This window comes from Seriola aureovittata, chromosome 2 (genome assembly GCF_021018895.1).
Source record: "Seriola aureovittata isolate HTS-2021-v1 ecotype China chromosome 2, ASM2101889v1, whole genome shotgun sequence".
Taxonomy (NCBI): Eukaryota; Metazoa; Chordata; class Actinopteri; order Carangiformes; family Carangidae; genus Seriola; species Seriola aureovittata.
Window position 1 is genome coordinate 16,448,559 of NC_079365.1, and position 566,706 is coordinate 17,015,264.

The following is a 566,706-nucleotide window of genomic DNA, read 5'->3' on the forward strand; positions in this document are numbered from 1 at the left end:
GTGAAGGTTGAAATTCTAAACAGCAGGACAGTGAAACACTGTTTTTCAGCCTGGTGTTAAGTTACTCTTTAATGCCATCATAATACAATGTGATAAAGATACAACTGCGATAAATATATGATTTCCTTTTAAACACATTTTTGCACTGACAATGATCTTGTGTGTATGTATACTAATGTTTTCATTCAAAGTTGCACTGCTCACTGCTTTAAAATGTTTAGTAACTACTCCATGTACTTTACAGTGTATCTCAGTGTGTCTCTAAGTCAGTCATTCAGTAAGTCATTGTAAACAGCGTAAGTCACAGGCTCAGCAGCATCTTAGCCCAGTGCCTGGTCCCCTGCCAATCCTCAGTAGGAGTGATGAGTTCATGGTTTTCACTGTCAATCAGGGGAAACTGAGAAGCCGGGAGTAGAGGTGAACCATGGGGACAGTCCGAGTTACGAGGACAGTGAAATAAGCCAACGCTGACGCAACACAACACCATCCTGCATGGGACTCTTCATCCAATCAGAGATTCATAAGTGGGAACTCCTCTTTCTGTCATTGGTATTGTCCTTGATTTTTTTTTTTCTTTCCAAATTACAGTTAGGATAATCATATTAAGCTCTTTGTGGGAAAAAAAAAAATAACCGGAAAAACAAAGAAAGCAGCTACAGGGAGGGCAAGCAACTATTTATCAATTTCATTGTGTCTCTGCCTGCCTCCGCCTCATCTCTCCATCTCATTCCTCCCTGCGCCCCCCCCCCTTGTTATGAGGCAATCATGTGGATCTTTATGAAATCTGATCTGTATCAGCAAAAAACAAAAGTACTGCACACTCGCTGTCTCATGCTCTCCTTCTCTATCAGTTCTCTGTTGCAACCCTCCATCTTGTTCTCCTTCACTCGTCTTTATTTCTCCTTCTTATCTGCATCTCTCACATCCCATCACTCCCGCTAACTCTGCTCCTCCATCTGTATCTCTATCTCATCTATACATTTTTGATGGCTCTCATCCAGCCTTACCTTCATACATGGATCTAATTACTGCTTTAGCTTGCTAGATATGTGCATGTGTGTGTGTGTGTGTGTGTGTGTGTGTGTGTGTGTGTGTGTGTGTGTGTGTGTGTGTGTGTGTGTGTGTGTGTGTGTGTGTGTGTGTGTTTGTGTACAATGGTATGACACACGTCAAAGGTCATGAGCTTGGACTTGATCCCACAGTTCCACGAGAACTCAGCTTTTGCCAGCAGGATGCTCGAGCCTTGTGGATTCATGAAGAACGACTTGGTGCCAGAAATAGAACCTTTTAGAAGCAAGGACCCACAGAGACTTGGATATGGATCAAATAATGAGAGCAAAGCATCTTCTGCAACACTCACACACATATTTACATTTTGAATTTATGCAGATTTGGATCAGAACTAGATCAGATTATTTCTTGTCCACGTTGACTTGAAAGCTAAAGCTAAAGGGGTGAGAAAAAAAAGAAACCTGAAAGTCTACAACTGCATGACCACTGAGCAAATTCCATCTGCTAGTGAAGATCATGCTGTGTGATTGAAAGATTTGGAACAGCTATTAAATGGACCTTGTGGTTAGACTGTTTTCTCAGCTGCTGAATTAAGTTAATTAAATCTGATGCCTTGCTAGACTCTGTACAACTGAAATGTATAGAGCTGCTAAAACATTAAAATGCATATAGACCTTTTTTAAGACATTCTGATATATTTGAGTGTGTAAATAATCAAATTAATAATGGCTGAACTTCACTTAGGATGGCACGGTGGTGCAGTGGTGCTGGGGTTTTACCTCGTGGAGTTTGCATGTTCTCCGGCTTCCTCCCACAGTCCAAAAATATGCAGGTTATGTAAATTGGCAACTGTAAAATTGCCTGAAGGTGTGAATGTGAGCATGAATGGTTCTTTGTCTCTATATGTCAGCCCTGTGATAGACTGGCAACCTGTGGTACTCTGCCCTTGCCCAGTGTCAGCTGGGATTGGCCTCCAGCCCGCCCCGACCCTGAAAGGATATGCGGTATGGCAAATGAATGAATGAAATTCATTTAACTGCTTTAAGTTTCAGGCTCCTGGCTCCTGGCTCACTGTCACACTGGCTTACTGGTACTGGAATAGTGCCAGCAAGCCAGTTTTTCTTTTTTTTACTGTGAGATTGCTAATTTTACAAGACCAATCTGTAATTTTTTAACTTTTTAACTGACCATAACTGAAAATATCAGTTCATTCACTGCTGTGCTTACAAACATAATTCAATTAACAGCATCAGAAAACAATAATAACTCAGATGAAGCTGTTACCACGAGGCATTCAATGTATTAGCCTACAATAAAACACTCTGTGACTAGAGAAGTGTTCAGATCTTAAGTAAAAGTAGCAGTACCACAGTGTATAAATACTGATCTACAAGTAAAAGTCCTGCATTCAAAATTCTACTGACATAAAAGTACATATTAGCATCACAATATACTCAAAGTAAAAATGCTCATTATGCAGCATTTGCCATTTCAGAATCATATGTATTAAAGTACTGGATTTTAACTACAGATGCATTACTGTCTAAGTATTACTTTAATGTAGGGGTTAATTGTTACCACTATATGTACGGTCCAAGTTATCAGTTGATTATATTCTATATTGATAATTTGAATCTGCAAAGTAACTAGTCACTAAAATTGTCAAAAAGAATAGAATAGAAAGTAAAATATTTCCCTCCAGAATGTAGTGCAGTAGAAGTATGAAGTACAGATACCTCAAAAAGTACAGTACTTGAGTAAATGTACTTAAATAAATAAACTGAGTGCAGATTACAATCTTGTGCTTTTTTTTTATAGTGGGGCAAAAACTGTTTACATTTGATGACAAATTATGTCTTTAAGTAAAGTAATGTTGCAGCACAACCCGGACCAACATCCCTGTGACAGAATGATCCTGTAAATTACAAATTTAACGAGTAAAGGAAAATGATAGCTAAGGAGGGAGGTAGAAACACACATACACACACACACACACACACACACACACACACACACACACACACACACTCGCACATGTTAGATGATGTAACACTGCATACATCACACAGGTACGCAGTGTCCCACTTTTTCTTCTCTAGTTTGCCTTTGTTGACGGGTGCGAGACATCATGCTGTCCATCTTTCCCCAGGAAAGCTGGGTAAGGAACACGCTCAGAGACCGAATCAAACTTCAGCCGAACAAGAATGCAGACAAAGAAAGATGCTCTGCCTCAGAGATCACAATGCGGTATCACCATGCAGTACGTACAGCAGCTGAGCACTGCAGTTTGGGGATCAGGATGTTTAGAATGCAACGGTTTATCAATTCCTTGCAAACTGGGCCAAAAAACACCAAAATTCCTCTCAATGCCTCTCCCTCTCTCTGTCAACTACTCTCTCTCTCTCTCTCTCTCTCTCTCTCCCTCTCTCTGCCTCTGTTCAACTCAAACTCAGCTTTACAAACAACTACACAAGTAAAATCTCCATATATAACACATCTGTTTTACTCGTAAATGTTGCCAAGCATTTGCCAAGGGAACGAGGTTCATCAAAACAAAGGAAGACTAGTAGAAATTATTTGGGGAAAATCACTTTTAAAATTTTTGAGTGTCATCAGGTGTGCTGGTGCAGTGTCATACACAGCAGGGAGCCATGGTGTTACTAAGGATGCTGGAAAGTAGTACAGAGTTGTAGTGCATTCGATTAAATGTTGATATACAGTACAGGAGATTAGGACGTAATATAACGTAATATAATGAGCACCAGAAGAGTGTAATGTGCTGTGTAAAGATGTGAAGCTTTTGATATTCATTTTTGTTGAGACTGAGCTCCAGAGATGTTGACTCTACTCAGCTGTAATGTCTGAGACTGCATTTTGTGCTGTTGTTGTACTACAGTGTATTACTGTAAAGGTAGCTATCATTGTATAATAGACAACAGCATAATAATAATAATATACACCACCGCAAATACACCACCGTAAATTACAAACATTACCACAAACATGTACACATATATATAGAACTATTTTTGATTAAATTAGATTGTGCAGCTGTTTCTATCCACCCATTTTAGTCAGTACTAGAATATCTGCTGCAAAGGAAAAGTGCGTGTGGACTGATCAGCCATATGGAAAATATACAATGACTTGACAAAAAAGTCTCAAACTAAAGAAAACTGTGGAAAAATACAGTCCTAATTGTTGGTAGATAAAAAAAAAAAAAGCACAAAGCCTAAAAAGGGAGTGTGAAGAAATAAGCATAATGTATCTTAAAAGTATAAAGAATGCTATAGACTTTGAAATTTGCAATAGATCATTCTCAACATGAAGCACTGACAGAAAAATGACAAACAAATCATTTCAGTATGTTACAGGGATCTAGAGTGTAATAGTGATGCTACTGTGCTGACACACAGATACAGTTTGGTTAATAATTAAAGTGATTAAAGTTTGCGTATAAAACAAATGTCAAATTTTTTCAAAGTTTGAGCTTTTAATGTGTCTGTTCTGTCTTACTGTATTACAGAAGCTGGGTTAGAGAAATGGACTAAAGACGCTCATGTGGGCCCGCATTTTGACACAGACTGACAAAATGTGATGAGTCCTAGTATTCCGTGTTGGAGATCCAATACAAAATGACTATAGTGAGCTGGGACTTTAAATGCAATGAGTTATGGAGTAATAATTAAACCGGTGTCCCAGATTTAGTTGCTGGCAGTTCTCATTGCAAAATATTTTGGTATATGCAAAATTCAGCATGTAGTGTCTCAGCTGGATTCCTGACCCAGTTCATATCGTTTGTCCACTTTAAGTTTGTGAATACAGCCTCATGCACTGTGATCCAATCGCACATTTAATAGAGATTCAGAAATATTTAATTTCCATATTTTTTGGTGTCACCTGAGGAGTCAGACTGTTCAGGCATTGATAATGGGGTATGTGCATGCTTTCTTAGTTTAGATGATCAAGACTTTTTAATCTAAACTCTGATATATTTATATATATCTATATCTATATAGATATATATATGTTATATGTTATAGCTACAGTATATCATAATGATATAATAATTATTTGAACATATACAGTACATACTGTATCATATGTGCCATGGGGCTTTCATTTTTTTCTGAAGTGGTACAGCCTCAGTCGCTAACTCACCAAATGTTGTTGTTGATGGGAAGCCAAGAGTGAAACTATGGTTCATTTTGTCCTTACAAATAATTAAACAGCTAATTTCTCTCTGCAAAACCTTTGATGACTAGCAGTTCAGTCTCATAAACAAAATGAGTACATTTCTGTGCAGGATATATCTTTTAATTCATTAATTTGCTTCATCATCTTCAAGCACACACTGGAGAGACAGACAGACAGACGGACGGACGGACGGACGGACGGAAAGTAGGACAGATGGACAGACAGACACATTCAGCCTCAGAAAGATAGCCTATCCATTTCAGGGCAACAAAACTTAAAAAAAAAAAAGCAAAAGAAAAGAAAGCATGACAAATGAACAGACCTCGAGGGCCTGAACTAGAATGGTATCTCCAAATATGAAACATTAAAACTCTTTGTGTGTGAGAAATCACATCTGATTCTCTACTTTAAGTCTTACACAGATCACCCATGTTGGATGGTCATCTGTGGCATCTTTTGCAACTTCAACACATATAAATATCATTAAGTCAGTATTAGTGACAGATCCATAAAATAACCTCATTGTCTTCCAGATCTGAATGCCATTGAATCTCTTGTGCCACATAATGCAAAGTTAGAGGGGGATTAGAGATGTCTGATGCTAAATATTTGAATTAATTTGAGAGGATTAAGGAGTAGGCTCTGGCTCCCTTGAGGTATAATGGACTTATCCTTCACTAATATGACCGCATCGTTTTAGTTTAAGTTTTATTCATTTTTCAACAAGCTATTATTTGTCCTTCAGACAAAAAAAAATCACACCATGGATAATTTTGGAACCTAACTGTGGTCAGGAGCTCTCAGTTTGAGGCAAGCAGTAAAGTTTTGAAGAGTTCAGATGTGATCACAAGTTGAAGTTCAAACTAAGATCAATACTCTGTACCTGAGACACTCACAACCTACAAAGCTGCACAAAGTACACTTTGAAAAAGTAACAGAATGTTTACTTATGACACTATGGAAAGCTATTTCTGCCAGATTGTGTTATTGTAGCATCTTGAGAAAATCAATTTTGAGCCTTGGGATTAGAACTTGGTCAACGTTAAAGCCCCCCCCCCGCCTCCACCTGAGAAACCTGGAGGTATCTTACTATAACTCTGTATAGTAACACAGCTGTACATGTGCAGGAGGGAGCTGAAACATTATTGGACTGACTGGCCACCGGTGTGACTCATACCAGCTACTAGTCACAGCTAAAAACCCTTTTATAAAAAAAAAAAAAAAAAACGGTTGGTGGGAAACTATTTCTGGACTACACTCAAGGTTCTAAATTTACCCACAAAGGACGACCCGAAAGCTGCAATAACTGATTTTTTTTAACACTTGGGGGCAGTGGAACAAGCTGCAAACACAACATTAACATATTATCACCTTATAAAGTTGTTTGTGGTGAAAGTGTTTCAGCCAATGTAGAGCGACATAAATATTAATTTAGAGTTGTGTACCTGACAAATGTGAGTCCAGTATTCATTCTCCTTGTAGCTCTGCTTTGGTTCTCCAACTCTCTCTCTCTATAATTACTAAATGCTCCACCATTTTCATCAGCTAGTTGCTAACTTTGTCTGTCTGCTGTTTGGTGCTGTGTCGATATTGTTACTATGTGTTAGCTTTTTACTGAAAACAGCTGCCTGCTGCTTCTGGAAACAAGGTTTGAAAAAGGGAGGACAACCAAAACATTAAAGTTGCAAGCAATAAAACCAAAACAATTACATGAAAGACGCTCAAATTATCTGTAAAGATGAGAGGAACTTTAGACGCGAGTGATAATTTCTGTGGGAGTGGCTACTTTACACACTTTACATGTAGTCATGTGATCCATTTCTAATATAAAACTATTGATTAGTGCAGCTTTAAATGACAAAACATTATTGTTTTTAGATAAAAGTATCCATATCAATGAAATACTAATTTGTCTAATCTTTGTTGAAAATTTCAAAAGGTAAAATATTGTTGGCAAAACAGATATCACAGTTTTTAGTTTGGTTGCTAAATCTGTCTAGTGCAACTGTCAACTGTTGCCACCTACTAGATATATTTTGGACGGGGAGGAGGAGATATATAGAGTGCTTCTTCAGAGTCCTTTGTGTGGGAGCTTTTGCTAAAACTGTTCCTCAGCATGTGGGATTGTTGGTTAAAATGAAAAATAAAGCGACTCTAAGGAACTCTTCATCCAAAAGCATTAAAAAGTTATCTCATCATCATTTCATGAATACCTCAAAGAATGAGTGTTTTGGCAACGTTGATGCCTCCATCATGGAGAAGCACACTACACTGCATAAAGAAAACATTTTGTTTTTAAAAGTGCATCAAAATCATTTTTTGATTTGTTTCTATATTGTGTATTTTTGTACTGCGGTGCAGAATCAGTGCAATTTTGCATAGCGTTAGTATGAACACTGACTATTATGGTTAATTTATGATGATGCTTTTCTCTCCCGTCCTGTCTCCCCCTCCCACCACACAGCTCTCTCCCTCACACTGCTCTCTCTCCCTCTTTCTCTCAGCTGTGGCTTCTCAGGACCAGGCCATCACTGCAGACAGAAGGAGGGTAGGATCTATAAATAGAAAATGAACCAATTATAAAGCAGATGTTCCCCTGTCTGATGGTGGGAGAACACTGTCACGGGGGGGGGGGGGTGTCTGTGGTATTTTCACTATCTCTCTGAGCTCTTGTTCTTTGTTGTTTTATTCTCCGTCTCCGAGTCGGTCTTTGACTGTCTCATTTCTGACTCTGTCTGGCTTTCTCCTCCCCTCTTTCATCACAATGTTCTTAATCGAACACCTCCTTCATTATTTTTTCAACCTACATCATAACATGACCATATGCGCAAACCCAGGTATATGATTGCTTGCACATCTCAATTCTCATCTTACATCTTTAAATAAATCTTGTGTTCTCAGCCTGACTGACAGCTCTGTAACAGAGTGTGGCGTATAACACCCATTTGTTGCTCGCTGTTTACATCTCTCTAAATTGCACTCCCGTCACCAGGTTGTTTAACACAGTTCTGGCTTGTATTATTTTATAATACAATAATATGAATTATCATCATCCCTCAAACAATGCTACATGAACAGGGATTATCATTATCAGAAATTTCAACTGACAAGAGTAAGTTTCTTGCTAAATGTTAAGAGGGAAAAAAAAGATGTAATTTATACTTTTAATTCAAGGCTGGAGATACCATTTGGGACTTTGTGGTGAATAAGCATAATCTAAAATATCCAGATATGGAATCGCCCCCGGTCATCAACACTTTAATCAGCACTGCCATCTTTCTGTAATTTGAGGGGAAATCCTCTTCAATAACAGATTTTCCTCATATTATCCCTGTAATCTGGGACAGATCAATCAGTGTCTGTGAACTATTGTAAACAGAGACACATCTCTTACAAAGCAGGACATGAACCCGGCTTGTGTTGTCATCAAGAGACTAATCCTGGAGCTGCAATAAATGAGAAACTGTTTTTATGAGAAAATGCCACAGGTGATTTTTCTGTCAAAACACCAGATGTACAAATGAAAACAACTTTTATAATCCTACAAAATCCATGAAGTCTGTCTCCGCTTTATTATAAAAGGTCAAAATATCTCTAGGATATATGTCTCCATGAAATACCAGATCTTATTTTTAACTTACGTGGCTGTTTATCTATAAACATAACAATGTCTCTTCCTGCTTGGAAGGAACTTTTCGCTTCCTTTCCATGGCTATCTGTTTCACCTGCTCTGTCCTTGCCTTCACTGTAATCGTAATTCCGGTCATCATCCATTGTAATTCCTGTTGTCTTCAGCATTATCATTACCTTGATCGGCAACAACGTGGCCATCATCAATTTCGGTGATGAGTGATAAGGCTGAGTTAGATATGCTGCAGTGAGGCAGAGGCCCAATCCATGCTAAGTAGGTTAGGGGGGTAAATCTTCAGGTCTCCAGAGGCTGAGCGTTTTCCCTCCATGTCTCTCTCCCTGTCAGCATCTGACAAGCTCACCAAGGCTGAGCTGAAAAATACCCATAGCATCCACCTCCGCTGTTCTCTTTACTGCCATGCTCTCCGTCACTCCCTGCCATGATCTATTCTTTACTGTCTGTCTCCACTTTGGTCCACGCATTTCTTTCTAGTCCTTCCATCACCCACAGCTTCCTCTTTCCAACAGAGTCTCCTGTCTTGTATACACAAATATGCACTCATGCATGCATGCACTCAAGCTTACACACACCCATTGTTCCATACATTTGTATTCACGCTTCAATAGTTCAAAAACTAAACATCCTCGTATTTATTAAGCCTGCAGTTACTTGGATAGCCTGTAGGCCAGCTTAACTGACATTGCATCTTGGCTGCAATTTGCAACATGACTCACTAGAGTTGATGTGAAACTTTGTGACAGATGACACAGCCACACTTGACTCACAGTAACAGTGAAGCATAGCTTAATTCAAATTAGGCAAGTCATTTATTTTAGGAAGAAGGCAATAGGCTTTCTCAGCTACCTGTTAACAGTGATGAGTGTTTAGATGCATATGAATAATTGTGAATGAAGGGGAAATGTGTTGTGCCGCATCCAGTGGTGTTATAAAAAGCTTTGTTTGGGAGAGGCTCTGGGCATGATTTGGAGCCTCCTCACTAGTTTCTGTCAGAAAGGATGGATATAGCTTTGTCCAATTGCTATGTACATTTACTGTGTAACATCAGCTGTAAAAGAACGTAGCACTTGCTCATGATAAGAGCCCATGATTCATTACAGCTAATAGGAAGTGACCAATATATTAGTGGGCACTTCGGCAAAGGACTGAGTGATAACCAGGTCTCTGTGGATGAAAGATCATGAGTCCACCAGATCATTAAACACTTCATCAATCAAGGTGAACAATGGCTAGAACTATAAGTTCACAGCTCTCAACAAGCATGCAACTAATTCACATCTTGACTCCCATTCAGTTGGTGCAGTCCAGCCCATGAGCCAGTCTCATTCAACTTGAAAACAATAGTCATCACCAACATTACTCACAAAACGTCAATGAGAAATAATTACCACAGGACAAATTAGAGCATAATGTAACACCTGAACCACCCACTTTCATCCAAATTTAAACATGCACACTCTGTATTTCTGTCAATATACTTTATAAAGACACTGCAGATGAAAGGTATGTACTGACGACAGTTTTTCACAATGCCACCTCTGTCACCAACACCTGCTATGGATGCTATGAATAGGTTGAGCTGTCATACAGCTGGGAGGAAAGAAAATGGATATCTTGAAAATTGAAAGACTGTCAATCTGTATGATGTACCAGCCAATCGATATACATGCATGACTCATATGTTTATGTATATAGCTCCACACAGGGGAAATAAGGTTACGCTAATCAAAGCCTGACAGTATAAAGATCCATGGTCATATTTTAAAGCATCGTTTGTCAGCCTGATCAAAATCATGAGAACTCTGAAGGATATCCTGGTTCTCTGCAGACAGGTCTGTAAATTATTTATATTTTATATTACACGTTTCATTCAGAAAGTCATGTGCCTGATCATAGCCACCCCATTGCTTCTTTCCCTTTCGCCTTTGGGCAGTATGTTAAAACATATGCCTGAATTCATTCAGAATCTGTTTGTGGTGCAGTCGATTGCACAGAAGCTTTTTTTTTTTTTAACAGTGTTTTAGATGTTTTTGTTTTTCACGTGAATGCGTCCTTGGCAGATGCTGACTGTGTTTGTAACAGTGCTGACTTCAGATGCATGACAATATTTACTGGGTTTATGTAGCAGGTTGGTTGTTGAGTAAACTTTTATAGAACTAGAGGAGTCGGGAAAAAAAATCTGATAATGAAAAATGTACAACACTGGTTTCATCCTGGTGAATCTCATTCGAGCGGCACCGCCTACCTCTGTGAGGTGAGGGTTGGGGTTGAAGCCACACTGGTTGCACACCATGGAGCGGCACTGTGTGCAGGTGTTGAAGTTCGGCTTGTCATCCCCAGTGCCCATCAGATCGGTGGTTTTGCAGACGGGGCACAGTTTGCTGCTGGGCATGGGTGCAATCTGAGGCACAGAGTAAGGGGAGGTGGGGACGCTGCCTCGGTCCGGGGACACAGAAGGGGACCTCCCAGTCCTGCTGCTACCCACATCCACCTGCAGACTCTTCCTGGCCACATGACCCTGGCCCTGCTCTCCTTGAGGTGTGGCATGCTGCGGGGTATCATGGGAGGCTAATCTGTCCCCTGTCCCATGACCACTCTGGACTCCAGCTTTAGGTCCTGGGTCTGACGGCGGTGGTCTAACACAGATGATAAAGAGAACACAGGAAAAAGTTGAAGTTAGACCTGGGTCCCGAGTTAGATGTTTATGTTTAATAGATTTTTAAGAAATAACACCTAACAAAGTTAATTCAACTATGATATACTTTACATTGAAAAAGTTATAGAAAAATAGTTTGCCAAAGTAATCTCATCTCAAGGTCCACTTTTTAACCACATCCCATTGTCTTTGTTCAGTAGAATTTGTTTTGACAATTTGTTTGTCAAGCAAATGGACTTTGAAATGGATCATCAATTAAGATTATTTTATCAAAATACTATTTCCAAGTTCAATATTGAATTTTCATGCTCAGTACAAAAATGATAAAACAAAAAAAAACTAGCAACCATGTTGTGATGGGATCACACCAGCCGCAACAACCATTAATATATTGACATTACCTTCCATGAGTATTCATTAATCATTACTGAATTATTACTACATTATTACATAGTAGTACTCAGCACTCATGGGTCAAACGGCTGTGACACTAACATGCTGACAAAGTCGGTCCACAGACAGACACACACAAAACACCTGCCAAAGTACTCAAAACCACCTCCTGCTACAGAGGGTGTCTCCAGGTGTCTCCTTGCCATGATGCCACACACACACATACATACACACACACACACGCGCACACACACACATGCATGCACACACATGCACACACGCACGCACACGCACACACACACACACCACACACACACACACACACACACACACACACACACACACACACAAGGTGAAAACAATACCAGACGCTGTCACAGCTAGTAAATGTTAAAAGCAGAATCTCCTGAAGCAGCTGCAGTTGCATATTTTAAAATATGAAATATGTTGAATTTGGAAATTGTATGTAGGTTATATTTATTGTATAGTTCGGCTACAATTGTGCCATGTGTACATCAATATATTTATAATTTCTTACCTTTATCTCTATTTTTTTTTCTACTTCTTATTTTCCACAGTAGTCTTTTAGCACAATATGCCTCACAGCATTTCACTGCACATTTTGCTTGTGTACGTGACAAAGAAAACCCTTGAATCCTTGAACTATATTCTCTCTTTCTTATTCTTATGCAAACACAAAATCTGGAAAAATCTTCTGCCCACAGGAGTCCCTTAATCACAGACACACATTTCATTGCAATCATCACATCCTTTGGACATTGCTGCAATCCCATCTATAAGTGACATGGAAATAACATTTTACATTTATGAATATGACTGAAAATTGTTAGTTTTGACGTCCACATTTCGACAATATTTTCAAGGGATTTTTTTTTTTTCCAAGTTAGTTTTTCTTTTGCTAACCTGCATTTACATCAGCAGTGACACTGCAAGCAAAATGTAACCACAGCAACCTTTTGGGGCGATTGAGAGTAACACTGAGGGGGCTGATGAGAGAAAAACGGCGTAAGTAAGTGAGTAACAATGAGTAAGGGAAAGATGGATTCAGTGATTGAGTGAAATGATGAATATGGCACAGGTACATTGGTGAATTTAGGGGCTTTGCTTTTTGTTAAAGCAACCTAGTTTGTAGACCTCGTAACATTTAAGCACTGCACAGGAAATATAAAATGTAGCTTATACCTTTTGAAGTACAGCCTATATTTTTAATGAGCTGCATTTCATGTTTTCTTAAATAGCTTTTTATACCAGCAACTTAATTTCAACAGCGCTACTTCTTCTTGAGTGGTATATTTGGAGCCCTTCAGCTCTGAGATGCTCTATGTCCAAATTCCATTAAAAGATTTTATTGTTGTTCATGATGTGATATCAGACTACTCAAAACACTGGCAAACAGAGAGGCAGATGCTAAATATTTTATATTGCCTCTATCACTTTCTGTGAAGTGCTCTTTGTGGCTTGTTTTCAGTCTTTGAAGCTGTTCTGTTCAGGCCTCAGTTATGTGTTTAGAGGGGACCAAAGGTAGTGTATCAAACAACAGAATTGTAAACTTTTGGTTCTAGCTCATTCTGACCCTCAGGCATAAGTGCCAATAGTTAAATGGAAATGGAGGATTTCCACTGTCATAACAACTTAGACCTTGTTTTGTCATGCCCGTCATCTTCAAAGACAGGCTCAGCAGCAGCCCCGTGTCCACAGTGAGAGAAGGGTGGAAATAAAGGTTGGAATAAAGGAGTTAAAACAGAGCATGTTAGCAATTGTGAGTCACTGCGGATGACTTGAGCTGCTGCACAACTCTAACCTTGTTCCACTTTCCACAGTCCTGTGTTCACCGAACCCATCAGGAAAATCTAGCACTTTTCAAACCATCACTGGAACATTATATTTGAAATTCAACACAGACCTGACAGTATGTTGGCAGCCGCTCCCACTCTGTCTGAGGCTAAACTGGACTTTTGAGGATAACGCTAAAGACAACTAAAGTCTAAATCTACCCAGTGTCTTCACAAGATAGAAGGTAGTTTCACATAATAATTATCACTTTAAAAGCAAAGGCACCAAGTGGAGTCTCTTGTGATTTATGCAGTGCCTCAGGCATGGCATAATGAGACTCTGAAGAAGACTTTAAACAGGAAGACACCTTTTCAAAAGATTTCTTTAGATATTCTCGTCCATCAGCAAACGGGAGTCCACTGAGAACAACTTGTGGTCTTGTGTCTTTTAAGCACTACAAGTTGCTTGCTTTATCACAAAGTGGACAGTGAAGGGTCTGTAAGCTGCCAATCTCATGTAATTGGAGCTTCATGTGAAACTTCCTGTCGTAAGGAAACAGAAAGAAAGTCAAATTCTCGACGCAGCCTCAAAAATACAAGTGATAGTATCTCAGTGTTACTGTTGAAAACGTCAACACGTAGAACAAACTGATTAATGCAGCAACTGCATGACACTAATCTTAAAGGAATAGTTCAACATTTTGGGACACGTGCCAATTTATTGTCTTGCTGAGCATTCAATAAGAAGATTGAAAACAACCTTGTACCTATTTAGCAAAAATACAGCTAAAGGCAGCAGCTGGTTAGCTTAGCTTAGCTTAGCACAAAGAATAGAAACAGCTAGTCTGGCTCTGTACAAAGGTAACAAACTCCACCTACCAACACATCATAACCTTAGTTACTGCTCCCAGGCCACAAAACTGCCAGCACAAAAAGCTGCAATGTATTGTTTTTACCCTTCAGTTGTTGATTGGTGATCTTAAAAGGTGCTGGTAGGCAGATTTTGTGACCTTTGGACAGAGCCAGGCTAGTTGTTTCCCCCTGTTTCCAATGTTTATGTTAATCTAAGCTGCTAGCTGTAGCTTCATATTTAGACAGACATGAGAGTGGTATTAACCTTCTCATCTGACTCTCAGATAGAAATCAAATGAGTGTATGTCCTTTAACATGTAGTGTAGGCCTATATACATAATGTTTTGAACAGACTTTGTTGGCACTGTCAGCCAGGACAAGTGGGACCTGACAAGACAATCAACATTTCTCAGTGGCAGAGTATAGAAGGTGTATCCAAACCATTGAACGTGCTGGCTTGTGTGTTTTGATATAGTAAAACATTACTACTACTAAAACATATAGTAAAACTTAATATTCGATCAATTAACAGCCAAAACAAATTCTTTCCCCCTTTGCAAAATATCCAGTATTATAAAGGCCACTGACGTTTGCAAGGCTCAGCACTTTTTGATAAAAATCTAATGTTCAAATGCATTTTCATTTTTAACACAGAGAGCATTCTTTCAAAATCAAATCAAAGCTAAGCTCAGTAAAATATCAGCAGTCAAGTGTGCCAATTTTTCTAGTATCCTTCAGCAGTATTGCACCCAGACAATGCTTCAACTGACAATACCAACTCTGAGAGGATTAATCAAAGGACTGGCTGGTACAAAGTACCAACCCATTACTTTTAAAGGGTTCACTGAACAATAAAGAGCATTGCAAGTAAATAATTAACGAACAGTTAACAGTCACATTACAAATAAAATGTGTACATTATATGATTAGAGAAATAAAAAAAGAATTAATAAACATGGCTTTGCACTGAAATCTGACTGTTAAATATGTCTCTTGGTATAGGGGGAATTATCTGAAGGAGCCGGATACGGTATATCTGTATCAGTATCCCTACACTTGAAATGGTATATGTTTCTCATTGATTTATACCTCTGTCCACTGGAAATGAAACTGGGTAACTGAGGCTACTGAGTGAAATCTATCTGGTGCCATCCATTTAGTTAAATTTATAGGTCAAAGCACAAAGGTACCAGAGGCCTCTGATTTGCACAAAAGGATGTTAAAGGGTTATATTTGCTGGACACCGTGGTTGTTTGTGCTTTTTGTAAGTTCTCATTACCATGGTTAAAGTGGAACAAAGGGGATTTGACACACGTTCAAGTAATGTCTGTCAAAAATGATGACAAATGCATCTTTGCTAGCTTTTAACAAATAGCTGCTCTGCGCTGCATTCACACAAAATAAAAAGGAATCATAGACAAAATAAAAGTATTTAATTTTTCAATTAGCTAGGCGTGTGACAGAGGCTCTGACAAACTCCCATATCAAGACTATTATAAAATGCATAAAAACGAATTATTCCAGTGTCTCTGACAGAGGTGGGTGGCACTGTTATAGGCCACAGCACTTCTTGTTCCATCATTTAGTATTGGACAGGCTTGGCAAATCCTCAAAAAATAACTGATGAGCCACCGAGACATGGTTAAGAGAGCGCTTACTGTAGAGACAATATTTTCCCCATCATGCCGGTCAAATGAAAATGCAGGAGCTTCTTAAATCGTCTACATAAAAGTCACAGCTGGCCCTTAAACGATGATCCCACTGACAGCACACAAACTGTGTGTTATAGTTTTCTTTTATGGTCATTCAAATGAGTGGCAGGGGGCACCAAAAGTTTATATTTATATATTATCAATTCATTAAAGTCACAGAGCTACAGATATTTGGTTTTCATAAAAATATATACCCGAAGATCTTTGAAAAACCCAGAAGGTTATTTAACAACTCTTGATCTGAATCCTCAAAGACTCTTCAAAGCATCTAAATGAAAAAGTATTCCATCAAGATTTTTTAACCTGTTTCCGAAGTTACAACTCTTTTTCCAAATCAAAATAAAGATGGTAGCTGGAAATGACATGCCCTTGCTCAATTTGTACATCATCAATCAAAATTCAAAATGTTGTGATCAGTTATATTGGTACATACTGATGTTTCTTCCCAATAGGCTGTATTTTCATACAAAAGAACATGTTGATATTTTGTTTGTGTTTTGCAGAGAGAGCAAGGACACAGGATTAATAAACAGAGTCACAACCTGAGAAACAGGTTATAAATCTTCTAAGATGACAGACTATTTTTTTTCATCCAGATGGTTAAAACAGTATTTGAAGATTCGGCAAAAACCTTCAGAGCAGCAGGAAGTGTTGTTACATGACCTTTGGGGGTTTTCAAAGATTTGCCAGGTATATATTTCTTGGAAAATCAGAAGCTTAGCTGTGGCTCGAATGCAATGATAATACATGAGAGGCACAAACAGTGTCCGCTTCCAGCTAAACCTACCACTGTGTCTGTTCTGCCAGAATACACAGAGTAGAACAGGGAAACTGGGCAGCGTTCAGCTTGGTCACAGCTTCGTCCCAGTCTATTTGAGATGGACTGTCTACGGTCTGAAAGTGTGAAAGGTACTAAGGAAGTATGTTGCACTCTTTTAGTCAGCTTCACATACAGGGCCCAAACATTCAATACAAGCATTTCTTGCATGATTTAGAGCGTTTAAAGTCAGTGTAACCTAAAGTTCCAGCCGTTTGCCACTGACATATGTTACAAGCTTAGAACAAAAGTGCTCTGAATACACTGTCACAAGCTTTGGTACCTGATGTCTTTTTAATTGAAGTGTCTATGTTTGGACAGCAATGCTACACTGCCAATGTCTCAAAAAATGACATTAATTCTCTGAGTCCTACAGATGTCATAGTGTCATAAATAATGAGAGCAGCTTTTGCATTATTTGTTTGAGTTGTGATGACCGTTTGTTATGTGTAGCCTAGTGTTCAGTGCTTTCATTGCTCAAGTTAAATTAATTATGAAGAAATACAGTTTGTACACTGTGTCTAAAAACATGACTGCATCCATTATTTTCATGGGTTTTAATGGACTGTAGTTTTATTTGGGTTTGTATTGGAATTAAAATCCATATTGATTTACATTACTTCATGATTAACATTATTTGAAAAAAAAAAAAGGGAATATCAGTGCTATATGTTGGACGGACTGAATAAAGTAGCCCTCTCATAGCGTTCGGTAACATATGTTATTACATGATGGAGCAAGTCCAGGTCATCACAAACTCATTTGCCGAACAGAAAACAATAAGACGACAATATGGCAGCAGCACACTGAGCACATTGTTGTTAACATGGGAAATATCTGGAGCCGGTCTTTAACACAAGGTAGTATTTCTTACAATTCTGAATGCTTGTCAGTTATGGTCATCAGGTCAAGATGACTGTGCACTTAGTCAAAGCTGTTATGATAAGAGAAGAAAACAACTATTGTGTTGCTTTGTGAAGCAGGAGGGAAGGACGACACCCTTAGCTTCATGGACTCCTCTATGGATTTAGCTCTTTGAATGTAATGAATAAAACATAATATGGTCCAAAATAGAGCAAAAAATGCCTATATGGAATTCACTTGTGAATAAGGTTATATATAGCATATTATGCCCCCATTCATATTAATAGGCCAACTCATAAAATGCTGCAGCTCATTTTAATTAAGATTAAAGTCTCCTATCTACAGTCTCAAACCAGCCACCATTTCATTGTTTCTCACACGTTCTCACGAGTTCTTTGTGGGAGAGTTTTTTAAGGAAATGTCCAGACTGAATGTGCAATGATCTTAAGAAAAAACATTTTAGTCAGCCATATGATATACTCTCTCACTCTCTGCCCAGCTCTTACCATCTCTCTCTGTGTCTCTTAGCACACTCAGCCTCTCAGCTCTCACCATCACTTTATGAGACACCTTGGGGTGGATACCAGAGAGAAATCGAGATATAAAAGAATCATGAGCTTACATGGGAGCTATGAGCCTTTAAACCTGCCCCACAGTCAAAATACAAGATGAACAGTGAGTGCTTCTCCAAACATTAAAGGTATATATGGTAGACTATTTGCAGAACAGCTCAACATTATACATTTCAATCACTTTGTCTAATAAAACAAATCAAGCAATATGTCTGTGATGAAAGACTGATTATCCAAAGATGCAACACTTCTTGAATTTAGCTCTGAAAAGAAATATATCTTTATATATCTATAGAAACTGTAAGCAGGTGTGGCAAATCCAAGATGCAGCTGTGCCTCTGCATGTGCTTATTCAGGTCTACAGCTGTTGAACTGTGTAATTAAGGCAATATCAGATCTTGTTGGGAGGGTAATCCCTTCCACACACCCACACAGAAAATACAGACCCACAGGCTACAACATGTGATTACACACCAATGATATGGGCTAGTTTTTGGAATAGGCAAATATTTTATCAGCATACATTGCCTTATAGTACAAGCCAACAACGGGGTTTTCATAAATAGCCTAATGGAAATGTTTCATTTCAGAAGTCTTCTATAACATTGTTAACGTGTCTGGGCTCAGTCTGGATGGATTTCTTATGGAGAGATGCAACGCTACTCTTCCAGAAGAAATGACCCTATTCTGTGCAGTTGACGGTGGTGAAAAACAATTTCCACTGGCTCCATATAGATATGAATTGAGATCGGATAAGTGAGACAGCTGTGGCATATGCGTTACGGTCCTGTGCTCACAATGACGCCGGTGATATCTGATGGTAGCATTGTCATCCTACACAAGGCTGTCATCAGGATACAGACGTCTCCGCATCAGGAAGAAGGTGATTTCTCAGAATAAGTCGGTATTTACTGATATTCACGTCAAGGCATGTTCAGGAAATCAACCTGTAATGGAACCGACTCGGCTCTTCAACGTGAGACCCTGTGCACTTTGCATCGTTTACATTTCTTATTTATTTATCACCTGAAGCTATGGGGACATTAATATTTCTGAGATCCATTCCTAAGTCTTCATATTCACTTGGCACTGCCTCACTACGAGGGAAAAAATGTCGCTCTTTCATTCATGATACTTAGCTACTGATGCCTCAGGACAGACACCGTGAAAACGGGCGTAGAAATTTCTATTGAACCGTCTGAAAGCTATATTTACCTATTATTGATTCTACATCGAAAGCGTTGCATATTAAATTTGACTTCGACCCAAACTCACGTTGACTAATAGGGTGGTGCTGCCAAAAAGCAAAAAATGGGTCTCAAAAAGGGGTGGTGAATTGTGTTGACAAGGATATTGAAATAAATAATTAAGCACCCATTCAAGTCTATCTTCACGCAGTCGGTTGATCCTATATCTACGCTCCACATCGTACAGATGTATGGTACACGCCACGCTGCCGTGTAGCCTCCCTGATTTCTCTCCACAGTTTGGCGGAGAAGCGTCCTAGCTATCGCGGCTACCTGTTAATCCCCGGCCCGGGTCCAGCCCCACTTCCTCCGGCTGGCGCTCCATTGCTGGGCTTGATGAGCTGTCCAGAGTCCGGTGGTGCTGAAATGGAAGCCGGAGCCCCTGCTGCAGGGACAGCGGGGCCGGGCTGTCCCGGCTGTCCCTCCCCTTCCATACTAGCCTCGTTCCCCATCGCCTCGGGATAGGTGTCGACGGAGAGAAACGATGTTGTAGGTGGTTCTACAGCTGTGGTAAAAACTCAGATGAAACTCAGCGCTGCTCCCCTTCCGCCATCATCACCTACAATTCAGCATCCCGCACGGAGCACGCGCGCTGACGGAGAGGGTGAGGGAGCGCGCTGACGTAATGGGTGGGAACTTGAGTGGCTCGTACGTGCGCGTTCACGGTGCTCGGTTATCTCAAGTCACCATGCAGATACCTCTGGGTCATCAATGGCACATGACTGGGGACCACTGGGGCCTCCCCGATTGAACTCCAGTCTTTCCTCTTTGTAGACCATTGGTTTTATAAGATGAATGATGGGTCCTTGCCAGAGACACAAAACATTGTGGGCTACATGTTTGAAAATGGTACCATAATCAGCAAGTTGATCTAGAGAAAAATTTTCTGCACAGGCCTATTTTGATAATCAATTAATCGATTCATTCATTTTTCATGAAAGAAATTGTGAAAAAGGCAAGGCAATTTTTTTTTATGTTTCATAGAATAAATTATTAATTTAAAAATAATTAATTGAAAATAATATATCACATTTGACTATATTGTATTTTCATTCTTATGAGCCCACTGTCAGTCTTAGAGGAAAAATAAACTAAAATTCAAACTCACCCAAATAGAATCCCCGATATTCTCTACATCCGCTACATATGAAACATTTCAAACAAGCAACATGTCAACATTGGAAAATGAACAATGCAATTTCTGTGGGATATTTTACAAATACGCTGCTGGGCTATATGATGCCAGCCAACCAAATTACAGGCAAACAGTGGTGACATAACAGTACAGCATGGATTTATTTAACTCAAACATCTGCTCCACTGAAGATGTGTGGCTGAGGGGTATTTTTTTAGCTCCCACTCCCACATAGGCCACTGTGTGTACTCTGCCAGAGAGAAAGTGTCATTTTTATAAGATCATCATACCAGTACTCAAACATATCCTTAGGTAAAGACAAATAGTGTCTGGTTAAACATAAAATAAAACACATACTGCAAGTCATGTTAAGATTGATAGGTTTACCTATCATAAGATCAGTGTATCTAGTGGTAAATTATGTTACATTTTACAAAAGACTTTTACTAATTTGGGATTATGTAAATATAATTTTCAAATTAATGTGGATTATTTTATTCAGCAAAACAAAAAATGCAGCAGTGCAGTTTTTGTTTTGCTACAAATGGAACTGTCAGGGATGAAAGCTGAGATTCCTCTGGCAAATCCAGGTTACCAGTACAAAAACACCAAGAATACTATATATCATCTGAATAGAAATGTGCACCAAAGCCATGCTGCTGCAACACAATCATACTGTAGTAAACCCCAAGTCCATTTTATTGTGAATGGCATCTTCTTACCACATAGCGTTGAGAAAAATCTGAGATGGTCCCACTCCTCTCTGAATCACTGCTCTCCCTAGTGTACACTAACTGTCACTACAATAAAACACTTAGTTCTATCTAAGGAATCTATACAGAAAGTTAATCTAATACGTGTGTAATCTCAGATCTATCACTGTAGTCAGGTCAATTGAAAACCCCCAAAATACATATTTTCAATGACTTTATTTTAGTATGAATTGGCAAGCAAAAAAAAACCCAACTGAACAAGAACAAAAAAAAAAAACTGAACTCATTGTACAGGTGAGTCAATTAACAGATACATATGTACAAAACACACAACTGCACACATTCCAATTTAATATTCACTCACGCTGAGATCCAATTTCAGGTACAAAAATAACACAAGAGCTTGTTTTTCATTTGCAGGACCTCAAGAGAAATACATACACAGCTAGAGACTCTCCGCTGAAAACACATTCCAATGAAAAGAAAAAACCCTGATGCATCATGACTTCTTCTTGAGATTAAAATTGTCCATGAAGAATGTGATTAAAAGGTGCTTTTTATATTATACAGTGAAATACCTACACTGAATATACTGAAGCTGAAATGCTGTGGATGAATAAAACATGGCCTTTTTTGTCAAAACATTCAATACTTCACTGGCACCTTGAAAACATGAAAGAGGGACACAGCTGAAGAAATTCTGACTTAAAGCGAAGTGTATATTTAGTGACATACTGAGGCATTTTAGAGAAATTCAACAAATTACTCAAACTGTACTGACCACAAGACCGTAGAGAAGATCTTTCAATAAAAAGCATTCAGGTGCATCATTGGGGACATATTTCATATTTACAAATTGTAGACAGCATTGGCACAAGAAGAAAATTTACATTGAGACTAAAATGGAGGTACATATGTATATACATTAGGGATAAAAGGGCTGACCAAATACATGGTGATTTCATGGAGAAGAGGAGGCTCTGACTAAAATACAACACTAAACTGTCTTTATGAGAGAGCTTCAGGAGTGCAGCAACTTATCTTTCTGTTACTTACAGAAGTTATGATTGTTTGTAATTACTGGCGTTTGGCTTTATAAGGTCGGGAGCGTTTCCTGCGATCGGGCTTCCTCTGTTTGTGCAAGCGGCCAATACTTACTCCCTGCCGACGACGCACCGAGATGTTTTGCTCCACAAGGCTAGCCAACATTCCTGCAGAGGATACCGAGTCAGAAATGAAGGTGGGAGGAAATAATGAAAATACGAACAAAATAACAGATTTTTGGCATGTCAATAGGATTTTGTTTAGCATCTTTTCTCCCTTCTTCTTCTTTGCAAAACAAATTAAGAAGGAAAGTAGCAAAAGTGGTGATCAGATTTACCTTCTTGGGCAAGCATTGATATAAAGGTGCAGATGAACTCGTCATAATTATGGGTCCTCCTCTGATCATCAATCTGAAAAAATGAAAACAAAAGATTCTGATTAAAAGCAAATAAAATCACCATCACACCAAGGGTATTGTATTGGTTACAGGTAAACACCACCTACTTTGTATTTCTTTCTCTTTTCCACTTCTTCCTTCAGATACACCTCATAACTGGCAATGTCAGCCTCTACACATTTAAGCAGCGCAAGCAGCTCCTGCAAGAGACGGAATAAGATGAACCGCTCTGTGTGGTTCTTCATTTATTTTAATATTTTCAGCATACAGCCTGAGAAACTGCTCCCTAATTGGCAGTACAAGCAAAAAAGATGAAGGTACAGTGATACAAAAAGAAATCGCAGCAGGCTTATGGCCATACCAAGGTTCATATTACAGTATATTATAACACAGGGGATTTTCTAGACTTACTTTCGGTGAGTACTTATCCCCAGGAGGCTTGCTGTCTGCAGCAGTTTCCGTAGCATTCAGCTTTTCCTTGCTGGGTTTCACCTCTGCTCCATCTTTGCTCTCTTCTTCTTTCACCTCCACAGATGGTCCCTCGTCTCCCTCCTTCCCTCCTTCCTTCTCTCCTGCTACGAGTCCTGCTTGCTCTTTCTCTTTTGTCTTCTCAGGAGTACAAGGCCGCTTTGTGCCATCAGTAGCCAAATCTACTGCACAGGCAATAATCAAAGTAACAATCAATCAAAACTAGCTAGACACAGACAATCTATTATTAAAAGAAGTCTATGTTATACACATTACATTACTCAAACTGTTTACTTCTACTGTCTAAAATATTAATATGCTCTGACTCTAATATCAAGTGATAGGCTCAAAAGCTTACATCAGCAGAGGCCTTTAAACCACCTTTGTAAATAACATGGACGACAGTCATGATTATGTGTACTCACTAGAAGAGGGGAGAGCATAGATCACTCCATCCTCCTGCAGGTGTAACAAGGCGACGCTGACAGAGGGACCCAGTTCTCTTACAGCACGATTATGTCTGGAGTCTAGCCTCAGCATCTCATCCTCTCCAAACAGCACACGAGACAGATGGGATGCAACTGGACTGGACGGGCGCGTGGCGGCCTGGGAGCGAGCAGGTGAGCGCAGCGGGGAGTTGAAGGCGCTGCCAATCTCAGACGCTGTGTCGGTGCTTTCGTTGCTGGGTGTGGGGGAGGGCTGTGAAGCAGATGTGATACAAATGCCCCCGGTGCGGCCTTCTGTGCGTACGGAGAGAGGCGTATTTAGTGCATCTTTCCTCTGGACTTCTTTCTTCAGTTTCTCAGCCAAGACACTCAGGGCAATCTGGCTTTCCATTCCAGTCCCAACCCGCCCTGGTCTCGAACGCAGACTTGATTTCCGCCTAAACCTGACAAAAGCAAATATAAAACAAATATTACAAAACTGAACTACATTTATACTAGAATTACCATCTTATGTGTTTTTGCAGAACATTATGTCTTTATGTCAACATTATGATGTCTATTAGACATTTAAGACATTTAAGTAATTGCCAAGGGCTGGTATTTATACCTATACACATGTCACTAACCTGTTTGAAGTGCCTGCAGATCCAGTTACTTCCTCCTCATCATCCTCATAGTCATCTTCATCATCAGAGTATGGTGGTTGGGGAGGAGGCCCTGGCACACGAGAGCGACCAACTCCAGCAGCAAGATCTTCCTCCTCCTGTCAATTAAAGAATCTTCAATAAGACTCCACAAAATGATTTTATGGGTCACCAAAAACCCCCAAAAAACTCAGGCTGTCTAAAGTACAGGAACTGAATTTTTTTTTTAATTTAAATTAAATTTAAAATTCCTGTTGAATCAGTCTTACAGTAGAGAGGTTTTAATTTTCTCAATAGTAACACTCTGCTAAAGAGGCATTCTGCATCTTTCTGCCTGAGAGTGATCGATGCGAGAAGAATAAAACAAGAGAGAGAAAGAAAGTTTTTCAATGAGAAATCAGAGAGGAAGAGAGAGAGAGAGAGAGAACAAAGTGTCTTAAAACTCATATCTGAGACAGCCAGACAGCAACATGTAATCTGTGTTTGTTGCTATAGATTACTTAGTAATATTTCTATCTCACTGCCAGTCTCACCGATCAAATATATTTCCATGGAAACAAAGTTAAGGTCATCCAAAATTTCGCATATATACTGTAGATGACATTGTCAAATAAATATTTCTAAACCCTACTGTAAGTCTTGAACACACGTCAAGCAGAAACAATTTGTCAATTAGCTGATCAACAGAAAACTAGTCGTAAACATTTTTGATAATTGATTAAACTAATCATGTTTAAGCAAAATCGCTCACCTGCATCGGAGACTTAGCGTAGTTGTGGTTGTCCAGGAAGGCAGGCAGGCGTTGAACGATGGGGTTGGGACTGGTGACTTGCTGCAGACCTCCTCCAGTGGGGACTGGCGGTTTGCCCATGACTTTAGCATTTCTTGAAGGGCTAGGAGCATCCTTGGATTGACCTCCTGACTCATCCACTGAATCTAAAAGAATAGTCAGTGTATTTATAATTATCAGTTTAATGTTTGTGATAAGCCCCTACACAATCTACAGGATTAAATTCAGAGAAAGACAGTGGGAATAAATCCAACTACAGTACCTGAAGAAGCCTGATCAGCCCCCTGGGCTGTAACTGGCTCGACGTCTGTCTCTTTCTTGATCGCCGTGGCGCTATCATCAGGAGAGGAGGAGTCCTGCTGCTTCTTGTCATGGACAAGCTCTGGCTGGGTGAGCCGGATCATCTGAAGTCATGACAGAATATCTTAATTGTCCCCTCAAAAAAACAAAAAATATTCCACACTATATTCACCTATATCAGTAGACAGCAGGAGATCCTGCTTGGCCAAGGTTTGGTCCTTTCTATTTTCCCTTACAAATTTCCACTTGGACACACATAAAAGTTTAGTTTAATAGTTTAATAGTTTATTATGAGACATCACATCAAATATCAGCTATAACATGCAGCAAAAGCAAGTTTTTCATTTTAAATTAATAAGATGCTACATTGTGCTGCCATTTTATAACCTCCTGGAGGAGATGTTAGCTGTGAGGCTTGCACAATATGTCACCATTATTAGTGGGTGTGTATGTGTATATGTGCAAAGCAAGCTGTTATTAAGTATTTCTTTTTCACTATATGATAGTATGATGTATGACATGATATGTGTCATTTTATATTCTGTGGAAATGTAGGACGGGGTCCAGAACAAATTTCCCTATGGAGACATTAAAGTATATCTTATCTCACATAATTTTACTGTCTAATCACACTATGTATGTGTGTCACCAAGAACTGCAGTGTTTTGATTTGCCTGTAATGAAACTTCTGGCAGTTCCTGACCTTCTGTAGACCCTCCAGAACAGTCTGTCGATTCCTCTTTAGAATTTCCAGTTTGGACTCGTACTTCATTCTGCGATCAGGCACCACCGCCATCAGGTTGAAACGGATGTCATGGTATGGCTCACTGTAAAAGAGCAGAGCAGCAGCATGAGAATGAAGCCTTGAGGTGTAGAAGGTAAACCACCACTAGCTGAGCTAAATGGTTCAGGACTCACCCAGCAGTGGCCAATCCAATCCTCTCCATGATAACTCGCCGAGCTTTATCAGTCCATTCCTCCTCCTCTCCCCAAGGCCCTAAAAGAGTATTATACTTGAAGTAGCAGTTTTGTACATTACAAAACAACACTTAATACATGCATAGAACTCACAGCGAAGAAATGTCATACAAGGCTTTATTGTAAATAAAGTCTTCAGAATAACGATTATAAAAACTTTATATTAATACCTTAAAAATACTTCAAAAAATATTTCTGTCAGTATGAGTCTCACCATGGTCAATGGGGTAAGCTTTGAGTCCATCGAGCTCAAAGAGGCGGTCTTTGATGGGCACATAGCTAACGAAGTGGAAAGCTTCCATAGTCCGCACTGCACTGATCCCATTCTGTTTCTCCGGCAGGTGCCTCGGCTCCGGTCTCCATAGAAACACGGAAAGAGAGCTTGAGAAACTGATGAATGCACAAAGCCTGCCATCTCCCACAGTATGGCAGACAAATCCCAGAAGATTTTTTTTTCTTTTTCACAGAATTAGCCTGAACATTCACCTGAACATTTTAAAAAAGAACCAGTGACTGTAACCTACCTGGCATGGCTGTTATGTGCTCTGGCAAGCTCTGGGGCATTTCCTATTGCGTAACCTTTACTCTGAAAAATGTTAAATTAAACATGAGAGTCAGAGAGCATGAAGAAAGTTAGAGAGTAAGACAGAGAAAGCCTTTCAAGTTAGCAACTGAGACCAATAGGGTGACTATTGACACTAATGGAGAAATATCCTGATTTTAAATTATGTTTGAGCTCCTATAAGTACTTGAATAAGTTTGGCAAACTCTGTGGGAAATATTTTTTATAGTTTACAATTATCAGTTATCTATTTAATATGTTTGAAAAAATCAGATTTCATTACATATTTCCACCTTGTCTTAAAGTGCCTGTATTCATTTTTCTCAACTTACTATGATTTCTCTTTATGTTACCATCAAAGAAAAAAACAAATCTCAGAGCTGATTCATAAATGAAAGCTGAGAATAAGAAGCACACAATTAAATGACACTGAAAATAACAGACATTTGTGAACGAGTATAAGAAACAACTTACCTCCGGACTAAAGCCTTTTGTGAAAGCTTTCATGCGACTAAGAGTAGTGCCGAGCTCAACGCCACTGCAGTTCAGAAGCACACTCAACAAGGCGTGGGTGGCACATGAATTTGGTATCAGCTAGATACAAAAATGACAGGACAAAAACCAAACAAGTCCCTGTTAGAATTATAATTTTATTTTAGTTTCCTTTTGCATTATTGAAAGATAGGAACACATAAGTAAGGACTTTGAAGTAGTTTCTTCTGAAAGCAGCACAATTTCTTATCACCTCTATGATATGACTTGGAAATTAAAACAATCACCTAATGTGCTCATAAAAAATCTACTATACGTTTTATGACTCCAAAAATGGATCAGTTCTTAAATCACGACCTGTAAAGAAAAAATATCACAGCAGTAACCACAGTGATTGCCAACATCTATCATCACACTGACACTTACCTGATGAGCAAAGAACATATCATTTACAATTTCCTCATCAATGACAGAGGTCTCATCCACCAACGTGTTAACTTTCCTCCTGGATCGACGTTCCTCGATCCACTTGAACAGGAAGATGAAGCCATAGACAGGACTGAAAAATAAAATGATACCAAACATTTTTTACATGTTGTTGCTATAAGTCCAACAAACTGCAAGAAATAGAAAGTTGAATATATACAGAGATGAGCTTGAACGTAAAGTGGCATTCCTGATTTAGCCTACATGTTATTCTTATTCAACAAAAAGATTGGCTTCAGTTTACATACCTTTGACACTTGCTTTGAAGATCATAGATTTCCTCGACCTGGACTCCTTTGACACCTGCAGAATTTACACGCAAAGAAACATTTTAATTTAAACTTTATTCACCCCGAGACTCCAAATTGGTGTGTTGGTTATTGCAGCACTGGGACAGGTTTAGCGACTGTATATGAGCTACTCACCAAAATCTTCCACCAGTAGAGTGAACAGTCCTGAAATGATCAAGGATTGTATTAAGAATCTAACAATTCAAAGCACCAGAAAAGAAATGAAAGAGCAGTGTGTTATTTTTGCAGCTGACGTTACTCCACGTATTTTGCCCTTTGGTTACTTGTTCCATTAACTTGCACAACATAATACACATTAACATTCTGTTAAATATGTTTTAATCCTGCACTGTACTAAATTTGTTTTCTGGGTTTAATAAGTCGAGCTGCTTATGGAGCTAAACTGTTCCTCTGGCTTTATGTGGATGCTAACATTAGTTAGCTGTGTTGTCTGTCGACATTTCTCACCCGGATCGCTCTCGAGCTCCAGCCAGCCTTTGTTCATTTTTGCATGTGTGCACAGCTGACTAATACTTAAGATGTTTTCCAGTCCATGTCGTAAAGAGAGGTAAGAAACTTTGACGGTAACGTTGCGTCCATTCACGAGACAACTGTAGAGAGCTCAACGTAAACACAATAGACAGAGCTGGTCGCTTGCAAACTGCGTCATCAGGAAACGACGTCTGTTCTACCTACAACTTCCTGTAGCCAAAAAAGCAAAACATGAATGAATGAATCAACCAATTAATCAATACACATTTTTGTTTATTAGGTGTAACAGCATCTATATAAAACAATAGACGGCAATTTCTAAATAATAGGACGTAAGATATAACCAAGGTGAAAATGTTAATATAATACTTTTCGTATTTGTGGCCATAAAATTTCCGCTTTTCTACAAAGTAAGCTCCACGCTTTTTTCTGTTCTGCAAACTGCAACATTTATGTATATTTAATGCCAGCCAAACAAACATTTCAAACTACAATTTTAGTATTTTAAACTGTACAAGACGTGCAACCTGAAGTTTATTAATCACTCCTGTTTTGGTAGGAATGTACAGGACTAAAGGGAATCCTGTTTTGGGAAACAGCAAATGGTGGCCTATTCCTGTCTATTCTTTGGATATAGCTTGCTTACTAAAACAAGGTTTGGTTTTATTATGCTTCTAACACACTTATCCAAATATTCCAAAAAAAAAAAAAAAAAAGAGAGAGAATAAAGGCATGATTTCAATAAAACATGAACCATTAAAAGTACAATAGAGACAATACATAACAAACTACAAGAAGCATACAAAGCAAACCGAGTGATAAGCATAAAATTAAAGACACAGGATAAATACAATTCAAATAATTTATTTCCATACTCTGATAACAACAAAGACGACTGTGCTTCAGCTACACGACTGCCCAATATGTAACATTCAGATAAACTTGTTCATAGTTTTCATCGCATAACATAACTATGGGTCTCTCTTAAGTCTATAATCTTTTTTAATTAGCAATATTTATATCTGTTTTAAATTTTTATACTTTATTCAGTCTATTTATTTATATAAGTTTGTATTTGTTTTATTTAATTGAATCTATGTATCTATGTATCTATGTATCTATCTATCTATCTATCTATCTATCTATCTATCTATCTATCTATCTATCTATCTATCTATCTATCTATCTATCTATCTATCTGCGAGCATTAAGAGTTATCTAATTTTTTGCTTTCTTGAAGTTTTCTTGGTTGACGGGCTTTTTCACTCCCGGAACCCTAGTTGGAGTAACCTCTCCGGGGAAGACATTTATGGTCACGCTGGAAAAAAAATTATTGGAAATTAGCAACCTTTTTCAGTTGATTTACATGAACTTACTGTAGATATTAATTGACTGACCGTTATACGCACTAACAGCCAGGTTCATTGAAGAGTACAGCACACATCATACAAGGTGAGCTCCAACTACAGACCAGTGTTAAACTGACGCGTCTTAGCTAGCCGTAATTCAGGCTAGCATTAGCAATGTGAACGTTACACCGCCACAGTATTAGATTGTATCTCGCAACGACAACCGACAAAACGGTCGCTTCATCAGGGGAAGCTGCTTTTTCTTCCAGCTTCAGTTACAGCCAGCCACCCTGTTTTGCTGCCACAGATGGACAGAGGAGGTTACGTGGTTTCGGTGTTTGAAATTGCGTTTATTGTGTAAGTAGCTAGCATATTGATGTGCTGACTCAGCCTGAGAAACAATAGTATTCATATGCATTCAGTTAGGAAGCCCAATAAGTAAATAACTAACGACGGCTGTTTGTTGTTCATGTTCACTAACAATAACAACAACATAACCTATTTGCTGCAGAGGTAGCTTTGTGCTACTTGCTAGCTGCCTCCATCCTCGGCCATTGGAGGGAATCCCTCTCATGGGTCAGGACATGTGCAACGTAAAGTCGCAATTTTTAAACATTAGATTCAGTACTGAGCAATGTTTACATCCGTTATCAATGGGCCCAGATGTCTGGCATTCAATGTGTGATACATACTGATGCAAACGTATTATATGAGTCTTATAATAATAGCTTAATTTGGATGGGCTACCAAAGGATCTAATGAACAAAAGGGACGTAAACATATGTCACTAAGATAAAGTGCAGTATGTATGTACTCCAAATATTTATCTTTGTGCTTCGTTATCAGGTCAACCTCATCTTATTGTTTAAATGTCTGGTCTAATTTTCTGTCCATATATAATATAATTTTTATAGTATTCTCTATCAGCTATCTATCAGTATTTCCCAGTCTGTATAATCTGGAATCAGACTCCCATACCACCACTGAAAAAGTAAAAAAGAAAAAACACAAATTATTATTAATGCTGCCCTTAATTTGTGTTCACACTTAAACAGCATTACTAGGGTAGCCTTGTATAATACCAGAAATACTTCTAAGTCTCTGTCGGGTTCTGACATACACCTAGATACCAGTTCTTGTTTCTCCATGAATAGTGTTTCTGTTTCCGCTGTTCTTCCTGCTTGGTGTTGGGGCTTAATTTAGTAAAGGTAATAAAGTTAAATTTTACCATTTTACCATTGCAAAGATGACGAGTTGGGGTTAGGAACACAGTTCTGAACACAGAACTGAACACACAGGCCTTCCTTACACTTTTAGCTCATTTTATCAAGCGTCAAAAACATGACAAAACTGACTTTAATGTGCTTAATGGTGTTGCCCCATGCTTCAAGTGTAACAGTCCAAGAGTTTTTTCTTTTCTTTTTTTTTATCACTTTGTAAAGAAATTTGCGCTGCTGCTGTGTGACACTGCTCTCTGAATAAACTGAACTTGAACTAAGTCTAAAACGGTAGAGGAGTCTTTTCGATTAGTCTGTTAATCAGTTAGTAGATTGACAGTTTTCATAATCAATTAATAGTGCAGCTATTTTATCCAGGAAATATACCAAATGTTTGTTGGTTTTAAAATCTAATTTTCAGATAATGAGGTGTACCACTGTAAATTACAGGTGTGATGTGTTTAATCATTTTAGGGCTCCTGATGAAGGTGTGTAGGTAATCCTTTGAGAGCCCTGTAAGACGCCATGTCTGAAGAGGCAATTTCAGAAAGTGACCTGGAGCCCAGCCTTAACAGTGAAGAGGAGTATTTGGACAATGAGGAAGAGGAGGACATCGAGGACATGGAGGAAGATGAGGATGAAAATGATGGAGATGATGAAGATGACAGTGTTGGTGAGTGATAAATTAAATTCTTTTGAGTGTCCCTTATTAATTCAGTGCCCTCACAAACATGGGTAAACTTGGTGAGAACAGCTGGAAACAGTCAATTATCTGTAGTTGAGAATAAATATTTGTGCCAACAGTGTTTAATTTTGATCTCATAATGACTAGGAAATGAAACATGTATTAGTACAAATATCAGAAATTGGTGCTTGTTAAGTAATCTTTGCAGACGTGAACTGAAATGCTGTTTTATCTCTCTAAAGATCGGCCTGCCAGTGCCCAGAGCAGGACCGAGACGGCTCAAGATGGAAGGGACTCCACCTCAGCTACCTCCGGAGAGCCTTCCTCTGAGCCTCCATCTCGGCCTGCATCCCACCCGTCCTCTGGTGCTCCCTCCAGACCTGCCTCTCGCTCTGAGCCTCCAAACAGCCCGGAGAACTCAAGCCAGAGCAAGCCACCTTCCTGCAAGACCAAGAAACAAAAAGCCTCCAAATTATCCAAATCATCCAAGTCTTCAAAAGGCTCCAAACCTTCCAAGCCATCTAAGCCTGCACACATGAGGAAAAATATCAGGTACATCCGTTTTCTGTTTGATATTTTTCGTCAGCTAAATTAAATAATAACTTGTATGTATATCAAATAATGTACTATATTGTAGCCTGACCTTTTTCTCATATGCTTACAGAAAATTGCTGAAGGAGGATCAGCTGGAGGCTGGAACCAAGGCTGCTCAACAGGAAGAGATGGAGAGGCGGAAACGTCTTGAGCAGCAGAGGAAAGACTTTCCTACACCAGCCCCAGCTGTCCCAGACTCTCAACTAGGTGACCGTCACTCGATCAGTGAACTTACACCTTTGAATGTTTCTGCATCCAGTCACATATCTGTTTGACATCTTTTGTAATACTTTGCCTTCTACCCCTTTCTCCAACATCTTTCCAACAGTTGACACTGCTTCAATCTTAGGAGAAGTATCTCACTTGGTCCCCGCTCTCCTGAGCAAACAGGATGTGATCTGTCTGGACAGCAGTGGGGATGAAGACGAAAAAGTGGAGCCCAAGTTGCCTGCACTTGCCATTAGAGATGGTAAGATAGATGAGAGTTCTCTGCAACTATAATACTATAATTTCCAAGTGATTCAACAATATGAGAATCAAGCAAGCTCTCACACAGTGTCTACTTCACCACTGATGACCCAGATATCATTGAGCTCAGTTCTGGGGATGAGGACGCCCTGCAGATAAGCAGCGAATCGGCCGATGAGGATGCTGATGGCACCACCGGCTCAGAGGAGAGCAGCGGGGCACACATCAACGATGCTATGAATCTGCCTGACGCCCAGGGTCAAGTGCTGGTTAATATCAATCACCCTGCAGAGGAAAAAGACATTTATCTTGCTCCACAACTGGCCCGGGCTGTCAAACCTCACCAGGTATGCCCACCATCTCAGTCTCTCTTGAACTCTCAAAACATAAACACACAGTAACAGACACCCACAGTCCAGCTTGTTTTCTCACAAACGTTGTTCCCTTCATATCGCAGATCGGGGGAATCCGGTTTCTCTATGATAACCTCATTGAGTCTCTGGAGCGGTATAAGACCAGTAGCGGCTTTGGCTGCATCCTTGCTCACAGCATGGGGTTGGGCAAGACTCTGCAGGTCATTTCCTTCATTGACATCCTGCTGAGGAATACTGAGGCCCACACTGTGCTGGCCATTGTCCCTGTGAGTAATCAAACTGGAGCGATGCAGTGCACATTCATGCTCTCTGAAATAGTCATTTTATTTCATTTAAATTAACCTCCAAAATCTTTGTTTCCTTTTGTACAAGGTGAACACACTTCAGAACTGGCTGACAGAGTTTAACATCTGGCTTCCACCTCAAGAAGCCCTCTCTCCTGACACTGACCCTATACTCGTCGCTGGCCGCACATTCAAAGTTCACATTCTCAACGATGAGCACAAGTATGTAACATGCAATGTCATGTGTTTTTGTTCAAGGGTAGGTATTCATTGTTAAATATCTGAGCTGTTAATCATACTGACTGTGTGACCTGCAGAACAACACTCGCCAGGGCCAAGGTTGTGGAGGACTGGTCCAGAGATGGAGGCGTGTTGCTCATGGGTTATGAGATGTACCGCCTGCTGTCCATGAAGAAGAGCTTCGTTATGGGCAAGAAGAGGAAATCAAAGAAGCCTGCAGGACCAATAATCATTGACCTGGATGAAGAAGATAGGCAGCAAGAACTCATGAGAGGTCAGAAAAAGTCATCAGGTTAAGGGAAGCAGTGGCCAAAGCAGTCTTGTGAAGTTGTTTATGCACCATGAAAAACTTAAATGAGGATAAGAGATACAAATGCAAACCTAAACACATTGTTTAATTTATATTTACACACTCATTCAATCAGTCTTCCCTTGTTACTTTGTCTTTTCAGGTATTGAAAAGGCCATAGCGCGGCCTGGCCCAGATGTGGTGATCTGTGATGAGGGTCATCGCATTAAGAACTACCACGCCAGCACATCACAAGCTCTGAAGAACATCCGCTCCCGACGCAGAGTAGTTCTGACAGGTTACCCGTTGCAGAACAACCTCATTGAATACTGGTGCATGGTGGACTTTGTTAGGCCCGACTTTTTAGGCACACGTCAGGAGTTCAGCAACATGTTTGAGCGGCCCATTCTGAATGGACAGTGCGTGGACAGCACACCTCAAGATGTCCGCCTCATGCGCTACCGCAGCCATGTGCTGCACAGCCTGCTGGAGGGTTTTGTCCAGAGGTGAGCTCTCTGTCAGAAATTAGAACATCATTTTAAAAAGAGAAGCATACAAGTGTGGATTCTTCATGGTGCTTTTCTGGTTTGTAGACGGGGTCACGACGTGCTGCGGGACCAGCTTCCCTCCAAGGAGGAGCATGTCATCTTAGTGCGGCTCTCTCCCATTCAGAGGGCGCTGTACACCGAGTTTATGAAACGCTTCAGAGAAGCAGGAAACAGTGGCTGGCTCGGTCTCAACCCACTCAAAGCATTCTGTGTGTGTTGCAAGGTGAGACTGCTTTCCTGTCTGTCATGTAGAAACCTCTGTTACTGGATTCACACATTCAAAATGTCCAGCCTAACCTAATTCTTATAATATATATAATTGAGATTCATTTTTTCTGTGTATATTAAAATGTTGTAATTTTTGAGTGAGTAAATCTTCTTGTTTCTTGACCCCCCCCCCCAGATCTGGAATCACCCAGACGTCCTATATGAAGCCCTGCAGAAGGAGAATCAGGCCAACGAGCAGGACCTGGACCTCGATGACATCACTTCAGCTAGTAACCCTCGCTGCCCCGCACCTGGTGCTGGCCTCAAAGCCAAAGTAGCCGACTCAAGCAACAGCAAAGTTAACAACCTGCCACCACTCAATCCTTCGCAAGATAGAGCCAATCAAGTCATCACATATGAATGGGTAAGTCAACAGTAAACTAAAATCTCTGCTAATGGATTTGTTTCTTAGCGTTAACTTCTTCAAAAATTCAGCAGATGCTTTATTTGATATTGAGGAGATTCGCAGACATTATTCATCCCCAAGTCCATAGTGAGGACGTATAACGCAAGTCTTTGGTCCTTTGGTCAGTGTGTATCATCTAATAATTATGTCCTAATGAATAAAGGTGTGCCATTCCAGTACTGAAGTTCAGAGTACTTGACAAATACACTTCCAAGTCCTGAAATATTTTCAGTTCATTCATTGCTGATGTGTTCACTCTGCCAACATGTACTCTTTGATGTCATGTCCGTATGGAGGTTTGCTGTTTCTTTTCTCTGGACACAAAGTGTCTTTGAGTTACAGTGCTTTGATATCTAACTGCTGTTTTTCCATTTATTTGTTTCAGGCAAAGGACATTATGTCAAACTACCAAACAGGAGTTCTTCAAAACTCTGCCAAGATGGTTCTTCTCTTTTATTTAATTGATGAGAGTGTGAGAAGAGGAGACAAGATTTTGGTTTTTAGGTAATTCCACTGTCCAACATATGTCGCATTAAACAGCTTTTTACATACAATTTGAAAACTGATATTTAATCCTCCTACATATTATTAAGTTTTCTGCTTCTTTTCAATTTTAATTTTGCAAGCAGGAATGTAACAATAAATGAAAATTAAGGCTTTTAGCAAAACAAAATTGATGATTGTTTATAGCCATACATGTAGTGAACATACAGCAAATCTGTGACTATTTAAAAAAAAAAAAAAAAAAAACATCTGACTGATTGGTTGTAACTCTTGACTTTGATTCTATCAGCCACCAGTCTATTGTATTTCATAATAACTGTTATTTATTTCATACCAAAGCAAACTTACTTACTTGTTTTTCTTACCCCTTATTGTCTGTTTCTGTTGTGTACCCTCTAGTCAAAGCTTGTCCACGCTGACCGTCATTGAGGACTTCTTATCAAAGAGACCCATACCAATAGACATAGCCTCCTCTGACTCCCAGAGCCAAAACTGGGTTCGCAACCTCAATTACTACAGTGAGTCATTCAATCTGTGCTCTCGTCCCAAACCAGCAACTGTGCAGACAGTGTGGGTTTCAGCACTGAAACCTCAGTTGTGATTGTCTTTATTGATTTTGTATCCTTGGCTGCAATTTTTGAAGTTCGCCCATTTAATCTTTTGTCTCAGCAAATTTACAACGTGTTCTGGAAACAAGAATGTGTGGGAGCAATGTATTTGCAATTCAACAAAGATGTTTGAAATTGTTGCTTTTATATATACAGTAAATACTGCATATACCCTCTGGGACAGTTAAGTATAAATATGAATAAAATTACTACTCCTACAAGAATTCAATAGAAATGTTCATTATTAAAAACCTCCCAGCTCTACCTTCTCTTTGGTATTCAATGGAAAATATTACCAGGATACACTCTACTTCATTTTGCTGTAAATTAGTGTGAAGATTCTTTGGTGTGAAGAGATGGTGTATGTCTGTCTGCAGGACTGGATGGGAGTACATCTGCCTCAGAAAGAGAGCGACTTATCAATCAGTTTAATGATACAGGGAACAACACAGCCTGGGTCTTCCTACTTTCTACCAGGTCCGTGTCTCTTCTCTCTGTTCTTTTGTCATTTTCTCACACATCCTCCACACACTTGTGGGAAGTTTGTCATTTGTTCTGTGCATTTCTTTCAGAGCGGGCTGCTTAGGTGTAAATCTGATCGGTGCCAACCGAGTTGTTGTGTTTGATGCCTCCTGGAACCCCTGTCATGATGCCCAGGCAGTGTGTAGGGTGTACCGGTATGGTCAAAGGAAACCGTGCTACATTTACCGCCTTGTTTGTGATTACACCTTGGAGAAGAAAATCTATGATAGACAGGTCTCCAAACAGGGCATGTCTGGTAAGAGATTTCTATACATAAAAAAGAGCCATTAATATTTAGTGATCAGAGGGACACTTTTCAAAATTTTTCTCTTAAGTTACTTCTTAATTTTGATAAATCTTTAATAATATTGAATAGTTAACTTAAAACACCGTGAAGAGCGGTAAGGCTAGAATCACTGTTGATATTATTGTGTCATGTTATTAAACCCTCATCCAGGCCTGTAAACACATTCTTAACCAGATCTTATTTTTCTAATTACTAATACCTAACTGAATTTATCCAGTCTTAAAATCTTGTTTGTGTGTGTTTTAAGACCGTGTGGTTGATGACCTGAACCCAGTGCTGAACTTTACTCGTAAGGAAGTGGAATCACTGCTGCACTTTGTAGAGGAGGAGCATAACATGGACAAAATCTTTCTGGGATCCCGGGACGAGTTTGAGGCAGTGATATATCAAGCCTGTCAGTTTTATCCACACCTCATCACCAAGGTACAGCTGATTATAGGTGTTACTCATGGGCCTAGACTCTGCAAGAGAGGCAGTTTTGGTTTGATGTTTAAATATACATACTTGAGGACTGATATGTGATTTGTTCACTTTATGTCCAGGCAGGATGGTAGTAGCCTTGGTTTTCAGACAAAAGCACAAACTTCTGAATGTCTCAACACTAATTAAAAAAACAGAAGAAAAGACCAGGAAGGCTCATCTTCTCCATGAAATGGCTAATTTTTTATTAAGGATTTCAACAGGCTGTTGTAAAATAAGGTTCTTTTTACTTGGGATTGCACATACACTGAATAACAGTAGAATCTTAACTTGTATGAGAGCACGTTACCTGAAAAAAATACTGACTTGGCCAATTTGGATGTGATGAAAACTGCACAATAAATCTAGTAATAGTTAAATTTCCCAGCTGACACTGTAAACTAGAATCATATCTATCTGTGATGAAGTATGCAGTAAGTAAGCAAGAGAGGAAAAGGAAAGGAGTATCCTTATTTAATTAATATTGTAAATCCCTTATAGCCAGCGAGTTTCCTCTGGTATGTCAGGGATCAAACTGCTTCTTGCATGGTATATCCTTCAGTTGATCCGTAATTAATTTTCCCTTTTTCCATATGTGTCAATAGCAACCTTTCCATCATGAGTCCTTGCTGGTGGATCGGAAGGAGTCGAAACTGACCAAAGCAGAGAAAAGAGCAGCGAAGAAGAGCTATGAGGATGAGAAACGAGCCTCTGTGCCCTACTCTCGCCCATCGTATGCTCCCTATTATCCAACCAGTGATCAGACGCTCACAAACATACCAGCATTTAACCAACGTGGCTGGTGGGTCTAAGACTGCATGCTTTATCTCACATTCCTTTCTTTTAATTGCTTGGGTAGTGGCTAACAGCTTAGCTCTGTTCCTTTCTAGTTCATATCCTCAGCTATAATTAGCTACAATCTAACCAACAGAGGTTTTCCTGATATTCTGTGGTGGAATGCATTAAAATACGAACTTCCCCTTGAAACTCAGGAAATTAGTCTTGCTCACTGACAAAAACTGAAAAAATAAAATTAACATCTGGTTTGTTTGAGGTTATAGCTGTACACATTTGTTGTTGTTTTTTTTGTTTTTTTATGTATTTCCCGCACACTAGACACTGCTGCTAGAGTATGTGTGTGATCATCTTATGAGTTCACGCCTCATATTTCCAGGCGTCCCATGGCAAGGCCGGATGAGAAGCCTGTGGCAAGTGTTAGGCCCATCCAGTCAACCCCAATCCCCATGATGCCTCGCCAGGTTGGCATGGGCATGGCTGGCTCCAGCTCTGCTGGCAGCCTGCCTGTCAACTTCTTGCAGAAAGCTGGAGTCTATGTGCAGAGGATTGTCACCACAACTGGTAATTTATTGTATCTTTAAATGCTTAAATCACTGAAAATAACCAAAACCATAATATTACATTTTAAATTAATTAAACCATTTAATCTTTCAACAAAAAAATAATTATGTCTTGTGAAATGTAATGACCAGACATTAACATCAGCCAGTTTTTCTGAATCTACAGATATTGTAATCCCAGGAGCCAACAGCACAACGGATGTTCAAGCTCGAATCAGTGCAGGAGAGAGTATCCATGTTATCAGAGGATCTAAAGGTAGTTGCAGCAACACAATAATTACTCTCTGCATACAGAACATTTCAGGAAACTCATCTGACACTTCATGTTTTCTCCGACACAGGTACCTACATCAGGACAAATGATGGAAGAATATTTGCTATTCGATCTGGAAAGATCAGTAGACCAGCAGTCGGGGGCTCAGCTGCTTCAAGAGGTATACATTTTGATTTATTATTCATGTTTCCTCTTGCATAATTTTGCATTACAACCATCCAAACAACTCATACGACTTTGAGCGTGGGGTATAAGAATACATAATTCAGAGGCAGAGATGAAGTACACATTTCATGACTGTATTTTTTCTCTCTCTTCCACAGACACCCAAGGTTCCCTGATTCATCCAGTCAGTAATGGCTGTTCATCCCCTGTGGATCAACAACAGTGCTCCCCCAACAGGGAACAGCGTCCCTCCTCTCCTTTAAGCTCTGAGATTCTCAGAGAACTCAGCCGCTACACTTCATCCACAGGTGATGCAACTGCTGGCATGGGGAATGAATTGCCGTCACCCCCAGATGTGTCTGCTGTACCAGCAGGGGATGGGGGCAGTTCACAAATCAATCAGCCTGGTGATCTCAGTAGGCAGCTCAGTGAGGACCTCCTGAGCTCAGCATTAGAGATGGCTGGCACCAAACGCAAGAGTACTGAAAGTCAGGGCAACACACAAATAGGAGGAAAACGCACCTCTGCTGCAACACGTTTCCCTGGACTGTCCATGGGCTCCAGTGGGCTCAGTTTTCCTCCTGTGGGTTTGAACTCCTCCTCCCTACTGGGAAACCTAGGGCACATGAGTCACCCACTTCTGATGGGTGGCAGTGGTGGATCATCATTCCTTCAGACACCAGGACAAACACTGGCTGACCTACAGAGCATGTTCCCGTCTGCAGGCTCAGACCTACTGAGACAGTCTGCCACAGGGAACGGACACCTTCCCACCCCCTCCCCATCCTCTCTGCCCACTGTTTTCTCCTCTGCTTCCACCACAATTCCCATGTCATCAACGCCTTCAGCAGCAGCTTCTTCCTCCCTGGCTCCAGGTTCTCTGCCTCCATACTTGATGAACCCCAACATGGCTGGCTTACTTTCATCAGGTTTCCCTCTCAACTACAGTCAGTCGCTGCTCTCTGAGCAGAGGATGTTCCCCACCCCTCTCCTCTCTGGATCAGGGGGGTTCTCTGCGCCTAACTCCAGTTCTACTACATCCAGCTTTGTCTCTCATTACAACAATCCCACCTCCAGCCTTTTGGGGGCAGCTCTGACCCAACCGGACAGATATCAGAGTACAGAGAATGGCGCCAGTAGTTCTGATGACGATGTTATAGAGGTGACGGGACAGTAGAGACTCATTAAGTCACGGAGAGGCAGTTTCACACACATTCTTGTTAATCATGGTTAATGAAAAAAGACATAAGGGATGGGAATGATTACATGTTTACATGACTAAGTGAACTCTGAATTTTGTTACAGTATCTACTCTAACCCATAAATGATGGCCAGATACATAGTTACTTTCTGAATGTGTGAGCACATCAGAATACAAGTGAGAAAGAGAGAGAAAAAAGTGAAACTCTTGAATGATGAAGTGACATAAAAACAAAAAGAAATAACTATTCAGGAGCTACAAATTTATGTTAATCCTGAACACATACAGTTTGTTGGCAAAGGCTGTGGTGAAGTTATATGTGGTTCAGCCTTGTTAGAGTAGCCATTTGAACAGTGTACATCAGTCACCTAATCATCAGTGAACTAAATTTCTTAATTCTCTCTTTAAACTTCTCTCACACACACACACACAAACACACAAATGGACTGTCAGTCGCAAATGAGAGAATCAACTTGTACCTTAATGACTTTACAAAGTCATAGTAACAAATCCTAATGCTGAATATCCCAGACTTGTTCAGCTGGAGCATCAGAGCAGTGGGAACAGACATTTGTCTTACGGGGACCAGCTGAAACTATTGGGGGCTTTGTAAACACAGCCTCCCCTGCTACATTTGTAAGCAAGGCCTCACCTTGCAGTTAGTTTCATTTCCTCTGAATTCAGATGGAATGATGTGACTAAAATGTGTTGGATTTTCTCATGATATATTGCTGTGAAACAGTCAAGTGCATTATAATTTGACTTGCTGATAAATATGGCAGCCGTACTGACCTGCTGAACACTTATTTACTCATTTCAGTTTCCTTTTCTAGTCAACAAAACAGAAAAGCTACATACCACAGTAAATAAGTCACAGTAGCTACAGAACAGGGTGTTAATATTTGTCAAGACTTAACAATATATTTTGAGAAAATCCTTCGAGGCTTACCTTTTAACAACAGGAACTTTAGGCTTTCAGAGCATATTTTAGTCTTTAGCAATTTGATAGACATCGTAGCATCCCCTGTTGAAAGGATATTACATGTGATACTATAACTGAACATGTTGATACTTTGTAAATAGCAGTCATTATCATTGTTTATATTGCAAGTTAATACTGTGCAGTGTGTAGATTTTGGTCATAGGGAGATGGTTTATTATTCCAGTGACTATCATGACGATAAACACACCCCTGCATTAATGCCGGGGAAACAAATTTATGTTCTTTGTTATCAGTTTTTTTTCTTAAAACTAAAATGAATGTACTTTCATGTCAGCCTTTGATAACATGGGCTGGGACATGGATTCAGACTGTGTTCTTTCATTTTTAGCCTTAAATAACACAAAGGGGTCTTGAGTCTTTGCATTTATCTTAGTACATCCTTTCTACAAGTCTGTTGGAAGAACTACTGAGCATTTAGACAGTCTGTGTCAAACTCAAAACACAAGTGTAAGGCAGATTCAGCATCATGATTAAAAGCACGAAATGTGAAAGCCAAAAGGAGTGAAATCGAAGATACAATGTTGCTAGCTCATTCGCAAAAGCTTGTCACAGCTCTTTTGTTGCCGTCTTTACTTTAGTGTCCCGATCATCTGTTGATATATCATCGCTGAGTCAGCCTACACGCTTCGTGTAGATTTGACTGAATCATAATTTCCTTATGAATCGTTTTCAGAAACTCTTGAGAATAAATATTTCATAAAACTGTAGAAACCATTGCATTCATGCACCCTGAGTCAATGTAGCCACCAACCATCAAATCATGTGTGTATATATATATATATATATATATATACACACATACATACAGTGTGTATATATATATATATATATGTGTGTGTGTAAATATACATATATATCTATAATATGTATGTATATACGTATTATATATATATATATATATATATATATATATATATATATATATATATATATAATATATATATATATATATATATATATATATATATATATATATATATATATATATATATATATATATATATGAACGTTACATTACAACCACCAATGACTTTGTCAGGTGGTGTGGTGGCCTTACCAAGCTGACAGTGCCATTATATGGTAGCTTTTCACCTAAATGCAGTGCAGTGTAAGTAGCTTCAGTAGTGTCAGTGTATATCTGCAGTGCTTTAGGGAGTTTAGGTCTTTGCTGTTCTCTGTAGCCTTGTGTTCCTGTGTTGTGAAGACACCTCAAGGTATTTAGATTTAGGAAAGTCCCTTCCCTCCGTTGGTAAAATAGGCTAAATGCAGTGGTTAGCCTTTAGAAAACACTGGATAACCTGAGACAACAAAACATTCCCTATGAAGTCACATTTTTTGTAGAGATGTTTTCTTGTGGGGCCCTTTTGCCCCCAAAGTCTGAGTACTGTTCACTTTTTGTTTTATTTGCTACTGGCTCCATCCCTGCCATTCTGGATGCTTCATTTCTATCATCAAGGACATCTCCAGTTTTCTTCAGCATGTCTTTAGAACTTGTGATTTGGTTTGTTTCAGATTTGAAGTTGGAGCTGGCACTTTGGATCATATCTGCTTGTGAACTGTACAAGGTACAGTATACTGACCCCATGTCTTTATTCCCAGTCTTCTCAATCTGTTGAAAACATGTTACATTTGAATCTTGGGAATCATTAGTATATTAAAACAATGGTTTGCCATTCTTGTTAATTATGTGTATTTTTATGTTTCATGGGAATACTTCATTTTCTAATGTTTTTTATAACTTCTTATTGGTGTTCACTCACCTGGCAGTTGTTTCCCTTATTTCCATGTAAGTGTCTGAAATTTATTTATTTATGATGGAAAATATATTGGTTTTTTTTGTATTATGTTTTTTAACCTTTTGTTCACTTTGACCCATTGACGGCTGATCCAGTAAGAATTTCGTACATGCAGCCTAGATCGAAGCAGAATATGACTGTGTTATCAATGTTATTTTAACAATAAAACACTCTTCTATTGCAGTGTGAATTATTTACAAATGCTTTTAATTTAGGACATAACCTTTATTATGACATTATCATCTCATTCATGTGGCTAAATCAGTAATCATAGGCAGGATAATAAGCAACCTGAGGTACAAAAATTCAACAACTTCAACAAACAGTATATTCAGGGCTGTAGGCAAGATTTTAGAGATACAGAGGTCATGAATTTGAAAATCCAATAGTGGATTTGTGACTACCCGTGAAAAACTCTAGGTCAGTTTTTATTATTTATTTTTGTTCATATTTTCTGTAAATTTCTATATATCCATATATATTTTTTAATTAACTGAATAATTTTTTTGCCTAAAATCAGTCACATTTTAGAATCTACAGCCATGCCGGCAGCTCTCCAAGGCTGCACACACAGCGATGCTTTGCCAACATGCTGATTTTTAGTAGGTAATATGTTTTCCATGTTCAAAATTTTAGTTTAGCTTGTTAGCATGGTAACATTTGCTAATTAGCAGTGGAGCTGAGGCTGATGTGACGGTCAATACTTCTGCAGGTATTTGGTCTTAGACTAAAGTTAGCATGGCTAAAAACAACGGAAACCTCAAAAAGTTCAACATGTGAAATGTGTGTGTAACTGACAAAGGAAAACTCCTGAAGTCATTAAACCCCCCCCCCCAAAAAAATTAAAAATACACATGACCTCAATTGTAGCTACAGTCCTGTGTATATTAGGTAAAAAAACAGCAATCAAGGAAAAGGATTTCATTATCCACATTTGGTGCTGGTGCCTCTTGGACAAACTGTTGGCATGAGGCATCCTTTTTTTACTTTTATGTAAATCAAAGTGATTGCACGTGAATGAAAAAATGAAATCTCTTGCACAAGTAGTCAGTGACAGTTTAGTTTAAGCGTCCATACTGTGTCCTCTGTCAAGACTGCAACCGTTTCTTAGCCATGTAAGCACTGGTGACTTGGTTCATGATGATGAGGGCACTGAGAGCAGGGCATAGTGCTGACAGGTACCAGGTGTGTTCTCTGACAGAAGCGGTGAACCAGGCAGAGCAGAGGCCGAGCAGCAGGCTGATGCTGCCGAGCAGGTAGGTGACGAGTCCAGACGCTGCGTGGTAGCGTTTGAGTTTGGCGAGCGACCAGCCTTTGGCCAGAGAATGGTAAATGAGAGGCACGGCTGCCAAGGACTGCAACCCAACCACACACACTGTGAGCAGGCCAAGCAGACCATGCCATGAGGTGAAGTGGGGTTTACCATTCAGGTGTTTGTTGTAAGCGATGGCTGCCAGACCCAGGACTGCACAGGAAAGACAGAGGCACTGCAGAATCCAGTGAACACGACCTTTGGTCTTGTGTGGAAACCTTTTGATGGGGGAGCCATGGGGGGAGAAGAGTAGTATGGCCTCGGTCATGAAAAAGGAAAACTGAAGGAAAAGAAGAAAATGAAATTGGTCAACTAATAATTATATTTGTTCATCTGTCCATTATTTTCTTGATTATCTGATGAATTGTTTCGTCTATAAAATATCAGAAAATAGTATAAAAACTGTCAAAAAAAGCCCAAAGCCTAAACTGATTTTCAAATTGCATATTGGAGAAGCTGGAATTGGTGAATTTTTTGGGCATTTTTTGTCTAAAATGACTTGTGAGATCAATAATCGAAATAGCTGCCAATAATTTTTTGTTGATCAACCAATCTAGAGCTGTCAGTTGATTAATCGATTGGTCGAGAAAAAATTATTCAGCAACTATTTTAATAATCAATTAATTGTTTCAGTCATTTCAAACAAAGATGCCAAATATTATCTGACTCCAGCTCCTAATATGTGAAGATTTTCTGCTTTTCTTTGTCATATAAGCCAGTAAATTGCATATCCTAAGGTTTTGGACAAAACAACCATAATGGAGACATTGCCTTGGTGGGCTCTCAGAAATTGTGAATGCAATGTGTTTACAGCTGAAAATATTTTTCTTTTGAAAGTTCCAACTTACAGCCAGTGTCATGAAGAAAGGATGCCAGGAAAACAAACCTGAAATAAAGCAAACATGAACAAATGATGAACACAGAGGGACAGCGACATGAAAATATGTGAACAGTAGAAGCACTCACTTGTACCGGGCCGAGACAGAAGTGCAATGAATACACTGAAGACAATGCAGATTAAGTGGGTCAGCACTACGGAAGCTGTGCTGGTAAAACCGTAGATCCGAGGCTCAGATTCAGACTCTCTGTTGAGATGAACCATGTTTAGGTAAACTTGTTACGTGGACCTTTGCAGCTCACCAACAGCCGACACAAGCCCCGGGCTGTTTCCTGAAGCGAACTCGCAGTTTGAGCGGAACCGAAGCTGAACTGATGGTGGATGAAAAGTCTGACCTTCTCCTGCCGGGGCCTTGCTTCATTTAAAGACAGAAGACTGAGCTGTTCAAGGAGCTGTCACATAACTGTATCTTCACGAATCAGGAATGAATCTGTTCCCAAGTTATCAGACCGGCATGCTCTACGTTGTTATGTGGCGCCCCCGGGTCAAAAAATATACTTCCGGTTAGATTTTTCAATATAAAGCGTCGTTTTACCAATCCACCACAAATCCAGAATATACTCAATGTGTTTCTCTGATCATAATAATAATAGTTTATTGTACTGAAAAGCCAATTTTCCGCTCATTTTTGCCTCCTCATGGAAGGTTGATCCTGCCAAACTTGTGCAGAAGTCTAATTAGTGAAAATACTGTAAGTGTAGGATTTCAGGCTCCTCACACAGACTTTTCATTGCAGCTTAACAAGAAATAACCAAACCCTCCAGTAGACATATCACCAGGAGCTTGGGAACTCATTTCTGTGTTCTGTCTTCTCTGGATAATGAACCAGAGAGGACACTTCTTCATTATCCTCATTGTCTAATCGTCCCTTACTCAGCCAAACCAATTCTTCTGCATTGTCTTGTAAAATAGAGAGGGGCTGTAACAATCTGTGCAATTTCTGTGTAAACACAAACCAAATTTAAATGTAAACCAAAATATTAATCTTATTGCAACTTCTTTTTTACGCTTTTATTCTGAATACCCGGTAGTCTTGTCTGTTTTATTTTCTGGCCAACTTAACACCCCTAGTTCAGGCTGACGTGGAGCGTTCCTAGAAAGATTCCCCAAATACATCTAGGGTAAAAAAAAAAAAAAAAATTAAATAAAAAGTTTTTATGGTTCAGTCATAACCGGAACTCTAGGCACAACTAATTAAGGTACAAATTATTTCAAATGTTGTAGTTTTTGATAATAATAATAATAATAATAATAATAATAATAATAATAATAATAACAATAATAATAGCTGCAATCATAGTTCGAAATCACATGCCCATGCAGGCAAACTAGTCTGGGTGCTTGTTGTGGGTTATGTATAAATGTGATGTCTCAGACTAATACCACCCATTCCACATCCACCAACTCAATGGACACTCACTGTCCGCTGTTCATTTTCTATTGTGCTCCAATTACTCTCTAATAAGCTTGTGACTCTGCAAGGCCACCACACACTGGACACACAAGAACACAACATGTTCATTCAGGAGATCCCTCTCTCTATCTTTCCCTCCCTCCTCTCTTACATCCTCTGCCACTGTTTATTTAGATTGTGTGTTTCTTTGTTTATTTTTCACCAGAGATTTAGACTTGGGGAAATGGGATTTTATTGTGACCTGTAATTAGAGTCCAGTGTTGGAATGTAAATAAGTATAAGTACTGCGCTGTATAATAATCAGGTTCTGGAGTATTTAAATTTTCTGTATGGATAATTTATTTTTTACACTGTATATTACACTTTTCGTCCATTACTGGAGTCCAACTGAAGTTTTACTCTATATGAAATTATACATTTAAACATATTTGTTTTCAATGAAGCTTTGGCTGTTTTGGAGCCAAAACCCAAAATAGTAAAATTAGTAGCCTACCAGCTATTGTTACCTGCAATAAATGTGGAAAAAGTTTCCCATGACCTCTCTCTCATTTTACTTGCAGCTTTATCTATCTATCTATCTATCTATCTATCTATCTATCTATCTATCTATCTATCTATCTATCTATCTATCTATCTATCTATCTATCTATCTATCTATCTATCTATCTATCTATCTATCTATCTATCTATACATACATACAGTAATAAAAACTCAGACTCGAACATAACATAATAGGTCATTAAATTTTTTCAATAATCAAAGAAAAGGGATGTGTCATAACCTGGCAAGAAATTCTTTTTGTTGTTTTTGTTAATGTCTTTTTAATGCTCTACAAATTATGATTTATTAGCCACTAACAAAGCTAACAGGCTTACAATAAAGGGTGTCTTATTAGAAAGAGGTGGGCCCCTACTCAAATGTTTAATATAGTGTATCCTCCATGACAGTACACATGCAGTATATCTGTAATGTGTGAGAGTAGTGATTCCTGTCATGGTGCCTCTCTCAGGATGGTTTAATACCCATACGGGATTAGACGGTAATCCCGCACTCCCAATGTGCATGCGCAAACAGAAGTGCGTGCGTCTGGCGAGGGACGGTTCGATGTTAATTCAACGTCAAACTGCGACCACTCTCCAAATATCCTCTTCTATAAGTGACTTTGATGAACTGCACGAGGTAAGGTCATTTCTTTAACGGCTTGTCTGTCAGCAAATCACTAGATTTGTTCGATTGTCACTGTCAAATGAGTTTGTCGCCCCGTTTCAGACTGCAGGATTAAACCAGGCTGTCCCGTTACAGAAGGGAGCTGCTTCTTGCAACAAATAAAGAATAATTTCAACTTTTGTCGTACAGCCTCAAGCATACATGCCTAGTTTAGCATGAAAATGACAAAACCAGCAGAATATGCATGGATGATCCCTGTTACAATGTGCTCTTGTTGCCCTGTGGGAATAACTGCGCCGTGCGGTGACCCACTTGGCAGAAAGAGCCCCGGGTTGTTCATATTCAAGTCACAATGCAGCTCTATAGAAAACTAACGCAACTAAGTTTCAGATGCACCTGTGGATATTTTACTCGTATCTTGAAGCTCCAGACAAACAGATTCAGTGAACTTTTTCTTAGCAGAGACAGTCAAAGTGTATCAATCCCTGCCTGTGCTCTCTGTCACTAAGGATTTAGGTTATTTACAAAGTAGAAAACATCAGTTTGGGATGTCACATATCAGATTTTCATTACATGATTTTCACGGCCAAAAGAATTCAGGATAATGATATTATTGTAATATCTATAGAAAATGTGAAAAATAATAGTAATAATAGCCTACTTATATTGGTATCAGTCATATAATCTTTTGTTTATTGTGTGTTTTGTCTCTTTTTTTTGAATTAGACTCAAATACAAGTGTAGGGAGGCGGAGAGAGAGTGTCTGTGACCATACCTGTACAAAAACAAGAATTACACTTAATAGTTAGAGAATGGGCAACCATGAGCTGATAAACAGAAGATCCACATGTCCTAACATCTGCCATCCCTTCATATCACATATCATATGTGTATTAGTAACACGATATCAGTGTTTCATTTTTAAATATCACAGTTATTGTCAATACTGGTTTTTTGTAACACCCTTAACCACGATGAGGTCAGGGTTAGGGTTACTTTTTTAAGTGGAAATATCAGCCAAATGTAAAGTATCAGAAGTAAAAGTAGCCCACTCATCATGTATTAGAACAAATGACAGCCATTGTCATTGCTTCTATTAAATATTTTATGGATGTCTTATTAGTTGTTAAGTCAACATGTGAGCAGCATTGCAGGTTATGGGTTTCTTATTTTGAACAACAATTCTTCATATTTTATGAGAGTCCACCACGGCCTGTCACACTCACCACCTGTAGAATGCAGGCTTTTTTCTTTTATTGTATTGCCACTTATTTCTGAAATGACTGATTGAAGTTGGTTCAATGCTTTCTGAATTTAATGAATGAAATGATAGTGACCCATGTTTTGGTGATAGAGTTTTATCTAAAATAGGCAGTTTTGTTTCTCTGTCAGGCTCAGAAAAACAGTAGGCTATGAGTTGTCCGAGGATTGCACAGGATTATATTTGTCATCTTGTTCCATATTTTAACATAATAATATGAATCCTGGCATCAGATAACAAAGGTTAATCTTTTGTTTTTCCATTTTGTAAAGCCCGTAGCATAATACAGCACAGACGTTGATTTTAAATGAATTTGTAGTGCATGAAATAATACTGAAATAGTTCAGATTCTTCTATGTGAAACTGACCATGCATGTACTAAGACTGTAATGTACACAAATGTGTATGATTTCACTGTCTTGCAGCTCCTAAGGATTTGGTGGCCGCTTGTTCCTCTGCACAGCGCACAAAGCTGGAAGTGGCTCGAATTAAACTGACCTGGTGCTTTTTTGTCCAAATACATCTCATCAGAGCCTGACATTCACAACATCCTCAATAAGGATACAAAGGTGTGAATATTAATGCTGTCTCCTCTCAGAGCTGGATGTACACACATACTAGCCCATGGACAGCAAGTTCTGACCTGAAATGTCAGTGTCTGTATCAAGGACAGGATGTCTAAATGTGAGCTGATCGAGCTGCAGGACCTCAGCGTAAATGATCCCATTGAGCTGGCTGCTCCTGCAGCCCGCACTGTCCATCCACCTGTGAACCCAGGTCTGCCCTGCACCTTCCATGTCGTTCGTCTGGTTGGAGACAGTGTCAGCATCGAGGCCCCTGGGTGTCAGACAGGAGAGGCTGCAGGGGGTCATGACTTCCAGCCCTATGGTTACACTCATCTTACCTGGTGTGACCTGTGTGGAGAATTCATCTGGGGTCTTTATAAGCAGAGTTTACGCTGCACCAGTGAGTACCTTCTGAATATGAATCTATTTTTAATTTATCTAAAGGATAAGTCTGGTGATAGTCTATATTTTCCTACCAACAATAAATTCCAAAAAGTATTGTCTGTGTAACCAAAGCTTGATATAGCTCATTACTCTGTGCCATACAGCCACATTGTCTTCCAAAAACTAATGAAAACACATCAGTGGGCAACACTGTGGCCTGCACTGAGACATATTCCTTCATTAACATGACCACACACTATAGTTTATTTGGAATCAATCACACACACTGTCTGGCTTTAATTACTCACATAGTCCCCACATGTACACCATTTGTTTTTTAAAAATGAAAGTGTATATTAGATACTCATTTCTACAGATTTACATCTTTAGAAAGAATGAATGGGTTTAGTGTTGCGAGCCACAGACAGGGTGGGGAAGCTGGAAAATACCAATAGATGGACTAACACATTATTGGTTTTGGCCTTTTCGTATAGTGATTTTTTTTATTTCATTAAAAAAATGTAGAATACCACCAGCCTTATTATGTTCGGTGTGTACATGCTAAACATGTTTTTGACCGCAGGCATTGACCTAAAAAGCAAAAGCAGGCAACCAGCCACTAAATCTGCATTGCATGAGGCAGGATGACATACAGAGTGTCAGGCCATTCCTGCTATTATTAGTCCCATTCCAATGGGACTAATAATAGACATTGTGAATCATTGCTTATTTTGTAAAAAAAAAAAAAAAAAAAGAAAAGAAAAGGGAATAATGATAAATTTATGAACCTTTAAAGAAATGGCTGATATTGAGACAAGACAATGGCTTAATAATAAGAAATATTTAGCCATTCCTTACAAAAAAAATCTAAATCAGCTTTGTAACCCCATGTCCTTCTAAAGCTCTAGTCTTCACTTTCCAATTTCCAGTATCACCAGAATGCAGGATGCTTATGTTATGTTTTCCAGTCATGAGAAGCTTTATCTAACAAAAGGAAGGTCTGGCAGACTCCATGTTTTAACTGTATGCTGGTACAGATAGCACCTGGGGATGTCTTTGTTTCTCTGTATCATTTGACTTCAGGCATTTCTGTGGCATATTTAGGGGCCAGTTCAACAAAAGAATTAGCTGTTGTAGCAATCACAAAAAAACAGATGACAGAGTGATAGTGACCTGTATTTTGATTAAATGTATTAATATCCATCATGACCAATTTTTACTTTGTAAAGAATATTGCTATGTTGCCTGTATGTAGGTTAGTGTGATTTGGGTGATACTTTCAGCACAGAGATTACTGAACAAAATCCAGAGCAGAGGGCTCTACACCACAAGAGTTGACCACTAGCCAAAGCATAACTGAGAATGCAAAATCTGCACCCTCTAATGGTCCCTCTCTCTCTCTCCCAGACTGCAGTTACACTTGTCACTACCGCTGCCGACCATTCATCCAGCTGGACTGCAGCACAGATGGAAGTTTGTTAACAGACCAGGCAGATTTCTCTGACGACTCCATCGAGACAGACACAAATGTGGTGAGGAACAAAGCTACAATCACAGATTTTTATCAATGGTACTTTTGTACAGAAAGCAGTGCTGTCTTCCTGGGATTTTTTTGTGTTGAAAAAAATTCATATTTTAACTGTCTCTGTTCATATTGTGCAGCTGGGCAGGTCCAAGCAGATGGAGACAAACAGATTGTCCACTGCTGTCCACTGTGTTTCAGTGTACCATATGTCCTCAAAGTTGCTGGTTTTATTACCTCTTCATTGTCAAGGCATCTATACAGAAAGTCATTTAGGAGAGAGCTGAGGGGAGGGGACAACTTAACAACTTCACAATAAAACAGATGTCCTTATTACAGAACAACTAAAAAAGGACTGCCCATGGTCAACTTATCAAATAATTAAAAGTCTGCTTTACTGTGTGTGTTGTTATATCATTTTGATAAAATAACTTCTCTTCTGTAGCCTCTCACTGATTGTAAATGCCTTTTTTATAGGCCTGCAAAATTGGAATAAATTTGAGTTTGAAGAGTGGAAAGTCAGTTAGATTGTAAGATATGTATATCAAAAATCCAGGTTACAAGTCATGCTTTTCGTCAGTTTTTTGCAGATTTTATTTTCAATAAAAAAAAAAAGTTTCCATCACATCTTTACCTACAAAAAACACTAAAATCAGAGAGAAAGAATGGTCTGAATTCTTGCATTTCTGGATGTGTTTGAGCGCTCAGTGAAAGCTGCAGCAGACTGGTTGTGGTGTAGTCATGATGTGGACAATAATAAATGATAGGACGAGAGCGAACCTGTCCTGTCCAATATAAAATACAGTATATGTACATTATCAGTGAGGAACATTTTTACACTTACACACATCAGCAATAACATCAAACATTTTTCTCCCAAGATAATTTGAGCAGATGTCACTGGGAGTGGGCCGGCCCTTTTGATGTTTTTGTGAAGTTTTATTGACAGGGAGGAGCAAACGGGAATGCTGAGGTCAAAGAGCTGTTAGTAGGATCAGTCTTCTCCAGACAGACAGACAAGCTGAGACATTTTGGACATTCAAATCTAAATCTGGAGATCATTCTATGATAGTGGGGGTTAGAGAAATCCTTAAACGTTCAAATACTTGCTTACCTGAACCCTGGAGATGACCTGGGGAAGCACAGGAAGTGACTCACTCCACAGTCAGGAGGACAGTGGCTCTGAGCTGGAACTGTACTTTACTGCATCTACATCTTTCTTTCACAAGGTCAGAAGATCAACAGTGAGACTATGGAATAATTCATCCGTCCTGTAGGCACAAAGCAGTTTTCACTCTCTGTTTGGTGACATTGAATCCTGCATAGCTTCATTTTAAATTCATAGATTAAGATCTTGATTTTATTTCACTTTTATTTCTGCTCTGTCACTTTCTCTTTGTCCTTAAAGCTCATTAGTGAAGACAAGCCTTCTGCTGGACTGTACCTGTTCTTTATTTTTCAGGATGAACAGATCGATTTGGGTAAACAGCAGTTAAGTGTCGCTGAGATTCAACAGAAGGTTAAGGAGTATAATGCTCAGATCAACAGCAATCTCTACATGATGGTTGTGAGTGACTAATCAATCATTTTTTTGTATGAGCATTTAGGCATGTACTTTGTAATTAAAATTGTAATAGTTTACAAACTATGTTGATATTGCATGAAACCATTTCACTCCCCGTCTAATGCTGTACATCTATTTACATTGCAGAATAAAGACGGGTTCTACACTGGTTTTATCAAGGTCCACTTTCGGTTAGTTCGGCCGATTTCCCTCCCTCCTCCTCAGAGCTTGTGCTCGACACAAGAGGAAGATCAGCAGGGCAGACGGATGAAACGGCGGACTTCTTTCTACCTCCCTAAAGATACTGCAAAACACCTGCATATAAGCTCCCAAACACGGGTACGGGAAGTCATCGAGGCGTTGCTCAACAAGTTCACTGTGGTGGACAACCCAGCCAAGTTTGCCCTGTTCGAACGCACTGAGAGACAAAGTCAAGGTAGCATTCCTAATATTGTGTGTGTGTACAGTAAAACAAAACAGTGTCATCAAATATTAAATTCTGATTTTCTTTCCCTTTTACTTAGTGTACATGCGTAAACTTTCTGATGATCAATGTCCACTCTACTTACGCTTGTGTGCTGGCCCCAGTGAAAAAGTCCTGAGTCTGGTTTTGAAAGAAAATGAAACAGGGGATGTCAATGTAAGTTTCCTGGCTCTGAGAATGATCATATGATAAGCCTTAAATTGCCATTATATTACATTGACATGTGCTATATATACACAACTGCTTTAAATGTGAAATTACCCTCCTCCACAGTGGGATGCATTTAGCTTTCCTGAGTTGTGCAACTTTCTGCGAATCCTGCAGCGTGAGGAGGAAGAGCATGTCCGGCAGATTGTGAAGCGCTACGCTCTTGCTAAGGAAAAGATGAAGCATGCTATGGCAAGGATTACTACACCTGGTTGACCCTGAGTGATGCAACTGATTTTGTGATTAAACACGATGAAGAATCAACGATCAATAAGACAATTTCCAGCAGTGTGAAAGGGAAGGAAAAGGCTCAGACAATGACAGTGTTTTTAATAAAGATTGTTTAAGAAGCAGGAAAACTGCTGTTATATTTAATGTAGCCACTTAAAAGTGTTGCCACTTTTTGTGTTAGTTTAGCCAGTTATGAACTGAATTGGCAAAAAAACAAAAACAAAAAAGAAACATTAAAGAATACTATAAATTTAATTCATTGCAGTTGTTTTTTGAAAGATTATGCTGCTTGCTTAGATTATCTATAAATTTATAAAAAGAGACACATTTGTGTGTTTCTAGTAATATATCTGGTGTATGTTCAGGTCATTTTATGTGACATTTAGTTTTGTTTATATTTTTTGAGACTGTTTTTAAATTTCGGCACTTTAATGAATCTGTGAAATGGTTTGGATAAGTTAAACTGTGAAACTGTGTTTATATTCTAATTATGTAATGAACTGTTGATAATAAATCATGGTTCTTTTGTTGTTGTGATCATTTTAAGTTTCAGTTCAAGGTTTGATCAACTTTTGTGTGGTAGTTTTTAATGGCCAAAAGTATATGGACTTAGTAACCTTACACGCACATACATGTTTATATATATATATATATATGCTACTTTCAGTCGGCCACAAGATCAGGCTCTGGTATTGGATGTGAAGGCCTGACTGGCAGTCTGTGTTCAAATTCATCCTAAAGGTGTTGGTACAAAAGCAGGGCTCTGTGCAGGCCACATCAAACTCAGAAAATTTGGACTTTATGGACCTTGCTTTGTGCAAGCTGTTGCTATGCAGTTGGAACCACATTATTGTCTAGTATACCATTGTATGTTGCAGCATTAAGCTTTCCTTTATTTGACACTGTGGCGTCTAACCTAAACCATGAAAAACAACCTAAAAGCATTTGGTGTCCACTTACTTTTGGCTATAGAGCACAGCATACTGATATACTGTACTGTATATATCTAGTTAATGGGGTAAGTTTACACAACGTTTTTGCTAGTTCCAGCTGCTACCTTTTCTTGTACAGCTTTCTTGTTTCACACTCCTGTCCGTGTGGTGGCGACAGCTCACCACAATGTGTCTTTACCAACCCACAGAGTCAAACAGAGATAACGTGCAGCGTTACTTAGCATAAACAGCTAGCGTAGCCGCGAGTGTGTTATGAGGTCTGAGCTTGTGCAGATTTAGCAAACCACCAAGACAAATTCATCAAGGAAAAATTCTCACCTGCGAACAGATCACTGTAGGTATGTTTTTAATCAAGCTGAAACGACAAACACTGGTTATTAAACCAGCTACCGTTAGCCGTTGACAACGTCAGTATACGTTATTTTGTAAACCAGATAGAGACATGTTGACCTGGCTAATGCTAGTAACAGAGTGCTAATTGTCTTTATCTAATGGTAATGTTAGCAGCCCGGACATAAAGTGACATAACAACGACTAACACACATGTAGGGACATGTCTTGTCGTTCAAGGTTAGCTAGCCAAATTAGCTGTCCCTCTCCAGATAACCTAATGTACCTAGCCCTCTAGACACTACAAAGAGCTCACTGATGTTTTTCAGGGTTTTATAATTTTCTCGGATATCAATTAATCTTGATTAAACAGCATGACACAAGAGGATGGTCAAGTATGCGACATTGGCACGGCTGTGTTCAAATAAAGTTGTATTGTATGGTTGTACTGATTTGTCACTGGCCTGCTACACACTGACATATGGATATAGGGCATAATAAATATATATATTATGTTATGTATATCGCAATGTATGAGTCTGGGATTTGACCTCTATTTGTCTTCTACTATATTAGCCATAAGAAAGGTATAATTAGAAAAAAATTGCTATAGAAGCACTACGTACACAGTAACTTTTTGCATTGACTATAGGTGCTATAGTAAAGCCCATTTGTTTTCTTGTGGTACCACCTTTGATGTCAACAAAAAAACAACAACTAGGATTTCAGATTCACAAATAAATATGTTCCCAACTCAAACTTTTTCTTAATCCAAAATAGGAAACTACTTGTAGAAAATAATTTTGCCTTTGCTATAATGTGTATTGCAAAAAACTGATCCTACTTCCTATTTGTCATTTTTTTTATAGGTTTAAAATTCTGAAGGTCACATTTCATCTGGTACAGTAACACTGTAGCATCACTGGCAGTCCTGTGACCTAAGAAAATAATGTGCTGCAGCTGAAGATGGGTGGTAGCGGCTCCAAATCCAAAGGATTTTGGCCTTTTTCTGGCTCAGGTAGTGTGGATGATCCAACCAAAGATGGAAATGAGCAGTCACTGGCAAGAGTTCGAAGTTTCCCAGGTGCAACACCTTTTGTGTTTACTAGACGAAGGTAAATAAAGCCTCAGCATCATGTAACCTGCATCATACATTTTTTTTAAGTGTTATAGCAGACATGTTATAGATATAGATATAAAATGACATTCTTTTAATAATTTTGTCTTGAACTTGAATATATTGTCAATATTACATGAATAATAATATTGATATTCCTCTCATGTAACTGAAAGCAAACATTTTTTATTTAATTTATTCTGTTACTAGTTTGGGGTTTTGAGATTTGTTTAAGCTCCCTGTCCCCATTGTGTCTAAAATGTTCCTCAGAATAGCTCCATTTTGATGTGATAGCATTGCTCAGTTCCTGTGAATGTGACATTGCATACTTACATACAGTGCACGTTTAAAACAACATTATCTAAAAAGGTGCACAATTGGGCTGAAATATGGGTATTAAGAAGGCAAGAGATGTGTTGTTGACACTGGGCAACATGGAACCACATATTTTTACTGTTGGCACAACAGTTCTGACCCATCCATTGGCACATTATAGCAGAAACCAAAATTTTTTCACATCTAGTGATATCTGGTCATTCATTAGATTTCCATGATAATGTGTCCACACACTATCTCCATTCTCCTCATTTATATTTGAGTGCACAGAAGCATACTGTGGTCTTCTACTGCTTTAGCTGATTTAGTTGTCCTCCAACATAGCTCTGTTGTACTGAGTTGTAATATCGATACTCATGGCTGACCTGTTAGCTTACTGTACACCCTAAGCTTTCAAAAACAAGGCATTTTAACCACAGGACCACAGCTGACTGACTGAAAGGGCCAAGGCATAAGAAAACTAAGCAGCTGGTTGTGTTTTTTTTTAATTCTCACAGGCTTGTGGGCTTGACACCCTGAAACCACATTTTGTTTTTGTTATGGTTGTGTATATTCAGTGGCTCTCACATTGACCACTTCTGTTTACTGCAAATACATTATGTGCAACAAAAAGTAATTTGTATTATATGAAATGGCTCAGTCTTGTAATTTTGCCAAGCCACAACTCAAGTTTTATTTAATAACCTGTAATTTATGCATTTACTGAAGGTTTGGATACACTCTAGCATATTATGTATGCATGGACAATTAAGTTTTTCCCTGTGCTGCAGCTCTAAGTTCTTTGATGAAGATGGTGACTTGGCCCACGAGTTCTATGAAGAAACAATTGTGACAAAAAATGGACGTAAAAAGGCCAAACTGAAGAGGATTCACAAAAACCTAACACCTCAGGTGAGGAAATCATAAATCTAAACTAGGACTTTACTCACCATCACCATTTCTCTGTATTATTATTTCAGACAATTTTAATCTGTCTTTTGTGTCCTTCCAGGGAATTATAAAGCTCGACCACCCGTGCATCCATGTAGATTTCCCAGTTGTCCTCTGCGAAGCCTGACGATGTCTGAGGAGCCTCTCAGACTAGCCACTGTGTCAACTCCGTCCTGTGGTTTCCTCTACAGCTGGAAGCCTGAACCACGTTTTAAAATAACATGATCTCTAGACATATTTGATGCCCTTATGTGGACAGCCCAATGCAATGTGTGCTGAGCCTCTGCATGTGATCTGTTTTTGGCTTGTGTGCAGACACAGAATAGGTCACCAGTGGGGATCTAGAAGGGTGCCAAGTTGCCAAAAGTAATCCGTTTACAGATCATGGTTTGTGTGCATGTATGTGTGAATGTGTGTGCAGACACAGATTGATGTGTGACAGTCCTGAATTTGTTGCTGCAGATTGTTTTCTGGTATAATCCACTGAACTCTAGGAGTTCAGGGGGGGTGTAACCAGTTTTCTCTCCTGTCACAGTCATATACTATGTAGAGCAGCAAAGTTTAAGTGCACACTTTAGTTTTTTGACACCACCATGACTTGCTTTATTATGCATGGAACAGGATCTGCTTATTGGTAACAGCCGAGGGAGTTGACAATCAGTGGCCCACAAAATCTAAAGTGGATTAATGTCATATTATAACTTTGGATGGACTTGCTTCAGTGACCTCAGAGCCACACATGTACACAGCAGCAGTGAGTCTAATAAGAGATCCTGTTGTTTTCTTTGCTGCTTTGGCATACTATGTTTCACTTTTAATTTATTATAACTGTTTTTTAATTACAATTTGAAATGCTGAACTGTGTCATGGTCCTTTTTTATATTCATACATTATCCTTGCACAGCATATTAAAGTGCATTTACTATGGATATACTTTAGAATTTCCTATAATAATTCCAGTGAAAATATCTGGATTCTTTTAAAGGACTTAAACGTTTCTGAAGATGAATATGTCCAAAGTTTTAAGGGTATGAACTAAACCTGAAAAAAAAAATCCTGTATTCCTATATTAATGCACCTCCACCTGGACTTTTATCATTGTGACTAATGTAATTTTTAATCCTAACTAAAATGCAGGGAGAATGAAAGAAGTTTCTGGAGGAAATCTCTTTTCATCAGGTCAAATGTGGTTTTCCAGGCTGAGCCTTTGTATAAGAATTATTTGGCAAGCTTATATGAGCTGTTTGTCAAATAGTCTTTTCTAACAAAAGATAATTCAACTTTTCATCAAAGGTTGTGAACACTAAAATGAACCGACAGGACCTGTTCACCCATGTAGTGGAAATAATGCCCCTGACCTCCAGCTGTGATGATATTAGCCACCTGCAGAGGAAATTGTGAAGGCAAACCATTGTTTGGAGATGAAGTGTGTGTATGTGTGTGTGTCTGCTAATGAGGTATGGATGAAGTTAAGAGAGAAGTGAAGGTCTCAATCCATGCCGTCTCCATGGGAAAAGGGTTTCTATAAAGCTGTCTGTGATATTGTTCTCTTTCGAGGATAAAGAGGGCTATGCCAAAATCCACTCCACTTTATTGCTTCCATGAAATGATTTTACTCTACATAAGTCCTCTGGGCAAGTACCTCTTTTCAGCTGAGTCTGGGGGGAGGCATTGCTGTACCTTTTGTTTACTTTCACAAAGCTGTAATAATATGCAAGGCCATGAGGTGAATTGCAGTATTTGGGTTACAAGAAAAGACTTGACTCAGCAAACCACCCATGCTCCGGCTTTGCTGACAAAACTCTGAGCATATTTTAAAACATGACATTTAAGTATTAAGGTAATTATTCACAAGGACCATCACAATCTTTTACCTTATTAACGAGGATGTGTGAATTATTTTTATTTTTATTTTTATTTTTTTTACAAACCTGCCGTGTCAAAACTGAAAAATCATAAATGACTTAGCTGGTTTACCAACAGTCTCTGGAGTAACTCCTCAGAAGAGAAATGCATGGGTCACGGGGTGTGAGTGTGTGTGAAGTTAAAAGGTGTGAAAATATATACTTTGTCAATGTAAGCAACTTGATGTGTTTCTTTGTCATTAGTTCAAACAGAGATCTTAAAAAAAATCTTTTTGAAGTCCTTCATTAACTCTCAGAGGATTGATAACCCCATGTGGGTCAGCAAAAGGTTATCAATAAGCTATGTTTACCTTCTCAGCACTCGAAAATTTGTATTTTTGCAATTGTATGAGTCCTTACCATCTAGATAGCATGAACGAATCAACTTAACAATGCACACCCCAACACTGCAGGAAGCTTTTATACGTTCTTTACTCACAAACAGCGCAAGTTGTATCATCTATAGTAAAGCCCTTTATACTTAAGTCACCAAAAGGCTCAGGATGTTTTTAGTTGTTGACCTGCACGTCTTACTGTATATCCCTGGGGTAATAATTTCTACAGACAATTTAATGGCACTTAAATACAATCTGCCTTTACATACATCATATAACAGACAAGGAACGTAGTGTTTCAAAACAAAAAACACACTGTTAATTGGTCGTGACTTTTTAGCAACGTTCAGCTGCTATAGCTGTGTTTAGAACCAGTGTATAGTTGATGTGTATGTGTCTATTGCCGTTACAGTAAAACTGTTGTGACATTACTCACCATGATGTTCACAACAAGCTTGTAACAAAAACACCTAACATAATTTCACTTTTTAAGAAAACATCAATTAGTTGATACTACTACTGATAAAATCTTCATAATGGATTCAAAAGATTTTATAGTGTATCCAAAGTGTGCGTTGTTTACCATAGCAAACTTTACACCTGCCAGCACCTGAAGATCATGAGTTAAGGCATCAGGCAGAAAGCCTGCATCTTTTATGAATTTGTTTCAAATGCTTGAGTCACTTTATATTCACATAGACTACTTGTAAAATAATAATAATTGTAAAATTTTGTTCTGTGTGCCCTTTCAATGACATTAGAGCAATGTACTATAAAACATATATGTTTTAAATATCTCTGACTGTGTCAGACAAGCAGGAAAAAGAGCTACTCTTTGAAACTCCCTCTATTCAAAAGGCAGCATGGTGAGGTGTTTTACATACATGTTGGTAAAATAGAAGTCAAACAGAGGTGGAGTCTGCTGACTATTTAAATACAAGTCAGTGGTGGATTTCAACAGGGAATGAGCAACTGCTTTTGTTTCCTTTGTGAAAGGTAACTCAGACTAGAGTAACAAACTTGACCTGTATGCATCCTGATCTTGAACAACTGGAACAGCTTGATTTATCTACTTTCATCTGGAGAGTAGTGAGGAAGAGGTTGCTGGTAAGAGACACTGTTTGGACACATCTTGAAAAGGTAAATTTAAAAACTAATGATCATGTTATCAAAAATGATGCCGTTTGCTTTGTTAACATAAAAACTATCACCACCGCCAAACATTTGCCAACATACAAAGTAATAGCTTATATTCAAGCTCAACTGTATGGAAGAATAGCCGGCCTCTCCTAATATGTTTCTGTAAATACGAAAATCATGCTTATCTTGTGAAAGATGCAAGTGGCCTGGAGAGTTTGTATTTCTGTAAGAAATGTCTTCTTTATATAGGAGATTGTGCAGATTTAACTGCCCACTTCAGTGTACTGAATACTTCAAATTTACACTGCCTTGACCAGTAAACTACTACTTACACATTAATGAATCAGTAATACTAATCCTATACTATAAAATACGTGTAAGTATTATACAACACTCTTAAAACATCTTTCCTCTGCATAATGAGAACTTTTACTTTGGTGCTTAAGGTGCATTTTGCAAACAATATTTTTGTAATTTTACCATAAGCTTTTGAATACAGGACTTTTACTTATATTGGAATATTTTAATATTTTTACTTTTACTTAATGGATCTGAGTGCACCCTCCTCCTCTGGGTGTCTAGTGCTCCATTCATACATTCAGGTTAGATGAAACTTTGACACTGTCATTATTTAGTGTGTAACTTTAAACACTGCAGCAATTTAAACTTTGCTTAAATAAGTGACGTACTAGGAGTGTTATTGTATTTTGTCTTATCAAATTTATTCTGCAGAGTCTGGAGAACAGTCTACTTTGATCTTTATTTAGGGGGATGGGGGCACCGGAATGTAATTTAATATCAAATTTCTGACAGATGGGGTTATGACCTTGATAATTTGTTAATCAATTTTCATCGTATAGAACAAACCCAAGTTATATTCATTAAATAAACAAACAAAACAGACAAATTATGTCTTTCATAACTTCATAACTTACCCCCATGTCAGTAACTCAATGGATTGAGCTGTTGTTGCTGAACGTTGCCGTCATCAGGCTGCAGCCATAGCATCTCTGCTAGCCCATGGTTGGTGGAGTTGTCAGTTATTGACATGGATTAAAGGGACTATGAGTGTTATTTTTCACATGGCAGTGCTGTGGAAAAGTAATTTATCCGTCGGTTACATGAATGGAATAAACCCTTGTTGTCGGCTTCATCGGAACAGGTCAGACTGGACAGGAAGTAGAAACAATCCGTTAGCTAACTTAGCACGTTTACCAGTTTCATTGAAACTTTAAGCTAATTTGGCAAAGTTACGCTGATTTAGTCCGTGGACTGAAGAAGTTTAAAGTAGTCTACGAGAAAAGCAATTAACTGTCAAAAGTTTTTTCTTTGCCTTTTCACTCTAACCAACATTGACTTCCTAGAACGGAGTTAAATAGAAAAATGACACATGTAACATCAGTCAAAGAAGGAGTCAAGGAAGCTGACTCCTAAACTATATGTAGTAATACTGGTAATAAATTAGCAGTTCTTATCGTTTAGTTAATCTGGGTAGGTTATCCTAACAGTGTTTACTTTCTGCCTATTTTTTTATTTATTCCCCTATTTTCGCCACTAAAACACTACCCACGAGTTCATGTTGCATGTACTACATCTGAAAGTCAGTAAGATTTGGTATTTTAAATTCGACGTAAAGGTTTTCTTTATTTCACAGATTTAATATTTGTGACATTATTAGAAAAGTACTGAATTCCTTGGATTATCTGTGGGGATATGTGGAACAATTTGTGGAACAACAGTTTTCTTTTTTTGCTGAATTTAAGAAATACCTTTGTTTTTCTTTTCTAGAGAAAGAAGAGAGAAGGTGAGCAGTGACCATGGAGACTATATTTCACTCTCTCTTCACCACAGCTGGCCAGCTGCCTTGGTTGGTTCTGACTCTGTTTACATTGTGGACAGTCTTGTGTTCAGCAGATGTAAAGCAGACAAGACGGCCATTATATTCCCAGAAGCCAGTTCTTCTTACATGGAATGCCCCAACACAGGAGTGTGCCCCGCGACATCGTGTAACTTTATCTCTGGACCAGTTTGACATTGTGGCATCGCCCAATGAGGGCTTTGTCCGGCAGAATCTCACTATTTTCTATAAGGAGCGTCTCGGGTTGTATCCCTATTATGAGCGTGGTGGCATCGCAGTGAATGGAGGTCTTCCACAGGTTGCCAGCCTTACTCAGCACTATGAAAAAATGCCTGAAGGTGTGCAGAAATACATACGTGAGTCAGAGGCAAAAGGTTTGGCTGTGATTGACTGGGAGGAGTGGCGCCCACTGTGGATCCGAAATTGGAATATTAAAGATATCTATCGAAGTAAATCCCGTGAAATGGTGGCCAAAAAGAATCCTAAGTGGACCCCAGAACAAGTGGGAATAGTTGCACAGCAGGAATTTGAGCTATCAGCTCGCAAATTTATGCTGGAGACTCTAAAACTTGCCAAGAATCTGAGGCCCAATCAACTGTGGGGCTTCTACCTGTTTCCAGATTGTTACAACCATGACTACAGGAATAGCCTGAAGAACTACACAGGCCGCTGCCCTGTTGTGGAGATGGCCCGCAACGATCAACTAAATTGGTTGTGGATGGAATGTACAGCATTCTTCCCGTCTATATACATGGATATTGTACTGGAGTCTACAAATTATGGGCATCTCTTTGTCCGAAACAGGGTGAAGGAAGCGATGCGTCTGGCATCTGTTGGGGACGGATTAGCACGTCCTGTTTTTGTTTATACCAGACCTACTTACATTAATAAGATGACCCTCCTAACTGAGGTTAGTTGGCTAAAGCAACAATCCATTAAGCACAGGATGATTATACATTCATTATCTGCTATGTAGAAGTTTAGATACTAGCTTTAACCATTGATTAATAAATCAATAAATTTTTGCTTGATCTGTGAATCATTTCATATTTTAAAATGTCAAAAAATAGCACCCCAATGATTATAGCCAAGAAGCTCAAATAGCAATCAATTCACAGTGATTTGAAATTGAATCAAGTTTATTAATTCAGTTATTTAATTATATAACTTATTTAGTTTTCATTCTTTTGTGCTCATTGTATGGTACATCAATGAACTGTGTGTGTGCAAATGTTTTGTAGACAGATCTGGTCTCCACCATTGGTGAGAGTGTTGCACTTGGAGCTGCAGGTGTAATCTTCTGGGGGGACACCTCCTATGCAAGCAGCAATGTAAGTACTATACCTTCTCTGCTCTTATGACGCTGAATAGCCTGATGTTCAGTAGTTTGGGGTTAACATCTTTTTTTTAATCCTCCAGACCAGCTGCTCCATCCTAAATGAGTATCTTCGGGGACCGCTGGGCAGGTACCTGCTCAATGTGTCCACGGCAGCAGAGCAGTGCAGTCAGGTGGTGTGTAAATCCCACGGCCGCTGTCTTCGCAGAGTACCAGACAGCGATATGTACCTGCATCTCAGCCCCTTAACACACAGCATCACCAGTCAGGGTGGCCAGCTGAAGGTTACAGGAGTGCCTGGCCAAGCTGAGCTGGCTCTTTTCCGCACACATTTCCAATGCCAGTGCTACCAAGGGTACAGGGGTGAGGCTTGTGCTCAGAAAGAAAAAGGGCAGAATAGAGCCTCCTCTGTCTTAGGGACCTGGCCTCTTTGCCTTTTACTCCCACTAGTACTCCTCACTCTGCTACACTGAGGAAACAGAGAAGCCCAAACTATTCACTGCTTCTGCCAGCCCTGAAAAGGACAGTTCAAACTTTTTGACTTAAAGGTAGTAGGTTACCGTGCACTAGTAATAGTGATGCACTGACAGCAAAAGTCCTCAGTCCTGTCATCAGACATCCCCTAGTATGACAGGACATTTTTATCCCAGCACACAAGCCCATCTAAAAGGAATATTTTTGTCTGAAAAGCTGCACTGGGAGATCTCCAACCTCAGGACTGCCTCCTGGAACTAATATCCATCCATTAATATTGCAACTGATTGTTAACTTACATCAAATGATGTCAAAAATCAGAACTGTCTTTTAAAGGCCTTTGCCATGCTCCATGCTGGCCCTGACCTCCAGGTTGGATTGTCCACACAGAGAAATGCCTTATGAAATTTAGAAAGTTTTTTTAAATTTTTTTTATTATTATTGCCAGCCGCGACAGCACCTTGTGAATCTGTGTGTGTGTGCATCATAATGGCAGAGTACTTTGGCTGGTCTTAATATGTCTGTGGACAGATTTTGTCAGAGATAGAAACTAAACATGCACAATACAGTCAAGAAACTTTACGGATGTGTAGTAGTGATCTAAATGAAGGCCGAGTTCAAACACGGGTGTGGTCTGACCCTTGAGTGGTGAGTAGTCATGTAATGTAGTAATAATTACTGACTAGTCATTTAATAGTGGAGTAACGACTACTGATGGGTGGGAACATCAACATGGCGATGGGTATTGTGGCTGGAGTGATCTCATTGTAAGATGGTCTCTAGTCTATGTTTTGTTTTATGATGGACACAACAATAGAACAACATGACATTTAAGCAAAGGTTTGGGAGTAAGGTACATTGATGCCGATCGATCAACAGTATTAAGTTGTTGGTGCGTTACAACAAAATGGTACTTTTAGGTATTGTGCATTGCCATATTGCTGCCTAATAGTTTGTATCTCTTGATGAATCAAGCTCTTAAGTGTTATGATCTATAACCTTATAACTAACATATAAATAGAGCTATATGCCAGAAGTGATCAATTATGGTAAATACAGTCTTAAATCTCTTTGGTTATCTTTGGCTTATAGACACTACATGGCTGATCCTTCTGTTTCAGTTCAGAAATGTGCCTTAACTGGGCTACAAAGTGCTCTTTTGTTCTTCTACAGTTGGTTTTGTGTACAGGTTGTGATTATTGTGGATTTTTCAGTAGTGCTCATCTCAGCCCTCTTCTGGGCACAGTGCTTTATGATGCTATTAACTCCACAATGTCTACCAGGCTTGAAGAGATCGGTAAAGACAAGCAGAGAAGACAAATATTACTATTTGTTTGATACAAATGGTATTCTCTAATTTATGTGGATTTCACGATGAAAATATGTCATGTTAAAAAAAGTTAAAGTTTTGAGAATCCAGGTAATGTAACTTTTGCCAAATTTTTGTTAATGCTCTAGAAGACAGACTGGCTTGTTCCAAATATACTGGTATTGATGGTTATTTTGGCTGATAAGAAACAAGAAATGTTAAAAATATGTTTATTTTTACATTAACAAATGTCTTGGCTGCAAATTCTTAAGTAACCAAAGTAAAGAATTCTTTTGAAAATGTTTGTATTTATGTTTTTTAAACACTAAGATATCTATATCAACCTCAGTTATCCAGTATTGGCTGAGTTCTATACATTATAACCAGTTTTAATTTTTTTAGCGTGTAGTTTGACTTGCTTGCATTGCAGCTTGTGTTGGACTCCTGCCAATGACACTGTTCATAGCAACTACTGTAGGTACATCTTCAGACTAGTAGAGTAAATATATTTGCTAGACCAAAGGTAGCTGAGTCGTTTCATATTTATAAAGTAGTCTCTGAATTTATTCTATATGGAAGTGCTCAAAAAGGTGTTTAGGTACCTAAAATTATTGAGGAGTGAGCAGGAGTAGGTTTTGTTATTTTTCACTAACTGGAAAATGAAGAGTCACAGAACCAGTATTGCAATAGAACATTTTATGTAGCTGAACTTATGAAATTCTGCACTTTAACCAATTTTCTGTTCAGATGGCTCTGGTTTTCATGTTCTCATGTATATGAGATGAAATTGTTATTTTGCTGGATTCAGACGCCTCTAATCATACAGTCAGTACATTACTGTGTATTATGATGTTCTTCCATTTAATGTGTCATGTTAGAGATGCGTTTACTGTGAATCTTATCTGAACAGAAATGTGTGCTTCTATGATTGTTAATCTTCCTTGGCTAAAATTATCTAATGGTTTATATGACATTATCTGTAAACACGATTTGTTAGAGCAAAGAGTGCTTAACTGATTAATCAGATTAAACACAGTAACACTAGTTTCTGTGGTATCAAGACAGAAGAATGATATTACCCTTGTATAATGCTGATGATTTTTCCCCACAGTACTTAGGTGACAAGTTAATACCAAGGATTTCTCTTTACATTTTAATAGGAGGCTAAAAATTTATACATAAAGGTAAAGGAAGAAGTGCTTTAAGGGGCCATACTGATGGTTTTTTTGCATGTTTTAGCCTTTTTACTACAAGTATGTTAGGTACATATTGCCAACTATTTTTACTGGGATAGTGTTTTCAACTTTGAATTTGCACTAACCATCTTCTCTTATATGTACTACATAATAATGCATAGATAACCTTAAAATAAACTTAAATACACACCAGTCAGAAATAATATAACATCTGTAACTGAAGTAAAACATGCAAAAACCAGTCTGGTTCTTTTAAGGCTTGTTTAATATATTAGGAATTCTTCTGAATATTATTTTTGAAAGGATGGAGCCTTACAGAATAACATTCATTCTGAAATATTCAGCCTAAGTATCAGTACAAAATTGTCTAAAAAGGTTGATGGATAATACTATGTTAAAGCACCAGTTTCATTGTGCATATGTTTATGTTTAACATGATGTCGTCTTGTTCATTCCACAACCTCAGATTGAACTGTTGTACCATTCCACCTCTCCATTGTAGAAGTAGCCTGTTTTAGTTTTAATAAGAAAAATACCTTAATTTAAAAGCCTTATTTTGCCAAAGTGTATTGATGTTATTGTTTTAAACCAAACTGGAGAAAAATCAATGGGTTTTGTATTTAAAAATATTTCATATTCACCTTTTACATCCAAGAATTTCAATATTAAAAAAGAATTTTGCAATTTTTTTTGTCCTGTTTTTCTTTTTTCCTGCATACTGTAGTCTACTGGGAGCTTTTTTTTTTTTTTTATCACTGTAAGCAGAAAATATATTCTTGAGTTTAGAATTTTGGTGTTCCATCCATTTGATTGCAAAGGTTTACAAAAATATTTTAGAATTGGGGGAAAAAATGTGCTGAATATGTATCAAAAATAGTCAGGGACTAATGTACACAATAGTTTACAAAAAATATAAGAAAAAAGATGAAAGTAAAAACAATAATGTCACGATGCTTGAGGGTTGAATTTATATGCTACAGTGTGTCTGTTTTTATGGCATTGCAATTGTGAAGTCTGAAGTTTCAGGTTATTCAGATAGATACTTAAAGTTAAATTAAGTTCACTGAAATTTGGTAAAAATGGAAAATTGGTTTAAGATTTTTTTCAAATATACAGCTTATAAAATTGCACATCCTTTCCAGCGCAAAAGTATCTTAAATCAAGTTATAAATCTATTTTTTGAGGGAAAATTAATCAAGCTGCAAGTTTCATCACGTTTTTTTAGTAAACAAGTCTAGTTCATTCTGAGACAAAGAAAAACAAGCATTTTCACTGGATAACTTAAAGTTTTATCTTATTTGTTGACAGATGTGTGTATTTATTTTCTAACAGCTTCAGAAGGAAATAGTAGTGATTATGTGCAGCACGTAATGTGGTCCGACGGGGAACAGACGGATTAGACCTATATACAGTCGGTGGTTTGGTCCGTGGTAGATTTAATATAAAGCACACACATATTCAACAGATTTTCTCTGAATTTTTCGACTTTCTCGTGTGACAGTTTATATCTAGTCTTTACCGTCGGTTTATCGGGGGTTCTTCCATTCAAGGAACACGGAATGAACAGGTAGTTTTTTTTTTATCAGAAAAAAATGTATAGTTAGCGTTAGGCACCAATTTGTCTCTCTCAGTTTGGAAAGCTAGCTACAACCAGCATCGACCCTTTCAGCAACATTTCCCATCACTGGAAACCAGCAATGCAGAAGACATGACGACAAAGCAAACAGCCTCGTCCTTCTGTCAGTGATCGTGTTTAGTTATCTCCTGTGTGTCGGTATGTTTCCCCGTGGTGCTGTATAGCTTCATGCATCTTGTCTGCATCCCATTGTACAGAGATGTAGCCAGAGCGACACATCGAGCTAATGTTAGCTTTCTTGCATGTTTTGACTAAATTACATTCACCGACTTACTGTTTTTCTGCACTGCTATGCTACAGATCTTTGAGCCTATATCCTGCAGGGTTAACTTTCCATTAACTCGTAACATTTCTTGTGTTTTCTTTTGTTTTTTGGATTGATTCTGTTTCCGTACACAGCCACCTCAAGTCCTTAACTGTTAAAACATTGGTATCATTATCAACCATCTAGCGTTATAGTGCACTGTTGTTCATTGCAGCTGCTGGGATTTAGATGGGCAATTCGTGGCAATTTTAGCATGGCTAAATTGTCTAGTGAAGCCTTCACCCGCAACTATGTCTTTCTAAGCTGCACACACAGAAAGATGCTGTCCACCTAACTAACTGCCTAACTGCCCAGCAGTACAAGCCAGGTCTTCTTTTTGGTTTTTTGGCCATCATTCTTATGTGTTACGATACAAGTTTATCCATCAAGTTCATTGCTGACGTCTGAAGATTTGGCAACATTTGTTTACACAGAGCTTGTGTTCCCTTTCTTTGTATCTCAACAGTGTTTTCAATATGAATGATGGCTAACACTATGAAAATAAGAAAGGATTTAAAAACTTGAATCAAAATATTGTAAAGAAAGTTACACAAGCTGAACCACAGTGGTCTTGACTCACTGTCAAACAAATAGACATACTGTATGAATAGAATCTAAATGATTGGATCTCACCAAATGCACTATTTACCATTTTTGCCTAGGTCGTTCGTCTTGACGAAATGAATTTCTTGCGCAATCGTCTTGTTGTTTTGGGCCTGGTGTTGCTGGCCACGTTACTGCTGTACCTGCTGCTGCCATCCATACGCCAGGGCAGCATGGAACCATCTCTTGAAGCTCAAAGACTGGGGCTGATGGCCACTCCTCCTCCTCCACTTCCAACCATCAACGTGTCTGTACGCACCGGACAGCTGCCCGGGGACCCGCCACTGTTCTTCCGAGAGGCTTTACCCATTGATGGGGCTGGACGACAGATACTGCCGAGGTGAGCTGACGAAAGCAGAGACCTGCTTAGAACATTTTGGGCGATAATGTTCTTTGTCCTTTCAGCTATTAAATCCAAACCAATTATCTAAGAAAGTGAACACAACAAACAGGACGATCACTTAATGCATGTAAACGCAGGCAGTGCTGCTAGCCGATAGCTTTATTTACCTGATCTGTGCTTGTTATAAAATATTGAGTCATGGGAAAACAGAATCATTTCTTCGTGCAGGCTGCAAGTGGTCCTTCTCCACGGCCAGGCCTTCACATCCAAAACCTGGGAAGAACTCGGCACAATGGCCCTGCTGGCAACTAATGGATATCAGGCCTTAGCGATGGACCTGCCAGGTAGAACTGAAGTCTTGCTCCACATTATCAACACTAATCTTGGTGACTGCAGTCATATCACTATAAAACTGGATTGTCAATTTCTTATTAATTTGTAGTGTACTCAGCTTGGCTTGCAGGTATTTTGCAGAGAATGATATTTTTGTTTTAATTTTTAGACAGGTGTGTTGGCAGGCTGTTTCATGAGCTGATTGTGCACTCTTGTGATTGAAAACAAAACATGTTTAAACCTGCAAAATGCAGCGTTTTTTTAAGAGACGAGGAGCGGTACACATCACATTCTATTTACTTGTTGCACAACTTTGAAATTAACTTGACTTAATCAGCACAGTTAATGAAATAAAATCTCACTGCATCCACACACTGGTGGGAATAGCTCCTGTGCGTGATGTCTTAGAATCTGAACATGCACATTTTGTAATTAGATTTTTTTTTATTTTTAATTACCATCTTTTTTCTTGGAAATATTCTTCTTGGAGGGTATGGAAAATCCCCGGACTCAGAAGCTCTGAAGACTGACCAGAATCGAGTGGACCTCCTCTCAAGATTCATGGAGTCTTTGGGTGTCAGGGCAGCTGTGCTTTTGAGCCCCTCCATGAGTGGACATTACTCCATCCCCTTCTTCATGAAGAACAGCGCTCAGCTACATGGCTTCATTCCCATAGCCCCAGTTGGTACCCGAAATTACACTCCACAGCAGTACCAAAATATTCAGGTGAGGGAAGAACAGATTCTGTTGATGTGACAGTGGTGAGTGATATATTACAACAGAAACAACAGATAGAAGGAAATGGCCCCAGTAGCATGTGTTATGTGAGTGAACATCATGGTTAACCTTTCATGTTAAGGGAAACTGTGCCTTTAATGGGAAATCCATGCCACTGAGGCAAGACCAAATTAACCCACTAGGGGGCCCTCAGACATAAATAAACAGCAAGGGCTTATTCAATGGCTGATCTTCCAAATCTTTATGCCTTGTGTACATAACATGTCACATTCAAATACCAATTAAGTTCAATCAAATCCAAATCAAATATGGTTTGTGATAAATCAAATTACCACCAAGTGGTTATGATTATTTTCATGATCAACATTTATTTTTCTTGATACATTGTTAGGAAAGGAGTGAAAGGTCTTCAGAAAAATGCTTGTAGCCCAAGTCAAGTTTATAATTGATTGATCATCAAAGTAATTGACGATTAATTTTCTCTCTGTTGACTGATTGATTAAGCATTTAATAATTTCACTTCTAAATCAATTATGTTAATAACTGATAAATCTTATCTGGTCTGTTGCGACTGATGATGGTAATGTGCCATTTTGGTATTTCTTGTCATTTTATAGAATAAATGATTGATAAACCAAAACAGAAAACATTAATAGATTAACTGAAAGTTACATCAGTTGCAGCGCAGCAAAAGTTTGCCCAACAGTGTATTTTTGTTGTGTCATCATGATGTCCATTGGACATTTTGCCATATTTATGTATCCGATGTCTCTAGGCTTTTATGCAATAAGTCAACAACTTTGCCAGTTTCAGAAGAATTGAGAAGGCGGTGTATCCTTACAAAGCTGATATAGTTGAAAATATGTGTGACAACTTTTTTATGCTGGATAGTCTCCCTTACTCCTGTGTGCTTCTCACTCCAGACTCCCACTCTTATTGTGTTTGGAGCCCTTGACACAAATCTGGGTGCCCAGTCCCACAAGAACCTCTTACAACTTCCACATCACTTCGTGCTCAAGTTGGAAGGAGCTCGCCATGCCTGCTACATGGACAAACCCAGAGAATTTCACCAGGGATTGATCGACTTCCTCAGCAAATTGAAATGAAATGCATTGCAGAGGAAGACGGTAGAAAGATAGAAACAGAATAAAGACAAGGGAATACAGAAAGAGGAACACTAGTCCTGTGATCAGTGGTTTAGTGTGGTGACAGTTCTGCTAAAAAGTACTAAGATCAGCATCATTCACATATTATCATCACATGTAGATCATTGGCATGGGAATAGGTTTTCTTACATGGAAAATGGCATGTAAAATCGTGTAGTGACCGTTAACAATACAATATTTCAGTTGTTGCCTTTATAAAACTTTTTCAATTTTCCATAGTGTCACTCAAAAACACAACTAGTTCAGCTCAGCTTATTTTAAAAAATAGCATCAGACGTGTATAGTGGTGAGTTTTGTTTCATGTGTTTCATGTCTCTATTTGCATGTAAAAACATGGAATGTTTTTGCTTAACAGTTGCCATTTTTGTAGGTGACATGTAGGTTATTGTAAATATGCAAATGTAGCAGGTTCCTGTGTTGACATAGATTTTGTTCGCTTTACATTTGACAAACAGATTTGTATATTAAGATCTGGTAACCATTCCAACTTACAGGCAAACACAACAAAAGCTGTTCACAACAAAAGCAAACAGAACTGATACACACTGTAATAAAAAAAATTATGAAAGAATATGGACCATTTAAAAAAAAAATATATATATTACATTTATTTGTATAACGATGATAAAGTTATATGTAATATATTTGCAATAAGTTTGGACAATCATGCAAAAAATGCTAAAATAAGATATGTGCATAGCTTAAAATAAAAAAAAAAAAGGTGTGTTTTGTATGTTTCAGTTGATAAAATGCCATGTTGAGATGTATTTTGTATTTTCTGTTTGGAAAGATATTAATCTACTGGCTCATACCTTTTTCTTAAAAGTGTTCAGTATGAGCGTTACAGCTACTGACATTAACCCACCTTTTGCTTTGCAAATGTAAATTTGCTAGGAAATTTAACATACAAAAATAAGATCGGCTCATAAAATATGATGCCCTGATAGGACCTTTACTTTTATCAGGTGTGTTTACATGCCAGTGCTATGTTCACTTGAGTAAAGGATCTCATTACTCCCACCACTACTGGTGCAGTGGGTGTTGAATAACTGCAAGAATAAAAAGGAGATCAAGTGCAAGAGTACACTTCTTGCACTACTGATCCTGGCTGTTGTGAAGAATAAGCTGCATTTCACTTTTTTCTCCCAGTGGTTTTGACTTTTGTATTAAGTGATGAGAAACTACTGTGTCCATGTCAGCAGTAGTGAACACTTTCTAATAATTCCAATGCACATAATCACTTATGAATGACCAACTATTGAAAATAAGCAATCAACAGTTTACTAGCACCATAATATAGCATATATGATGAAATTGAAACTTAATTTTCAATGCTGGCCATTCTCATAGTTTGCTTGGTCAGGCTACAAACATATAATGATCCCAAACTCATGCATATTTTTGTTTAAATTACATATGTTTACATTAATGCCTCAACATTCTTTGAAACATTTTTCATGCAGTAAAAGTAAATTTAATTCGAGCGACGGGACTTTTATTTTGAAGGGCAGGAAAGGGCTCAATCAGCAGCAGTCAGCTGACACCATTACCTGACCAGCAAGTGAACTGCACAGGGTAAGTGCTGTCAGAAACTCCACATAAAAATAACTAAATTAATCTGTGTTGCTCGCTGCCCTCTTTGTGCCTGTTTACTAACTACAGTGTTAGCTAGTTAACCAGCGGTTTATACGCAGCCGTAGCTTGTACAGCAGCTAGACACAGAATGGCTAGCTGGCTATTTTAGCATGATTTTCCAGCGGAACAGAGGTGCGTTAGCAGGTACCGACAGCTGACGTTAGTGTTACCTAACGTTCTTTGAGACAAAGCTGTAACAAGAACTATAGTGTTAAAGAAAACGTCTCTGCCAAGTAAAAGACACATTGATAAAGTATCGTCCATATTATTGTTCTTGACTGTAACAGTTTGAATGGTTGTGTTTTAATTACATTGTCCTTGTGTCCTCAGAGGAATAAATACATCACACCATGCTGCCTGACAAAGATGGTCCAGGTGTTGGAGGCGGACAGAGCTCTCCTGGGGGAGAAGACCCCTCTGTGAGTCTGTTCAGAGACTACCTCCGTCTCAAAACTGTCCACCCAGAGCCTGACTATGGTGAGATACATTTCTTACAGTAAACTGGATTCAAGCAGCACCCTTTGGAAATGTCACAGATGAATTACTGGCGGTTATCTTTATGCGTAACTCAGTTTTTCTTTGTTGGAATATTCATCTTGATTACTTTAAATTGCACAATTCACAGTATTTTTATGTTTCTGTTATTTTACTTGAAATATTATAATTGTGAGATGATATTATTTTACAAACCAATAGTAAAAATGTTCTTTAGATAAATTTAAATCTAATCCTGAAAATGTTGAAGGAAAAAAAAGCCCAGTATGACATTTATTTGCATTAATCAATTGTATCAATTTTATTTACCAAAGTCCAATTCTTATCTGCATCAGTTAGGCATTAGGTGCTTCCAGTTATGTGCACAGTTTTTGGTCTTAGGAGAGAAAGTTAAGCTGTCCAGCAATACTGTCACGTCAATCTTTGTTTTGAGGTGAGGTTTTATCAGCAGACAGGTATACCTCACTCTTATGATATGGCACCTCAGAGGATCCCCCTCGCCATGTGAATTTGTTAACGTTTTTGTTTAGATGCCCCTTTTTATTTGGAGTTTCGCCAGGCATAACCAACTTGGAAGAGACCTTGTTGTAGACCCATGGAAATGCTAGAGGGACTACATCAATTAAAGCTACTCTGCTCACCTGGTCGCCTCAACACACTGACTTGAATAAGTTAAATTGATAGAAACAGATTGATTCCTTGGATTTCTGTCCTGGTTTGGTGATCTTACCAAAGTCCAACAGTAGCATCACAACTAACAACAGCAGGAAGTTTGACTATGTAATATTCTGATTAATCATTTGTAGATGCTGCTCTTCGGTTCCTGGACAGAATAGCGGAGGAGCTCGGGCTACCCATGAAAAAGATTGAGGTGTGTGTGACTGATGGTAATTTAATCCATGTAACACACACTTGTCCACATGTTTCAAGCGTAGTACAGACATTTAGTTTTCCCACCTGCCGTTCTTTCTCCGTTTAGGTTTGTCCAGGCAGAGTTGTGTCGATCATGACATGGGAAGGGACGAACCCGAGCTTGAAATCCATCTTACTGAATTCCCACACAGATGTTGTACCTGTTTTCCAGGTATGGCGCCCGTCTCTGTTAATGGTGTTAAAATCCTGTTATTACCTGTAATAGACATGAAAAAAATAGATTTGATATCAATCTCTTCTCCAGGAACATTGGAAATACGATGCTTTCAGTGCTTTCAAAGATGCAGAGGGCAACATTTATGCCCGGGGAACACAGGACATGAAATGTGTAACTATACAGTGGGTATAAACTGCCTTGATAACTTTTATTAATCAGGATTTGTGCTCTAGTGTTGTTGTGATCTTCACTTTTAATCATGTTCAATGGGAAACACCTGTTTCCACTCATCCAACCTGTATACTGTCAGTTCAGGTGCCATATTTTCTTATTTCTGTCACAACTCTGTTGTTTCTACTTCTGTTCTCTGTAGGTACATCCAGGCAATCAGAAGACTGAAGGCAGAGGGACGGAAACTGATGCGCACTGTACACTTAATGTTTGTTCCTGGTAAGATATTTGATTGCTTAACTCCTCCATTCCTGATTTGTTGTTACAGACTCTACACTACGCTGTTGCACCCACAGAGGCGTTTTCACTTATTCCGCCTTATCAGACCTCTTATCAAGACTGTGAACAGTTCACAAACTGAGCTTGATTGAGACCTTCCTCACTCTCCTGTTCGCTTTGCTACACTTGTTAAGATACAGTCACAAACTGAACAGTGCATGAGGGTGATGCTACAGTTCTGTCTTGTAATGTGATAATGTATTAAACGTGATAATGAAACACGCTAGAATAATAACTTCCGCATTTCCTAACACAGTGTATCAGTGTTTCTCAGTGCTTAATCAAATTTGAACAAAGGTTAATTCTGATCCCCAAGTCTGCCGAAGCCAGCTGGAGATCACATTCAAACAGGAAACGCACGCTTGAATTCATTCGCCTGTCGTTCAGGCTTCAATAGAAGGTAATGAGAGAAAAAGATAAAGATGAAGCAAAAAATTAGTTAGGGTTAGATGGTTAAGATATAAGTGGGTTTGCTGCTGTGGTGCCCCATGGTACATCATGGCAAGGGTGGCAAAATTTGCTTAAAGTGAGCATAAAGCAACATGTGAGGCAGCAGGTGTGACACCGAATCACAATCAGGTGATAATCAAAAAACAGCGGGTGGTGTAGATGAAAAATGAACTTTAATTCAATCTTTTTGTAAGTTGTAAGCATTGGTAAAGATGGTAAAGAACCTTTTTCATTTAGATTCAGCCACTATAAGCCATGTTAAATGTCTTTATTGGTCTGGACTGTATACATTGTTGTTAGTACATGTGGTATTTTGTGTATTTGCCTCGCAAAGCCTTTGATTCAAGTTTTCATAAGCAGCATGTGCTGTTTTTTCTGCCAAACTGATATGGATTGGAAACAACACCCTGACACAAACCAGCACTGTGCCAGTCGGGTTTGAAGTGTAACTAATGAAACATGGAGTTTGGTGACTTGATATCATTGCCAGTATAGCTCCATTAAACAGCTCCGCAGCTTTTAATCAGAACGTAATCTCTTCCTCAAAAAACTGTTCACTTACTACGTTTAGCAAAAGTTCACTTGCTTGCCAAATGAGAAAAATATGGCAAACAAAAATATAACTAAACAAATAAAATATGCATTTTTTTGTTTGTTTTTCTTTTTAGATGAAGAAGTTGGAGGTCACAAGGGAATGGAAACATTTGTGAAGCATCCAGAGTTCCAGAAATTAAACATTGGCTTTGCTCTCGATGAAGGTAAATAAATAACTGGTCACATTTTTCAAAAGTTACTAAATAAAAACCTGAACACTGAAGGTCACTCAGTCACTTAGTAAGTTGAAACTGGGGTCACTGGTCGTGTTAACCACAGCCACAGAAAATGATCTTGTTATTGGTTATTGGTTTTATTGAAATTTGCAATAGGGGTACATTTAGGTCTGTAAGAATGCCACAATGTCAGTATTTTGATTTTTTTTTTTTGCCCATCTCTAGGCTAATGTTTCCAAAGTGAACCTGCCTGCATAGTGGTTTTTGGTACAGAGCCTGTACTTGATTTAATCTGATGTGCACAGATCAGAGAGAGTATGTGGTCACTAGGGTTAAAGTCTGATGATCAAATATTCAAATGGATCAGTCCTAGCCTGGTCAGATGCGTACACGAACTGATGAAGCCTCTTGGATGAGAGGTGAAACGTCTTCACAGACAAATAACCTAGTCCAGTTGTTTTCGATTTAAAAAAACTCCTTTAGTATTCAAATGTTATATTACTTACTGTGTCAAATTGCCCACATTGACTTAAGGCCAAAGTCAAATGTGTGCTGATTTCAGTCTTTGGTTCTGTAGGTTCACTTTGGTTTACTTGCAAATCATACATCATGAACCGCTCTCCTTTGGCCCACAGTTAGTCCTTTTTATAGTTGTCTTTCAGTACGTTTTCTCTGCATGTGTTCTGTAGGTCTGGCTAACCCTGGTGAAGCGTTCACTGTGTTTTATGGGGAAAGGAACCCCTGGTGTGAGTATAAAATACACACAATGCAAGATAACCACACATGTGATCAGATTCCAAGACTTTCAGATTTCATCTTAGTTCTGCTTTAAACCGTGAAGGATGATAAAGTGGGTCATCCTTTACAGGGATCACAGTCCACTGCCCAGGAAGTCCAGGCCATGGGTCTAGGTTTGTGGAGAACACAGCTGCTGAGAAGCTGGTAAGTGTCAGTGTCATGCAACCAATTAATAAAACTGTTTCAATCAATGAAACCTGTTGTTACAAGGTGTGAGGAGTATTGTGTCAATGACCACGCTGTCTTTCCCTTCATAGCGCCAAGTCATAAACTCATTCCTGGACTTCAGAGAGAAGGAGAAACACAGGTAAATGCACATATATGCCATGTACAATATTATACTGTATACTTTTAATATGAAGAATATTACATTTTATTCATATTATAGATTTTCTCACCAATATGCTGCTTGGAGTTAGTTTGGGATGATAAGTTTTAAAGGCAGCATATCTATGACACTACAATTAATGATCTGCTTTTTGCATTTATTTCTTTTTCAAATATAAAATCTTTAACAATCTTTGATTCCCTGCATGAACTCCCAGTATGAAAGTTCCCCTCTATGCTTTTATTCATACGGTGGATATAAATAATATGGTGAAAGCAGCTTACAACGGCTGTACATTTAGAATTTTGACTTTTCCAGCAGAGTAAGTGATGATTTCAGGGGTTTGTGGGTCTGCTTATGGCTGGTTCCTCCAAGAGTAATGCTACTAACATGCTTTCATGAGCTATTAATAATTTGCAGTAATAATGCCACATTCGTGTTCAAAGCTGAAGAATGTACGCAGCCCTGATTTATGGACTACACTGTTGTGGCAATAATGTGCCACCTGTGCTCAAGCACATTTATTGGGATAATAAAACAGTGATGTTATGCAGGTTGTGTGTTCCATGAATACCTTAAAATCTAAGTCTGTTGTTATGAAAAATCTTGTAATATCTTGGATTTTAACTAGTTAGTCTCTTAGAGTACATGGACATGTGGTTTATCTAGAAATTATACATGGTAACAGTTTATTATACAGGTGCTTAATTCCTTTATAGTTTACAAAAGTTTTTGCAAAAATACAGTTCTGCTTTAGATTTCACTGCAGTGTAACTGTATTGGAATTGCAGTAATTTCATTACTACCTTGTGTGTGAATTTCAGGCTAAATACAAGTGAGTGTTTCACGCTCGGTGATGTCACCACAGTGAATATGACCATGGTCAAGGGAGGCGTGGCCTACAACGTCATCCCAGCTGAAATGGACGTCAGCTTCGACCTAAGAATACCACCTACAGTAAATCTACAGGTGTGTGAGTGGGGATGTCTGTATCTGCGGATTGACTTGTTATGGCTCATATAGTCATGCAGCCATCTGATCTACAGGTGGATGTGTCAGTGTTCAATGGCCTCCAGCTCAATGTAAACTCTACACTAACTTCTAAATTATTGTTATCCTGTCAGGAGTTTGAAAGACAGATCAAACAGTGGTGTAGGGAAGCAGGAGAAGACGTCACTTACAAATTTGCTCAGGTAGGTATACATAAACTCAGTACTCTGTCGTACAACTGCTGTTGGTTTGTTCCCGCGGTAAATAGACTAAATTAACTGCCATTCTTTGCAGAAACACATGAACCAGAATGTGACGTCAACAGAGGAGAATGATCCTTGGTGGAGTGCCTTCAGTGTAGCCTGTAAGGCAATGTGAGTACACTGTGCACACTAATGTATACGTTGCTTGTGTTTTCACATTTTCTTTTTCATGTTAGAGTGCAGATCCACAGGTACAGGTACAGATGCTCTATAAAGTATAAAATATAATTTCTATTGACACATCCACTAAAATTACTAAAGTATATTGTGATAACTTTAACCTCAATCTTGGTCCCATTTCCATCTACTGTTGTATCTAATTTAACACAGGTGAAATTTATTTGATCAGTTAAGCCTTTCTAATTTTACTCTCTGGCTGACAGAAATTTAACATCTGTAGATGAGCAATAGAGCGTTCAGATTTCCCAATAAAACAGTGTCCACTGTATTAGTGTATCATCAAAGATTTTTTCTTACACATCCTTTTTAATATATTCACTCCATAAATCTTCACACCTTAGCTGCAAACGTTCACACAGCTCCCACAAAAGAAGCGTTCTGTCTACCCTGGCTACAGTTACCGATCTGAGGAAAAGCTGATTTTTCCTTTTTCAACTGTTGTTTGTTGCTGTAAATATACAAGGCTCTGGTCATATCTCACACAGCTTGTAGCAGTCTAAGGATGTTTTTTGGAAATGTTAATCCAGATAGCTGTAGCTGACAAAACCATAAAGTCACTATAGGTCTGTATTGAGTCTGTCCTTGTCAATATCTCCTTTGTAGGAATATGACTCTGGAAAAAGAGATATTTCCAGCTGCCACAGATAGCCGTTTTATCCGAGCAGTAAGTATAAGTAGCAGTAGCAGATCAGTAGTTTTTGCCATTTCATTCATCTATTTATGATGACATTTGACGTTGGATATTTATGTTTGATGAATCTAGGTGGGTATCCCTGCTATCGGCTTTTCCCCAATGAACAGGACACCAATCCTGCTGCACGATCACAACGAGTATCTGAATGAGCAAGTCTTCCTGAAAGGCATCAGCATGTACGAGAGGCTCATCCCGGCTCTTGCCAGCGTTCCTGGCTTTCCTGATGAGGCTTAGATAAGCCCTCAGTTTTAATCCTCTCTAAAACGTATATCACTGATGATCTGAATATTTAACTTGAAAAAATTGCAGAGATTACCAAAGATTAATAATATCATTAAGCCAAACTGGTACTATTGATTTTTTTTTCTTTTTTTCTTTTTTTCTTTTTTTCTTTTTTTTTTTTTATGATTCTCAGGATATAGGCACAGTAAGCTTTGCATTACTCAGTATTGCAGCAGTTTTTTTTTAACAACATAATATGTCAACATTGTTGATTGAGTGTGCCTGTGTGTTTGCAGTCTTGAAGAAATATCACCAGTTGTGTAAGCCATGTTTTTCCATTAGAACGTATCAGCTGACTAACATGTGAAGATAACTTTGATTGATAAATTCTTAGATCAAACGTCAGTTAATAGCGACTTTTTAAATTTAGCTTGATTTAAAAATGATAATTCCAGAGATAGAATTTTATTTAATAAACTAGACTTGAATAAATATATTTGTTCATTTCTTCAGTAATAATATTCTCTTTTACACAAGTTAGTGATTTGTATTTTGCCACACTGACATGCAATTGAAAAGACCTATGAATGAGCTGTGGAGGAACATTTCTTAGTGCCTAAGGCAAAGGCATTTAACCTCTAACCCAGTGGTTCCCAACCTGTGGGCTGCATAGGTATTGCAGGTGGGCCGATAAATCATTTGCAAAACAGTATAATTTTGGTGACATAATGTAATTATAAAAATATCTAAATCTAAATAATGTTTTTAAATGTTTTAAAATGAAATGATCTTTAAAAACATTAAAAATGTTTGAAAAACTCCTTTCATTGTTTTTTCTTTTTCTCTTTGTATTAAGCCCTGTCACTGTGATAAGCCAAAAGTAGGAACTTTTACGATGTCACCACTGGACCACATCATATCCTTTGCCATGGCAAAAACTGGAGTTTCAAAATGGATAGCCGGTTAGCAACAGGAGGAGTCAGGAGACAGATGGTGAATAGTCAAGTGATTTTTCACCCACCTAACAAAAAAAAAAATTGAGCTTCTACATGTTTCCCCTGCTTTCAGCTCAGTCCTGAATCTATGATGGTCACTTTAAGCCAAACCTGGCTTACAGGATGGCAATGTCAGTTAATCGGTCCACCACTATGGTCCAGGCTAAAATATCTCAACAGCAAAGGGACGGAATGCCATGAAACTTGTTTGTTAAAAGTTTGGACACTCTCCCACGTGTGTCCAAACTTTTGACCTACTATATGGTCCCCAGAGGATAAACCCTACAGGTTTTGACTCTGCCTCTGAACCAACCATGAGGCTCATAATTGTGGTTTTTAGTAAAGCATCACACATCTACTGAATGCCACCATATTAGTGCAGATTTCTATCTTGAATTGTAATAACTTTGGTGATGCCCTGACCTTTCATCTAGGCCATCATCAGGCCTACATTTTAATTTTCCTAATACTGATTTATGACATAATACCTTCAAAGCTAATGAAAATCTCATTAGCCTCAGTTTTACTTGGTGATAGTGCTAATAGGCAAACGTTTGCATGCTAAGATGCTATGGTAAGGTGGTGATAATGACAAACCTGTTAAACATCAATATGTTGGCATTGTCAATGTGAGGTGTTCACATTAGCATTTATTTATATGGCTGACTTCTCCCGTCTGTAACTAGCATTTTAGCATATAACATTTAAAATCCAGTGTAAATGTAAAACTGGCCTACAGTCATTGTCAATGTGTAGGGGCCAGCTATTATGTCTCTGTATTTATGGTTGTTTATAAGAGCAGCCTACATCAAGCTCACCTCGGGTGGTAGTGTAGAGTAAGGCGGAGTCTATATTTGTGGCACAGGTGCGGCAGACCGGCCAGTGATGCGTGTGTAACGCAGAGATCTTACGGCTTTTACCGCTCTCACACCGGACACACCGGACACACGTAAAAGCCAAGCCAGCCATCATATCATCAAATTTTGTTTGCACCATAGAAGTAATTTACTGTAACCTGAATTCTTGATTAAACTTGAACTTCACCCAACAGTGACTATTATCTGGACACCCAGGCCACAGCGCTGCAAAAGCTGCCTGTTGTCTTCTGGATAACGGCGAATTCATCCCAACAGGACAGAAAAGGTTGAGGTTGCTGACACCGACTAACACAAATCAAAGGAGGCTCCCGAGGTGAGTGTATACACCTGTATGGATGTTTTAATCGCTTTTTGGAAGCGGCAGTGGGCTGCATTGAGGAGGATTGTTGTGTAGCTATTGCTGAAGTCAGAAAAACTGAAAGGAAGAGATTATTGCTCAACCATGTGATTATGAATGTGTTGTATGGACAAGCAGAAAGTGCACAGGTTGTGCCATCAACTTGGCACAGCATCTGTGTTGGGACCCTACACATTTGTTGAAATTTAATGATATGCACCATAGTTACTGTTGTCATGTCCATATGAATCTCAATATCCTTTGCTTGTGAGGTCACACAATGTTGTATTTGTGTATTTATGTTTGGTCGGACATCATGTATAGATGAAACACATGGCACTTTTGAGCCTTGAACCAAAGTTGGGGTGTTCCCTTTTTGGCACAAACTCATTTGTCTTTGGGTTAAATTCAAGCCTTTGCTGTTTACGTCCTTTGCTCACATAGGAACTCATTCAGCTTGAATGGGCCTGTCCCCCAGCATCACTGCCTTCCAGCACAGAAAGTCTTGCAGCAGCAGCTATTTGTGTATCAAGCTCAAGTTGCTTCTTTTTTCTTTCCTGTCTGCATTTCTCCTCTGTTGCCCTAGTTCATGTCTCTTTTGCAGAGCAACAGCTTGCTCCATCAAAGCTTTGCTTTTACACGTGCAGATGAAATTAGAAACAGATGATATTAGACACATTATCTTCAGAATTAATGTCATCTTGGCACATAGATTTTGCATTTTCATCTTCATCATCATCATCATCATTTGCATTTTCACCATCATTATCAAATCAAATCAAATCTCCCTTCAACCATATGTAGCCTTTTTTGGGTGAAATCATACTTCCTGCTTTCTTTGTTCCCCCTCGGGAAACTCTGAGCAATGTGTTATGGAGCTCAGAGACATTTTGACCTAGGCTTTTGAACTTTTTTACATTTTGTTGCACAACATTTTCCTTAGAAGCCAAGAGAATGGTGATATTTATTTTTAACTGCTATGTCTGAAATTGCCATTCCTTTCCTCTTGAAGCTTATTGGTTACTTTCAGACTACCATTGCAACCAAACACTGGACTGTCTCACTCAGCCCGAATCACAGAATGTTTTCACAGGCTAAACAGCTGTGAATCTCACGTCTGTTGCTACACAGGGCCAGCAAATACTGTGCACTGGCTTCAATCATCGATCACAGGATCCTATTACAGAGACTACAACGTGTCATTGGCATTAAAGAAACTGCACTAGGCTGGTGTAAGTCATACTTTGATAGATTCGATTCGGGTTTGTTGGAGGTTTCTTCCTGTTAAAAGGAGTTTTTCCTCCTCCTTGTCGCCAAGTGCTTGCTCTTTGTGGGGACTGTTGGGTTTCTCTCTATAATAAAGTAAGGTCTTGACCTTACCCTGTAAAGTGCTTTTAGATAATGTATATTATGATTTGGCACTATATAAATAAAATTGAATTGAAAGTGAACCTGCACAGAACACTTACCTTGCAGCAACCATTGCAGCTACCAACCATACTGTAACTCCTAAGCCAACAGTGCAACTGCTGTTACAAGAAATGTGTCAAAAAAACATGTCCTGCGATCACGACAGGACGGTTGCTGGACCTGGAGAAAGTGGTGGCTGCTGCTTCAAACCAAGGGACCTCAGAGGACCCAAACATGCACAGCTGCATCACTTTACAGATGCCAGCAACCATGTTTATGGCACAGTATCTTATGTGAGGTTGGATAACCTGGAAGAAGGTACTTATCTTTCATTTATGTTGGGTAAAGCCAGAGTCGCACCATTAAAGTGGACAACCAGTCTGTTGAGGAAGGAACTTCAGTTGGAGAAGTCGTGCTTCACCATTGTAATGAAGTCTGTGCTGAAGTATATTAATGATGAGACCAAACAATTTCACACGTTTGTGGCAAATAGAGTGGCATCTATAAGGGAAGCAACAAATGCCAGAGGTGGAATGGCCGAGACTATTTGATCTACAGCCTATTTCCTCTAAAGATCCAGAGGTCAAAGGGGATAGATATATTGGCAAATGTCATCATCACAGATTCAGAAAGTGCAACAACCAAATTCATGAACTATTTTCCTAAGTGGGCTAAACTCAAGATCTCTGTCGCTTGGTTCCGTAGGCTCAAAACTATTCTTCTGGAGCTAAGGAGAAAGACGAAGGAAATTGTGGCTCTAACTGTTGCTGGTTCAACCAAACAACCAGAACAATTAAAAGAGGAGATGGCAATGGAGATGCCATTGGTAGTCAACCACTATCTGTAAGTGACCACTCCAGAGGAGAATCTGACATCATCCGCTTCAGTCAGCAAGCCATGTTCAGGGAAGAAAACTCTTGGTTGACTGTCCTTGAAGTAACTTTGTTTGTTTGTTTTTTGGAAAGTGTAGCAAGTGTAGTGTAAGGAAAACCAGTGATATCTACAGATTATATCCTATGTTGAACTATGATTTGTTTAGAATTGGCGGAAGACTCAGTCGGACAGCCTAACCTGAAGAGCGGAAACATCCTGTAATAATCTCCAAGCATCAACATGTATCCAATCTCATTCTGTGATACATTCACCAACATGCTGGGAGAAATCATATGCTCTCCACTTTGGACGAAATTACTGGATTGCAAATGCCAAGTCTGCCTGCCGAAGGATAATATCAGACTGTGTGGTTTATTGACAGGACAGCCAAGTGAAAAGAAAATGGCTGACATGCCAAAGGAGAGAATTAGTCCAGACTTGTCTTCTTTTACTAACGTAGGAGTGGACTACTGTGTGCCCATTGAGGTTAAGAGAGGACGTGCTATGGTCAAAAGGTATGCAGCCATTTTTACCTGCATGTCTAGCAGAGTTGTACATTTGGAGATTGCTTACTCTCTGAATACTGACTTCTGGATTAATGCCTTAAGAAAGTTCTGGTGTGACAGAGGCCACGTCTGTCATTTGTGTCAGACAACACCACTAATTTTGTTGGAACATAGCGAGACTTAAGCTTTGGCTCTGTTGTATTCTTATAGCAAATCCCCTAAACAAGATGTTATTTTTATTCAGGAGAACCTGCTCTAAATTACAAAAAATAAAATAGAGAATAAACAAGGGTGTCATGAAATGGAGGCGAGAAATAAAAAATGTCTTTTGATTTGTAATGCTGTTTACATGAGGTAAAGGTCGGTCTCATCTACAGCTCAGCTCCCTTTGGATTTGTCGTCCAATTAACAGTGTATGGCTCTCCAAGGGGGACTGGCAGGAAGACTGAGCAGTCAGTAATTAGTCTTCTCTCTCCCCAGGACATGACAGCAGTATTAACACATGGGGCCGTCAGGGAGACGACTAAAAGCTGAGCCCACATCCTTCCTCCCAGAGGGGGCAGGAATAGGTGCAGTCATCCTGTCAGGTCAGCTGTCGAGCATCTGAATATATGGCTGCAGAAAGACTATAGCTGCTGTTAAACAGTTTATCAGAGAAAAGTTCCTTGTTCCACTATTTCAGGAAAGCTTTTCATGAATTTGACACATTACAACCATTTCAACCATTACATTACAGCCTGGTCTTTCTGTATTGTGACCAAAGTCAGTCAATTGCTATATAAGCATGATATTTCTCAGGAAATAAAAATCCATCCCTCTTACTCTCTCTCCCTTGGTCAGAAGTCAGGATCAGATTCAATGGCAACGACTGTTAGGCAAGGTGAGGTGGGGGTTCAAGTCTCAGTCAAGGACACCTGAACAGGGGGGTTTTGCCCACATGGAGACATTTAACTTGACTCCTGCAGTCTCCCCACACACCCTGCTGTGGTGTTAACAGGTTTATTATTATAATACACAAACAGTTCTCAAAGATTTATTGCAAGTAGGGGACTGACTTATGCTTCCCGTGCTTGTGAGCTATGAAATGAAACATCACTTTATACACTATATGTCTCAGAGTAGAGTCTCAGTTCTCTGGTTTTCCTGCTTCTGGGGAGAGCTGTTATTATTCACAGATGCTGCAGTGTATGAAGGAACATGCTGTACATACTGTAAATCGTCCAGCTGAAAGGCATGTTTCTCTACTGTGATCTCCAGCACTGCAACTACAACAGTCCTCTGGTGGTAATTACAGCCAACCCCTCTTGTAAAGACCATGTGATTCTCCATTAAGTGGGAATTAATTGTAGTCTGCTCGAGATAGCAGTTCAGTGATCACAATACAGTGGTCAGTACATTTTGTTGTACTGTTACACTATTGTTCTTGAATATATTTCATGTTCTGTAGCTTAGGAAATTTATTTTGAGTATAAGCTGAAAAGCTGGAGTAGTAAAAGCACAATGTGATAAACCAGCAGTCTACACAGCCACTGTTAAAGAGGGTTGTTGGTTTCTTATGCTGTGTTTTTATATCTGAAACACTATTGATCAGTTGTACTTAATAGCCTGTGAAAGATTCAAAACAAATTTATAATTTTCCTTTCACTTCCATCAATTGATGATTTAAGTCCCATGTTGCTTCTCACTTGCCCTTTATTTTTCAACTCCTTGGTTTTCATATATTCTGTTACACATTTTAAATGTATCATTCTAAATCCTTTTTGCTTATACCAAGCATGTCTAAAATATAAAATATAATACAGTATATATCACTGTTCCTGCACAGCAGAAAGATCATTGGATATGACTATCAGAGCCGCTGTGTATTACAGTAATATTATGGTATGACCCTATAGATTTCAGTGATATGATAATTTGATATAAATATTTAACTGGGTGTTGTCTGCCTCCAACATCACTCCTGCAGTTGCTCTAATCTTTATTCACGGCTGATGTTTGATCTCCTCAAACTGGACATGAAAGACATACTCAGACACTTCTTATTATAATATAACCAGCAAGGAAAATAAGAAATAATGTGCAGGCAAAATGGGAAACAGATAACAGACTTATTTTACACAGGTTATTTAGATGTGAATCGGCAATGTCATACCTTTAATGTAATGCAGCTGTAAATGATGTTGACTTTTACAGCTGTATTTAGTATGCATCAAATGAGATCCACACTTGACACTCCTCTGCAAAGATACACAAAATACTGCTGCACACTATAAAAAAATTGCCAAAAGAAAGCCTGAGATGCATGTTATATTTTCTTAAAGCTTAGCTATCCTGAAGTGAAACGAGTTTAAACAGGTTTGCAAATTTATTTTATTGTAATGAAATGTTACTGTAGCCTCAGTATATGTATGAAGAAAATAATAAACCAAAATAAATATTGGACTTCATGATACAATTCTGGTCATGATCAGGAGCACAAAAACGTGTTTAGGAAATCCCTATTTTTAATTGACTTATTTGACTTCCATTAATAAATGTCAATACTAACTTCAAACAAGGGCTCTGACTGAGGGGCCCCTTGATCCCTGAGGCCCCTAGGCCTGTGCTGTGCCTGATGGGACTATTCAGTAATTTATCCATGCACATAGACATCTGAAATGTGTCAATGGGCCTGGACTAGTCAAAGATTTTAGTAAAGGTGGTGACAACCGGAAACAACAGTTTAATCTTTAACTAGCTATTTCAGTTAAATGTCCAAAACCAAATGATTTACAGAAGGCTAAATGTGGGATTTATAGGGCCCTTGGGGGTTGGGGCCCGATTGGTGATGCAGTCTTTTGGGGGAGTGAAGCAGTAGTTTTAACGGTTTCTTAATTTAGTTGCAGTCAGTGACCCTTAAGTGCTTTAACTGTAGCATCCTCCAGGCCTCCAGTGCCTCATACAGACGAGCTGGCGGTCAGTCTTGAATAAAAACTAAATTTATGCCGATGACAAATCCCACGTGGCTCTGCAGAGATAAATAAAGCCAAACTAGACTCTTCTACTGCTCCTCTGTTGCCTGGTGAGCGTGAACGCGCCTGGATCCACGGGCTGCTGGAGAGAGAGAGAGAAAGAGAGACAGAGAGAGAGAGAGAGAGAAAGAGAGAGAGGGGGAGAGAGCTGTTGTGGACGCGCCGGCCTGTGAGCTTGTGGTGGTGGTGCTGTTGGTGTATGTGGGAGCAGGAGGAGAGACTCTGCAGTGTCTTGGCAGCTGCATTCGTGCATCTCCCATCGTCCGCGATGCCTCCACGGCCATTGCCTGCCTCCTCCGCGTCCACTTGACAATAGAAACCGATATGAACTCGTCGGGAAACTGAGCCGGAGGTTCACACCACAGCTCCTCGTTTATATGTCCCCGGAGACAGTCCGGAGCGCTTCATTCACGCACCGAAACCGAGAATATTTTTTTAATGGAAAATGGCGATAGGCAAAAGGTCTTGCAGCATCGTCTGCTTGGTATCTATCCAGATTATCTTGATTTTCAGCGCATCGTGGCCTGGAGCAGCGGCTCTCACATTCCCCCAGCAATACACGTAAGTAATAGGCACCCTGATTGAAAACATAGCGGGGCTCTGATGGGAGACAACTTTGGGCTTGTCCACTCAGCTCTGTTACCAGGAGATACTTCAGTCATCCTGTTTTATTTTTTGCCGTTATATAATTTGACAGTGTTGGCGATTACATCAATGTAAACGCTGGGTATTTAAAGCTCAGGGCTCTGTAAGGTGTAGTCCACACTATGACTGGGCATACATGAGAAAGCTATTGAGATCATTTACAGGCATATATTGTTTTAGTCAAACAGAAGAGCTAATTATCAAGTTGGCCTTAATATTAGATATAATTAGTAGGATTTGGACAATAATTTATATGCTCCATTACTATATGATTAGTTCTAGCCTTCATTTGAAATTCCCTGAATAGTTAAAGCTATAGAGCAATTGGTATATTTCCTAAAAAATTGATGTTTATATCATTCAACATTACACTCATTACCCTAATGTTTTTCCTTTAATGTTAAATCTGGGTGTCATTAATTTAAAAAAAAAATAATGGCAGTGATGGCGAGCAGTGATGTGAAGTGAGACTTAACTTTGAGTAAATGAATGCCAGTGAAGGAATAGGTGAGGTTGACCATGGCTTTAATTAGTTTAAGTTGTCAGAGACTATATTTGGCACCTACCATCAAGTCTGTGCAATTGTTGCAAAACTGAAGAGGGTTTTTTTTTCTTTTCTTTTTTTTTTCCCTTCTCTGTGTTCCCCCTGCTGTTCTTGTGCGCCAGTACTAGATTTTTCCATGCCTGCTTTCAAGTAAAGAGCAAAACATTTATTTTATTTTGTGAAACACCCGCCTTTCGACAACCTTTTGAGTCAACCAACAGTACCATAATAGCTACTAGTAGTACTGCATGCCTCAGTAGTACTAGTAGTAGGTCTACTACATTGAATAGAAGAATAAAGGTGTGGTTTTTTACTGTGAATACTGGTGGAATTCCTGCATTAGAAGCATTCCTCTTCTGTTTTTTTTTCCTTTTTTTAATCGATCGTGTGCTTAGTTCTTCATTCTTAACCTTTAACCCATTACTGTTAAGTACAGCTGGCACTTAAGTTGAGACTGCAGTTATCCGGGCCCACCTCCAGGCTCTGCAATCAGGCTGCTCTGGAGGGAGGAACAGGCCAGATGGTCCACTCATCTTCGGGGCACACAGTGAGGGATTTCTGGCCAATCACAACTGGAGAACCAAGATGTATTTACCAATTAGGAACGGGGTCTATAAATCTGGGAGGTGTGTGTATGTGTGAATTTCATGATGAATTGGGTTATTTCAAGTAGGGTATAGCTGCTGCTCTCTCCTCCTGCTGCTGCTCCTCCTCCTCCTCCTTTGCACGGATTTTTCTGCTGAGTGCTCTGAAACAGCTACACAGCCCTCTGCCCTGGGTCTCTTCATGTAAGCTAAATGAAGCAGAATCGCTACGCTGAAGAACAGCATCTCATTCCAATTAAGAATTAATACTGCAGCAGTGAGGATTTATTCCCCTTCTCCCTCTCTCACTTCGCCCTCTCCACTCCCGCCCCTTCTGTCTTGACTCTGCCTCATGCTTTCTGTCTCTGCATATAGATAGATAGATAGATATTTGGCAATATTTTTTTTCCAGTCTAGGAAGAGTGGCATCCTCATCCTGCACAGAACAAGACTTTGACACTAGAGGCTGGAGTCTGCATCGTGCTACTAAAAAACTTGGTTAAGGTTATGGGGAAAATCATGGTTTTAAGGCTGTAACTTTATTGACCAATTAATCCGACGGTTCTCAAAGTGTGGGAAATGCATGATCCTCAGTAGAAAAATGTGGAATAGACCTAAAGCTGGATGAATTGGACTCATATGGGAACAACAAACAAACAAGAGTGCTCTGATGCGAGCAAGGCTGTCAGTGTTTCAGTTAGCAAGATTTATTCTACAAAAACAATTAGTAAAGTGCAACGTGTGTGGAGGTTGAACAGAGGCAGGAAGAAAAACCGGCTTATGCTCAACTGGTGAGAAGAAACATGAAAACACAAGCAAAATGTAATCAATGTACAGTGATCTAAAACAGAGGAGCAGCGAATACTCACATTTCGGCATTTGTGCTTCTTTGTTGATTAGGTTTCTTTTGATTGACAAGACAGTTAAATCTAGTACTTGTTGCAGCACTGCTTGTTTTTGGTTAAATTTGTGGTTCAAGTCAGAACTGGCTTTTTCTTTTTTTTTTTTTTTTTAAACCAAACATCATGTTTCTACAGTGGCCCTGAGAGCTCAACACTGCAACTCAATAAGACACATGCAAATGCACAAAAGACAAGTAAATTTAGAAAACATCTTCATCAATTTGACAACACAACCAAATACAGAAATATGTTGTACATGTGTGAAATTGATGGAGACATTTTCCTGAATTTGCTGTGTCTTCTTAAGTTGTAGTGCGTTGAGCTGTGAAGGCCACCATATGTTCCCCTCACCTAAGCATTGTGTTTAGAGCTGCCTGAACATAATCATAAAAATGTTCATTACAATTTGCTTGTGGGGAAATAAAAGAAATGTCAAGGCACCTGGTTAACACACACACACATGCTGAGGAAGGCAGAGTCCATACATCTTGTTTGTGTAGTGGACTTTTGCCAAATATTTAATAACAAGACTGAGAGTTTGTAGCCATGCTAACAGCTCTGTGAGACTACAGTGGTGCTTTCGGTTGAATTCTACTGTCAGCATGCTAACATGCTCACAATGACATACTGTGATAACTATGTTTATCATGTTAGCCATGTTTATTGTGTTTGAATCCTATAATTTGCCAATTAGCACAAAATATAAAATAAAACAAGTACAAAAGGTATTGGATCACTGGAGTCATACCAGTTCATCTTGAGATAGAAATGAATGTATGAAACAAATTCTTGACAGTCCATCCAACAGCTGTTGAAACATTTCATTTGAAACCATGAACGTGAACCTCAGTAGAGGAAAAAATCAAGAGATCAACAAAGTCAGTAGAATTCATTGTCTGAGGACCACCAATGTCCGCACAAGATTTCATGTCCAATCCATCCAATTGCTGCTGAAATATATCAGTCTGGAACCAATGTGGTGAACTGACCGATAGACTTGACACTGCCATCCCTAGAGCCATGCCCCTTACATTGCTAAAATTGTAACTGGGACCGCATTATGCCTCCTACAAATCATATTTACTACTGCAAGTGAATATGAATTGAATTTTTAGCAGGCTATGGTTCTAAATAGATAAATTGATAGAACCCATACACATAAACCTCTAAATGTCTCCTCTACCTGCCTCCACCTATCGCTCTGCTGCTCCACCCTCTCAACCTCTCATTCTCTCCACTGTAAGTGAATATGGGTCACATCACGCAGAGCTCCTCTCGCTCTTGTCCCAGGGGTGTGTGAGAATAGCAGGTAACAGAGTAGAAGCACAAGCCGCCTCATCGCAGCACTGCGATACAGACTTTTCTGATATCCCTCTCTAGAGGAGAGCAAATGGAGCACATGATAAAAAAACTTGGGTTTGTGCTTTAGCTGCACTGACTCACACAGCTAAAGCTGCTCTGCAGTTCTGTGGGCTACAGTCATGTAAGAAAACTGGCACATACTAATGTAATAGTTTATGTTAAAAATCCTATTTGACCTATTTCAAGGATTAAAGATAACACTGAAATTTAAGTTTCCCTAAATGTATAGAGGCACTGAATAATAATCCTAAATGGTAGTCCTAAGTGACACTGAGACAAGTCCACTCTCAATGTATTTTATATCAGAGACAGCAAATCTGATAATGTCAGAAATTTAATTCTCACAATGTTATTGGTGCTATAAACCACATCTACAAACTAACAAAGCACTGTTTATGTGTTAAGTAAAAAAACTTTTTGCTGCATTTTCGAAAAAAAAAAAAAAAAAACCGAGGGCAAACTGCTTTGTTTAGCTGAAGCCTGAAGAGAGCAGTTTGCTGAAACATTTTTTGCAGCAGTTTCAAAACGTAGGCGGTGCAGATGGATGGTGTAAATTCATGAAGCATTTGTTGCATCTGACATGCTTCAAAATTGATATTGCACAGTGTGACACAGTTTGCGGTCGAGATTTTATAGAACCCATTTTGCGCATGTAATGATCCTGTAAGTCTGTACATGTACTCCTCTCTTACACTTTATAGATTTTCCTCTATGTGAGGATTGCTGATGTTATCACTAAATATGCACACGTGAAAACTTATTTTGATGAGAGATCAACAGACTGTGTAAAGTTAGACTGTTCAGAGAATAATCCCGAGATCACCTGTGAAAGTTTCAAGGATATTTTTATTTTAGATATATTTCTACCAAACATATAAGAATTGTGTGAAAAGGACAAGATGCTGACTCGCCATTGTTCCGTGCAATCTTTTATATTTGGGAAAAGTGTCTCTGTGGCAGGAACTGTTCATTTATCATTTCATAAAAACATTAGATCAGCCAAGGTGGCCTTGGTTTCAGCGCTCACAGTAATAACATTAACACATTGGCCTATGACAGCTTAATAGAAAATTAAGCTCAATGACAACTGGAGTATGTTTTTGAAATAGTTTATCAGGCAATGCATATGTTTCCTGATGGTTACTACATTCACAGTTGTCACCACGGAGAGGGTAAAAAGCTGCTCCCTGCTGCAGCTCTTTTTCACTTACTGCCTCAAACTGAAAATAATTTCACTTTTAGATAGTGCTGTGGTCGTCAAAAGACTCTTCATCAGGCATTCAATCATGTCTTTAATGGGCCCTCAGAGTGATAGTCTTGATGTTGCTAGATGGCTTACATCTTAGTTTTTCACACCGTTCCCTTAACTTGGCATTTTGTAGAAACCCAGAGGTAATGTTCTACTTCAGTGAAAAAAGTCTAGTCCTGTACTGAGGGCTCTCTATTCATCTTCAGGTCCGAAAGTGTTTCACGCCCTAAGTTTCAGCTGATACTAGCATCAAAAGAGAAAGGGAAAGCTTGGCAACATCCAAAAAAAAGTTGTGTCTTGCTGTGGATCTGGACAGTTGAGTTGAGATTTGTGGCTCGTCTGACACTAGAAACAAGCTCGACAAGACTTTAATCTGTGTTGCTGTCTCGTAACTCTGCTGGGAGCTGTCTGACTGATAATGGATCGACTCTGTGGGCACTTACAGGATTTTCTCGGTATTAAGATTTATTTCCCTGGTTCAAACTAATTTAGGTAAAAAGCTCAAATAAATGTTTCACCACCCCAAAGACTTCTTTTAATTCTTTTGGCCATGCAGACGGAACTGTAGGATCATCTGATCAGCCAATGAGTGAAGGTTGAAACACTGGAAGGAGGCAGGTGAACGGAGGGAGCTAGGAATCTTTAGTGAGGCTACGACCATTCAGTGATCCTCAGGGTATCTTGAGGATAGGGTGGCAAATTATGAGCATACAGGGAGTCTGTAACATAAATAGTATAGTATTTACTCATCTTTAGAGCATGTTTAGCATCTAAGCAGTTCTGTTCCCTGTGGCGTCAATGTTGCATAAATGCACTGAATATGAAAGACACTGGTTCTTATACCGCAGTGTGCTGCTTGTGTTCTGATAGGTTGTGTAGGATTGTGTGTGCTGCTTTGAAGTTGCTGATTGGGATGTGATTATGCCACAGTATCTGTCACTGAGAGCACATCTTAGAGGAAGAGAGTCAGAGCAATGAAGATAGTGTGATGCCGTTTTTTGTTTCATCGATTCAAAATCATCATGGACTGATGGCACACTGTATTTATCAAAAGATTTTCCACAGAGACATTGTGGAAAATATGTGGTTCTGTAGAGTTCCCATTATGGGTTCTCGTTATATATTTTTCTTTAAATGATATCCTCAGTATAAGTGAACCAGACTCTCCTAGATGATGTAACAACCCTGTAGGTTAATGCTGTAGCCAGCAGTTTTATTTCATCTTCGAGAAATTTTGTCATTTTGGTGTGATGGATGACTCTAACTACGATAATACCCATGAGCCCTGAGCCACTAGTCTTTGTGCTTGTTTTATGTCTGTTTATCATATTGCGTGGAAGAAATGCGATTTTGTGCCCCTGTAAACTGAACATTGTATATGGCATATGGTATATGTAATGACTACATTGTACCATGAGAAAAATCCAGTCAGAGGCATCAGAGTGGTAGCTAATTAAAAATGCATCGTTGGTGCAGTTGGGAAGAAAACATATAAAGTCGTTGAATTCAACCAATATTAACACAGAATCCAAAAGTGAATTGATTTAATCTCCATGCTGTAAAATCAATTTCCTCAACAGTGAAATCTTCAGCTGCCGCCTGCTGTTACCAGCAAATGTAATAGAATTTATTCAGACTTTATAGTGATCATGCATTATTCCAAGGTGGTTGACGCTAATGCTAACAGGCTAGATTAGCTTCCTTTGTTGTGCTACATTGTTGTAGCAGTGCGTTACCAAGTGAAATTGGACACAAACATAATCAGAGAAACATAACACCTATAAAATGATCTCATTTGTATAAGTGCTAGTATTGGATTTTATTTTGATGTCCCTGTCAGCTGCATTTGCAGCCATTCTGCCAGCAGTTTGTATATATGAGAAGTGTTTATAGGGAAGTTGAAACAACAATTAGTTGTAATTAAATGTTTTCTTTCATATAATTGTTTTTATCTTGAAATAATTAAATGCAGAGAAAGAGTGTGCTGGCCAAATTCTCTGACCCTACATGCCTCCCGTCTTTGTCCCACTGCCATCTGACCTTGTGATTGTTTGGAGTAGTCCACACTTGAGGCTGTGGTCACTGGCAGGTCAGGTAAATCTCAAAAGCTTGTTAACAAGTTGCAGTTGTTTTCTGAATGTGATCTAAATAGAAATAGATTTTACTTACAGAAAAGATTTATACCTCTATTTTTATTGAAAGGAGAAAAAACTTAAACTGCAAATTTCTATTTTCGGGACACTGGCAAGAAAGCAGCTGGCCTCTAAAGATTCATCCTGAGTTTGCTTTTATGTCACTTCAATGCTTGACGTTTCTCCCTGTGAGTTTACATTCTAAAAATAATGAAATTGATCTAGAAGGAAAGAGAAGATGGTGTTTCTGAAGGAGATACTACATCCAAGTGCATTAAACAAGTCCAGTATGGTTTTCTGGACATCCTAAAGGAGCAATATATACTTGCAGTACATATTTTGAATTTGGAGAATCAGAAGCCCTTTATTGGACTGTGCGTCCTCAGTTCGTTGTTAAAGCCTCTTCAACATCCAGGAGGATGTTTGTGTGGGCTGGGAGGGAATTAGCTGCTGGGGCCACGTGTGCTGATATACTGCTGGCTTGTGGTTCTGGCATTTCTGGTGTGTGTCCGCTGGTGGGTGTGATTAATGTGTTGGAGTTGACATTTAACAGAGAGATTATTAGGAGTGCTGCTGCTGTTGGAATCGTATTAATTAAATATCAAGATAGCCAAACCTTTTATTGGTCAAAAATGTTCCTGTTGATTCTGGCAGTGCCCCATCATCAGGTGCAGTGGTCGTCGTTGTTGTTGTTGTTGTTGTTGTTGTTGTTGTTGATGATATCACTGGTGTTTCCGCTGCTGACTTTGATGAATTCTCAACACACTGTTTCACTACCCCAGCCTGGGGACTCACTCTTAACAAATCCAGCTCATGTTGTGAGCGCTTGTGTGTCCAGTAGTGAATGTTTCGACATTACAAAGGAATTTGCACATCATAAACAAAATCTTTAGGATGAAAAGTGGGGAAGGAACTGACAGACTTCTATTGTAGAGGATGGTCATCCAGCTAGCTGAAGAATAGGCCAGTGGTTTATTATAGTGGGTTATGTTAAGCCTTTTTATGATATACAGTAGATATCATGTCCTCTGAATAACTTAACAATTTTTATTTTTTTTCTGAATAGAACAGTAACTTTGTCCTCGTTTAGATCATTTAACCAGGTGATTAGAAATACAATTACGTTTCTACATTTCTATCATCAAACATTAAGAATTTTGAATATATTTTTCAGACAAAACAGATTGTAAATATAAATTTGGAGTCCTCTGATGTAACTGAACACAAAGTAGAATTGTATAAAATCAGGTTTTGGCCAAATATAGCACAGTAATGTACTGTAATACTGCACTGTAAAATTACAATAAGTGACATCTTCAGAAAAAGTTGTGTGTGGATTTTGTCTTCTGGTTCAGAACAGTGTAGGAAAATATGGACTCAACCATAAACAGAAAACAACCTTCATTTGACTGCAGTTCATTGTCTGAACAGCAGCTTGACAACACAAGATCATCAAAACTCCATGACATATTTCTCATTTTCAGCTTTAAGGTGTTCTGCTCAGAGATTGTTAAATATGCGTACATGTGCAGTACAGTATACCTCTCCCTCTCACCGCTCACATCACAGCGGATGTTTTATTTATTCTGGCTCATTAGTTGCTCTGTCTCTGACATTGTGACAAATTCCAGTTGCATCAAGTAATGTGCGGCTGCCACCGCAGATTTTAAAAAGCTATTTATGTACCGAATAATGATGTAGCAAATGGTATATATTTCTTTGCTTTGGAAATATCCTTTCACAGAATTATGATGATTAGTCAACAAAGCTGATTAGGTGGTGTTAGTAAAATCTCAGGGCTTACTCTCAACTTTAAAGATGGATGCAGCTCTTGTAAGCTTCTTTTCTGTTGCTGAACTGGTGTAATCAGTGGTAATAAGACGAATGGATGTATTATTTTCTTGAAGGGATATTGTTGATAGGTTACCAGTCAAGTTTTCCTGCATGTGTCTGTAATGTCTGGATCACTGGAGCCTTTTTTATTGTGTAGGTTGCAACGTAGAAGCACATTTTGTATTCATTTAATACATTTTAAAACGATATTCATTTATTTATTTATTTATTTCAATGAGAGCCAAAAGAAATAATCCTCTAATTTACAGAATACGGTTGTCTCTTTGAAGCCGTTTATGTGTTTTAGTTTTTTCTTAAATGAAGCACATTTTCATAATTTGTGTTGTGATCCTTGCAGTGCTAAAAGCTATTTTTGTTACAACACCACTGCATACTTCTGTAAAACACACACACACACACACACACACGCACACGCACACACACACACACACACACACACCACACACACACACACACACACACACTCATCTTTTTCATTTGTCGAAGTTGTGTGACAATCAGCCTTTGATGTTTATCCACAGGATAATGCACTGGGCCAGACGCATCGAGCAGGAGATTGACAGAGTCTTTCAGCAAATCACTGGAGCTCAGCAGTTGAAAGGGGTGAGTGTGTAACTCTCTTTTTTTTTTTCACATTGTACAGGTCTTATTCATCATAGTGCTGCATAAACTCAATTAGAAAGCACAGAGCAGAGAAGTCAATGTGCAAGACAGCTGTAAATCCATTAAGTTAGAGCTAAGGCGAAATAAGTGCATAAAACAGGAAAACAATCACAGTCTGCCTTTTAGAAACCACTTTGTTTCTTCTTTCATGATTTTCTGGGACACCGTGTAGAGTAATGAACAGCCAATAACATAATGTTTTTGTTTTCCCAGGACAGACATAAAACTCTCTCTGAAAGCTGTTATATTCAGCAGTTTTCAAAATGTATGCTCTGCTTTTTAGATGTTGTGGCCAAATTTTGCTGGCACTTCTATTGTTTGCAATGATTATCAATCTTGAACACATTGTACGATTTCTTTGAAGCTGAAGGGCTGCCTGAACACAGGCCAACAGTGGTTAGATTTAGAATATCTAGAGTAATGTTTCATGAGGTCATGAGTTTTTTAACTTAAACATTCATGAATATTAATCCAGACCTTTCACAAGCTGACCATGTATTGCCTGTGTTAAGTGTTAATGGCAGAACGGCTCATCTGTCACTGTTTTCATGCACATGACACGTATCTGTCATCAAGCTCCCAGTTAGAAGTCATTACATATTCACATCTGGTGCATTTTCACATTACGTTTTACATTACATACAGTAAGGTAATCTGATTCTTGCTGCTCTGCAGTAACCTGATTTTCAAACCATCATACCCTGTAAATCCTAGAGAAACCTGGTTTCTTTATTGAGGTTAAATGGGCTCAATTTCAAACAGTTATTAGATTTCTAACAGGACATGGTTTTAGAAAGAGATATTTCTGTTGAAAACTTAGCATAAGGTTGGTGATATTCTCATTTATTTCAAACTGTTGACAAACCTCATGAAAAGGTAAAAACCAACACACACTTCCTCGCAGCTCCAAGTCCATTGGTTCCAACTGAAGAAATCTTTACAAACAGCTCACAGGTCATTTAAAAAAAATAAAAAGGATAAATAGTTGGGCATATGTGTTTTCAGCAAGCAAAATGCCTATGAAATAATGCATTTGTGGGGAATATTTTCAACCACAGATTTGATGTGCTTGTAAGAATTTACAGACTTTGTATGTGAGTCTAAATGAATGACAGTGTCCAAGTTCATTATAATCAAACAATGTGCAACAATGTATCTCATGTGTGTGTTGGAGCTCTGTGGCACAGAGGAAGTAGCTAGATCGAGGTTATTTGGTCAATTCATTGTTAGTTTTGGAAATGTAATATATCACCTTATCTTTTAAATGTAACTTTCCTATGCTGTACCACAAAAGATTCAATTCGATTCAGCTCCATTGTAGTAGAGAAATTTGAGTACAACAATACAAGTGATAAAATATTCTTTTTTTAATTTGTTATTTTATCAAACTCCTGTAAGGGGAAAGGACAAATCTGAATTAATCGGCCTTAATCAATAGTTGTCAAGTATTTGATGGTTACAGTTTCTCAAATGTGAGGATTCTTTTTCTTTTATAATACTACATGCAACAGAACTGATCTTTGTGGAAGAAACTGAAAAGTTTAAACCACAAAATGATAAGTTTCAACCACATATACTGAAAACTGGGGGTGTCCAGTTTCCTGCTTTCTCTCACAGTAATGTTAACATTGTTGTCCATCGTTGGGGAATACATGTCTCACTCATCAGGATATCATTTACCTGTCGTGTCCAACAAGTATCGGGTTATTTCACATCCTCACTGTAACAGGTGGCTTGGAGTGAGGGTTGTCCCTGAAAAGACGAATGCCAAAAATCAGGACCAAAGATCATCTGCAGGGGGCAAGAGAACCGTGCTCTGGGAAGATGTGTGGGGGCGTTCCCTCAGCAGAGAGCGGCAGCACGTGTCCTCTCTGTTTGTGTCACAGCAGAGCAGATGGTCAGCCTGCAGCCTGCAGTAATGCCTTGATGTGAGACTCACTTGTTCATTCTGTCCTCATTAATCCGTCCATGCTCCTAAACCACTCTGGTTCTGTTAAGAAATTGTTCTGCTCTGCCTGGAACGCTCCGCGCAATCTTCTCTTGTTGAGGAAATGCCTGAAATTCAAATTAAATGTCATTTTCAATTCCTCAACCACAAAGCCATGATAATTTTGATATGTCTCTGTGGTACAGCCCGCGCTCGACATTGGATATTCAACATCAGCATGCTAACGTTCACACAATGAAGCTGGTGTTCAGAACGTATGACATTTACCATGTTCAAAATCTTAGTTACGCCTGTTAGCATGGGAGCGGATTACTATTCTGTCAACGAATACCAAACATCTTATTGTGTTTGGGTCAAATTTGAGGTTGTGTTGTGCAGCCACTGGCAACTTCAGAGTGGTGAAGAATTGTTTTCCTGTAAATAGTTTAAATGTTGGCCATTAGCAAAATGTCAGCAATTTGGCGATATGTGATTTTAAGGGCAAAAAATGATGTGATTATAAATTATACTGCAGAAGTAAATAATTAAATACATAAATAAATGCATAAATAAATGGATTTTAGTAATGAAAAATGCTACTTCTACATATCCCCATTTATTCATTTATTTATTTCTGTGTCTGTACATTAATTAGGACGGCGGTCCTACCTTAGTCTAAAGCCAGATTGGTTATGGCAGTGTGATCCATTGGATGAATCTACTACTACTGCTTAGACTTGTTCCTTTGTCTGACAATGGAAACAGAAAAACATGTAAATGAGAAAAGCTTTATTGGAAATTCAGCAGTATTAAAATACTGTATATGTGAGCACAAAGAGAAGGAGAGACGCAAACAGATAAAGGGCTGAAAACCGGGTGTTACAAGGCTGAGTGTGAATACGACATGATCACGCACATATAGAAATATATACATGAATAAATCTAGAAACGCATGACTAAATGAATAGATATATAAATGAATAATTAAATAATGCAGAAATAAATAAATAAATAAAAGTAGACTGTATGATTAAATAGAAAAATGTAAAAATACAGAAATAGCCTTTTTCATGATCAAAATGTATTTATTTTGCATTCATTTATGTATTTAATTATTTATTTTCTTTCTTTCTTTATTTATACTTATTTTTTGTCCTTCATTCACAGTTCACAGAAACACACTGTTCATTACTGCATGTTCCCATCTGTGCAGCGTGGGCCAGTAAAGCATCTGGTCAGTACACGACTTGAGGGATGTTTTCAATTTCAATTTGTAAAGTCCATTTATAGGTTGAGGGCTGTCACATGGTATGTATGCAGGTTTGCCAAATGTATTTATCCAGGTCACTGTCTCCACTCCTGTCCTGTCTTCATCTTCTGTCTGACATCTGTCCTCATAGTGAACAGAGTGTGATGGGCTAAAACAACACTAGATACCAAGGCTTGAATTTTTTTTTATTTTTTCTTTAGATTTTGGAGCTCAAGGCATTAAAATTACTGCTTTGTGCTCCTGTTTGTGATAAAACATGTCCTGAGCAGGTGGAAACTTGCATCCACTTCACTTCCTGATCCGGCTTATTTCGAGCCATTATCGAACATTTCATATACTGTGTGAACCTTGTCTGTCTTTGCACCTCAGTTGGCTCATGCAGTTACAGTGTTATTCATTCTGAGTTGGAATGAGCTTGAAACAAAACTGAATTTAAAAAAAAAATATGCCTATAACAAAAATATTACAGGAGTTTTACTCCATGCAGCATTATCTGCTTTCACTCTAGTGACATTCCCAGATGTCTCCTGATGACCTTAAAGCTCTCAGGTGTCAGACATCACGAGGAATAGTTTGCAAGGCCATATTTCAGATCCTCTAAAGTTAACTGTGATGTGCTTCCATGTGTGGTCTAATTTAACTCCAGGCCCTCTGGAGAAGAGCATTAAGAACATCATCTGGGCGAATCTGGCTCTTTCAGTTTGCAGAAAGCTTTAGACCCAAGGTCAGAGTTATTCTTCCCAGCCAGGGAGTCTAGTCAGATGAGTGGTTTCAAATGGGTTTTTATATACACATAACAAATATGTAATTTCTTTGGTAGTTTTTATTTTCATTGGAACACAAGATAAACCTCAATCTAAGGGACAATCTGCCTCTTATATGAAACGATATCACAGGCTGTTGCACTTCAAGTCTCACATTCAACCAGGCAGCTCGACAGGATTTTTAAGGTGGTCCAAACCTCATAATCATCTCACCATGACTTTATTGCACAAAGTCATGCTTTGGCTCTGTGATGTTATATTGTTATTACAGACCACAGGAAACGTCTTCCATTATTACACAAGTGTGTTTTTTTTTTCATGTAGCAGTCACGAGTCAATGTGTTGTCTTTGATTTCAAAGACTCTTTTTAGAGAAATGTCATGTTTTGATCCGTCAATAACAAGATTGTTCTTTTATTTTAAAGAGTTGAGGAAGATAATCTTAACATGGATACTTTTACTTTATGGCTAAAAGAATATCTGCCACATGGTGTCAGCGTCATTTAGGAATAAAACTCTGTGATTCCTCTGTGAAAACTATTCCAAAGACAACAGACATTGTGTGTGGATAGATTACATGAAAGGAGCCATATTTAGATTTGGATTGAACATACAAACACAACAACTGACTATTCCCTTGTGTCGGTATTTAAATATAAAAAGGATTTGCTTTTGCAAATTCATGAGCTTTGAATAATAAGGCTGTGTCTGCTTTCAGGAATGCTCTCTGAGATGTTGCAATTCAGATTTTCCCTTTTTGCATCTACTTTCTTAAATGTTTCCTTCTCTAGTTTTACAAAATACAGACTTATCAAATAACATCACTCACATACTGCCCATAACAATCAACTGCATTAATGGCAACGAAGCTTTTTGCCAAGTCAGCTTAGACAATAAAAGTCAAGGGTTACAAATTGTCAATAGAAAGACATTAGGTCAGCAGAAACAGGCCTTACAGACTGACTGTGCAGCTGTTATTGCTCTTACGTTTTTGACATTGTCCATTAAAAATTTACAGATATACAATGAAGAAAGAAGACGATTTAGTCTGGTGAAGAATCAGCCTCGGAAGATTGTGGAGAAGGTGGCCTCAGACATAGAAAAACTCCTGGCTAAGAAGCGTAAAGCCCTTGACGTAAGTATATCTTTTTCCGGACAAATATGAAACACTGTATTGACACCACCGACTGTGCGATTCCACAGTATGTGCTGCTTATTTCGTCTTCTGTTTTAATGTAAATGTGAGGTGAACTCTCTCAGAACTAAATTGTAGCAGTGAGTGATCAAGTAAAATTAAGCATATTATCTATTGAATGTTTTAAATGGAATATAATTTCATGTAATAACAATGCAGAATTACATTTATACATTTCAATTTTATCTTTTATTTTACAGTACAAAATTCTTGTAAGAGACACCAGGTGTCAGCTCTGTGTGAGATCCATCCAGTGGTAATGAGAATTCGATTTGTTTATCCATTGGGAAACCTCTGGATGAGTTTGCTGACAAAGCAAATCAACTCTCTTGCAACACTTGCATTAAAGTTTAGTAAAGATTTAACAGCCTTTCATTGTTGTTTGTTTCCTCAAAGCAGCAACATCTCAGCTGCAGATGATACACAGTATATGCAGAAGATTGATTTTCTATTGTTTTAATGTCTGGTAGTAGCTACAGGGTTTGCAAAATACAACCAAAAAACTTGGCAATGACAGAGAGGTATTTGAAAGACAGCTTTCCTGATGTTGTCAGAACAGTTCTGGTGTGGTACAAAATGCAGACTGAATAAAGAAAATGCAATTTACAAATACCAGTAATCCCAGGTCTGTCTCGGAGGAACCCACACTCTGTCACAGTGTTCGTCCCTACTGAGACAAGACACGTCATTAAACTTTCTCCTCTAACGATTCTCTCTTTTCGACATTTAGAGGTTAGCCAGTGAAGCAGAGCGGCTCCAGCGAGAGCATCTATGGCAGGATGGGATCAAGGTAAGACTTGAAAACCGTACATACGATTTGAGTGGTAACACTCCTGAGGGCCATACAGCACGATCCTTCATCTGATTACCATTATTGACCCTTCTTATCGCTGTGTTCCATGTAAACTGCATTTAAACCCAAAAACCTCCATTTGTCTATGTTAGGTCATCACTTTAAGCCCAGACAGTTCGTTGCAGCGTTGGTGGTTCATTGCATCTGTCAGTGCATCTGTCTTTTTATTCGTTGATCGGTCATGTCCCGTCTTTCTTGTTGAAGGTTTCTTCAACACATTTTGCTGTTTCTTCATGTCTGTAGTGGATCTGAACTCGAGGTGATCTACAGTAACACAGTTTGGTCGTCAGTGGGAAAATGTCAAGGAAGTAGAATGATATTGTTTGCTGTGTGATCTTTTATGCACTGTTGTTTTAAATTCACTATCATGGTTTACTATAGACAATGCTTTAGTCACTGATACATCTACTGTAGATATACAACAGTGACCTCGGTTCGCAACAATATTAATTATTTTTTATATTATTTTTATTAAGGATTTTGTCTGTATTTCTTTACAAAATTGTAGTATAGGATAATTTTAGAATGAAGACATCACGTTAACCTTTTACTCCTCTGTCAATCAAAAGATGTAAATTCAAACCAGATGGGCTTGTCTCGGAGCGCTGTGGCTCTAAGCGGCGACTTGAGAATGAAAGAACATTTACACCACTCAGCTGAGCAGATCCCTGAGCGTTTGGCTGGGTGAAACAGATGACTGGGTGCACTCAGCCGTGCGGTTCTGTTGAGTCCTACACACAGTGGCATTCCACTTTTCCACTCGGCCTGCTTCATACGCCCAACAAAATGAGACAGGGTTAACCTCATCCTCTCACATCCTCCTCGGAGGCACTGACCCCCCCCCCTTCACGCCCCTCTGTCATTTTAGAGGACTACACTGGTGGTTTTTCATGTTTTATCCCATTATTTGAAAACTGTGTGTATGTCATAACACTGTCAACCATGCTATAAGCTTTTAATTTGATTTCCTTCCTTCCAGTGATCTATTGATTTCAATTATTTCTGTATATGAAAATTGACCTGAAAGGTCTTCATTCAATACGGCTGATTTTATGAATGTCTTCACAAATAAAATGACCTCAGTTAGAGATTAAATCACAACAGCTAACTAAACGAAGATTGCGGTGAGATTGTTATATCAGCTGCCGATTCCGAGAGTAAGACTGAACATTCAATCCAAACGTCTCTCGCAGAATAAAGTGATACATCTTATCACATTAAACAGGTGAAATATTTAGCAGAGTACTGAAGCAGTTCTCACAGGCTCAGATCTAAAGAAACAGAGCTCTCGGGAGAGGTTCACATGCAGGATTATAAATGTCACTTCTTTGGACTGACTGATAAAGAGCACTGGCTGATAATGTCTGGTTGTGTCAGATCTGTACTCCACGGAGAAAAAGGAGATCTGTATAAGTAGCAGCAAAAACACAGCAGACAGAAGGGAAAGTTGTAATGTTTAGTTGAATTGTGATATAGGCTGAGGTCTTCTTAGGAGATATGATTTGATAATCAGAACAGACCCAAAAATAGAAAAATATCAGCCTTTGAATAGATGTCACGATTATTCTGAAGTATGTTGAGTCTCTGCAAAAACTAAGACTAACAGATGGCTGTGCTCTGCCCGGGCCCTACAGCCTGTCTACTGATTCATAATGTGACAGTATGCAGCAGAAAACAATGGCAAACATTTGGTAGTTACAGATTTGCAAATGGGGCGATTTGCTGCTTTTCTCTATTTTGTATCATTATGTTCTTATGTCCTGCCGCCACGCTACATGGTATGCAGGATATTATGTCATCATGCCGGCTTCTGTTTAACCTCATTCTAACACCACAGGCATGGCATAGATGATCTGATTAGATTTTGGAGCATCTTTTATCAATTAGTATGTTAAGGAGTGAACACAGATTTCTCAAGAATTGCTGTAACTAATTAACACTTAAAGCTAACAAGTTCAAACTGACGACAGATATGTAGTTTGCAAAAACAAACATTTTTGGTGTGAAAAATCTTTGTTAATTAATCAGCTGCTTGGCTCTTAAAGGATGAAACAGATTTTTCTTGTGAACACAATAACTCAAGAACAACACATGAGCAGAAACGTCATACTTACACCACAGCTACCCCATATGAAATAGATTATATAATTACACTTTGGTGTGCCTGGTTGCATGAATTTACATATTAATGAGGTAAAATTGATTTTTTGAAACTTCTGTGAGCATTCTTGATGAGAAACTGCTTTGTCTTTTGTTAACATTTCATAAATTGAATGGTCTACAGTGGTCTACTTGCTGCCAATCAACATCAGTACTCCTGGTTCTTGTGAGACAATGAGCTGTGATGCAAAGTTGTAGCTCCTCTTTGTGTGATGCAGTCCAAGCAACATGTGTTTGTTTGTCTCCCAGTCTTTTGAAATGTTATCACTAGTACCCTTGACCAATATAAAGTCAGAAAGGTTAGTGACTTTGTTTGACCTTGAGGTTTGTCGTTGCACTGCATCCATTTTCTCCTATGTAATTTCTGGGTTTTATGCTATTTTAATCCACGATTTCCTGTCGGTTACAGATTTGACTGATTGGATTACTGTTCTGTAATGAGCTGTCACATTTGACACCTTTTTTAAAATTACAGTTAAATGTATTATGTAATTGGATTTTTCCAGGCAGAACCTAACCTCTACATTCCTGTAATCCATCGTAGATTTTTTTCTGTAACGATTCACATCAAATGCATCTTTGTTTGTGAATAGATTTGGTTATTCTGAAAGAAAATGTGCATTATGTCTATGTTTGAAGATAAAAAGGTGAATTAAAGAAAAACAAAAAAGGTGTTAGTGAGCACTGTTATCATTAATCAAAATAATCTTTAGATGCAACCCTGAATCTGTACCCTCTCTATGTCTAGTAGGTGACGTGACCTACATACAAGTGATTATCTGTCCTCATATTGTTTCATGGTTGTCATATCTGCGTCTGTTTTCCTCCAGGAGCTGGACATGGCTTATTATGACTCTAAAGCTGAGCTGGATTATGTGAGTAAGGGACAAATAACCAGGTTCCTCTGCTTTTTTTATACTTATTGAGGCTTTCCAGCAGAAGGAAGATTTTTTTTAATTTTTTTATGTTATTTATCAAATGTGTCTGATTTGAAATATATTTTTATATTATAAGGCAATTTAAAGCAATGAAATACATGTGAAATGGTTTCTGTTGTTGTCATATAGTATTCCATGGATGGAGAAGGAGAGGTGGAAAACCCATCACACATCAAGCTGGAGTTTGTTTATGATCCAAACTTCAAAAACAATGTCAACTATTCATACACAGCTGTTCAGATTCCCACAGATATTTATAAAGGAGGCAAGTGGTTCTCTTACTATTCCTTTGTTCTTTTCCACTGCACCTTGTAATGATATCAAATACTTATGATTTAATTTAACTCATTTTACATATTTTATTGCGTCTTTCATGTCGGATTCTTTTCCCATCAGCTCCAGTCATTCTGAATGAGTTGAACTGGACGCAGGCTCTGGAGAAAGTCTTCATGGAGAACAGCCGGGAGGATCCGTCACTGCTGTGGCAAGCGTTCGGGAGTGCGACGGGCGTCACCCGCTACTATCCAGGCACGTTTCAATGTGGAATATTAAGAGGGAATTTTGTGTGTTATTTTTAAGATAATTGAACAAAGCCTAATTCAAATTTACATTTTCTTTTTACTTTTACAGCGACACCTTGGAAAGCACCTGATAAAATCGACCTGTATGATGTCAGGAGGAGGCCCTGGTACAGTATGCTGCTGCTGTATTTGCTATTGTTGGCTTTTCACATGTGCACTGAATGTAGAGGGTTGAAATTGTGTATCCTCTCTTTTCCTTTGTCACAGGTACATCCAGGGCGCCTCATCCCCTAAAGATATGGTCATTCTTGTTGATGTGTAAGTAATTAATGATGTTTGAGAAAGATAAGTCGGGAATTCTCTTGCCTTTAGTAATTTGCTTAAATGTGGGTATACTGGCATAAATACAGTATTTGTGTGAAGCTTCTACTACTGCTGTGAACCAAGGAACATAAAAACCTTTTTCTTTCCTCGCAGCTTCTTTCTCACTAACAATTGAACAGACCATTTATGTTGTTGCTTCACACACGTAGGCAGCGTCTTTGGGCTCTTGGTGCTATTTGGCCTTCAGTACTGAAGAGAGAGGCTGGACTAAAGTTGTTGTGTTGTAGGAAAACAATGCACCTGGCACACGCTCTGCAGCTCATCCTGCTTATCATGTGCAGACAGCCCAATGATTAAGTTAGAAATGATTCAGAGACAAATATAATTTTAATTTAAAATAAATTATAAATTTAAAGGGAGCTGACAAAATAATTAATGTAAAAAGGGTAGGTGAAATAAGCTAAGGCTTCAGCCTATACCTTTTCGGTCCTGTTTTGATTCTTGTTTATCTTGTTGGAAAATAACTTAACTAAACTAAACGAGAAGACACTAGAACAAAGGAGTGTTACAACATATAGTGGATACACAATTTAATGCGACATGACCTTTATTGAAGTTGACTATTTAAAAGAATAGTACGTCCTTCCCATCTAACTCTCTGTCAGAAAACAAATAAGCACATTCGCCGCCAAAATGTCAAATTATTGCTTTAATCTTCAACATGATCAGACAAGTTTTCTTTCCTGTGTGAGAGCGTGCTCTGCTGAGTGTATTCAGACTCATGGCCATGGTCGAGTGCAGCAATCTGTTGTTGTCACCATACTGGACTGTCCCCATGTTTGCTATTCATTTTGTTGATAAAGGGTTTTTCATTGGCCCTCTTTCCAAGGTTAATCCTATTATTCAGTGGAATGAGGAACATAGGAGAAAAACCCTTACGAATGATCAACATGAAACATGTTTGATTGCTCACCACATAAAGTATGCGTCAAGCTTGCCAATCAGGTAGCCGTGTACTCAAGTAAAAATAGGAAACAATAAGTAAGGAACAATGAACATTTTCTAACCCCATATGTTCACCCGCAGTGAAGGAATACTGCTGAGTAAACCACAGGCCAAAAACACAAAATCTATTTGAATTCATTCACACCAGGGTTTTTGTGCTTGTAATTTTAGCAGCGCTGCTGAAAATTGTGTTTGGGTTTATGCAAACTGCACAGTAGTGCGTTCCTCTGTGGACTGAAAAATACAGCAGGAGGGAATGGAAATACAAACAAATGGCTACTGAAAAGGATTTATCAAAACTGGTTAATCACTGCTGCAGGGGAAACTGTGTGTGTGAGTGAACATCTGTAACATCAATACTACTGAGGACTTTAGTCAGGCACTCGAGGGAGAGAGAGTGTGCATTGTAATAGAAGGAGTTACTGTACTTTTGAAATAGGTAGAGCTTATATTTTAAAATCTGTTTAGGCAGTAACAGAGTTGGCCAAAAAATCTTTAGTAAATTTGATTGATGATTTTTTAATTTTTTTTATAGAATTCTGAAGGGATTTTAAAATTTAACCGCTGATCTTTTTGTTGACTCAATATGTCCTCATGTATCCTCCATCGTGGAGGGTTTTTGCACTGAGCTCATATACCGTACACCTTCAGTGTTTGTACATACTCTGCTGAACTGAAACATGCACTACTATAATTTTTCAGACCTATGCATATGTAAACTCTTTGCTGTATTCCTGTGTGTGTATTTAAGCATGTGATTGGGGTGATGCTTGCGTGTTTCCTCAGGAGCGGTAGTGTCAGCGGACTCACCCTAAAACTGATCAAAGCGTCCGTGATGGAAATGCTGGACACTTTGTCTGATGACGACTATGTCAACGTGGCCAGGGTTAGTGTCTGCTACACTTACCATTATCACTGATCTCTCTATCTTCTACTTGTTTCCTTAATTTTGAAGTCTTATATATATATATATTTGAACCCTGTCCGTGTCTCTCGTTGTGTTTCAGTTCAATGAGAAGGCCGAGGCCGTGGTTCCTTGCTTCAAACATCTCGTCCAGGCTAATGTGCGCAACAAAAAGATCTTCAAGGATGCAGTGCAGCAGATGCAGGCTAAAGGCACCACTGACTACAAGTCTGGATTTCATTTTGCCTTCAACCAGCTGTTAAATGTAACTGACATATTGGTTTAGATTATGTTAATACCAATGTCTTCACACACTGTTTAACTGTATCCTCCAAACTCATTTTCTTTCTTTCAGAAGACAAATGTACCCCGGGCTAACTGCAATAAAATAATCATGCTGTTTACTGATGGAGGGGAGGACAGAGCTCAGGACGTCTTCATGCAATACAACTGGCCCAACAAAACGGTTGGTTTCTTCTGATTCTTTCACCTCCAGTGCTTGACCAGGATCTATTGTGGTGTCTTAATTGCCCTCTGAAAACTTGTTTAATTTGCTCTATTTGCCCCCCCCTAAGGTTCGAGTATTCACCTTTTCTGTGGGTCAACACAACTATGATGTCACTCCCTTACAATGGATTGCATGCACCAATAAAGGTGAGCTGAATTTTCTTTGTAATTCATTCATTTTACTTTATTGCTAATATCACATACTATACAGCAGTGATTCCCAGCCTTTTCTGTCTGATCTAACCCCATAGTCCTGCTAGATGAGCTCAAGTACCCTGTCATCAACACCCCCTGTCATGTTCCAAATATGTTCGTATCAGTGGATTATAAACTGGATGTTATTTGACAGTATTACTTATAAAAAACTCTCATACAGCTTAAATGCTGCTTTGGGCAGTTTATTACCATTTATCTATTACTTTAAGCTATTAGTTTCAACAGTTTATTCGTCACTTCAAGCTGTGTTTAAACATGCCAACTAGTTTCCATGCTCTCAGGTTGACTGGCTTCTTACTGCTTATTCTATTTATTTAAGATCATTCATAATCCTATTTGGCTGTTTATTTTCCTCATTATAATGTATGTTTATTTATTCAAATCACACTTACAGTTTTTTAGTTGAGTTTTGTTAATTAGTTGAGCTTTTCACTTACCCTCTGGCAACCGCAGAAGTTCCCCTGGGCTACAACTTGCCGTGGTTGGGTATCACTGCAGTAAATTAGGAAAACTACACAATACGGATGCAATTGCCCCTTTATCACAAAAAAGGAGACTCCAGAGGGTTTTCAGAGGGTAAGTCTGCAGTCTGTAATTCATTTGCAACACTCCAAAATAATAAAGCAAATGAAAGAGTCCTTACTTTTTGTGCTGAGTCCACACTGGATCGTTGTTATAAGTTGGACTTTAAAACCGTGATACATATTGGCTGTGCTTTCCTGCCACATGTAAAGTATCAGCAGTAAATTGAGCACATGTATTTCTTTATCTCTTCATTCATTCCCATAATAGGCCCACTCTATCAGTCCATACTATAGAAGAGTTTATCACTTTATTACTTTATATTGATTAATTGAAGCCTAGAAGTGCACTTAATAAATAAATAAATAAATCACTGAGCCAAATGTACATACACTGATCCTACTAATGGGCCTGTGAGCAGTCCAGTGTCCATACTCTGTTCGCTCACGCAGAGGTCAGTTATGTTCATGCAGATCAGATGTGCTGTCAACTGAGAGATCTTTCCAGAAGAACTCGTGTTTGTGAGGATTGTTGTTGCTCGTGCAGGGGCACTGACTTACTGACACAGAGAATACTGAAAGAGTTGCCCTTTGTTTATACAGTGTTTTAGTTTTGCATGCAGGTTTTGCTATTATTCTGACATGACTGGCTGGATTTAAGCTGAGGGGGAACATTTTTTTATCCGAGGCTTCACTGACCCCAGATCAGTTCCTACAATAAGTCAGCTTCACAGCCAATGATGGCACATGCAGTTATTTGGTATTCTGTGTTGTTGACTGTTAAAGACTATGGCCCACATCATTTTATCAGACAATTTGTGTTTATTAATTAATAATAATACTTATGAATAAACATTTGATTGAACTTTGTATTATATATTTAATTTGTAGTAAAATATCAGACAGACACTTTGTATAAAGAAGTTAATGTAAATTTAATTTTAACATAGTCTAAGTCTATTCTTCACTCCTGACTGCAGAAGAGGTGCAGTGTTGTAGATTAAGAACTACAATAATAACTACCCAAAATGCCCTCTGTCAAGCCCTGAGTCGGCCAATAGCAGGCCTACAAAGGTGATGTCAGTCATCTCAGTTTCATGCAAACCTTGTAATGATTAACATCAAGAAGAACATTGTATTGTATTGTATTGTATTATATTGTATAGTAGGTTTCCTCCTATAGTTATGATGACAATATTAGATATGCTATTTGGTATATATATATATATAAAATTAAAAATTAATTGTTGCTGTTTTTACAAAGGAGAGACCTTATTATTAAATTACTTTGGAGCTGAGAGCAATTCTTTATATTTGGGAACATTTGGCACTTCTTCTTAATTGTAAGAATAAGAGCAAAGTGATGTCACGATTTTGACGCCAAAAATACCAAAATTGTAATCGGAGTGGCTGTGCACTTACTTCCAGATCTTACATTTAAAAATCCTGATTTGAGATAATCTGATCTAATGGTCTTGACTGAACTGTACAAACACAGATACCTCAGTTTTAAAAGTGAGTGGTATTCCTGTTTAAGCTTCCTGTCTGTGGGATTTAAGTGGCTGAGTCACTGGGTCTAGTAGCATCTAGTAAAATCTGGAATATTTATGAGCACCACTCTGTTTTTTTTCTAATAGCATCGCTCACACTTGCTCTTTTTCTCTCTCTTTTTCTCTCTCTGTTTGTCTTTTTTCTCTGTTGCTTGCCAGGTTACTATTTTGAGATCCGTTCCATCTGTGCTATAAGGATTAACACCCAGGTGGGTTTGTCTAGTGCCTCTGACACAGCTGATCCCCGTTCACTGTTTCTAGTTCTCCTTGTGGCGTTCACTCACTTTGTAGACATCTACCTCTACTTCCATTTATTTGCACGCCCATTCTCACACCCTGCAGATGTTGGTTTGTTTTTAAAGTTCAAGCCGGTCACGTATCTCTTCTGTTTTGTCAGGAGTACCTCGATGTGCTGGGGCGCCCCATGGTTCTGGCAGGCAGCGATGCCAAACAGGTTCAGTGGACCAATGTGTATCAGGATGCATTGGTGAGACTCCATTGGGTGGATTTTTATCAAACATAGTAAACGCATTGCACACACTGAAAAGTTCATGATTTATATTATTTGGGGTTTGTCATTTGAACCTGCAGGGTCTTGGCATGGTAGTAACTGGGACTTTGCCTGTATTTAATCTCACCATGGATGGAAACTCACAGGTAACTGGTAGTAACATGTCAGGCTGAGTGTTTTTATGTTATTACATATTACATTATTACATATTGACATATTGCAGGTTACGGTCACTTTCTCTGTTTGCTAATGCAACATTTCAAAGGCAGGATTTAGCTCTGTTGTGTAATATGACAGAATACTTAATGGCAACCTTTAGAGGAATATTTCAATATTTTCTAACGATTAGATAAAAAGACTGATACTACTCATTACTGTACAGTAAATTTTAAACCACCAGTTAGCTTAACCTAGCATAAAGAGGAAAGAAGAGGGAAAAAATGACACAGGTTATTTGCTGGACTATTAGCCAAACTAAACTAAGATAAGATAAGCTAAGCCGAAATAACCAACTTTGCTTCATACTTACCATAGAGCTCTAAGAGTGGTATCAAGGTATTTCCTAAATCCTGAACTATTCCTATTCCTATTTAAATGTATTGCTGCTGTTGTCTTACCAGAATCAGCTGATATTAGGTGTCATGGGAGTTGACGTGCATCTTGATGAGATAAAGCGACTGACGCCACGCTACAATGTATGTACATCCCATTAGCACCACTATCAGTCACACATTTCTTCATTTTTATTTTTAATGGACAATACAAACACAGTATCACACATTATGTCTCATTTTTTGTCTCCTAAACAGCTTGGAGCCAACGGATACATATTTGCCATCGATCCAAATGGATATCTTCTCCTACATCCTAACCTCCAACCAAAGGTGATCTATATTTAACCTGGCAAAAAGCATTAAATTTACACTGTGGATAGTTGTTTTGAGAACCAGTGGGAATAGCCATTAGAGGTCCATTTAAACTGGGTACAGATTGACTACAGTTCATTGATGATCAGCATGCTATTTTACCTGTTTTACATGCGATGTGACTCTAATGTAAATGTCTTTTTCGCACTCACTCCTTTCAGCTTGTGAACCTCCCTGAACCTGTGACGCTGGACTTCCTAGACGCAGAGGTGGAGGACACCAACAAAGAGGAGGTGAGCACTTAGTGCCAAGTGGAACCGAAAAAGTTTCAGGCGTTTTCTGTTCCATGCTGTTTGTTAAGCTCATGTTCAAATTTATTCCTGGGCCGGTGAGCAACATTATCTGCCTCGGGACAATCTGCATACCAGTCCGCAGGGTCCTGTGCAGGTAACTTATAACTTATAACACTGTGTTTCCATGCTCTAGATCCGCCGACAAATGATTGATGGAAGACCAGGGGACATGCAGGTCAAAACACTGATCAAGTCGATTGACGAGGCACGTAATTTTTCTTTTGAAAAGCTTTTCATATTTCACCTCTTTAGTCTGACTGTAGCTCTCATGTAGAGTTCAGTGACATATCAAACAGCATTTATTTATCAGGTCTAATCTGGGGTAACCTCTTATTGTTGCAGTATTGGCCTAGATGTCTCAGTTACAATACAGCTGGTTACCATTAAGTAGACCTGGTGACACCACATACTTTTATAGATTTACAATGCTGTTTAACAAAATGTAAAATTCCAAAAGTTTAAAGCTGAAATATTAATCACTGCAGAGCTGCTTCTAAGTCACCTTTGTCCTACTCTACTGAGCACTGCACACAACTCTATGTGGAGTAAGTTATGATACATTTGGAGAAATCATTTTTAACTCTCACTATGCTTTCATTTCCAAACAAGTGGTAAAGGTAACTGTGTAACACTCTCACCACGTGATCCATTCACTAGCTGTTGTAGTCCATGTTGGTGTAAAAACATATTGTAACTATCACTTTTTTCTACCGTTCGAAGTTGAAAATATAAACCCATTTGTCTTCCATTTGTTGTGTTTATAAATATTATTGGTGTAAAGAAAACACTGCATCAGTGTCATCAGTGTTAGCGCCTATATTAAAAGATATCATCACAGATTATGTTAATTGAATCTATGAGGGTTGTGTTCTGTGGGCTCAGCAGACAGTGAAATGTATCATTGCTTATATAAGATGGGAAAAACTGCAATATTAAAACCCAGGTTGCAAAAAAATCACAGTCACACCTCCACAAAACGACATTGCACACATGTTAAAGTAAAATTGGGTAACCTGTAGCCTGTTTACTTTGACTGAGTATTGAAATAACTCTTTTACTATAGAATTACATTGATGAGGTGTACAGGGGTTACACCTGGACTCCTATCAACGGCACAGATTACAGGTGAGTGGCCGCGATGTTATGCATTATAAATAATACCCGATCAGCTGTGCCCTGGTGAGTGCTGCACACAGGGATGGATTCACTCATAAGACCCTTCCTCTCCCTGTCTCTCCTCATTCATGCGCCTTCCTGTTGGGATGCTGCCCCTTGCAGTCTTGGCTTGGTACTACCCCCCTACAATGATTACTACATCCAGGCAGACCTGAGTGATGTGATGCTGCAGCTCCAGTGTGAGTACCAGCGAGGCAGCGCTCTCACATATCTGTTTTTATATAGAGAAGTAAGATATACAATAGATGACATGAAAAATATAACATCACCTCTCTGTGTTACAGATATGCAGTCGCTGCTGCCCAGCTCCTTTGAATCATCAGGACATGTGTTTCTGGCTCCACGGTGACTCTGATCTCTCCCTTCCCTCTCTTCATTTCACTCTTTCTTCTGTCTGTTAGTAAAGAAAACATCATTATTTATTTATGTTCTCCCTCTGCAGGGAGTACTGCAAGCGTCTGCACCTTTCTGACAACAACACCCAGTTTTTGCAGAACTTCCTTTCGCTCATTCTGGATATTTCTCCAGAATCTGATGAGTGTGAGTTACATGTGCTCTAACCGCTTTCAGCAGTAGTTTATCTGCCGCACCGCAGATACACCAATGAGATTATCTGCTTGTCTTTTTGTCTCAGGTGACCAAAGCCTCATCCACAACCTGATTTTGGATTCTAGGATTATTGGGCAGCTGGCCTCTCGTGTATGGAAGAACAAGGACCTGAATTCGTGAGTGAGCTTGTTGTTGCTCTGTACAGTGTATTTACACACCATCTACCGTGGCAAAAAAATGTGCCTCTGAGAAAGAGACACATCATGCAAAACACTGAATTTTCTAAGTCAAAACTGATTCTTACAGGTACGGCTTCCTGGCTGTGTTTGCATCCACAGATGGTGGAATAACGCGAGTTTTCCCCAACATGTGAGTAAGATTGATATACTTAAAAATTCACACAGAGAAATCTCACAAATATTCTATCTATTTTTTTTCCATATAACATTTAATGATTTGTGTTGTGTTTGTACAACAGAGCTGCTGAATTATGGGAGGAAGATCCTGAACCCTTTAATTCAAATTACTATAGACGGAGCCTCGACAACAGAGGTTACATGTTCAGAGCTCCACCCAGATCCTGTGAGTAACTGCAAAATGATGGTTAATTTCAGTTAAACCTGAACTCAAAATGATAAATTCAGCATTTATTCGCTTGTGACATACGACTGTAAGTTGTCATCAGCTTTTTAATTGCACGTTTTGTTCATGAACAGCTTTGGACGACCCTGTAGGTGCAGAAAACGGCACTCTTGGAATTCTGGTCAGTTCCGCTGTAGAGGTTAATTTAGGAGGCAAACTGCTCAAACCCGCAGGTAAGAAAAACACTTTCACGTGGAAAGTCACAACTTGATGTGGTATATTGAGCAATGTGGGGTTCTCAGCATTATCAAAAGTATATTTCAGCTACTTCTGCGCTGCCTCCTTGTTACTGTTTTTGGTCTGCTGCTGTGCATCTCATCATTCAGTGGTTGGAGTGAAGCTGGACATGGAAGCATGGGTCGACAAGTTTAAGATCCTGGCCAGCAACGTGTCAGACAGTCGTCAGGGCTCGCACAAGGTTCACCACAATGTCACTGTTTTACTTATAATCATTAATCACCCAAAGAAAACTGAATTTACTTCAACAAAAGTGACATTGTCTCATTACACATTTTGTTAAACAGTGCGGACCATCCAGAAGTTGCGAAATGGACTGTGAAGTGAACACTGATGTAAGAACCTTTTTGTCTCATTTATTTTACTCTCATATTAACACAACCACTGGACTGTGGCAAATTAGTTTAAATTTAGAGGTTTAGCTGTTTTTTACTGAGGGTCCTATTCAGGCAGTCAACTCACAGATAAAAGGAGCCCTTGTAAATGCTCACATCTCCAGTGCAAATTATACAATCCACAGTGCTGCCTGTATGTATGGACGATTAAGAGGGTGAGGATGTTTCAGGTTATGAGACTGTGGACCATATTACCCTGTGGAAACAACTTCTTAACAAGTGTTTTGGTCAAATATTGAGGCCTAAAATTGTATTTTCTTTAAAAAGGCATAAAAAAGCAAGAAAAAAAAATCTATGAGGTGAGATTATAACAGCTTTTCACACATACTAATTTATCTCAAAAATCCTCTTCAGTCCTGGAACCTTGATATTAGATCAGCGATTTGCCTTATTCTGTTGTGACGTTAAATAAATAGAAAACTTTGGGCAAATATACAGAAATAATCACTTTTTATAAAAATTCTTTTCTATAAAAATTATAAATTAGAAAGTTGTTTTTTGCAATATTAAATATCCATTTACTGTTAATAAATATCCTGCAGCATGTGTTAAGATATTGAATTTTCAGTTTCACAATCTGCTGTTTTCTCTCTAGTGATGTCATGCCAACCTTTATCCTGAGATTTTCTGCTGCTGTTCAATGATATACTAAACAGGTAAAGATGCTGCTATGTTAACTGTGTTGTTCTGTTGTCTGTAGGACCTCCTCTGCTATCTCATTGATGATGGTGGGTTTCTGGTTATGTCCAATCAGAGAGATCACTGGAAAAAGGTATGTCCTTGGATGTTTTTTTCTTCCTTCAGATTTTTAGTGAATTGGTTTTTGGGGTTTTGATAAACCCAGACACATTTTTGTTTTCATGATAGACGATGAAGTGTTGCATGTTTGTATCATGTCTCTCCACTGGATCAATAAAATATTCAGCTCAGCTGAATTCCCAGGAGGAGAATGAAACAAATGGAAACCAGTAATAAACTTTATGTTAAACCACCATGTGATGCTGTTTCCCCAAATATACCTGTCTTTCCTTTCTTTCATTCCATCACAGATCGGTCTTTTCTTTGGTGATGTGGACCCTTATCTGATGCACGCGCTCTACAACAACTCTATTTTCTCCCGCCGTCAGTCTTTTCACTACCAGTCTGCATGTGAACCAGTCAGCAGCAGCCACACCGGTGCAGCACCGAGAGGCATCTTTGTGGTAAGAGACGGACTGCAGATTTTAGACTATGGGACAGTTTAACATCTGCTTTGATCTCTTACTATACTCTGTGTCTGCAGCCGTCCATTGCTGACATCCTCAGCTTGGCCTGGTGGACGTCCACAGTGGCATGGTGAGACTTTGTTTACTGCAAATCAAATGGCACCAGGAGCATGTGAGCTGCCAACAATCTTAACTGTGTCCAGACTTCTGCACATGAAACCAGGAAGGAATTTTTTTTTTCATGCTTGGCAGCTACCGGTCCATGCTCGACTATTTTCAGCTGAGTGTCAATGTAGCACATGACATGTGTTAAACTCTAATTTATTGATGTTTCCAGAACATACTTTTCTTTAACAAGGTGCAATGTGACAACTATTTCAGGTCTGTGGTCCAGCAGCTACTGTATGGACTGGCCTACAACAGCTTGCTCTACCAAGGTTAAGCATCAACTCAATCTGTGTGTGTGTGTGTGTGTGTGTGTGTGTGTGTGTGTGTGTGTGGAAATATCTGCATGAAGTGATGGATTAATTGCTTTTAGTTTGATTATAAAAGGATAATAAATAGATTTATTTTAAAAAGCAAAATCCACAAAAATATGTGTAATCAATCAAAAATCAGTGTTCCAAGTATATACAGCAGTTTATTTGCATTTTGGCCTTATTTTTCCTTATTTCCTTATTTTTAATGTCCCCAGTAAATTAGGACTCAACAACAGTGTTCTTGCACCAGGAAACAACAACAACTTTAGGATGAATATGTACATAAAATCTGTGTGAAAACGAATGCAAACCAAAATACAACAACAACTGCTAAAACTAAAATGATGAGCTTTAGGAATGTTTCACAAATGCCACATAAAATACTGAGTTTATGTGTGTGTTTGCCTTTTAGATGATGTCCTAGTTGAAGGTTTTGAGACAAAAGAAAGCAGCTGTGTGACCATCCAGAGCCAGTTCTACTTCACAAACACCACCAACTCCTACAACGTGCTGCAGGACTGTGGAAACTGCTCACGGTGTGTTTTCTGGAGCGTCAGCAGAATATGTTAGCAGTGTGCCCTCAGACCTGCACTGTACATATGGAATCAGCTAAATATCCATCACTGTCTCCTGTAGGCTGTTCCACGCGAAGCGGATAGAAAACACCAACCTGCTCTTTGTTGTTGCTGAGACGCTTCCCTGCAGCTCCTGTGAGATCGAGAGATTGACCCAGGTGAGGACGGAGTGTATCCTTTCTGTGCTCACACCCTCTGTGGTGCTTTAATCTGTGCTGAGGGTGGAAAGTTCATCCATCTTGTGCGGCAGGTTGAGTCCACTGTTACTGTTACCTCCCTTAAGTAAAAACCAACAGTTCAGGAGGAGAATCCATGTGAAGTACTGAGCAACGCACGATATCGTAAAGGCCCGACTTCCTGCTTTGACTACAGTGCCTTAGTAAGTATGTTCACTTGATTGACAAGTTATTAGGAACAACTCGCTAAAACGAATACAACAATCCTGCAATAAATCCTTCTACATCAAGGTTATAATGTTCAGTTTTTATTGAGACTGTTTTAGAGATGTTTTGATTCATCTCCATGATAATTTTGGAGCACGATGTAGACTGTGGTGCTGTTGAACTGTTGCATCATACAGAGATGTGTTTCTATTATTTAGCCTACCTGCTACAAAACAACAGAAAACACCTGTCCATAGAAATATATGTTTTCCAAGCATATAAATGATATTTTGTAGAGAAATTTTTATCACATGAAGAATAACTTCATTTTACCCACCGAAAATTTCAGTGTGTTTGCTGTTTGTTTTTTGTTATCCTGATAACCTCTGCCACTCAGAGATCTGTGTCCTCCCAACCTTTTATGAAACTCCATTTGTTAGTGACTCTCTACTTAGCTATCATGGTTTGTAGCTACACATTTGGAAAACCTGAAAATCATTTATGTAGTTCCTGGAAAAAAACAAAAACATTATCTGACTCAATATAGATAAATCTATGAATGTTACATCTCATTTTTATATGGTGATGAACATGCCGTAGTAAGTTTTTTTTTTTTTTTTTTTTTTTTTTTTTTTTTAAAGGAACTACATTAATGAGCTCATCTTAGTTAGCTAATGCTTATGTGGCAGAAGTCAGCTGTCAACCAAGATAGCTAGTCTGCAAGCTAATAAAGCACAGACTAACTTACAAACAGAATTTCATAAAGTTTCCTGAAACTTGGAGAGTAACCAAAACTCTATTTATCTACTCTAGTTTGGCTGCTCTGTGTCTTAATCCTTACTATTGTCTCTGTGCTAGATTATTCTTTGTGTGATAATAATCACTACTGTAATTTATATGCTTGAAAAATAAGCTTTTCTGTCGTTGAAATGTTCCATAGCATGCTGAAGGCTGAGGCACAGATTCCATATATGAAGTGCAAACAACCACAAGTGCTACTGCTCCATTTGCTCTGGAAAAGAGGATTTATTGTTGACTCTCTTTGCAGGAAAACACGTCAGAGTGTGGACGGGGTCATTCTCTGGAGTCCTCCATAGGAGTCCTTCTCTTTATTCAGCTTATTCTGCCTCTCTTTCATCTCTGACACGTGCAAACATCTTTCATCTCTTTGGGTTAAGGCTCGGATCTACTGAAGGTCAGATCAAACAGCAACTGCAAAATCCTTTTTCTTTTTTTCTTTTTTTTTAATCTACAAAAAGCACACGATGCATTGTGCTAGTGGTAAAAAAGTACCTGGATCAGCTCTTTGTTATTTTTTTGCCTTATTGCATATGCATTTGTTGGTGTTTGAGGGCTTAAATGCAAAATATAGGTAAAGAATGTGTTGAGTGTGCATGCTACTTACACTAGGACAAGCATGTTTGAAATTTTTTGCACATGGGCTCAGCCACATAATGAATCACGCAAAAAGTCAGGGAGGCAGCCTAAATATACTTTTAATAGGCCAATAAATAAGCAACCTGCTGGAATAGATGTACTGAAGGGAGGTTATCATATCATACCGTAGGAATACTTTGTATTACGTAAAAGTCAAAATTTAAAAATAAATAAAATAGTCCCTAACATATTAATATGGAAGCAGCATTTTGATGTTGTAACTCGTCAAGATGGAGCTAATTTTCACTACTTTATACACTGCTGAGTATTATGTCTGTAACAATCTATTTAATAAAATTTTCTGTGTAAAATCGTAAAATGAGAAGTAAGAACTTCTGTCAATTATGTAGTGGAGTAAAAAGTCCAATATTTTTCTCTACAATATAGTGAAGTTGAATAATTAAAAGTGCTCTGTGCAGTTAAAGCTTCTGTTTACATGCGCAGTTCAAAACTAGGGCCCACTTAGAAAAGCATGGCTCTACGAGTGGTCGGAAACTCCACATGGTACCTTTTTAAATAGCATAAAGTGGAAATACTTCAGTAAAGTACAAGCAACCACAACAATACACCCAAAGACAGTAGCATACTAAATGGTCTACATCTAAATACAAAGCTGGACACGCCTGGTTTTTATTCAGAGGATTTCACAGTTGAGTGATTCAACTGCTTTCATGAGACATTATTCTGAGTTTTTAGATCTTTGATTGTATAGTATTGTTAAACAACTCTGAATCTGCTGTAATTTATTTAAATTTTTGTTGGTATGGATTTAAAGTTTTCATACAGTACAACTCCTGGGTAAAGCAGTCCTCGGCATTTCCACAAATGACAATTTTACATGTGCACACCACACATTGAGATAACTGCTGCAGCATGAGCATGTAAATAAATAGACAATAAATAGACAGAATTGGCTGCTGGTTTAGCTTTAGGGTTCAAAGTCCCACCTGTAGTTCGCTCAGACACTGCTTGTGGCAACTTTAGCTTTTGTTGGCTTAAAATGAATTATCTACTCCTGTTTTCTTTTGCATGTGGGGTCCTGGTAACTGTTGCTGTACATAAAGGAGTAATGCACGTAGAGCTGTTTCTAGTCAATAGTAGATCCGGGCCTGAACCTCACATTCACTTCAGTGTCTTTCAGTCCACCTCTGACCTTTGCCAAGACAATTTCAGTATTATAAATTGTATCATATGTGACCCAGAATGATTTCTTGCTGCCATTTCAAGTACTCTCTGTCTCTTAAATCTCTTTAAATCCAACAGACAGAATTTTCTGACAGAAGTTAGATGATTGAGAAGAGTTTTTTTTTTTTTTTTCTCCTAAAATTATTTTCTCAGAGCACTTTGACACATGAGACAACAGATCAGAAAAGCCAGTATGATGAGTTATACCAGTGTTAGACCTTCAGCAAGATTTTGTGACTTTTCATGACACACATCAGTGATAAAACATCCATGTAGTTTAATTGTGATACAAAGATTGTTTAAGTCAGGGTTTGTGTTGTTGAAATGCTTCCACAGATGCGGGGTATGATCTTGAAGTGCTTCCAGTCAGTTCCAGTAAGAGGTTGTTAAAAGATGTAAAAATCAAACAGAAGACCAAAATCATCAAACATTCATTGATTTTGAGTAGAAGTGCATCCTCAATTGACTATAATATTTAAGAGCAGGTGACACTGCGCAGTGTTTAATGCAATAATTCTATTATAATTGGATACTTTATTCTAGCAGTGATATTTGCTTTGTGATCAAATGAAGAGTAATTCAAATGCAGTGTTATCTGTGTAGTCCTATAGCACACAATGTGCAGACGTCTGTGTGTGGCCGACATGTTTTTAAATGTGTTTGTTGTTTGATTGATGGGAAGCTCTTTGTCCCTGTTTTTGTATCTTGTATCATCACTATTTGTCAAATCTGAATTTATGCACTTATGTATGCTTCTGTATGGGGAATGTAGCTTCTGAACAGCTTTCGGTGTTACCAATATATTATTAGTATGTGATGCTTTTTGACCCTGAGTTGAGATTCCCCTGATGTCTCATTGAAAGTGATGATTCTCTGTGGTAGAATATTTTCATTTTATCATGCATACCTCGTCTTCACAGCGATGTCTGATTCAACTTTTTATAACATGATGGAGCTGTAAGACTTACCAGTTTAGTCACAGTGAGCTGTCTGCCCAGTGCTGAATGTATGGGCTCATTACTACATGAGCTACAAGTTGGTTTTTTTTGTTTTTTTTTTATCTTTATTTATTTATTTTACCAAACTCCATTTATAGTTTAATATGACAAACAATCTTTTTAAAGATGTTTAAAAACACGTAAGACATACAGAAACAAATTGTTCTTCCTCATCAAAAAATCCTGATTCTTAGAAAATGCAAATCTTTTTTGCTTCAAAAGTTTAACTGCTGGACACAAGTCATCTCCTACTTTACTATTAAGTCTGTTCTCAATATATGTAGGATCCAAGTTTCCACATGACACTGGAGGGAGTTGATTATTGATTATTGGCCCCAAACTAATTATGATGTCACAAATCATGCTTGTGTACACACATGTTAAAGTCTGATTTACAAAGAATGAAATTTTCCCTCTTCAAAAGATGTTTGTGAAATGTGAAAACTGCCTTCTAGTGTCGAACTCTGCACATACATCATTCTTCACAGTGGAGGTCAAACATCTAGGTAAAAGCAAGAAAATCTATTTTGAGTGGAGGAGGACTTTAAACCACTTTAAAGCAACAAAGACTGACAGTGGTAGAGACTTTGTGACCTCAAAGTGTATCCATAAAGAGTTATGCATGATAAAACCCTGAAAACATTTTCCCACAGTGACTTATCAGCCCCTCACTCTGGTTACAGAGTTAGTGGGAGATATTTTTAAAAAGCTTTTCTGACAAAATATTTGTAAAATGCTATTTTTTTCCCCCCCGTCTGCCAGGGTGCTCCACCCTGCAGTGCCTTGTTGCACTTGTTTTGGATGGCAGGAACATTTGGTTCTTAGCTGTGGAAGTTCATCCTGCAGGCCATGTGACAGACACACTTGAATTTCAAGGGTTGCTATGGTTCAACTCTAAATGGACTCCTTGGTCAGCGATTATATATTTAAAAAAAAAATGCTCTTCATGAACTTAGATTTTTAAAGAGCACAACAGAAGTGTGTTGAGCAGCTGGCCTCCCCTCCTGCCTTCTCATGGACAGATGTTTGTCGATGCGATGAGAACAAACCCTGCTGCCCTTCTGCTTCGTGTCGTTTCTCTCTACACTGTGGTTCAGCCTTGAATCAAAGCACAGACACTATCCATTTTCATAGGTTTCTACTTCGTCCCATCTGCACACTGTATATTCTGTATTTGAAGCCTGTTGGAAACATGTACTTTTCCATTAGGAAACGAGTGAATGTTTATGTACAGTATACCTACTGTTGTGCTTCTCTACTGTACCCCAGCATGGTGGGGACCTGGAGAAACAGATTAAAGCTCAACACTGTTTGGAGACCTCAGTTAAAAAATAAAAAAAACCCACTGCAACAAAAAACTAACAACAACAAAAAAAAAGCTTTTACTCTGAGACCTGCAGTCGGGTCATATTGCATTATTCAAACAACACTGTTGTACATTGACGGAAAGACATTTTGTGGAACTCTTTATAGCCTACAATATATTACTACTGTTGAGGTCAGTGTTGTAGTTTTGTTTTAAATTATCAGTATTTATTTGCATGATATTTTGGACGATTTACAGATTTGTGTACATAGCCTGATGGATATTTTACATTCCTGTCCGCATCCAGCTCTCCATCACTCTGGGGAGACGCGATGGCGCCCTCTGTGGATATTTCGGGTGATGTGGAGGCCTCAGAGCTCTTTGCTGTGTGTAAACAAATGAAGCTGAAAGTTTGACTTCAGTGAAGCCTACAATAACTGTCAGTGTTTGCAACTTAGGTGTTTTGCCGCAAGTAAAAAGCACAGAGATGTTAAGAGTTATGAGCAACATACTGCCTGATCAAACTTTTGTCATTTACTTATGAAAAATGTCTCCAAGTGACATAAAAACGCTGATAATGATTTATGCATTTAAAGGCTGTACAAGAACCAAACACGGCAGTGGCATGTGTGGGGATTAATGAACTTTGTTTATAAAATAGATTTAAATGTTGCTTATTTAATTTATATATTTATTATTTTAGTTATGATTGATTTATTTGGGTATTGTGAAGAATATTTGTATTGAGCAGAAAGGAACTGAATGTGATTGAAGCTTGTGTGGGCACAATAAGCAGTTTACAAGAAAATCTGCAAAACAAACAAAAATATATATATTTACTGTATGTCTATGTCATTTTATTTGCTGAGTATCAAAAGATAAGAATGTTAATGTTTTTGCTGTAACTTTGCTTTTCGTTTTGCTGACGTTGTCGTTTACTCGGGACAGTTTCCTCTCTTTGTGCCAGTCTCCAACGCCACCTCATTTTTGTACAGACGATGTGAAGCAGTCTGCAGAAGATGAAGGTTAACTTTGTAAAGATTTTGTCAGTCACATTACAAAATAGATATTTAAATGTTTATATCTTTGGTGATTAAATGCTATTGATATTTTTCACTTCAGCTCTGAATTGTTATTGTTTCATCATTGATTTATGATTTTTTTTTTTATCACCACTCATGTTAATAATTAAACAGATGTAAAGTGGTCCCTGTGCAGATGGTCTCACAAATCCTCATACAACCATAATATTCTATACAGTAGAAGGCTCCTCAGTCCAATTTACTAAAGGACAGAGCTTTAAAGCCAAGAAGACCTGCAAATTGTTAAAGGTTTTACTTATTTTTAATTAATTAGACAAATATTCTTTATTTATATTATTTTCAGAGTAATCTTTCCTCTCATCATAAAAGACACCACGAAATCCAAGTGAAGCAGAAAGAATGAAAGTTTGAAGAAGTTAAAAAGTAATTAAGCAGAAAAACAGAGTTTTCTTCCAGTGGCGGTTCTAGCTTGTATGGTGCCCTGGGCAAATACCCCCTTCAGTCCCCCCTCATCCAGCTACAATACAGACACACTATTCTGCACAAACTAACTAACAGGTTATCATAACTTTTAAAAACTAAATAAATGATACCAATTATACACAATCATAAATACCAAAATAAAGTAAAAAGAATAGAAAGATTCTCTGTCTCTTATACACTGTTGCACAGAAAGTTGGAATAAAATATTTTTTACCTCTTTCCATGAAATAATTGTGACAGTGTGATTTATTTCATTTCACCTGGGTAATTGGGACACATAATGTAATCATTGCACCTGGTCAAAAGTGATTACTGATGCATTTAAATAGGAATAAACAGAGAATTGTGTCTGAAAACAAAATTATTCCAACTTTATGGGCAACAATGTATATACAAAACAACAAGGGACACAAGGGAACCTAATTAACCTGCACACTTCAAACAAGACACACACATTTTAAATTGCACAACTGTCATGTCTCTCTCTCTCTCTCTCTCTCTCTCTCTCTCTCTCTCTCTCTCTCTCTCTATATATATATATATATATACATACATAGTATTATGAATTAATTGCGTAGCTATTCTCGGTGTAGCTATTCCTGGTGTGACTGATTTTACTAATTAGTGCTGTACATAGATAGAAATGCACTATTTCATAGATTCCCCCACTCCAGTGGGGAGACGTGTGGCCAGATTACCCCCATGGCATAATATCTGAATTTACATTCAGGAATGCCCATATGTAAATGTAATATATGTACATGTGTTGAATTTTCCATATATGAAATATGTGTACATATGAGGTAAAATCATAGCTTATGTATGTAAAAATTTAGATATGAAACCCTATATCGTGTTTTGACATGTATGTCTAGCTAATGGAAACATGTATTTTTAGTATGTCTGTTTACATTATATGTTACATTAATATACATCCATCCCATAGCCTGTTAGTATATGTTCATATTATTTATGTGAATATAAAAGATAGACATGTATGTTTAAAATTAAGAAAATCATATACAAACATATATAATTTCAATAAGGATTTTGTTTTAAAAAAGTGGATTGATTTTATACTAATATAACTGATTATATCCTCTTATAGGTGACACATATGTCAACATTATGCATAGTATACTAAGGCATAAAAACGTAATAGTATAGTAAGGCATAAAAAGTCAGAAAAATGTCACAGTATAGTAAGGCATAAAAACATCGTAGTATAGTAAGGCATAAAAAGTCATAAAAGAGTCAGAGTATAGTTAAGCATAAAAAGTAATCAAAACATTATAGTATAGTCAGGTATAAAAAGTGATGAAAACGACATAGTATAGTAAGGCAAAAAATGTGAAAAAAACGACATAGTATAGTATGGCAAAAACTTTTTAAAAATGACAGTGTAATAAAGCATAAAATCATCAGAAAACCTCATATTATAGCAAGGTATGAAGACGTCATAGCATAGTAAGGCCCTAAAAGCAAAAAAAAAAATAACATAGTATAGTATGGCAAAAAACGTGAAAAACACCATAGTATAATAACCAATAAAAACATCAATAAAATATCATAGTATAGTAAGGTATGAAGACGTAATAGTATAATAAAGCTCTAAAAGTGAAGAAGACACATAGTATGGTATGAGAATTTTTTTTTTAAAAATGACAAAGTATAATAAAGCATCAAACCATCAGAAAACATCATATTATTGCAAGGTATGAAGACGTAACAGTATAATAAAGCCTTAAAAGTACAAAAAACGACATAGTATAGTATGGCAAAAAAACTGAAAAAAATGACAAAATATAATAAAGCATAAAACCATCAGAAATCCTCATATTATCGCAAGGTATGAAGCCGCCATAGTATAATAAAGCTCTAAAAGTGAAAAAAACGACATAGTATAGTATAGCAAAAAACTTGAAAAAACAACATAGTATAGTATGACAAAAAATTTTAAAAAATGACAAAGTATAATAAAGCATAAAACCATCAGAAAACGTCATATTATCACAAGGTATGAAGACGTTACGGTATAATAAGGCCTTAAAAGTTAAAAAAACGACATAGTATAGTATGGCAAAAAATGTGTAAAAACGACATAGTATAGTATGGCAAAAAAACTGAAAAAATGACAAAATATGATAAAGCATAAAACCATCAGAAAATGTCATGTTATCGCAAGGTATGAAGACATGACGGTATAATAAAGCCTTAAAAGTAAAAAAAAACGACATTGTATAGTATGGCAAAAAAACTGAAAAAATGACAAAATATAATAAAGCATAAAACCATCAGAAAACCTCATATTATTGCAAGGTATGAAGATGTCATGGTATAATAAGGCCCTAAAAGCAAAAAACACAACATAGTATAGTATGGCAAAAAACGTGAAAAAACGACATAGTATAGCATGGCAAAAAGACAAAAAAAATGACAAAATATAATAAAGCATAAAATCATCAGAAAACGTCATAGTATGGCAAGGTATTAAGAGGTCATGGTATAATAAGGCCCTAAAAGCAAAAAAAAAACGACATAATAAAGTGTGGCAAAAAACGTGAAAAAACAACATAGTATAGCATGGCAAAAATCTGAAAAAATGACAAAATATAATAAAGCATAAAATCATCAGAAAACGTCAAGGTATTAAGAGGTCATGGTATAATAAGGCCCTAAAAGCAAAAAAAAAAAAACAGTATAAAGGTGAAGAAAACGACATAGGTCAGTATGGAAAAAGACGTGAAAAAATTACAAAATATAATAAAGCATAAAACCATCAGAAAACATCATATTATTGCAAGGTATGAAGACGTAACAGTATAATAAAGCCTTAAAAGTACAAAAAACGACATAGTATAGTATGGCAAAAAAACTGAAAAAAATGACAAAATATAATAAAGCATAAAACCATCAGAAATCCTCATATTATCGCAAGGTATGAAGCCGCCATAGTATAATAAAGCTCTAAAAGTGAAAAAAACGACATAGTATAGTATAGCAAAAAACTTGAAAAAACAACATAGTATAGTATGACAAAAAATTTTAAAAAATGACAAAGTATAATAAAGCATAAAACCATCAGAAAACGTCATATTATCACAAGGTATGAAGACGTTACGGTATAATAAGGCCTTAAAAGTTAAAAAAACGACATAGTATAGTATGGCAAAAAATGTGTAAAAACGACATAGTATAGTATGGCAAAAAAACTGAAAAAATGACAAAATATGATAAAGCATAAAACCATCAGAAAATGTCATGTTATCGCAAGGTATGAAGACATGACGGTATAATAAAGCCTTAAAAGTAAAAAAAAACGACATTGTATAGTATGGCAAAAAAACTGAAAAAATGACAAAATATAATAAAGCATAAAACCATCAGAAAACCTCATATTATTGCAAGGTATGAAGATGTCATGGTATAATAAGGCCCTAAAAGCAAAAAAAAAAACGACATAATAAAGTGTGGCAAAAAACGTGAAAAAACGACATAGTATAGCATGGCAAAAAGACAAAAAAAATGACAAAATATAATAAAGCATAAAATCATCAGAAAACGTCATAGTATGGCAAGGTATTAAGAGGTCATGGTATAATAAGGCCCTAAAAGCAAAAAAAAAACGACATAATAAAGTGTGGCAAAAAACGTGAAAAAACAACATAGTATAGCATGGCAAAAATCTGAAAAAATGACAAAATATAATAAAGCATAAAATCATCAGAAAACGTCAAGGTATTAAGAGGTCATGGTATAATAAGGCCCTAAAAGCAAAAAAAAAAAAAAACAGTATAAAGGTGAAGAAAACGACATAGGTCAGTATGGAAAAAGACGTGAAAAAATTACAAAATATAATAAAGCATAAAACCATCAGAAAACGTCATATTATCGCAAGGTATGAATACGTCATGGTATAATAAGGCCCTAAAAGCAAAAAAACAACATAGTATAGTATGGCAAAAAACGTGAAAAAAGTTCATAGTATAATAAGTGTAGTAAGTAAGTTTCATAAAAATGTCTTGGTGTACTCAAGCCTAGAAGCCACAGATAGCTGTATATTCTCAAAGGGAAACGGGATTCATTAAAGTACTTTGCAGAAAGGTTCCAAGTGGGGTTTGAACTCTGCACCTTCTCATTGGGAGTCCACAGCTTTAACCACTGCACTACCATGTTAGTGCTTAGGAGGACATTATAGTCAGACCCTAAGACATAAAAGTCTAGGAAGGTGCTAAGGAAAATGGTATCCAGGCTAAAAAAGGTCATAGTATAGAAAGGCATAAAAACATAGAAAAACTTCATAGTATAGTAAGATATGAAGACGTCATAGCATAGTAAGGCCCTAAAAGCAAAAAACACAACATAGTATAGTATGGCAAAAAACGTGAAAAAAGGACATAGTAAAGTATGGCAAAAATTGTTAAAAAATGACAAAGTATAATAAAGCATAAAACCATCAGAAAACGTCATATTAGCGCAAGGTATGAAGACGTCATGGTATAATAAGGCCTTAAAAGAAAAAAAATTGACATAATATAGTATGGCAAAAAAACGTGAAAAAAGGACATAGTATAGCATGGCAAAAAAACTGAAAAAATGACAAAATATAATAAAGCATAAAACCATCAGAAAACTTCATATTATCGCAAGGTATGAAGACGTCATGGTATAATAAAACCTTAAAAACCAAAAAAAACCAACATAGCATAGTATGGCAAAAAACATGAAAAAACGACATAGTATAGCATGGCAAAAAAACAGAAAAAATGACAAAATATAATAAAGCATAAAATCATCAGAAAACGTCATAGTATGGCAAGGTATTAAGAGGTCATGGTATAATAAGGCCCTAAAAGCAAAAAAAAACTGTATAAAGGTGAAGAAAACGACATAGGACAGTATGGCAAAAAACATGAAAAAACAACATAGTATAGCATGGCAAAAAAACTGAAAAAATGACAAAATATAATAAAGCATAAAACCATCAGAAAACGTCATATTAGCGCAAGGTATGAATACGTCATGGTATAATAAGGCCCTAAAAGCAAAAAAACAACATAGTATAGTATGGCAAAAAACGTGAAAAAAGTTCATAGTATAATAAGTGTAGTAAGTAAGTTTCATAAAAATGTCTTGATGTACTCAAGCCTAGAAGCCAAAGATAGCTGTATATTCTCAAAGGGAAATGGGATTCATTAAAGTACTTTGCAGAAAAGTTCCAAGTGGGCTTTGAACTCTGCACCTTCTCATTGGGAGTCCACAGCTTTAACCACTGCACTACCATGCTAGTGCTTAGGAGGACATTATAGTCACACTCTAAGACATAAAAGTCTAGGAAGGTGCTAAGGAAAATGGTATCCAGGCTAAAAAAGGTCATAGTATATAAGGCATAAAAACATAGAAAAACTTCATAGTATAGTAAGATATAAAGACGTCATAGCATAGTAAGGCCCTAAAAGCAAAAAACACAACATAGTATAGTATGGCAAAAAGAACTGAAAAAATGACAAAGTATAATAAAGCATAAAATCATCAGAAAACGTCATATTATCGCAAGGTATGAAGACGTCATGGTATAATAAGGCCTTAAAAGCAAAAAAAAAATGACATAATATAGTTTGGCAAAAAATGTGAAAAAACGACATAGTATAGTGTGACAAAAAATTTTAAAAAATGACAAAGTATAATAAAGCATAAAACCATCAGAAAACGTCATATTATCGCAAGGTATGAAGACGTCATGGTATAATAAGGCCTTAAAAGCAAAAAAAAAAAGACATAATATAGTATGGCAAAAAACGTGAAAAAACGACATAGTATAGTATGGCAAAAAATTCAAAAAAATGACAAAGTATAATAAAGCATAAAACCATCAGAAAACGTCATATTATCGCAAGGTATGAAGACGTCATGGTATAATAAAGCCTTAAAAACCAAAGAAAACAACATAGCATAGTATGGCAAAAAACGTGAAAAAACGACATAGTATAGCATGGCAAAAAATTGAAAAAATTACAAAATATAATAAAGCATAAAATCATCAGAAAACGTCATATTATCGCAAGGTATGAATACGTCATGGTATAATAAGGCCCTAAAAGCAAAAAAACAACATAGTATAGTATGGCAAAAAACGTGAAAAAAGTTCATAGTATAATAAGTGTAGTAAGTAAGTTTCATAAAAATGTCTTGGTGTACTCAAGCCTAGAAGCCACATATAGCTGTATATTCTCAAAGGGAAATGGGATTCATTAAAGTACTTTGCAGAAAGTTTCCAAGTGGGGTTTGAACTCTGCACCTTCTCATTGGGAGTCCACAGCTTTAACCACTGCACTACGATGCTAGTGCTTAAGAGGACATCATAGTCACACTCTAAGACATAAAAGTCTAGGAAGGTGCTAAGGAAAATGGTATCCAGGCTAAAAAAGGTCATAGTATATAAGGCATAAAAACATAGAAAAACTTCATAGTATAGTAAGATATAAAGACGTCATAGCATAGTAAGGCCCTAAAAGCAAAAAACACAACATAGTATAGTATGGCAAAAAGAACTGAAAAAATGACAAAGTATAATAAAGCATAAAATCATCAGAAAACCTCATATTATCGCAAGGTATGAAGACGTCATGGTATAATAAGGCCTTAAAAGCAAAAAAAATTGACATAATATAGTATGGCAAAAAATGTGAAAAAACCACATAGTATAGTGTGACAAAAAATTTTAAAAAATGACAAAGTATAATAAAGCATAAAACCATCAGAAAACGTCATATTATCGCAAGGTATGAAGACGTCATGGTATAATAAGGCCTTAAAAGCAAAAAAAAAATGACATAATATAGTATGGCAAAAAACGTGAAAAAACGACATAGTATAGTATGGCAAAAAATTCAAAAAAATGACAAAGTATAATAAAGCATAAAACCATCAGAAAACGTCATATTATCGCAAGGTATGAAGACGTCATGGTATAATAAAGCCTTAAAAACCAAAGAAAACAACATAGCATAGTATGGCAAAAAACGTGAAAAAACGACATAGTCTAGCATGGCAAAAAATTGAAAAAATTACAAAATATAATAAAGCATAAAATCATCAGAAAACATCATAGTATGGCAAGGTATTAAGAGGTCATGGTATAATAAGGCCCTAAAAGTGAAAAAAACGACATAGTATAGTATAGCAAAAAACGTGAAAAAACGACATAGTATAGCATGGCAAAAAAACTGAAAAAATGACAAAATATAATAAAGCATAAAACCATCAGAAAACGTCATATTATCGCAAGGTATGAAGCCGTCATAGTATAATAAAGCTCTAAAAGTGAAAAAAACAACATAGTATAGTATAGAAAAAAAACGTGAAAAAAGGACATAGTAAAGTATGGCAAAAATTGTTAAAAAATGACAAAATATAATAAAGCATAAAACCATCAGAAAACCTCATATTATCACAAGGTATGAAGCCGTCATAGTATAATAAAGCTCTAAAAGTGAAAAAAACAACATAGTATAGTATAGAAAAAAAACGTGAAAAAAGGACATAGTAAAGTATGGCAAAAATTGTTAAAAAATGACAAAATATAATAAAGCATAAAACCATCAGAAAACCTCATATTATCACAAGGTATGAAGCCGTCATAGTATAATAAAGCTCTAAAAGTGAAAAAAACGACATAGTATAGTATAGCAAAAAACGTGAAAAAAGGACAAAGTATAATAAAGCATAAAATCATCAGAAAACCTCATATTATCGCAAGGTATGAAGACGTCATGGTATAATAAGGCCTTAAAAGCAAAAAAAATTGACATAATATAGTATGGCAAAAAATGTGAAAAAACGACATAGTATAGTGTGACAAAAAATTTTAAAAAATGACAAAGTATAATAAAGCATAAAACCATCAGAAAACGTCATATTATCGCAAGGTATGAAGACGTCATGGTATAATAAGGCCTTAAAAGCAAAAAAAAAATGACATAATATAGTATGGCAAAAAACGTGAAAAAACGACATAGTATAGTATGGCAAAAAATTCAAAAAAATGACAAAGTATAATAAAGCATAAAACCATCAGAAAACGTCATATTATCGCAAGGTATGAAGACGTCATGGTATAATAAAGCTCTAAAAGTGAAAAAAACGACATAGTATAGTATAGCAAAAAACGTGAAAAAAGGACAAAGTATAATAAAGCATAAAATCATCAGAAAACCTCATATTATCGCAAGGTATGAAGACGTCATGGTATAATAAGGCCTTAAAAGCAAAAAAAATTGACATAATATAGTATGGCAAAAAATGTGAAAAAACCACATAGTATAGTGTGACAAAAAATCTTAAAAAATGACAAAGTATAATAAAGCATAAAACCATCAGAAAACGTCATATTATCGCAAGGTATGAAGACGTCATGGTATAATAAAGCCTTAAAAACCAAAGAAAACAACATAGCATAGTATGGCAAAAAACGTGAAAAAACGACATAGTCTAGCATGGCAAAAAATTGAAAAAATTACAAAATATAATAAAGCATAAAATCATCAGAAAACATCATAGTATGGCAAGGTATTAAGAGGTCATGGTATAATAAGGCCCTAAAAGCAAAAAAAAACAATATAAAGGTGAAGAAAACGACATAGGATAGTATGGCAAAAAACATGAAAAAAATGACATAGTATATATAGTATGGCAAAAAAACAGAAAAAATTACAAAATATAATAAAGCATAAAACCATCAGAAAACGTCATATTATCGCAAGGTATGAAGACATCATGGTATAATAAGGCCTTAAAAGCAAAAAACACAACATAGTATAGTATGGCAAAAAAACAGAAAAAATGACAAAGTATAATAAAGCATAAAACCATCAGAAAACGTCATATTATTGCAAAGTATGAAGCAGTCATGGTATAATAAAGCTCTAAAAGTAAAAAAAAAACGACATAGTATAGTATAGCAAAAAACGTGAAAAAACGACATAGTATAGCATGGCAAAAAAACTGAAAAAATGACAAAATATAATAAAGCATAAAACCATCAGAAAACGTCATATTATCGCAAGGTATGAAGCCGTCATAGTATAATAAAGCTCTAAAAGTGAAAAAAACAACATAGTATAGTATAGAAAAAAAACGTGAAAAAAGGACATAGTAAAGTATGGCAAAAATTGTTAAAAAATGACAAAATATAATAAAGCATAAAACCATCAGAAAACCTCATATTATCACAAGGTATGAAGCCGTCATAGTATAATAAAGCTCTAAAAGTGAAAAAACGACATAGTATAGTATAGCAAAAAACGTGAAAAAAGGACAAAGTATAATAAAGCATAAAATCATCAGAAAACCTCATATTATCGCAAGGTATGAAGACGTCATGGTATAATAAGGCCTTAAAAGCAAAAAAAATTGACATAATATAGTATGGCAAAAAATGTGAAAAAATGACATAGTATAGTGTGACAAAAAATTTTAAAAAATGACAAAGTATAATAAAGCATAAAACCATCAGAAAACGTCATATTATCGCAAGGTATGAAGACGTCATGGTATAATAAGGCCTTAAAAGCAAAAAAAAAATGACATAATATAGTATGGCAAAAAACGTGAAAAAACGACATAGTATAGTATGGCAAAAAATTCAAAAAAATGACAAAGTATAATAAAGCATAAAACCATCAGAAAACGTCATATTATCGCAAGGTATGAAGACGTCATGGTATAATAAAGCTCTAAAAGTGAAAAAAACGACATAGTATAGTATAGCAAAAAACGTGAAAAAAGGACAAAGTATAATAAAGCATAAAATCATCAGAAAACCTCATATTATCGCAAGGTATGAAGACGTCATGGTATAATAAGGCCTTAAAAGCAAAAGAAAATTGACATAATATAGTATGGCAAAAAATGTGAAAAAACGACATAGTATAGTGTGACAAAAAATCTTAAAAAATGACAAAGTATAATAAAGCATAAAACCATCAGAAAACGTCATATTATCGCAAGGTATGAAGACGTCATGGTATAATAAGGCCTTAAAAGCAAAAAAAAAAGACATAATATAGTATGGCAAAAAACGTGAAAAAACGACATAGTATAGTATGGCAAAAAATTCAAAAAAATGACAAAGTATAATAAAGCATAAAACCATCAGAAAACGTCATATTATCGCAAGGTATGAAGACGTCATGGTATAATAAAGCCTTAAAAACCAAAGAAAACAACATAGCATAGTATGGCAAAAAACGTGAAAAAACGACATAGTATAGCATGGCAAAAAATTGAAAAAAATTACAAAATATATTAAAGCATAAAATCATCAGAAAACATCATAGTATGGCAAGGTATTAAGAGGTCATGGTATAATAAGGCCCTAAAAGCAAAAAAAAACAATATAAAAGTGAAGAAAACGACATAGGATAGTATGGCAAAAAACATGAAAAAAATGACATAGTATATATAGTATGGCAAAAAAACAGAAAAAATGACAAAATATAATAAAGCATAAAACCATCAGAAAACGTCATATTATCGCAAGGTATGAAGACATCATGGTATAATAAGGCCTTAAAAGCAAAAAACACAACATAGTATAGTATGGCAAAAAAACAGAAAAAATGACAAAGTATAATAAAGCATAAAACCATCAGAAAACGTCATATTATTGCAAAGTATGAAGCAGTCATGGTATAATAAAGCTCTAAAAGTAAAAAAAAAACGACATAGTATAGTATAGCAAAAAACGTGAAAAAACGACATAGTAAAGTATGGCAAAAATTGTTAAAAAATGACAAAATATAATAAAGCATAAAACCATCAGAAAACCTCATATTATCACAAGGTATGAAGCCGTCATAGTATAATAAAGCTCTAAAAGTGAAAAAAACGACATAGTATAGTATAGCAAAAAACGTGAAAAAAGGACAAAGTATAATAAAGCATAAAACCATTAGGAAAACCTCATATTATTGCAAGGTATGAAGCAGTCATGGTATAATAAAGCCTTAAAAGGAAAAAAAACGACATAGTATAGTATGGCAAAAAACGTGAAAAAACGACATAGTGCGTAAGTTTCATAAAAACATCTTCATGAACTCAAGCCTAGAAGCCACAGATAGCTGAATATCCTCAAAGGGAAATGGAATTCATGAAAGTACTATGCAAGTGGGGTTTGAACTCTACACCTTCTCATTGGGCGTCCACAGCTTTAACCACTGCACTGCCATGCTAGTTCTTAAGAGTACATCTTAGTCACGATTAGTAAAAGTCTAAGGAAGGTGCTAAGGAAAATGGTATCCAGGCAAAAAAAGGTTATACTATAGAAAGGCATAAAAACGTCATATTATAGTAAGGCATAAAAAGTCATAGTATAGTAAGGCATAAAAAGTCATAAAAACGACATAGTATAGTAAGGTATGAAAACGACACAGTATAGTAAGGCATAAAAAGTCATAAAAATGTCACAGTATAGTAAGGCATAAAAATTTCAAAAAACGTCATAGTATAGGGAGGCATAAAATTGTCAAAAAATGTCATAGTATAGTAAGGCATAAAAAGTAAAAAAAAAAGTCATAGTATAGTTAAGCATAAAAAGTAATCAAAACATTATAGTATAGTCAGGTATAAAAAGTGATGAAAACATCGTAGTATAGTAAGGCATAAAAACGTCATAGTATAGTAAGGCATAAAAAGTCATAAAAATGACATAGTATAGTAAGGTATAAAAACGTCATAGTATAGTAAGGCATAAAAAAGGCAAAGAACATCATAGTATATTAGTGCGTTCAGTGGCACAGTGGGTTGAGCAGGCACCCCATATGTAGAGGCCACAGTCCTCGTTCCAATCCCGCATCGGATGGCCCTTTACTGCATGTCATTCCCCCTCTTTCTGCCTCCTCATTTCCTGTCTCTCTGTACTGTGCTGTCCAATAAAGGCATAAAAAGCCCCAAAAAATATATTAAAAAAAAAAAAAGTCATAGTATAGTAAGGCATAAATAGTCAAAAAATGTTGTGGACAATAAGGCATAAAAATGTCAAAAAACATCATAGTATAGTAAGGCATAAGAAAGTCATAGTATATTAGGGCTTAAAACGTCATAGTATAGTATGTCAGAAAAATGTGGGCCCTCTGTGCTAGTCATTTTAAAACCATGTTGGAGCTTTGGTTTGGTTGTGTTGTTTCTGTTGCTGCACCATACAACATTGCATTCACACACTTCTTCACACATGCACTCACTTACACTGCTGATTTTACAGATTACACATGCCATTGTTAGTTTAAGTTCTTCTCCTAAATTTATTGTCTGTTTTTTTTAAATAAAACATTTGTTAATTCTCTTGTCTGTGTCCCTCCTTTGTCATGGCCGTGCTGCCTGGTTTGTGACATAAGGCATAAAAAGTCATAATATAGTAAGCAATAAAAAAGTAAAGCATAAAAAAGTCATAGTATATTAAGGTATAAAAAATATCTTAGAGTAAGTCATAAAAATGTCATTAAGAAATAAAAAAGTCATAGGATAGTTAATCATAAAAAAGTCATATGATAGTAAATCATAAAAACCTCATAGTATAGTAAGGATAAAAAAAAGTCACATTATATTAAGGCATAAAATTCATAGTATAATAAAGCATAAACTACACACAGAAATGCCCCAGGCCAGGGAAGTCATTGTATAGTAAGGCATAAAAAAGTCAATTAGCATTGACAGTTAACCTAATGTGCATGTCTTTGGACTGCATGAAGAAGCAGAGTGCACAGAGAGAATCCACACAGGCACAAGGAGAACATTCAAACCCCACTCAGAAGGCCCAGGGATTCGAACTCAGAACCTTCTCACTATGAGACGACAGGTCTAACCATTGTACCGCTGTGCCAACCCATAAATAAATCATAGTATAGTAATTCATAAAAAGGTCATATTATTTAAGGCATTAGAGTCACCAATAAACCTAATGTGCATGTCTTTGGACTTTGTGTAGTCATAGTGTAGTAAGGCATAAAAACATCACAGTATTGTCAGGGTTTTGTGCTTTTAAGACCCAAAATGCAGACCATCCAAAAGTGAAGGTGGAAAAAGATGTTTTATTAAATAACAAAAAGGGAAGCTTACAAACAGAACACAAATCCAAAATAAACCAGCAAGGAACAAAAAAACAGAAAATTCAAGAACTACAGAAAACACTGGAGAACAATGAATGGGAACACTGGAGTGAAATAGTACAACCGGGAAAAGCAGAATACAGGAACAAACAGGAGTACCATGGCAAACGGGACAAACTGACAAAGACTTATGGGTGTACAGAGACTATATAGACAAGGGTAATTGAACACAGGTGAATCACATTAGGGTGGGTCAGACAACCTACTAGGAGGGAAACAGTACCAATCCAGGAAGTAAATAATGTAAGACCCACAAGGCAAGTGATTACAAAATAAAACAGGAAATAAATCAAATCCGAAACAATCAAACATAAAGTGTCCAAAAGAATCCAAAGTCCAAAAGTGTCAAAACAAAAAGTGTCCGTCATTCAAACCATGACATGACTCTGTGGATCCCTCATCCCTCCATGGGGAGACAGAGAGAGGAGAGGAACAGGGCTAGAGAAGGAGCTCGAGGGCCGGACAGACAGGCAGGGCACCTCTAGGGATGGCTCTGAGGCCGAACAGGCAGACTGGGGAACTCAGGAGGATGGCCCAGAGGCTAGACAGACTGGGGAAGCTGCATAAGAGAAAATCGGCTGGGGTGAAGGCAGGACCTCTCTGGAGGTTGAGCTGGAGACCGACACGCAAGACCGAGTTTCTCCGGAGGACGAAGGCTGGTCCCCTCGGGAAGCTGAGTAGGAGGGCGACAATGAAGGCAGATCCCCTTGGGAAACCGAGCATGAGGGCGATGACGAAGGCAGGACCCCTCAGGAGGCCGAGCTGGAGGGCAGAACCACTGGTAGAGCCCCTCTGGAGGGCGAGCAGGAGGCTGGCATCGCAGGCGGATCCCTTCTGGAGGGCAGGCAGGAGTTGGCCGGACTAGTGACTGGGGACCAGGTGCGGGAGGCAGCCATACCACCAACAGGAGATCAGGAGCAGGAAGCAGCTGAACTGCCGACCAGAAACTAGGGTTTGATGTAGGCCAGGCCACCAACTGGGGGTCAGGAGCTGCGGACATCCGGACCGCCAGCCGGAAATCAGGAACAAAGGGTGGCTGAACCGGCAACAGAAAACCAAGAGCTGAGTTTGGCCAGACCGCCATTCGCCAACAGGTCAGTGACAACTCGAAACCAAGCACACAAGGGAAGTGATTTCAAAATAAAATAAAATCAGATACAAAACAATGAAACATAAAATGTTCAAAACAATGAAACATAAAAATGTCCAAAACAATGAAACATAAAATGTCCAAAAGTGTCAAAACAAAAAGGGTCTGTCATGCAAACCATGACAAGTATAGTAAGTCATAAAGACGTAGCACCTTCTCACTGTGAGGCGACAGTTGGACTACCGTGCTACCTCATAAATAAATTACAGTATAACAAGGCATAAAACGTCATAGTACAGTAAGGCATAAAAAGTCATTGCAAGGCATAAAAATGTCATACTATGAAAGGCATAAAAAAGTAATTGCATAGTGAGGCATAAAAAAGTCAGTTAGAGTTGCCAATTAACTTAATGTGAATTTTTTTTGGGCTGTGGGAGGAAAGAAAACTGATCGCACAAATGTAATAATTTTTTTTTTGCGAGTGCCCTGCCACCCCCCAACAAGATGCCCATGTCGCCCATATCTAAATCCACCACTGTCTTCTTCACAGGATTTGTACATGAAAAGTAAACAGTTAAGAAATTCAGGGTTGAGGCAGCATTTACTGAAAAAGGAGCCTTTAAAGGAGCCCATGATATTAATTTAGTGTTTGTCTCTGGATTACTGACAGTGTAATGTATGAAATCAATCTTAAGCATTTATTAATCTTTTGATTATTTTTTCAATTATTGTTTACCCTATAAAATAGCCGAAAATAGAAAATAATAGCCACCAGAAGTTCCAAGCGTTGAAGGAATCATGAAATATTTGACAATTTTTGTCTGACAAAACAATTAAATGATTATCAAAACTGACTGTTGCTGATTTATTTTCTGTAAATTGACTTGTCAATTAGCCGACAAATCATTTTATCATTGAATGAAAGTGGGCTGTTGTACTTTGTTTAGTTCCTCCTTCTCAGTCTTTTAACACTGAGCCTGCGACAAAAATATTTATATGGGCCCTTAAATGAGGTACAGGTATGGTTAGTCAGATTCTTAGAGAGTCAGTTATGTCCTGGCAGGAGACTGTAGGTTTACAACGCAGTGCTCTTGGGTGAAGTGAAGCTCCTGAAGGCTTCATTACTCCAGTATATTCCAGCTGGCATTATCTAATGCAGAGAGACTTCTGTGTCAGCTGTTGAGGATTAAAACATGAATTTTGGGCGGCCTGGTGAGGACCAGAAAAGAAATCCAAGAGTCAAGTCTGGTGTGCATTTGCTCCCAGTGTCAGTCAGTAAGGATATCAAACAGTAGGCTGGGGTTTTCAAAGGAAACATGATATGTCACTAGCTACTGCCACAGACACTTACAGTTATGGGTGTGGGGTTTTGGGATGTTTTGGCTTCTCCGATTCAATAAACCAGCACTCCTGCTTGTCAGCTGCTCTCAATAGCCTTGCTTGGATAAGTGATACCTTCTATCCAGCAGGCATACTGGCATCATTATGTGACTCAAAGAGAAATACACTGTCTGATTTAGCCATGATATCAGAGCATCAGTGTTTGGCAAAGCCGTTTAAATCTTATTTTCATTTAATGCATCATGTGAGGTATAACCAACAAAGCTCAGAGGCTCCTGTCTCACAAGTTGAACATAAGAGTCAGTGAAGAGATGAAGCTTTCAGGAGAGACAAGGTTCGATGCTGCAGAGTATGAACTCCCTTTGGGTAAAACTGCTTTTAATTACATTGTTTTCAAGGATGAGCAGGTATAACTACCAGATAGATGGAAAACTAGTTTCAGCATCAGCTGTTGTATCTAAAACCTTTTTTATGTCTTACAAATATGATGACATACTATATTTCTACATATGTTTGCATTTCAAATTATTTTTCTGAAAAATTACGAAAAAAATGTTCAGTCGGTTGTGTTTGAAAGCTATGATTGATTACATACTTACAATTATGTACTAATTTAGCTCTTAATCTTCTATCAAAATCTGATATACTGTGGTCTTAAACTGGTCAATGACCGACAGAACTAGTGTGTAAATCAAGCTAATGATGCATCTCCCTGAGGTGGACATAAATGTTCATGTGTGTCTTTTTGTGAATCCAAAACTAAAGTAACATACCATCTTTTCTTGCCTGTTGATATTTATGCTTAAGACAGTAAAAGGAGCAAAATACACAGTTTAAAGGGACAAATATTCATAAAATGTGCAACTGTCTCCTGTGTGTTAGGCACAGAGAGTCCTCTAACAATAACTGCACTAGTATAAAGTCGTGTCTGACTCACAATGAGCCAAAGATTCAGGAGCAAACAGGTGCAATAAGATCAGTGGTGGGAGAGAGGCAGCTGTCATTTGTCACAGTGTAAATGAAATGGCTCCCCAAAGAGGAAACACATAGTACTGAGCGGCTGCTGTGCTGCAGAGGACTGTGGAATTTATGTATCTTATTTATCTTTCTCTGCTGTCAGGAAGAGCAGTGATGTAACAAGCAAAACACGCTTCATCTTTACTCCCACTTGCCACTTCGCAATATTGATTAAACAATTAATGTCTTGGAAAAAACAATGCCTCTACCAAGAGTTGACATATGAGGGCTCCAGCTGTGTTGTGTAACAGCGTGTGTTGAATTTGCACTGCTGTGTAGGATGAACACTTCATTGCAGGTAGACCAAGTCAGAGAAGCCCTACAGGCTGCAGGTATGTGTCAGACAATGACGAAGATGTGTTTTTAAATTTAGTACAATTAAGTGAAAAGTTTTGTATTAAAGATAAAATAAAATAAAAATCGAAATAATATCTAAGAGTTGGCATTTGTTATTCCTTTTGTTGCAGCCCTAAGTTCACTCTCTGGTGGTATTTTTTAATATGCTCAATGAAATTAGAGGCTGACTTTTGTATTTGAATTAACCCTATTAAACTAGGTGTGTTTTATCAATCTGCCCACCACTTTCTCACTCACTGCAGAATTGTTCACCTCTCTAAGATGTAGGTATTCATCCTAATCTAAGTAAAACTTTTCATCTCATCACTGAAATGTAATGTTCTGATTAAGAAAACCTGATGAAGGCTCATGTGTCAAAAGACTGTCACACAGATTGGAATTGTTCCTGGATGTTCATGTGGATGTTTTGCTCAGTGACACAGTACTGTCTCTCCCATGTTTACTACATTTCCTCTTACTCTACTCTACTCTACTTCTCAGAGTGTTTTTCCGTCCTGACATGTGAAGATGAGATATGTAAGATGCACTTCTTTTTCTTTAACTCAGGGGTGGTGCTTCTTGTTTTTGTGGTGCAAAGAAACATTTAAAGGCGGCACATTGGCAACATATATTTATTGAATGTACACTACAATACTTAGTGAGAGCTGTTAAATAAAAAATCATATTTTATGATTTTCATCTATATCTCTCAAAGATGTTGCTGATTATTCTTCAGCGTCCTTTGCCTAAAATGGAGAGAAATAAAGATAATGAATATTCCACAGACAGGAAAACTATTCTGTCATGCAACACATGTTGTAGTTTTTCACTCTTGCCATTTAAAAAAAAAATTAAAAGGAAAAATTAAAAATTAAAAGAAAACAGTCACCAGTTAGAAATCTGGAGCAGTCCCACAACTGTTATGTATACTGCTTTCCTCTAACACAATAAAGGACCACTTGACATTTTACGGCTCATTAATTGAGTTATATGTCTTACTTACTTTTCCAATTTCCCGACTCTTTGCTCTCAGCTTGTTGACCTGAGACTCAGCGATGTCAGCTCTCTCCTGAGCCTCCTCCAGCTCGTGCTGAACCTTCCTGTACCTGGAGAGATGAGTGTTGGCCTGCTCCTCCTGTGGGGAAATTCAACAAAGGAGCCAACAATCATGGAGACTGAAGATGCAGAGATGAACTGATTCTGGTAATTATGTTTTTTACTGTCAGACATTTTACAGACATAATGGAAGTGTGATGATATAGTTTTTTCAGTTTCAAGGCTTTTTTTCAAGCAATACAGTTAATAAGTTTAAACAAGTTTCTGACTTACAGCCTCCTCAGACTGCCTCTTGTAGGCCTTCACTTTCAGCTGCAGCTTGTCCACCAGATCCTGAAGTCTGTTGACGTTCTTCTTGTCCTCCTCAGTCTGCAGAACCAGGAATTCATAATTAAAATGTATTCATATGCATCATGTCTGTACCAATCAATAAGAATAATAATAATAATGATTAAGAAATACCTGATAGGTGAGCTCCTTCACTCTTCTCTCATACTTCCTTACACCTTTGACAGCCTCTGCTCCACGTCTCTGCTCACCTTCAACTTCAGCCTCAAGCTCACGCACCTGAAATAAAACCAGTGTCTGCTGTTACTTGGAGGTAAAAATGTAATACTGAAACTAAAGTTGAGATTTGGTTGGCAAGCAAATTCATCTTTACCCTGCTCTCCAGTTTCTGGAGCTGCTTCTTGCCACCCTTCATGGCCAAATTCTCAGCCTCATCCAGACGGTGCTGCAGGTCCTTCACTGTCACCTCCAGGTTCTTCTTCATCCTCTCCAAATGAGCGCTAGTGTCCTGCTCTTTCTTCAACTCTTCTGCCATCATGGCAGCCTATAACACGACAACCATGACTACAGACATTCCTCCAATAACAGAAAGAAGGAAGGAGCGATATCTGAATCATTTTGACTCACATCAGTGATGGCCTTCTTGGCCTTTTCTTCAGCATTTCTTGCTTCTTGAACAGCATCTTCTACTTCACCTTGGATCTGGACAAGGTCAGCCTCCAGCTTCTTCTTAGTGTTGATAAGGCTGGTGTTCTGTTATAAAAGAAGCAACAATGAAATTTCATGTATTTAGCTGTAGAAGAACAAAGTTTCAATTCTTCCTTGTCAGCTTTTGAGGGTACCTGAGAGTGCAGTAGTCCCACACGTTCGCTGGCATCAACCAGCTCCTGTTCAGCCACTTTGCGGCCTCTCTCTGTCTGCTCCAGTGCAACTCTCAGCTCCTCAATCTCAGCCAGCATCAGGTTGTTCCTGCGCTCCACCATGGCAACCTGCTCTTTCATGTCTTCCTGACTTCTAATGGCTTCATCAAGATGAAGCTGAGCATCCTAAATTGTAAAACATTGATAGCTATATAAGCAAAAATATTGAGTTACTTTCTAGAAAGTAGAAATGCTCTGCTACAAATCCTTAAGATACCTTGAGCTGTCCTTGCACGTTTCGCAGCTGTTTCTGGGCTTCAGCTGCCTGGCGGTTGGCATGACTCAGCTGAATCTCCATCTCATTGAGGTCTCCCTCCATCTTCTTCTTGATTCTCAGGGCATCATTTCTGCTCCTGACCTCAGCGTCCAACGTGCTCTGCATGGACTCAATCACTCTCTGGCTGTTCCTCTTGATCTGCTCAATCTCCTCGTCCTTCTCTGCAAGTTTTCTGTCAATTTCACTCTTGACTTGAGTGAGCTCAAGCTGAACACGCAGAATCTTGGACTCCTCATGCTCCAGGGTAGCCTGTGAACAAGTATGACCTTTATCAACTGGAGCACAGAACAGTTCCTTCATTAAAAATACAGAAACTGAGGCTGAGTCACAGTGAAGAAAAATAGCCATGAGGTGTCAAGTCCAAGATCCTTCACAAGATTAGTCTCACACAGATTCTGCTAATATTTTAAAACTGTCTTGCAGCTTAAACACGCTGTGCACTTTGTTCTTTTTGCAATATTTTAGATTTTGTATCTATATTTTATATTTCTATTCAAATTTGGTCGTGAATTTTATATTTCACTTTTCTTTACATCTCTGCTTAAACAATGGCTGAATGATTTGGACAAGGTGGTTCTTCTGTCACTGTAACTATAAGCTATCATGATTGATATGATGAATCAGTTTTACCTCAGCTTCCTCCAGAGCAGTCTGGATCTCTGATTTCTCACTTTCCACCGTCTTCTTTCCCTTCTCAAGCTCATGAATCGTCTTACCGGTCTCACCCAGTTGTTCACTCAGGTCTGAGATCTCCTCTGTTGAAGCAGGTTTATAAAGCATACATTTTAGGATAACAAGCAATGTAAAAAACATTCATATGGATACTCAACTGAGTGCATATCTATTTGAGAAAATTAAATTAACTTTCTTACGTTGCAGGTTCTTGTTCTCCCTCTTCAGGGTCTCCAAGTGGTCCAGAGTTTCTTCATAGGAGTTTTTCATCTTGAACAGCTCAGTACTCATTGAGCGAGCGTCCTTCTGAGCTCCCTCCAGCTCTGCCTGGCTCTCCTCATACTTCTGCTTCCACTCAGCCAGAACCTGAAAGTACAACAAACAAGTGAATGTTTTTGTTGCCTCATGTATATAATAAAAACCAAGTTTATACAATAAATATCTAACCTTGTCAAAGTTCCTTTGCTTCTTGTCGAGGTTAGCAGCTAGAGCATTAGCTCTCTCCACATCGATCATCAGGTCCTCCACTTCACCCTGCAGTCTCTGTTTCGTCTTTTCCAGAGAGGCACATTTTGCGTTCACAGCCTCGATGGACTCCTCAGCATCCTGAAGACGCTGGGCAAGCTTCTTCCTGTTAGAACGTACAGTAAACAGGTTTAATGATCATTTACAGAATCAATGCAGGTGGAAACAGTGTGACTTCAGGACTGTCCATTACTTAGCGTCCTCCAGCTCCTCAGTGCGCTGGATGGCATCAGTCTCGTATTTGGTTCTCCACTGAGCCACCTCGCTGTTGGCCTTGGACAGTGCACGCTGCAGCTCAGCCTTGGCCTCTTGCTCCTCCTCATACTGCTCTCTGAGCAGGTCGCAGTCATGACGGGCTGACTGAACAGCATGAGCCAGGGCGTTCTTGGCCTAATAATCCGAATGAAAACCTGATCAATATTTGATACCAATCGCCTGGTGGCGTTATCTGTCTGCTTTCATAGACTGGTACCTTAACTTCCTCCTCTATGTGCCTCTTCAGCTCCTCAATCTGCTGGGTAAAAGCCTGCTTGCCTCTTGTCAGCTGAGAAACGAGAGCTTCTTTCTCCTCCAGCTGACGCACAATTTCACCTAATGAAAGATACAGTATCAATATAATGTACATCAGAACGACATTGCAAGACAATGTCAGAAAATGACACTAAGGAAAGGAAAACTAATTATGTACACATTGCGGTTTCTAGTATTGTGCAAGAAATATTTTGATCTGTCCATCTTGCTGAATAGAGCTTTATTTTACAAGTTTACCACTTGTAAAAATGTAGGTGGAAGTGAGTGAAGGGAATGAAATAGGGTTGTAAAAAAATAGGGGTTTGATTCAGGTGTGTTGAGAACACATTCATTTTACCATACATTTTGCACTGCTGCAATAACAGACGAAGAAACTTGCCATGCATTGAGCACCGAGCATTTATCTTCAGGATAATGCAAACATCCCAGAAAGTGAGATTCATACCATTTTCAGTTTGAAGTCTTGCTTTTTGTACACTGAAGTCGTTTAGCTGACGGACATTCTCATCATTCTTGGATTTGAGCTCACTCAGTTGATCTTCTAATGTTCTGCACAACTTTTCAAGGTTTCCCTGATAAAAGAAAGCATTTGTTAGATTAAAGTTGTTTATCATTACATTTTTGCTCCCTGTATGAAAATGCAGCGCTCTCACCTTTGATTTGGCGATAGACTCCATATTGCTGCTGAGGTCATCGATCTCCATCTTGAATTCACTTTTCTCTTTCTCCAGCTTCTGTTTGACTCTCTGGAGGTTATCGATCTGTTCTCCCAGCTCTGCCACACTGTCAGCCTGCTTCTTGCGCAGAGCTGCCGAGGTGGCCTCGTGCTGCAGGGTGGATTCTTCAAGATCACGGCGCAGCTTCTGAAACTCTGCCTCGCGCTTCTTGTTCATCTCAATCTGAGCTGCAGTTGCTCCACCAGCTTCTTCAAGCCTCTCGCTGATCTCCTCAAGTTCCCTGGAGAGATCAGACCTCTGCTTCTCCACCTTGGCCCGAGCAGCCCTCTCAGCCTCAATCTCCTCCTCCAGCTCCTCAATGCGAGCCTGAAACACACAAGGTTTAAGAGAAAATCATCCGAAATATTTGACTGCTAGCTTGCTGTTGACTGACACTTGCTCAAAAACACACCTGAAGTTCTTTTATCTTTTTTTGTAGCTGGATTCCAAGAGACTGTTCATCCTCAATCTTACCCAGGAGCTGGCTTATCTCAAAGTCCTTCCTGGAGAGGGAGGAAAACAATATGGCGTATTAAGGTTGTGTTTCAGTAGAACCTCTCATAGACTCTTTACTGTTAATGAATGGGTAAAATCTTATTCGTACTTCTTTATTTTCTCCTCAGACTGCTGCTTGTCGTTCTCAAGATCCATTATGGATTCCTGGGCAAGTTTCAGATCTCCTTCAAGCTTCCTCTTTGCCCGCTCAAGATCCATACGGAGCTTCTTTTCTTGCTCCAGGGAACCTTCAAGCTATCAAGGAAAGAGGTGTTTCATAAAATTAAAATAAAGATATGATTGGTACGTTCACCATTTGCTCCCATAGGTGGATTACATACATCGTCCACTTGCTGCTCCAGCTTGGTCTTGGCCTTTGTCAGAGTGTTGACTTTGTCTTCCTCTGCCTGCAGATCATCAAGGACCTGCTGATGGGCCTCCTGGAGGGCTTTCTTCTCTTTGGTCAACTTGGCAATGGTCTCATCTTGAGATGCCATTTCCTCAACCAGGTTTTTGACCTATGTATGTTTACATGAACTTGAATTAAGAAATGGTTTTTATCTACACAGATGTGAAAATATCTTGTTAAAAGAAAATAATCTTGTCACCTTGTTCTCAGTGGCATGTTTCTCCTTTTCCACCTTTGCCAGGGTGAGCTCCAGGTCATCAATGTCCTTCTTCAACTCAGAGCACTCATCCTCCAGCTTCCTCTTCTTTGCAGTCAACTCAGCATTCATTTCCTCCTCATCCTCCAGCCTCTCAGTCGTCTCTTTGAGTTTGGCTTCAAGCTGGATTTTTGCTTTGATGAGCCCCTCACACCTTTCCTCAGCATCAGTGAGGTTTTCACCTTCCTAAAAGTCAAAACAAGGACATTCATTTCAACAAATCAGTAATTTGATGTAGGATATTAAGTAGAAATTACACATACAGCATGGTGATGCAACTTACAGACTGCACTTGCAACAAGAGATCATTTTTCTCCTGCAGGAGAGAAACCATCTTCTCCTCCAGTTCTTTCTTCTTGGCCAGGGCCTTTGTTAGGTCTTCCTTGGTCTTTTCAAAGTCCTCTTTCATTTGGGCCATCTCTTTCTCAGTCTCTGCACTCTTCAGCAGAGGCTTAATCTTGAAGTACAGCTTCATCCATGGCCAAGTTTTGACATTCATGAATGAGCGGATGTTGTACTGGATGGAGAAAATGGCCTCTCTAATGAAAACCAAGAAAAAAATGAGTTAGCATTGTTTATCTTTATAAATAAAGTAGATCAAATTCAGACATTGATAACAGACAGACACATTACCTCCTTTCCATCATCTTGACAAACTCGCGTCTCATGAGGTAACCTCTGCAGAGAGCCTGAGTCATTGTGACCAGTGCAGCCAGTTTCTCATCTCTCATCTCCTCCAGAGTTCCCAGCAGACCAGCTTTGAAGAACACCTGAGAGTCAACAAGAACAACTGAGAGTCAACGATTATAGTAACTTGACCATAGCTGATCCTATACCCCTTTGTAAACCACCTTTTGCAGAGGGGTGTTTCTTACTCTACCTTGGTGTGGCCAAACTTGTACTGAGTGTGGTCCACATCGATGGATCCCAGCAGTTTCTCGGAGGCCTTCTTGTTGTCGATAAACTGTCCCTCTGGGATGACACTGGCATTCAATACTTTATATCTACGAGTAAAGTTTTTATTCAGTTAGAAAGCACCAGTTTGATGATAAACACTTTTCAATGCCTGCAAAGACGATATTTCTGCTACCTCTGTTTGAAGTCACCATAGAGGATTCTGCTGGGGAAACCTTTCCTACAGATCCTGATACCCTCCAGCACACCGTTACACCTCAGCTGGTGGATGACCAGGAAGTTCTCCATAAGACCTTAAAGACATGCCAAGTACAGTTTTGTGTTATAGTATTATACTGTGGCCCTGGGAGTTCAGCTGCAACTTGAGAAAACACATGCAAATAGACAAAACACAAACAAATTCAGAAAAAAACATCATCATCAATTTGACAACACATGCGCCGCAAATACTACAACACAACGGAAGTGTTTCCAGGGCACACTAAAAAGTGATGAACCTGGCTAGGACGCACTTGTTGTTCAATCCCTTGGGACTTTTGAAGTTAAAAGCATTGAACAACAAGTGTGCATGTATGTATTATAATTGTTTGTGTTTTGTCTATTTGCATATGTTTTCTTAAGTTGCAGTGCGCTGAGCTCTAAAGGACACTGTAGTATTCTTTTTAAGTGCATAAATCAATAGGTAATAGGATTACCTGGAGTCTTCGATTCATTGGGAATCAAACAACGTACAAAATGAGGATGAGTGCTCCTCAAGTTGGTCATCAGCTTGCCCAAATTCTCCTGAAGAATTTAAAGGACATTTAGACATTATTGCAAACGGCACCAAATGAGTCATAATTGCAGTGAAGTATGGAAGTCGTTCCATACTTACCCTGAACAAAGCAGACACAGTCTGGAAGGAGCCACCCTTCTTCTTGCCAGCTTTTTTGCCACCGCCCTCAGCTGTCAGTGGAACAGTAATTACATTGAAATGGTTAAATTAAACAGAAGTGGGCAGTTTGAATTTTAATATCTCATAATGTTGAGACAGATAACAGCATGTACCTTCTGCTCCGGCATGTGCTGCATAGAGGTGACCCAGCAGTTTGACTGAAGACTTCTGGTAGAGCTGAACCACTGAGTCGTTCAGGGGATCCTTGTTCTTGTCCAGCCAGCCACAAATGTTGTAATCAACAGTGCCAGCATAGTGCACCAGAGAGAAATGGGCCTCAGCTTTGCCTTTGGCAGGTTTTGGCTTTTCAAATGACTTGTTTTTCCCAAGATGCTGGTCATACAGTTTGTTCTTGAAGGTCATGTCTGTTGCCTTGGGGAACATGCACTCCTCTTCAAGGATGGAGAAGATGCCCATTGGCTGTCACGAGGAAATGATTATTTAAAACAAATGATTTCCAGTCAGACAATTTTCTGTATTTGTGAATGTACAACATCTTCTCACCTTCTCAATAAGCTCAATGCAGGCAGCCAAATCCATGCCAAAGTCAATGAACTCCCATTCAATTCCCTCTTTCTTGTACTCTTCTTGCTCCAGGACAAACATGTGGTGGTTGAAAAACTGTTGCAGTTTTTCATTGGTGAAGTTGATACAAAGCTGCTCCAAGCTGTTGAACTAAAGAGATAAAGATATCAAATGTCAGCAAAGGCCTTAACACTAATTAAGCATGAATTTATTAATACTCTAATCTTTGATGCTCCCTGATTTTGAATTGAAAACTGCAAAATTATTTAAATAAAGCTGTATAGGCTCATGTAGTATCAGCCAGACATACTTACATCAAAGATTTCAAACCCAGCAATATCCAGGACACCGATGAAATAGCTTCTTGGCTGCCTGGTATCCAGCATCTCATTGATTCTGACGACCATCCACAAGAACATTTTCTCATAGACAGACTTGCAGAGAGCCATGACGGAATTGTTGACCTGATTTTGGAAACGAAAGGTACAACACATTATAAATTGTAAAAATTAACAAAAGGTAATTCTATGTTGAGGGGTTAAAACAAGCTAAAGAACATACAGAGCTGAGACCATTAGTAGAGAAAATATTATCAACATGTTTCTTGATATGTAAAAACAGAAAAACAGACTTTGGTGTTATTTGTGTTTCGTCTCCTTTACCTGAGGGACAGTTTGACCTTTGGTCACATACTCGTTCCCGACCTTCACTCTGGGGTAGCATAATGCTTTGAGCAAATCAGCAGAGTTCAGACCCATGAGGTAGGCGATTTTATCTGCCACTAAAACAAGGAGAACACAAATAGCCATCTTTAGAACTCATAATACCAGGGTGAAGTCATCAGTGCAACTCTTAAATCACAAGTCAAAGCCAGTGCTACTACATTGAAGCTGAGGGTGTGTGGGTGTCATACCCTCAGTGCCATCAGGCTCAGCCTGCTCTTCACGCTGCTTCTGCTTGAATTTCATGTTTCCGTGATGTATCACAGCTCCAGTCAGCTTGTACATGCTTGCCTTCTCTTCTGCAGTGAAGCCCAGGATGTCAATAGCAGTCTGTGGTAAAAAGAGAAGGTTTTAAAACACAAGCTTATATTATTCATGGAAGTACAGTTGTTGCTGCACCCTACCTCCACATAAGTTTAGCATATATCACATACCACAAAGATAATATAGTTTAATTAGCTTTAAAGCAATAAGTAGCATGCTATTAGTAATATCAAAATGGAGGATGACATTAGAAACCCCTCTTCATATAATTCAATCAAGTACACTACCACCAATAAAATAAAATACCAACATGATGAATCCTCAAAGCTTTAATAAAAAATAGGATTTATTGCTCTAATAAATTATCAACTGAGTGTTAGTAATGCAAATATTAATTGTGAATGTGAAAAAAAAGCCTGATTTGTTGTAGCAGTAAATGCAAACATCATAGCAAAGTTGTCCTTACATCAGTAGCGATGAATTCTTCAATGTCATTGATACTCTTGACAGTGATTTCACCCTGACTGATCATAGAATAGTCATATGGATTTGTGGTGATCAGCAGAGCCTCTGGAGAAAAGGAAAAAACCCAATTTAAATAAGCAGAATACATCACTTGCTTTAGAATGAATGATACCATTATTCATAAATGTCACACCTATCAGCTCAGGTTTGTGGCCTGTCATGAGCTGATAGAAGATGTGGTAGCTCCTCTCAGCAGACAGCTGGAACGTCACTCGAGACTTCTCCAGCAGATCTGTCAATCACACAGTTAGACACCGGTCAGTTCTGCTCAACGAACAGAGGGTACGAGAACAAACTAAGGTTTGTGTGCTGTGCCACATCTAGCCTTACATGTTTCAATGTCTGCTGAGGCCAACTTCCCAGTTGTTCCGAAGTGGATTCTGATAAATTTACCCTATTCAAAAGAAAACTGTGAATTAGGATTATTACTTCTTAAAAACTGATATTATGCGAAAAGACTCAGGTTAGCAAACACTTACAAAGCGGGATGAGTTGTCATTCCTCACAGTTTTGGCATTTCCATAAGCCTCCAGCAGTGGGTTAGCTGCAATGATCTGATCCTCCAGCGACCCCTGAAAATGATGTTCCATGGTGTGTCTTAGTATTTTCTTATATTCATTTTCATAAATATCATCATGTACAGTATATTACATTATTTACCTGCATTTTTCCAGCTGACTCTGTTGCTTTTTTTCCTGAAGCCACTGCGATTGTCGCAAAGTACTGGATGACACGTTTGGTGTTGACAGTCTTTCCTGCACCGGATTCTCCACTTCAAGCATAAAAACAAGTCAATCAACACCATGACCAGCTTGTTAAGACTCCATTTGATCCTACTCTGTTGTTTCGATTATGTCAAAGAATACAATGTGCTTAAACCTTCCTTCAACATGTAACTGCATTGTTTTCAGGCTTGCACTGACTTAGAGGAAACATTAGTAAAACTTACGTGATAAGGATTGACTGATTCTCACGGTCTGTGAAAAAAGCAACATATTGATTAGCATTTTTCTGCTTTGTGTCTATTATTTAATCTAACAGATGCCAAAACTATATACCAATCACATGGATTCTTATATCAGGTCAAATTATTTAAGAACTAAACAGTGGGTTTCTGTTAGATACCATTGAAATATGCTCCATGAGTTTTTTTAACTTCAAAACATTTCATACACACTGTAACTGTCTCTTTCATCTCATATGATCCTGCTTTTGCATTTAAAAGATGAAAAGTTTTGTCTCACACACCAGTGAGCATGAACTGATAGGCGTTATCAGAGATGGAGAAAATGTGGGGTGGAGCCTCAACCCTCTTTTTCCCTCTGTATCCTGCTACAACCACTGAGTCGTACACTGGGAGCCACTTGTAGGGGTTCACGGTGACACAGAACAGCCCTGAGTAGGTCTGTGGGGACAGAGAGGACTGTTACTCACACACATCTCCCCGTAGTCATCTTACATTTAATGTGCTCATGTGTTGCTTTATTTCAAACTCACGTAGATCATCCATGCTGCATAGCGCTCTTTGAGGTTATACAGCACAGACGGCTCACTGAGGTGGGTCATCATGGCCATGTCCTCAATCTTGTCGAACTTTGGAGGGTTCATGGGGAAGATTGCGTCGTCTTTTACAGTGATACTCTGTTACAGTGACAGAGAAGACACAGGACTTAAGTTACAACAGTGGACCGACTGAGGTGGTTACAATGCATTACTATGTGTACTACAGTCCACAGGTTAAATGATCAAAAACAGATTTCTCTGGCACTCCAAAATCAGCTCCAAATCTAATCTGTCTGATTAGAGAGAAATTATAGACATGCACTGAATTCATGCACTGTCGACTCATTTTACTTTAAAGAGACAATCACTCAGTCTTGCATTCAACATTCTTTGAAACCACATTAGCATCAGTGCAGATGTATATTGTAAAATGTTTTTTACGGCAGTTTTGGCTGTGAAATTAAAATTGATGTGATTTTAATGTTCCTTCTTTTATATGACAAAACTGTACAACTTTGTTTTATTCCAGTGGGATCACTCTCACCTTTCCACAGAGAGTCTCCACGGTGGCTTTGCCGCCCTCTCTCTTCACAAGTTTCCCCTTGAGGTACATTTCAGCAGGCTCAGAAACAAAGTAAGCCGTTTTAGCATCAAAGGGAGTGTTTTGAGCTTCAATTCTCTCTCTTTCTGGCTTCCGGAGGTAAATGGCCGCCGGGCCAAAACACTCCATTTCTGAGTCCCCCATTATTGATGACCCTTCACTGCAAGTAAGTAAAAACAAGGCAGCACTCAGTTATTTCAGTCCATCAATCCTCTGCACATATGAGGGTGCTCTGCTGCTGAAGAAAAAGGAAATGCTGTTAAATTTACAATGAATGCTACACTTGAGGAACAGAGAAAAATTGACAAGGCTTTGATTTTAGTTAAGTTTGTTTTATGCCAAATCAATTAGATAATTAAATACAAAATCCGCATTTACACTTTGCAAGATCGTTAAATATTCTGTGTAATCATTGTTGATGCAATGACTTCTTACATGCCCTACAACCTGAGATACTGACTAATACTAAGAAAAAGACAGTAACAATTTATCGCTGATTATTTATGGATGCAAACATCATTAGTGAGATGTTTATAATTGGCTATTAATTGTTACTCACCAGGTAAAACTTTCTCTTTCACATCACATATACTTTTCACATATGTCCTCGACTATTAATTAAAAATGTTTTGGACTAAACTAAACACTGATAAAAGAAGTAACATACCTTCTTTCCTCCCACTAGAAAAACAGATTATGATGTTCTAATGAAGGATCTGAAGACAGAAACACAAATAGTTTAAATTAATAACTGCAATTAACGTATTTCATATTAAAGTGAACTTACTGTACACTGAAGTGCTGGCATAAACACAGAGCAGTTCTGTATTCACTTAGTCTGGCAGTAAGTAGTCATGCCCTGCATTGTTCATTAAGCTGTTGGCTTTCCTCCTGCTAATAAAAGACTGTAACTCACTCACCTTGACTGGTCGCCTATCAGTCCTTGGGGGTGTCCAGCCCTCCTTCTTATATAGAGAGATCAGTGTACACTCAGCAGAAATGACTGGCTTTATTTGGTCATGTAGTTTTACGCTCTTTGCTCAAGTATTTTTGCCACTAATCTGATCTCAGGCATCTTTTGTCACTGATGACAGTTTATCATAGATTAAACTCCCTGCTGCTTTTACTCTCAGAGTCACTGAGGTTACAGAGGCAAGTTTTAGACAATGACAAGAATTTAATATTCCAAACACTTGTTTGAATGATGGAAATGATTGTTGTTAATTAGTGTGTATAAATTGAAAAAGCCCCTTACTGGTATCATCACCAGGTTAAATCAGCTTACATACAGAGAGTTGATGTGTTGTTTTTGATTTATTGGTTTTAAACAGAAACAGTAATGTTCTTGGGGCTGCCGTGTCTGTGGAGACAAAGCACATATGTTTGTCTCATTGTTAACTATTTTACCAGACACTGTTAAAATGGAGGCAGAATATAAAAGTGTATAAATAGATCAAGACTTAACAATGCAGCATTTTTTTAACCTTGCGTAAATATTGTTCTGGCAGCTGTATCAGTTACTGAAGTTCAGACATTGTTTTGGTCTTTAGAGTAATCTCCTTAATGCACCTTGGCACTGCAGAGGCTCTGAGTTTAGCCGTGGAGAAGCTCTCATATGTCACTGGTATTCTGTTGCAGAAGCCTTGCAAGTCTTTCCTGTGACAAAGGAGCAGAATTGGAGTGAACGAGTTGCTAATCTAAGAACCTGTGAAAATGATGATACCTCATGATAGCAGGAACGCTGAGGTCTGCGTATTATAAAATCCCAAACCTAATTAGATTTGTTCTGCAGGGAGGAAGGACAATAGAAAGTAGAACAATATTCATATTTATAGCGCTTTAATTTCCTCTGTCCTGTAAAATGTGACACACAGCATGCATCCTGTGAGAAATAACTTGTCAAACAAATGGCGGCAGCATTTGCTTTGATGTTCTCTTGATACAAAAGTCCATCGCAAAGCGCTATGTCACCACACCTTATGTCAGAATGTCTGCATATGCTGCAAATAAGAATATTATATATATATATTTTAAAATATTTTCATTCAAAATGCTGTATATTTAAATAAAAACTGCAGTGTGGAGTGATAATTAGGCCTGTCAAAGTGTCTCATTATCTCATTATAACAGCCAAGGGTGATCTTGGAGCAGAGCCTACGTTTGAGTTAATGCGATGAAATTACAAATGCCTTAATATCACTGATGCACACCTCGAGTTCAAAAACATGACATGGGGCATGTGTGCTTTATATCATTACAACTCTCAGCAACGTGTAACATTAAGTGTCTAACATTCATAATCAGTAGGTATACAAACATTTAATAAACTGACAGTATAATGTTGTATTCAGATATATGTGTTTAATCAATTAAATATTAATGAATATGTCAGCTATCTTAACTCCTCCTGTGGATACCCAAGTGGCAGCTTTTTTAAACAGGCATTGAATGACAATATATTCAAACTGGTGTAACAGTATAAAATATGTCTTCATAGAAGAAGCTGTAATGTTTGACAAATACTGTACATTAATAAACCCCTTAATGTCCTTATATCTGCTCACAACTATTTAATAGTGTGAAAAACATGAATTATATTTTTACATTCTATTTGTAAATGCTAAATAGGGAGAAAAAGAGTGAAGTGCTACTCAAATGTTTGTAATTTTGACAGTGTTTATAATGTTATTGTCACACAACTTAATACTTGACATAACATTGATTAATGCAGAAGAGAGTGGTGTCAAAAGTTTTACATGTTTCTCATCTCTGCCATATTATTCAAACGCTCTATTCTGTTTGGGAACAGAACTGAATTTACCAGGTATCTAAATCGGTCTAAGAGCACTGCAGTCCTGTTTTTAGACTAATGACATATTATCCCCAAGAATTTCTGCAATTACTGTGGAATAATTCAGGCTCCACAGCCATATTGGCCTGATTATACTGCATAAAGGAACAGATAGGTGACGATTGCAGGGTTCCTCCTTTTTTTTAGTACGTATTACTTCCCAACAAGTTGACAGTCTGAGTCATTAATTGCTATCTTAATGAGTACTGTACGCATTTATTCATTTACTCTGTCCCTCTGCTGTTTTTAGTCCTTTCGTTCGCCTTCTTTCTGTTGCTGTACACTTTGCTTGCTTTGTCTGTAGGGAAGCAGTGTCAGGTTTCCATTAATCCCCTACTGACAGTACTAACACATTCTGAGGATTGGTTTCAATTTTTGACCCACTTTTGGCTCTAAAAGCTCACACCACTCTTATAAACCTACAGAGTGCCAAATATTTAGTTTTTCACTAGCTCACATTTGATTTTTGTTGTGGTTTATGAAGGTGTGATAATCCTAGAGCTCAGACTGGTGACAGACATGTCCATCTTAATAGGGTCGTCTGGCTGGGTCTAGTCGAGGTCAAAGGGCTTCAGCTTTCTAGGGACTTCCTCTGAAATCTGATATGTTGAACTACCAGGACCACATCAGACAGAGTTGTTAAAATATCACAAAAAGGCATTCGTGGAACTTAAGTTGTTTTGTTTTTTTGGACCGTAGTTGACTTGCACAGTAAATTAAAAACCTGTTCTACACCAGTGTTTACAAACATTACTCACATAAACAAACCTATCACAGCATCAGAAATTATTGATACAGTTATTGTAATGTTTTGATTTTCATTGGATTTTCTGTGACATCATCAGGTCAAAATCTTCCAGTACTTAAGTTCATGATTCCTGCAAAACTAATGACATTCAGCCTCAGCTGCACTTTGCGTTTGGTGCTGGTGAGCATCGCTACAGCTCAAAGCACCACTTTACCAAAGAGCAGCCTCATAGCATAAAAAAAATGTCCACAAAACGTCAATCAACCATCAACGCAGGACAAAAGTAAAGAGCTTCAGTTGCTTGTTTATTAACTGACATTCAGTTATAACAGCAGAGGCAACAAAAGTGGCAACAACAAATGATAAAATAACCATATTGGTTTTCTCTGGTGCAACTGATGATGGAAAACTTAAATCTGCAGTGGTCGCCTGGGGTTAACTCTTTCACATTTCCATTATAACATGTTTCTGTTTGGCCATGGCTTTTTTTTCTGAAACCTCAACACTGTTTGGGCATCATAGCTTTCTTTAACAATAATATTTCAAACTATAATAAATCCCATCTTCTTTGTTTATCTTTACCCCAAATTCATTTATCCTCCCTAATTTCCATTGCCATACATTTTAACAAACTGTACTTCTTCTTCTTTTTTAAAATCACTTTCACCGCTCGTACTTTCCAGCATATCAGGTTGCGTCTCTGCATTTCTGACAGTATAACCGGTCAGGAAGGGGGATTTGGCGGGTGGCTCAGACATTGACCTGCTCATCTCCCCCCTGTGCTGCTGAAAGTCAAAGACAGCTTTATCCTTGTGTCAAACCCGTGCTGTTGACAAGTCAGCTGTTTCTGACCTTATTACATCACCTATTCTGGCAGTTCTTATGAATTGTTGCGTATCAAGCCCTGAACATTGAGCTTCATAGCATCTTGGTTTATTTGTCGGTGGGACAGTAAACTCTAAAACTGTGGGTTACGCCTCTATTGTCCGATGTGGAACCTGCAGTGAACAGATGATTAGATTTGTGTCTCCAGAATTTTCTAGATGGGCGCTTGTGTTGTCTCAAGGGTGCGGATGTATTTTTAAACCCTTTCTTTAAATGGTCTTGTTGTACTGTGTGTCATGACAGATGAACTGAAGACAAGGCCAGGCTTGTAGCTTGACCTTTCTCTAAGTCAAGTGTTTGTTCCCCATAAGAGGCAAGAAGGGGATCATGTTATATGATGTGTAGTAGTTTGCATTCTTTCCTTGTTGAAAGATGACACTGGACTTGCAAAGATGGGCAGAGGGCATTAAGAGCTAAATACTGAGGACTTCACACCCTACAAAATAGGCCTATATGTTCAATAAAAATGTGATACTTGATCTCTTATGCTCCTGGCTGTGCTTATTTGGAAGAACTACAAATATAGCTGTCTCCTCAGCAATGTTCTCAATGCTCAGCCATTTGTCACTACTTCAAGTCTTATTGTGGAACAACCTTTGATATAAAACACTCACTTCCTTGGCGGTCCTAAGTCTCCTGTTTGACATAAAGGGCACCATTACTCACAACTCTAAGATGTGAGTCCAGTTTTACAGATAAAATAAATGATTAATGAATAGATCTAATGACGCTTGTATCAATTTAATGCCACTGCTTTCAGATTTATTTAATTCTACTATGTATATATACTCTGTCAAATCATTGTGCAAATTAAAGTAATAACAGAGTGAGAAATTATGTAAAATTACAGAATGGGAACGATGCACAGCCAAAAGACACGATACAAAGCCATTAAACTTGTTAAGTTGTTAACTGAATCTCGAAACAGGGATAAAATCATGTCAATGTATTCTTTTATTGCAGTATAAATAAACTATATAGATTAAGTACATTTTATGAAAATTTCATTAAGAAATACTTTAAAGACAGACTGAACAAACTGGAAAGATTGTTTTTGTCTTAAGTGATTTAAATACCTGACAAATCAAGATACTTATCACATTGCTGCAGAAGATCAGTCAATCCAGTATTGGATGTGAAATATAATTACCAAAAATGGACTAACACAGTCAGAGATAATAAAGGAGTAGGTATTTAAAAACAACAATAGGAGGATTTGGATTCCTTATGTCAGATTATTAAGGATTGTTTTTTAACGTTATTACAAGCAGCTACTAGACTGTAGATCCACAGTACGATTAGTTTCTTAAGTCAGAATTCTGGTGTCAAGTCTTAAGTAAGATTTTATTTTCATTATTATTAAACCAAAAATGCTGTATTTCTTTACATTCCCTTGCATCTTATTGCACATTCAGAAAAGATAAATCGCCTATAAACTGATTTATGATCGATGTTCATTTATACAGTATCAAAACCATAAGCGGAGACGTCACTGCTTATGCTGCAGCACGAGCAGAGGTATCAGTGTGTGTTGAGGTCGACTATTAGGTTTATTTTCATCACAAGACCCCATTCCGACACGTCGCAACATTTGTGTTGAAGCGTATAGAAAAACTGTAAGGTCACTAGGTTGACGGGAACATTATCACCACTTGGCAACGATTTGCAGTTATTGTGACCCAGATGACTTTGACATGATAACAGGCGACAGTTGACAACCATGTTAACAACCGTGTTACTTGAATGAATGATGAAGCTACACTGGCCACATTTAGACACAAAATACAACACTCAGGATCACAGTTGAAGTCCAGTGTTACTGTAAGTTCTTGGATTTACATTATGATTCAAAAGTTCCGATTATTTTCTGTCTCGGAACGTACTTTTAAATTGTCTTATGTAAATGCATGAGCTGAGCTGTAGTTTATAATGCATAATCATGTATTCATTTATAATTTTGTGTACTTAAGGAGCACTTAGTGGCTTTGATAAATGTATCTCTGTATGCAGTTGTTGAAATCGTTTTCTATTGGATTATATTGTAATAAATAATTGAAATACTCCAGACAGTTTAGTCGCTATAGTTGAGAAGCTGCCTGATTTGGATAAAATTGTCAATCTCTCTACAAGCTCTAAGTTAAAGGGTATCACCATTGTATTTGAACTATGTTTGTATTATATCATTTGAATCAAGAATTAAGAGAGGCAAAGACAGTCAATTGCTTGTAGATTTATTTCTTGTTAAACACTCGACAAAAAGATCATATTGTATGATTTCTTGTGCTGTGTCTCGTCTAGACTGATGCTCATTCTTCAGCGTCCTTTCCCTTTAAATCAATACAAAGAGACAGAGAGAAGTTACTTGTCAAAGGACATTGTTAAAATATTCTGTTAAGATACCGAAGTTTCTTGTATCATAATTATTATATCAGAAAATGTAATGATGGCTGAATGAATCAATATACCCTGACGATTTCACGACTCTTGGCTCTCAGCTTGTTGACTTGAGACTCAGCGATGTCAGCACGCTCCTGAGCCTCTTCCAGCTCATGCTGAACCTTCCTGTACCTGGACAGGTGAGTGTTGGCCTGCTCCTCCTGGAAAGCATTAAGTTACAGTGTTACCCTGAACCATCTTGCCGGTTGTATGAAATAAAAAGCCACACGTGCAATAAATCAGCCTGCATCATGCTGTCAGTCGTCTGGTGTTAAGCACACTTGAAGTAAAGGTGTTAGTAGAGTAACACATATTTGGACTGCATGTGTCAAATATTTCACACTCACAGCTTCCTCAGACTGCCTCTTGTAGGATTTCACTTTGAGTTGCAGCTTGTCCACCAGATCCTGAAGTCGGGCGATATTCTTCTTGTCCTCCTCAGCCTAGAGGTAGTGCACAGTATAATATAACTGAGACTAAAACTACAGGGAGGTCCGTCATCCCCTATTGTTTCATGAATATCTTTAAAACCACTTGAGAGCACACAGCACATTCTTATGTACATCTTCCACAATGAAGTGAAGGCATTTCAGAAACTTTGACAAGAGCACAACGGCACACGCTACACATATCGAAGATATGATTCAATGCAACACAGCAGATAAATCTGCGTACCGTCGCTTTCAACACTTGCAGAATGTGAAAAGAGGATCCTTCAGTGCTGCACAGACACTGTCATCTCTGTCAATCAAGTAGTCTGTGAGTGTACATTCAACAGTTCCTCCTCTTTCCAGTTTTTCATAGTGAAAATCTGTGGAACACCTCTATAAATGTCACACATGTGGCATCCTAATATAAGCACATAACTGGATGTATTTATAGCAGGAATTGTAGAGTTTTTATTTTTAGCTGTGGTCTACTCTATATCACCTCAGTATGTCAAGCAGTGTTGGAGCTTCAGCCATATGATGGTGATTCATGCCCTCTAGGGGTTTGAAACACAATGTACATCCATTTTGTTTTTAGAAACACAAATTACAGAAAGAAATTAAAATAATAATATTGAGTTGATTTGTTTAATTACATTTTCAGGTGTACTATATATAAGATTTATGTTTTGGTTCTCCGTACCTGGTAAGTCATTTCCTTCACTCTGCGTTCATATTTACGGACGGCTTTCACAGCTTCAGCTCCACGCTTCTGCTCAGCCTCGACTTCAGACTCGAGCTCTCGAACCTTAACAACAAGAAGTCCAGATCTCATCAGCGTTCAAACAGCAAAGTCATATGATGTAACTGTAATGTGTATTCTTAAGTCAAAAGATTTGTTACATCTGAAAATAGTCCAATATAAATGAACATATGCAGTTTTTTGGGGACATTCGCATCCATATAATCCTCATCAGAGTTGGATATGAATACCCTAAAACTGAAAGTCCTCAATTCAATTGTATTTCAAAAAGTACAGGGATATAGAGCCACAACACAAAAGAAATATGTTGTAGACTTACCCTAGCCTCTAGCTTCTGGAGCTGCTTCTTGCCGCCCTTCATGGCCAGATTCTCAGCCTCATCCAGACGGTGCTGCAGGTCCTTCACTGTCACCTCCAGGTTCTTCTTCATCCTCTCCAAATGACTGCTGGTGTCCTGCTCTTTCTTCAACTCTTCTGCCATCATGGCAGCCTAATCAATCATTAAAAATGCCAATGAGCAGAATGATCAATAGTACGGCCTAATTTGTAAGTCAAATGCAAAACAAAAGGGTAAACTGCAACAGGATACAGTGTTCAGCTGTAAATATAAGGCAACAAGCATGTACTTTAAGTTATAAAGCAATTATAATGTTCATAAAGGCTTATGTCATATTTTGTTTGATCTTCTGTCCTACCCTACCTGTGATTGTCAGCTGTAAGTCTGAAACATTTCAGCTGTTATGTAACCAATCGCCACTGACCGCTGCTAGGATGTATGTATGGCTATTGTTTTTTTAGACATCAAATAAGCTGTCAATGGCTGTCTGAAAGAGTTTTTTCATGACAAACCTTGTATATTTTACTTAATTTAAAATTAGTCATCCATTTCATTTACTCATCCTTTCAAAAACCATGGTACTACTGCTGCTCCAAAGTAACTACTGGAATGTCTCACATGTAACCGTATAAGTAGCTGGGTTTTGAACGAAGCACTAAGTACATGCTAAAATACTAAAACAGAGCTCACATCAGTGATGGCCTTCTTGGCCTTTTCTTCAGCATTTCTTGCTTCCTGAACAGCATCTTCCACTTCACCTTGGATCTGGATAAGGTCAGCCTCCAGCTTCTTCTTGGTGTTGATGAGATTTGTGTTCTAAAAGAAAATATACAGTGGGGTTTTCACATTTACAAAAGTGTCCAATATTTTAAAAATACTCTAAAATACAGTCATAACACCTGAGAGTGCAGCAGTCCCACACGCTCGCTGGCATCAACCAGTTCCTGTTCAGCCACTTTGCGGCCTCTCTCCGTCTGCTCCAGTGCAACTCTCAGCTCCTCAATCTCAGCCAGCATCAGGTTGTTCCTGCGCTCCACCATGGCAACCTGTTCTTTCATGTCTTCCTGACTTCTAATGGCTTCATCAAGGTGCAGTAGAGTGTCCTGAATTTAAGACAATTCCTCAGTTTACATATGTTTACATCTCTCATGTAGCTGTGTTTTGAAGCATATTTATGTGGTTATGCAGATTTATGCCCAACCTTGAGCTGTCCTTGCACGTTTCTCAGCTGTTTCTGGGCTTCAGCTGCCTGGCGGTTGGCATGACTCAGCTGAATCTCCATCTCATTGAGGTCTCCCTCCATCTTCTTCTTGATTCTCAGGGCATCATTTCTGCTCCTGATTTCAGCGTCCAGCGTGCTCTGCATGGTCTCAATCACTCTCTGGCTGTTCCTCTTGATCTGATCAATCTCCTCGTCCTTCTCTGCAAGTTTCCTGTCAATTTCATTTTTCATCTGGGTGAGCTCCAGCTGGACACGCAGTATCTTTGATTCTTCATGCTCCAGTGTAGCCTAAAAAAATGAAATGTAAGAACATTTTCAGAATTTAAGTATTAAGGATTGGTTGCAATTTGTTGACCAGAAAGAGTTGTAGTTACTGAGTTCCCTGTCTGTGTTTGTACTTTGCAAATATGTCGTTTTAAATACCTCCGCTTCCTCTAAGGCAGTTTGGATTTCTGCTTTCTCATTTTCTGCTATCTTTTTCCCCTTCTCCAGTTCATGAATTGTCTTTCCTGATTCACCAATATGTTCAGTCAAATCAGTGATTTCCTCTGTTGGAAAAGAAAAATAAAACAAATATATTAATGTAATACATTAATACAGTAATAATTATTTGTGTTTAGTTTAGTGTTGTAATTAGAGTATTTCTTCAATTCTTTATCTCATTTTCTCCAGTAAGATCAGGCCTGCCATTAAAGCCCAAACAATGTTTGCAAAACAATTGAACTTACATTAATTTTCCATATGGTGTAAATTGTTTATCCTTCATCTTGAATGTGTCATATATTTATTAAAATATCTTTTTCAAAGTAATGTCAACAATCACATGCAGGATTTATCGTCTTACGTTGCAGGTTCTTGTTCTCCCTTTTCAGGGTCTCCAAGTGGTCCAGAGTTTCTTCATAGGAGTTCTTCATCTTGAACAGCTCAGTACTCATTGAGCGAGCCTCCTTCTGAGCTCCCTCCAGCTCTGCCTGGCTCTCCTCATACTTCTGCTTCCACTCAGCCAGAACCTGAACATATTAGACAGAAATTAGAGTGTTTTCTATCAGATCGTGTTTACCAGTCGAACCTGCGTATTAAAAAAATATCTAACCTTGTCAAAGTTCCTTTGCTTCTTGTCGAGGTTAGCAGCTAGAGCATTAGCTCTCTCCACATCGATCATCAGGTCCTCCACTTCACCCTGCAGTCTCTGCTTCGTCTTTTCCAGAGAGGCACATTTTGCGTTCACAGCCTCGATGGACTCCTCAGCATCCTGAAGACGCTGGGCAAGCTTCTTCCTGTTAGAACGTACAGTAAACAGGTTTAATGATCATTTACAGAATCAATGCAGGTGGAAACAGTGTGACTTCAGGACTGTCCATTACTTAGCCTCCTCCAGCTCCTCAGTGCGCTGGATGGCATCAGTCTCGTATTTGGTTCTCCACTGAGCCACCTCGCTGTTGGCCTTGGACAGTGCACGCTGCAGCTCAGCCTTGGCCTCCTGCTCCTCCTCATACTGCTCTCTGAGCAGGTCGCAGTCATGACGGGATGACTGAACAGAATGAGCCAGGGCGTTCTTGGCCTAATGATCATATGATGCAAATTTATCGCACATATTTTTACATTATCATCATTACTAAGAAATAAACATGGGCATTTGTAGCTGCATTCAGCAAGAGTGTGATGCAGTACCTTGACTTCTTCCTCGAGGTGCCTTTTGAGCTCCTCAATCTGATGAATATAAGCCTGTTTGCCCCTTGTAAGCTGTGAAACAAGAGACTCCTTTTCCTCCAACTGACGACCAACTTCCCCTGATTGGAATCAAACAAAAATAATTTCCTCAGCGTCTTTATTTAGTGATTTGTGTTGCTCTATTGTTTTGTGAAACATTGCAGGTTCTGTTTTTATCTTAAATCCCAGATGCTGCACTCACCATTTTCAGTCATAAGTCTTGATCTCTGAACATTAATTTCATTTAACTGACGCATATGCTCTTCATTCTTGGTCTTCAGTTCACTTAGTTGATCCTCAAGAGAACGGCACATTTTCTCCAAGTTACCCTAGAGACATAAACAACATACTTACAATATACAACAATATACAACATACATACTAAAATCTGTAGTAAAGTCCACCATAGTCATAATACTTCTGTACAAAATATAAAGCTTGAATTACTGTAATTATTATTCTTTTATTAAAAGAATCACTTGTAGATTTTACTTTTGATTTGGCGATAGACTCCATATTGCTGCTGAGGTCATCGATCTCCATCTTGAATTCACTTTTCTCTTTCTCCAGCTTCTGTTTGACTCTCTGGAGGTTATCGATCTGTTCCCCCAGCTCTGCCACACTGTCAGCCTGCTTCTTGCGCAGAGCTGCCGAGGTGGCCTCGTGCTGCAGGGTGGATTCTTCAAGATCACGACGCAGCTTCTGAAACTCTGCCTCGCGCTTCTTGTTCATCTCAATCTGTACAGATGTTGCTCCACCAGCTTCTTCGAGCCTCTCGCTGATCTCCTCAAGTTCCCTGGAGAGATCAGACCTCTGCTTCTCTACCTTGGCTCGAGCAGCCCTCTCAGCCTCAATCTCCTCCTCCAGCTCCTCAATGCGAGCCTGTGATGTAAAGTCATGTTTAAGTGTGCTGCAAGCTGAACCCTTACTTCAAATGTTCATTACTTTGAGTGACAGTACGTCTGAAGTTGCTTTTTGGGTCTCTGACCAAATCGTAAATCATATTATTGAAAAACGAGACAATTACTCATAATACAGAGAAAATAAACAGCCTTTCTGTTCTGACAGTAAACCACAGGACACTTCAAAGTCCCAACTGAAGTTTATACTGATAAGGTTATGATTTTTTTTTTTTTTAAAGAAAAATACTGTTTTCTTCTCACCAATCCTAAGTGTTTGTTCGAATTTTTCAAACGGCTTATTTATAAAGATGTAAATGCACCAAAAAGGTTGCAAGATTTTTTTTATAATTTTAGTGAGTGTAAAATAACTGCACCTGAATTACATTGTCCATCCATCAGTCACCATCACTAACAAACGTTCAACAAAATTTGCCTCCACAAAGTCCAAACTGATATTTACACATTACCTGCAATTCCTTGATTTTCTTATGAAGCTGAACACTAATTCCCTGTTCATCTTCTATCTTGCTGAGAAGCTGGCTGATCTCAAAGTCCCTCCTTTAATAAGAAAAACAATGTTAGCTGAACACTTGATTTTAGAAATTTTGGGGGTCATAATTTAAATTCCCATCTTTACACACTTCTTTATTTTCTCCTCAGACTGCTGCTTGTCGTTCTCCAGATCCATTATGGATTCATGGGCCAGTTTCAGATCTCCTTCAAGCTTCCTTTTCACTCGCTCAAGATCCATACGGAGCTTCCTCTCCTGTTCCAAGGAACCTTCGAGCTAGGCAGTCACACATACAGTAGCGTAATGAGTATCAATGGAAATATTTCAACCAGTCTCAGTATCTGCAAGCATGCACAAATTATCTAAACTGTCAGTTTTAATTATTTGCATCCAAAACGCACATTTAATACAGAAACATTTTCTTCAAACACATATATAAACTCACATCATCCACTTGCTGCTCCAGCTTGGTCTTGGCCTTTGTCAGAGTGTTGACTTTGTCTTCCTCTGCCTGCAGATCATCAAGGACCTGCTGATGGGCCTCCTGGAGGGCTTTCTTCTCTTTGGTCAACTTGACAATGGTCTCATCTTGAGCAGTCATTTCCTCAACCAGGTTTTTAACCTAAAGAGTTTTAATAAATTAAATTTTTTAATATTTGATCAAAGTATATTTAAAATGCACACAGTTGAATAAACTGAAATGATGACTGTCACCTTGTTCTCAGTGGCGTGTTTCTCCTTTTCCACCTTCGCCAGGGTGAGCTCCAGGTCATCAATGTCCTTCTTCAACTCAGAGCACTCATCCTCCAGCTTCCTCTTCTTTGCAGTCAACTCAGCGTTGATTTCCTCCTCATCCTCCAGCCTCTCAGCCGTCTCTTTGACTTTGGCCTCAAGCTGGATTTTTGCTTTAATGAGCCCCTCACACCTTTCCTCAGCATCAGCGAGGTTTTCACTTTCCTAGATTTACAATGAAATACAATAAAATAACATTTAGTCAACTGTAAAACCCAGGATCTCAGAAGTAACACATTTCCTCTTTCTACTTAACTTACAGACTGAACTTGCAGATGCAAGTCATTCTTCTCCTGCAGGAGAGAAACCATCTTCTCCTCCAGTTCTTTCTTCTTGGCCAGGGCCTTTGCTAGCTCCTCTTTGGTCCTTTCAAAGTCCTCTTTCATTTGGGCCATCTCTTTCTCAGTCTCTGCACTCTTCAGCAGAGGCTTTATTCTGAAGTACAGCTTCATCCATGGCCAGGTTTTGACATTCATGAATGAGCGGATGTTGTACTGGATGGAATAAATTGCCTCTCTGGTGATACAAGACAAAGAAAGAAAGGTTTCTTCTCTTGTTTGGTTTTATAGAATATACATGCACATATTAAAGACAGTTGAGTGAGACTTTTTCTTACTGCAGCAGTATCAGCCCTTACTTCCATTATTGAGGCTAGAAATACAGTTTATGGGCTTAACAATATAACACAGTGGAAACATGTTACAGTGTTATTGACCTCAGGGACCAAGCCTTAGCTGAGGAGCTCCTAGTCAATAAAGGAAGAGACATCAAACAGTGCACCACATATGAACCCTAAGAACTGGCAACCCCAGTTTATCCACCTCCTCTCTGATCTCCACCGTAGGAAAGAGATCATGTGGTCTACTTTATACACACTTTTAACTGCATTGTGTCTGAATGGTGCTGCCTAAATAAACTTGCCCTCCCTGACAACAAATTAATAAAGACAAAAATTATTTTCTTCTGAGTCTCTGATATTCCACAGCTTCACACACAACTGTCTGGTGTTAATTAACTGTGTTCAATATCCAGATATCTTTGGTCCAGCAAGTAACCTTTTTCCCTGGGAGTCCCTTGTCCCTACACTACAGAGCTCAAACTCGGTGACTGAAAACAAAGAGGTAATGACACGTGGCGGGCTAATCCGATGCCAAAGAGATAACCAGTAGCTTGCACTTGCTATGCTGCTGAATGAACCATGTGTTAAGTAACGAATCAAAATGATAAAAGCTTAAGTATCATTATGTGCAATACCTATGGAGATTTTAGTAAGAAATCTGTCCAAAATGATTCATGTCATCCATTCTTATGCTCTGTAATGCTATTGGAGCGGCTCCTCTGTCTCCCTGGATCTCATTAGGATGTCAGACATATGCTTTTTCCATCACTGCCACAGTACTGACTGTACTGAATATTAGCTAGGAGCAACCACTTTGAAGCAACCCCACATATCCATAAAAACACCAGGTCAGAGTCAACAGCAAGCCAGTCCTCCAGTAATTGCACTGACAATTATATTTATAGGAAAGTCTGAACAATATGCTGCTGCAACAACTACCATAACCTGCACTACATTATGTAAACCACGTACAGTATCTTGAAAACTGTATCATCCCATATATGTATATAAGAAATATTTTTAATAGCCTATCAAAAATTTCATTTCATTTTTTTTCAAATGCTCTACATGACAGCTTATTTATAATATAAAATCATAAACCAACCTTCTTGCCATCATCTTGACAAATTCTCGTCTCATGAGGAAACCCCTGCAGAGAGCCTGAGTCATTGTGACCAGCGCGACTAGTTTTTCATCTCTCATCTCCTCAAGTGTACCCAGTAGTCCAGCCTTGAAGAATACCTATCCATCGATACAATGGCAATGACTTAACCAAAAAAAAATTAAAATTTATTTTACCGTTTCATGATTGTAATTGAGTCTCTTTATTTACCTTGGTATGGCCAAATCTGTACTGTGATTTGTCCACGCTTATGGATTCCAGTAGTTTCTCTGAGGCCTTCTTGTTGTCAATGAATTGCCCCTCAGGGATGACACTAGCATTCAATACTTTGTATCTGAAAGGATTGACTTGAATCAGATCATCTAGAAAGCAGAATCATCATATGTCGACTAACGGGTACCTAAGTAGCTACTGTACCTCTGCTTGAAGTCACCATAGAGGATTCTGCTGGGGAAACCTTTCCTGCAGATCCTGATGCCTTCCAGCACACCGTTACACCTCAGCTGGTGGATGACCAGGAAGTTCTCCATAAGACCTTAAATAGTAAGAGTACTGTTTAGGCGACTATGGGTCTGACAAGCTAATCATACCGTAGGTGAATGAATTAATAAGTATTCCAATGAGTTATGGGCTCATGAGATGATTATAAAACTGCATGAAGACCTCTCTCATAGGAGCTGTGTTGAGGAAATGAGACTTGCATGCTATTCGTGTACAGTGTACACTTTTGTTAGTAGACGTGACTTTTTTGGGACCTACCTGGTGTTTTTGATTCATTGGGAATTAAACAGCGCACAAAATGTGGGTGCGTGCTCCTTAAGTTGGTCATCAGCTTCCCCAGGTTTTCCTGGTGACAGACAAAACATTTTGAATTTGAATTTCTTTCCCAAACAATTACATAAAACATTAACATGACTACATTACCCAACATGTTTCATAACCTTTAGATAACATAACCCCACAGCACAAAAAATACAAATGTTGGCGGATAAATGAGCTTAACATTGAAGTTTTAATTTGTAAAGGTTAAAAAGTTTGGTGGTATATCTGAACTTATATATATCACAACTGAAATATGTTTTTGTTTGTATAGTTTTTTGTTTTACCTCAAAGAATTTGTGTTTTTAATAAATAATTATGTAATTATGTTAATAAATGTTTTAGAAATCTGAATGAATCCAGACCACCCATGTTGGACAGTCTTCCTAATTAATACAACACCTTCATCTGCAGCAATGTGCATTTAGGTAACGAAGAAGGCCTGCTACAAATCTCTGGTATTAACAAGTCACAGATGTTCTATAGTCATGTTCCTTGTGTAATGCTTGGCATTAGGATCTCTGACTATGAACAACCCTGTGCACTGTTTACACACAATCATATGTGTTACTATTGAAAAGTGAGTATAAAACATATTTGTAAAAATAAAAATTACCCTGAAGAGAGCCGACACCGTCTGGAAGGAACCACCCTTCTTCTTGCCACCACCCTTCTTTCCACCTTTAGCATCTGTAAAAAGCATTTACAGTTTTATTTTTATTTTACATCCTCATTTTGCACTTTGGTAAGTATGATGGTCATTCAATCACTTTTTAGGAAACACAGAAGTTGAAAACTATTGTGGATCCCAGAAAGAGGCTGAGCGCTGTGCTTTTAACTTTCTCTCTGAGCGATCATTTCACAAGTGCATACAGCTGAAATCACAGCACAGTCTATGTCTTTAATTTATGTGTTTGTTGATGTGATGTTGCTTTTTTAAAATCAAGATTTTAGCCGTGTAGAGCAGCAGCTTGGAAATAATGTAGAAGTTAACATGCAGTCTTAATAGGCCTTTTGAGTCACTATTTCAAACTTGTTCTGTTGTCTGACAACAGAAACAGAAAAAACATGTAATTAAGAACAGCTTTATTGGGAATTCTGCTTGTATATGTGAGCATGAAAAAACACTACCGTCTGATCCGGCATGTGCTGCATAGAGGTGACCCAGCAGTTTGACTGAAGACTTCTGGTAGAGCTGAACCACTGAGTCGTTCAGGGGATCCTTGTTCTTGTCCAGCCAGCCAAGGACATTGTAATCAACAGTGCCAGCATAGTGCACCAGAGAGAAGTGGGCCTCAGCTTTGCCTTTGGCAGGTTTTGGTTTCTGGAAGGGGGCACTTTTCCCAAGATGCTGGTCGTACATTTTGTTCTTGAAGGTCATGTCTGTTGCCTTGGGGAACATGCACTCCTCTTCAAGGATGGAGAAAATGCCCATTGGCTGTTGATAATTAAACAAAATGAAATTCTGCACTGCCATATTATGGTGGAGAAAATACATTTTTCTTCATTATTGAAAATCTCTTCTGTAGTACCTTCTCAATAAGCTCAATGCAGGCAGCCAAATCCATGCCAAAGTCAATGAACTCCCATTCAATTCCCTCTTTCTTGTACTCTTCTTGCTCCAGGACAAACATGTGGTGGTTGAAAAACTGTTGCAGTTTTTCATTGGTGAAGTTGATGCACAGCTGCTCCAAGCTGTTGAACTTGAAATAAGAAAGATGATAAATGGCCAAACGTTAATTGTGCTGCTGCACTCTGCACGAACAAGTGCTGTGTGTAGTTAACTTACATCAAAGATTTCAAACCCAGCAATGTCTAAGACACCGATGAAGAAGTTTCTGGGCTGCTTGGTATCCAGCATCTCATTGATTCTGACGACCATCCACAAGAACATTTTCTCATAGACAGACTTGGAGAGAGCCATGACGGAATTATGCACCTAAAGATGGAAAGAGTTGGAGTTCTGGTTATGCAAGACAAGTGGTATTTTCATATTAATTAATACATTTATGTTCCTATACTAATATCTGTATGTAAATTACCTGTGGCACAGTTTGACCTTTAACCACCATTTCATTGCCGACCTTGACCCTTGGGTAACACAGTGCCTTGAGCATATCAGCAGAGTTCAGACCCATGAGGTAGGCGATTTTATCAGCCTCTGATAAAAAACAGAAACCACAAAGATTAACACATATTGCTAAAAGATGTTTCCAAGTTACAAAGGTGATTGGTGATGGTATGAGAATCTACAGTATTTTTACAAAATCCATCCATTCAGCCTGTGCTGCTTAGGTGGATCAAGGCCACAGTGACTTCAAGCTAAGCAGAGTAGCAGTGACATCATCGACATTGCCAAATCCTCAGGCTGCTCCTGGGGAATCCTGAGCCAATCCCAGGCATCCAGCATGTTCTCGGTCTGCCCGAGGGTCTACTGCCAGTTGAGTGTGCTCAGAGGACATTACTTAGAAAAGCATCTGGGAGGTATCTTTAACTGGCTTCTTTCAGTGCAAAGGACCAGCAGGTCCACTCTGATCTCCCTCCAGTTACCTGATTTCATTACCTGGCCTTCAGCCAAGAAACCCTGAAACACTCTAGACACCCTAACTTTTACAATGCAACTATTCTCAATAGTAGAAACATAAATGAATATACAAACACTACTGTATGTGTGAAACTGGATCTCTGATTATAGGACACAGTTAAAAAGAATACAGGATATTGGTAAAAAATAAATTGCTCCAACTATAATATTAAGAAATTTTACTCATTTACCCTCAGTGCCATCAGGCTCAGCCTGCTCTTCACGCTGCTTTTGCTTGAACTTCATGTTTCCATGATGCATCACAGCTCCAGTCAGCTTGTAAATACTCATCTTCTCCTCTGATGTGAAGCCCAGGATGTCAATGGCAGTCTGTAGAATGAATCATCAAAAAAACAGATCTGTTGAAAACTGTTCCTCTCAGGTCATCTCCAGTAAGAAACCCTTCGTTACACAGAAAGGTTTACTTGTTCATTGTGAGTTATCAGTTGCTAAAAGACACCATCATTGACATAATCTAAGAAATCCTTACATCAGGTGTGATATTTAATCCCTTTAAAGTTAGTGTAACTTTTAATCTTTCTGATTTTGCAGCGTGTCTACTCACATCAGTGGCGATGAATTCTTCTATGTCATCGATACTCTTGACAGTGATTTCACCATGACTGACCATGGGAAAGTCGTAAGGGTTGGTGGTGATGAGGAGACCCTCTGAAAAATATGGATTTTATTTCATTATACAGATTCAGGTAAAGCACGCATTTATTCGATAAATGTATATATTGTATGGCTAAATTGCTCACCTATCAGCTCAGGTTTGTGGCCTGTCATGATCTGATAGAAGATGTGGTAGCTCCTCTCAGCAGACAGCTGGAACGTCACTCGAGACTTCTCCAGCAGATCTGTCAATCACACAGTTAGACACCGGTCAGTTCTGCTCAACGAACAGAGGGTACGAGAACAAACTAAGGTTTGTGTGCTGTGCCACATCTAGCCTTACATGTTTCAATGTCTGCTGAGGCCAACTTCCCAGTTGTTCCGAAGTGGATTCTGATAAATTTACCCTATTCAAAAGAAAACTGTGAATTAGGATTATTACTTCTTAAAAACTGATATTGTGCGAAAAGACTCAGGTTAGCAAACACTTACAAAGCGGGATGAGTTGTCATTCCTCACAGTTTTGGCATTTCCATAAGCCTCCAGCAGTGGGTTAGCTGCAATGATCTGATCCTCCAGCGACCCCTGAAAATGATGTTCCATGGTGTGTCTTAGTATTTTCTTATATTCATTTTCATAAATATCATCATGTACAGTATATTACATTATTTACCTGCATTTTTCCAGCAACTTGCTCAGCAGCTTTTTTTCCTGAAGCCACTGCGATTGTCGCAAAGTACTGGATGACACGTTTGGTGTTGACAGTCTTTCCTGCACCGGATTCTCCACTAGAATTAATTATATGACACATTTGTTAGTGTAAGTCAGACATAATAGTAGTAATAATAGTACAGAAATAATCAGTCTAAGTTATATTAGTCAAAATTTGCTCTCTTTAGTGTTGACTTACGTAATCAGGATTGACTGATTCTCACGATCTGTTGAGAGAATGCAGTTTGAACACTTATGCTGTATTATTGCATCCATTTATCATGAACAGTGAGACTATATGATATTTTATATTACAGCAGTCAGGGTGTGCCCATAGGTTGCAAGTTTACCGATTACAACAATCTAAAACACTGTATAATTTTCAAAGGTTGGTTTCTCTGAAAGAGCGGCTTATAAAATGATTAATACCTTGGAGCATGAACTGATAGGCATTGTCAGAGATGGAGAAGATGTGGGGTGGAGCCTCAATCCTCTTTTTCCCTCTGTATCCTGCTACAACCACTGCATCATACACTGGGAGCCACTTGTAGGGGTTCACAGTGACGCAGAACAGCCCTGAGTAGGTCTGTTTTAAGAAGAGGATATTTAAATATAGTGTGACCTCCATGTTTACAATATCTATCTATCTATCTATCTATCTATCTATCTATCTATCTATCTATCTATCTATCTATCTATCTATCTATCTATCTATCTATCTATCTACAGTATTTAAACTGGTCTTACATAGATCATCCATGCTGCATAGCGCTCTTTGAGGTTATACAGCACAGACGGCTCACTGAGGTGGGTCATCATGGCCATGTCCTCAATCTTGTCGAACTTTGGAGGGTTCATGGGGAAGATGTCATCATCCTTTACAGTTAGAGTCTGCCCCCAAAACAAAGTAAGATTAGTACTGAAAGTGTCAGCATCATCATGAGAATATGTAGTCATTACTTTCACTTGTGTCATTGCATCTACATACCTTCCCACCCTTAATTTCCACGGTGGCTTTGCCACCCTCCTTCTTCACTACTTTACCCTTCACATACATTTCAGCAGGCTCAGTCACAAAGTAGGCTGTTTTGGCATCAAAGGGAGTGTTTTGAGCCTCTATTCTCTCCCTTTCAGGTTTCCGGAGGTATATGGCTGCCGGGCCAAAACACTCCATTTCTGGGTCCCCACTCATGGTGCGTCTGTTGAAAAAAAATAAGAATTACTACTACTACTATTAATATTTTTATTTGAGAGAAAGATCATTTAAGATTGGTTTCTATAAAATAAAAAAGTGCATGGCTTATTAATACATTTTTAATTTGATTTTTTTTTTTTTTTTTTCATTTAAGTCACATGAATCTCATTTACCTTTTTGATGCCAAGTGATGCAGTTGCTGTGTGGATACTACAAAAGTCAAATTCAAATTAGAAGTAGACAAAAAACTCACAAAGCAGATTAATGAATAAACCACAGATCACAGTTAAAGCGTGATAGAGGACTTACCTCCTCTGGCAGCCTATCAGTCCAAAACTTTGGTGGAGCCTGGGAGCGCCGCTTTTATACTGAAATCGCTGGCCACCATGCAGGAGCAGCCCTCCTGTTAAGGTCACTGAGCTTGTCTAAGAAGAATGGTATGAGATAGCTGCCCAATCTCATCATCGCCACTGGTGTCACCTTATCCTACATAATACAAAAACAAACATTGAGCTAAACCCCAGATCAAAATCATTAATTCTTGTCCAAAAACTAACCAGTAGGCTTCGACTATGCATTTTAACATGTAAACATGCCATACTTTGTGCACAGTGGTTCTACTAGAAGGAATAAATGCTATATAATGTATTTCAAGAAATATTTTATTTTATATCTTATATAAATGAAAATTAGGAATTAAGCTGTTACTCAAAATCTTTGTGAATGTGCACCACATATTCATTTTGACAGGATTTTGGTCTCCATCTGCAAAGACACATTTGACATTGTTTCAAACATCTCTTGAGCAGAGGCTCAAGTGTTTAGTTGAAGCTAATTTAAGATCCATTATGGTCCATTATACTGTTGTGCTTTCTCCCCAAAGAAAGATGACACCTAGGATGCTGTGAAAAGTATTCTCTTGTGGTGTGATTCAGTTGCAATAAAAGGTGACATTCAATATGTCTGGCATTTCTTTCCAGTCTTATTAGGACTTAAAGCAAATATAGCCTCCAGTTCAAAAATATCCAAGCCTTACTTATTGCAATTGTTTACAAATGCATTGAACGCTTCAGTTAATTACATGTCAGATGTATTTCAGCATCCTATTACTAAGCACCTAAGAAAAATGTGTACGCTGTGAAGCTCCGTATTCCTGGCTCAGACTAACAGTATTGTGACTAGGTCATAATCTAATCCAGTTGAATTTAGTTTTGTATCGTGGTAAGTAGACACAACAGAGGTTTGTTGTTGGTTCTCTTCCTCTTTAGTTTGATGAGTTTTATGGGTCACTGGTCATGGTTTAATTCCTGCAGGAGCCTCTGATGCTGCAAATAGGTATGCTTTAATTGTCTGCGAAATGAGGTATGTGTAACTGTGTGGTTCTTTGCATTCAAAGCTAATATAGTTAGAATATAAAGAAATTAGCTTTACTGCAAATTTCCCAACTGTGGGACTAATAAAGGAATATCTTATCTCTTATCTTTCTTAACTATTGGTGGTTGCAGCGTGCTGTGTGCTAGTGGAACACAATGCTAGCAGTGATCAGATGAACCTAAGTGCTTTGCACATTTCAGTCAGACTAAATGTAATCTTTAAAAACCAAAACGTTTTTAGGAAAATTCAACTTTTTTCAACATGACTATTAATATACATCATCATTTACATCCAGAGTATATGTTCCTGGGGGGATAAAGTAAACATATAGAGATCAAAATATGTAAGAACAACTAAATTAACACATGATAATTTTTCTTCTTGATTTTTTTTTAGTTTAGTTGTGTGGAATAGGTCGTGTTGTGTTGTGCCAGTACTGTAAAAGATATTGTGCTATTAACGTATGTTATTCAGCAACCAAGAGAAGATGAGGTAGGGAAAGCTGGTAAAAGATTTTGCTCTATTCTAGATAATTAAGACCCTGAGAAGCTCATATGTACATATGAGATCCAGAGTTATCTGACCAGTGCAGCTGCTGTAATTTCACATGACCCACACAAAAACATAGCCTATATAATTCTCTATACTGGCACTTACAGAATGCTCTATTTTCTGAATTGCTTCATTTATAGGTTTTCAATTGTATCTTATGTATTAATAAATAACAAGTAGAACAAATAATCAACTGCAAATATTTGTTTAAATGAAACAATTAACAACTTCTTCAGATAATAGACCACCTGTTGGTTTTCTGTAAACACTGTCAAGTCTTCAGGGTGGCCAAGACATTTCTGAACTCACCAAATACTCCCTTGAGTGTGATAAATAAGACATCTCTGTGCAGGTGTTACGCAGCACACTGAGGATTTTGTTTGTGTTTGTGTGCATGTGTGTATGGTTTGTGTTACCATTTACTCTTGTGTGAGAGAGAAATTCAAATTAGTTAGGAGAGAAAGGGAGCGAGGAAAAGAGAGATATACAATGGCACTTTTCTTTGTGGTTTTCTTGAGTCGACACCAAAAAGTTATGACTGCGTTTGTTTTACTGAAGGCAGCAAGTTCAGGTAAGTCGAATACTTAAAATACATGTACCAAGTGGGCCTTTCTGTTTACACCTGTGAAATATGCTGTACTTATTATGGTACTGTTTTCATTTATAAGTATGGGACATAGTATTGAAGTTGTTACCTGTAAAGGTTATAACTCTGACAACAGGCATGATTTTATTTATTGATTAATTTGCTGTTTGCCGTTTATGTGGAGACTGCATCATAAATGAAAATTATACCATCAGTCTTCATCTCATCAAAGTCAGAATGATACTGACATTGTAAAATGATACAGCCACACTTTATAAAAGTATTCAACATACAGTAATGGCTTTTTGTTGATATGTGATGCAGTGATGGAGCACGCTGAACTCCCTGATCTGGCCTGAGAGTGAATGCTTGAAGCTTGAACTGTTTTTAAGATAGGGACATCAATTGTAGCCAAGTAACTTTCCCCTTCTCCTTCTCAGTTTGTTGGTCTAATATTCTACACATTTAACTGCATAAAGAAATATTCAAATCTCAGTACTTGCATACCAGTATGCAGTAGATTAATTGGCATGGTGTACTGAAAACTACTTAACAATAATTGTATCATATTGATACAATCAGTATCAAACTAGAATTACTGACTCAGAGTTGTATGCTTCCACCAACCAGTCAAGTTGCAGGAAATATGGTCACAATCTCCCCTTCCTGAGTTACAGCGCTGAATAATGGCCAGAAGTGTTTTTGCAGAACATTCTGATTTCACAGTGAAGTTGACCTTTGACCGTTTGGATAATATCATCACTTCATCATTTTATCCCATTAGACATTTGTGTAAAATTGTGTCATAATTAGTGTATGACCTGTGACCTTGACCTATGACCACCAAAATCGAATCAGTTCATTCTTGACTCCAAGTGAACTTTTGTACCAAATTTGAAGCGATTCCCTCAAGGCGTTACTTAGGGTTCAGGAGAATGGTATGTACGTACGGATGGATGGACAACCTGAAAACATAATGCCTCCGGCCATAACTGTCGCCGGCACATAGTAACAAGTAGCCCTTGATAGTTAAATTACTTCATGCATTTCTGGGTGTCCTCTACTGTATATCATCTTTTTACAAAAAGAAAATTATGAAATATGATTTGCATAGATGATGCACGTTTGTGGATTCCATAAAATTTCAAGAGATCATACTCAGGTAAGTGTGGAGATGAGGTGAAGGTAAAATCCCTGTTGACATAACATTTCATAAAATCAGCATGACTTGAAATGTAAATACAGTCTGTAAGTGCATTTTTGCAATAAATGTTTTTTGTTTAGTTTGCTGAACTGAGAAACAACTTCCCAGCTCGTTCTAGACCTCCCTGAACCGAGATGCGTTAGTGCATGATGCTGTCAGTGAATGACTATGAATTGATTTGGTAAGTCTGATTACTGATTTATGATCCTTTCTTTGGGAGTGGTGCATTTCAACAAAACTACTAATATTTTTTTTAGATTAATCTCAAGAAAAAACTTGACTTTTCACAGAGCCTCTTGATGAAACAGTTTATGTTGTTTTTTTCTTCAATTTGTCACCTGTCTGGACATTTTCAGCAGTGACCCCATCCATCAATTCATTTTAACAAAATCTAAGATTTAATTTTAATTAAATTCAGACAAGTGTTACATATTCAATAGGCCCATAATAAAAAAAAGGGCATTTCAAACCAATTTGCTTAGAGGCAACTGGTTAGTTAATATACAATATCAATTTCATGACCATGTATAATTTTTATTGTTTAAATGTTTGTAACAGTTTGTGGATTTCCCTGCATTTTGCACGTTTCTATTTTATATTTAGTAATATATTCATTCCTATGTTGACATTTTTGTAATTCTGATTATTTTTGTTCCCCAAAGGTGAGTGGTTCTTTACACTGGTATACAGACCAGTATCCAGTCTTTTAGTTAACTTTGCATGCTTGTATATTTCTTAATGAGCCTTCCCATATCACTTTATTCCCAAATCTTTTTAATCTAGGAATACTTTTAATTACACAGACGAAAAGAAGAACAATTAACTTGTTCATTCTGTGAGTCATGCACCCCAAAGCAAATAAGGGTAGGTTTTTTGAGAATTGTTTGTATTATTTTCCTCCCCTTTTATCATTGTTTCCAACTGTGTTCTGGGGGAAGTACATGTCCCTTAGATAAATTAATGGGAATTAATTTTATAAAACAAATAGTTAGTTTTGTACCTACAGTGCTGTTAAACTGTTCTTTGACGTTTCTCTCATTTAGCATCCATTAGCTTCTTTCTTCCTCTCCTTCTTCTTCTTCCACTTCCTGTGTAGATGAGGAATAATACAGCATCAGTTTGTTGGTTTGGTTAGTTAGTTTTCTGGTTTTCTGGATTGGAAGTGAAACAGGATGTAGTGGCTGTAGAAGCAGCTAATAACATGGGAACAAAATGGTTTACTAAGTCTGTCTAAAGATGCTATTGAGCTGCATGATGGGAAATGTAGCTTAGAACCATACTATGAGCTAAAAGTCAGGATATCTTGGCATCTGCTGCTTTAATTTTGACCATTCTACTTTTATTTGTCTCTTGTGAGTTTTCTAACTTTAAGGAAGTACAACACTAAATCCCAGTAGCACCCATCTAACAAAGACATAACTGCAATGCTCAGTATTGGTCCCTTGGGACAGATAAGTTACTGATGCCTGAGTGGATCTGTGAATAATATTTTAATCTCTGCACAGGGTGTAATAAATCAGCTGCATAAAGTAGGTGACACATAGCTGTCCTGTACTAGAACTCTGCAACTGGCTATGCTAGTGTCACTTGCACATTTCAACCGATAGTGTAATGTAATAGCTGTTCAATATTCATTTAAATAAGCTTAAATTTCAGTTCTCTGTGAACTACAGTGCTTCATGACATATGAAATCACAAATAGGACAATAAAGAAGGCAGATTTTATTCCCTCAAACTATGTATAAGAAATCGCTGTAATAAACCAACTACGCAATCAGGTAGTAGAAATACGTATATCAGTATCTCTTGAGTGGTATTAACTATATATGAAAGAGAATAAACTGCGCAGTATAATATCATTATTTTCACATGCAATAAGGGAAAATGATGGAAAAGGAGGTTAAGGAACACTGGGAAGAAAACCTACTGGATTTTGGGTAGATAATAAAAACATGTCTTTAAAAATGCCAAAACAGGAAAGGCTAGTTAAACAAGGCTTATACAGTTATATACTGTATAAAGTAAGCAGACATGAGTGTATACATTGTTGTGTCTATCCTTTGTAATTCTGAAATAAACTGGAAATTTTAAAATGTACTCAAACTATAAACATCTTCCTGCAAAATTTTATGAGGGGAGTGTCAAATCTTTTCCTAGGGCACTAGGTAAAGATGGCAAAGTAAACATAAACATAATACAGTTATGAAGTAATGACTTAGCAATTACAACCAATGAGAGTTTATATAGCAAAGCAATTAACTGAATTTCATCTTTTATCTCCATATTTCTAAGACCAATGCATGTGTGCAAAACCAGTGGGTTCAGAACTCTCACAAAATCAAAACATAGAAACAAAGAGCAGGCAAAGGCACACACACTGAAGAGCTGACATGTATGTACTAAAACTTCTAAACATAAATCACAAGTGATGGATTAAAAATCTAGATGTGTAAATGTGTCATACCATATTTTAGGACCATACAGGGTGTTTTCCTGCCTTCTGTCCAATACATGGTGGGATAGACTTCAACGTACCTCTGTGACCCTGTATAGAAACAAATAGACAGGAAAACGTAAAAAAAAAAAAAGAAGAAAAATGCATACATACATACCCACCCACACACACACATCTATATATAAATATGATAATAAACGATTTTAGACTGATAAACATACTATCTAACGCCACTCAGTGTGAGTTGATGAGGTATGTTAGTGGACCAGAGGATGATGATAGAGAAGCTGGTAATATAAGTAGCATGTTTACACCATTGCAACTTGAGGCTCCCTCTGGTGTTTAGAAGATGCCACTGAGCCCCACCACCACATCAATGTGACAGTCATGTAGCGCCTTTCAAAACACAGTTAGAAAATGCTTTATATGACAAGATAAAAACTGAGGACGAAAAATAACAATAAACATTTTTTTTTTTTAAACAATGAGTAAAAATGAGAAAGAACATTCCAAAGTTATTGAATTAATAGATAAAATAAGAATCAGGAGAATTATTTAGTATAATAATAGATTCAAGACATTAGTCAGTAAATTCAGACCATTAGACCTGAGAAAGCACACCTACAAAAATGTGTCTTTAAGAGGGATTTAAAAGAGAATAAGGAGCTCGCTAGTCTAACTTCCTCAGGGGAAGCTGTTCCAAAGAGTGGGGGCCCTAACAGAAAAGGCCCAGTCACCCTTGGTCTTCAGCCAAGATTGCAGAATGGTAAACAAAGCTGTGCACACGCTGTCAGTAGTTCAAGGTATAGATATAGAAAAGTTTGTTTCATGTTACTGCACAAAGGTTTCAAATAACTTCAATCAATATCACAGAAAGGCCACTCACAGTGTATTTTAAACATAAATTATTTGGTGATTATGACAATTTTCTTCTACATGAAGTCAGTAGCTTCCAACATATAGTGGATGTCCAATAGACTGCTGAAGAAAGATCCACAGTCACCCTCACCTCTCCCACCACAATCTCAGGAACTCTAAAGCAAGGACAAGCAGCCAGGGCCAAAATCTCACACTGAGAGCTAACTTTAACCAACACACTAAACCTTGTCACAAACAAAATGTTCTGACTTTCTCCAAAATGACAACAATTGCAGTCACTGGTTCATGGAGCAGTATGAGTACAGCTTATTGTGAACATGCATTGGAAGATTACAAGACGATATTACAATGTTCAAGACATATGAAGAGAGCAGTTTCCATAAAGACATAGATGAGAAACTCATTCTGGAGATTGTTGACGACCCTGCAGCTGAGGCTGCAGAGTTAATGAGCTTCACATGCACATCGAGACAAACACACAGGGGCTGAGAAGTTTGAAAATGTTCAAATCTGTAATCATAAAATAACCATACGAACACTTACAAATAGTGTAAATGACTGTCGTACCACAACATATAGTCAATCTTGTAAATCATTTCTAAGAGTCAGCCCAAAGGCAATTAGTGTTTGCACATAACTACTAGTGTAGTACACCAAACCTTTTCTGCAGAAATTTACCTTTAAAAATTATAATACAATAATGCAGAATGCATCATCATACACTTCACAAACATACAAAAAATTTGAAATAAACTAAAAATACATATACTGACAATGTTAAACATGCATGCTACTGTTACTGTAAATGTATATCCATGCTCTTTGTGGCCAGCCAGTAAACTGGAATGTTACTCAACACCCACCTTGGTTTGTTATCCGAAGCACAGTTGCTGCTTGACAAATGAAGAAAGTGACAGACAAAGATCAAAGGCCATAAAAACACAATAAGCCTCTTGAGCATGTGGCATTTGGCTACAGCATCAACACAAGCCTTGTGCTATATTTGAGTTTTGCCCTAATAAGACGGAAGATTTCATAGCAGGAATCGTGTAACACACGCTAACTGAAGACAGAGGCTCATTATATCTTGGTGGTAACCACTTTAGAATTTCTTCTTCTTATTCATTGCCGTAAGAAGATCCTCTTTCCAATGGAAACAGTGCCTAATGGCGCTCTACCCACACTTTCAAATTCGTACCGGCTGTTTCCCACGTTCTTGGCAAGTATGTCTGGTACACAAGTACACTTGTCATTTTGACAGCATCCTCTGTCTCTTCACTTGCTGTAGACATTTAATGGACAAAACAGCTTAGAAATGAATCCAGAGAGACACATGCTGAACTTTGACATGTATAAAAAAACCTTCATGGGGAGATGAACAGTGAAACATAAAGGAAGTGGAGCTGGGATCCATCACTCAGTTGCTCTACATTTAAGGATTGTCTCAGTCTCCCTTGTGTACCTCTTAAGAGCAAGAATAAGAACAGCTGTTGGCACTGTTGTGAGAAATCATCCCTTGGCAATCTTTCCCTTTCTTTAAAGCTCATTGGCACTCATTTTGTTTTTTAATAATTTCTGACTTGTAAGGACTCTGAAACAGTATATCAGTGACTTTTTAAAGCTTCTCCAAAGCATAGCAAGGGGTTACTGTTGTGCCAGAGAGCATAATAAAGATATGTTAGTCACACCTTTGGACTGTAACTACTGACTTAACCTTGAGCAAGAACTAAAACAACTTCACATCTGTAGCCCATTTGCATACACAGTAGTATGCATCATAATTTCAAAATGTTGCTTTCATGCTCACATTTTCAGACAACAATGCTAAAGACATCAACAGCCTACTTCTTTCTTTGAGCAAAGGAATAAATATTTATAAAAACCTCAATTCCCAACAAATTCAGAGCCAGCCAATGATCTGACATCGAAGACATCTCATAAACTGTGTAACGTTACAGCCAGAAGTAATAACTAACGCACAAGCATAGTGCCAGGCAACATGACCAAATACAGCAAGACACTTGTGATAGGCTCTGATCACGCCATATAAAAGGAACAGCAAACCTCCACCAAGGACAGACACCCAGCAAAGGTAAGTTTCTAGGTGGACCAGATGTATTTAGTCATTCAACTGGTCCAGTACAAGATATCATACTTTTTGTGTTTCAAGTCAATATTGTGTTTAAAATATGGAAGATAAACATGTATATGAATACAGACAGATTTAATTTAGTTTATCAGTGTACATATATATATATATATATATATATATATATATATATATATATACACACACACACATATGTATATACACACACATATATATATATATATATATATATATATATATATATATGTATATACACACATTTCTTTTCCCTCAACAAGTTTTAAAATAGAGTATGATAGAGTTAACTCTTGCAAGTAAGTTTTGTGAACCTTAAATCTTTGCTCCTTTTTTCAGAAGTGGGCACTGAAGCTTGCTAGAAACACTCCTGTTCACCTGGTGTGCTCCAAGGTAAATTGGGAGCAACGTATTTGTCTTGGAGAATAACTCAGTATGAGATATGGTTTAATCACCAGTGCATATGTATTAAACATGTAACAGTTGTTCCCTATGAACATTACAACTTTTTTGGTACTTGAAGTGCTGCTTGGCCGTTAGCTATGGTACATGTATTTCACCAAATATAATGGTAGACCATTTATGACTATTGTATTAACAGACATAGATGTAGAACTCGCCATTTGTGGATCCATCCATCTACTTTTCTGGTATTTAAAATGAATGCTTTTGTGTCCTCACTTGCAGTGAAGGGTCATCAATAATGGGGGACGCGGAAATGGAATGCTTTGGCCCGGCGGCCGTTTTCCTCCGGAAGCCAGAAAGAGAGAGAATTGAAGCTCAAAACACTCCCTTTGATGCTAAAACAGCTTACTTTGTGACTGAGCCTGCTGAAATGTACCTCAAGGGGAAACTTGTGAAGAGAGAGGGTGGCAAAGCCACCGTGGAGACTCTCACTGGAAAGGTGAGAACAAGACCACTTTAGTTTTACAAAGATTTACATTTTTAATGTAGGATCTAGACTACTGTGACATATGTTAACTCTTTGATCATTTGTGATTTTAAAAAATGTATTGAAAAACAAAAATAAAATCAAGCTAAAAATAATTGTTCATTCTACTGTCACATTTGGTTTGCAGCAGTTGAAGCCCCCTGTGATCAGCAACTATGAGGGATTTGTGACAGTAAATTATACAATAAATTACTGCTAGATGGTAACTGTGTTATTTCTGTGTCTCTTCTGTCTCTGTAACAGACTCTCACTGTAAAAGAAGATGAAGTCTTCCCCATGAACCCTCCAAAGTTCGACAAGATTGAGGACATGGCCATGATGACCCACCTCAGTGAGCCGTCTGTGCTGTATAACCTCAAAGAGCGCTATGCAGCATGGATGATCTACGTGAGTTTTGTGCAAGGGAGAGATTGCTGTCATTGCATATACTGTACATACAGATGTATACAATAGTTTAGTCACACCTGGGCTGATAACGTTAAAAATCAAACATTTAACAACATATGTTAAGTAAATACAACCCCGGCAGAGAACAAACAATAAAAATGAGCTTTTCTTCAAGAGTTAACACATTGTTACAGTTTTACAGTTTATCAAGTCTCAGCACTCAGTAATCCCCTCTTTGGAAGATATCACAGCTTGCTTGCAAGTACTTTGCGTAGCAGCTATGAGTCTTTCTATTCTTGATTTAAGAATTTTCACCCACTCTTTTCTGCAGATCACATCAGCTTCTGATATCTTTTTAAGCTGGCCTGCGCGCGCGCGCACACACACACACACACACACACACACACACACACACACACACACACACACACACACACACACACACACACACACACACAGTATGTTTAAGCTCTGCTGAGATTTTCAATGATGATAATGTTAATGAAATAGTTCGTGGTGGATTTTGAGGTTTGCTTTGGATCATTGTCCTGTTGTAGAAGCCAGCCTCTTTTTAGTCCAGAATTTGCTGATATTTAGTGGCATCCATTCTTCCACGTTTCCTGTGTCACTGGCAGCCACACAAAACCCAAAGCATAATAATTCAAGTCACATGCTTAACAGTTGGCAAAGTGTACTTTTGATCGAGTGCTGCTCCATTTTCTCTCCAAACACAATCTATGGGCTCAATTTAAACACAGGACTTGTTTCCAAATTGACTCTGGCTTATCCAGATGTTGCTTTGTAGACATCAGTTATAGACTGTTGCACTGAGGTCCCAAGTCAGGTTTTTCCTTCTGATGACTCTTCCATGTGCATCAACGATGCACAGTGGAATGGTGCATTACCATTCCTGTATCAGCTAAACCTTCCCAGGGGTGCCTAAACTTTTGCACGCAACTGAACTTTGTAGAAAAATTAATCATTCTTCAATATTTTACACTGTAGACCTACTCAGGGCTGTTCTGCGTCACTGTGAACCCCTACAAGTGGCTCCCAGTGTATGATGCATCGGTTGTAGCAGGATATAGAGGAAAAAAGAGGGTTGAGGCTCCACCCCACATCTTCTCCATCTCGGACAATGCCTATCAGTTCATGCTCCAAGGTATCAATCATTTTTTAAGCTACTCTGTGTCAATAAATACAGGTGCTGCACTTCAGGAGAAGTAACTCTTAACTGTTGTATGACATTTTGATATCTTACAGACAGGGAGAACCAGTCAATCCTGATTACGTAAGTGCCAAAATCTTTGTATTACTGAGTACAGTAGTAATATCAGTCATTTTAAATATTTATAATAATACATATTTATATAACAGATAATATATAATATATAAGAATTACAATATTTTTACATATCCCTAAACCCAGTGGAGAATCCGGTGCAGGAAAGACTGTCAACACCAAACGTGTCATCCAGTACTTTGCAACAATCGCAGTGGCTTCAGGAAAAAAAGCTGATGCAGCTCCTGGAAAAATGCAGGTACAAGAACTTGAACGATATTAATATGAAATCTAAAATCAAAAGAATCTGAGCGCTGTCAGAATGACAAACTGAATGTTATGTTTAGGGGTCACTGGAAGATCAAATCATTGCAGCAAACCCACTGTTGGAAGCTTATGGTAATGCCAAGACTGTGAGGAATGACAATTCTTCTCGTTTTGTAAGTTCTTTTGTAATTTCTCTTTGATTTTAAATGGTTTGCTGTTTTGTGACAATGATCATTATACAAATGAGAATTTTGATTTAAATGTTAACTTGTTTCTGCGTAGGGAAAATTTATCAGAATTCACTTTGGGACAACGGGAAAGCTAGCTTCAGCTGATATTGAAACATGTAAGATTTTTTTATTATACTGATTTCACATTATATGTTTATTATACTATCAAATCCTTCAGCTGTCACTCAGGGGAGATTGTCCTTAATTTTAACAACTTCAACCCATACAGATCTGCTGGAGAAGTCTCGGGTGACGTTCCAGCTGTCTGCTGAGAGGAGCTACCACATCTTCTATCAGCTCATGACAGGCCACAAACCTGAGCTGATAGGTGTGACATTAGTGAATAATGGTATCATTCATTAGAAAGCAAGTGATGTATTCTGCTTTATTTACATTGGATTTTTTTCCTTTTCTTCAGAGGCTCTGCTGATCACCACAAATCCATATGACTATTCTATGGTCAGTCAGGGCGAAATTACTGTCACGAGTATCGATGACATTGAAGAATTCATTGCTACTGATGTAAGGACTACTTTACTTTTTACATTTATAGATACACTACTACTACTGTTTTTGTTATTATTGGTAACACTAAGTTGCCAATTCATTAAAGCAATAAATCCTATTTTAATGAAGATTGAGAGCTTGAGGATTTATGTTTTTTTGCCACTGATTCTGCACTAGTAATTTTTGAGACTGTTATTGATGACAGTGTTGCACTCGATTCAATTATATGAAGTGGAGTTGTAATGTCCTCTTCCATTTAGGTTAAATGGGGGAAATATTAAAAATCCACATTTGAAAACTAAAAGTGTCTTTACCAAGAAACCCCAGTTGTGATTTGTGTTATAGCTAACAATATTACGTAACTTTGATTTTACCAATGCTTATTGCTTTAAAGCTAATTAAACTGTATTATCTTTGTGGTATGTGATATATGCTAAACTTATGTGGAGGTAGGGTGCAGCAACAACTGTACTTCCATGAATAATATAAGCTTGTGTTTTAAAACCTTCTCTTTTTACCACAGACTGCTATTGACATCCTGGGCTTCACTGCAGAAGAGAAGGCAAGCATGTACAAGCTGACTGGAGCTGTGGTACATCACGGGAACATGAAATTCAAGCAGAAGCAGCGTGAAGAGCAGGCTGAGCCTGATGGCACTGAAGGTATGACACCCACACACCATCAGCTTCAATGTAGTAGCACTGGCTTTGACTTGTGATTTAAGAGTTGCACTGATGACTTCACCCTGGTATTATGAGTTCTAAAGATGGCTATTTGTGTTCTCCTTGTTTTAGTGGCAGATAAAATCGCCTACCTCATGGGTCTGAACTCTTCTGATTTGCTCAAATCATTATGCTACCCCAGAGTGAAGGTCGGGAACGAGTATGTGACCAAAGGTCAAACTGTCCATCAGGTAAAGGAGACGAAACACAAATAACACCAAAGTCTGTTTTTCTGTTTTTATATATCCAGAAACATGTTGATAATATTTTCTCTACTAATGGTCTCAGCTCTGTATGTTCTTTAGCTTGTTTTAACCCCTCAACATAGAATTACCTTTTGTTAATTTTTACAATTTATAATATGTTGTACCTTTTGTTTTCAAAATCAGGTCTACAATTCCGTCATGGCTCTCTGCAAGTCTGTCTATGAGAAAATGTTCTTGTGGATGGTCGTCAGAATCAATGAGATGCTGGATACCAGGCAGCCAAGAAGCTATTTCATCGGTGTCCTGGATATTGCTGGGTTTGAAATCTTTGATGTAAGTATGTCTGGCTGATACTACATGAGCCTATACAGCTTTATTTAAATAATTTTGCAGTTTTCAATTCAAAATCAGGGAGCATCAAAGATTAGAGTATTAATAAATTCATGTTTAATTAGTGTTAAGGCCTTTGCTGACATTTGATATCTTTATCTCTTTAGTTCAACAGCTTGGAGCAGCTTTGTATCAACTTCACCAATGAAAAACTGCAACAGTTTTTCAACCACCACATGTTTGTCCTGGAGCAAGAAGAGTACAAGAAAGAGGGAATTGAATGGGAGTTCATTGACTTTGGCATGGATTTGGCTGCCTGCATTGAGCTTATTGAGAAGGTGAGAAGATGTTGTACATTCACAAATACAGAAAATTGTCTGACTGGAAATCATTTGTTTTAAATAATCATTTCCTTGTGACAGCCAATGGGCATTTTCTCCATCCTTGAAGAGGAGTGCATGTTCCCCAAGGCAACAGACATGACCTTCAAGAACAAAATGTACGATCAGCATATTGGAAAAAGTACCCCCTTCCAGAAACCAAAACCGGTCAAAGGAAAACCTGAGGCCCACTTCTCTCTGGTGCACTATGCTGGCACTGTTGATTACAATGTCCTTGGCTGGCTGGACAAGAACAAAGATCCCCTGAACGACTCAGTGGTTCAGCTCTACCAGAAGTCTTCAGCAAAACTGCTGGGTCACCTCTATGCAGCACATGCCGGATCAGACGGTAAAAATCATATTTTATAAAACAAAATTTGGAGGTGTTTCCTGGTGTTCTCAATACATTTTAAAATGCAGTTGTTCATTTGTAGTATAATAACACCGTTTAAATAAAATGTATTCAATTTTTTCAATGTAAATAATTCAAATTTAATCCTAATGTCACAGCTGAGGGTGGTCAAAAAAAGGCAGGCAAGAAAAAGGGTGGGTCTTTTCAGACTGTATCTGCACTGTTCAGGGTAAGTATCACAAATAACTGCCTGAAGACATAACTACAATACAATATCTACATAACTAAATTCCCAAATGCTATTAATGGTACCGATCTAGGGAATAGGCCTTGTCCTTTTTAATAATTAGTAATTTAATTTTTTTCAACATTTCAGGAGAATTTGGGCAAACTGATGACCAACTTGAGGAGCACTCATCCTCATTTTGTACGTTGTTTGATTCCCAATGAATCGAAGACTCCAGGTAATTCGTACATCAGTATTAATTTAGAATACTAATAATAAAGAATACTGTATTCATGCAACACAAAACTGTACTTGGCATGTCTTTAAGGTCTTATGGAGAACTTCCTGGTCATCCACCAGCTGAGGTGTAACGGTGTGCTGGAAGGTATCAGGATCTGTAGGAAAGGTTTCCCCAGCAGAATCCTATATGGTGACTTCAAGCAGAGGTAACTACTAAGATTACCAATTTTTTTGACCAGCTCATGATAAAGTATTCTTCAATGATAAATTTCCCTCCAAACAGATACAAAGTATTGAATGCCAGTGTCATCCCTGAGGGGCAGTTCATTGACAACAAGAAGGCCTCAGAGAAACTCTTGGGCTCTATTGATGTTGACCATACTCAGTACAAATTTGGACACACAAAGGTAATCAGTTTCTCTGTTATGGATGTTTGTATTTTTAACTACTTACCTTGATACTGTAAGTAAGTGCACCTTCATGTAAAGTGACACAAGTAACACTTTCTTTTAGGTGTTCTTCAAAGCTGGTCTGTTGGGAACTCTGGAGGAGATGCGAGATGAGAAACTTGCTGCCCTGGTCACAATGACTCAGGCTCTCTGCAGAGGTTTCCTCATGAGGAGAGAGTTTGTTAAGATGATGGAGCGCAGGTACTGTAGACGTTTCAAACACCAAAAGGGCAACTGTACGTTTATGGATGACAGCTTGATTATAATTTTTAGGCCACATATTCGTTTTGAAAACCCAATCCATACTTCTCATCAATACAGCTTTCAGAATCTAAATGAATCTGTTTATTTCCTTTGATACCCATTATCCCCAGGGAGGCAATTTACTCTATTCAGTACAACATCCGCTCATTCATGAATGTCAAAACCTGGCCATGGATGAAGCTGTACTTCAAGATTAAGCCTCTACTGAAGAGTGCAGAGACTGAGAAAGAGATGGCCCAAATGAAAGAGGACTTTGAAAGGACCAAAGAGGAGCTAGCAAAGGCTCTGGCCAAGAAGAAAGAACTGGAGGAGAAGATGGTTTCTCTCCTGCAGGAGAAGAATGACTTGAATCTGCAAGTTCAGTCTGTAAGTTAAGTAGAAAGAAAAAATGTGTTACTTCTGAGATCCTGGGTTTTACAGTTGACTAAATGTTATTTTATTGTATTTCATTGTAAATCTAGGAAGGTGAAAACCTCGCTGATGCTGAGGAAAGGTGTGAGGGGCTCATTAAAGCAAAAATCCAGCTTGAGGCCAAAGTCAAAGAAACGACTGAGAGGCTGGAGGATGAGGAGGAAATGAATGCTGAGTTGACTGCAAAGAAGAGGAAGCTGGAGGATGAGTGCTCTGAGTTGAAGAAGGATATTGATGACCTGGAGCTCACCCTGGCAAAGGTGGAAAAGGAGAAACACGCCACTGAGAACAAGGTGACAGTCATCATTTCAGTTTATTCAACTGTGTGCATTGTAAATATACTTTGATCAAATATTTAAAAAATGTGTTTATTTAAACTCTTTAGGTTAAAAACCTGGTTGAGGAAATGGCATCTCAAGATGAGACCATTGCCAAGTTGACCAAAGAGAAGAAAGCCCTCCAGGAGGCCCATCAGCAGGTCCTTGATGATCTGCAAGCAGAGGAAGACAAAGTCAACACTCTGACAAAGGCCAAGACCAAACTGGAGCAGCAAGTGGATGATGTAAGTTATAATAGACAGATTTCAGTTTCCTTGAAAACTGTAAACACAAAAATAACACCTGGTCTCGGTTAAAACAGCTTGAAGGTTCTCTGGAGCAAGAAAAGAAGCTTCGCATGGACCTTGAGCGAGCTAAACGAAAGCTTGAGGGAGATCTTAAGTTGGCCCACGAAACCATCATGGATCTGGAGAATGACAAGCAGCAATCTGAGGAGAAAATAAAGAAGTGAGTGAAAATTAATTTATCAAGTGAAAAAGTGTGGTATATTTGCCCAAACTGTATTTGTCAAGACATACAGTAGCCAAAGAGCATACTGTATTGAAAAAGTTTCCTGAAGTACAGTTTAAATGAAATAAACTCAACTCATTGTTTCACTTATTTCAAAATAAATGTTGAATGTGTTTATTAATTGTACTACACAGGAAGGACTTTGAAACAAACCAGCTTCTCAGCAAGATTGAGGATGAGCAATCACTTTCTGCTCAGCTTCAGAAAAAGATCAAGGAACTCCAGGTTGGTAAAGTATCCACTTTGTTTGACGATGTGCTTGACTTGTAGACAAAAAGATATTAGAATGTGGCTATGTTCATCTGTTTTTGAACATTTAAATATTAGGCTCGCATTGAGGAGCTGGAGGAGGAGATTGAGGCTGAGAGGGCTGCTCGGGCCAAGGTGGAGAAGCAGAGGTCTGATCTCTCCAGGGAACTTGAGGAAATCAGCGAGAGGCTCGAAGAAGCTGGTGGAGCAACTGCTGTTCAGATTGAGATGAACAAGAAGCGCGAGGCAGAGTTTCAGAAGCTGCGTCGTGATCTTGAAGAATCCACCCTGCAGCACGAGGCCACCTCGGCAGCTCTGCGCAAGAAGCAGGCTGACAGTGTGGCAGAGCTGGGAGAACAGATCGATAACCTCCAGAGAGTCAAACAGAAGCTGGAGAAAGAGAAAAGTGAATACAAGATGGAGATCGATGACCTCAGCAGCAATATGGAGGCTGTCGCCAAAGCGAAGGTAAAGTAAAAACATTTCACATGCAACCTTGTCAACAAAAACTACACTGCTGCACCTCTGCCATTATTCAGCTGTCACAGAATTATACTATGTTGCATTACTTTATATAAACATAATGTTTGTTCATTTAAGACCAATCTGGAGAAAATGTGTCGTACTCTTGAAGATCAATTGAGTGAGATGAAGACCAAAAATGACGAAAATGTGCGACAACTGAATGATATTGGAGTTCAAAGGGCAAGACTGCAAACGGAGAATGGTGAGAATATTATATTTGATGCATTTTTTTTTTACTGATTCTGATTAGTGACATTTCTAATTAAATGTCCATCCCTGTCATGCCTTAGGTGAAATCAGTCGCCAGCTGGAGGAGAAAGAAGCCCTGATCTCTCAGTTGACACGGAGCAAGCAGGCTTACACCCAGCAGACTGAAGAGCTCAAGAGGCATATTGAAGAGGAAGTTAAAGTATGTGCATATTAAAAACACAGACTATCACAGAACTGGAAAGCTGCACAGCTAAAACAGTTCAAAGTTTGAAGCGAAATACAGTTTAGTGAATAAAATGAAATGCCTTATATAATGAATGCCTTTGTTTCTTTCCAAGGCCAAGAACGCCCTGGCTCATTCTGTTCAATCATCCCGTCATGACTGCGACCTGCTCAGAGAGCAGTATGAGGAGGAGCAGGAGGCCAAGGCTGAGCTGCAGCGTGCACTGTCCAAGGCCAACAGCGAGGTGGCTCAGTGGAGAACCAAATACGAGACTGATGCCATCCAGCGCACTGAGGAGCTGGAGGAGGCTAAGTAATGGACAGTCCTGAAGTCACACTGTTTCCACATGCATTGATTTTGTAAATGATCATTAAACCTGTTTACTGTACGTTCTAACAGGAAGAAGCTTGCCCAGCGTCTTCAGGATGCTGAGGAGTCCATCGAGGCTGTGAACGCAAAATGTGCCTCTCTGGAAAAGACGAAACAGAGACTGCAGGGTGAAGTGGAGGACCTGATGATCGATGTGGAGAGAGCTAATGCTCTAGCTGCTAACCTCGACAAGAAGCAAAGGAACTTTGACAAGGTTAAATTTTTATTTCTGCCTTGTGCATTAAAATGTAAAACACAGTATTACTGAAACTTATGGGTCTTCTTTGTGGTTTCAGGTCCTTGCAGAGTGGAAGCAGAAGTATGAAGAGAGCCAGGCAGAGCTGGAAGGATCTCAAAAAGAAGCTCGTTCTCTCAGCACTGAGATGTTCAAGCTGAAAAATTCATATGAAGAATCTTTGGATCACCTGGAGACTATAAAGAGGGAGAACAAAAACCTTCAACGTATGAAAAGTTTTAAAAATGCAGAATATTCATATACGCAAAAAAAACAAAAAGAACTGACAGTGGTCTGATTTGCAGAGTTTGGAATTTTACAGCTGATTTCTCTTTGTACACTCAGGGAATCAACCTTTCAGAAAGTTGTTTCATATGCTTTGTATAAAAGTAGGAGTGTGCCCCCCAGTGGGTCAACAGATTTAATGTGCATGGTCTATGATGAACTAATATCAACTGTAATGCAGTTTATTATAGCTTTTTGTAAGTGTTCAAGTGAACAGTACTGTATATTTAATCTCAAAGTCTACCATAATGAATTCATCCCACACCTACTTAAATACCATATACACTTTGTTTCTTAAAGAGGAGATCTCCGATTTAACTGAGCAAATTGGTGAGAGTGGAAAAACCATTCATGAATTGGAGAAAGCGAAAAAGACTGCAGAGACAGAGAAGACCGAACTCCAGACTTCACTTGAAGAGGCAGAGGTACCATCAGACAAAATATCACTTTTTAAAGATCATTTTTAGAAATACTGGAACTAAACAACGTATATTTATTTTTGTCAAGGCTACCCTGGAGCATGAGGAATCCAAGATTCTCCGCATTCAGCTTGAGCTCACTCAAGTCAAGAGTGAAATTGACAGAAAACTTGCAGAGAAGGACGAGGAGATTGAGCAGATCAAGAGGAACAGCCAGAGAGTGATTGAGTCCATGCAGACCACTTTGGACGCTGAGGTCAGGAGCAGAAATGATGCCCTGAGAATCAAGAAGAAGATGGAGGGAGACCTCAATGAGATGGAGATTCAGCTGAGTCATGCCAACCGCCAGGCAGCTGAAGCCCAGAAACAGCTGCGAAACGTGCAAGGACAGCTCAAGGTACGGTAGCATATGAAAGAAAACTGCACTTTGAGTTTACTTTATTTAGACTGCATTGCAACCGTGTTTTTATTATCAATTTAGGATGCACAATTGCACCTTGATGAAGCCATTAGAGGTCATGAAGAAATGAAAGAACAGGTTGCCATGGTGGAGCGCAGGAACAACCTGATGCTGGCTGAGATTGAGGAGCTGAGAGTTGCACTGGAGCAGACGGAGAGAGGCCGCAAAGTGGCTGAACAGGAACTGGTTGATGCCAGCGAACGTGTGGGACTACTGCACTCTCAGGTTAATACAGATTCAATGTGAAACGCCTGACAACTGAAAATTTCAGTACATAACCAAAACTGTTATTTGTTCAGAATACCAGCCTCATCAACACCAAGAAGAAACTGGAGGCTGACCTTATACAGATCCAAGGTGAAGTGGAAGATTCTGTTCAGGAAGCAAGAAATGCTGAAGAAAAGGCCAAGAAGGCCATCACTGATGTGAGTCATCTAAACAAACACATGTCTATATAGTGGTCATTTATCTACCAATTCGAGTGCTCTGACAGTTGAAACAAATTCTTCAAAATTTCAGGCTGCCATGATGGCAGAAGAGTTAAAGAAAGAGCAGGACACCAGCGGTCATTTGGAGAGGATGAAGAAGAACCTGGAGGTGACAGTGAAGGACCTGCAGCACCGTCTTGATGAAGCTGAGAATCTGGCCATGAAGGGCGGCAAGAAGCAGCTCCAGAAACTAGAGGCTAGGGTAAGTGCCATGTGGACCAACCCATTTATATTTATTGTGCAGCAGGACAATCTTTTTTCATTTCAAAATGACTGAATTCTCCGTCATTCAAGGTTCGTGAATTGGAGGCTGAAGTTGATGCTGAACAGAGGCGTGGTGCTGATGCTATCAAGGGAGTGCGTAAATATGAGAGAAGAGTAAAGGAACTAACCTATCAGGTCAGTCGCTATCCAAATGAGTTTAACTACAACAAATACTAATAATCATAACAATGTGCAGTAATGAAAACAGTAGATGCATATTTCTATCACAATTTTGTATTATTTTCTAAATTTAAAACAGACTGAGGAGGACAGGAAGAATATTGGTAGACTTCAGGATCTGGTGGACAAGCTGCAGCTCAAAGTGAAATCTTACAAGAGACAGGCTGAAGAGGCTGTGAGTACACTTAATCCTCATAATGATACACATTATGAAAATGTCAGTCAGTCGACAGGTCTTGACTTTACTGTGGCCTACTATACAGGAGGAGCAGGCCAACAGTCACCTGTCCAGGTACAGGAGGGTTCAGCATGAGATGGAGGAAGCTCAGGAGCGCGCTGACATTGCTGAGTCCCAGGTCAACAAGTTGAGGGCGAAGAGTCGTGAAATTGTCAAGGTAAAAATAACTACCTAAGATTGATCAAGTTTGCAGAAATGTTCATCTTATTAAATTTAGATTATCTGGCCAAATGCTTTACATGTCATTGTTCTGTCATTTCAGACCAAGGAAGCAGAGGAGTGAGGAGGAAATCACGGGTTATACATTAACAGGAAATCATACAATATGACCATCTTGTTACTTGTTCACTTTAGCATGTTAAACATGCTGTGATAGCCAAAAGTCAATAAAAGATAGATAGTTCATTGCATCTTTTTTGTGTCTGTCTCATCATTTTTTAAAGCCTGATTCAGTGGTTGAATATTACAAGTCCCCTACAATTCACGACATAATTTAGACCAGATACACACAAATAAGTTACAAAATCAAATTTAAGAATCAAATATAGTCCAATAAAGTACATGGTCTGATGTTATACAGACAATACCATACATAACCATTTAAAGCGCAGATCCACACTGTGTCCTCTTAGTTGAAGTTCAAGTTAGTTCAGATTCATTGATTTACTGCATATTAATCTCTAGTATGTAAATGTATACACAAATGTCTACACAATTAGCATTACTATATACCTTCATATATAATTTTAAAGAAAAAAATATCTTTCGTTGTCTTCTTGTTGGACTTTGCAACAAGAACATATATATAAACCGTTGTATACTGACACCAAGAGAAATTATCCCTGGTCCCACTACTGCCTTAGTTTTTCTGTCAGTATTAGAACAACTACTTCCAAAACCACCAGCCTTTAAAGAAGGATCCTTTTAAAGTGTGGCCCATTTTTTCTTTGCTAAAGGTAAAATGTTTTACAATGTTATAGGGAACAATGAACTGATAGCATTACACTGACCTAACTTGGTTTTGATTCGGAATATACCGAAGTCTCGGCTGGACACACGCCCCACCTCTTTGCCCATTTTTGGATTAGCCGTCAGTTCGGCAGAGAGCAAGATACCGACCATACTGCGACGACGGAACGGCCCCATCTGAGCTTCAACCCCGCTCTTCAGAAACTATGGATAGCGTCACGGAGGATACGTCCATCTTTATTTACAGACTATGGTTACACCATGTGGCGGAGTCACGTGTGGGTGTAGTTAATTGAGAGGGGGAGGGTGTGGTAAAGGGTGTCTGCTAAAAGTTTCTAAAATGATACAATAGCACCATCTACTGTGATGCATGGTGGATAGCTTTATTTTGAAAATGATGCTCCCCAGTAGGCTGGTGTATGATACACAAAATAACTCCATCATTCATTTTATAAAATCAGAGATAATAAAGACTTTAATATAAAAGGCACTGCTAGTGACCCCAAATAAAATAGTTTATTATACCAAAGAAGTCTATGGAAAGAGAAATAAAAGTAATATTATGTTTAATTTAATATTACCAATAAAAGATATCTCAACACCATAAATAGGCTATAGTTTGGTTAAACGTTTCATAAAACTTTTTGGTTGAGACATGTGGGCTAGTATTCAATTTGCAATTTTAATTGATTTTAATTTCGATTTTAATTGATTTTAATTAATAAAATTTAAATTCTATATTTTGTTTTATGGGCCTGTCAGAAAATATTTTAAAACATGACAGCAGCAAAGGTGGAGGATGCCATTGGAATGGCAGCTGAGGTTGTAAGTGAGTCATTACAGCCCATGATTTGGGGGCTCTGTAGTAAAAGAATGTTTTCAATAAAGATTGATAAAGTTAAAGTTGTATCACTATGGCAATTTATAAACAGCCTGTGCTTATCTTCTGACAGTCAGTCCTCCTCTTATCATCTCTAACACAGAGAAGCCAAAGAGGCAGCAGGAGCCAGCAGATTGTTCAAGTGCAAGTTTTAAATAATTTATTTATTCATTCATTTGTTTGTTTGTTTGTACAATAAAATCTAATTATAGTAATGCCATGTCCTGTCAATAACCATAGAAGTTGGAGAATATGTCTATAAATATTTTAGGGTAGAAAAATACAGAGTTTGATATGTGTTCTATTGATAGTACTTTGAATAGTATAATGTTGTGGTGGCTGTAGTGGCAGCGTTGCTGTTAAAAGCAGGACAGACCATGAGCATAATAGGCAAATAATAGTATGTAATATCATGCTCTCACAGAAAGCAGACTATAAACCACTAACATGCTGAAGCAGAGCTGGTCAGATATATATAACACTTTTAATGAAGAAATCGAGTTTTGTTTTTGCATGTATGGGTTTTTTTTTAATTATTTGCATTTATTCAATAGACTGTATAGCACAACCTGGAGTAGAAAGAGAGAGGCTGCACTGTTTAGTGTTAAGCCAGGGATGTGTTATTGGTTTAGGTCACCAGAGGTCAGCATTGCACAGCTGTCAGATGGTTGCTGTCAACAGGGAAGCTCCTGCAATGGCGTTTTAAATAGACGGATTTACCGCAAGGATTGGCGATGTTTTGTCATATTCAAAGATGCATCGCTTATTTTAAAGGATGTTAATTTTACTTAGTCCACACTGGGTCAGGTTTCTGGTCCAGTTTTCTCCCTGAGATGAGTTCCGCTGTGATTTCTGGATGCGCAGTGCGCTTTACTGCCGCTGCTGACTGGTGCTGCTGCTGCAGTGTAAACAAGACTGTCAGAGGCTGCAGCGCTGTTGTCTGTGGGTGAAAGGAGAATCACACAGTTGCGATCATAGCGGACTTCTTAGCTTAAACGAGGACAGTTTCACTATGAACCATCAGTGGTCTTTTTTCAATGCGCAACGACTACAGTGCCATTTCTGCAGGAGAGAAACTGGCCTGATCGCTCTTTAAGGATTTTCTCTTTTTTGAATCAAACTGGACATCTGTCAGTCAACACATCTGCCCCATCTGAGCATCCAGCAAACGTTCATCTTATTGCTTGATTAATCAGATGGACTTTGCTGCTGAGGGAGTATCAGCTCCTTCTTGAGTTTCTCAGGAAAATGACTGACAACCAGGAAACCCCAGATGCTGAGGACACGACTCCGTCCGGGAGCGCGACCTTGCCGCTCCAGCCGCCGTGCGAGCGCCTCTCTTGCCACAAGAGCAGCGTGTGTTCCCGCTCCTACTTCGTGGTAGTAATGGTGTTTTTTCACGTTTACATCATTAATGTTATAGCACTGCTATTTTACGTGCACTACAGCAGCGGGCAGGAGGATACGAGCCAGAGTCGTGATGCTCCCAGCAGTAACCACCAGCGCCCTGAGTCGCGACGTCCGCCATCGAAAACCGAGTTCATGCGTGATGTTTCCCTCACAAGAATCGAGGGAATAAGGGTGAGTAATATGACGATGCATCACCCCTATTCTTTCATTTACTACCTCTATCTGTCTCTCACGCGCCACACCATCACCTCTCTGATTACTCTACCAGGTGGGACATGTCCAGAGGGTGTCACTGGTACCAGGCAAAGTGCATGAAATGCGGACTCTGAGTCTGAAACCTCTGCTGTTTGGTAAGAGCCAAAACACCCGTGTGCCAAAACAAATGTACAGCACACCCGTATGAGCCTCTAGTGGCCAAACAGGTTTCTTCATTTGGGGAAAGCAAACATATGTCACATTCACCAAATACTTTCCCTCTTCAGCACGACCATCCCCCAAACAAAGCCTGGCACATGTATGCTAAAATTAATGTAAGTTAGAGGAAATAGAACAAGAAGTCCTGAGGCAACTACTCCCTCAGCTCTGTACTTCTGATCCAATTAAGGGCTTAAAGAGCATATATACAACTGTACCTAAAAAAAAACAACCAGCCATGCATCAACATACAGTTTGCAGTCATCACTTAGATTAGTTGTACTGGAGTAATGATGCTGCGCAAACATTTTCATAGTGGAAAGATCGATAGTGTATTCAAAGGGCTTCAGTGGGTCTACAGAAGTTGCCACTGATGAAATGATTCATTAGGGCTACAGTCAAGAGCTATTGTTGATTAATCTGTTGATTATTTTTCTCTACTAAACCCCAGGAACAGGAAATAGTTAAAAATTTATATGTACTACACCGTGAGACAAAGTAAAGCAGCAAATCCTCCAAGTGGAAATAGCTGCTGTTAGTTCATTTCAGCTTTAGGCTGCATAAATCTAGAGCCATTTGTAAAATGTAACATTGGTACAATATAATACAACAGGATCACAAATCAGAGAACCTGAAGCATGCAGCACAGAAAATGCTGCAATCAAGTGAAGCTGTTGACCCACGAGAGTTTCCTCTGTAGCTTTATCTCCGATTGTCTCTGTGTTTATTTCCGCAGAGATCCCTGGGTTTCTGTCGGCGGATGAGTGCCGTGTTGTGATGCAGCTGGCACAGCTAAAGGGTCTAATGGAAAGTCAGTTAATGGTGCAAGATGGTCAGGAAGAGCTGGCCAAGGAGCTCAACCTCAGCCCAGAGGAGATCTTCAACCTTCTTGATATCAACCAGGATGGACAATTGCAGCTGCACGAGGTGTATGTCAGTTTGTGGATTGTGAGGACATACTGAAGTGTGTGACATGCAGAAGTTTCTTGGTCCAGAGTTTGTTAACTTATCCTGTCTTCACTACCGTACCTCCAACAGATACTGACTCATTCTCGAGTGAGGGACGGCATCTGGCTCACACCGGAGAACCTGCGAGAAATCTACGCTGGGCTCAAAGCTGACAAGGATGGTAATGGTAAGACATCAACTTAATTCGTCACTTTAGGTTTTAACAAAGACTGTTCACTTTGCATTTTAACCAGTTTTCATTAGTGTCACAGAAATGTATCTATTTGCATATACCTACTGTCCTGAGATCATATTATTAAAGTTCCAATAGTCAAATATGATATATTTAGGCTACTTTATTCACAGTTATGCTATTATTATCCTATCCAATTATCCTATAATTTATACACTGCATTTAAAATGTTACCCTTTTCTAAAAAATCTCTATTTTCAGTCGGTTATTATATATTTTTTGTTTTAAAGTACAGAAAAAACTACCTATGTTAATTCATCTACTAGGGCTACAAACCAAAGGCATTATTGTTATTATTATTATTATTATTATTATTATTATTATTATTATTATAGGGATCATTAAGTATTAATATGATTGAAATTGTAACTGATATAGAGAATAACTGCTTTTCATTTCTATGATAATACTGCAGGTACATTTTGTACAATATATGGACACAAAATATAAACAAAGTTCATGGATATGAATGTGATGTTAAAGGGAAGGATTTAAGTGTGGCATTTGATAATTAAAGTATATTTTATATTATAGTTTTAATTGAGCCATTAATGTAGGTTTTGATGATTACCCAAAGCTTTTACAAGGCATCAGAATTTATGTACAGTCTCATTCTGGACAGGTTTGTTGAGTCTGGAAGAGTTCAGGCTTCTGAGCAATGATGCCTTTCAGCGCTTCCTGCTTCAGCGAGGGGTGAAAAGGAGTCAGCTGGTGAGGAACAGCAGACACACCTGGCTCTACCAGGGCAAAGGAGCACACCGGGTCCTCCAAGACATCAAGGCGAGGTTAGGAAGTCACAGCGTTACTAAGGATTCCTTGTGTTGTTTTATTTCTGTGGTTCTGCCGTCTATTGCCTCGCTATGAATTATAAGTATAAGGTATGTTTATCTCACAAATCAAATCTGGTCATTTCAGAATGACAACTGACAGTGGTTCAGAAATATTTGTCCCACACTGTCCAATCTTTTTGATCTTTTCCTTTACCTTCCTCTAACAAAGAGTGACTCGCCTCACCCGGCTCCCACCCACATTAGTGGACCTCAGTGAGCCGCTGCAGGTGGTTCGCTATGAGGAAGGAGGGCACTACCACGCCCACCATGACAGCGGCCCTGTCTATCCTGAAACTGCCTGCACACACACACGCCTTGCGGCTAACACCTCCACCCCTTTTGAGACGTCCTGCAGGTGAGGTCACTGAGGTGCACAGTGTTGACTTTTTCCAATAAAAAATAAATCTGTGAATTCATCTGTCCGTTGTGATTACTAAACTGTGCATTGACACTCCATTGTGACTGATGGCATGTTAGTTTGTGTGACTCTACCTTGTCAATATGGAAAAAAAAATGAGTGTGCTTGCCACTTGTTTGCAAAGTGTTTGTATGTGTGTGTTTGTGTAGGGTTTGTTTGCACCATACATGTGTGTGTCAATTTAAATCTGTGTTGCACACTTAGGTACATCACAGTTCTCTTCTACCTGAACTCTGTTGAGGGGGGCGGGGAGACCGCATTCCCTGTGGCAGACAACAGGACCTATGATGAAGTGGTGCGTAATTGTGTATGGGTCTGGAAATGTGTTCGGGGAGCCCTGCAAAAGTATTTGTGTACATACTGTGCATGTCTTTCACATCTGTGTTAGTTCACTTGTTTGTCAGTGCGTGCATGGGCCTGACGTTAAGCAAACTGTGTCGCTGAGTTTGAGTGTGTGTTTTAGTCTCTCATACAGAACGACGTGGATCTCTTGGACACCAGAAGGAACTGTGACAAGAGTAACCTGAGGGTGAAGCCTACCAAAGGGACGGCTGTTTTCTGGTACAACTACCTCTCTGATGGACAAGGTAGGATTCCTATGAAAAATTCTGGCACAATTTCTAATAATAATCCTGCAATAACACTGCAAATAGGCAACTTGATAAATTCGATAATTTGATTAAAAAGTACATTTTTAATTTTTATTGATACCACTCTCATGTCAATATAATAAATATGAAGATATAGCCAGCAGCTGGTTAGCTTAGTTTAGTATTAAAACTACAACTAACAAAATCAGCACATGTAAAGATCACTAATTAACATGTCAAACCTGTTTGTTGCAATCAACACAAAAACCACAATGTAAAAATGTCATTTTGTGTCTACACTGCACAGTCATGTTGATGACACTTCATATTTTCCGACACAGACAACTAATTCATCTAACTCTGTCCAGAAGTGAACAGAGTTATTTAACATGTCAAACTATTCCTTTAAATTGTAACTGCAATTTCCACTTTACATATAATTTTTTATCAATATTCAAAATGCAAATCTATCACAGTAATGAACTGTAAAGAAAAATAAAAGAAACTACATCTATCAGCATTTTAGCATTTTATAGCATTTTATTTATTTTTTATTTTTTTTATTTCAGTTCAATTAATCTTGTCATCTAAAATCCAGTTTTCATGTTTTGGAGGCACAATTCAGGCACAGAGAAAAAGTCGACATAAAATGTTGTCAAAAAGTTGTGGTTCAAGCTAATATTGGTGTTGTTAAAGATTAGTAGATAAAGAATTAATTGTATTTAAGGTTGATTTGTGGCTAATGTAAACTAATAGTTACTTGTAATCTATACTTGTAAATTGGGTAAATCATCTTGACCACCCAGTTGAAGCAGTGTGTTTGATAGCCTGTGCGGGTCCTTCTAAAAACAGAAATCATGTAAAGGATGTTAGTAACTGAAGTTAAATGCCCCCCTCTCCCCTCAATAGGTTGGGTGGGGGAGCAGGACGAATATGCTCTGCATGGAGGCTGTGTGGTCACCCATGGCACTAAGTGGGTCGCCAATAAATGGATAAACATTGATCCGGATTACCAGAGGCAGGCTCGCTACCAGCAGCTGGTGTCACAGCAGCCAGAGGAGGAGGACGATGAAGGTCTGACTCTGAACCCTGACATACAGAGTCCGGACATACATCAAGACTTGTAGCTCATAAACCAAATAAAAAAAAAAATCTACCTAGCCTTCCTCAGTCCTGTGCACAATGTTTTTGGTAACATCCTCTGTGGCCATTATGTAGAGACAAGATTTATTCAGGGAACGAGGTCACAGTGGGATTATGCAACTGTAAAGAGATGCTTTTGGTAAAAGGTTGCTCGGATATTGTTATCCTGTTATTTTTTAATCAATTATAATTTCCCATTTTAGGAATGTTGCACTAGAAACTCATACAAAGAGTTGAGACAAAAAAAACCCATTCCTTTGCATGTGTTAGCTTCACAGGTTTTGCTGTTGCTATGAGCAAAAATTGCACTTGAAAATTGAAATGGCTACTGTCAACATTTCAATGTCCTACCTTGTTACTGCTGCCATTACCAAAAAAGACTCACACACTCTCAGTGTGATGCATGTTGCCTTGTCTTTGTTCCTTGAATTCATCATTATTTTCTGCCAGATTGTCCTAGATTAAAATGCACAGTTGTTTGGATGTTTCACTGTATTCATTTATTATTTATTTTATTAATTATTTTTTTCTTTAAAAATACACTGTAACACTCTCCCACATGGAATAAAGTTAAATTAAGCTCATGTATCTGAATTCAGCATTAGTCTTCTTTTACATACCTTAAAGATAACATGCATAAATATCAATGTAAATGATTTGTTTTACACTTTACTCAGTGCTAGCATCTATTGATTTACAAATACAAGTTCTCAGCTTGTGATATTTCCTCCTGTAGATGTTTTTCCATCCTCTGTGCTGGATGTCCTGTTTGGCTTAAGTCCTTAAAGTTTTGTGCTGCCGTGCATGTCCTGAAATCAGACCAGTTTTTAGAAAGACATTTAGTTAAATTGACATGATCAAATGCTCTTAGGTCCTTTAATATGTTTGGATTGTTCAACGCTGACAATCAGCTATTAACTAACTTATGTGTTATGAAGTGTGCATACAGGGATCAGGCATTTTACACTTTGTCTGACTTTAGTGACTTGACAGTTGAGTATCAGCTTACAGACTGTCCAAACAAAGTGTCACCTGATCATACTCACCACTGATGACTCGCATCTTGGGAATGATGTTGCTCCACGGTGGTTCAGACAGTAGAGCACAGCATCGTGAACGGAGGCAAAAAGTTGTCTCTTTGTTATCGACTCGGAGAAGAAGTCACCAAGCTCCAACTGCTCCACCACAGAGGCTGAAGAGCAAACAGTTCACTCGTGGAGACATTACAAAGATTATAAAACCTTGTCATGAATTACAGTCTTAAGGAAGTGGGAAGGTATTCACTTACCCTGACAACCAGCCATGTAGATATCCACATCAATCTCACTGAAGTCCTGGAAAATCTGTCAATGTAATAAATAATGAGTATTTCTCCTCATCATCATCTAAAGTCACTAGTGCACCAATCTTTAAAAAATCTGTTTTCACATATCTTCCCCATCAAGTGATATTAAGTCTAATCAACCCAGTAACCTATCTCACCCTAGATCATCAGGGTTATCTCTTAAGCTCCCCCTATAAAACTACCAAGACAACCTGTATACATTGCTAATGCTTCTCAAATTACATTTACATTATTTGTTAAACGGATTTGACACCTGGATGTATAGTATATAAGGATCCTCCTCTAAGCTTTAAAAACAAGGGGAAATCTAGTGACATTTAAGATTTTCAGTCATGTCTTACCCTTTGTTTAAAGGAAATCTGTCCCTTTAGTACTTACATTTTTCATAGCCTTGATAGCCACTGTGTCAATGAAGTTAGCTGTGGAGAGGTCAAGAATGATGGAGTGAATATCCCAGGTCCACTTGCCCAGAGAACCCAGAGAGACCCGCTCCAGGTCACGACTCAGTGTGTCCTCACTGCTGGAGCCCAGAGTGGTGGTGTCTCCGTCCTGCAGCTCAGACATCCACCCTAAACTTGTGCAGTCTGGATCTCCTCCTTTCAGGTATTCCCATCTACAGTGGCCGTCTGGTGCTCGGGGAGAGGTTGGAATGACAAACACCGTCCCATTCTCTCTCTCCGTCCAGCCTTGTTCTTCATTGTCTGTAACATTCCCGTCCATGCATGTGTCCCTCCAGCCAGCCTCTTCCTCCACAGAGAACACCTGCTGCTGCTGCTGTTGTTTAGCTGCCCTCTGTGCTCGTCTCTGAGGAGTAATCAGCAAAAGAAGATATCTACTGTAAAGTGGTTTGTAGACTTTGTAGAGATTAGCCAATCAGACCCACAAGGAAGATTTTTGTACTAATTTTCTCATCACGTTTTGAAGAGGTGAATAAAGGGTCAAACAGCTAAAAAAAAAAAAAAGCCACTGCAGACCTTCAAATGTGTTAGTTTCTTCAAGTAATTTATGTTACGGCAGTGATGTTAAACATTTGCTGCATATTACCTCTCTCTTGGCCTGCCTCTTGGCTCGTCTCTCAGCTCTCCTTTCTCTACGTTTCTGTTTGGCCTCCTGCCTCCTCTTATAGATAATCATTTTACTGATGTCGAGCCCACTCTGAAGAAAAGCAAAACATCACCATTATATAAAAATTTAACAAAAGATACAAGAACAAGAAATAGTCACTTTTCTTTCGAAGAATCACTTTTATGCTTTAAACTGAGAAGAGATAAGAGCTGAAACAAATAGTCAGTCAATTTATTCATCAACTGACGAAAAAAAATGTATCTTGATAATGTATTTTGATAATCGGTAAAACCATTGCAGTCATCCTGCAAAAATGTGAAGCATTTTGTTTGAATTCACCACTTTTGACTTTCAGGAAATTATAATTGGTATTTTTTTACTATGTTCTCATATTTTATACACTAAATTATTCATTCATGAATCAAAAAAATAATTGTCGGACTACCCGACAATGAAAACAATCACTAGCTGCAGCCCCAGAATAGATTTATTAGTATTATTAAGAAAGAGGACAAACCTTTTCTTTCAGGGCCTCAAGGTAAAGCTCAGCATTGGCAAAATATACTGTAGCAGAGGAACGGAATATAGTAACACCTGCGATCTCTTTCGCCTGCCAAATAGAGAAACATCCTTAACTTTTGTTGCAGTCGGTGTGAAAAATGTTTCATTTATTATTTTCCATGTGTTTTACCTCTCTGTGTGTCTCTATATCCAAGTACAGTTCTGTGCCTGGAACATTTCCCAGCACAGAGTATGTTGGCCTAAGAATTGAATTAAAAAACACACAAAATCTCATGATGTGTTTGTGTACAGTTTGTCTTTTCTGGCAGATCTCGCAGTATAACATTAGTTACTGATGTTACTTATACTACAATGAAAAATATGCTTAGATGCAGATGAGTCTTACATCTGAGTCCTGAAAATAACAGTCAGCAGAGCAAATGTGATTGATGCTGCCAGACCCAGATCCAGATTGAGGAGCAGTGTTGACACCCAAGTGACCAACCACACCACCTGGGGGAAACAGCATGACATCACTCATTGTTTAGCAGAACAATGATAAGGAAAGAAGAATAATGACCCTGAACACATCAGTAGATTCTCTTGTGGTCTTTGCTTTTAAGGGTATTTTTTTAATTATATTACCACAAGTCATATTTTATAATAATAATAAACATAATTTATCCTCTCACCAGATCAATCTTGTTGCGCCTCCACAGCGTTACAACGTCAGCATACTGCTTGAACATGCCCTTCAGATTTACAAAGACAATCACTGCGAGGACAGCCTAAAACAAGTGCACCCACATTTTAACATGATGCACTGTGCAACCAGAAAACAAACAAACCATCACATTACAGATTACACAAAATCTATCATGTGTCACAAACATGTTCAAACTTTGTACATCAGTGTACAGTTATCAGAACCTTTGGCAGCTCCTGGAACAGTGGTCCAAGTTTCAGTATGGTCACCAACACAATTAGAGCTGAGGCCACTCCAGCCATCTGCAAGAGTAGCACAAAGGTTGTTTTATTTGTGTTTAGCAGAGATGGATTATATGACAGCGCAAATTTCCAACATTTAGTGGTAGCCTAACAACTATTAGGTCTGCTTTTTAGTAATTGATGTGGTATGTTGTTTAGACAGATAATAAATACATTTGGTAAATTGCTAAAAAAGCCAAAAACTGCAGTTCATGTGCTGGTACCATCAGGTTTTGAATTTCCACATAGGCCAGCTTGTTGTATCATTTCATTTGTAATTAAACATCATTTCCTTTTTACCCCACCTCTGTTGTCATTAACTATGTATTATTCATATTATTCATATTTACAGTACAACTATTGCACATTGCATATTTACAGTGTAAAAAATGACTTTGGATTGAGAGGTCATGCCGACTCCTTAACTGTCTCTATTTGTAATGTTGTCACTTCTGTTGTTCACTCACTTGTGTTTTCCCTCCAGTGGTCTCTTGGACGAGACTTCGAGACATGGAGGGGCAGACAGAGTAGCACTGGAAGAAGCCTCCCACTACATTACTGAGACCCAACGCCACCAGCTCCTGCAGCAGTGTGAGGAAAGAGACGACAGAATTAGCAGGAGAGTACAGAGAAAAAATACAAACTATGACAATGATTATATGTTAATGGTATTAGCAGAATTCATGAGATATTTGATGCTCACCTGGTTACTGTCCACCTTGTATCCGTGTTTCAGTGCAAAGGTTTTTCCGAGTGAAATAGATATAGCATATCCAACAATAGCCAGTGCAAAAGCATCACCGATAACTTCCCCAAAAATGCTCACGTCTGGAACACTGGGGGGACTTAAACTGGTGCACAGGTAGAGGATAGGATCAGTTAGTACCAAACAACAATATGACTAATATATAATGAACACTAGTATAACTTCAATCCAAATGCTTACCCACAAGGAATTTCTCCAACAACTGAAATAGTGTAGTTGCTGTTCAGGTGGGCATAGTTTGATATCAGTGTTACTGCCACAATCTACAGCAATCAGAGACAACATACAGGCCATAAACACAAACATATAGAAAAAATTTCACAAACACGTTTCAAACCTTCAATCATTAATTATCTGGTAAATCATTTTGTAGATGTGGACTTAAGTATTAACCACAAATAGCTCAGTTTTTGCTGTGAACTGCACAAATGCAGAGACCCTGGCACTACTGCTGATTTAGCTGCTTGGTTCTACTGTGTCTGTGTTTTTTTTTTTTTTTAGTGCTGCAACATCAGCATCAGCACAGAGCACAGAGGTGATAACATGAACCGAGCCCAGAGAGTTTGTCCTCGTTTCAACTGACTGTGATGAGCTCCACTGGGACAGGAACTGGCAGCTTTGGACTGAGGAAGGAGTTGAGTTCCTTGGCTGCAACTAGAAACACCATAGACACAGCACTGACCACCACAGTGGGAAGATGAGTCTGTGGCAGCAAGGAGCAAACATCCTTCAGAGTCTGAAAGTAAAGATAAAACAGCGAGTGAATGAAGGCTTGCTAAACAGACTTTGATGGAACTTGGTGGAGACAGCATGATTGGATATATACAAAAAGGGTGCACAAAGGGATTAAAAAAGTCATTGAGAGAGCACTAAAGCACTTGCAGCCCTGAAACCCCTTTTGACATTATGAGGAAAGTGTATCACACTCTTTTCTGAGTGAAAATATTGCACTTGGATGTACTTTTTTTTCACAATTTACTTCTTTAAGAATTTTATCATAACCAGCCAAACTGTGGAAAAAGATAACGAGATCAGATCAGTATTGTTGAATCAACAAAAACAAAATATTTGACAGTACTCACATACACCAGTGACAACGGACCACTAAACCGTGTGGGTGAAACGCCAAAGACGTACTTCAGTTGTGCCACCACAGCATGGGCTGCAGCAGCTGTTGTGTAAGCCCGCACCAGAGGCTCAGACAAGTACGTTCCCACAAATCCAAACTTTACCAAACCCAGTGCCACCTATGCAAACAACCATGAAAGCATACATGAGTTTGTCAGCTGTAACAACAAAACAGGACATTATTATTCTGATGGGATGTTGCACTCAGACCTGAATAAGTCCTCCTAAGACAGTAGTAGCAGCTGCCACCTGCACCCTGTATGAGTCCCGCGCAGTTATGTCAATCTCTGTTGTGATGTTTGTCCCATTTATTTTGAAATTCCCATCTGGAGCAAGTCTTTCTGTCACACTGCCTACCATGATGCTGAGCACAGTGAATGTACCTGAACATAATAAAAGATACCAGTTAATACAGAGGGTATAATGGCCATTGTACATTGACAAGCTCTCTCTACTTACCAATGGAGATATGACGTGATGTTCCAAAAAAGAAGTAGATTAATGCTGGATAGAGGGACGTGTACAGCCCAAATACAGGAGGTAAAGAAGCCAACAATGCATACGCCATACCTGTGGAAACAGGAGTGTTGTTGCACCTGTCTCAGTTTACAAATTTTTTTTTGAAGCTTAACTATTTTTAATGGCAAATGAAATATTCTCCAGAAGGACAGTTGATATTTCTTCAAAAATATTGCTTGTGCATAACAAAAAGGTTTTTTGTCATATATCTTAAACTCATGGAACTTGACTGTGATTAACTATGTCATACCTTGAGGCAGGTGAATTATGCCCACACTGATGCCAGAGATGAGGTCTGGCATGCCATAATCCCAGACTGAGTACTTGGGCAGCCAGTATAATACAGGAAAGCTGCTCAACACACTTCGTTTCAGCTTGGGTACTGTACATCTTGAAGGGATTGAAAGAAAACACAGTGGCACAAATGAGTAATGATCATATTGGTGGATATCCTAAAGTATACATTCACTGTGAAGATGAGTCTCTGGTCATCTTTGACAAGACGATCGGAGCAGACATCTACATCTACAGTTCAGTGAGGAATTCACAAAGTCATAAAGTTTACCTTGAGGAGTCTTTAAGCCATTCAGTTACAGATGGGTGAGTGTCAGAGTGTGTTTTTCTCTGTGTTACCTCTTCCAGTCTCTGCTCATCCAGCACTTCCCTCTCCACTCTGTATTTCCCAAACCTGCGTGTAGAGTCCATTGGGCTGAATCTGTCAAACTCTCTGCAACTTTTTTTTTTTTTTACTCTTTTAATATGCAATATGGGTGTATATGATTTATTCCAGAGACTCTTGTTTACTGCAAAGTGTCCTTCAAACTGTCTACCAAAAGCTGATGCTTCAGTGCTACTGTTGGAAGAAGAACTGAATCTGCATATGTACATCGTCTCGTCTAATGATTAACTATAGTCAGGATGTTGTGGGCAGAGCCTCTTCATGATGACAATAGCTGACCGGAAGAAACAAGGAATACAATTATGCTCTTGAAGAGGAAAAAGGATCCTGAATTTGAAATGATGTTTGACAGGTGTTTTCCATCCTCTCTGTTTTTCCATTTACTAGCAAAAGTAAAGCTAATGAACCATGAAATGTCACCTGAAGGTCAACTTACATTGGTCAAGTGAACCTTTAAATGGGCTACCTTTGAACAAATTTTTTTAAGGTATGTCAAATTCAAGTGTTTTTTTCTTGAGAATCATCAAGACAAGTCAAAAAAATATAGATGTATAAATACATATTCTAACTTTATTGTGGTGGCTACAACATTTTCAAGAATATGTATGTTAAGGATCAAACATAATAGATATGGTCTGATTTTTAGGACATGTGAGCGTACAGTATAAACTGGGCCTTTAAGAGGTTGCCATCATGAAATCTGATTCCCAGCTGCCTGTTTCATTTCAGTCATACCAGGGCTGCATGCGCGTGACTGAGGCAAACAAACTGTAATGGAGAATTGTCCAAAACAAAGTACACTATCATGCAGAGGAGTGAAATTATGAGTGTCAAAATAATTCCCAGTATTTGTTACTGTCACTGATTTAAACCTTTGCAGTCCAGATCACTCAGACCTTTCTGACCCAGTTGCTGTCTGCCACGAGCACAACACTATCTATTTTTGGGTTAGTGGCTCAGAGGGCCATGGCAGTGGAGGGGGCACATAGGCTATCTTTTTCTTTTGCAATTGCTCAGACACTCACCAACCCCCCTGACTGACACACTCGGCAACAACAACAATACATGTAGCCTGATGAAAAACATGGATATTTACAGGTCTTCTTAGACCAAAGATATCAGCAGACAAGAGGCACTGATGACTTTGGTAAGACTTTTTACAAGGGGCCTGCGTACTACATGATATGGTCAGATATAGTACTAATTTGTAAGAGAGCACATGCTACTTTATATAGACAATGGTGGCATTTTGCTAAATATAAGGCTAATATAGAAATTCAGTGAATTAGAATGGTGGCTGCTGAAATATGTTCATGAAAGTTTCCTTATATTTTACCAGGAGGGCTTTCATAGTAACTCATGATATTTTAAGTCTTTCTGATGTTGTATTGATTGCTTGAGGAAATCTAGTGAAATAATTTTAGAAATATTTTCATGTCAAGAAGCATAAGATTAATATACCATTGCAAAATCAAAACAGAGTTGATATGCATAAACAGTTTTAGGATTCCAATCAGATTTCACATTACTATACACTTGTGGTTTGATATGGCACTCAACTTTGTTTCTGATTTTTTTTTTGTTGTTGTTTTTCAGACACAATCTCTTCAGTAGTTGTTCATAAGTGCATAACAACCTTTTATATAATTTTCAGAATAGTATTATTATTATAAGTTGAAGCAAAATGGATCTGACATCCAAACATGGGCTGGTGCTCCTCAACCAGTTGAAGAGAATGAAGGAGACAGAGCATCTGACCGATGTGGTATTGGTGGCTGAGGGCATCAGCTTTCCCTGTCACAGAGTTGTTCTATCCGCCTTCAGCCCTTACTTTCGTGTTATGTTCACATGTGGCCTTCGTGAGTGTAACAACAGAGAAATATTCCTGCGTGACACACCTGCAGACAGCCTGGCTCTCCTCTTGAACTACATGTACTGCTCCGATCTTCCTCTCACTAACGCCAATGTACAAGGCATCTCCATTGCAGCTTTTCTCCTGCAGATGGATGATGTCTTCACCCGCTGTCAGCAGCACATGACAGAGAACATGGATGCCTCTAACTGCCTTGGTGTGTATTATTTTGCCCGTGACCTCGGCGCAGAGGAACTGGCTGACCATGCTCAGCGCTTCTTGAGGCAGCACTTTGTCCAAGTCTGCCAGAATGAGGAGGTCCTGGAGCTGGAGGCTCATCAGCTGGGGAAGCTACTAACTTCTGATGACCTTAATGTTTCCCGAGAAGAGACCATCCTGGATGTGGTCCTTCACTGGGTCAAACACAGCGCTCTGATGGATGGAGAGGTTCGTGTTCGGCACCTTCCAGAGCTCTTGAGGAAGGTCCGTTTGCCACTGATAAGCCCTGACTATTTAAGAGAGGCGATGAATAGAAATACAGCCCTGCTGGCCAATGCTGAATGTTTAGAGATGGTGAATGAAGCCCTGGAGGCCACAGCGATGCATCCCTCGGCTGCACCACGTAAACTAAAGCTGCGCTACGGCATGGAGACCACAGATCTGCTGCTCTGTGTTGGTAATGATGGTGGTGGGATTAGGTCAAGATATGGGAACTACACTGAGCGCAGCTTTTGCTACGCCCCATCCACAGGCCGAACATACTACATCACCTCACCTCGCTATGGAGAGGCTGTGGGGTATGTGTGTACTGGGGTTGTAACTGAAGGAAACGACATTATTGTGGCAGGAGAGGCAGGTGTGCGGAGAATGGCCCGACAGAAGATCATGAATGTTGAGATCTACAGGTAAGATGAATATGAAACAATTCTGCATTTGCTTGCCCCACATAGATGGTACTGATCGTTGTCTTGGGTTGCAGGTACAAAGTAGAGGCCCAAGGAAGCTGGGAGCGCCTGACTTCTGCAGAGTATCGCGATTCTTACGCCCTGGGATCACTGGGCGACACCCTGTACCTGCTCGGTGGGCAGATGAAGCTGAAGAACCAGTTTCTCATCACTAACTGTGTGGAGAGATGGTCTCTGCAGGGCGGACCCTGGCGGAGTGCAGCACCCCTGCCTATGCCTTTGGCCTATCACAGCGTGGTCAGGATGAAAGATCGCCTTTATGTGATGGGTGGTCGAACCCCACAGGTGACGTGAAAACACCCTTACATGTGTGCTTATTTCTTAGGAATTATTCAGAAACCTGCATTCACTTTGGTTCTTGTGAAATACATAAAATAATAACACATTTAATAAGAACCCGTACAGTATTAGTATGCAACTCTTCTCTGACTGCACCTGCTCTGCTTTGTCAAACCCTCCCTTCCCTTCAACCATCCAGTCATACCGAATGGATGACGAGCCTGACCGTCTTAGTAACCGCCTTCTGGAGTATGATCCAAATACAAACAAGTGGACAGAACTAGGTCCAATGAAGTACTCAAAGTACCGTTGCAGTGCTGTGGTACTCAATGGTGAAATTTTTGTGATGGGTAAGATTATTTGTTTATTTAAATTTAAAGATTTTTTGTTTTTTTTCATAAAATTATTTGAATTGCACTGATTTCTGCAAGACTTTGCTTTAAAAATGATGCAATTTTGCACCTATAGGAGGAATTGGTTGTGAAGGTGTGGACCGTGGGCAATCCCGCCACTGCCTCGATGCTGTGGAGATCTACAATGCAGATGGAGATTACTGGAGGGATGGCCCTCCTCTCCCATGTGCACAACTCTCACTGCACACCAATGCCTGTAATGCAGGAGTGGTGGGAGGCAAGATTTATGTGTGTGGATATTACAAAGGAGCAGGTAACAAAACAAAACCCATATCCAATAAAAGAAAGATGTTCAATAGGGTTTCCAAGTAAGTGTAATACTCCTTCTTCTTAACAACCCGCAGGTCGTCATGATGATATAACAAAGGACATTTTAGAGCTGGACCCTTGGGAGAACCGGTGGACAGTGGTGGCTCGTCGCGCTCTGATGCATGACAACTATGACGTCTGTTTAGTGGCAAATCTCAACCCAAGGGGACTCATGTCCCCTCCTGCAGACTTAGTGAAACAGTGACACCCCTGTCAGATCAGATCAAAGTCTGGGCTTGGGAGAATTAGTGAAGGAAATTAATTATTAATTATTAATGCACATATCACTGGGCCAAAGGCATTCATTTTTTCAAGCAGAAAGGTCTAAGTGCTCTGCATGAAAGAGGATCTGCAGTTAATGATTTGCACGTTCTTGAACAAAAATAGAATAATTTGTAAATAGTGTTTTTGTTGCTTTTTTATTTTATTGTGTATCATCTGCAGAGAAGATTGATCACCTGAAACCTGCAGCTGTGTGAGTCATGGCTGGGATAGTATTATCAACAAATGATTTCCTTTGAAATTAGGAAATATTCAGATATGAATTATGGACTTCTGCATTCACACTAATCAAACCAAAATCCTGAGTATGTATTTGAACTGTTTTAGAGGGTAAATACTACACCCTTAATGTCTTAATGACTACAGTAAATTGACATGGCAGACCATGGAGATTGGATTATATATACATAAATCTATAAATCTATAAATCTATATATATATATATATATATATAACTAACCCTAACCCTTTTTTAGGTATGCTTTCTAAAGCAGAATAAAACACCTATTATGGAGTGGTTGTTGTGGTTTGAACACAGAATATTTTTGTTTGTTTATAATTTAAATGTGCACTTGTCAGTTTATTAGGTACACCTGGTTCCAACTAATGCAGTATTACACATAAGTCTTCAAATCCTGCCTTCATAAAGGTTATAGTGTTTAGTTTAGTTTTTTAACTGAAAGGTGTTTTCTAATATTTAGTCTACCCTTACCGATAAAAAACATCTGACAGTATAACAGTGAAACAAGGAGCTGGGTCTCTGTTGGTGACATGTATGGAAAGTGACATCAAGATAAAATTGTAAAGGCTGCCTTTATTATAAATTACTATTACTTATTCTTTCTACAACACAATGTGTCTTTAGAAGATCAGAATTCAGGGGTCACAGAAATTATATGATAGATACATTTGGTTCTGAGTAATTATTTAATAGAATTATTATTTGTTAGTTTATTTTCAATGTGAAGTCAGCAGTTTAAGCAATGAATGAGTTTATTTTAAAAAGTCTTCAGAGACACTTAACTGTTGACTGCAATATTTTGTCAGCAGCAAAAATGAACAAGATTAAAGACTTAAAACATGTGCAATTTGTTGTGGGTCACTCTGTCCTTAACTTACTTGTGATTAGTATCTTTTTACAACCTTCTCAAGCTCTTTCACCACCAAGTATAAGACAAAAAACATTTATCAATGTGTTAACTGTGCAAAAAACTGAATCCACAACTAACAGAACATATGTTACAAGTAATAATAAATATAATAATAAACACTTTTGGCCTAAATTGCCCTAAGAAAACAGACTGCACTGTTCTGAATCCTTTACTCATCCTTTAAAAGCCTATGTCAGAATCGCAATCCAAGTCAAACAACTGCCAGAGGCCTTCAGGTTTCACTGGGTTCCCCGTCTTGGACTCAGCTGACACCTTGTCTAAGATTGATTCAATTCCTGAGAGGCACTCAGAGCTGTTGCTCTCCTGAGACCAGCAGCTGAGAGGGGTGACTAAATGCCTCGCAGGTTCACTGGACCTTTTCTCCCTGTTCAGTGGTATCAGACAGTGAACGCTATCCTGGCTGGTTACCGTATTCAGATCATGGCGATCACAGAGAGGTGCTGAAACGTTCTGATGTTTGTTACAATTCATCAGAGAATGACTGTTTTCATCCGGCACAGTGCGCTTACTCCTCTGTGAGGGTATCAGCAGTCTCTTTTTGCGCCTCCTATGGCCTCTGAGAGTGAGTTTCCGTTTCCTAATGCTGCAGCTGGGCTCCCGAGGGGGAACTTCAACCTGCTTGTGTTCAGGGTTGTGCAATGTACATAGAAGCTGTGTGCCTTCGAGCTTGTTGTCCTGCAGGATGTCAGAGAGTGACTGTTCAAGCCCTGGCGACGTCTGGACGGCGTTGTCCATCAGTCTCTGAGAGCTGGGTTTGGCTGAATGCTCTGAGACAAGAGTGCTGAGCAGCTTCAGGGTCTCTTCAAGTACATTTTGTTCTCTCTCCTGCTCCTCTCTCAGACTCTCAAGACTACTCTTTAAAATTTGCAGATTTGAACCAAGTTCTGCTGTGGTGTCTCCACTCTTAAAGATATAAATGAGATATTGTCATCATTACTATTCAGAAACATTTACTAGTGACCAAAATATATTTTTATTGCATTGAGAGCGACATGCTATTCACCTTTTTCACATTTTCCTCCAGATTTGTCATCACTTCTTTGTGGGAATTCACTTTATTTACCAAAGTCTCAAACTGCTGGGAAATGTCACTCTGAAGGTCATTCAGATTATTTTGCACTGGGATGAACCAATAAAAACGTAAAATAGGTTAAAAAAAATGATTATGAAACCATATAGTGATTTAAAAAGATTAATAATAATGAATAATGAATAATAATAAGATTATTAGATTATGAGTGAACCAATGTTTAATCGTTGGGCAAAGTGCACCATCTACTGGTGACAAGAAATTCTTGCTCACTGCCTTTTTTACTAAATTAACCAGACTAGACTATATGTAGAATGTAACTTTAAATCAAAACACATCTGTCCTTTAGTAAACTTACATGTTGATGCAAAATTGTCAAATTTTTCGAGGACAGTTTGGTACACAGCCATATTTCTGTCTACCCCGGTGACCAGTTGTTGGATCTGAAAAACATTTTTTAACACATTACATGTGTAATGTAATGTCTAATGTGAGGACGGGGGTCGTATAATAAAAAAAAACAAAAAAACAAATGACAGAATAAATGCCTATCATCACTTACGTTGTTGAGAGTTTCTCTTGTATGTTGACATTCTTTGGCAAACAGATCACTGTTAAAGAAAGAGGACAGATTGTAAACAAATTCAAAGGTGAGGATGGTCATTTCTATGTAGTCTGTATTGTTGCTTTTTCTTTTTTCATCTAACTCTTAATTTTGTTTATATACAGTATGTACAGTATATGCAAAGATGTGAAGCACCTTGAGATTTGTGTTTATGAAAGATATGACACAAAATACCTGTCATTTTTTTCTTTTGCCTTTTTCCTGTCCTCTTCAAATTTATCCAGTATTCCAAAACCCCTGGTTTTGTCTTTCAGTTCTCCAAGTAGGAGAGGTTTAGTGTGATAATTGTTTGAAAACTTTGGGTCGCTCCCCTAAACAAAGACAAAATACAGAGGTAAAGAGATGTAAAACAGACATAACAATTTTTCTCATTATCAGAGAGACACCCATGGTCCCATATTTAGGTTACATTTTCCTGTCAAAAGTATTAATGGATCCATACAGAAAAACAGAAATGCATTGTATCATGGAATTATCAATACTGAAACACCTACTCTTCATACCAACAATAACCCAATTCTGCTATGAAGCACACCCACTCATTGATTTGCAAAATTGCACACAATGTCCCAATACAACCAGAGACATTATAGGGATAGATAAATCTGTAAAACATACATGGCACAATCTCTCATAGGATACATAGTCATGGACCTACAAACATGTTATGTGTTATGGTTGAGCTGGTGGTTACATTTTACCTATTTAGATCTCCATAATGTTAAGATGACACTCTTTATGGAAATATAAACTCACTGAAGGAACAAAAGAACAATTATGATAACCCCCTCAATAACATCACTTGGTATTTTTGACATTTCTCAGAGCATAGCACCCATGCAAATTTCTAGAGCTTTAGCTGTCTCATTAAGCCTGCCCAGGCCTCAGGTCACTTGTCAATACAGTATACTGAGAGTAACCTACATGTAAGTAATAACATTTTTAATCAGTGGGGCTGTGGGGTAGTGTTTTCTTCATGCATCCAGAAGATCTTACTGCCTCACCAGGAACCACCTACAAGTCAAAGCTGATAAATCTCACCTCTTGTGAACTTTGCTGGGAGGTCCTGGATGACAAACTCATATCCTGAGACGCACCCTGAGAGTTTTCGGGCCAAAACTGAGACCCAAAGAATAACTGAGAGTCTGTCAAGCTGGAGAAGCCACAGGTAGCCATATTCCTGAAGATTGTTTTGTCCCCACAAGGTTTGATGAGTGAAGAAAGAACAAACACATAATTTGTGCAGCAAAACTGACAAAAGTAGAAATTTGGTAAATAAGCAAAACATTGTTCCATGTAGGGCTGTAGCTAACAATTACTTTATTATCTATTAATCTGCCAGTTACTTATTTATGAATTTGTTTTTGCCTATAAAATGTCAAAAACTAGTGAAAAAGGACTAGTGTAATGTAGTTACAGGAAAAATTGTTCAACCCTCAGTCCAAAACCTGAATTTATTCCTTTTATTACAAAAGAGAATCAAATCTTCATATTTCAGAAGCTAGTAATTGTGCATGAAAAATTAATAAAACGATTAACAATTGATTATCAAAATAGCTGGCAATTAATTTTCTGTCTATCAGCTAATCAACTAATTGATGCAGCTCTTTCTGTAAGTCATGATGCTGTGATCAAGTTTAGGGTTTTCAGATTTAAAACTAATGACAACAGCCATCTATATTCACAGTAGGTGATAAGGTTTAAGTTAGTTAAGTAGCCCAAGTGAGCGAACTACCTGCTTCCAGTTGGGATGCTCAGCATTTCTTTTATGTTCCTCAAATGATTCATTGCTTTTGGTTACCTGTTTGTAAAGATAACAAGTTAGGAGCAGTTTTAGCGAGTTATCTTAAGTCATCTTAACAGCATTTATACAACAGCTGACAGATGTTTCGGGTTATGCAAGTTAGCTTAGTTAGCATTAACCTAATGTAGAGAAGGCTTCATTAGTTAGTTTAGCTAGGAATTTTAACAAACCTTTACCAAAATCGTTTCATATTAAATTTGGTAATGTACAATGGTTATCGTGGATTAAATAGTTTTAAATCTGACTCACAGTTAAAGTAGGCAGTAAACAGGCAACGAGTAGGAGTGTTTGAATCTCCCGCCATACGTCCTTCCAGAGCGATGCTTGGCTGCATTCAGGTACCATCGAAAAAGTCCAGTTTACTACTTCGTTGGAAAACAAACGTCAAACATACATTGGGATGGTTATCTGTTTTGGGAAGATATTGTATTTAATATTTATTTATTTATGTGTTCTATGGTTTCATAAACATTTATCTATCCAGTAAGTCCCAATGTACACTCAGTTTATGAGTTCTTTGATATGTTTTCTATCCAAGTGCGAATATATCAGTTTCTCGTATTTTTTGAATCCATGCCTCACCCGTTGCTGGGCATTTTGCTTAGTCAGTCAATCAGTCAGTCAGTCAGTCAGTCAGTCGGTCAGTCAATCAGTAGGTTAGTTAGTCAGTCTGTCAGTTTATTGTGCACATTGTGGAAAACTGTCCTTGGCTTCACCACGGCATTAAAAACATTGGGTTAAATAAAAGACGATTGACGTTGACAATACAGAACAATGATGAAGTGAAAAATGCTGATTCCATAAATGTGGGTTAACTAGTCTTACTGGATTACTAAAAGGGGCAACTGCCCTGGGGCCCCCAGACAGGTTAATCCAGCCATGCTAATTGTGACCTCAAATACTGTGACTTCTTAAACGCAGGTGTAACTAAAATAATCAGATTCATTGGAACTGTATTTGTGCATGCTGCCTTACTGGCAAATGTAATGGAGCCATCAATATTGTTAGCAATCACACCTGTGCTTTTTCTATTGTAAGAAAAGTCAGTTAATGACAATTTCAATTCAAGAATCAATTAATAGTTAATTTCAATAGTTTTTATATTAATTAATTTCCATTCACATTGCAATGGCATAAATTTAGGAAACATAACAATATTCGTCATTTTTCATTTATTGTCTATTGTGCATAAAATGTGTTTTAGTGAACAACATTTTCATCGTCAACATGCAGTATTTTGTCCTCAGGTCTTTAACACTCTATCTATGACACACCAGAATTATATATTGATATGCTTTTAACAACAAACTCTACTTGTAATAATAATAATAATAATAATATCAGTTATTATTATTAATTTTGTTGTTGTTGTTGTTGTTGTTATTAGTATTATTAGTAGTAGTATTGGTAGTATTAGTATAATCAGTAGAAGTGGTATTTTGTATTCATTGTAATCTTTATTTTCACTAAATAATCTATTTATTTGTATGTTTTTTACGCAGACATGCACTCATTTGCCAATTTATACTAGGTACTGCTAGCTGAAAGTAATGTCTAATTAACATTACTATCAAAGTCAAGGAAATTCAATCTTAAATTTATAAACCAAAAAAGATATATGGAAAAAAAAGTAGAGGGATAAGAGCTAGGATCTGACCATTACAACCTTCATGAAAGTAAAGTTTATTTCATTACTTATTGTATCTGCTTACATTTGTTGTAGCAAGGTGCACCTGACAAACTGTCATCTGAGAATATTTGAATAAAGAATAAACAGTCAAGGTTTTATTTTGAAAAGCGCACCCGGAAGTGTATATTCTAAATGAGTAGCTGTCGCTGTAACCTACGAGCTGCATGATTATCTGTGTTTGTCCTCTAGAGGTGTGTTGATGACAAATCTGCCAACAAATATAAGTGACTGTCTGATGATATCTCTGCGGCGGACGAGACCTGACGTTGACTAAACCACACCTAGGAGTTTGGGCAGGCCAAAGCCTGGTGTTTGGCTGGTGAGTTAACTTTTTGTGTCTCCAAATTCACCAATGTGTAGGTGCTTAGTCAGTGGCTGTAAACATACCCGATAATGTAAAACAGATTTAGACAGATTAGTGCATCTGCCTCTCTAACGCTGACATCGTTATTTTAGTGCTGACTGCGGCCACGCTAAGGGTATAACTTCATCCCGGTGACAGGTGCTTGCTAGCTAGCTAAACACCTCGGTTGTATCACTTAACTGAGGTTATCACATTGCAAGCCATTTTCGGAGAAATTAGCTGCGCTGACTTAGCTTTGCCCCTGAAATAATTACTTCCTAATGGAAAGGGGAATGTGTAAAAGTTACGAATTGTAACGCTAAGTGACCAGTAAAGTCACTTTTGTTGAAGACTGCCCCTCATGAATATTTAAACTGTTGTGATTGTGGGTGACTCATTTTTTTTATTTGAATGGAGCCCTTACAAAATCAAACAGTCCAACCGAGAAAGAGAATTGAACTTGTCAAATTTATTGTGATATCAGCCAAATTAATGCAGTTGTAATAGCTATTTATGTTTTTTAAAAAAGACCATGTTAGACATTAATTTCAAACACCTGATGTTGTACATTGTTTTGGGAAAAATGTTGGGAGGCAAACCATGTACTTGGACTTTAAATTAAGAAAAAGATTCACACGTGATGTAGCCTTGCAATACTTTTATTAATAAACAAGACTGTGAACCTGACCAGGCCTTTGATGTCAACTTTCAGTTCAATCAGTCAGAAACTTGTTTTATCATTTCTTCTTTCCTGTGGTATAAGTGTGTGTGTGTGTGGTAAAGCAATATATGTGTATCTAATTCAAGTCTGTTTGATCTTCAAGGGTTTGAATATGGCTCTGTCATTCCTTTTGGTCTTTGCTGCCACTGTGATTCTTATCAGACCTGAGACACCTGTAACTAAGGTAAGAGGATGAATGCTATGGGCAAAAGGGTCAGTGTGTGTATGTGTGTTTTTTTTCAGGCTACACTGATTTGATAATCTGTGAATGCTGCTCTGTTTACAGGCCTTACATCAGAACTCCCTTGAGTGCTGTGGCGAGAAACAGAGAGTGAACAATTCATGTTCAAATGACACCCACTGTGAACCAGGTAATGTCGATGTTTTGAATGACACCACTGCATGCATTCATCAACCATTGAAAGCCATAACACTGATGTATGAATTTACATTGAAGATCTACCAAGAACAGATTATGTGTGACACGCAGTTCAAACATTGTATGGGCAGTTGCTGCTGCTCATTGCCGTACTTCCTAAAATGAAAGAGAAAGTATGACAAAGGTGTTGTGGAAAAAACAAGTGTCTGCTCCTGCATGCAAGACAGACACAGTGAAACGGACAAATAAAGTGTTAAACTAATGAAATCGCCTGCCCTGTCCCTGTGCCAATGTTACTTTTATCCTTTGCAACTTGTAAAAAAGAAAAACAACATTGTTTTGTTAATTTGAAACTTTTTAAACTGTATTAGCTGGCGCAAATGTTTCACTTTCATTTAACACCAATTCATTTAATTTAAATGTACTATGAATACACTATATACAGCAAGTAATGGACATTTCCTCCATCTGGGAATAAATAATGTGAAATATATTTTTCTTTTGAATTATTCAGGCTGCTTCTTACGTGTCCTTGAGAACAGCAATACTGTTTGCATATTCTGTGACTCAGCAGCTGTGGATCTGGAGAACATAACAGTCTGCACCTACAGTAAGGACTGAGAACTGTTCACTCACTGTTTTGGGGAAATGAAAATCTGTATGTTTTGGGGCATGTGTTTTTTTTGTTTGTTTGTTTGTTTGTTTGTTTGTTTTAATTTGCATGTTTTCTGTCCACATTAGACTATACAGTGGAGCGGAAGAATCATACAACTGTAACTACTGTCATTCCTAAAATTGGTAAGATATCATATCTACAGTCACTACAGACTGACTTACTAATATCATTACATGTAATATTTTTATTTACCTGCATTGTCATGTGTCTGCAAGTCTGAATTATTAGAAAAACTGAAGTTAGTTCAGTTTTAAGGCTAATTAACCACTTGAAAAAGGCTAATATAGTTCTCATTGATTGTGTTTAGTTTGAAATGTAAGATGAACGGTGCAGGATACTTCACATTGAGAAGTGTGTATGATGATAGAGTAAACATCTTCAGTTGCTAATAGGATATTTGTCATATTTCTTGTCATCTGCTTCATGTTTTGTCTTGTACTTTTGGGCAGGAGGGCCAGGTGTGGCAGCCTCCCTTCTTCTGGGAACACTGCTGATCAGCCTGTTCCTGATCTTGTCTGTTGCCTCCTTTTTCTACCTCAAACGCTCCAACCGACTGCCAAGCATCTTCTACCGCCGCAACAAGGGTAAGTACTGAAGTATGTACCTGAAGTATGAAGCAGTTCCTGCTGACCTTCCACGCTCATTGAATCCTGTTTAATACAGCATGGAAGTGCTTGAACAACATGGAATATTATTGCTTTGCTTCAGTGATACCGTTTTATTTTTAGTTGGTTAAACTCAAATGTAACATTGTGTTGTGTCGTGTACTTTTACAGCCTTCATTTTCCAACCAAGTGAGACAGTAAGTCAGTTTTATCGTTTGTTTATATCTAATTGCACACTACAGTACATTCAGGGACTCGTGTGGAGACTGTGAATCTGTTCATTGTAACTTCAGCAAGGTTCAACATACAACAAAGACATTATTTATAAATGTTTGTGTCTCTGAGGGATAGTTATAATTCCTTTTGTTTTTTTTCCCTCTTCCAGGCTGTCATGATCCCCTCCTCATCAGGTAAGACGACTCGACTGTCTTACTCTGTAAACTGCCTCTCTGACCTTGCAGAACAGGTTATAGAATTATCTGAAGCTAGTGAGTAATGCAAAGCAGTCAAAACATTACCCAGGACTGTTTGGCAATGTTGGCGAGGTGTTTTACATCTTTGAGGATTTTTGCAAAAAAGACAAGCTTGTTTTTTTGGGGTTTTTTTGTATTGGTTTTAAAAGCTGTTCTTAAAAGCTCATGTTTCTCACAAACATGTTTTTGTCATTCTTTCTTTTCTTTGAAGTGAGGAAGCCAAGATATGTCAGAAGGGAGCGGCCCTCTGCGACATCAACAGTGAATAGTGCCACCATACCCACCACATCCACTACTCAAGTCTATAATGTGTAGGAGGAGGGGTGGGAGTGCTGGTGCAGGTAGGAGAGAAAGCTCAGGAATGATATTAGATTTTCTTATCAATCGTGAAGAAAGACCAGTTGACTCATATAAATGTGGCCAAATTTAACTGTAACTACAGGTGGTGCATTTTATTGACACCGCCTTTGACTTGTTCATATATTTGTTCAGTTCTTGTTCATTACTTTTTTCTTTGAAAATAAGCAGACACACTTAAAATGTCCCGGAAAAATTGTTTCAGTATTTCTCAGTAAATTTAAAACATCACAGGTCGGTTTGTATTTTCCACCCTCTGATGCAGCACTGTGGTGATGTATAGATTCATCACTCAACGTCAGTCCTTGGATCTTAAGTCTAAACACTGTCATCGAGCAGTTTTTGTCTGCTGTATGACTGTGTGTGTTGGGTTTCATGAATATGTAGACCTGTCTGTTAAAGGAATAGTTTGACATTTAGGGAAATATTTTTATTTCCCCTCTAGGGCAACAGTTAGATGAGAAGATTGATTTCACTCTCACCTGTAACATCACATGGAAAATGTGACGCTACAGCTGCTAGCCGCTTAGCTTTGCATAAAGACTGGAAAAGATGGGAAACTTTTGTCCTGACTCCATTCAAAGGTATTACAAAAACTTGCCTACCAGCACCTCCAAAGATCACTAATAACGTCATAACCCCCCCTATCCTATGCGGGGTTATGACCTTATGTGTCCGTCCGTCTGTCCATCTGTCTGTCTGTCCGTCCGTCCGTCTGTCCGTCCTTCTTATTCTTGCGAATGCTGTATATCACTAACACCATGTCAGAATTTCTTCAAATTTGGCACAAACCTTCACTTGGACTCAAGCATAAACTGTACATTTTGTTGGTCAAAGGTCAAAGTAATAGTGACCTAATAAAACACGGTTTTGGCCTCTTGAATGTGATATGTCAGGGCTGCCTTGAGTGAATTTCTTCAGATTTAGTACAGACATTCACTTGGACACAGGATGAACTGATTAGAATTTGGTTGTCAAAGGTCACTGTGACCTCACAAAACATGTTTGTTGTGGCCATAACTCACAAATTCATACACTCATTATGAAACAATTTAATACAAATGTCTAATAGGATAAAATGATGAAGTGATGACATTTTATACAACCGTGAGGTGGTAATTCTAGTTTGACTTCGGTTTTTGTATGGATTAAACAAATGAGATATAATGTTTTAATTATTGAGCTTTAGAGGTGAAGGAGGTGGATTTTGTTATCTCTGGACAGAGACAGGCTAGCTGTTATCCCTTGTTTCCAGTCCTTGTGCTAAGCTAAGATAAGCTAACGTCTCCTGGCTAATGTAGCTCCACTTTTAACAGACAGACATGAGACTGATATCAGTCCTCTCATCTTGGCTGGTCTTATGTGACAGGGTTCATAAATACATGGATCTATCAGAGGACTCAAACCAGTGACCAAGCTGATCGACAGTGACACTGATCTTTGGGACAGAGTGACAGCCTAGTGATGTTTTTACATATGTGGTATTTATTTGCATTTTGTATCAGTGCACTGAATTTTACTGATTAAAGTTGGGCCAACAGAATAAATAATGCGTCTGATAGCATAAGATTTCTTCTGGTGGACCGGGACATTATAGGGAGTTACTGTAGGTGTTGTATTGATGATTGTTCGTATTTTTATTGTTGCGTTTGTATTTATTTATTTTTTTTGTGAGCTCAACCAAGGTGATTGTATTTTACAAGTACAACAAATCATGTATCGCAGTTGAATGCATTATTTATTACATTCCACAGCAGACCCACTCACACACTGACAGAAGTAATTTTAAAGAACATCATCACGTTATTTTTTTTCATAGGACGTTCTGTGATCCTGCTCAAACTTTTAAAATGTCATTTTTGTTCCATGGAGTGAAGTTTAATTCCAACAGGTTTTTAACATTTTTGAATCCTCCTGCACTTTATTTGTCCGAGGTCATCAGCTAATGTTAGACCTTACTTTTTATGCTCAAATACTCAAAATACATAACTTGTTGCTATCAAGTTTGATTGAGATTGTTTTCTTGTGTAAGTGGCAACATTATTGTTGCATTGTGAACATTACTTGACTACTATTACCTTTGCCAAATGTTGTCTGAAGAAAATGGCTTGTATTGTATGCCATTACTGTGATTACTGTGCCATTATGAGCTTTAAATGCAGCCAGGAAACAATTTAGTCTGGTGGTGATGAAAAGTTGGGTATTTGAATAATATCCAGTGGCCTTTACTGTGCACAATTCGAAACCAAGGCTAGTTATCCAAGTTTAATTTGCTTCGTGGTATTTTACTTCATATATTTTTATATCTTGACAACACTAAGGCTGTAAAACTTAATTTCCTTCTTCAGTATGTATGGAGCAATCTGAAGTGAACCAGATAAAAGGCAGCGATCATTCCATGAATATTCCCCTTTTTGCTTTGTGTTTGCTGTTGTACGGACGACAATAAGCTGAATACATGTACATATTGTTTTATACAAATGATGTATTGTTTTTGTAATGATGTACATATTCTAGTTTCAACGCCATGAAGAATGTTCTGAAGATCTATGTATTGTTTTCAGAAATAAAGCACCTTTCCATAATCACCGTTTCCCTCGGTTCAGTTGTATCATACTGTTGTTTTTTCTTTTAAATGTATATAGTTATCTTAAATCACATATTTTGAATAATTGTGACATGTTTCTTTCGGGGTTCCTGCTTCTACAATGACAATGCTGCACTGTACAAATTATTCTGCTAATTACTTTTTAATTTCCCTGTTGGTTATCAAATACATTGATTGGCTTCTACCAGATAAGTAAATAACCCCACTAGGAAGGAAAACATTTAATTTATCTTGATTGTTCATACATCAGAAACAGTGGTAATACATTTCTTTTTTTTTTCACTTGAGGTAATCTATATCTAAACTCAGGAGAAAATGATACACCATTGCAAGTCTTAATGCTCTGATTTTAGAAGAAACTTATGTTGCATTCCAAAGTAATAATAATAATAATAATTTTTTTATGGTGGATTTAAAAATTTATTTCTATTTAAAACAAGAATCTCAACATTTCTTAATGTTGATGCTATCCTACATACATGGACAGGATTTTGGCTGCCACAAGAATGGATGCTAAAAGTGTTAAATGTTACAGTATTTAAAGTAAGACAGGTACATTGTGAAACTATAAATATTTACCCCAATAAATATTTGTGATATTAGAATTATCAGCACAAAAGTTTGGTGGAAAAATTAACTAAAACTTTGAATATTTAAAATGTCATTTGTTAAAATGAAAAATATAAATATTAAAGTATGAAGACATGAATAGAATAAAAAATGTGTCACATTAAAAATAGTATACAACATATATTTAAAATGTCAATCATGGTAGCAAAGTGTGTGAGTGCCCTTTATGTCCATGTTTTAGTCTCATAATGGAACTGATTATTGATCTTACCTCTGATGAATGTAAGCGGGCTTGTATTTTTGGTTGCTGAAATGTCACACCTCTGGTATTGTAGGGGAGGACATTTGCACCAGCAGCTCCATGTGACTGGCTCATACTACTCTATTTATAACAGCTGAGTGCAAGGCCCCAGTCTGACATATGCAAGGACAGATGCACATCAGAGCTGAAATGTTCCTGCAGGGAGAAAAGGACACCTTCAAACTGGACGTCTCGTCCCTCTGCAACAGGTAGGTTATTTTTATTCACAGCAACATATTAACACTAATTTACCGAATGTGATATGCAATATGTGATATTTTGTTAGTTCTTTTAACAAAATAGAAAATATAAGACCTTTAATGACTTTGAGGAAGAGCAGTTGAAAGAACTTAATCACAACAAGGTCCATTATGCTGAAAATGACCCTAATAACCACTCCACTGAAAAATAATGAAATACATTTGACAACAGTGCAAAATGTGTTAACAAAATACAAAAATATGACATACACTTTGAGGAATTATTTGTGGTGGCACAATTTTCAATAAGACGATGTTTTGGTGATCATGTAATTTTGTATCAGTGTCACTCTGTTTACAACTCCCCCTACCGCCCCCCCCAACTGTGTGTTAAGATGATACATTGAGTTGTACCCTGACATTGGACATCTGAATCTTTCATATCAGGTCATATGCCATGTTTTCTAAGAGCTGGGCCATGGAGTATTTTGGGGTCTGTTATGGAGCTGTTGTGACCAAGGTGCTCTAGTGTTGCTTTGGTGCTCTGTTGAGATTCTCACTTCTCAGGCTTTGAACTAATGCAGGAGCCTGTTTGCTTTCTGCACAATTGTTTCCTACTGACAGCTGATTACAGCAATGTTAAGCTTGCAAAACAAATGCTTGTGCTCTATATTTAACTCCAATGTGTGGATGTAACTTCAACTATAAGCCGGTGGGGTCACCAAGGATGTACTGCTACACTGACACTTCTTATTTTTCATGCAAAATAAACATCTGAATCTGTAATCACTGACCTTTATATTTTCTCTTCTTTTTTCCAGATTGAAGAGCATGTGATGTATCAAAATGGATGATCTAGATCACAGCATGCACATCGCAGAGTTTGACTGGACCAGCTTCTATGATGAGAGTGAAGAGTGCAGTCTGCTGCAGCCTTCACTCGCCTGCCCTGATAACTTGAGCCTCAGCGATTCAGAGGATTCTGTAAACTCAAGTCCAGTCTCCAGCGCAGGCCAGCAGGAGAAACAGCACAGCCCTGATGTGAACAGTGATGGAGCTGAGAGCAACGCTGCAGGATGCAGCACAGGAGAAGAGAGCCGTATGAAGTTGTGGATGAAGCTGAATGAGAGAAGCACAGGAGAACAAGCTGAAGAAGACAGTGTGACACAGGTGGACTCTGAAATATGCCCCGACTGTCTTGCGGGAAATACACTCAGCACAAAAGAGCTGCATGTGAAGACTGCAGAAGAGGAGGAGGAGACACATGACAACATTATAAACACACTGCAAACTGATACAATACATGTTCAGTGTTCAGGAGTTTCTAAAGAGCTGACAAAGAAGGATGGAGATCTGCAAACAGAAGTCGATGATTCCAGAAATGAACCTGATCCACTGTGCCCCCAAACAGAACTAAATGTTAATGAACAGCACACTACAGACAGAGCTGTGAATGACGATGTGAGCAGTGGCGCTGCGAGAGTGGAGAAGGAGCGCTGGTTCGTGACAGTGAATGACAGTCCTGCACGACAGCGGGTGCGTGCCACCTCTTTAAAAAAAAAACGAAGACAAAAAAAACCTTGTAAAAACAGTCCCAGTCTGTGCAGCCACAGGGAGGAGAAATCACATGCAAATGGCTTGGAGATAAACAAAGATAAATATAAATCTGAGGAATGGAGGGACATGGACTTCACTCAATCAAACCAAAACTTTGTTCAAAACTCAGGAGGGCATCAAAGTTCTGAAGTAATTCCTAAGAGTGTTTCAGATTCATTGCAGTTGTCTTGTGAAGAGGACAATGTGTCAGAAAACCTGGATATCTCTCATTCCCCTAAAGAAAATATCACCGAGCCGACGACAGACAGAGACAAACATGAACCAGGCAGCTCAGCATCCACGTCACATGACACATTTACACCCAAAGACTCCTCAAAGTTGGAAAGTGCGGAGTCAGACGAGTTTGAAGATGGTGTTGAGTTCTTTTCCGTTTACAGTTATGACTCTGAAAGCTATTTGTCTGCTGCTGAATCAGTGGAGGAAACTCAGCATCTCCTCATGGAAAACTTTCAACCTGTGGATTTCATACAGCTGCCGCGCTCAGCACCTCTGACGTTGCAGACTAAGAGTGCTGACAGTACACAGGACAGACAAATGCATTCTTGTGATAGCACTTCCCCCTGCAATGCAGCAGACACCAACTATGAGCGCACCGATGTTGAGCCCGCCCTGACATTTCCATCTGCTGGCCAAAGAGCTGACAAAATGCCAGATGACAACTCTGCATGTGAAAATAACTCACACAGCACGGTCCTCCATACGCTCTCGCACACATCTGGACTTCAAAAACATAAAATTAATCTTTCAGCATCTGGTAGCTCTTCAGGAGATCAGCTTAGTCCTCTCCCTGTTCCTGATTTGACTGTAACACCTTGCTCTGCGGCTGACAACCCCGAAGCGTATGCTAAAGCCGCAGGCCACACCCGACCTGTGTACGCCATTTCTGCCTTTTGGGAGGAAATGGAAAAACTGACAATAAATGACATTTTGCAGCTTAGGATGGGTAGAAGCACACCTCCCTGGGAAACACAAGAAACAGCGACGACAAAAGTAGATGAATCCCCAACGAGTCACAGCCCTCTGGTTGACACTGTGCAGTATAATTTGCCTGATGGTGGTGGTCTAATGGACATGTCAGACACTGCTGACTCGGACTATTTCACACAGCCTGACGAGTCCAAGCCAGATCGCTCAAGCTGTGAGTTTTCCACGTCAGATTTTGAAGAGGAGTACTGGCAGTTTCTTGACGCCAGTAGGAACCCCAGTCCTGATCCTCACAGCAAAAACCAACAGGGGACTAATGACTCTCCATTTTCATCACAGGAGGAGGATGAGGAGGAGGAGTCCACAAGCTCTGAAGGAAAGGAGACACCTGTGCCTTCGGAGGACTTTGCAGGACAGCGTTTTGAGGATGAGGAGTCATATACTTTGAGCAAACTTGCGTGGCCAGGACAGACAACAAAGAGCAAAAGTACGTACAACATACAAGCTCTCAACAAAGAGGATTTAACTTTACCCTTTGGTAATGATGACAGCGGTCTACTTCTCAGCAGCTGCCAGTCTCTGGAGGAAAACTTGGTGTTAAAAGTGAGTGATAGCCTGGAAACACTCATCCCAGCACCTTTTCTGTCCAATACAGACATACTGGATGAACATTATCAAATATCCTTCCCAGAAGTGTTTGAATACTTTTTCACAGAGGGTAAAGCAAAGAATGACTCCAGGTGTGTCGCTGTCTATGATCCAGATGACATCTCAGTGGCTCCAGTGTTTGACTACACTCTTTGTACATTCAGGGATGAAATGTCATTCTTTTCCCTCCATGATTCCCAGTGCAGCGAGGAGAAACCCATCCCTATCTTCTCTTGTTCTCATCCTCTCAGAGAACTCACATTCCCAAAATCAAACTATGTTTTCTTGAGCGCAGACTACGAGGCAGAGCACGAGCTGGACAACCTCTCTCCGATCAGAGTCGTGTCTCGCTCTTTCATCCAGGCCAATCAGTGTGGGACATCTGCAGCAGCTGCAGGCGGCTCTCGCAACTGGAAAAGTTTGCTGTGGATGAGGAAGATTCGCTTCCACGACAAAGGTAGCATCTGGTGCCGAAGGTCCGGCGCCTGGGTGTTTCCAGTGGAGGCTGAGAGGATAGAGAGAAAAGATCCACCGGTCACTGTCCTCACGCAGGGAAGAGTCTCTTCAACTCCTTCTGAGTTGTTCAGAGAGCTAGCAGTGCAGCAGAGCATTCTGGGAACTATACAGACAACAAGTAAGCCAGAGCTCTCTTACACACTGTCACACTGGATTTAAAAGACAAAAAACAATGCATGCAGAATTAAATGAAATCCACTTTTCTGCATGTGTATGTCTCTTGCAGGACGAGAGGGCGTCTTCTCTACGCTGAAGCAGTCAGATATGTGTTTGGTCTGCATTGCCTTTGCATCCTGGGTACTCAGATCTTCTGATCCAGAGTCTGTCGATGCCTGGAAAGCAGGTATGAAGCTTGTTGCAGTGATAATCTGCTGTGACAGTTAAAATTATTCAGCAAGTATAAAGTACAATATTAAACATATTTTCTCAGCTTCTTAAAGAAGTTTAAATAAATAAATGACAAGAAAATGAAAATAATTTTAACAGTGATTGCTGCTTAATTAGTAAAGATTTTTTTAATGTCAATGAGAAATACTTCAGATTTGAAATGCAGTTTTCAGGGGCTTTAAGTTTTGAACGTTAAGAGTTCTCTATGACTTGGTGAATGTAACTTTAATGAAATCCTGTTCAGCTCTGCTAGCAAATGTGAGTGCGCTCTCAGCTATCCAGTACCTGCGGCACTATGTGAAGAAGAAGACGCCTCCTCAAGATGATCCCTGATACATAATTGTACACACAAGAGAAGTCATTTCCAAACATTTTTCACCTGGGTCCATCTGTACAAATACATCCACTGTATGTACATGTCATACACCTGCTTAATATCCACTGCCTTTTCCCAATTCATTATACAGCACATAAAGAAGAACTGAAGTTTTTTTCAGTGTGAAACTAGTTGGACTGATGATACTCTGATGTGCAATAATTAGAATCAAAATGAAGGTAAATGAGGATTAGGAAAACAAAATATAAAGGATAAAATTTCAAAGATAAAGTTATAAATATATGTAATATAAGTATTAAAATTTTAACATACATATTTTCAGTATACGTACTCTACATAGTGCATTTCTAAGCAGACTGTGAAGTTAACATAATTACACCTAGTTAATGGCTGGACTGCGTATGGTCAGTGTGCCAAAAAGAACGTAGTTGAAAACTGTTGTGGAACAGCTGTAAACAACTCACATCATCGCGTCGTAGTTGCATTCTGCCTAGTGTCAGTGGTTTCAGCCCTTAATCTATTTGCTTCTCTCCTACTCTCTGTGCTCACATATACGGTATTTTAATACAGCCAAATTCCCAGTAAAGCTGTTGTCATTTGTATGTTTTTCTGTTTCTGTTGTCAGACAATGGAACAACAAGAAATAATGACTGAAATGTGGCCCATGAAGACTACATGATAGCCTCCAAGCCATTTTCAAGCTTCTGCGCTGCACAAAATCTTGATTTTATTTACATTTACATTTAGTCATTTGGGAGACGCTTTTATCCAAAGCAACTTTCAAGTGAGGGACATCACTAACTGCAAACACATACGTTAAAGACAACGACCGTGCTGTGATTTCAGTTATATTTTCTTGTAAAACGATCACTCAGAGAGAATGTTAGAAGTGACAGAATATCTTTCTTATTTTGTCTCACAAAGCACACAGCAGCCAAACTGCTGCTTTGCCTCTCTGCCACTTACTGAACAGAGTAAACACATAAAGAGGTGTACCTCTCACTAGCGGAGAATTACTGGCAACTCGCTACTATTAAGAGTAGCTAAGGTTTGTCCAAAAAATCGCTACATTTGTGGCTAGGTGCTTTTTTGAAAAACAAAGTCTCTAAATCTACCAACAAATGTGCTAAACTGGCAACAATGCAGGTTGTAAATGTCCCCTGATACAAACTGTTAAACTATGCCAATTCAATTTGAATGGAATGGGGAAAATGTGGAAACTCCAACACTTGGCTGGCCGACCAATGGTTACTTCATGACTGTCACGTGGTATTCGACTGACCAATGATGTAACTTGATCACTCAAATCTATCAGTCACATAGTCAGTCAGAGAGGGTGGTGCCACAGATAGAATAGGGAACATATTGTAAGTTTTGCTCTTTTCATGGGATTTGTTAAAGCCTTAAGCCTTTAAGACATGAAAACATTTTCAGGTGAATTTTAAGCTTTTAATAACTCTGGTTTTATCAGTTCTGGATTAACTGATGTTGATAAACGGACCATAATGTAAGCTCAGAAGCTCATAGTTTTTAACACGTGCCATCTTATAAATGTCCTGTTGTGCCTCAATCATGGATTTGTATGTTATACCGTTGCAGTCAAGCTAAGATGTAACAGGAGCCTGTAGATTGTTAGCATGCACTGCTGCAAAGTGTATGTGGGGTGTCTATTTAGGGATAAAAGCCTGAAAGAAAGTTATGGTATAGATATTGGTCTGGTTTGTAAGTATGTTGTAAAAAAAAAAGATTAAGTAGGTGACTGCTTGAGCTGTGTGTGATTGGAAAGCTTTGTCTGAATCAGTGGTTCCCAACCTTTTTTGCTTTGTGCTCCTTTAATTCAAAGCCACGTCCTCTTGCGACCCCTCATCATAGCCTGCGTGAGGTGAAAGCAGTTCAGAGTGATTCTTCATTTTCAGACCACGTCATTGAATAATTTCTACAGATCTGAAAAAGTAAAACTATACAGTATTGGACAGTAAGAAAAAAAAAACAAAGATTAGAGACAAGTTTGAAAAATATAGATAATTCTTTGTAGCAGGTTTTAGTTTTTTCTTGCTTCACAACCTTTTAGATTCATCTCAGGAACCCTTGTTGTTGGGAACCACTGGTCTAAAATGCTGTATCAAAACGTAGGTGCAGATTCTGCTGTGATGCAAAAAGAAAAATGTCACATACTGTTTTGGAAAAAAAATTTAAGCTAAACTATTTTCTCATGAGCAGCTTTAACTATTTACACAACTTCATAAATGACATTTCCATTTAGTGTTGCTGTGTCAAATGCTTGTATAGTATTAACGCTAAACAATCTGTTGTTTAATTAATTGTTGTTAGAACACAACATATCTCTTGTCAAACAAAACTTTGATTTTCCATATATGACAGATTTGGTGCAATAATTGATTTAATGCAATAAAACCATGAATATATAACTCCTCTCTGTGTAAGTTGATGTGTGCAGGAAACAAGCAGGAGGTATACTGGTGTTTTTCTTATACCACAGAATGTTTTTTTTTCTATGCATAGAAACTCCACATGCAAAGTAAATAATGCGTCACTGCAGAAATATTTATTGAAATAAATATGCAATGGATACACTTTCATATTATATCACATAAATATTGAATTTAGAGGCAGTTATTTTTTTAAATTTCATTTAAGTGTCAAAGATTTTGTTTTTCCAATTCACTCTTTCTCATCAAAATGAAGGAAATACGCTGTTCCAATAAAACCTTCTGTCTGTTTGACAGATCATGGTCCAATTAATCATTATCTCACCTATAATACTATATACTGCTTTTAGCTTATGATTTACTGCTATCGTGCTGAATCAGGGGTCAGGTGTTCACATCTACTGCTATACCAATAGTACTCATTCATATAGAATAATGTAACCATGTAATATTTACAATCTTAAAAATGAGCGAATAAAAGCTTCGGTTATACTGTGAAAAGATATCTTGATATATAAAACTTTAGGATTTAGACAAATATTTAGCAGATTTAAGAGTAAAACCAACCTCTACTATACTTTCAGAGTCTAAACACCACAATGCAACTTGCTACTCTAGTTTGAAAACTGAAGACTGCGTCATGCTAGGTTGTTACAATCATTCAAACACTGATTTAAATGTCATTCTGTACAAGGAAATCATTTAGAAATCATCATAGGTATGTTTAAACTTAACACCAAAGTCGGTCTGTTTTCATATCATTTATAAGAGCTGTATTATAGCAAGTTTAAATCACTGCATATCAAACAGTTTTACAGTTTGTTAGAGAAAATCTGTCACTTTTAAATCTCACACGAATAAGTGAGATTGTTCATTATTTGATAATAAAACTAGTATAAAGTCCTAAGTGATATGAAAATCTCAGACGGACTTTGACAGTCCCATTAAGTGCTGAACGAGGAATGCACATAAAGATCCACAAAGTATTTTCTAAAATATATTAAAACAAAAAAATTGACACACAAATATTCTCTTACAGTCTCAAAGGTACACAGTATTCTATTGAGTATAAGTGTAGGGTCTCAGGGCATGCACCACCTGACACTCAAGATGGCTTGTCACCTTCTTTCTTCAAGCGGCTTTGGAAAACAGAAACAAAACTGAGTTAACATTGTGCAGCTGGTTGTCACACAAGTGTAACTAAGCAATTCCTCAAACTGAAAATTTGTTTCACTCATTTGCTTCTGTTACAATATTTATTTTCAACTCTTGGAGGCCAGGTACAACACATCATCAGCTTTCGGTACAACAATGATCATTGTTCTTGCCCTGGTCTGCAACATTTCCTTGATTAAAAAAAGCTCTTACACAAGGACTTTTATTATCCAGTTCACTGTATTGGCTAAAACAATATTTTTTTCTGGAAATGATGTTTGAAAAAGTGGGGGTTGTACCATAATCAAGAACATTAGATTTATTTTTTTTTTAATGGAGTGATACTGCCTCCTTAATCAAGTGCTGCAAAGTGGGTTGTTTGTAGCGTTAATGTTGACAAGCTAGTGTTTCTTGAAGAATTAGTAAGCCCTGAAATTGCTAAGCAAGCTCACTTAACGTGCAGAAGACAGCTTGTGTTAATATTTTTTGCTGTAATGGACAAAATTAATTCCTGGAGAGTAAATATTAGTTGTTCCCCAAGTTTTTACTGTAAAGGAGAGTGTCTATGTGACTAATAGACAAGCTAAGCAGTGTGTATGCTTTAACAGAAGTATTTTATGAGGACCATCTTCTCTTTTTAACAACAGTATCTTCCCCAACAGGGAAAGACTGACAGTGTTTTGTGTCTTCAAAAAGTCTGTTTCAACCCTTGTTGTAGATACTCAAAACCAAACGTTTACAACATTCAAAGGCCTCACCTGTAGTAATCTTCCTGACTTGGTAGAGGGCCTCCATGCAGGTGATGCCCATGCAGCCACTGCTGCTCCATAGCCATCCTCTGCAGCTCTGCAGACTGAGCATGCATGGCTTGGAGCTGGTGAGCAGCAGACATCTGAGGAATCGGGCCCTGCAGCTCTCGTGGATATGCAGCTCCTATGGAAAGCACAAAATAAAAATAATATAGAATTACGGCCTCCACCACCCTGCCAAGTCGCAGGAAATATGGTCACAATCCCCCCCTACCTGAGTTACAGCATTGAATAATGGCCAGAAGCATTTTTGCAGAACATTATGATGTCACAGTGAACTTGCCCTTTGACCATTTGGATATAAAATGTCATCACTTCATCATATTATCCTGTTAGACATTTGTGTTAAACTGTGTCGTAAATTGGCCAAAAATATGTTTTGTGAGGTCACAGTGACATTTGACCTTTGACAACCAAATTCTAATCAGTTCATTTTAGTGTCCAAATGGACATTTGTGCCAAATTTGAAGAAATTCCCTCAATGTGTTACTGAGATTTGTGTTCATGAGAATACGACGGACAACGGGACAGACAGCTGGATTGAAGGACAACCTGAAAACATAATGCCTCTGGCCCTGGCTGTTGCCGGCGTGGAGGCATAAAATAAAAAAAGAATAAGAGAAGTTAGACTCTGTTAAGACTCAAATTTCTGGCCATGAGTATGTAAGATTACAAACCAAACAATGGGTGACGCAGCATCTCATGATCATGAGGGAGATCGCTGAGTAAAGGGTTGGGGATTGGGCCACCAGGGAAGGGGAATCGGGCCAAACGTGGTCCTGTTGTCAGGGGGTCCACCAGAGGGTGAGGACTTGAACCTGTAAGACGAAATAAGGTATACAGTAAATACTGGTCAACATCCCACTACCAGATGTATTACTGCTGATTAACATCTGAAGATCCATAAAGTCCAACCTCACCTTGACCGAGGGGGTCCTGTTGGTGCAGGTGGAGGTGAGAGTGAATGTGAGAGTGCTGGTGATGATGCGGCGTCACATTGAGCATCTGCAGCCTGGCAGCAGGGTCAGTTGCCACAGAGGCCATCCTCTCCGCGTGAAGCCGCTCTGCAGTGAGTCGCTCGGCGTAATTAAGCTCTGGGCGCAGCTGAGGTCCTGCCAGCGCCATCCTCTCCCGTTCCAGATGGTTCAGCCCAGGATGGAAGGGTGCGAAAGGGTGGGGAGGCCCAGGTATGTGGGGCAGACCTAGTGCACCATGTCTGGCAAAGTGCTCCATGGGGTTGGCTGAGGGATGTAAGGTTTCCAGGTCTGGGGGCTTCACCTCAAAGCCAGGCTTCATCCTCTCCCGCAGCTCTCTCTCTCTGAGGTTCCTCAGCTCGCGCTCTCTCAGGCTAGGTTCGGCACTGTACAGGCCAGGCATGTGGTAGGCCAGCAGGGGGTCTCCGGGACTCAGGGACACGTAGAAAGGATGGTTGCGGTTGGTGGGGGACATGACGTGTGGTCGGGCATATTCGCTCAGGGTGCGCAGGGCAGGTGTATCAGGGCCAATATACGGGGGCACAGCAGCTACAGTGGCGGGTGGCTGCTCAAAGGAGGTGCGCCCGTGGCCTTGAGCTGTCATCTGGGCCTCACTCATACGATTGTCATGGGAGGAGCTGGTGGCTCTCTGTAAGCAAAGACAGCGTGTGAAATAACAGGTAGAGAAGATGCTCGAAAAAAGGAACGAAGGATGTTGCACTCACAGTGTTTCTGTCTGCTTCCCTTTCTCGCTCTCGCTCTCTGTCCTTCTCCCTTTCACGCTCTTGCCGAGCACTGAGTTCAGCCTCTCTCCTAGACCTCTCCACTGCTTCCTCCCTTTTCTTGGCCAATTTGGAGGATGAAAGTGGAGTGAAGAAAAAGTCTGTTCTAGCACAGGAGTTGAAACCACGATCCAAGTGTTTGATAAACCTGAAGGAGATAACAGGTATGCATTTATTAGTATGTACTCAAATTTCATTCACACAAAGTCACAACATGAAGCCTGAGGAGTTTTTGGCTCTGTGCATAGGAAACATAATGAGATATACAATGCAGAAGATATCTCAGAAGATAAACCTGCATATGATGCAGTTTTGAGCGTAATTCCTGTCAGTTAAAATGACATTTCAAGCACCAAGTTAATTCCTCAGATCTGGGAGTTATAACAGCTTGAAAAACAAAATCAATATGGCAACAACAAACAAACAGACCACAGTGTGACAGCGTTTTGTGTTATGTGTTGAGCAAGCCACCAATTTGGAGACGAAAACAAAGGTTAAAATCATTACCCAGACCTGCTGCTGAAAACAGTCATGCGAACTGAGAGCAGCATTCTGGTTCAACTTAGACCTTAGTTATGCACACAGGCCACTTTTGAATCAATTTACTTTGTGTTGAACTGAGTGACTGTTTAAATAATGTTTAATTGTGTGGCCACTTGTGCTGCATAAAATGTTACCATAAAAAATAGAAATTTAGTGTAGACAGTGTAATTTTCCTTTAGATTTTACAAATTATATACCAGAATACTAAAAAAAAAAGCAGAAAAAGCTAAGAAGTGTGATCTGTTCTCAAGCAATGTAGTATATCTGATTTCATAGCAGTACATAGGACTGTCAAAACCTTATGATTTTTTCAAGGGCTGTTCCTTAGAAACAATGTCTTCAGTCATACCGTGCAGACTGGCTGGCGTGGCTTGCCATGTTAACGATGGTGGGCTCCGGCGAGGGGCTCCTAGGTGGAGACGGTGGGCTCTCTGCCTCTTCCATCTCATCCAGTGGCTCTTCTTTAATCTGAACATGTGATCCCCCTGCTGTGTTGCTCGGCGATGGTCTCAGAGGAAGAGGCAGGAAGGATGGCTGGAGGCTTGGGACAGGGCCAATAGAAGACGATGTTACGGATGTGAGAGAGTGTGAGGCTGCAGCAGGTGGGTGAGAAGAAGTGATGCTTTTTCCATGGTGGGTCTGCACCTGAGAGATCACTGGAAGTTGGGTTGGAAGTGACTGCACTGGCAAAGGCTGTGGCATGAGCTGAAGAGGGGGAGGTGGAGCACCTGGAGGATGCTGGTTGGGCAAAGCATTGAGGGGCTTTAGAGCAGGTGGAGGGGGGAGATTGGAGGGCATTTGGGGGAAAGGTGTAGCAGACTGGTGTGGTATCTGTTTGTGTGAAGGTGGAATTGGGGTGGTGGGAGGAGGCTTGATTTGTGGGCCAGACAGAGGAGGCTGAGGGAGCTGCGACTCCCTAAAGAAGGGTGGGGGTCGCTGGGGGGCCTGAGGCGATGGACCATGTGACTGCAGAGGCTGCGCAGAGTTGAGAGCAGGTGGGACCTGAAATGCTGGAAAAAGAAGAGAGTCCTGACCCAGTGATGATGGTAGAGGAGGTGGACCAGAAAGAGAGTGTGAGACGGGTTGTGGTCGGCTGTTTTGACCCCCTGTGGCAGGTGCCTGACCAGCTGCTGGCTGAGGGGGGTCTGGAGAAGGAGGAGGGGGGCTCTGAGCGGGATCAGCAGAGGGCGTGCTTTGCGGTGGCTGAGGAGTAATGGCGGGACCCTGAGAGGGGAGGGCCTGCGGGACCGGTGTGTCAGCCAACACAGCAGCAGGGGCAACGGGCTCTGATGGGACACCGTTCGGCTGGGCAGACGAGTCAGAGTCGCTCTCGTTGCCCTGCTGAGGGCTGGGAATGCTGGGAGAAGAGCTGCGGTTGTCCTGATCAATGTCTTTGGTGTCACTGCTGCCATCATCCTGAGCGCTGCGGCTTTCTGAAGAGCTTTCCTCTTCTACCTCGGCCTCTCCCTCTGACCGGGAGCCCTGTGGATCCTGGAAGAACAAACAAATCTGGATCATGTTGTGCCCAATTTGTGCCTACCAATATATCATTATCATGTAGAAACAGAGCTAGTGTCTGAACAGTGCTAGTTTACAAAACAAGACGTTTAGTGTCCCTGCTGCAAAAAATGTCACAAATGACAGCCTCTCACCTGTGTCTTCGGCCTTTTAGGTGTAACTTTTTCAGGCTCCTGAGCAGGACTCTCCCGTGCACGTTTTGTTGTCTTTGGTGACGTTACTTCCTCTTTTACCTTCTATAAAAACAGTGTGATATTTACACAACGGTGTTAATTATTGATAGAAGATAATGACAATGATGAATGACACAAAAACCTCAATGAGTGCAGCAGTGTCACATGTATCCACCAAGGACACAATGTTTATATCGCCTACATAAACATGTATAATTTCACTTACAGATAAGGTTGGGGCTAACTAAACTTTCATCAGCTCGACTGGTGAATTCTTTGAACACTTCCTCATCAGCTATTGCCCGGTGAACAACATCAAACACACATCTGAATTGCTTCATGATTTACCTCTGAATCTAAATTTGAATGCCTCTTCTGGATGTCTACAGCACCACAAAAACAAAAGTGACTCCCGCCCACAGAACTGTGTATACATAACAAAACTGTACACGCTGCACCTTAGTATCTATCTGTTATGAGGCTGTTTGGATCGAATCAGATGCAACTGTCTTTGTAGCAGCATAATCAGCCACACTGTCAATCTATCTATTTCTAGTATCTCCATTCTTCATGCAAATAACTGCAACCAAATAGCCTCTTTCACAGGACACACCATATGTGCTCAATAACTCAAACTGGTCTGAAAGGACAATGCCATACAGATACATGTTTGTCTATGCATATGAAATGTGTAAATTAGGTTTACCTTATTTGTCCTCTTAGTGGATTCATTCTTATTGTCAGTGGAAGACGATCTGAGAGAGTTAGAAGTCACTCCGCTAGGGGAGGGCTGGTTACTGGACTGCTGATCCTCACTGGTGGGGGAGCCTGTGAGCCTCCTGTGGCCACTTCTTAAAGATGACAGCTGCTTTAAAAAAAGTCACAAGTTGACATTGTTAAAATGCAGGCGAGAAAAACATGTTTCCCATCATGTGCAAGATATTTTCCCAGCGAAAAAGTGAAACAACATTTTGAAATTCTTCTTCTATATAATGATATTTTGACTACAAAATGGCATTTCCACAAAGATTTACAAGTAACTGTTCATTACTGGCAGTAAAGATGACAGTATGATTGATCTGGCAGCTTCAGGCTTACAGGTGCTCTGCTTCGCCGTGTCCTCATGCCATGCTTGCTGTTCACTTCTTCTTCCTCTTTAACAGGTTTAAACATGAATGACGCGCCTCCAGATTTTGGAGCTTGCGGCAGACATCCATGTTTGTTTTCATAGGTGCGACAACTCGTGCAAAGCAAAGGGTTATCTCTTCCTCCTTGGTGCCAATCTTTGGAACCTGTTAGAGAAAAATGACTTTAGGTACAAGTTTCACAAACTGTTTTCCACTTTAAAACACTAGGATTACATAAAATATTGAACACCGCCCAATCTGATGAATCACAAATGCAGACTTGTACTGACTTGTTGTACCACAGTGGCTGCAACTCTTGATGTCCTGTTCACTGTCTTCACTATCAAGATCGTCCTCGCTGGCAGAACTCACATCCACTGCAAAGGAAAATATCAGCTTAGATTAAAACAAAGTCCAATGATTGCACAACTATTCCTCCATTCAGCAGCAACGGCAAAATATTTCTGAGGAACATTAAGAAGTGCTCACCCGAATAATTTCGGGATGGTGTGTTTACTGGAGCTGCCGCAGAGCGAGTCTTTGCCTTGCGAGAGGACGGCTGCCGGCGTTGCTGTCGATAAGCTCTTGTTCCTGCAGCCTCAGGGGTTTTCTTCCAGTGGTAATAGAAAGTGATCAGCTCTCCCTGATGATAAAACCATAGACGTTTAGGAATAATATGGGTTTACGCTTGTGAATCACTGTATGCAATACAAATTAGTCTGTACACAAAAACAAAGTGTTAAATTACAGTCTTTTTGCTGGGAAGAAAGTCTTTCCGGATGCGGAAAAAATTCTTTCCATACTGTCTCAGGCCTTTGATGAAATGTTTCTGTAGAGGGAAAGGAGAGAGAGGGGTGGGTATAATTAAATGATATCACACAGTAAAACAAAAGATTCTAGTACAGATAATATTAATCTTAGGATGCTGCATATAGTAGCATCTATCACACACGGCATGGTTATACTGGAAGTACTGGACTGATTGGCTGTTTGAAGAAGTGGTTAAAAATGCTGTTTTTTACTGCCTGTTTGTTATCGTCGCTGTTTTAACAGCAGTCACTAAAGGTAAGTGACCTGATCTCAGGTTTTTTAATTTACACTCCCTGTATGATTAAACATCTTGGGTATGTTCAAAATATATAGACAGTTTCCCACCAGTTTAAACATCAAGATTTTTATCTTCCTGCACAAACTTAGTTAATGACAAACAAACTATCAGCACTGACCTTCAGTGCTGTGTTACAAGCAAAAGACGTCTCACCACATCACCCTCCGACCAGCATTTCTCAATGAGCTTTGGCAGAGGCTTCTTAACCAGACGCTGGAGAGCTTTTGCTGCATCATAATGACTTGCATGTAACTAGAATTGAGAAAAAAAGATATGGTTGTTTGTAAATCTGCAATATATTATTGCTGTTATTTGAATTAACTGGAAAATTATGAATATAATTAATCGGCTCTGCACCATGTTGAGAGCGTTGAGTGTGGTGTCATCACGGGAGGCTGCTAAACATCCATCCTCTGTGGATCCACCATCACACATCCCTGCAAAAGCTGCCATGCTCCTTGAAAAATAAACACAACACACATGTGGTGTCAGATAAAATCAACATTCAAAGTACATTTTTACACTTTCCTGGTTTAGTGTTAAATCGGACTACAAGAAGTGATTCTGAAACTTTTATCAACATAGGCCTTGGTTTCTCCAGCAGAAAACCTGCAGTGTCAACCATATGTCTCTTGTATTCCCTTGCCCCACTTAAAACAGGTTCCTCACTAATATGACATATAGAAAATCAGGTCAATAACCAGGTTGTGTTTAACCACAATTGGAAACAACAAGCACAGATGAGACATAAACTATTTTTAAACTGACTGGTTTAAATGTATTGCAGCTAGCTAAGACAGGAACACTGGCATTCACATGACCAGACCAGACCAGGTTTTGTTTTGCATATACTTCCCCATTTGTGACACCTTTCTGAATACTGTGTCAAAAGGCCAGTCAGTAATCCTGTTTTTTTTGGAGGGTTTAATCTGAACTATAAAGCCCCACCTGATTTTCTATTCTCCATTTCTTCACAGTTATGGCACTGCAATGAACAAAAGCAGCTACGTAATAAGGGAAATCATTGTTGTTGTTCAGTAAGCTGTAGCTGTAGGTAAATTATTAGAGTTTATCATAAAATTCTATTAATCTTTGATTGACTTTTGATATTTTTTACACTGTTGTGTATTTGCATGGTCGCTGTGCATCTGTATTGTATTTTTATCTTTCTGGAGCACACACCAAGACCAATTCCAAACGATGTTTAACTGAAATGGTAATCAATTATTGAACCTTGAATCCTAATTTGACATTTTCAAAAATATCTTTGTCCACTATTGCAGAGGTGGTAGCCTTAATACACAGCTTTAGACTGACAAAGTTTACACTATAAAATGCAGACACTGACCTTGCAGCTCTGAGGTACATGAGCAGATCACAGTCATTGACCCCTGGCGTCCACATGAGCTCCTCACTCTCTGTCTGAGTCTGTAAACCAGGAGCAGGCCGTGGCTGCAACTCTGGAAGCTTCGCCTGCAGCGAAACCGAAGAAGAGACAGGAACTAGTAAACACTTACACTTCCTCAAAGGATGACTGTGTGCCCTGTTACCATATGTTTGTTAAGGTGTATTTACACAACAAAAATCCACATGCTTATTTTTTATTACAACATTCACAAATTCTATAATTACAATGTGTGACAAAGTATTTATAAAGTATTATATGGATAAAGGATTTCACTATAATCAAATAGATTTTGCTGGTATTTGGTAATAGTTCATGCAAGTAACCATCTGTTGCACATAGATATTCAAATATATCCTCAGATTTAACACGTTACATATGACAGAAACGCACAATAGCTGTATGACATGCAAATAATAAGGTACACTGCACAAAAGCTGCAACAATTAGTCAATTGACAGACATTTTATTTGGAACTATTTTGATAATCAAACAATAATTTTAGTCACTGTTGAAGCAAAAATGCCACATATTTGTTTGTCTCAGCTTCTCAAATTTGAGATTTTTGGGAAGGTTGGCTGAACAAAACTAGACATTTGAAGACATCACCTTGGGGTCTAGGAAATTATAACAGGCATTTTCACAACAGGTTTTCAAAAATATTTATTTACCCAAATAAATCAATAAAAAAAATCTGACTAATGGATTCATTATTGCAGTATCTAATTTTATTCAAATATGATATAAATAATATTTTGGTTGTTGCAGGGTTTACCTGATGACTTGGCCCCACTCGTATCTCGCCCTGTGTGCTGTTCAGGCTCCTGAAAAAAAGATAAGTAAATAACCCATGCCAAGTTTATAATGTACATTAAATTTCTGCATCTCCAATAATAGTTTTGGCATCGGTGAAGTGTTTAGTATCAAGGAAAAGCAAAATAAAATGTGTTCATCCCGCTACATATTACCTGTCAATTACTTAGTAATTATCGCTGTACGCTCTGTAAACAGACATACAATCGATATGTGTATAAGTTGACTGTTGTCAACGCAGCTTTCCTCCCAGTGCACAGTGATTTCAGCAGCAGAACAACATCCCGCCCCTCCATCACTGTGAACCAATCTCAGCTGCGACCTGCGACGTTTCCTTATATTACATGAATGAAATCCGACGCTAACCACCGCAAAAGACTGTCAATCAATCATACATGAGCTGCTAATTTTTACGGTCACCATTACGAGAACAGTGTGTGCTACTTTGGAGCTCATAACAGGTCGGCAGTAGCTGAATGACTGCTTCACCTAGGCTAGTTTATCTTAGTCAAAATATGCAATCAATAATAAATACCAATATTAGCATGCACGGCATGTCGTTGACATTCGTACGTGTAGCGACAACGACCCATTTATTTAACGATGCATACGGCTAATCTGCTTTGCTGGCATTATTTTAAATAATAGCTGCACAACAAGCTGTTAGCTACATCAAATCAAACAGAAAACCATTTTCCTAGAGGAGCTGCTAGCTGCTAACGAGACAGTAACATTACGCTGTTATTTGGCTAGCTTGTTAGCCAGACACGAACTTCGTGACCACTGACACTCCGACTATTTCACACAAATGTCTCTCAAAGTAGCGCTGCAAAACACTAAAAGACACATTCAATACGTGCCTAACTAAAACAAAAACGCAAACGATAAGTTAATCAAGTTACCTCCGCGGACTGAACAGGTCGTCCATGTCGAAGGATGTTTGGATGTGGCTTGTTGACACTACGCAGCGCAGTGGGCGATACACACACAAACTATGCGAACCCCTATTACATGGCTATTCAAAATGGAGGCGGTGTAGTGGAGGGAGTCAGTCTAGTTTTTTTTTTTTTCCAGTGCAATGACCTCAGCAGCCACAGCTAAGCCTTCAAAGTTGTCTGGGTGTACATAACTGAGCATGTGCCGCGGATCAGCAGCAGCAGCCACTGGGAGCTGCTCATCACCAGCTGCTGCTGCTGCACAGGCGTCCATGAATCAAACAACACAGCACACAGTGTACCGCTGTGGGTCATCAACAGCATTATGTAAGCCATTACATTAAACTACCACCGACACAAAACACTTCATTACCCGTGTAGGACTGTGGAGCAGGAAAAAAACTACTCAGTAATAACATAGTTTCAGTTTTATTGCTTGATGTTAACGGATAATATTCAATACTCAAAGGTTAAAACATATTTAGACATTTTGTTCTTCCGTTTTTCCAATTTGGATTCAGTCATCTGCACGATTTACAAGCACAAGCATCTTAAGAACACTATAATATCATATTATGATAAATGATGCATATCATTTATTGACAATATGCCAATAACAGCAAGAACATGAGGCAACTGAAGGATAATATTATAATCATCATCATCATTAATAATAATCTAAATAAATATCCCAGGTGCTGGATAAAAAAAAACCCACCTATTCATGTTTTATGTATTATTATTATTATTATTATTGATATTATTATTATTATTATATTTAATTTTGTTTGTTATTTATTTTGGTTTACTCAAGTTCTTATAATTGCAGTAGCAGAAATTAGACAAAAAAAGAAAAGGAATAAATACATACATAAAATGTGAGTATATGCTTATAACAGAGTTGCATTATGATACAACATTAACACTTTCTTTCTCGTTTCATTTTGGATTTTTGGGACAAAAAGACATTATTTCTAATCATTTTGTGCCACTTTTTTCAAACGTTTTCGTCCAGTTTCAGTTTGTAGGTCATTTTTTCTATTTCATACACTTTAATCTGGTTTTTCATTCTCTTGTGTATGCTGTGTTGTAGAGTCAATGTCCAGTCATAAATTTCTTTGCTCCAACCAAAAGAATATTTAACAGCTGTCTCAGTCTTCATGGATACTCTCAGTGATGCAGTATTAGGGTTCTTTTTCAAGTACAGCTCCAAAACATTATGTATAAAAAGACAGACTTCAGTCCAGAAGATCATCACGGGACAATTAAAAAAAAAAGTAGCAAATTGTTTCATGTTTGAACAAACTATACATTTAAATGTCTGAGTTATGAAATCATAACAAAACAAACTCAAGTTTTTGATTGGGAAACGATTAACTAACTAACTAACTAACCCTAATTTTCCACAAGAGGCTAATGAGACTGACATTCTACAAACTTCCTCTGTGGTAAATCTGTTCCACTGTTAAATGTCAAATCCTGTCAACCACAGAAAATTTGACTATTGCAGTGGAAACAAGTTGTGCTGTGAAAAACAACTTTTCCATTTAAAGTGAAAGCATTTTTTCCCCCATCAACCTGCAGACGACATTGTGGTGTTTCACTTTTAAACAGAAGCAAAGATTTTGATACTGTGTGCACAAGATAAAACAGTTTTAAGTTTGAAATAATAAAATGGTTCAAAGACTTTGAAATTAGTGTTGTTTACGCAAGAAGAAACCAGAACGACATTGCACTGAACTTGACTTTGCTTTACCTGAAAAAGATGAGAAACACTAAGAAGCAGATGAGAAAAAGTAAATCTGAGAGAGTTACAATTTCCACATTTCTGAGCAGAAAGAACCCTTGGTCCAAGTTTAGGTTTCTGTGTTTGTGAATGCAACTGTAATAGTCTACAGTGGCCCCTTCACTATTTGCACTTTATTGTTATAGACTTAATTTTAAATGCATAATTGTCTTTTGTGTCCATCAAGATGCATTCAATAACCCATGGTTAGTGAAAACATTTTTAGAAATGTAAGCTCCCACAATTCACGTCAGGGAAAGTTATGAAGTCCAAGGAACTCGGAGGAACCGCCTTGAAGAATGAGATAAACTGCCCAAATCCAGGTGTGCAAAGGTTGTAGAGACTTACCCAAGGAGACTCAAAGCTGTGATTGCTGCCAAAGGGGCTACTACAAAGTAGTAAATTAAGGGTCATAATATTTCTATGAATGAGAGGTGAATACATTTGGAAAGTCTTCAGACCCTTTTAATTTTTTCATATTGTGTTATGTTGCAGGCTTATGCTAAAATAAAATCTAAATATTTTTTCCCTCATAAACCTACACTCATTAAAACCATAATGACAAAATGAAAACAGATTTTTTTTTTTTTTTAAATGTGTGCAAATTTATTAAAAAGGAAGAACTGAAATATCATATTGACATAATTATTGCTATGATACTTGAAATGTATCTCAGATGAGATGTTTCTACACCTTTATTGAGTGCACCTGTGGTCAATTCAGCCGATTGGATCTAATTTGTCTATGACCTGTCTATATAAGGACTTACATTGACAATGCACATCAGCAAAACCCAAGCCATGAGGAGGAAGGAACTGCCTGCAGAGCTCAGAGACAGGATTGTGGCAGGCTAGAAAAATCTGCTGCATTGAAAAAGCACAGTGACCTCCATAATTCATAAATGAAAGAAGTTTGGAACAACCAGGACTCTACCTAGAGCTGGTCACCTGGCCACACTAAGCAATCGGGGAAGAAGGGCCTTGGTAAAAGAAGTGACCAAGAACCCGAAGATCACTCTGACTGAGCTCCGGGGACCCTGTGTGGAGATGGGAGGAGTCCAGAAGGACTTTGGACTTTGGACCACTATGGGGTATCAAGTGTAGATTTGAGGGATTTTTTTTTTTTTTTTTTTTTTTTATTCTTTTTTTTTTTAATTTTGGCATAACTTCAGTCAACTTGTTGACTGCAACATAACAAAACTGAAGGGGTCTGAAGACTTTCTGAATGAACTGTAAATGGCTCCACAGGTCACTCTGTGGCCTGATAACCAAGCGATTGAATCAGCATTTTGTTTCACTCCATCCATTCATCGATTTAAATCACATCAATCTCATTTAACCCAACAAAAACGCCCATTACCACAACAGCAAGATAACAATGAATAATCACAATAGATTCTGTCACTAATAAATCTTTTTTTTATTAACTGTGTATCCAAGTGCTGCTTTTTGATCGTAATTAGTCAGTGCTGTAAATAAATATTTCTCAAGTTCTAATCAGGTCTATTTTTACTTCACATTAAAAAACAAAACAGTACAGTGGATGACTTGCTTGTAAAGCATCACAGCAATAACTACAGTTCTTTCTATAAATTCATTATTTGTATGTGAATAGTTCTACGTTATTTTGATTGTTTTCCATCATTAGCCAATGTGTTTTTATGCATTTGTATGTGTGATTCCATTTGTATGTGAAGTAAATGTTTCATCCATTCACTCTATCACTGGTTTTCTGAAGTTTTTTCCAGCAAAATGAGCCTTGTCTCCCAAATCCTCTTCAATTCTACAGTAAAGAAAATATTCAAAGTTAGTTTCCTCTCACAAATTAGTTTTACAACAAGTAGGTATTTTCCTGTATGTATTTAATTATGTAACTGGTTTAATTTAAAGCCCTGACTGCGGTGTGATTGAAGTTCAAAGATATGAGCCAAGTACAGACACAATGCTGATTAAAAGATATGGAAATGATACAAAGTGAGATTAATGAACTGACTAAAAACAGAGGAAATAATATGTTTAAGTAGCTCTAGTTTAGCACAACAGGTATGGGTAGTGATTTATTTCACAAAATAAACAATACTACAAGCAAAGTTGCATTATATAGTTTTTAAAATGACACAAATGTGATAAAATTCCTTAGTTGGTGAAAGAATGACTTACCTAAGAATCTGGTTGTATTTGGCCAAACGCTCAGAGCGACAAGGTGCCCCAGTCTTGATCTGAAAAGATTGTATACCATAACCAAAGGTGTTCAAAGTCTCCATTAATCTTTATCAAGTCATTTTAATATTGATGTCACAAACATAATGTTGCATTTGAGCTATTTCTGTTGCATGTCTTTAATTCAGAGTCTTAGTTAATCAAAAGGATGCACGGGTTGTTGCCATTTTAGATACACTGAGCTAAAAGTAATGCATTCCTGCAATAAATTCTATCTTTATGTGGGCAGGATAATAAATACACCAGCACCACAAACCAAAGCCTCCAAAATGACCACAACAAAAACTGAACATTATAACCCTTCGCGAAGGCAGGATTAATCACAATCTTAGGCATAAATGTGCAATTTATTATGTTCTCAAAAGACACACTCATTGAATAAACATTTCAATTATCTCAATTTACCTGTCCAGTGCACAAACCGACCACCAAATCTGCAATGAAGGTGTCCTCAGTTTCACCGGAGCGATGGCTGACCATCACCCCCCAGCCATTCTCCTGCGCCATCTTACACCTGTGAGGAGGAGGAGGGAGGAGAGAGGAGATTTTGCTGACAGGTCATCAACTTCTAGATAATCAGATAATCTTGATAATCTGAGTAAACGGCTGTTTCATGTCACTTCATTCATTCAGTCTGACACTGAGTTCATGTTTGCCAACTTCTAGTTGAAAGGAGAGGTTATTTTGCTTTGCTCGTCACATTCTGGCCATTTTTGTGTCACTAAAAGGGACACAATCCAGGGGTGGGTGGCAATTCAGAAATCACAAAGCAAGCATCTAATATTCAACTGACCTACATACATATAACTGTTGTAAGTTTAAAATGTTGACTTACGCTCTCATAGACTCAGTAACTGAGCCAATCTGATTGACTTTCAGCAGCAGACAGTTGCAGGCTTTCTCCTCCACAGCCTTGCTGATGCGATTGGGGTTGGTCACTGTCAGATCGTCTCCAACAATCTGGATGTCTGTGCTGCCTGTGAAGTTGGTCCAGGCCGCCCAGTCGTCCTGGTCAAACGGATCCTCGATGGAAACCACTGTAAGAGAAAATATGCAGACATTCCTCGTTGAACTGTTAAAACCATCAATATGATCAGTATGACTTAAACTGAAACATCAATGATTGCCTGTTTCCATCAAAGGATCAGTCAAAACCTAAAAAGGCAGCTGCTTAACAAACCTCTGACGGTTCTAATCAAAAACATGTAAAATAAAAATTCTAGTTTATTTTGGGTAGTTTAAGGCATCATTTCTATCAGTTATGACAGGCAATGTCAAAGGGTCAATTCCCATCCATGGACCTTTGCAGCATGTCATACCTCACTCTCTTCATGTGTTGCATACAAAAAGTCAAATTTTGCATTCACCTGCAGATATTGAACAAACATTGTTCACATATTCTTAAAATCAGGCAGTTACACCTCCATCTTGTGATTTTTTTTTTTTTGTACGAACAAAGTTTTGTTGTGATGAATAGTCATTTCAATTTAAGCTGGTGGAATTCATAACTGTTGACAGTAGTCATTATGAGTCAAAGGACACATTTTTGTAAACATTTCGTTAAGTGCTTCAGATTATTTCTTTGCTTCAAAAGTTAGATGACTTTCAACCTTTTCTTTCCTTCAAATGTTTTTCTTTTATCTTTTCTGTTTCATATCCATTTACAGCACATAGCTGGATACTGCTATTTTTTTTTTTTGTTGCCATTTTTGCCTTTATTTTGATAGTCAACAGTGAGGAGGCGAACTGGAAATGTGGGGGGAGAGAGAGGGAGAGAGAGAGAGAGAGAGAGAGAGAGAGAGAAGGATTATGACATGCAACCAAGATCCACAAATGGAATCAAACTGTGGACGTTGCAGTTATATAACATGCGCTGAAACCATTCAACCACCACAGGATCCGAATTATTGTTGCATTGATGTTTGATGGTGTAAACAAGTGTTGACAAAAGCAGATAATCAATTTGCTTGGTCCTCTTAGAGGATGAACAGATTAAAATTACTGGACAGCAGGCTCCCTTACTTTCGAGAGACTGTGATGGTGCAGACATTATAACTACAATGTGTGTCCTGCTCTCCTCGTGCTAAATAATGTATAAAAAGAGAAAGTGCCAGAACGTTACCTGGATAATCCTTCACAAAGCTCTTGTAGAGATCAGCCAGCTCGTCAGGTGTGATGTAACGGCTTGGGTCATCAGGAGACTTGAAGTCCAAGTCATATTTTCCCTCCCTGTAGAATTCAGATGCTGCCACATCCATGCCAATCACAACCTCATCTGTGTATCCTGCTTTGGCAATGGCCTCCTTTATTAACTCCAGTGCTGTAGGGTGAAACAATAAATATGAAAATGATCAGAGTATTACTTATCATGTATGTTATAAAACATGGAGCACCACAGAAAACAATCTACTACAGGTACATGGATGATGATGATGATGATGATGATGATGATGATGATGATGTAATACAACCCAATTCAACAGTCCAGTGACAGATGGTACTTTTGTACCACATACATTTTAACTGTTGTATAAGAAAAGTGTTGATTCAACTCCATTGTAATTTGTGAGGCTGTAATTTGTGGTGGTGCTTTAAATTGCATTTTGTTCCACCATGCATGTAAATGAGATCTACAAAACATCCTTTTAACATAGTACAGTCCAATACAACCCCACAACAGTCTCAAAACGTATCACAGAAAGGAGTCTATGCACAACCAAACCCTCAACATAATTCATACGTAAGGTTGTATCTACTGCAAAGCTACCGTACTGCGTTATGCAATAAGCATTGTAATATCACTCTGGGCAGAAATGTGTTTTGAAAGGAACCTGAAAACTGGGCTAATCTAGCAGTTGTAAGCAAAAATCAGCTGTAATGTTTACCTTCCTGGTTTTCCAGGATGTTTGGAGCAAAACCACCTTCATCGCCCACATTGGTGGCATCCTGTCCATATTTCTTCTTGATGACATTTTTGAGATTGTGGTAGACCTCGGCTCCGATGCGCATGGCCTCTTTGAAGGTGCTAGCACCAATGGGCAGGATCATAAACTCCTGCATGGCGAGCTTGTTGCCTGCATGAGAGCCACCATTGATCACATTGAAGGCCTGGTGGAGGTGGAGAGGGGAGAAATGAGAGCTGCCTGTGACCTCACGATAAACTGGCAGGTGAACTGAATAATGATATAGAATATGGAGAAGAAAAAAAAAGGAAATTTATGTGTTTCATTTGGTGCAGAGATCCTCACCGGCACAGGCAAGATGACCTCGGGGTTTCCTGCAAGGTCAGCAATGTGACGATAGAGGGGGACTTCTTTCTCTGCTGCACCAGCCTTGCAAACAGCCAGAGACACACCCAGGATGGCATTCGCTCCAAACTTGGCTGTTTTAAGTGCAGAAAATATCTAATTTACTTAAATTTACTGATTTACAGAAACCTCTTGGATTCAGCAAGAGAGCCACGCCAATGCTGCATTCACACAATAGATAGATAGATAGAAAGATAGATAGATAATTTATTTATCCCCTAGGGGAAATTCATGAATGAATTCATGTCATCAGAATGGGAAGAACAGGAAGACTTCCCATTATTCTGACTTGAGGGTGTTCACACATAATTCAAAAATGGTTACCCTTGCTGTCAGCCTTGTACTCACATAATTTAAATAGACTGAATTAGCTACTTTTGTGGTGTTACATATTGTATTTATGGTAGTTAACATGTGAAATCAGATCAAATCAATCCACTTTATTTGACAGTGAAGTTCTATTCATCTCCTTTCTATTTTATGTTTAGCTCTTTTATGATTAGCTGATTCTATTCTATTAGTGTTAATGCTGGATTTTATTTAGTTATAACTTTTCACCAAGTGGGAAATACAACTACTGTTGGAAATTCCCAATATCTCTGACTCAGAGCATCACCAGCAACATGTCACTGTTCAGATATCTAAAGAAGTCTGGACTGCTCTGTATATAGTTGTCACAGTCTAAGAAGCACAACTCTATGATTGTCACTTACATTTGTTCTCTGTGCCATCCATGTCAATCATCATCTGGTCAATTTTCTCTTGCTCAACCACGGATACATCCTGATGAGATGAGGGAAAACAAGTTCGGAATTATAAACATTAACAAAAATTAAGAACACTTTCTAAAACTCCATTACTACAAAATCTGGAAAGTAAAAACAAACGGAGTGTGAAGATAATGTCCTTACTTGGCCAACAAGTGCAGGTGCAATAGTTGAATTTATGTGATCTACAGCCTGTGAGACTCCTGTGACAGACACAATATTATGATTATTCCTGCAGATTTGGCAAAGCTAATTTCAAAGCCATATATGTATAAACACATGCAAGTCTTCATGCTTAAATACATACATCGAACCATGCAACAGTATAGATGATTTTTTTTTTTTTTTTTTTTACATTGCTCTTGTTTATACTATTTTATTTGCAATGCTGGAGTGAGAGAGAGCATGCTTTTACACACAATTCACCATGCCCATCACATCTGGTCAATTCCCAAAAGCATTCAGTAATCAGTTGTTATGACTGTAATTAAATGGCAGTGTAATTAATTGCTGTAGTGTCAAACGGACAAATTTCAGTTTTTAATTAAGGACAGGCAATGGAAACTCACTATCCCTTTCACATCTGGAGGAAGAGAGAGAGAATACAAAGTAAAGATGACACAGGGAAAGATATAGTATTTTTCTTTTAAATTGAAGTGGGCTTCAGTCTGTAAGTAATAATAATAATTTTATTTATTTATATAGCACTTTTCTTAACAAAGCTCTTCAAGGAATATATATTTACCACCACATTTTACCACTAAATAATTATATTTAGTGGTAAAATATGATGAAAATGGAAACCACACCATTATTAAAAGAAAGAAAAATTATGTACAAACCTTTCCCAAGGTAGCGAGACTTGTCATTGTCCCGGAGCTCCAAGGCTTCGTAGATTCCAGTAGATGCTCCACTTGGCACAGCAGCCCTAAACAAGCCTGCGAAATGTTCATGAAAGAAGACAAAGGAATTACTAAATTAAATTAAAAGCATTAATCAAAACGCTATAAAACAATTAAATGACCATACCTTTAGCATATTAGCTGGTGAAATTTATTATTGAGGAACAAGGGCAATAAATTCAAAAATTCACGACTTTAAGTACCCTACATTGTCACAAATTTTAGAGTAATACAGTACATTTAGACCTACCTTTGTCAGTGTAAAGGTCAACCTCCACTGTGGGGTTTCCACGAGAATCAAAGATCTCTCGGGCGTGGATCTTGACAATAGACATGGTGCAGGACCTTGAGATGAGACTGAAAAGTTAAAGTCGTTACTATCTGGGGTTTCCTCTGGACAAACATGCACTGTAGTCTGTGTCAAGTATGACAAAAAAATAATTCATGTACAAACTCAAAGTTATTTAAAAATCAACTTCTATATTACTGAAATACATCTGGTGTCTACCTCTTTTACTCTCCTTCGTCCTTGGAGCTTACTCACAAAAATATCCTGACCTAGCTGCAAGCTTAGAAGTGCTAACAGGCATGCTACCATCCTAATTGGCTTAGGCTCCTCATCTGATTAATCACATGGTAGTATGGATGCAGAATTTACTGCATCTGTTAAAGCAAAATTAAGCTTGAAGTTACAGCTAGCTTGTGTTGCTGCTGCAAAATGTATATAAATCTAAGTATTAGCACAGACTCATGACACTACAAAATTTCTGCCATAAAAAAGTCATTCTGCCATTAACCACATGACATGATATCCCCAATAATCCCTCCCCCTTTTGCTTGCCAGATAAACAAGTAGACTAACTATCTAACACATTGACTCTTCCTGCAGACTGGGTTGCACATTGGAAAAAAGGACATTAAAGATACAGCGATCCTGTTGAAAGTGCCAAAATGAATGAACACTAGATTAAAGGCGAGACTGATGCAGACACACCTAATCTAACTCACTGGCAAAGCAGATTCACTCCATGAAATCCAGCATGTAAAAGCATCCAACCAATAACTGTTCATTTACTCAGTGGAAACCATTATAATAATAATAATAATAATAATAATAATAATAATAGGAACTTTTACTCTTGTGATTTTCACGGATCCTTGCAGAACTCTCAGTGCAAGCTATTCTTAATAAAAAAATGTTTTTAAATTCATAACAAATACATGTTTGGTTCATTTATCCAGCCATGTGACACAAGGCAGACTTGAATCAAATCTACAATGACTGACAATTTTGTTGTAGGAATTATTGCGAGGAATTGGCCTTGAACTAAAACCTTTGGGGTTACTGATAGGCCTGGCCTGGAGTGAGGATGAAATTAGATCAGTTGATTGTGTACAAATTAAGTATATAGTATATATTAGAAGAGGGTAAGGGAAATACCGGTCACATTGACTGTTTGTTTGTAAAATCACTGCATCTCATTAGGAATCTGACGAGTTTTCACTCTTGCAAAGCGTTGCTGATTTGGGATTAGGCTGTGATCAATCATTGCATAAGTTTAACATATTGAAAATATGACTATCTAACCAAATAAAATACGTAAGTCGTTAAACATTAAAGCAGTATGAGTATAGAGAGTATGAACCTCTCCAAACAGTCAATGCTCCAAACACAACGTTTACGACTGCAGCGTCAGCATGAACTGGTTTGGTTTAGCTAGCTAGCTAACTAAGATGAACCCAGAAAAGACGTTACACTAAAACAAGAACAAAAGCCTGTTGACAGACAGCAACCACAAATAATTTACATATATTAATGAGAACAACGGTGGAGAAAGTACAAATAAGTGACTGTACCTAGCTGTTAACCGCAGGAGGTAATATGGAGTTAGAGGAGTCCTTCTTCTTCTGATGTTATTACTTGGCGGTGGGGAACGGGCTTTTAAGTGAATTACCGCCACCTCGTGAAAGAAGAGTTTCTTCTTCTACTTACATTTATCCGTCATGTTAGAGGCCTTGTATCCGCGTTGCTCTTCTCATAGTTTTTAATCTGAACTACACGAGATGAACACGAACACTACACAGAAAAGCTGTGGCCTGGTGTTTTTATGAGATGAACTAAATACTTGCATAATGGAGCATTTTGCAACTTTTGTTTTGAAAAGTGTGATATGAATAGGCCCACACCTTTACTTACGTACTCGTGTATGTAGAATTCCTACTGTCACACTCATTTCCTTTCATTTCCCAGTTTTGGCTGCTGTCCATCGTTTACAGAACATAAATCATAATCTGCATTATCTCTGCATCGCCCCAGGAGCTAATAATGCTGGCTTGCTTTCACACTCTTCCCTCCTTTTACACTCTCTGAACTGGTTGTCTCTCATGAGAATAGAGTCATAAACATCTCATCATGACAACCGCATATTGATGATATTCGCATCTCCTTTCCACATTGCTGATGTAAAACATATTAATGGCAAAAAAAAAATGAACCTGTTGTCCCTGTTTTAACAGATGATGAAGTAGGGAAGACATAGTTCTGGTGTGTTTTCCTGAGACAATCAAAATAAATTTCAATCAAGAGCACATGACTTATTGCACATACTTTATGATATACTTTGATGTACTTTGTTTTGTAAAGATTTGCCATTTATATCACAGTATTATGATACAGTGTCCCACCATAGTGATATTTTTTGTCTGGGACCATTGTGTGTGTCTCTCTATGGTTATTTTGTGTCATTTTGTGTTTTTAACAGAGTTCTGTGACTTTCAAAGAAGAAATATGAAACTTCAAACAGAGGCACAGGTCCAGGGGGCAACCGACCTCTCCGGCCCTGGGCCTGTGCCTGGTAGGCAACCTGTCCATGGTTATAGGGTAATAGCAAGTCATTCTAGCTACTTTTACCTAATAAACCGGCAAATGAGTGTAATTGACTTAGGAAATAACACCAGGCAAATTTTCACACGATCCATACCATACTAAAGCACGCATGGTGATTCTGTCCAGCAGAGGGCAGCCGTGTGTCGCACGAGTCCTACAACCTGCAGAGGAAATGAGCGGCAACCACAGAAGAAGAAACTACCCATGAATTGAATTAATGTGCTACACTGAAACATCACTGACTTTTTATTTAAAACTATCTATAAATAGACGACTGAAGTTAACTGTTTGGAGCGACAATGTCAGGAATACCCCCAGACACATGGCAGCCGCCCACAGTGGCTTTTGAGACGACGTGAGTTTTTGAGTTTTTATTAAAAGCGCTGAATGCTAACTCAGCTAGCTCTCAGTAACGTGAAGTCAGTTATGTGGTTGGTGGTGTTAACTTGGTGCAGGGCTTGTTAGGTTTATTATGTTGATACCAGGATTTCTTCCAGTGCGAAAGAAAGCTGCAGATTCTGATACTTTGCCTTGGTTTTCATAATGCTGGTTTTGTGTGTATCGTTTCATTTAGCCACACGAAGTCTCAGATCACTTCACCTGGAATATTTTAGCTAAAAACTAGAATAACATCTGCTTAAAGAGGCTTGACAGTAACACTGACTGTGTATTGCAGGATGGGGACGGTGGTGGTGGAGCTGTACTGGAGACATGCACCAAAGACCTGCAAAAACTTTGCAGAGCTGGCCCGAAGAGGCTACTACAACAACACAAAGTTTCACAGAATAATCAAAGACTTCATGGTGCAGGGTGGAGATCCTACGGGGACAGGTGGGTTCATCATGTGCACTGATATAGCCAAAAGTATGTGGTCACGTGCTTTTGTGTTCTTTTAGTCAGGCCCTTTGTTTTACAGATCCTTAAATTCCTTTCATTTCCCGGTAAGTTTACTGGAGATATTTTTTTATGTGACAGATTCTAGGTTAAATAGTTGCCCACAGGCAGCATGAAGTTTAAGAAATATGGAGAATAAAGATTCCAATTACAAAATGTTGAATGAAACTCATACATTGTCTCTATTTTCCATATAGTAAAAGTAAATAAAAGTAAAGTAGCTTCCAGGCTGTGCTGCAGTGCAGTCGTGTTTTCCTCTGCTTTCTGCCTTCTATATGCTTTGCGCTTGCATTATGTAATTTCCTATAGTCTACCTTTCCAAAGAGAGCTGTTTGCTTCCAGGAGACAGAAAAGTTTCAGTCAGACCAGCAGAAGACAACATTATGGCAAAATCTGCAAAGTCAGTAAGCTGCTCAGGCTGTGAACGACTTATTGAGAGAATAACGGAGCTCAAGAGGAAGATTGAAATGTTCCATTACATACTATGGTAATGGACAGACAGATTTTTATTCATGGACACTCTCCCCTGGATATGTCCTAATACCACTGGACTAGCTGAGGAGGCTCCCAGACCAGCCACAGACGACCTGGTCGTCTGTGGCAAATCCAGGAGGACGTCAAATAGGAGAACACCTATGCTCACTCCACCACCCGAACTGTCGGTAAACAACGACTGTCGGTATGATCCTCTGAATAATACTCGTTAGTATTGTTCAGAGGATCATACCTGTTGTTGCTGAACCCAGAGAAGCTAATAACACCAGCATTAAGGATAAACAAAATCCGAGAAATAGCCCCAAAATCAATGCTAAGCCATATGTCAAGAGTAACGTGTCTAATCATGTTGAACACAGGGAATCTTAAAGAAAACTCAAGAAAAGGCCCCAAAACCACTGCTAGGCCAAGAGCCAGAAGAATTGCTGTGAACTTTACACCTGAGCCAGACACAAGTTTGATTGGGGACTCATTAACTAAGCATGTAAAAATAGCAAGGACTGAAAATCTAACCATGACTGACACATCTGTCAGGGAGCTAACAGAGATGTTACCAGCTATCCTCTCTACACACCCAAACATTATGAACATTGTTGTCCAGACTGGGTCCTTTGACATTCTGCGAGTGAAAACTGGCTCTGAGATCCTGAAAAAAGACTTTTCCCTATTACAGGAAAACCTTGAATGACTGTGAATCTCAGCCACAACATGTTTACATTCCTAGTCCAATTCCAACTCTTGGGAACGGAATTGAATTCTTCAGCAGACTCCTTGACCTGAATACATGGCTGAAATCAGCTTGCTTCAACCGTGAGATAAAGTTTATTGAGAATTTCAATATCTTCTGGAACTTTAAAGACCGCTTTAAACCAGACAAGGTTCACCCAAACATCACTGGATCCAGGCTACCAGGAGCCAACCTACGTCATGCCCTTGGAATACCATACACAAACAAGAACGTCCAGATAAGCACGAACGACAGCGCGCACAGACAGACAAACTTCTTTGAACGTAACTGGGATTTTAAACTGCCGGTGGCATGGTAAAACTCACCGTAGCAATCACAGACTATCCGGAATAATCTTAAATTTGTCAATACTGAGCCAAAACCAGTGTCCCTTCCTGTCACAGATCCCCAACAGCTTTTGAATGTCAAATCATCTGCTAACAACAACTCCTTCTTAGTTAATGATCTGATAACTGAAAAGAAGTTGAACTGTATGTTTTTAGTTGAGACCTGGCTAAACAGCACTACTGGTGTAGCAATACTGATAGAGACTTGTCCTCCAAACTAAAAGTTCTACCAGTCAGACATATCAGGAAAGGAGGGATTGCAGCCATTTTCTCTTCGCAGTTTGTGCTTAATGACACTGACCTGGGTGAATTTACATCATTTTATTATCCCGCTCTTAAATTGAAAGCAGAATTATCAGTACTTATCATTACAGTACATCGGCCACCAGGAGATTCATCACTCTTTCTGCAGGAATTCTCAGAGGTGATCTTACTTGGTATCACTAGATATGATATAACTTCTTAGGGTTAGGGTTAGAGGACAACCCTTAGAGGACAAGTCTGATATCCGACTAGTCTGCCCAAAAACAAAAAGAGAGATGATTTTCAATAACCTGGGGAAGTTGACTCCATGGATTAAATCTGAGGTTACAAGTCTTGCTGTATCTTGGATTCAGATCTAAACTTCCCACGTCAACAAGGTGACGACACCTTAGAAACATAACTAAAGTACAGCCATTTATAAACCAAAAAGATGCTGAAAGATTGAGTCTTGCCATTTCAAGCTGACTTGATCACTGCAATTCAGTTTTTACGGGGCTCCCAAAAAAAAATCACTGAGAGACTTCAGCTCATTCAAAACTCTGCAGCTCGGCTATTAACCAGAACCAAGAGGAGAGATCACATTAGTCCAGTTTTAGCTGCTCTGCACTGGCTTCCTGTTACATTAGAATGGATTTCAAGGTCCTCCTCCTCATATACAAAGGCCTTAATGGGCAAGGACCAAGCTACATTGCTAATTCCCTGATTAACTATTTAACTACCTCCGAGAACACAGAGGTCATCTACTGCTGCTTTATTGAAGGTTCCCAGCAACAGCCGTAGGAAAACTGGGGATGCAGCAATCGTCAATTATGGCCCAAAGCTATGGAACACACTACATGTAGATATTAGAGATATCAGCTCACTAAGTATTTTTAAAAGAAAGCTCTTATCCTATTTAATGAATTATTATTCTATTCATTATTATATCTCATTTTACGTTAATGTTTTTCATTTTAGATCAATGCATTTAACAATGTTATTCATTTTGTCTTTTCTTTTCATGTGAAGCACTTGGTGCATGTGATTTCGTTGTTGTAAAGCACTTTGTGCTACACACCTTGTATGAAAGGTGTTATACAAATAGGTTAAAAAGTTATTATTATTATATAATTAGCACCAAATTACTTGTTCAACTTACATAATTATGTTTACAGTTCCATGAATTAAATTAGAACTGGAAAATATCATGTTAACAACATGCAGTGATATTTTAGACAAAGGTGTACTTCCAACTTTGTGGCACCAGTTTAGGGTTTCCTATTTCAAAACGACAGTGGCCCTACACACAAAACTAGGTCTGTAAAGAAATGGTTTTGGTGCTGAAGAACTTAGCTGCACAAAGTCTTGACACAGTCCCATCAAACCCCTTTAGGATGAACTGGAACTGCAACCAGGTGCGAGCCAGGCGCCAAAATCTTGTAGAAAGCCTTACGGGAGGAGTGGAGGCTATAATGAGGATCATTGATGATCTGATTCCTTTCTTAGTCATATCTGACTTTAAACTGAATATTTTGGGGTTTTGGTTTGTTGACTGAATAAAACAAACATCATCTTCAATACATCATCTTGGGCTTTGGAAAATAATGTCAGCCATTTGTCACTATTTCCTGACATTTTATTGACAGGACAAAGAAATATCTTAATCGTGACAATAATTAATCCACAGATTAATCTATAATGAAAATAACTGTTAGATGCAGCCCTAGTGACTTGTCTTGTTCACTTTCCTTGATTGAGAGTAAATCTTGAGTTTTGTGATCTTTGTTTTCCTAACAGGTCGTGGCGGTGCCTCCATATTTGGTAAACAGTTTGAAGATGAACTGAACCCAGAACTCAAATTCACAGGTAATCACAGTGGAAAAATCACAGTTAAACAGAAGGTGGCAGATGTGGAGGAGAAGAATATACTGTAGGTTGGGTAAATAAAGAAAAAGGCTCTTTCTTAGCTCTTTGTTGTGTTTTTTCTTGAAATCTGAATAAAATCGACCAACATAGTGTTACTGATGCCCAACTCTTAATATGTATGTGATGCTTGAATAGCGATAGCAAGTCAGAATTTTCACTTCTGTTATTTCATCTGTGTCTGTTAGGTGCTGGAATTCTGGCCATGGCCAATGCAGGACCAGACACCAATGGAAGCCAGTTCTTCCTCACTCTCGGACCCACCCAATGGTTGGATGGAAAGCACAGTATTTTTGGAAGAGTTTACCAGGGGATGGGAGTGCTGAACCGGATCGGGATGGTGGAGACAAACGGTCAAGATCGTGCAGTTGATGATATCAAAATTGTCAGAGCTACTGTGCCCAATTAAGAAAATTTTGTTTTTTTTTTTGTTTTTTTTTTTTTAAATAAATGTCTGTTGAATTTCTAAATATGAAGAATTGGTATTTTTTCCATGAAAGTGACCCAGCTAACCTATGGAAATTGTTGATGGATGAAAGTAATGCACTTATTCTAATGAAGTGGTTTGAACACTGTAATTTCAAAGAAATGAAAATATTCAAGTGGAATGAAGAGTCACAGTTTTTGTTATTTGGTAGTATAAAGTTGTAGGTCTATTACTGAAAATACTGTCAAAAGTCAAAGGGTAGTCTAAAGTTTTATTGGTTGTTTGTTAAAGGTGACATTTTTTATTTTCACTTAAATTCTAAATGAATAAGATAGGTTGTGAAAACAGTTAAAGAAAGAGAACAATTGCTGCACAGATACAGTGGCTTTAGAAGGTATTTAGATCATTTGTTGAACACTTGACTGTGTGAGATTTAAAATTTAGTTACAGATTTAAAATATGGAATAAATTACAACCAGCTTATCAGAATCTGAGTACTCCGTAGTGGTGGAGGACACAATCAGATCCTTTGTTTTAATAAAAGTAGCAATAAAACAACTTAAAAATACAGCACATTGATCAGAAAAATGAACTCAAGGTATAAGTATTCATACTGATAGCATATATTACAATATACAAACGTTAATACTGATGATAATCAGTACACAAGTGCTTCTGTCTTCATACAGTTATTTAAATGATACCATGTGTAAAGAGGCCTCTTTTGGAGCAAAAGATGCAAAAGATTTTTGCAGGAGACCCCCAGACTAGTCTAGGACCTCTGATTCTCAGCAGTTATTCAAACCTGACAATCATTTATTGATCACTTGTCCACAAACTGGTTCACTCCCTTCTTCACATGCATACACAATGACAATGCACAACCCATATTGCCCCAGAATGTATTTTATTATATAAATTTCAAGTCATATAGAAAGACAAAAATTATATAAAAAACCCTCTTCAGTATATTAATACAATAAAATACTATGTACCTAGGAAGGTAAAAGTAATGTTTAAGGCACTATGGGATTCGTATTATAAATTCAAGCAGCAAGTAGCTTAACACTTATTTTGACAGCCTGAGGATGTGAATTTATTTGGCTTAATATATTCCTCTATATCTTAAAAAAAAAAAAAAAAGAGTATATTAGGTAAAATACACACTGAATGTATTAAATATAACAAAAGTAAAAGCATAATCATTTTTTAATTTTTCTTCATGAGTCAATGGCAGTCAAAAAAAAATGTTGGAAATAAAATCAGCTTTTGAAAAGACCACACCAGTGTAACGGTTGTTTTAGTTTGAGTTCACATCACTACAATAGGAAGAGCAACTTTTGAATGATGATCATGCTGATGCTGTAATACCAGGAGCTTTGGAGAGATTCACCGATGGAATCACATGAATGACTCAGTCTGATATAATAAGGCTGCTACCCAGGCCTGTTCAGTTAGAGAAACAGGAGACCGCGGAGGACAAAGGGGAGGAATGAGGGTAAGACCGCCGGAGGTAGCAGGGGTGAACAGCAATTATGAGTCTGAACTGAATGCTGTGTTGGAAATATGCAGAAGAGGTCACTGAGGTCACAGGCAGCATTGTTGAAGCCTACCTGTCATTTTTTTCCCTAAAATTAAACAGTTTCATTTCAAGGTTTACAGAGCTTCTGGTTGTATATGATAAAACTATTTCTTTAAAAAAAAAAAACAGTTAAACATTTTGGCAAATACCCTTGTCTTTTGCTTAGATCTGTCTGAAGGAAATAAAATCCATCTACCAGCACCTAAAAAACCCAAGTGTAAAAATAACATGTGTTCCCTATGTGTGCTGAACTATTCCTTCACTGGAAGTGGTAACAAAGGCAGAGTTTGTTACCTTTGGTCATAGCTAGGCTAGCTGTATCCACTTGTTTACTACAGCCTTTATGCTAAGCTAAGCTAACCAAGGCTGACTTCAGCTACATACTGTATTTACCTTATAGACATAAGAGATTTGATTTGAATGATTCAAGTATGCCTTTAAAGCTACTACACAAATACACAATGTTCTGCCAAAATTAGACGATAGTGGTTACTTCATGTGTCTCTGCAAGTTCATTTTAATAGCATACTACACGAACAGTGGCTATCTACTCCACTACCTGTAATGCCCTGCCAGTTGTTGGCAATAATGTAAAAGTTTCACCAGTCTTCTGTTGAATAGGCTATAACATACAAAAACATTGTAGACCTTTAGATTTGGAGATATTTGAGATGTGGATTGTAGAAAAGAGCTTGTAAATCAATATAGTATTTTGTATATTCAGTATCTGCAACAATTTCAAATATAATTCAATGAAAAAAACAGACATTAGACAAAAAAACAAAACAAAAACAAAACAACAACAACTTTATATTAGATATTTGATAGACATTTGATATGTACTGTATTCAGATAAGTAACCTCACATTTAAACAAATATTGGTATATGAATACTAACCACCATATATATAGAAAACAACCTGCCCTACATATTTTTAAAATAAAAAAAGAAAAGTTATTTTTAAAGGATTAGCATTTCATTGAATATTGCCATGTTTTCCACCATGACGGACATGCAATATAGCACTGATGCTGGCCATTTCCTTTGCCATCACTGGAAGGTCATCTGCAGGCTGGGAGCTTTTCTTGAGGCGCTAGAGAAAGTTATTAATGTTGTCATTATGTCAGTATATCACCTGCAGCAGCACAGTATGCACAGGCAACAAAAATAGGTTCGAGTGAAGTTAATCAATTTAAATCTTTGAGTTAAAATAATCATAAGTCACCACTGACCTGCCAGAGAGTCCCTTTTCCTTTGGCCAGTTTGCAGATCATGGTGACTGGAATCATAATTAGAGATGAGATGGCCAGAAACCAGCCGATCCAGTAAGCCCACCAAGGATACACATAGGAGTTGTTGAACCTCAGGGGGGTGTATCTCAAGATCAAAAATATAAATGTGCCCTATAAAATAAAATATATAAACATTGTAGGATTAAAATGAAAGATTATTAATATACAATAAATGTAATGTGTTCTGGACCGCTGAAGACACTTACGCTGCAAATAAGAGGGGTGGCATACAGCCAGCAGTACTTGATCAGTGAAAGAGGTTTGTACCCAATCATGTCCTCAATGTTGTCAGAGAAGCGTTCAGCGCCTAAGAGAAACACATTGCATGAGCTCGGTTCGATGCTCTATACATGCAGTACAGATTAATGCATCTGTTTTTTGGCAGCGAACAAATATTGACAAGCATCTTGCTTCTGCTCTCCAAATGCCTTTGTTCCACCCACTATGTGTGGGTTGTAAGTTTTTCCGTCATTAGTTTTGGCTAAACAATCTAGACATTATACTAACTGTCTAAAGCTAACCTCTTGCTAATCACTTGCATTCTAACTAACTGTTATTTTATTGTTAGGCTAACTGTTGTTCTTTTTTTACCTCTTGTGGATTTGTTTTTGTTTCCAATTACTGCATCGCACTTGTTGTGGGGACTGTGTTGTTCTTATGTTGATGATACCGAGTTTCTTCCTTGCATATTTTTCATTATAGATGCGATAGGTAAGCTGTTGGCCTAGTAATGCCACCATTTCAGTTTTTCCTCTCCATGTAAGCCGCACCCTCTGCCTCTCACCGGCAGGTACACACACACACACACACACACACACACACACACACACACACACACACACACACACACACACACACACACACACACACACACACACACACACACACACACACACACACACACACACACACACACCTGGAGACTATTGTCACATTAAGAGTTCATATATGTAGGATTATGTAGCACTTAGACCTCAAGATAGACGCATTTTGTCCCTTGCGGCTAGGGAACAGGCGAGTCTCCTGGAAGGAATATTTTAAAGTGGATTTTGTTTTTATCCTTGACAAACACTCTTTAAAAAGACTTTTACCTTATTACTAGATGCACTGTAAACAAACCGTTGCCCAGGCCTCACAGGCTAAGTAACCTGCTTTCAAGGTATGACTAGCGGTTTAACTTAATGCTGGGTAAAACATGGCATTAGGTGATTTTAACATTTTGTATATGTGATATATGGGAAGGCATTGGAAGTTGAAATCCTTCTTTACTCATCCAGTTGTACATGTAGGTATATATTGTCTGTGATGTATAATTGTGGTCTACATTATACTAGGACTTTCTAATCCTCAGAGGCATAGTTTTACCTCACTAGCCCAGTTTTCTTATTAGTTTACAAATTCATTGTAACAATACCTTACTGATTACCATCACTGCATTGGCCATGCTTTTTTCCATTAGTTTTCACAGTGTGACAATTTCCTCCTTCAAAAACCCTTGCGAATTATGTTTTCTGAGCTGGCACAAAGCAATTACTTTTTCTTTTTTTTCTAGTAGTCAGTGCTTTGTGGAATAAGGAACTAAGTATACATACTGACATCTTTTAGCATACTTAATTTAGCCACTTTTTCAGGGCAAGAGCACTTTATATTCAAACCCTTTAGAATTAATACATATAATGGAATTTGTTTATAGGCAAAGGTTGAACAGTTAGTGTAATGTCAATATAACATACTGTATATAGCTAAACCAAAGACAATTGTACCACTGGCAGCTGTATCTTACCATAAATCCATCCAATGACAACGGACTGGAGGATTGCCATCATTAGAAGAGTGGGACCACTGCATACATAGTGATCAAAGATTTGCAGAATGTATGCGCCAGCCTAAAATTAAAACAAGGCAATACATTGGTCTGGATATCAATCGCCTTTTAGTTTGTATAACGACTTAAACTGATTTAAGTCCTCAGGAGTTTAGATGGTGTGTTTTGGGTATTAAATGATCAGGCTGCAAATCACATGATGATGTTCTCAAAGCTCACCTCAGACACCAGTAACAGTCCAAATGTATAACAAATAGCACAGATGAACAACAGTACAAGCTCTCTGCGGTATCCTTTTCGGATCTGGGAAGGGTAGATATCCGTTAAAGCGGTCATGATGCTCTCCAGCCCAGCAAACTGGAGAGTTACAGAGAGACAAGTTAGTGTAAAGAATAACAACAAAAAAAGCATTGTGGAACATTTTCTGGAAGAAAAGAGGACGGCTGCAGCTGACCTGACCATCTATTCCTAACAAGATGATCATGGTGAAGAAGCACACGGACCAGACCTGAGGCAATGGCAAAAGGGTCACAGCTTGTGGGTATACTATGAAGACAAGGCCAGGGCCTGCAAAGAGAAGCCATCACTGAGTAAGTCATTGCTGCCACAGTGTCTTTTTTTTCGATGCTGTAACTTGAGGGTGACAAAGTCAGAAATGTTCTTATTCTGCACAAGTTAATAAGCTTACCACAGTGTCAGAGCTGAAATGTTAAAGTATCTTGTGTGCTCATTGCCAATTTGAAGATTTCAGGCAGAATAATAACAGGTTAAACCGCAAATTAGAAAGCATCATATTTACTAATCATCAGAGCAGTTCAGTTGTTTTTACATTTTTATTATACGAGTAAAAACAAAAAGGCAATACTGAGGAAAAATTTAGTTAATGCCATATAGTCTAAAGTATAAAATCATGTTCATACCTGACTCAGCAACTGCAGAAATAGCAACACCCTGTTTCACTGACATATAGCCAAGAACTGAGAAGATGGCAAAGCCAGATATAAAACTGGTTCCACTGTTCAACAAGCAAAGATAGAAGGAGTCCCTGCAAATCAGAAACAATGCTGTTTATTGTTATTTCTGGGTAAAGGACTGATAAAGTTGTGATTACGTTATGACCATGTTTCAGAGAAATAATACACAGTAAGTACAGTACATACAAATCCAAACAACAAAATTAAAATGTTTCGAAGAAAAAATTATAGATGTACTGATTACAAAGGTTGACATTGAAATCACAATCTTATATGAACTGTTTTGTTTATGTTATACACGTGTTCACTGATACCTGTGTACAACGGCCATTCACATAACCACAGAGTAACATTGCAGTACAGATTATGATTGTGTCCTACTTTTGCAATACCACAATTAGCTGCAAACCATTTGGATGCTGATAATGAGCTTATGAACTACTCACCTATAGCAGTTGTTGTTGTACTTGTTGTAGCTCCCAAGCGTAGTCAGACATCCCAAACATATGGCATAGGAATAAAATATTTGTGTTCCAGCGTCCATCCAAACCTAGAAACCAGTGAAAAAAAAAATGTTTTGATTTTCAACACTGTCACTTTAGCTATAGAATAGTCCAGTGCAAAGTAGAATATAGGCTGAATGATACCTGTGGGTCAGCGAGCCGTGCAATATTGGGATACAGGTAGTACTTGATCCCACTTAAGGCTCCAGGAAGGGTTATTCCTCTGAGGAATAGCACTACTAACATGATGAAGGGAAATGTGGCTGTGAAGTAGGTAGCCTACATTTAAGCAGAAAAACCCATTGTTACAAATTAAAAAGACCAAACTGTAATCCATTTTTGGAGCCACATTGAGAAGTTTGATTAGGCTGTTGAGTGTGATGTTGCGTAGTTAGTTGTGGTGGTTTCCCAGTGCACCAAGACGTTATCTCACAGCCCAACAAGGTTACAAGTGTTGTGACATTCTTTTACCACCCTGGTTTGCCTACACATCCTTAAAATAAAACATAATAAATCATAAAATAAATCATAAAACGTATGGTTTCAAGTGTGAATGAGGATTTATCCTGGGAAATACACCCGACCTGCACTGTGAACCTATTATAGTAGTAGGATATCTGCAGATATTATAGTACAACAGCAAGAAAATGTGTCACACTATTTGCAAGTGAAAAAATAATAACTTTATTACCATACCAGAGGATCATTTGCTCTTGAGGCACTGGACTAAAAATGCAAGAGTCAGGATCTAAGAGTCATTCACAGTGTGTAACTCTGGGACACAGACACCCAGGATCCATTGCAAAGATCTCTCTCACAGGGAAGTTTGCCAGGCAGCGCTTCCAGTTGACTTTCTCAGAATCGCAGACCTCACGCGGGCCCTGCTCAACTGCTGTGTCAAAACGGTGTCAAAACGGTGTCAAAACTGGCTACGGGCCAGTTTTGACACCCTTGTGAAAAACATCTGTCATTAATAGTGCCTTCAAACGTTCCTTGCTTGAGAGAGAGTGGCAGGTGAGAGTTTATTGCATGTGGCTGCAGGTCTGAAGTAATCGCAAGAGAAAAACAGCATTCATATTATGTGAAGATTTCCACTGATTTGCCAGCCCTGTCTTATCCTTGGGGAAGGCACCAAAGTGTATACAATACTACATGTTAAATACATAGATACCAGAGAGTAGAAGCACTGATATTTATTTATCATGTTGATTTTTCCTAGTCTATTTTAAAGGACTTTATGCATAACTTTTGCAAATCTGTATTGAACTGGAGCAGCATTAGCAGACCAGTATCCTAAAGAAATCTCTGGTTTGGAGAGATTTTCATTTACAGTAAGTCCAGTCTCATGCATGTCAACACAGGAGAGCCTGTTGAGCCAACTTTGACAACCACTGCACAAACTATAATTATCACCTCATGATTATATACCTCTGGCAACTAGTCCCGTCTCAGTTTAAATCCATGTCTGTCCAGACTCTTATAACATATGTATTGAAGACTTGAAAAGGATTTACTAAAAAGGTACTAAGGGTGTTTTTTATTTAAGTTTCAAGGTCAGCACCCAAGACTAGTTTCAACAATACAGTATCTGACCAACTGTGAAATATTGTCACAATCTCCAAGTGAACGTTTGTGTCAAATGTGGAGAAATTCCCTCAAAGTGTAGCTGAGTTTTCACGACAGACAACTTGCTAGCACAGAGGCATAAAGATCTAACCTAACATAGTGTATGACTGCACCTTTTGAGCTTCTCATTATTTTTCATGCTACACCACTCTGCTCAGGTAGTGCCATACTGTAGCAGTTTCAGAGGTATGAAACCACCATGCTTGTATTAAGGAATGTGTGTATTCAAAACAGCCACTGATTACAAAAAGCTGGTTGAGAAAAAATTCAGAATTATGCCTATCATAAAATTTGTATTATGCCTTGACATTTTAAGTTCAGCCCACTAAATGGATGACTCTCGTCAGTTGTATCAACTTGTAACGAAATATAACGTAGGCTATTTCAATGTGTAAACACCTGCTGCTGTAAAGACCCTTCCCTTGTTCCCACACAACTTTTTGGTGGGTCAGAATAAAGCTAGTAACATTTCAGATTCAGCCTCCTGAAAATCCTTCCTCTCTAAAATTGAAAAAAATAAAGAAAATAAATAAAAAAATTAGAAATGAGTCAGGGAAATAAAACAAAAATTTCAGAATACATGACGAGCCTAATTTCTGAGTTAAGATATGTCGTTGCAGTCGTACCTTTCCGGTGGATCTCACTCCCTTCCAGACACAGAAGTAGCAGATGATCCAGGACAGAAGAAGGCACAAAGAAAGGTCCCACTGGATGTTTCCTAAGGCCTCTATACCGGTTGATATTTTTAACACCCGTCTTCTGTAAGGACCAATGTATTGTCAGTGTATCTGAACCAATTATTTGAGGCAATCTACTTAACATGTTAACAATCTCATGTTTAGACTAAAGAGGACAGCATGAAATGTACCATCTGAAGCAGTATGCAGTGGCTAAAATAATAATTCATAATAATAATAACAGCAACAACAACAACAAGCTGCAATTATTAGCAGCTATTAGTAGTTACATATCTGATTGACATGTCAAAAGGTCCATTGTGAAAGTACTAATGATAAAAGAGCTGAGCAAACTATACTTGAGTGAGTAATTAAAGGCCTTCCACACCATCAGTACACAGGTTTTTTTCAATTATTCTGGCTGAATAGATTAATTTTCAAAGTGAAGCTATATGGGGACTTATACTGGGAGTTTGCATTATTCAACAAATATTTCTAAGGCTATGTGCCATGAATTATGCAACTAAATTACCAGAAATGGCAGTTTGTACACACCAAACCAGTCCTGAGCAAACATCCAGTCTTCCAAAATAAGAGCAGACATCTGTGGGGCTGGATCATGGACATGTGAGATCTTGGAACATTTCTGCAAGTGTCACACTATACCTAAAAATATCTGACCAGGAATATAGTATCATTGTGGAAGAGCTCTGTTTTCCAGTTGACACCATAGATTTAGATTGTATTATGTCTTAATCATGGAAATTCACCCTTTCTAAAAGCACAGGTCTTTATTACGCAAGTTTACTTGTTTTGTGATGCACTGATGATCTATAACTCACTTGTATTAAATTGAGTTTCATTGTTATAAACACTTACTGCCAAAACTCTTTAACAGATGATGATGAATTCACCGGTGAGGTCCAGTTAGCAGTGGTATTATAGTTGTTTAATACCACACAAGCATCTGAAATGAATCAAAGTATTGTTAAACACAGTTAAAACTGAAAATGCATTCCCAACTAACACGAGTAGATCAGTAGTGATTAATTAATACATAAACCAGTTTAGGTAAATTCTAGTTGCTTAACCCAGACATCATACTTAATAATACAATGGAATAATGCAATCCTGTTGCATATACTGGAATAGACGGATTTATTAATAGGTTTACAACACACTTTAATGTAGTTGTAAGCCGATATATGCACATTTTAAGTGTTTGTTAATATACAGTATTTGTCAGCAATTATAATGTCTCCTATGAACACCTGTTTTATATTATTACAATTATGTTTTACTTTGTCACTTATATATGATTACGACTACATTCTGGTGTGCTATACGTGTTTAGGTATATACAGCCTCAAATGTTACATTGAGGGACTTAAAGCAAAAAGTCGCCACATTCTTTTATAGTATGTTGTTGAAGCAAACTTCAGGATAACGGATGAATTTACCTGTATTCCATGTGTTATTACAGGAGGCCCATGGCAACTCTCCAGAGAAGGAAGTGAAAAAGTAGAGAAACGCCCAGGCTAAGATCACAATGTAGCTGATACATCCATAGAAAATGATAATTTGGCTGGCGTAACCTATGCCTGGAAACAAAATAAATTGATATAAAAATGTTAACATTGCGTTCCCTCAGTATTTCTTCATTATCTTGCCAAACTGCTTAGTATCACAGTCCTGGCAGGTGCACAGTACCTCACCTTCAAACAAGGGACAGATCTTCCTCCAGCACATGTTTCCCGCCTGACTGGTGTATTGGCCCAGTGCTATCTCCAGTATGAACAGGGGGATACCACAAGTCACAAGGAACAGGATGTATGGAATGAAGAATGCACCTGCAAGTGTTAGTGAAGCACGAGAATCCCTTAGATTGACTGGATTACTTCTTGGATTTTTCTACAGACATTGATGCATGCACAGTGCTTGCCATAAATCTTTTGAGTTCGAGACATGCTCATTAACCCCAGGCATTTTTCACAGACACGTTTCTGTCACAATATGAAAAAAAAAACAGGTTTCTTCAGTGTCAGGATCCTGCTGTTGTTCATGCTGACTCACTGTCTCACTGTTACTGGAACACTTGGATAAAACTTGTGTAATTTGGGAGTGTCTAAATTCTGTGTGTATGAATATCTCAATAAATCAGTATATGAGGATTTGCAGCTCACCAGCTATCTGGATATGAAACAGAGTCACAAACTTTTTTTTTAAATTGTGCAGCAGAGTAAACATTTTTTCATACAAGCGCCTTTTTGGAGATTCTGTAAATAAGGATCATCTGGATTTATAACAGACTTCGACAAAATACTACTATTTCAAATGATCAGAGTTGTGGTGTAACTTACATGTAACATGATTACCTAATTAAAGTATTAAAAAAATAGATTGACAAGGAGTTACATCCAAATATATTCTTTTCAGTAAAAAGCTGACATGTACAATATAACATTCATTCTGTAGCTTTGCATGTTTTGGCTGAGCAGGAACAACTTCTTCTGCCATCTGTCTGTCTATATGTCTGTCTGTCTGTATGTCTGTAATAAGCAACAGAGGACCAATCATGTGATTTCTTTTTTTGTTGGAATACTATTAATAGTGAAATCTATCTTTCTTCTGAGATGCATGTCCCTCTGACATGAAACTCTTGTAAGATTTTGTCTCCATATTGTACAACACATATTTTAATCGTAAACCCAACAGTGTTTTGTGTTATTTCATGTGTGCCAAGTGCTTGTCGACAATGCTGTAGCATTTTACAAAAATACTGTACTTTGTGTCTATCCCTAGGGGATAAATAAACTATCTATCTATCTATCTATCTATCTATCTATCTATCTATCTATCTATCTATCTATCTATCTATCTATCTATCTATCAAAGTTTCTGAGTAAAGTCCAATTATGTTGCCACATAAACTGCTGTAAACAAATGCTCAAAAGTACAAGCTCTGCTGAAATCAGTTCAAATCAGTTACAGTTCACAGTTAGTTCAGTGTTGGAGACATGCAGAAATTTTGGTGATGGATGCAATGATAATTCTCAAAGTAAATAAAAGTTGGGAAGGATTTAATTTGCCACTGTTGAATGTTGATCTTGGAATTGGTGAAAGCATTGAAAGCATGAAAGCATGGTGTTATAGTATATCTCCACAATAAAATGTGGTTCTTTACCTGGAACAGTGTGATCTGACAAAGTAAAATTGTTAGAAATAGAGTGATGGGTAATGGATGTTGTATAGTCATCATGTAAGAGATGTGACAGAAGCACCAATAAAAGCAAAACATCATCATATCTAATATCTCCTTTATATGGTGAACACATAATAACTAGTCAAACCTGTTGTTGCCAGGTTCACTGTAACCAATTACATTTCAGGTGAATGACTTAAAAACTTACTTACTTCAACCCCTTTGTGTGAAAACTGCTAATGTTTGAATCACTTGGGATGTGAAATCAGTTTGAGGACTGTGGTGTTTTATAAGTAAATAAAAATTGGAGGGATTCAGTAAAGAATGTGACTCTGCTCTTTGCACAAACGGAAGCAGTACATATTTTTATAGCCTTTCATAACCTGTCAGATCATTAAACATCACATGTGAAGCAGAAGGAGACACAGACAGAAAGGAAGAGTGTTATACAGTGGACAGTTTTCTTAGTTTGAATTAATACAGGGATTTAGAAAAAAAAAAATTTCTATAAATTTATAATGCAGTCATCAGTTTATCATATGTAAAATACTGTGCATTTTTCAAGTTTAAGAAGTGTGATTTCCCTTAGTCCACTGTGACTTTTTTTCATTAAATATCTTATAGGAAAAATTTCCTAACAAGTAAAATAAAGCAAATAAAAACTATATATAAAATAACTATATTCTCTAATAAAAAAACCTAACAATTGTGTCTAGGTGTATAATGAAACAATATCCTAACAATTTAGTTTCTTTAGTTTATAGAGTATATAAGAGTTGTAAAAAAGTTTTGTAAATGATATGACAATACTACATGTTTTTTTAAGGTGGGGTAGGAGTAAGAATAATAATATGAGAGAGTAATAAATAGAAATACTCACCACCACCATTCTTGTAGCATAGATATGGAAATCTCCACACATTTCCAAGTCCAATAATGGCACCAGCTGTAGACAGAATGAACTCCTTTTTACTACTCCACTTTCCACGTTCCTCGACTGTTTGTGAAGTCATCTCTGGAGGGAGATGGAACAGCCTGCACAGAGAGTCTGCCATACCACTGAGGAAGAAGTGGTCTTATGGCAAGTCTGGCATACATCCACGAGTGTCTTCATTGACTGGCTGGGGTTGGCTGGGGACTGTCTGAAGCACATTCGTATGGTGCTACATAATTGACAGACTGCAAGGTGTTTTAGCCACAAGGGGGACCTCTAGTTTTACGAAGAGTAAATTGCCAGCAAGTATTCAGTGTGACTAATTCCTTTTTGGACATGGTATTGAAGGCTTTGAAAGCACGGTATGAATGACTGATAACCAGTAGACGTGTTGTTTTACCCAAGGCAAATACATTTTTAACACAGTCACGAATACAGATTAGCCTGTCAGTCTTAAATCTTAATGTATATAAATATATAAATATACATTTTGCACAACAAAACTTCAGATAAGGAACTTCGGATAATTACCTCTGAATGCCACCAAGTGAGCTTTTGTCAGGGATCCAAGAATTTCTAATGTTCTGTGTTATTTTCTATGTGCATTGCACATGCTTCACCTTGCTAAACTCCAAAGTGCCAAGTTGCCTTCAAGTACAGCACTTTTTTATAGATAGATATATTTATATACTTTTTACTTTTAGAGGGAAATGTATATGCATTGCCATACGATTTCACAACTCTGGGCCTCATAGCTTGAGCGGACAGAAACAGTACATAAAGACTGCTCATGTCTGGAGGAAACTTGACCAATAATCAAAGGCATACATTTTAGGATCCAAGCTGACAGTCACATAAATCTTTATATGTGATATAAGTGTTCACCAGAATGTAACAGGGGCACTTCAGGGTGATGGCAAGTAGCCAATATACCGATATACCCAAAGCAAAATTCATTTAACAGTGAAAAATGTCACTTTTTAGTCAGGTATTCATGTACCCTACAATAATTACAGCATGATATTTGTGACAGAACACTTGCATACAAGATATTAAGAGATTATTTTTGTTCAGGTGAAAAATATACCCTGCTTACAGCCATAAAAATACATGAACATATAGATTATACGGTATGCTTTCATGTAGTTGTCCTATCTCAACTTCAAAGCACAAAGTTGATTATATAGTAAATATACTATATAGGCATATAAGCTCTCTCTTATCTAATGCAGTTGCAAAAGCACTGTTACAGCTCTCCCCCTTTTCCTGCTCCAAGAGGATTATTCCTGTGCAGCTCAGTATTTTAAGGTCACAGCAGGGAGCACTTCAGGATCTCTGGTCCTTCATATCATTTACTCTAGTCAAAGCAACGATACCACACTGAAAATATACTCCTGTAGTCCCCGCTGTTATAATCAATTACTGTTCTTTGGGGACCCGAACAGCAGAACACTCATGAGCGAGTTGAATTGCATATTTATTATAAAAGGGAGATTGTGTCAGGGCAGGAGATGACTGGGTGATGAATGAGAGGCAAGCACGTGATGAATGGCAGTGGTGAAGCGATGATGGAAGAAGTGACTGAGAGAAAGGCAAGGCAGGCTGTGAGTGGATGAATGGAGGGTCCATTAATGAGGGAAGGCTAGACTGATAATGAATAGCAGGCAGGCATGCAAGTGAGTGAGCGAGCGAAAGAGAGAGCGAGAGAGAGAAAACAAGGAAAATTGGAAAAACCCTGGACCCATGACACCTACCTTCAGAATCTTACTTGAAGCGTAAGCAGTATTATATATATATATATATATATATATATTTATATATATGATATACTTTTTTTTAGATCATTACTGATGCATTCATATAATTCATTCATAGTATATAAATTGATCATGTTTTGTTTTTAAAATCTGAAAAAGTAACAAGTATAGTACTGTTAGATGATGGGGAGTAAAAAGCAGTTTCCTCTGAAATAGAATGGAATACAAGTATAAAGTTGTTTCTGCCAGAAACGGGCTTCATCTGTGACACCTGAAAGGAGGGGAGTGAATTCTCATGGTTCTAGGCAGCTTAAATTTGACAGCAGTAGGGTTATAATACTCTCAATTGGACCAATATGCCAGAGAGAAAGTTTTCTAGAGTCAGTTTTTAAAGGTAATATTCTTTGATCATGCATTGAGTAACACGCAAGAAAACATTCCATCTTAAAAATTGCAGGTAGCGGCCAGGAGCCTTTGAGCTGCAGAGTGAATTCAATTGTTAATTAGCAAGGCAGAAATCATGCTTTCATTCATCTTTCACTCTTCGGACAGCGTTTTTTGTGATGCATTTGCAATGAAACCTGACAAAGTCAGCCTATTACACTTGGACAGCTTGTGCTGCTTCATGCTGCTGGAAATTAAAGCTAGCTTAGCTAAGTTTTCATAGCCTCGCCTACTAGTTTCGCTTGACTTCTGCCTGCATTGCAGCTTATCCTCTGAACGGATGTTTCCATTGTGGCTTAGTTTGCTCAGCACAAATAAGTAAATGAAATCATTCAAAACGCAAACTACTTGAGTTCATTCATCTGTCATGGTAATTACAAATTACTACATGGTATCATCTAACATTACTTAGTTGGATGTTTGGCTGACTGCTGCATCATATGATGAAACTGTTCATGATCATTTGATCATGTGGTTGGCTGATGTATGTAAACTTGGCACTGCAGGAACCTTTGAAACAAGCCTCAACTTAAGCGTGCGCATGCATGCATGTTGTTTAAGCCAGAGGTGGCCAAGAACCAAGAGAGTCTTAGGAGCTGAAAATATGCATAACCGGATAGTTTTTCTGCTGTTACAAGACAAGATCAGAATCAGAGGAATGTTGCGATGAGTTACTGAGGCCAAGGATTTCCCATCTAAAGCGCTGGCCAAGGGGAGTCTGTCTCAAGATGAAAACCATATTGCAAAGCTACCTCTAACGCTTAGAGACGCAGGGAGAACCGAGTTAAACAAATATTAGCTTGGATTTGGAGTCTGAGTTTTGATGGGGCATCATGAAAAGTTTGATTCACCAGTATACAGACCTTGATGAGTCCTGTCTTTTGGTCGAACTGTTCAAGCAGCAATAAAATGACCAGACTGACCACAGCACAAGCACTCACTCAGGCTCATCCTGCGCCGTCTTTCAGCCAGTGAAAATTTGGATCGACCCAACTGAATGGGCTCTTCCTCAGGATCACCAGCTTGCGGGGAGCTTGGAGCGGTGGAATAAACGGACCAGGACGTTCCAGCAGACGATTATCTAAACTGATGGTAAGGGACACATGTTGACAGGTTAGTGAATTCATCTTGGAAAGCTAATTCATCCTTGAGCAGTCCATTTAATCCTTTAACAAAAACCCTTTGGAGCACCTCATCATTCCAGCATGAATCTAAAGCCAAACTCCAGAGCTCCACTGAATATTCAGCTACACTCCTTGTCCCCAGTCGAAGATTGAGCAAATAGTTAGATACATTTCCTTAATTTGGGTTGTTAAATACAGCTGTTAGCCAAGACACAAACTCAACATAGGAAACTCTGTGTTTCTTTTGCATTTACTGCCTCTTAAAAGCTCTTCCCATTATACCATACTATACCTTGGATTTATTGTTGTAGAATTTAGGAATAATAGCTTAAGGCTGGGACTGGGAAGCACTGGAGGACAGGATGGGCAGCAGAGTAGACGACTGGGCTGGACTGGAGGACAAACACAGAGCAGGCTGGGTGCCAGATCTCAGGCTGGGGTTTATGGACACAGCAAGTAGCTGGGTGAGGCGGGGACGGTGGACCTGGAGCAGGGGCAAACAATATTTAGGCTTGAGTCAAAAAGTAACACAAGGAATTATGAACTCAGAACTTGGAGTTTGGCTATAGCAAGGTACCACAAGAGTGAATGGACAATCTGGTGAAGAGTGGAGTGAGGAGCCAGGGTTTAAAAACTGTAGGAGCTTGTTGAGCTGAGCTGTGGTGGGTGTGCAGGTGGTTTGGCAGAAGCAGGAGTCTGAAAGGCCACACCCAGCAAACACACACACACAAACAGACAAAAACAAACTGAGGACAATAAACATAAGGAAAGGGAAAACAACATGAACACAAGGGAATGAGGGAGAGTAAAAGCTGATACCTGACGTATAAACGTATAAAATGGAAAGTAAAGTAGTAAAGTACCTCAAGATTACAAGATACTTAAGTAGGCGACTTGAGCAAATGTACTTTTCACAACTGAATCCTATTATAATTTCAGGAGAAATGTCATAAGTCTGAGCCTGTATGTATTGATTTTAAAATAGAATAGAAAACTGATTTTAACTGTGTTTCTTTGAAGTAATATACAGTCCAGAACAATACACAATTGTGCTCATTAAGTAACCAGGCAAAGTGAAAGTGCATGACTTATTTGCGGTGGGAACAGCAATGAATGTTATAACATAAATAACTGCAGTGTCTTAGACTTACTTTCTTACACTGACAGAATATATATTACATCTGACAGTATTATTACTTCAGCAAATTTTGTGAATCACTTTCACTCTCCTGTCAAATGCCCTTGACATTGCCCCCAATTTGGAATACATTTTCCTGTTTGGTTACCTGTCAAGGATATTTACAGCATCAGTAAAAGAGCCATAGCGGTTTCTAAAAGTCTGACTCCATTACCAAAAAACTGCAGGTCAAACGTTGAAATATATATGAATATATGGTTGCGCAACTGACTTTTTAAACACTATCTGTCAAATGATACATTTCCTGGCTTCACATTTTTTCGATGACAACTGTTACACCCCGACTTTGGCCTTAAGGTGTGCACAAAACTCCACCAGTGACCCAACAAACTCATAACTCATAAGACTCCTCTAAAATGAGGTAAATTTAAATCCTTCCTTCCCAGGCCAGGTGCATCTCATGAAGTAATCAGGGGGGGCCTGGGCAGAGCTGTAGGGGAGACAGGACAGGGAAAGAACAGAATACACTGGAATGGCATGCTGCTGTAACACTATGCTCCTCAACATAAAAACACTGCAGTGTAGGAATTCAATGACATCAGAGACTTAAGGCTATTGGTAAATAAACATTTCGGCTTAATTAATGTTTAATTTTTATTTCACTTTGATATTGCCAATAGTTTTAAGTACTACTGTACCCATAAACCTCGATACATCCAGAATCCCAAAGTGAAGTGATTTTAACACCTCTGACATTTGTCAGGGTTTGAGGGGTAAGGCTGGACCCAAATGCAGCCAACACAAGGGAGACGGTGCAGACAGGTTTATTAAACTAACAAAAGAACTTATACACAAGCACAGGGAACCACAGGGGATGACAACAGGAGAACATGAAGAGGTAACATGAACAGACCAAAAACAAACCAGATATGGACAGCTCGGGGACATACCAGACATGAACAGGCCACATGAACAGATTGATGATTAAACAGACATGAACAGATCGAGGAAAACCCAGAGAACAACAGACGAACCGACACAGACAAAGGGGAGCACAAAGACTATATAGACAAGGGAGGCAAGGGTGATTGAACACAGGTGAAACACATTAGGGCGGGGCAGACAATCACCACACAGAAACAGGACCAAAACAGGAAGCAAAAACAGAGACACACAAGGAAACCAATACAAAATAAAACAGGAAGTGAGAAAAGTCCAAACAAAACTAACAAAAAGTGTCTGCCATGGCAAACCATGACAACATTGCAGGCTCCTACAAGGCGTAATCTGTAGCTTCAGAGACTTTTTCTGCTCAGTGTTTGGATATTTCTTCCTGCTATGTTCCCTGGCCATTGTAGTCGACTCTCTTTGGTTTAAATAACACACTCTTTTACCTTTGAATGTTCACTCTGAATTTTTAACCAGATTTTGTGGTGATTCAAAAGGGACGATTTCATTCCCATTCTAAACCTTGGAATTGCTTCAGATGGAGGCCCCCTAAGATTTTCTGTCCATATGAATAGCACTTATACTTCTTGAACCCGGGACTTAAAATTAGTCTCACTTCAATACTCTATACATTTTGACTTGGTAGTAACCACCTAAGCAGAGAAATCACTTAGCAAGGGAGGACAACCTCTGTGACACATCAGAACTTAGGTAGGAAAAAACTGAAACATTCGTCCATATGATAAACTGTGACGACCCATAAATAAACTACATCGTTTGGTGAGATGTGATGAGTGGGGTGAGCTGGTAACCACCTGACACAGCAAAGCAAACTGTAGACTATGCTGACACAAATAATTTGCTTTTTCACGGTGGAAGACTTCATGCTTATGGTCCCCACTGTACTATAACAAGAGATAAGTGCAAAAACATACTGTAGATAAATATAACAACATAATATATATCATAGATAGCTAATAGAACCAATTAATAAAGGCAATATTTATACTTACATTTCAATCCATCCTTCACCTGGATCTGTGTATAGCAGACCCTATCAAACATATATATTTATCACAGAATAAAAGGGAAAGATTTAACACATCAATTCCTTTCTAAGTCATTCTGCATTGAATGAATACATCAGCTGCCACTGTCATTGGCACTGGGGATTTTTAAAATCTCAGGTTTAGGAGGACTCAGTAGCATGAATCAGAGACACTGGTTAAAGTTCAAAACAACTTTATTAAGGCTTGGCAGGCAGAAGGGCAAACAATAGGTGAGGTCAGCATGTGGGCTGAGCCAGGCAAACGGAGCAGGCAAAAACTTAAAATCCCCCAAAAAAAGGCAGGAAAGAAAGGCTGGCAAGCTATCGCATAGAAAGCACAGTAGACAATCTGACAGGGAATAAGTGGCAATGGGCCGATATAAATACTAAGAGCTTATTAGGGAATTGGGAACAGGCGAGTGGATCAAAGTGACGAGGGTGGGGAAGAATCAGGTGGCTGAAAGGCAGGAAATAATGAATGAATGAACTGTGACACTGTGGACAGTGACAATATTATGACTGCCGTCCTATTCCTCTATGGAGGTGGGATACTTAAACATGAAGATGGTGATTTAACTTAATCATACTCATTAAAGGATTGCTTTAATTGAAAATAGATTTTAAAAACTTTATAAACTTTGTCTTCTCTATTCTGTGTTTGCTGGTTTAGCATAGGGATACAAAACTCCCTGCTTACCGTGCACGTTGCAGACCTGACATAGTAACCCAGCAGAGTTTATTGCTCATCATAATTTCTTAAAAATGCTCATCTTGTAAAACCTAGAGTTAAAAATAAAAATATCATATTTAAAACATTATCAAAAATGTTCAGTGCCTCAAACTTGCATCTCCATCTCAGACCCACCACTTCCCTTGTAATCATTGGCAGCAGGTGTAAGAGTGTCGTCTGGGTTCAGAGGGCACTGCTCTGGCTGCTTCACCGTGTTGTGTGTCTTGTTTTCAGGGCGGCAAAGCTGCTTGACGTTCTGTGGAAAAAGGTTGGTCATACAACAATCAGTGAGTTCACAATAGCTAAAAATTGCACTAAAAGTGCAGTGCAGTGGGTATCCCAAACCAGTCAACAGGAACATATACAATCATATAATAAACAACCCAAACAGTATACAGGCTCTCAGGGTGTTCCTCCCTGTTATTGTTACATTATATATGTGTTACATATAGATCTTACAACTTAATGTGGCAATAGTTTAACAAACAGGGAGGAGCACTGAGGGAGGAATATTGCAATCTTTTGCAACTACTGGATGGATTGTCATGAGATTTGGTACAGATATTCATACCACCCTCAGGATGAATTGTAATAACTTTGGTGATCCCCTGCCTTTTCATTATTATTAAATGTTTACAGAGAAATGCTTTTGTGATGTTCTCAGTCCTGTCCCCTGACCAGTCAAATCCAACAGTAAGGTTTTATGGCTGCCCTGGCCTGTTTGGGTAAGTTTAGAGAAATCTACCGGGAATTTATACTTGCACATACAGCAGTGGACTGACCAGCGCACTGTGTTGCTGGATGATGTTGCTTTGAGCTTTTGCCAAAAGCTGAGTCAAGTTCAAATTTTTTTCTGGTTCCTCTGCACCGAGACCTGCTGTTCCAAAGCAGCGGTCACCGTGAAATAAATGAGGATGCTGGGGTTCTTGATGCTATGTGTTGTTAGTTTTCTTGTTAATTATTTTTGTGTGTATACTACTATCTCGACATAACTGAAAACGAGGGCATGGCCTCAATAATTCTTCAAGATTTAAATAACAGTTGAATGAATTGAATGAATGAACTAGTCGATTCATTGATTAGTTGAACAAAAGAAAAATAAAAAGCAACTATTTCGACCATTGATTCATTGTTAACGTTCATTCTCCCATTGTGAGAATTTGCCACTTTTTCCAGTCATATGTTGTAGTAAATGAAATATCCTTGAGCTTTGGACTATTGGTCAAATACAGAAAGCTATTTCGAGACATCACCTTGGCTTCTGGAATATTATGTACATTTTTCACTATTTACTGATGATTTTGCAACAAATCTAATTGAAAAAGAAAATTGTCAGATTAATTGATAATGAAAATAATCATTAGTTGCAGCCTTATTTAAAACTATGGCATTTTCTGAATTTATGCTTTCAAAGTGTATATTCTGTAACTAGAATTACTTTAAAAAGATTAGTGGACTAATTGATCAGTCCAACAATAAGATTTAATTGCCAAGTATCATAACAGCTGATTAATTGTTTGAATCATTTTTCAGTTAAAAAATGGCACGAACTTAAAATGTGGCAATTTACTGTTTTTCTTTGTCTTATGTAATCCTAAACTAAATGTCTGACCAGTTTTGGACTGTTAGTTGTACAAAACAAGCAATAGAGGCATTTTCCCACCAATAACTAAGACTCAAACCTTTGACTGGGAAGATTATTTGCAGTTTAAACAGTAATGAAAATAATTGTTAGTTGCAACTCTAGCTTTTTAATGATGTTGGTATTTAGCGTACCAACAGTTTTACCTGTCAAAATGGTGGGAAAATATGAAAAATCAGACACTTGCAGACACTTATAGGCACAAGTGAATAGATGACCTTAAGTTTCTCACATTTTTAAGCATCATTAGTGTCAAGTTGAGTTATTTTGCCAAGCACAGAGGCATGTGCAGCTGTATCTACTTAATCAGCTTGTCTGTCTTGAGGGCCTCATTGATTCACTGCTGTTTTTTTTTTTTTAAAGCTTTAAAACTTAAAGTCTGTGTTTAGACTCTGATGCTTGTTTGACAACAGTGGCTTATACTTGTAACTGTTGCAGGATTTAAATTGGTCTCACTGTTGAATTGCACTTCAGTGACAGTTTTCATTTTCTGCAAAGTAGGAGTGACCTGTTAGTTCACCATGATCCTGATCCTGACAGAGCTGATAGTTCTTAATTTGTGTACTATGTTGTTCTCTTCACTACCTTATATTACAGGGTATCGGCACGCCATGAAAAATCTTAGAAAGCACTGAGTTCATTTTCTTCAAAATACTTTTTATTGGCAGTCACTTTTTTTGCACGTGGTTGCAGATGTTCAGGAGATGTCACGTATCTGTAAATTATAAATGTGACAGTTGATTGCACATGAGGGAAGGTTTTTTTTATTGTTTATTATGCAGTTGTAATGTGTTATTATTATTATTATTATTATTATTATTATTATTATTATTATTACTACTAGCCAAAGTAGCTAGGGAGCTTATTAATTAATTGATTTTTTAAAATTTAATTTAAGATTACATTTTTGACACTTACCTGGATACAGGCAACATTAATTGATTAACTACATTACTAAAAAAAATGTTGTTACACAACTTGGAGGTAGTGACAAAAATGGGAAAATGGGATATAAATATCAACAGAAACAAGTTGGGCAGAAACAGACGTTTCAGATCAGCTGAGTAGATGACCTCTGGGATGTTTATCAAACAATTGACTGGTATTTCTGTCAAAGTCCTGCCAACAGACTGTTCTCACACTACATAATCTGTGTCCTTCAGACAGCTAATTAGATCAGAAAGCAGAGTCTACCACATGGTCTTATCCCTAGACTGTGTGTTACCTTTTCAGTCCCTTTTAAGTCTAAATAGTCATAATAATAACTAAGGTTATGAAACTGAAACTACACTTGTAAGCCATTGCTTAAATGAGAACAAAATTAAACGCATTTCAAAAGACACACAAAAATGAAACAATAAAAAAATTCTTCCTAGTGCCCCAGCCTGGGTTTGATTAAAACCAAATTAAAGGAACAAATGTACTTTCTTTTATCGAGGCAAAAAATTCAACTGAAACCCAGACAGATCAACATATAAAAAACTTTCATATTAATCTCAACTGATCTATTATTGTAATGATCACGTAAGTACATCTTTTTCTTTACTGAGTTTACCTGCCATATCGTCCCTTTCATCTGAGTAACTTTAAAGATGATCCACAGTGGGACTAGGAGAACACAGAACAGCCCAAGAGACCAGCCCAAAGCGTAGGCCCAGGTCGGGTAGACGTAGGTTTTGTTGAACTTGAGAGGCTTGTATCTCACCAATGAAAATATGAAGGTACCCTGATCACAACAACATCAACAACAACAAAAACAACAACAACAACAACAACAAAAAATGGTTATTTTCATATAGTTTCATTGAAATCTGTTCATGGACAACACTTCAATGTGCTTTAGAAATGCTGAACCTGGTTTCATTGTTCAGACTGGGACTAAACCCCCTGTGGTCTGGCGGCTGATTGCGAACACTGGTTGTATAACTTTTCATTTCCTAATCCAATGTGTTCGGTGGTTTAATTTTTTTTCTTTACTCTCTTGTCTTTCTCCTCCATCTCATGTATTATTGTAAGGACAATATTTGTCCTGCTGAATGTCAACATAAACCATGTCTTATGTTTCCGGGAAATATATTCCATGAAGACATAGGAGATATATGACATTCTCTCTCTTCCTTACTCTCTGCATCACCTCGCAGTAGGGAATATTTTTTCAGTAAAAATACACCTGTGTTTTCACCCCAAATAACAAAGAAAAGAGTGTTTCCATCCCTCCAAACTGACACCTCACAGATGTAGTCTGTTTGTCCAAATTAAGTTCTCAGGAAACTCTTTAGAATTCACATTTTTAAAAGCCTCACTTCATTTACATTTCTTCCTCATTCCTCAACTCCCACTATCTACAGGGCGAAGAGTCAGTGATGAAATGTGAGGACAGAAGGAAAATGGCAGTAAACTCCAAACAACAATGAATTTGATGTTATAATGACCAAAAGGAAGTGAAACAAAGCCGCTTCAGTTAGCATTTGTTCATTGCCTTAACTCACGGAAAGGAATCACTAACTTTTCTGTTTTATGGAAAAAAATAAATCAAACTACTACTTCTTTTCAGAAACCTTATTTCACTCACCAGACAAACAGCAGGGGTAATGTAAAGCCAGCAATACTTCATTATCGGCCATGGTCGATAACCAATCATATCTTCAATGTTGTCAAAGAGACGGTCTGCACCTGGTAATAAAAAGGAAAGTTAGTGGCCTGTTTAACGTAAAATCTGTAGAAATCAAAAGGTATTCTACACATTCACCCAGAACTTTAGCTTGTTGCCTTAAACACACATTTCAAAACATAAATCTCGACCAGTTTTCACTATTTTCATATTCGACAAAATTAGGAATACTGATTAAAAAAAGTTACAAATGAAATGTCGTCAAATATGAAATGCAGAGCAGGCCTACAGAGTGGAGTGTTTAGGTTTGTACAGTTATAAAAATGTACTGCTTAGCTGTAAAGGCCCATAGATAAGGTTAATGTGATGTGTAAATCTATTTCACAAATGATGATGTTTATTGACACCGCACTGTACTGATGTGTCTCACACCTGACTGAATGAATATTTTTTAATGCCCACAACACTGGCAACCGGTAGATTATAGTTGTTTAACTTACATACGCCTCGTATCATTCACCAGTGTTAACATCTATTATTAATATATTACTGCTATATAATCAAGCCTATGCAATGTGAAACATTTAACACATTAATATAATGTGTTGTAATGTGTGGGTGCTTGTCACAGTTACAATAGTTAACCTACTCTAAGTTTCCCTAAGTTAATATTGCCTCAGTCACATATTTTCTCACCCTAACCTCAACCCCCTGTGAAGCAGTATTTAAATCCCCTTTGACAATTGGTAGGGAGATGGAGAGGTGGGGGCAGGGTGAATGATGTGTTTTTATAAAGTGAATGTATAGAGCTCTCTTAGATCTTTTGTATTCATTCACATTCAAACAAAGAGTGCCAAAGAAACCAAACACCCCTCCTCAAGAGGATTCGATGTCCATCAAGCTTAAATGAGCTTAAACGGGAGTGATGGAAGGAACAAAGCTCAATGTAAAAGAGAACATAGGAATTAATGTGAGGACAAAATATCTACTCAATATCAACTGACAAAGTACCCCAGGAGTGAGGTATTGGGCAGAAGTGCATGCCCTGTTGTAAAAAGTAAACAGGGTAAGGGATAACATTCACTTCATTTAACAGTGAATAAACCACTTACAGGTTTTAAACCCAGTGAGCATCAATAATAACACTTGGTAATAGTGTAATTGAGGGAGTAATTTCACAGTTTTAGAATAAGAATAAGAAGGTGTTTTGTTTATCCTCATATAGAGTAACTGTGCACAGCAGTCCCACTTTGAGGATAAATTATAAGATGACCAGTACTGGATTTTCGAGGCTGAAACTGATAATTATTTGAGCTTTAAAAAAATGACAATTATATATTGGTGGTATAATCCCTTAAATTTAGGTATTATGACTTAAAGAGCGTGGCTTTTGAAAAGTTGAAAAGTAAATGTGCCAGTGCTCTCTGGTGGACAAACCATGTAATGGTGTCACTACATCTAAATGACATCAGATATCTTTGATATTTCTTTTCTGGAAATTCTTGGTTTTCATTGGTTAATATCAATGCCACTTCCCATATTCTGTATATGTGCTAAGATAAAACTAACAAACAAATAATAACTCAGATTCTCATCTTGAGTTAGTCCTTCTATTAAGATATGTATCAATAACATTGGACATCATAGCTTAAATTTAAATATTCAACAAAAATTGTCTCATAGCATCCTTTTTCTCAGGTCTTATTGACTTCATTTTTCACAGCTTTATGTTTGTGGGGTAGAAACAGTCAATAAAAGTTTTATTGAAAGCATGGTTTGAGACCTACTTTTTGACCAATTAAACCAATGAACATGCTGTGAGTTAACTCCTGTTATTTAAGGGGACTGATCATAGTTTTTGAAGACCTACAAGATACTCCACTGGACAAATATAAGATTTGTGTTTCAAGGTTTGGGTTGAAAAACAGTGACTGAATGATTTTTTTAAATTTATTTTCTAATGAATTTGATGTATTTTGTGGTATAGATCGCAGGTGTCCTAAAATTTGGGATATTATATATGTGAGCATGGATGGATAATTGAATAGGCGTTCTGGGCAGATGCCCAGGAGGTATTAAGGCTAACCAAAACTCAAGAAATATCACCAAAACCGTTTCTAGACCGGAAGAAACATTGCTAACTCCACTCCAGACACTATTCTTATTGGGAACTCTAAACAAGCAGGTCAGAGTAAAAAAGCCATTAGCTCTCATCTCAGCCCCAATTCCAACGTTAGGGAAAGGAATTGCATGGCTGAAATCCGTGTGCCACAAAGTTTATTGACAATTTCAATATCTTTTGGAACTGTAAAGACTGCTTTAAATCTGATGGGGTTCCTCCAAACATCACTGGATCCAGAGTCAGTTCTGCTCTTGGGACGCCATACCCAAACAAGAATGTGTGGATAAGGACAGAGCACACAGACAGCCTGTATCTCTCTCCTCAAACCTGACCCTCTGCTCCACATCACCACAGGCATTCAGACGATGTCTCAGTCCCAATCAGATTACTCAGTGATCTTAAATATGTCACTGTTAAGCCACAGTCAGTCTCCTGTCCTGTCACAAAATCCCTACAGCTGAAATTAGCTCTTTATAATGTCAGATTGTTGGCTAACAAATCCGTGTTGACCTGTTAATTGAAAACAACTTGCATAGTATGTTTGTATTAATTTTTTTTAAGACCTCCCGTGCTGCTGGTGTAGCAACACTGATAGAGGCTTGTCCTCCAGACTATAATTCAGGTCGTACCCAACCCTTAATCACAACACTCTACAGTTTGTGGGCCAGCAGTGGTGGGTAAATCACTGCCCATCTACTCTTGGCTTCCAGCTTCCCTCCTGCTCCATATCCAGCGAGAGGGGCTCGTTGTGCCTCCTCTCTCATTAGGCGAGCTGCTTGTTTCTTGCTTCTTTCATCCAGGCACAGAGTTGACAACAACTGCCATGTTGATTTGGCTGGGAAACCTCTGCAACTGATCTCCACAGGGATCAAACCATGACTGCCATCCCTTGTCCTTGTATTCCTGACCTAAGGGTGGATACTTTGTGACCTTTCTCTTGTGGGCCTGTTTGCATCCCTCATCCCATCTCAACAAAACTTATTTCCCAGTCTTTGGTTGACCACAACTCAATGTCTGGGTGCAGGGTTGTGTGCACAACCTTTTCTGTTTCAATCCATTTTAATCTGGTGTGACAGTCATGCATTTTGTACTCCCACCATCCACCAACCACCACTCTGGTGGACTCTCAGGTTAGACAGGAATGTTATCCACCCTCAACCTAGTACGATCTGGACAACGATCCACTACACTGCACAACAGGTGCGTAGCCGAAGATGCTGGCCTGAAAAGGGTTATGTATGGCTCCAATTGAGAATTTATTCAGATGTTTCAGATTTGCTGGAACAGACACAAATCAGAGCTGAACCAACCAACAGTTCATATTGTGGTCTCACTCAGTGGTTTCAGTCTGCTTCAGTCCAAAAACATGACAAACCACGGAAAAAAAGGCTTTTAATAATTAGTCACAAAGAATGAGCCATTGTGACTGTTAAGAGAATTTCTTTCAGTGAACACTTATTTAACCATGACCCGACCATCTAAAACCGTATGATTTGTTAGAATTAAGACAATTCCAACATGCACAAAATAAACATGAAAGTATATTGTTGATTAAGGCAGGATAACCATAATGACTCACCATATATCCATCCAATTGCTATCGTCTGACACACTGAAAGAAGAAGAAGATTGTTGCCACTACAAACATAATGGTCAAAGAGTTGAAGGAAATACAAGCCACCCTGCAGGAAGATAGAGGTTCAATTGTTAGTGCACATCAACACAAAAACAACACACTTCATTTCAGTTAGATTAGTGCTAAAGCAGCTCATCGTGCTGCATGACACATTGACAGTAATCAGTATCGGCCCGTTTCTGGACAGTTCACAGGCTAACTTTTATTCACTGTGAACTGATCACAAACATGAACATTTCTGGGAGACCACCACCAATTTGAGTTCCCACCTCTGTGACGAGAAGGAGGCCGAGAAAGAAGCAAACAGAGCAGAGACAAAGCAACAGCAGCTCTCGGCGATAAGCTCTTCGAAACACAGTGGGAAACATGTCCGTCACTGAGGTCATCAGGCACTCAAGACTCACAAACTGCCAGAGACACAGACCAATGAGCTAAGTGAAACACTTCAATGAAAACCAAAATAACTAAGATTAACTGGAATTCACAATTTTAAAGTATGAAGGTAATTTAATGATTAATAGTTGGCTAAATGCAAATATCTTGTTTGTTTGTTTGTTTTTATCTCACCTGTGTATCTGCACCCAACAAGATGACCATGACGAAGAAGCATATAGCCCATAGCTGAGGTAAAGGCATCATGGCTACTGCACGTGGATAGGCAATAAATGCCAAACCAGGTCCTGTAACACATGTTCGTCCATTGAATGCCACTTTCCACAATTCATTTCAGATGGAAAGCTTTTTTTTTTTTTTTATCATTTTACTATATCGATAATTGTTTTAAGGTTAAGGTTAAAGTGGCTATAATCAATATTTTAATTATAACAATGTATCAAAACAATGTAACAGTGTGAAAGACGTCATAGTGATGAATCATTTGAATCTGCAGCTCATACTTAGCTCATTGTTTAGCTTCAACTTTACTGTTTTGGTTCACTCATTGCTCTAATAGCAGCGTCTTAAACAACAAAAAAACCACTGTACACTATCGGCTCAGCCCCAAACAGCAGACAGACACAGTTAGAGACTGGCTGGGACTGTGGACCATCTTGACTTGAATGGCATTATTGTTGTTCTTGCAATCAAGAAGTTGCAGTGGTAAGTTGAACATCTTAGATTAGATCATGTTTCTGAAACCAAGTGGAGACACTGGCAAGACAGTCGAGCTACTGTGAAAACTGGCAACACTTTATTTTGCAGATCCTGTATTTTCCAGATAATTTCCTGGAAACTTTAATCACAATTTCCTAAAAATTAGCTGGTACTTAGCTGTAAATCACACATTTCCAAGAATGGCAGACACAGTTTGATTTTTAATTGTAAGGGGAATAGAGAAAGTGCTACCTGAAAGTGAAGTTTATTGATCATGGTAACAGTTTGAAAGAAAACCCTACTCTTTCAAATGCAGCTGAAAACACAAAAATCTTGTGGAATTTACAGGTTTTTAATCATAGCCTGACCAATAATCAATTTCTGAGGTTGGTATAATTACTGGCATGAATTTTGAAAAAGAAATCTGATAATAAAATATCAGATAATTTCATTTTTACACATTTTTGATAAGTATCCCTTAAATTCTTTCGTGGTATCAGCTCTATAATTATCTGCAGGGCAGCTCTTCAGGTAAACAGAGAGGATTTAATAAAGTGATCACTGAGTGTAAATATTACAACACAAACTATGTAGTGGTGTTTTTACCAGAGGCAGCCACTTCAGATATTGGCAGTCCTTGTTCGTAGGACATGAAGCCCAAAACAGAAAAGATTGCAAACCCTGCCACAAAACTGGACCCGCCGTTCACCAAGCAAAGAACAAACGTGTCTCTGAGGGAAAAAACACACACCACAAACACCAAAACTGTTTAGCAAAACAGTGGGATTGTGTTAAAAAGTTACACTGAGAAGAAAACTGTAGAGCATGACGGAGATAATGGTAAAAGTGAATACTCAGAACACATCTGGCTTCTGAATACACAAAACAATGGTCAAAAACGTGATTGTCACGTGTCATTTTACAGTCAAATAAAACATTGATGACTGATGATGGGTGATGTAAAACGTTAACGTGCGTGTGGATTGTTTAAAACCAGGTGTCTTAAATAACGCCATGATTAGCATGCAGGTTGAAACAGGTCTGCATTTTTTTAAAATCATGCCTGACTAAACAAAGGCTTTTAATGCACTGCACCTTCCCCCCTCATTTAATTTCCCTCTCATTTCTCTACACCAGTTTGCTCCATTATTACTTTATATTTCTACAAACAAAAATATATGCCATCAGAATAACTTGAAAGATGCTATAATCACTTAAAATTTAAAGAAGTGGAGACTTTTACTAGAAATTCCCTCCTCTTAAATTTTTTTTCTTCTAGCACCCTCAGGTTCTGAGAGCCTACTGGTTGATCTGGTCTCTTATCAAGTCATAATAGAGAAAAAGAGAAAACCTTATCGCTAGAATATAAGGTCAGCCTTCTGCATGTGTTTTACAAATACATTTAAATATAGGACAAAGAACAAAATACAGAGAGCACTTACTTGAAACAATCATTGTTATACTGATTGTAACTACCCAGGGCGGTCAAACTCCCCTGACAAATCCCAAAAGAGAAAAGAACCTGTGCGCCTGCGTCCATCCAAACCTAAGCAGATTCCAAAACAAAAATATGAGTAAAGTTTCACCAGTTAAAGTACTGAAGGAATGGAGATGTCTGCACAAGTATGTGTGTATATTGGCTTCTGACTGAGGTGGCAGCTTGTCTTGGTATTTACTGTATGTGGAATAGTTGACTTTTTACTTACTTGAGGGTCCACCAACCTTGTTGGGTCAGGATACAGGTAGAAAGCTAAGCCATCCATAGCTCCTGGTAGAGTGAGTCCACGAGCCAACAGAACCACCAGCATGAGGTAGGGGAATGTGGCTGTAAAGTAAACTACCTGTCAACATGAGACAAAGGCAGGTTTTTGCTTTTAATGCAGAGCAGCTCTTGAACCTGCAGCCACAGAGGAACATTGAATATGACAAACTCAGCTCAGCTCAAGTATTGTAACTCTAAACACTGAAGACACTGTAGCATTGTCTGTTCAAAGGAGGCCATGTATGAAGGCATTTGCAGTTGTTATGTTATTATTATGTTATTTATTCTTTTTACCCATCTGTAGTTGTGATTGTTCTGGTTGTTCTAGAACTAATCGACTAATCAATTAATTAGTCTGTTGACAGAAAAATAATCTGCAGCTGTCTAGATAATTAATCGAATTGTTTTAAATTTATGAAAGCTTCTGAAATGTGAATATTTCGAGGTTTCCTTAGAGCTTTGAGAAACTGGCATTTTTTTGTTGCAATTTTATTGGCCAAACAACTAACTGATTAATCAACAAAATAATCAACAAATTCATGGATAATAAAAATAGTCATAAGTTACAGTCCTAGATTGGTCTGCATTGTTTTTTATGCCACATGTTTGGTGTTGGTCGTGTTTGTTGGGAGGTTAGGGACAGGGATAGTGAAGACAACAAGGCGCCTGAAGAAAGGCTCACTGCTCTTTTTGAATAATGCTTGACATATTTGCATTTGGCATTTAAAGCCATTTCCATTGTAACATCTAAAGAACAAGCACCTTGCACTAACAGAGGTGCCGCTCCAGTTGAAGGGTCAGAACACTAAAATCAATAAGCCTCATGCGAGAACCACTACATCAAACAGATACACAGAAATAGCTCTACCTTTCCAGTGGATCTCACTCCTTTCCAAACACAGAAGTAGCACAGGATCCACGCCAGTAAGAGACACAAAGCCAACTCCCACCTCAGGCTACCAATCTCCTCAATCCCTTGAGATATACCCAGTACTCGTCTCCTGAAAATAAACACATAATTACCATGACTTGATAAAAATCAAATGCTCTTGGCCTTGCAAAAGAAAAATTTCAGTTTCAGGGGAAAATTAGTAACTGAGATATTTCTGACAGTTGAATAAAAAGATAAAACATCAAAATGAAGCACTAATTACCATTACACTACATAACATTAGTGATGCCGTGCATACCTATTGTATATCGTGTATAACCAACTGAAGCAATAAATTATCTCATTTTGATGTAACCGGCTCATTTATATTCTGTCATTGTCTGCTCATATGTCAAGGAAAAACAAGAATTACCGCCTCAGGGTTGTGCACCTCCCCCAACCAAGTTGCAGTTTAAATGCACGTCTGTCTTGACTCACATAACATATGTAGTGAAGACTTTGCAGGAATCTAATAAAATATATTTACTGTATTTGCAGAACATTATGATGTCACAGTGAAGCTGACCTTTGACCATTCATTCGTCACTATAGACATTCATGTGAAATTTTCATAATTAGAATAGGAATTCTTAAGCCAAAAACATGTTTTATGAGGTCACAGTGACATTGAGTTTTTAGGAAAACTCAACATGGCAGTCAAAATAATTTGTTAAAATGGTCTGGACCTGTCTTGACTGAAGCACAGTTACAGTAACTCACTGAAAGAAATGTTTTTTTTTTACAGCCATGTTAGCGGTGCTAGCAGCTCTGTCATCACATCATTATTTCTGCAGTGACGGCATGTAATTTTAACAGATTCCAGGCCGTCACCTCATAATGAAGTGTGAAAGATCATGGACAAATACTCGCAATATCAACTTTCCGTGTCAGTGCCAACGAAAAAGAAGACACGTGTGAATTATACTTACTCCCAGAATTCTGTTGCAGGTGTGGTTGCGTTTGCTGTCCAGTTTGAGGACGCATTTGTTTTATCAAATTCAACACAAGACTCTGAGAAAACAAACAAAAAAAAAAAATCATGACATTTTATTTGATCAAAGTGCAGATAAACAAATATTTGATAACAAAGAGATACTTATAGTTCTATAAACTCATAAAGTACAAATTAATCCCAATAATTCCACACTAATTTCAGATGTGAGGAACCCTGGAATATCACTGCTACAGGGTTTTGTGAAACCAGTCACTTGAGCTATCAATCAATCAAGAACGCAAGCAGTTTATTAGAAATTCTTGTATTTCTGTATCAATTCAAATGCGACCTCACGGGCCTTTGTCTGCATTTAAGTAGATATAAGGTAGTTGATTTCTGTATCTGTCTGCATGTCTACCTGTGTTCCAGGTGTTTCTGCAGCTGGCCCATGGGACTTCAGCACTGAAAGATGAGAAGAGGTAGAAGAAGGCCCATGCCTGGATGACAATGTATGACACGGCAGCATATGCAATCACCACCTGGGTAGCGTAGCCAATCCCTAGGGAGACAGACGAGGTGCAGTTGATGTTAATTATTGACAATAATAGGAAAAAATAACAATGGAGGGTGTATAAGATCTATATTCTTAAAGAAATAGTATCAGTGGGCCACATGTGAAGCATGTGAAGCAAGATTCAAGCTATGCCAGCTGCTCTGAGGAGAGGCATGCCTGTTCACAGGCTAGCATGGATCGAGTTTCTTCTCATTGTGCCAGCTGGCAAACCTGCTATGACTAAGGTTAATTGACTGGTAAGATGTTTAAGTGTGTGATCTTGTTGATACATGGGAATGAGTGAGAGCTCTGCGCAGTCATCTTGACTGATAGCAACTGGTCTTATAACCATAATTCCTGAGCAAGGATATATAACCTGCACATCAAAGTGTGCAATTAATCCATCCATCAATTTACTCATCCTTGTTGGTGTGCATGACAGCATAATAATATGAATGCCTCCTATGAATAGGAAGGTGATGATTCATATTGAGAGGTATGGTGTCAGGCCCTTGGGGGAAAGTCAACACGTAACTCCTATTTCCTTCATTAGCCACTCTAATGAGCGAAAGGGATTTTTCTTTAATGAGAATGAAGTTTTGAACACAGTCGCCTTCGTTCAGAGGCAGGATGGAGTTTGGTCTGACCAAGTCAATGCCAAATCCTTGCTCCAGCTCTTTACATAGGACATTTCTGCTCTTGTCTGGATCATATAACTTGTGATAGGACGTAAATCCAGGTACAGACAGACTTCTGAGTGAACAGGGTCATTCAGGTTTCCCAGGTGTGACAGACAGGTCTTTTAAGACACACAGGTGTTGATTATCACAACTGATTTTGCAATAGAGTACAGGTTCCTTTGTTGTTCTCAAGTCAACCAACCAATAAATCCCTGAAACTTCTATGACAGCAGTTAAGAAGCGCATTATTAGTAAATAAAACCAATGAAGTCATAGTCAAATCAGGTAATGCCATATTTATAGTATGCCAATCTAAACACGCCAAGAAGTATCCATATTAACAAGTCATTCAGTTCTGTACTGAGTCTGTTCTTCCATTTAAAACAAGTGAAAACATCTTGGCCAAAGTTGTTATGTGTTCAGTGCAGTTTCATGCATTTAGATTTTATGTTGTATTGAGCTATGCCTATATTGGCGTAATATATCAGAGCTTAGAGCTGTGTTTTATCAGTTAAATCAACTTAATTTATATCAGTCCTGAAGGAACTCACTAACCTACCTACAATAACAAAATGTGATTAAAAGATTCAATTATTATGCTTTACTATATACTATATAAAGGTTTAGCCCTGAAAGTGTGACACATTTCATTTCCAAAATATTTTTTTGTACATACTGGACATAGATGTAACTGTGGGGATGAAGGAGTATTTTTACACACTAATCTGCTAATTACATAATACTGTTCTGTTTACACTGACCTTCAAACAAAGGGCAGAAGTGCCTCCAGCACGTGATGCATCCCTGAGATGTGAACTGTCCCATGGCCGTCTCCAGGAGGAACATAGGGATACCACAGGCAAGCAGAAACAAGACATATGGAACCAGAAATGCACCTGAGAGAAGAATAATGAGCATGACAAACAAACCAAATCACTCTTTTCTGAGCGTTCATTTGAGTCACATCATTCATGTTGATAAATCTACTTTTTTTTTTTTGAAGGAAGAAAAACACATTCAATGAAAGAGGTTTTTTGATCACACGTAAAAATGCAAAATCTAAACACACTGTTAGCCCACATGGGTTCTTACAGTATTTGCAGTAGACACTGATTGTACTTTTAGCAGTCCTATTCATTCTAAAGAACCGAATCTTGTACATCTAGTCACAGATTGTGGCCTTGAAAAATATGAAACACTGATGTAATAATGCAGATTTTAGGGAGGCACAGCTTTAATGTCAAACCAGTTATTGATAATGTTTTTTTAATATATAAATGACTGACTATCCCAAGTTCCCAAACAATGGTCTCCTTTGTCCCATGAGCTGCATTTGATTACACGAAAACGAAATGTTCCTTTAACAAACAGAAGCTTATCATTTAAATCTTTGAAGGCGTCAAGGTTACTTTTCCACATTTGTTGGCATTACATTTCGATTAAGAGCAGTCGCTTGACTTTGTGCAGAATGATGTAAAAGCGGAAAATGACTTATTTTTCTAGATTTGGGATCCTGCTTACCTCCCCCATTTTTGTAGCACAAATAGGGGAACCTCCAGAGGTTTCCCAGGCCGACCAGGGTTCCTGCTACAGCCAGCAGGAACTCCAACTTGCTCGCCCATTGGCCGCGATCCAACAGCTGCGTCTTCGTCACCAGTCTGTTATCTTGACTGGGCATCTCGAGACTGTTTCCTTTGAGGAATTCCCTTGACATGTTCAGAGACAGAAAACTAAATTAATTACAAATATGATGAAATCTGACCTGAAATGTCCTTCCACCTCCTTCACTTCTTTAGGACAAGGTCTTTCAAACCTTTGGAGCTCTGAGTTGTGAACAGAGACAAAACTACTCAGCTGATTATTTGGCACTGCTCACAAGCTTTATTTATTTATTTGTTTGTTGAACTTTAAGCTTGTCGGATTATCAGGAATGGAAAGTTTTCACCGGCAGGTGTTTATCAGAAAGCTGCACTTATTGGAGCACATGCCAGAATTGAAGTGATGCATTTAGCAGCCTGGTGTAAAACAAAAAACACAGTGAGGTACTTACCCCTCCCCCATGAGTTGCTTACAGCAACAGCAAACTGATCAGTATTCCTCTCAGCCGGGTGCACCGCAGCATCTCTACACAATCATGTCATGAGCAGAGCCAGAGTAAGAGACAAAGTAGCTATGGTTCCCCTTGGCTCCTCTATGACCTAAATACTGTTGGATTGGTCTGCAGAGCATCATGTCTCACTTGAAATAGTGTTTGGCTCTGACAATGGTCCAAGGTCTACTTCCTTGCTGTATTTTTCCACTGAGGCAGGGGTAGCTTGAGTCATTGAGATTAGCACAGTTGCTAACAACTAAACCAAATCAGCTGAGCCGTCTCGGCTATGTCAGTGGCTGGAAACAGGCTTCAGTTATCTGCCAAATGGGAATTTGTATCCTTGGGTACTAAATCATGCAAAACAATACGAATAACATTTTTGTTTTCTGACAGCCATCTGGTGTGAATAACTGAAGCTGACTATCTGGATAGATGTATTTTGTTTGCACTCATATTTACACTGTATGGCATCTTATTATTGTGATACAGTGCCATGAAAGTGCAGCTTTATAATGTACATCTGCAGCTCTTAGTGCACTGGTGCTCTACTTCTTCTTTTTATATTTACCTTCAAAATGTCTGACATTACTGTGTTTATTACTGTAATATTGCTCAATCAATCATAAATCAATTCTATTTTACTAACTTCCTTTTCCTAGTTTTTATAGTTGTCTACTTAACTGTTTCTCTCCTGCTACTGTGACACTTGCATTTAACAATGTGGCATCAGTAAAGTTTATCTTATTTCATCATTATAAATTGGCACAAATATGGAGGCTGGAGTGTGCAACTGCAAAAATAAATATTTATACATTTTTCTGTGTTTAATTATAGTAAGGCAATAATTTGATGCATTTGAACAAATGTTATCATAATACATCTCATTTATATTCAAATTATGTTATTAAAATGGTAAACATTCAACAAATGTGCTAATTAATACCTGTATTTGGAACTTGGACTTTGTAAGTGAATTTGCAAAACAGTTTTAGATGTGTATTCCATCTCACAATTAACTTATCTCATCTTCCATTGTGCTTAAAATTTTGAAACTTCAAACCAGTAAAATTGCACAGTTACTAGGTACATGAAATACAGTGTAAAATAAACTTTAAGCTTAATTTTACTCACCCAGTCTGATGGTAAATCTGTCTGAATGAACAGAAGGAACAGCTTCTATATTGAGTGAGATGGTTAGGCTGAAGTCCAGCTCACATTACACCTAATTAGCAAAGCTCTCCCTTTGGTGAAGCAAGCAGCACAAATATCATTTCTTGGAACATGACTAAATAAGCATCTGTCATACAGTAGAACAAAATCTTCAGTCAACAGATGAAAGAATTCTTTCATGACATCCCTGAACAAAATGTCATGAGACGATCAGCTCAGTTAACACGCATAAGCCAGTGGTCTAACCAGAAGCACAGGTTCATAACCACAAAGCTCTCTCACAGACAGACATGTGCGTACTTATTGTGTAAACAGTGGTGTCCGACTTCAGTGGTTGTTGGAGATTGTTGTGGTTGTTGAGGTCTGTTTGCTTAAAACCATAATCCACAATATTTTGATGACATAAGCGTGAGGTCTGCTCAAGTGCAACGCCGAAGAGTTTGAGTTACATGAGAAACTTGTGCTCTCCTCCACCTATGATAAATCAATCCAGTTTGTGTTAATCCCACTACTCACAGAGCTTTCTGCCACAAGAAGCAGAGACTTACAGTTTATGTATCTACAGTACCGTAGAAGTCCAGGTCAAAAACAACAGCCTTATCTGAAAAGTGCAGCAGCTAAATTGCGTTTCCTTGCAATGCATGCTGAGCTGCGTCTGAAGATGAAAATGAAACTGTACTTGATTATAAATGAGTGGCAGGGCTCTTCAGACACCACTTCTGTCCACACAGAAATATCTTTATAACAATAACATAACAATAATAACATTTTATAGAGAAATTGATGATGCCCAGAGGATGAGTCCTATTGACTTTGGTGATCTGCAGATTTTTCCTTTTGCATCACTAATAGTTCAAAGTTTTTACTTCTCCATTGAAACATCTCGAGTTCTTCTACCTTTACTGGCACATTTATGTCTCCCAGATGATTCCTCGTTATTATGATCTCCTGAATTTTCCTCTGGCGTTAACTGCAGGTACACATTTGTGGTTTTAAGTGAAACGCCTTCATAACCTTTTGATGGATTTCTATGAAATTTGGTACAGACCCTTCTTTACAACTTTGCTGATCCTTTAACTTTCATCAGTGCTATCATCAGGTCAAAACTGTCAAAACAAGTACAGCCTCACAGAGCTGGTTGCATGGCTGTGGACTTAAAAGTCTTGTTCATTGCTGCTTTTGCTTGAAGGATTGGATTTTGTAATGATAGTCCATTAATTGGCCTTTCATTTGTGTGTGTCACTTGTAAGGCTTACAGAAATTTCAAAGACTGGAAACAGCAAGTTCAGAGTTCACCTGGTACTATTAGAAGATAACAGTTCTGGGGACTTGAGCTGGGGTTAGTAAGAAAATGATGAAATGAGAAGCTGAACTTGCAGAATCTACAGTCGTCTTTTTACTCTAGTGGTTTGGAATTCCTCCCAACTTTGTTTAATCTGCAATAACATACTTTTGTCAACTTGGTGGCAGAAACAAGTTGTGAACACAGCACTAAAACACATATATCACCATATTAATATGATATGCTGTTAGCAAACAGTTGCTTATTTACACATCAGTTACAGAGCAACTTTTAACTCGGTTTTCGGTCTCCACCAACTTCTGAAAGAAATATCTGGCTCTTAAGCTGCTAAATGCTTATGGTAACCATCTTAGAAAACAACTACCTGCGGTGGCTGAAGCAGTGACACTGAACCGAAACATTTAATTTACATACCAAGGAATTCATCAATGAGCTGAGACTCACTATAAAGCTCCTTAAAACCAAAGGGACCTGCAGATTCAGATGATAATTCTCTATCATTACGAGAAAACCTCTTTCTCATTGTCATATTGCTTTACATTGTCATACATAGCTAATATAAAATATAAATTATCACCACTTTAATGACCCATAAAAACACCATTACATAACCTAAGATAAAAAATACATCGCACAGCTGCTTTACAACAATAATTTGCAGATGATTGTTTTTTGGCTCAATAATAATAATGCACTATTTACAGCGCATGAAAGGAATTTTAACTCACACAACTCAAGACCCATAATTATTGCAATTTAAATTCACCTGACTTATCTGCATTTCAGAAGTAGCCAAAACTTATTTTTTTTTGTCTTAAATCTCTTTTCCTTTAAATGAGCAGCCCTACCACAACTTCCTGTCACAGGTTTACACAAACGGAAAACACAGCTGCTGTTTGTAGTGAAAACTGCACTGGGAAACTGGAAATTCGAGATGATCATATTTCTGGGGCTAAGACAGAAATCAACACTCAAATGACAAACTGTAGCGCAAGTTTCATGACGTCATGTACAGGCATTGTCTATCTACCTGTGTTCTGTTACAACAAAATGAATTATTGAGCGCTTTAGTTACGTTAAAACCTCTCAAGACTTAACATTACTGACGCCAAGTAGAGTAGAAACAATAAAAGCTCTGCTTTATTTGTGAGGCTCCTCTTTTGATACAATAATTCAATAACCATAAAACAAGACAGACATACGAACACAAGACAAGACAGCTACTATTTAAGGCATATATTTACAGTTTGCTGTAAATCTCTAGAGCTAACAAGGACCATGCTCTCTGTACATCAAATTATTAAAATTGTTTACACACAGGCAGACACTAAGTACATGCTCAAAAAAAGTTAATATTCAGCTGCAAAAACAATTGTTGAATAAAATCACGATTTAATTTCTGATTTAAGCAAAAATGGGAAACATGATTATGTTCACTTGGATAGTAAGTAATTTATCCTGGGCAGGTTGTTGAGCTACAGACAGCTGTATATGTTCTCAACAAGAAGGCAATCTACTCTGAATGGTGTTTACACAGTTAACATCATTTCTCTCCTCAGGGTACAGAAATCCCTCACACAGCGCAGTTATTCTCAGCTGTTGGGTCGGAGGATGAATGATTATCCACACAATGGTTGGAGTATTGTATTACACACATTTAAACAGGCCCGTTTCATGTCTGTTTTAAATATTTCCTTTGAAAATAATAAATAGACCAGAGCAAACACAGCATTTCGCCTCCAGGAGTGATCAGGTTTGATCATCGACAGCCCAAAAAAGGTTCGGTGTTCACATAAGCTGCTTTGACCTGACTCGTTTCTTTCTCTCTTAAAAAAAGATTTTTTTTTTTTAGATCTTATACTGATCAGATTGTTGAGCAGTCGGTTCTGGTATATTTTTATAAAAATATTCTAGGAATACCTTAAAAATATCTTGTAAATGCTGTAATGTTAAAAATTTTACATGTTATGAACTGAAGAGGCACATGATCCTGGAGGGAAAAGCTTTGTTTGCTCAAATGCATTTATTGATTCTTTGAGACAATAAAGATTTGACTTAAAGAATAAAAAATGGACACTGTTTAGTGCGCAATAAGATATTTTCATTGCTTCATTTTAATATTAGAATTACATTTACTTTTACATTTTGCACAAATCCACACTCTATAATTGATAAAATTCAGGGTAAAATTCACCAAATGTCAGACTCACTTTGTTTTTGGGATGAAGAGGAGGTCAGATAACATACAATGCATCTCTGTGTGGAATGATTTAAGAATGAAAATGACCCAAATGTTTCTTTTGACAGTCCAACAGATGAAGCAAATCAGCTTTTTAAATTCACCTCTAATGGCAGCAATGATAAGACCCTCACTGCATACTCATTTATAAGCCATGGATGGACACAGAAACATACAACAAATATCTGAAGAAACTTTTTCAAACCCAGACAAAAACATAAAGAAGTTTTCCCTCTTTCAGCAAAAATATTTAGCATGGTTAAACCTTTAGCTGTGCATTCATATCACAAGTAGAGTCTACAACAGCAGTGAGTCACTCGAGTCTCACTTGATGAGTCAGAGAGTACCTGCAGTTCCTTGTAGGTCCCAGGTTTTGTCATGCTCAAGCATTATTTGGCACTCATTCAATTCATAAATTGATATAATAGTCACAAAGTTAGACCAATGCAACCTGTATGTAAATACACAAATCTGTCACAAAAATGTACAGCTCAGACCCGTACATGTACATCACCCACTGGTGGCGATTACACTCACTCAGTACCAGACAAAATCAAACCAGATTTAAAGAAAAAAAAAAAAAATACACAATCATAATCATAATAATAATAATAATAATAAGAGATATTACAGTTTTCTGATACTTTCAGTATTTTGACAGAGATCTATCTTGTAGCATGAACAGGAAGTTGAGGTTTTACAATATGTCATTTAGATTATGATTGATTGGTGGGAGATATTCCTTTGAACGTGATGAACAAAATTAGTTAAGAGCTCATGATGATGATGACGATGACGATGATGAAAACCACAATATGTAGCATTATGATGCAAACTGCTTTCATTTCTGTTCTTACTATATTCTTGAAATCTGACTTGTATATCTTATCTCACACTGAGTAGTTGCAAATTGGGAAAGTACACAAAAAAACAGAAATCTCTGAAAGGAGGTTTATTTCCACATTCTTCAGCACTATGAGAAGAAACGGCAGCTGATGAGAGATCAGATGGTCATGGAGTGCACCATAGCCACATGGCATTATAATGACAAACATACTCAAGTCTTTACTCATAGTTAACATCGTATGTTACAGAACATAAGAGTCATGATTCAACATCTTTTCAGTCACACTGAATTTGGCTATTGCACTGCATCTCACAAACCACTGAGCAGATTATCAAGGGTATGTTCTGTCTCATGTAATCTCAACAAATTATGATTCTTTCAGTTTTCAGCTCTAAAACCTGAAGGAATATTTCCACAATTTGGGAATATGCATTCTTGCTGGAAGTTTGATGACAAGATTGATACCACTCATGTCTGTATGCTAAATATGAAGGAAACAGCCAGGACAGTGTTAGGTTATCTTATCATCAAGACTGGGAAAAAGGGGGAAACAACTAGCCTGGCTGAGTCTGATCAATTTCCCATCGGTTTAGACAAAACCATGCCACGTATAATGAGAGCCTTGACAGAACGACCGAAGCCCTAACATTTTCATCTGAACTTAATCTGTAAATGAAATACAGCTAGCCTGGCTCTGTCTTAATATATACAATCCATCCACTAGCACCTCTAATGCTCACTAACACATTATAAAAATCCCCAATTTGTCATTTTATAGGGTGTTTTTCTTGGCCTGGAGCAATGACTTGTTGGGGTCTCCACTGGTTGCCTGGCAACTGCTGTCGAGTCCACAAATTATTTGACACTTTGGTTTTTGTATGTCTTACAATAGCATATAGTGTGTTAACCAGTGAACTTTTGAGGCGCTGGTAGGTTGGATTCTTTTTAACTTTTGGACAGAGCGAGGCTAGCTGTTTCCTTCTGTTTCCAGTGTTTACGCTAAACTAAGCTAATCTTCATATTTACCGTACAGACATGAGAGTGGTATCAATCTTCTTATCTAACTATGCAAAAAAAAAAGTGAATAAGCCTATTTCCAAAACTATTCCTTCAACAGACATCATTTTCAAATACAGTTTGGTGTAAAACAATCAGGAGTTGGCACATTTTTTTTTTTCTTCAAATCCAACTTTAAGTGTGAAACCACTTTGACTAAAGCCCCCTTTAAACTTCAGACTTTCAACAGGCGGTGACTTCTTTTTTTCCTTTCTTTTTTTTAACAACAGGCCGCCCTCATAAACAGCAGTGAAAATGTTTTCCAGCTTGAATATGAAAGGCACAGTGAGAAATTTCTTTAAAATGGACATTAAGATAGGCGTTCATGTTTGTACAGTGAACACAGAGCAAGCCCTTTTGTTAAACAACCCATTCAATAAATACAGTTTGGGGAACTTGGTTGTTATCTCAACCTGTGGCTCCTTGCCCTGCAGATTACACCAACAGAACCAATCATACCCACGAGCGGCGCTTAATCATTTCAGACACCTGTGAGAATTACGCCTTGGGCATAAACACTGAAGGTTATGAGAATGAAATGCTTGAGATAGCATCGACATCGAGCCAGTCACAGTAATGTACGTGAGAGTTGCACTTCTTTTGAACTCACATGAAAAGGTTTTAGTGCTGAACGATCTGCAAAACAATTATTTAACATATCTATTTATTTTTTATTATTAATCAGTAAACACAGGAGTATGTGGTAATGATGCTGCAATCACTGTTAACAGGTTTTAGGTGGTGGTGAGGTTACTGCGTTATGACAAAGATAATTGACACATTTAAACATGGACTTTTTTTTCTTCTTTTTCTTTTTTTTAAATGACCATAAAACCACATGTAACAATATTCTGAGAAATTAGATGAACCACTTGCTGCTTCCTGTATGAAACATTGTCACTGGTTTGAAAAGTTTAATACAATAAAATTTAAATGAAGTATTTGGCAATGGTGACCTACTGTATGGCACTGTAAATGTGAGTTTAAGCAAACACAGTGTCTGACAATCAAGAAAACAGGCATCTTTTTTTTTTCTTTTTCTTTTCTTTCATAGCTAAAATCTCACTATGAAGGAAAACATTGTACCTGAAATAATAGTAAGACTGCTGATTCACAGAAGAACAGGCGATTAAATACATTAAGCCCACAGCTCTATAGACTACTATTTAAATTTCACACTTCACACATTGGTCTGATTTCGATTGACAAAACAATAATTCACCTATTATTGCAAAAATGTAAACATCCCTCCGATGACAATATCTTTGCAAATACAGTCAAAAATGTGAGTATTGGGACAAGTTAAGAGTTGGCTTTTTTGTTATAGAAGAGACATTTTTTAAATCTCATACCAAAGTATGACCCTCAGGCAAAAATACACACTATCAACTTCTGACTTGGATTTATTTTAGGCTTCTGTGTTGGGAATGTTAATGACCAACTAAACAAAAACTGTTGCTCCCTTTTCACATTTCTATTACTATCAAATCAGTGGCACTGAAATCATTTATCAAGTAAAATTGCAAAAATATTTGTTAACTTGTGACGATTTTCTCTGTTTTTACATCTTTGTCAACTGAAGATTTTGGGGTTTTGGACTTTTGTTTGGAAAAAATGTTACCTTACAATTTTGATAACTTTTTTAATTAATTATTTGAGTAATTTATCATGGACATATTCATTGATTAATTGATCCAAGATTAATCTTTGTCAATTTAAATATTAAGAAAAAAAGAATGTGAAACATTGACTGTTTTTCTCTCATCAGATGTTGAAATGTGATGCTTTTATCATCATACGTTAAATATCTTTGGGTTTGGGGCTGTTCCTCTGACAAAAAAGCAATTTAAGACACCACCTAAGGGAAGTTATACATTTTTTGTTGACAGTTACGGGCTAAATGATTGACACTTAAGTTCTGGTATTTCACGTGACAGATTTCAGTTGGAAAATGGTCAATCATCATCTCTGCATTTCAGTTAATCAGCACTTTAACTCATGTTACACAGAAGCCAAAAAACCCTCCATATCAGAAGTTGAGAATTTGTATTCGTGTCTCATATTCATCTCTTTAACTCTGTTTAGAAAAAGATCAACTTCAGCTAAATGCCACAACACATCTGCGTTTGCAGGCCTATAGACGTGTATAAATCTAGAACATTTTGGCCTTCGTCTGGCGGCTGTAAATATCAACTTGATATGAGCGTTCAACAAAAAGGTGACAGCATCAGTGGGCCTGTGCTTCTGTTACCCCTCCTACCAGACAGCCAGTTTGTCAGGAGAACAATCTCAGTGAAATTTAATTTTGTCCAAATGAAACATTCTCTGAAATGGTACAATACATTTCTACTGCTCAGAAAAAATCTCAGAAGAACACAACAATGCTACTTCTATTAACAATATGGTAAAAGATCTGACATCGCGTAAGTTTTCACTTTGACAAGTACCTGTAGCTTACACGGGCTACTGTTAGTATGTACACGTAGCAGCATAAAACCACCATAGCTGTGATTATCAGACTACAAGATTACCATTCTTATATCTCGCTCCGAAATGGCTGTCGATGCGGATGAGGTGGAATGTGCAGTTTTTATTTATCTTAATTTCTATTTTCAGGTATTTTTTTTTTTTAAGTTTATATCCCAACTGCTTTCACCTTCTGCTTTTCTGTCCTATAAGTCCTAATGGCACGTTTGATTTTATTCATCATACAGTTTGCAATTAAGTTTTGGCACTTAAAATATAAATACAGTTTCTCTTTCTTTTAAAATATAATTACGCACAGTTATAACAGTAACACACCAGTGTCCAGTGATAATTTGAGGTGAAACTTTGGTCTCCATATTACCAACTGGATTACAAAACGCTGGTCATCACATGGAAAACAAAACTATTACAATTAAGAAGAAAAAAAAAAGAAAAAAAAAAGAATGAATAAATAATGAAATAAATAAATAAATATCTGACTAAGAAGGTTAATAAATAGCCTCACAAAACTCTTCACTGCATGAGTTGGCAACATACTTGATTACCCTTTAAATAGACCACTCACACCTGATCACTGACAAATTATAGATTCAGCACATTTTAAGTGAGGTTATAGCTTAATGCCACTATTTGAGGTTATCGATGTCTCCATCAAAACATTTAAATAAACTCTACCTACAATGCTGACTAAGAAATGTCCATGAAGTAATTTGGCCCCCTGCTTTTGGTAAAAGGACATGGTCGAACCTGTGGCTCCAGTGGAGAGGAGAGGGAGTAGTTACAAAGAGCGTTTCAGTGGCCCAGGGTCAAAAGTGCAACGTGACAAGCGTAAACAGCTGTGGACCTCCCGCAGGTCTGGGATGATTCGCAGGAAGTGTGATCGAAGATGATATGCTACTTTTTCTTCTGCTGCATGTGGATAGGAGGAGGGAGCCAGAGCTCGACTAATCCATGTGTGCTACTTTTACCATCATTCAGTTTAAGTCTAATTCTCCAAATATCACCAAATATCATTTTATTCCATTTTTGAATTGGACAAAACTATTTCTAAAATATGATAAAATACAATTCCATAGGATTGTGTGCAAAATGCTCTATAGGCATATAGTAACAAAGAATGGTCTCTTCCACCAGCCACAACATTAGACTTAGGTGCTTGTGATGAGGTACGAATATTGGCCAGTATCTTGGAGGAACCATTAACCTTCCTGCATGCCAACAACTGCTCTAAGCCTTCTGTAATGAGCCTCATATTTCTGACTCTCATTGTGTTTGAGTTAAAAAAAATTAAAAAAAACCACATGGATGTAGCATAACTAAATGATAGGGACAATAATATTTATGAGTGGAGATGGGTTTAAGAATTCAAATTTGCTAATACAGTATGGCAATGGATGCTTCCACTGAACAGAGGTCACTGCTCCAAGTCATAGCTAAGCATAAAATCATACATGTATGTTTTTCATATATATGTATGATTTTATGCTCATATATAAATATCCATAAATCCAGCAAACAGTTTTTGCAGTTAAAACTGCAGATTTCTCGAGAGAGCTTCACACCACATATCTAATAAATAACAAAATAAAATGGCAAATTCTCCTCAGAGATTTCTTATTTCCTTTTATATGCACAGATAAGTTTCAGTAAGTTTCTAATTAGGTACCTGTATCGTATTAGTCAGCCCGACAGTTGAATGGATGGATGACAGTGAAGGGTCCAGTGTGCTAAGATGAGGATAAGCCTTCATCTGTCTTCATCGCTCCTCTTCAGTTTGAACACCGTTTACAGAGGCAGGTCTGTGCTGTTGTGGCGAGTCTTTCTGGAAGTCCCATCATCCCTGGGCAGAGCTTTCTGCAGGTTGGACATGGCAGCGGTCTTCTTTAGGTCAATGACTGCGTAGCATTCACTGCGCCGGGGTGCCTGTGGGCCACATTTTTTGGGTGGTAGGCGCTGGTGCTGTGGCTGGGTCTGGGCACCCCCACTGCTGAGGGCTTGGCAAGGAGGTTCTCCCTCTAGGTCCACCTGGATGTAATTCAGCTGCCGCGATGGAGGCATGTGGCCGTGCTCACAGCCTCCAACCCCTGACCTCGATCGCCTGCCGAAATCAAAGCTAAATATTCGCCCCCCTCTGTCTGGCTGACATGGCCTTGGATGCGGGGGGCATGCGTGTCGGAGCCGGGGCGGCTGGACCTGCTCTGTGTTGACATAGTTCTGCAGGGCATCTCTGTGGATGCCCCGACCATCCTGGTGGTAACCGTTGGGTGTCCCAGGGCCTTCTGAGAACTCATAATCATCAAAGTCTTCCTCTTCTTCTTCATATTCCTCCTCATCCTGCTCATCATCTTCCTCTTCCTGCTCGTCATCCCGCTGCAGAGCTCTGTACTCCCACACCGGAGGCAGAGACGGCAGGTTCTCGTAGTTAAGCAGAGCTGTCCGACGATGACCTCCACCCATGCCTCTCTCACAGGGATAGCCCTGTGGGGGCAGAGACGATGGGCCGTGGGCGTGTGGGTGCAGGAGGGAGTGGGAGTGACTGTCCCCAGTGCTGCTGCTGCTGCTTGAACCCACAGACTGCGACACACTGCTGGGACTCAGCCGCTGCTTCCGGCCGCTTCTCAAGCCATTGATGTTCTCGTAGGTGAGCTCGCCGCTCTGGCAACCGTCCGGGTGCTCGTGGCCCGGGTGGCGATGCGCATGGTGATGGAAATGGTGATAGGAGTGAGAGTTGCACAGGTGCATAGAGGGCTCGTCTCCTTCCGTCTCTGAGCCTGTTGCACCCTCTACTGGCTGAAGGTTGTGAGGATTGTGCCCATGCCTCTCCCTCTCTCTCTCTAGCAGATGGCGTTGTGCTGGAGTGGGGCCCAGCATGAATTTGACCTCCTGTGAGGACGGCTGCAAGAACACCTGAGGATCTTTATGCTCCTCGAGGGGACAGCACCGCAGGTTGGACTGCGGGTTTCCTTGGCCCCCGACAGGCATCGCTCCCCGTGTTGTTTCAGGGAAAGTGCTGGGCCGCACCTCAGGTAGGGAGTGCACACAGTGACGCATCGAGAGATCCCCCTCCATGCTAACAGTATTTACATAGGTGTGGGTCTGTCAGGGAATATAAAAACTGGATCAAACTGTGAACTACGACAGATACCGTAAGCTACGAGGAGCATGGATAGGTCTTACCTGATCTTCCAAACCCATGAGGCTATGTCCATGATCGTCAGCAAGAGAGGGTTGGGAGGAATCGCCTCTGATTGGATAACCAGGGTATCCATTGGGAAAAGCCTGGACAGGGAACGCTGGAGCTGCAAACACAGTTTTGTGACAATATAAAGACAGATCAGATGGAGAACTGAGTCAGTGAGCTCAACATGGTGAGCCCAGAGAAAATGACGTGTCTAGAACAGGATCAAGCCACTGGAAAGTTAATGTTTTAAAAAGTGCATTTAGTGTAATATTGTGCATGTAATTTAAATGTTTTTGTTTATAACTGTAGACAAAACCTGACTTGGATCAAAAGATTCACTAGTTGTGCCTGTGTCAAAATTAAACAATATACTATGTTTTATTCCCCATACGTTTTCAGCAAGCTTGCGTTCATCAGGGTGGTCATATATTCCAGCTAACACGCACTATTCATTCATTAACACAGTCCAAACATTCTCAGTTTAGCTTGCCTTCACACTGTAAATAAAACACGAGCATTAATGACGGCGATCGTGATTTCTGAGGAAATAATATTCACTCACTTATAATTGAGGTAATGTAAAAAAAACCCATAAGTGTTCACCCACTTTACTTTATTTGGACTGACGTTAGAAAACAAAACATTTCTCAGAGACAAAAATCAGGGAAAAAAAATCACATCAGTATTTCTTGGGGGTTTTCGTATCAATGGCTTTTGAGATGAATCATTTCCAAGAGAATATAAATCATAAAAACAAAATTACAATTTTATGGTATACCACAAAACTGTTATTTTCTTCTCTCTGCAGGGGAGCACTGTGTGTACAGAAAACACTTGGAAAAGAAAAAAGGCTTAGCACAAGTTTCTGTTTCTATTTTTTGTCTATTAACTGGTAAATGAAGTGGACTAATGTCGACAAGAATATGACCCTGCAACACAGCAACCTTTTTAAGACCAGTACTGCGATCACAACCATCATTCAAGGTTAACACGGGGATCACCAACTACTGCAAATCTACTGAAATAAAGTGCTGCCTACCAACAATGACATGATCCAGCTGTCAAACGTAGCTCTGACACTGGCTTGCTCTACACAGGGGAATATCAAGCTATGGACTCACATCAGTGATATCTATTTTCTCTCACATTCAGCTTGAAAGATATAAAAACAAGTTTAGCCAGACAAACAAACGTCTTTCCTTTACTCCAAAAGAACTGCTCCGTGGAAAGTAATATCAATAATGTTAATAGTTTTTCCTGGACTGCTATATGTGCTACATAAGATGAGGTACCAGTGCCACAGTTTAAACCTGAAATAACTGATTTCTTTTATTTCTCTCTTCTTCCACTTGGGGGCAGCAGAAACAAGTCGTGAACACAAGAGTGACATATTGTCACATTTTAAGTTAATACAGGGAATTGTTAGCAGATAGTTGCTTATTTACACATCCAGCAGTCATGAAGCAACATTATCGTCATTCATTTGAAGTTGTGTTTATGGCCACCTGTTGAATATAAGGCCAATATTCACTCTCTTTTGTCTCAACCAACTCCTGATTGAAATATCTTTTATGTCTTTCGCTGCTAAATGCTTCACTATGTTCAGCAGCAAGTTGCTACCTGTGTGTGCTGTTTGGTGCTGAGCGGGTAGCGTACAGGTGGAGTTTTAGAGCTTTTTTGCTGAAAACAACTGCGACTGAATGCGACGCTGTGAGATCAGTGAGCATGAACCGAAACAGTAGAAGTTGCGAGCTGGAAAATGAAAACAATGAGCTGCGGATTCAGGTGATAATTCTCTGTAGGTTCGTCACTATGAGAGACCTCTTTGTTTTACGATGTCATTTGATACATTGCTGTTGTAGAAACACTGGTCATAGCAGAACACACTAATGTCTAATATTGAAGTATTCAAAATAACGTGATAAAAATTCAAATTCATATAAGACTAAAACGATGAATTTAAAAGAAGTAGATTTTCACAAGAAATTCACATCTCGCACTGTATCAGCTTTTAGTAAGATTCAACTGAACAATATCTCAATATGATCACGTTGACACAGCTCAAACATAGGAAGAGACATTTGACAACAACAGTAACCTCTCTCCCAACCAGCTGTATGAAGAGGATGTCTGTAGCTGCAGGCTGATGTGCTGAGGCTTAGTTTCACCTGGTGTTATTTTGATACCTTTGTGTCTCTGACTCAGTCCAACCTGTAGCTATTTATAGCTTACATATTCTGCTAAAATTTACTGCTGTACTGCTGCATGCAAGTTCTACAATTAATCACAAATCAAGTGTACAATTAGCAGGGCTCCACTTGTGTTTGTGTGACTCACTGTTGGGAGTCTGTGGCGTGCGAGACATGTCCATCTCCGGTGTGTGACCACTGCGACTCATCATCATCGACTCTTCCACCACGTTGATGCTGTTGCATTGCATCAGCTCCTGGAGCAAATTGAAGATCTCCTCTGCCCGGGAACACTTGAATGCAAATATTCCTAATCAAACGAGCATATTAACGACATCGTTAGGGTTCAATCAGACACTAATAACTCAATAAAAACACACAGAACTCTGTGGCTGAAGGATAGATGGTCATATAAATGATTTACACACACAATATCAATAAATGGTCCACTGACAATTTGGGTTCAGGTTTACATTATATTTTCTTCTTCTACCCCCCAAACAACAAAAAGGTTCCTGTGGCTAAATATGTCAGTAAATCAGTTAAAACTGGAAAAGTTGCAGTGGCCATGTTACAAAGTTACAAGTATACGTGAGAATCGTCTTATCCAATCACACTATATATGTGAAAAACATATGCCAAGATCAAACTTCTCAATGTTTTAAATTGGTATAATGGTAATAATGCTGCAGCGGCTCCATCCTCTTTTGCTTCACAATGTCAAAAGTTGTACGAGGGCTCTGCGCTGCTATGGTTTCAGTGCCAGCGAACATATCATATAAGTTGTCAAAGTAGAGAAGGCAAATAAATACTGACACACTAGTCTTTTTTTTTGGATGTTGTGAGGCTTCTATGATTATGCACATGTTGTCTTTCACTGTGACACACTACATGGGATAAAACAAGCAGCTGTTATGCACAGTGTTCATTTTAGTTCCCGATACGCCACGTCTGCAGGGTCAGGATGATATTGTGTAGTCTGAATTTGGCATAGGCCCTGTTTTTTTTTAATTTTTTTAACAGCAGACATTTTAACATTAACACTGGCGCCGTTCAAAGTTTAAAGTGTCCCATTAAGCCATGACAGGGTGACAGGGTGACAGTGAGCAGCTAAATGGAATTCAGCCGTTATTCATTTTATCGTTTACACCGGTGCTTCTCCTAATCTGAAAAGTCAAAATGTCTCCTGTGAAAAAGTTTCCGTAAGCAAATTAATGTAAGTGGTTAAGTGGAACAAACACATTTACACAGAGAGAAAACCAGAGAAACAGAGAAAACTTTTCTTACCCTGCCCAGTTTGACAGCGGCGACCGCTCTCAAAAGAAAATAGGTTGGAGTCGTAGCCGTAGCGCCGCAGGCAGAGATACGGCCACCGGATGGCGTCTCTCTTGCGTGTGTGAAGAATGAGCTCGGTCTGTGTGAGCTCCATGATGCCAGAGCCCAGCTCGTTGCCCTCATCGTCCACATTGGTGACCTAGAAAACAATATAACGTGAAGTGAAGGAATCAAAAGAGCAGATTTTCACAGTGTGAAATACTTGAGTTTATCACAGCCTAATGACACATGGAGACAAACCGTACAAGTGGCGCTGCCACAATACAATCACAATGCAAAACAGAACTTAAGAGATATTAAGGATTATTAACCTTAAATTTAGTGAGATGGTTGTCTCGGATGGGGTCTCTGTACAGACAGCTCCAACAGCTCCCCATAGCTTCAGCAGGCCAGCTGAAACCTGTCACAGACCAAGCAAACATCACCACCCACTGCCTTTAACAACGTCAACAACTTGAAGCTATCTATGCAACACAAACAAAAACAACACTGAATGTCTCCTTCAGGGAACATTCATGCTTAAAGCTCTTACCTAGTCCAGGCCATCAGTGTGAAGGGATTCACGTCTCAATCCCAGGATCTTCTACTGGGCATCGGCATCAGAAGCCACTTAGTTTGTTGGACTGACATCTTCAAGAGAAGCATGACGTTGTCCCCCCTGAAACCAGGAACCACATTTAGATTTAGACAGAGAACTTTTCAAATATCAAAAATAAATTTGGTTCATCTTTGCAGTCATGCAGGTGGATTCAGGGTATCATGGTGGTGTAGGGGATTTAAGACGCTGAACCTGTTGCACGTCATCATTCCTTTCCTTCTCCTTTCATTCCCTGTCAACTCTCTACTAGCCACTATCAAAATAAAGACAAAAACGTCCAAAAAGAAATAAAGGCATATGTCAGAGGCAATGTCTATCACGGTGCCCTTAGTTTTTTTTCTTCTTTTATCTTAATCTACAACAATAAAAAACATTAAATAATAGTGTCAAAAGATTTCAAAAGCCTTCAAATAAACTTTCATAAAAAAATATTTCAAATTATGATCAAACATGAACCGTTATGATTATTTAATGACAGTTACTCAAAATAACTACCAGAATAAATGTCTTACTTAGATGATGAAGGCAGTGAAATGTGGTTTAAAGTACAAATGATCATTACATGATCGAATATGTCATATCTGTATTAGCACAAATATTGACCTTATTTAGTGATTCAGATATCAGCAATTTTAATAGAAAATTAATTGTTTACTTTTATTTACATCCTTACACATTAAACTTCATGTTACCTTAAAAATCCCCTATGAGAACTTCAATGAGTAGTCAATTAATTGATTACTCAATCAACAGGAAATTAATGTGCAACCATTTTGATAGTTGATTAATCATTTAAATTATTTTCAAGGAAACAACCTCTGGTTTCAACCTCTGATGGTGACAATTTGCTTTTCTTTCCTTTGTCATAGACGATAGTAAACTGAATGTCTTTGATATGGTCAGACCAAACAAGACATCCGAGGATGTAACCTTAAACACTGTTTTCTGATATTATATAGACACCTGTATTGTGTGTCTAAGGAAGGTTGATTGACAAAATAATCCACAGATTAATCAATTATGAAAATAAAGACCTAATCCCAAAGGTGTCCAGAACTTGGGGAGAAAAGAGCACAGGTATCGCACCGGTACCCAGAGCTGAGGAAAAAGTTGTATCACTGCATACAAGTTATAAACACTGAAAAGCGAGTAAGTGAACCTTTGAATTGACATTATTTTGTCACAGATCTCCTATGAACAGTTACAAAAAAAGATACTACTAATTACCTGAAGAGTAATGTACTCATGAGAAATAGTACTGTGAGTTTCCTAAATCGCAAACAAAAGGTCAATATATAACAGACTCACTGGATCATTTTATCATCTACACAGAGCAATCTTACAAATCTGCCCTGAGCTCTAGACTAAAACGTTACACTCAACACTGAACAGACAATATCTCCTGTTTTTTTTTTTGTGCTCACTCCTGCACCTGTGATCATCGTCCTGTGATTTCTGCTCCTCATGTCACCCTCACACACAGGCTACAAACACATTTCACCGCCGCATTATGTGAGCTCTAACCTGGGCCTCCACATCTGACTGGAGATGCCAGGCTGGACTACACACCAATTCTCTCTCTCTCTCACACACACACTCTCTCTCTCTCTCTCTTCCACACACACACACACACACACACACACACACACACACACACACACACACACACACACACACACAGAGCTACCTTGAATCAATGCGACCAGGCTAAAGAGCTAAGCTACATTACACTCTTGCCACACAGTTAGTGTTGAATGGGCTTTCCCCTCATCTCAGCTGTTTACAGCCTTTTGCTCAATTAGCCAAGCCGACGCAGAGCCCCCAAAACAAGCCAACGGCGAGCCTTCATCTCCCCCATCAATGTGCACAGACTCCAGCACAGCCATGCTACCATGAAACCCGCACACTGACACTAAATGCACGGTTCAATGACCATTGCTTCTCACTGGTGTGAGGATACAATAGCGTGAGCACATAGCAGTCAAAGGGTAAGTGGAGAACGACAGCGATGGTTTGCTACTCACATGTCTGGCACGGATTTTTTTTTCTATATTAGCCCTAATGCGAAATAAGCATTGAGACTGCGATTAGTAATCGGCGGCGGCTGCTGCTGCTGCTGCTGGTAGCGGGATGTGGCACTTGCACGACAGAGACGCGAATAAAAGATGCAGAGAGAGCAGCAAAAAAAAATGTTGTTATTTTTTTTTCCTCCTATTACGCCCCCCTACTGCAGCACGGGCCTCTCTGCCTGTGTGACATTTCCCAAGCAGCTGGGGTGAGAGTTCACAGCCAGACAACGAGGCTGAGAGGAGCGGCAAGAAGGTAAGAAACGCTGGAGGACCAGAGAGGAAAGGTGTGCCTGCCTGACAGACGGTGAGGAGGGGCAAAAAACCACATACGCTGGGAGGAAGGGGCATCACTTGCAGTGTATACAGCGTGGTTTCACTGTACAGAATACATAGTGGTGTTTTTACAGGGAGAAATACATGTATGTGTCTGTGACTTTTTATTTAAAGATTTTATTCCCTCCATCAAGCCTTTTGGGGGTGTGGGGCCCCAAGGGCCCCAAAACCATTATGATATAATCACTGTTTTTCATGAAAATAAAACATTTATGATCGCAACAGTATAAACACATGAACCTTTTGATGCTGTGTCAAGCTTGAAACACCCAGAGAAGCCACTCCAAGCCTCTTTGTGTTCATCATGCCTGTATTTGTGCACATGAGCATCTTTAATTGGATGACTCTCCTCCTTGTTGTGTAAAAATATAGATAGCAGGAAATTTGGTAATCACAGTCTTCATCTGTACTTTAAGTTCCCGTCTCTTACTTCTTAAATGTTTTTTTTACTAATGTAAAAAGTATATAAATTTGTCAAGTCTTTACAAGACATGCAGTCCCAAAACGCAAATAAAGTATCTCACACAAGTCTTCTTCCATGAGTTTTACCCAAAGCAACATATGTTCACTCTGCCATTTGAACCTCCCCGTATGGATTGTTCTTGCACTGCTCAGAGATTCTGTACCTCACAAATTCCCAGACACCTCAAGGTTTTAAAACCAATTTCACTAACCAAGGAAGTTTTATGAAATTTTACAAATTAATTTATCATGAACTAATTCATTACATTTTTACAATATTGACACTGTTTTGATTGCACTGTCTAGTTGGTTTGTTTGGGATTGTTATGTATTTCGACGGGTCCCTGTGTTTTATATGTCCATGATGCAGTGCTGACTGTGGCATTAGCTTTTAACCATTTACGAATGAAAAATATTTGTAAACTTACTGAAATGTTAAAAACTTAAAATATGTAGAGTCATAAGAACAAGGCACTGATGAGATCTTATCATTCTCCTATCCAAAATTTTAATTGAATGATTATACTGTATATCATTTTAGCAATTAGTTTTTTTTTAGAAGCTGCTTGTGAAGAAGAAGAAGAAGAAGAAGAAGAAGTTACACAATAACTTAAATGTGAAAAACCCGGTGTTGGAAGAATACCACAGTGCAGAAGCATTCTACAAGTAAAAGTCATGCATTCAAAATTTTACTTAAGTGAAAGCACAAAAGAAAAAATGCTTACTATGCAGAATCACCTATTTCAGGATAATATATTGTTTTTTGTAATTACAGATGCAAATATATAATACTACGTAGTTTAATCTACAGTAATAGAAAATGATTGATTTGTTAGTTATATTTTGAATTCATAAAATGAATCTGCAAAGTTACTAGTAACTAATATTTTCATTCCTACTGAAGACATATTTCTTTAAAACAGGTCATAAATATATTATTTCATTTAAGAAAAAAAAAAAAAAAAGCTCAGTAATTTCCTTAAACAGTTGGGCACTGTAGTTTTAGGAAATATTACTCCAACAGGATATGCTGTAACATGCATTTTTGGGGACTATTTTAAGCAGTGGATTAACACACATTTATTGGTCTTGTGAGAATGGAGTATTGACTCAAAACAAAATATAGTGCTCACATTCATTGTAACGAAGGAACATGATGCTCAGTGCAATGGTGTGGCTGATTCATGGAGAGATCACTGAATGGCAGAGGGCTCAGTAAGCCTCTGGGCCAGGGTCTCTGTTTTTCTGCATTTAATCTTGGAAAGACACAAAAAGAAGCAATATGACTGCAAAGAGACTAACAAGACAACGAAAGAGACACAATTCCTGCAAAGAGATTCAAAATGACCATAAGGAGATGCAAAAGTATCTCAAAGAGAAACGGAATGATCATAAAGAGGCACAAAACAACTGCATAGAGACATTAAACTGAATCTCTAAAACAGGTGCCCAGGATCCCATTTTCTCATAATCCATATGTGGGCTCATGGTGTGTTTTTAATGTGTTTTGAACAACAAGTCTATGTTGTCTGTGACATAGAGGAGGAAGTTAAATCAGGTATGAGGTAGAATACTTTACAGGATCAACTCCTTTTTCAGTGCTTTCATGACATTTTTTGACAAGATATATCCTTTAACAATCTCTAATGAGTCTAAATGTAGCTTGCTTTTGCAACCCGGCTAACTATTTAACCTGTTTTTCAAGTTTTAGTTGCCATTATCAGTATTTTAACTTTGTGCAAAATCAGAAAAACAGAACCACACAAAAGAACAGTAGCTGCCCATGAGGGGGTGGGGCGGTGGGAACTATCTTGACGGTTTCGTGATCTTTGCTGTCTCCTCTCCTGTCACGTATACAGCTGTGCGCATTTTGTAGGCATCGAGGAAATACGAAATAACTGGCCGAGCAGGAAGCAAAGGTAACAACAGCCCCTGTATTTTTGACCTTTGGACTACTATGGCGTTATAGCTTACAACATATTTATTTAACCACGAAATACTCCATCAACCAACGACGCTGAAGTTGGCTTCTGATTCGCAGACAGACGATTTACAACAAGCGATGAGGGCATGTATTTATTAAACTGCTAAAAATAAAAGTTTGATCTTAAGTGAAAGCTTAAAAAATCCTCAACCTACCCCTCATATAAATTAATTAAAATATTTCTAAACTCTCTCAAAGAATACCGTGTAAATTTATATGCAATCATCACCTGAGCTCTGCAGTTAATCATTTAATACATTTTACTGATCAATTGACAATGTCCCACTGTAATATCAAATTAAATGTCAGAAAATAGTAAAATTAGTCAAATCTAGCTATAATTTCCTGACATATATTGAAGGTGCAACATCTTACTGATGGTAACAGCATTAATAAGCCATAAATCACGGAATGTTGGGGTGCCTTTTTTTCATTTTTATTAAATTATAGTCTTACCCTACTTGTAATGTAATGGGATGATCCAGCTAATTGTCAGTAAAGCATTTTTGCTGGTTTGGTCTTAAGGATTTGTTGATATTACAGCAGTTCCAGATAAATTTTAAACCAGTAAATACAGACTAATATTAGCTAGTAAACATTATAATGTGGATAATTTACTTATTTGAAGAACCGCGGTTGTACTGCCCAGCTAGAAACCAACTTCAACGACGTCACTAACTGATTATCCTAAAGGAGACCGCTGGTTGGTTACCGCGCAGTGACGTCACAGTGTTTGGCTCCGTATGGCAGCAGCTCTGGGCGTGTCTGCGAAGTGACCGCTCCGATAAGACTGCCCTGCCCGTCCAACACACTTATATCACAAAACAGCAGCATGCCAGACGGTTTCACTGTAGATGTGTAGATTTAGTTCGACAATACAACATATATACTGTACATACTGTGCAGAGGAGCTGACAGTCGAGTGAAGGGTAAGTTACCTTAACCTACAGCTCATAACCTTCCTACAATGTTGACAGTAAAGTGAACGGTCGTTTTGCGCCACTGAAACTTTGACATAGAGTTTTTTAGTGCCGTAAAACTGGTGTATATTATGTCTTCCCAATGAATGTCTTTGCACATAAAACGAAGAAAAAATAGATTAGCTTAAAATTAGCATGCTTTTCTGTTGTGCTAAAACAAGTTAAGTCATGTAATGTTTACAAACAACCATACCTATCAACCAGTTTCTAAAGCCTAGACATCCTCCAGGTTTTTGATTGTATTTTCATACCTTCTGTAGCCCTACAGCCTTTGGTGGTTATTGTTGTCAAGACAGCATGAAAATCAACTTCAGGAAACACTCAAGTAGCTTGAGTTTGATATTGTCAAAGGTTCATTGTGGAGACTTTGTCACATTCATTCTAAATTTCCATTCAGTGACACCAGCTGATAAAACCTGAAGTATAGCTTTATTGTCCTAAAAAACGTTGCATTTTCATATTAACAATGGAAACTAATGTCTACTTGCATGTGACAGATGGTGATAACATGATAGCTGTTTGCTGTGGCTCTAAAAACCCACCGCACACTACTTGCCCATTACCAAACAGCACAGACAGTTAATGAGTAGCTGGTGAACATATAGTGTTGTTGCTAAAATTATATTTTTCTCAGGAGTTGATGGAGACCAAAACACAGCTGGAGGTGAAGGAAACTATTACAAACTTGTCTAACAGCAAAAGCCAATTTGATCAGGACACAGCTAGTCTTTCACCGACAGTTGTGTGTCCTGAGTCCCATGATGCAGAAAAATGTTCTGTTATCTGTTCAAAAATAATTACTGTAAATGAAATAGTAGATGCAGAGTAGAGGTTAAACATATTATGTCCTGCTTTTCTCTCAGAAAATGTGGCTGCCTATGATTGGGATGACCACCCTGCCACACTTGGGAGGGCTCTATGGCGGTTACATCACACGCAAAGAGGTGAAGACTTGGTACCCAACCCTGGAGAAACCATCATGGCGCCCACCAAATGCTGCATTCCCAGTAGTGTGGACGTGTCTATACACAGGCATGGGGTAAGACTCATTGACCGAGTCCTACAATCCCTGAGATCTATAGCTGCAGTCTTTTCTCCTCTGTAGCATCCTCCTCATCCATTGTCTTATTTTTAATTCATGCAGGTATGGCTCCTACCTGGTGTGGAAAGAGCTGGGCGGTTTCACTGAGGATGCACTGGTTCCACTGGGACTTTATGGGCTACAGCTAGCTCTGAATTGGGCCTGGACTCCTATTTTCTTTGGTGCACACAAGCTGAAATTGGTGAGTTAAACACACAAATGCAATTATTTATTTTGATTGAGACACCACATGAGAAGATAATGTGAAGTGTAGTGAGTGACAGCTCAATATTATGCATTGTTGTCCATTTAACGCCATCTCTTTACCCAATTCAGGCCCTCATGGAGATTGTACTTCTTACCGGGACTGTTGCAGCCACCATGGTTTCTTGGTATCCCATTAGCCGCACTGCCACTCTGCTCATGGCGCCCTACCTGTCCTGGCTGTGCCTTGCCACCTCTCTCAACTACTGCATCTGGAGAGACAACAGTGAAGAAAAAGAAGAGTAGAGTAGTAGAGTTCTGTGTTCTTTTGAAAGACTACTTAAATTTGGAATCATTACAAATTTGAACATTTTAAAATTATTTTTCTTTCTATGAAATTCCAGTGGAGTTTCACAACTTAGTCCAACTGATCTTGGAGGATTGATAATATAATATGAGCTCAAAGACCAATCAATATCTGCATATATGATGGCCAATGTTCAAAAGTTGTTTGAAAAAAATCATGATGAAGCCAGTTAGAAGTCTTTGTAAAAAATATCCAACTTTTAAAAGCTGCTGAAAAATACCAATATATCATAAAGAATTTGTCAATATTCAAGACAAAAATGCAACATTGATCAAGCAACTGGATTAAATTTAAGTAAGACAGATTTTTTAAAATAAAGTCTTGAGTTTTTTAAGTTATGTAAAACTGAATTCATTCTTTTTTTTCCTGAAAACTGGGCCATGTGTACATTTATGATAAAGAAAGTCTTGTGTTGAAATTATTGCTGATTCTATTAAAATAAAAGATTTCTGTCCAATTTACTATTTAAATGTGTATTATTTCCACAGCACAGCCATGGGTGAGTGGCAGATTAAAAATTTAAATTTGTTCTAAGTTTTAGTATATATGCCTTTCAGGACAAGTAATAATGCAAAGTAAATCACACAGACACACAGCAACTTAGACCACTACCAAGGCTGCACAACCCACTTAATGTATCCTAATAAAATAATATAGAAATTTTTGTGTATCTGGATCTGCATCAAAATTAACATAGGGATAGGCAATTATAGGATGAAATGATATTATAACCTTCAGAATGTTTTAATGTTCAGAAATGTTTTTTAAAATTAACTTGTTTGGGTTTCCAACAGTTTTGAAATATCATAAACAAGCTGACACAAAAACAAAACTGGTGGAGGTAAACATAATTTTGCATTGTAAAATGTGTCTCTTTACAGTGCTTTTAGTTTAATTCATGTTCAGGAGAGAATTTATTTCCCCTCTTCTTTTTCCTTTTGTTGTTATGTTTTTTAACTCCAAAGCGACTATACAACTAACATCTCCAGGGTTTAAATTGTTTGAAATGTTCATTATAACAATTCATTAAAAATCAGTCCAAAATGATACCAACAATAAGCTTTATTTCTGTACATGCAATGAGAAAAGAATGAAGTTATTTTTCAGGAGCTTTCTCTGGAACATCTTCTGGAGTTTTGGAGGAGAATCTGTCCATTAACGTCTTCCACAGACCCTTTTTTTCCTCGTCCGTCTGTTGCATACTCCCTGTAAAATTAAAATGAAGATGAAAGTTACGGTAATTTCTTTTTACAAATTAATTGTAATGAAATGTTTTTTTGGGGTTTTTTTTGGTAAAAGTCAAGAGACAACACAAACAAAAGCATACCTGACAAAAGCACTTTACATTCTTCCGCCGTGACGCCAGTAAAGCTTGTGTCTCTTACACGAGGAAACTGCGTACGGATACAAAGAGATGTTTGCATTGAATACATTAAAGTCTTTTTATACAGTTTGCTGGGTTTCACACGGGAATAGATAAAAAACAAACATACATTCCAATATGATTTTAAAAGTGCCGCTATATTTACAGACTATCTGCACAAAGCTACTGACACCTTTGCACTTACTATAAAATGTTTTATTATCCTCACCACAGATTGAATGCTACTAAGAAACTGTCACAAGATTTTCTTTACCGTCTTAAACAAGATGGAGAAGTTATTCCCTATCTGATACATTTCATGTTAACCACAGCTGTGGAGGGGAATGTATAGTTCACAGACGGATTTGTCTTTCATCTTTTGCATGTAAAAAGGAAAAAAGGAACTGGCCAAATACTTTCCTGAAGTCATTACAAAGAAGTACCTGACATAGGCCTATGTGAATATATACTTACCCGTTGTCTATATGCGTTGCCATTAATTCGGGCCAAACTTTCATACATCTGGTCACATTTCTCTGGATCTGAGATCTGGAAGGAAAAAGTTCAGTTAGTTAAAATGCAAAGAACTGAACAGATATAATATATAACTGCTGGGTGTTTAAATATGTAATAATGAGCTATATTTCACTCATTTATCATGTTTGTTTTAAAAAATTTTAAGTAGAATAACTTTATAACCCATTTGATACAGGTGGCTGATGTTCTCTGCAGATATCAGTATTGGTGTGTAGTGCATGTTGGGCGATAGGTAACAAGAACTTGCAGTACAGTATATTTTTGTTGCAATTGTTTGTGTTGTATAGTTGTCTTGATGCTTAATTAATTTTCAGTGAATTTAACTTAAGATCCTCTGTTACGTCTGCTGTTAGTTGTCTCTTTTTGATACTGTAAAATGACTGACTGATATCTTTAACTTCTGCAGCTTGTACATCAGTAGCTGCCTCCATCCTGACTCTACATTTGGAAATGAGCTTATAGCTACAGTGGAGGAAATAATTATTTGATCCCCTGCCCCTTACAAAGACATGAACAGTCCATAATTTTTATGGTAGGTTTATTTTAACAGAGAGAGACAGAAAATCAACAAAAAATCCAGAATCCAGTTTCAGCTCCCTCCACAGATTTTCTATGGGATTATGGTCCAGAGACTGGCTAGGCCACTCCAGGATCTTAATGTGCTTCTTCTTCAGCCACTCCTTTGTTGCCTTGGCTATATGTTTTGGGTTATTGTCATGCTGGAAGACCCATCCACGACCCATCTTCAGTCTTCTGGCTGAGGCCAGGGGGATCTCATCCAAGATTCCACGGTACATGGCCCCGTTCATCGGCCCTTCAATGCATTGAAGTCTTCCTGTACCCTTAGCAGAGAAACAGCCCCAAAGCAGAATGTTTCCACCTCCATGTTTGACAGTGGGGATGGTGTCCTTGGGGTCATATTCAGCATTTTTCTGCTTCCAAACATGGCGGGTCGAGTTGATGCCAAAGAGCTCAATTTTGGTCTCATCTGACAACATCACATTCTCCCAAGCCTTCTCTGAATCATTCAGGTGTTCACTGGCAAACTTCAGACGGGCCTGTACATGTGCCTTCTTGAGCAGGGGGACGTTGCGGGCACTGAAGGATCTCAATCCATTACGGTGAAGTGTGTTACCAATGGTTTTCTTGGTGACTGTGGTCCCAGCTCCCTTGAAATCATTAACAAGCTCCTCCCGTGTAATTCTGGGCTGATCCCTCACCTTTCTCAGAATCATCCTTACCCCACGAGGTGAGATCTTGCATGGAGCTCCAGAGCGAGGGCGATTGACTGTTATCTTGTATTTCTTCCATTTTCGAATTATCGCGCCAACAGTGGTCTCTTTCTCATCGAGCTACTTGCTGACGCTCTTGTAGCCCATTCCAGCCTTGTGCTTGTCTACAATCTTGTCCCTGGCGTCCTTTGACAGCTCTTTGGTCTTACCCATGGTGATGGAGAGGTTTGAATGGAAGAGATTGATTCTGTGACAGGTGTCTTTTATACACATAACGAGTTGAGATTAGGAGTACTTTCCTAAAAGGGACAGGACTAATTTGACTGCCTCATGGGCACATAACCGGTCTGTGGGGGTCCGAATTCTTGCTGGTTGGTAGGGGATCAAATACTTATTTCACTCAATCAAATACAAATTAATTTATAACCTTTATTTAATGTTTTTTTTCTGGAATTTTTGTTGATATTCTGTCTCTCTCTGTTACATTAAATCTACCATAAAATTTATGGACTGTTCATTTCTTTGTAAGGGGGTAAACTTACAAAATCAGCAGGGGATCAAATAATTATTTCCTCCACTGTATATCTGGTGCATTACATGTATTGTTCCTGTTAAACAAACAATAATTAATGTTATGCAAGTTTACTTCACACTCACTTAAAACATTTTTCTTTTCTTTTTTTATCAGAGACCCTTTCCTTTATTTTATGTCTTTTTATTCAGTTTTAATTTCTATTTTATGATTTCTTCTATCATCATACACTTAGCACTTAAGTTTTGAAATGTGCTCTACAGATTATATAAACATTGTTATTATTATTGCACTTTGATTAGTTTATGACCAGATTTAAAGGATATTTATTTAAAAAATATTCGGCCAAGTGATCCGTTTAAGTTTAAGAAATATCGGTCAATACAGTATTTTTTAAACTCCCAAGTATCTAATGAATCCACTGTCAGTCAGAACTAATAACTACCATGAAAATAAATTTAGTAAAATGTGTAATACTTTTATCTGACATGTAGTGAAGTATAAATATAGTGAAGTATGATATAGAACCATCTAAGGAGAACAAGTAGCTAGCCCAGAAGTGTACTGAACAGTAATGCACTAAATGCACTTACACGCTCCCACAAACACTGTTTACATGATGAAAGTTTTAGTCTCTTTTGTGTCGTATTTACCATGTAGATACAAACACAGCTTAATTAGTTGAAGCCTCTACAGCTGCATCTACTGAGTTCACAATAAAGAGGCTCCAAGGTTTAATAACACACGGTTAGGGCACACAAGGTCGTAGGCTATCAGTCCTCCTAACTGCAAGTAAAACCCTCAGCTTAGCTCGGTTTGTTCGTGTAGCAGAGCTGTGGCAGCTACAGTACCTGTGTGTTTTCACCCTCACGGAAGGCGGAGGCTACTTTGTGCCGCAGGAACGTCCCCAAATCTCGGCCTTTCTTGGTCTCATCACGGGGCCACTCCTCGCACAGCTTCAAGAACCGACGGTACCGAGTGGCGGACATAGCTGGACGAGGAACAATTGGTAGGGACGGATAGTTGAATAAGAACGTATGACGTTTGAGCTTTATCGCGCACCGTAATGGTGTTACATATAAACTCTTCCCTTTCCTTCTCCTCCTCCTCCTGGTTGTTAGTTCCGCTCGTTACCAGTTGTCTTTACACTGCACGCTAGCAAGATGACCGGTTCAAACGGTAAAAAGGGCTCATCCCCTGGTGTGACTGACTGGATCCGTTCAGCTTGTCAGTTTGCAACAGACAGAAACGACTTCAGAAGGTAAGTTCATGTGGATAATGTGTGATGCGTGATGTGTGCTATCGTTAGCCACATGGCTAACATCACTGATTCCATGAGGAGGTTTGCCCTTGAGTCTCTCGCCTGGATGTAACCACAGAGCTTATTAGTCGATTACCCGATCAACTTAGTCAGTTACCAGAAAGTTCTAATAATGATTTAACCTTTCAAGTGACTGAACACGTTGTGGTCCCGGCTTCTCCCATTAGAACTCCACTTTGAGTCTTGGGTCGTTGATCTGACCAAGCAAAACATTTGAAGATTTCATCTTGTGTCCTGGGATATTGCATTTGAGATTCTCTCAGCATTTCGGTCATTTAATTGACTAAATGTTCTCTACACTAACTGTCCACATAGCACTGGCCAAAAAAAAAAGGTATCAAAATATGTATGAAATAAGTAACAAAGAGCATTAACAGCATTCAGATATCCTGTTCAGTACATTTAATGATCATGTTTTGATCTTAAAATAATTCTAACGCATCATGATCAATTTTGATAATGTTGGGACATTCTTGTGTTTGAGATGCATACTATGTGACAGCAGTGTCCCTGTTTCAATTCTCAGTTGGGAACCTTTTTTGCAAGTCATACATCTCACCCTATAGTTCCTGTGTGTATCTACACTTTCACTGTCTAGTAAAAGCAAATGTTTGTCTGGTGTTCATGTACAATATAATGACCATTAGCCGATATACCGTTGGGGGGGGGGGGGGGGGGGGGTACGACATGTCAGTCTTGCTCCTAGTCCCCATCAGTGTTTATTCTAACCATTGTCACTGTTTTTTGTTTTTTTCCAGCTGATGTAGAGATGTAGTCATTTTTTGTTTCTTGTGTTGACGAGCTTTAATCTAGTCAGAATAAATCATAATTCATGACTCAGTTGATGTTAAATCTCTTTCAGGAATCTTCTGGTCAACTTGGGTTTGTTCGTAGCTGGAGTTTGGGTTGCAAGAAATCTCTCAGATTTCGACCTGATGTCTCCTCAACCTGTAACATAACCTGGTCAAAAATACAGCGCCACCAAAACCAGGATGATGGTGAGATTATCTTATTATGCTTATGTTAACTAGTGACAAAATTACAAATTATTTGAGGAGCACATTTGTAACTGTCGTGATGCTTTTGTTCCTCTAGGTATCTTGGACCAACAAAGACGAAAACAAGGGACATGAATAAACAAACATAAAACTTTTATGACGAGTTGTGCTTTGAAAACAAATCATCTTGTTTACCTGAATTCATTTTTCTGTTTTGATGATTTTTCTTTTTATTTGCATCTCATTGTAGATGGATCAAAATCAAATAATTACATTCAATCAGTATCTCTGCTCTTGTTGTCTTTGACACATGGATTTAGAAATAGCGTTTTAACTTATTTTTTTAAGATCTCACATAGCTACTTTGCATTTAGGAAAGTGCACCAGAAACTTGTCTAGTTATCAAGGTGCAACATTTTGGTATATTTGACTATTTGAACTGTGTGATGTGATTTATGCAGCTATGTCCACTCAGGAGCTCTTTGTTGCTGCAGCTCGTAAAAGTCTGTGCACTGGTAGAAAATCTCTCTCTGTTCCCCAGAGTCTGGACCTGGCTTCTCAGGTCTCAGCTGTTGATCTGGGGTTGAAACCCGCTCTGCTGTATGACAGTAACGGCGCCAGTTCAGAGCAGTTACAGCAGTATTTGAGCATGTTGCAGTGCTCCCAGCTTGTGTCTAAATCACTTCTCACATTGGATTTAAATGGAAACACTCTCATTGTTAATCCAGTCACAGTCAGATCAAATATAGAGCAGGCGTTTCATGATAGTGGCGTGGCTGTGATTGATGTCTGCCACTCACTGGAGAAGCCCACCATCACTGACCTGCTCAGAGGGGAGCTGAAGAGTGTCATAGAAGATCTACTGTTTCTTCTGAGCAGGTGTGAACTGAATGAGGCTGAGAAACCTCTTTATGTTGGAGAGATATGCGAAGATTGGAACCTGTGCACAGTCTTTGGTCTTTTATTGGGCTACCCCGTCACCTACTGGTTCAATCAGACCAAAAGCTTTGAAAACTGTCTGTCTATGACTCCCCTGATGGTGACTACAGCTGCAGCAACATGGCAGGCAGATACCGCTGGTCACAGATGTTGTCTGTACTCTTTTAGCGTCCCAGCTGTTCTGCTTAAAGAGACACAGTCCAACCTGGAGTACTGGGGGCTTCGTTTACGAGAAAAATTTCAGCAGCAAAACGTCCTAAAGGATCTTAGCATATGTCAAACCACAGTAACTCTTCCCTCAGTCTGTTTGTGATGCTAACATACATTTGTCTTTACAATAACCTGATACAGAATGTGGATTTTCTTCACTCCATTAAAATTTGTCAAAACAGCTGTTTATTTCTTAATGTGCAATGGTATTCAATTCCAGGGTTAACAGTAGCACCAGTGGTCAACACAGTACACACACACAACCTGAATTATAACAGATTTAACTGAAAACATTTCAAAAACCCTCAAGGACAAATAAACTCATAATTCCTCAAAGTGATGTAGTGTATGTAGAATAATGTCCTTCAAGCACTCCACTGAGGAAAACATGACGAAAGTCACTGAACAGTTAAATACAAAAAAGCTTATTCAAAATGCTACATGGAATCCAGCCAGAATGAATTGAAACAATTTTGTTTTACTGTTTTGTTGTTTTATCAACAAAACAGTTAAATTTAATGTGGTTTAAGTGTCCTGTAGTCTTGTGTTGCCACATAATATTTGTAGTGCATATGGAGCAGATGTAAGGTTCTTTTAACCAACACTATACAGTAAAAGGCCCATGACAAGTAGCAATAACACACTTTTGTCATAGCAGCCAGTTAAACCTGTTGGTTAAGATGCATAACACACCTCACTGCGATTGGTGAAGTCCCCCCGGTTCGATTCTGGCTGGTGACCTTTGTTACATGTGATCAGTGGTGGAAGAAGTATTCAGATCCATTACTTAAATAAAAGTACCAATATGACAATGTAAAGATTACATTACCAGTGTACATTACAAGAAAAAGTCCTGTAATCAAAATCCAACTTAACTGAAAGTACAAAAGTATAATTAGCAATCTGCAGTAAAAGAGCCTGTTACATTGTTGGTACTGATGCATCCACAGGTTCAACTGGTCTAGGTGGAGCCACTGTATATACACACACACATATATGTATTTTTTTTTTAAAACTAGTAACTAAGGCTGTCAACTAAATGTAGGAGTAATTAGTTCAATAATTCTCTCTGAAATGTAGTGAAGTATAAAGTAGTAGGAAATGGAAATACTCAAGTAAAGTACAATTACCTCAAGATTGTACTTAAGTACAGTACCTGAGTAAATGTACTTAGTTACTTTCCACCACCGCATGTCATTCTTCCTCACTCCCTGTCACCTCTCGTCTCTCTCATCTCTCGTCTAACCTGTTGATGTCAGGGGACATTTTAATTTAAAAAAGAAATCCGATGATTAGCTAAAATGACCACCAGTGATTTTTTTATTTCATACTGACAAATTATGATGTTTCAGGACATAAAAGCTGCAAGATGTAGTTAATTTGATTCAGCCTGCAACTGCAAAACTGTGTGGCAAATAACACAGATGATGTCCTGACATGTGAAGTGCTCTACTGCTTTAAAATAATTTATTTAAAACAGACAACAGGTTTCTGTTACGACATATCAGATATAAATATTTGCTTCAGTTTTAGGTGGAACAAGATCTTCTGCTTGACAGTTTGTTGAACGGACACTGTTTGTAGTCTAACGTTTAAAAACCTGACTGAAAGGTCCATTGTCTTCACTATGTTATTTTATGCATTTAAAATGTATGCTGATCAATCTCAGCATCACATTGTATAAAAACATGATGATATTGAATTCCTGGATATCACAAATTAAACCCTTTTGAAACCCTCTGATTGCAGTATATTTTGTACAATGTCTTGAATTAGTTTCCAATTTATTTGATACTTGTCTATTGTACAGTAACCTGCTACATAATTTTATGCCTTTGTGCAATAGCAACTTGCACTTCCACAAACTTCTTGTAGTTTAACTTAATAAAAACGGGTCAGTTTAAGCTTATTTGCCGGTAGAATTTGTTCACATAAAAGCAGCATCAGTGTACTGTGAGTGAACAGAGCCAATTTGTTGTGTCAAGAGAAGTTGGATTTCTGAGACAGGCACACATTCTTCACTGAAGGACATTTATATTATTAACATTCAGTTGTTCTGCAACAATATCTGAGTGCAGACATGTCATCCTTTGCCCTATACTGATAATGGCAGCAAGTACTCCTGTCAGAGATGTGTATATGCTTGTGGCTCCTTTTGCATTGTAAAAATGTATCATCCTGAAGGTGATTATGTTGTTACCTTGTTAAAACTGAGGTAGTTTGCAAAGCCTTGTTATCAGCTGAATGCAGAATATTGAAACTTGATGTCCACGGCAGTCAGAGGGGCTGAATGACTGAGAGCACTTCACCACAGCGGCCGCTCACTTTCAGCCCAGCCAGGTGGTCGGCTCTTGTGGGTCCGATGTTCAGGATAGCGACTGGCATTTTCCTGTCACTTGCTGCCAGTAAGAACCTGTATCCGGAATATACCTTGCAAAATAACAAAGAGGTAGACAATTAAATGCAAAAACTTCAGAAATAACAGTGTTGTAACCTAGTGTCATTGTGACCAAGGTGCTCCAAAACCTACCTGTAACGAGGACCCCACTACTAGCACCGCATCCGACTCTGCCAGTCTGTCGTGCACAAACTGTACTGTCCCTTTTATCACAGAGTCTCCAAAAAATGTGACCTCGGGCTTCAGTATTCCTCCACATTCGTCACAGGAGGGAACTCTGAAATGCAGGACCTGCTCGTCCTCCAAGAAGACATCACCGTCTGGCGCCACAGCGCCTGCCTGAGCTCTCCAGTCTGGGTTTAATGATATGAATCGTCTCTGTAGCTCCTCCCTTGCTGAAATGGCACCACAGCCTAGGCACATCACCCTGAGAACACCCATATTTTATCATCACATGTCAGCACGTGGGTGGTGACTTATACTGTCAGTGCAACCACAAAACAAAATAATCAATCTTTGTGATGCAGGCCAGTTTTGGTTTTATTTGCTCAGGTTTTGAGATATCGGCCTCTGATATTTCTGCAGCCAACCCACTATAATGGAGGTGACAAGAGTTTAATTTGTGGTACTCAAAGCAATAAATATTTACTTTTTAAAGCTTTGAGTGCAATGTGTCTTTCTCGAAGCAATGTCTCAGTTACTGAGGATAATCCACAGACCTTTCTGTCAAGAGTTTCTGCTGAAGAAGTGGTCTCAGTGAAAACTGTGACAGTCTGTGGATTACCCAGAGTTTTTCTTGTAAATATTGATCTTAACTTTTTAAATCTAGTTTTACATTATGTGACCATCCCAAACAAAGTCCATTCAGCATATATTTTAGAGTCTGATACCTTAAAATCTGTCCAATAATATCAAAACTATCAGCGTGGCTAAATACCACTAAGAGAGAAAATATGTTTATTGTCATTGGTGGTGAACTAACCCTTAGTTGCTGCTGTTATTCAAGCAAAGGATCTGAACTTCACCAATATCAGTGAGGGCCCACTATTAAGGTGTCAGGTGATGATGTTTTCTCACCTGTGGGCACAGCCATGGAGCTCAGTCAATCTTTTCTGTCCTGCCTTTGAGTGAAGTGCATCCACATTTTGCGTGACCAGCCAGTGCAGCTTTCCACTCTCCTCCCACTGTTGCAGGGCCTTGTGTGCAGAGTTTGGCTGATGTGAGGAAAACTGTGGCCACCCGACAAAGTTTCTGGCCCAGTAGCGCTGACGGGACTTTGCGCTGCGGACAAACTCCGCATGCTGCATGGGTCGTCTATCAGTGCGGGCATACAGTCCAACACCCTCTGAGCGATAATCAGGGATGCCTGACTCTGTGGAGAGACCTGCTCCACTGATGACAAACAGACGTCTGGCTCGGGACACAAAGTCCTGCAGCTGGTCCATGGACTGGGCATCAGTGGTGCTGCAGGCGGGGACAAAGTTTGACATACCAGCAGGAACTGAGGATGTCCTCCTTACTGGTGCAGAGTGTAATGTGAGGGTCCACCAGGGCAGTCTCATCTATATCAGGACAAATACAGTGCTATTGGTTATAAACCAAATCACTCATTTCATTACTGCAATTACTCCACCTTCCTCCACTGAGCGAATGCAAACTGTTAGATAAAGGGTTTCTTTAACACTTTTCAAACCCTGAAGACTCGCTGTAGGTAGCTAAGAAGTTGTAAGATCACATGCCACCACATCTGCTTAACATGACCTAATCCTATTAATGTTCTTATGAGATTTAATGCCAATAAAGCTTGAATATATGAAAACATAGTAAGACACACAGAAACTGTCCCTACTCTGTTTTACATATGTGCCAGTTTAAGCCGGTGACTTACTGCTTGCTAACGATAGCTACAATGTCAGCTAGCTAACTTTGTTAAAGGACGTTAGTTAGCTACTGTACCTTATTTGTGAGTTACAGCGGTAACTACAGTTAAACTTGTTGTTGTTTCTAGCACAACAAAGTGTCACCAGCCACTAAGGGTTAGTTAAATAACATGACAAAACAACAGCAAGATGATATAATGTAGGAACCTTTGTCGGACTGACTCTTACAGCACAGGAAATATCCGATTTTATGAAACACCAAACACAGTCGCGCTGAAGTCTGGGAGTTGTAGTCAAAGGATTTTTGGTCAAGATCGCAATGTTGTTCAGCTTTATTTAAAATGTACTTTGTACGTGACATGTACGTATATATGACAAATTGTAGCCCAAAATGTCTCTCGATTATTTATATAAGCGATTCCTAAACAGTAAACAGATAAATAGAATAACATTAAAATAATAAATACACTCTATTGGCAGTTTATTATGTACACCTCCAATCAAGGTGCGGGAACATCTCAAAGATGATCAAGAGAAATGAGAGGCACCCAAGCTAAATTTCAAGTGTCATAGCAAAGATTCTGATAACTAATGTCAACGAGATATTTCAGCTTTTCCTTTTTAATAAATTTGCAAAAACGTCTAAAATTCTTTGTCATTGTTTGGTATTGAGTGTAGATTGATGAGGGATTTTTTTTATTTTAGCATAAGGCTGCAACATAAAATATGAAAAAAGGGAAGGTCTGATGACTTCTTTAAATGTACTGTATCCCTTACAATTTGTATTCTCACGTTCATTTTGACGTTTTTGATTGGCCAATGTAAACAGAATTTAGGTGAAACCTATACAAACTTACACATGGATATATTTCCATATTCTACACACAATGATTTTACATCCATATTTTTACAAGTGTAGTAATCTTTGTGCGGTAAGACAATTAGTGCAGCGCTGGGTGTCACCACAGGTTCTTTGTGTGAGACTTTGCTGAGATAATGTTAGGAATTTGTTTTCAGGCTTGAAAACATTTGCTACAGCAAAGCATTTTGTGTAATTGAAAGACACAAAGATTATGCATAACACATCACTCATTTATGATGGCATCTGAAAGTTGCAAAAGTGAAAGCAAAGGTAATGACTGACACATTTTTTTTGCAGTTGCTGAAAGGTCCTCCACTTCAATTTGCATGAAACCCCAACCCCTGTTGTGCATAAGCAGTCATCCAGCAGATGACCATGATGATACAAGCGATGGTTTTAACCATTGAGAAGCACATGAAAGGTTGTTTCCTTCTCTCTTAGAATATGCTGCACACATCCTGACTGCAAAACTCCAAGATATCTGCAGTAAGGAAAAGTAAGGTATACGTTAACATTAGAGTTTGTTAAGTTATGACATGCATGACAATCGGCCAGTGTATTTGGTTGTAGTTGTACCAGAGTGCGTGCAGTTGAAGACGGTTTCTGCATGAGTGTAAAACTCCTCTCCGAGGATGGAACGGTGGTCCTTATGGCTGGTGTGGACGAAACACTGTGTTGCATCTTTAAACAGCAGATCACTTTCTCCATATTGCTGTGATTCAAAGAGCTTGAACTCTGCGTTTGGGTTGGCTGCCAAAGTTTCCTTTATGATAAAAAAAAAAAAAGTGTTTAAAAATTGTAATTTGTAATTGTAATAAGTGTCTGTCCTGATTTATGTCAACATTCATCAGAAGAAACAAAAAAAGATGCTGTTGACCCAAAGAGTGAGAAACCCTGAAACATACAGTATTCTTGATGATGTCAAGTGTGTACAAGGGAAAACCTGATTCTAAATATTACAATTTATTTTATAAATGTGATTACATATGCTGACCTGCGACTTCATGAGGAAGTCGTACACTCGTGCCGTGAGCACTGGCCGTGTCATGATGGTGTTGGGTGGGATGACTCCGAGGTTACAGCTCTCCCACTCTGACAACGGGGCTCGGCGACCGTCACCACACAGCAGCTCAAAGTCTGATGACGTCCACCCCTCTGACCAACCAGTGGAGCCCAAACCTGAAGCACAACATGACAAAAACATAAGGTGACGTAATAAACACACAATATATGTAAGCATCGGTGTGTGTTTATGTAAAAAGGTTCTCTTGAATATCTCACTGAGGATGTTGGCCTGAAGGCTGTGTTGCTCAAGGAAGGCAACATCGCCATAGCTTTTTCCACTGGGATCTCCAACCAGACACCTATAAATGACAAGGAGTAAAGGGTCAGTTCAACGGAATTATATAAAAATCATATTTTCTCACTTAGCCCTAGCAGCATCCAGACGTACAAAGTTTTGGTTTTGTTTGAGATATCTGTATTTAAAATTTCAGCCTCTATTCTAATACAGTGGAGGTGGCGACAGTGCGTTCTGTGCATTATCCAGTCTAATGGGGACTTTGATTCTACAAAGAAGCGTTGCTGTGGAATTTTCTAAATAGACTATAATCAGTATATTTATGTTAACAATTACTCAAATGTATCTATGTGAAAGGGGGGGTCGCTCTTTTGATAAACCCATATGAGTCTGCAGCTCCCCTCAGCACTTTTTAAAATCAGTGAAAAAGCTATGATAAACCGAGTGTACACTACCTGCTCAGCAATTAATGGCAGGCAGACAAAATTAGCAGCTAGCCGGTGAACACAGTCGAGTCTTTAACATCTTATTATTATCCATATTTTCCTCAAGAGTTGTTGGAGAAAAGAAAGCGAATATTGGACTTATGCTTGTCCAGCAGAAACTAACACGACTGCAAATGAAAGCACTGCTGTATGTGTATATAAGCAACTTGGTGCTGAAAAGTTCAACATATGAACTTAATAGGTGATAATGTGTCAGTGTTGAATCTACAGTCACCTCCAAGTGGCCTGAAATAACTAATTTGGCTTTAAATCTAATTTTTCAATTTGTGAGCACCATAGACTTAATTCCATTTACATCACCTGTATTGGACAAATATCTTAAAACAGGGACATATAAAAGCTAATCTATCTTAATGGCTGAATACCACTACAGGTAGTGGAGAAAATATATATTTTCATATTTTCATAATTTCAGCAGAAAACTCTGGCTCAGGTAAGCTGCTGATCATACCTTAAAGCCCCCATATTGCCATAGTAACGCTCATTGTGGTTGTCAGCACAGCGTTTGGTTGCAGCCTCCCCGGTCCCTCCCATACACACTTTACACAAATTCCCCTGAGAGCCAGGAAGACAGCCTTTCCAAAACACCTTGTTGTACACTAAGAAAACACAAAGTGACAGACTGCAGTTATACGTGAGGGTTAGTGCAAAATGCCAAGAAGACAAGCGGCCAACAAGAGGACTGGCATTTAATAAAAGATAAATAAAAGGTGAATATTGAACATGTTCAATAAAGCAGGACTCCATATGAATGACTGGAAAGAGCACCTTGGTTTGGATCGCAAGGAGAGCTGCTGTTTTGCTCAAGGCTCAATGTGTGTCTGTACGGCAGCAGCCAGCCTCCGGGGCTGTACATGTGACTCTGACAGGAGCGGCGGCCTCCAAGGTTCCCGATGAATAGGTTTCTGCTGGAGCGCTTTGTAACTGCTACACCCACCACTGAGGGCAACACTGAGGAGACAAACAGCAGGGGTTTCCACGTAAGGACAACAATCACATTAGCTTTCAAATCAGGCGTTTAGCTGGTTTTTGTTTTCATCTTACCATCTGTCTCTAAGTGAGTTGATCCTTCAGCAAGCACACATTTTCCTCCTGAGAGAATCCAAGAGAAGACAATAGAAATAGATGAAAATAAAAGGATTAAATGGACTGCGGCTAATCTAATGATTACTTTTTCAACTAACCATTTTGTTTGTAAAATATAAGAAAATAATGAAAAGCTCTAGGTAAATTCTTGTTGGCCTGTTATTTGGACGCCCTGCCTTCAGAAAATGTTAGATTCAAATGTTTTAGATTTTCAGTGCTGCAGACAGAAAAGCATTAAAAAGTGGCAAAAAGTCAGAAAGCCAGAAATTCAATTAAACCATCTTTAGGATTATTCTAGTATATGTAATTCATTTATACTTATATTTCATAATTTCTTCTTTATTTAAATTTCTCTGTACTTAATTACTTTTGTTATTGCTATTCTTATCGTTACCCTTTGTTCCATAATGATTAAAAAAGCTTGGACAGTTGAGGTTTCTAGAAAATTAATCAGCAACAATTTGGATAATTTATTAATAATTTGAGTCATTTTTCAAGCAAAATACCAAACATTTACAGGTTTCAGCTTTTCAAATATGTGGATTCTCTGCTTTTCTCAGTTTTATATAAGTGTAAATTAAATATATATGGGTTTTAGATAATTGGTTATATATTATATTGGATAGATAAAATAAACAATATGAGGACATCACCTTGGACTCTGTGGAACTAAGATGGACATTTTTGCTATTTTCTGACACAACATAGACAACACGACTAGTCACTTAAGTGAAAAAATCATCTGTAAATGAATTTAAAATTTAAATGATTAGTTGCAGCCATAATGTCTATATTATTTGTACCTTGTCTTTCCAAAATGCCTTCAAATTGCCTGTTTTGTCCAAGTAATAGTCCAAAAGATAGAAGATAGCCCAAAGATATTCAATTTCCACTGATATAAAAACAGAAAAAATCTATGTATGATGAGAGACCTTGGAAAAACAAAATACAAGGATTCTTACCGTAATATTCAGTTACTACAGGGACAAGACCGCATTTCCCAGCGATGAACGAGTGAGTTGCGTCCAGTGAGACAGCGTCGACCTCGTCCCTCTGTGGTCAAGGTACAGGTCATTGGAGCTTTTATGACAGTACTTTACAGTGTCATACAAATACTGATATTCTGCAATTAATATGACCTACCTTGATTTTCTCAATACAGTTCCGCATTGAGACTGCTCTAACACACACCAGCGGGTCTGACTTAATACTGAGAGCCCACTGTTCACATTTCTTCTGCTCTGCGTGGCTGATGCAGCACCATCGCACAACACTGTCCTCCAGTGAGCTTCCTGCACACATACAGGTTCAGTGACGTTACACAATCACAGCCAGTCTCTTTTCAATATAGAAATTAAAAACCACACATCAGTGGAAAGTAAGTACCTTCGTGTCCAAGACCTTTGAGGAGAGCCACATAATCCAGCCCCAGCACCTGACTGACGTCCATGTCATCTTGGAGTACAGCTAATTTATCCGTCACATCTTTGAAGAGAAGATCGCTTTCCCCAAAAATCGATGAGTTGAAGAGTTGGAAGCGCTGCCTCTCTCTTCCTCGTTGGCCAAACAGCATCTGAAGAAGACATTTTTTATGAGAAAAAAATGACACCAACAGACATGGAGTACATAAAGACAATGTGTGATATTTGGGGGAAAAGCAAAGGAATGAACAAAAAAAACTTACCTGCACGGTCATTAAAAATTTGCGAGCAACCTTGCGAAAGTTGAATCTGGTGACCATGCCCCCTCCTGGACCCCGTCCCAGGTTACAGTTTCTGTAGTGGCTGAGAGGAGCCTGTGTACCGTCGGTACACAGTAACCTGAACTCATCACTCTCACTCTCTGAGGGATGAAGGGACAGAAGATGGAAGGAGGGTGAAAAAGCAGGTGATTTTCAGCAGGTTTAGAGCTGGTTTGGCAGATGCTGGACATTTTAATCATATATCCTTTATTACTTTAAGCTCAGTGCAAACTAGTTTTCACATACTCCTAGTGGCAGCAGCTGGTGTTCAGGTGTTACAACTGACTCAGGTTGGTGGTAAACTATATAATCAGCTTAGCTGGTAGTTTATTATTGAATATTAAAGACCATCTTGCAATGGGATCACACTAGCTGCGACCCCCATTAAAATGTTCCAATCCATGAATACTCTGTAGTTATGACTACATGAGTACTGAGTGCTCATGGGTCACTCGTTGTTTATTCATTTATTTATCAGCAAAATATAATCTTTTTTTTTTTTTTTTTTTTTTTCAGATTAGCTTGGCAACACCACTTTGGTGCCCTTAAGCAAGGCCCTTAACCCAAACTGCTCCAGTGGCTAACAGGTCAGACTTTGGTTGTACTTGGCAGCTTCCAGGTGTGAATGTGTGTAACTGTGTGATCAGGGCGTTCCTGTAAAGGCTAGGTTCCCTCTCAGTGAAACTAACCTGAATAAATTAAGGTGTAAAAAACATTTTTAGAAAACTGCATAAGTACCCTCCAGAAGCAAGTATTTTTGTTGGGGTATTTTTGCCTCAAGTGAATAGATGAACAGTACAGAGCTGACAAGAAATTAGAAGAAAGGGACATGGGGGAGGATTTGCTCTGACTGGTGATGTAATGACATGGTCAGTGTCTTAATCCCCTAGACCACAAGGACAGTGCAGTTTTTAAATTGTAATAGAATAAATGAATAGTAAGATACAACTGAAGCTCTATTACAAGATATTGTTTACCTTCAATACTTTTAAGGGCTAAATGGTCCACAAATGCAACATCCCCTGCCCCGCTCCTGAGACATCTGTGACAGAGAAAAACAGGTAATTGGAGAAATTCATAAATGTTTTTACTGTTATTTCTTACATAGTTATGCAATGCTAACATAGTTAACATGCGTCCTTGTTGATCTTTAGTCAAGCCTGACCTGAGGGCTCCCTGGCTGTTGTAGAAGGGCTCACTGTGGGATGTTTCACAGTGGTAATTCTTCTGGCGAATGTAAGACTTTTGGCCTTGGCAAAGAGCACACAGAGGAGCTGCCATGGCTGCAGCTCCAGGAATACAGCTGGCACTGAAAAAGGTACTGACGTCTGCTCGAGAAGAGGAAAACAAGAGAGGGGACTGAATAACCAGAGGACCAGAAAAGAGAAAATAGAAAGAGGACATTTCCACACTGTGCTGCATTCACTGGTTGCTGCTAATATTAACCTCATTACCCTGACTGAGTGGCTGCTCCTTTGACCAGCTCAGGTAGTTTCTGGACAGCAGGAAGCCGAGAGGAAGACTCCATCCAGCTGTCCATCGAACCCCACTGTGACAACTCCTGGTACCCTGCAAGGACCGTATGTCCAAGCTGCTGTTCCTCACCACAGCCACAGACAGAATACAGCCTCCTGCAGTGCAGACACAGATGGACAATCACAGACTGGCTCAGAACATCGTCATGAAGAGACATGTTGAAGCATCTCAGAAATGTGAAGTAAACCTACCGTCACTGTATATCTCCTTGGCGATGGCAACGAGGCCGAACTGCTTAACAGCAGAATAAACTTCTCCTGCATCTAATGTCACTATATCAGCACGGTTTCCCTGAAACACAGAATGCAGAGAGCGGGTCTCAACTTCACAACCGGAAGCAGATGTTGATATAGCAGTGTGCCCTCAGGGTTCATATACCTTCAGTCCATTTATTATACAAACGTTCCTGACAGGTAATCAAACCTCTTCACTTTTCCAGACTTTGTGGGGCTGCAGCTTCAATTTACAATGTTTTATACTATGATATTGACATTGAAAAGATATTAAAGAAATAAAGAAATGTCCCAAACTGTGTTGTGATAAAGAGAAATATAAAATTTCTTCCAGCCCAAAATTTCTCTTCTCCTTTAAAAAGAAATTACATCTACCCAGCAAAGTATTGTATTTATCACTAAAGGGTAACCAAATCTTGTAGCTGCACCTCACAAAACTAAATTAAATTTAAAGTATTGTTATGTAATTATTTTATGCTATACTACTGTGCCATTAAAAAACTTTTTTTAAATTTTATCTTAACATGAAGCTGTGTGTAGCATGGTTTCGATATTATGCTGTCATGTTTTGCTATGACACTATATATATATATATATATATATATATGTATGTGTTTATGTATGTGAAGGATGGCTCACCCTGATCCTATCAATACAGTCAGTTGTGCTGGACGCTCGTATGCATGAGAGTCGGGCAAAAGCTGCCACAGCAGCTGGAGGCAGCACCGCCACCAGAGCTTTAGCGAGTTCTGCACACTTCCTCTGTTCAGGATCTGACACTGTGCACCACCGCATCTTCTTGGCTGTCATGCAAGGAACAGTTCAAACAGTCCACACAAGTCAGTCAGAAAAGTAATACACTATTCATCTACTGCAGAATTTAGTTGTTTGTCAACTCATATTTGTGTTTTAAGACGCAGGTTTATCATTAATTTCTTTGTGCATTCTTTAATCAAGAAAATCTAAAGCCTACTGTGCATATCAGTAAACTGTGAAATTATTTTACAACATTTATAATGTTAAAATCAGTTTTAATGTCCTGAAAAGCAAAAAGCTCTGCAAACAGGGCAACAACTTTTCCAGCAACAATCAGAAGCCAAAACTAAAAAAAAGAAAACAGACATAGAACATTCAACATTCACAGCGAGACTGAATATAAGCACAAAATGACTTATCAGTGTAAATAAATGAACTAGATCAATAACAAAACTTACCCCTGATGCAGCAGACCAAGATGAAAAAGAGTAAAATAGCATAAACACCTCGCATTCTTCACGGTTGTAGATCAAAGATTTTTAAAAAACTGCCTTATCCAGAATGAAGAGCACAACCGACAGCTGTCCTTTCTGTTATTCTGAAATCACTGATTTTCCTGCATAGATTTTCCAAAGTATTAGAGGCACTGGTTCTAACGGGGAAATAGAAAACCTATTGCGCAAGGGCTGAGCCTCTGAAAACAGTAAAGTCACTTTTTGCACACATATGGAAAATATTTAGCACCATCTGTCACAAGGACAACCCCTATCCAACCTTTTGTAGATTCAAAGTGTAGAGGTGAAGGCTGCTTAATGGTGCTGGGATGTAATGTTTCTGGACATGCTGAGACGAGTTTCAGACTGTTTACATGATATTTAACAACAATAATCAACAGCATTACCTGGACATTAAGAGATCCATTTTTTTTTCAAAAGCTGAGTGCAGTAGAGGTATAAATGTCTAAAAAACAAGCAAGTCTACAGCAAAATATGTGTCAACAGTTTTCTCCTTCAGTTCTCAAGTCAGTCTTCACATTATTTTAAGAAATGTGATCGTAGCAGATGAACAGCAGTTCAAACAATCAGCAGGTGTAATCGCTTAGGGAGTGTGTGTGCGGGCCAATGCTGTTTCCTGTCACGTTGTAAACACAGAGTGGTCAGTTTCCATGTCATGTTTTTGGAGGGAGAGAAGAAGCTCCTGAAGTGTGGAGGACAGTCTGTAAATGCTGGATTCTCTCTGTGTGTAGCAGCATCGCTGGCTTCCGTTTTGCCAGTTCGGTGGACAGTCTGTCGATGCGCTCCTCCAACTATCAACATGAAAAACATCAACTATGACACAGGTAAAGTCGCATTTTGTGTCAATGATTTGTTGTGATTAGTTTCCCCACATGTGAACTCTGAATGCTGACTTGCTAGATATTTACTTGCCTCAGAAGAAAGTGTGCATGCAAAATTTAAGCCATCAGTGTCATTTGGGAAGTTAGAGTTTCAAAACATCAACACTAATCTGGAGTTTATCATAAAATAACAATAGTAAGTGTGAAAGACAAACTTAGGTACAAAAGCTAATGCTGACCTCGTGCAACTGCACTGTTTGCACCATTTCATAATGTAAAAGTGTTGTAACCTGTTTAAGACAAAACATGTGAACATTATCTGATCTTTTACCTCCTTCAACTCCTGACAAACAGAATGTTTTTCCATTTGTTCATCTTCGCCACTGGTCTGTAGCCAACTTTGCAATACCTCTTTGAGTTTTTGCCATGACCTGAATGGACACACACACACGCAAACAGACATCAGTTACTATGGTGAGAAAGTGGACAAAAATTCAACAAGGACAGAAAAAAAACTGGTGTTTCTTTTTTACCGGAGTTGTTTCCTGTCCTGTTGGAAACTGTTCATGTCCTGCTGAATGCTGAGCAGTTCTCTTGTCAGAGCTGATGCTGGATCAGTTGATACATCTTTTATATGAGCACCCTCAGTTTGTTCAATGGATGCTCCTAGATGTATCTCTTGAAAAAGCACAAGGAAAACTTGTTTTGACCATGGTGTTTATGATGGTCTTTGTAATCCAATCTTAACAATCATGTTTTTTATAATGAATTAAAAAATAACTCATTATTAGGAGGAAATGTGCAGCTACCTTACCTGGATACCTGGAATTACATTTAAATGGAGCAACAAACTGATGAAAAGGCACAAGTGGGGCATCTCCAAAACCTGGGCTGCTTGTCTTTCCCAACTTGGAAAAAAGACGACATGACATAACCCAAGTTGAGTCACTTAATTTAGCACTGAATACATACTGATTTCTGTCCAAGTTAAACAGGTGATTATTACCATATTTTGAGACCCAGTGGTCATGAAAGCAGAAGGAGGTAAAAGAAGGTCTTGGTCTTGAGTTTCGTTAGATGAGTCCACTATAGACAATTGAGGCTCAGAGGGTGTAGATGTGATGGCACTCTGATGTGTTGAGGTAACAAGGACTTTAGCAGGAAGAAGGTGTGACAACACTGCAGGATGTTTTTTCTTTGAGGAAGAACTGAACTCCAAGGGTTTTGGAGCTGCTTCAGTGCTGGTGATGTCAGACTGGTTTTGGGCGCTAGAAAAAAGAAAAAAAAAAAAGATTATTTCAAATATGGAACAGATATGTAATTAGTATAAAATACATGTGTAATGCGCTACCCTTTATGTGGAAAGACCGTCAGTGGAGACTCAAATAGCTCTTCACAGCAACGCGGCGGCCGTCGAGGCATACAGGTGGGAAGCCTGCAAAAAGATGACAAACTCTCTAAGACTGAGTCCATGTGTTGAAAATAGATTCCCAGCCTGTCAGGGACTCAGACTCACAGCTTGCTAAGCACTCCATCTTCAGCTTCCTGCTCCAATGAGTCAGCCGAGGAAATGCTCTTCAGTCCAGGAGTAGTCAAACAGAAGGTCACACTCTTTTTCGGTGGTTGCTCTCTGACTGCTTGTTCTCTTTGTGGTTTGCAGAGAGCCCGCTGTTTCCACCGCATAGCACAACGTTTAACCACTCTCTGGAGATGACATGACCTCTGCAGGACACAGACAGACATGAACAGATAGCCATCTTATCTGTAAGCAGAAACAGATAATTTTGTAAACTCACACACATACTCACTTGCTCTTGTCTGTATTGTGTGAGGTTCACTGTGAGATCATTCATGTGAGCAGCATATGTAAGAATGCATGTCACACCCTCCCTCAGCAGCTGGTCTCTGTAGACCTGTGCAGCTCTGGCTGCCTCTTCCTGCTTCCTGCTTTGCTCAGTGACCCACAGCCTCCACCCATACAGGACCTGCAGCACGTTCACAAAGAAACATCAAGAAACATTAAACCCTTTGAGCACCAATTCTCCAATATTTGTGCTTGAGCTCCTCACGAGGCCCCGAGAAAACAATGTGTTACCTTGGCTTGAAGAGTGAGGGACCAGTGCCAAAGAGCTCGCTCCGTCTGCTCAACTTCTCTCCGTCTGTGCTGCAGCTGTTATCAGGAAGTAAACCAAAATAACAGCCAGTTTAACTGAAATAAATCAAACCACATACATGTATATTGATCTGAGAGTCTGACTTTGCTATCTACTCACTGTATAACTCCATATAGCAAGATGGACAATTATCACCGCAATAAAGAACATCTTAACAATAAAACAGTTCCAATTCTCTTCTTTTCCCTATGATCCTCAATCTAAATGGCAACTCCTGTAATTTAGTATTTGATATTTCCATAACATTGAAGGACATATGAGTCAGCATTTAAAAAAAGAATCAAGTCAAGAATCAAGAGTCAAAATCAAAGCAGCCTAGATATCCTGACTTTTAATAATAATATGGGTCAAGCTCTAAAAACATTGGATCCAACACTTTCAATAAAGTTTTTCCAAGCTTTACAAAGCTGCTCCAGACCCACGGAGACATTTTACAACTCTTTTCATTGGCTTCATACGAGTGTTACTCGTCATGACAAGTAAACTGATCTTTATGTGTAAAATCAGTGGAGCGCCTCTTTAATTGCAGCATGTGAAACGTAATATCAACAAACCTTTATTTTCCACTGTTCAAAGTAGGTCTGGTACATCTTTAATCTCAGCAACAAGATCCCTTGTCGTTTCATCACCTACGAAATAGTCACATTTTTAAGAATTTCTGTCATAGCATGTGGGCTTTTTATAACAGTTAAGGGAAAGTGAATTATAAACCTTATGTTTCCGATATTGATGGTGATGCTTATTCCACATTTTCATTGCTTCAGAGAGGAGTTTGGAGTTATGGTGCTGTCTGGCTTTTTCCATACACATCCTCTCCCTCCGAGCATCTCTGGTTCGTCTCCTCCACTGTCTGAAAGACTGCAGCTGACGCACTAAACAGAGAAAACATTAGTTTACAAGGTGTAGAGCATTTGAGGTACACCCCCGTCTAATCTTAACAATAGAATTCTTCTTGTGATAGTTGTAGAATCTGTGGTGAGGACATGTGACAAATATAATGAAGTGATAAACAGATGATAATTGCATTTTTTTCCCACACAAGAAAACGCAGGCGAGAGGCTTGGATCAGGGATATTTACTTTTGAAAAGAAAGCCACTATTGGTTTTCTTTGGTCTGTATTATTTTGGTTTACCAGTGTGAGGAGTCTCACTTCATCACAGTCTTTGTTATTTTGTTTTTTTATAATATATATTGAAATATTGAAATATGGCCAATCAGCTGTACACGGTGAGTGTGAGAGCAAATCAAAATCACATTACACTTCTTAACTATGTGGCTGTAAGTCTAAGAAAAACACTTTGGTAGACATGTGATAAGTTGATAAACATAGCAGAAAGTGTTGTTAAGAGTTGCAGGGAGGTGACATTCACATCGATACAATTAAACATGTTCTTGGAATATAAACATTGAAATGGAGTTGAAACTTTGCTGTTTGTGGAGTAATGTTGTTACCTTTTTATTTACAGTCTATGGTTGTTACCTTGGTTTGTGGACCTCTCAGCCCGGCTGACTGCTTCCTCCTGCTGGTGGCGCTTTGTCACTGCACGTGTTGTTGCTTCTCTCCAAGCAAGAAACACCTTCAAAGATTTAGTGCAAAGAAAACAATGAGCAAAGGCTGAATGAATGATGATTAATTGTATTAGTTTTGAAGACTAAGAGACCAGACTGCTTATATAACCTTTAACTGAAGAAAGTGCTGAAAGTGATCCTGTGCTTGTTGCTCCATGAGCTGGCCCTCTGCCTGTAGCGCTGCGTTCTCCCTCCACACTGACATAGCTGTCCTGGAGAGACAAAACTGAAACTGATGAATCTGATACATACCTGTCTATTCCTTTCTATTTAGAGAAATATTCAGATATCACATATTTCAGATTTTGAAGAATATATCTATGTATTAGTGTTTAATACCTGAGAGAACGCTGTGTTTGCTTTCTGTAAAGTTCCTCGGTTTGACCGTAGATCTGAGACATTTGTAGGTGGTGTGTCTGTGAATACAGCAGGGTATGGTGTATCAGCTTTCACATTATCTTTATCAGCCCCAGCGTATGAGATCATGTGATTATATTGACAATGAAGTACCTTCCAGGTCACAAAGGTGTGCTTGAGAAGTTTAGCTTCATGGTAACGCTGCATCTCCTCCAGTTTGCTCTTTTTCACTCTCTGGTTCTGAACAAACTGATCAAACAAAGGAGAATCACTAATCGCTAGTTGTTATATTATTATTATATATTATATTATTGTGATATCAATAGTTGATTGACAGAAAGTTTAGATAATCAATTAATTAATTTAAATTAATTTTTGTATTTTTTAGTCATTTTTTATCAAAATGCCAAACATTTGATTATTCCAGCTTCACAAAATGTGACAATTTGATCCTTTTCTTTCTTTTCATACATGAAAGTAAACTGAATATCTTTGGGTTTTTGATTGTTGTCCAGACGAAGCAAGACATATGAAGACATTACCTTGGGCTGAGAGAAATTACAACAGGCTTTTTTTCACAATTTTGACATTTTATAAACAAAACTATTAATCAAGAAAATAATCTGCAGATTATAGTCACAGCCCTAAGAATATGAATGCAAAATTTCAAGTAAAACACACTAGAAATGCCTGTGATGAGCTTTTAAAGGGGGATGTGTGAGACACATCCAGCAGTTTACAAGGCCATACCAGTTTTCAGAAGTTTTTTTTTTTTACTTAAACCAAAAGCGCTGATACCTTACAGTGTATGAAAAGATGGTGTACAGACTGGACAAGACAACGATTACAAAATGCACCTTTTTCCATTTTTCCAGAGCCCATTTCATGCAGCGCACATCACCCTGATGACAAGCCTTCTGCTCCCGGTTTCTCCTGACATGCAAACAAATAAACAAACACATTTGTAAGCCAACAGCACTGTAAGTAGCTCGTACTTGTACTCAGACCAATCAATCACTTCAGCAGCACTAAGTTTGCCTCACCTGTCTCGAATCTCAGTGCTGCTGTCCTTCCACTGTGTCATCGTCTTGTGGAGAAGTCGGTGCAGGTACAGACAGTCTGAAACTTTCTGTTTCTCCTCCTCATTGATCTGCTGCTCTGCCCTTTGCCTCCAGCGAGCCCAGGCTCTCTGCATGTTGCATCGCTCCTCATGAAGAATAGCCTGTTGACAACAAGTTATCCGTCTGTGTCTGATACACAGCTGTGCTCTTAATCAACAATAAAATTTCCATCTATAGCTGGCATACCATTCGCTCAGACAGCATCTGCTCCTTGTGCTTCTCTGACCGCCCCCACCAGGTGTAAAACACCCAAGAGTACTGACGTTGCCTGATAAGACAGTGTACAAACAAATAAGATCACTTCTGCTTGGTTTGGATGCAAGTCTCAAAATGAGTACAAGTCTGGAGGAAAAAGACCGTAACTCACTGATTATAGACTTCTGCCTTGTGTCTCCTCTGTGTATGGAGTCTCCTCTGCAGAGTGAACTCAACCCACGAATTGAAACACAGAGGCAGCATGCGCTCTGCAAACCAAACGTCTGCACGATGCTCCAATTCCTGCAGAAGAGCATGATGTTTTAAGTTAACTATGAAACAATATTTTTACAGGAATTAGTATCACATAAACATTTCTCATTTTAATCAACTGTTTTATCAATCAACAGTTAAAAACATATAAAAGAAATTGTTAACTCTTATTTGGAAATAGTTAGTTGGAAATAGCACAGGGCTGCGAGTCAAGGTTATTTCATTATTGATTAATCTGAAGATTATTTAGACAATTACTCGATTAATTGTTTGACAGCCATTAATCAGAAATAATCAGAATTGCTATAGAACCCAGGGCAACATAATCAATTGTGTCACTAACAGTCAAAGTTAGTGAATTTACCATGATATAGAGAAAAGCAAAAAATACTATACTACATTTAAGAAGCCAGTGTTGGCGAATGTTTCTTGGCTATCAAAAAAGTTGTCACGTAATTTTCTGTTGACTAACTAATCAATTAATTGACTGTTTCAGTTCTAAAATATAGAAAGAAATGTATTTTACAGCTATTAAAAAACAGTAATCGGAGTAAATAAAGCTATATTTAAGTGAGTAGTCAAGGCATTGACATACTGCCAGTTTAACTGAAGCCATTCTTGGCAGATAATTTATAGAAACATATGCCTGGTCTGTAAGTATTGCTCTTGTTATGAAAATGTTTTGTTCATCCTAGGAAAATACCTGCATGTGTCTCTGTTCAGTAAGTTTCTCCCTCCAGAGGTGAAAACAGCTGCTCAACAGGGACGTGCTGAAAAGGGAAAAATCTTTCACTTTAGATAAATATTTAAATTTGAATTAATCACACAGGAATAATTTAAAATTAAGTTTTGAACACATAGATGTAACTCTGTATAGCAATCAATATATTCTTTGACTCCAGGGCAAATGTAGGTAAAGCCAAGGAACTAAACTAAGATCTAAACTAGAATTACCGCCTCGTAGTTGTATGACTGAGTTGCAGGAAATATGGTCACAATCTCTTCTTCCTGAGTTTTTGCAGAACATTATGATGCCACAGTGAAGTTGACCTTGGACCATTTGGATATAAAACGACATCACTTCATTTTATCTATATAGACATTTGAGTTAAATTGTGTCATAATTAGTGTATCAATTTGTTAGTTATGGCCAAAAACATGTTTTGTGATGTCACAGTGACCTCAACCTTTGACCATGAAATTCTAATCAGTTCATCCTAAAGTCCAAATGAATGTGCTAAATATGAAGAAGTTCCCTTAAGGTGTTACAGAGATATCGCATTAACCAGGATGGGACGGACGGACAGACAACCTGAAAATGTCCCTGACTATCGCTGGCGTGGAGGCATAAAAAGTAAATGAAACAACCTGTAGTTAGTCTGTGCCATTTCTGTTAGTGGTTGAAAACTCTTGTCTTCAGCTTCCTCCAGACGGCCCTGCCACAGCTTCCAAAACTTCCTTATCATCTACAAGAAACACAAACATAAAACTTCAATCACCAATGCAAACTTTAATAGAAATATTTAACTTATAATGTAATCTCAGGATGAGTGCTCATCTATTACAGTTTGATAATAATGCTGGAGAGCCATGTTGTTGTTCAAACGATGTGTTTTGTTCCAGATGACATTGAGAGAAAGTCCCTGCAATCCAGCACTCTGCAACAACAATACGCAGTAATTAATACATGACTGCGTTCTGTTCTTCTGTTGCTTCAATTTTGGCTCTTACCAGTAGATGATGTTGGTGGTGTTGACTCGCAATCTGGTTTATTTCAGCTTCGTCTCTGCACAACATCACATCTAATGACAAGCTCAAGAATCAAACAACTGTACTGATAATTATAAGAACTTTCTATCCTACAGTGGACCTCTTATGATGCTGTAGTTGGTAAGAAAATGAAAGGTTCGAAAGATATGTTAATGACAATATTTAAATGATGATATGTCAATTTTATGTATTGATTAGGATACAAGCTCTCCATCGCTCCAGTGCTCTGCGTTGGGTGCTCTGTATGGCTAACTGCCCTGCAGCTTGCAGACAGTCCTCCTCACGCCACCTGCGATGCAACGCATTTCTCCAAGTACTCCAACACATCCTCGCCAGACGGAGATGATAGGCACGCTGAACTGCATCTAAAACATTAGAAAGGGAATAAAAGAAAACTGAGCAATACATCTCAAAAAAACATACACACAAAAGAATGTATTCCAGGAATTTAATTAAAATGACCTTGTGACTTTCTTTTGGTTTGGCAGCAGGACACATAACTCATCCACTGATGCAATGTTTTTCTTTTCAGTTTGAGAATGAAGTGAAGTGAAGCCTTGGATTCTTTTTTTTTCTGGCAACAGGAAGCTGTGTGCATTTCTTTCCAATGAAGCCAGGTCTTTGCAAAAATGAGCAGTGCACACATCACACAAAATAGAAAGGGAAATACAACAAAGATCAGTATTTATGTTGAGGCAAAAGACATGAGTTATGAGTGTGTCTGATAAGATGTTTACCCTCCTCTGTAAAGTCATTGTCTGCTGTTTGAGGGCTTGGTCCTCCAAAGTGTAAAGGTCTTGATGCTGCTGCAGCCTAGTCTGCCATAAGCTCCATGCAGAACTGCTCATGTAAAAAAACAAAAAGGAAAATTTATAACTTACTAAACACCATGAGTGTAGATCTACAGTACTGTGCAAAGGCTGCAGGCATTGTAGATTTTTTATCCAATCATGCAGTGTCATCAGGGAGGCATCTGTACAGTACTGTGCTTCGTAAATACAGTAAACTTACTGCAGAGTTGCAAGTCTGCTCTGCTCAAAAGCTGATTCAAGCATTCTCTTCTTCATTCTCCTCATCTCTGTGAAAACCTCCCACCTGTCCCAAACCAGACGCATGCGTTGCCTGTCAGCTGGTTCAAGAAACAAAGTGATTAATGACACAACAGCTGACAAAACATGAAGTTATATGAGCTTGGATATGTTCTGATTTGTAAACTCATACCATATGATTGAGCATTTTGTAATTTTTTTTTCTTTTTCCTCTGCATAGACATAAACACCTGCCAGCTATGGAATCCCAAGTTATACAGATAATACCTGAAAAACAAAATAATTCATTAGCATACACAATACACAATAACCAACCGTGACCAGCTTTCTGGGCCACAACTGCGACTGTAAAGTCTAGTAGTGCAAGAAATACTCAGATCTTTTACTTAAGTTAAAGTACCCATTCAACATAAAAATACTCTATTACAGGTGTAAGTCTTGCATTAATCCTACTTAAATCAAAGTGAAGAAGTATTATCAGCTAAATTTATTTAGAGTAAAAGAATCCATAAACATTTGAAACATGAAGAGGGGCTCCAAATAGACAATCATAAGTTGTCACAAGCCCAAAAGGTCTTTAGATAGATAGATAGATAGATATATAGATAGACAGACAGACAGACAGACAGAAAGACAGACAGATTGATTGACAGATACTTATTTATATGCTAAGGGAAATTCATGTGTCCATTAGCTCACTGATGATAATAATAATGACATTTTTTTTTTATTATATATTTCTAATAATTTAACAATATGTTTGTTTTTTTATGACTATAAGTCTTTTATGTAAGTTTTAATGAGAAAAGTAACTAGTAACTACATCAGTCAGATAAATATAGTGGAGTAAGTACAATAGTCCACTCAAATAGCATAAATTGGGAATAACCAAGTAAACTACAAGTACCTCAAAACTGTGCCTAAGTACAATACTTGAGCTGACCTGACCTGTAATGACACTCTGCCCGCATTGTTAGACTCCATTCCCTCCTTGACGTCCACCACTCTTCTCTCCATCCTTCAAAGGCTCGTCTCAGCACCACGCTTTCATAGTGAGACCTGCAAAATGTAATATTCCCTTTAACTAGAAGACTCAGATTCAGGTAGGACACTTGATAGTGGCAGACAGACCGTGATCCAGCTTTAAAAATAAACTCATCTATACACGTAAGTTATTTCAACAACTCCACTTTGTAAAATAAATGTAACTTATTACTTGGCTTTATGAGGAGGAACTCGACCAAAGGTGTTCTGCATCCATATATTCAGGAACTTTCTGGCCAGGTGCCTGCGGTGGTTGAAAAAGTCAGGTTAAATCATAAATGAGTCAAACAGTCATTTGAAATACAGTTAATTAAGTGTTTTAGCACCTTATTCTCAACTCCTTGAGTCTTCCACCTTTGTTCCAGCTGTATCCAACTCTGTAAGGAACCTTTCTGGTATGAACTTTGCGGAGTTGTTTTGTTTCACCACTTCTTGGTCTGGGTCGTCCTGGGTCAAGCTTTCTAGTGTCGCCCTGCATTGTGTTAAATCACGTCACGGGCACGAGTTACAGAACTGAAGCATTAGCATCAGTCTGAAGCAAAAACAACAGTGTGAAACTGTTTTGGACCTTCGTATATAACAATATTAACATCTTTAATCAACGTGAATAAACGGTTAAGGTGGCAACGCAGTGCCGCGCATTTGTTTTTCCTCGTCACGTGACCGCGTGTGTGTGACACCGTGGTGTGTTCCAGTGATCTAGTTGCCAACGGCAACAGGCGGCACCAACGTCATGCGCAGTATAAACACTGCACCGACTCCAGGCTGTGGATGCTAAACGGGTATTTCTGTAAAATAATGTTTTCAGTTTGGCACTAAGGCAGTGGTTGCGAGACCCCTTCCCTCTATACGTCAGCTTAAACTGTGAGTGACATGTTTACTCCCCGTCTACGGTAAAAAAGTGAAAACACAGGCGATGTCAGTTCTGGACAGCCCGTGAGGGCGGGGCTGTATATTTTCACAATACCGCAAGGAGATCGCTCTGACGGATTGGCAAATCGAACAAACCCCAAGACAATGAATAGCTGCCCCAAATAATGCCTCTTGAGTTTTCTAAATTTAGTGTAATTTCTACTCCTACAAACCCAGTTACATTTTTTTAACGGTTGATATAGCTGCGAATTAATGTCTTACTAGTTACATGTAATTTTTTATATTATTATTTAAATATCAAAATGCAACACGGCTGACGCACGCCAGACTATTAAAAATTCTACAAAGGCGCAGTGGGCACAATGTAATCTTTCCAAGGACCTTCTTAAAGCGGCGATCTGAGGAAAATTGGTGCTACGACTTAGAAAACAGAGAAAGAGCAGGCAATTATTTCAGATTACACAGTCGCTGTGTGAATTAATTTCTTATTTGGACCTGTTTTATTGTGTTAAGTTGCCCCAGTACAGTGTATAATTGCTGAAATCTCTGAAACAACTCAGCCGGCTTTACATTTGGTACTCGCTGGGTGGGCATTATCCCCATTCCCCAGCTAGTTAGCTAGCTAGCTAAAGGCTCTAGGTTAGCTAGCTAGCTAACTATCGTGAGCGGACGCTGTTCGGCCGTAAGCTGCCAGTCTTCCACACAGCGTTCAAACCGAGTGAGTAATTTTTATAAATGTACTACCCAGACAGTCCTTAGTGCAAATGTTGTACAACAAACGAGGTGTCGAGTTAACTATATGTGGGACGCTAGCCCAGCTAACCCTGGCTAACTGTTGTCGTATGTTCTCCTGAAACTCAGTGAAGAGTTGATTCATTTGAACAAAGACAGGTAAAGTGTCGTTAATGTTTTGTACTGGTTGGAGACTTATTTGTTTTCAAAATAGTGTCGTTCAGTCTTGAAGCTACAGACAACTTGTCAATTACCGCAAACGCCAAGTAATTTATTGTAATTGACGTGTCACGTCTCATGTCTGCGTCTCTGGCTGTTGTCAATTAACTTGCTAATAGGCTAGCACCGTAAGCTAAAACTGTCCCAATGTAAGTTTACCCGATTTACGGTAAAGTTAATTGTTTTCGTTGTGCTGCGTGTTCATGTTTGAGGGTGGGTCGCTTTTCTAATGTTTTGTTTTTTCATCTAAACTTGAATGATGCTGTGTTGGTTCAACTTTAAAATCTGTTCCTATTGATCATTTGATGAACATCAGCTGAAGCAGTCAGTTAACTTAACGCTCTGTTGTCAGGCCAAATTCAAATGAAGTCAATGAAGCAGCAACTGTCATGGATAATTAACGCACAAACCTTTGTTTCCAACAGGAGCAGAGACATTATTGGGATAGAAGCTGTTTGTTCCGTGTCTGTAGTCAATCATGGAGAACGATGCTTGTGTTGAGCCGAAGACTGGTGATGCTGCTGTCGATCAAGTTAAGCAACAGCCTGCAGCTCCATCTCCTTACAGATACACTAAGGTGATGGAAAAACATCAACTATACAATCGACAACTATACAGGCTGCATAGAGGTGTTCCCTAACACTAATGAACCATTTTGATATTGTTATTGTATAGGAAGAGCTTCTGGAAATAAAAGAACTGCCAATCTCCAATGAAAGGCCAGAATGTCTCTCTGAGAAATATGACAGGTAAGAATGAATGTCCTAGGATGTCAGTATCCACTAATAATGACTCTAATCTGCTTAATTAAACATTTGATCTAGTCATAGGTAAGTGTTTACTAATGCTTGAACTGAGAGCATGACAATGAAAAAGCATAAGCATTTACTATAAGTCTACAACATTAGTGGCTTCCATTAGCAGAATAAGACCATTTTGGAAGACAGAATTGGTGAAATTACTGTTAACTTTGAGCAATGAAGGTAAAAAGCTCTGATTTTAATATAAAGTTATATATAAATATATGAATTTCTGATTTGAATTTTAGGATATGGTAATATTTTGTAGGAGGTGGTCTTGAAAAACAAGCGCGGTATTCAATGTATACAGATCAAAGCACCATGTCCTCACATGCCTCTGAAGTTCAAACCACATCTCAACATAGAGATCAAAGTCTGCATTAAGTAAAGCTTAATCTAATTTTGTGCTGCTGGAGGTTTGTGAAGTGTGTGGGATAAAATGCTTTTAACAGTGACTTTGAATGGATCAGATTCTGAAATACAGCAGGTAGGCTACCAAAACTATCAAACACACCAGATATTCACAAACTAGGATTAAATTTGAGAAAATGCCTATCATCCAGTTGCCTAAATATTCTCAAACTCTGCTTTTAATCATTTACATTCAGCCAAGTCTCAGAGCAAACAATATTAATTTCTTTTTGAACACATAAGTTGCTGCATGTGGCTGGTAATAAATGGGTTCTGATGTAAGTGATTTCTTCTTTGAGTATGTAAAACAAATGGCTGGTCTGCAGATCAAAATTTGATTCTATGAATTCTAGTCACTGTTGGATTGAGTGCAAGTTGGGCTTGGACTTGCAATTTTGTGTCTACATGTTCAAGGCAGATTTGTATTTCAGAATATTTAGTCTCCATTTGTTGACATTATAATCAAGACAGACTTTTCCCCAGGATCCATCCTTGCATGCGTCTAGGGCTTTTATTATTTAAATACATTTTATATGGTTTTCACAAAGATTTGAAATGTGAATGAATGCCACCTGATTCTTTCAACCTTCTTTATCAACCTTCCAAGGCAAGCTGTTTGAAATACCAATCATGCTTGTGTTAAGATGGAAGTCTGATATATATATATTTATATTTATATTTATATATATATATATATTTTTTTTTTTTCTTTCAGTCTTCTGTGTGTTTCCTGGCTCACAGGGCCAAGAAGTAATGGTTGAAATCTATGGTTGCAGTTGACTTTTATGAAATGTAGTTAGTCTACCGTAATTGGACTTTCTAATGCTTATGACTGACAGATACCAGCATGAAAGAAAATCTAACATTAGACATGTATACTCTGTTTATTTTTGGAATAATTTTAGTGAATTATTTGTCTTGTCAGTAGACAGGTGAGTATATCCTTTTCTTTTCTTTTTTTTAAATTGTGGTTTTCAAATGGTGTTTTGATACAGTGATGGTGTCTGGGACCCTGAGAAGTGGCACGCCTCACTGTATCCCACTTCAGAGCGTAGCTCTCCAGTGGAAGGTTTTAAAAAGGACTATGTGGACGACAGAGTTCCTCTGAAACGAAGAATCCCAGGTAAATGATTATTTATATAGACCAAAGCCAGAAGGGGCAGGCTGCCACAGTCTAAGTAATTAATGGCAAAACGCTGAGCTGTGAAAAACGGCACATGTATAGAGCATTATCCCTCACTTATAGTATTTATTTAAAAAAAAAAAAAAAAATAGCAGTTTTCTGTAAATGTAATGCAATAATGCTCCACTGAATATGCAGTGGCTATCGATTATGCTCAAGCAAATGTTGTAACATTTTTTTGTTAGACAGAGGGATAAGAAGGTATACATGTAGTACAAGTGAAATGTATTTGATATTTACAAAATCTTCAAACCAGAAGAGGCCTGCACTGGATTGATGACTTGGTGTAATGTGAATGTTGATGTAGATTGTGTACTCTAAACATCTAAAACCAAGCTGTTTGTTGCATTACATCCAGATCCTCGTGAGCGTTTAAAGGAGGATGATCTGGATGTCATACTGAGCCCACAGCGACGCAGCTTTGGAGGTGGATGTCAAGGCAATGCTGCACCTGCACTCCACGCCCGTCGCCCAGTCAGCCCCCTAGAAAATAAGGAGAATGAAAGTCTCCGTCTGGGGGGAGCACGCAGAATCGGCAGTGGACGCATAATTGCTGCCCGAGCATTTGAGAGAGAAGCCCGTGCGGAGAAAGAGAGGGAACGTGAGAGAGACTTTAAAGATAAAAGATTCAGGGTTGGTGTTCACTGTTTTCAGTCCATCCATAATGTATTTCCCTTAGTGTCCACACAATGAGGCATTCAGTGCATTGCTGTTACCGTTTCTTTACAATGCTAAGTAAGATTGCTAAGAAAGATGTGCAAAATAGCAGATGCATATAGCATTGTTTTTCACAAAAATATGTGCCCCCCTTGACTAAATGTGGTTTCTCCAGAGTTGACATCGATTCTGGTGCCATCGATTTAGTATGATTTTGAGCAGCATGTATTTTCTTCCATTTTACAAACACAGTAGACTTATGTTTTTTTGTTTTTTTTTTTTCATCATTTGCAGAGAGATTTTGGTGACAAACGTGTGTTTAGTGAGAGGAGAAGGAATGACTCGTATGCAGAGGAGGAGCCAGAGTGGTTCTCTGGGGGTCCCACAAGCCAGTCTGAGACAATTGAACTCATTGGATTTGACGACAAAATCCTGGAAGATGATAAACGCAGGTCCAAGCGGTCAAGGAAGCGGACAGAGTCTGTGAAAGAAGGCATGTCTTTCTGTGAAACTGTTCTTCTGAATTACAGCAACATAATACATTTTGACCTTCTTTTTTTCTTACATTAGTTGTTTTTAACTGGTGAAGTGAATGGTATTATTTGGTTAACTAGCTTAGTGTGATGGCTATCATATTAGGGATATTAAAGATTTTTATCTTTAATGTCACATTTATCATTTGCAGTGGTGGAATGTAATGGTGGACAAGCGGAAGAGCAAGATGCGGGTTTGCAGTCGACAGCCGATCAGGAGGTTCCTCACCCTGATGTTCTACCGGAGCAGTCAGCTGGAGACTTTGACTTCAATGAATTCTTCAATCTGGAGAAGACGATGCCAGGACTGGCTTCTGTAAGTACTGGGGTGCACTGTGTGATTTTTGGTGTTTCAAGGCATGAACATCACAAATGGGATGTCATTTAAAACTCCTAAAACCTGATCAATGTGACTATTTTATTTCTCTCCCTCTTTTATTCTGTACACTGAACAGTGTAAGCTCAACAGTAGAGGTTTTCAAATGTATCTCAATTTATACAGTCATTAAGAACCTCTTGAAGGCCAGATTGACACTGGTGCTACAGTTTTGACCTGACAAATTACATAGTCTGTTCGTGTCCAAGCTCAGTAAGTTTTTATGTTTTTGAATCCAAAAATTATTTCTGCAGAATACTTGCAGTACGATATTACCTCTACTGCACTGGCTTGATCTCACTGAACTTGATCTGAGGTGGTGGGTATTACCACTGAATGGTGCACTTTCTAAATTAATTTGTCAGTGGGCTCTTACACGGGGTTAAGGAGACATAAAAAATGTATCCACAATCCAAATTTATGCCCATCATTATAGCTGCATTAGACTTGTTACCAATTGGACAACTTACAGAACCAGTCGACAAGCTAAATGAGATTGTGGTGCTAAATCAACACAATGCCAAAAAGCAGTGCATTCATTGACACTGTTCTCAGTCTTCTAGCACATTTTGTGCTAAATCGATGGAAAGCACTCTAAACGTAAGTGTCATCTTTGTTCTTGCAACCTTCTACCTTCTGCCTGCCGATTTTTTTGTTTTCCACTCTCTCACAGGCATCTGTGTCTGTCTTACAGATGATAGAGGACGTGTTGGGGGAGGGCCCTGTATCGGCTAGCCGCTTCAGTCAGTGGTTCTCCAGTAACCTGAGCCCTTCAGGTAGCCGATCCAGCAGTCTGAGGTCCACTCCTCACGAGGAGCTGGAAAAGCTAGCAGGTAAATGATTTGATTGTCTTGGCTTTCCCACTGTTTGCCTGAAGGTGTTTCATGTAACAATATAGCTTAAAACCAGGCCACAGTGCTCTTTGTTGAAAGAAACTCAATATCAGGGGCCTGTTCTTTAAAAACAAGTTTAATGAATCAGCTTTGTGTTTTAAGGGGGTCTTGGGTTTTAAAGTTATCAAGATAATTTGGTAAATCTGGGTCATGCAAGAAGCCCCTGGATTTCTCCCTCTTGTTTTACATTGTTATTATGTAAGGCATTAATAAAATAAGTTTGTCAACCCCATCCTGCTGCTTTACTGTGTCACCCTAAATGCTATGTGACTGCTAGTTCATTGAATACTAGATTTGTAATGTTAATGCTGCCAAAACATATTCAATGTCCTAAACCTTCAATTATCTTTCGCCCTTTTTGAAGGGCTTGATCCATGCTGTACATCTCCTGGTCAAGGCCCTGTCCCATACTTCACACCTATTCAATCATCGGAGTGCAAGGAGAAGGTGGACATCCTGGAGCTACTGCACAAAGCCAAAATAGACCTGAAGCCCCTTCTCTCCACCCTGTCAGTCAACAAAGCTCGGCTACGGGAAAGCAGTAAGTTTCAGCTCATTAAAGCATTGCACAGTTGCGTTTTAACATAACAGATTTTACTGGTAATATGCAGTAACAAGCAGTGTCAGTTTGTTATTTTAAATCTCCTCAAAACTCAGTTTTATCAGTTCTCCTGATAGTTTTTAATGTATTTATCTGTGCCCAGCTAATTCTGGAGTGGTGCTCTCGCTGGAGGAGGTGGAGGGAGAGATGAAAGGGATGAAGCTGGACTCTGGACAAGTGCGAAAGGTGCCAACTCCACAGAGAGGTAATGGCACGCCCTTCATGGCCGAGCATTTAGAGGAGGCTTTAACGGGTGGCCCGAGTGCCCGTCCACGCTCGCGTGACACAGACATGTCGGCCTTTAATAAACTGGTCAGCAGCATGAAGGCAAGTGGAACTCTGCCACCTCACCCCAAAACCAACACAAACAATGTAAGTATTTTTCTACATGTATTGTTTTTTATTTAATAGCCCAAGGCTTACACTGGATAATTAACAGCATTGTGCATGTTAAACTGGAACAGGTAACTTTTGAAACACATCTGTCCTTGTGATGTCTTAACATTACATGCAAGCTTTTTAGTGTTAAGATTAGATTTTTTTTTTTTTTCTTTTAAAAAAAAAAAAAAAAAAATAAAAAATATTCCAAAGGACTAAAAAGCGATGGGCATAAATTTGCTTCTCAACTGTTTTGGAGGTTGTTTTTTTTTTTAATGTTTGAATGCTGCAAGTGTCATTTTTTTTATGCAAGTCCGTTTCTGAATTATTGTTCTGGTTTGTGCTGAGGTGAGAACCATCTCGACTGTGTCGTTAGATGGATGTTCATCAAGGAAAAGTGCATTAACCCAAAAGCATAACTGACTTGCATGAGGGACACTTTGATTGACTCACTTGTAAAAATCTATCTCAGTGGGCTTGCAGTTACCAAGTTAAAGGAAAGTCTGTTACATGCCCAAACTTTTACATGTGGTGGTACCATTTAAAAGCCAGTTTTTATTCAGTTGCTGTTTTGATGCATTTCAACGCTTACCACACGATCTACACTGCGAAATTCTTACTGGGATGGGTTTTTATGAGCAAACTGTTGTTTTTGGTTGCATTGCACCTGCCACAAATTATTTGTCTCTGTACAATGCAGCAACCTTCAGACCCAGCTGTGGTGACAATGTCTGAAGCTCAAGTGCCAGCTCAGCAGCAGAAAAACATATTCCAGGTTTGTGTTTTTGTACTTCATATCTCTGGTGGTGCAACAGATGGAGAGTGTAAACTGAACTGCAGGAGAAAAATGACATCTATAGTTGATCTTTTCAACAGTAGCTGCTCATTAATCTGTGGCACAATCAGGCTGCTGCCAATGTTCCTTCCATTAGTCTTTTTCAATAAGAACATTTTGATTCAGGTCCTAAGCTTCATTTCCAGCCTGGACTGACTGTCCCCATGCCCCTTGTAATATTTATGCATGTTGGGTTTGGATAGGTTTTCCTCATGTCAGTTTCAGATCAAGTCCAAAACTCTAACGCAGTGCCCTTTCATCAGCTTTAACGTGTAGCCTCCATATGAAATGTCCATTTGGAATCTTAACATACAGAAACATGATGGTTCATGTTCATGGTTTTCTTCTCAGGAAACCACAGAACATGGTTTTGAGTTGTGACACAGGCTATGTAAAGGATTTTATGTCCCTCTGCTGAGGCAACTAAACCTTCAATGCTGCTACAAGTTGCAAAGCACATTAAATTGAGGTTCTGCACAGAAAAATAAAATTTGAAACTATAATTTACCGTTATTGCTGTCAGACAAACTAGATGCTGGCTTGCTGAAAAAATAAAACAGTATATGTGCTTGTTAAATTTTATTCTGGTTCAGATTTTGTTTGAGGTGCAAGCTTAATCAAATCATGTCTGTCTTTGGCTGTAAATCAGGGGGTTTTTATATGCTACATTATGATTAAGAACACTGTAACCTTGTGTGTTCTGTATCCAGGAGTGTTGCTTTATTAGAGCTGATGAGGATGGTTGCTAGTTCCCAAGTTGGCAAATTGCCTGAGTCATCTTTATCAGGGAAAAATATTCTATCCCACATTTTATGACTGGCAGTTCTGCATTGAATCTAACTCAGACCAGTAACATTAAAGTGAATGGGATTTCATATAAAATGTTTGTATTGTAGGAGCTCTTAGGTGGTCCTGCTCGTAGTGGCTCCCCTACTCTACTTGGCAATCTGTTGGGCAACACTGAGGGCCCAACTACATCTGCCCCTCTTCATGCCCTACTACACAAGGGCCCTTCACCCCCTCTCTTTCCACAGAGGGCACCCTCTCCTGACTACTTCAACAGTCGGTTGCAACCTTCATCAGGTAGGTTGATTACAAAAGAGACAAGTTGAAGCCTTGAAAAAGACTTGTGAACCACACCATGGAATTGGAAATTCTTTTTAATCATAACTTTACCTACAGATTTCATTAGAAGTTTTCAAAATCCAAATCCATCCAAGAACATTTAATGATGATGAGGAATAGTTTTTCACTGTTAGACAATGCAGTCCAAACTTTATTACAGCTCTGATGGAATGTCAAACTAGAAAAAACTGAGGCAACAGGAGTGAAACAAATCTGAGGCTATGTCAGATGGGCTACAATAGCAAAAGCTTAACATGGTGAGGCATTTATTTAATTTAAAAAAAAAAAAAAAAACTTTTTTCCTCTTGCTTTCTGCATCACCACACATGTTAAATGAGTTTATCTCCTGCTGTGAGGGTGCAATGGAAATGCATATGATCACAGCACAGCTAGGAGTGCAATAGTGATTCTGTTGAAATTTAAGCAGCATCAACATCTTTACTTGAGCCTCTGTTTTTTGTTTTGAGAAGATGGTGTTGAATAGACGAGCTGGATCATTTAATAGTGTCCGTCCCCCCCCCCCTCTCCTATCCAAGGTTTTCCTGTTGGTCCTCAGCCCATACTGCCAGAACAGTTTGCTGAAGTACACCGGTCCATCAGCCCTGGATCTGCTGCACAGCAACAGGTAACTTCAATGTCTGGACACACTTAACTTGAAATAATGGCTTCATTGTTGATTACTGAAGGTAGACTTCACACCTAATAAAACTAAACTTTATTTTTTGAATGGTTGACTTATACTTTGTATGTTTAATGAATACAAAATTCTATTTGAAGAACCTTATTTTATAATATGAATGCATGAGTAGTGCTCCATATAAGCTAGAAAATTTCCAGGTTGTAATGCATGTTACAGTTTTCACCCTGCTGACATAATCAGTTTTTAGTGGAGCAGAGAAGTCCCATAAAAGTATCTCCCTAGATGTCATTTGGAGATCTCTTCAGCTGTATGTATTATGTTTGTCCAGATGAGGGCCCTCTCAATGCCAGTGAATCAGGCAGACCTAGAAGCGCTGGCGTTCCAACAGGACCTCGCTCTACATGCCCACCACTCATTCCAGTCAAACTACAACAAGCCACCACAGGATAAGTCTTTTCGAAATCGGTTAGTTTATAAAAAAAAAAATTTAAAAAAAAAGCATATTCAGATACTGCACAGTATTTGTCATTAAATGACTGAATTAAATGTGATTTTTAATGCCTACTTAGCAAATTGGCTACCTTTTTTTATTCTCTGAAGAACACATTTTTGTTGGACTTCATGTCTTGCTAGTTAATTTTAGCAACTGAAATGATTGCAGTTGTGGCTTGGTGTGTTAAATGTTAGTTTTTCTCTGACCTTTTTTTTTCTTATTTTAAAAGAATCCCACTTCAATCACTGTTAATATTTTGATACTGGCATACATTAGTCCACTGAATATATACACCCAAGCAAAGATGTATTGTTAGTGTTTGCTAGTTATTATGATGCTGATGTGCTTGTGATCAACAGACCACAGCGTGTTAATCGCTCCCCTGGTCCAGGTCCTCAGCCTGCTGGGAGAAACTCTCCAGGAAATGCTGTCACCAGCATGGTGATTATAAACCTTACTCTTCCAAATGTCATTATTTTCCAGAGTCCTGTAAAGACCCAACTAATCTTTAAACTTTTGTGTGTAAATTCTATACATCTTGGTATTGCTACTATTAATAATATATAATTTATTTATTTTTATTTTTTTAACCTACTACAGTTGTCCCCTTCATTTACACCCACATCTGTGATCCGCAAAATGTACGCTACAAAAGAGAAAAGCAGAGATGAACCATCGAGTCGTTCAGAAACCAAGGAGGAGGGAGCAGCACATTCTCAAGATGGTATAGAGCATTCATTTATCCTCAAACAAAAAATCCAAGAGATAACATGTTAAATTGAATATTTATTTCTAACATAGTGCCAAAATGTTAAAGAACAAGGAAACATAAAGAAGTACACTGCATTTAACATCAAATTTAAGCAATACAATCATAAAAACCAAAACTCAATTCAAAAATAAAACTTGCATCTAAAAACAAGGACAGCTAACGTGACAGTGTTATTGCAGCTATCATTATAAAGCTGTTACTCTATTGCATAAAAAAAAATGTCCTAACCTGACTTCTTTTTTTTTTTTTTTTTAATAAGCCCCTCTCATATTTAAAAGCTGGATCTGTAGCAGAAGGCTGTTCCACAACATGGTACCGGTGTAATAAAAGGAACTCCTGGCTGCATTATTCACTTGAGGCACTTTACATAAACGCTAGCTGTGGTATTGTAGTCATACTGAGTATGGACCATTGTCCTCAACTTCTTGATTTGAACTTGGGTTAAAGTACTACAACACTAACATTGAGATTTGGGTTATGTGATTACAGAAAGCAGTTCCCCAAATCTATACCTGGAAGCGCTGGATGGGAATGCTGCCCAGTCTGGTGGGGTAAAGGCCAGCTCACAGACCTTGCCAAGCAAAGATCAGGAGCGTCTCAGGCCTGGCTCCGGTGGACGCCATACACCCACCATGGTACCTCCAGGACCATCCTCATCTTTTCCTCGTCCCATATACCCGGTACCGCTGCTATCTCATGTACCTATGGTGCGTCCTCCTCCCCAGCTCCACCCTAATGTGGTTCAGCGAATGCTGGCACAGGGTATCCAGCCACAGCAGCTCGGACCTGCTCTTGTGCAAGCTGGTTAGTATATGCTCGAGTGTGTGTGTGTGTGTGTGTGTGTGTTGTTTTTGTTTTTGTTTTTTCCCATGCTTATATTTTATAAAACTTATTTTTTTACTGTTGAGGCTTTTTTGTTATTGAACTACTCTGACCCTCAGAGCTAAGGGAAGTCTTGACTTGTATTCACAGGTATATTTCCGCCACATGTTGACCTTGCACAACTTCAAGGCTTGCCTCCTGCCCTGCTTGGACAACCGCTGTACCCTCTAAGTGCGACAGCGCATCCACTTCTACCTCCCAGAGCCAATACTCAGATGCAGTTAGCAGTTATGCAGCAGCAACTTCAGCAACAGAGACCAAGTAAGTGGAAGCAATGTCAAATATTACTGCTCAGTGTAATACTTGCACAACTATACAGTCCTCATACATAAAACAAGTTGTATCTTGCATAGTATGGTATTTGTGCTACTAACCTATATTACTGTAGGAGCAGAATTGGGTTGATTTTTAAATGGATAAGAACTTGGCATTAAAAGATTTTTCTTCCTGTTTTTGTCTTATCTTGTAGTACATCCAAGTGTAACAGGCCCTCAGTCACAGAGCCAAGGCCCCCACCGGACAAATGGCTCCCAGCAACACGGCGGCAGCCCCCCTTTAGGCCTAGCCAAGTGGTTTGGATCAGACGTGCTAGAACAGCCACTCCCATCCATGCCGGCCAAGGTCATAAGTGTAGATGAGCTGGAGTTCCGGCCATAAGAAAATAAACACTGCTGGATAGCAAGATTTTCTTTTCTTTTTTTCTGCCCATCTCCACCTCCTCGTTACCAGAAAAATGTGAACTTTAATTTGAAAGACAGTGCACAGAACTGGAAAGTCTAACCATCCCATGCTTTGTCTTCAACCTTGAAGTCACTGCTTTTGAAGAGGCAAATGATGGAGATGTTTTTGCAGCTGAGTGAATTTTTTTTCTATTAGATTCTGTGCAGTAAATGTATAGGCCTAATTGTACAGACCTTGGGAAAGAATCTTATTCTCCCTGTATATAGGTATGGTTTCTTTAACTTGGTATGGGGAAGGTGATATTATCCCGCAGTTAAACTGAAAACTGTGAGAGACGAAGTCACCACGAGCTGGTAGCATTCCTCTGTCTTGTCCACCGTAACCCCCCCACCCCAACCTGCACTGAGAAAGGGCCACTACTAGTGAGAAATGTTGGGTTGATGAGTAACTTGTGTGTGTACTCAAACTTTACTTTGTGGCATGGCTAGTGGCCCTTTTCTGTAGAAGTGAGTGGCAGGAGCATTTCAAGACAACTCCAGGGGATGGCTGTGCCTTTTTTTTTTTTTTTTTTTTCTTTAACTGTATCCTCTCCCATCCATTCTGTCACTATGAGGGACAGCACTGCTTACACTGTCAGTTTTTGGAGGGTGTTTGGGATGCAGTTTATGTGCGATTAAGTTATAAAAAGCACAAATAGAATTAATAAATAAAATCTTCAGTAAAACAGTTTGTTTATTTTATTTTAAATGGTTTCATATTACCTTTTTTTTGTATTGTTACCATGATCATAGAAAGCTGGGTGAATATTTGCACTGGCTATTTTATTAGGTACACCAGCACAATCCCATGCAATAGACAACAGATTTGCATTAGACTCTGTACTATTAACTACATCATTGCAACCATACTTTGTGATGGTGATGCACTGAACTGTATTAGATTGAAAAAGGTTTCTAATGTTCTGTCCAACCAACTTGCACACTAGGGAAGCAGAGTATGAAATCCATCTTAACATAATGCAGTTCAGTAAAGCACCACTATGACCTCAATAACATTAGCTGAATTAAAACTAATGATAATGTCAAACTGTCTGATAAATTTGGTCAAGCTTGAATTTATGAGCTGACTCACATTGTTCTGTAGTAGCTCACCTGCTAAAGTTGCTACAGATGCAAATCTGAACTCCGTAGCTATGCAAAACAAGTGAAAGGTCTATTTTTTTTTTTTTTTTTTTTTTTTTTTTTACTCTATTGGCTGCACCTTAAAAGGGAAAGTAATGAAGGCTTATTTGTAGGTTGTCAAGTCTCATCCAAAACATTTGTACAACAGAAGTGCGATTAACTGCATATATGTAAAGATATTCAGCACTGTTATGGTGGTGCAGCATAATACATGTACACTGAGTTGCCTGTCTCTTTGGCACAGCCTGAGTCTGTGCTGGGGCCAGTGTATCTGCAGATATTATGGCATTGGCAAGTATGTTGGCCAATAATTTTCAAGACACAGCAGTGATGTAATATTTGAGGTTGTTAAGAAATATTGTCCACTATTTACACATTTAAAATTCACATCTTGGTCTCAATTCTTAAACACATTTAATGGATCCTTACAGTTTGACTTAAAAAAAAAAAAAAAAAAAAAAAAAATCCGAATTTTCAAAACTTTAATTTTTCTTCTTCAAATCTAAAACTGTTGGTGTTCAGTATTTGTTGGCGCTGTCAGAGAGGTGTTGATTTGACTGGTTATTTTCAAGATGCCATGGTAAGTGGTGGCCAAGTTAAATTTTCAATAAAGTTTCTGTATTAATTTCTGATGGGGCACCATTTATAATGGGCTTATAAACTGTAGCTAGTGGTTTGATTAATGTTAATAATTTACTCATACTACATTGATCGGTTATAAGCCACCACTAATAACTCTTGAGTTGCCAAGTTGTTGAAATCCAACACTTTTGTTTTAGTAAACTCTTTAATCCATTAGGGAGCCCCTTCTAATGGATTGTTTATCATTAGTGCAGTACATAAGGAGAATAAAAAAAAAATCAATTTACAAACAGCTTATTAACATTTACAACTAGGGATTTGATTGATTGTTGAACCCGTGATTTATTACCATTTAAAAATTAAAGGTGATTGACTAACTTTTGGTAATGGCTCATTTAGAAACTGAGAATCGAAAAACTGATTATTAAATTTTCAACCACTGAATCATCCATAAAACTGCAGTATTTCTACAGATGGTAGTTTACATTTTCATGAGCGTCCTCTCTAGTTTATGTATAATTTCACGGGTACTTCTTCATTGTCTAGTAGTTGAGCCAGACCTCACCTGAAGCTACTAGTACAGTGTAATGGTTTACATGTGTCTTGACTGTGCTTACAGACTGAGCTCACAGAGAGGAAAAAGAGGAGGAGGGGGGTGTTTCAGCTTGGTTGGTGGGGGGAGGGGTTTTACAATCAGACCAGGCAGGAAGAGACCTGCGTGTTCACATTTTGGCGTAAAGACATGAAAGACCCCTGTGGTGTTGGGGCTCTTCTACTCCTCTAAGTGACTGCCATTGTTATTAGAGAATCGTTTAAAAAACACATTACTGTGTGAAACCCTAGAGAAACATTTTTTTCACAAAACAAGAGCGACCCCCACCCCTCAAGAAACTAGGGTCAAAGTTCACAGGAAGCTGGGGGGCTGCCATTTTTCCCTGCTGCTACTGCTAACGTTTAACGTTAGATGCTAAAACCGACGGGGAGGGGCGGTTGGTTTTGGATTTTGTAGCTAGCTGGAATCAACTGATCGAAATCGTTATATATATAATCCGCCATTCCTCCGACCGTTGCTGCAAACAACCATCGTTATTGGATGAATTCGGCATGGAGAAAGTAGCGGAGCCGTCTTGGACTTCTTCGTACACCTACCAGGTGAGCAAGCACAGTGCGGAGATGCTACACAACCTCAATGTTCAGAGGAAAGATGGAGGCAGGTTCTGCGATGTGGTCTTACGCGTCGGCGAGGAGAGCTTCCCTGCCCATAAAGCGGTGTTGGCCGCCTGCAGTGAGTATTTCGAGTCGGTCTTCGGCCGCCAGACTGAGGGCGACGGCGACGCCAAGGAGCTGGAGATGCACACGATCAGCCCGAAAGTTTTTAAAGACATCTTGGACTTCGCCTACACCTCCAGGATCGTGGTGCGACTGGAGTGCTTCCCGGAGTTGATGACAGCTGCCAAGTTTCTGCTGATGCGGTCGGTCATTGAGATCTGTCAGGAGGTCATCAAACAGTCCAACGTGCAGATCCTCGTCCCGACCTCTCGGGGAGGAGACGCCAGCCTTTTCCAGGCCACGGGCGCCACGGAGCTGGGTTTCCCGGTGGCACAGCAGGATGTGGTAAACGGAACGGGAATGCTGGTGAACGGTCAGAGCTTTGCTAACAATGCGCAAATGCATGTGGAGGGGAGCGAAGACGCCGCCGCCGTTTTACTCGAGGACGGCGGCGAGTCGTCGGTGCCAATGTTAGAGCCTGTCGAAGGGCTGTCGGTTTCCCCATCAACGGAAATAACGGGGAACACGCTTCATCACGACGCTGGTTCCCCAGGGTCAAAGAGGGGCAGGGGGAGACCAAAGAAAGCAGGTGGAGTGGTGGAGGCTGTACACTTCAATCATAGCACCCAGAAAGACAATGAGTTGTTTCCTTGCGGGACTTGCGGTAAAGCTTTTACAGAAGCTTCCCGCTTGAAGAACCACGAAGCGCAACATGGAGCCTCCACTGGCGGTGTAAACAACGTCGGTGACAGCCTGTCAACGGCGGGCGGTATTTCTTTAATATCTCACCCTGGTCTGGTGGAAAACGGCTTGCAGTTACACGGAGGGCTGACGCTGGATAACGGTCGCAAACGGGAGAGGACCAGGCGACACGTCGGCTGTGACATTTGCGGGAAAGTTTTCCGCGACGTTTACCACCTGAACCGACACAAGCTTTCCCACTCCGGGGAAAAGCCGTACGCGTGCCATGTGTGCGGGCTCCGGTTCAAACGCAAGGACAGGATGTCATACCATGTGCGGTCCCATGACGGGTCAGTCGGAAAACCGTATGTGTGCCAAAGCTGTGGTAAAGGGTTTTCAAGGTGAGCAGAGCTATATTTCGACTGTCAGCATGTCTTTGTGTTTAGGAGGAACAATGAACGTGCCTCAATACCTGGACATCTTCCAGGACACCCTGCACAGTTTGCAGTATTGTTTCCTGCTATGATTGGTTCAAGTCTGTGTATAGATGTAGAAAGTTAATGAATTTTTGAGGGATAATGTAGCCTGAATTCAGGATCTACTCCAAAAATAAAGATATTGGTTAAGCTAAATATTAATTAATTTGAGTTGATACCATTAACAGAAACAGGGGGGGTAGTATTTTCAATAATTTTAAGAAGACCACTTTCTGCGAGCCCTCGTCCAGCTCTTACTGTGACAGTCAGTGTAAAATATAACAGTAAAGTGTTGTCATTGACAGGTTTAGTTTCTGCTGATAGACAACTGCAGAGCTGTTACAGAGTGACTGTCATCATTGTACCCACACCACACACACCAGTTTCCCAAGCTCAGTGTTCTCAGGGCCTGTTACAAACTCACTGTCACCACCTACTGCTCTGGAGGTTTACACACAGGACAGATAAATAAAAAGCAGTCACATGTTTGAAAAATCCATGAACTCAGTGGAGGGATAGAGTGGTTGTTTGTGGGAGAGCCATCACAGTATTACTGGTGAAGACATTTATGTGATTTAATCCCATCAACAGGCGTGCTTCATACAAGAAAAAAAATAGTATTTTTAGATAGGTATTTCTTACTGATTTATATCTGTGACATTGATAATATGCTGTTTTCACAGAAGACTTGATTTGCATTTAGCTGCTTCAGTTTCAGGGTCTTTATATTGTTCATACTGGCTCTCTGTCACACTGTCATGGATTAATAGGGTATTTGAAAAGAATGGAGCCATCCTTAATGTCATTAGTAACATCTGTGCTTTTCTACTCTGTCAAAATGTCTGCTTTGAAAAAAGCCAATTATGCTTTGTTGTGAGCTCCTATAATACATTACAATATATAATGGGTTGTTGTTTAAGATGGGGAACCTCTTATTTACTAAATGCATAAGTACATCATTTAGTTGGAGCGCTGTCCTTATAATTTCCAAGGCTATGTTCATGCTATTAACACTAACATTATCTTCAACTCTTGTATTAATAGCCCTATCAGAGCGAGCTATTGTTACAGATTGTTTCCCCAGGCCTTAACTTTGGAGTGATATTTTAAAATATTACATTTGTTTACAGTAACTATATTAATTTCATGGTATACTGAACAGGAGTCAATTTTTACCATTACTTGCCCCAAAGTTAAATACTTACTTTTACTTTATTATTTTCATGATATTTTATTGTAATCTATCTAAGTCTAGGTGTGATTGTCACATGACAAATTCAACCTCTGGCAAAAATACAGTTTTAATTGACAAAGAACCAGTGAAATGGAATTATGTGTTGGGTTAATGTGACTGATTGATAGAGATTTTTTTTAACAGCAACTACATTTGTATTAATGTTGTGTAACTACACCTAGCTTCCTATAACAAGCAAATTTAGCCTTGTTTAAGCCTCAAAGTCTGCTGATCCCATAGTAAAGTAACACTTTAATAAATGAAATTCTGGCTAGTATGCCCTAGGCATGTGATCATAATAGAGGGAATCATTTCAGTTTGTGCGAATAGGTCAACACCCACCAGGCATCTTTAGCTATTGGAAATATATTAGAAATTCAGTCACAGATGGGGCTTGCTTTTTGTCCTTTCAGACCCGACCACCTGAATGGACATATCAAACAAGTTCACACAACAGAGAGACCCCACAAGTGCCAGGTAACATTTAGGCTCCATGTATTGGAGTTAATATATCATTAAAAGTCCCAGCTAATGAAGGTTTTAAATTATCACATGTAAGAAATGCGTTAACATGTTGATTTCTGTATTACAGATTTGTAATGCCTCTTTTGCTACAAGAGATCGCCTCCGGTCACACCTTGCATGCCATGAGGACAAAATCCCCTGCAAAGTTTGTGGCAAGTTCCTGCGTGCTGCCTACATGACAGACCACCTCAAGAAACACAGTGAAGGAACACATAACTACTGTGGCATTTGCAACAAAGGTAATCCAAAAAAAAAAAATGTCAGCATACTACATGCTCTACAAGTTCTTCTGAGACCCATGTCCTGATAAATATTCAGAGGTTGCTGTCTGTATTCTGGTCGGCAGTGCTGTGTGTTGAGCGATGTACAGCTTCCATGTGTGTGCCAACCAAATACTTGCAAATGCATATACCAGATTCAGTATGTTGTGCAGTTTACCTGTGACAAAGAGGTTGAGAACAACAGCCACAAAAGAGTTGTAATATAACACCTCAAAGGAGTATAAATGGTGTTGTAGTATGCTCGTTCGGTGGTCAAACTGAACCTTGGTTCATATTTCATCTTCTCACCAGTACCTTGTGCCCTCCCTTGCACTTCATCGATGCAGTAGTATTTTCTATCTGAACACAGCATCACAGGCAGGGTTGGTGTTTGATAGCAGTGATAATGTGACTCATCGCTCTGTTGCTCTTGCGCAACTACAAAAGACATATAGTTTTCATAAAAATGTTCTACAAGTGTGTATGTATATACATATATTTTAATTAATAATTTTATTTCTCAAAGTAAGATGGCTGGGTAGCAAAAGTATAGTGTTTTTGTTTTGTTTTTTGTACCTGTAGGTGCATAAATTGGCAATTAGGGTGAATCAAGGCTGGACGTATTGTTATTAGCTCAATAAGAACATCTCTTTACATTTTGGATCACACTTTGTTTTAAAATGTCTGTACTCTGTTGCTGATAATGCTTCTTGTGTGGATGAAGTAGGACCCAGGGCATTCAAATAGAAATTGTCTGTTTGCTTGTGGCGGTACTTTTGCTTAAGATATTGTGATGCTGTTCACTGTTGTGATTTACAATTCAAAAAAATGGATATTAATTGAACTACCCCCTGATTAACCATTAGTCACCACTTTTGATCATGTTTCCAAATCAATCAAGGTTGACACTGGACAGCCTCTCCCTGTTGACAGGACGCACCTCTCCTAGCCAAGGCTTTGAGTGTGTCAAACAACTGCCTTGTTCTTTGTTCTTCTGGTCCCAGGTTTCTCCACTGCGTCCTACCTTAAGGTGCATATAAAGACACACCATGGCTCTCCACTGCCCCCTTCTGCCACAATGCACACCTTCCCTGAGCCAAGGGGGGGACTGCAGATGCACAACGGCACCCCTTACCACATGGGACGCCAGTGCTCAGTGGAAGGCAAGCAGCCGCCCGCCCCATCCCAAATTTCCATGTTTCTGGCTTTCATGTGCTCTGCTGCTTTTTGGAGAAACATGCTGCTGCATCTCTGTGTATGTTTAAAACACAAGCATACATCAACTTCTGCTGCCAAGCTTTTCCCTCAAACGTCTATCGTGCTATTTCATCTGCTGGTTGTCTTTCTGTTAGCTAATTGTGGGTGTCTTTTATTAAGAGATGGCAGTGTATACAAAACTTCTATGTGGTAATTGGGTAGAGGGGAAACAACTGGAAGATTTGAATACCTCAATGAGGACATTTTTCGTTATTATTGTCTAGTAACTACTAGCTAGTTTCGAACCAAGAATTGACTTAATCAGGTTGCACCATTAAAACCTATCTTAGCTAATAAAGACTTCAGTATTTGTTACTTGGAAACATCTACAGCACCATCCCATCAAGAGCAGTGAACTGTGTAAACAAAAAGCCATTGTAGCATCATAAGCTAGCTATCAAAGCTAGCTTCCAAAAATTACAGTTTTAGAGGCTCAACTGATATCTTTTGTAAATGTAGGTATTACTTTGTTTTATTATGTCTGCATGGAGAAATCTCTGTGTTTCAGAGTTAATAGTTTTCATACATTTTAGACTGAAAGGGAAACATAAGATTCTGTTAACCCATTATTTAGCCTATTTGTTTTGTTACATTTTATTGGCATAATGTTTGTTAAAATTGGAAGTACGTTGTGTTATTTTTGTGAAATGTAATTTAAGATCTTTAAGACAGACATTATTAAACAGTATCTATCAAGTTTTAGGTCAGATATGTCGACCATACTTCATATTATCTATTTACTCTTTGCTCTTAATTGATCATATATTACCAAGCTAATGTAACCTTTGGCACCTTTGGTTCAGTTACACCCTTACTGGGTGAAAATATTTAGTAACTGATCTCTACATAGGAACTACTTTGTGTGGTGCAACCCGTTTCAGTTTAGTAGTATAAAACTACTTAGGAAAACCTTACATTAGAACTAGGCTAAGTTTGACCTTATGGACAGCTCGTGCAACCAGCAGCAAGAAAACATAAGAAGCTCACAGTAGTTTCATTGACTCCTGTCAAAGGTCAGGATTGCAGAAATGGCTGGTGGACACGCTTTTCCATAATAAGCACGTGCAGCTTTTGTTATAGAATTAATGCAAGTCGACAGGCAGACAGCCCTTAAATTCACATACAATCTACAGATCTGAAACTACTGTGAAAATCATGTCCATGTCTGTGGTTTGACAAGTAGGGATGCCTGTTCCTGTGTGTCCTCATATTCTATTAAAACACATGGTTACTTAGATTGAAGACTAAGCTTTTATTAAGCTGGAAATTGGTACTGTAATGTGGTTACATTTTCGATCATCACATACAGCAGTTAAGCACGTTGACATTCGTAGACTTTATAGTTGACAGTTCTTACTCATAACAACGTAAGAATGTGGAGTGCTCAGTCACCTTTGCTTTTGTATGTGTGTGTCTGTCCAGCATGGTCATGGCAGCATATGGTTAACTGTCTGTTCCTGCTTGGCTGGTCCATCAGCAGTTGTTCAGCAATGCACAGTGTTGCATGATCGTCCTAATATGTGCTCCATTTGCCCTGGATTCATTGAAACGTTTGTCGATGTGCAATTTTTGTAGGAGAACCAGTAGCATAGAGACAGTGCACAGCAAACTTTGAGCCACAAACACAATTGGCAGAATAAACAGCACAAATGATTTTCTCTCTTAATTTTTAATTGGCACTGACAAAATAATTAATAACTGAGAGTAGTGCATTTGCAGTGTAATAGGTGGTAGTTTTGATAATAATAATAATAATAGTCATTATACTAATAATAATGATGATAATAATAATCTTTATAGAGCATCGTTGTAAACACACTTTACAAAGTGCATCACATAAGGCAATGACAAGCAGATCATTAAAAAACATTTTCTGATAGTTATAAGCAAATAAAACCAAGCACATTGTCGCCAGCAAAAGAGCAGCCAATAAGAATCAAGTAAAATAAGGAAAAGCTCTGATAAAAGTATGTTTTTAAGAAGAGATTTAAAAGAGGTCATTAATTCTGCTGACCTGATTTCCTCAGGCAGCTCGTTCCATAGCTTTGGGGCTCTGACTGAGAATGCTCTGTCACCTCCAGTTTTCAGCCGTGCCTAAGGAACAGATAAAAGACCTCTACCCAAAGATCTGAGGCTACATCCTGGCTCATATGCGACATACAGGTCAGATATATAGCATGGAGAGTGGTCATGAAGAGCTTAAAATGTCAACAGTAAGATCTTAAAATCGATTCTAAAACTCATTGGGAGCCAGTGCAAGGAGGCTAAAACAGGCACTATGCAGTCATTTCTCTTGGATGTTGTTAAAAGCCAGACGGCTCATTTCTGTCGAATCCGATTAATAGGTTTCTGGTTGAGGCAGGTGAAGAGGCCGTTGCAATAGTCGAGGCGAGAAGATGAAAGCATGTACAATGGTCTCTGGGACTTTGAAAGATAAAATAGATCATATTTTGGAAATATTTCTAAGATGATAAAAACTACACTGCACAAGTGACGTGTGCTGCTCAAAGCTTTAGTTTCTATCAAACCAAATAACAAGATTCTTTTACAACAGGCGTAATGTGCGCTGTGTATTCCAACAGGGAACCAGCAGATGGCAGGATTTGTTTTGGTATGTACTGGGAACCAGTTAGACCCATTGCTGTTTTGCTTTAGTTAAGCTGCAGAAAAAGTTTTTTGACATCACACAGGCAAAAGACACAGAACCTCCTGTTTAACAGGTATGAGGAGAACCATTTTAAAGCGGTACTATATATTCTTACTCAGTCCTACAGTAAGTTTAACAGAATGCAATTGTTATTTGCTGATCTGGATCACGTGTGCAATAAGTTGGTTATTATCATCATTATTATTATTAGCATTAGCGTTCAGTTGCATCACCATATTTTTCCGTCCCAAGGTCTGTTGATAAAGACATGAAGTGTGGCAAGATCACATTTTGTTTTTGAGTTTTTGTTGTTGAGTTATTGGAATATATAGTCAACAAATTATATACATAACTCCCCCTAAAAGCCTTTTCCTAACTCGTTTCCAGTATTGGATAGGGTGCACAGTAAGCATGAAAAAGGGAACAACAGCAGGCTATGTATGTGTTTATTCGCCATTTGTAAAATTAAGTGAAGCATTTGTGATAAATATCCTTTCAAGTAAAGTCACAAAATGGGAACTTTAATTGCAGAAAATATCTGTATATATCACAGTCTGTCAAAGAGAAATGAGAGAGGTGTTAATAACAGGGTAGCTATTGAATATTTGCAAGTAGTTTTTCACCAAGATCAAATGATTAGTTGTTTACCTTGTGTGCCATTTGGGCAGAATTTTTCTGGTTTATTTGTTTGTATATATTATGGTTAATGCAGATTTCTCATTTTTTTTCTCTGCAAATTTTTCTAGTTGTGAGAAGTATGAGACTTATCTGGTTGGTTTTGGCAATTCCTCCAATTCCTATCTTCTGCTATACTGTGTCATTAAATTAACAAACCTCCTGTACAATGAGCATGAGAGTGTTTAATTCAGCAGTTTGAATTTGTGCTAGGTTGACTGTCACCTGTCAGTTTTCAGCTAAGTAACTGGTAGCCAATGTGCTGCTGAGCAAGTCTCTGAGTCAAGTTCCTGTAGTTCCTCTAAAGTTCCTGTAAAGGTAATAACTGACACAGAAAGGCGGTTATGTGAGTAGTAGTAAAGAACAGTGCTTAAACTGAAATGAATTCAGAACTCACATGATGTGGCAAAAATGATTTGATTCACTTATATGAGCAGAAAAAGCTGAAAATATAATTTCCTCTTGGAATGGCCAGAAATGTGTACTGTCACTATATTTACTGCAATTTTCACTGTAGTCTTCATTTAGTGTCATGCAATATGTGACACAAGCAAGTTATGTGTGTGAACATTATACTTTGTTATACACAGTACAGGCTTTTTTCTCACAGGGATATTCTGTCATGTCACAACAGGATACACGAGTGTGACTAATAACATTATCACATTAATGATGTGTGCGTGTCAGTGAACCAGCATTGTGTAATAGCAGAGTGCCATTTTTTGCACCTAAGTTAAAAGTGTATTTTTAATTACACCTGTGATCAATAAGTCAAAATGTCCAATGTGAGAAAGTCCTGTACTCAAATGGCACACAGTTTGTGTAATTTTATCTGATAAAAGTAGCTTGTTAGTCATATAGATGATTCACATTTAGTGTGTTTTTCACAAACATCAAGTTCTTTAGTTCATTATTTTTGATAATTATTTACATTACAAGTCACTGAGTTTGAATTTGATATTTTCTGAAAGGCAAAAGAAAAGTTAACTCATTCATCATTTACAGCTTCAGTGATGGGACTCACTCAGCATGGATTCATTCATACTAGTAAACCTGTCTAACATACTGTGTTTACAGACAGCATTTCAAATACTAGTAATGAAATGAAGGTAATTCTGTCCATATGGTTTCCGCCGGCCTGTTATGTCTGTCCTTCCCCCCTTCCTTTCTCCCTGGCCGGGTGTCGTGTAGACCTGTGCGCCAGTCGCCAGCTGCTTCTCACCTCGTCTGAGGCAGAGGGGCGCTTTCATGGGCTCTCTGGACACCCAGTTCTTCCCCAGCCTGGCCCTCCAGCCTTGGGCCTGCAGCCTGAGCTGCTCATGGGGAAGCCAGGTGGGACTCCATATTTCTGGGAGTGTCGCTCTGGTGGGGTTCCTGGCTTCCCCGTCCATGGGCCTGTCGCAGGTCAGTACAGTCCAGCAGGAGGGTGGGTTGGGGGCATGGTGCTAGCATGGCCCACTGGTTGGATGAGCACAGCACAATTCTCAGTGGACACTGGGCAAATGGACTGAGCTAGACGATAGTATGGTTTAATGCTATGCCACTTTTTTTGAAGGAACTTTTTTTTTTTTTACCCTATTGAGTTATTAATGTGTAAAATCAATTGTCACAACTTGTTCCAATTGTGCTTGTTACCTTGTCACTAAACACCTGAAGTTTTTTCAGGTGGCAGCCAGCTACTGGATTAAAGATGTATTTGACAAAACCTGTTTTATGATCTGTTTATGCTAATAGATGGTTCTCTTCCTTCTCATTTCCCCTTTTTTCTCCCTCCTCACTACCCTCTTCCTCTCCATATGGTGTTTACCTCAGACGGACAGGAAAACGCTGGGAAATGTCCTCATCTGGAATCCGAAGAATCAGATCCTTCATTTGGAGAATTGCCCAACGGTGATGAGCTTAAATCTCCACACAAACCTGAAAGGCCGGAGCTCGAGATGCCCTCTTTAGCCTGTAACGGAGCCTCTGCCGGGTCACTGGGGTCCCCAGAGGGATCCAAAGCCAAGACGGACCCTGAGAAGAAGTTTACCTGCGGGATCTGTGGTCAGGCCTTCCGCACCAAGTCCTACCTCAACAAGCACCAGCACAGAGTTCACAAAGCCCAGAAGGCCCAGGGGGTTTCAGGGTCTGGCTTAAGTGAGCTGGCCCCGTCCCTGACCTCTCCCTTCTCCCCTCAACAAAACATGTCTCTGCTCGAGTCCTTTGGCTTTCAGATTGTCCAGTCTGCTTTTGCCTCCTCACTGGTAGATGCTGAGGCAGGTCAAAGTGGACTGGACTTTGGAGGGAAGTGACATATTTCTAGAGTTGTAAGAAAGCTTCTCACTTGTTGGACAAAGCCGGGTTGCCCACAGAAGATGCTCTGTATTTGGGAATATCTTTGCCTCAAGACTACTTTTTCTGTTTGTCACGTTGCTTAATGTGTATCCAATATTTTTGTCAGAGACCGCCATACGATTCCTACTTTTTCTACTTTTTCAGAGTATGAAAAGTGAACGGTGTTTATATTTTCTCTGTAAAGAAATGACATGAAGGTTTTATTTCCTTTATCTGACGTGGATCTGTTGAAGTTATGTTTGGTAGGCTTTCAGTTGATTTTGGCTTGTGTGTTATTCTTAGCTGCACATATGTTCTTGACATGAGATGAATTATTTAGTGCATTCTTAAAATGAGAAATGTGTTGTCTGTTGCCCACTTTAACTGCTCTGATGTACTTCAATCAACCCTTGGCCATTACAACAATTTTTAATGTTTCATATTCCTTGTTCCCCTAAAGGCTGTAGACAGACATCTTTACATCAGAGCAACAAGAGGGCTGAGTTCTGTATTTATGTTGTTCTGTGTCTTTTTAAGAGGACTTAGTTTTTCTTAAGGACAGGGATTTAAATTGGCCTCAATTTTGATAGCAGGTTTTGTTTGGAATCTGTTAATTGTGAATAACTTACAATATTCCCAACAGGCCCACGGCATATTCATCACTTGTTTATTATTATAAGTAACGACTTTGTACGAAAAGAGTCAGTTTAAGGGCCGCCGAGTAGCACTGATAGTTGTAAACAAGCTTAAGAAATTACTAATGACAGGATTGTAGTCGACAACAGACAGTTAAGAAGCACTTTTGAACAGGTCATTAAAACTTAAAATTTGAATTGTTACAGCATTCACCAAGCGCAGTTTGCAACATAAAAGCTGCCAAAAAGGATCTCACCTAAAACAAATGAATAATTAAGCTACCTCATAAGAAATTAACACCATTGTGCTTTGTTGATCATAGCTTAATCAAGCTTAATTTTTCTGCTAACTTCATTGGATTAAGAGAAAAGAAAAAAAAGTCATAGTTCAGAAATGAAAAAAAAAATGTATTTAAAGCCCCAATAGCACCTAAGCTTTTTTTTCTCAGTATTTTTAAGATCCCAATCTTGAAGTGCAGTCATACTGATAAAGCCACCTGGCTTTGACGATTGTTACCATTAACCCAAGTGGTTGTGAATCTTAACCAGAAAGCAATGGTACACTGATGTGACAGCTGACAAGATGTGCAAATCTACTGGCAGCTCACTTGGATGTGAAAAGCCCATCATCATTTTTTGATTTGATGATTTGTAAAATGAATTATTCATATGAAAAACTGCAAAAGTAAGGAGAGGAAAGCCATTTATTATTATGATCTATACTGTGTACAGGAATATTTTTTAAATGAAATTTCTTTGTTTTTTTATCATGTCAACATAAATTTTGAGTCAAAATCAGTCTTGAAATATGCCTTGAGCTTGTTGGGAATTAGCTTTGTATTCCCCCCCCCGCACGCCCCGACAATGACAATATTTCCAAGTATTGTTTGTTAGGTATTAAACAGGGACCAAGGTCAGGTATATTTTCAGTATATATTTTGAGAAATGTAAATTATATTTTATTAACTTATTCATGCCCTCATTTTTGTGTACAGTTTTTTTTGATAGTCAAACAAAAATCTCGTGATTTGCTCATTTTGGTAATTTTTCACTCTAAATTATGTTAAATGGAGTTGTGGGGTTTTTTTGTGTGTGAGTTGTGCAGCAGTTAAGGGGTTAGAGGAAGGATTCACACCCTGATCTACCAGCCTCTGGACCGACCAAACGTAATGCAACTTTTACAGAGTCAAGTAATTAAGCTCACTTAAATTCTCCAGTGTCTCTTCATCTTCATCACGTTCACGTCTTGTATTGACCACCCCCCCCACACACACACACACACACACACACACACACACACACACTACCATCACTCCCACCACCACCAACCGCAGTATCAGAGTTGCTTGTGCTGATGTGTAGATGACACAGTGTTTGCATTAATGGCTGCTCAGTTAATGCACAAGCTATTCATCTTGGTTTCTTACAGTGAAAGTGTTTAATTCAAACTGGGCAATCCAAGACATTCCTCTGAAACTTAATTGAACAGTTTTTATACTTAAACCCAATAGGGTGTTATTGATTAAAAGAAAGTATATAATTTGAGTTAAATTCAGTTAAGGGCTGCAGCTAACTGATTATTTTTCATTATTGATTAATCTGCAGATTTTGAATCAAGATGTCCATTACATGTAGTAAAAAAAAAAAAAAAAAAAAAACGACAAAAAAAACAAACAGTTAAATTAGGTTAAAAAAGACATTCAATTTGCTTTATCTGTATGGCCAACAGTCCAAAACCCAAAGATATTCAGTATACTGTCACACAAAGAAAAGCAGCAAACTTTATTATTATAAAAACTGAAACCAGAGAATGTTTGGCTTTTTTTCTGTTATATAAATAGTTGCCCATTTATTTTCTAATTTAATGGATTGAAAGGATGAAAGTTTCATTTTAAAGAATAAAAAAAGTCTGATTCTTTTCACAGTCATGACATACAGTACTCCCTCTTGGTTTTGTATATATTGAAACAGATCTACACTATGTTGAAAAACACAATTGCAAAGTACACAATATAAGATTTAATTATTGGATGTCATAAGGAATTCTCATACAACACACTCATCAGCTGATTAATATATATTTCACAGGTTGATGTTGTTTCATTTTGTTGTAAAACTCCCAACAGTGAAGGGGCTGTGTGTGTGTGTGTGTGTGTGTGTGTGTGTGTGTGTGTGCGTGCGTGCGTGCGTGCGTGCGTGCGTGCGTGCGTGCGTGCGTGCGTGCGTGCGTGCGTGCAGGGGGTGAGTGTTGACTAAAAAGAGAGTGTATACATGTGCTCTCTGTGTGTTTTTGTCTCTGTGTTTGATCTGTGTTTCCTGCTTTTTGTTTTAATTATTATTTGTTATTAATTTTGTCTGTTAAATTCAGTACATTCCTATATTATTTATGGTTTTATTGTGATTGTAACAAGTGTATATACCATTCATATACACATTCTATAGATATATATATATATATATATATAAATATATATGAACGAACCAATATGATCAGTGTTTGTCAATGGTGGTCCTGTACATATATAGATTTTTGTTCTTGTCTGTTATGTGGAGGGGTGTTAAGTTATGGCCGTTTTGATTGAGTGTAAACTGCATGTTCTGGCATGCGAGCTGAGCTGGGGACTGAATGTCGATCACTGGTTGGTGGCAGTGATACTTTCACTGGTCACCGTACTGTCACTCTGCTCTGGTAGCGCTCACACTGCCAGCTGCACGACTCACGTCTTTGACCAAGTTTTTTTTTTTGTCTTTGTTTTTCCTTTTTTGATCCACTCTGCACTAGTATTTCCTCCTTGAAAGGTAATAAGGGTTGTGTTGTTGTTGTTGTTATTATTATTTGAAATCAAGTGGAAGATACTGTCGGGAAGGAGTGTTTTCACTGGGATGTATGATTTTGTTTCACTCATGTTGGTACTCAAGTGTAAAAGAGTTTTCATGGATAATTTAGGCCTAAATATTTTTGCTTTCTGCTTTTGGTCTGTTGCAAAGTGCCTTCCAAATACTGATTGTGCACAGCAGTGGATTAAAAAAGGTCCTCTTTTCTAAAAGTTGATAATTGTACAGAGTGGCTTGCATTGACACTTTTGTATAAAAACACACAGAAAATGTACAATATGTTAACTTGGTATTTTATCATCGTACTCAACAAGATTGCTCTTAAAACGTGAGCTACATGTTTTGTTATAAGGTCTTTGGACATATTTCAATATAAGCATACTTTTCTATAGATATTTGTTTTTGTACTCTGTTATTGGGTCTCATCTCTTGTTGGTACAGAGATGGGCATCAAATAAATTGCAATTGAAAAAGCTCCTAATATTTGTCTCAGAATTATTGGTGGTAGGCATCGACACAAATATCTGGTTTACATGCTTTCAAACTAACACATTCACACAAATAGACGATTTAAAGTTTCCAATTCATAAGATATAATATATATTAAATGACTTGTTTCTCTGACTCTTTCTTGTCCTGTAATCAGAGCCTATAGAACTAGTTCTGAAGGGTACTACATGTGTTCTTTGTTTTACTGACATGCACATTATAGCATTTAAATTCCATGTGTCACTTTATATAGTTACAGAATTTTTATATAACTCGCCCCTTTCATTTTTAATGAGGATTAAATGTATGCATAATTGAGGCCGTGGCCGCTTTGAGTGACAGGATGGTGCCATGACAGTTGGCTAGCCACTAGCTGTCTGGCATCTCTCTTCAGAAACCTATTCGTGATGTCATGGAGGCTAAATTCATCTTTATTTACAGTCTATGGTTATATTCAGTCTATAGTTACAAGCAACTTGGAGCACTTGCCACAGTTGGTTCTGTGGATTTTGACTCCATGATGTTGAGATCAGGGCTCTGTGGCAGCCAGACCATCTCCTTGTTCTTGGGACCATTTCATCATCATATGATCATACACGACCTCCCTGATGCAATTGTGTGATGGATAAGAATCTGAACAAGTGTTTAGCCTGTTTAGCCCATGTACTGTTATTTAAAACAGACAATTTTCTTTTTTACCATCATGTCCACAGTCAGTCAGAAAATTATATCCTCGTAGTTTTGATTAAGCTTTGTTTCATGTTGGTTAAGATAATAAAATACTCAAATTCTATTATTTACTGTAGTAAATACCCATTTCAAATTAAAGAACGAATTGTAAGTCGAGCTGTTCTTAAGAGTGAGAGATTAAAACAAACAACTACAACAACAAAGGTCATTTATACATTTCATACATACTGTATACCGCAATTTCCCATGCTTTAGGTAAATAATTAAAAGTAAAGACGGTATTTAGATGTACAAATGTTTTATTTTTAATATTAACATGTTTATACAGTATTCACATTCTTCATGTCCGTATGTCTGTGTACTCTCACTGAGCACTTTATTAGAAACCTTTGCTCTTGAAACAGCCTCATTGCTTTGTGGCATGAATTTTACAAAATGACGGAAACATTTCTTTGAGATTCTGGTTCATGTTGATATGATAACATCACATCATTTCTGCAGATCTGTCAGCTGCACATTCGTGCTGCCAATGTCCTGTTCTACCATATCCCAAAGATGTTCTCTTGGATTCAATTCTGGAAAACTAGGGAGGCCACTGAAGTTCACTGCATTCACTATCATGTTCATGAAACCAGTTTGAGTTTGAGTTTTGCTTTGTGACATGGTGCGTTATCGTGCTGGAGGTAGCCATTAGAAGATGGTAAATTATGGCCATAAAGGGATGCACATGGTCTGCAACAATACTCAGAAAACCACGATTGGTTGGTATTAAGGGACCCAAAGTGTGCCAAGAAAACATTCCCCACACCATCACACCACCATTATCAGCCTGGACTGTTGATACAAGGCAGGTTGGGTCCATGGATTCATGTTGCTGGCGCCAAATTCGGACTGTACAGAAATCCAGATTCATCAGACCAGGCTACAATTTTTCAGTCTTTAACTGTCCAGTTTTGGTGAACCTGTGCCCACTGAAGCCTCTGCAGATTTCTGTTCTTGTCTGACAGGCGTGGAACCTGACGTGCTTCTGCTGCTCACCACAGTTGGAAAAAGTGGTTATCTGAGTTACCCCAGCCTTTCTGTCACCTCCAACCATTCTCCTCTGACCTCTCTCATCAACAAGGTTTCCTCTGTCCACAGAACTGCTGCTCACTGCATGTTTTTTTTGTTATTTGCACCATTCTGAGTAAAAACTCCAGAAACCGTTGCACGTGAAAATCCCAGGAGATCGGCAGTTTCAGAAATACTCAAACCCATAACATTTTTTCCACATTCTGATTTTTAATGTGAACGTTAGCTGAAGCTCCTGACCTGTAGCTACCTGATTTTATGTATTGTGTATTGTAATGTGTATGCCACATGATTGGCGAATTGGATAATTGCATGAATAAGCGGGTGTACAGGTGTTCCTAATAAAGTGCTCGGTGAGTGTATATGATCTGCCTAAAACATTTCTGGTGTTAACTGAAAGTATCACATTTGTTTGTGTAGAATAAGTTACAATCAATGAAAAGATTGGTCCCTGAAATACATACAAATTGAAAGATTCTTACTTAAAGGTACATTAAAAAAAATGACAGAAAAGTGATAAATAAAGTAAAAAAATTTAAAATAAAATTATAATTTAGTTGTAAGACAATCATTAGTTTTTTCAATGTCGGCTCCACTGTTCTTGTAATTCAATTTGTTAAAGTCCTCCATAATCTCAACCATTGTTTTTCCTTTGGTCTCAGGGACAAAGTGAATCAGAAATGCTCCACTTAAAAAGCAGTACACTACGAAAATCAGGAAGCAGAACTGCCCAAGTCCATCCTGTATGGAAACACATAGAAACAGGCTGTGTTAAATTAACAGCAAGGTGGCATAAACACAGTATATAGATTAAGAGATAGACGACATGATGCTCAGTATCTCACCACTATATAGCCGAATAACATCCCCACAAGGAACATGCTGAGCCAGCTGATCGTCCCACTGATCACATAAGCAGAAGGACGCCAGGCTTGTAGGAAGAGGTCAGCAGGAAGAGCCATAGACACTCCAGCTTAAAACAAAGAGGCAAAATAATAAGCATGATGAATAGTGACTAATATCTTATTTTTTCAATTGTGAGGACAAGGACAGAACAGAAAACTCACAAGGTCCAAGTCCATAAATGCCGATGACACAAAAGATCAGGCCGATGTTCACATATGGGATCCATGAATTCAGATCCTGCGTGAAAGGACAAGCGTTTATGATTTTTCCTCTATAAGTCAGAGGGGAGGAGGTGTGCAGTGTTGGAGTACAGTTACCTTGATGGACAGCATGACAGTCAGTAGAGACATGGTGACACCCATCAATAGATAGCCATAGCCCATCAGCTTCTTTCTGCCAGAACGATCTATCAAGAAGGACTGACACACAGATGTGATGTATTACAAATCATGCGACGCAGCAGCTGCTTATTCACTTCTTTATCACAACAGTGTCTCTTTTTTTTATTTCAGCAACCATGGAAAAATAGTAAACAGTGTTTTTTCCTAAAATGAACTGTTTTTCCATATTAACCCATTTCTATTTTGTGTTTTTATTGTGTGTTTTTGTACTTGCTGGTGGAGCTTACTGAACCTTTGTGCATGACACCTCTCTCCTAGTCTTTTCTGTGCCTCTCTACTTTGATTTCTTTTTAAGGAGTAGTACTGTAATAGTATTGTAGGAATGAATGTTACTGAAGTACTGGATATAATTTTTCCACCTTATTATTATGACCTACATCATGTGTACACTATCGGAAACTGAGCTCTGCAAAAGTTTGTGCATTCAAAATTAAAACCCAGATTATTACACTCCTCAGGGGACCAAGAGCTTGTTAGATCTAAGCTGTTTGTTATCATCTTTAAATTGCCAGTGTAATTTCATGATTCAGTTTCTTTCCACTTTAAATAATTACTTACACACAGAGTTACAGTGATGAGCTCTGTTGCTCCAAGACCAATGGCCAAGTAATGCATCTGGTCCTCTGGCACTCCTGACTCGCGGAAGATGTCAAAGGCATAGAAGTACAACTGAATGAGACAATGATGAAAGATGAGAAGCCATTTAATTAGGGGAAACTAGAACACGCTATGCAAAACAGCTCTCAGATGTATATTTTTCTGTTATCGGGAATGAACATACAGCATTGATGCCGCAGAACTGAACACCAGCGCAGGGGATGGCCAGAGTCAGCAGCTGCCATCTCACACAGCGAGAGCTCAGTACGTCCTTCACCGTCTTCACCTTCTCTCCCTGTGTGCTCTCTCTCTCTTTCTGCATGTCGTCCAGCTCCAGCTTTAAGTTATCCTCCTGCCACAACCACTGCAGGGCTATTACACACAACACAAAGAGCACATAAAGACATTCAAAATCTATAGTTAATCTGTGGCATTATTATCATCATTATGGTATCACTGCTAGTTCCTTGCAAGTCCACACTTTGATCAGTGATAATTTGGGAGTTAATGATACAGAAGCCTTTTCATCAGAATTCCCAAACTCTCCTCTATGACTTTTATTAAAACTTAAAATTTTCATTTTTGATTTTGTAAATTTTATAATCCAATGTGAGATGCAGAATCAGAGAGCACCGTCCACTCACCTCTTTTGCTGCCTTCGGCATCTCCTTTGTCAATGTAAAGGTATCGAGGGGCCTCAGGGAAGAAAAGCAGGGTCACAAACTGCAGGATGGCAGGAAGACCACTAACAGCCAAGAGATAAGGCCACATTTCTTCTGTCCCCATCATCTCCCTAAAAAGAGTGTAAAACAACAATGAGTTGGAAAGAAGCTTACATCGAGAGAGTAATTAATTATTACTTTGTGCCATTTATCCTGACTAATTGGTTGGACAAGCTTGACAAGGTTTTGCACTTTGATCTGGAACAAGACAAAGTTTCGATCATGACGCTATGATAAACTAAATAAACAGTACCCAAAGTGCACAAACGTAAGAGGCCAAATTACATACAGCAATGTGGTAAGTAGTAAGTTAGTTTTTGCTTTTCTGCTCAGTTTATCTTACTGTTTCTTTGTCATAAATATTATTGAATTTATATTTCAAAGTGCCAACAGTCACTTCTTACTTGATGCCAATTATTTGACCAGCAATTTTCCCAAAGCCGATGAAGATTGAGGTTGTGAGAGTCAGGAAACCTCTGAGTTTCTTTGGTGAACTCTCCCCAAGATACATGAGGTGAACACTCAGACCAAGACCTGTGGAGAATGACAACATGTAGACAAAAGACATGACAAAAAAAAACGTGACAAGAGCTTGACAAAAACTACATGATAAGAAAGACAATTACACACACACACACATACACACTACACATCATCAGAACATACCAACATTATATCCGTAGAGAAATCTGCCCAGCAAGATCATCTCAAAAGATTTGGCCATGCGACTGAAGATCATGAGCAGGGCAGCGACAATCGCCACAACATTGTTGAACAATAGAGCTTTTTTCCTGAAAAACCAAAAGATACACCAAAGATTTTATTAAATGAATTCAAAGACACTCGTTTGCACTGATCAATCTATGAGCCCATCTCATGATGTCTTGTGATTTAACTTTTATGTTTTACCAACATTGCATCTAGCTTAATCTTTTGGAAAAATACAAAGGCAGTATTCTTTTTTTTTAATTTTTTTGTGGCTTCCAGTTTATAAACCATTGATGTGGTTATTTTGGTTCCAAAACAATCGTTTGGCAGGTCAGAGAGTTTTAAACCAGACATGTCAGAAAATAATTGTTGAGTGTTGTCTATTTATTAATAGCCTTATCTAACCCCACAGATATTTTAGATAATATAGCCATGATGTTGTGTGTGTATGTGTGTGTGTGTGTGTGTGTGTGTGTGTGTGCGTCTCTCACCGGCCATAAGTGACAGGAAGGCTGCCACTGTGAATAGCCCCGGCCCAGGCTCCAAGACTTAACACAGCCACAATAAAGGACCAGATGAGCTGGTCAGCAGACTCGTCCACCGGAGCTTCGTACCGCAACATCCATGTGTAGTTTACAAAACTCTGAATGTGCTGCAGAAAGGTCAGAGAGGTCAAGGTCAGAGTCTTGATTTTTATGTCCCTGACCAATGATGAGTTGCTGAGTTGTGATTGGATGAGGGTGATTTTGCATCTGTTAATTTGTCAAAGTTACTGTTAGCCGGTTTGTTAGATTAGAGATTTGAGAGTCAAATGCTGAGCAGGATCACATTTAAAAGTTATATATAGTTACCGTATATATAGTCAGTATAATAATATGATTATAACAACAAAAGTTTTAAATGGTAAAATTCAAGTGTTTTGCTGCTACAGCCTTACTTGGCATGGTTTGATCACTATCTTATGGTGGCTGACATTAGCTAACATTAGCTGACATTTTTCAGCCTGTTAGATGAATTTATGTTTCTACTTGTGGTACATTTAGTTCATCATCCTGTAACTGGCTTGTGGCCAACATAGCGTCAAAGTCTCACTTTAAAATGATTATTGACTGTTAGCAGTTGGGCAGCACATAAAAGGAAGAAAACAAGATGTCTCCACTACACCGAATGTGTGCAGACACCACAGGGAAGAAATAATTAGGAAGGAAACTGTAAGAAGCAAAAGGTTTTTGTTCCTGTTGACACAGTTAACTCAAGCCCTGCAGCATATTTTCCTGTGATACATTTTAATCCTTTGCATCTAAATCTCACCACTGCTGGAGAAGCGATGACAGACACTTGGATCCCATACTGAAATGACCCACCGATTCCCAACACCAGCGACAGCACGTAAAGCCTCCAGTACTGCAGCTGAAAAGTCAAGTGTCAAATACACATAAATGACTTGACGTCTTTCAGCTGGACAGGAGTTAATTAGACATTGAAGTAGAGGGCAGCTAGTAGCCTATGTGGTGATCCTTTTAATGGTTCACAGGCATGGGCCCAACATGTGTTTAATGATTATAATGATAATAATCACATCCATGACCGCCACTTGTTTTAACCCTTGTGATGTTTAGTACTGTGTCACACTGTATACTCAATATTCCTGCTTTGTTTCTGGTTAAACTAGGTGTTAAAGCCAAACCTCTTTTAACAGCTTCAGCCTCTTATTATAAATGCAGAAACACCAAGGTTATGAATTGTTTAGAACTGGAAGTTTTGAAGTACTTGTACTTTACTTCAGTATTTCGAGTTACGCTGCTTTAAAGCTCTTCTCTACAGTTCAGAAGGGAATATTATGCTTTTTATGCCACAATATTTATCTGACAGCTACAGTTACTTTAATTTTACATACAAAATGTACAATAAACATATAAGATATGATGCATATTATAGATTAATTATTATAGATTATAGATTATAGAAGTCCCTGCATACAAACATATCATCTTTCGGGACCTTGTGAACTCCATAATTCAACTAACTAAAAGGGGCCATTTTGCACAAGGAATATTTTTGCTTAAATGCTTTTAGTCAGCTAAAGTTTTGAATGCAGAACTTGTGTTACATTAATCGCGGTCTATAAACATTTTCTATAAGATTAATATAACAACAAATATTTTTCTTTTGCTAAAATTCATTTGTCACTGACTATTGACTTATAAAAAGTTAAACTCTTTGAAAATTATAATTATTATAAAGTTATAAAGTGCCCAATGAGCTGTAACTCACACTACTACACTACAAATACAGAAAACAGGCAAATACATAAAACACAGACACGTTTTTTCCAGTATTTTCTTGTGTTTCCAATATTTAGTTTGTTTCTAAATGTGCACAAATTGATGAATATCTCTTCTTCTATTGCTTGCTCTTTCCGAACACTCAACACTGAGTGAATATTTTGAAATCTGAATGCAAGTATTCAAATATACCATGGATTACTCTAGTGAAGTATCATTTTCTACAAACAGCGCTGCATTGTAACAATAGTCACGTACCTTCTTTGATGCACCTTCCATTTTCTGCACTGGCTCCCTGGATGCTGGCTGCAGAAGGAGCCAAGGACCAGTATATATATGAAGGAAGCCTCCTGAAGTTACACATCAATAGACTTTAGTTGTCCATTCATGTTGTGAGATCAATATTGTCATCTTTTGACGTGAGTGATAAGGATGACCAATTGCTGTACTAGACTAAACCTGGTCCGGCTGGTTGATTTCTGTGGTTGTCACAAGTGCAGCATTTCCTGCCAGTATATTCTGTCTACTGGTTACACATTATCTTAATCTGAAAGGGAGTTGAGTTCACATGGGATTTGTACTGTACACCATTCATTATGGATAATCCTATGTAAATGCAGTAGATGGACGCATCAAATATGCACTCTACTGATTTTACACATGACAATCAGTTGACTCATTAACAGAAGTACTACTCAGCCTGCAAAAACTTTTAGATAATTTCCTCAGCTGCCCTGGAGGAATTGTCTGAAGTCTAAGAAAAATAACACTGATGATGTAAACAGTGATGTAATCAGGGTTAGCTCCGCTTGAGCGAGACAATTTTTAACAGGAAGCCTCTGACAAACTGGAGGTGTGAAGTTAGAAATGAATGTTTCAACAAATCCTCCAGACTGTGCGACCATATAGGTTGTTTAGCCCCCGAGTGTCTCGTTAAAGTAGTGCCCCTGCTACTTAGGGAGGGACTTTCGTCATCATGTTTACAATAATACACAACAATAAACTGAATGAAAGACTCAGTCGAGTTGCGTTATGGGAGTTGCAGGCTCTATAATTTTTGGAGATTAGCCATTGTCGGAGACTAAAAGTCAGGACCCGATGCAGAGATTTTAATCACCCTTTCTTTCATCTGTTTCTCAAAAGTAACTGAACTTTATGGAAGTGCATCTTAGAATGCTGGACTGTCCCTTTAAAATTATAATTTGTTTAAAAATTGTTTTTGCACAAGATCTGTAGATCTTTTGTCTTTTCAAAATTGAAAAATGACAAACACTCACGAATACACTCACACACACACACACACACGCACGCACACACAGTCCCAAGATTCACACATTTCCATGGTTGCACCATTACACCAAATATAAATATTCTAATATTATATAAAATAATCATAATATATGATATAATATATTAAATATTATCCTGTGTATCATATTACTCATTTCTTTAGGATTTTTCCAAAATTCTTCACGTCTGGAATCTTTGTGATCTTCCTTGTCCTGTCACTCTAACCCACATATTTCCACTCATAGTCTGATATGGGATCTTCAATTTATCCTAGAATGAGGAGAACTAGTTAAAAAGAAAAAGGTCACACTTAAAATATTCTCATCATATCTTATATGCTTATATGCTTATTGCATCACTTTATTGTATGATACTTACTCAATGGGAAATATCCCAAACTAAGACGCCCTGCTCTAATGTCTTCATGACATCAAATTAAACTATTCTTGTCTTCATGTCTTGTGCATCATTTTATAAACGTTTCCTCAAAAATCTGTCTCATGTTTGGTACATTTTGATTCTTTGTGATTCTCTGATGCATTTTGAGGTAAGAGGACTTACGTGTCACAGTTTTGATGTTTTAAACATGTTTTATTCTGTAAAGTGAAGCTAAAAAAACCAAACCCCCAAAAACACCACAATACCACTTCCTCCCTGAACTCAAAGCAAACACTGTGGTGTAACGAATCTAAAATGACTGGTCCAATGAATTAAGTGTTTTGCTCAGTCATGTGTGTCTCAGACATAATGAAAAGCTTCCTGCCTGTTTGTTATATCACACCGTGTGATGTTATTTCATTGTATTATATCTGAAAGGGAGATTTTGATGATATGCATGGAAAATTAAATCTGAAAAAAGGGTGTTAATGTAAGATACTTTATTTGCTTAGATTCAGATCATTAAAACAAACAATAATGACTTTCATAGTCAACATAAACATTTTCCATTCATGTACAAACAGTGGGTCACTAATTTCAGTCTTATTCAAAAGAATTCACGCTCAACATCATAGTACCATTTACCTGAACGAGGTATGCACAATGCTGCATGTACAGTTTGTATTTAATAAGGTGCAAGTGAACTTGACTGCATGTCTTTGTTTTCATATAAATACATTCTTATTGAGAAGGTCCAGCATCGACCACACAGGAAAAAGCGCAGTACCCTGTAGAAAGACCTGCGTGCAGCTTATTCTGGCCTTTGACCTCCCAAACAGGAGACTTAAGCAAGGACTACTTATAAGTTTTGCCTTTGCTGAAAAGCCACCATCAGCATTAAACTGTTTACTTACCAGTCTTGCCAAGAGTTTCAGCCATCATTGTGTTTACAATACAAGAAGTTAGAATACTGAGGCAGGGCAGACTGGACTTTACAGTCACTCAGTCTCAGAAAGTGACCAGACGGGCCGACCGGACCTAGGTTAACTGGTTAGCATGCTAACGTCAGTAGAAGAAAAGAAGTGATAGAAATAAAAGCAAAGCAAGAGGGTTGCATTCCACTGATGGAGACAGCTCTTAGAAAGAAAAGACTGGTAACTAAACAGCTGTTAATGCTAATATTAGCTATGACGCAATAGCGAATCTTACAAATAACTAATTTAAACAAGAAAATATGTTACATATCTTAAGAAAATTCATTGCTGTTTATTTACTAAGGTCACTTTCATTCTACATTAATTCTGAAAACACCCTTATAAATAAATGTCAGATGTGTTTTCAGAGGTTTTTTCAGCCAAAGCGGGAACAAGTGTTCCTGCAGACCATCCAGTTATTTTTCAATTTATTGAATCACTTTCTATTTAGCAGCTGATTTCTTTTCTGCCACAGAGTTGGCTGAATATACTGTAGTTTTCATTAGCTTCGTTTCATGTTAATCAGTACACAGCGTAGCAGAAAATATAAGTGTACACACGTGAAGGTAATTCCTTTAAATGACCATAGAAAACACACTCCGGATAAAGGAGTTATAGTAGATCTAATATAAATGTGAACATTCCCCCATTACTGTCAGACTGCACACGACTTCTCCCAGTTCAAGCAGGTCAGGTCAAAGTGAGACATACAGTAGATGCGACTGTACGTTTCAGGAGAAAACGTCTGTCTACAAGGCTGTGGAAAGACACACTTCACCCAGCTGATACTGAGCTTGAGTTTGCGATGGACACTTTTTGTCCTGGCCTTTGAAGTTGAGCTTGTGGAATTCACTTGTGATGTCCGACAGAGACTTCCCCTTGGTCTCCGGCAGAAACAGGCCGACAAACAGCGCAGACAACATGCAGACCGCTCCGAAAGGCACGAAGCAGTACTCACTCAGCTCGCTCTGTGAGGGAAACGCAAAGGAACGCTTTCAGACTGACGTGAGGTATGATCTAAATCATGTGTAATAAAATGTCTAATCGTATGTCTCGGTGTAAGTCATTAACTTAATTTCCATATCTTAGAAACAAAATCAACAAAGATGAAGCGATGCACATCCTGCCACACAGTCCTCATAACTTCCTCAGATTGAGACTCTGAAAACATTTCTAACAAGTATTTTATGTTGCTTTTTCCTGCCTGTTATCCTAATGAATCCAAAACATGCTCACTTTGTTCCAAAATGTGGGTATAATTTTCGGAACAAAACACTTCATACATAAATATGCTTGTTTATTGTTAGCACATGTTTGTTGGAAAATGGTGTGCGGTTGGACGGACTGACGGACTGACCACCAGAAATGGGAAGATCATTCCAATGATGAAAAGGTTGAGCCACATCATGGAGCCAGCGATCATGTAGGCTGCGGGCCGAGCAGTCTGATTGAAGATCTCAGTGGGCAGAACGCCAGTCACTCCAGCTGAGAAAATAAATATAAAACATATTGATAAGTGTTAGAAATATTACTGAACACCTGCTAACAACTTGAAGAATGAAATATGTCACACTGTAAACAGTAACATGACAGTACATACAGCACTAACCTAAATACTAAGTAGTAAGCTGCTTCATTTCTCATCCAAGCAATAATAATCAACATTATAAAAGCTATAAATGTGTGATTTTACACATTATTGTAATAAAATATCACAGCACAGTCACTTCATTTGTACTGAAAATGGCTGGAAAGCAGGCCATAATGATTCCTAGTAGTATTGAGGTATTGCTCTATGTCATCTGAAATGTGCACAGAGGAGCCAGTTTGAGTTTTTATGTAAATGGAAACAGCTGTTGTGATGGGCAGGGAGCAGTTGCGTTTACAGCTCATTTAGATGCTAAATGACCTTCAACGTCCAAGTTTCTGTTAGCTTGTGATATATTTGGCATTTAGTTATATTTAGAATTTAAATAGTTTACTGTAGAGTTAGTACTTGGTGAGGAATGAGAAACAGTCATGATTGTGTTGATATAAGTCACCAAAATACGAAGAATGGAATTAATTGTGTACATATTAAGTTCAAGATTAAACTGGTCACTCTTGACTGTGTTTATTTTCATTTCACGATTTATCTTGAAACATTTTTTTGAGTGAGTCTTTCTGGTGTAAAATCCTGATAACAATATTACACTGACCTGGTCCCATGCCAAAGCTGAGAATGTAGGTGAAGATGCAGGCCATGCTCAAGTATGGCATCCAGGATATATAATGCTGTTTGCACGTGGGGACGAAAGTAAAATATCCACAGTGAACAACTCACAAACAAAAAGAAAATAAACCAGATCAGACATTCTGCCACTTTTATATCTCATAGATTGGTGAAATTATCTTCCCTTCAGCTCTGTTCTGAGTCCATGAAGTATTTTGCCCCTAAACATCAACTAATGCCTGAGTGTTGGCTCAGGATGCCTCCTAGTGGACTGACTGACTGAATGAGTGAGATGACCAGCCAACATCACATCACTGTTCTCACACTGGGTGTATTCCTTTATACAGCAGCACTGTGTTTCCGCGAACATGTGCAGTAAACGCGAAACTAAAATGAAGTAGTGATAAAACTTGTTTTCTGATTTTTAGGCTTTCTTTTATTTGTGACTGTGAGCTTCTGTAATGTTTACCCAGTGTACCTCATGTCAGACTCATGTTGTAGTTCTCGATTTGGTCAAAATGAATAATTTTCAAAAACTGATCTCTATCCTTAACCAGACAGTGCCACCATATCTACTCAGTAATTACTAAATGCTCATCACAGACAACTCACATAATTATCCCCAACGTTGATACATTTTCATTGTTAACTTGTATTTGGAAAAGTTAAGTGTATAGGTCATTTAAGCGTGTTTAATACCTCAAACGAAAGAGCGATTGTGAAGACAACAGCCCAGACGGTCATGAGGATGAACCCTCCCATCAGCATGAACCTCCGACCTTTGCGCTCGATCAGTAGGTTCTGAAAAATATTAAAATATCTATATCAGGCCGTGTTTCTAGTCTTTATGCTGAGCTAAGTGAAGCATCTCCTGCCTGTAGCTTCATATTTACCATAGAGTCTTGGCAAGAAAGTGAATAAGGATGTTTTCCAAAATGTTGAACTATTCCTCTGACATAAAGTTCATCATATCATGTTAATGTAGTGTCATATGCCAAAGTGTTCTATAGAGACAAAGAAATACACGGTGCACGGCGCTGATCTTACGCAGAAACTATGTCATCAGTCTGCTTTGAATCTTTCAGAAGAATGCAAACACATGGCTCCCTTTGCCTCCAGCTGGTTACATAAAGTGTGCTTTAACGATGGATACTTACACACATTATACAGGCCGTGAATTCACATGTTCCGGTGCCAATTGTGACATACTGGATTTTATTATCAGCTATTCCAGCCTCTTTAAACACATATGATGCATAGAAGTAAATCTGGAAGAAAAAGAACATAAGGAGACATGAGAGAACTGCAGAGCATCATCACAAGTATTTCAACTGTTGCTAAGCTGATTAAGCATTTTGTACACAGAGTAATTGTGTTAATACCCAGCCCCCTCTCTAAACCTGCCAAGCATGTGGTTAAAAGCCTTGAAACACGCGGGTATTTGGTCAGCGTTTTCTGATGAGAGGGCAACTTGATGCAGCTCTGAAAATCAGTCTAGATGTGTTATGAATGCTTATACATAGTAAAAATGTCAATATTAATAAATGACGGAGCCCTTTAGTCCTGTAGTTCATACTGCACATTTAAATCATTAAACAGTCTGTACACATCATTTACTGTCTATCATAGCGAGGCATGATGCTCCATCACCAGTATGCATTATTAATATGACCTGCAGGAACGTAAAGAAATCCAGACACGACGCAAGCCGCTGATGGGTCATCTCAAATTTCTAATCAACTGTTGGATGTAGCAGGAGGAAACTGTGGCCAAAAGAACATCTGATACTGTTACTGTAGAGCAATATCAGTAACACCGATCCTCCTGGGTTACATACGATTATTTTCAATAGAGAGACCCCTCAACAGCTTCAGAAACACAACATATACTGTAAAAAATCTCTCTGATTGTGACATTACTGCCTGTTCTTCTTACAGAGTCATTGCCACAGAGCTGCATGGCACTGCTGATGATCATGACGGTGATGAGCTGCCAGCGAACAGAGCGGTCAGTAAAGAGCTCCCAGGGTCGGCTGGGCCTCATGCCTTTGGTTTCAGCCTGTTCCTGCAGAATCTCATCGAGCTCGCTGCCCAGGACCTCACAGCCACGCAGACGTCTCAGAGCTGACCAGGACGAAAACCACAACTTTACAACCTGAGAACGTTCTGTTGTAACATATTATTTCACAATTTTTTCATATATATATAAGAAATATTTCTTGTTATTTTTGCTAGTTTGATGGTGGTGGAAGAAAGATAAAATGTACATTATTTCTCTCTGAGATGTTGAGCAGTGGATAAAATGGAAATACTCAAGTAAAGTACAAGTACATTAAAATTGGTCGACATATCACAGTACCTACCGTTAATACAAGCCTCTTTGTCCCCCCTGTCAATGAGGAGGTATCTGGGGCTTTCTGGGAACCACGGCAGGGTCAGCAGCTGAATGACGCCAGGAATCGCGTTACTGGCAAGAAGGTATTGCCAACACGGTTCACTGCCCAAAATCTCTCTATAAATAAAAGAACCAGAGTGTTACTGTAGATATCTTTGAAACCTGCGGCACACATTTTTATTTCATACAGCTCATACCTGAGTCCGACCACTTGTCCTAACACTACACCAAATGCTGTAAAAACAGCTGATGACAATGAGATAGCCCCCCGTAAGTGCTTTGGCGCACTCTCTCCAAAGTACATGGGTTGCACATTCATGCTGATTCCTGCAAAACAAACAGTGTCTTTACCTTTTATGTTTCCATGTCTCTATTGTTGCTTAAATGTCTCAGTTTAGTTCAGTTCTATTCAGTCTGCTGAAGGCAGGATCAATATATAATTTAAGGAGTAAATCAGAGTTTAATGTTTAATTTAGTGTCAGAGGGAAAACACATGAAGTATATCTACTGACATAACAAACATACCAGCATTTATTCCAACAAGGACCCGTGAGATAATGATCATTTCAAAAGACTTGGCAGCTCTGCTCGTCAAAGCTAAGAGTGAACCACTCATGAGGAAAATGTTGTTCAACAGCAGACATTTCTTCCTTTTGAAGGGGAAATAGAACAAAATTAACAGATTGCCAAAAACTTTTAGTGATCAATAAAGTTTAAAGAAATACAGAGTGAACGACCTCATGTCAGGCCATGAGCTCCATTGTTCTCCAACAACTATTAAAAACACCAATAGAAGTCACCGTGTCCCACACACACAGTCCTGCTGCCATAATACTCACTAGAGCAACAACTGTGTATTGATCCACCACTGAAAATAGCCCCAGCAAATGCACTATTTTATTCCTGTCACAGTAACTTTAGCTAAAAACTGCAGTACCCAGCTGTTTCGGGAAATGACTTAGCCTTTTTAAATAAATGAAACATTGTATTTGTGACCTGTTTTTAAAGATTTACATCTTCATTAGGTACCAGTGGAACAAACACAGCGTAAAGGAAGTCAGAAAGTCTTGAGAGATGAACAAACAAATAATTGGTTTTAGTCTTTTTTGGGGGGATTTGTTGACAATAAGAAAAAAGTAGAACAAAAACAGAATGATCCTTTAAAAAAAGGTGTTCTAGCATTGTTTTCTGCATATCTGCGAGTTCCACCTGCCAGTCTTATTTGTTGAAATTGCCATATTTGTTATCTTAGTTAAGTAAAAACTGATATCTGTTAAATAAAACTCATTTGTTTTAGTTACATCCATGTGTCTTCCCTTATTTGCTTTGTTCTGAGAGCCAGAACAGTAAATGATCAAAAACTCAATTCACTAAAGGGTCAGGTGCGTGTATACATGCGATAGAGGAAAGTAAATGAACAATCTATATATTCATTTATACATGTGTGCATCAATGAGTTGATCATTGCCTCTCTGCATGCTGCAATGAAAATGTGTTATATTACCTTCCGAAGCGTATGGTCATAGGTCCTGCGATAAGAGCCCCGGCAAAGCCCCCTAATGAGAAGATGGAGACAATGATTGTCCAGACCAGCGTCACCTGGTAGTCCTCCAACTGGATGTCCCAGCGCTCGAGGAATGTCTCATTGATGAAGGTTTGAATGAACTGTGAGAAAGGACAAGGTCACTAAATGCGCACTCACAGCCAAACAGAGTAGCAGTTGAAATTGACAATGATTAGCTCTGCTAGAGGAGTTTTTTTATTACCTTCTTAGTCTGTTTACATCTTGGTGGTGACGCACACTGTGATCTCTACCGTTTGGCGATTTTAATATAATGATTTATTGATAAATTTATTCTATTAACAGAAAGAGAGGCTTGATCTGCAGCATTAACAAATCATTTTCACTATCATTCTGAATGATCAGAATAAAATATCTGCTTCTTTTGGCAAGGTGCAGGATTGTATGTTGTTGGTGGAAGTTTGTGCTCTTTATTTGTCAGTGAAGCTGCTGTTGGTTTCATTGAACACTGAGGAAAGATCCTGCATCCAGAATAGGTTTCCACAGCACAATCTAACTGGATATGTTACAGTGAGAATGACTAATCACTGACACAAGTAGCCTAATTCTTGTTTGTGCCAAAACTGTGACCCAAATATGAAATAATACTGATGCTGGTCTGTGCAGCTCGTGCAGGGAACACAAAACACATATATAGAGATATAGACACATATGGTATTCATTTACCACAATGCCAGTCTTAGTGTACACTCCGCTGGCAGTTTATTAGGTACGCCGACAAATAACTTTTCAACTCTAATACAACTGTATGATCATTTTTGGAGGATGTAGTTTGTGGTGCCATTGAACTGTATTACATCATGCAGAGGGATGTTTCTGTTATTGATCCTGCCTTCATTAATATAAATCGAGTGGACCAAAAAATAGAAACACTTGTCAGCATAACACAGTCCAATTCAACTGCACCACAAACTACATCCTCCAAAATCATCATACATTTGAATCAACACTTCTCTAAAACAATATTAATAAAACCCGAATATTATACCATTCATGGAGGTAGGATTTAATGGGATTTAATTAGAAACATAAAAAACCTACAATTGTTGGGGCATTCATTATGGCGAGGTTGAAGCCATACTGAAGAGTTCCTCCAATGGCTGCAGAAGCAACCATTAGCACCAGTATCAGAGAGCTGCCCTGTTGATGCAAATACACAGACAGGCATGTACTTTACATTACATCATATACAAAAACATCTGCTTAAGAACTTGTTCATTTGCTTATGTACTGTAAAATCATAAATATTGTTTCTTGTTTCTTTGTTCATTGTAAATCTATTGTCTGTTTCAAATGAGACAGTTGCACCTGCAATATATGACAATATGACACACTAAACATTGCCTGTTTGGTCTGCATGTTTTGTCGTTGGGCATAGGTCTTTAAAGTTGCTTTGTTGCTAAGATCACGTGTAAAATCACATTAAAAAACAAAAGATCTTCAAATGGCAGTGTAACTTATAGGAACTACACAGTCACCAGATTCAGATTTTCTTCAAGAATTTCCTGCATGATGCTACCGGAGTCAACAAATCAAACAAGGGAATTCAACTCTACAATAGATTACTTATTGAAAGGTTTGATCGTCTAATTTACCTTCTGAGCACCCGAGTGCGACATTGTTAATCGAATTGTGGTGGTAAAAAGGTAAAAAAGTGACTTGATGAAGTCCGACAGCAGAGAGCCGCACAGGCCAGCCCACCTCCGGACGATCCGCAACAGCACAAGTTCGAACACGCGCCTGCAGCGCGCGTGAGAAGCAGTTAGGCCTCTTATGATTGGCTGCAGTTGCGCAATCAGCAGGTTACGCACAAGTTGTCAAATATTGAGCTGATGTCTTACCAGGACTCCTGCCATAACAAATGATTTAACGAGGGAGAAACTGCTCTGCGCTACACTGGAAGGTAAGAGTGTGATAAGAACCAATGACACGTACTGTTTTCAGTAAGTAATTAAGAACAACAACGCATGCGCAGTCAGGTTAGTGAGGTTTTCCATCTACCACAGAGGGAGTGGATGTTCAGGTAGGCAGGTGGGCGCTGACACGTCGGATTTCACTTCATAAATAACTAAATGAAGGAAATCTTAAACATGAATAAATCAGCTGCACACCGCTCTTGTGGTTCAGGCTTATTTTCATGAAATACAACTGTTATCTTCTAGATCTCCATCAGTGTGTATTTCATGAAAATAACAATGAAATGCGTCGTTTAAGCACCTTTATCTCTCATGTGAGATATTCAAATTCATATATGCCTATGTTCATTTTTCATTATTATGTTTTAGTCCAACAGACAGTTTTTTAAATAAATAAATGCATTAAAAAATACTGTTTTAAGTACAGGCACCACTGGCATATCACATACCCTAACAACAAGCATCCACTATGCATTATGTATGTACCAAGCAGTACTACTCCTAAGCTGGAGTAATACTACCTGGCCCCAAGATGTCTGTCTGTCTATTTCCATCAACAGGGCATCTCTCTGATACTGGTGCTAATGGTTGCTTCAGCAGCCACTGGAGGAACTCTTCAGTATGGCTACAATCTCGTCATAATGAATGCCCCTACAGCTGTAGGTTTTGGAGTTTCTAATTGAGTTTGTCATACTGTGTAAAGTGTGTTTGTGTGCATGTGATATCAGTTTATAGTAATGTGTTTAAATATGACTTAATTTAGGAAAATGCACCATGTATGCACATCGTAAACTAGAACAGTTAAGATGTTAAGTCTGGGCTAATAGACAATAATGCAGGACCTGCTTTTGTTGATATTGTACTAAAATTGTGCAGATTCCTCAACATATTTGCGGTTAATCAAATGATCAAAGCCGAGTGGAATGCAGTGAATCTGAAGCTTTAGGGGCCTGCTTCACCTCCAGTCTTGCTTCTACTCAAGGTCAACACAATTTTTTTAAATAATTTTTGTATTTGTTGTTATTTATTGTTATCATTACTATAATTATTGAGCTTCATGGAAACGTGTTCTTAGCAAAGTAACTGTTCTTGTCCAGCAGATGGTGCTGGTTTGAAATGTTGCAGGCTGCTACAACATGTTAATCTGTTCTTTTATTTCCACTTCTGGTCACAGTGTGAGACAGATCAGTGACCAGAAGTATAAAAGTTTGATGGTGAAATAAAAGAAATTGGTGTATGATTACATATATTATTAAAGAGGGTGCATCATTATTAAAAGGATCAAACAGAAGTTTCTGTTGCATTTTGAGCTTCAGATGACTGTGAAATGATTTCAGTCACATCCACCCTGACACTTTTTATTTTCATTTTTACAGAAAAATAACAACAAATTACTGTCATCTGAGTGTTTAAAAGGAAATGAAGTAAATAACTGTTTAATCTGAATATATACCATGAGGGGATATTTTCCTCTCTTAAATCAGTGGAGTGACAGATAAGAGACACATTTTGGATTATTGGGATGAAAATCATTTTCAGCTACTGCTGAAAGGAAGTGTAAAGGAAACACAGAGTGCACAGTTTCCCAGTCAGTTTGGGAACGGCTTGATTGTATCCGAAACACTTCACTGCTGCACTTTCCAGGAAAGTTTGGCAGCTTTTCTGAACCTGATATGGGGCACAGTGGCAGTGAGTGGCACTGAGATGGTCCTTTGGAGCTCATGAATATCCACAACAAATTCCATGGGAATCTGGCCAACTTTTGTCAAGATATCTCATTCTGGACCAAACAGTTTGACAGATGAATGAACAGACGGACCAGAAAAGCTCTTCTTAGGTCGGACTGCTTTAAAGCAAAACAAACAAACAAGAAAAAAAAGAAAAAGAAAAAAGAACTTTTGTTAATTTTAGAACCCAGTGAATCTGATAAATCTGTTTTCAGGAGAAGACATTATCTCAGTTTTATTCATATAGGCTCAAAATTAGAAATCACAATCTTTACAACATAAAAATACTAACATGTCAAATAAAGGCTAAATGAAAAAAAAGTAAAACAAAAAGTGTAATTTAATTTCCATGAAATGAAACTTTATCTTAAAATATTTATTTATTTAAAATACCTTTTTTTCTAGATGTTTCATAGACTCTTATGTGCGCTCCTGTACATTTTACATGTCATTTTAATTTAAATATATATTATTGATAATAATCCACTTGTCCAGCAAATGGCTAAAAAAAAAAAAAAAGGATTATGGAGCAGGACACACACTTTGTTTAGGATTAAATCAAATGCATGAGTGAAGAAAGAAAAGAAAAAAGAAGAAGTGTCATATTGAGGTCATAATGAGACGATGCCTCCTCCTCCCCCTCCCTCTCTGTCTCTAATTGGTCAGCCTCTGACAGGATTACACGAGTTTCCTCAATTGAACACAGTGAAGTTAGACGCTCGCTCATCCTGCAGGAGAAGAGGAAAGAAGAAAGAAAACACGAGTAAAGTGACTTTTTTTTTGTACCACAGCATCTCAACTATCAGTTGATCACACATTTGTCTACAGACCTGCTGTGTGATTGAATGCATTTTCCCGTGCTGATGGTCGCTGCTGCTCGCTGCCGCTCGCCCAGGAGTCTGCAACACTTATGACTAATGTGGTTTCTTAACACACGCCCGCAATTCACTGAAGCTGCTCTTCAGGTTTCTACAGTTTAGGCTTCAAATCGTCAGAATGACGCGGATTTTCTGGGATACAATTTTTCTTATAAGCGGTGAGTAGCCCATTGCAGGGGAAATTAGTAAATCTGATCTTGACTTGTCAGTTTAGGTTTAGATAAATGTAGAAATTAAAGATTAAAGTTAATACAGTTGGATGTGAGATGACACCCCTCAGTACTGTTCACTGATGATTGGATATTATTTAATATGAATTCAGTAGATTACATTACGACTTACCATGGGTCACTACAATACTCCTACTTCTCTGTGCTACTCTATTGATTTTATGGTTGCATTATCCTTAATGAGCTTAATGATTTTTTCCTCTATGGTGGAAACAGTATGCCTTTAGTAAGTTATTCAATGAATTTATATAAAGTGGATGTATTATTTTGATGGATTTATGTGCTATATGTTTTTATGGTGGTTCCTCTGGCTGTGTTTTTCAGCTGGATCAGTATCTAGTTGAGATTGCGTGTCTTCACAGGACCTTGTGTATTTATAGAGCCTTTGGTTTCATCCTTTTAGTGGATGCTTGACCCTGTTACTATTGTTGGGTACCAGTTACTCAATGAAGCATCGATATTACATTGAAGACCAGGTCACATGATCATAGCAGCACAGCAGCAGATTTGCTGGGTTTAACCATCAGGTTGTTCATCTTATAGTAGGATATGTGACACTTGGTGTCACATATTCTAATGTGGCATATCCTGGTGTCTTGGGGTGGGGGTGTGGGTGTGGGTGGGGGAATCACAATACAGTAATATATATTTTTTATATTCCTATAGGTACTTTTAGTATGTCTGTGGTACTCAATGGTGAGTTTACAGTGAACTTTTTGGTATTTCTGTTATTATATTCCTGCAGGGATTTTTTGTTCTTCCTATAATTTTTCACATCAGGACTGTATCAAATTCTAACAGATGTTTGTTTTCCTCTCTGCAGGTTCCCTCTTTACATTTGGAGCAGGGCCGAGCAATTCAACAATTATTGAAGCTCGTATTTCAATTGATACAAACTCCACGGCTGCTCCAAATACCTCCACAAGCAGCTCTGCAACAACCAGCAGCGCAAGCACCACGACAACTACAACTGACATCCCTACGGTTAAAAGTAAGTCTGAGCACAGTCATATTAAGATGGTGAAGATGTAGGGGACAGTTCAAGCTCATTGTCCAGCCAAATGTCTTCCGTCTCTGTAGTGCTCCTTCCACACTAGGAGCTCTTTATCTGATATTATACTACTGTAGGGATTTGTAGTTATTCCTATGATTCTACACATCAGACTGTATGATGTGTTAACAGCTGTTTTATTTTCCTCTGTGCAGATTCCCTCTTTACATTTGAAACAGGGCAGACCAATTCAACAATTATTGACGCTGGCATTTCCATCGCTACAAATTCATCTGCAGCTCCAAACACCTCGACAAGCAGCTCTGCAACAGTCAGCAGCAGAAGAACCACCACCACAACTATTGCAACTACTACCACCAGCATACCCCCAGTTAAAAGTAAGTTTTAGTGTAGTTGTGCCAAGATGCAGGGAAGAGTTCAAGGTCATTGTCACTGCATTTCAGATGAAATGTGCCAATTGTCCTCATTGCAGCCCTTGATACACTCTCACTGCAGCGTTGCCTCCACAGCAGGAGTTCTCAACACTGTAAAGCTTCCCACTGAGCTGCAGTGCATCAACATTATGCAGACAGTGTGGCGCGCACTGATAATTGATCCTCTTAGCGTGAGTGAGGGCAGCAGTTGTGGTAAATTAAAGATTATGAGCAGTATATTCAGCAGTTTCACAAAAGCTGCACCTACAGTATTAGGTTATTATGTGAAAAGCACCTTACTCGCCCTAAAGGCTGGTTTCTGTCTCAATGTTCTCATTCCACTGCCAAAATCACATGGAATGAGAGAGGGGTTGGTAGGCAGATGCCTCAGGGACAACAGAGGGCTTTCACAGAGTCTGAAAGAAGGAGACAATACATGTAGGCTGCAATCCAAAAGCCCATTTACCTTTGGAATGGAGTGTGTGACGAAGGCTGTTGTGCAGCTATCTGTCTGGATGTTCATGCTCTTCCCACCCTGAATGCCACACTGTGGCATCTGTTTCGGCTGCTTGTGGAACACTGACGTCTGTTTGAGTCAGTTATGTAGGAATTTGTCTGACTGTACAGCTTGTGTGTTAAAAAAAAAAACAAACAAATGTCCCAGTTTGTCTGGTTGGTTCATTGAATCTGATATTTTTGGTCTGCTATTTTGTTTGTCAGAGTGAAAACTAATATAGTTGCTTAAAAAAAAAAAAGTAAGCTACAATAAAGGCCTTAAATTCTGCTAAAGAATAAGGGTTCCTGCAGGGATGTGCGCTCTCCTGAGTCCTAATGCAGGTTGATGGACAGAGGTTTTTGTTTGTCGTCTCTCACCGGGAGTTTTCTTCGACTTTTCTTGACTCTAATTGCCCCTCCCAGGTACAATGAGAGATATAAGCCATCACACATCCACACGCAACTGCGAACAAAAGGCTTCAGTCTACCATTGGTGGCGTGGGTGTCAGCTTTAGGATTTAGAACATGTTGTTGTTTCAGGTCTCTGCGAGATTAAGGCTATTTTTAGATTTATGATATTCACCTGTGTCATGTTCTGTACGCTGACTAAGGGCAGTTGAATTAAATTTAATACTGTAATTCACAAATGTAATTCTGCATTGGTTTCAAGGGGTGTGAGAAAAAGCAGAAACACGGTCCTAAATTTTCAAACTTTTCTTACATAAATGTCTCTCTCACAATGTCAATGATGTCTCGTGGTACATCTTCACAGAGTTCGTGGCTGCAGCTGTTCGGTCTCATTTCGATGACTGTCCAGACTCGCACCGCCATTTCTGCTTCCACGGCACCTGCCGCTTCCTGATATTAGAGGAGACGCCTGCGTGTGTGTAAGTCCACACTTCGCTCAATATTAAATTCTGTCCTTTGTACATTCATTGTTCAGTTTTCTCTCTGAATCTGATGTTTAGGAATGGAAGCATAAACTTTAAAATCACCTAATATAGCTGAAACTACGCTCAAAATGAAATGAGATACACAGTTTTGTGAGAGTGCAGTCATAGTAATTACAACCTTTCACATACACTTTACCTGGGAATATATGTGCAATTGAAAGCACTCTTCTATTTTGGTCATTTAAAGCACTTTGAGCTTCATTTTGCAGTGTGGTCTGATTGGTAGTTTAAAGTTCTGAAATTTACTTTATGTTGGAACAAAATATTGTCATCCTTTTTAAAAGAAACATTAGTGAAATAAGATCTAAAGCCATTAGAAAACTTGTGCGAGAAAGCTGAAGTTGTGGTGATTGTGAGAGGAAACTTGCATGCAGTTTGATGCTGCTTTAGGAGATGCTTTAATCTAAGTGGACAGAAAAACCCCAACCTTCCCCTAATGTGAAAATGTAAAATGTACTGACTGTTTTCATATTATAAGTACTTTATTTTCCACTGGACTGCACAGCCCTGTGGGTCTTTTTAATTTTAAAATCTACGGGAAAAATGTGCTCTTAGATTGTAGCAGTTTTAGCATTTCTCAGGTGCATGACATCAACATGATTAGACACAGATTAGTTATCAACATCTGGAGGTATTGGTATTCACCTGTTGGCCAAAAACACTTTGATTTGAGTTTTTATAATTTGACTCCATATTTCAGGTGCCATCCAGGCTTCGTCGGGATGAGGTGTGAGCATGCAGACCTGCTCGCTGTAGTAGCAACTAATCACAGACAACAGACTGTTGCCACAGTGCTGGTGTTGTGTGTTATTGGGTGTGTTCTGATCATGGTGTTGTGTACACTTTTACAGTAAGTAATAAGCACATTTTGTTATATTTTCTTCTTATATCAAACTGTGTCTAGGATAACAGACATAACAATATGAGGCCGGTACATTTTTCATGGAAGGAATCAAGTGATGAACTTGATGCCAGAATGTTTTTCAGTACTCAAGTCTTTTCTTATTTAGTTGCTGGTGGAGGCAGGACTGTCGCAGGCGGAGTCACGCACATCACTACGTCCCAGAGAAGCACATAGCATCTTGCTATCCATCTGAGAGCGGTACCTTTCTTTATTTCTTTTTTTTTTTTTTTAAAGTGCATTTCTAAGGTTGTGTTTGTTTTTATCTACCAGCTCCTGGTGATGCAAATAACCAATAAATGAAATTAAGGCCTAACAGTTGATAGCAGTGAAGAATTGCATGAATGTGGATAGTCCAGTGCATGTTGTATACACATGTATGGGTAGAATAAAGAGCTCTACATTTCAGCTAAAAAAAATCAACAATGTGTCTGTTTCTCAATACTTTCAAAACTTTCCAACTCTGTCTGTGGTGCCAAGCTGTTTGTTCTTAATATAAGTGTTAAGAGGTCATAAGTATGTAGTTTAAATTTCAACAAAAATACTTCCCTGCCGGACACCTGTAGTTACTCAAGCAGTAGTAAACAGGAGATTATTTGTAGGGGACTACTTTCAGCAGTGGATTAATAAACATTTGGCACACTAGGGAGTATTTATGGCAGCATGACGTATGTAGGATCTACTTAAAATAAACTACAGTGATAGCCATTGTAGTTTATTCATGTTCAGGGTGAACATGTCGCCCAGTTAAATGTTGTGGCTCATTGATGTGTTTTTTTTTTTGTTTTTGTTTTTTTTTCTTAGTCTTAAGAACAGTTGAGCTCTATAGCACAGATAAATAAGCACTATCAGCCAATACTTGTTAGCAGGTTTAGACCATTGTTTTTTGGGGGTTCTTTTATGGGATTTTTTGGCAATAAGAAAAACCTATAATGTGCCCAACCCTATTCTTAAGATCTTGCAGTCATTACAGGAAAGAACTTACCTGCTCATTATTTCCCTTTCAGTGGTTTGAGAAGACGTCTTGATGGAACACGAGCTGCATCATGGCGTGTTTAATTTTCCTCATCTGTCTGGTCCGCAAACCCTCAGGATTGCATCCAAAGTGGTATTCACGTGTTCTGCTCAAGCAGACCTGGCCAGAGGCGAAGAAGCATTATCTGCAGTGTGGGGTGAGGTAGGCCTGCTTGATGTGGGTGGTTAAATGTTCCATGACATTTTTTTTTTTTACATTGACTGGGAATTTTGGACTGCAGCAACCTAGGAACGTGTTTTCTTCACTGTTTGATTCTGTGGAAACGCACGCAAAACTGCAACAGTCTGTCTGAAGCTCTGAAGCTGCTGCCAAATCCTACATAGGGAGAACTCCGTGTGTCCTGATTACTGCTTATGGCTGGCCTAGAGGACATGTGAACTGATCTACGAGGCCATTAATCATACTTCGCAGATGTTGAGTAGGAAAGGTGTTTATTTTGGGCTGCGGGACAACAATAATTCATTGACTTAAGTCAGAAGACCCCAATTCCTATTTTTGTCTTTTAATATCTTCGCACACTTTTCATCAGAACTCTACAAGCACAGAGGACGTTTTTAAGAAAATACGGTGGGGAAACTGATGCTTTAAAAACATTTTAGTGTCTGTTTTTAAAGAAGGAACTCACTTCACCTGACAGGAGTAGGAATTGTAACTGGACTGACTGCTAATGGATTAAAAACCCTGGACATACATGGACTTCCATCATTAATTATGCACAAAGGTTGCAACTGAAAATTGTTTCAATATGGTTTTCGTATGCATTGGAGGAAAAAAAAAAAAAAATCATTCAGGTGTTATTTCAAATGATTTGATGACTCCAGTATTGCTACTGAAGCGAAAATATCTGTCAGTTTTATTTTTTATTCCTGAGCTGTACTTGAACATGTTCATGCATCAGAGGTTTTTGATTTGCAAGCTATAACTGTATTGACACATGCACATCCTGGGTGGCCACATTGTTTTTATGGTACTATGGTAGAATTGCACTTTTCTGCAAGCTTGCTCACTGTTCATAAAAAAAAAACAAAACCCTGCACTTACTGTACGTTGTAGTCACTTGAAAAAGCGTCCACATAATGAGAGATGCCAAATACACGTGTTTCCACCTTTGCCTCAATGAGCACTGATGGGAAGAGGCGCATGGTTTGTACACATCCTCTTAAGCATGCATGCACTTAAATCACGGCTTGTATTTTTAAAGAAGCAACACAAAATACTTGTTTATTTCAAGTGTGTTATAGCATTGCCTCTGCTTTGAATTCAAAAACTTTTAAAGTGAGAAAAACCTCTGAAGTTTAAAAACAAACATATTTAAGATTTTCTGAAGAAAATGGAATTATAATTGGTGAAAGAATTAAAAAAATGATTATTACAAACTGACACGGATATAAAGTGTGTACATGCTTTGTGTTATAAGACAAAGGAAGAAAAAATTTCTACTATAAAATGAATGTGATGGTATTTATATGCCAAAAGACTGTGAGGGGATGATATGCTTGTCTTTGTTTACAGTATCTGATATTTACATTCATAATATGTGTTAATGTTTATTACAGCATTGATGTGTAAATATCAAAAACACACAGAAATATTCTGTGTATATATGTATATGTATAGTGTCAATACAAAATCATCTGAAAAGGGGATCCCAATGTTGATTAACCCTTTACTCTGTCAGATTTATGTTGTCACAATTGGAAAACCTCCATTATCTGCATTTGTTTTCCAATGAAGAATTAAAAATGCAAGTATGTGTTGGTGTCACTGTATTTTTTATTTATGCACTTATTAATTATTTCTCCATCTCTCTTGAGTCTGTTTTTTGATTCATCGCGTGACCCTCTTTTCACTTCTGAAGCTTTTTCCTTTTTTCTCTCTCTTCAAATACCCTGATTTTCTGACACTCAGCTCTTCTATTTTTCCTCTTCAAGACAGAAATGCCAACATGAAACCCTGAACCTCAGGCACAATTGAACAAAGAGCCCAACTCTTGAGTGCTTTTATAGCTGAAGGAAATATTTTAGTCCTCTTCTATATTGCCATTAAGTCTTATTTATTTATTTGTCATTTAGAGTTCACAGAATTTATACCTATTCATGTTAAAATATTAGTTCACTGTAATAAGACTGTGTCACAAACATCCTGTTTGTTTTATTATTTCCATTATATGTCATTGGTTTGACGTCTTCCCTCATATCGCTGGATCTCCTCTGCTCTTTCCTTTTCGCTCTCTGCATGAGGAGCTTCGTTTTTTTGTTTTGCAATCCCATTATTGTCTGCAATTGGATTTCAGTGGAGCCCTTTAGAGCCGTCTGGCTGAGCTACTAAACCAGCTTTGAATTAAGCAGCTCTTGTGGGCGCTTCCCTAAAGATACACAATACCCTTTAACATACAAAGCATTGCAAGGGGAACCAAATGAAAGCAAGTGAAAACAAGGCAAAGGAAAGGGAAATCTTAAGGGATTTATTAAAAACTGAGTGTTGATTCACATTTTTTTTTTCAAGTGGAAGGCAGTTTTATGAAAATCAGGAAAGTCTCTTGAATTCTTTACATCTGATTTGGACAAGTGTCAATCCCTATTCCACATAAGAGGCTGGGGCTCTGCTTTGAATTGCAATGCCATTCTGTTTTGTTTTTTTTGTCTCCGCTTCCTCCTCTGGTCCTTTTGATACTCAGCCCAACATTCTCATTATCTGCCTCTGACCAGATGGTTTGAAATAAGAGTATTTACAAAGGTATTAGGGTTAAGCAACCCTGCCATGTTCTCCTAACTGCTAAGCACTGAAACAAATCATTAGGAATGATGAAAGCTCTGTACCTTCAGTTAAAAGGTCACGTCACCCAATTCACCTAAAAAGGGATGTAATTTTCACTGGTAACTGCTCCTAAGTGTAAGGGCATGGATGTAGGCTAATTATATTTCAGTTTATTTTTATAAATAGAGTTTGGCACCCATTCTGTCTCCATGCTTCCCTGTTCTTCAAGTTATTATATTATTTGTCAGTGTTACCTTTAAACGCTAATGGTGACAATCTCTAATCTTTGGTTTAAAATATTAGTATTTATACTTTACAAATAAAAGAAAATCATACAAAGCCACAAAATAACTTAAAACATTCTGTTGCGACCAAAACGATTTATTGGGTTAGAGTTACCACTAGAAAACATCAGAAAATAGTGAAAAAAGGTCATTCCAGTTGCACAGATTCCAAGGTGACATTTTCAGTGTTTTGTTTTGTTTGAGCTACAGTGTAAAACATATGCCATCACTTGAATAATCATTGCAGCTCTACTCCCACTAGAATGCTGCATGCAATGTTTGGTTAAGTTTCAATTTGTGGTCAAGTAAACTCAGTGCTCTGTGTTGAAAAAACTAAATGACCTCCCCACATATCTATCTCTATGTCCTGTCACTCATCGAGCAGTATGTACGCTGATAACACTACATCTGTGATGAGCTAATACCAGCCATGTTCATTTATCAGTTGGGCTCTTGCTAGCATGAAGGTTTCCTTCCTTTATATTTCTTTCAGTGGGTTTTACATTGAGTTGTTGCCATTATGATCCTTCCTGATGTGCTTCTGGTGCTTTATAAATATGTCTCCATTAATGCATTAAGATTTACTGTAGACTAAGCATCTGTCCCTAATTTTGTCATCAGATGAAAAACGGCAATGAGGCAGTTTCCTTTGACAGACTCAGGACAATGAATGGATATTTATTGCTCCCACTTTATTTACAGTAAAAATGATTGAAAATTACATACAGTTTATATATTATTCTGGATTTCTCTGTACATTTCTATCAGGAGCATTTTAATCTGTTATGTGAAGAGTGATGAATTGGTTGGGTTTACTCAGGTGAATATCGCTACATCCCATAAATTATGTCTTTAACTGCCCCACAGTGAGACTGAGTAGCTTTGCACATGAGCCCATGACTGTTTGGCATTAGTTCCTGTGCTGCTGAAGCCATGACGGCAGTTCCTCCAGGGAGCTGAGTCGATGCTCTTGAGGAACCTCAGGTTGGTTATGCTTGCTGTTTCTGTCTAATAGGAGCCCGTGGATTCCCACGGACCGAGGGGTGAGGTAATCATTCACATAGTGATCCCCAATATGAGCTACGCTGGCAGCTGGTACACCACATTTCTGCAGTGCCTGATCAAAGATGACTGGATTGGGCTTTGCAACACCTGCCTCCTCTGATGTTATCAAAAAACTGAAGTGAGTCAGGAGGCCACAAACACATAAAATAGTTTCTAAGCGGCTGTCAAAGTTGGAAACCACACCCTGCTTCAGTCCTAGAGAAGAACAACTCTCCAGGGCCTTCTTTGAGTCTGGAAATACCTAAAATAAAAGCACATTACTCAAAATAAGTTGATATTTTCTGTCAATGTCTGCAGATATGTTTCTGATAGCCCTGCCTTAGCAAACAGGCTTCTGATTGTGACAGTGATTCAAACAATGCAAATAAAAACTTTTGCTGTCAGTTTGTTCACCCAAACTTTAAATTATTATTATTTATTATTATTACTTTTTATCTATCATTTCTAATTACATTAGCATGTAACTTCCTGGATCATCCCATCTGTTATTTACCTCCCAGTTCTCTGCATTGCAGAAATTATGATAAAGGTTGTGAGCCATTGTATTTAGCAGGGCTGGATCTTGCACCCTGCACTGGGAGAAAGTGTCCCGCACTACCCCCATCCACCACGACCGTCCACCTAGGCCTTGCGTGATGCCATAGTTTGGGTATCTGCGGGAATAATTTCGATACGCATTGCGGAAAGCAGCGTCGACCTCCAGGGGATTGAGACTCAAGCCCATTCGTTCAGCCTCCTTGCAGTACTGCTCCCCCACAGACAAACGCACCTTCAGCAGGGTGTCCTTCACATCCCATAGCACCCACCTCAGGGGAGCTCGCATTACACCTGCACAGTTAAGACCACAAACATAAGACAGGTTAATATTTAACAAAACCACAGAAAAACATTTTAGTAAATGTTCCCTCACCAGGCTTTTTCTATCTCCACTATTCACTCTTCCAGTCCACTACACTATTGTGTTTTTTGTAGCTTTGTTCTGAAAATCTAGCGAGAATCGTTGTTAAATCAAATATAGCAGAGTCAAATTTAAAAAAGTTTTAAGAACTAGGTAGCTGATATTGCCATCAGACGCATTACACAGTCCTCTACATACAGTTCCCCATACAGTGAGTAGTCAATAGTGAGTGATGTTCTCATGGCAAACTGGGAATAGTGTGAAACTACCCTTTAGGGGACACTAAGATCAAACTTTGTTGAGTATCATTTGGTTTGTTGTCATTTAATGAATAGAACTGGATATAAAATAAATACATGTGTGTTTCTCCAAAGTATCACAAGTAGAAGGCCAATAGGAGGCCACTAGAGGGTTAATCCAACCATAGATGGTATAGTTTATCTTTACAGACTTTTTAAACAGAAGACATTTTAACTGTTCATAGTAGGAAAAGCACAGGTGTTGCTATTAAAAACCATAAAGGCCCTGCACACCAACACAGGTGTTTTCAATTATTCTCTCTGATCAGCCCATTGCTGAGGTTGAAAACAGGTGTTGCCATGCAACCTTAAAATCAGGCAGATTAAGTGAAAACAGCTGTGTGGATGGACAATGGCTTTGGATTTGTAACAGCTTTAGGGCTGGCTGTTTTATTCAGCTGTCCCACTCATGGCAACGAGACAGCGTGCACAGTACCAGGATCCTGAAACTGAAGCAGTTAAATGGTATTCAGCCATCATGAATCTTAGTATTTACATCTGTGCTTATCCTTCTGTGACAAGTTTAAATGACTTCACCATAGGGTAAGAACCACTTACACCATGTTGGATATTTAATTTGTATGCATGTAGGCTAGATATGGGGTAGAATGAAATGCATTTTTACACCCATTTAAACCCAACCCTTAGCTGGATTAACCTCTTGTGGGGCAATAATTTTCCATTTGTTCTTTATGTCCAGCTGTAGACATCCAGAGAACAACTGAAAGATTCTATAATATTTTGAACAACATTGTCATAAAACATTAACTTGTGCCAGCTTTCCCAATGTTAACATTTGCTATTTTTCTGACGAAACAAAAGCAATGCAAATTTTTCACAGACTTATCAAATCGTGTGGACCCAAATTATATAAAGTCAACCTGGACCCTGAGCAGTTGCCCATTTTGAGTGATTGGTAATCCAGCCTTGCCTCTACCGCCATCTACCCATACATTTAATAATAACACAATTGATATTATTTAATGTATACCAATAATAAACCCATACCCGGACTCGTCACCGTCGTCATGGTGACGGGTTATGACTACCACCAAGTACCGAACCGGGCTGCAGTGTAAAATGTCTGTACTTTTAATTTCTGCTAGCTAACTATCATTACGCTCGTTCATTTTGTACTATCAGCTAATTGTCAGTACTTCTTGCATAGGAAGCTATGTTAGAAAGCTACTCCAATAAACACGTCTTATTACAAAAGTTGTACTAGTTAAAACGTTACCGAAGTCAAGTCTTCACGAATACCACCGGTTGTAAACAGTGGGCTACAGTTAGCTGCCTCCTTCTTCTTCTTCTTCTTCTTCGTCTTCTTCCTCTTTTCTTCTTCTCTGGGGTTTGACTGGCAGCTGTGGTCGTCTTCTAGAGTTTTGGCTCCATCGCAACTAATTCCTCTAATTAAAAAACATTATAATCAACCATATTTTGCCTCACACAATTCTTACAACACATAATCCCTTTAATATTTTTTCTGGTGACTGCTGAGCACATCCGTAGCTAAGCATCATCATACCCTCTCTTCCTATTCACGCCATTCATTCATCCAGTACAGCAGGTGGCGGTATGGCCAGACAGAAGCTGTCAAAACGTAAACTCACTATAAAAAGTGCCAGCCACATGCGTACACGCAAGAGGAGGAAAGATAAATCCTGCTTGAGAAAACTTGGCCTAATATATGACCTAAAAATAACCTAATATATATTTTTCAATAATTCGGGATGACCTGACGTTAGTAACACAATGGTAACTCCAGCTGTTCGCATGTTTCGGAGGGTAGAGGGTCTGTTTTGTGTGTACAAACCCTCCGGTCTTCACTGGAAACTCGTTCGGGACAACATCGAGACAAATCTTCTTAAAGGTGAGGATGACATATCCGTAACTCTTGCCATTAAACGTCTATATCTGCTGTGAAAGGGACGCATAATACAGCTAATGTGCAGACAGCAGCGTTACCTTCAACCCTACAGTCAAAACAAATCCTAATATCCTGTTGACCTCTGTATGTGTGGCCTTCCAGGTATAAACGCTGCACCGTCCCAACCTTGTCCTCAAGAGATCCGTTTCTTGGCACATCCAGGAAGTGATACTGAAGCACCCAAGGGACTCACTCTGTCTGTAGCTTCTGTGCCTGTTCTGTCCAAACATCCTCTGGGTATGTGTCCTTTTTCCTGTCTCACCCTTGCTTTTTGTTCACACACATCACCACACTGGTCTTGTGTGTGTGTGTGTAAAATCACATGCTTTTTATATGTTCAACTAACAACACAACAATCTGTACTGGATTAAGGTCTGGGCTCTGACTGGGTCACTCCAAAGGGCATATTTTCATAATTTGAAGTCATTCTGTAGAAGATTTACTTTGATGTTTAGGGGAATTATCCTGTAAGATGTCTTGATAAACTTTGGAATTCCTTTTCCCCAGCAGCTTCCTCTGTAGTGTCCATGCCATGTGACACCACAACAGATTGTGTTTGTTCATAATTGGAACTTAAATGAAGATCTGACCATATTTATACATAAATGCATATAATTCCAAAGGGTTCACTCATTTCTTGCCAGTGCATTCTGTATTTTTCTTCATGTATTCTCCTTACTATGTTCTGTTGTGAAACTGAAATTAAACCTGCATAAAAATGCTTTCTTTTCAGAGATTTTGACCTGTCATAGCAGCAAAAGAACAGTCAGAACTGAAAACATTAATGACAGCTTTGTTTAGCAATTATTGAAATGCTGTAATTAATAATCTGATTATTTGCACATTGTTAATTGTGGCTATTGTTTGTATGTCAAAATATCTGCTCTGAAAAAGGTTTATTCAACCCTAGTTTCACTCTACATGTCATGGGCACCAACCCAGGGTGGCCTGTCCTCCAGTTTGGGAACCACTGGTTTAACTTAAAATAGACAATAAAGAAAATCAGATCAGTCTGATGGCTCATTAGTGACCTTTGAAGTGCAGTTTGATAATAGCTGCAATGACTGAATTACACCAAAATGCAGATGTCATGTTTGTGCAGATTCATGAAGATATGAGTGAATAACGTGTTTTTCTGTGTTTTAGTAACTGGACCTAAATTCGACCGTATTCAAGTGGGAGTAGGTCATCGCCTGGACGCCTTTTCCTCTGGTGTTCTAGGTATGAATGTTTTGTATTTTGTTTCAGTCAGTGTTGTATTATTTTAACTTTTAACTCCTTTTTTTTAATCTTCAGTTCTTGCAGTTGGGAATGGAAACAAGTACCTGAATGATCTCTACAAAACACGAATCACAAGGGTAATTTTTGATTTCCACTGGTTTCATTTGAAAAATAAAATTAATATGAAATGATGGCACAATCTAGAACAGGTTTAATGCTGTTTGATATGTTTCAGGATTACACATTGGAAGGTGAGTTCGGGACCGCAACAGATGATTTCTCTCACATGGGTCGTGTTGTGGAAAGGTCCACCTATGGTATGATACCTCACTTTTGCCCAACAGTCTTTTTATCTAGTGTACATCTACTTGTGCATGTGCATATTATATACTATTTTGTGGCAATATTTTAATCTTATTTTACTGTGTCCGACCTTGAAATATTGTTGTGTTCAACAGATCACATCACACAGGATAAGCTGAACAAAGTGCTGGCCATGCTGCAGGGAGCCAATCAGAAGGCCTTGTTAATGTATGACAGCTGCATTTCACATTAACTAAATTCCTCATTGACATAATATTGACAGTGTTTGCTCCTAATTTCCTCCTACACTAGTCTGTATTCCTCTTGCAGTATACACCCAATATAGATGACTTGTTTTTTTTCTATACAGGTATTCCAATGTCGACATGCGTTCACAGGAAGCCTATGAGATGGCTGTTATGGGTTTACTGGGTCCGGAGGGGAAATCGCAGCCTATTTTGACAGGCCTGCGTTGCATTCGCTTCCAACCGCCCAACTTCACTTTAGGTAAATATTCTTCAGTTGAACACATTGAACATCTCTTTTTCCAATTTAAAAATGCTGATCTTTCTTTGTTCTTTCTCATGTACTTACAGAGGTGCAGTGTCTAAATGAAACTCAGAAATTTTTGCGCAAAGTTGTGCACGAGATAGGACTTGAGCTGCGAAGCAATGCAGTGTGTAAAGGAGTGAGACGGACCAGAGATGGACCCTTTACACTGCAGGATGCCCTGACACATCACCACTGGACTGTTTCTGATGTCATGCAGGCCATCAAACAATACAATTCATCTATGAAAAAAAAAAAATACTCCAAATCACAAACCAAGACATCAGGATTACAGCCAGTGGAAGAGAATACGCCAGCGCGTCAACAAAATGAAACCAATGAAGGAGCAGTGGGAGCAGGTGGAATTAAATGACTTGCTGCTGTCATCAGCAGTTGATATGAGCCACTCTGGTCCATGATCACAAAAATGATGCAAAAAAAAGATTACTATGAGGCTGGATACTGCATCACTTTGATTTAAGCTCAGCTGGACAAAGTGATTTCAAAGACCAGAGACACAATTTCTGAAAGAGAACGTTAGTATCAGATTGGACACAATTCATTACATTATGCATTTGTTTAATAAGCAGACTTCTCTCCATCTACAGATAATTTCTGTTTATCATGGAAATGTTCCAGTGCTTTCACCATTGTTGTATGTTGTGCAGGTAATTTTAACATATTTACCAAATCTTTATATGAAAGTGGTTTATTTTTATCTTGAAATAAACTGAAAAAGAATTTGACCGAAAACTTTAACATTTCTTTTGATTCTGGTACTATTTGATCACTTCAGCTTGACTCAGCGTGTACAAACAGGATGTGTACATATGTACAAAGTGGTTGGTCTGTAGAGGAGATGATTCACCTGCTTTATCAGCACAAATACTCCCCCAAGTGGCTAAAGGTCAAAGTTACTTTTATTTCAATGACTTGTCTGTTATAGTTTTAAACCAGCCATCTCCAGGACAGCGGTAACGTTTAGATGAACTGAACTGATCCCATTCACATGTATAATAAGAACCATCTGATCCCTGTTGTGACTGAGTCTCCGTTGTCATGAAAAAGTAAAGAAAATCTACACACAGCTGTCAGCAAGCTCTCCCGCTGATTTAAGTCTCCAGGTTACAGCAGCAATGAATGGGAATGAAGAATTTGGAAGTTTACTAATTGAGCACTGTCTGTTTTCCCTGCAGTTGGTACCAAACTACATTGTTCTTTCCAGAAATTGTAGACAAAGGGACGACAATCTGGGCTTACTTCAGGCACACTCGCACCAAGGATGTAGTGAAAATGTCTTTATTGGGTAGGATATATCTAAGTTAAAAATAAATATCACAAAAGGAAATTTTGGCCTCTTTGGGTGTGACTGGAAAGAGGAGTAAACCACATTGGAAATGTTGTAGGAAATTATTTGGGAAGTATTCTGAAATTACAGATTACAGAAATAAGTAATTACCATGTTTTCTGTTGTTTAATGTTTTAACAAAATTACAATGTTTATATGTTCCAGCCTAAAACAGAATTATCTGAATAACTGAAGGAAAGAGAAATACTCTCCTGGTTTATAAACATAACCAGAGAGGTCGGTGCCAATCACTAATATCAGATTTGGTGTAATCATCTCAGTCGTCTGATGACGTTGGAAGATGCTGTCTCAGCGTTTCTGTTTCCAACAAAAGCTCCTTTGGGGATGTTATGAGGTTATTCCAGTGGCGCCATTGTTGTCATGCTCTTCATACCACTGAGGAACTTGTTGTTCCAGTGGGAACACTGTTGTCTTTGTCAGTCTGGAAACGCACAACTTCCATGAGGACACAAATTAAGTAGGAGAGCACACCAGTCATTGTTCTTGAGGTTTATTAACGATGAGACATGACATTAGAACAATCTGATTAAAGGTATTCAGTGACACAAATTACAGGGAGGAAAAAAAAAAAAAATTTGACATTTATATTCAAAGAGTTAATCATTTTACTACTGCTATCTTTAGTTATAGAGGCGTGAAATTTATTCATGACTATCAGGCCAACCTGGCAGCTGTGTGGCAACTGCAATGACAACGCAATTCATTTAGAACAGATGGTAAACACAAAATCACAGTAAACGTAATACAATTTTTGACATTTTTGTATACATTTACATTTGTTCACAGGATGTTGCATATTTTAATATTGATTGCTGCCACGCCCTGTAACCTCTTAGCTAATTTGCCTGTTAAAATTAAGCAAAGACTGAAATTTTATCACATATACAAATTATTTACTACTTATTTATTTCATGAAAGTAAAATGAACACTTCTTTTCCATAGAGTATAAACACTGTAGAACAAATATTCAATAGCTGTACAATATAGAAGATTCTCTTTCTTTCAAACAAGAATCCAAGAAAGTGCTGAAGTACTAAATGTTTGATTTCTTATTGAAATTAATGAATACATCTTAAAAAGTCTTCTATTAATATTGACGTCATGTGATCATTTGAAATTGCACTAGTATGGCAAGAAAGAAAATGTATTTAAAATGATAAAACATACAGTGCAAAACAATATAAAGTAGCATCTTGCAAGATAAAAAAAAACAATTATTCATGTAATTGTTTCCATGGTTACTGACTAGAAAAAGCCTGCACCAGCTATATAATGTATATATATATACATGAATGTATACAGTAAGCATACATCCAGCCTCTCAGAAAGCCTGGAGTCGCCTATGTGCCTTCAACAGTATGTGTTATGCAAGTGCAAGATTTTCCTGATCTTATATTGTCCTTCAAATCAATAATTTAGCACACTTTGTTAGAAATAATAATAAAGCCAAAGATCAATGTAAAAAGTAGATTTAACTTATATATATCTGTGTATCTTAATACAACACATTGGATTAAAAGAATGGTTTGTGATATACATAGACACTTTCTGAAGAGCGGGTCCTGAATGTCCGTCGTGTGCAGGATTTCACCACTTCTCTGATTTCTTAGACCAACACATCTTTTCAGCAACATCCTGATCTTTTTTTCTGTGGGGGCTCTTTGTGTAACACCACAGCTTCCTCTGTTGTGTCAACTTTTTGTCTCAACATCCTGGCAACAACACAACAACAACAGCACAATCAGCTGATATCATGGCATGTGACGTAACAGCACAAAGACCGGTGTGATAGACGGCACAAAACAAACAGATTATCAGTGAAGGATGTGAGCCTTTATTACCTGGCAACAGTTTCCAAGGACTGAATCACGTTTTCACCCGTGGCAGCACTACACTCCATGAATTGAAAGTCGTACTCCTATGGAGGTAGAACAGCTGTCTTTAGTGTTGGGGTTCGATAATTACAACTATTGATTTATTTTCTCTTGTCATTAAATGAACTGGAAGTGTCAGTGGGTGTAATGCCTAAGATCAATACCTTAGCAAGAATTTCTCCTTCCTGAGTTTTAACCTGCCGTTCTGCATGATCACTCTTATTCCCCAGAAGTAGAATGGTCACGTCTTCGGCAGCCCCTTCCTGCAAAATATGGATTTGTTGGATTATTGTTTGGATTGCCATGCAGGCATTTTTATCTTCATGGACAAGTTCGGGTGTTTCTTGTTACTTGTTGGTACTGTAAATATGTCATTGTTTTTCACTATATCCATATTATGTTCTTGTGGACTTTGACTTGTAGATAAAGTACATAAGCATCCTTAGCTCAGTATTACAAAAACACAGGAGCCATTTTAAAATGTTAACCATGTATAGCATTTTATAACTTTGATATGAACAATGCTGCATAAATTAAGTGTATTATCATTCTTTTCTTCTTTTTCTTCTGCTCATTATTATTATTATTATTATTATTATTATTATTATTATTATTATTATTATTATTATAAAGTAGTAAAGAGACATATATAAGGAGGTAAATGAAATTGGGTGCAGGTGTATTGCTGCTGTCTGTAAAATGCCGAAGCCTATGTTCATGCACATTTGTTTGTTTCTGTGGAACATTTTAGTTCATCTATGCTGTTTCAGCAAAGTAATGAAATGAAATGTATAATTTATATTAACAGCATAATTTATATATTCATTACAATAACTGTATAGTTAACCTCACTTTTGTCTATAGACAAACTAGGCATTTTAGTGGAAGCAAGTGTTATAACAGAGCCCAGCCCTATTAGTGGTTTTTAGTGTAGCAAAAAAGTATGTAAGTATTAAAGTATGTCTGGTCTCTAAAAACCTGTAATTCTGACATCATTTAAAAACATTCTCAGAACAAAGCCTGTAGAGTGGTGAGAACATTTCACATTTCAACAGTACACACATGGACTGAGGCTTTAAATGCACCATACCTGAATACAGTTTGCCCAGTAGCTGACTGCAGTGAAGCTCTGAGAGGAAGTGATGTCATACATCAAGAGAAATGCTTGGGCTTTATGAAAAACCTGTCTTGTGATGCTGTGAAACCTTTGAAGACAGTCAAGAACATAATGAGAGACAGTCTACACAGAGAGTTGACATCCTAATTTAATCAGAGGGAAACCATTAATTTTACAAAACAAGCACCTTTTAATTACTTCCCCTCAGGTTCATTAGTGAACTTCCCACATTTGAGTTGTAATACAATGAGAAACGCTGTGCCATGACAAGACATGGACAGCAGAGGAAGAAAGTGTGTTTTTGGTCTAATAACACTGGTTAGTTTAGTTTGCAAAAAATATTGCTAAAGCTTGTATGTATACATGTGGAGTGAACATGTTGACACCTACATACTCCATGCACATGGCCCCAACCTCTGCTGTTGGGACATGTGTTGTGCTGATTCCAGCAAACAAAACAATGCCGAGATGTGCAAAACCAGTTCTGAAACAGGTTACAACCTAGCCTCAAAGAGACTTCTCTACACCTTCAAGGTATTTTGAGCACATTATCTATCACTGTCTGTTCAGGAGGCTGGAACAGTGTCTGTCACTGAATACAATGACAACTGCTTAAAAGATTTTGTCAGCATTGTAACATATGCTCATCAGAATTCTTGGCTGACTGCCGAGGTGTACACGCTGCTGAGGACCCAGGGGGCTGCCTTCAGATGGGGTGATGAGAAAGCCCTCAGGGCAGAGACAGCCTGTCAGAGACAACCTGTCCTGAGCCACCAGAGAAGCAACGCACATCTATATACAGACAATCCACCGCCACTTCCAGGAGTAAAAAGACACACTGTTCATTTGGCAGAGCATTTAGGTCATCATAAACCACAAAATAACACCCTGTACTTTTGAAGGTGATGCCTTACTTCTAGCCTGTGACTTTCCTTCTTACCAACGACTAAACCCTGTGCTTACTCACAGAAAACATCAGGAGGACTCTATCCACCAACATAAAGCTGCTGGACCTGAAAGAGTATCTGCAGGAATAAGGGAATGATCTGAGCAGCTTTCAGATGTCCTCACAGACACTTTTCAGCTTGTAACGGTCATCAGGAATTATGGACAGCCAAAATGTGCTGGTGTAACAACTTCTTCATGCTACAAGTAATACTTTCCTTCTCCATTCACAGTGGAAGTAGGTGAAGTTGTGCCAGAAATTTCTACTCTACCTGAAAACATCTTTAACATCGGCATGAGCAAATAAATTGCCCCTATGTGCTTCAAGATCACCACCATGGTCCCAGTACCAAAAAAGAGTCTACCTACAGAGTCCAGAATCTACCTCAACAAGGACAGACTCACTCCAATACACCTAGAATAGTTATTATCAATGCTGGATGTTGTATAAGTTTAGATCTTCATTTAGATCATATTGCAATTAAAAGAGTGAAATATATGTAATTCTTTTTACTTGGACAATGGACATCGCTGTTGGGCGACCTCTGTCTTTTCCCACAAAAATGGGCTTAAATTAAAAAGATTGTGATATAAAATGTCACAAAATGACCTGTATTCTCAGGGTGGAAAACGTTGATCGAATCATAAAACCCTATAAAATATCTTAATGAAATGCAGGGATCACAAATGTATCACTTATGATTTTCTCAATGATGTACTGTAACAGCAAACAGGAAACTTACCTTTCTTGACCTGCTGTATCCCATAACTGGAGCACCACAGGCTTTCCATCCACTACCACAGTCCACATGCAGGAATCAAGGCCTGCAAAATACATTTATGTAAGATTATTCTGTATGTTTACCCACAGTTATGGGAAAATAATTGGATAAAGATCAGGATCTTACCAACAGAGGCAGGTAAATCTAAAGAAAACTTCCCACTTTGAGCTCTTTTCATGAAGGAGGTCTTGCCTACACTGCTGTCTCCAACCATCAACACATCGTAGCTTTTTGATCTGATGTCTGCTCCTGCTGAAAGGAAAACAAAAACACTTACTTGTCACACATAAACCCTCTGTCTACAATCAGCTGAGTGTAAGTAGTAATTTTCTGTTTACCAAAAGACAACTTTTGACTGTCTTGACCAAGGCGAATTTCAGCCTGGGGATATTGAACTGGATCCACCCATTTAGGTGCCTTCTCACTGTGGAACAGACAACCAAGTGTTATATAATACAATATACAGCATATACAGCATACCACAAATTAGTGACATGACATTCTGCTGCAATTTTCAATTCATCGCCGGAACTGCAGAACTTTACAAAATAAAACCAAGAGTTTATGTTTGAATTTAAGAGAAAGAAAAAGTAATTTTAAGGGGAAAAAATATTTAAAGTTCTATCATTTTGCATGTGGTTGAAATCTGACATGGATTTACATCATGCACCTAATATTTACAAAAATCAATATCTCTATTTCAAAGGTAAAAGTTGCTTTCATTGCCTTCCAAAAGAGAAAATTGTATTTCGTATTTAGACAAGCCTTGGAGGTTGCAGGTATTTATTTTCATTTTGTTGAATGTCAACGCGTGGGACTTACCTCTTTGGCCTTGTGTGCTCTGTTGCCTTTGAGATGTTGATGCTGGATGATGATTTCTGGTTACATTCATCAGCCTGCAGACAAAAAATCCCATTCATGAGGTGATTGAGTTAAGGAGGCTGTAGTCTGATTGCATATTTCATCTTGAATCAATTCAGTAACATTTTGATATAGAGTAAACATACTATTTAAGGTAAAGCTTTGCATGATATGCTTTTGGATCATTTCACATAACTTCTTGACTGGTACTTGTACAAATGTATCATGCTTGTGAAACGCACACACCAGCACAGAGATCAAGAAACAGATACATGTTTATGTTCTCCTTTTCAGTATGTGAAACGTGTAGTGTGGACCACATGTTCCTCATTTTGGTTCACTGTGTGAGTTTGTGCTTCTTGAAACAAACTCTTGGCCAGTGCGCAAGAGGTTTTATGCAAAAAGGAAGACTATAGACTTACTGTGCGAAAGGACACTCCCCCTGCCACCAATAATAGATACGAACAACAGACTGAGGGAAATAAATTAAGTGCAGTTAAGCTGAACTGTGTGGGATTTTGTTTACTCTTCAAATGCCACTGTGTAATGCCAATAATTTGTATAATAAAACTTTAAAAAGAGAAACTCTAATCACGGAAATCTGCAAAAGAAAAATGTCCAATAAGAAGTAACAGAAAGACCAGGAAGTTCACTTGCCACAGAAACTATACATCCATGATTTCTGACGTGTTCATCTGTTTAAGCAAATCTGACACAATAGAAAATGAACATTATAACTAGACCTTAACTATGAAACAAAAACAACAGAATCACACACATAAAATCTTTTTGCTTTGCTGCTTACCTCTGATATTATGTCCAGACCCGAAGATTCTTCTGTGTGACCTTCAGCTGTCTTCGTGGCACTTTCATCTCTCACTTTTTGTGCATCTATTATCCTGCCCTCTCTTTCAGTTTGGTCTTCAAAGTGTTGATGTCCACGTGACTTCCGGTGAGATCCCATTTTTCGTCTTCTCCCTCCATCATGTTTGGGTGAAGTGGATGGTGTTGCGGGGAGGTGATCTGGAGTTAGCTGATGCTCCGTTTCTTCCAGTTGGCTGAGAGAATCAGGATTTTCTTCAACTGCCTGGTGGGCTATAGGTTTTACCTGAGATTCACCAGTGTGCCTGTACTCCACTGTTTCAACTACTTTTTCTTTCCTTTGCGCCGAGTCACCTTCTATGTGTTCATTGTGAATTTGCAGCTCTTTTTCTTCGATTCCTGAGACACCCTCAGTCAAAACATCCCCAACATTTATGGCAGTTGCTTCATTATCCACCTCTTGTTTTTGATGTGAGTCTTCTCCTTTGTATCGTGACCCAAGATTCCTGCGTGTGGAGCCCAATTTTCTTCTCCTGTTGGTTGAACTGAAATGTGGACTTGTGTTGTGAGCTCCTTCATTCACATAGTTTGGCTCTTGTGCACTTGCCTGGGCATTTTCATGCTCTTCTTCAGCTTCTCCCCTGACCACAGATTTTACTTTTTCCAAATCTTCCACAGCCACACTTGGTACTTCTGTTAATTTCAAAGCTTGGTCATTCTGTGTACTTTGTGCAGTCTCAGAAGAATACAGTGTGATATCAGAATCAGTGTTCATAGCACCCTCAGTATTTGAAGACAGCAACTGATCTATTGAGCGTCTGTTTCTTCCAGCGACCACAGAAGCTGTTTGCATCTCAGTGCTTGCGAAATCATCTTGTTGTGGTGGCTCCACACTAACATCTACATTTCCCTCACTATCCCTTACATACGCTCCATGAAGAATCGCAACAGGATTAACAACTTCCTCATTGTAAGAGGCAGACTGCTCAGGAGGGAGAACCATTGAATCCTCTGTACCTGGTTTCACATTGCTCTCTACAGTCTGCAGGTCAGAGCTTTGTTGCAAGTGCCTCTTGTCATGCACAGAACTAGTTTCATAAGTTTCCTGTTGTTCTTTATACACTGTCCCCAATGATGGCTGTGCATTTTCCTTTTCCTCTGTTGTCGGTATCAATGGTAACTCCTCCACTACCTCCATCCTGTCAAGTTTTCTCACATCAACTTCCATGTCCAAGTTTCTTTCAATTGTTTCATCTTTGTTGTCTGTTTCTCCCTCTTGTTTTCTATTGAGTTGTGTCCTGCGAGTAGAGCCCATCTTTCTTTTCTTCTGTTTGACTTTTCCTTGCAAACTTTCACTGTTATCTACAGGACTTTTATCTTTTTCTTGTATATCTTGCTGGCTGATACATGTGTCTGCTGCTGTAGAAATTCCACTTTCCTCAGACACATCCATAGCTGGATTTGCACTTCGGTTTCCCTCATGACCAATGTCAAATGGATCCCATGTGTCAGTTTTATTTTGTGCAGCAGACAAAAGTTCTGCATGTGTGACTACATTTGGAATATCTATTTCTTGGGCTGCACAGTCTTTGTTTGCAGGATCTTCATATTCTTCTCTCTCTTCAACTTGTATAGGCCCTTGTGCATCTGTTGTTCTCTCTGTTGAGGCTTCCTCAGATTGTATCAAGTCTATTTTAACAGCATCATATCCTGTAAGCGGAGTTAAATTCTCAGGCTCTTTAATGTGTTTCTTTTCCTCCTCACTGACTTCCTCAATGGTTTTGAGAAAGTCATTTTTGTCTGACCTTAAAGCAATGTCTGTTGTCTCAATTGTACTGCTGTAGGTATGCTCTTTTAATTCTTCCTGCCATATTGTCCCTGTTCCTGATGGTATTTCTTCTGTTTCAGAGGCTTCATTTCTCCAGGTATTTTCTACAACTTCTTCTTCAGGGTATGGTTCAGTAACAGACTCTGGTACATGCTGTCTTCCTTTATTTCTTCTGCTTGACCCTAGTTTTCTTCTGTTCCGTGTGGTTTTGAAGCCTGAGTGAGTTTCTTCTTTGATGCTTTGTGAATTGTCCATAGGTTGGGATTCCAAAGGAGACCATATTTCTGATTGCAGAGATTCTAAAGAAGGTTTGCTTTCCTTAATTGAGGAGTAATCAAATTGATGCATTTTCTGCATTTCTGTTAGCTTAACATCCTCTTCTTCATGCACAGCATCCTCTGACTGCTGAGCTCCTCTGACTTCAGATAAACTGAAATGCTCATTTTGTTCCTCATTTGTAGACAACTCCTCTTTTGGTGATGAAATGGTTGCTTGCGCAACACTGAGAGTCTGAGATGTCTCTTTTGCTTCCAGCATGGTTTCAATTGATATTTCCTGGACTGCTGTCTCTATGGTTAATGACATTTTTGTTGTTTCAAGGGGTTTGTTATCTCTTGTCATTCTAACAACATCCTCTGTAGGTTTGTGGTATGATTCAGCACGAGAGACCTTTACCTGCTGTCGTCCTTTATTTCTACGACTAGACCCCATTTTTCTTCTGTTCCTAATAGGGTTGAAGTCAGTGTCATTCTGCTCGTCTGTTTTCAGTGGATTGTCCAGAGGTTGTGCGTTCAAAGGAGCATTTGTTTCTGATTGCAGGGTTTTTAGAGAAGATTCACTCTCATCGATTGCAGAGAGGATTCCTTCCTTCTCCTGATAACCTGTTTCTTCAGCAGTGGCTTTTATATCATCCTCTGCTCGGCCTTCACTGTCATATGCCTGATCTAGTGCAGTGTCTATTCTTTCTCTGTCACTAGTCTGTGGTTTCTTAGTATCATATACATGATCATCTTCATCTATCTGGTCTAAAACCTCCACATTGGTTTCTTTTGTAGGAAGCTCATCCTGTTTATCATCATGATCTGAAACTTCTTGCATGGGAGCAGGATCATCAATACTTTCCACAAGCAACTCAGATTGGTATGTCTCACTGACTTCATCTTGGTCTCTCAGGTTTCCAGAACCGGTATCAGAATATTCTGCAGTATCATGTACCACACTTTCAAAGGTGTAATCACTTTCATGCATTTTTTGTATTTGTTTTGCCTTGACGTCCTCTTCATGCACTTCAGTTACAGTATCTTCTGAATGAGTGTCATTGGCTTCTTCACTCTGAAGAGTGTCAGCTCTGTCCAGTCCTTCCAGTGTGGCTTCCAATGATTTATCAGACAACTCCACTTTAAAGCCAGTCTCACTTTCGTCATGGATTTCTTGAAGATTTTCATTTTTAGTCATTAAACTTTCCAGGTCAGCCTCTGGATAGGTTGTTGTAGCTGGGTTCTGAACCTCAGAAGAATAGTCGGATGTAGACTCTGTATTCAAAGAATCATCATGTGTAACAGACATGATAATATCATGCTCTCTGTCTTCCTGACTTGTTGTGTGGAATGCTACTGATGTTGTTATTTGGAGGGCTTTGTTGCCTGTAATATCTTCTGCATCTTCCTCTTGAGGTTTGTGGTATGATTCAGCACCAGAGCCCTTTACCTGCTGTCGTCCTTTATTTCTACGACTAGACCCCATTTTTCTTCTGTTCCTAATAGGGTTGAAGTCAGTGTCATTCTGCTCGTCTGTTTTCAGTGGATTGTCCAGAGGTTGTGCGTTCAAAGGAGCATTTGTTTCTGATTGCAGGGTTTTTAGAGAATATTCACTGTCATCCATTGCAGAGAGGATTCCTTCCTTCTCCTGATGACCTGTTTCTTCAGCAGTGGCTTTTATATCATCCTCTGCTCGGCCTTCACTGTCATATGCCTGATCTAGTGCAGTGTCTATTCTTTCTCTGTCACTAGTCTGTGGTTTCTTAGTATCATATACATGATCATCTTCATCTATCTGGTCTAAAACCTCCACATTGGTTTCTTTTGTAGGAAGCTCATCCTGTTTATCATCATGATCTGAAACTTCTTGCATGGGAGCAGGATCATCAATACTTTCCACAAGCAACTCAGATTGGTATGTCTCACTGACTTCATCTTGGTCTCTCAGGTTTCCAGAACCGGTATCAGAATATTCTGCAGTATCATGTACCACACTTTCAAAGGTGTAATCACTTTCATGCATTTTTTGTATTTGTTTTGCCTTGACGTCCTCTTCATGCACTTCAGTTACAGTATCTTCTGAATGAGTGTCATTGGCTTCTTCACTCTGAAGAGTGTCAGCTCTGTCCAGTCCTTCCAGTGTGGCTTCCAATGATTTATCAGACAACTCCACTTTAAAGCCAGTCTCACTTTCGTCATGGATTTCTTGAAGATTTTCATTTTTAGTCATTAAACTTTCCAGGTCAGCCTCTGGATAGGTTGTTGTAGCTGGGTTCTGAACCTCAGAAGAATAGTCGGATGTAGACTCTGTATTCAAAGAATCATCATGTGTAACAGACATGATAATATCATGCTCTCTGTCTTCCTGACTTGTTGTGTGGAATGCTACTGATGTTGTTATTTGGAGGGCTTTGTTGCCTGTAATATCTTCTACATCTTCCTCTTGAGGTTTGTGGTATGATTCAGCACCAGAGCCCTTTACCTGCTGTCGTCCTTTATTTCTACGACTAGACCCCATTTTTCTTCTGTTCCTAATAGGGTTGAAGTCAGTGTCATTCTGCTCGTCTGTTTTCAGTGGATTGTCCAGAGGTTGTGCGTTCAAAGGAGCATTTGTTTCTGATTGCAGGGTTTTTAGAGAATATTCACTGTCATCCATTGCAGAGAGGATTCCTTCCTTCTCCTGATGACCTGTTTCTTCAGCAGTGGCTTTTATATCATCCTCTGCTCGGCCTTCACTGTCATATGCCTGATCTAGTGCAGTGTCTATTCTTTCTCTGTCACTAGTCTGTGGTTTCTTAGTATCATATACATGATCATCTTCATCTATCTGGTCTAAAACCTCCACATTGGTTTCTTTTGTAGGAAGCTCATCCTGTTTATCATCATGATCTGAAACTTCTTGCATGGGAGCAGGATCATCAATACTTTCCACAAGCAACTCAGATTGGTATGTGTCACTGACTTCATCTTGGTCTCTCAGGTTTCCAGAACCGGTATCAGAATATTCTGCAGTATCATGTACCACACTTTCAAAGGTGTAATCACTTTCATGCATTTTTTGTATTTGTTTTGCCTTGACGTCCTCTTCATGCACTTCAGTTACAGTATCTTCTGAATGAGTGTCATTGGCTTCTTCACTCTGAAGAGTGTCAGCTCTGTCCAGTCCTTCCAGTGTGGCTTCCAATGATTTATCAGACAACTCCACTTTAAAGCCAGTCTCACTTTCGTCATGGATTTCTTGAAGATTTTCATTTTTAGTCATTAAACTTTCCAGGTCAGCCTCTGGATAGGTTGTTGTAGCTGGGTTCTGAACCTCAGAAGAATAGTCGGATGTAGACTCTGTATTCAAAGAATCATCATGTGTAACAGACATGATAATATCATGCTCTCTGTCTTCCTGACTTGTTGTGTGGAATGCTACTGATGTTGTTATTTGGAGGGCTTTGTTGCCTGTAATATCTTCTACATCTTCCTCTTGAGGTTTGTGGTATGATTCAGCACCAGAGCCCTTTACCTGCTGTCGTCCTTTATTTCTACGACTAGACCCCATTTTTCTTCTGTTCCTAATAGGGTTGAAGTCAGTGTCATTCTGCTCGTCTGTTTTCAGTGGATTGTCCAGAGGTTGTGCGTTCAAAGGAGCATTTGTTTCTGATTGCAGGGTTTTTAGAGAATATTCACTGTCATCCATTGCAGAGAGGATTCCTTCCTTCTCCTGATGACCTGTTTCTTCAGCAGTGGCTTTTATATCATCCTCTGCTCGGCCTTCACTGTCATATGCCTGATCTAGTGCAGTGTCTATTCTTTCTCTGTCACTAGTCTGTGGTTTCTTAGTATCATATACATGATCATCTTCATCTATCTGGTCTAAAACCTCCACATTGGTTTCTTTTGTAGGAAGCTCATCCTGTTTATCATCATGATCTGAAATTTCTTGCATGGGAGCAGGATCATCAATACCTTCCACAAGCAACTCAGATTGGTATGTGTCACTGACTTCATCTTGGTCTCTCAGGTTTCCAGAACCGGTATCAGAATATTCTGCAGTATCATGTACCACACTTTCAAAGGTGTAATCACTTTCATGCATTTTTTGTATTTGTTTTGCCTTGACGTCCTCTTCATGCACTTCAGTTACAGTATCTTCTGAATGAGTGTCATTGGCTTCTTCACTCTGAAGAGTGTCAGCTCTGTCCAGTCCTTCCAGTGTGGCTTCCAATGATTTATCAGACAACTCCACTTTAAAGCCAGTCTCACTTTCGTCATGGATTTCTTGAAGATTTTCATTTTTAGTCATTAAACTTTCCAGGTCAGCCTCTGGATAGGTTGTTGTAGCTGGGTTCTGAACCTCAGAAGAATAGTCGGATGTAGACTCTGTATTCAAAGAATCATCATGTGTAACAGACATGATAATATCATGCTCTCTGTCTTCCTGACTTGTTGTGTGGAATGCTACTGATGTTGTTATTTGGAGGGCTTTGTTGCCTGTAATATCTTCTACATCTTCCTCTTGAGGTTTGTGGTATGATTCAGCACCAGAGCCCTTTACCTGCTGTCGTCCTTTATTTCTACGACTAGACCCCATTTTTCTTCTGTTCCTAATAGGGTTGAAGTCAGTGTCATTCTGCTCGTCTGTTTTCAGTGGATTGTCCAGAGGTTGTGCGTTCAAAGGAGCATTTGTTTCTGATTGCAGGGTTTTTAGAGAATATTCACTCTCATCCATTGCAGAGAGGATTCCTTTCTTCTCCTGATGACCTGTTTCTTCAGCAGTGGCTTTTATATCATCCTCTGCTCGGCCTTCATTCTCATATACCTGATCTAGTGCAGTGTCTATTCTTTCTCTGTCACTGGTCTGTGGTTTCTTGGTATCATATACATGGTCATCTTTATTTATCTGGTCTAAAACCTCCACATTGGTTTCTTCTGTAGAATACTCATCCTGTTTATCATCATGATCTGAAACTTCCTTCTTGGGAGCAGGATCATCAATACTTTCCACAAGCAACTCCGATTGGTATGTTTCACTGCCTTCAGCTTGGTCTTTCAGGTTTCCAGAACAGATTTCAGATATATCTGTGGCATCTTGTATCACACTCTCAGAAGAACAATCAATAATATGGATTTCTTGCATTTCTCTTGGCCTAACCTCCTCTTCTTCATGCACTTTCTTTATAGCATCCGCTGAGTGCTGAGCTCCTCTGACTTCAGTTAAGCTGAAATGCTCATTTTGTTCCTCATTTGTAGACAACTCCTCTTTTGGTGATGAAATGGTTGCTTGTTCAACACTGCCTTCAGGCTCTGTATGTTGTCCGTGGCTGCTTCGTTCTGTGGATATGTCTTGTGTGATCAAAGACTCTATACCCTTTGATTTTAAATGCAACTCACTCACCAAATTGTTGGCCTGACCTAACAAGTCTGTGTCTTTGTCTCTTTCTTTACTTTCTGTATCTGTTACAGAAGACACACTGGGAAGTTCCTCATCTGCCATCTCCCTCACATTGGACTGGTCAGTTATCTGTTGATCTACTGAAGGACCTGAATATAAACCAATACTAGTTAACTCAGAAGTGCTAACATGTGCATTTTCATTTACTTTATCACTAACTTCTTCAGTCTGAGGTGTCTCGAATGTGTCTTTTCCTTCCAACATGGTTTCCATTGATATTTCCTGGACTGCTGTCTCTATGGTTAATGACATTTTTGTTGTTTCAAGGGGTTTGTTATCTCTTGTATTTCTAACAACATCCTCTGTAGGTTTGTGGTATGATTCAGCACCAGAGACCTTTACCTGCTGTCGTCCTTTATTTCTACGACTAGATCCCAGTTTTCTTCTGTTCCTAATGGGGTCTAAGTCAGTGTCATTCTGCTCGTCTGTTTTCAGTGGATTGTCTAGAGGTTGTGAATCCGAAAGAGCATTTGTTTCTGATTGCAGGGTTTGTAGAGAAGATTCACTCTCCTCCATGTCAGAGAGGAGTCCTAACTTCTCCTGATGACCTGTTTCTTCAGCAGTGGCTTTTATATCATCCTCTGCTTGGCCTTCCCTGTCATATGCCTGATCTAGTGCAGTGTCTATTCTTTCTCTGTCACTAGTCTGTGGTTTCTTAGTATCATATACATGATCATCTTCCTCTATCTGGTCTAAAACCTCCACATTGGTTTCTTTTGTAGGAAGCTCATCCTGTTTATCATCATGATCTGAAACTTCTTGCATGGGAGCAGGATCATCAATACTTTCCACAAGCAACTCAGATTGGTATGTGTCACTGACTTCTTTTTGGTCTCTCAGGTTTCCAGAACAGGTATCAGAATATTCTGCAGTATCATGTACCACACTTTCAAAGGTGTTATCACTTTCATGCATTTTTTGTATTTGTTTTGCCTTGACGTCCTCTTCATGCACTTCAGTTACAGTATCTTCTGAATGAGTGTCATTGGTTTCTTCACTCTGAAGAGTGTCAGCTCTGTTCAGTCCTTCCAGTGTGGCTTCCAATGATTTATCAGACAACTCCACTTTAAAGCCGGTCTCTCTTTCGTCATGGATTTCTTGAAGATTTTCATTTTTAGTCATTAAACTTTCCAGGTCAGCCTCTGGATAGGTTGTTGTAGCTGGGTTCTGAACCTCAGAAGAATAGTCAGATGTAGACTCTGTATTCAAAGAATCATCATGTGTAACAGACATGATAATATCATGCTCTCTGTCTTCCTGACTTGTTGTGTGGAATGCTACTGATGTTTTTATTTGGAGGGCTTTGTTGCCTGTAATATCTTCTACATCTTCTACATCTTCCTCTTGAGGTTTTTGGTATGATTCTGCAACAGACTGGTATGTGTCTCTGACTCCAGCTTGGTCTGTCAGGTTTGCAAAATGGATTTCAGAATTTTCTGTGGCATCATTTATCACACTGCCTGACGAATAATCAATAAGATGATTTTTTTGTATTTCTGTTGGCTGATTCACATTGACATGGTCTGATATCACATGTGACTGTAAAATTCCCCACTGCCTTAACAAGTCTGTGTCCTCCTCTCTTTCTGTTCTTTCTGTATCCGTTACAGAATCCACACTGTGAAATTCCTCACGTGGCATCTCCCTGTCATTTGATTGGTCAATCAGCCATTGATCATCTGAAGGAGATGGATGTAAAGTTGAACTTTGACCACTAGTGTCAGACTTGTCCATTCCTTCCAGCATGGTTTCCAGTGATGTTGCATGCACTGCTGTGTCTATTAGTGATGACATTTCTGTTGTTTCAAAGGCCTCATTACTCATTACAATATCCTCTTTAGTTTCATAATATGATTCACCAATAGAATTCTTTACATGCTGTCGCCCTTTATTTCTCCGACTCGACCCCAGTTTTCTTCTGTTTAAAGTTGGGTTGAAATTGGTGTCGGTTTGCTCTTCTATCCAGACAGAAGTGTCCCGAGCTTGGGAGTTTAAAGGAAGGGAGAACTGCTCATTTTGGTTCTCATCTGCAGGCAACTCCTCTGTTGGTAATGAAAATGTTGCTTGCTCAACACCGCATTCAAGTTCAGTATCTTGTCCTGGGCTATTTTTATCAATGGTTATCTCTGCTGTGGTAGAAAACCCTGGAACTACTGATTCTACATGTGACTCACTCATTAAATAGTTGCCCTGTAAATTTCCATCCTGTCTTGACAGGTTTGTATCTTCGTCTCTTACTCTGTTTTCTTTTTCTTTTGCACAGTACACACTGAGATGTTCTTCTGGCATTTCCCTGGAATCTGATTCGGCAATTAACTGCTGATTTACAGTGGGACATGAAAGTACACTTAAACTAGTTGAGTCAGAGCCGCCAACAACATTTTCTGTAACTTCCTTACTCTGAGGCGTACCTGATTTGTCAGTCACTTCCAGTATGGTTTCCACTAGTTTACAAGAATAAGACTTCACTTCACAGTCAGTCTCATCTTCATCTTGGTCTGCTTTTTGATTTCTACTTTGGGAAATTAAGATTTCCAGGACATCGTCTGAGCAGTTTGTTGCGGCAGGGTTCTGCACCTCACAAGAATCGCCAGGCATAATGGCAGAATACAAAGAGCTGTCATGTGTTGCAGACATATCCTGCACACGCACATTACCTAATTCTTCCTGCCTCTCAGACTGGGCTTCAGTACCCTTGGTGTTTTCCTCAACTTCCTCTCCCGGTTCGTGGTATAATTCAGTTGCTGAATCCTTTACATGCTGTCCTTTATTTTTTCGTCTAGACCCCAGTTTTCTTCTGTTTAATGTAAGGTCTGGTGAAGGTGGAAGTTGGGTTTCACGTTGTAAACTGTCAGTATTAGGCAATACGCTTAATGACTCATTTTCTTCAGGTATTTGGCGTTGTGCTACAGAAATGCTGTCCATGACATGGAGCTCATCAACCTTGGGTGTTTCATTTTGATTTGCTACCCTGCGATGTGAACCAAGTCTTTTTTTCTTTGATCTTTGAGTAGACATGATTTCTAATCTTCTTTCCTAAAGCATGAGACATTTAGTCATGCAATGTGTCAGCAAAGTTCAATTCTACTATACATCAGATAACATCAACTGAATCTAGAGAAAACTGTGACAATGTAATTTCTCTTTAAGCCTTAGTGAACTACTTTAAACACTCAAATCAATTCATTCCACAACCCACATACAGCACACAAAAATATGTATGAGCTTTGAGAATTACTTTTAACACAGTATTATAAAGTCTCTCAACTGAAAACTGTTCAGTCAGTTCCCTTTAAAAGTCTAAACTACAACAATTACATTAACATAAAATCAAAATGGATTAGTATTTAAAACTAAATTAGATAAACGTTTTCAGACCTACCCCAAAATTGTTACATGTGCTTACCAACCAAATCTGGTACCCCTTTCGTCTCCCTGCATTAGCTGCTTTGTAATGCCAAGTAATCTGCCCCAGCAACACGGCAGTTAGATTTTCACACATGGAGGTGTTCCTATATTGCATCTATGACCGACAGCTTCCTGTGTGGGCTGCACGAACAGCAACAACATACACTTCCTGAATTGAGTCAAGCTTAATTTACTTGACAAGAATCTCATTTGAATTATCATAAGTGGCAAGTGTTTTTTCCCAATAATTCTACACTAACAGTATAAGAAACTGCACTGAACAAAAATATAAATGCAACACTTTTGTTTTTGCTCCCATTTTTCATGAGATGAACTCAAAGATCTAAAACATTTTCTATATCCACAAAATAACCATTTCTCTCAAATATTGTTCACAAATCCATCTAAATCTGTGATAGTGAGCACTTCTCCTTTGCAGAGATAATCCATCCCACCTCACAGGTGTGGCATATCAAGATGCTGATTAGACAGCATGATTATTGCACAGGTGTGCCTTAGGCTGGCCACAATAAAAGGCCACTCTAAAATGTTCAGTTTTATCACATAGCACAATGCCACAGATGTCGCAAGTTTTGAGTGAGGGTGCAATTGGCATGCTGACAGCAGGAATGTCCACCAGAGCTGTTGCCCGTGAATTGAATGTTCATTTCTCTACCATAAGCAGTCTCCAAAGGCCTTTCAGAAAATCTGGCAGTACATCCAACCGGCCTCACAACCGCAGACCACGTGTAACCACACCAGCCCAGGACCTCCACATCCAGCATGTTCACCTCCAAGATCGTCTGAGACCAGCCACTCGGACAGCTGCTGCAACAATCGGTTTGCATAACCAAAGAATTTCTGCACAAACTGTCAGAAACCGTCTCAGGAAAGCTCATATGCATCCTCATCGGGGTCTTGACCTGACTCCAGTTCGTCGTCGTAACCGACTTGAGTGGGCAAATGCTCACATTCTGATGTCAATGTTGTGGATCGAGTGGCTCATGCTGGCGGTGGGGTTATGGTATGGGCAGGCGTATGTTATGGACAACAAACAGAGATACCGTGACGGGATCCTGAGGCCCATTGTTGTGCCATTCATCCACGACCATCACCTCATGTTGCAGCATGATAATGCACGGCCCCATGTTGCAAGGATCTGTACACAATTCCTGGAAGCTGAAAACATCCCAGTTCTTGCATGGCCAGCATACTCACCGGACATGTCACCCATTGAGCATGTTTGGGATGCTCTGGATCGGCGTACACGACAGCATGTTCCAGTTCCTGCCAATATCCAGCAACCTCGCACAGCCATTGAAGACCAACATTCCACAGGCCACAATCAACAACCTGATCAACTCTATGCAAAGGAGATGTGTTGCACTGCGTGAGGCAAATGGTGGTCACACCAGATACCGACTGGTTTTCTGACTCCCCCAGACCCCCCCAATAAAGCAAAACTGCACGTTTCAGAGTGGCCTTTTATTGTGGCCAGCCTAAGGCACACCTGTGCAATAATCATGCTGTCTAATCAGCATCTTGATATGCCACACCTGTGAGGTGGGATGGATTATCTCTGCAAAGGAGAAGTGCTCACTATCACAGATTTAGACAGATTTGTGAACAATATTTGAGAGAAATTGTTATTTTGTGGATATAAAAAATGTTTTAGATCTTTGAGTTCATCTCATGAAAAATGGGAGCAAAAACAAAAGTGTTGCATTTATATTTTTGTTCAGTGTATCTCCAACATAAAAAAGAATGGGCAAAGGGGAAATAATTTCAACTGGAAAAACATTTATTGAACAAGTTGTTTAACTGCATCAGCACGAATTGTCAGAGCTCAGAGAATCAAGCAAAGCTGAATAAAGGCCTTCTTTTGCAAAATTGAAATAGGTAAAAAACAGAATTACAGATGTTTTAGGCTTCAAGGATAGCCTGCAAATAAAAGCACCAGTATTTACAACATTTGCTGAGTCTGCTTTCTGTCACTGGTACAAAGTATGCTCCTTCTACTGGTGATGCGTATCACAGTAACCCATTAAAGTAATTTAAGAGTCAACCAAGAATAATAAAGAGGAAACAAAAACAAATAAAAACATTACATATACCTTAATTCAGTTAAGCAGTTAAAAAAAATAACAGGATGGTGATGTAAAACTAAATCCAGTATTGAATTTCAGAACATGCAGGGTAAGATAAAATTCGTTTCATGTGAACAGTAATTTCGAAGGCAAAAAATATTGTTGGAAAAAAAACAAAATAAAACGAGTCTTTTGTTGTTAATTCAACAGAATAGTACACCACATTTAACAAGCTGACCTTAGATGGCGTGAGCTTGCAAACAAAATCTAAAAAGAAAAACATGACTATAAAAATTTGTATTGTCAAACCATAGCAGGATGCTGCAGACAAACCATCCTTTGAGGTCTTCATTTCCTCTCATTAGACCGTGAACGACTGTAAAATACATGAATTAGTGAATGAATGTGAGATGAAGTTTTAAAATACATTATAATAGTCAGTACTAATAATAATAATAATAATAATAATAATAATAATACTTATGTACCTCCTTGACTGTGAGAAGGATCTTGAGCGCTTACGATTCTTGTCTCTGGAGAGAGACCGATATCTACGTCTGTCTCTTGAAAGAGACCTGGTGGGCAAAAAAACCCCAAAAACCAAATCACATGAATTTTATCATTTATCATGAACACAGACATAATTTCAATCAAAATTGCTGTTACAAGCTTACCTGCTGCGACTGCGACTGAGGCTCCTCCTCCTTGGTGATCTATGTTGTAGGTGAAGTTAAAAAACATAAAACAAAAAATTACAACAGAGAATTTCACCCTTCCTATCACTAATGAAACCTTTGGTACTCTTGATCCCTACAGAGACACGGGTTACACATGGAAACGTGGCTACACGTAGTTCCTTGTCTGTTTATAGAAGGATCATCTGCATCCATGAACCGCATCAAGATCAACTCATTAAAAAGGAAACTTTGGCTAATGAGCACCAATCATGGAGTCGTATTTCAGAGTCTAGAACAAAATCAGGGCTCGACATTAAGGCTTGTCTCGGATAATTATGACAACTGGGAAAAACATATTCTTAGATCATTTGTCTACTGCTATGCTACTATAAAATTGGTTTAAAACAATGCTGGGGGCACAGTTTGTGCAAAATTATGTACAAAATACATGATAAAAGTAAATTGCTTCTTCAATGGACGTGATCAGAAACAATGGTGACTCATTGTTTTTACTTTTACAGAACAACCTTGATAACAAATAAATTGAAAATATTTTTTTTTAATTATGAACCTGGTGTGCTCAAAGTGAAAGGGTATTTTTGTTGAAAAGGGGGCGAGTTTAACAAAAACAAAGTACAATTTATTTTAATGGATATCACTCATAATGGCTTAATGTCGAGCCATGAAAATAAACTTACAGTGATGATCCGATCAAAGTAGTTCATTTTTGCAAATGAAAACTATAGATTGACAGCAAATTTCCTTGACCAAAACTTTTGACCTTTAGATTTTTGCAGCTCTGCACTGAAATTGCTCAAAATTATATAACTGCTGATGGAAAAATGTCAAGCAGTGTTGAAAGCTAGATTAAGCATAAAAACTACAAAGAGCAGGATAAAAGAAACTTACTATTTTGGGGGATTTGGACAACATAGAAATGACGCAAGGAAGCCAGACTGATGGTGAGGGAGGTCGAATTGCAGAGAGGATTTGCCACATGATGCAAATGTTGGAGATATGAAGTTGCTTGGTGGCTGGTTGGAGGGGGTAGTTGTAGATTTTCCCTGCCTTTTTTGGGGGGGGAAGATGGGTAGGGATGTAAGCCAAGGGCTGTTCCCGTTGATACAGTAGTTGTGTGGAGAATAGAAAGAGTAAAGACGCTGATTGGTTGATAATGTGAAGTGGACCGCTGTCGATTGGGTTAAGGTTGGAGGAAGAAGAGGAGGGTGCTGAGAACTGCATGCTCAGGAACCAAAAGGTTGGTGGAACCTGACGACTGGCGGTGAGCCTGGGTCATGTGACAACACCAGCCAAGCTGATTGGGGCTCGCTGGTCAGCAGTCACATGATGCTGAAAGAAGACTAGTTGACTGACTCAGATGGTGAGAAGCGTGGTGGTGACTCTGAAACGGGGTTCAGTTTTATTAATAGATGGCAACTGAACTCAGAGAGAAAACAAAATTTACACCTGCAGTTAAGTAATTCTAGAAAATGCCTATAAAATGTTTGATGGAAGATGAAACGCTAACCTCTTACGATGTCCCCGTAATGCAATATCACTCTGGTAGAGCTTGGTGTTTTACAGGCATACTGCTTTAAGAGTTCATAAATAGTCAAGTGCTGACATAAGTTGCCATTGGACTCAGCTCTGAAACTTAACAAAATTGACACTGATAAAAAAAGAAAAAGAAAAAAGAAGACCCTTCACGATGCTGAAATAATGAAATTTTTTTTGAAAAGTATCACTCCAGTTAGGAGGATCAGGTAGGATTAGATTGTTAAACAAATTAATAAAAGGGTTGACATCAATATATCAAATCCTGAAGCAGTCAGAACCACAGATTATCTATTTATGAACTCATATTCTATGTGTGCTAATAATAATAATAATAATATTAATAATAATAATAATAATAATGAGAAAGTTCATTTTTAATAATCATTTTATTTCAATAGGCCATAGAAATGACCACTCAGAAACTTTACTCCCTTATTGGCCTTTTGACAAAGCTTTAAAAGATCTAAAGATATGAAAGATTTACCTTTTGGGTGGTTGGTAAATTTAAACGGCTTTACTAAGCGAACTAATATTTTGAAGGAATCATAAAGCTAATGCTTACACTGTGTGAGGAATGTAAATCTGTTTTTACACGACACTGCCACTAAATAAAACGGCAAAAATCACGTGGGAAATACATACCTGCGTCTGACTGGAGGACTACGTCGCCTAAAATCATCTCGAGGGCGTCTACTCCAGGATGGAGGCGGGCCACGGCTTCTAGAGCGCTTTTCCCCAGTGGATAACTCAACACGCACTCGACAGCCACACATGGTTCTAAACAAAAGCCATCACACATGTGGGAAACAGCAATTGTTAAAACAAAAACCAAACGAGCACTAAAAAAAGAACAGCTAAGAAATGTGCTGAAGGAATTACCTTCCATCCAGTTCTCTCACAGCATCAGATGCATCTCTTGGATCTTCAAACTCTACAAAAGCAAAACCTGGTGGATTCCTAGCAACCCAAACACTTCTTAGAGGACCATAGTACCCAAAAGCCCTTTCTAATTCTGTCTTATTTCCATTGTTTCCTAGATTTCCAACATAAACCTTGCAGTCAAGGGGACAGTCTCTGTGAAGAGCAGGGTCTGAAACAAGAAGAGACACAAACGAACATGATCGGATATAATAAATGTGGCCACACAGGATTTTAACTCATTCTGCATAATCCTTGCTGCAATAATCTACATGTCCAACATTTACTTTCTCTCATTTTTTTCCCTTTCTGGTGTCGAGTGGTTCAAGTTTTTACAAGCCAGTTCATAGCTTATGTGCTGCCATCTGCTTCACAGGTTACACTACATCAACAATGAATTATGGTTTGTATAAGATAAGTATTTGTATTGAGCAATATGACACTAAAAACAGTGAGAAAAAATTGTGTAAGCTGTCAGATATTTAGCCATAGTTTATACCAAGGTAGCCCTCCTTTTATTATTAATGTCTGAGTAAAGCCACTGCTGGTAATGTTACAAAATGCTCAGCAGGACTGCTTTATGACAACCCTTTCTTTACAGAGGTTGTGTACCAATATGATGAGGTCCATTGCCTGGATTATATAAAAACAATCAATTCTACCTTGTTATTATATCTATAATCAGTTTATCTATTGAATGTTTTTTGATGTCTTCTAAACTAAACACTTAATCAAGAGAGACTAAGGGTGGATTAATCAATGAAAAATAATCATTTGCTGCAAACAAAGGGTTTAAAGGGCAAAACTGCCATTTCACTGAATTTATCCCAAGACTAAGTAGTCAAGACAAATCAAGGAAAGATGTGGGTGTCTCACTGCCTCAGCTAAACCATTTATTGGGGAAAAACCTGTTTTGAGCTGCAGGGAAAGGTTATAAAGTAACAAGTTATTATACCTCCCATTTCAGCAAATATCTTCCTGTTAGAGTCCTACAATCAGATGGGCCTGAAAGAAAAGAAAGACAGAAAATGTTATAGCCACATACCCGAGCTCTAGTGCAATGAATGCACTATACCATTTAATATTACCTTGTTGGGTCCATTTTGAAAAACCCATTTATCGCTGTTTGGCAGTACATTGGCAGCCTGCTGAAGAGTGCATTTAATATCTTTTTGGTTTAGTCTTACATCTGGAGCACTATGAAACCCCCTCAAGTTGCAGGAAGGCTGTTCAAGTTTACAGACTCTGGTCTGACTGTCTTTAAACTTACTTTACGCAGAGTTGGCTAAATGGGACTTGATTATACATGCAGTCTAATGTAGTAGTTCTGCATTAAATCCTTCTTAATAAAGGTTATAATGTTCTTTTTATTGATGCCGTTTCAGATAGGTTTTGATTTAACTTGATCATTTTGAAAGCGTGTAGTTTATCGAGGTGTTAACTGTGTTGCATTAAACTCATAAGGTGTTTTTTTTTTTGTATTTCGTAGACCTATTTATATCAAAGAGTAAAATAAACAGATGTCTCTCTGTATAATGGAAAAAAAACACTTCAACAACAGCACAAACTGCTTCAAAAAATTCCATACAGTTCACTCAACACTTCTCTAAAACAATTTAAACATTTTAACAACTGATCAGTATAACCTTAATGAAGGTAGGATTTATTGCTGGACTGTTGTATTAGCCTGCATTATTTTTAATAGGGTGTCCCTAATAACCTGAAAAGTGAGTATAACGTTAGGGATTCCCAAGCTATTTAATTGTCAGCACTAGCTCCACTCACCCATGCTAACGCAAGCTAGCAACCAAAAGTAACATAGCTCGGTTTCGTTAGCTAGTGCGTAACAGAGACCCAGATATCGTTAAAACTTGTTTTTAAGACTATTGGTTTGATTAAGACGTAAATTCAGCCATTGTACAACATGATTAAATAAAGTAATTACTTGGGTCTAACTCAGCTGCCACACATTTAGTCAGGATTCACAACTACCTCGTCCACCATGCAAATATTAAAGCTATGCTAGCCAGCACACAATGTGGCAGCTTGCAAATGTAGCATCTAACACGACGACACGGTTATAAAGAAAATTACTTTCCAAGCCGACCCGCACACTAACCAGAGTTATATGATACAATACAAGGGAGGAATCAAGCAGATTAAGGTATTCAAGAAATATAGCTCACCTTTCTTGTAGCTACAGCCGAACAATAATGTTAGCAGCAGAATTCACGCCCCCCGATTCAACTGCTAGCTAAACTTGTTGTTAGCACCGGCAGCTCAGCAGAAGAGAGCCACAACGATTCGTCCTTCTTCTTCTCTGTGTTTATTGGCGGATCGCAAACCAGTGTTAAATGTACAGACCGCCACCTACTGCAGCGGAATGGACAGCGGGCCACAAAATACTGTGTATAATCATTATATTCTGCTGTCCAATAGTAATGTCTAGTTACTGTTGGACGGTGGTATGTTTCCAAACAAGCTCTTAACTTTTCTTCTTCTTCTTCTTCTTCTTCTTCCCAAAAAAAAAAAAAAAGCCATACAACAACTGGACTGTGTCAAGTCTGTAAGTGGTTTTCTGAATCTAGGCATGGATGGATTACTGAAAGTGCCTACCTGGCTCAGGGGCCCAACAGGTCAGAGGGCCTTGTTTGAACCCTCTGTACTGTTAACATTATTAGGTGGAAAGTCTGGTAAATGACTACAAAGAGACATCAAATGATGATAAAGATTTGCAAAATGACAACAGAGTCGAAAAGGACCGCGATGAGATATGAAATGACAACAAAGAGATGCAAATGCAAAATTACCACAAGGAGACACAAAACAACCACAAAGAAACTCAAAATGACTCCAAAGAGACACAAAACAATCACAAGGGCTGGCAAAAGGACCACAAAGAGTTGTAAAATGACCACAAAGACACACACACAATGACCATAAATGTACACAAAAGTACAACAAAGCTAAACAAAATGACTACAAAGACACAAACAATTAAAATGACACCAAAAAAAAAAAGAAAAGAAAAAAAGAAAAACAGAGAGACAATAATTGACTACAAAGAGAGACAAAACTAAATGCAAATGACTTTTGGTCTTTTGCTCCTACGTAGAAGGGGTGGGGATCTCGGCCAAGGGTGCCCATTGTTTCATAATCCATCCATAAATCTAGTTAGCTACATCTGGAAGAACTCCATTAAAGTTCTTTCTAAATTATACTCATTATTAAAAGAGAAACGATCATCATACCTACAGAACAGTGACTCAAAAGCCCCAATAATTTGTTGAAGAATCTGGGCCATTTTGGGCCGAAATAGTCCTTCTAATTCTCCATGGGCTGTAATAATCATTCAGCAAACACCATCCCCATCCCCATCAAAGTGAGTCACCAATTTTCCAAGCACATTTTCTCCCATCTCCATCACTACCTCTCTGTTCATAGACAGATAGATACCATAGAGTGCATTATTAGACCTGATGGGAAACTTCAGAGTTACGGCACCGACATGTAAGTCACATAAATCACAAAAGAGAGGAGATAAAAAAAAAGCAGGTAGGAAAGAAACAGAATTCAGTAAAAGACATAGGCCTAGATAAGTCTGAGACAGAAGCTGAACTACGAGCTTGTTGTTCTCTACTGTATATACTGTGAGTATTAAATGTACATTGTACAGTGATAGTACCAGAGTGATAGACTTCACATCATTGCAAATAGGTAATATTATGATGTATTATAACAAGAGAGACAGAAATTGTGTTTTCTTGGTGAATACAATCCTCCACCTTGGTCTGTTTCTCCTCTCTTCCCTGATGACTTTCATTTCAAACCTTGTCTTCAAGGCTGGAGATTTTTCTTAACAGCTGTTCCCGTTCCTGTGCACTCCGTCCATGGTCTTTTATAGAAACTTTGTCAAATATTACATTTCCACTGTATGAAGACATGTGACTTCTCTTACTTAAAATTCCCCTTCTCCTCTTCCATGTCAACATAATATTTCAAATCACAAATTGGCAACATGTCTATATTGCTATATTAACCCCGTGTCCTTATGAAAAACAAACTTGTTAAATAGAGTATAAAACAGGAACAGTTATGTTTGAAAAAGAACACAAAAGCTAAGAAAGGAAGTTGTGGAATATGACTAAGCACATTTGCTCAATTTTATGGTAATTGCTCTTTACTTAAGTATTTACATTTTATTCTATTTTGTACTTAGTATTAGGATTTTAAATGCGGGACTTTTACTTGTATTTGCATATTGTTACTTTTCCTTAAATAAAACACCTGAATAGTTTTTCCACCATTGATAAGAACATGAATTTAGAAAATGACATAATTATCTTAAATAAGAATCAATAAATAAAAACAGTTGGGATCAAAAACCTGTGACCACTTTCCCACTCAAATGGTCTCAAACTTTTGGACCCCATTGTACGTGGCCTAAACAATGAACCTGAGAAAATTCACTGCCGTGTCCATGTCATGTTACATCAAATGCTGTGCTAGAACAGATAGTATGTCATTATGTTTTATGTTGACAGGAAATACAAACTTTACTCGCAGTTTGACCTTAAAAACAGAAAACAGTTACTGCCTGCCGTTTGGTGATTGCTGTGCAGGGAACAAGAGTAAATCAACAGAGCTGGAGGGTTATTGCTCAACAGGAGGCAACACCACAAACGACCCCTTGTAAGAGTTCAGGTGGGTGGTTAGACACTGTATGTACACTTCCCGTATAGAGACGCATTCAAGAGGTAGTGCTGAGCAGGGGGAAAAATGTGAGTAACAGACGTCTTTGTGTGTCTCTGACCGTGAACCTAGCCTCTCAGGACACTCTGCACATCGCAAAATTAAACAGACCGTAAGACCAACAAACACATTTTTGAATCAGCAATGGTGCAGCTGACTTTCTGAAGGATCTCTTTTGTAAACCAAACTGTCACATGTTATGTTTGTAGTAACTATCTAGTTATTCGCTAATATGTTTGGACAGGGCTCTAAATGCCATTGTGTGGAGTAAATTTAGTGATCAAGCAATTAGTCTAACATACTTTGATAAATGATTGCCTGACATGACAGATGTAATTGCTACATGCTAGGCTTCTTTGTAACTGATGCCAGATCACTTAATGAAGAATAATAACCCCCAGTCACACAGGTTTGATATAAGTGTTGCCCCAGGAAGGAGAGAGTTGTTTCAATTTCAAGTTAAACTCTTGTGTTTTGTGGACATTGGCTTTACTTCCTCATTTTATTTGCAGTCCCACAAACCCCACTGCTGTATATTTAAAAAACAACAACAATAATATTGATAACAACAGCAAAATCAGCCGATTCGTTTTCATCCTCCAACCTTATTAAAACTCAGCATGTAGGAAAGTAGAGAAGTCGTGACCTCAGCCACAAACTGTACTTACACATCGGATGAGGGTGACAAAATGTGGATATAACATAAAGCATTGTTACTACACCAAATACGGAAATATGTCATGTTTTATGTTTTATTGAGGCTAAGAGTGAACATGTACACTCTACTGGCAGTTTATTAGGTACACATGTCATCAAACGATCCAGTCTTATATAACAGTCCTGCAATAAATCCTCCTTTACAGAGGTAATCATGTTCAGATTTTGTTGAAAGTGTTTTAGAGAGGTGTTCATTCAACTGTATGATTATTTTGGAGGAAGTACTTTGTGGGGCTGTTGAATGTTGTTGTGTTATACTGACAGGAGTTTATATTTTTTGTCTACCCCATTTATGTCAATGAAGGTATAGGCTACAAAACAGAAACACCTCTTTGTAGAAAGAGACGTATTTGGGATTTTTTCTGAGGTAGTGCTACGTACAAGAGTTCTGTCAACATCAATCACAGATGCAGAACAGATTAATTGTGTTTAATCATGTTTTACAACTGAGGTCTCTGAGACTAAAAACAGAAATTTGTCATCTTCTGTGGTGAACCTCTGAAACATAAGTTTAATATCATGTTTATTTGCAAATGTCATAAAATGAGAAAAAGTCATTAAGTATCCAGGTGATAAAACATTGTTAAGTGGTGCCCTAAATTACAAACAAAGGATTAGAGTTAAGTTTTTTTTTTTGTCTTTTTAATAGTAAAGAAATACTGACAAATGAAATAGTGTTTATTTTTAGACAAGATGTCAGACGAACATAAAATCATCAAGACAAAAGGAGCCACACATCTGGAAGTCTTCCACTCCTTTAATCCTACTGTGTACCCATCATGCATGAGAGTAACCCAGTGCCAAGAATACAAAACAAGCTCACTCCCACAATAGTGTGGGGGAAAACATTCACAGAAAAGCACCTAAAACGAGATATCACGTCAAATGATATTTATAAATGAACACAGGCCTCTTGTATTTCTAAGGAACTATGTTCAGTCAAAAAAATCTCTCTCTCTCTCTCTCTCTCTTTCTCTCTCTCTCTCTATATATATATAAATATATATATATAGAGAGAGAGACTTCATTATTCCATTTTACTTAATATTTCTACTACATATCAGAGAAATATTGTACTTTTATCCCACTACATACAGTATGTGTCAAAATTATTGCAGATTAAGATTTTAAACACAATATGATCCAATACTGTGAACGTTTTCATAATAGTACTTTTATTTTTAGTACTTTGAGTGCATTTTGCCTATGATTGGTCTCTACCATTACTTTGAAATTTTTGTGTGTTACTTTTACTTTTAACAGTAAAAGTAAATTGCTAAACTATATGAATACGTCTTTCACGTCAACTGTGTCTATTTAAAGTTCAACCTTTTTTCCGTTTATTGTCATGACATCAAAATCATTCATCATTAAAGAAGTCATTATAACTGATTATCTAGGGGGAAAAAATGAACACCAAATCCGGTTAATGTTAGAATAGAGTCATTTAATGTTCAAGCTGACATGATAAAAAAGATCCCTCCTGTTAGTCACTGTTCTACTGTGTTTCTGTGTTTCTCAGCAAGGGATCATTTATTTAGTGTGGTTGGCAGACACAGCAGTAAAGAACTCTTGTCACAGGTCGCAAAAGTTCAGGGATAAAAGGGATCACTCAGGAGATTACTCCCATGTACGTAACACGGACGCCTAGAACACAAACAAAGAGCATTATGTTGCTCAGCTTTATTTTAGTCGCAGCGTGCATGTTTGTGTGAGAGCAAGTGCTTCTCTAACCTTATCTTCACCACTGGGCTTTTATATCACCAAATGAAGAGTTAAGCTCAGTTTGTTTTCTTTGTATGTATCCCCTGCTGCCATAGGATTCTCCTTTTAGCTGTTTAAATGAAACATCCTTTTTTTCATGCATCCACTCAGGGCAGTGTTTTTCAATCAGATTAGTACAGCACATTCTGTTCTGTTTCACTTCCTGATGACTGTGCAGCCTGTATCCCTGTATGAACTCACCCGCGTGCTTCTGGTTACACCAAGACACTCATTCAGACAGACATATTCTAGCAACTGCCTGTTAGATTTTAGTCCTACATACAATATTTAGTAAATGTGTGTAGCCAATTATCAAGAATACCTACTGTTTATTGATTTACTTTAGCAAAGAAAGCAAGACTTTTTAGTGAAAGCTAGAATTGAGCTGAGCTAAAATGTCTTACTCAAAGCAGTAAGGTACCCTAAAGCAAGGTTTTATATTTATATTTATATTTGCATATTTAATAAATGTTTATTATATGTAAAAGCTGATTTAACCTTTGACCATTAAATTTTCCTGTTTCCTACCAGATTGGTGCTTTTTACAAGAACAGAAACAAGATGTTCTTGGTGTTTCAGGAAGGAAGACAAAAGCTCAGACCATGTGTCAATATAGAAATCTATTCATGCATTGCAGTTCAGCTCAGGTCAGTGGTGTTCACTTTTGACCTCCACAGGCAGGAGACAGTGCCAACAAAGCTACCAGGACACCGCAGTTCAGACGAGGGTTTGGGAAAACAAACACATCTCTGCCCAAGCTGGAGTCAACTGAAAAAAAGAAAAAAAAAGAAAAGAAAAAGTATGTGTATTTATTGCTAAAAGCTTCAGGTGGGTGGTGGTGCATGTTGAGAGCTGGCTGTGTTTTTTAGATCTCAAGACCGTTGTTCTGTTTCTGCGCTATCTTTTGCTTTCATTGTGAATGAAATGTTCTAATATGAGAGTGTGTGAAACTATACTTTCCTCCAATAAGTGATTGCTCAGAAGATAACTCAGCCGGTTGACAACATCCCTGGGGCGCTGCAGAATCAGGTTCACTTGTGTTGTTATGTCACCTTTATAATTAACGGGATCATCATGTTCCCTTCAATAGCTGCCTGGCCGTCTGCCAGCAGTATGGTCAGACAGTGTCCTCACCCCCTCTGATTGTGGGATTCACCCACCAGAAACCTGCAATAAGGTTTTAACTGTCTGAGCACCTGAGTTCAAAGAACAAGGAACAGACCGACCCTCTCACATGAACAAATCTGGTTAATCTATTGTCAGAGACCACACTCTCACCAAAAATTTGTGCCATATATTAAGGTTTTTAATCGTTTTAATTCAAAAATATGATGAACAGAAATACACGCAGCAGCGATATAACAGCCTCTATTGCAAACATTGTATATGGATGTAATAACATACAGTGCCAGCACCCTCAGACCACAAAAAGCACAAAAGCGAAGCCATAAAATCTTTTATGAGTTTTATGGGAACTTCAGCTGCTCTTGCACACACCCCCAGAGTATACGTTTTGGTTCAGTGAAAGTGTGACTTCATCAAAGAGATTCTGAACAAGAATTTTCATTTATAAACATCTCAACTCTGTACGCCAACATTAATGAAATGCTTTATGTTTAAACATAGTGCAACACATAAATAGGCACATAAATCACACAAATTCTTTTGCTAGTACATCTTATTACATAATGACAGGACTTACTGAAACAACTAAAACAAAACAAAACAAAACAAGATTTTATCAACATGCAAGCAGGTGATTCTGGTGTTGTCTTCAACAGGGGAATGTCCTCTCACTGACTGTCCAAAATCTGTATCTAAATTAGGACTCGCTGATTATTTATTTGATTCACAAACACCATAAGAGTCATAATCATATCTCAACATGTCCTTTAACTACAATAAACCAAATGATTGCGGCAAGTTTGATTTACCTACTGTACATACATCAACTTTGAATATTTATGCACATAAGCCAATCACAATCAACCATGTTGTTCTTAGTCTCTGAGACTTTCCTTCACTGCGTACAAAAGCAATCAAAACAAATCTTATGCAGGTTCTTCCAAACAGCTGAGACAACGGCTCACACGACTCAAAACGACTCAAAGTGACTCTTCCATTGCACACTCTTTCAACTGTTTCTCTGTCTCTCTTTAGTTTGTGTTAACTACGCTGGCATGCACTGATGACCCTCTTGTAGATCAGACAGTCACGTGGTGAGGTCTTTTGTTGCAATTAAAAGCCAATAAAGCAAAATCAACCCACAGGGCACAGTACGTGGACACAGTGGATCTGAACAACGCACAAGTCCAAACCTTTTGAGAATATTATGTATCTTATATATATATATATAAGGTTAAAGATAAACTTATTTGACTGGTCACATGGGAATTTGTTAAGTCTATTGATGTATTTGAGATTGCTGTTCTTGAGTATTTCATTACATTTCAGATTAAATGATTATACAACACTGGATATTTACTTGTTTTGCCAGACGTCTACTTAATACTTGTTGGATCACATAGGAAACCTAATATAAGCTACAGGAAGCTACAAAGCACCTAAACATTTTCACTCAAATGACAGTTCTGACTCCACACTTGGCAAGATAGCTGAACCATTCTCTTCGCAGATTTATATGTGACTTGTAATACAAGAGCTCATGTTATATGATGCAAAATACTACTTTAAAACATAACAGTAGATAATTATACATAGCAACACCTGGACAGCTTTATTGCATTGAGCTGTCATTTAACACCTTGACAGAGACTAACACTAAGTACTTTTACTTTCAATAATCAGTCTTCTAGTAGTTTAATACTTGTTTTCTATTGCTCACATTGGAAATCTAATTCAATTCACATTAGAAAACAGCTTTGAGAAACATGCATTTATTGTATGTCTTATAGGAAAAATAGCTAAATTATTTTGTTTGCAGTTTATTATTTAACTTACAAAACATGATTTCATAAAATCTCATGCATTTTTACTTCCCATCATTACATGAAGTACTTACAGTATCTTAAGTAGTCATTCAACACTGACTTTTAATACTTTGTACTTCAGTATTAGGTTTAATACATTCAACACTTATTTTATAATACTTTTCATATGGGAAACATAATTGGTAAACCATTATGGATTATATAGAAATCAAAGGAAGTAACTAAAAACATACTCAACAGTTTTGACATACTGGTACTTAACTTTACAAATTTTTTTTTTTTTTTTAACTTTACTACATTTCAGAGAGAACTAAGTGTATTACTATAATTTTACATTGGACACTTAACAGGGACTGTGCTTCACAACAAGTACTTTTACTTTCAGTATATGCTTTGATGCTGATGTAGGAAACTTAAATAGGCTCCAGCAACAGGTTAGATAGAAACATATATACTCAAGTACTGAACTTAAGCAGCCATATAGGTTTGACATATTGTATTACTGTATATTTTACTTTAAAAAAGCTGCACTCTTCTCTGAAGATTCATATTTGATTTGCAAATTAGGGTTAGGCTCATAAAATATAATGCATTATACTACTTCCTAACATTACAGATATAACATAACACTACCCAGACAAGGTCTATCACTTTAAGTTGTCATTCAGGCCATCACTTTGACAGGGACTATGCCTTAGAAGTGAGTACTTTTACTTTAAATTTTACTTGGACATTAAGTTACTGTATAGCATTAATTTGGCTACAGTTGCCAGGTTGTAGGTAGGATATAACTAAATATAATGCATTATATATATACTGTATGCCTGGCCAGCAAAACCTTTTATTACCTATCAACCTATATTAAGGTTTAACTTGCAAAACAAGAGCTCATAAAATATGATGCATCAAATTTCCCAACATTACACGAAAGAAAGACTTGAACCAGGTTCTGTGAAACAGGGACCAAGTTTATAAGTTTAGTTATCATTTGACAGGGACTGCCCTTCACTGTACATCCTTCAGTGTTTGCTTATACTTTATTAATGGTGAAAGAGAAAGTTTAATTAGGCTACAGTAACAGATTGGGTAGGAGGTAACATGCTCAAGTTACTGTAAAGCAGCTGCACAACTTTCTTTGCAGGTTAATATTTGACTTTCAAAACTAGAGCTCATAAAACACACTGTAATGCATAACACTTACCAAAATTAAAAGAAATAATTAAACAGCATCAAAAGATTTTACAAGAACCATCCTTTTTAGTGGGTAGCTACCTTCACTTTAAATCCCTGAATATTAACTATTTTACTGCTAACTTTGTTTACATTGAATTTGGTCAAAACCCATGACTTATACTTGTGGTATTTTTTAATTATAGTGTTGCTACTCTCACAAATCCTTAAAGAGTTGAATAACTGGTCCACCACTGTAAACACCACAATGTAAACATGGTTGTTTGGGAAAAGTAACAATCACAATAAAGAAAAACTATCACCACTGCTGTAGGCTGAGAATATATATTTTTTTAAAGAATAAAAAGTAAACAATTATGCACATTTGTCGAAATCCCTACCTTCTAACAAGTTATAGAAACGTTACAGCAATTGTACTTTAACCAGAAAAATGTCCGGTAAACATAAATAAAAAAGGCGGGGTTTTTACCGTCTCTTACAGAAACAGTAATCCGTCTCACCGCGCGTCTTATCGGGCATGGAAGTGAGCTTTTATTTCGGTGCTCACAAGTCCCGTATGTGCGGGAGGCAGTCGGGCTGGGGCTCGGCTATTACACAGCAGTGTTGATGATATGTGTTGTCAGCTGAGCGGAGAGGACAGCCTGCTGCGGTACAGGCTGTTCCCGGCCTGGCTCGGCACGGAACGGGTTACAGGTCAGGGTGTCTATTGGAACACAGTGTTCTCATCAGCAGCGGCAGCGGTACAGCTACAGTACAGCCGGAACATTGTGTTACTTTGTGGCTGCTTTCCAAGACCTGCCCTTAATTTTACACTAAACGCCCTCCCACAACTCTACTCTACTCTATTCTACTCTCTCTCTCTCTCTATTTTTTTTTTCACCCTCTCTGTGTCTCTCTGCCTCTCTCCGTGAACAGTGTCATTTTGAAGTCTGAGCTCCATGCGGCTACTACACCGGCACGTTTAGAGAGAGCGAAAGGGAGAGAGGTGGGGGGCAAAAAAAAAAAAAAAAAAGAGAGAGGAAAAACAGCGCTAGGTTACATACACACTCAGCACATGGGCAGAACATTTAGTACCCTGGACATGAGATGAGAGGGGCGGGCTTGAATTAGGTGGAATAGACGCGGTTAAGAAATCGACCGAGTGGAAAGCGGGTTTCAGCGGGTCGCCGGCTGTTTTTTTTGGGGGGGAACAATTAAAGAAAAGGAGCGAGCCTACGGAAATGTGAGTGTTTTCATTTTCTCTCTCTGTTCTGCTGCTGTTGAGACTTAATTAAGGAGTTCATTAAGACATGAAGCTTAGCCCACCGGCTTTCTAGTGCTTTCTGTTCACGCCTGGCTGAGTTAAAGGGACACATGTTATACATCATGAAGATTTACCTTTACAAGCTATCTGGTATTAATTAAATAAATATAAAAAAAAAAAACAGAAACAAAAACGAGTCTGATACAACAGTTGGGGATTAAAACAAAAGATGCCCAGGTGAAGTTATCTGTTGTTGAGATAGTATATGTTAATCTTTCCATATGTCTGGTGGCATTTGAGGTTACAGCTGTATGTCACGGTGTTCTGGAAAAATAGGGCTGATAAGACTCCCTGTATGTGAGTGTGTTTGTAGGTGAAAGTGTGTGTGAATGTGGCACTTGGCTGTGGTTCCTTTTGTAGGTGAATGAGGACAACAGTTTACATCCAGAATCCCTCTAGGCTTAGGTGTATCTCCATAAATTACAGGTTGTATAATCCAGTTATTCTTTTTTTTTTTTTTTAGAATTATTAACATTAACTCTAGCACACTCTGTGCTGATCGTTACTCATTTTGGACCTACTTGTATGTTACAGGATGGATAATTGCAGCTCCTGAATAACTTAAAATATATGGCTGTTATCAAACATGTATTTTAGATTCAGTTGAGATGCAGAGTTGGCCTACTGACATGGGCATGGGTTGAGGCAAAGTCCCAGACATGAATCAGAGTGCTTCAGGGACATATTTAATGACAATAAATAACTTCTTGCCCAAATACACCAACAAGTGTGAAGGGGACAAGCCCTCATTGCAAATTCAAGGGTTTGCAATGTCATTTCATGTCCAAAGTATGCAGAGCACACAGCTTTACCACGGTAGCAGCATTTCCAGAAAGTGATGCCCATAAAAACAACTTTACAAGCTTTTCCTGCATCCTTCTTAATACGCTGTGATGTAATTGTCAGGCTGCAAAAAAAAAAAAAGACTCCCCCGGTATCAGACAATGCTCTGCTTCAGGATTTCAGTCTATAGGTTAGTCATGCACAGTGTGTGCTCGCATGTTCACATATGAATCAGCAGCAGAGATACGGATGTGAGACCAAATGTACAGATCATCTGTGTTCGTCTTTGGATGTGGTCTTTACTTCATCGTGTTCTGCTCGTGCATTCCTCCGCAGGGTATCTGAGTTTATGTACATGTATGCCCACATGCCATATGAGCTGTGTGGTTAATTTGCAGCTGGTCTCCCTGTCCAGTGTTTGATAAAAATACGTTTTACCACAAAGGACAGGTTAAAAGTTCAATGATAAAATCGATGGAAGAAGTAACTTTTAATTATGTGATTCTATTAATGATGGTAATTTATCGCAATATTACTTTACTTGCTTTATTTGACTTTAAATCACGTGTTAATGTAAATGTAAAGGTATGGTCACTTTGACTAATTAAAAACTGATTGTTTTCATCCAAAAATCGAAGCCTGGTTGTACGTGAGGGGGGTCAGATTGGTGAACACCATCAGGCTTTGCCAGCAGGGAACTGTGAATAGAAGGAACATTGTGTTCAGACACACGCGCGCACACACACACACACACACACACATCCACATGCACAAGGAGTTACATCTAAAACGAAATCCATGAAATTGAAAACACACAGAACAAGGTGTAGCTACAGAGGAGAGGGACATTTTGTGCTGACTTGTGTTCAAGAGTCCTGCAATCGAACACTTGGTCTTAGTGAGTGACACAGAACTGAAGAAGCAGAATAAATTGTGCAGATATTAATAAGCTAGATCTTTGGTTTGACCCTGTAGGTTAAGGCGCATGGGTGATGACAACAGCTCTTACTGTTCCTAAGATCTTGCTCACACTGAGAAAATGGGTGAAAATCCATTTCTTAATCAGTATTCAATATGATGAGCTCATTGCCAAGATGATGCATCTCAGGCCAAGCACTGCGGCTTAATGTTCATTTTTAGAGGCCATTCAAGAACTTAGTCACCACGGCAGAATGTCCTAATATTTGCACATGATCATCAACAGCATCTGGGATGTCCTGAGAGTCAGTCAGGACAACTGATGGAAAAATCTCGAGAAATGATGATGCAGCGAAGGAGAGCTGCCGTTCCTCTCTGTCAAAACGCACGGCCCTTGAGCAAAGCCTTAAAACATCTCTGTGGAAATGTTAAGTGGCCACAAGACTGCTGTCTGAACAGCGCCTGGCATTACCTGTTCTCTCTCTCACATTATTGTCTAGCCTTTGCAGTAAATATGAATACGATATTACTCAGGTCATCATATGAAATCTGATTTAAAAATGTTTTTAAGAGATAAAATAGATCAGAGAAACACAACTGTACTTATACCCGTCCTAATGTTACACGATGTCCAGTGCAAAGAGCTCCAATTATGGGCAAGAGTGAAGATGTGACGTGATAGAATTCATGCATGTGACATCAGTGAGATAATCTCTTATCTATATTTATACAGTTCAGATTGCATAGACAACATAAAAAAGCACAAATCATAGCTTTTTATGTAAGTCTTGTTCACTGGTGACTTACCAGCATATGAAGAGCAATTTAAGCAAGAACTTGCATAATTTTTTGCTTGCAATATATAATTTTGAAATCAAAGTATCTTGTTGGTAAGTGTACAAAAAACACATAAACATGTATTTTTTTGTCTGGGAACGGAGTGATATCTGCTTCTCAAAGATATACAACACTGTAGAATCCTCCTTTTATAAAATTTTAACTTTATTACATTTAGAAGAAAGCACAACATTTCTGACCTGACCTGATGAGGAGCCAGTTTGGTCTTGAATTGCTAATATCATCCAGTGAAGCAAAAAAAAAAAAACAGTCCTGTTGGTCTGCCTTACATCTCATGGTAAATATTACATTTTTATTTGCCATTGTTACTTAACAACTGTGGCCTAACATTAGTAACATCCTGATACGGTTCCATCTCAACAGCTGTGATTTGATGCTATGTGAGCAAGTGTTAACATCTCAGCTGTTGCATGTGATAATAATCACTGAATAGCATTTGCCAACATGCTTAACATAGCTAACTAGCTTTTACATTGTCTGCAAACAGTGTCGACATTATTGTGCCAGGGCAAACTGGAATTGCCTGCAGCCAGGTTTATTGAAGCAGCAGCAATGTGTGTCAACAATGATTGCTACTGTGATGAGAGAGGCAAGATTTAGCAGATGTAACACCAACAGGTCGTAACAGTTTAGTTTTTGGCAAAGCTGCTGTTGAAGTTTTTTTTTTCGCCACATGAATGTGTGAGACGGAGGCAGTTAGCATGAAGAAAGCCGTACAGCATCTGTCTGTCTGTCTGTCTGTCTGCATGGAGTAAACTGTCGAATACCACAAGTTGACATTTAATGTCATGGTTAGATTTGTAATCATGTTTACATATGCTTTGATCAGATAATCCTAAAGTGAGCCTAATTCGATTCAAGATTTTGCCAGTTTTAGACGTTTTTAATTCAGGCAAAGTTGTTTTAGAGAAACTTGAGAACATTTGAGAATATTTGGCTTTTGTTTAAAAAAAAGAAAAGAAAAAAGAATTTCAACATATTCATGATTCTCAAAGTCAAGTATCAAAATTTACTGGAAAAGTTCATTAGGGGTGATATCAGCACTTGTACTGAAAAACTTCAAGCAATACTTATCCCTACTCTATCATTTACCATTATATACGATTCTATATCTGTAATGTTTGGTCAGATTCGTAAACTTGTTGTTTACCTGTTCTTTGATCAGATGGTTCACAATTTAAATAAACATTTAAAATTTGAAATTTGGCTTATTTCGTTGCAGCAGTAAGGAGCCAAAAAGTATCGTCAGGAGCATCATATTGTCACTAAATTGAGCAATTTCAGTTTCAGTCTATATACCTATCAGTCTGACTGTGTAAAGCTGTGTATCAACCTGAGTATGTGTCTGTACTAGTACCAAGCTGGGATCAAATGCCTGGTCACAGTTAGTTATGAGGACGTGACGGCCATACAGAAGTCCAAATAAAGTTTAAAAAACTGTGTTGCTTTACACTAACACAGCCTCAAAGACCCAGTAGTGACAACTTTAAACTATGGACGGGTGACAAATTAAAGGAAAAACCTGATTAAATGAGTGGAGAAACAACCAATGCAGATGCTTCCACACAGACTGCATAGTACAAGTAAGCAGTTAACAGCCTGGCCTGCTCTGTGGCAGGTATAACAATGCTGAGCAGGTCTATTGATTCTGATTTTGTATCAAGATGACACAAGGCAAAGATCTGTGACTTTGAGAGAGGGTTCATTGCTAGGGCACAGACGGCAGGAGCTTCAGTCTCAGACACTTCTCAACTGGCCAGTGTTTCAGTAGGCTCAGTGACTTAAGTGACATCTACATTTAGATGTATGGGGAAAAACATCAGTAAATCGGGTCGGACATTGTGGTCGGGAGGGCCACAATGATGCATGATGCATGATGTAAGGAAAAAACAGAAGAGCAATTCTTCCTTAGGTAACTGAGAATATCAGTGTAGAACATGATCAGACTTTGTCAGCAAGAACAGTCTGTCCACAAAGAAGGATATTATAGTAGGGCTGTAGTGCAGAAACCCCTCATTACAAAAATGAAAGCACATTTGAGAGTTCAGTGGTGCAAAAAGCATATGCACTGCTTTACAGAGATTTCAAATGAATCATCCTTCACCATAGGGTCAACAAGTGGGCGAGTGCATGTTGCATGTGTAGCGTACATTAAATAGACGGTACAGGCCTGAATGCCTGACCCCTGTGGTGAGGGCATCTGCTGGCGCTGTTACGCTGTGGGGGGTCATTTTGCTGACATGGTTTGGCTCCGCTTAGAGTTGCAAATCAATACAAAGTTGTTTGGCGTGATCACCCTCATCCCATAATGAAACACTGCCATCCTGATGGGAGTGTGCTCTTCCAGGATGACAATGCATCAATCTATAGAGCAGCAGGGTGAACTGAATGTTTAGATGAGTATGAAAATGATGTGAATCATATGTTATGGCCTTTCGCACCTGTGGGAGATTCTGGACTGATGTGTTAGTCAGAAACTCGACCACCATCATCAAAACACCAAATGAGGGAATATCTTGTGGAAGGATGGTAGAGTCCAGAGACTTGTAGAATCAAATTGCATTGAAGTTGTTCATGTGGTGGCCCAACGCATTACTAAGACACTTTATGCTGGCTTTTCTTTTAATTTGTCATGCGTCTGTAAAGCACAACATCACCAGACCAAACGCGACAATATGCAGCCTCATATTGTGATATTACATCAGTGCATCACCACTGAGTTGAAGAGTCGTGATCAAATTCAAGATTTTCACTGCCTCGTCACAAACACAAGTGAAAGAGATAAAAATGATCTAGGCTACTTGTGATGGCGCAGCTTTATAAGCACAGAGTGTGTGAGTGTAGTCGAGCCCACACTTTCCTGTGCATGAGGCTTTCGCAAAGAAGAATGTGATGTTGAAATACTCATCACAAAATGAACTGTGAAGATATCTAAAGCAGATTTCATTTGGTCCATAAAATATCCAGATGCCATTTGTAGATTGTCACAGGGCCATAAAGTAATAGTCCTGAACATACTGTACCTCTACCTTTGTGAACATAGCCCGTGTTACAAAACGAAATGACAAGGAAGCAACTAGCTGCTGCCTTTCACATAGATTTATAGTTACGTAATTACTTCATCTGTGGAGGATCAGACAAGGTGTGATACAGCTGAGTGATAGCACAACTGCAGTAAGTAATGCTCCTCATACAAATGGGATTGATGCGAATGTGGCTTTTGCAGCAAAACCGCAAATTCATCTTCAGTTACAGTGTATAGACTTATGTCTTTAAATAGCAGCAAGTTATATAATGTGAAGAAAAAGTCATATTGATATTCTTTGTCAGAGATCGTGATTTTCCAGTCCATCTCCACAAATTAAACATAAGAGCCATAAGGACGTGTTATTTATGGTGCTCAGATTGCTGACACATAGATGTTTGTTCATTTTCTTTCTCAGTGTTACTGTGTGATGCCCACATGCAGAAATGACCACTGATCAGGATTTGCCTATGGATGCCCAGTCAGCCACAGCCGTGTTTGCTGCCAAGGGCACTGATGTAACACCCAATAAAGACCAAGGAGTTATCAAGGTATTTATTGTCATTGCTTTAAGTTTTCATGTAGGTGTTCAGGCACTAGTAGGACTCACTGTCCCACCATATGGCATGGTCGTGATTCGGTCTGTTCCAGCTCCTATTTCTTTTTATATTCTCTGTCAAAAAAAAAAACATCTTAGTTGAATTGGAAATTTGTTGTCCTTCTGTCTGCAGGTTGTGAAGCATCCGGGGTTAGATGGAGACCGGCCGATGATTGGGGACAGAGTGACTGTCCACTACACTGGAAAGCTGCTCACGGGGAAGAAGTTCGACTGCAGTCGGGAACGCAAAGAGCCTTTTTGCTTCAATGTGGGCAAAGGTAGGTGGCTTTATGCATTACTGTCCAGCTTGATAGTGTGGTAGGGTTATTTATTGCTTAAAGCAATAGCTTGACATTTGGGGAATTATGCTTATTAGTTAGTTTAGATAGTTTAGAGATTAGAAGATTGATCCCACTCACATGTCAGTGAAGTAAAAATGAAGCCACAGTAAGGACACATTTATCTTAGCTTAGCATAAAGACTGGAAACAGCTAGTTGTTAAATCTAAGATGTTAAATCTCATTTGTTTCATCTGTACAAAGAGCTGTATTATTAAAAACAAATGCCAAGGTTCGGGTCTTTGGAGTATTTTATGGTTATGTGTCGGACTGTTTCTTGGCTGGGAGTGTCCAAGTCATCTTTTTATTTTGGTTTTTGTGCAGATTAGACAAAAGAGATCAATCGTGTTAATTAATGAGCTTTAGAGGTGCTGGTAGGCAAATTTTTTTTCCATTGGAGAGAGCCAGGTTAGCTGTTATACCATTTTAAGTTGTTACACTCAGCTAGGCTAAGCTAAGCTAGCCAGCTGCTTGCTGTAGCCTTATATTTAACAAACAGACATGCTCGTCTAAGGGTTGGGTTATGCTCAGTCAGAACTACAGTTTATGTTGTCTGACCACACTGGAAGTCAAAACTGTGTTTATAGTTGTTTATAAGGCCCACACTCGAAGATGGAGTGAAAAACTGGTCATCAGAAAGAGGAGACATGTGATATTTTTTAAATAATGTCAACAGTGAAAAAAGAGAGCTAAAGAGAGAAGTTCAAACCCTTTCCTCCTCACAGCTGACCAGTCCCTGTGTGAAGTGGGCGTGAGTGTCGGATCATTGGTTTTTGGAAAGTTATGGACACCCCCCTAATCCAACGTCAGACATTTGTGTGTGTGTGTGTGTGTGTGTGTGTGTGTGTGTGTGTGTATTCCTTTAATTGGTCTTTAATCTTTAGAGGTGCATTTAGGCAGATCTTGTTACCTTTGGAGAGAGCCAGACTAGACTCCCTGTCTGCTCTCTTTAAGCTAAGATAAGGTGATCCTTAAACTGAATTCTCCACCAGAAAGCAAACTTCCCAAACTGTTCCTTTAAATTGTCATTGTTATCCTTGCTTAATGCTTGATGAATTATCTCAGCCAAAAAGGTCATGTTTTCAACTGTGTCTGGTTATTTGTCAGCAAAATTATGCAAAAAACATTAAAAAGCACTTGCACTTGGGGGGGTGGGGCATGGGCAGGGGGGGACCCACTACATTTTGGGGCAGATCCGGATCATTTACTCTGAATTTGATTGTTTGTTTTTTTAAGTCTGGTGTATGTTTGACATTGGCCTTGGCAACGGTCTGCATTTCTGAATGCCATTCTAGTACAGTTTATTTTGAACCAGTTAGATGACTCACTAAAATCTCTAAATTTTTTTCATTTGCTTTATCCACCCATAGGACAGGTCCTGAAGGCCTGGGACGTTGGTGTGTTGTCCATGCAGAAAGGTGAAGTGTGCAGGTTACTGTGTAAACCAGACTATGCTTATGGACCTGCTGGAAATCCTGACAAAATTCCTCCCAACTCCCAAGTAGTATTTGAGGTAGGTGTGCCACATCAGTGCTGCCAATTTGTGCCACTGTTAATTGTGCATCACGCCAAGGGACTCTGACAATTTAGGGGCATGTGTCAGTCTCTGCAGATGGAGCTTTTGGTTGTAAAATTAACTGGTCTGTCTATTTTAATCCCTCTCAGTCAAACAGCCAGTGTAGTCCAGTTGGCCAGTCTGTTTGGAGCTCAGTGGGGATACAATTCAGGCTTTCTCAGTCCTCTACAATCAATGATCATTATAATTTAGTTCCGGATAAAAATCAAAAGAGATTTAGCCGACTGCTCTGCTTTACAAGTCACCCCCCACAGACACATTTAAGTCATAAAATCGCATATTCTACCCCCTGTAAACTTTCTTTTGTCAAATCTCCCACTGTGTCACTGCCAACAATAATCTAACTGTGTCAGATGTTATCAAGCGTTTCATAATCTGTTGTGTAGTGTAAGCTATAAATGAGATCATTCATCATGTGCTGCACAAGTATACATATCTATTAAGTATAGACTATTAAGTCTGTTTATTTATTTTTTAAAAGATGTATTGAATTCTGGGTAACACTTTACTTATTTAGCATTTGTAAGCAGTATTTGAGAAATGGTTTACAACTCACTATAATGTTGTTATTACAGTAGTAATAAAGTGTTAATGAAAGGAGAGATTATAATTGTTGTCAAATACTGTACATTTATAAACACATTTCACAATGTCCTTATAGCTGCTTATACGCATGTTATCAACCACTTACTAAAGTTTTATATACTGCCTATAAGCTAAATAGGCAGACTGAAAGTAAAGTGGTATCGAATTTTATTGTTCTGAATATCAGGACAGTATCGGGACAGTCATTACAAACATGTGCAGCCAAATTTTGTTCAAACCCACAAAACTTTATTTTAAATCCTAGCAAGGACCCCAAAGTCTCCAAAGATGCCTGATATACGAGGCTGAATGTTGGAAGAACGTGTGTAAAATGATGCACAGGACATAAAAAAAATATTTCCATTTGATTGAATGGAGCAGCCACAGAGAACTGTCTTTGATTTGAATGTAAATATCATATAGTTTAGGTTGCAATAGGTTACAACATTATATTTACATAACATTAAATGTCTGACTGCACAACCTACCTGTAATGTATCTTCAATAGTCATTATTATTTTCTTCGTTTTTATTTTCATGACTTTTGTGGTGAGTCCTACTTATTTTTTTATTTATTTGTTTTTCCTCCTCTCACACCTACATACTGTAACACCATACATCAACTTCGGCACAGCTGTAATTTTATATTCTGCTTTATATAACTGTTTGTGTAGCACAATGATTAAATAAACGTTTACATCACAACAGATGGAGCTACTTAATTTCGAAGGAGAGATGCTTACAGATGATGGCGGCATCATGAGAAGAATAAAGGTCAAAGGGGACGGTTACACTAATCCCAACGATGGGGCAAGTGTTGACGGTAACAGCTTTCTCTGCTTCAAGGATCAATGTTGATACTGTGCCAGTTTTGCCGAATATTCAATATATTAAACGGTTACATCAGGGTTGAAATTGTGTCATAACTTGTGTCATGTGTTCCACAGTGCACCTGGAGGGGAGCTGTGGTGGTCGACTGTTTGACTGCAGGGACGTTACCTTTATTGTTGGTGAGGCTGAAGATAAAGGCGTTCCTCTGGGAGTGGACCGAGCTATGGACAAGATGCAGAGAGGAGAGAGCTGTGAACTTCACCTAAAACCAAAGTAAGTTAAATCTGTGACTTGGTTTGCTCCGTCATTGCGCTTAGAGTGTTTCAGTCTTTATGTGAAATTTCTTTGGAACTCTGAGAAGCTAAGAAGAGACATGAAGGTGTTTTGGGCTTATAGACATTTGAAATGGGGTAAGTCGTCCAAACAGCCATTGCTTTTTTGTGAGGGTTCACAAGTCAAAAATGTTGGGAACTACTGGTTTAATGTACTGTATTTTATAAGCTTATCTCTGATCTATTAAAGTAACTAGTAACTATATATGCCATATAAATGTGGTGGAGTTAAAAAGTACAATATTTGCTTGTGAAATGTAGTGGATCAGATGTATAAGATGTAAATAGATATATTTAAGTAAAATGCATGACTAAATGTACTTAGTTACATTCCACCACAGGCTGATACCACACCAGAAAAATCCTTAAATTTACAATTTACAAAGATTTAGTATTTATGCAGTGCTGTGACTGCTACTATTAATATGATATATTTTGTACATATATATGTGGAGTCAGAAGTCATTTGGTCTTCAACAGCTCTACAATGATTCTATGTGGATATGATCAGGATATACTGTATTGATCAAAAACCTAATTAACTTTCAGAGATCAGACAAAAAAACACATTTAATTCTTGTTATTCTTGTAACTTCAACCAGCTCTGCATTTAAGTACTTTTGTTTTTCTTGTTAAACATAAATACCATAGACAAAAGGGGAAAAAATAATAAATATAATGCATGTAGTACAGCCTAGACCACATTTAATTGTTCTGCTAATTAAAAATTGATGGAGCAATTATTACAGTAAATAGAACACATTGTACTGGCCAACCACATCATATCACTCCCCTCCCTTAACCCCCTGCCCACACCAACCCCTCAGGCAAAACCAGTACAGAGTATCGGCGATAAGTACTAGGAATTCATAGCGCAGAAACAATTCATGCTGAGAGGTCATGCCAGCATTTGGTCAACTAACACTGTGACAAATCTAATAAAAGAAGAAAGTACAGACAGAAAAACAAAAGAAACAAACTATGAAAATTTATATTCATAATGCTTCTCCAGCTCAGATGACTAAAATCTCTGTTTATCTCAATGGGGAAACCGTCTTCTAGTGTAGGTCCTGCAGTATATATTCTGTTTCATACTCCCTCAATTACATCTTTTTTATTTAATGCCAGGTAAGATGTCATCTCCTTTATCCACTTACACATGTGTAGATGTTTTTTTTTTCCCAGTTAAAAGCTATAAGCCTCTTTGGTTGCAAAATAAACATGTTAATTAGTAGCCTACATACTAGCTCTGCTTTATATTAAAATCCATAGGGTTTAGATTGATAACGAATAGGCTCTAAAGGAATGTGTGTTCAAAGCAAACTTTCTATTGCGTTATAAACTCCTCTCCAGGAATCTTTCCAAATTCCTCACCAGCCCACATTCTCGAAAGCAGTGGAACCGTGTCCCTTTAATGTCACTGCATTTTGAGCAAGTGTCTGGAATCAAAGTAAAACATGTTTATATTTTGACATGTGTAGCATGTGGGGAATTTTCACCATCCTCAGGTTTTTAATTTTTGTCACAAGTGGGATTTCCCTCCTTGTAGTTTAAATGTCAGATGGCTTGAGTTGACTGTTGACAGTTGGTTTTGATTTCCCAGTTTGGCTGCTTGACATTTAGACATGAATGTGTTCCAAAATAAATATTTAGCAGTTAATTTTGTTTCTAATTTTGTTTCAGTATCGTCAACAGGCTGATGATGATCGTCATGTTTTTTTTTTTGTTTTTTACAGGTATGGCTTTGGAAGCGAAGGTAGACCAGAGTACAAAATAGGACCAGACAAAGATATTGTATATGAAGTTACCCTCAAAGACTTTCAAAGGGTGAGCTCTCTTTTTACTTTTCCTGGTCTAATATACTTTAAGCAGCCATTCTACATTATATCAGACGAGATTCGGGATCAATACATGTCTGTTACTTTGGGTAGATTTTCCATTGAAGACAAACAAATTTTGGAAACAATTTAGTTCCTAGATAACTATGTAGCAAATTTCAGCTGACTACAAAAAACATAAAAAGTAGTGTTTACTCATTTTCTGTGACGCCAACTGTGTTTCCACAAGGCTAAAGAATCCTGGGAAATGGACTTGAATGAAAAGCTGGATTTGGCTGCTGGAGTGAAGCATAAAGGGAATCACTATTTTAAGGTACAGTGCCCATGCTGGTCTTCTATCTTAACAAATTATTTGTCCTCTTGCTTACATCTCTCTAAGTTCCTATTATCTTCCCGTATTAGGTGGGGCGGTACTTCCAGGCGGTCATCCAGTACCAGCGCATTGTTTCCTGGCTTGAGATGGAGTGTGGTACTGGGATAGAGCAGCAGAAGAGGATACAAGACTTTATTTTGACGGCCCACCTCAATTTAGCGTTGTGTTTCCTGCGGATAAAAGAGTTCTCACAAGTAGTGGAGAACTGCAACAAGGTGGGAGGCTGCATGGCCCTGATGATAGTCCATAATTAAACACCATTTCATTTCCTTAAGTGTCTCTTTGTAACAGCTGCTCTTCTAGATATATTCTTACCTAATTACTTTGTGTGTGTGTGTGTTTGTGTGTGTGTGTATTAGGTGATTGAGCTTGATGAGAGCAATGAGAAAGCTTTGTATCGTCGTGGGGAAGCGCGTCTCCTCCGCAACGAGTTCAGCCTTGCCATGGCAGACTTTCAGCAAGTGCTTCAAGTCAACCCCTCAAATCGGGCAGCTCGTGCTCAGATTTCCATCTGCCAGACCAAGATTAAGGAACATCATGAACAGGACAAGAGGACCTACGCCAACATGTTCCAGAAATTTGCAGAACGGGACGCCAAGGTCTGTGAACTCACTGCTCTTGGCTGAATGTACATAAACAGTCAGCCTGACTTGTTTCCTTTCTTTTCTTTTCTTTTCTTTTCTTTTCTTTTCTTTTCTTTTCTTTTCTTTTCTTTTCTTTTCTTTTCTCTAAGTGAATTAAATACTAACCTTTAAATTCATTTAAATTTGAAGAAATGATGAAAGTTATTTGGACTGAATTTGAATCTCATAGCACACCTTACCACACACACACACACACACACACACACACACACACACACACACACACACACACACACACACCCACGCATGCACCACAGAACTGATATAGTCCGTAATTTGTGGTCCTTTTTTTTGTGGTTTTATGATGCATCAAAACAGTTCTAATACTGAAAGCTTGTCATCAAATTCCACTCATAACAAGATCATGGCCCATCACATTTATTTAATCTTAGACAAGTATATGTGTCTGAGGCACATCAAACCCTTTAAAATTAGTTGATTTTTTTAGCTTCTGCTCTCGTGTTCGTCTAGCTCTATTTAATCCATTCAAAAATGTTTTAAATATAAATATATTTTACCAATATGTTTATGTGAAGGTTGATATTTGACCATTCATCAGCCATTTTGGGTATGAGAATGAGGGTGAGAATTACAGATGCAATTGAATGAAGGGCCTTCAGTGTGCTAGACATGTTTTGATATGCATCTCAAATGTATTACACTTATGTAGCTAATTTAGTTATTGTTTTCAAAGCTCAAAGGTTACATTTTGATAGTAAATTGTCCTGCTTCATTGTCTTCCCTTCTTCTCATTGTACTTTCTTTAGTAGTACACTACTGACCTCTAGTGGCTGTTGATGGATTTGTTTCTCACTTATTGATGCTGATTCTATTCTCTGTTAAAAAGAGAGAAAGAAAATAAATCAAAAATACAAAAGTAACAACACAACATGGTATTAAAACAACTTAATGTTAATGACCAATCTAAATTTAGTAGATTTTCACAGTATTAAATTAATTTTACTGAATGCACAGTTTCCTGGAACATTTCAGAGACATTTTCTTCAGTCTAAGAACTTGCCTTATCAACAATTTTCATTTGTGCCTCTGTGTCTTATACATAGATTGGGAAGCCGAAGAGGAAGCGGGATGACAGCATGAGGAGTGGCATGAACGGTGAGATGGGCATTAAACGACGGCGTAGTCAGGAGTGTCTGTCGTAATGGTGATATTTGGAAAGGAGAAAGAGAAAGACATTCCTCCCTTTGCTTTCCAAGCCCAGGGAGCAGAGGCAGGAGCGAAGACATATAAAAGCCTCTAATCCAAACCTCTTTATCCCAAAATCCAGCGTTACCATTCCTGCATATAAAATGGAGTGTAAGCGGGGACATTTGCAAGCCAAACAGCATTTCCCTGTCACATGGACTGTGCAACTGCCAGGATGTACCCCCTAGTGGATTTAGTACTGCAGAATCAGTGAGTTAAGATTGTCCCCTTTACAAAAGAAAATATAGTTTCTTCAAAAACACAGAGGAATTCCACTTTCTTTATCGTTAGGCTACTGTGTAAAGTTGAGATGTGCCCCCACAGTGTGTTTTTCCTATTCCAAAACTGCACTCATTGGTTTTCAGATGTCAGACTTGTATTTGGTATTAAGCCTTTTCTTGGGCAGCTGCATGCATGTGTCACAAGGTGTTTGGGATTCAGGCTTGAAACTTTTTTGAAACTTTTTTTTTTTTTTTTTAAATGTGCAATATGTACTTTGCACAAAAGTGTAAAAGTCTGGTTAGCTCAGTAGTTTTTTAAAGAAAAACACAATCGATTCTAAAATTTAAGAAAAGTAAATTGCCATCAACTTATAGTGTTTTTCACCATGTGACTTGACTTGAATTGACTTGACTCAACTCTACTTGGTTTTGGTATCAGGTAATTTTTTTTCCACTGTAGATAGTACCCCCTCAATGCTTCATTGCTACAATAGCAACCGAGTACAACGCCATCATGACGTAATCTTCAAAGTGACAAACACATGAACAATGTAGGATATAGAAGGGTTACCAAACAGAGAGTGATCATGGCTTTGCTTTGTGTGTTGCCGTACTAAAAGTATAGTACACACGGTAACTAAAAGAACTGTAACTGTAACTTCGGGCGGCTGTGACTCAGGAGGTAGAACAGGTTGTCCACTAATTAGAGGTCAGTGGTTCGATCCCCGGCTCCTTCAGTCCACATGTCGAAGTGTTCTTGGGCAAGATACTGAACCCCACCTTGCCCCTGATGGATGTTCCATCAGTGTGTGAGTGTGATGTATGAATGTGTGAGTGAATGGGTGAATGTGGCAAGTCCATAACTGTCTACTGTCTACAGTGAGCGGTGTACAGTCGCATGGTGGGTTTGTTCAGAACGTCCTGTCTCGCACAATAATGATACAGTAATGACGATTCTCTCTGACCAATCGGTAGTCTGCAGTTTGTTTTCACATTACTTTTTTGGAATTGCCTCATCTTGCTTGGACCCTCTGTGGAGGTGATACCAACAATAGTACAAAAGATTCCAGGTGGGCTATTATCCACAACTTTTGCCCGATGAAAAAAAAACAGAAAAGTTGAGTAGACTTGGGTCGAGTTGAGCCGTTACCATGCAGTGGAAAGGGGCTATTAGAAATGAATAATCATAGAGTTGGCAATTACATAAGCCTGAACTCATTTAATGTCGGGAAATACAAAAATACTACAATTCACAAATACTAAATTCTCCTTCAGACATGAACCTTCAGTATTGTCAGAAATCGCTGATAAGATCCTCAAATTATCAGCAGACACCAGAAGCAGAGAGAAGAATTTGAAAAAAGCACAAACTACAAATATGAAATCATACCAAAATATAAATCTGTAATTCTGGTGTTCTGGCAAATTCACAATTTACTTTTATATTGTGGTTTGCTACTACTCATGAAGACAAATTAGTGCATCTTTTTTTTTTTTTAAGCCCGTAACAGATTCAGATGAGATGCAATTCAAATTTAGACATTTGTTTTGGGCAAAGACGAGGCATTGTTTTCCTAAGATGGGTTAAGACCACAGTCATGCACTAAAATAATTTATTCATGAGTACATGCATGGTAGGTCATTATTAATTTGTTGAAATCTTATATTTTATCTATAAAAAGACATCAGGCAGTATAAACGGTTTTAATGAAAAGACCAGCCTGGCATTGTAGTTGATCAAGTAAAACACCCGATGATAGGCGCCTTTGGGAGTGATAAGAGATAAAAACATATTTTTTAAGGACTGATAACATTTTAAGCCGGTGGCAGCTGCAAAAACTTTTAATGAAAAAAAAAAATAGAACCGTCAAACTATATATATATATATAAAATTAAATGTTTCCGCTATTAAGCTTTGGTTGATTTTAGTGATTGACGAGTCGAAGTTTCTTCTTCTGTTGCACTCAATGTGTGTTGATCTATCAGCATGGCACAATCGTCAGCGCACATAAAATCTTCATTCATGAAGTGAATGCATGCAGCATTACTTCTGCTACTGTCGAAAATCTGAATAATTGTGATTCAGGCTTCCCACAAGAGGAGGCGTTTGAATCACCCCATTCCCACCTTTGTATTTGACAGGGCAGACAGACCACTGCTGACTCTGCAGGTGGAGGTGGGAGAGGGATACAGAGATCACAATTAAGCTTTAAAATTGTCAGAACCACATTTTTCTTTCAATCTTTCACAAATTTCATGAACTCTGGTAATGTGATCAGCTACATAATTTTATATCTGTGTAGTTTTTTTTTTTGCCTCAGTCCCAGAAAAAGGTGTCTCTTTATTTCACTGCATCCATTATTATTATTTTTTTATTTTTAAATGTGTGAATGTCAGTGGATAGTGGACAATGATGCACTTTGGTGACTGTCAAACCAACACTGTTATCTTGTCATGAAATGTCTGGATAAAATCTGGACAATATCCTTGAGATGTTTTATAAACATTGGTTGGTTCAGAATGAAAACCTTAGCTGTCTTAAATATTTTGTGTAAAAAAAAAACAAAAAAAAAAAAAAAAAACAACAGTGTGTATGTGTGTGTGTTAATATATATTGTTGTTTTTTAAACAGCTTGTTGCTAAATGTTTTCAAGTACTGCTGGCTCTAAACATTCAAACATTTTGTACAGTGGAAATGAGCATGAAGTACTTTTTTTCTATCAGTTATACGGACTATTTATCCTCCACTGTCCACTACAAATAGATTTAAAGGCCTCTTACTGCTACATTCATCATTTTGATAACTTGAAAGTGTAAATTTCAGGAATAATTTGGAAAATGTTGACAACAACAAGCAGGATAAAATGCAGCTGGTTAAACTGCAGCATGGCCGATGTGGGTTTGGTTTTTATTAGAAAGTGAAGTGTAATGTCATACAAAATGTTTACATGTATTCAAAAGATCATTGCCCTGTAAAGCAAAGTGTGATCAATGTTTTAAACCGGCATTTATGCAAAAGAAATATTTTCAGACAAAAAAACTACGTAAGGTACCTTTGTTCATGTCTTCTTTATATATTTTTTTATTTTTTTGCACTTTAAAAGCATTAAATAAATCCAAGAGTTGCATTTAAAGAAACATGTCATTCTTCAAGTTAGGCCACTATTTTACAGTATTATATCTTTCAGCGTTGCTTTTGGCATTATAGCAGTATTGTCATAAAAATGTTTAAATGGAAAATTTATGGTTAAGTTTTCATTTTTCTTTTAAAAAGTAAGTGTGGGAATCTTGTATATGAGTTGACATGGAGACTACCAGAATAGCTATTTTCCCATTTCATTATAACTCATGCACCTTTTGGTTTTACTCTCTTCAGAGTGACTGGTGCAATAACATTTTTCCAATTGATATTTGCCATTTCTTTTAACTTAATTTTACACTTTTTCCCTCAAGTTTTTGAAATCTTAACAACAGTAACTGTGGTAAAGAATTGCATTCTGTCGACATTTTTAGGATACACATATCTGGATACATGAATGTGTCTCTCTTCCGTAGTTAACAGTGGGTTTTTACAGCTTTTGGAGAACAGCTGCATGTAGTGGCCGAAAACATTTCTTTCTATCTTTCTATGATAACTTAAACTTAAACGTCATCTGCAGGTGAAGATCATGGGATCCGAAAGCTCCTCAAAAGGATCAAATGGACCTTGTGGTGAGATTGTTTTCCCAGCTGTGTTATTGATATGTGTTATTGCAGCTGAGTTGGAAATTTGACACTTAAGAACTTGATGCATGATGCATTCAAGGACACAATGGTTTATACTGTGACTTCTTTAATGGTCTCCGAAGACTACATCAACTGCAAAAGCATCTGAATCAGTGTAGCATTCACAGAACAAAATTTGTTTTGCATTATTGCCAATTTATAATTAACATTTTGCTAACCGTTTTATTTAAAAACTGCTGATTTTAACTGTCAAAAAAAACAAAACAAAACAAAAAAATCAACTATCAACTTTTTTCTTAAGCAACAATAAACTGGTGACTGATCATTACTGAATGTTTGTAAACGATTAATAATGTACTCTTATTTGAATTACTATTCAAAGCTATTTTTCTGAGTCAGATCAATGTTCTATCCATAATTGATTTGTATCTAGTTAAATCATCAAATGTAAAGCACTGATTCTGTCACCATTCACTCTGACAAAATCATGAGGTGAAATCAGCAGAAATAAATCAATAATGATGAGCTGCCAGTTTACTGAAGCCTATTAATACTTAATCACATGAATACCTGTTTGCCTCATACATAGATAATACTTGCAAAATCGCGCACTGTTTGATGAGACTTATATGACATTAAGTTATCAAATACCAGTGCTGTCATTCATTCAATTACACAAACGTATTCGTTAAGACAACATCAGCTAACTGGTTGTTCATGATGGATTTACTGTTAACAACGTGTAATATAAAGTGTGAACATGAATTCACACAGTTTCTGCAACACAAATCATTTAAAAAACAAATTATTGATTGATCCTTAAATGTGTAAAGTAACAGATTACAGCATTTATGTCTCATACAAAGAACTACTGCCACAAATTTCACTGATATATGATATAAAAACAATACAAAACGATACAAACATTAAGTTGCAAACTTGATAAATGAGTGTTCTGTATAAAAACTAGAATTACACAAGCTTAAAGCTTCATCTACAGTAAAAATATAATCTATTTAACTTCTGTTAAAAATATACTCTGTGACTATGACGGTTATAGCCAACAGTTTTACACAGTGTGTCTCTTTTCTATTTGGTGTGTCTATCATCACAGGCCCAATTGTAGTAATTACCTTTTTTAAAAAAAAATGTTTACACCAAATACGAACTTGTAAATGTTAAATAGTTTCATGCCTGTGTGAGCAGCACATATGTATTTTTTCAGTAGCGGTGCTCAGGTCAGAAACACTTTAGTGTTGGGACAGCCTGGTGTCTCATTGGCTATGGTGCTCAAAGTGTCCTGGGTCTGAATCTGACCCTTAATGCTGGATAACCTCCCTTGTTTCATGTCACTCCTGTCACAATAATTTACATTTATTGAATTCATTCCATTCACAGTGACCTAAAAGTGACTTTAGTGTTCAGTCTGTATGGCCTTTAGGAGGTGCTGATCAATGTTACATTACTCCATATAGTTATATAAACTGGTTAGAACAAAACAAAACAAAAATCAACCATATACTCAAGTGATCCGTCAATCGGTTGTTTGACAGATTACTTATCAGCAAAAACTTTAATAACTGATTCATTGTTTAAGTAATTTATCAAGTTGTTAACTGTGAATTGGAGAAAACTAGACCTCTGAAGAAGTCATGCATTGGCACTATTTTCTGACATTTCATAAACTAAACGATTAATTGATTATTGAAAAAAGTAGTGATGGATTAATTCATAATGAAAATTGCAGCCCTACTTGCTACTCTTCGGAGCTGTCGCTGACTGAAAGTCACATGATGAAACCAAAGATGACTCCCATTGCTGAATGAAAACCATGAGATGTGTTTGAAAGCTCAGAAACAGAAAAAAAAACAGAAGGTTTCCTGTGTGTGGACCTTTGAGCTTAGATTCTGTTTCCCATGTCCTTTAAATTATTTCTGTTGAGTGAGCATTCAAACTCTGCAGTGCTTAGTGGAGCGATAACAAAGTGAATTTGAAACCATTCCTTTAGTGCAGTGATTCCCAGCCAGGGGTTGCAAGATAAAGTAGCTTTGTTTTAAGGGGAAAAAGATTGGGAATCACTGGTTTAAAAGGAACTTGGCGTATGACTTCTGCATTGGGGGTAAACCTTCCCTTGTGTCTCAAAAAGTGTTCAGTGTTTCTGAACCTGCTCCAGTTTCTCTCTTCTCACGAGGGCACCCTGCTGTCAGGAGATGAGGTCAAGTCGAGCAGCTCAAAAGCCTTTTTCTCTGATTTGGTCAAAGGAAGGTCTTCAGCTGGAGTACATAAGATGGAGATCCTCTAAGAGAGAAGAATATCATTTTTAATAAAAAAAAAAGAAAATCAGAAACACACAAACACATAGCTTTTTTGGAGACCCCAGCTCACCTGTCGTAGTGTACCAGGAGTGACGCTCAGATTGTACAGCATCCACAAGGGAACCATGAGCGTAGAGGAGAGAGTGAACCACCAGCCAAGAGCATAACCCCACCACGGATACTCAATTGTGTTGTTGAACTTCAGAGGAGTATATTTAACCAAAGAGAAAATGAATGTTCCCTGAAAATAGTAATGGGAAAAGCTGTTTAAGTCTTCGCAATACAGTTTACAAAATGTTAAAAATGTAACATTAATCACTCCAAGCTAAGTTTAACACTTAAAGCTAATTCAACCATTTATAAAGGAACTTTCTTTTTATAATTCAAGTTTTTGAATAATCATTTCAGTTGACATTTAGCTAAACCACTCTCCTGAACAGTCAGGACACAACCAAGACTTGTGAGGAATGAATTAAACCGTGTATATTTGCTCAAATGTAACCTGCAATTGTTACCACGTCCGGCTATCTTACTATTTACACATAATGAGACCTAATGTAACTTCCAAGGCCAAGAATTAGTATCATTAGCTAACTACAGTAGTTTGTGAGGTTACAGGTTAAGTATCATTACACCACTGTATGGGGGGTACGCGTTTTCTCTTTTAATTTCAATGTAATGTAATGTGTTAATCTGAGAACAGAAAACTTGACAGGCAGCAGTAAGTAACTAACTTTTATTGTAACTCACCATGCAGACTACTGGAGTAACATATTTCAAACAGTATTTAATCAGGGGAAAAGGCCTGTAGCCAATCATATCCTCAATGTTATCATAAAACCGATCTGCGCCTGCAAGTAGATGGAAACACATATGTGAGGAAATTTCTGAGGAAAACCTGTGAAGAGATAAGTACATTCTTATTTGTTAACGCACCATACACCCATCCAATAGAGACAGACTGCAGTATTGCAAAGAGAAGTAGAGTCATCCCACTGCAGGCATAGTAGTCAAACACCTGGAAGATGTACAGTCCACCCTATGTGTGAGACGAGAATTCAGTTAGCCACTCTGTTATAACGTTCTTACATGTGGTTATTATAAATGATGTGACATTTTAATTCGAAAATCTTACTTCTGTAACCATCACAAGGCCGATGAAGAAACTGAGAACACTAATAGCAAGCAGAAGAAGTTTACGTCGATGACCAACTTGGAAGAAGGAGGGATTCATGTCGCAAATTGCTGTTACGAGAGCTTCCAAACCTACAAACTGAAACAGACCTCTCAGTTAAACAATAACTCTACCCCTGAACCACGTACTATGATCTTTGCAGAGCTGATGTTACAAAGTACTCAGAGAGTGCATACCTCCCCCAGGGCTGCACATTTCTCTAATCAAATTATTTTTTGATAAAGATAATGATTAGGTTTTTTTTTTAAATGTGCACCTGGATCTGCATTGAAATACATTAAAAAACAAAAATCATGTGACATATGATTGTGATTGTTTCATATTAGTAAGTACAGTAGTTCATGATAAATGTTAGCACAGTGCTAAGAAAGCCTTTCAAAACTTTGTGCATCTGAACTTTGATTTGAATCCACACCAAGAAATGTTTACTCATCCCTTGGCCCATTGCTGAACTCCCTCATGATTCACTGAGATCTGATGACTCACTTTTAAAATATCCTCAAAACTAACACAGACATGCAAAAAGGCTTGAAAATATACTGTGACTGTGAGTGTCACTTTTGACTGTAAGACTCACAAGGACTGGTATACAAATACATCGAAAGTAGAGTCCCATAATGAATTGAAGCCCTTGCTTTGCTCTTTTACTGTATATGAAGTGTAGGTTATTCTGGATAGAAGATGGTTATTTCATGATCTTCAATTGAAAAATTTTATTCATGAGAGAAAAAAGCAACTGTTAGGACTGATTTCACATCTAAAGAAGTTTACCTCACTGTCCAGTCCCAGGAGGATAATCATAATGAAGAAGAATATTGCCCAGAGCTGAGGAAAAGGCATCATGGCTACCGCTCGAGGATAGGCAATGAACGCCAAGCCAGGACCTGCAGTGAGCATGGGATGGTCAAAAAATAAAAAAATAATAAATTCATTAATTAACTCACTTTCTTTCTTTACATGTACTTACCTGACTCTGCTACTTTTGATATGTCTGTGTTTTGCTCATATGCCATGAATCCAAGTGCAGAGAAGATGGCAAAGCCAGCTACAAAACTGGTCCCACTGTTCAGAAGGCACAAGTACACACAGTCCCTACAAATAAAAAAAGCAACATTATTTTTATTTTGTATTACATGCATGACACATTTACAACTTTTCTTCCCATATTGACTTAAATTCTTTCACATAACCAGCACAACCCATCATCATTAATATAACAAGGCTGGTTTTGTTTAGTTTTTTTGTTTGTTTGTTTTTTTTGTTTTTTTCTTGCCTAAAATGAAAAATGGAGGCCCAGATGTTCTGGAGAATATCTCATTGGTTGAGTTGTATGAAATTTTGTTTTGTATCATCGTTTTTCTTTTTTTTTGTGTTGAGCTGTTTTGCATTTATTAATCAGTGGCTTACTTAAAGTGACGCCTGAGAAATAATTTTTTTTGGTTGTGTCTTTTGTAAAAAAAAACAAAAAACACATCATAGACATTAAAACAAACTTACTTGTAGCAGTTATTGTTGTATTTATTATAACTGCCAAGTGCAGTTAGACATCCAATGCAAATAGCATAGGAATAAAATATTTGTGTGCCAGCATCCATCCATACCTGCAAGGAAAATAAAGGACATTTTCACATCTACAATAAATTACATATGAAAGGCATTTCCTGGGTGTTGCAACTGTGCAGTGAGTCTAGACAGAAAGAGCTAATGTTTTACACTTCTGACGATTTTTTGTGACACAAGCAAACCAATCATCTATAAATATAGTTACACGTAAAAACGTGACACCGCTTTAAACCATGTATAAGTAATCCTTTCACTCTCCTGATCTTTGATTTTCCACTGAAAGGTCCACTTTTGTAGCCTAGTATAGGTAATATATACATCCTGTTTTGTACATAGTTGTTCCACACATTCAAGCCACATAATGCTTACACCAAATGCAACATTTAAACTCAATGTAGAAAGATGGAAATATTAAAATGTCATGTGCATTACTTTCTGCAAGTTTCTGTATAATTCATCTTTACATCTGCGGAAACCACTGTAGATTAAGTAATATGTATCATCAAAACAGACAAGTAGTGAAATCTGTTCACACCTGTGGATCAGTGAGGCGGGATGGATCTGGGTAGAGGTAGAACTTGATCCCATCTAAGGCCCCCGGCAACGTGAGTCCACGGACAAGCAACACTGCCAACATCACATATGGAAATGTAGCAGTAAAGTAAACTACCTGTGGAAGAGCCAGAGGGAAAGTTAATCTGGCTCTGTGATGCCGGGATAGATTTTATGTGCTTCGTGCCTGCTCGAGAACCACTGACATTCAGCATGGGTAAATCACACTGGGATACTCTGACATGACCTATTCTAACAATCAACATTTACACTTTATTCTGTAGATAAGTCTGAGAAGGTATAGGAAACATGGTGCACCACCCAGAAGGTACTGTGGAAGGCTGTGTTTACGAGTATTTTGAGATAAATACAAATGGCAACATGCTAACATGCTAACAATGACAATGCTAAGATGCAGGTGTTAAAATATATGCCATTTGAAGCACCTCACCACCATGTTAACATTTGCTAATTAGCACAAAACTCAGGTACACAGGTTGAGAGGATTTGCAGGTATCTGGTAACCTAAAGTCGTGGACAACTGAACATTTACACAGGTGTTGTATCTTTCAAAGTCACATGATTGCAGAGTTTTTAAAGAGTAGAAGAGCTATTACTATCCCATTCCTACAGTATACACTATCTTTCAACAGTTGTAGTTGTGGTACAACACAAAAAAGGTGGTTGTCCTACCTTCCCTGTGGACTTTACTCCCTTCCAGACACAAAAGTAACAGATGATCCAGGACAACAGAAGACACAGAGCCAACTCCCATCGCATGCCACCTATCTCATGGACACTTCCTGTGACATTCAAAATTCTTCTCCTGCAAATCAAATTTCCAGTCATAATTCATAAATGTCACATCACTTTAAGAGTTCATACACAGACAGGGTTTAAGGTTTAAGGTTTGAGTTTGGACTTTGTTTTTCGTACTCACTCCCAAAACTCTCTCACTGGTGATGTTGCGTTTTCCACCACAGTCCAGTTGTATAAATCAGTCCTTCGATCAAACTCCACACAGGTCTCTGTTGCAAAGAAATACAGGATGTTTTTTTGAAAAAAAAGAAAAAAAAAAAGGCATTCAAGGACACAAACACACAATAAAATTTTTCGTTTGTCAAAGCCTTCAACCCTTTAGTAACATTTTCAAACAAAGAGACACCTGTTGTACTCCTATCGTGATTCAATACTGGTGATTTAAGTCACCCTTCACCCAAAAATGTGCTTATTATTTGTTACACCCCCTTCACATTTGACCTTGACAGTGCAGAATGACATATATGTGCACACAAATGTGAACCTTTCAGCACACATACACTGAAGATTGACTTTTCAGTGGAGGCATCTTGTATCCTGCAGTTAAACTTCTGAACAGGACAATATTTGCATTTTGATATAGATTTTTAAGAATTTTAACTATGTAACTGAACTTTTAGTGGAAAAAACAGCATTTTTACATGTTTGGATGGGATCTTTAAGTATGTTATGTAGCATGAACACACGCCAGCAGAACATACCTGTGTTCCAGCTGTTTCGGCAACTCGCCCAGGGAAGTTCAGAGTTAAAAGAGGAGAAGAGATACAGGAAAGCCCAAGCCAGTATGATGATGTAATAGATGCTGGAGTATAGAACAACCACTTGACTCCCATAACCCATCCCTGAAAAAAAAACAAAAAAATTTTCACTTAAAACAGCATCACTTGGAAGCAACAGCTATGTATATCTTGCCAATTCTGTCTCCTGCATGCTATTGTGAAGCCTTGTTATTCAGTGATAAATTAGTGATAAATTACACATAAACAATATGTAAAGTGATAAATCATTGAGTTCATTTTAGATTTACTGTACAAATATAAATATTATTCCAAGGTAATAGGAAAGTATTTTAATGTCATTGAAAAGCCATAAATGTTAAATAGTGATTTTTATTCTTTGGCGTTATTCAGACTGGCAGCTAACAGAACAGTGTTATTACAGAGTAAATGCATCGTAGAAAACTATTTTTCTACCGTTGTATTTGTTGCACATTTACAGACCAGCCTCCCTCCTGCCAAAAGCAAAGATTGCCATTACAAACAAGACAAGTGTGTTATTTCACTGATGTCTTGACGTGCCAGTTACTCATTCTGAAATTATAGCTGACACAGTGTCAACATTATTTGAACCACACATTTAAAGATGTTGGCTGAAATCTGGGTAATATTAAATGAACAAAAGCTTTTTAAGTGTTGCAGCTGAATGAGAATAAAATGTATAACTTGATACTGTAGCCTTCTGAACATAATTCATCTGTGTCTGCAAGCTGCTGGCGGTGATGTAATGCAGACATTGTAATTTGATGTTGCATGTTCAAGTGCAGGCTTAGAGAGAACTCGAGCCCTGTTTACACACAGATGCAGGTAGCCAGTAGGTTATGGATGCACTGTAGGACGCAGTCAGCCAGTCTCTCTCTCTCTCTCCTGGCCTCCACCCTGTTTGGTTTTGTTGTGTTTTGTTTGTCTTTACATTTATTTCCTTTTTAGTTGTGTAAAATGAACTTATTTTTAGTTATAACTCATGTGCGGTCTTCCCTCCTTTCTCCAGCCTTGAGCTGAGTTGAGTCATATTTGGTAGAGATCCTTGATAACCAGCTCAGCCTGAACAAGCATGTAAACACAGTTGTCCAGTCTTGTTTCTTGCAGCTCAGGAGTCTACACAGGATCATTCCAATTTTATCCAATAAGAATCTAGAGACTGTCATACATGCTTTTATTCCTCTCGTTTGGACTTTCTCTGACTGACATGATCACGTCATCAGTTTTTCACTTAGTTATGTTCGCTGTCTCCAGTGATCCTCCTGTCTATGGACGAATGGGCAGGACTTCACGACTTCTTCAAAGGTTGGGAGTTGCCACCACTACTCTGGTCTAGATGGTTTATGATGCTCGCAAATATTAATTAATTGCACTTAAGTGCTCATGGTTTCTGCAAAATGAACTGAAGATTTACGAGGCATAGCATGTCCATAGAACAGTTACACATTCTTACTGGCGACAAGGTGGGTTTTAAGATATTCCGTTCCGTCATGCTGCCCCATGGCTTCTTTGTTAGCTAAATCCTGTTAAATGTTTCATGCTTTATCACCAATGACTAATTTCAAACTCATCATCTCTATATCATAACGTTGGATACTCCTCCTTACAGCCACAAAGACATAATCATCTCATGATATTCGTTGATAAAACTCTACTCAGCTTCCAAACTAGCTCACATCTCTTTTAACATTTAAATCTAGTACACCACAGCACACGAGCAAACAACTATATCTTAGATATTATATAATCTTAGGTACCCACAGGCCTTGGCAAAACTAATTTTAGGTACTGTGTAACTTTTACCCCTTTGAGATTTTAAAACTTTATTACCTGATGTTTTTTCACATGGATGAATCTAGACATTTACCTTCAAACAGGGGACAAATTTTCCTCCAGCAGGTAATGCTTCCCTGTTTGGTGTACTGGCCAAGAGACGTCTCCAGCAGAAATAGGGGGATGCCGCAGGTAAAAAGAAAGAGTATATAAGGGATGAAGAACACCCCTGTGGAAAATGGGAAAATACACCAGATTAACTTGTTTGTTAGGTGGAACACTTTAAGTTTCCTGTAGGAATCACATAGATAAAGGTGGAGCCCGAGACACCTCAGTTATTAGTAAAAGGCTAACCCTACATCTAATCTTCAATTTACAACATCAATTAACATGGGAACGTTTTAGCATGTTTTGGACATTTCTGCTCTGCTTTGTTGTATTCAACTTGTAGTGTTCTTGTGATTGCAGTGTGCTTATTTATGACAGAGTTTGTTTTGCAGCATTTTTTTGTAAATGGGCAACATTAGATGTCGTCAAAATGGCAGAAATGTTTTCTTCATTTACTTGTGTTTTGTCAATTTGCTTATCGGTTCATAAATTACAGTTCACTGAGCTCTCTACTGTACAACAACTTCAAAGCCTGGATATTAAAGTTCCTCTCCAGACATGTTTTACACAATGTAAAAATACTCTGCTATGATTAGCTAATAGTGCTAGGGGGCTGTTAGCACATGTTCCCCATTGAGAAATCTGGGTCAGGCCTTATGCCCCGTCCACCATCAGGTGGTAGGTAAAACAACAGTGCCTATCAAAAATGATTAGCTGAGGAAATGCCGCAGAGACTCAGCCACATGTTTGAGCCTCAGTCAGACCCAGACTCAGATGAGGAGTGTGTTGTGCATAAAAATTGGCAACTAGCATGGCTAATCATTTTTATGTGATTGTCATTGGTTCACTACAGTTTCAAGATGGAAATGCACAGTCATGGTGTTGACTGATATCTTGAAAAACGTCATATGGACATGTTAACACGGTTCAAAACTTGATGGGGTTTTGAAGTTATACAGTGTCCAGATGTGATTTTAAGCCCTAAGTAAAGCTAATGTTAACATAGTTTGAGGTAGGATTTTGTCTGACAATACAAAGACAAACATTGTCACAATAAAATATTTCTGCTGCAACTTTCAGTCTAATCCAAATATTTATTTCTTGTTGCCATTGAATGCTAACAAAGATTTAGTTGTTTTATACATTGTGCACTTGTATAAGTATATTTTCTACAGCTCTGTCTATTTTCTTTGAAAATGTAAAACTCACCTCCACCATTTTTGTAGCACAGGTAAGGGAACCTCCACACATTTCCCAGGCCTATGATTTGTCCTGCAACAGCCAAAAGGAACTCAATCTTGCTGGACCACTGTCCCCTGGTCACAGTGGTGGGTGCAGGATGGGCTGTGCCGATGTCCAGCCTGAACTTGACCTCTGGACCATGGGGCTTATCCATCACACTGTAACAAGAGAAAAGATGGTATAATTTGGCAAAATATTTCTGATTAGAGTAGATTATTTAGGAGGCATACACTGTCCAAAAACAAACACTTCACTGGCACTCAATGACCCATTTACAGTGTTCATAATCTGGTCATAATCCACACTTTTTATGATGTGTGTCTGTGTATTAATTATAACCAGTCATGTGGATTTCATTTTGCATTAGCAAACTGAATATAAAGAATATATTCTCTGTATTTACATATTTTGAATCCCATCAGTGCTAAGTAAACAATTTAACAGCATAATCACTGACCACAGCAGGAACATTGACATGATTTAATAATAGTACATTAATATTCATAATCTTCACAATGCCAGCAGTCTTGCTACATTAGGTCATGAGGGTCATTGCTGCTTGGCATGAGGGTAATTCTTTCATCAATGTTGCTTTTGTGCTGCTGCCTTGGATTTAATGTGGGAGTGAAGCAACTAGACTGGAAAATATGTGTGCTACTACATCACTGTTAAAAAGCTTCAAATCCTGTGATATTGAAAAACAACTTTCCTTAAGCATTTTATTGATAATCTCCTCTCAGTGGATCCACTGAGCAATAACTAGAACAACAACAATAACAACATAATTAGATGGTCTGAAGTAAAGCTTGACTGATCACTGCAGCCCGACTAATACTGGACTTTTGAGCCAGATTCAGTGTCGACAGTTGAAGGCTTTAGAAATGTTTTTAAGTTTGGCATTTCTGTACTGCAATTTCTTGTTACTTAACAGCATATACTGTACACCAATGGGAAATATCTGCAGTAAGATAATACTAGCTGGCATCACAGTCTAGTTGTAGTGGTCACATCATTCAAATTTGAAATCATTTGAATCTACAGAAGTGTACCTTTGAATAGTAACCCTGTCATAGGTGTGGTGAATAGCAGTAAATGATTATTTTAAAAGTTTGTTCTATGTCTGGGTTTGAATAAAAAAGCCCCAAACTGCTTTATCGGCTTATATACTGGCTTAAATAGCTGGTAAATATGGTAAACTGAGGTAACAGTTGATCATCTTTTTTAAAACCAGTTTTCCAGTATCACCAAAGAGAGTGTTTACATTCATGACACAAGCCCCCCAGGCCTACACTGTAAAAACAAAATGCCCTTCAGTTCTGTATGTGAATATATGCAAAGTTTTTGTAGTTGAAAAATTAAAGATTGGTCCTTTTAACTGCAGAGATGAAAAGTGAGGCATTGTTTGTTTGTATTGTATGTGATGTATGAGGTGCTTCTTCTACTTTCAGGCAGAAAACATACACACTGAAAAAATGAATAAACTAGAAAGTGAGATCTTAAATTGAAGATGGTGTTGACAAGTTGCATGAATTTATCAAGGATATTGAAGATGGCTAGTGTGGATTGGGGTGTTAGTTAGTGTTAGTGTGTGTATACAATGTGTAATATTAGAGGAGGTGGACCGGTGACTGTATATAAAGATGGAGAACATCACCCAAAAGTGAAGCCAAAACTGCAGTATAGGTCAAAAACATGGTCATGGGCTGGCTAAACTAAAAAATGACTTATCAAAAGTACATGTCAAATAAATGGAATGATGGTTTGTGTCATTCTTGTCGTGCTAATGTATGTTCAAGTGTTCATTGTTCTGATAAGTTTGGTTTTAATTTGTTATTTGATGCAATAAAACAGGAATGTAACATCACGACTGATAGCTGTGATTGACTTGCGATTGGATTGGGAGGGTGTATGGAAGCTAATATTGGAGGACATCGATACCACGGCTCCACTGGCCGATCACTATGGCACAGACTCTAGCTCCAGATGATGTCACCAATGCAAGATGGCGGTGCCCATATTCAGGATATTTTGGCTTCATTTTTGTACAGTGGGAGGAAGTGGAGATGCATCATTCATCTTTATATACATTCAGGTGAACGCAGTAGAGAGCAGCTGCACACACTGATTTACGATGCTGAGTTTACTGGGCAGAAAAAGGCTGTCATATGAAAACATTACAGAGAAAGAATAAATCGTTTCCAACCTATATATTGCCAAATTTCCTGTTTTAATGATTTGATAATCACATCTGGAACCTCTCTTTAACGGCAGTCTCTTCACCCTGCTTTCCAGTGTGGCCATTTCGAAATCAGACGTCACAGTACACTAGTTCATTTAGAGCATATCGCGGCCTGAATTGTGTGTCTGGAAATTCTCCCTCTGCCTCATTGAGGTGAGACGCCAGACTTGTTCCAGCGGAGGTTGTAGTGCTTCGGAGTCTTTCTCAAAGACATTTCAGTTGGAGTTCAACCCGACTACGCCTATCGTGGGTGGCATCCCTGTTTCTGTTCACTAGAGAAATTCCTCCCCTTGGTGTTAAGGTCAAACCAGGGAAAAAGCTGTACCATCCTCTGAGAATCAACTGAACCAAAGCATATGGCATAGCTGTCATGTTTATCATCTATTCAGTCTATCTATTCTGTTAAGGGTGGGTGGGTGTGGCTATCTTCTGAGCCTTGGTTTTGCAGACACCTGTTAGGATGGGATTGAGTGTCTCTGGGGGTGGGATTTGAGGGGTGGCCACATTCTCTGCCCCCTTTGGTCTGGGTGCTTCTGGGCATTTGCTGGCCCTGGTGGGTGCCTGGGTAAATTCCCAAAATGTTGAATGGAATGCAACATAATGTAAGAGAGTAGTACATCGTCATCCAAGCTTCATTTTGTCAGTATGTTTATCTATGTATTTCTTGTAACACAATTTGTACTTGTCACACTTGTGACTACTGTTGTTATCATACTTCTTCTTATTTTAAAGTAATTTGTTTTATTTTTTACTTTTTTCCCCTTATTGTTCTCCCTGTCTTTTGTTCTTGTCCACTATGGACCTTTTAGGTGAGAGGCTGGGAATTGATGTTTGATGCAGTCTGTATTGGTAATATTGTATTTTTGTTTTATATATATATATCTATATATATATATATATATATATATATATATCTATATATATATATAAAACACTGCTCTAAGAATCAACTGAGCCACAGCATATGGCTGTCATGTTTATGATCTATTCAGTTATTGTCCTATAAATGGTATCATTGTTTTCTGGAAGACAACACTCTATTGGGACAGAACTACTCAGCATAGAGTGGACACTGACAATGGGTCTCATTCATTAATGTTTGTAGAGAAAATATCTTATTTTTTGTACAAATAGAAAATTCTACACAGGTTAATAAATGATACATTTTTCAGCAGCAACCTTGGATCTGGTAGGAATTCAGTATATCAAGGACCCTCCTGCAGAGGGTGACACAAGACTGTTACGCAAAATGTTTTTTCATTCATCAGGCATAGTGGAGCTGTCTGCTGCACAATATGAAAACAGCACTACCATTATTAATTGGTGGGCCAGTGTGTGTCTTTTGTTCCGCTGACCAACTGCAGAACATCAACAAAAACCTTCATGCGGCCCAGACAGCTTTATTACCCCCTTCCACTTCTGTCTGTGGCCCAACATTACACGTTTCAATGTGAAGTTTTAAACCAATAATTTGTACCATTTGACAAACTTCAAACGTTCTTGCATGTGATATCAGCATATCACAGAATAACCTAGAGTATGAGCCACAGTGGGAAACAGGGAAACTAATGTTAATGTTGTGGGTCCCATGATGTCAGAGCCAACCAGGTAGACAAAAAAACAATATTGTACCATGAGTTAGGTGAGCAACTTAAATTGTAATGAATGAGCACCATCTTAAAACACATTACACAGAGCTGTTTCCAAAAATGGATCACTAGTGACTATTTACAGAGTAAAACATGAACCATCTATATATATATATATATATATATATATATATATATATAGATGGTTCATGTTTGATATCATTATATAAAAAAACTCCAGCAACCACAAAAAGCTGTTGCATAAGAGGAAAACTGCAGTTAATTAATGTGAGTGCTTGATATTTTATGTTCAGGCCAGCAGGGTATATGTGCAGCAGGGAAGACTCTACAAATACGTCTAATGGTTGGATGATTCTTGTAAAAACCACCCTAATCTTGATTACATTCCTAATAATTTTTTTATCTGCCTCCAGCAGTGAAACTTGCATCACTGATGCATGATGAAAAGCTCCCAGAAACTTTGTGTACACCATTTTGTAGTGTTGTGTAATATGTGTTGTTACTGTACTTTACTTACTTGCTATTATCGGAGTTATTTCACTACTGGGTATGCTACAGTGCAATACATAAAGACCTAGAGTCTACAGCCACACTAGCAGCTCTATGAAGCTGTATGATTAAATGCTTATGTTTGAATGCTGTCAATGACAATGTTAACATGCTGATATCAATCAGGAAGTATTATCCACGATTACCATCTTGGTAAAGGATGTTAGCACCCAAACATTTGCTAATTACCACTAAACACGAAGTACAGCTGAAACTGTTGTGAATGTAATTTATTTTTCAAGCACTTGGTCATAAACCAAATCAATTTTGACGTCCTTGTGGCACTAGACGAAACGTTGAGGGAACACAAAACACAAAAATTTCACAACACGACACTGCCATCCCTGCGCCTGAATAAAATGTAGTGAACCACTGATGATCACCGGACAAAAAACATTTTTATCAGTATTAGGTTTCAGCAGTTATTCCTAGGAGTCAGGATTACAAGGGGTAAATGGTTGTTTGCATGTCATGTACTGGACTTACTGTACCTATCAATAATTTGCATCTAAATGACTTTACAAATGGGTGATATGAGGTGTGTGGCAGCAAAACTCCACAAGCCAAAGTGCTCCAAGTCAACAATTTATTGTGGCTTTTCAAAAATATCTCAGATGATATTTTTGTTCCACATGTGATGAAACCCCGAGAAACTTGGAAGTGGAATAAATAGCCGTTGCTCTTTTTGACATGTTTTTAAAAAAAAAAAAATCCATGCCAACCACTGACAGCAAGTTGTAACCTATGGTAAATATTATTCTGTCTATTTTTGTTTTGACTCTTTGACTATCCCAGACCACGTATTACAATATTAGTAGTAGTACTACAGTACAGTACAGTACAGTACAATATTCATAAACTCCATTCTATTGTTCTGCTGTTCAACATCAACAGCTGATTTGCTTTAATCATTTAAGATGCTAAAAATAAATAAATAAATAAAAATCATAGCAAGAAATGTATTTATCTGCCATCTGCCCATTTTTGTCAAATTAACCTTTTAAATTGTTTGTTATTTATTATGCAACCTGTTCAAACATTTGCACATGAGAAATATTTGTCTGAAACAACATTAGCTTTTTGCTGCCATGGTCACAGAGCAGCCTGAGGTGTTATACTAAACAAGGGAAATAGCTGCAGCGTAGCCAATAACCTTTGCCCTACATAATACAGCTACAGGCGCCAAGCCTAAGTGCAGCTACAAATGCCCAACCGTCTCTTAACTGCAAGGACACCGTTTGATTCCCATTCAAGTAATGAAACCACAGTAGTGTACACTCAGACATTTATACAACGCTCAAATACGAAGACAGTAAAAAAAAAAAAAAAAATACCTGCTTGTGACCTTAAGGGAAAGGCATTGGTAAAGAGTACCTGAGAAAGATAGCCTCACGTCAGATGTCTGTGGTTCTGTGTTATGCTTCCATTTAGCTCTAGTTGGATTTCATCTGGTGCCTTTTGGGGAAAACACAAGTCTAGATCCCCGAGTCTCTCCGGGCCAAGTGTTCTTCCTAGCTCTGACCATGAGTGAGTCCATGAGTAGAGGTTTGAGAGAGCAGTGTTTGTGTGACAATGAGGGAGAGAGAAAGCGCAAGAGAACCAGACCGAGACAGGAGGGGGCGGGGGGTGTAATGTGTTTCTGAATGAGCAACTTAAGGCGGAGCATGTTCCAACAGTCGCATGGTCTCACAGGAAAGAGGCGGGGAGGGGATTTGCACATTAGCCATGCTAGCTGCATGACTCTGTGGTGACAGTGTAGGTTGACAGCACGCCCACTGCTCTGAGGGAATCCCACTGACTATGGTGAGCCTATAGTCTTCTCCTCTGGCGCCACCAAGTGGTTGACATTTTTGTTTTTAAGTGAAATGTCTCAGTGAATCGAAGGAGGATTAATCCTTAGTGATCTCTTTTCATCTAGTTTCATCACCAGCATGATTTTTTTTTCATTCGCCCAATACTTGCTCCACTTGTCTATACCACTGTGATTATATCAGAGCCACAGTAAATGCACGTTCATACTACTGATTCATAATCAATATTTATACCACAATTATACCACTGACTGTATTGATTATGTGTTTTACAGTATATCCATATTTGTACTACTCTCTATTGTTTGTTGGTTATGTAGTGTGCACAGTGAATTCTTATCATATCTCTAGTTGTTTACTCTTCATTTCCTTGCATTTACATTTCATAATATACATACTGTTACTACTCACATCTTGAATATCTCAGCAAATTCATGCCAATATTCATTTCGGTTTTTTTTTGTTTTGTTTTTTTTTAGCATGTATCTATCCTTACTATTTATTATACACACACAACAGACCTAACATGTTTCAATATAAAGACCTTGTATGATCTAAACAAATTGTTGTATCACATGTTTGTCTGTATCAGGACCAGACTTCAGTGATTCATAATGATGAACCACAACCCTGATTCTTTCTTCTGCATCTGGCCTCATCAATCATCAACAACCACATTACCTTAACACCTTGGGGTATTATCCCTGTACATAACGAGGGCGAATAGGTGAAATGCTGCCCCCTATGGATGTGGAGCAAGTAGCATGAGCTTACATTACTTTATGGGGAGTTGGAACTACACAGTTGTTGATGAGCAATAACATATATTCTTCTGCACAGCGCTTCATGCTATAGTGTAGATATTCTCTGTGAGCACGTCACGTTGGTCGCCTCTGCCTTGGTTCTTATTGCACATTCTCTGTTGCCTGCCTCTTGCTGTTGTTGCTTTTCATTAACATCTTGTGTCATTGCAGGCCCTGCCACTCCCACCTGCCCTGCAGTCCCCTCCTGCCACCTGCATCACCTCCCTGCCCTCGTGCACACCTGTTTTTCTCATACCCTCAGCCCTGTTCCCGTAGGGATTCTGACCTTTGACTGCAGGCCTGCCTGTTTTTTCCTGCCTGCTCCTTGCGACCAGAAATTAACCATTTAGATTTTATCAAATTAATTTCTCAGAACAATGCCTATTTGAAATGGAATGAAAGTCTCACCCGGCACATGAGCCTAAACAGTCTTCTATCTTCCTGATTTGCTTGGTTCTTTTTGACCGATATAGACTTGGGATGACATCTTACACACACACACACACACACACACACACACACACACACACACACACACACACACACAAATAATAGATTTTCAACAGTCTGGAAAAGTTCAAACTCCATAGTTTAAAAATACATAATAGAAAGAGAAATAAATGATCCTGTTTGGAAGTTGACGTGACCTGTTAACACATTTACAGTCTCTGTAAATGTGTCAGGATGCAAGGTGGCGTTGACCCAGGGGCGCTTTAGATGGCACCATGACCAAGTGCTAGCCAAGTTGGCAGAGCTCCTGGAAGGATGTAGGGTGGCAGCAAACCACACCCAGGAAACAACAAGGCCTGCGCTAGCTGCCTTTGTTATACCAGGCGAGATGCGCAGAGCACCCACACAGGAACTTACCATCCTGAGATCAGGTAAGGAGTGGCAAATGCTGGCAGACCTAAGAAGACAGCTGGTGTTCCCGAGAGAGATCATAACAACTACTCTCAGGCCAGACATTGTCATGTGGTCTGCAGTGGAGAGAGCAGTCCACAACATCCGTGAACGGCAGCCTCCAGCTGATGACCCTGCAGCTGCCCGCACTGGCACCGGAGGAGGTGCGACAGGCCGGAAGGCCGAAGCAGAGACCAACATCTGACCTGTGCAATGACCTGCCTGGTAAATTGGTATCAAAGCTGCTAGAGACTAATAAAGTCTACATACCCAACTGTCATTAGAAAACAAATGCAGTCTTAGTTAACAGTCCTGCAATAAATCCTCCCTTCATGACGTTTGTAACGTTAAGATTTTTATTGAAATTGTTTTAAGAGAGGTGTTGACTGTATGGTCTTATTGAAGTACTGTTGAGCGTTATAATGGCACTATAGAGAGAGGAGTGTCTGTCACTGCTATGAATGTTTTCTTCCTGTAGTGTTATTTCGGTTACTAGTGCTGGGAGTCACCAAAGTCAGACGGTTTAAATGAAGAATGATGCCAGTGGTGCTGCTCCTGAACAAGATTTAAAGTGCTGCACACAGAGTGCAAATCATTGTATACAGCTGACAGCTGAGGAACTGAGGAGTTGGTTCCGTTGTTGCTCTTATTAACTGGTCAGGCTAAGGGCAAATTGAGGACAGAGAAAGTCATTATGATTGAAACATGCTGTTTTCCTGTTTTAATTTGCCAAAAATGTTTGAAGCAGCAACTGCTCTCTCTGTTAGTCATTAACAAATAAAATTGCAAGAATTGACAACCGTGAAGTGTGAAATGTGAAGTCTCAAGTTTTATAAAACTACAGTGCCAGAAATCACTGAAGATGAAAATATACAGTATGATCATAATTACACATAATAATAATTAGAAACCAGCATGAGCTGAGGAACACGTTTAAAACTTCAAGTTCTAGTCACTCGGGGTAGGTAAACAACTTCGTCAAAATCGTTTTGACTGATACAAAGGAACAGCTGGTGACCCAAGATGATCCTTTCTCTCCCTCCCTCTGTGTCAGTCTCTGTCCCACACAGACATCCTGAGGTCCAACATTCACAGTCCTCCATCACAGCAATATGTTATATTCAAAATAGATGATTTGAAAACACATTGTACGGAATATCACTAATGTATTCAGGCTTTTCTTTTTGTTATTGATACTAAGAGCAATACTTTATTGGTGGTATCTGTTTCCTTCGATGGTTGTAATGAGTTGTTTATGAACGTTTGTTTTCATTTAATGTGTTTTTTTACTCCCTCCACTTCTTTGCTCTAATGCTGTTTTTCTTCAAGGGATGGGGATACTTGTACCATGCTGAGCCATGAGCAACACTGACCATTCAAGCATGCTGGTTTTTCCACTGCACAGCATGGCGAGATAAAAGATGTGATGAAGGTGTGCTGTTTGCATAAACCACAGTCTGCAGCTCTAAATCTTTAAGGGCACTGTGGCTGTTGATTTTTGTATGTCTCCCTTAAACATCTAGAACGGGATCTTTCGACAAAATATGTTCATAGAGTGTCATTGCTAAAATAGTTTCCTCCATCTGACGTGCAGGTGGACGCACACAAAGGCCAACCAGCATGAGACTGATCTTGTTAGGGGAAAAAATTCCTGTGCACTCAATTACCCTTGCACTTGTCGCACTGGACTAATTCAGGTACCCTCTTGCAGAAGCCCCTGCTTCTGCCACCAGACCTCTGTAGCTAAGTATCCTGCTGCCTGTCATATAACTATTAGAAAAATGGGAAAAGATCTTACGTATACTTACGATCTGTCATCCTCTGAAGCAGCCTGATGTCCTTGTGGGTGTCCTTCTGACTTTGTTTCAGCTTTTTCCATTTCAAAATGCTTGTTTCCAGGTTTGTGCTAATGTCTGTCCGTGCATCTCTGAAAGGGGAGTGTGTAGAGCATAGTAAGTACAAGATGCTGGGCAAATCATTATACTGGCTGTTAATGAATTATCTTTGGCAACCTCTTCCGAAGTGGGGCTGCACAGGGGTACTCAAGTTCAAAGCAACACAGCTGTCTGCTGAATTAACAAGACAAGTCAAAACTTTCTCAGACTGAGTTACACATATTTTTTAAAATTTAAATGTCACTTTTTGCTCTTTTAATTAACATATTTATTTAAATAACTTTTTAATTGAAATACAGCATTTAAGAGGCATTGCATACTTATTAAATAGTGTGGGACTGGCTAATGTAGCTTGAAAAGATTTTGTAATGTTGAAAGATGAGGCAGAGGCTGGTATGGTTTCTTTGTTGGTTTATTGCAGCAACACAAAGGTATAGCTCAGCATTCTTAACTAGGCAATTTTGGCAGAGAGAATCAGCAGCCTTCATTCCCTCAGGTAAAAACCAAAACTTCAACAAAAACACACACACACACAGTGGGCCAGCCCTCACCCGCTGCGCTCCACCAATCACCAGCACACACTCTGACTTTTACCATGCCATCCTGATGATTGGATTGGCAGCACGACGGGAGACTATAGCCAGACTCTGCTAAGCAAAACTCGAACTGTACAGGGTTGCTACAATAGTAATGCATCACACATTGTATGTATAGCTCACTGTACTCTCATTTACATTTTTCACCATTATAATTAAGAATGATTTATAGTTTTAATCAAGCTCACGTAGTGTAGAAAGACATTTCCTACAAATTAAAACAATCATAACAAGGCGTGAAGCTAAATGCTTTGTTGCAGCCACTAATTCTAAGGGCTTCTTACCTTAAGTTAAGCTTTATGTTTTTTCAGCTACTAGTACAAATTTCAAATTAATATTTTACAATGAAATCACATGAAGCTTTAAGTACAATATATAGTGGTTAACTGTTAACTAAATCCAGTCAAGACAGCCTAGGTAATGTATTAAAACTAACACTGAGTTAGACAGTTACATATGGTATACAGTATGACATTGAAGGGATGGCCTAACATACACATCATTTTTTTTATATCAGTGCTTATTTCTTTTACATTTTCAAAGTTGATGACACACAGGAATTGCATTGACAGGGTAAAAGAGAGAGACTACACACCAGAACATATTTGTTCAAATGTTTAAGATGACTTACTGGATGTGGATGTTCTCTTGACATGCTGTCTCTTGTGGTCATGTGAATAATGACTCTCCTCTCCTCAGTTGTCTGACACAGACATTGGAGACTGTGGTTCACATCTCATCAACTTTTACCACTGTGTTTCCCTTTATATTGAAAATAGTGCTGGCTTGTTTCTGTAAAAAAAAACATTATTGGGTTGATTCTGCTGGTCCATAATTCTGTGTCGTTTGGAGTACTATGAAGGGTAGACACTGTAGGGTTGCTCATGCTGGGTCAAGGGTCATTCGCAACTCAACAGCTGGATGGGTTACTTTGAACCAACTGCTTGTTCATTCATTTTCCTGCTTGGCCATTGTTGAACTGTCAGGATACATATTGCGTTCAGATATTCCCAAGACACAATGGTAGGCAGGATTTTATGTTAGGTTGATATTAGTGACAGTAACATTAGCTGCTGATTCAGGCCATCATAGATTTAATATTATGAGATGAAACATGTTACATTACCTGTCAGCATTAAAAAGTTAGTAAGGTGGGAAGGAAAAAATGACACTATAATGATTCTAAAATGGATGTAACATGATACAATATCAGTAACAGTAGCTGCTAAGTTTGACATGCGGTAATCTAATGTAAAGGTAGAACATACAAGTGACAATTCTAACCATCACTGATTTAATATTGATATGAAAAATATAATATTTTCAATAAGATTAGCTGCTAACTTTGGCCACCTCAAAACTAATGTTTAGATAAAATAAACATTGATAACATTAGCTATTGTCATCAAGGGTCTAACTACAAGATAAGATGAAAAACTTACTTACTTACTAATGTTACATTAGCTGCTAAGTTTGGCTGTTAAACATACATTTTCTATTAAAATGAAACCTTTTCAATAGCTTAATAAATTTCTTATTAATCATAATATCTTGGTAAAATATAATATTTTCAAAATCTAATGTTTGGATAATGTAAAAAAATCTTTTTTTTTTTTACGGTTTTTGGGGAGGCACTGCTGGGTGCAATTGATGGTCATTGAAGTGACATTAACATGTTACAAATATACAGTAGTTTCTGTCCTGCAGAAACAGACATACATCTGATCTAGTATAATTTCACAAAAATGATGTGTTGGTTTTTGATAACTGGACAGCTGGAAATAAATGACTGATATAGCTGTAAACAATCATATGACTTGGTATCTGATGTCTATGTGAAGAGAAGATGAGCTTCAGTTTCAGAGAAAGCAGATCATTGGCTCCCTCTAGTGTCTACGGACAGGCAGTATTTGACTTTTGATTGGATAAAAAGCCAGGTTCTGTACACTGTATAGCTTTTCATGAGTTAGGGTTAGTGTACTGCCTAGTATCAGAATTTGGTATTAGAAATAATTAACATTATCAGGGGGTCATACTCACATGAAGCTGCACCCCTGGCAAAGGAACTTTTTTTTAGCCTTGTCTTGTGTTTGTTTTTTCCCCCTATATACTAAAGTTCAATATCACTGTAGCTCCTGTCCTCCATTGCTCATGATAATAGGAACTGAACTGACTGTACTGAACTGATAAGCACCGAACTTGGTTGAGAGATGGGGTATGGGACATGGGAAGAACCATTAAACCTCAGGGCAGATCAGGATCATTTACTATGACATGGTGTGGCTAATCAGGAGGCACGGGAAGACTCCTGGCTGGGCTGGTTATTGGGCTGCTAGGGCGAGCGAGTGAGAGATAGAGAGAGAGAGAGAGAGAGAGAGAGAGAGAGAGAGCGAAACCAATACTGCTGTGTTGTGGTGATGAGCCCAGTGGAGCAGGCTGTGTGGCCTGCCGTGGTTCTGTGTGGCCCTCAGCTCATTCACATCTGCCTCCCCAGCAGACTATATGTTTGGCTCAGTCCCGTGCAGCAACAGGCAGCAACAGGCAGTAGCAGCGCAGCAGAGCGAGTTCAGGACCACATCTGGCGGTGAGTCCAGTTTTACAGAATCAGTATTATGCAGAAGACAAGTCTGAGTTTATTTGGCAGGATAATGTTGTTATAGCTTTGTTTTCTGATGTTGTTTCATCAGAAATTCTAATATGCTAATATAATGAATCAATCCGTGTGATCAGCTCAAATCTACAGAATTATGTTACAAAAAGATCTAATTGTAGAAAACTACTAAAATGAAAGTATGTCTGGTGTTGTATTTACTACTTTCCAGTCTGAATTCTGATCTCACACTCTTTATAGCTACTACCTTAAAGAGGAAAGTGAAAATGAAACTACAGATAGTTGTTGTATTTCATATAGTGATCATCATAATTAATTCATCCTCTGTTCACCATATGATTCTTGTAAAGTGTGACATGAGTTGTAGGCCTATGTGATGGTGTCTCCAGATGAGTTTTGGTGGACCAATTCAAGTCAATAGTCTCGGGCCAATTTTTATTCCCGCTCCCTCCCTGGTGGATGTTTGGCAAAGTCAAACATCCACCAGGAAGGCGCATTGGCACATTAACAATAAGGGAATGTCTGATCAGGTGAATTCCCTCCCTTATAATAATGTGTAACTTTATTGGTAAAGGAGTGATGATAATGCAGCTAATGCTTTGAATTCCTTAGATATGGCAATGCAGTGCTCTAAGCAGATTGGAGAATGCTGTCACAATCAGTGACTTGTGAGTATCTCTGGTGTTTAGACAATCATATCCTGAAAATGACCCGGAACAGGATGGCTTATTATAAGGATACTAGTGTGCACAATGATTTAACATAGAACTCATTGTTTTCAGACAGTTTGATGAAAATATTTAAGTTTAACTTAAGACCAGGAAAACACCATATAATGCTACATTATGTTATCAGAACAATCAAAACTCCACAGAGTTTAGTTTACTTTACATTTGCGAAACTTATGGTCAGATATGATCTCTTACATTATGTTGAAGAAAAATATCTGAAAACATTTATAGTTAAAAATGAGCATTTCTTGCAAATTGAGTTGGATGAGTTAATTGGAATAAAACCTGTTTGTGCATTTTATTATCTAAAAACTCTGCCTTTTACGTCTTTTATTGTAAAAAGTTACACTTCTTTCAGTAACTTTTAAGCTCATTCAAAAGATATCTCAATGAAATGGTCTCATCTTATTTTACTCATATTTATTCTTATGTAGCCTCTATATGTATTTACATAATTATTGTATAATACATCATGGCACCAAATAGAAATGACTTCTTTCTGGTTTTAATTTCCCTGGAGAACAATGAGACTGTAATATCCTGTATCCTGTGATCAGATGATTTTGTTCCTCGTTATGTAATGTGAAAAGTTATAAGTTGTGATAAGTTCTAGCTTTAAGCAGAAGTTTCTGAAATTACTTAAGCATTAACATAAACACAACATTGCTGCACAACGCAGCTCAAAAATAAAACAGATTGATTGATGAAAAACTAACTACAGCACTGATGGAGCTTTTTGATTTGACCCAGCTTCGCCTGTATTTTACAGAATAAGAGAGAAAAGAAACTTACATAAAAGCCTGTAGCCCCACGATAAAGGAGACCCCCCCCCAACAGTGGTTATCAGTTTTATCTTGGCAAACAGACAAAACAGACATTGGACTCTATTTTAACAGTTTAAAGCGCATGTAAGTACATTTAGGGCGTGTCCATATACACTTTTGCTACTTCACGGTTCAAAAGCGTTTCACTTAGTCTTTGAATTAATCATGGGTGTGTTTTTGAGTGTAATTAATAATAATAATAATAATAATAATAATAATGATAATAATAATAGTTTATTTGTATAGCACTTTTCGATACAAATAACAAAGTGCTTCACATGAATCAAATAAAAACATCAAAATAAATCAAAGTGAAATGCAAATTAAATTACCCAATATCACACATCACACAATACAAGCATTTTTATAAGTGTGTTTTAAGAAGTGAGGTAAAACGGGGAACAGTTTATTCCAAAGTGTAGGGTCCCTGACGGCAAAGGCCCTGTCTCCTTTGGTTTTTTTATCTAGACCTTGGAATGGCCAGCAGCAAAATACCTGAGGATCTCAGACCGCGTCCTGGATTTTAAAGAATTTTAAAATCAATCGTAAAATAAACAGGCAGCCAGTGAAGGGATGCAAGGACCGGAGTGATGTGGGCACGTTTTTTGGACCGGGTTAGTAACCGAGCTGCAGCGTTCTGAACTAACTGTAGGTGAGACAGGTGTAGAAAGAATTGCAGTAGTCAAGGCGGGAGGAAATAAGAGCGTGGATACGTTTCTCTAGGTCTGTGGCAGAAACTAGTGGCTATGTTCCTCAAATGATAGAAACATGATTTGACAACTTTCTTCACCTGGGGCATAAAACACAGATCCTGATCAATAATTACTCCAAGGTTTTTGGCTGAGGGTTTGGTTTGTTAGTTTACCAATTTTTTCTATGATTTGGATTTTTTTTGCAGGTAGACCAAGTAGGATGACCTCGGAGTTTGACTGATTTAATTGCAGGAAGGGTGCCATCTCCCACTCCCTTTAAAAGCCAGGCGCGCCAGGTGCGCTTGCTTCATGGCGGGTTTTCTTTAATAATGACCTCGTCTTTCACACTGAATTAGATTCTGTTAGTGGTGAAGTGATTACTATAGTGACTAGGCAGTGAGCCTGGTCCCGGGGCATTCATGCTGCATGCTCTGTGAAATGCTGGGCTGAGCTCAGCTCTACAAAGAAGCAACGGCACAAATCACACGACATCTTTTATGGTGTGTGAGACGAGTAATAAATGTTGGTTCATTAACAGACTGTGGTGGGACAATTTCCGTCTAGACGGTGAATGGGAAACACTGAGGCAGTTTCACCAGGTGGTAAGAAAGAACACTACTCTGCAGAGTATCATTTATGTCCAAGAGACATTCATGACTCATGTCACACAGACTGCTCCGACCATCTGAGGGCTGCATTGTCATGTTGCTTCGGTACACAGTACCAGAACTTCTTAGTGTTACTCTTTAGCATACCTTACTTTTTCTTCCTTAGCTGCCGGTACTGCTCAGCCCTCTCCATTTCAGGATCTGGGCAATTTTTTTTTTTTTGTTGTAAAAAACCTTTCGGGAGATTGGACAGTAAACTCAACAAACATGTGCCTATGACACTGAAGGCTGCTGTGTACGGTCACACACTAGAGAGGCTCCGGTGTCACGAAGGTAAGACAGCAGACATCACTGAAGCTGTAACAAACATTACTGTCCTCTACACTGAAGTTACAACAACACCACACTCGGATGAACAAGTTCATCTTTTGGTTCAAGATACACCGAGCGAGAGAGAGCGAGAAAGAGAGCGAGAGAGAGAAGCTAGCGCTAACTGCTAAGCTAAAGTAACTAGCATGTAAACAACCACTGAATTAGTGAAAGTCGCTAAAAGGAGCAGAGAGCTCCGGGTACTGGAGCAGAACTAGTGTAAGTTTAAATGTCCAGCAGGTAGTTACTAACTGTGACGAAGAAAACAGCAACATCAACTGTGATCAGAGGGATCAGCAATAAACGCTGTAACAGAAACAGACTGGAGATGAGACGCTACACTGACTCAGCTCTTCAATGGCCACTAACTACTGCTGCTGAAAATATATTTTACTACAGTAGAAGTAAAATCACTGTGCAAAAATGTTCTCAGATAAAAGTATTAAGTAAGTCAGTAAAATGTGTCTGAGTAAACTTCTTACATTTTAAAAGGGGAGGGGTGAAACAAGTTATTTGGCGATAATGACAATATATGATAAAACTATTAAATGAAAGAGCATCTTTAGTCACCAGGTGAATCAGTTATCAGGTGAGAACAGTCTCTGCAGTCTGTGCATACAACTGATAAGTACTATATACTTAGTTGTCGGTTTATTAGGAACATCTAGATAAAGTTTGTGTAGTCTAATACAACAGTCCTGTGAAAAATCCACCTTCATGAAGGTTATAATCTTCAGTTTGTAATAAAATGAAATACAATTGACAGTTGTTTATTCAACTGATCATTTTGGAGGATGTAGTTTGTGGATGTAGTGTGTAGCACTGTTGAGCTGTATTACGTGTTTTTGTTATATAACCTACAAACATTGATACAAATGGGATGGACAATATAATAGAAAATACCATTACAGTGACTGCACTATTGAGTTAAGCCAAGGTTTTCCGCTGCCTCAAGATGCGCGAACCACAGCAATTTAATCAAACTAAAATAAAAGAGCGACGTTCGTTCGTCTTTGCGTCGCTTTGCGCCTCCTGTAAGAAGGGGACAATTGACACCAAACTGTGTGTGTGTGTGTGTGTGTGTGTGTGTGTGTGTGTGTGTGTGTGTGTGTGTGTGTGTGTGTGTGTGTGTGCGCCCTGTTTTATGGGTTTCTACTGGTTCTAAAGAAAAGACTGGTTGTGTTAGTTTCAGTGGCCACTCCTCACAGAAACCTTAACTCAACGTATTCTTGTATTGGGGCTGGTGTTGTCAGTCAGAGGAGGAAACAACTGAAGGTAAAGTCTGCATCTTTCACATTTGCCGTCTAACTTCAAATTAGGTTTTGCTTTATGGAAATCTTTGAGTTGGTTATTTTTAGGCAATACAGTTAAATCTCTTTTTTTTAATTTTTTTTTTTTACTGCATCTAGAAATGTGAAATTTACGAATTGATTTATGCAAGGGCATATTAAACCATTAAACCATTAAACCATAAATGTATGGGGTGAGCTAATAAATTAATTAACCATCTAAAGAAAATGTAATTGGTCATAAAAATGAATTTACTACGTTTATCTACCACTTCTTACTTCATGTCATGGTCCAGTTTATTCACTCAGATTTAGATGCTACAATTGAAAGATATTTTACTTTTAATAATATTCATCTTTGTGTCCCCAGGTCAATCAAGGCTGCAGTCATAGTGTAGTCAGAGTCTTACACTGAAATTAAACAGGTATATATTTAACAATATCAGTTAAAACAAAACATAAAACTTGGTGGGGATATCAATTGTTAGAAAATGTGCAAATCATATTTATTTATTTTTTAAACATTATTAGCTAACATTTAACATTATTATTAGATGCCAGTAGCTCAAAAACATGGTTCCCTTACAGTGAATCCTCATGATTTTGGTGACTCACTGACCTTTCCTGTAGCACCAACATGAGGTTGACTTTTGTTTCAAAGAGTTGCCAAGAAATTTTCAACAAGCATTCACGCTCCCCCTTAGTATAAACTGTAACATCTCACATGATCTACTGACTTTTCATCTGGCACCATCATCAGGTCAAAATTTGAGTTTGTCCACCGCTTTGATTTATGACTAAATACCTGAAAAGCTAATGACATTTCCATCAGCTTCATCTGTATAGACTACTTTGGTGCTAACTAGCAAATGATAGCATGCTAACACGTTAAACTAACACGGTGAACATGCAACATTATACCTGCAAAACAACAGCAGCTTTGTATTCTCATAGTGAGCATGTTAGTATGGGGACTGTTAGCCGCTGGCATCGCTATATACGCTATACTGTTTCATAATGTTTTCATAACTGATTTGAGATGGCAAACATGGTGTATATCTTTGAGCCTGTTCAGTTCTAGTATTTAGTCTGGCCTGTGTGGTATGCCTTTCAGAAATAATTCATGTGGAGGGAAACATGAGAATATTGAAGAGAAACCAACATGTTTCCCTGTGTACAGTACCTAATATGTTCCTAACAGCAGCTTCATGTCCTCTACTGTAGTACACACTTACACATATACACTCTTTTAATTCTTACTTAAGGTTAAAATGGAGCAAAAACTAAACTCACAGGTGAAAATGAATCTGATGAACCTCGGGACCAGACCAGAACAAACTCAGCCCAAACCTCTGGAGAGAGGCCAGTGGGCCAGTAAGGTGGAGTTCATCCTGGCAGTGGCTGGACACATTGTTGGCCTAGGAAATGTCTGGAGGTTTCCGTACCTTTGTTACAAAAATGGAGGAGGTAAGTGTTTATTTTTGCTGTTGTACATCATGTACACAAGACTGTGTTGTAAGTTCTTTTGCCAGGGATTAATATTTTCTTCAGTTAATAGTTAGCTTGTTGGGCAACATTTTACAAATGCCAGTCAAAACAAAAATCCTTGAACTCTGTCAGTATTGTTATAAAGTGACTTTGCTTTCTTAGTGTTAAAATAATTACAGCTCTTTGGATGCTGTATAACCCCAAAGGACAAGCTCACAACTATTAATGTACTGATCTTTCCGCTGCCTAACTGCATTCATTTTTACAAATTGTTTTCACAAATTTATGCTCTATTATAACAATATATTTCATTTTTACTTTACAGGAGCTTTTTTTATTCCCTATGTTTTGTTCTTGTTCACCTGTGGCATCCCACTCTTCTTCCTGGAGACATCTTTGGGCCAATACACCAGTCAGGGTGGAATAACATGTTGGAGAAAAATCTGCCCTCTTTTTGAAGGTAAATCTTCACAGAAGTAGTTGTAGCTTTTAAAGTGGCATTATTCTGTAATTATTGCTTGTTTTCCTAGTTGCCCCTTTTGCAGAAAAAGTTACACAGAATTGTTTGATCAATTCATTTTGTATCGTACATGATCATTAAATCTTGAATTAGTGTAATTGAAAGTCAGCGTTGATAGGTCCGTCTGTCAGATTCTTGGTCTTATGTCATTATCAGATGTACATTTTTTATCTTTACAGTGACATCACCATCTCTCAACAGGTTTAGGTTATGGAAGCCAAGTGGTTGTTTTGTACACTGGGGTGTATTACATCATCATATTGGCTTGGACATTTCTCTACCTGTTTTCGTCCTTCAAGCCTGAGCTCCCGTGGGCGAGCTGCCACAACAGCTGGAACACAGGTACCGAGTGCCAAGACTTCATTTGCCATTTATGACGTATAAACCTGTGCACTGTGTTTATTTTGTTGATCAGTTGTCACAGCCTCTCTTGTTCTTCAATGCAAGATGGCTGTTTTGAGCACGGTCACAACCAAACAACCCCTCTGCTCCTGTATGGAAATAGTACATCATCAGTTGTAGAGTTTTGGGAGTAAGTAGCATGAATGAATTATTGATTAATTAATCATTATAAAAGGACTGGTGTTTTTTTCCTCCTTTTTTTTTATAGTATGTTTCTTATTAAAACTTTGTTACAGGCGGAGAATCTTGGGCTTGTCCAGTGGTATTGAGGAAATTGGAAATATTCGTTGGGACTTGGCTCTTTGTCTACTTCTTGCCTGGGTGTTGTGTTACTTTTGTGTCTGGAACGGAGTGAAGTCCACAGGAAAGGTACAGCACAATCATAGTGCTAATGTTTAGTATCAGATTTCATGTAATCTGTATAAGTATTTCATCTTAAAAAAGTGCCACAAATATTGATGATTGGTTGTGTCTTAGGTGGTATACTTCACTGCCACATTTCCGTATTTAATGCTGGTGGTGCTGCTTGTTCGTGGTCTTACATTACCGGGGGCCAAGGAAGGCATCATGTTCTACCTCTACCCAGACCCATCCCGCCTCACCGATCCAGAGGTACTGCTATCACAAATTCAGCTGTTGCTTTAATCATCATTCCACCTTATTTCCTAGAAATGACATTCAAGTACTACTATTTTGTTTTGCCATACATGCTTTGGAGGAAATGTATTTGCTGCCTGAATTATGTTCACTCACTATGTGCTTGTAAGGCATGAGAGTCACAGCTGGTTTGGGTATGGGACGTTGTGTAATACAGATACAGAGACCCCAGACCAGTTCCCCACATGTGGTGGTTGAAGCAACAAAAACCCTTTGGTTAAGGATAATGAAAAGTAAAATCTTAAGTTTTTGATAAATAGTACTAATATAAAGACATTCTTTCTCCTGCTCTTAAGTAGCTTTTGACCTTTTCAGCCTTTAAACAAGACCACAACGTTTCTCTGACCTTAACCACGTACTGTGACTTCCTGGATCTTTACAAGCCTAAACTGAACTCATCCAAATCTTTTAGGTATGGATGGATGCTGGCAGCCAGATTTTCTACTCCTATGGAGTTTGTACCGGTGTTCTGACATCTTTAGGAAGTTACAACAAGTACAACAACAACTGTTACAGGTTTGCATTATTACATTTTCAGTGAATTTAATTCAAAATTTTTAATACGTACTGTAGTTTGGATTCGAGCAGAGGGCTAATCATTTCTCAAATTCCCACCTACAGAGACTGTATTTACCTGTGCCTGTTGAACAGTTTCACCAGCTTCGTAGCTGGCTTCGCCATCTTTTCTGTGCTTGGTTTCATGGCAAAGGAGCAAGGTGTGGATATATCGATGGTGGCTGAAACAGGTATGAGATTTTAATATTGATTAACAGAAACCCAGAGTAATGCTGTCTGAATTGTTTTAGGAATATGACCATTTTCTCCATGTATCTTTACAGGTCCAGGTTTGGCATTTATTGCTTATCCTCGAGCTGTGGCTCTAATGCCACTTCCTCAGCTCTGGGCTGTTTCCTTCTTCGTTATGATCATCTTCCTAGGATTAGACAGCGAGGTCAGGCCATGTACTGTGTCAGCTCTGTTTCGAATATAATTGTTAGATTCAGACACTGTAACATAATTCTTTCTTGTCTATTTTGTTACCACAGTTTGTTTATCAAGAGTCGTTGGTCACAACCATCTCCGACATGTATCCCTCATTCTTTCAAAGCAACTGTCGCCGTAAACTCCTCCTTCTTGCCATTAGTGCTGCAAGTTTCCTTCTTGGCCTTGTGATGGTTACAGAGGTGAGTGGTTTGCGATAACAATTTCTTTAATTTCTTTAATCTGTTAAGTCTTTATTTGTAATAAATATATCTGTAATCAATTCAGATAAATGTGCGTCAAAAAACACAAACACACAAAGCCTTGAAAGAGAGGAACAGGTGAACTAGAGGAAAGCATTTAATGGTATAATCATTTGTATCTTTGAACAAAAGAAATAACATTTATAGTCCTTACTTTCAAAATAACACATTGGACAGATACAATATGTGGATGATCCAGTGACAACCTTGCATTGACGTTCATTGTCAGATTCTGTTTCTCCTCATTTGCAGGGAGGCCTTTATATTTTCCAGTTGTTTGACCACTATGCTTGCAGTGGGATGACACTCCTACTTTTTGCTGTTCTTCAGTCTCTCTGTATCGGATGGGTCTATGGTAAGGGGCGGGTCTAACTGGATAACACCTACCAGAGCCACAGTTTGATGCCTTTTTGTAAACTGATGTTGTACAGCCTAGTGGTTTTTAAATCAGTGGCTCCCCAACTGAGGGAACAGGATAGCAGAAAAATCTTTTTACAATTTATGCCATGGATAATACCTTTTATATTTTCACTTTACTACCATCTTCTTTTCTTGTGAATTACTATGATAATTACTATAACTATAATGATGATTCAAATGAAACAGGGAAAAATCACTGGTTTAGATAACTTCATCATAGACATGTGACCTGTGAGTGTTACAGATTTGTTTTAAGGCATCACAAGACAGAAAGTTTGGGAATATATATTATACTGTTCATGTCACATTGTGTTACATTGTAGTATTTTTCAAAAAAAAAAAAAAGATACATACGTCTGAAGTATAACTAACACTACCTGTTTTCTGAAGGTGCAGATCGTCAATATGATAATATAAAGGACATGATTGGATATCGACCGTGGCCTTTTATGAAATATTGTTGGCTGTACTTCACACCAGCTATCTGCACTGTAAGTAATGGAAATGTACACAGGCCTGTCCAGTAACTTTGCTCATGCTTTTCTAACAAGCAAGTGTATCTGACAGCTGCCAGAGGCTTCTGTCCTGAAGTTGTCTCAACCAGATGGAAACCAGTACCATCGATGGGGTACAATACAACTCAAGCCTGTTCAGTGTCGTTTTGAATTAAATGTTTAAGGGATCTTAGTAAGAATTTATCTAAACACTGGCTTCTCTTTAAGAAATCTAAGATTATGAGATGATCTAAAGAACTCACATTTGTGGTATTTAATCGGGATCTGTAGCTGTCACCACCACAGATTTAGTGGTTGACGGAGCTGAAGCGACAAACACTGAGGCTATCAGCAATAGTGCAAACTGTTTCTTATTAGTCAGCTGACAACTGATGCAAGTTTGACTTTAGTCTCATTTTCCATTGTGTTTTACTTTAAATAAAATACACAATAGCAAATTGTTAATTTGCTTTTCTGTATGAAATGCAAATTAATAATCTGATCATTTTGAGCCTGTTTTCATTCCTTGTTTCATTCCTTTTCTCTCTGCTTTTATTTTTAGTTCACATTACTCTTCTCCGTGGTCAAATATACTCCACTCAAATTCAACAACACTTATGAATACCCCTGGTGGGGCTACGCCATCGGAGGATTTTTTACTCTCTCATCAACACTCATGGTGCCCCTGTGGATGCTGTACGCTGTGAGTGTCACTCCAGGAACACTGAGACAGGTACTCTCACATGTTGTTAATAACAAGCAAAATCAGGTCCCACAACACAGTTACAATGGTTTTAAACTAAAAACTATAATGGTATCAATTAGTTTCTGTAATAGGGTAATTCAGTGAAGTAACGTCAATTTATACTGATGTTGACAAATGAACTGTATTCTATATCTCTGTGGTCACATCTGGCTGACACCTGATGTACTTAAAAAGATCAGTGTTAGCACCATTAACAGTTACATAATTACAACAACACCATTTTTTTTTTTAGCTTTATGTACAAACTTCCAAGAAAGACAACAAACATTTGCTGAGTATTGCATTATGGTAGTTCATATTTTATCACTATTTAACTTTTGGGTTGTCAGTTGGCTGCGTATTGCTAAGTAAATGGATGTATTTAGATCAGTACAATATAAAGTTTATGGTGGGGAAAAAGTCTGTGGTGTTTGCTGCTATTTCCTTGTCAAGATTTGACTCTGTGTTTAGGAATAAAAACAACTTGGTTAGGATTAGGGAAATATAATACTTTGAGTTGAAATAAAGGTTAAGGGACAATTGTAGTCAAACCAGTGTTGACTGTCGGTAGGAAACAGGCCACAAAACACGTTTATCCACGTTAAAGTCTGAGGTTTTGTTGACCCATCTAGCCACCCCCATCCTCCATCATCCATTACTCTGCACACTTTGTGCCTCTGCAACAATGTCATGCTATTTCCTCCTTTTCTCCTGACGGACAAGAGCAACAGAGGATATAATAATTCCTACAGCTTCTGGAGGGCTTTGTCACTTATAATGAAGATTTTTGTTTTGGGGCATTTACTGAAAAGCTGATCGTTTGCTCTTGTGAGGACAGTCAATGGCCGGTGAAATGAAGCAGCTGGTGACTCCATGAAAATGAGAGAAAACAAGTTCCTGTCTGCAACAATGCAAGTTAGCAGTGATGACAATGGAAGCATGCGCGACTGAGCTGTACCACTGCATTGTACTTGTCATTGATTTTGAGCCTTGAACCGTGCCCTTCCCGACCGTTACTCTTTATTAGGAAACATTATGGTTCAGCAGATTTGTTATTTTATTCATCACAATTAACATACTGTAATGACATTTACTGCAGTTAATCTTTCTTCTCATTCACACAGAGACTGAAAATTCTGTGCACTCCAGCGATGGACTTACCTACTGCCACATTAAAGAAAACATCAAATCCTGAAGCTTTCCAGTCTTTCACCGGCTTGTACACACTACGCATAGCAGAAAACCCTGATGACAGAGCTCAGAGAACATCAATTATTTAACCTGCAAGAGAAAAAAAAGAAGAACTGCAAAGAGAAGAAAGACTTGTATCTCTTGTGTGATCCAGTGTACTTATTGAACAACTGCAGGGTGCATTTTATTGTTACTGGGTAATAATACAAGACGTCTGGGAGAAGGGGTTTTTTTCTAGGGAATTCATAAACAAAATAGATTTCTTTATGTTTTAAGAAGGAAAGATGTGTCTTTCTTTTGATTATAAACTGTGTTATATACAGTATCTGTTGTGTATGCTGGTTGGCTGTAAACAATGTAGTACTGGTGAGATTTATATTAATGTTAAAATATTATAATTTTTTTTTAGTAGAAAACAAACATGAGATGTTAAACCCTGGTTAACAATATTAATATTCTAAAGAAGTTTTGGTACCATTCTTTTTAAATTATGATAGATGACTAGTTTAGTACAAAACTATTGGGTTCATTACTGTTGTAATGTACCCACTATGTAATATACTATTGTAATTATTTTAATTAATATAAAAATGACTATATATCTGTTTGCAAAATAGTGACGTCCTTGAAAATAAATTGGAAAAACATATATATGTTTTTATAATATAAACAATGGTAGACGGATAAAGATGGTTGAGTTGTTAGGTAAGCAAAACACTTTACAATGCACCTGCAACGCAGTGGGTGTCACAAGTATTAACAGACCACACCTGTGTGTTTTGAACACCTGAAACCAAAGCTATGCAGACTGTAATCCAACACATTACAGAGTAATATAAAGCCACAGTGTTCAGCTGTGTTATACTTTAATTACAGTGTAAGTACAGATTATGGGGGCAGAGTCTTTGCTACTCCTAAAAACCTGATTGCTGTTCCCATGCTGAAGTTGAAACTACAGAGGGACTGACGGTTTTTGCTGTGAGGACTCCTCAACAATGACCTGCCTGAATAACTCCGGCTTGGAAAATCAATATCTTCTTATAATTTCCTTTTTTTTTTTTCTTCAAATGGCTAACTGATAATCTTATTTGGACTTGGAAACACATGTTAATTAATTTGTGTTCTCACTATTTGACTGATTTTCAGTAGATTTCTTTATTGGTTTATGTTTGGTTTTTGTTAAACACTGTGGTGATTGTTGATTTGGTTAAGTGCCATAAATAAACTTTGTGCCACATAAAACTTGACTCCTTTATTCTTGATGAAATAACTGTTAGATGCACATAAAAGCTGATCGAGGCAAACTGATTTTTTCTACAAATTTTCTATCCCAAAACCACAATATTATATTGAAGAGTAGCCATGTTTAAAAATGACAAAGACAAACAAGAACAACTAGTATTTAGCTTGCTATATCTTTTAGAAATTTACTTACTGTCTTTTCCTCCATGCACTTCATATTTCAAAACATCTTTAAATGTAATTTGTATTACATATGTATATTTGTATTTTTTGCACCAAAATATATTTTTAAATATTTTGTATCACAACTACTTTGAGTGTATGAGCATTTCCCACATGTCCCGTTTTCCTGCTCAGTGGCAGCATTACTGTACTGTACTAAGTAACACAAAGGGGAAGGTAAAGGTCATATCTGAACTCCCTTTATACCAGTCATCACCTATTCTTAGTTTTGGCCACTAGGAGGCACTTCAGGTCTTTGTGCAAAACATCCTGACACAGTGCTTTTCTTGCAATGGGGACTCAACTCTGCCCTCTGCTGCTGCTTCAGTTGTGTTGGTTGAAACTGAGAGTACGACATCTTCTGGCTGGACTGTCACATTACACAGATACAGGAAGGACCAGGCAAAGTGGTGCTTTGTTTATCTTGTTGATTAACAATCACTTTAACAACTCTACTGTGTTAAAACATTTAACCAATTAACAAAATAATGATAAACTCAAGTGTTCTGAAACCACACCTTTCTGCCAAGGTGTGGGGTACTACTTAAGAAGAATAATTTTTGGAATTTATTATTATGTATATAATAATGTATATGATAAATACGTGAAGAAATGAATCACCCCAAAAATAAAAGAAAAAAAATGTTGAGACACATGAAGTAAACCTCAGAAATTATGTCAAATGATTAATAAATCCAGTATCACATAGAAATAAACATACAGCTGTGTAAGGAGCATCTTTCATTGATCATTCAATGCACTTTTTAACACATCAAAAATACCAGACGAGGGGAGGCGTTCAAACTGCAAATGAATAGGTAGTAAAACCAATAACAGAACCATCATAAATAAACATAGTAATACTAATCCTATCTTAGCCAAAAATTAGGTTACCCCAATATATAACAGCATTTAACAGCCGCCACTAGTATTTACAGTATTTTCTAAGTTTAAACTGTGAGCAGGATGAAACAAACCACTAGAAGGTGTCTCAGTAGCAAATGCAGCGTTAGTATTCATATATTTTATCTACATGGTCTAGATACAGTGGTACAATGACCCACATGATTATTGACATGACATGACCTAAAAAAAAACAAAAACAAAAAAAACTATATATATATGCACATATATGTATGTATGTATATGTAATTGTTAGACATTTGTGGGGGGAGATGTTTTGTAATGGTTTTGAAGGACTTTTAAGAAAGGAAAGTTGAGCATAGGATCCTAATCCTTTTGAGTGTCTGGGCGACTGTGGCAGCAGAGATTAGACAGAACACAGATCTTCTCTGGCAACTCAGGGAGGTGACGACAGCAGGGCCTCAGAGAAAGTGTTCACTTATTTAACGTTTATCCCACTGAAACACCATGACCTGACTGGACACTTAACAGGAACTTCATCATTTTTTAAAATTTGTTTTTCAAAGGAAAAAAGCTGTGATCTTACCCCTCTTACCTAATGATGACTGATTTACTGCCATGTGAAGCATCTTTAACTTTGCCCTGTCAGTCAAACCAAATTAGCAAGCGACCAATCCATTTATTATTCATTATTGGTCTTTATTGGTCTTTGATTTTCACCCTTCTATAGCGTGTATTTGGGACAACCTGAGGATTTTTTTTTATTTATTTATTTTATGACAAAGAAGAACAGCAATGCTCACACTGAAGAAGCTTGAATGATTGGCATGTTTGCTTAAGAAATGATTGACTGACCCTCAATATGGTTTCCTGTTGACTATTGAGTAAATATGTCTTTGTAACATATATTAGAAATGCAATAACATACTACATGTAATTTAATTGTATACGCAGTAAAAGAGGATTTCTGTATTCCGTCGTAAGTTCCCTGAATTCTTAAATGCAACAGCACAAGAACAAACCCTTCCTTCCTCTTCATGCCTTTCGTCATAACATAACTTATTGCTTTCACCATAAGAAATTCAGATAAAAACTACATGTGATGAGAATATTAAGCTTTTTTTTATTCAAAGAAATCATATTTTATCATTGGAGTTGCTTTGAGTAAAAACAAGTAAAATGGATGACGTTAGTAGGCTCTTACATTCATTTGTTGAAATTTAATGTGGTACAATATGTTCTAGATCAGTCATATAATGTGTCCTCCTGACCCAGTAACAGATAAGCTACAGTTCCTGTTTGACACATGTATCAAACAGGAACTGAACACTTTCAACATACTTAGCTACCATAGAAGTGTGGTAAGTAGTTGTCTAGTGCAAAGCAGAAAGCTAATTCCAATTACCTGTACGTGTGACTTTAGGTGTGAGGTATTTATCTAAGCTTTTTCAGACTTCTCACCTGCGTCAGGCTTATGAGTGTCTCCAAGCTTCTATATCAATCTCATTTACAGCTCAGCTCTCACATCCTTGACTTACCAGATGCCCCACATACCACAAATCACCACTCTAACCTTTCACACATGCTAAAACAAATTTTAATGCCTGGATGTGTAAACTATCTATCTATCTATCTATCTATCTATCTATCTATCTATCTATCTATCTATCTATCTATCTATCTATCTATCTATCTATCTATCTATCTATCTATCTATCTATCTATCTATCTAACTATCTATCTATCTATCTATCTATCTATCTGTCTGTCTGTCTATCTATCTATCTATCTATCTATCTATCTATCTGTATATATATCTGTATATATATCTGTATATCTATCTATCTATCTATCTATCTATCTATCTCTCTCTCTCTCTCTCTCTCTCTCTCTCTCTCTCTCTCTATCTATCTATCTATCTATCTATCTATCTATCTATCTATGTAATACAATATGAAACACAAGGATGCACAGTTGATGTTTCAGTTTAAATTTATATTGCATCCATTTTCATTACATGTTTTAATGTGTGGATCTTTCATACATATTTAACATATTTCAAATTTTAAAATTACATGAATTATGAGTAATTTAAATCACAAAGATAAAGAAGCTCGCAACTAATTTTATTACAGCATATTGTGCTTCATTAGGAGTGCAATGGTGCATATAGTGCCCTCTAAACAAAAAAAGAAAAAAGAAAGAAAAAAATCACATCATAAATGAATGTGTAAATAAGTAAATAGATAAATAAACTACACGGAAAAAAAAGAAAAGACCTTCAGTCTCTACACTCAGGTCTTTGACCTCTTGAGTCAGTGTGTGGTGGCTGTAATCACTTTTGAAGACAATGTGAATTGAGGGAGACAGGTGTCACCTCTAACGTGTGACCTGCCTTCCAGACAGCCTACTCAACACCTCTGAATTGCGTACAAAGTGTGAATCCAATTTGTGAGGATTGAAGATTAGAAAGGGCCAAACCCCTCCGGTTAAACAGCTTGCTAGTGACAATTTTTGGATGCTAAGCAGATAAACACAAGCTCCTTGGTCTGGAAATCCCACTTGTGGGAATTGGCACACTTATGAAATCTGTGTGACAGATGGTTTCCTGTTTGTATATCTAGGGCATTGCCATATGTGATTGTATTATCATTAACATTTATACAGATCACTTTCTCGTGTCAACAGCTTGAATGTTTGATCATAAGAAAACAATTTCATTGCTGTACTTGGGGCAAATTTATATGCAGGTTAGTTGTTAATAAGTGCATAAACTGATTGTATTAAATTCACAGCAAATAGCAGTAACAATGTCCAATTTCTGATAATGTGGCAAAACTTTATAGGCAATCCTGAACTCATTACATATTACACCTGCTAAGAGCTACACTTACCAACAACTATTGTTACCACTAATTGTTGTTTATTATGTTGATTATTATACATGCGTAGGTTCCAAGCTTGACTTATGGTCCAACTCCTTAAATAAAGATCACTTCATGTGTCTGATGTGACATCACAAAAAGAAACGGTATGTCACCAGATCAACCAACCTGCACTTCACCTGCTGTAGACCAAGCAGTCTGTTCTTTCAGCACTTTGCAAGATGATATGATTATATCATATTTTTAAACGCAATTTGAATTTAAAAAAAAAGTACTGCATGCTGATGGTTTTTCACAATCGCTTCGATGCAATTCACACATAAGAAACATAATTCTCACCACTCTTTCTCAAAACAGTTCCCCACATTAGTATTTCTCATTGAGGGTGTCTACTGAAATATGGGAAACAATTGTGGACCATGTTATCACCCATGGCCTAAGATTGGCTGAAGCTGGTTGACAGGTGCAGCCTCAGGTGACATGGTCTACCGTGGCATATGCAATATATCACATAAATTTTTGCAGTATGCAGTAAAAATTTGAATCTGCGACCACTGCATTATAATTGATAAGTACAGTTAATTGTAAGAATAGTACCACTGAACAAAATATGGTGACGTGGCAGGAACATAGGTTAGAGGGCCACAGTGGATGTGCCAGGCGCCAGTGTGAGAGCAACATCACAATGTGTGCTGCTATTGCTGAACATGGGCTAATTCATTGCGGCAGCTAATGGGCCCTGCAACACGGACCGGCTCCTTCATTCTTGGATGGGCGCCACAATGGCCTCATTTCAGAAGAATGAAAGGGAGATTGTGAGGGCCAACAATCTCCATGTCATGTTATAATGACAAAAAAATTTTCCGCCACTTCAGCCGTGTGAAGGAATGGTTAGAAACCCACCATCAAATTATTATGATGGTTCCTCCCAGGATCACCAGCCCCATATTTTTTTTATATAGCCTATATGATGTATATATATGATTTCATATTATATATGATGTATGGTGTGATATAATTTTGCTTTCGTCAGTTACAACAATGTTGTTTGAATTTACAAATAAATCATTTAAATTTCATTATTGTGTCTGAACATGTACAGTACTCTTTTTGAAAGTCAGTAAGGATTTTATTAAAATATCTACATTTTTAGTGTCTAACTATAAACAGTACAAGCAGTCAGTATTTCAAAATTGAGGCTCCTTTCATCTTAAGAAAACCCAACTATTCTGTGAGTAAGTTGACAACTCAAATATTAAATCATCATTAACTTAACATAAAAACAGGTCATTTTACTTTAGAGGTGGTGTCAATATTTCAAGTGGATGCTTTTCTAATTTCAGCAGGAAACTTATATCAGAAACAGAAATTTGAAATAAAATCAGTTGTATCTTGCAGACAGTAAGTGCAACACTATTTGATTGAAGTACACTAAAAATGTCTGTATATACATGGCATGTACATTTCTGCTTTTGAAGCAATATGAATTGCACAAGTAATCCACTAGATGCTACACCAGCTGCCACTGCATGCAAAAAGTCCAAACTAAGGTGACAGATTTAAGACATAGCAAAGTGGTTCAGTCAGTATTAGGGATTTCAGGTAATTAAATCTCTAATTAAATAAGCTTACTTTCCTTATTAAAGCCTGAATCCTCTTCTAATGTGATACCATCAGGTATCACCAAACATTGTTCCGCACCGGCCAAACTGGCTCAGTCCAGCTTTAAGTTATTTAACTTGGTATTATGGCGCCTGCAGTGTGTGTCAGCCAAAACTCTTCTGTTTGGTTTCAGTAAGTTCAAGACAGCTCTTGTATATATATATTTAACTCAGAATCAGAGTTTGAACAATCTGCTTAAATCTAAAATGAGGAGGCAAATGTAGTCAGGGTTATAGATCTGTCAATTTGTAGCATTACAAAGTCTTTTCTCTCTCTTGAAGCAAATACTCAAGAAGAGATCTATTACTTTCTGTTACTATAACTATTAAACTAAATTTTGACATTAAAATACAAGCAAACTAGAATGGCGCTCAGTAGAGCGCATACCTCCTCCAAACCATTCTACACATATCAGTCAGATCCAGATTATGTACTGTACAAAGTCATTGATATATCTGATGTTTTACATCAAAATCGAAAAAATGCCACTCCTGCAATGTTTACAAAAAGCATTCTTCCCTGGCCCATGTCCCATCTACTTTAGTAGGTTACTTTTTGCGTAATCCTGCTGACAAATAAAAACCAACAAACTAACAGACATGGGTGAAAATATAATCTCCTCGGTGGAAATAATAAAAAAAAGCAATAATTCTTTGAAGTTTTTTCATAAAGTTTATGCTGTATTTTGTTAAATCGAATTATGTAATAAAAATTTGACTGACTTATCATACATTAAATAAGTTTTACCTTTGTATATCAACTCAATATGGCAAAATGAAAGCCTCTTCAGTGTGAAATGAAAGTATGTTGTTTAATTTTTTTCAAAATTTTTTCTTGGCTATCAATACAAAGTCTATCTAAACCTTTGTTATAAAACTAATATTTTTACTCACATCATGGAGAGGGCGGGAAGTAAACTGAAAGGAAGTTGAATAAAGAGAAATTATATGCTTGGTTGTCGTTTTTCTAGTCGTTACACTTAATTCTTGTAAATGGTTTATAGAAAACATTCTTACTATAATTGACAAATAGATTGGATAATACTCGGTTACTTATCTGGTTATTTAAGTGGTATTAAGGTACTCAGTGTGGCAGCCAACAAAGTTCTTTTAAATTCATTAACAGAGGTGTCGAGTGGCGCAGTGGGTTGAGCAGGCGCCCCATATGTAGAGGCTACAGTCCTCACTGCAGTCGGCCAATTATAATGAGGTAATGAGGTCTGGATTGCATAAAATAAGTATCATGATCCCCCATTATCTGCTGGAGGAGACATATCCCTAAAATTCAAAATAAGTGGATTAATTTAGTCCCAATTATTAGTGGGACCTGTAGAAATAACATCCCACCAAGTAACCGTGGTAGTAAATAGACCAAAATGAACAATGTCTGTTACAAGCGCATACTGATATGTTCAGCAGTTTCTTCAAAATCAAAGCCAATATTGTTATGACAATGAAATAGACAGAAATAAAAAAAAACTTTCCTACTCTCACACATTTTTCATTGTAATACAATAAATGATTTTACTATGTTTTATTGCAATACAAGAACAATGCTGCTTCTCTTTTACATAGATCAGCAACTTCTGAGCTTTAGCTTCAGCCTTTTCTGCATCATTTTGGTTATGATAGCGATCAGATGGACACTAAAGACCTTGTTCTAACTTTTAAGACTGCACAGATTTTCCACTTACTTACATATTTGAATTCATTTAGATTATTTTTAAGTATTTTAAAGTAGTCAGTAAAATAGATTTGGTCAACATTAGGGGCTTGTAAATAAATATAACGTAACTGCCCTGACAGCAGGAAAAAAAACACAGTCAGGTGGAAAAAAGTTTAACCAGGGGGCAAACAGAGGCCTCCTTTTTATCCACTTAGACTGGAATCATGGATTCACTTTTTCAAAATTAACCAAGAATTTCAGTTTTTATGACAAATCTGCAGTTGAATTCATTGGAAACTCTTTATTTACTGTATTTGCAACACAAAATTTCAAGGCTGGCATAGGAACAGTAGCTAACTAAGTGACGGCAGGACTCAGGATACGGTCCATTTCTGTTAGTGGTACCTTGGCTGCACTTTCCACTGAACACAGTTATGTGTTGGCTGGAATTGCTTAGAGGATGTGGGGTCTGGTGGGTGGGGGAGGGTAGACTGAATCTAACCTGCATTAAGCTCTCTCATGGGGCTCCATGCTGACAGGTAAAAAGTAGCAGCTGGTAGCTCCATGTGTCACAGAGGCAGCTCATGGCTGTCGACTCCTTTCTCAAGGTCAGCAGAGGAGATAGCAGGGACAAGGACTGCAGTGCAGAGGGAACTGGGCTGTCCAGGAGAAAATAAAAACTAAACTAAAAAAACAAAATAACTAGGTCTGCATTTAATTAAATATTGGCTCTCTGCAATAATAATTGTGTTAAGCTATCTTGGCTCCAACTGAAAAATCACAAATACATAGTTGTAATATTATTTAACAGTGTAATATGTATTTTCAAAACCCTACAACAAACGTGGTATCTATTAAAGTTGAATGATGACTTGAAGAATGATTTTGTTTCTTGCCTGTTACCAGGCATCATACACTTGCATGCTTATGTTCTGCCTTGCTTCTAAAAGGTCTGTGATGTAAATGACAATACACTAAATCTGACAATCTTGGATGCTTAAGTTATACAATTTTACGGTGCATCTAACAAGTCCTGCTCAATGAACAAACTAAAAGCTGTTGGTGTGACTACTATTAGCAGGTTTTCAGAGCATTAAGCTAAGCTAAGGTAAAGTTAGCTGCCACGTTGCTGAGTGGTGGTTGTGATGCAGGTTTTAATTGTTCCTCAACAAAACCCCTAATGTTTTTTATAAGGAAAATCCTCAGTGGAGTAAAACTTTCAATCCAAGCTTTTTGTTTAGCAGATGAACAACTTGAACAGTAAAGAAGAAAAACATGATCTCACAATGCTGGCAGTTTTTCAGTCAATTATTTTAGTGCATGTCATCAACTAGAAAATAAGTTTCACACATATGTGTTTGGAGAACCCAAAGATCTTCTGTGTTAATGGTTGAGACTTGATGATTTCCCTTCCACCTGGCATTACCCCTCACTTAGTGGATTATCCCTGTATAGGAATGAGCAGCTCACTAATTATGGGGACTAAGGTCAGGCAGTCTGTAGCTACAGTATTATAGTGATGGATGGGAACTAATGTTGGAGATAAACAAATTGTTTTTTATAAATTAATTACAGTAAAATATTTACAGTAATTAGTGTACTGTAGCAAGTTGTGTTAAATAGTTGGGAAAACCATAGCAAATTCCATTCCAGTCCATTTTCTGACTCTTGAAGTGTGGTTTGTTTTGCCTGACAAAACTGTAATCTCCTTGCTGGATCAAACCTCAAACCCTACATACCATATACACGTGTGTGTCTGTGTAACAGTTATGCTGCTTTTACGGTATGTTTTTATATTTATTACATGTAAAATATATATGATATATTTTAGTCTTACTCCCAAACACTTTTTATCTATTTTTTATGAGTCATTATTTTTTTTTTAAACATCAGTGACTTGCAGATGAGCATTATAGCATTAGATTTTTTACTTTGGTGTATGAGCAGAAACTGCACTCACAGGTGGCAAATGATATTTTGAGAGGAGCAAACTTTAGTTCTTACCGTAAGCATCTGCACAGCTGGCTGGGTAGAAATGAAACAATGCTTCAATAAGAAAATCTTTATGTTCAAAACTTTGCAGATGATACACAACTTCACATCTACATTATACCACACAATATCCAATTTTTTATCTATCTATCTATCTATCTATCTATCTATCTATCTATCTATCTATCTATCTATCTATATATCTATCTATCTATCTATCTATCTATCTATCTATCTATCTATCTATCTATCTATCTATCTATCTATCTAAAATGATAACAGCATACTATCTTCTTCTACAGTACTAGTGTGGCTGCAGTGCAACTTTAACATGTGGACTGACTTGCACTCTGAAATCCTGTTAACCAATTGTTGCTGCATCCAAACTAAAAGGATGTAGTAACCTAATCAAATTATAGGCGGCAGTTTGAGACTTGGTTTAACGGTGTTTAGGACATAAACACATTTTGTGTAATTAAAAGTACTTTATTCATTTAAAATTGTGCAATTCACTCAGCTCCTTCAGAGGAAATGTTATACTAGAGTAAAAACAAAGATAGACAGGAATTTATGTCAGAACTGTTCATGACAAGAAAATATCTATGTCTATATGTAATATGTAAATATCTATATGTATATATACATCCGAAAAGAAAGCTGAACTCTGCTCTGTTGAACAACAAGTGATTATAGCCCTGCAGATTATGGGCTGAATTCTCATTCAGATCCTCTTTTCTTATCTTCTTGATCCACTGTGGGTCGGCCCTTGGGGGCTATATAACCATAGCTGCAGTACAACAGACAGCAGACTCTTGGCTGCATTAACAGTGCTCCAAAGTTATTCTACTCTGCCAAAACAAATCCTAACTTGCAAAGATGGAGAACGGCACAGAGGGCAAGAACTTCTACATCCCCATGAACAACAGGACGGGGCTTGTGAGGAGTCCTTTTCACTATTCACAGTATTATTTGGCGGATCCATGGCAATTCAAACTGCTTGCTCTTTACATGTTCTTCCTGATCTGCACCGGCTTCCCCATCAATGCTCTGACACTGTTGGTCACAGCTCAGAACAAGAAGCTACGGCAACCTCTCAACTTCATCCTGGTCAACTTGGCTGTGGCTGGACTGATCATGGTCTGCTTTGGGTTCACAGTCGCCTTTTATTCTTCCCTCATGGGCTATTTCTCCTTGGGACCAATGGGTTGTGCTATTGAAGGATTCATGGCTACACTTGGAGGTGAACTTTAGGAAAATGGTTATTTGCCATTATCACACATGCAGAATGTCTTATTGTTTATCTCGTAAAATCTTTTGACTCAAAGTTGTAAAGACTAAATTAGCTCTAAGCTGGTGTAACACATGACAAGATTTGAAGATTCTCATGACAAATTCTGCTCTCTTTCTTTTACCAACAGGTCAAGTGTCTCTGTGGTCTCTCGTGGTTCTAGCTATTGAGAGATACATTGTGGTCTGCAAACCCATGGGTAGCTTCAAATTTACAGCCACCCACGCTTCAGTTGGCTGTGCATTCACCTGGATCATGGCTTCCTCCTGTGCTGTTCCTCCTCTGGTCGGCTGGTCAAGGTAATGGACTAATTCCCCAAAATGGATCACATGACCTTGTCCACATCAGGGTTGGCAGAATGGAGAATGAAGTAGACCTTTAATGAATGAATGAATGAATGAATGAATGACCTTTCCACTATTCTCTAGATTTATTTATTTATTTATCTGTGCACTCTCTTATTGTACTTCCTGTTTAATCTCTAACATTTTACTCACCAACTTAATTACTCAGTTGTTGGGATGTGATGATATTAGGCTACTAGAATTCACCACTAACTTTTATCTCATAGTCTGGGTGTGTTTACCCTACATTTGGAAGTCATTGGATCTTGGTTCCTTAACTACACAACCAAAAGGAAAGCAGTCTAAAAAAACAGATTGTTTCCCATGTTTCCTGAAAAGCTTAATATTTTCATGTGCCAGTATTGATATGTGTGAAAATGTGGATGCTTTATGGCTGTTAATGTGGGTGTGGCCAGGTTCAGTGGTACAGGCATGTCATTGGTGAATCCACTACTATGCTAGTACAGCCACCTGTTGATGCATGAAGTGCTCGTTCTGGCCTTTCCATTTTGTAGTTTCATGTTTACCTAGCTACATGTGAACTCCTTCTCAACATTATGTTTATGGCATTTCACTGTTTTTGGGATTATTAAAAGTAGATTGTAATGACATACTATTGATTATCTACACACCAGTGGCGGCTGCTGGTCTTATAAGGAGGGGAAGCTCATTTAAAATGTGTCCGTTTATTTATATGTAAATTCGCAGAGTGACAGAAGAGAATCGCCAAACACAACGCTAGTCGTTTTTAACCCTCCTCTTGTGTTCGGGTCGTCACCGACCCGTTTTTAGGTTTTAAACGCATAAAAGTACCACATAATTATGTTTATTGCCTCAGGGCTTCTTGACTTTGTCAGAATCCTCTCCCTCAACAAAATAAAATACTTTTTTTTTTTTTCACTAAATTTTAAAATGCTCTGGTTGAAATTATGACCTTTGTGTTGTTCGGGTCGGTTTCGACCCAGATATAAAAATAAGAGCATAAAGCAATAATAAAGCCAAAACTGAAAGCATAAGTGCACTGTCAGTCATCACACTGACAACCAGCAACTGTCCCAATAATCTGTGCTTCAGGACCCTGCAGAAAAACAAACAAAGACCTCCAGGCATGTAAGGCCACGTCAGTAGAGAGTTGGAGTGATTTACAGAGCATACACCTGCAATTTGCACAATGATGAGAAGAAGATTTACACTGAGCCAAGTTCTTGACAGTATCTTTGATGATAATGAGGGAGAAGACCCCGAGCAGCACAGCGATGCAGATGAGCTGGTTTCTGAGGTGGAAGAGGATGTGGAGTATCATCCAGAAGATACAGACACATCTGATGAGTCTGATGAGGAGGTTACTGGTGGTGAAACTGCTCCAGCGGAAAGATTCAAGTCCAAAAATGGTGAGATCTTTTGGAGCTCACTACCTCATGATGTGCATGGCAGGGCAGCTGCTCCAAATGTCATCAAAATGACCCCTGGAATCACAAGGTTTGCTGTGACGAGAGTCAGTGACATCAAGACCTGTTTTGAACTATTTATGCCATTGACTATAAAAAGAATCATCATTTCTATGACAAACATTGAAGGAAAAAAAGTCCATGGCGAAAAGTGGAACAACATTGATGAGGAATACTTGATCCACTTCCACTGATGTTCAACCCTGGGCCAGAGGTGACAGTGGATGAACGTCTTGTCCCTTTCCGAGGAAAATGCCCCTTCCGGCAATACATGCCCAGTAAGCCAGGGAAGTACGGCATAAAAATCTGGGCAGCCTGTGATGCAAGAACCAGCCATGCCTGGAACCTACAGATTTACACAGGCAAAGCTAAGCTAAGTGGCATCCCTGAGAAAAACCAAGGGAAACGTGTTGTCCTCGATACGACTACTGGATTGCAGGGTCACAATATCACTTGTGACAATTTTTTTTACCAGCTATGAACTTGGACAACAACTTCTCAAGAGGAAACTTCTGAAAAAAAGGCTGTTTTTTCTTTTTCTTGAGGAAAATATATATGGGTCGAAATTGACCCGTAACACCATAGATGTTACAATAGTTAATAATATTAAAGTGAAAAATAAATAAAACAAATTTATTCAAGACATGTGTTCTAATACCCCCCCAGTAATAGTCAGATAATACAACAACCTTTGTTTATGTATATGATTCCTTGAGGTTCATTTTACCATTTTTTAAAAATAGAAATCGAGGGGTATACTGACAAAAAGAGGCCCAGAGGCCCACACCAAAAATATTAAAACCAATATTTTCATGGATTAGAAAGCCTAACAAGGTAATCAAGAGATGAGAAAAAAAATTGGATGAGAGAAAATAGTTTTTAGCGTATTTTAGAGCCGATTTAACATACGGGTCAAAACTGACCCGTGAACATAAGGGAAGGTAACAGGAAACGAACACAAGAGGAGGGTTAACAAAGACAAAGTCGCTGAGGATCAGTAACGTCTCCAGATCAACTCCGAACAACGGAATGAAAAACTTGAAAAAATGCTCCGGTGGATGCTTATACTTCAAGATCGCTGATTCGCTCATTTCACTGTCAATCAAAAAGGGACTCAGCCTCAGACAGATCATCCAATCATCATGCAGAAGCCGAGCGTCCGGGCCAGCCCACTGCCCCATAGACCCCCAGAGACGCTGAGCGTCCGATGGGCGGGACAAAGCCCAGCATTTATCCAATGACCGTTTAGTTTCGCTGCAGTGGAACAACCCACTCTATGCTTCCCCATTGAAGTCAGTAGAGGCTCGGCGTCTACACTGTGTAAAGCACTGTGGCGCTGCAGGGATGAATGAGAGGAAGTCGTGTCGGTTACCTGTGATAAGTAGCTGATTCTGAACAAAAGATGAACGTGTTCTAGCGCATGTTTAGTCAATGAAATGTACACACAACACTACATATTTGACCACTTATTTTGTTGACATTTTAGGGGAAGCTGAGCTTCCCCTAAACTTTTGGTCTATCTACCATACCCTTTACTTTGAAAAATCTGATACTCATAGTACCCTTAATCCATCATGAAATCCTAGTATTTTCATTGTACAGTGGCCTCTGACATGGTATGTTGTCCAGTTACAGTTCCTCCTGAAACTAATGTGTTTGACTTTCAAAATCTTAAACAGAAAAAAGGAAACGATATATAATGTAAAGTTTTGAGATCATGTATCTGATGCAGTTTTTCTTGTATTCACAGGTACATTCCTGAGGGTATTCAGGTCTCCTGTGGACCTGACTACTACACTTTGGCTCCAGGCTACAATAACGAATCATTCGTCATGTACATGTTTAGCTGCCACTTTTGTGTTCCCGTCTTCACCATCTTCTTCACTTATGGAAACTTAGTGTGCACAGTGAAAGCGGTAAGAGACATGTTCTTTAATCTAGTGTGGTGTTTTTAAGTGCAATTTTAGATATTCTATACAGACTGTATATGGAACACTTGTTTATAAGGAAAACGTATTATTGTGCTTGGCTTTTATGACCTGAAATCTTGATCTGTTGATAGGGTCAATGTGAAATCATCAAAAAGAACACAATATGTACAATAACCGATGATGACCTCCTTTTTCAGGCTGCAGCCCAGCAACAGGACTCAGCATCCACCCAGAAGGCTGAGAAGGAAGTGACACGCATGTGCATCCTGATGGTGATGGGCTTCCTCGTGGCCTGGACCCCATACGCCAGCTTTGCTGCATGGATCTTCTTCAACAAGGGAGCTGCCTTCTCAGCTACAGCCATGGCTATCCCTGCCTTCTTCTCAAAGAGCTCAGCATTGTTCAATCCTGTGATCTATGTGTTGATGAACAAACAGGTATGGAATTTATAAAACTTGTAAGCAGTGTACATACACTTAATACACTGTTGATAAGACCCGTTAACAGAGTAATGAGCAGATAAATGAATGTTTTTTTTTTGTGTTTAATAATGTATTTGTAACTTCCCTTATAAAAGTAACACTTAAAACACACAGCGTAACATGATTGTAATCGACTGAACACATGAATAAGTAACTGTAGTGTTAAAAAGCATATTCAAGTGTTTAAACACATGTAAAAAAAATCAAAGTATGCAAACACATTTTATATTATTACTATTAGGTTACTTTGTCAATCATTCATTATCTGTATATACTCTAATTACATGTAGGGATGCCTCACATGAGGAATTTAAGTTTTTGACAAATACATTAATGACCCCTTACAGTGTCCATTTAGCTGCACATATACAACCACATTATAGTTATAAGTTATAAACCATATATTTATTTATATACTTTTAATGCAAAATTTCGCATTACAAAACCTTTTGTTTTTGTTAAATGTTCATTGATTCTTAATTTTTTAATCATACAATATACTGTGTGTTTTCAGTTCCGTAACTGCATGCTGACCACTGTTGGAATGGGCGGTATGGTGGAGGATGAGACCTCAGTATCAACCAGCAAGACAGAAGTGTCCTCTGTCTCTTAAGAATAATAACTACACTTCTTTGGACGTCCACCTTCCTGATGTCTTCCGGATTCTGAATGGCTATCTTGAAATGGAAATAATAAGCAAATGGATACAGACAAATGAGCTTTTCTGCAACAAATGGACGGCTGAATCTCGACAACGCTAATGGATTTTTCAAATGGACTAATAATGATTTCAATACAGACGGTGGTGTCATTTTGTTACTTTCAGTAGGGTCTCCAAGAAATACTGCAGGTTCCTAAACATCACCTACAAACCTTCACATGCTGTACAGTGATATCTGACACCAGGTATAGCATGTGAAGCTTTCCTCTCACAGCAACATTTCTTGTTGAACATTAGTCAAAGTAATTCTGCTATTCAATGAATGGAAATATCAACATAAAAATCATAAAAATGTACCAGTGCTTATTTTGTTCTGCTATATTGAAACTTTATTTTTTGAAGGTCAGAACTGATTTCCTTGGCCGATTGTGTATATATTTTATAAATACTTATCACATTTGAAATGTAGGTAAATAAATGCATGCATCCAAACTGTGTCTGTTTCTTATATAACACACCTTTTTTTGAAAAATACATCATTTTACACAGTTTTTTAAAGTTGAGCTCATCTGTTCCTTTATTTGTGAAAAAACTATTTTTTTCAACAGTGTCTTTAGTCCTTTTCTGGCAGTAGGCACTGTAGACGAAGCACCTCTGCTAATTTTTAACTGTTAAATTGGGTGAAGATTTGCATGGGCTTATTAAGATAAAAAACAACTACTATGATTATGATTGGATAATGCAGCTCCCAGGTGCCCCACATTTCCGTCACAGACATGTAGGCCTGGTGAATTAGTGGAACTAAATCGATAGTGAGTGACTGTAAGTGTGTGCAATTGTTTGTCTATAACTGGTTAGCCAAGTATTGGGCTGGGATCTGTCCAAGTTGTGTCCAACCTCTCACCTAGTGTGAACAAATGGATTATTACAATTGACACTAAATTATTCCTTTATTTAAACTTTATTTATAGCACCTTTCTTACACAAGATGCAGCTCAAAATGCTCAATGAAATAAAATAACAAAAGAGCAGCCATTTGTATTTTTAAACAGTTAAAAAAAAAGAGGATAGATGCAGTTCACAGTAATTTTGTGTTTCACCTTTAGCATTCAGGGATTGTGTGATCTGCATACATTTGTGTCAGTTTACCCTTTGTTTTTTTTAAAATAACAAAGCTGGTCATTTGTCAAAAAAGACCTTTATGACCGCAACTCACAGTTACTACAAAAGGTTTCCTCTCACAGACAGACTAAACAAAACCTACAGATACATAGAGAATTATTTGCTGTCCACCAAATGCAGATTTCAACATACTCCAGCCAGTGTTAGTCTGAATAGGAATAATCAGATGGATTCTTGAAAAATAAATAAATAAATAAATAAAACAATAACAGTGACCAAAAAATGTATTCAGCATTGTGGCAGAATATATATGACATAGATACATACATGTCTAGGACAATCTTTGCTCTTACAACTATCAGTCAGTGTTGTCTGCAGACGTCACTTGTTCCCTGTGGTGGTCATTAAGGCGAAAGGAAGTGGGAGGTATTTCTGTTGGTCCTCTTACAAGCACCAATGAGATAAGTGGTACTTATGTAAGTACTTCAATCCAATATTTAGCTTAGTTTTTTTGACACGAAAGATAAATATGTGTGACCATGAGCATAATTTACTGCAATGATCTACAGTGCATTTTATACAATGAATAATTCATTACTTACAGTTATTAACACTGATCACAATAAAATAATTATTATAAAGTAAAGTAAAAAAAAGACAGATAAGTTTAAGCTTTTTTCAGCAACAGCCCTTGCTGCATGTGTGGAGCTTTTATAGATTTATTGAGTTTAAATGAAATCACAAGTAAAGACATCTCATGCAATTTAAGCATAATATTATTTTATGTCGGCAGTGTCAGCTCTCAGGATTGTGTCAAATTTCTAGCATTTAAACAAGGGCAAATCATCTTCTCAGTAATACAAACAACATTAATAAGAACCATTGAAATGTGTAAGAGGTCAGTAGTTGTGTGGTTATTCAAAATGAGAGGTTTTTCTCTTTAAACAAGTAAGAAAACTTTAATTTGTTAGAATTTACAAAGAGGTTTTACTTATACTCAAGCACAACTGCAAGGACTAACTTCATAAGAAGAAAAAAAGAAGAAAAAAAAAAGGCAGACAGAGATGTTAAAATTAAGTTGATGATTATCTGGTGTTAACATGAATTACTGGGGCTTACCTAAAAAGACTTATTCTCAATCCCCCTGTAATCCACTTTTTGAACAGTATAAAGCTGCCACTTAGACTTGCAAATCACCTGTGGAGGGGTTCTTTACTGTATTGGAGAAACAACGCACATCATCATTGAAAGAAGATGGAGAACGGCACAGAGGGCAAGAACTTCTACATCCCCATGAACAACAGGACGGGGCTTGCGAGGAGTCCTTTTGAATACCCACAGTACTACCTGGGGGATCCATGGCAATTCAAACTGCTTGCTGTCTACATGTTCTTCCTGATCTGCACTGGCTTCCCCATCAACGCTCTGACTCTGTTGGTCACAGCTCAGAACAAGAAGCTACGGCAACCTCTCAACTTCATCCTGGTCAACTTGGCTGTGGCTGGACTGATCATGGTCTGCTTTGGGTTCACCATCACCTTCATAACTGCAATTAACGGCTATTTTATTTTCGGACCAATGGGTTGTGCCATTGAAGGGTTCATGGCTACTCTGGGAGGTACATGATTAAATGTTACTGCCTATTATTGCTTCATATAGTACTTTAAATATCCACTAAAAGTCAACTACAGGTATAAAGAGATGTTTCCTATTCGTTCTTTGTCTTACAGGCCAAATTGCTCTCTGGTCTTTGGTTGTCTTGGCTGTTGAGAGATACATTGTTGTCTGCAAGCCAATGGGAAGCTTCAAGTTCACCGCAAGTCATGCAGGAGCTGGAGTTTTTTTCACCTGGATCATGGCTCTCGCTTGCGCCGCCCCTCCACTGGCTGGCTGGTCCAGGTAATTCAAATATCATGCATCTTCATCTATGCACTAAAACAGACACATTAAGAGAAACTACACATTGAGATAGGTTCACGTTCAGACAGATATTGTCTAAGTATATTAGGGTCCCAAACCCCCATGGTGCTGAGACTGTAACTAATCATGCGAAGAAAAAAAAAGGACTCTGTAGCTATTTTGTGAAAGGAGTCGGCAGCTTAGAAGAAAACTGTACACAACTGGTGCTAATTACAACAATAACAGTTTGGGTATTCAGACCCATCACTTAGTGAAAAAGAAGTAATAGTGCAGTTTAAAACAAGTTAAACCCATGCATTCAAAATGCTTTTTGAGTAAGGATATGATATAGTACAAGCAAACTCCTGAACAGATGAAAAAACAAAACAAAAGTAGCGCTCTGATGATCTGACACAAGATTTCAAATGTAGCCCACTATAGTGTGGCACAAAGTTGTTTGTTTGAGTTCTCTACACAAATGTAATTTTCCTACAGTTCGAAAAGAAGTGAGGCCCTATACAATATAATGTGCTATCCAAATCTCCTGCTGTTTCTTCATTTGTTGTTCCACAGCTGATGAAATTGGGCAGGGTGCAGCTATCGTGCCAACATGTATCTAAACAATCAGATCAATTTTTAGCTATCGGATAAAAATAGATCTGAAAATAAAAGCAGAAAAGTGTCGCTGAAAAGTTTTCTTGCTTCCAAAATGCACTTGTGTAAGAGTGAAAAGCATATTCATGAACATCAGTGCTGAATGATTTTCTCTGCTGTCCCCGTCTGTTCTCACACAGGTACATTCCTGAGGGTCTGCAGTGCTCTTGTGGACCTGATTACTACACCCTGGCCCCAGGCTTCAACAACGAATCATACGTCATGTACATGTTCACCTGCCACTTCTGTGTCCCAGTTGGAACCATCTTTTTCACTTATGGAAGCCTTGTGCTGACAGTCAAAGCTGTAAGTCTTACTTTCTCAACTAAAGGGTAGTGTAATAGTCTGTGTGGGGGGACAACTGCCATCCCACAGAAAAACTCCCCTGTACCCTGACTTTAATAGCTACACCCTGTGCCACACTTTTATCATCACATTGATAGTATTTTCTGCTCAAGTGTCTTTGAGTACACAGAAAAGCATTATATGAGTCATATTTGTCAATATTATTGTTTTATAATTTGATTATAATGTTTTAATGGTAATATATAACATATCATGTGCAGGGTTTTCAAAAGACTATTTTTTATTGACTATTCAATTGCTTGGCCTTAGCAATGGGTTTGCATTTTTTGCATCTTGATTTAATGGTTTGGTCATTATAAACTCATCTGACAATTATATTCTCAATCATTTATCATTTTACCTCAAGATGGATCTTCAAATTTAAGTTTTGTCTGACCAACAGTCCAAAACCCCATATTATTAAATTTGCAATATTATAAAACAGAGAAAAGCAGAAAACTCTCACGTGTAAGAACTTGTACGCAGTCAGTGTTTGGCATTTATGCTCCATATTGTGCTAAGAGCTGTTGTATGTATGTCTGGCTAACCTCATTCCTTCTCTTCTGTTCATCACATTTCAGGCTGCAGCCCAGCAGCAGGAGTCAGAGTCCACCCAGAAAGCTGAGAAGGAAGTGACACGCATGTGCATCCTGATGGTGATGGGCTTCCTCGTGGCCTGGACCCCATACGCCAGCTTTGCTGCATGGATCTTCTTCAACAAGGGAGCTGCCTTCTCAGCTACAGCCATGGCTATCCCTGCCTTCTTCTCAAAGAGCTCAGCATTGTTCAATCCTGTGATCTATGTGTTGATGAACAAACAGGTCAGTTTATTACTGCGGTGTAGCAACTGTTACTGCCGCCCTGCCACCCTTTATAAAGGGTTTATAAGTTGAAAGTAATGGCTTCTTTTTCAGTTATTATCCATTAATGAGAACAACATTTTGTGTTGCCAGATTGGGAAAAATCCCTTCAGTTTTTGAGCCATTAAAAATCAATTTATTAGTAAAGAAGAGTTAACTGCCAGGTCTGCTGTTATGTAATAAATATTTAATGAATGGTAAAAACATCAAGCCTGCAGTTATTAGAGGTTCAGGAGTTTCTCACTCTCTAATGAGCCAATGGCAAAAATGAGTCATAAGTCATTTTAAATGTTGGTAGTAATTAATGAAGTGTTGCAGGTATGCAGTGTAAATAAGTTGCTAATATGTGAATTTTGGACCAGACGCTCTGCAGTACTCCACATTAATCGATTTATTGCAGGATATTCCTAAACTAAAAAGACAGCTCAAGTGTCCTGCAAAAAAAGCATGAACACTATAGTCACAACCTGGCAACCCAAACTTTGTTGTTATTAATAGCTTATACTGTGAGTTATCAAAAAATTGATACCCAGCAGGGCACCACTTTATTTTATGTCCCTCATTTGCTATTTATAAGCAGAATATAATAGTTGAATTAATGATTTAAAATCATCCCAAATGTAGTTGTAAGCAAATATAAGTGTTTATTAATATTAATAATATATTAATATTTTTTAAATATAAACTTGGTACCTTAGTTATATATATAGGCTATTATGACTACATTATTAAGACCACTTATTTAAAGTGTTTATTGGACTAAACACTCCTTGTATAAGAAATGCCTTGTATACTGTTTATAGGAAATTGATGCTTTTTATGTTGCTTTTCTGACACAGTTTTTCATATTAGTGCTTATATACTTATTGATTGCTGAGTTACTGTGATTTAGAAACACATTTTAAAATTCTGAAGTCCACCTTAATATATCAGTTATACAGTTATATTTGGTCTTGTATAAACAGGAAAATGAGGGTTTGTTCTGGTGAGATTTATACATAACATTGTAACACTGTATCTCATCTTATGTTTTCTCATTTGCAGTTCCGTAACTGCATGCTGAGCACTATTGGAATGGGCGGTATGGTTGAAGATGAGACCTCAGTATCAACCAGCAAGACAGAAGTGTCCTCTGTCTCTTAAGAATAATAACAACACTTCTCTGGACGTCCACCTTCCTGATGTCTTCCGGATTCTGAATCTTGAAATGGAAATAATAAGCGAATGGATACAGACAAATGATTTTTTCCGCAAAAAATGGATATTAATCTCAGATACATGCCAATGGCAGCGTTAAACCATGCACATGCTTCATTTTTTTGTGTGTGTCTTTGATAAAAACAGGACTTCAACATCAGAAACACAGTCTGAAGTTTTTTCTTGTAAAAAATGTTGATGGAAACAAATGCTTGTGATATGGGTTTGGATGGGTGAGTGTGTCAGAATAACCTTTGTATATGTACAATGTGGAGAGGCATATTTGCTGGCCCTATGTCATGATATTCTGTATATATTTTATAAACAAAAAAAATGTGTAGAAAAAAGTTATTAAATGCATGCATGAAAATGACCTATTGGTGTTGTTGTTTTTAGCATTCAAAAGTTTTTTTTTTGTTTTACTTGGAAACTGTTAAAACATTCTGAGAATTGCAAGTATTGCATTATAATTTTGATGGGACCGTTCTCTTTTCTTGGTCACACTTATCCTGTAGCCAACCTACAGCCTTGCATGGACCACTAATTTGTATTTACTAATAAGTAACAGTTACTTTTATGCCTCAAATAGGTGGCAAAGGAAAAAGTTAGATGTTGTCTTAGATGTGATAATTTCTTCCAGTATCATTTCGTGCTCAAACCTGATAGGACATATACACAACTGCTCAAGATTTTCTAATAATTAGATAACCTAACAAGTACATAGCAACAGTAAGTAGCAGTACAATAAGCAGAATAACTTTATAATGATGGATATGCAGCACAGACAGTTCAGCAGAAATGTAACTTCTTCAGAGCTTAAAAGAGAAACATGCTTATATCACAATATTCATAATTATCATGATGTAGCAAATTTTCAGGAAAATCAATCAATGTCCTAACAGTAGGTTATATATTGTCATGTCACCCACCATGACACAGTAGTCTCATTTATTGCTTTCAGCACATCCGGATGAACAACTGAAAAAAACTAATATATTTATACAAAATATGCATTATGCTAGTTGGTACGAGGCTTACAGGAGTACGGCGAAATACAGGAGCAAACATGTATAAGTGATAAAGATTGAAATGGTTCTCAAGAACAATGAAAATGTGTAAATACAAAAATAAGTACAAACCTTACAAGATTAACTCTACAGTAAAAGAAGTAGGGCAGTACATTGTGAAATTGGTCATTACTGACCTTGACCCTATTTACAGGCTAAAAATAGAAAGGTTAATGAAATAGCGAATGTAGTAAGAATAGGTTCAATGATTTCTGTGGTTGAATACCCCAACCCTAAGGAGTGTCACACACCACAAAAGTGGTCCCCTCAGCTATACCCTACAATCTAGTAGTAGTAGTAGTAGTAGTAGTATTTTATTTGTCCCTGTGGGGAAATTGGTTTGCAGCATTATCACAGGCATTTCAAAAAAAAAAAAAGAAAAAACAACATACAATAAAGACAGCTTAGGACATACAACATGAAACATTTCCACTTCACACCTTGCAGCATTATTTGAAACATTATGGCTAAGACCAGCTGGACAGTAAGGTGCACAGTGAACAGCTAAGGTGACTAAACAGAAGAGTGCATCATTTGTTTGAGAACTTAATTGCTTGTGGTACGAATGAAAACTTTGACCTATTTTTGGTGAATGGGGGTGGACGGTAGCATCGCCTGGATGGCAACAGTTCGAAAGAGGGAGCAAGGGGGTGCTGCTGGTCACCCACAATGAGCAGTTTACTTGCCATTAATACAGTTTTTCTGACCAACTGTTTCTAATCTAGAATTTCTCTGTATGACTATTATTTGGGAAAGGTAATAAGAGCCCGGCAGAAGATGTATTTTTGATGTGACTACCAAAGTACATCCTCTGCTGGGCCACATGCGGGAGCTGTTGACCCAGTTCTACACAGAAGTCATTCAGTCTGTTCAGTGTGCTAATTTGCCCTCCCTCTGGGATTTCCTGAGTGAGAAAACAAGCGGGAAAAAAATTAATAGCTTTAACCCTGGACAATTCAACTTTTGCCTTCTGGTGGGTGCTACAGAATCTATTCGCTCCCTGAAGCACTATGCTTTATATATATATATATATATATATATATATATAAAAAATTCTGTCTGCACTGAAGGAGACAGAGTGTTCGACTCTGCTCTAGAGCACAGGACTGGACAGTTGCCTGGCAACACAATTCTAATCACTGTCCACCTGTTGCACCAGTGATCCTTCCAGTCTGTCTGTATGCTCTCTTTCTAACTGTCGAGAGTGTTTAGGCTGTTTCTGTAATCTCATGTTGCAAGCTCAAACTTGAAAAATGTGGTATACATGGTTGTTATGGCTATAGAGATCATATGGCGATCAGAATTTTAGGTCACAGGTTCCCCAGCTCATCAGGAGCAATGGGATGCACCTGGGATCTCCCTCAGCTGGTGGCGATCAGCTGACCCCGAGAGGTTTTATAAGGAGGTTTGGTTTCTTTGTTCATTTTGGTTGTTTGCTGTCAGAGGGGTAACACCTTCAGTTGGTTCTCTGAGTTTTGTGTTGTTGGTTTTGCCTATTCTAAGACTTTCTCATTTGGCCATTTTTATTTACCCCCCCTTTACTGTGACTTCCACTTACTTGGTTTAGGTCCAATTCTGGGTGATGGTTGGGAAATATATTCCAACCGTTACCTTTCAGAACCAAAGGACCCATTTTGTTTTTGTTGCAACATGGAGTTTAATTTGGAGTCATTTTTTGAGAAACCGACTTGGGAAGCACTGAATTCATGCAAAAAGGCAGACCTCATGCAAATTGCTTACCAGTTTGGCATTGCTGTGGCATCAGGTAGCAGGAAAGATGCAATAAAACGAGCTGTAATCACTTGGTTGTTGGAAAAACAGATCCTCACAGATGATTCTGAGGGACAATCAGAAAATATGGGTGAAGAGAGTGACAGTAAGGAGAGTGTCACTCAACCTGTAACTGAAATTGGGTTAAAACATCTAGATGTGAAGCTCAAACTAGAACAAATAAAGTTTGAGCAAATGAGAATGCAGTTGACATTTCAGGAAAGGCAAAGTGAAAAGGAGCAGACCATTCGTTTGAAAGAGCTAGAACATGAAAAGCTCCATATAGAGTCAAATGAACAGTTTATGTCAAAACACTTTGATCTAGTGTTGAACAGCAGAGCTGTGCCACCATTTACAGTTTTTCTCTGTCGCTTTGGTACATTTCTCAGATCAGAATTGAAATTCTCAAAACTACTTGTTCAATCTTCACATCATTGTGTCACTTGTGCAAATCAAAAAAGCAGTTTTTCATTTCTTTGAACAAGTTGCAAATGCTTTGGTTCATCCATGCAAATGATTATGTACAATTCTCTGCTGTTTCCTACATTATCAATTGCTTATGTCATGTTGATCAAAATGTATTATAATGGGTCTCTGTGAATAGTCTCACCCCCCACAACATTTAGGCATTAGTTCATCGCATAAGTCTTTACATGCAAAATGGTTGAACAAGTTGTCATAATATGTCAAACATATCTCTATACATTTCCATTTGACTTATTTTTCTAAATCTGTCCTGAATTGTTAAATTGCTCCCAGGTGAATCTTGACTTTCTCTAACGAAGGGAAATGTGTGAAGCATTAGATCAACAAATGATCAACCAGTTTTCTGAAATTCTCAAAGGTGCATCTCATGAACTAACTGGCAAGTACATATATATATATATATAGCCGGAGCACAACACAATGTTACAATGTCTGACAATGGAAGAACAAGGAATTGGATGGGGTCAACAGCCAGAGAGAAGAAGAAGAGGAAGAGGAGTGAGGCTGCGTGTCGGAGGAGTTGGGAGGCAAAACAGAGGAAGAGGCAGAAGAGGCCTTTCTGTATTGCAATGACATGGTCTGTCAACAAATTACAGTACAAACAGTAAAAGCGTAAATGTGAATCTTGTCCAATCTCTTGCAATCAATACACTAAGGTGTAACTTACAATTTACAATAAGTGTCATCAAAACTTTAGCCATAGTTTACATCAGAACATCCCTGCAGAGTACACTGTTATATTGACAACACGACTAAGCAATTTGACTGTCTTATCCGTACACAATAACACAAGGACTTTTCATCTGATGGCAGTGACATGTTCATTGACACAGATATTTACTTTTGAGAGATGAACTAAGGATTTTGAGCAAGAGACTGGCTTTTGCAGGTAATCCATGGTGTTTTGCTATTTGTACGAATTGTTTTGAGAAATTCACTTACTGTTTTGCAAATGTCGAGGATGATTCGAGAAATGTACCAAAGCGACTGAGAAAAACTGTAATGGAAAGGAAGTAGATGAGTATTTCACACTATTTGAGCGGGTTGCTGACACACATGACCAGAGGACTTCAGGCCATTGCTACTTCAAACTGTGTTAGTGGGAACAGCTCAGTGTTTATGCATATTTGTCTGTTGCTCAAAGTTGTGACTATAAAACTGCGAAAGAGGTTTTTTTACGTATTGGTACCAGAAGCATATAGGCAGCAATTTCGTAAATTGCAAAAGGAGACTCGAACTCTGACTGCTGTCAGAGGGGCAACATCTTCAGTTGGTTCTGAGTTTTGTATTGTTGGTTTTGCCTATTCTAAAAATTTCTCATTTGGCCATTTTTATTTACCCCCCCCCCCCCCCCCCGTGACTTCCACTTTATTTTTGTTTAGGTCCAATTCTTCTGTTACTCTGTCCTTTTGATGGATTTAGTGGGTGATGGTTGGGAAATATATTCCAGCTGTTACCTTTTAGAACCCAAGGACCCATTTTGTTGCAGTGCTTAGTGTTTTGTTAGTTTCCCCAACAGTGGCCCCTGTGTACCAGGATTTGTTTTTTTTTTTTTTTTTTGGGGGGGGGGCATAACAATGGTGTGTTGTGCTACATCAGAAAATGGGTGGCAGTGGTTGAAAGTAAGTACATTTACTCGAGTATATACTCATGTCTCTTAACATGCTACTTTATACCCCCACTCCTCTACTATATATTAGCATGTTGAAATAGTGAACTTTTTTTGGTCCAATTCATTTGACAGCCATAGTTACTTTGCTACTGTTAGCCACCCTTTTCATATTAGTATATGACAATCCTACAATGATGGATTATCGATTTAAAAGTGCTCAAGTAGTCAGTAGGTAAATGAACCTTAACATGTCAATGCATCATATAGAAATTATAATCCGATAATTGGATATGTACTGTATATTCTAGCAGGACTACTTGTATCCAAGTTATTTTAAATGTTTTTTTTTTAATATGTCAACCCTTATTTACAACTCCTGTTTGCTTCCCTTGTACATTTAGTTTTTGGCACAGTATATGTGCTCATACATTTTTTTCCTTCTTTCCCTGTAGGCCCTATAAGTATTGCAGGCTGTAATTAAAAATTATTACTACAATATTAGGTGAGTTCTTACTACTAATGGGTCAGACCACACCAACCTTTGATCTGGATCTTGGATCTGAACTTCACATTTGTAAAGTTCTGTGACTGTATCTTGCACAGTTGTGATGCTATAGCATTGACAGAAGCTGTCCAGAGACATAGGAACACCTGCCAAAGGACACAAAACCACTGTAGTGGTTATGGCTTCAGTAGGACATCCAGAGTAGGAGACTCACCCAGGTGAGAACAATACCAGCCAAGCAGGTAAACAATTCTCACCACTATCATGCAAATTCATTTGATCAGTCACTCTTAGTGTTTCCAGTGACAGTTGACTTAAACCCAGTAAGACATGTAAGACCTGTAACACTCTGGTGTCCTTATCCCTGCTCTTTTCCTTGTTAACTGGATTAGCCTGATGTAGCTTTACCACACTCCTTTTTGTCCTAACACTGTCATGATCAGGTAACCCCAATGACACGATTCTATGCTGCTTCCTTTAGGTGCTAGCGCCCCCTACAGACAAGATTCAGGAACATGTGTTAGGACAGACTGAGACGGTAATGAGGAACATTTGGTCAACCAGTTAACCTGAGAAGAACTTGAGAAACACAAGCTTCTCTGAGTGTCAATAAATCTCTTCAGAGCTCCAGAAGAATAAAATTGTTCAATGTACGTAAAGCTCCTATTTCACATTAATCAAAAACCTTTTGAGGTTGCAACTCTATAGTAGTGGCCAGTCTTTATGGCCTGATGTTTGAAATCAACTCAATATGTCAATCCATTTTCATGCATGCATTTATTTATCTATGCTATTTTTTATATATATACAATGTTTACAATTTATGATGACCATCTCAACAAGTGACAAAAATAATTTTACATTGTATATAGTTGCTCATTTTGAAAATAAAGTACAAAATGTGTTCCCACTGATGTAAAAAATAAATAAATAAAACAAATGTTGTGGCTTTGAAACATATGTTTTTTTAAGGGTGTAATGTAGATTCAGTGGTGCCAAAAAGCTCAAACATCTCAGGGATATCTATGCCTCAGGGAGTCAAAATGAGCATCCATATACATGTGTTTACAGATCTTACCATTATTTGCAGTGATTTTGAATTCACATTGATTTCCAACACCCTTCAAACAAAAGGTGAAAAAAAATGCAGTTCATGAGTTTTATTCCTGGAGCCATTCATCACTGGTCATGTAGTTCAGACGTCCCTGAACTTGACTCAGTCCACATTTAGGATTATTCCAGATTAAAGAGACAGTAAAAAGGAAAATGTCCAGGTAAATGAAAATGTCTCTATGTTTAAGAGACAGAGGACACTTCTGTCTTGCTGGTAGAAACTGAGGTCTCATCCTCCACCATGCCGCCCATTCCAATAGTGCTCAGCATGCAGTTACGGAACTGAAAAAGAGCAAAAAAGATGTTAAAATAACAAGTTTCTAACATTCATCATGGTGGGTTTAGACACAGAAAACTTAAGGTAAGACCATTTTTATAGCAACCAACCTGTTTGTTCATCAGCACATAGATAAGTGCGTTGTACAGTGCTGAGCTCTTTGCAAAGAAGGCAGGGATGGATGCAGTCAGGGCGGTGAAGGCAGCTCCCTTGTTCAGGAAGATCCAGCCGGCAAAAGAGGCATATGGAACCCAAGCTACCAGGAAGCCACAGACCATCAGGATACACATACGTGTCACTTCCCTCTCAGCCTTCTGGGTGGACTCTGACTCCTGCTGCTGGGCTGCAGCCTGAAGAGTTTGAGACCACAGAACGTCATCAGAATTCACAGAAGAGACCATTTTGCCAGGTTTAAAATGAAAAGCATCTATTCTTCAACCGTGTTTCTTCAGGATTGAGCTATAAGTTAAACATCTGATGAATTTAAATTTTACTCACAGCTTTGACTGTCAGCACAAGGCTTCCATAAGTGAAAAAGATGACGAAGACAGGTAAGAAGAAGTGGACGGCAAACATGTACATGACATATGATTCATTGTTGAAGCCTGGGGCCAGGGTGTAGTAGTCAGGTCCACAGGAGCACTGCATGCCCTCAGGGAGGTACCTGTGTGAAATTGAAGAAGAGCCATTATTATAAATAATCAAGACTGTTCACTTTTACTGTAATTTTAACGTGGATGGTTTGTTTGAGTGGTTTTCTGTGTTTTCAAATCTTCACTATGATGTTTTATGTAAGTAAAATTACAGATAGAAAAGTGAATTAACCTGGACCAGCCAAACAGTGGGGGACCAGCGCATGCAAAAGCCATGATCCAGGTGAAAAGAACTCCAGCTCCTGCGTGAGTTCCAGTGAACTTGAAGCTTCCCATGGGTTTGCAGACAACAATGTATCTCTCAACGGCCAGGACAACCAGAGACCACAGAGCAACTTCACCTGTAGAGAGAAAAGGTAAGAAAAGTTATTCATTTATACACTTGGCAATGAAACAGGAAGCATAACTTCCTCTATAATTCTTTCTCACCTCCCAGTGTGGCCATGAATCCCTCAACAGCGCAAGCAGTTGCTCCGAGAATGAAATAGCCGTTAAAAGCAGAGGTTATAGTGATGGTGAATCCGAAGGCGCACATGATCAGTCCGGCCACAGCCAGGTTGACCAGGATGTAGTTGAGAGGCTGCTGGAGTTTCTTGTTCTGAAATGTTACCAGCAATGTCAGACCGTTGATGGGAGTTCCAGTGCAGATCAGGAAAAACATGTAGCAAGCCAGCAGTTTGTACATAATGGGGTCCACCATGTAATACTGTGGGTATTCAAAAGGACTTCTAACAATCCCAGTCTTGTTGGACATGGGAATGTAGAAGTTCTTGCCCTCTGTGCCATTGGGCTCGATTCCTCCTTCCCAAGCCATTTCTGTTGTCTGTTGTTCTGTTGAGTTTCTTCACCTAAAGAACTCAAGTGCTGATTGTCACGATAGTCAGAGTTGCAGGGTGTGATTTTTATACCTCACCACTAACCCTTTGTCAAATTGCCAAAATGAGATTATGGGATTGTGAGGTAGTGCAGAAGGTAAAAGAAGCCAGTAATTAATCCTAACACCCCGGATAGAGATGCCAGAGCCCAAAGTAATTTGCTCCACTTTCCAGGGGAATTTTCTTAATCCCAATTAATGAATAGGAATTAAGTTCAGTCAACATCTTTTGGCACATTATTCCAAACAAGCAAATTTAAATTGAAATGATGAGGAAAATATTGAGTCTATAAAAATATATTATCAGTACATAATAACCCTCTTTTTTGAGAACATTCATGTATGAACTGATCAGTTTGTTTTGAATATGGACCAATGAGAAAAAAAAGTAATAGATACAGTAGATAATGCTATACTTCAAATAGAAGCAAGGGCACATGTAATTGTGTTCTCATGTGACCTATGCATGTGATGAGCTGAGGTGAAAAACCTCACTCACTATTTTTGGAAACAAATTTTCTTTCTACCTCAATTTCAGTAATATAAGGATCTGGGTAGGAGCTTGTTTCTTTTCTTCCTTTTTTTTCATTGATTGCTTAAATGCACTGAGTTGAGTGTTTTTAGGGTTTATACTAGGCCACACTAACAATTTAACATTTCCACTATCATCATCTCTCACCAGTGAGTGAGATGTGGGTGTCATTATCCTCATCAGATTAAGCTCAGTGCTTCACCTACAGTGGCCTGGCTGTGATGTAGCAAAAGCTTACTGTCACAGGATGGAAAGAAAATGTCTGCTAAAGACTTATCTAATTTGTTATCTTCCTTCCGTGGCAAAGAACATCCAGTATCAAATAATGCCTTCTGTTTACTTTAAGACTGCCCATTCTTAAAAATGAATGGATATCAAAGGAAGTCAAAGGAAGGGCTGAAGACAGATAATGACTGAATCAACTGTCACATGATTTTGCCACATTAATTGTTGGGGACTGCAGATGCAGTAAAGTTTCAAATCCATCCTTAACAATCGAACAGTCAGTGTTTACTATCACTATATTGTAAGTAAAAGCCACATATGATGCCCTGTAAACATCCACTGTAATCTAGGCTTTTGCTTGTTTAATAAAGGGTTTTGCTTGTTACGCAATGTAGTTGTGTTTTTTTCTTGTTTTCTTTTTTGTGCTAGTTAAATGTAGTTTTCTTTGTTAAATGTAGGGGTCTGCTTGTTTAATGTTGTTTTGTTAATGCATTTTTTTCTTAAATGTAGGAGTCTGCTTGTTTGTAGTATTTTACTTGTTAGTGCAGTTTTTTGTTAAATGAATGGGTCAGCTTGTCTGATTTTGTTTTAATATTTTTAGCTCATTAGTGCAGTTTTTTTGCTTGTTTCCTGTATGTTAATTGTCCCACATAACATGTATCTGTGAGTTACATATATGTAGAGTAAGTAATCCATTCACTTCTTATAATTATTTTCTATCCATTTAGTTTCTTCATCTGTATCTTGTCTTTTCAATGGTACATGTATACATATGTGTTCAAAATTAATTGAACTGAAATTTTTACCAAGTAAACTGTTGATTTTTGATAACCTGACCTCAACAGAAACAACAGAACTGCAGATAATGCCCACATGCCCCATGTCACATTCAAGGTGTCTCAAGTGGCACTCTTGTTATCTGCCTTATCACCTAACAAATTGAGCAGAAGAATTAGAGCACCATCCGGGGTTAAGATCATTAGCAAATTATTTCTACTTACCTCACCCAACCTGAAATCTAACTTTGCTAATTTGAGGCTGTCTCCATTTATAAGACAGTCTAAGACTTTGTAATTAATTAGGGATTCCGCTGGTAGACAAACAAGCTCATAGTGTCCATCCAGTTATTGAAGATGTTGAGAGCATCGAGGAACATCTACATTCTCATGTCCAACAGGACTGTGAGAGTGAAGTCTGTTTGAATACCCAGTTTTATTTGATAGATCCGGGTAGATTCTTACATGTTTGTCCTGATCTGACCTGGATCTCCATCAGTGTTCTTCCACTGTTCCAGGACTAAGAAGCTCAAGCAATATCTCAACTGTTTTCTGGTGATCTCAGCTGTGGTTGGACTGATGAAGAACAACCCTGGATTCACTACCACCATCACACCCACTAAACCGTGTGTGTTATGGAGGGATTCATGGCCATACTTGGAGGTAAAGTGCAAATGAAGGTATCAGAAATATACTCTGTACACTTCACTTCTGTACACTGTATAAGTTTCTCATTGCTTTGAAATAATCTGCGTTTCTACCAAAAGGCCCTTGATATATAATAAATATGTTTGATTACTTATGAGATATTGCTTGCCTCTGATCATGACATTTTACTCTTGATTTTTGTCAAATGGTCACATGCAGTGCAGAGGCTGAGCAGATGTTGTATTCAAAGTAAACAATGACTTAAAATATGGGTGCATAAATATCTTCGGATAGGATGGATTTATCACTTTAGTCACTTCAAGTTGACATAAAATGGTGTAACTATTCAGCAAAAAAAATGTAAAGCTGTTGCTATGTAAAGATGCTGCTGTTAAAAGCATAAAGTACATGGAATGTACAAGTCCTGTTTCTGCTGAAACTACTACTGCTACAGCCAGTAGTAAGATTTAAATAAACACTGTTACAAAGTGTTTTATCAAACGATAGACCCAAATCACATGGAAAACTCATAATTGTAACTGTAACTAGAAAATTCCAGGGAAATTTTGAGTGCCACGGGGGTTACTGTCGGGATGAATACATGATTTATTTCCAGTGTTCAAAAGTCACCCTGATCATATTCTGGTTTTGAGAAATGTCTTGATATAAAAGACTCTGATATAAAACAATGTCACATCCCTCCATCATGTATTATGTGGGAAATATCTCGTATTCTGTGTTGTTTTTTTTATTAAACCAGAGGCAACATGTCATTTAAAGGGTTAAAATCCTGAAAACTAAAACATTTGGTAGGTTTGAGCAGAATTGAAGTGGTTTAAGAGATGTATGCAAAAAAAAAGCAGAAAAAAATATTGCTATATGATGATTTTATAGCATTTTCTTTGTGTGTCCTTTTTTGGACGCGAGGAACCCCAGAGGGTACAAAATGTGTTACCAGTGTATAATAGACCTGTAACAGTAACTGACATTAGATTTTAAAAATATGTCAAAAAAGACACTTTCTTGCAGAAATCCATACCTTCAGCTGTAACACAGCCAAAATGATCAGCAAATCAAAAAAGAAAAGTGAAGAAAATGTCCAAAAAAGGACAGAGGGACCCCTGAGGTTTAATAAATCCCATGAACCGCTATTTAAATTACCACTATTATGTTTTTTTCTGTGCTAAATTTAACATTACTGGGGAGGAGAGCAATGCGACTAGAAGTGACAGCGAGAGAGGGCTAGTGGCTTCTCCTCTCCTCTGTCTCAGCAGAGACCGTCCCAACTTCATTCACTCATTTAACAAAACAAAACAAAAAAGCAACGAAGGAAGCAGTAAATGGACTTACATATTTAAGACCTAGCTAAATGTAATTTAAGACCTAACATGCGGCTAATGTAAAGCTACTAGAGCTTGGAGAGTTGGTTATCTGGTTGCTAGGCATGCACACACGCACACAGGTCAGGAGCTGCCGTTGCCATGGCAATGTGAAAATCTGCCCAGAATTTGGCTTCTACATGGCTTCAAACAATTGCAATTATGAGAAAACTGTTACTTCTTTTCAAAAACCGAAATGAAATGAAATTTTGTAGAAAAAAGGTGAAATTTTGTGGGTTTTTAAAGAAAATTCCAATGCATTCCTAATGCATTATTTATTCTCAGTATTTTGGGAATAACTTTGGGAAAAATTGGAATTTTAACACCAAAAGTCATAGCACCTCTTTCAGGATCAAGACGCATGTTTTGATGTATATATTACCTCTCAGCTATTCTAGCTGTAGAGGAGTGCCTCGGAGCTGAGCACCCGTGGCACTAATAAAACCAAGTTAGTTATAATACTAATACAATTGTTTTTCAAAAGTGAACAAGTCTAAGGGGCCCTGACAACAAAGATGCTAATCACCTTTGTGTTTGGATTTGGAAACAATGCGAACACCTAAAGATCTTGGGGAAATCTGTAATAGTTAGAGTTTTCTAAACTCTCATAGATCTCAGATATGTGATAATATCTCTTTTCCCCTCTATCCAAGATGAAGATCGATCATTGTTGTCTGCAAATCATGATAAGCCTCAAGTTCACTGCAGATCATGCAAGAACTGACACTTTCTTCCTCTTGATCAGGACTTGTGCTTATAATATTGGAGTTTGTTGAAAGTTTATTTAGAGGATTATTTATGTGCCCATATATTGGAAGCCTAAGAAGAGCTGAATGGAGTTGAACTTGGTTGTAGATACCTTTTTTAATAAGTTTCACCTCTCATCCAAGATGCTTCTTCAGTTCTGTGAAGAATGGAGGTGAAACGTCCTGAATTATCCAGTTGCCCTCAATTCTACTGTTCTTGGATAAGCACGACCAAAGAGTCATCACAGACATTTATGAAGCCTGTTTCACATGTCCTTACAGAGGATATCTACCTGGATCAGCTTCAGTAACCAAGCTTGGAATTAAATGTTGTAAGTCTTTGCAATTATATAAAATGCAGGAAAGCAAAACAAAACACAGGTGTGACAATGCAGTGTGGACCAAACAGCCATTAGAGGCACGCGACTGAAGACATGTTTGAGGGAAAAAAGAAAATGGCTACCTAACACTACGTTTGTCAGCCTAGGGCATTCAAAATAGCTATCTATGACAATGGTAGTCATGAAAGGCCAACTACTGTATTTCAGTTAGGCACCAGGGGAAGTCAGAGATTATTTACGGTAGGTTATTGGCTGGAACTTGCCATAGAGAGAAAGATAGTACCCCAGACAGCTGCAGGATCAGCACCATGGAGAGCACCGCAGTCCTGACTGAGAGAAGAGACCGTCACAGAGAACTATAGAGTTATAACTACTGCCACAGTCAGGCACAGCGATATCTGTTCCACACAAAGTGGGACATTCTCCAGTCTTAAAAATGGCAAAGACTAATCAACTGCTACTTACTTGCTGTTAATATTTAATGATACTGTCATTGTTTGAATTAAACATATTTGCTGTTTATGGCCATTAGGAGTAAAATAATCCTTAATCCGTAGACCATTGTTCCTCGTTGTTTTAAAATAAACTGAACTCTCTCTTTGCTTTTGGGTAATATTCTCCATGTTTTTGTTACCTTGTTTGCATCAATTGTGACATTAGTGAATTGGTGGAAGATGAAGCATCAGTAAGACAGAAGTGTCAACTGTTTACCTACAATAAAAGCCTTTACTCAGCTCTGGACATTCTTCTTTCCATCTCATTCTGTATTATTGTGTATATGGACTGATTTTTATCTTTTCCTTTAAGAAAAATGTATGTGTTAAACATATCCGATCAGCAGATCGTCTTTGCAAGGATGGTCAGACCCAAGCCACGGTCTTGGTTTTAACCCAATCATGAAGTATCCATTAAGCAAGGGGGATTAACTGGGCGTTTCTGACCCAATGGCTTTTGAGGAGGGATTTCATCTGGAAAATTCAATCACTAATATTACAGTTCTCTTTACTTCAAAACTACTGCACATTGTTTTAAATCCAATATAATAGCATGATTATCTGCAGTTTACTCTTGCCATGAAAACATTTATTAAACAGTGATTGACCCCAGGCAGCCGACACGTGATCAGGCAAATGATCTAAAATCCGGACAATACTTTGAGGACAGCATTAATCTAAACCAGTGGTGGAAAGCAACCTACTCAAGTATACATTTTAAATGCCTGAACTCTACTTGAGTATTTCTGTTTTTAGCTATTTTATACTTTTGACTCCACTGGTCAAATATATTGCACTGTTTTATCCAACAGTTTTACAATAGTTAGTTAAAATGATGTTCACTCATGCATCAGCAATGCAATAATACCTTACATTTAACTACTGGTGGTTAAGAAGTACTTTGATCTGTCAATCAGTAAAAGTACCAAATACTACAGTGTATAAACACTGTTACAATTCCAAATTTTACTTAAGCAGAATACAAAAGTTTTAACATCAACATAAGTACCATAAGTGAAATTACGTATTGTACAGCATGACACATTTCAAAATAGTGTATATTGTATCATAATTATTGATGCATTAATGTTTAAGTGAAACAAATTTTAATTATTCTATATACTGCTGGGTAGCTTGTGAATTTCCTGTGGCTCAATAGAGTCTTATCTTATTGTAACCTATCATATTAAATAATAATTTATTTGGTGGTTACATTTTGTATTTCTGTATCTGCAAATAAACTAATAACTAAAGTTTCCCTATCAAATGACTGTAGTGGAGTAAAAAATATAATAAAAAAGTACAATATTAGTTTCTAAACTGATACCTCAAAACTATACTTGAATACAATATGTAAATATCATTCTTGAAACATCTCGCCTAAGGACTGCGAGATTACTCTGTCTTGTGTTTGACCAGGCTTTGCAGTGATCATTAACAGACTCTCGAGGAACACATGGCGAGCATTGTAGACTTATCTTAGAAGCTGTAAGAACCAGATCTACAACCAAGTCCAGTTGCCCTCGACTACTCTACGACTCTACCCTTCTTGGATTACAATGTCCTGGATCGTCGCAGATACAGTATTTCAATATTAAAGTGATGTGTTGGAAATCCATTACCTTTTCAAAATAAAGTTTTATCAAACAAAGCTGATCCACAGTATTTTAACACACAGTTTCGAAACGACTCTCAGTCCTTTGTAAACAGATATGGATTAAACCTGAACGGCTAATGAAACTACAGTATGACTCAGTAGATCGCATACCTCCGCCAAGGCCAAATAATCCTACACATGATTATTATCTGGATCTGCACCAAATTGAACAAAGTTATAGATCTCAACACAATTAATATGCTCAGTTTTTCCACATCAATATCGATACATTATTTCCTTAGAAATTGACAAAAAAAACTTAAAGGGAAGTGAAAGAAAAAAAAAATGCATCCGCCCCTTAAAACAGAACACAAAATTGAATGGGTTCTTCCCAGGCCCATGTTCCCATCCCTCCAACGGGTTTGGTGAAAATCAATAAAATAAACAAACATTGGCGGAGAGACAAGAGGCAAGTTTTTCTCCAGCTACCACTTTGCTTGACTTACCCAATTTCTGAGCATTTGTCACGGTCTCCCAGCAAACTCTCCTGCTCTTCAGTGTTAGTCTGAACATGCATTTTGATTGGAAAAAAAAACAACAAAACATCAAGGTGATTACTGAAGAATAGAGATGGTCGAGGAGATGGTCCAAGCAGAAGACAGAGTGTCGTCAGTGGTGGCCGCAGAGAGAAGCTGCTTAGCAGGGTGTGACTATCAGCTGAGCAAAGCCTAAGGTGAGCATGCATCTGTGCAATTTTAGATAATTAGTTAGTCATCATTACTTACTACCAAAAAAAAAAAAAAAATTTAAAGATTAGAAATGAAATCCAACCACTATACAGTTGAATATTGTAAATATTTTGTGGCTTAGTAATAAACGATAAGTTAAAAATTGTAATTAGTACATGTTCAATGCTGCTAATTTAACCCCGGATTGCTTTAACCAGAGGAATAATTTTAAAGTTTGTGCCACAAACAGTGAATAAGTCCTACGTATATTGGAACATGGTGTATCTTGTAATGCAGCATTTTCTAGTTGATCTATCATTACTGTTCCAAATGTAGGTTTAAAACGGTGAGAATAGATTAGATAAACATGTGACCCCTAAGTCTCTATCCCTCATTGCTAAAGTCAATTATCAATCAGAGATCAGCTGCCCACTTCCTCACAATCCTCTTGTAATCTAATTTTGCCAATTTGTGGATAACGCCGGGAAGGTATAAAACAACACCCAGGAATGCATAAGCTGTCTGTGTGTGGTTGGTTTACAGCACTGGTGACTACTTGTTGGGCTTGCATACTACTGGCACTCTCCATCAACTGAAGCTCGGCTACTGAAGATGGCTTGGGAAGGAGGAATTGAGCCCAATGGCACAGAGGGCAAGAACTTCTACATCCCCATGTCCAACAGGACTGGGATTGTTAGAAGTCCTTTTGAATACCAACAGTATTATTTGGCAGATCCTATCATGTTCAAGCTTCTAGCTGTCTACATGTTTTTCCTGATCTGCACTGGAACTCCCATCAACGGTCTGACGTTGCTGGTCACAGCTCAGAACAAGAAACTCAGGCAACCTCTCAACTACATCCTGGTCAACCTGGCTGTGGCCGGACTGATCATGTGCGCCTTCGGATTCACCATCACCATCACCTCTGCTGTTAATGGCTACTTCATTCTCGGAGCCACTGCTTGCGCTGTTGAGGGATTCATGGCCACACTGGGAGGTGAGAAAGAATTATAGAGGAAGTTATGCTTCCTGTTTCATTGCCAAGTGTATAAATGAATAACTTTTCTTACCTTTTCTCTCTACAGGTGAAGTTGCTCTGTGGTCTCTGGTTGTCCTGGCCGTTGAGAGATACATTGTTGTCTGCAAACCCATGGGAAGCTTCAAGTTCACTGGAACTCACGCAGGAGCTGGAGTTCTTTTCACCTGGATCATGGCTTTTGCATGTGCCGCTCCACCACTGTTTGGCTGGTCCAGGTGATACTGACATCTTTTTAAAATCTTTGATTTTGATAGAGTGATAGGACTTTGCATTTTAAAACCAGTTACAATTTACTCAAACACATGATTCAGCCTCAAGAAGCTGTCAGTTTGTTAGTCACAAGGGTCTTACTGTGGATGCACAGAGAAAAAGTTTATTTCATCAGAATGTCTAAATGATTGTGTTTTTTTCAATTTCACACAGGTACCTCCCTGAGGGCATGCAGTGCTCCTGTGGACCTGACTACTACACCCTGGCCCCAGGCTTCAACAATGAATCATATGTCATGTACATGTTTGCCGTCCACTTCTTCTTACCTGTCTTCGTCATCTTCTTCACTTATGGAAGCCTTGTCATGACAGTCAAAGCTGTGAGTAAAATGAATATTCTTCTGCCATTAATTAGACTTGCTCTTAGCTTTGTGTATTTATGAGTAATGTGTATATAGAAGAATTTATTTGATGAACTTACCATTTTATATTTGACCAAACTCTTCAGGCTGCAGCCCAGCAGCAGGAGTCAGAGTCCACCCAGAAGGCTGAGAGGGAAGTGACACGTATGTGTATCCTGATGGTCTGTGGCTTCCTGGTAGCTTGGGTGCCATATGCCTCTTTTGCCGGCTGGATCTTCCTGAACAAGGGAGCTGCCTTCTCTGCCCTGACTGCAGCCGTCCCTGCCTTCTTTGCAAAGAGCTCAGCACTGTACAACCCAGTTATCTATGTGCTGATGAACAAACAGGTTGGTTTTGTATATTTTCTAGTCTTGAAGCATTTCCTTTTTCTTCTTTATTTAATCCTGAACTGTGTATATGCTTAGTTTCTGAATTTGCTGCTGTTTCCTTTCCCTTTCAGTTCCGTAACTGCATGCTGACCACTGTTGGAATGGGCGGCATGGTGGAGGATGAGACCTCAGTTTCCACAAGCAAGACAGAGGTGTCCTCTGTGTCTTAATCATGATGAAATCCTCAAATCTATGGACATTTTCCTTACTGATTGCTTCCAGATTTTAAAAGATCCCATTAAAAAAAACAAATAAAATCATGAACTTTTGCCAAATGGATTTCTGAGATATGATGAACGGAGTCTGAACCAAAAACACAGAGGAATTTTATCACATCTGTTAATATGTATAAACGGGTAGGGTAAGAAGGTGCATTTTCTGTGGAGGTTATCTTGTACAGTATTTGTATGTGTGTGTACGTGTGTGTGTGTGTGTGCAAGAGCCTGTGAGTGTGTGAGTGAACTCTGACTCACTGTACAGCTTGTGATGACACTCCAGACACCTCAACTCTCATGTCAAACTGTAAACCTGCTGAAATGTGACAAGACTCTCTGCTATGATGAATGTGTAATCACACATGGGGTATTTTCATGTAATTATGTGGGGGAGCATTTGTTTCACTGGTCTACCAGTGGCATTATTTTTATGTATTTTATGAAAAAGAAGAAAAAAAACTATATATGGAGTAGATAATAAATGCATGCATGAAAAGAAATCTGCTGTTGTGTTCATTTAAGTCTTAAACCAAAGTAGAAATTTATATATTTGAGTTAAAGTACATTTTTAAACTTAATAACCAGCCTTGATGTATTTTTATTGGGACACAATATTATAAGTTGATTCCAAAATGTTGATATTCAGCTTAGTTTTCCCTATAGGTGTATAACAACCTCTACCCTCAGACCCTGGATTTGATTAAAAAAAACACCTACGGGTCAGCTATTCATGATATTCTCATTACCTCCCTCTTAGGCTTCAGAGAAACACCCTTTGTGTAAATACTCAAAGCTGTTTGTGTATGTGTCTGTCACAGAGCCACCTCTGAGCAGACCTGCATATTGCACTATAATCCCTAATTGTGTAATCCTGTGTGAATCCTCTAAAGCGGCAACAAGAGCAGAGGGCTTTCAAAGAGCTGCTGCTCCAGAGTCCTGGCAGATTTACAGCACTCGTTTCACAGTAAATGAAAGTGACCCATGCAGGGTTAAATGTTATGAAAAGCTTGGTATCTGTCACATTTCTTTGATATTAAGTGGCTGAAATTGTTTTCATCTAGTGTAAAGAGGACAGCCTGTATTGAACCTCGCAGTCATTTAGAAAGGTTAACCTGGGACAGCGCATTATCTGTGTGGTTGAAAATAATTTCACAGAAGGTTCATCTCTGGGTAAAGATCCTCTGACTTTACACCCACTGAAAATATATATTTACATGAACATGAAAATGAATCTAAATATATTCTACAGATCCTATGTCCATGATGAGTGAGCATCATCACAGTCAATATGACTTACAGCACTATTTTAGAAATGCAAAAACAGTACGTCTTTTATTCACAAAAGCCTAAGTGTTAAGTTGACCTCATCTGAAGTTGCCCACATTCCAGATAAAGTAACTGTCTAAATAATTAACTATTTCATATGGCATGGTAATGCGCACACCTCCACAGACTGCAAACTTCTGAGAATCGTGTGTATTATTAAAATGTGAAATCCGAAAATTCTGGTTCGAAAGTGCCTTTGTGTTTTGCAATGAATTATGTTCTTTCTCATCTCACAGTTAAAGAGAACAAGTGAAGAAGGGAGGTTCATGTGACACTGATAACTATTTAGCAGACTTACATCAGCTGTGGGAATCCTGTAGAGCATAGACGACTCATGTGTGATATATTTAGTGTGACATTATACAACCCCTTTGAGTCCAGAGACATTATTGACAACTCTGACATTAAAACTGCAGGGCACCATGTCATACTATGTGGTTTCAGACCATTTGCAAATGTAAAAACAAAATGGAAACTTACACATAATCCCTGCTCCAATAGTATAAACTGTAAACTGCAGGATCCTCTGCAGGAAAGCTTACAGCTAAGAAGACAGGTGAATGGCGCCCCCTGCTGGTGTTTACAAAGAAGTCCAACATGTTCCACACTGTGCACCATGTGTAGAGAAAAGTCACAGCATTTTCATGTTGTGCAGGGCATACAGACATAACTGGCGATATTTGTAACACACCACTCTATAACATGTTACAGCTCAGAGGGGATTAATTACACCCTTCTTCCATACCCAATAGGCCATCTATCCCATGATGTAGCCATTTATTTCCTGCTGATAACCTGACCCTAATTGTCATGCTGTGGGCACACACTCTGTAATTTTCTTCAAAGAGCCTGCTCTGGACACCTGCATGTGCTTAGTGTCTCTGTCAGGGGGCCGGCAGAGACGAGAGTCGCCTCTCTTTGTTCTAATTGCTCGGATCATATGGGAGGAGCCGCATACAGAGGTCTTAATAACAAACTTGGCATGCACTGGATATATTTCCAGGCTGTGAGGAAGCCTTGAGGAGGGCAACAGTTCTGCTGACTGCAATCTGCAGTGGATAAGCTTTACTGATGAGATACTGTATTGATATTTGTATTTAGTGTTATTATCAACGTTGTTGTTGTGGTGTTATGACACATTAACCAGTGCCAGTAACCACCAGCTAAAAATAAATGAATTAATAAATTATGGCTTTGTGGAAATTAGCCAATACTAGCTTATCATGCTGGTTAAAATCTATCCTTCAGGAAGAGAAAGAGACAATAAGGAGATCCCTCTTTCAGACAAACATATATTAGGTGTCATATATGGTAGTGTGTTGCCATATTATTTTTGCTAATCAGATACTGGTGGTAATTCTCCTTGTGAACTGAACATCATGTGTAAAAGTTGGTGGAGTGTCCCTTTAAATGAATGCCTAACAGATGGTTTATTGACAGTCATTACGACTAAACATCATGGACATGGTTTTTATTAAATGAAATATTTACATTGCCTGTGGTAAAGTTAGGAATTGGCTGATATTTAACAATTAGACATTACCTAAATGAGGTAATGATTTGTTTAAAGGGCCACAACTGTTCCTTCAACAGCTTTAATTCATGCATTATGAATTACTCAATTTAGTGTTAACATTACTGATATTTTTTATTAAACAACTTGTAGCCTGTATGTGCACAAATCTAACTCATTGTCATCAGTAGATTTCAAACTCTTCAGGTTGTATAGCGTGGTAAGAGGTTTTAGGTATTAGTCTCATGATAATTCTCTTAGACAGGATGAAACTAACACCCCGAGGGATTATCCCTTTGGCCTTTGCAGTTGAGATAATCCTGATACACAGTGTGAAACATGCTTTAATGTCTGTGCTCGTATCTCGATTACAGTGAATAATCATTAGTGATTCCCTATACAGACTTCCTACATTTCTTTTTTAGTATTTCCTCACTGTCAGTCTCCTCTGCTCTGTTTCTTCTCTCATGTAGAAGAAGAGACTCTCACAGCTCTCATCATATAAGAAAAACCATGGTAACAACTGCTCCACAGTGGATATGCTCACTTTGATATCAGTTACTGAAAACCGGAGTATCAGTAAAGAAGTTTCCCGAGCAAGACTTGAGGCACCCTTCAAGTAAAACAACAAACAAATTTTGATACCTTAAATGAACTTATCAGCTCCTCATCAGCTGCGCTCAGTTTGAACCGCATTTTATGAATTTTATAGAAATGATATTCATTTGTGAAATTATAGTTTTAATGATCAGTGTAGTGCAGAGGACTGTGACACGAGATGGAATATATGCAACAAAAGCACTTCAACATATTCCACATCCAAATTATGCATCTTAGTGTGTTTAGTATGGAACATAGAATTCTTCTGCTTCAACACAAGTATAATAAAATGTGACTATACACGTACCTACAAGAAAGCATACAAAATAAATACAAAAACAAATAACATATTTTAAGTTCCACTGAAACGGCACCAATTGTCCATTTGAAATCAATATTCATTTTAAAAAGAAAGGACACATTGGTTTTAATATCAAGAAAAACCACCAATGATGACGAAGGGAATTAAAGATACAATCAAACATTAAATATTTATAGAGAGAAATCTGGCACATTCGTCAGATATGTTTCAGCACTTGTACTGCACACATTTTCCCATCAAACATATAGAATGGAACAAAATATGTAATGCTTTTTCATTAAAAAAAACATTTCACAAGATAAGGAAAAGGGTAAAACTCTTCCATTTACAGGTAAAAAGTTTAACTTGTAAAATAAATTAAATGAAATTAGTTCAGTACTGACAGACAGAAGCCCTAAATTCAAGCTAAAGCAACGAGATCAGTGGTCCTTTGTTCATTGAAATTCAAATTTCATGTTTTTCTCGGGTTAAAAATGGGAATATGTTGTCAAAAAACATTATCCAAGCAACCTGTAGGTAAACTCAAGTGCTACCACAGCACTTATAAATCCTGTATTTAACAGAGTGAACGGGTACTTTGTATTGTACCTATACTTCAATACCATCTCTAAATCCATGGAAAACGTAATGCAGTAAAGACTATGACAGCCAAAGTTTGCAGTTAAAATATCTTAATGTCTCTAATCATGTTGTAACAACTGTGCTATTGTTGTTGTTGCTTCTGGCATAACGAATAGTCACACAGGAACTTTTTTGAACAGGATCTCTTATTTGTAGTCATATGAACACTGATGTGTTTGGTTTCATCATATTATAGCATCATATCCAGGTACAGTTATTTCTCAGGGTGTGTTGCATTTATTCTGTACGTACGGAAAGTAATGTCATTGGAAATTAATTTAACATTGTTCCAGTGTAAGTATTATATTTATTACACAGATGTTGTATATTGATAAATACTGATCTATAATGGTTTTCATCCTTGGAATAATTCATGTCCTTATTGATAAGGACATGAATAAAGGACATCATGTCTAATGGCAAAACCATGGTGGACTAGCACTAAACACACAAGGTGCTAACAAATCAAACATTACGTCAACTTATTTTTATTTCATTTTTTACCTCTTTGTTGTATTGTTTTGGCCAAACTGACCACACACTGTAACTCTCAAGTGAACACTGAGATGTTCAGAGCAAACAGTCCACAGCAATATTTGCTTATTGCCAACTTCAAAAATGAAAAGAAAAAAGCAAATCAAATTCTCTCAGAACCTTATCAAGGACATGCTAAATCTGAGCTCTTATATAAGGACGAGACTCGCCAGACAGACAGTGTGCAGATGGGAAATAGGAATATGTTATCACCATAATATTTAGTCATAATACATATTTTATAAAGGAAAAAGAAAAAAAATCACTTGTGCATGTGTAAGTTCCAAAATGACAACTATGGGACAGCTGATGACTAAGCATATATGACATATGGGGGTTTCATCTCTGGCAACAGCTGGTCCGTTTTGATGCCAGCTGAAGTCTAACACCTCAAATGCCAGAGAGTGGTCCGGCTGTCTGGTTAAGGCTAAACAATGCACCCACTAAAGGTAAAGTTTGGTTAAGTTTGTTTGAATTAGTTAAAACTAAATGATGTGATAAATAAGTAGTGGCTCTCCTGGGATACTTAAAAAGCACCAGGATGTGCGAGGTTTTGAAAAACATAATGCCATGGCGCCAAACACTCAGTTTAGTAGCATCAACGACCTTGGCTTAGGAAGGAGGTAAATTGAACAAAACATTGAAATTGAAAATATAATCCTTCTTTGTACTATAACCAGGTAGACCTAGCAACGGTCCCACGGATGCACCCCCCAAATGGTGGTATATAAAGATTTTTTTTTCCTTTGTCAGGTTGGATTGAATGTAGGATGTCAATTTGATTTGTGTCTGTGCTAGACTGAACTGTTTCTGAGACGGATCAGAGTTTATCTGTATACATGCCTTGTTGCAAACACCATTGAGTGAAACTCTCAGAATCTCCATGTGCAATTAGCTAGGCTAATTCACCTATTTAGAGGGTTTCTGTGGTACCTCAAACAGTCAGATTGGGGACCTAATTTAGTTTCAGTTGTGAGAAGTGCAGCTTTAAAACCTGAATATTGCTGAGGTCCAAGAAAAACCACCACAAAATCACATCTCATTGACAAATATCTTCGGCCCTTGAGAAGCCACTTTATTCTCCCTCTCACAAATTACTGGTTTACCAAGATATGTCTGTGGTAAACTGAAGCCCGCTTGTGACTGGTTGAGGCTAGCTTGCCTGTGGACCTGCTGACTGCCCTTTGACTGATTGAAACTGTCTTGTCTGGAGGTTTGTGGACCATAACTCTCCTCTGGCTGGTCGAAGCTGCTCTCGCTGTAGAGCCGCTGTCGCATTTCACTAGACCGTTTTCCAGAAGCACTCCTGGTCGGGTATCTCTGACCTGTCTTGTACCAGCCTGTCTCTTTGAAGACAAACCAAATATTTCCGACCCAGAGGACTACGTTAACAAAACCAAAAACCTGGAGACAGAAGAGGAGCAGGAATAAATAACTTGTTTTATCCAGTTTTGTGTTTTCATTTGTTGACTGAATACCTACCGCAGACGTATTAAGACGTGACCAGAGGGGCTCCTGGGTAGCTGTACATTTGATTTCCTGAGCTCTGCAGGCTGAGATGAGCAGCAGTACCTGTGTTGGGTTCGTGGCTGTCTTGATATCAGAGAGAGTTTTGGCCCAACAACAACTGCTGGCCAGCCACATGAAGGAGAAGATGACTGTAACAACAAAATCCTGCTCAGGACGGGAGAATAGAAAAGAGATATAAAGGGAGAAAGTCACACACAGGATAGAATAATCAGTCACAGTCATGTCATGCAAACGCAACACTATCACACTTTATTGTACCTAATTAAAACGAAGGACAAACACTAAAAGGAGGAGGTACAAACTCACTCACCACAAGTGGGCCTCTGTTGTTCTTCAGGTACTTGTTCTGGTAGAAGACATAGACGATGGTTGCCAACAGAGAGTAGAGGAAAGCAAAAACACCCACAGTCACGAAAAACTGAGCTGCTGAAGAAAAGTCGCCATCCAGGAAAAGAATCTCTTCTCTTTTTGCGTCGCACAAAGGAGCCTTGAAATGCACTTGTTGTAATCTACAAGACAGAGAGAGAAACTTTACAGTGAATGGAAAAAAAACAAACAGGTTGTGAACTGACATGTGAGGAGATTGACTCTGCAAGGAAACACGCCACTTTAACTGCCCATTGTACACTGGTACTTTCAGAGCACTTTTATAAAGTAATCTTGTGGCTAAAAGAAGTACGGTTGAGGCTAAAAATGCTTTCCCATGAGACCTCTGTGAATTTGGCGTGGCATACAAAGGGACAGACTCACAAAGAAGCTGCCAGTGAAGAAAGACGAGCAGTTCTGCAACTTGGCTTTGTAAAAGGAAGCGTAACGACATCTGGACTGTAAAAAGTTCTCAACTCGCTATAAGACAGTGGCAGGAGGGATTGTCACTATGAGAGGACTAGGGTCAAATCTATTTTGGTGAACATGAGCTCATTTCATCATACAGAGGTTGAGGTTTTCATGATCCTTTTATTGTTTTGTGATTGATAAATCACTGAGGTGTATGGTGCTGGGATTTTTTACATTTATTTTGTTTCAGTCTTGGTGTTAGATCATTTCTTTATTTTATTTAATTCATTAATGTACAGTTTATGCTTGCAACTGTAGATGGATAACAGGAAATGAGGGCAGAGAGAATAACATGCTACAAAAGTTTCAGGTTTTTGGTCATGGTGTAGCTGATAATGATTAATCCTATTTCAAAAAAACATAACGTAAGTCAAACTATAGTCTAGCCAGACATATCTCAACCCTTTGTTTAGCGCTGTGCCAGAGTCAAAAACAGTCTATAGTCTCAAATATGTTTTATAGCTAAACTACTTAAAACAGTGACTTTAGTTACCTGATCTATTAGCATGATGCCAGTCAATCACATTCAGTCTCATGTATGATGCATCATTGTGTTGTCTGAAGCCCAGGATGTTTGCTTTCACTTATCTACGGAGCACGAGCAACCAGATGCTGAATGCAGTTCACTTAACAGCCACCAGTGTCATTAATAAGGGTTTTTGTGAATGTTACATAATTGTACCGTATTTCCTCAAACAGTGGCCAGGGCCTTTATGTACCTTAATTGCAGAAGGTGGCAGACCTTTGTTTGAGGCTTTTATTATAAGCAGGCCTTTATTTGTAATTCCCTCTGTATGTTTATGGTCATATTTTAGTAGGAAGCCTTGTTTTGATCTGCTGCCGTTTGTCCTGTTAAAGTTACTACCTTAGACTTTAATACAAAGTCAGCACTTCCTGTAACTATTTCAAACACAAACAAAGTGTTTAAAATAGTATGATTATATTGTTGAATTTATTAAATTAAAGCAGTGGAAAGGTGCATTAAAATGCTTAACTAGTATGCAGGTTATATGATAGGCACCAGGAGTGTATACTGTTATTATATTATACACAAACTCTGATCCCATACTGCACTGTACTGAAAACATATAAAACACTGAACTGTGGTCGCTACAATTGTAATTACATCTATAGAGTGGTTTCCACTGAACAAACAAACACCAGTGTCAAGCCAGCTGAACTGTTAATTAGACACTTGGCCATCACTCACACACTCTGGAGCATGGAGCATGGGGGTGGACGATCACACTGCTGCACTACAATACCATTGAGTTCACTACCACAACCACATCCACAGCACACCGTTAATCATGCAACTGAAGTGGTAATCATGACCATTTCATTTGGATGAACCAAAGTTACTATCCAGCCAACTTTGATTATTGATCATTTGTGTTTATATTTTTCTGTTGTTGAGTCAAACTTAGAAACACGTTTTTTTGCTCAGCGTTTTTATTTTTGTGTATTTGATGAGAAATGTCCAACTGAGATAAGAGAAGAGAAGAGAAGAGAAGAGAAGAGAAGAGAAGAGAAGAGAAGAGAAGAGAAGAGAAGAGAAGAGAAGAGAAGAGAAGAGAAGAGAAGAGAAGAGAAGAGAAGAGAAGAGAAGAGAAGAGAAGAGAAGATATAAGATAAGAAATAAAAATGTAATTATTATGGATGAATGCATTCTGTATTTCCGCTGTGGATACTGAAAATAAATATTTTCTATTTTAGCCCTGTAGAAAGAAGTACAAGCTTCACTTAAAATAGCAACAAATCTGACAAACAGAGTCTTCTCTATTCTAGTCTTTGTTTTATCATCTTCCAGAAAGCTGTGTTTGTACATCTGAGATTGTCGTGCAGTACATGCAGGTCTGCAGGAGTAAAAATGAAACAAGACACTATTTCTGTAGCTCATCAGCTTATCAATGGATCTCTAGGCAGTTACATGTGAATGCTGCAAAGAAAGATGTAGTGGTAAATTGCTGTAATATCACAAAAGACCACCTGAGGTTAAGTCTTGACTGAAAGGACTCCAGGTACGGTTTCGTCTAATGATGCAGTGAAACATTATATATTATTGGATCTGAAATTGGGCCATTTTCCCACTCAGCTGTCCAGCTTCCTGATCTTAAATTGGATGAACTTCAAGAGAGAATAGCTCCCCTCTACCGAGCCTGACAACATGATGAAGTAGAACTGTGCAGTTTTTAAATCTTCTTTTTTCTGCCTGACCACTTTCCTGAAATTCACACAGATGATTACTGGGGACATGTCTGGTTAGGTTGAAAGCACAGTTAATAAAGTCTAATAAAATCTTCACTTCTTGTCAGTCATATAAAATTCTATTAATCAAAGTGTCAAAGATTAAATTACTACATAAAAACATACTCTTTTTATAATTAATATTTGTTCTTTAGGTAATACATATTCAAGAAAAGTTAATTATCCAACAAGATCAAAGAAAAAACAAATTAATTTATATCATGAGACTTTTTACTGGATTTGCTGTTGCAAAGGTTTCAGTATTTGAAACAAGAGGTGAACATAATGTCAAAGAACGCAACAACTACTTTACCTGAAAGGATAACCAAAGTCAATGTTGATGCTGAGGTTACTCTGCCTCCTGTCTGCACAGTCCACTTTAACCTGGAGATGACCATTGTATCCTCCACATGTTGCAAAAGCACAGATGGCAAAAATCTATAAAAACAAACAAACAAACAAACAGAAATCCGTTATTGATCACCGTTGGCTTAATCCAGTATCAGTTCTGTAGGTGGTTTTCTGCATAATACATACACATCAATAAATTACAGGACAGATTATTAAGATTTATAATTGGTTTGAAAGCAAAACCTGAATAATTTAAAAGTCGGAAGACAACTAACAGAGCTGCTTACTGTGCACTGGAGGGTGGCCAGAGCAGTACAGTGAGATTCAATATACAACTCTAAAGTCTTTCTATCTTTTTGTCTTTATGTCTCTTATACAATAAAATCAGAATATTACTCACTTGCACAATGTTCATATTAAGAATGAGATATTTACTGTGTCAACTATACTATTAATAGCTCTTTTAAAAACTTTTAAACGTGCCACATGTAGCATCGACAAACTCCAACAGTGGCTAAACCAGACATTTCATGCAGTCCTCTTTCTCTCAGCAAGTCATAAAATGATTAAATGAATGAGAAGCACCATCAAGATCACACTTTACATTGTATTTCATACAATGGAACACACATCACAAAGGAAATTAAGCAGGATCCATTAAAAAAGAATAATGAGACTAGAAAATTAAAACTTACCGGAGCAAATATAACCATACACATTTAAAAAATCACAGAGCTCAAGACCAAGTCCACACAGGGTCGACAGCTTTTGTCCCTAGGCTGAAATGCCACTGATGTCGACAGGAAAGAGAAGAGAGTGACTCTTCCAACAAAAGGGGGAGGGCTGACAGGAGATATCTTCCCTAAGGAGGAGTCTGAGATTTTCTCTAACTCTACATTTATTGGCAAATACTGCAACAATCTGTAAATACCTACATCAGGTAAATATGTACAGCATAATTGTTTATATTTCTATTGTACCGAATAGTACATTCATTCTTTTCGTGGCCACATAATTGTTGTTGTAGGACCAAGACAATATTGATCTCAAAATATCATCTTCTATATAAGGCTACATTGGGAACATGAAACAAATGGAAATATCTGGGACTTAATTTTCAGCACATTAATTATTCCCCTAGCCCAACACTTAAGTGGTGGTTTCACAGAGTTGATCTTAATACCACAATCCTTTGAACTTACATGTGTATTGTGCTATTTTAGGCTGATCTGATTTTGTGAATTTTGATATTTTCATACAGGGGAACTTCAGGGTTCATCATAATCACAGAAATATGGGAAACTGCCTGCCTTTGACGTGGCTTGCTGTGGGCTGTAAAATGCAGAGAGGTCGGTGGGGAAACTATTTAGCATAAATAAATCACTTCTCTGTTTTCCTGAACTCATAAATGGTTTTGTGGGTGTATGATAATGTAAGGTAATTAATGGAATTGATTTTAATATATATCTAAGCAAGCCATTTCCTTACCAAAGACCGTGTTGCCATGGTAACTAACGTGTAACCCAAAATGCTCTTACGCTCCAGTACAAAAATGACTTTCTTCACCATGTACTATCATTATTGTCCTTAGTAGTTTTATGTTAACAACATATTAGACATTATGATTAATTTTTTTTGTTGATATGGATGTAGATGTTTCAGACTGTGCATCAATACAAACAGACATAAACATAATTGAAATGTATTGCAATATCATACTGAGGTCTGATAATTACATGGATTGTAACTCCCTGTTTTTGTATCAACTGACTCTGACAAGAGATATACATTTTGAATGTCTTTAATAAGTGTTTCAGAGTTTGCATATGTGTTGGAATAAAAATAAAAAGTAGTTGTAGAGCTAAACAGGTTACTTATGGGCGCCAAAGATCCTTGCAGTGGGCCAGCCATAAATATGTATATATGTTTTCAAATAATGAGGCTTATAGCCTCATATCTGTGTAGTAAGATGTAGTCGTCTCTACAAACCAACATTCTCTGTTGTGATAGCTTTGATTGATTTTAATTTAATTATTGATTGATTTAAAAACATGCAGCTCGGTGTAATGAAATATAATAAAAGAGTGTAAATTTCATATGAATTTGGATTGTAATCACTAGTAGATACTTTAATTATGTTTTATTTTCTAAAGATCCATTCATGATGATTCATATACCATTTGAACTGGTATAAAAGGATTCTGCTGACCCCTTTTGGTCATATATGTCTATTACAGATTTATTCTTAAAGAAAAATAAAGTTAGGGGTATATACATTACTGAATGAAATAAATAATATATTTGTAATGTATATAAGTGCAGCTTGGATTTTAGCAATAAAATTTAGCAAGCAACACACCACAGGCTAGTCTCATTTTGTGCATCTGAAAAATAATTCATCTTCACACAATCTCTATTTTTCAGATCTGAAAAATAGAGATTGTGTTTTTTTGGATAGAAGAGAATCCAAATTTTATTCAGAGAGAGAAACTCTCAGATTCATAAAATCATCATTTTTCAGGCTGATTTGATTTCTTATTGACAAAATAAGAGGCATTTCATACCTGGTGATGGTTTGAACATCTTTTCTTTTTTATATGGAAGTTTTAATGAATCAAATGAATCAACTCTAATCAACCACTGGATTATACATTATGGTGCTGTGCACTGAATGTTAAGTTACCAACATATTTTGTGGAGAAAATTTAAAAACCAAGGTTGATCATTTTGCTTTGAGAGACTCAGCAGAGCATGCAATGGTTTAATGTAGGTTTTAAAAATGGATAAAAAGCAGTAATTAACTAGAATGGCACAAAGTAGAGCACTTCCACAAGAGAAGTCATAGTTCTCAGCACCATAAATATGTTTGAGTCAATCATTATTTTTTGCAAAATTTACAAAAATGTTTTTAAAAAATGGTGCAAAAATGGTTTCAAGGAAAGTGGTAAAAAAATATTCCTGGATCCATTCCTTTGAATGCGTTCTTCCCTATCACATGCCCCATCCTTCCACCCAGTTTGGTACAAATTGGTTCTGTACTTTTTGAATAATCCTCACAAATAAACAAACAAGTAAACCAAGAAACATGGGGGGAAATATAACCTCTTTGGCTGAGGTAATGCAGGGGTACAAATGAAAAGGGATAGAGCTCCTATGAATTCCATTCCACAAAACACTGAGTGAAGAAACACGTACTGTTATGTGTCAAAGTGTTTTACACTCTCCTGACAATTACCCGACACCTACACGAGTTTAAAAGCAGTAGGAACTTTAGAACCATTAATCATCCATATGGCTATGGGGAAGACTCAAACTCAACTCAAAGCTGCCATAGGTTAGGCATTGACAAGACTACAAGTTAAAAAAATAACTTAATACACCTTTTAAATTAATGGGATATATACAGCAGTAAATCGGCCATCTTAAAAGTAATTTAACAACAAGGGTAGCAGCCAATTTAGGATTAAAAACATGAAAAATAATGTCTTGACAATCATGACAAGTCTGTCCTGAGAAATGATTTTAAAAAAGAAAATGACTTTGATTGCCCCATTCCCTGTGGCAGGTTTGTTGATGGAAAAATGTATACCCAGTGCAGGAACATGAAGACAGAAAGCCATTTTGTACAAGCTGACAACAGAAACATTGAAAGGGTGTGAAAACGGCCGTTGATGCAGCAGTCTAGATGAGATGAGTTTGGTCAAAGATAAGAATATTCCTTTGTAATTCTCAGTTGAGCAAAACAGCCT

General features: G+C 38.3%; 49 protein-coding genes and 3 long non-coding RNA genes across 81 annotated transcripts in view; 28 read left to right on the forward strand and 24 right to left on the reverse strand.

Annotated features, from left to right (window-relative positions):
- The window catches only part of bsnb (bassoon (presynaptic cytomatrix protein) b), a 64,717-nt gene extending 44,380 nt beyond the window's left edge, over positions 1-20,337 (reverse strand). For all 3 annotated transcript variants that reach the window (XM_056394327.1, XM_056394318.1, XM_056394308.1), the window contains exons 1-2: positions 20,037-20,337; positions 11,103-11,493 (exon numbers count right to left, since the gene is read on the reverse strand). In XM_056394327.1, coding sequence (XP_056250302.1) covers positions 11,103-11,493; positions 20,037-20,215 — 570 coding nt within the window. In that variant the 5' untranslated portion in view covers positions 20,216-20,337. The remainder of the gene's footprint in view (positions 1-11,102; positions 11,494-20,036) is intronic.
- A 1,475-nt stretch (positions 20,338-21,812) lies between these two features.
- bap1 (BRCA1 associated protein-1 (ubiquitin carboxy-terminal hydrolase)) lies at positions 21,813-29,156 on the reverse strand. Of its 2 annotated transcripts, none has more exons than XM_056364225.1 (17): positions 28,977-29,156; positions 28,644-28,673; positions 28,467-28,521; positions 28,159-28,291; positions 27,715-27,834; positions 27,203-27,264; positions 26,893-27,035; positions 26,619-26,697; positions 26,404-26,527; positions 25,663-25,804; positions 25,362-25,546; positions 24,593-24,729; positions 23,946-24,409; positions 23,464-23,702; positions 23,160-23,252; positions 22,993-23,065; positions 21,813-22,822 (listed from the first exon to the last, which is right to left on the reverse strand). In XM_056364225.1, the coding sequence occupies exons 1-17, from the start codon at positions 29,011-29,013 to the stop codon at positions 22,689-22,691; spliced, it is 2,250 nt and encodes a 749-aa protein (XP_056220200.1). In that variant the 5' UTR covers positions 29,014-29,156; the 3' UTR covers positions 21,813-22,688. The 2 variants fall into 2 exon arrangements, with proteins under 2 accessions (XP_056220200.1, XP_056220193.1); XM_056364218.1 differs by having other exon boundaries at positions 23,464-23,705.
- A 1,068-nt stretch (positions 29,157-30,224) lies between these two features.
- On the forward strand, positions 30,225-42,826 carry rad54l2 (RAD54 like 2). Of its 2 annotated transcripts, none has more exons than XM_056404216.1 (22): positions 30,225-30,452; positions 32,041-32,239; positions 32,494-32,803; positions 32,916-33,052; positions 33,174-33,314; positions 33,428-33,660; positions 33,771-33,953; positions 34,060-34,193; positions 34,289-34,485; positions 34,664-35,006; positions 35,094-35,271; positions 35,452-35,679; positions 36,107-36,225; positions 36,625-36,743; positions 37,211-37,310; positions 37,406-37,611; positions 37,910-38,085; positions 38,727-38,923; positions 39,296-39,480; positions 39,646-39,735; positions 39,821-39,913; positions 40,077-42,826. In XM_056404216.1, exons 2-22 carry the CDS (start codon positions 32,092-32,094, stop codon positions 41,093-41,095), a joined length of 4,536 nt encoding a protein of 1,511 aa, XP_056260191.1. In that variant the 5' UTR covers positions 30,225-30,452; positions 32,041-32,091; the 3' UTR covers positions 41,096-42,826. The 2 variants fall into 2 exon arrangements, with proteins under 2 accessions (XP_056260191.1, XP_056260199.1); XM_056404224.1 differs by lacking the exon at positions 30,225-30,452 and adding an exon at positions 30,463-30,706.
- A 1,278-nt stretch (positions 42,827-44,104) lies between these two features.
- Positions 44,105-58,716, reverse strand: LOC130182304 (transmembrane reductase CYB561D2). 2 transcript variants are annotated; one of them, XM_056397135.1, is made up of 3 exons: positions 58,595-58,716; positions 46,079-46,116; positions 44,105-45,510 (listed from the first exon to the last, which is right to left on the reverse strand). In XM_056397135.1, the coding sequence occupies exons 1-3, from the start codon at positions 58,683-58,685 to the stop codon at positions 45,007-45,009; spliced, it is 633 nt and encodes a 210-aa protein (XP_056253110.1). In that variant the 5' UTR covers positions 58,686-58,716; the 3' UTR covers positions 44,105-45,006. The 2 variants fall into 2 exon arrangements, with proteins under 2 accessions (XP_056253110.1, XP_056253102.1); XM_056397127.1 differs by lacking the exon at positions 58,595-58,716 and adding an exon at positions 46,197-46,785.
- On the forward strand, positions 48,311-55,455 carry rassf1 (Ras association domain family member 1). The gene is made up of 7 exons (XM_056397115.1): positions 48,311-48,722; positions 50,397-50,937; positions 52,329-52,453; positions 53,906-54,010; positions 54,155-54,443; positions 54,532-54,647; positions 54,765-55,455. The coding sequence occupies exons 2-7, from the start codon at positions 50,646-50,648 to the stop codon at positions 54,912-54,914; spliced, it is 1,077 nt and encodes a 358-aa protein (XP_056253090.1). The 5' UTR covers positions 48,311-48,722; positions 50,397-50,645; the 3' UTR covers positions 54,915-55,455.
- On the forward strand, positions 56,064-59,454 carry tusc2b (tumor suppressor 2, mitochondrial calcium regulator b). 2 transcript variants are annotated; one of them, XM_056397157.1, is made up of 4 exons: positions 56,064-56,216; positions 57,082-57,327; positions 58,436-58,556; positions 58,657-59,454. In XM_056397157.1, exons 2-4 carry the CDS (start codon positions 57,179-57,181, stop codon positions 58,720-58,722), a joined length of 336 nt encoding a protein of 111 aa, XP_056253132.1. In that variant the 5' UTR covers positions 56,064-56,216; positions 57,082-57,178; the 3' UTR covers positions 58,723-59,454. The 2 variants fall into 2 exon arrangements, with proteins under 2 accessions (XP_056253132.1, XP_056253123.1); XM_056397148.1 differs by having other exon boundaries at positions 56,065-56,220.
- Positions 59,455-62,976: 3,522 nt separating this feature from the next.
- Positions 62,977-68,831, forward strand: hyal2b (hyaluronidase 2b). Its single transcript, XM_056363375.1, has 4 exons — positions 62,977-63,136; positions 63,763-64,742; positions 65,074-65,163; positions 65,252-68,831. Exons 2-4 carry the CDS (start codon positions 63,792-63,794, stop codon positions 65,639-65,641), a joined length of 1,431 nt encoding a protein of 476 aa, XP_056219350.1. The 5' UTR covers positions 62,977-63,136; positions 63,763-63,791; the 3' UTR covers positions 65,642-68,831.
- Positions 68,832-69,540: 709 nt separating this feature from the next.
- On the forward strand, positions 69,541-73,994 carry abhd14a (abhydrolase domain containing 14A). Of its 2 annotated transcripts, none has more exons than XM_056401824.1 (5): positions 69,541-69,921; positions 70,750-71,030; positions 71,262-71,377; positions 71,857-72,092; positions 73,028-73,994. In XM_056401824.1, exons 2-5 carry the CDS (start codon positions 70,768-70,770, stop codon positions 73,208-73,210), a joined length of 798 nt encoding a protein of 265 aa, XP_056257799.1. In that variant the 5' UTR covers positions 69,541-69,921; positions 70,750-70,767; the 3' UTR covers positions 73,211-73,994. The 2 variants fall into 2 exon arrangements, with proteins under 2 accessions (XP_056257799.1, XP_056257807.1); XM_056401832.1 differs by having other exon boundaries at positions 69,541-69,714.
- A 749-nt stretch (positions 73,995-74,743) lies between these two features.
- Positions 74,744-82,516, forward strand: LOC130185362 (aminoacylase-1-like). 2 transcript variants are annotated; one of them, XM_056401800.1, is made up of 15 exons: positions 74,744-74,845; positions 75,236-75,382; positions 76,207-76,271; positions 76,380-76,484; positions 76,578-76,672; positions 76,864-76,940; positions 78,119-78,208; positions 78,910-78,966; positions 79,089-79,162; positions 79,276-79,325; positions 80,171-80,315; positions 80,471-80,539; positions 80,631-80,710; positions 81,383-81,443; positions 81,543-82,516. In XM_056401800.1, exons 2-15 carry the CDS (start codon positions 75,256-75,258, stop codon positions 81,705-81,707), a joined length of 1,260 nt encoding a protein of 419 aa, XP_056257775.1. In that variant the 5' UTR covers positions 74,744-74,845; positions 75,236-75,255; the 3' UTR covers positions 81,708-82,516. The 2 variants fall into 2 exon arrangements, with proteins under 2 accessions (XP_056257775.1, XP_056257783.1); XM_056401808.1 differs by lacking the exon at positions 74,744-74,845 and adding an exon at positions 74,911-75,037.
- Positions 82,517-83,566: 1,050 nt separating this feature from the next.
- Positions 83,567-87,451, forward strand: LOC130160619 (uncharacterized). The gene is made up of 3 exons (XR_008826037.1): positions 83,567-83,639; positions 83,742-83,881; positions 87,175-87,451. It is a non-coding gene; the product is annotated as an uncharacterized LOC130160619 (long non-coding RNA).
- Positions 87,452-89,765: 2,314 nt separating this feature from the next.
- LOC130183926 (voltage-dependent calcium channel subunit alpha-2/delta-2-like) lies at positions 89,766-127,712 on the forward strand. Its single transcript, XM_056399659.1, has 38 exons — positions 89,766-90,266; positions 99,499-99,580; positions 104,619-104,735; positions 105,526-105,585; positions 108,639-108,683; positions 108,876-109,011; positions 109,143-109,274; positions 109,377-109,434; positions 109,535-109,585; positions 111,383-111,482; positions 111,604-111,765; positions 111,856-111,966; positions 112,076-112,154; positions 114,454-114,503; positions 114,692-114,781; positions 114,886-114,951; positions 115,426-115,500; positions 115,615-115,689; positions 115,893-115,964; positions 116,158-116,229; positions 117,088-117,149; positions 117,303-117,379; positions 117,485-117,545; positions 117,643-117,740; positions 117,835-117,925; positions 118,056-118,118; positions 118,228-118,331; positions 118,466-118,564; positions 118,718-118,809; positions 118,916-118,963; positions 119,724-119,795; positions 120,073-120,225; positions 120,306-120,358; positions 120,610-120,665; positions 121,120-121,243; positions 121,344-121,453; positions 121,579-121,661; positions 122,714-127,712. The coding sequence occupies exons 1-38, from the start codon at positions 90,151-90,153 to the stop codon at positions 122,807-122,809; spliced, it is 3,291 nt and encodes a 1,096-aa protein (XP_056255634.1). The 5' UTR covers positions 89,766-90,150; the 3' UTR covers positions 122,810-127,712.
- A 16,264-nt stretch (positions 127,713-143,976) lies between these two features.
- Positions 143,977-148,624, forward strand: LOC130184986 (uncharacterized). The gene is made up of 3 exons (XR_008830082.1): positions 143,977-144,077; positions 146,098-146,267; positions 148,485-148,624. It is a non-coding gene; the product is annotated as an uncharacterized LOC130184986 (long non-coding RNA).
- On the reverse strand, positions 145,681-158,130 carry LOC130184969 (myosin heavy chain, fast skeletal muscle-like). The gene is made up of 41 exons (XM_056401118.1): positions 158,119-158,130; positions 157,866-157,914; positions 157,142-157,358; positions 156,592-156,735; positions 156,343-156,499; positions 156,044-156,071; positions 155,755-155,866; positions 155,574-155,666; positions 155,425-155,488; positions 155,228-155,326; positions 155,036-155,139; positions 154,497-154,635; positions 154,246-154,364; positions 153,898-154,047; positions 153,563-153,733; positions 153,172-153,478; positions 152,999-153,069; positions 152,820-152,907; positions 152,300-152,417; positions 152,090-152,213; positions 151,843-151,979; positions 151,493-151,748; positions 151,153-151,395; positions 150,886-151,062; positions 150,654-150,799; positions 150,462-150,552; positions 149,987-150,376; positions 149,779-149,905; positions 149,275-149,393; positions 148,996-149,192; positions 148,725-148,908; positions 148,478-148,643; positions 148,236-148,360; positions 147,546-147,854; positions 147,251-147,454; positions 147,036-147,161; positions 146,782-146,952; positions 146,583-146,687; positions 146,394-146,489; positions 146,068-146,199; positions 145,681-145,810 (listed from the first exon to the last, which is right to left on the reverse strand). The coding sequence occupies exons 3-41, from the start codon at positions 157,340-157,342 to the stop codon at positions 145,790-145,792; spliced, it is 5,811 nt and encodes a 1,936-aa protein (XP_056257093.1). The 5' UTR covers positions 157,343-157,358; positions 157,866-157,914; positions 158,119-158,130; the 3' UTR covers positions 145,681-145,789.
- Positions 158,131-163,897: 5,767 nt separating this feature from the next.
- Positions 163,898-178,924, reverse strand: LOC130184979 (myosin heavy chain, fast skeletal muscle-like). Its single transcript, XM_056401129.1, has 41 exons — positions 178,759-178,924; positions 178,623-178,659; positions 178,243-178,453; positions 178,002-178,145; positions 177,684-177,840; positions 177,454-177,481; positions 177,217-177,331; positions 177,036-177,128; positions 176,887-176,950; positions 176,690-176,788; positions 176,494-176,597; positions 176,120-176,258; positions 175,387-175,505; positions 175,134-175,283; positions 174,877-175,047; positions 174,476-174,782; positions 173,961-174,034; positions 173,285-173,372; positions 172,943-173,060; positions 172,736-172,859; positions 172,508-172,644; positions 171,044-171,299; positions 170,706-170,948; positions 170,437-170,613; positions 170,122-170,267; positions 169,948-170,038; positions 169,071-169,460; positions 168,781-168,907; positions 168,540-168,658; positions 168,233-168,429; positions 167,962-168,145; positions 167,713-167,878; positions 167,292-167,416; positions 166,848-167,156; positions 166,546-166,749; positions 166,337-166,462; positions 165,629-165,799; positions 165,250-165,354; positions 164,466-164,561; positions 164,148-164,279; positions 163,898-164,009 (listed from the first exon to the last, which is right to left on the reverse strand). The coding sequence occupies exons 3-41, from the start codon at positions 178,444-178,446 to the stop codon at positions 163,989-163,991; spliced, it is 5,820 nt and encodes a 1,939-aa protein (XP_056257104.1). The 5' UTR covers positions 178,447-178,453; positions 178,623-178,659; positions 178,759-178,924; the 3' UTR covers positions 163,898-163,988.
- A 9,037-nt stretch (positions 178,925-187,961) lies between these two features.
- LOC130177706 (myosin heavy chain, fast skeletal muscle-like) lies at positions 187,962-200,232 on the forward strand. Its single transcript, XM_056389627.1, has 40 exons — positions 187,962-188,017; positions 188,312-188,528; positions 188,820-188,963; positions 189,969-190,125; positions 190,227-190,254; positions 190,393-190,504; positions 190,593-190,685; positions 190,795-190,858; positions 190,972-191,070; positions 191,161-191,264; positions 191,773-191,911; positions 192,044-192,162; positions 192,361-192,510; positions 192,675-192,845; positions 192,930-193,236; positions 193,398-193,468; positions 193,616-193,703; positions 193,794-193,911; positions 193,989-194,112; positions 194,219-194,355; positions 194,529-194,784; positions 194,880-195,122; positions 195,215-195,391; positions 195,469-195,614; positions 195,812-195,902; positions 196,005-196,394; positions 196,527-196,653; positions 196,742-196,860; positions 197,000-197,196; positions 197,284-197,467; positions 197,550-197,715; positions 198,074-198,198; positions 198,281-198,589; positions 198,674-198,877; positions 198,952-199,077; positions 199,172-199,342; positions 199,435-199,539; positions 199,664-199,759; positions 199,848-199,979; positions 200,085-200,232. The coding sequence occupies exons 2-40, from the start codon at positions 188,328-188,330 to the stop codon at positions 200,103-200,105; spliced, it is 5,811 nt and encodes a 1,936-aa protein (XP_056245602.1). The 5' UTR covers positions 187,962-188,017; positions 188,312-188,327; the 3' UTR covers positions 200,106-200,232.
- A 2,080-nt stretch (positions 200,233-202,312) lies between these two features.
- Positions 202,313-208,261, forward strand: p4htmb (prolyl 4-hydroxylase, transmembrane b). Of its 2 annotated transcripts, XM_056389659.1 has the most exons (10): positions 202,313-203,027; positions 203,120-203,252; positions 203,350-203,431; positions 204,232-204,422; positions 204,534-204,630; positions 205,319-205,481; positions 205,696-205,881; positions 206,149-206,239; positions 206,408-206,531; positions 207,444-208,261. In XM_056389659.1, exons 1-10 carry the CDS (start codon positions 202,945-202,947, stop codon positions 207,659-207,661), a joined length of 1,368 nt encoding a protein of 455 aa, XP_056245634.1. In that variant the 5' UTR covers positions 202,313-202,944; the 3' UTR covers positions 207,662-208,261. The 2 variants fall into 2 exon arrangements, with proteins under 2 accessions (XP_056245634.1, XP_056245626.1); XM_056389651.1 differs by having other exon boundaries at positions 202,313-203,252.
- A 132-nt stretch (positions 208,262-208,393) lies between these two features.
- Positions 208,394-214,693, reverse strand: slc26a6l (solute carrier family 26 member 6, like). The gene is made up of 18 exons (XM_056389640.1): positions 214,554-214,693; positions 214,239-214,378; positions 213,929-214,039; positions 213,680-213,852; positions 213,424-213,588; positions 212,925-213,077; positions 212,522-212,604; positions 212,279-212,426; positions 212,043-212,156; positions 211,519-211,596; positions 211,281-211,376; positions 210,995-211,101; positions 210,779-210,848; positions 210,605-210,697; positions 210,067-210,177; positions 209,401-209,826; positions 208,966-209,020; positions 208,394-208,869 (listed from the first exon to the last, which is right to left on the reverse strand). Exons 1-18 carry the CDS (start codon positions 214,691-214,693, stop codon positions 208,706-208,708), a joined length of 2,427 nt encoding a protein of 808 aa, XP_056245615.1. The 3' UTR covers positions 208,394-208,705.
- Positions 214,694-215,677: 984 nt separating this feature from the next.
- kbtbd12 (kelch repeat and BTB (POZ) domain containing 12) lies at positions 215,678-219,850 on the forward strand. Its single transcript, XM_056386561.1, has 6 exons — positions 215,678-215,814; positions 216,264-217,424; positions 217,499-217,769; positions 217,963-218,113; positions 218,232-218,429; positions 218,521-219,850. Exons 2-6 carry the CDS (start codon positions 216,352-216,354, stop codon positions 218,688-218,690), a joined length of 1,863 nt encoding a protein of 620 aa, XP_056242536.1. The 5' UTR covers positions 215,678-215,814; positions 216,264-216,351; the 3' UTR covers positions 218,691-219,850.
- Positions 219,851-219,983: 133 nt separating this feature from the next.
- LOC130175907 (interactor of HORMAD1 protein 1) lies at positions 219,984-223,384 on the reverse strand. Its single transcript, XM_056386576.1, has 7 exons — positions 223,330-223,384; positions 222,636-222,774; positions 221,769-221,905; positions 221,532-221,580; positions 221,328-221,412; positions 220,943-221,058; positions 219,984-220,842 (listed from the first exon to the last, which is right to left on the reverse strand). Exons 1-7 carry the CDS (start codon positions 223,380-223,382, stop codon positions 220,099-220,101), a joined length of 1,323 nt encoding a protein of 440 aa, XP_056242551.1. The 5' UTR covers positions 223,383-223,384; the 3' UTR covers positions 219,984-220,098.
- Positions 223,385-225,223: 1,839 nt separating this feature from the next.
- Positions 225,224-231,227, forward strand: c2h1orf159 (chromosome 2 C1orf159 homolog). The gene is made up of 9 exons (XM_056364903.1): positions 225,224-225,407; positions 226,256-226,336; positions 226,439-226,523; positions 227,046-227,141; positions 227,273-227,329; positions 227,657-227,791; positions 227,984-228,009; positions 228,198-228,222; positions 228,497-231,227. The coding sequence occupies exons 2-9, from the start codon at positions 226,265-226,267 to the stop codon at positions 228,598-228,600; spliced, it is 600 nt and encodes a 199-aa protein (XP_056220878.1). The 5' UTR covers positions 225,224-225,407; positions 226,256-226,264; the 3' UTR covers positions 228,601-231,227.
- An 889-nt stretch (positions 231,228-232,116) lies between these two features.
- LOC130179270 (PPARGC1 and ESRR induced regulator, muscle 1) lies at positions 232,117-239,182 on the forward strand. The gene is made up of 4 exons (XM_056392161.1): positions 232,117-232,330; positions 233,143-236,144; positions 236,253-236,369; positions 236,658-239,182. Exons 2-4 carry the CDS (start codon positions 233,168-233,170, stop codon positions 236,744-236,746), a joined length of 3,183 nt encoding a protein of 1,060 aa, XP_056248136.1. The 5' UTR covers positions 232,117-232,330; positions 233,143-233,167; the 3' UTR covers positions 236,747-239,182.
- A 112-nt stretch (positions 239,183-239,294) lies between these two features.
- Positions 239,295-250,743, reverse strand: rereb (arginine-glutamic acid dipeptide (RE) repeats b). 2 transcript variants are annotated; one of them, XM_056392147.1, is made up of 17 exons: positions 250,510-250,743; positions 249,570-249,618; positions 248,738-248,862; positions 247,747-247,846; positions 247,543-247,641; positions 247,030-247,110; positions 246,771-246,924; positions 246,572-246,658; positions 246,253-246,446; positions 245,861-246,019; positions 245,116-245,217; positions 243,813-244,954; positions 242,864-243,068; positions 242,085-242,787; positions 241,842-241,982; positions 241,114-241,288; positions 239,295-240,339 (listed from the first exon to the last, which is right to left on the reverse strand). In XM_056392147.1, exons 1-17 carry the CDS (start codon positions 250,533-250,535, stop codon positions 240,306-240,308), a joined length of 3,576 nt encoding a protein of 1,191 aa, XP_056248122.1. In that variant the 5' UTR covers positions 250,536-250,743; the 3' UTR covers positions 239,295-240,305. The 2 variants fall into 2 exon arrangements, with proteins under 2 accessions (XP_056248122.1, XP_056248112.1); XM_056392137.1 differs by having other exon boundaries at positions 245,861-246,022; positions 250,510-250,742.
- A 2,980-nt stretch (positions 250,744-253,723) lies between these two features.
- On the reverse strand, positions 253,724-261,510 carry eno1b (enolase 1b, (alpha)). Of its 3 annotated transcripts, none has more exons than XM_056392173.1 (12): positions 261,382-261,510; positions 259,775-259,881; positions 259,465-259,560; positions 258,767-258,825; positions 258,569-258,638; positions 257,796-257,929; positions 257,433-257,655; positions 256,670-256,867; positions 255,383-255,584; positions 254,953-255,061; positions 254,488-254,546; positions 253,724-254,110 (listed from the first exon to the last, which is right to left on the reverse strand). In XM_056392173.1, exons 2-12 carry the CDS (start codon positions 259,857-259,859, stop codon positions 254,041-254,043), a joined length of 1,305 nt encoding a protein of 434 aa, XP_056248148.1. In that variant the 5' UTR covers positions 259,860-259,881; positions 261,382-261,510; the 3' UTR covers positions 253,724-254,040. The 3 variants fall into 3 exon arrangements, with proteins under 3 accessions (XP_056248148.1, XP_056248155.1, XP_056248162.1); XM_056392180.1 differs by having other exon boundaries at positions 259,775-259,869; positions 261,382-261,444; XM_056392187.1 differs by lacking the exons at positions 259,775-259,881; positions 261,382-261,510 and adding an exon at positions 259,192-259,205.
- Positions 261,511-262,583: 1,073 nt separating this feature from the next.
- ppil1 (peptidylprolyl isomerase (cyclophilin)-like 1) lies at positions 262,584-267,632 on the forward strand. Its single transcript, XM_056392866.1, has 4 exons — positions 262,584-262,766; positions 263,088-263,242; positions 266,915-266,983; positions 267,229-267,632. The coding sequence occupies exons 1-4, from the start codon at positions 262,711-262,713 to the stop codon at positions 267,447-267,449; spliced, it is 501 nt and encodes a 166-aa protein (XP_056248841.1). The 5' UTR covers positions 262,584-262,710; the 3' UTR covers positions 267,450-267,632.
- Positions 267,633-269,748: 2,116 nt separating this feature from the next.
- slc6a11a (solute carrier family 6 member 11a) lies at positions 269,749-280,560 on the reverse strand. Its single transcript, XM_056392853.1, has 14 exons — positions 280,030-280,560; positions 277,663-277,797; positions 277,408-277,548; positions 276,827-276,914; positions 275,897-276,029; positions 273,789-273,923; positions 273,588-273,691; positions 273,088-273,212; positions 272,622-272,734; positions 272,387-272,524; positions 272,126-272,228; positions 270,549-270,649; positions 270,283-270,453; positions 269,749-270,143 (listed from the first exon to the last, which is right to left on the reverse strand). The coding sequence occupies exons 1-14, from the start codon at positions 280,202-280,204 to the stop codon at positions 270,027-270,029; spliced, it is 1,779 nt and encodes a 592-aa protein (XP_056248828.1). The 5' UTR covers positions 280,205-280,560; the 3' UTR covers positions 269,749-270,026.
- Positions 280,561-286,719: 6,159 nt separating this feature from the next.
- On the reverse strand, positions 286,720-305,162 carry LOC130179774 (sodium- and chloride-dependent GABA transporter 2-like). 6 transcript variants are annotated; one of them, XM_056392820.1, is made up of 17 exons: positions 304,798-305,162; positions 304,459-304,503; positions 303,286-303,359; positions 302,757-302,941; positions 301,997-302,131; positions 300,421-300,561; positions 299,998-300,079; positions 299,006-299,138; positions 298,082-298,216; positions 297,818-297,921; positions 296,982-297,106; positions 295,851-295,963; positions 295,553-295,690; positions 295,227-295,329; positions 291,487-291,587; positions 290,470-290,640; positions 286,720-287,528 (listed from the first exon to the last, which is right to left on the reverse strand). In XM_056392820.1, the coding sequence occupies exons 3-17, from the start codon at positions 303,294-303,296 to the stop codon at positions 287,379-287,381; spliced, it is 1,827 nt and encodes a 608-aa protein (XP_056248795.1). In that variant the 5' UTR covers positions 303,297-303,359; positions 304,459-304,503; positions 304,798-305,162; the 3' UTR covers positions 286,720-287,378. The 6 variants fall into 6 exon arrangements, with proteins under 6 accessions (XP_056248795.1, XP_056248786.1, XP_056248777.1 ...); XM_056392811.1 differs by having other exon boundaries at positions 304,459-304,568; XM_056392802.1 differs by having other exon boundaries at positions 304,459-305,162.
- Positions 305,163-306,922: 1,760 nt separating this feature from the next.
- Positions 306,923-322,194, reverse strand: frs3 (fibroblast growth factor receptor substrate 3). Its single transcript, XM_056400602.1, has 7 exons — positions 321,757-322,194; positions 319,667-319,792; positions 319,446-319,534; positions 319,087-319,273; positions 317,948-318,109; positions 315,607-315,728; positions 306,923-315,525 (listed from the first exon to the last, which is right to left on the reverse strand). Exons 3-7 carry the CDS (start codon positions 319,509-319,511, stop codon positions 314,215-314,217), a joined length of 1,848 nt encoding a protein of 615 aa, XP_056256577.1. The 5' UTR covers positions 319,512-319,534; positions 319,667-319,792; positions 321,757-322,194; the 3' UTR covers positions 306,923-314,214.
- A 2,202-nt stretch (positions 322,195-324,396) lies between these two features.
- Positions 324,397-327,669, forward strand: tspo (translocator protein). Of its 2 annotated transcripts, none has more exons than XM_056385781.1 (4): positions 324,397-324,515; positions 326,424-326,599; positions 326,705-326,843; positions 326,978-327,669. In XM_056385781.1, the coding sequence occupies exons 2-4, from the start codon at positions 326,427-326,429 to the stop codon at positions 327,149-327,151; spliced, it is 486 nt and encodes a 161-aa protein (XP_056241756.1). In that variant the 5' UTR covers positions 324,397-324,515; positions 326,424-326,426; the 3' UTR covers positions 327,152-327,669. The 2 variants fall into 2 exon arrangements, with proteins under 2 accessions (XP_056241756.1, XP_056241747.1); XM_056385772.1 differs by lacking the exon at positions 324,397-324,515 and adding an exon at positions 325,347-325,509.
- Positions 327,670-328,256: 587 nt separating this feature from the next.
- On the reverse strand, positions 328,257-331,928 carry LOC130175347 (ubiquinol-cytochrome-c reductase complex assembly factor 2). Its single transcript, XM_056385793.1, has 4 exons — positions 331,728-331,928; positions 329,050-329,124; positions 328,540-328,606; positions 328,257-328,418 (listed from the first exon to the last, which is right to left on the reverse strand). Exons 1-4 carry the CDS (start codon positions 331,863-331,865, stop codon positions 328,309-328,311), a joined length of 390 nt encoding a protein of 129 aa, XP_056241768.1. The 5' UTR covers positions 331,866-331,928; the 3' UTR covers positions 328,257-328,308.
- A 50-nt stretch (positions 331,929-331,978) lies between these two features.
- tomm6 (translocase of outer mitochondrial membrane 6 homolog (yeast)) lies at positions 331,979-333,350 on the forward strand. The gene is made up of 3 exons (XM_056385804.1): positions 331,979-332,137; positions 333,060-333,195; positions 333,293-333,350. Exons 1-2 carry the CDS (start codon positions 332,040-332,042, stop codon positions 333,154-333,156), a joined length of 195 nt encoding a protein of 64 aa, XP_056241779.1. The 5' UTR covers positions 331,979-332,039; the 3' UTR covers positions 333,157-333,195; positions 333,293-333,350.
- A 138-nt stretch (positions 333,351-333,488) lies between these two features.
- On the forward strand, positions 333,489-334,525 carry c2h1orf74 (chromosome 2 C1orf74 homolog). The gene has a single exon (XM_056385760.1). The coding sequence runs from the start codon at positions 333,659-333,661 to the stop codon at positions 334,445-334,447; it is 789 nt and encodes a 262-aa protein (XP_056241735.1). The 5' UTR covers positions 333,489-333,658; the 3' UTR covers positions 334,448-334,525.
- Positions 334,508-339,905, reverse strand: sirt4 (sirtuin 4). 2 transcript variants are annotated; one of them, XM_056385748.1, is made up of 4 exons: positions 339,767-339,905; positions 337,820-338,304; positions 336,875-337,169; positions 334,508-336,774 (listed from the first exon to the last, which is right to left on the reverse strand). In XM_056385748.1, exons 2-4 carry the CDS (start codon positions 338,302-338,304, stop codon positions 336,622-336,624), a joined length of 933 nt encoding a protein of 310 aa, XP_056241723.1. In that variant the 5' UTR covers positions 339,767-339,905; the 3' UTR covers positions 334,508-336,621. The 2 variants fall into 2 exon arrangements, with proteins under 2 accessions (XP_056241723.1, XP_056241714.1); XM_056385739.1 differs by lacking the exon at positions 339,767-339,905 and adding an exon at positions 338,699-338,848.
- sxph (saxiphilin) lies at positions 338,937-347,235 on the reverse strand. Its single transcript, XM_056385725.1, has 17 exons — positions 347,101-347,235; positions 346,526-346,689; positions 345,845-345,944; positions 345,572-345,748; positions 345,283-345,445; positions 345,095-345,159; positions 344,061-344,218; positions 343,763-343,949; positions 343,520-343,668; positions 343,339-343,429; positions 342,335-342,382; positions 342,059-342,241; positions 341,742-341,889; positions 340,766-340,848; positions 340,479-340,663; positions 340,061-340,247; positions 338,937-339,965 (listed from the first exon to the last, which is right to left on the reverse strand). The coding sequence occupies exons 1-17, from the start codon at positions 347,153-347,155 to the stop codon at positions 339,922-339,924; spliced, it is 2,187 nt and encodes a 728-aa protein (XP_056241700.1). The 5' UTR covers positions 347,156-347,235; the 3' UTR covers positions 338,937-339,921.
- Positions 344,161-345,407, forward strand: LOC130175365 (uncharacterized). Of its 2 annotated transcripts, XR_008828729.1 has the most exons (4): positions 344,161-344,263; positions 344,634-344,704; positions 345,111-345,178; positions 345,272-345,407. It is a non-coding gene; the product is annotated as an uncharacterized LOC130175365 (long non-coding RNA). The 2 variants fall into 2 exon arrangements; XR_008828728.1 differs by having other exon boundaries at positions 344,634-345,178.
- sfi1 (SFI1 centrin binding protein) lies at positions 346,819-358,387 on the reverse strand. Its single transcript, XM_056385712.1, has 31 exons — positions 357,858-358,387; positions 357,704-357,775; positions 357,436-357,546; positions 356,660-356,754; positions 356,450-356,567; positions 356,176-356,278; positions 355,901-356,057; positions 355,642-355,803; positions 355,400-355,470; positions 355,234-355,326; positions 355,037-355,134; positions 354,372-354,438; positions 353,568-353,698; positions 353,387-353,468; positions 353,123-353,301; positions 352,937-353,012; positions 352,233-352,328; positions 352,062-352,138; positions 351,832-351,934; positions 351,634-351,730; positions 350,864-351,024; positions 350,707-350,781; positions 350,074-350,148; positions 349,787-349,963; positions 349,495-349,700; positions 349,330-349,413; positions 348,985-349,246; positions 348,793-348,886; positions 348,512-348,656; positions 348,310-348,409; positions 346,819-347,948 (listed from the first exon to the last, which is right to left on the reverse strand). The coding sequence occupies exons 1-31, from the start codon at positions 358,007-358,009 to the stop codon at positions 347,811-347,813; spliced, it is 3,657 nt and encodes a 1,218-aa protein (XP_056241687.1). The 5' UTR covers positions 358,010-358,387; the 3' UTR covers positions 346,819-347,810.
- A 379-nt stretch (positions 358,388-358,766) lies between these two features.
- eif4enif1 (eukaryotic translation initiation factor 4E nuclear import factor 1) lies at positions 358,767-371,341 on the forward strand. 5 transcript variants are annotated; one of them, XM_056387809.1, is made up of 19 exons: positions 358,767-359,122; positions 359,781-359,932; positions 360,031-360,104; positions 361,562-361,689; positions 362,108-362,382; positions 362,701-362,899; positions 363,092-363,255; positions 363,989-364,148; positions 364,573-364,749; positions 364,913-365,136; positions 365,888-365,962; positions 366,919-367,105; positions 367,684-367,772; positions 368,116-368,252; positions 368,640-368,721; positions 368,881-369,004; positions 369,542-369,856; positions 370,025-370,195; positions 370,404-371,341. In XM_056387809.1, exons 2-19 carry the CDS (start codon positions 359,834-359,836, stop codon positions 370,589-370,591), a joined length of 2,868 nt encoding a protein of 955 aa, XP_056243784.1. In that variant the 5' UTR covers positions 358,767-359,122; positions 359,781-359,833; the 3' UTR covers positions 370,592-371,341. The 5 variants fall into 5 exon arrangements, with proteins under 5 accessions (XP_056243784.1, XP_056243775.1, XP_056243761.1 ...); XM_056387800.1 differs by having other exon boundaries at positions 364,606-364,749; positions 364,913-365,181; XM_056387786.1 differs by having other exon boundaries at positions 358,768-359,122; positions 364,913-365,181.
- A 142-nt stretch (positions 371,342-371,483) lies between these two features.
- Positions 371,484-387,666, forward strand: patz1 (POZ/BTB and AT hook containing zinc finger 1). 3 transcript variants are annotated; one of them, XM_056387831.1, is made up of 6 exons: positions 371,484-374,729; positions 376,452-376,515; positions 376,631-376,802; positions 377,828-377,986; positions 382,594-382,806; positions 383,215-387,666. In XM_056387831.1, the coding sequence occupies exons 1-6, from the start codon at positions 373,483-373,485 to the stop codon at positions 383,691-383,693; spliced, it is 2,334 nt and encodes a 777-aa protein (XP_056243806.1). In that variant the 5' UTR covers positions 371,484-373,482; the 3' UTR covers positions 383,694-387,666. The 3 variants fall into 3 exon arrangements, with proteins under 3 accessions (XP_056243806.1, XP_056243815.1, XP_056243824.1); XM_056387840.1 differs by lacking the exon at positions 382,594-382,806; XM_056387849.1 differs by lacking the exons at positions 377,828-377,986; positions 382,594-382,806.
- Positions 387,667-389,981: 2,315 nt separating this feature from the next.
- LOC130184493 (solute carrier family 2, facilitated glucose transporter member 11-like) lies at positions 389,982-395,333 on the reverse strand. The gene is made up of 12 exons (XM_056400435.1): positions 395,313-395,333; positions 394,081-394,173; positions 393,261-393,421; positions 392,728-392,852; positions 392,466-392,595; positions 391,984-392,132; positions 391,524-391,711; positions 391,301-391,411; positions 390,659-390,760; positions 390,503-390,578; positions 390,281-390,408; positions 389,982-390,176 (listed from the first exon to the last, which is right to left on the reverse strand). Exons 1-12 carry the CDS (start codon positions 395,331-395,333, stop codon positions 389,982-389,984), a joined length of 1,479 nt encoding a protein of 492 aa, XP_056256410.1.
- Positions 395,334-397,235: 1,902 nt separating this feature from the next.
- On the reverse strand, positions 397,236-405,611 carry LOC130184499 (solute carrier family 2, facilitated glucose transporter member 11-like). The gene is made up of 12 exons (XM_056400444.1): positions 405,480-405,611; positions 404,926-405,024; positions 403,807-403,967; positions 402,828-402,952; positions 402,500-402,629; positions 402,271-402,419; positions 401,844-402,031; positions 401,066-401,176; positions 400,608-400,709; positions 399,895-399,970; positions 399,054-399,181; positions 397,236-398,664 (listed from the first exon to the last, which is right to left on the reverse strand). The coding sequence occupies exons 1-12, from the start codon at positions 405,501-405,503 to the stop codon at positions 398,446-398,448; spliced, it is 1,512 nt and encodes a 503-aa protein (XP_056256419.1). The 5' UTR covers positions 405,504-405,611; the 3' UTR covers positions 397,236-398,445.
- Positions 405,612-407,999: 2,388 nt separating this feature from the next.
- On the forward strand, positions 408,000-415,198 carry tgfa (transforming growth factor, alpha). 2 transcript variants are annotated; one of them, XM_056388125.1, is made up of 8 exons: positions 408,000-408,563; positions 409,302-409,331; positions 409,459-409,626; positions 409,842-410,024; positions 411,328-411,442; positions 412,209-412,358; positions 412,519-412,610; positions 413,417-415,198. In XM_056388125.1, the coding sequence occupies exons 1-8, from the start codon at positions 408,524-408,526 to the stop codon at positions 413,422-413,424; spliced, it is 786 nt and encodes a 261-aa protein (XP_056244100.1). In that variant the 5' UTR covers positions 408,000-408,523; the 3' UTR covers positions 413,425-415,198. The 2 variants fall into 2 exon arrangements, with proteins under 2 accessions (XP_056244100.1, XP_056244108.1); XM_056388133.1 differs by lacking the exon at positions 409,302-409,331.
- A 1,965-nt stretch (positions 415,199-417,163) lies between these two features.
- hdhd3 (haloacid dehalogenase-like hydrolase domain containing 3) lies at positions 417,164-420,224 on the reverse strand. The gene is made up of 3 exons (XM_056393692.1): positions 419,986-420,224; positions 418,045-418,379; positions 417,164-417,792 (listed from the first exon to the last, which is right to left on the reverse strand). Exons 2-3 carry the CDS (start codon positions 418,372-418,374, stop codon positions 417,397-417,399), a joined length of 726 nt encoding a protein of 241 aa, XP_056249667.1. The 5' UTR covers positions 418,375-418,379; positions 419,986-420,224; the 3' UTR covers positions 417,164-417,396.
- Positions 420,225-420,346: 122 nt separating this feature from the next.
- trub2 (TruB pseudouridine (psi) synthase family member 2) lies at positions 420,347-423,507 on the forward strand. Its single transcript, XM_056393680.1, has 8 exons — positions 420,347-420,618; positions 420,778-420,912; positions 421,822-421,896; positions 421,972-422,033; positions 422,132-422,213; positions 422,355-422,427; positions 422,570-422,706; positions 422,796-423,507. The coding sequence occupies exons 1-8, from the start codon at positions 420,501-420,503 to the stop codon at positions 423,119-423,121; spliced, it is 1,008 nt and encodes a 335-aa protein (XP_056249655.1). The 5' UTR covers positions 420,347-420,500; the 3' UTR covers positions 423,122-423,507.
- A 148-nt stretch (positions 423,508-423,655) lies between these two features.
- rab44 (RAB44, member RAS oncogene family) lies at positions 423,656-441,503 on the reverse strand. The gene is made up of 10 exons (XM_056393667.1): positions 441,454-441,503; positions 430,503-441,083; positions 429,659-429,732; positions 429,175-429,260; positions 428,963-429,088; positions 428,798-428,879; positions 427,083-427,197; positions 426,157-426,255; positions 425,960-426,036; positions 423,656-425,830 (listed from the first exon to the last, which is right to left on the reverse strand). The coding sequence occupies exons 2-10, from the start codon at positions 441,063-441,065 to the stop codon at positions 425,743-425,745; spliced, it is 11,310 nt and encodes a 3,769-aa protein (XP_056249642.1). The 5' UTR covers positions 441,066-441,083; positions 441,454-441,503; the 3' UTR covers positions 423,656-425,742.
- Positions 441,504-443,233: 1,730 nt separating this feature from the next.
- Positions 443,234-449,027, reverse strand: srsf3a (serine and arginine rich splicing factor 3a). The gene is made up of 7 exons (XM_056405102.1): positions 448,881-449,027; positions 447,650-447,699; positions 446,656-446,866; positions 446,419-446,553; positions 444,217-444,255; positions 444,031-444,117; positions 443,234-443,918 (listed from the first exon to the last, which is right to left on the reverse strand). Exons 2-7 carry the CDS (start codon positions 447,654-447,656, stop codon positions 443,891-443,893), a joined length of 507 nt encoding a protein of 168 aa, XP_056261077.1. The 5' UTR covers positions 447,657-447,699; positions 448,881-449,027; the 3' UTR covers positions 443,234-443,890.
- A 9,910-nt stretch (positions 449,028-458,937) lies between these two features.
- On the forward strand, positions 458,938-476,636 carry fkbp5 (FKBP prolyl isomerase 5). The gene is made up of 11 exons (XM_056405225.1): positions 458,938-459,291; positions 465,375-465,507; positions 465,688-465,832; positions 467,263-467,405; positions 468,762-468,876; positions 469,001-469,157; positions 470,953-471,043; positions 471,284-471,367; positions 471,457-471,642; positions 471,787-472,026; positions 473,136-476,636. Exons 2-11 carry the CDS (start codon positions 465,403-465,405, stop codon positions 473,232-473,234), a joined length of 1,365 nt encoding a protein of 454 aa, XP_056261200.1. The 5' UTR covers positions 458,938-459,291; positions 465,375-465,402; the 3' UTR covers positions 473,235-476,636.
- Positions 476,563-498,599, reverse strand: LOC130187516 (sodium- and chloride-dependent GABA transporter 2-like). Of its 3 annotated transcripts, XM_056405196.1 has the most exons (16): positions 498,584-498,599; positions 497,270-497,388; positions 487,517-487,707; positions 486,294-486,428; positions 484,370-484,510; positions 483,790-483,877; positions 483,543-483,675; positions 482,833-482,967; positions 482,232-482,335; positions 481,702-481,826; positions 481,506-481,618; positions 480,675-480,812; positions 480,476-480,578; positions 480,290-480,390; positions 479,610-479,780; positions 476,563-479,522 (listed from the first exon to the last, which is right to left on the reverse strand). In XM_056405196.1, exons 2-16 carry the CDS (start codon positions 497,338-497,340, stop codon positions 479,409-479,411), a joined length of 1,863 nt encoding a protein of 620 aa, XP_056261171.1. In that variant the 5' UTR covers positions 497,341-497,388; positions 498,584-498,599; the 3' UTR covers positions 476,563-479,408. The 3 variants fall into 3 exon arrangements, with proteins under 3 accessions (XP_056261171.1, XP_056261179.1, XP_056261188.1); XM_056405204.1 differs by lacking the exon at positions 498,584-498,599 and having other exon boundaries at positions 497,260-497,374; XM_056405213.1 differs by lacking the exons at positions 497,270-497,388; positions 498,584-498,599 and adding an exon at positions 493,322-493,517.
- A 6,783-nt stretch (positions 498,600-505,382) lies between these two features.
- On the forward strand, positions 505,383-513,463 carry slc6a22.2 (solute carrier family 6 member 22, tandem duplicate 2). The gene is made up of 15 exons (XM_056386714.1): positions 505,383-505,501; positions 506,342-506,543; positions 506,890-507,024; positions 507,286-507,426; positions 507,532-507,616; positions 507,723-507,855; positions 507,964-508,098; positions 508,556-508,659; positions 508,765-508,889; positions 508,983-509,095; positions 509,190-509,327; positions 509,640-509,742; positions 510,198-510,298; positions 510,864-511,034; positions 512,171-513,463. The coding sequence occupies exons 2-15, from the start codon at positions 506,348-506,350 to the stop codon at positions 512,324-512,326; spliced, it is 1,836 nt and encodes a 611-aa protein (XP_056242689.1). The 5' UTR covers positions 505,383-505,501; positions 506,342-506,347; the 3' UTR covers positions 512,327-513,463.
- Positions 513,464-523,645: 10,182 nt separating this feature from the next.
- On the forward strand, positions 523,646-529,397 carry LOC130181039 (green-sensitive opsin). Its single transcript, XM_056394776.1, has 5 exons — positions 523,646-524,009; positions 524,188-524,356; positions 527,600-527,765; positions 527,978-528,217; positions 528,777-529,397. The coding sequence occupies exons 1-5, from the start codon at positions 523,646-523,648 to the stop codon at positions 528,873-528,875; spliced, it is 1,038 nt and encodes a 345-aa protein (XP_056250751.1). The 3' UTR covers positions 528,876-529,397.
- Positions 529,398-531,299: 1,902 nt separating this feature from the next.
- On the forward strand, positions 531,300-535,197 carry LOC130181757 (green-sensitive opsin-like). The gene is made up of 5 exons (XM_056396164.1): positions 531,300-531,663; positions 531,776-531,944; positions 532,739-532,904; positions 533,525-533,764; positions 534,848-535,197. The coding sequence occupies exons 1-5, from the start codon at positions 531,300-531,302 to the stop codon at positions 534,944-534,946; spliced, it is 1,038 nt and encodes a 345-aa protein (XP_056252139.1). The 3' UTR covers positions 534,947-535,197.
- A 6,155-nt stretch (positions 535,198-541,352) lies between these two features.
- LOC130181748 (green-sensitive opsin-like) lies at positions 541,353-543,297 on the reverse strand. Its single transcript, XM_056396154.1, has 5 exons — positions 542,913-543,297; positions 542,656-542,824; positions 542,329-542,494; positions 541,941-542,180; positions 541,353-541,835 (listed from the first exon to the last, which is right to left on the reverse strand). The coding sequence occupies exons 1-5, from the start codon at positions 543,295-543,297 to the stop codon at positions 541,737-541,739; spliced, it is 1,059 nt and encodes a 352-aa protein (XP_056252129.1). The 3' UTR covers positions 541,353-541,736.
- Positions 543,298-551,435: 8,138 nt separating this feature from the next.
- Positions 551,436-553,031, forward strand: LOC130178885 (green-sensitive opsin-like). The gene is made up of 5 exons (XM_056391492.1): positions 551,436-551,820; positions 551,909-552,077; positions 552,286-552,451; positions 552,580-552,819; positions 552,933-553,031. Exons 1-5 carry the CDS (start codon positions 551,436-551,438, stop codon positions 553,029-553,031), a joined length of 1,059 nt encoding a protein of 352 aa, XP_056247467.1.
- A 3,485-nt stretch (positions 553,032-556,516) lies between these two features.
- On the reverse strand, positions 556,517-563,753 carry synprb (synaptoporin b). The gene is made up of 5 exons (XM_056391505.1): positions 563,653-563,753; positions 562,920-563,044; positions 559,833-560,031; positions 559,475-559,666; positions 556,517-559,396 (listed from the first exon to the last, which is right to left on the reverse strand). The coding sequence occupies exons 1-5, from the start codon at positions 563,674-563,676 to the stop codon at positions 559,025-559,027; spliced, it is 912 nt and encodes a 303-aa protein (XP_056247480.1). The 5' UTR covers positions 563,677-563,753; the 3' UTR covers positions 556,517-559,024.
- Between the last annotated feature and the right edge of the window lie 2,953 nt (positions 563,754-566,706).

Bases quoted from the DNA above. Each gene is read 5' to 3' on its own strand.
- LOC130184979 (XM_056401129.1), bottom strand. From the start codon at position 178,446: ATGAGTGGGGACCCAGAAATGGAGTGTTTTGGCCCGGCAGCCATATAC. The intron at 174,783-174,876 runs GTACTACAGAAG...AATTATCAACAG, and splicing joins GCATTGAGCTTATTGAGAAG to CCAATGGGCATTTTCTCCAT. The intron at 167,417-167,712 runs GTAAGACGATAA...CTTTTCCAACAG, and splicing joins GGAGAACAAGAACCTGCAAC to AGGAAATCACTGATTTGACT.
- patz1 (XM_056387831.1), top strand. From the start codon at position 373,483: ATGGAGAAAGTAGCGGAGCCGTCTTGGACTTCTTCGTACACCTACCAG. The intron at 374,730-376,451 runs GTGAGCAGAGCT...TTGTCCTTTCAG, and splicing joins TGTGGTAAAGGGTTTTCAAG to ACCCGACCACCTGAATGGAC. The intron at 376,516-376,630 runs GTAACATTTAGG...TCTGTATTACAG, and splicing joins AGAGACCCCACAAGTGCCAG to ATTTGTAATGCCTCTTTTGC.
- eno1b (XM_056392173.1), bottom strand. From the start codon at position 259,859: ATGTCTATTGTCAAGATCCACGCCCGAGAGATCTTTGATTCTCGTGGA. The intron at 258,826-259,464 runs GTTTGTACATAA...TGTCTGTCACAG, and splicing joins GTCTCGCTACCTTGGGAAAG to GAGTCTCACAGGCTGTAGAT. The intron at 258,639-258,766 runs GTAAGGACATTA...TCATCTCATCAG, and splicing joins CACCTGCACTTGTTGGCCAA to GATGTATCCGTGGTTGAGCA.
- LOC130175347 (XM_056385793.1), bottom strand. From the start codon at position 331,865: ATGTCCGCCACTCGGTACCGTCGGTTCTTGAAGCTGTGCGAGGAGTGG. The intron at 328,607-329,049 runs GTAAGTATATAT...ATCCGTACGCAG, and splicing joins GCAACGCATATAGACAACGG to TTTCCTCGTGTAAGAGACAC. The intron at 328,419-328,539 runs GTATGCTTTTGT...TTAATTTTACAG, and splicing joins ATGTAAAGTGCTTTTGTCAG to GGAGTATGCAACAGACGGAC.
- c2h1orf74 (XM_056385760.1), top strand. From the start codon at position 333,659: ATGTCCACTCAGGAGCTCTTTGTTGCTGCAGCTCGTAAAAGTCTGTGC.
- eif4enif1 (XM_056387786.1), top strand. From the start codon at position 359,834: ATGGAGAACGATGCTTGTGTTGAGCCGAAGACTGGTGATGCTGCTGTC. The intron at 359,933-360,030 runs GTGATGGAAAAA...GTTATTGTATAG, and splicing joins CTCCTTACAGATACACTAAG to GAAGAGCTTCTGGAAATAAA. The intron at 369,857-370,024 runs GTTAGTATATGC...TTGTATTCACAG, and splicing joins ACCTGCTCTTGTGCAAGCTG to GTATATTTCCGCCACATGTT.
- ppil1 (XM_056392866.1), top strand. From the start codon at position 262,711: ATGTCAGGAATACCCCCAGACACATGGCAGCCGCCCACAGTGGCTTTT. The intron at 262,767-263,087 runs GTGAGTTTTTGA...TGTGTATTGCAG, and splicing joins ACAGTGGCTTTTGAGACGAC to GATGGGGACGGTGGTGGTGG. The intron at 266,984-267,228 runs GTAATCACAGTG...TGTGTCTGTTAG, and splicing joins CCCAGAACTCAAATTCACAG to GTGCTGGAATTCTGGCCATG.
- LOC130187516 (XM_056405196.1), bottom strand. From the start codon at position 497,340: ATGGAAAAAGCTGAAACAAAGTCAGAAGGACACCCACAAGGACATCAG. The intron at 480,391-480,475 runs GTGCGTTAACAA...ATCTACTTGCAG, and splicing joins CTCTATTGGATGGGTGTATG to GCGCAGATCGGTTTTATGAT. The intron at 479,781-480,289 runs GTGAGTTACAAT...TACTATTTTCAG, and splicing joins TTACTCCAGTAGTCTGCATG to GGAACATTCATTTTCTCTTT.
- frs3 (XM_056400602.1), bottom strand. From the start codon at position 319,511: ATGGGGAGCTGTTGGAGCTGTCTGTACAGAGACCCCATCCGAGACAAC. The intron at 315,729-317,947 runs GTGAGTCACACA...CTGTGTTTGCAG, and splicing joins CACGCCACAGACTCCCAACA to CTCCAGCGTTCCCTGTCCAG. The intron at 315,526-315,606 runs GTAAGACCTATC...ATTCCCTGACAG, and splicing joins TCATGGGTTTGGAAGATCAG to ACCCACACCTATGTAAATAC.
- LOC130181748 (XM_056396154.1), bottom strand. From the start codon at position 543,297: ATGGCTTGGGAAGGAGGAATCGAGCCCAATGGCACAGAGGGCAAGAAC. The intron at 542,825-542,912 runs GTGAGAAAGAAT...TTCTCTCTACAG, and splicing joins ATTCATGGCCACACTGGGAG to GTGAAGTTGCTCTGTGGTCT. The intron at 542,181-542,328 runs GTGAGTAAAATT...CAAACTCTTCAG, and splicing joins TTGTGCTGACAGTCAAAGCT to GCTGCAGCCCAGCAGCAGGA.
- abhd14a (XM_056401824.1), top strand. From the start codon at position 70,768: ATGAATTTCTTGCGCAATCGTCTTGTTGTTTTGGGCCTGGTGTTGCTG. The intron at 71,031-71,261 runs GTGAGCTGACGA...TTCTTCGTGCAG, and splicing joins GGACGACAGATACTGCCGAG to GCTGCAAGTGGTCCTTCTCC. The intron at 71,378-71,856 runs GTAGAACTGAAG...TTCTTCTTGGAG, and splicing joins CTTAGCGATGGACCTGCCAG to GGTATGGAAAATCCCCGGAC.
- hyal2b (XM_056363375.1), top strand. From the start codon at position 63,792: ATGGAGACTATATTTCACTCTCTCTTCACCACAGCTGGCCAGCTGCCT. The intron at 64,743-65,073 runs GTTAGTTGGCTA...AATGTTTTGTAG, and splicing joins AGATGACCCTCCTAACTGAG to ACAGATCTGGTCTCCACCAT. The intron at 65,164-65,251 runs GTAAGTACTATA...TTAATCCTCCAG, and splicing joins CCTCCTATGCAAGCAGCAAT to ACCAGCTGCTCCATCCTAAA.
- rad54l2 (XM_056404216.1), top strand. From the start codon at position 32,092: ATGTCTGAAGAGGCAATTTCAGAAAGTGACCTGGAGCCCAGCCTTAAC. The intron at 33,315-33,427 runs GTAAGATAGATG...CTGATGACCCAG, and splicing joins TGCACTTGCCATTAGAGATG to ATATCATTGAGCTCAGTTCT. The intron at 35,272-35,451 runs GTGAGACTGCTT...CCCCCCCCCCAG, and splicing joins CATTCTGTGTGTGTTGCAAG to ATCTGGAATCACCCAGACGT.
- LOC130184969 (XM_056401118.1), bottom strand. From the start codon at position 157,342: ATGGGGGACTCAGAAATGGAGTGTTTTGGCCCGGCGGCCATTTACCTC. The intron at 154,365-154,496 runs GTATGACACCCA...TCCTTGTTTTAG, and splicing joins TGAGCCTGATGGCACTGAGG to TGGCAGATAAAATCGCCTAC. The intron at 151,063-151,152 runs GTGACAAGATTA...AAACATACATAG, and splicing joins AACATGCCACTGAGAACAAG to GTCAAAAACCTGGTTGAGGA.
- hdhd3 (XM_056393692.1), bottom strand. From the start codon at position 418,374: ATGCGAGCTCCCCTGAGGTGGGTGCTATGGGATGTGAAGGACACCCTG. The intron at 417,793-418,044 runs GTAAATAACAGA...CTTTTATTTTAG, and splicing joins GCAATGCAGAGAACTGGGAG to GTATTTCCAGACTCAAAGAA.
- slc26a6l (XM_056389640.1), bottom strand. From the start codon at position 214,693: ATGGACTCTACACGCAGGTTTGGGAAATACAGAGTGGAGAGGGAAGTG. The intron at 213,853-213,928 runs GTAAGTAGAGAG...TATTATGTTCAG, and splicing joins ATCACGTCATATCTCCATTG to GTACATTCACTGTGCTCAGC. The intron at 210,849-210,994 runs GTAAGACTCATC...TTCAATTCTTAG, and splicing joins GTTATTTTCAGGACTCAGAT to GCCAACATACTCTGTGCTGG.
- LOC130182304 (XM_056397127.1), bottom strand. From the start codon at position 46,332: ATGGTTCATCTCAACAGAGAGTCTGAATCTGAGCCTCGGATCTACGGT. The intron at 46,117-46,196 runs GTGAGTGCTTCT...GCTTTATTTCAG, and splicing joins TCTGTCTCGGCCCGGTACAA to GTTTGTTTTCCTGGCATCCT. The intron at 45,511-46,078 runs GTAAGTTGGAAC...CTTTTCCTTCAG, and splicing joins CTTTCTTCATGACACTGGCT to TTTTCCTTTTTCATGACCGA.
- p4htmb (XM_056389651.1), top strand. From the start codon at position 202,920: ATGACTGACAACCAGGAAACCCCAGATGCTGAGGACACGACTCCGTCC. The intron at 205,882-206,148 runs GTGAGGTCACTG...TTGCACACTTAG, and splicing joins CCTTTTGAGACGTCCTGCAG to GTACATCACAGTTCTCTTCT. The intron at 206,240-206,407 runs GTGCGTAATTGT...TGTGTGTTTTAG, and splicing joins ACAGGACCTATGATGAAGTG to TCTCTCATACAGAACGACGT.
- LOC130181757 (XM_056396164.1), top strand. From the start codon at position 531,300: ATGGAGAACGGCACAGAGGGCAAGAACTTCTACATCCCCATGAACAAC. The intron at 531,945-532,738 runs GTAATTCAAATA...GTTCTCACACAG, and splicing joins CCACTGGCTGGCTGGTCCAG to GTACATTCCTGAGGGTCTGC. The intron at 533,765-534,847 runs GTCAGTTTATTA...TCTCATTTGCAG, and splicing joins ATGTGTTGATGAACAAACAG to TTCCGTAACTGCATGCTGAG.
- LOC130178885 (XM_056391492.1), top strand. From the start codon at position 551,436: ATGGCTTGGGAAGGAGGAATTGAGCCCAATGGCACAGAGGGCAAGAAC. The intron at 552,078-552,285 runs GTGATACTGACA...AATTTCACACAG, and splicing joins CCACTGTTTGGCTGGTCCAG to GTACCTCCCTGAGGGCATGC. The intron at 552,452-552,579 runs GTGAGTAAAATG...CAAACTCTTCAG, and splicing joins TTGTCATGACAGTCAAAGCT to GCTGCAGCCCAGCAGCAGGA.
- fkbp5 (XM_056405225.1), top strand. From the start codon at position 465,403: ATGACCACTGATCAGGATTTGCCTATGGATGCCCAGTCAGCCACAGCC. The intron at 465,833-467,262 runs GTAGGTGGCTTT...ATCCACCCATAG, and splicing joins TTGCTTCAATGTGGGCAAAG to GACAGGTCCTGAAGGCCTGG. The intron at 472,027-473,135 runs GTCTGTGAACTC...TCTTATACATAG, and splicing joins TTGCAGAACGGGACGCCAAG to ATTGGGAAGCCGAAGAGGAA.
- sirt4 (XM_056385748.1), bottom strand. From the start codon at position 338,304: ATGAGACTGCCCTGGTGGACCCTCACATTACACTCTGCACCAGTAAGG. The intron at 337,170-337,819 runs GTGAGAAAACAT...GGGTGTTCTCAG, and splicing joins CTCCATGGCTGTGCCCACAG to GGTGATGTGCCTAGGCTGTG. The intron at 336,775-336,874 runs GTAGGTTTTGGA...TTATTTTGCAAG, and splicing joins TAGTGGGGTCCTCGTTACAG to GTATATTCCGGATACAGGTT.
- LOC130183926 (XM_056399659.1), top strand. From the start codon at position 90,151: ATGGCGATAGGCAAAAGGTCTTGCAGCATCGTCTGCTTGGTATCTATC. The intron at 117,741-117,834 runs GTGAGTTACATG...TTTTTGTCTCAG, and splicing joins TTCTCCAGAATCTGATGAGT to GTGACCAAAGCCTCATCCAC. The intron at 118,565-118,717 runs GTAAGAAAAACA...CTCATCATTCAG, and splicing joins CAAACTGCTCAAACCCGCAG to TGGTTGGAGTGAAGCTGGAC.
- slc6a11a (XM_056392853.1), bottom strand. From the start codon at position 280,204: ATGGCAGACTCTCTGTGCAGGCTGTTCCATCTCCCTCCAGAGATGACT. The intron at 273,213-273,587 runs GTGAGTAGTTCA...TCTGATTTGCAG, and splicing joins TACAACAACAACTGCTATAG to GGACTCCTTCTATCTTTGCT. The intron at 272,229-272,386 runs GTGAGCTTTGAG...TTTTAATTTTAG, and splicing joins GACTGTTACTGGTGTCTGAG to GCTGGCGCATACATTCTGCA.
- rereb (XM_056392137.1), bottom strand. From the start codon at position 250,535: ATGGACGACCTGTTCAGTCCGCGGAG. The intron at 248,863-249,569 runs GTAAACCCTGCA...GTTTCGCTGCAG, and splicing joins GAGTGGGGCCAAGTCATCAG to GCGAAGCTTCCAGAGTTGCA. The intron at 241,289-241,841 runs GTTTGTAATCTT...TGCTTTCCATAG, and splicing joins GCTGCGTCACCCATTGTTTG to GAGCTGCATATCCACGAGAG.
- LOC130177706 (XM_056389627.1), top strand. From the start codon at position 188,328: ATGGGGGACGCGGAAATGGAATGCTTTGGCCCGGCGGCCGTTTTCCTC. The intron at 195,123-195,214 runs GTGACAGTCATC...TAAACTCTTTAG, and splicing joins AACACGCCACTGAGAACAAG to GTTAAAAACCTGGTTGAGGA. The intron at 196,654-196,741 runs GTGAGAATATTA...GTCATGCCTTAG, and splicing joins AAGACTGCAAACGGAGAATG to GTGAAATCAGTCGCCAGCTG.
- kbtbd12 (XM_056386561.1), top strand. From the start codon at position 216,352: ATGGATCTGACATCCAAACATGGGCTGGTGCTCCTCAACCAGTTGAAG. The intron at 218,114-218,231 runs GTAAGATTATTT...TTGCACCTATAG, and splicing joins TGGTGAAATTTTTGTGATGG to GAGGAATTGGTTGTGAAGGT. The intron at 218,430-218,520 runs GTAACAAAACAA...AACAACCCGCAG, and splicing joins TGGATATTACAAAGGAGCAG to GTCGTCATGATGATATAACA.
- LOC130179774 (XM_056392820.1), bottom strand. The intron at 291,588-295,226 runs GTGAGTCATTAT...TTTTATTACCAG, and splicing joins AGCAATTGGATGGATATATG to GTGCAGACCGTCTCTTTGAC. The intron at 290,641-291,486 runs GTGAGTGAAATA...TGTTGTGATCAG, and splicing joins TTACCCCTGCTGTTTGTCTG to GGTACCTTCATATTTTCATT.
- sfi1 (XM_056385712.1), bottom strand. From the start codon at position 358,009: ATGCAGGGCGACACTAGAAAGCTTGACCCAGGACGACCCAGACCAAGA. The intron at 353,699-354,371 runs GTATTTTCCTAG...GCTCTTCTGCAG, and splicing joins CTGAACAGAGACACATGCAG to GAATTGGAGCATCGTGCAGA. The intron at 353,469-353,567 runs GTGAGTTACGGT...CTGTCTTATCAG, and splicing joins AAGGCAGAAGTCTATAATCA to GCAACGTCAGTACTCTTGGG.
- tspo (XM_056385781.1), top strand. From the start codon at position 326,427: ATGTGGCTGCCTATGATTGGGATGACCACCCTGCCACACTTGGGAGGG. The intron at 326,600-326,704 runs GTAAGACTCATT...TAATTCATGCAG, and splicing joins TGTCTATACACAGGCATGGG to GTATGGCTCCTACCTGGTGT. The intron at 326,844-326,977 runs GTGAGTTAAACA...TACCCAATTCAG, and splicing joins GTGCACACAAGCTGAAATTG to GCCCTCATGGAGATTGTACT.
- LOC130185362 (XM_056401800.1), top strand. From the start codon at position 75,256: ATGCTGCCTGACAAAGATGGTCCAGGTGTTGGAGGCGGACAGAGCTCT. The intron at 76,272-76,379 runs GTGTGTGTGACT...TTCTCCGTTTAG, and splicing joins TACCCATGAAAAAGATTGAG to GTTTGTCCAGGCAGAGTTGT. The intron at 80,711-81,382 runs GTGAGTACACTG...TCTCCTTTGTAG, and splicing joins AGTGTAGCCTGTAAGGCAAT to GAATATGACTCTGGAAAAAG.
- sxph (XM_056385725.1), bottom strand. From the start codon at position 347,155: ATGCGAGGTGTTTATGCTATTTTACTCTTTTTCATCTTGGTCTGCTGC. The intron at 343,669-343,762 runs GTACTTACTTTC...GTATGTGTGCAG, and splicing joins CAAAGGTCTTGGACACGAAG to GAAGCTCACTGGAGGACAGT. The intron at 339,966-340,060 runs GTACAACTACAA...TCCTTACTGCAG, and splicing joins CTTCAACTGCACGCACTCTG to ATATCTTGGAGTTTTGCAGT.
- LOC130181039 (XM_056394776.1), top strand. From the start codon at position 523,646: ATGGAGAACGGCACAGAGGGCAAGAACTTCTACATCCCCATGAACAAC. The intron at 524,010-524,187 runs GTGAACTTTAGG...TTTTACCAACAG, and splicing joins ATTCATGGCTACACTTGGAG to GTCAAGTGTCTCTGTGGTCT. The intron at 527,766-527,977 runs GTAAGAGACATG...CTCCTTTTTCAG, and splicing joins TAGTGTGCACAGTGAAAGCG to GCTGCAGCCCAGCAACAGGA.
- LOC130179270 (XM_056392161.1), top strand. From the start codon at position 233,168: ATGGATGATCTAGATCACAGCATGCACATCGCAGAGTTTGACTGGACC. The intron at 236,145-236,252 runs GTAAGCCAGAGC...TGTCTCTTGCAG, and splicing joins GGGAACTATACAGACAACAA to GACGAGAGGGCGTCTTCTCT. The intron at 236,370-236,657 runs GTATGAAGCTTG...AATCCTGTTCAG, and splicing joins TGTCGATGCCTGGAAAGCAG to CTCTGCTAGCAAATGTGAGT.
- srsf3a (XM_056405102.1), bottom strand. The intron at 446,554-446,655 runs GTAATTCCTTCA...GCTTTTGTTTAG, and splicing joins GTGAGAGAACTGGATGGAAG to AACCATGTGTGGCTGTCGAG. The intron at 443,919-444,030 runs GTACATAAGTAT...TGTATTTTACAG, and splicing joins TCCTTCTCACAGTCAAGGAG to TCGTTCACGGTCTAATGAGA.
- c2h1orf159 (XM_056364903.1), top strand. From the start codon at position 226,265: ATGGCTCTGTCATTCCTTTTGGTCTTTGCTGCCACTGTGATTCTTATC. The intron at 226,337-226,438 runs GTAAGAGGATGA...CTCTGTTTACAG, and splicing joins CTGAGACACCTGTAACTAAG to GCCTTACATCAGAACTCCCT. The intron at 227,142-227,272 runs GTAAGGACTGAG...TGTCCACATTAG, and splicing joins CATAACAGTCTGCACCTACA to ACTATACAGTGGAGCGGAAG.
- slc6a22.2 (XM_056386714.1), top strand. From the start codon at position 506,348: ATGGAGCAAAAACTAAACTCACAGGTGAAAATGAATCTGATGAACCTC. The intron at 507,025-507,285 runs GTAAATCTTCAC...ATCTCTCAACAG, and splicing joins AATCTGCCCTCTTTTTGAAG to GTTTAGGTTATGGAAGCCAA. The intron at 508,660-508,764 runs GTTTGCATTATT...TCCCACCTACAG, and splicing joins TACAACAACAACTGTTACAG to AGACTGTATTTACCTGTGCC.
- tomm6 (XM_056385804.1), top strand. From the start codon at position 332,040: ATGACCGGTTCAAACGGTAAAAAGGGCTCATCCCCTGGTGTGACTGAC. The intron at 332,138-333,059 runs GTAAGTTCATGT...AATCTCTTTCAG, and splicing joins GACAGAAACGACTTCAGAAG to GAATCTTCTGGTCAACTTGG.
- LOC130175907 (XM_056386576.1), bottom strand. From the start codon at position 223,382: ATGAATCATTTGAGGAACATAAAAGAAATGCTGAGCATCCCAACTGGA. The intron at 221,906-222,635 runs GTGAGATTTATC...GTCTTTGTTTAG, and splicing joins CCCAGCAAAGTTCACAAGAG to GGGAGCGACCCAAAGTTTTC. The intron at 221,059-221,327 runs GTAAGTTTACTA...GGTTCATCCCAG, and splicing joins TGACAATTTTGCATCAACAT to TGCAAAATAATCTGAATGAC.
- bap1 (XM_056364218.1), bottom strand. From the start codon at position 29,013: ATGAACAAAGGCTGGCTGGAGCTCGAGAGCGATCCGG. The intron at 27,835-28,158 runs GTAAGTGTCAGT...TTTTGTATCTAG, and splicing joins ATATGTTCTTTGCTCATCAG to CTGATACCAAATTCATGTGC. The intron at 27,265-27,714 runs GTAAGTTGTTTC...AACATTTTTCAG, and splicing joins CAAAAGGCTTTAGTCCGGAG to AGTAAAGGTTACGCAATAGG.
- trub2 (XM_056393680.1), top strand. From the start codon at position 420,501: ATGGTAACTCCAGCTGTTCGCATGTTTCGGAGGGTAGAGGGTCTGTTT. The intron at 420,619-420,777 runs GTGAGGATGACA...GTGGCCTTCCAG, and splicing joins CGAGACAAATCTTCTTAAAG to GTATAAACGCTGCACCGTCC. The intron at 422,428-422,569 runs GTATGACAGCTG...TTTTCTATACAG, and splicing joins AATCAGAAGGCCTTGTTAAT to GTATTCCAATGTCGACATGC.
- LOC130184499 (XM_056400444.1), bottom strand. From the start codon at position 405,503: ATGTCGCACTCGGGTGCTCAGAAG. The intron at 405,025-405,479 runs GTAAATTAGACG...TTGCATCAACAG, and splicing joins CGCACTCGGGTGCTCAGAAG to GGCAGCTCTCTGATACTGGT. The intron at 402,420-402,499 runs GTATGAGCTGTA...TTTTATTTATAG, and splicing joins GGACAAGTGGTCGGACTCAG to AGAGATTTTGGGCAGTGAAC.
- rassf1 (XM_056397115.1), top strand. From the start codon at position 50,646: ATGTCTAAATGTGAGCTGATCGAGCTGCAGGACCTCAGCGTAAATGAT. The intron at 54,011-54,154 runs GTGAGTGACTAA...TTTACATTGCAG, and splicing joins GCAATCTCTACATGATGGTT to AATAAAGACGGGTTCTACAC. The intron at 54,648-54,764 runs GTAAGTTTCCTG...CCTCCTCCACAG, and splicing joins ATGAAACAGGGGATGTCAAT to TGGGATGCATTTAGCTTTCC.
- rab44 (XM_056393667.1), bottom strand. From the start codon at position 441,065: ATGTCTACTCAAAGATCAAAGAAAAAAAGACTTGGTTCACATCGCAGG. The intron at 429,261-429,658 runs GTAAGTCCCACG...TCTGTTCCACAG, and splicing joins GAGCACACAAGGCCAAAGAG to TGAGAAGGCACCTAAATGGG. The intron at 428,880-428,962 runs GTAAGATCCTGA...TGTATTTTGCAG, and splicing joins AGATTTACCTGCCTCTGTTG to GCCTTGATTCCTGCATGTGG.
- tgfa (XM_056388125.1), top strand. From the start codon at position 408,524: ATGACGCGGATTTTCTGGGATACAATTTTTCTTATAAGCG. The intron at 409,627-409,841 runs GTAAGTCTGAGC...TCCTCTGTGCAG, and splicing joins TGACATCCCTACGGTTAAAA to ATTCCCTCTTTACATTTGAA. The intron at 410,025-411,327 runs GTAAGTTTTAGT...ACATCTTCACAG, and splicing joins CAGCATACCCCCAGTTAAAA to AGTTCGTGGCTGCAGCTGTT.
- tusc2b (XM_056397157.1), top strand. From the start codon at position 57,179: ATGGGTGGTAGCGGCTCCAAATCCAAAGGATTTTGGCCTTTTTCTGGC. The intron at 57,328-58,435 runs GTAAATAAAGCC...CCTGTGCTGCAG, and splicing joins TTTGTGTTTACTAGACGAAG to CTCTAAGTTCTTTGATGAAG. The intron at 58,557-58,656 runs GTGAGGAAATCA...GTGTCCTTCCAG, and splicing joins ACAAAAACCTAACACCTCAG to GGAATTATAAAGCTCGACCA.
- LOC130184493 (XM_056400435.1), bottom strand. From the start codon at position 395,333: ATGGAAGGTGCATCAAAGAAG. The intron at 393,422-394,080 runs GTGAGATTTAGA...ACCTTTCTGCAG, and splicing joins TCATCGCTTCTCCAGCAGTG to CACATTCAGAGTTTTGTAAA. The intron at 390,409-390,502 runs GTGAGTTTTCTG...CTTTGTTTTAAG, and splicing joins CATTTATGGACTTGGACCTT to CTGGAGTGTCTATGGCTCTT.
- synprb (XM_056391505.1), bottom strand. From the start codon at position 563,676: ATGTGTATGGTTATATTTGCTCCG. The intron at 559,667-559,832 runs GTGAGTGAGTTT...CGTCCTGAGCAG, and splicing joins ACAACAGAGGCCCACTTGTG to GATTTTGTTGTTACAGTCAT. The intron at 559,397-559,474 runs GTAGGTATTCAG...TTCTGTCTCCAG, and splicing joins CACGTCTTAATACGTCTGCG to GTTTTTGGTTTTGTTAACGT.